At 40.5% G+C, this 538,981-nt stretch overlaps 4 protein-coding genes, 1 long non-coding RNA gene, 1 other non-coding gene and 2 pseudogenes across 15 annotated transcripts; 2 read left to right on the forward strand and 6 right to left on the reverse strand.

Annotated features, from left to right (window-relative positions):
- Positions 1 to 71,982: 71,982 nt before the first annotated feature.
- PHEX (phosphate regulating endopeptidase X-linked) lies at positions 71,983 to 331,897 on the reverse strand. 5 transcript variants are annotated; one of them, XM_081793111.1, is made up of 25 exons: positions 321,650 to 331,897; positions 319,664 to 319,833; positions 306,084 to 313,553; positions 303,378 to 305,203; positions 298,618 to 298,686; positions 290,257 to 290,418; positions 262,427 to 262,513; positions 261,144 to 261,370; positions 252,986 to 253,054; positions 250,280 to 250,396; positions 246,945 to 247,028; positions 245,591 to 245,736; positions 238,658 to 238,751; positions 235,854 to 235,982; positions 189,893 to 189,994; positions 141,551 to 141,628; positions 133,031 to 133,134; positions 124,136 to 124,194; positions 99,258 to 99,312; positions 93,634 to 93,701; positions 89,978 to 90,108; positions 84,211 to 84,276; positions 83,105 to 83,209; positions 77,862 to 77,938; positions 71,983 to 75,312 (listed from the first exon to the last, which is right to left on the reverse strand). In XM_081793111.1, exons 4-25 carry the CDS (start codon positions 303,493 to 303,495, stop codon positions 75,210 to 75,212), a joined length of 2,250 nt encoding a protein of 749 aa, XP_081649237.1. In that variant the 5' UTR covers positions 303,496 to 305,203; positions 306,084 to 313,553; positions 319,664 to 319,833; positions 321,650 to 331,897; the 3' UTR covers positions 71,983 to 75,209. The 5 variants fall into 5 exon arrangements, with proteins under 5 accessions (XP_081649237.1, XP_081649236.1, XP_081649235.1 ...); XM_081793110.1 differs by having other exon boundaries at positions 303,378 to 303,613; positions 304,929 to 305,203; positions 319,664 to 331,897; XM_081793109.1 differs by having other exon boundaries at positions 319,664 to 331,897.
- Positions 297,372 to 300,770, forward strand: LOC145714061 (uncharacterized). The gene is made up of 3 exons (XR_014136781.1): positions 297,372 to 298,475; positions 298,575 to 298,741; positions 300,629 to 300,770. It is a non-coding gene; the product is annotated as an uncharacterized LOC145714061 (long non-coding RNA).
- Positions 331,898 to 332,014: 117 nt separating the features above from the next.
- On the reverse strand, positions 332,015 to 385,706 carry SMS (spermine synthase). Its single transcript, XM_081793121.1, has 11 exons — positions 385,310 to 385,706; positions 361,777 to 361,897; positions 357,953 to 358,043; positions 357,341 to 357,405; positions 351,476 to 351,651; positions 350,540 to 350,694; positions 349,462 to 349,551; positions 340,745 to 340,859; positions 339,430 to 339,509; positions 334,209 to 334,324; positions 332,015 to 332,540 (listed from the first exon to the last, which is right to left on the reverse strand). Exons 1-11 carry the CDS (start codon positions 385,689 to 385,691, stop codon positions 332,501 to 332,503), a joined length of 1,431 nt encoding a protein of 476 aa, XP_081649247.1. The 5' UTR covers positions 385,692 to 385,706; the 3' UTR covers positions 332,015 to 332,500.
- Positions 341,132 to 341,217, forward strand: LOC145714725 (U6 spliceosomal RNA; annotated as a pseudogene).
- Positions 385,707 to 386,019: 313 nt separating the features above from the next.
- On the reverse strand, positions 386,020 to 487,078 carry MBTPS2 (membrane bound transcription factor peptidase, site 2). 6 transcript variants are annotated; one of them, XM_081793116.1, is made up of 21 exons: positions 486,859 to 487,078; positions 483,385 to 483,533; positions 480,608 to 480,854; positions 473,463 to 473,566; positions 471,673 to 471,800; positions 463,296 to 463,414; positions 462,210 to 462,390; positions 453,243 to 453,337; positions 452,684 to 452,879; positions 450,186 to 450,261; positions 448,677 to 448,895; positions 432,074 to 432,223; positions 427,701 to 427,923; positions 419,981 to 420,215; positions 413,894 to 413,969; positions 408,085 to 408,211; positions 393,998 to 396,025; positions 388,514 to 388,615; positions 387,855 to 388,372; positions 386,607 to 387,492; positions 386,020 to 386,291 (listed from the first exon to the last, which is right to left on the reverse strand). In XM_081793116.1, the coding sequence occupies exons 1-12, from the start codon at positions 486,931 to 486,933 to the stop codon at positions 432,187 to 432,189; spliced, it is 1,626 nt and encodes a 541-aa protein (XP_081649242.1). In that variant the 5' UTR covers positions 486,934 to 487,078; the 3' UTR covers positions 386,020 to 386,291; positions 386,607 to 387,492; positions 387,855 to 388,372; positions 388,514 to 388,615; positions 393,998 to 396,025; positions 408,085 to 408,211; positions 413,894 to 413,969; positions 419,981 to 420,215; positions 427,701 to 427,923; positions 432,074 to 432,186. The 6 variants fall into 6 exon arrangements, with proteins under 6 accessions (XP_081649242.1, XP_081649244.1, XP_081649240.1 ...); XM_081793118.1 differs by adding an exon at positions 433,512 to 433,759 and having other exon boundaries at positions 386,607 to 388,372; positions 448,299 to 448,895; XM_081793114.1 differs by having other exon boundaries at positions 386,607 to 388,372.
- LOC145714729 (U6 spliceosomal RNA) lies at positions 425,463 to 425,570 on the reverse strand. Its single transcript, XR_014136946.1, has one exon. It is a non-coding gene; the product is annotated as a U6 spliceosomal RNA (small nuclear RNA).
- On the reverse strand, positions 466,553 to 471,779 carry YY2 (YY2 transcription factor). The gene is made up of 2 exons (XM_081793120.1): positions 471,673 to 471,779; positions 466,553 to 469,355 (listed from the first exon to the last, which is right to left on the reverse strand). The coding sequence occupies exon 2, from the start codon at positions 469,292 to 469,294 to the stop codon at positions 468,158 to 468,160; it is 1,137 nt and encodes a 378-aa protein (XP_081649246.1). The 5' UTR covers positions 469,295 to 469,355; positions 471,673 to 471,779; the 3' UTR covers positions 466,553 to 468,157.
- Positions 487,079 to 501,304: 14,226 nt separating the features above from the next.
- On the reverse strand, positions 501,305 to 502,770 carry LOC145714224 (keratin, type II cytoskeletal 8 pseudogene; annotated as a pseudogene).
- Positions 502,771 to 538,981: the final 36,211 nt, after the last annotated feature.

Consider the following 538,981-nt stretch of genomic DNA (forward strand, 5'->3'; position numbering starts at 1 on the left):
TTTCTAGGTTGTTGGTAGAGTGGAGAGAACGTATTATGCACAAGGAAAGGGGAATAAGTGAAGGAACAAATTGCTCAAGTAGTTGAGAGGGGATGTAGGTGCACAAGGGGAAGAGGCTGACCCTAGAGAGGCGTGGGAACAGACTCTCAGTGGTGACAGGAAGGACAGAAACTGTGAGGTCACAGGTGCCCACAAACACGTTGGCCGAGTTAGTGGTGGTAGGATGAGGCAGTCTGTTTCTGGAGACTTCTATTTTCTCAATGAATTAAGAAACAAGGTCACTAAGAAGCACATTTGAGAGGGAGCAGTACTGCAGTTTCTGAGGACAGAGGAGTAGATCTGAGGGAGTTGTCTCAAAGACTGGGAGAGCAACGTGACCAGGGAAATACCACAGGGTGGAGTGAGGTGAGAACTACAGTCATCAATCTGAAGTGAGGCGGGTAGCAAGGCTGTGTGTTTTTCCCGAGGGACGTTCAGCACTTCAGAGGTAAAATGGGCAGAGATCTGAGTTTGCCCTGGGTCAGGAGGATCAAGTAACTTAGAAGACGGAGGTCTGAGTAGATCTTGGATGTCAAAGTTGCAGGAGAGTAATCACCACGGTAGTTGTGGAGGGGGGGGAGGGGGGTGGGAGAGAGCTGCAGGCTAAAATCCTCATCACAGGAGGAAAGGTGACTGGGAGGTCAGCAGGTGCAACAAAAGATCAGCAGTGGAATCAAAGGCCAGTAAGATGGTGGCAGGTGCTCCAAAGGGGCTTTAGTTTTGGAGGTGGGGGAGGAGTAAGAAAGCCACAATCCCAGCAGACCCAGAAATAGGATGGGTGAGGGAGGGGAGCTGCAGGCAAAGAAGTCTGATCAGTGGTTCTCAACTGGGGCCATTTGCTCCACACCCCGACCCCTGATGGATATTGAGCCAAGTCTGGAGACATTTTTGGTTGTCACAACCAGGGGCAGGGGGAGTGCTAATGGCTTCTAGTGAGAGGTCAGAGCTCCTAAAGATCCCACAGGGCACAGGACAGCCCCATGACAAAGAATGTTCTGACCCAAAGTGTCAATAGTGCGGAGGCTGTGACACTGAGTTAGATCAAGAAAGTAAAGGGAAGGGGGTTCTGCAGCAGGCAAAGTGGAAAGGCTTGAGGAGTGAAGCAGCCTTGGGAACTTAGGTGGAAGTAGGAGATAAACAAAGACTTAAGGAGAAAAGGGCTGGGTAGTCAGAGGGACCAGGAAAGACTGGCTACTCAGTGGTGACTGGGGGGTGTCCAGAATCATGGGTTTGGTTCCAAGGAGGAGAAAGAAAAGCCGTTCTATGTACATCCTTCTTTGGAAAGTTGTGGATGGAGGTGAGAAGGGCAGGCCGGAGGCGGAGGGAGCGGGTCCTGGTGTACTGGCCAAGGGCTTCTCTTCTGTCCTGCTGGCAGTCCCCTGGCAACCCAGGAACAGGTGCTCTTAACAGGAGCTTAACCTAAATTTCAAATCTAATCCATGAAAGGAAGACAGAGATTTATTGTACAGTATCAAGATAGATGTCTATAAATGGGCAAAAACTCAGTCATAAAATCCTGTATTAAAATGTCACATTTTGAAAATGATGGCAACTGAATATGTGTGGTGTGATGAAAAAATTTGTAAAGTGTTACTGTGCCAGATGAATGTCCTTAAATGTGTCATTTACATTTTGACAGTTTCAAATGCTCCCTTTTTATTCCCTCCTTTGTGCTAGGACACTGCAAATTCAGGGGAACTTGTGGCTCTTGATGTTGAAAGACAGCCCTTTCTATTTCCATGGCGTCACCAAGTTGAAGAACAAGCGACAGATTTCCTAGAATGTTTTTTTTCCCAAAACGGATGAATGATTTCACGGAGATTTTTTTTTTAATAAAAATAATGTTAATGAAAAACCACTCTGTGCCAAGAATTGTGACCCAAAGGAATACATTACAGCATTGCCAACTATTTCATTACAGTCCATGTTTAATTCTCTTGAGACAAATCAAAAGGCCCAACAGTTTAAGATGATTATTCCAATTCAGTTGTAATGTTTTAAACTTCACAAGGATTTTACAACTTGCCCATGAAGGCCATTTCGCATTTTAAGATGCACCACTTCGAATTAAAAATCCATCCATAATTTAAACCATTGGAAAGGATTTCAATATCAGGTAGTCGAGAGTCAAAACACCGTTGACAGCCCTAGATTATTTTATCTCCAGTACCAACGTATTAAATCACACATCGTAAATCCAGATTGCCCAGAGATATCTTCATGATGAGCAAATGACCAAATGGTATTACTATAGCTGTCTGCCTGTCTGAAAACTGCATCCTGGTGATTTTTAAGCAGTCCTCTCAGCTTCCTTCTGTCCCACCTTGTCAGCACCTAGTTAGCCTTGGTCTCAAGGGGAACTGAGTTGTACCATGTGGATAGATCCACACAAATTCAGCAATACTACTGGGAAAACATCCTACCACTGATAATGAATGGAAGGGAGACAGTTGAAATCTCACTTTAAAATATCATTTAAGTGTCAATAAGGGGTTTGGCTCTGTGTGAATGACAGTGGGTCTGTAAAAAACTGTTTCTGAATAAGTCTATTATGGAGGTTGTTCATAAATTCTGGTGTAAGGTAACCTCTTGCTAGGACTGCCCCCCAAAACAGTATCGGCTGTAAGTGAAGTTGTATCCAATGCCACTGTTTCCACCCATTACGTAAACCCAGATGGAAAGAGATGGAGGTAGGCGAGTTAAAAGGAATAAAGCCATTTATTCCTTTAGAGAGGGAAAAAGGAAAGGGTGTGGGAGGGAATGAGAAAATCACTCTCTCCATCTACCACACCTCACTTAAGATTTGTTTCCTTTCCATTCTATTTTTCTACCCTGTGCAAACAGAAACAAGAAGGACTGAAGGGGCAGGGGGGTGGCAGGGAGAGGGAGACAGAGGGGAGGGGGAAGCAGAGAGAGAGGGAGGTGCAGGAGAAAGGAAGGGATCCAGAGAGGAGATGCTGTGTCATTCTCTCCCCTCCCACCCCCGCAGGGTTCTTTCCCTAGCAGCCTATGAAGACTGAGGCTGAGAGAGAGAGAGAGAGAGAGAGAGAGAGAGAAGCATCCTGTTGTGAATGAAGAAGCTAAGAGGACTTTAAATCAAAGCAAAGTCACAGAGCAGTAAAGGCAGGAGGAGCTCGGTGAGTTCAGCACCACAGTAAGCAGATAAGAAAAAGGAGCCAAAGGTTTCCCTTTCTAACCATACTGAAGTTAAGGGAGAGGAAGAAAGAGCATTATCTTAGTTATCACGTGGTGAACAAAGGAAGCATTTTAACTTTGGCTGGCTAACTTCACAAGCTGAAATCAAACAGTTTTTTAAATGTTGTACCTTTTAAAATAGAGGTTTAATAAAGAGATGTGCATTTCATAATTATAGTGTAGAAAATGCGGTTATTCGTTTGCGGGGGGCGGGGTGCAGGTTTAGCCATAAATTACTATCTGAGCTTCAGGAAAACTGTTGTCCCAGCCACGTGGAAACTTGAAGGAGGCATTGACACTCACTTGGCACTCAAATGTAAATATTCGTTGAAAGGATCAATAAGTGAATTACTAAAAGGTAAAGTGAGTCATATTAAAAAGCTTAAGAGTTCATTTGGACAAAAATCCATTCAAATAAGGCAGCATCTAACCTAGCAGAGAGAAAGGAGCTCTGAGGAGCTGTATAAAAGAAAAGGCCTTTATAGGCAGAAGGGAGCCAAAAGAAGGAAATTATACTAGGTAAAAAACCAGGCTGATTTTTGCAAAGTCACTTTCCTTTAGGGGATGGCAGGACACTATCAGGCAGATTACCTAACTAGTGCTGACCAGGCGACTTCTGATTCACTGGTTTGAGATTCCATTTCTGGGAAAGATGAAATTGTAATTAAGTTAAAATCTCAGTCAGATGATGTAGTGCTTAGCATAAGCAACTCCATTTTGGGCCTGCTGTCTTGTTTTCAACAAAATGAATGGATGCGTGCAGAAATGAATGAACGAATATGAGCAAGCTAGTCACAGAATCCCTAAATTCTCAGGGAAAGTGCATTAAGACTGAGAAAGCAAACTGGTGAAGAGAAAACAAAAGTTAAAAACTAACAGAAAATGCCTCCTCCTGTGGTCAAGAGCATCACTCAGCTTTTAATGACAGAGTATGTGCATATTTTTATTGAACTAAACACAGGCAGTTGACAGCTGAATTCGCCATGTTTTCCTCTCACCACTTTGTTTCCTCAGAAATCTGCTAAGCAAGAATTAAATGCCCAAATGTATGCAGTGTGGAATTTCCGATGTTAAACGACAATGAACAACCTCTGTGGCACAGTATGATAGACATTTCCTCCCAGGAAAGCTTTCCAGGAGGTAAAACTTGCATCCCATTTGGGGTGCTTAAGATGGAGTGATTTGCCCTCCATTAAACATGCTTTGCAGTTAATCCTCTCAAAAGTGTGTTCGTAAGCCAACCGAAGAGCTCTGTGCGTTAAGAGATTTGGTCAATGGCTGTGCTTTAATGACCATTAGATCACCAGGCAGCACAGTTCTTTTACCTGCAGTTTCCCACCAACCCCCACCTGAAAGGCCCTGCTTTCATTACGTAGGCACTGGAAGATGGGCTGGGGAGTCAAGCCAAGAGGAGAGAGAGTGAATCAGAAGTACATCAGAGTCTTAAAAATTGGCAAGCCCACTTTCTAAGTAGAAACGTCCCTCAGCAGAGGCCATCTGTCTCATATTCCATGTTGAGACTTTTACCTCTTCTTTTAAGTGACAAAATATGGCACAGCAGGAACTTGCTACCCAAAGGACATGTCTCCAAGAGTAAGTTAATGGCTCTATCTAAAAAGCACTGAAAGTATTGGCTATGACTCTGGGGAGCAAGCAGGCTTGGCCTTACCATACTCTTCCAGCCTGACCTAGCACTGCCCTCACCACATGGACGCCCCCCCCCCCACTCTGCTATAAAATATTCAGGCTCATCTTGGTCTCCTCTGACATCATTTTGTATGTTTTTTTAGTTTTGGTCAACAAGTCAAAGATCTTGAGTCAAGTGGCTTCTGGATTTGAACCCAACCCTCTCACTTTCTGGCAATGTAATCTTGGAAGAAATAACTTGAGCCTCTCTATGGCTCAGTTTCTTCATCTGCAAAATGGGATAAGACTAGTACCTCTTTCATGGGGTTGTTGTGAGACATGGGATAATGCATGTAAAATGTTTAGCAGAGAGGAGGACACTCACTGGGTGTTCACCATTACTAACAGCAGCTATCTATTATTATAATTATAGCTGTTGTATGGGGTTGTCAAACCTTAGACATAGTGGAGGTTATAAGAGCATTAAAAATAATGACTTCCCATTAAAATCCACTGTTATTATGGTTTGCTTTGGTTTTTAGCACTCATCCTCCAGGTCCCACCACTATAAATTGTTACTGAATTGATCTGGGTGGGACCTGGGAATTAGGATGCTTTTTAAGGGGCGCCTGGATGGCTCAGTCAGTTAAGTGTCTGACTCTTGATTTCAGCTCAGATCATGATCTCACAGTTCATGAGCTCGAGCCCTGCATTGGGCTCTGCACTGGAAGTATAGAGCATGCTTGGGATACTCTCTCTCCTCTCTCTCTGCCCCTTCCCCACTTTCATGTGCACACACTCTCTCTCCCTCCCCCTCAAAATAAGTAAACTTTAAAAAAAGGATGCTTTTTAAGCTTTCCCAGTGATCCCAATGTGTAGCCAGAGTTTAAAATGGCTGATGTACCACAATCCCCCTCTTGACTGAGGTTTGAAAAACTCAACTGACCTCCTCAAGGTCACATGGCTACTTGGTATTGTCAAAGAGAAAACAGAGCTGGACAGTAATTAAAGGAGTAAAAACAGATTTTTATTCAGGACTACTGCTGTAGGCGAAAGAGACTTCAGTAGAGAGCCAGGCTCAGCTCTGAATACAGCATGGGTCAGTGGAAATTTATAGTCAGGGAGCAGGGTGGGAGTTACTGGAGACAAAATTACTTAGAGGAAACATCAGAGGTAAGGAGGGGTTGGGCTCAACCGACCTAACAGGATTCTGTGAAGACAGGCCAGGGTGATCAGGCATCGCCTGGGGGATAGTGGGGGATGACAAACCTGATGAGATATCAAGGGGGATCAGATTATGGAAGATGGGGCACTCTTGCTAAACTGACTTAGCAGGGCTTTTGCTAATAGTGGATTTTACAAGGAAGTGCCCAGATGGGCCCAGGAGAAGATTTAGGAGCCTGCCTAAAGTTCGGCCAAGCAAAAAAATCTTTGTCAGCATGTCTAAGCCTCAACCCCAATATCGGTATTCCTGCCCCTTGTTAATAACCCTTTAAGTGTTTCCTCAGTAAAGTTCTACCTGACAAGACTTTACTTATCTTCTAAAGTGTGTATTTTTCACATACAAGGAGGCTTTACAAGAGAAGACAAATGCCCAGTCCTTCGTTGGTAGGTAGCCCCTAAGGGGAAGCACAGTCCTTGGTCTAGAGAATCTAAGAGTTCAGGGATCTAGAACCCAAAGAGAATTTTGGGGCTCTGGCCAGTGAAGCACAGGTGCTTTGGCTGTTTCCACCAAAGGCATGTGTGACCAGGGACAGTCCTGCTGTGGGCTTCCCTACCTGTTGGTCACCACACAGAGTTAGGGAACGGACAGGAAACAGCCTGTTTGATAGGCCGTGGCTATGCCTAGTCCTCTTTCTCTTCATTATGGATTACGGAGGTCTATGTAAGAAATCTACAACTTGAAAGAGTAGGAATTCAGTTACACAGCAGCCTCACCCCAGCGCAGGCCCAATCTGGCCTCCAGGTCCTGACTGTGCTGCCCTACTCTCCACAATGGTCTCTCTTCTCTTCCTTTCTCTCTCTGCAAAGTTCTACCCATTAACTGAGGTCTGCCTTTGTCGGAACTAGCTCCACCTTCAAACATCTCTCTTCACACAGAGTTGATATCACACAGTCAGTATTGAATCTGATGTAGAAACTCAATTATGAGCTCCTAAGGCCAAGGAATTGCAGGAGCATTGTTCTGTATCTAATACGACACTAGAATATAGCTGAGCATATATCAGATTCTTGACAAACAACTCTGGTTTGGTTTATTTGAGGCCTATTACTTCTTAAATGGGTGGTCATGGGTAGGACAGTGAAGGAAAAAATATGGATAAGCTAGGGCTAAAAAACTGAATAAGCAGATAAACATAAGAATATCCTGAGGAAGAACTAACATAACAAGGAGGAAGCAAACATGTAAAGATTCAAAACTTCTACTCCAGAGAGTGAAAGTGGGCCTCCTAGAGACAAGCATGGAATGGAAGATGACTCCTTAAAAGCCTTGTTCTCAATTCCACAGAAAATTTACAAGGAGACTAGAAAAAATGCTTTCTTTTCTTTTAAATCTGGAGGGAAAGTTTGTGCACCTTCCATAATAGTCTCGATTATTGTTCAGCTCCTGCCCTCTTTCTCCTGCCTATTCTTTCTGCTCCTGCCCTCACTGTGGTACAAGCAAGGCCTTAAATGTGCCTGTGTAATTAGACTTGGCTCTCTCCTCCAAAATTTATTCATGAGAAAACCACGGTAGGCAGCGTTCCTTCAGTCTGGGGATCCATAAAATGATACACTGAGCATACCTGAACCGAGCCTAAAACTTGGAGCCAAGTCCAGCCAACCTGCAGGTTGAGGAACAGCCACACAGCCTGAACCACTTAAACCAAAATCAACTTACATATAGACCTGTGAAGAGGAGAGTACATACTTGTTATAAGCCACTGAGTTTGGGGGATGTTTGTTATGCAGCATTACTGTGGCAGCAGCTGGTTAATACAGCTTGCCAGTCTGAAGGGAAACATTAGGTTGAATGTATTGAAAAGTAATAACCGGGATAAATTCATTATCTGAGTCTCACACACCTGGTTTTATAGCTTGTATGACTCATGGCCCTCTAAGTTTGATCCAGCTAGAAACAAAAGGACTATGAGAGAGAAAATATTCCCCTGCTCACACAAGCATCTTCTGTAATAGTGGCTCCAGAAATTCCACATAAAAGGACTTTTGCAGACAGAGATGTAATAAGCTGGAGAGGGTGGGAGCAGATGCAGAGTGCTTAAATCTCTATTTGCATAACACTTAATTGAGAAATGTCAACTGCCCTCCAAGTCAAAGATGGGAAGCGGCCATGGACTATTAGGAGGGAGATCTGAGAAAGTCCTTATGCTATCTTTTGGTTTCATGTTTTTCCCTCCATATAAACCCATGGAGGGAGGGAAGGTAAGCATTCAGAGGTTTGAACAAGACTCGTCTGATCCTAGAACAAGGTATTAAACAAACAATATTCTATTTTGGGGTTTGAAAAAAGCTGAGGGTGCCTGAGTGGCTCAGTCGATTAAGTGTCCGACTTCAGCTCAGGCCATAATCTCACAGTTCATGAGTTTGAGCCCTGCATCAAGCTCTGTGCTGACAGCTCAGAGCCTTCTTGGGATTCTTTCTCTCTCTGTCTCGCTCTGCCTCTTCTCTACATACACTCTCAATCTCTCAAAATAAATAAGTAAACTTTAAAAAAAAGAAAAGAAAAAAGCTGAAATTCATAGGGACAGCAAGAGGGAAAGACAAAGAGAAGGTAAAGATAAAAAGTTCAAGAATTCAGGACCTTAACATCTCTGCTCAATAATATGCCACGGTCTCTTTCAATACACACACATAAACACACACATACACACACACATACATATGTATTTTTTCAAAAATACACTCATGTGACTGAACATTTGTATATGTACATATATTTACGTATATGTTAATGTATTTGCATATATGTATAGAGTGAAAACTCTCCTTTCCCACTGTCTCACCTAAGTCTAGTTCCCTACCCCTCTAAAACCCCCAAGTAATTACTTTTGTTAATTTCTCAAATGTATTTCTGGAATTTCTTTAGGCAAAGAGAAATACAACATTATAATTTTCACATTTTTAACACAAAAGAAAGCATACTATACCAACTGCTCTATACTTTTTTTTTTTTTAACTTTTTAATATATCCTGGAGACCTTTCCATTTCGGGATACAGAGAATTTCCTCACTCATTCTTTTCTTTTATAGCCACATAATATTCTATGCCTTGATTGTTACTGTTATAAGTTCTAATAAGACTGTGCTATTGCTTGAATGATTTCAAGTTTTATGTTTCTTACAGATAAATGGTTTATCACTACATTTATTATAAATGGGATAATAATTATTCACACTGAAAATGTGGTAATTGCAGGATGAGTTTTACAGTGTCTGAAAACAATCTCTGAGATGTCGGGAAAGTTAATAAAAAGTTTTTAAAGAATCTCCAAGATTTCTTGGCAGAAAATAGGAATTTGGAGTAAGAAACTTCTCTGGAAGAACCATCATTACAGAACAGAAAAGTGGACCCATGTTAACGAAATACTGACAAGTTGAACAGAAAAGTGGACCCATGTTAACGAAATACTGACAAGTTGAACAGAAAAGTGGACCCATGTTAACGAAATACTGACAAGTTGAGAGCCAAGAGATCTTGTCCTTAGGTGTTCATGTTTTAAATCTTCACCTGGGGGCAAACTAAACTTTGCAAAATAAAGTCCTGCCTTTTGTTTTCTATTAGAATTCTGGGAATTGAACTACTGTTTCCACTTGTCTTTGGGGGCCATGTTTTCTCTTGTTTCTATTCTCTCCCAGGGCACCATATGGGTTTCAATTTAATAGCTGTTCAAACTTTCACTGTTATAAAATAAAATTCTTTGCTTTATAAATACCTGGAGTTTTAAAAATCTTGGGGCGCCTGGGTGGCTCAGTCGGTTAAGTGTCCAACTTCAGCTCAGGTCAAGATATCACGGTTCATGGGTTCAACCCCACATCGGGCTCTGTGCAGCCTGGAGCCTGCTTCAGATTCTATGTCTCCCTTTCTCTCTGTCCCTTCCATGCTTGCACTGTCTCTCTCTCTCTCTCAATCTCTCTCTCCCTCTCTCTCAATCTCTCTCAAAAAAAAAAACCATTAAAAAATTTAAAAAATCTTCTATAGGGGCACTTGGGTGGCTCAGTCGGTTGAGAATCTGACTTTGGCTCAGGTTACCATCTCACGATTCGTGAGTTTGAGCCCCACATCTGGCTCACTGCTGTCAGTGCAGAGCCTGCTTCAGATCCTCTGTCCCCCTCTCTCTGGCCCTCCCCAACTTGCAGTCTTGCAAAAAATAAAAATAAAAACTTATATAAAGGTCTTCTTCCTTTTGCTGACTAAATCCTAAGCTTAATTTGGTCCTAAATAAATTATATCCATCATGATAGGTGTTTTAGTTATCAACTGCTGCATAACAAACTTCCCCAAAACGTAGTGGCTCAATACAAAACTTTTATTTTCCTCATGACTTTTTAGGAATTCAGTAAAGGCTTGGAAGGGCAGTTCATCTCTGATCCACATGATATCTATAAGAGAAGAGGGCTGGAGGCTCCCTTCCAAGACCTCTTTAGTCACATGTCTGGAGGTTCATGGTATCTGTCTGTCCGTCTCTCTCTTTTCACATATATTCCCCCAAGGCTTCCCATGTGGCCTGTGCCTCTCACAGCATGGCAGTCTAGGGGTTGACCAGACTTATTTGGCAGCTCAAGGCTCTAAGGATGTTACAAGGGACAGGATGTGGAACTTGCCAGTCTCATCTACCCTAAGCCCAGAAACTACCACAGAATCATTTCCATGGTACCCTTTTGGTCAAATCAGTCACAGAGTATGTCTATATTCAAGGAGAGGGGACATAGAGCTCACCTCTTGACAGAAAAAACATCAAATAATTTGTAAACATATTTAACCTGTCATAGTTGGGTTAACTATAGCATTCCATTTCCTAAAAATTTGTCACCTTTTAAAGTTTCACTCAGGAATCAAAAATCTTCCAAATACTGTATGATCTCATTTATCTATGGAATCTAAAAATTTCCAGGTCACAGAAGCAGAGATCGGAATGGCACTTGCCAGGGGCTCAGGGATAGGGGAAACAGGGAGATGTTGCTTAAAGGCTACACACTTCTTGTTATTAGATAAGTAAGGTCTGGAGATGTAATGTACAGCATCGTGGCTATAATTAACAATATTGTATTGGATACTTGAAATTTGCCAAGAAAGTAGATCTTAAGTGTTCTCACCACACACACACACACACACACACACACACACACACACACAGTAACTATATGAGGTGATGGATGTGTTAATTAGCTCAATTGTGGTAATTATTTCACAATGTACAGGTATATCAAGTTAGCACACTGTACACCTTAATTATATGCAATTGTCAACTATAAAAAGAGAATATATTACAAATTAATTTTTTTTTAATTTTTAAAGGAAATTAATTCTTCATCACACTCCTTTGAATTGGGAGATAATTTTGTTAATTTGTATCTCTATACACTAAAAAAAGGCACAAACCAGCATAGTCTTGCAAAGGATGAAGCAGATCTGCCCCTGTCACATGGCAATGTCCTCCCCTTGGGCGTCTCAAAATAAAATCCTCATATAACATTCCAACAGCTCAGACAGGGGAAAAATTATAACCATTTGGAATATGAAGCAGTATGACATGTGAACTCATCTTAAGAAGTTATGAAACCCAAATGGTAGTTGTCTAGTTCTACTTCTACTGGGATAGTATGACAGTGTGCTTAGAAACACGGGTTCCGGAGGTGGACCACCTGAGTATGAGTCCAAGCTCTGTCATTTTCTTCATGTGTGACTTTAGGAAGGCTAGAAAGCTTCTCCATGCCCAATGTCCTATCTATAAATGTGTGTGTGTGCATATATATATGAAATAGGGATATGATGGGAATTTAAACAGAAAGATAGTGCGTGTAAAAAACTTAGCGTGTGGCATATTTTAAGGGTTTCATTTAGTTGAAGCTAAGGTCAGGAAAAAGGGAAACCACAAGTCCCCTATCCTCCCCTTATCCCATAGAGAGACAGGCTGAGACTTGGATGTTCTGCTGGTCATGTAGCATAGGTTTGCGTCCCCCTCAAGCAATCTTCTCAACTGGGGATGAATTGCCCCTCAGGGTCATTTAGCAGAGTCTGGAGACAGTTTCGACTGTTAACACTGTCAGGGTACATTTAGTGGGTAGACACCAGAGATGCTGCCAAACATCCCACAATGGACAGGTCATCCCCCAACAAGAAAACATACTTGGGTCCATAATGTCATTAGTGCTGAGGTTGAGAAACCCTGTGTCAGAGGGACTCTCCCAGTATGGTCATCACTCTACAAGTAGGTTCAGAATTTCAACAGATCTGCTCTGCTACCCTTGCATTCTGCAGCAGGATGGGCTTTGCTTTGGGGGATAATATCAGAAGGTGACAAAATGCCCAAGATAAGGCTCTCATGCAATGGCTTGCATATGGCTGGTTTATTTTGGAATGTGGCCCCTAGGAACAGAAACAGGGGCACAGGGAAGAGTGGAATGGGAAGGATGGAAAGCCAATCTAAGGGCACATTATTAAGCTGTCACCACTGTGAACAGCTGGAGCTTCAATGTTTCTGGAGATCGCCTGGGGAGCCATGTAGAATGCATTTCAGAACTGTCTGCCCTAGGGACGAATATCTATCTATTGACTGCCATTCCCTAGCGGTCAAGGATTTCTTATGGGGGTTAACTTCTTTCAGGTTTGTACAGACCCTCAGAACACAGAGGCTGCAGGGAAGCCTGGGGTCAGCTCGTTAGTGTAATTAAGGTGTTATCAGGCTCCCTCTGCATATAGCTGGTTGCCACCAGAGGATATATATGGGCCAAGAGGATATGAGGCTGGGCACAAGATATGTCCGCTACACTCAGTTTAGTGATTTATTTTGCTGTCAGGGGCGGGCGGGGGGGGGGGGGGACATCTGTTAAACCCTCCCTACTGCCCACCCTTCAGCTTTACAGGAACAAACAATCAAGCCTCTGGCTATTTTTCTAGACAAGGGTGAGGTGCTAGCCTGGAGGGAGCCTGATTTCCTTTTCCAGTAATGTTCCATTTCTATCTATACTGATTTTTTTTCCCAAACTGCTCCTAGGGGGTATGCTTAGAATGACCCAGCTGCCCAGAGAGCATCCTGGGGGAAGGCCTTTCTCTCCATCCTCTGTCCTCAAGGGGAAGGGCTTTCAGACTCTTGAGGGAAGAAGGTGGGCTGCTTCGGCCCCCTGATATCATCCTTTGACACCCAGGATTCTGCTCTCACAGTGGATCTACCACTCTAGGATTTCCAAATGACCAGCTGCTCCCAGCCCTAGTGATCTTGAGATGAACAATAAAGCCACTGGACCATTGGCCATTCCTAGGCTGAGTGACCTGGGCTGCCTTCTCAAGGGCTGTGGTGACTCAGGATCACCATGGTCATCCAGCAGCCTTCCGTCGTCCCAAACGACTCTGTTCCCCAGCCCTCTAGATACCTTGTCTGTACCCCCAGGGGGATACCCTCTACTTCCAGAATGGCCCACTGAATCCCTTCCTCCTGGACACCAGAAATTCTTCACCTGACGTTCCAGGGGGGTCTATTTGTGGTTATTGCCTCTGGTGTTAAAAGACTCAGAACAGAGGCACCTGGGTGGCTCAGTTGGCGAGGCACCCAGAGCAAGGGCATGGGTTTGCATTCCAGGAAAAAGACTCTGGCCCTTTCACACTCAATCTTAGGGCAAATATAAGGGAAAGTGGCCATGTCAGAAAAGCCACAAGCACACTCCTTGGCACCGAGCTGTCTAGATTTGGATCTCAGCTGTTTGCAGAAGTTGCCTAGAAACACCAACCGGCAGGAATCTAGAGGCCCTACAGGCCTATAGTCCGGGGAGCGCGGACTATAGAAGCCACAGCCACTTTTGTCCAGATATGAGAGCTACTAGTTCCACAGACAGCTAAGTCTGGGAGCAGCCACTGTCTCTGGAAGGAATGAGGCAGACTGGGCTGAATCAAAAATTACATTTAAAGAGCGCCTGGGTGACTCGGTCCGTTGAGTGTCCTACTTCAGTTCAGATCATGATCTCGCAGTTCGTGGGTTCAAGCCCCGCGTCGGGCTCTGTGCTGACAGCTTAGAGCCTAGAACCTGCTTCGGATTCTGTGTCTCCCTCTATCTTTGCCCCTCCTCTGCTCGCGCTCTGTCTCTATCTCTCAAAAATAAATACTTTTTAAAAAATTTTTAACAAAAAATTTAATAATGTCCCATTCTGTCAGCAATCTGTCTCTCTCCCCCCCATTTCTGAAAAATGTAGTGGCTGATTTCATATATTATATGGCTTGTTTCCATATTTATGCAAATCATATAACTAAGAAACAGATAAGTTGGCTTTTTATTTGGTTGCCACTTAGTTACCTTCATTATTTAGGGACTGTTAAAGCCCATTTGCTTATTAATACATGAGACAACATGATCAGATCTATCTTTTAGAAAATAATTTTATGAGCGAGGACCAAGAAAGGATTAGCAAGTAAATGTTAGGTGCCCAGATACTGCCACTGGGAGAAAGAAGAGCCCCAGCCCAGCCAGGTCACTGACCATGCCACCGAGAGCAAGCCAGCTGGGTCATTGTTGTACAATCCAGCTGCTTGCATCCCAGAACCTGTGCAAAATACAAATGCCTTAGCAATGTCCCTGTGAACTATCTCAGCTAGCAGTTCTAACTGTATTGCTAGCAATGCCCTCACATGCATGTGCACCATTAGTTTCTTCTCCTTACAACATTTTCCTTGCTCTGCATATATACACCAACTAGAAACGTCAGCTAAGCTGATTACACAAAGTCACACAAAGGAATGTGACTCTAAGTAGACAGATTGCCCAAGCAACTAGCCATGTGACCATCCAATCCCTTGAAAAATAACAAAAATCCAAAATAAATAGATTCACCATCGCTGCACTAAAATTCCAAAGCAGTAGATGTACTTGATTGCTAAAATATGACCTAGGAGAGTCGGAAGGGGCTAATGTGGACTTTTAATATCAGGCTGGGAAACAGTGGAGTTATAGTGACAAGGAAAACATTGCCTCTGTCCAGATTGTCTCTCTAGCTACTACTGTGTCCATTAATTTTCTGCCCAGATGACAGCATGCCCCCTAATGTTGCCTTGCCACTTTCATTCTTCCCTATCAGCTGCAGCAATCTCCACCCAAAAGAAAGTAAAAATGAGTGTGTGGTAAGGAAAACACAAACAAAGCTTCATCGGTCCAGACACGTGCCATCATCAGCTCTGACAGCAGCCTTAGCAAAGGAGCAGTGACTGTTTTCCTTCAGTTCTTTAAAAAAGAGAGAGAAAAAGAAAGATAAAATTAGAATGCATATTGGGGAAATTTCCTCAAATAAAGGAGGTAGTAAAAAAATATGGCCCCTGTGTTTGAACACAATTGATTTCCAGTGTGCTCATAACACAGACAAAATAAACAGGAGGAAGTGCAAGCAAACAAAACCGCAAATGTCATTTGGTCCTGAGGGGTGCAGCACCCGAACAGCACAGGGAGAGAACCAGTAATCGCATTCTCCTCAGCCTGTGGTTAACAAATCAGACAGCAGCACAGGCTCTCTAGGTAGAGCGGCGGTCTAAAAATAACCACCTCGCCTCCTTATGTAACCCGGAGGCAATCTCGTTCAGTTCCTAAATTTAGAGCCCTCGGCAAAGGCCAGTCTGATGGGGAGGTGGCTGGTGGTGCCAGTTAGCAGAATGACTCATAGAGCTCAGCTAATAACAATTACATTTATCTCTCTCTGGAATAATATAGGAAGGGATACAGGTACGGGAAGCATGTTTAAGAGCCGCAAATAAGATAAATAAGCTCTGTTACTGCAATCAGGGAGGGAGAGGATGACTCAAATTACCTTGTAATAGAAACAAAAATCATATTATGTTTATCTGGTAGTCTTAGGAGGAGGATTTCCGAGAGCATCCACTTGAAGCCAGGGCTTGCAGACTGTTTACATGTGGGGGTCAGCAACCAGGTGTGTGGTGACAATTTCTCAAGCAAAAACAAGATTTATTGACTTTGAAGTTTTCCATTAAATAGACACATGCTCTCCTTCTCTGACCTTCTTCATTGTTCATCTCCTTTTATCAGTTCTAACAGCGAGTTTACAAAGAGAACTACACATGTGCGCACGCACGCACACACACACACACACACACACACACACATTACAAAAGCATTTCTCCCTCTTAATATACTAGGATGGTTAAGTAGTAAAATCAGCTTTCTCATCTCTCATCACAAATTATTATCTTCTCTGGTAAACCTTCCATTTATCTGCATGCACACCACCAGAAAATTCTAATGGCCAGAACTATCTTGCAGTGATGTTCCACAATAATAAAAGCTCACAAGGGTAGCTGGAGTGTTAGAATAGTCTGAAGTATCTTTTGAATTATGATAGACATTTTTTTCTGGTTCGAAGGAAATATACTAAGATTCTTTGAGACGTGTTTATCTGTAGATGAATGACAGGAATTTTCCATGGGCTTCAGGGACTCAAAATCTGGGTTTGAGTCCAGGCCCGCGGGCTATTCACTTTGGGAGAATTCATTTAAACTTTTCCAAGCCTCAAAAATCCTCACCTGTAAAATGGGGCTAATAATAATATCTTAGTAAAGTGCTGTAAGCACCAAATGCTCTCCATAAAATTATTCAGGTTTGATTCTTACGCTCTAAGGCTAGGTAGGAATATAAAATTTATCAGCATAACACTTTCAATAACTGTTCTAGAGAAATAAAATGTATTGTACTTAAGTTATGCATTTTAACAGTAACAAAATTGGAAACATATCCACAATGGAAAAAAAAACAGTTATCAGATTCATAACTTACAATTTTATGTACACATCCATTCCCAAAGCTAATTATTTATTCAAATATGTGCATCTTCCCTAAGTACAGTCTGTAGGGAAATGAGATGCTGGAAAAGAAGGCAACATGATAGTTACAGCTAACACTTAGACTGTCCTTACATTACACCAAACGCTTGTTCTGTACTGTTCGAAGTACTTTTAAGTATCAACCCATTTAATCCTCCTAACAACTCTCTGAGTGGGCACTATGATTGTCTCCGTTTACAGAGCAGGAAACTGAGGCACCAAGAGGTTAACAAAGCACTTTTTCAAGGTATCTCCCCATCAGAGCAGCAGCTGAGGGACTCAAACTCAGAGGGTGCCCCCCTCAAGTCTGGGAGTTAACCACTACACCGCACTTCCTGGACCCAGAATCTTCTTCTCCCTACAGTGAGGATGCAGCTTGCTGACCCTGAGTTTGATTCGGGATCTAGCCTTCCAGGTGCTTGTGAGAACTTCCTTTTAATGGTATACTTGCACTGCCTGTGGAAGTTCTTCTGGAAGGCTCGCATTAGCCAATTATGCAACACATGGCCACAGCACAAAATGAAGCTCTCCTAGGCCAGCAAGACCAAGCCTTGTCTGAGAATCAAAACTATCTAAAGATGCTCTGCTGCGTTCCCTGTGGCTGCTCTCCTTTCTGCACCTGCAGCCCGCTGCTTCCTGGGAGGTTTCCCGTCCTTGACTACACAAGTCAGGGATTCACCGTGTGGGGTGTGGATTCGCAGTGTGGTGAGTGGAGGCCTTCCAACCATTCCAGAGCTGATGAGCTCATTGCAGCAAAGTTGGCCTGCATTCTGCAAGAGTGTTTCTGCCTCCATGACATCTAAAATTCACCAGGAAGTGACAGTGTGATGACAGTGCTAAAAACACAAGATAACAAAACCAATCTGGGGACCCAGTTCTCATCCCTGTCACTAACTAGAGGCTGGAATTCGATTCAATCATTTAATCTCAGAGTTCCTGTGTCACTGTCCGTAAACCATGCTCACTGGGGAAGATGAACTCTGAAGCCTTTTATGTAAAATTCCATCAATCTAAAGATAGATTTGACTTAAAGCAACATAAGAGTAGAAATATACACATAAGAAAAATTATCCATAGATGATTGTAATGGAGTTTCTGGTTGAGTCTGAGGGGCCCGTTCACCTCTAGGACCACAGCCTCTTGGAGTTTCTTGCCCAAGAGAAACCTCAAAAAAAGGCTTGGACCCTGCAGATGAATAGGACCCTCAAACCTAAGCAGAAAGTCCATTACGATCATTTCGTACTTTCAGGTGGGTCCACCAAGTCAACAAAGAACATCAGCAAAGTGTTAGCTGGCCCCAGAATACAGTACTCTGTCAACTACCCCCTCTAAAGTTCTAGTCAGAGCCACAGAAGCCACCCATTGAGTGAGCCAGACATGGAGACTTTGGAGAGCGGTAACACTTGAGAGACAAATGCAATGGAGACGTAACTTCAGAAGCACCAAAGACATTGCTCTGGTCCCTAAATTCACAAGAAATAATTTATGAGGGAAGTACAAACACACACACACACACACACACACACACACACACACACCACAGAATATAGTCTCAATTCTCTTGTCTGTAATTACCTAACTAGCTAATTCAATCACACAGAAAATAGGAAATTACAAGGCGAAAAAAACCTCTGCGCAACTGAAATAGATGGTGCCACGTTCACGTGCAAAGCTCATATACTTGACTCATAGAGAAAAGCCTCAGCTCCTCACTCAGATTTATGTGTGCTAACTTTACATGCTGTTCCGACAAAGTTACTTGATTGCCATATTTAAAAAAAAAAGAAGAATTGCTGTAAGTTTGAAGAGGAGATTAGTAAAAACAAACACACTGACTAGGGTAATAGACAGGGAGGGTAAAGACACAGCAACTTAAAAAGGGAAACCCAAGTAGTATTCAGTAATGGCAGCCCATTTAAAGTAATCAAACCCCCTTGATTGCATCAGCAGGGCCTCAAGACTCAGCACAACTGTTGCTACTCATGATGATCCTAAATCATCCAAAACATTTAGGACATGTTCAGAATTTTCAAGTGAAGGAATCAGAAAAGACAGAAATACATTATTACACATCTTTATCAAACAATTAAATGTTGACATACATATAAATTTCTTTAACTGGACCATATTATTTCCTTATAATGTCAGTGTATTTATTGGTGATTATTTTTTTTTTAATTTGAGTGAGAGAGAGAGAGTGGGGGAGAGGGGCAGACAGGAAAGAGAGAGAATCCCAAGCAGGCTGCATACTCAACCTGGAGCCCGATGTGGGGTGCAATCCCATGACCCTGCGATCATGACCTCAGCTGAAGTCAAGAGTTGGATGCTTAACTGACTGAGCCACTCAGGACCCCTACTGGTGATTATCTTGAACAATCTTTGCAATACACCACACTAAGAACTCGAAGCAATGGCATGTGCGTGAAGACAGTTGGAGAAAACACAGAAATAGTGTTTAGGATTTGCCCTCCAGGTGAGGTTAAAGGAAAGGCTGAATGTGATGAAGAATATCACAGATGATGAGACAGGAGAGGGAAGAGCATCTACAATAGGAGACAAATTAGCACATTAGATACAAACACCCTGAAGTAATGATAACATTATCCAAGCTCCAAAATCCTTTTTTAAAAAATGTTTATTTTTTAGAGAGAGAGCACACGTGAGAGGGAGAGCGGCAGAAAGAGAGGAAGAGAGAGAGTCCCAAGCAGGTTCCACACTGTCAGCTCAAACTCCTAATAAAAATCCTTATCATATGGGAAAAGATGCTATCTCTGAAATTTAAACCCCTGGACCTGTTTGCTTATGGAGTTTTGAGACTGAAGCACTTATACCTAGGTTTTAAAGCGATGTTCAAAGTCTCTGGAAGACAACAATCTTCCAGTTCCATGTGATTTCAGTGTGAAAAAATCCCACGTGGGGGGCTTGCTGCTGTACCAGCACCTTTAAAGGTATGTGAGCAAATGGAACAGTTCGAAGAGTTTTGGGGTGTAGAACTTGGCTGAATGAATCTTTTTACTTTACATTTCAAGCTGGATGTGAAGCACTAAGCAATATGGTGCTTGTTTTGTGCCACCAGGGCCAGGAAGCTCAACAAATCCTAATATATATACACATTTAGCTGAGTCCACAGTATAAATGCTCTTTATTTCCTCCTAGAGGCGCAGGATATTGATTTGACTGTTATCCCTGGGCAGAGAGACAGAATTAAGATTTCATCTATTTTTCTTTGTACAGAAATCCTTTCCATCCAATGGTGCATGGAGGAATGACCTATACAAACAGGAACTGGTATGTTTATCTTTCTTTCTCAGCTATTTGTATTTTCCCATGTATGTGTGTGTATATACCACAGCTTCCCCCATGACTACACTGAACTGAGAGAAGTGGGAATAAGGTGATGGCAAATCCCCTTACAGAAATCCCTACTGTCAAACAGCATCTCTTACTGAGTCATTTACTCCTCTAACTGCCTGGAAAATGGCCTCTTCCAGTGAACTAAACGGCATCTCAAGTTGCTTGAGAAATCTAATGCACCTCCTTCTACCAGGCTATCTGTTCTATTTTCATATGTAGCATTAGTCCTATTATCCTTAATTCCACACCCACACAGGCTGTTACCAAGGCAACAACATCCTCAGATCACAGACTGGTCAAGCCAAAGATTCCATCCATCTTTGTGAATCAAATGGGTGGCTAATCTGATCAAATATACCAAAATTAACTTCCAAGCAGTTACAAAAGGAAATTCATAGAAATGGCTAGAATCTCAGAGGTCAAAAGGAAGGTTGATGTGTATAGGGAGGTGTTAGGCAATTGTCAAGGCATAAGGAGAAGGTTTCCACAGAACAGCTTAATCTCCCCAATTATAGTAACAACTGAGAAGATACCAGAGCTTTGGGGGATTATTTTTCTGCTCCTTAGAGGAAAATGTATGATATTGTATCAGTTCAGGATCTCCCAGAAGCAGACCCTGAGTCAAAGATTTGGGTTCAAGTCTTTTACTTGGGAGGGGATCCTAAGCGGGCAGAAAAGGGAAAAAAGGCAACAATGCATTAATGATCTGGTTATTGCTGTAGGAAGTTGGGGCTGTCAAAGAACAAAAAAAAATTCACCCAAGTAAATATGAAGATCTAATTGACTTTACTAAGGGATTCATGAATCGGGAGGCATCCCATCTAGCAAGGAGAGAGATGATCTGAGGAGTGGTGCAAACTGGGAGGTTTTTCTAAGCAGGAGGATGGGACAAGGAAGTAATTAGCAAAAAGAAAAGAAAGGATTGTTTCAGGCCAGGCCATCTTCATTTTGTGGGGAAGGGAACCAGCAGGGTTTTTACAGAGCAGAAGACCTCACTGATCAGGAAATTTTAGGTTGATTGTGAAAAAGTCACATTCCTGGGAGAGGTGGAAACTAATTACACCTTGGTTTGCTACTGTGGGAGTAAATGACTCCATTTTGGGCTTGCTGTTTCTTTTTGTACAGGACACAGTCCCATTGGAGACCCTCTAGAAAGAGTCTGGAACACAACAACACAACTCAGAATTGCCTGACAGCAAGGAAGATGAGATATTTATCCACCTGCCCGCCAGGCCTTCTTGCTTCAAGTTGCTTCCATTCACAAACTCAGTCATTTTGCTAACTTCTCTGTGCTTCATTTTCCTCCTATGTAAAATGTGGATAATACGGACACCTACCCTGGGATTGCTGTAGGAGTTCAATGAGATGATCTTTATAATATGGGTATATAATGCCTACTACACCCTAAGCGCTCACTGAATGGGAGCTTGCAGGGAGAGGGAGGCTGGAGTGGGTTTGTAGACTGAGGGTATGGAAGCAGTGGAAAGTGAGATATTTAATGATAAAGTTGGGAAACAACATCCTAGAGACAGAGAAAGAGAATGGAATTGGGAATTCTGTTGGAAATTCTGATAATGATTTATACTGTTGTATTATAATTAGTTGTTTACATGTCTAGGTTACCCATTAGACCAAGTCCTCCATGAACCCATACTTGTTGAGCTCAACCTATGTGTCAGGCCTTGCTATAGGCACTAAAGTAGTGAATTAAACAAAGTGCTGCCCTCATAGGGCTTATAATAGGGTGGGGGGACATGGGCATAAAGATGTAAACAAATATATAAAAGGAAAGTACTCATGAAAGCAGAAAAAAAGAAAATGAGGATGACGTGGAAACAAAGGCAAAAGAAAAACTTAAATTTCCTTACAACTTCCAGCCCACTGACAGGCAGAGTGACCTTCCTCTAGAAACTCAACTGCCTTGATGTTGTTGATACTTTGCTAAGGGCACAAGGCAATCCCAGCTTAACATTATCCCAACGTCCAGGATCCTGTAAGTCTACTTTAACATATAAAAATTCCTTTGGAAACTTCTTTTATCTCCACCCCCCAAGATACAGGTTGATAATCATCCTCCAAGCATATGGCCCCCTGATATTCATCTGAAGGGTCTCATGACTGAGTTTTTACTGAACAGTGATAAGTGACCTTTTCCTAACAGCAGCTAGCCCCTCAAAGTTCTAGAAACCTTGTTTCCAAAATACCTTAGAGATTTACACTCTCCTTAATCCCCTCCCGACCTGAAGGTATATAATCAGTCACTCCTCACAACTCCAGTGCAGCTCGTTTTGCCCACAGGTCCTATCCCCATGCTTTAATAAAACCTTCTTTTTGCATCAAGGATGTCTCAAGCGTTCTTGGCTGTCATCTTCGAACCCCAACACTCCAAACCACATCAAAGACACCAGGGTGGAGGGTAAGGATGATCAGTGAAAGCTTTGATGACAAATTGACATTTGAGTGATGTAGGCAGGCAAGGTCTAAGGACCGGGAGAGGGGGTATCACAGGAGTAGGTAAGAGCATCCTTGGCTTCACGCAGAATGGAAATTAAACATGAGCCAACAGGAAGTGAAAGCAGAATTGACTGAAGATATAGAGAGAGATACAGACAGAGCATCTGAGAGACTCAAAAAAAGAAAGAGCATGAGTCTCATTTTCACCTGGGGCCAGGGGTTTTTATTGGTGATTGTGGTCTGGTATAGTGCCCTCCTAGGCATCCAGGAACTGGTCAGAACAAGTACAGGGTCCAAGTGTCCTCCCTAAGTCACTCATCCCGATGTTAGACTGATGTGGCTGCAACATCTGTCACCCCATTGATTGCCAGGGTTGATTCGGTTGATCTGGCTGGTTAGGCGGGTGTCCCCTTCCTCCTTCACCACTCCATGTGTGTCCCTCCCAAAGCTGCATGCTCGGTCAAAGAGGATGACCTTCCCAGATAGAGGAAGACCATTCTTTGGTCAAGGGTATACAAGTACCTGTGTTCCCATGCTAGAACCTCCAAACAAACTCTCAAGGTCCATAAGTCACTCATTCCCTGAAGTCAGGGGTCTTGGCATCAAGATGTTTGGAGCCCGTGGTCTTGGAGACCTCTAGTCACTCCTTAGATGTTACCTATTGTGCTGGAAGTCTCCAAAGATATCATTATCATTTTGTCCCTTACAAGGAGGACATATGTTGTTTGCATTACAAGGCATGTGTAGAGTGGGGTGGGGGTGCAGGTCCTAGTAAGAATAGAAGCCAGGAAAGGAGCAAAAGAAAGAAAAAGGCTGTTTTCTTTCATGGGGTCCCTTCAGTTTCCCTGTCTCCTGAGCAGAGCCCTAATCAAAGTGGAGGAAGGGGTCATGTGGGTATCCTGAAAGGAACATTCCAGGCAGATGGGATAGCAAAAATAAAAGCCTCAAGGCAGTGGAGCATTGCTGAAGGGTATGAGGAAGATTGTGGCAGCCAGTGGGGTGGCCACTGGGCTGGAGTGGAGAAAGCAAGGCGGGAGTTGTCTGAGCTTATAAGGTCAAAGATGTAGCAGGTGCATGAGGTCAGGTAAGGTAGAGGGTCTCAAACTCTAATGTACAACATAATCACATGGGATGCTTTGGAAAATTCCAAATTCCAGGCCATCAGCATAAACAAGTGTAATCAGAACTAGGGGTGGGACCCAGGCATCAAATCCCCAGGAGATGGGTGTGTAGCAAAATAGAAAAACCACTGCTCTAGGTCTTTAAAGGCAGTTTTAAGAATTCTGGCTTTTACTCTGAGAAGGGAAGCTGTTGAGGGTTTTCAGCAGAGAAGGAACATGATTTGCAAATTTTAAAAGGCTCACCTTGGCTCATGCATGTAGAACAGACTAGAACAGAGATAGGAGTGACAAAGCTAAATGAGTTAGGAGACAAAACACTATCGTATTGACTTTCTGCATCCCCAGTGCCTAGGACAACTGTAGACATAAAATTAATATACCAAAGACATTTCCTCTACCTGAAACCTATTTCTCTAGATACGTGCATGCTTTATCACATAGTTCCTTCATAGAGCTGCCAAATAAAATTCAAAATGTCTGGTTAAATTTTAATTGTGGATAAATAATGAATAATTTGCAGTTATCGTGAGACACACTTATACTAAAAAAAATCAGTTGCTTATCAGATATTCAAATTTAACTAGACACCCTATATTTTTATTTGCTAAATCTGGCAGCCCTACCTTTAGGACTTACTCACTGGAGGCTTTCCCTGACTTGCAAACATAAAAATGAAGCACTCTCCCTCCAGGATTCTCTAGATCTTTTGCCCGACTTTATTTATTTTCAAGCTCTGATAACTATCTGCCATCATACACATTGATTTCTTTCTCACTTGTCTCGGCCACTAGACTGTGAGCTACAAGAGAGCAGGAATTCTGTTATCTCCACCGTGGTATCCACAGAACCTGGAACAGTGTCTGGCATATACTAGATACTCAACAGATGTTCACGGAAGGAAAGAGAAAGGTTGGGAGAAAGGAAGAGAAGGAGCAAGCATGGGAGGGAGGGGGAAATGAATACATGTGGGAGAAAGGAAGAAAAGAGCGGGTGATACTATGGATAAGTTTTCTGGAGGAGAAAAGGGACTTTAAAAAGCTCAATTCTGGATTTTTTTTCTCCCTCAGGGCACAGAAGTTGAGGATATCTGCTAAAAGTAGGGAAGGCAGAGCTGAGCAGAAAATTCAATAAGAGAAACAAATGTTTGGAAAGTCACAGTGAGGAATCACATCAATAAGAGAAAGGATAAGAACCATAGGATCACTTCAATAGAAGAAGAAAAAGCATTTGACAAAGTACAACTTCCATTTGTGGTAAAAAAAAAAAAAAAAAAAAAAAAAAAACAAAACAAAAAAAAAAAAACCCTCAACAAAGGGAGTTTAGAGGGAACATACCTTAACATAAATAAAGGCCATATATGAAAAACCCACAACTAACATCATCCTCAATGAGGAAAAACTGACAGCCTTTCCTCTAAGGTCAGGAAGAAGACAAGGATGTCCACTCACCATTCTTATTCGACATGGTACTGGAAGTCCTAGCCACAGCAATCAGACAACAAAAAGAAATAAAAGGCAACCAAATAAGTAAGGAAGAAGCAAAATCTCCCTATTTGCAGATGACATGATACTCTACTTAGAAAACATGAAAAATTCCACCAAAAAACTGCTAAAACCACAGAACCTGGGTGACTCAGTTGGTTAAGGATCCCACTCTTGGTTTCAGCTCAGGTCATGATCTCACGGTTCATGAGACCAAGCCCGGCATGGGGCTCTGTGCTGACACCTGTGAGCCTGCTTGGAATTCTCTCTCTCCTTCTCGCTCTCTTCCCCTCCCCCACTCACTAACATGCTCTCTCTCAAAATAAATAAATAAACGTAAAAAAACTGCTATAACTGATGAAAAAATTCAGCAAGGTCGCAGGCTACAAAATCAATGTATAGAAATCTGTTGCATTTCTACACACTAATAATGAAGTAGCAGAAAGAGAAATTAAGAAAACAATCCCATTTGCAATTGCACCAAAAATAATTGGATACTTGGAATAAACTTAACCGAAGAGGTGAGAGACCTGTAGTCTAAAAACTATAAAACACTTGGCACAAGAACAGACACTCAGATCAATGGAACAGAGTAAAGAACCCAGAAATGGACCCACCAAGGTATGGCCAACTAATCTTTGACAAAGCAGGAAAGAATATCCAATGGAATAAAGACAGTCTCTTCAGCAAGTGGTGCTGGGAACATGGGACAGCAACATGCAGAAGAATGAATCTGGACCACTTTCTTACACCACACACAAAAATAAACTCGAAATGGATGAAAGACCTCAATGTACGGCAGGAAGCCATCAAAATCCCCGAGGAGAAAGCAGGCAAAAACCTCTTTGATCTTGCCCGCAGCAACTTCTTAATCAACACGTCTCTGGAGGCAAGGGAAACGAAAGCAAAAATGAACTACTGGGACCTCATCAAAATAAAAAGCTTCTGCACAGCGAAGGAAACCATCAGCAAAATTAAAAGGCAACTGACAGAATGGGAGAAGATATTTGCAAATGACATATCAGATAAAGGGTTAGTATCCAAAATCTACAAAGAACTTCTCAAACTCAACACCCAAAAAACAAATAATCCAGTGAAGAAAAGGGCAAAAGACATGAATAGACACTTCTCCAAGGAAGACGTCCAGATGGCCAACCGACACATGAAAAAATGCTCAACATCACTCATCATCAGGGAAATACAAATCAAAACCACCTCCCACGTGTCAGAATGGCTAACATGAACAACAGATGTTGTTCAGGCAACAACAGATGTTGGCGAGGATGCGGAGAAAGAGGATCTCTGTTGCACTGTTGGTGGCAATGCAAGCTGGTGCAGCCACCCTGGAAAACAGTATGGAGGTTCCTCAAAAAACTAAAAATAGAACTACCCTATGACCCAGCAATTGCACTACTAGGCATTTATCCACGGGATACAGGTGTGCTGTTTCCAAGGGACACATGCACCCCCATGTTTACAGCAGCACTATCCACAATAGCCAAAGTATGGAAAGAGCCCAGATGTCTATCGATGGATGAATGGATAAAGAAGATGTGGTATATATATATATATATATATACAATGGAGTATTACTCGGCAATCAAAAAGAATGAAATCTTGCCATTTGCGACTATGTGGATGGAACTGGAGGGTATTATGGTAAGTGAAATTAGTCAGAGGAAGACAAAAATCATATGATTTCACTCATATGAGGACTTTAAGAGACAAAACAGATGAACCTAAGGGAAGGGAAACAAAAATAATATAAAAACAGTGAGGGGGACAAAACAGAAGAGACTCATAAACATGGAGAACAAACTGAGGATTACTGGAGGGGTTGTGGGAGGGGGAATGGATAAATGGTAAGGGGCATTAAGGAATCTACTCCTGAAATCATTGTTGCACTATATGCTAACTAATTTGGATGTCAATTTTTAAAAAATTCAAAATAAAATTTAAAAAAATTGAAGAAACTGGAAAAAATATTATTTCTTTTTTAATAAACTAAGAAGACAAAAAATAAAAAAATAAAAATAAATAAAAACTATAAAACACTGATGAAAGAAATTGAAGGTGACAGAAATAAATGGAAAGACATTTCATGCTTGTGGATTGGAAGAACAAATATTGTTAACATGTCTATACTACCCAAAGCAATCTACATATTTAATGCAATCCCTACAAAAATATCACCAGCATTTTTCACAGAGCTAGAACAAGCAATCCTAAAATTGGTATGGAACCACAAAAGACCCCAAATAAGCAAAGCAATCTTGCAAAATAAAAAGCAAAGCTGGAAGCATCACCATTCCAGACTTCAAGCTATATTACAAAGCTGGAGTAACCAAAACAGTATGGTAGTGGCACAAAAACAGACACATAGATCAATGGAACTGAATAGAACACCCAGAAATAAATCCACAATTATAGGGTCAGTTAATCTTTGACAAATCAGGAAAGAATACCCAATGGAAAAAGGACAGTGTCTTCAACTAATGGTGTTGGGAAACTGGACAGCAACATGCAAAATAATGAACCTGGGCCACTTTCTTACAACATACACAAAAATAAACTCAAAATGGATGAAAGACCTAAATGTGTGATTTGAAACCATAAAATCCTTGAGGAGAACATAGGCAGTAACCTCTTTGACATCAGGCATACCAAGTTCTTTCTAGATATGTCTCCAGAGGCAAGGGAAACAAAAGCAAAAATAAACTATTTGGACTACATCAAGATCAAAAGCTGCACAGCGAAGGAAACAATACAAAACTAAAAGGCAACCTACAGAATAGGATATTTGCAAATGACATATCAGATAAAGGCTTAGTATCCAAAATATATAAAGAACTTATACAACTCAACACCCAAAAAACAATAATCTAGTGAAAAAATGAGCAAAAGACATGAACAGACATTTCACCAAAGACATACAAATGGCCAACAGACACATGAAAAGATGTTCAACATCACTTACCATCAGGGAAATGCAAATCAAAAGAATGAGACATCACCTCACACCTGTCAGAATGGCTAAAATCAACAACACAAGCAACAACAGTTGTTGTGAGGATGTGTAGAAAAATGAACCCTCCCACACTGTTGGTGGGAATGCAAACTGGCGCAGCCACTGTGGAAAATAGTATGGAGGTTCCTCAAAAAAGTTAAAAATAGAACTATCTTATGACCTAGCAATTACACTACTGGGTATTTACCCAAAGAATACAAGAACACTATTTCAAATGTATATATTCACCCCAATGTTTACAACTGTGTTATTTACAGAAGCCAAAATATGAGGGCAGCCCAAATATCGATTGATAGTTGAATGGATAAAGAAGATGTGGTATACATATACAATGGAATATTATTCAGCCATTAAAAAAGAACTAAATCTTGCCATTTGTAACAACACAGGTGGAGCTACAGAGTATAATGGTAAGTAAAATAAGTCAGTCTGAGAAAGACAAAATGCCATATGATGTCACTCACATATGGAATTTAAGAAACAAAACAGATGAGCAAAGGGGGAAAAAGAGAGAGACAAATCAAGAAACAGACTCTACTAACTCTCAAGAACAAACCGATGGTTACAAGAGGGGAAGTGGGGGTATGGATGGATGAAATAGGTGATGGGGATTCAGGAGTGTATTTCTCATGATGAGCACCGGGTAATATATGGAAGTGATAAGTCACTAAATTGTACACCTGAAACTAATATAACACTATATGTTAACTAACTGGAATTTAAATAAAAACTTTAGGGGCACCTGGGTGGCTCAGTTGCTTGGGCGTCTGACTTTGGCTCAGGTCATGATCTCATGGTTCATGAGTTTGGGCCCGGCATTGGGCTCTGTGGTGACAGCTCAGAGCTTGGAGCCTGCTTCAGATTCTGTGTCTCCTTCTCTCACTGTGCCTCCCCCTCCCATTCTTTCGCTTTCTCTCTTTCTCTAATAAAATAAAATAAACATTAAAAAATTTTTTAAATAAAAACTTTTAAAAAAGTTACAGCGGTGAAATGAGGAAGTGCGTACACAGCAGAAAACGTACAGAATTTATTCGAGTTAGGAGGCCCTACCAGTGGTTGACAAGCATAATTTGTAATGAGGCTCATCTAGGTAGGTTTGCAATTCTCTCCAATGGGGCTCAGAGGCTTGGGATAAGGATAAAAACTCCATAAAGCAGTTTGGGCAAAGGGCTGAGCTTTGAGACAGCCGAACGATTTAAGAATCCAGAAAATTCATTCATGACATAAAATAACCTAAGATTCAGGCCAGGTTAGGAAATGAGATAGAGGATCTTGGGGGAACTTACTAGACTTATACCTGAGGAAGGGACTGAAAACACAACCTTGGTGCAGGGATGTGTAAAGTTAGGATATTGGAGTCAGAAAGAGTTTGAGAGTGTAAATCACTGAAAGAGATAAAGTGGTACCAAAAAGATTACTTGTCCAGTAGCCTCTGAGGCTGGACTATTGGAGTTTGAATCCCAACCATGCCACTTATTAACTGTGTAATTTTGAACAAGTTATTTAATATGTCTGTGCCTCAGTTCTGTCATCTATAAAATGGGGCTGATAGTCATACTTACCTCATAAATTATGTCATGGTAATTGAATTAATACATATAAAGTACTTAGAATAGTCCATAGTAGGTAGTTAGGTAGTGTTAGCTATGATAACTATGGGTGTGGGTTTTTACCATTTTAACAGAGATGAAAGTGATTGTAAGACAGGAGGTCCACAGTGAGACGAATAGATCAGATGTGCCAAATCAGTTTCATCTTCAAAAAACTGCAAAAATAACCCCAAGAAAAAACTAAAGGAAAGAAAAAGTAGAAATAAAACACATATGGACAACAACTTTCAAAACATCATAAGTGAACTGATCAATTCAAGACTTAGTTCTTTGAATAAGAAGTATTGGTGAAGATGTGGAGAAGAGAGAATCCTTGTGCACTGTTGGTGGGGATGTAAACCGGTGCGAACACTGTGGAAAACACTGGGGAGGTTCCTCAAAAAATTAAAAATAGAACTAACATATGATCCAGCAATATCACTTTTGGGGTATATGTATGAAGGAAATGAAATGAGCATTTCACAGAATCTGTATCCCAAGTTCATTGCAGCATTATTCACAATAGCCAAGACATGGAAACAACCTAAGCATCCACTTATAGATGAACAGATTTAAAAATGATACACACACACACACACACACACACACACACACACAGAGAGAGAGAGAGAGAGAGAGAGAGAGAGAGAGAGAGAAATCCAAAGAAGGAAATGTGTCTTTTGTGACAACGGGAATAAACCTTGAGGGCACTATGCTAAGTGAACTAAGTCAGACGAAGACAAAGACTACACGATTTCACTTACAGAGTCTAAAAAAGCTGAATTCATAGAAATAGAGAGTAGACTTATGGTTGCCAGGAGGTCGTGGAGGAATGGGGAGATATTGGACAAAGGGTACAAATCCAGTTACAAGATGAATAGGTTCTGGGGATCAGATGTACAGCAAGCTGATTATCATTAACAATACTGTCTTATACACATGAAAGCTACTGAGAGTAGATCTTAAATGTTCCCACCAAAAAAGCCCACAAAAGAGGTAATTTTGTGAGGTGATGGATGTTTTAACTAACCTTATTGTGGCAAACATTTCACAATGTATGTGTATATCAAATCATGCTGTACACCCTAAACTTACACAGTGTTATATGTCAACAATATCTCAAGAATGGAAAAAAGATTTGGTTCTTGGGAAAATAAGCATATCTATTTTTTAAAAGTAAAAGAAAATTAAAAGTAATGCAGGGCATAAAGACCAAGATATTCATATTTTAATCATTACAAACACAGATAAGCCATTAAGAGCTGGGATTTTACCTTTTTCTTCTTTGTATCTGTTGTGTATTACACTAGTGTTTCATCAAACATTTGTTGGATAAATGAGTAAATGAATGAGTAAATGGAAGGGATGTTTACATTCTTTAACCTTGCTTTTTTAGAAATTTGAATGGTCTTTCAGGTACAACAGAACAATTGACAGCAGATCAAATTTTTGTCAAGAAACACTAGAAAAAACAACTTTTTTCACAAGAAGAAGAAATGAGAGCAAAGAGAGAGAAAGAGATCAGAGGGAAAGAAGAAGGAAGGAGAGAAAGTGTGTTTGGAAGCATCAGAGAGCTGCTAAAGCAAACAAAAGCTAAGGGGGGGGATTTATCCAAAGTACACAAAAATGCTGATTCGAAGGGGCACACGTACCCCAATATCTATAACAGTGCTATCAACAACAGCCAAGTTATCGAAAAAGCCCTAATGTCCATCAACTGACGAATGGATAAGGAAGATGTGGTATATATATACAATAGAATATTACTCGGCGATGAAAAAGAATGAAATATTGCCATATGCAACAATGTGGATGGAACTAGAGGGTATTGTACAAAGGTAAATAAGTCAGTCAGAGAAGGATATATATCATATGATCTCACTCATAGGTGGAATTTAAGAAACAAAACAGATAAACATAGGGGAAGGGAAGGAAAAATAAGAAAAACAGAGAGGGAGGCAAACCGTAAGAGACTCTTAAATACAGAGAACAAACTGAGGATTGATGGGAGATGGGTTAAATGGGTGATGGGCATTAAGGAGGGCACTTTTCGGGATGAGCACTCTTATATATGTAAGAGAATCACTGGATTCTACTTCTGAAGCCAAGGCTACATTGTACGTTAACTAACTTGAGAATAATAAATAAAATAAATATTTAAAAAGTTGGGGGAGAAGTGGCAGAGAAGTGAGCTGGTATTCTGCACATGCTTTTTCCTGAGGGCACCAAGTGATTCTAGCCATGAAGCAATAGGCTGAGAATATAGGCTTTTCCCAGAGAGATGATGCTACTAAGAGGCAGGGAAACAATCAGAGCTTTGATGGCCTAGGATTCCAGTGAAAGGAAGGAGCAGAGATCTGAGTCTTGGCACTGGACCAGTTTTCCCCTCAAAACATTTGCTGAATTCTGAAGCTGCACAAGACAGGAGGCAGGAGGCTAAGCAGAAGGCCTCTAAAGAGCAGACAGTTGTACTTAGCAGTTTTTCCAAGCTGAGGAGACGGGGAGCTTGGGCTCAAGCTCAGTAGAGGAGCCTCCCAGAATCCCTTAGGCTCTCACTTGGAACCTTTCGAGGGCAATACCCCAGCAGCATGAAGCAAATAATTGGTAGACAGACACTTGGGAAAATTCAACTGAACCTTGAATCTGTTTCCCTGATTAAACTGAGGAAACAGCTCCCTCCATCCTTCTAGAAGAGGAGAATATGAAACCTCTCTCAAGAAAAATGGCATCATCCAGCCCCTCTAAAACTGTTTATATATGATGTCTGATATTTAATCAAATAACTACCAGAAGCAAAGATGCCCAAAACCAAGAACAAAACGGATATTATTCATAGACCCCCCCAGATGATCCAGATTTTAGAAGTATCCAGAATTTTAAAATGCCTAAGATTAATATCTTCAATAAAAAAGAGCAGAAAATAGAGAATAAATGAAAAGATGGGAAATATCATCAGAGAAATAGTATCTGTAAAAAAGGATCAAATAGAATTCTAGAACTGAAAAATACAACATTTGAAATTAAGAACTAAACAGTTATGTTTAGCAAGAGGTAAGACATAATAAAAAATATGATTCCTAAATCAAAAGACAAGTCAATAAAAAATATATATACAGACCGAATCACAGAGAGAAGAATGGGGGAAAAGTAAAATATCTAAAACACAGTTGCAGAGAAAAGGAAAGGTACAATGTGGCAGAAATGATATGTGGAAAGATAGCAGTGTGAAGATTTTCTCAGGAGATGAAAAGCACCAACCCATAAATTCAAGAACTTAGTATACTCCAGGCAAGATGAACGCAAAGAAAACTAAAGCTAGGCATCGAATAGTAAAACTTGTAAACATCAAAAATAAAGAGAGAACTTTAAAAGCAGCCGTAAAAAGATACATGAAGGAAAAAGTAAAACAATAAGATCTAAGGTTGGCTTCTCTAGAGAAGTGCTAGAACCCAGAAGGCAATGGAAATGACAACTTGAAACTGGTGAAAGCAAATAACTGCCAACCTTGAATTCTATATGCGGTAAAATACTCCTCAAAAATGTTAAATGAAATAAACACGCCTTCCGGCAAAAATGGAGAGAGTTCATCACCAGCAGTCCTGTAATACAAGAAAAACTAAAAACGGTTTTTCAGGAAGGAAGAAAATAATCTCAGAGGGAAACAGGGAAATACAGGAAGGAATGAGGAACAAAAAAAAGGTAAATATAAAGTAAATCTAAATGAGTGCTGGATATATAAAATATTTTTTCAAAAATATCTTGTGTTTAAAATCTACATATAATTAAATTGCAGGACAACATCACAAAGGCAGAAAGGGAAGAAATAAAGTTCAACTCTACTAAGATCTAGCATTGTGAGGGAAGTAAGAAAGTAAAAGCTTATATTAAAATAATAAATTAAGGAAGCATGCTATAGTCTCTAGGGTAACCATTAAACGAATAGTAAAAAGATATGCAACTAACAAGTTAACCGAAGGGGGACACTGACTAAAAATAAAATACTCATTATCCAAAGAAAGGTAAGAAAGGAGAGAAAAAGGAACACAAAACAGGTCAATTAGAAAACACATAGTAATATGGAAGAATATAGACTCAAATATATCAGTAATTACATTAAATGTGATTTGTCTTAGTGGATTAAAAAATCAAATCCCAAGTATATAATGCCTATAAGAGAAACATCTTGAAGGTAAAAATATAAAAATGTTGAAATAAAATTATGTGAAAAAGAGAATATTGGGATGGGTGGGAGACTCAGTCATTTAAGCATCTGACTCTTGATCTTGGCTCAGGTCATGATCTCACAGTTTGTGAATTCGAGCCCCGAGTTGGACTCTGCGCTGACACCGTGGAGCCTGCTTGGGATTCTCTCTCTCTCTTTCTCTCTCTCTCTCTCTCTCTCTCTCTCTCTCTCTCTCTCTCTCTCTCTCTCCTCTGTCTCTCTTTCTCAAAATAAATAAACTACAAAAAAGATAATATCATGCAAACAGTAACCAAGAGAAAGTCCGTATGACTATGCTAATATCAGAGAAAGTCCTATAGAGAACAAACTGATGGCTACCAGAGGGGAGGTTGGTGAGGGGATGAAAAAGGTGTTGGGGGTCGAGAGTACACTCATCATGATGAACACTGAGCAATGCACAGAAGTGTTGAGCCACTATATTGTACACCTGAAACTAATATAACAGTGTATGTTAATTATACTGGAATTAAACTTTTAAATAAATTATAACCTAAAAACAAAAGAAACAAAAAGTCAATTTTAAGGCAAAAAATAACATTTGAGATTAAGAAAGATATTTTGTAACAATAAAGTGGTCAGTATACCAAGAAGATATTACAAGTGAATAACTATAAATTTAAAAAAATTTTTCTAATGTTTATTTATTTTTGAGAGGGGGGTGGGGCAGAAAGACAGGGAGACACAGAATCTGAAACAGGCTCCAGGCTCCGAGCTGTCAGCACAGAGCCCAACGCGGGGTTCGAACTCACAGACCATGAGATCATGACCTGAGCTGAAGTCGGACGCTTAACTGACTGAACCACCCAGGTGCCCCAAGTCAACAGCTATAAAAACCCAATAAAACAGCTTCAAAATGTGTAAAGTAAAGGGGTGCCTGGGTGGCTCAGTCGGTTAAGTGTCTGACTTCGGCTCAGGTCATGATCTCACAGTTTGGATTCTGTGTCTCCTTCACTCTCTGCCCCTCCCCTGCTCACACTCTGTCTCACTCTGTCTCTCAAAAATAAATAAATATAATTTAAAAATTTTTTAAACAAAATGTGGAAAGTAAGAACTGACCGAACAAAAGTAGATAGATTCATAGTCACATTAAGAGGTTTAAATTTAATCAGCCATTTACGTAGTATAAAAATTAGACTTTCAAAAGTAGTATTTTACTTTATTTTTCATGTATTTTATTTTTTAATGTTTATTTCTGAGAGAGAGAGTGTGTGTGTGTCCAAGTTGGGGAGGGGCAGAGAAAGCAGGGGACAGAGGCTCCGAAGCAGGCTCTGTGCTGACAGAGCCCCATGTGGAGCTCAAACTCATGAAACGTGAGATATGACTTGAGCCAAAGTTGGACACTTAACTGACTGAGCCACTCCGGCACCCCAGTAATATTGTACTTTAAAGCATTTTCCCAATCTATTCTTTTTCTTTTACTCCACTTATGTACCACTCATACTCTGTCCTTTTTAATAGTTGTATGTCAAATGCTACAATTTTAACCTGACAAATTAAATAATATAAATATATTTAAGTGTCAGGGTAAACACAGAAAAAAAATGATGCAATCAAATCAAATGGTAAAGTGGGATAAGAAAGAAGGGTAGTAATTTTATCATTTCTCAAAATAAAAGACCAGTACTTACTAAAAAAAAAAAAAAAATAGAGAAAGCATTATATGGAGTTATAATTATAAGGCCCATCACCATATCAAATATATGAATACTTTTAATTATCAGATTAGACTCACAAAAAAAAAAACAAGAAACAAGACTAGCCAAACAAAAATGGGCATTTTTAAGATATAAAACCAAGCAACGATAATAAACAAACAAACAAAAGACGAGTGGACTTCTGCTTCTGCTAATGACAGATTAGGTAACTGTGATGTACTTACTCTCCCACTAAGAACCACTAGAAAAGCATGACAAAACATATATTTTTTCATGTGCCTGAAGGCCTCACAATTTTAACAGAATAGAGAAGTATGACCTGGACGAGATCCAGGGGAGAATGGATACCCTGAGATACGAATCCTCTCTTTAGAGTCTCTACTCCTCAAAGTATTGCATAGTCCTGGAACGGACAGCTGAAAGGCTGAGAGATAATTCAGTCAACATGGTGGAGCTAAAGGAACAGACACTGGGGTCTGGGAGCCACCAAGAAAGCCAGGGGCGGGGAATTCTGGTCAACCTTCCTCACTTTGGATCCGCTCTCCAAAGATCTGCACCCTGAAATTACCATGAACTCAAAGTACACAGGTGAACCCATGAGCTGCAGGCCATCTGCTAATCCTCCCAGACCCTGAAATTGGACAGAGGTGATCAAGAATGCTAGTGCCTCTGGGCATCCGGCAGAAGCAAATGGGAATCCTCTCTGGAAGAAAAGAGCATCATCTGGGGCCGCAAATTATTTCTACGAACAATTTTTCAAATATAATGTCCAACGTGCAAACAAAAGCAGACAGGCTGGAGACATGACGAGCTGAATTAAGACCAGCAGGGGAAAAAAAAAAAAGGAAATAGAACAACAAGGGAGGATACTGGAGTTACCAGACAAATGCTTTAAAATAAATGTGCTCACCGAATTCAAAGAGGTAAAAAGCAATTTTGAGAATTGCAGCAGGGAAATGGAAACTATACAAAACAATCAAAGTCCTTCTAGCACCAAAAATCTACATGTCAAGTGAAAATCTTAAAATCTACAACACAAGTGGATACTTTTTGTCCACTTGTACTTACTCTCCCACTAAGAACCACTAGAAAAGCATGACAAAACATATATTTTGTATATGTAGCATTAGCATGTGAAATTATAGATTCATTTATTTAACAGACATATACCGAGCTAGTTTTCTGTATAAGCCATGATTAGATACTGAGAGAGATAGGCAGATAAAGCACTGATACTCTGCTATCAAGGACTTTATAGCTGATGGCCATATTTACCTCACATATGATTCCTAAGAAAAAAAAAAAAAAAAAGCACTGATTGGTGATGCCCTGAGGTTCTCTCTAGGTTGTTTTTTAAAGGCGAAGGAAAAGGAATATGTTTTGATGTTCAAATGGCCCAATCCTAAATCTGTTCTGTAGGGAAGCTGCTAAAGAAGAATAGATAGGAAGCCATCATTACTGTGTGATGTGTACAACGGTTGGTCACCTGAATCTAAAACGTCGAGAGAGGAGCCACAGTCATTCACACCCTGGAGCACAATGGCTCCAGTCTATGTATTACTATCACAGACAACTCCAGGTCAGCACCATTCTTCAGCTCACATAAGAAGCACAAGAAACTTGGTCCCATCTATATTTGAAACTGTATTGATTTGGGGGCTGTTGAAAGCAATATATTTCTTTTCAATTTCTTTAAAACAGAAATCTGCCGGGGCCTCCTGGAGAAAATAACCTATTCTCATTGCTGAGAGGACGCTTGAATTAAAGCATAACTTACTTAACTTCCATGATAAATATCTCTCATAGCAACTATGGCCTTGAAAAGTTTCCATTTGGAGCCTAGGAGGGAACAAAGTTATTTCTTAGAAGCGTGAACTCCTCTGAGGCAGATTCGTGAAGAAAGGGGATGAAAGCTGGTCTGTTAAAAGAAAACATACTCTATGAATCCCCTTTATTAAAGGACTGTAGGAATGTGGAATATCAATGTCCTCTTATTTCCCTCTCCCAATCTATGTTCTTATATAGCAAGTGGTCCAAGGGCATGACTCAGGTAACCTTGCCCAGGTGGTCAGGCAGGTGTTTTGTGTGTGATTAGAGATGCGTCATACTTCCGGAGTGAACCCATAACCACAGCTCCAAAATTCGGTAATTATACTCATCTGGGTGATCACTGTTCTAATAACACATGCAAAGTTAGGCCAAAAAGTTATCCAAGATGAGGACAAAACAAGGTATTCTCCTAAAATAAAGGACATATGAGGCAAAGAATTTGGGGCTCTGTGCCTAGACTGGGCCATGTGATTTTCTCTCAACTTCTCTTCCTTTAGTTAAAGAGTCACAGTTCTTGCTATCTCCAACTCAATTAAACTGAAGGAGATCTTGTTCTGGCCAACTTCAGTGGCTAAGGATGCTGTTTGCCAGCTCTTCACATTTTCATGTAAGGTGGTGGTGACTAGAAATGTTAGGTGGCTCATACCTAGTACACACTGTCCTCCTTAACTATATCTCAGGGGAGCCTTCAATTCAGGATTTATAAAGATTCAAAAAATTAAGTATTGAAGGGTGCCTGGGTGGCTCAATTGGTTAAGCGTCTGACTCTTGATTTTGGCTCAGGTCATGATCTCAGTTTGTGGGATCAAGCCCCATGTTGGGGTCTGAGGATACCCTGCTTGGGATTCTCTCTCTCTTTCTCTCTCTCTCTCCCTCTCTCTCTCTCTCTCTGTCTCTCCCTCTCCCTATTTGCCACTCCTGCTCTCTCTCTCTCCCTCTCCCTCTCTGCTACTCCTCCCGCTCACACACACTCTCTCTCTCCCAAAATAAATAAACTTAAAAAAATTAAGTACTGAATTCATAGTAAAGGATAAACTCAGCTTGATTAATAGTTAACTTAATCATATTCTAAAAACAAAGCAACTATAGATAGAGGGCATGCATAGTCACAGAAAGGTTCAAAACAATTCTAACTACCAATCCTTTCTCACTAGGAAGTGCATAAAAGTGCTGATTAAGGATAATTAACCATAGCAAGCCTTTTCCAGTTGCAGTTCATTTTCTCTCTTATGTTACTGGTACATTGTCCACAAATACATTCCCGTACTGCCCAGCGCTGGTCCAAACTGGTCCATGTTGGACTGGGCCTGCCCTTATATCAGAGGTGATTCATACTGCATTCAAAAAGTATTCTCAGTTTCCAAATGGTAGCTTATCAAAGTTCAATATTTTAAATTCACAGCCTTCATCAAATGCATTTCTTCTGCTCCATTTCCATCATTATTTTCTAGTGCACAGATCTGTACGAATGACAGACATGAAGGTTATAACTATCCTGCAGTATAAATGGGTTCTATAATACCTTCTGCCAAATATCCACAAGGTAAAAGCCTCCTACAATGTGTCTGCTGGAGTTCCAAACACCTTTCCATCTTCAGGCAGGAAATGAAAACATTATCATTTAAAGGTTGCCTGCAAGAGTTTCCCCATTACTCAGAACACTCTTCTTTTTAAAATTTCTTTAATGTTTATTTATTTTTAAGAGAGAGAGGGAACATGAGCAGGGGAGGGGCAGAGAGAGAGGGAGACACAGAATCCAAAGCAGGATCCAGGCTCTGAGCTGTCAGCACAGAGGCTAACGCAGGGCTCTAACCCAAGAACTGCAAGATCATGACCCGAGCTGAAGTTGGATGCTTAACCGACTGACACCTAGGTGCCCCCCCTTTTTTTTAAGTTGATTTATTTATGTTGAGAGAGAGAGGGAGAGAGAGAGAGAGAATGAGAACAAGTGGGGGGGCAGAGGAAGAGGGAGAGAGAGAATCACAAGCCGGCTCTGCACTGTCGCACTGTCAGCGGAAAGCCTGATGTGGGGCTTGAGCGCATGAACTGTGAGATCATGAACTGAGCCGAAATCAAGAGTCTGACGCTTAACCGACTGAGCCACCCAGGCAGCCCCAGAACACTCTTATCTGTAATGTTGTTCTTTGTTTCCCCCTCTCAGATAGCTCCTTGGAGGAAGCAGCTAAAGTTAAGGGCTGTTAAGATATAGGTGTTTAAAAGTTTTGTGTCTCCTACACTTCTTTATTTAAGTAACTGAAGAGGTGAACACTTCTCTTTGGAAACTGGGGACCCAAGTTTCCCATATGGATGAGACTCTGGAAGCCAGGGTTGGGCGCAAAAGTAAGATAGGGATCACTTTCAACTGGGAAGCATGGAACTGGAACTGACAACATATTCATGGGTGAGATGGATCGGAGAACACACAGACAATTCAAGAGAGCCACTGGACCCATGCCAGACAGAGAAGGGAAAACTAACCCAGTGACAAGGCAGCCACTGACCACAATGCTTCAGATGTTTGGTTCAGAAGACAGATAAGACACGGACGTGGACAATAACCTGGGTCTCTTGAACACAAGGAACTCTTTTAAAAACACTTCTGGTCTTTGCTGTCGATGAAAAGGGATACCAAGAATAAAAAATTTGGTAAGTTTGATGTAAAACCAGGCTCTTGAGAAAAATTTTAAAAAGCATTCACCTACTCCTTCTCCAAAGATATATTATTTAATAACACATTACTTCTTTTTTAAATATTTAAAGCATATTTGTTCTGGTTTAATATACAGGCATACTTATTTTTATAGATCTCATGGTCTCTAGTTGCCACCTGGGACATTTTTTTGGGTAACTTTGAGTGAAGCTCAGATTTTACATTCACAACTATAAATCCTTGGGGTGGAGGTCCTTCTTTTCAATAAAATTTTCTAAATCAACACAAAAGTTTCAAACCATTTTCTTCACAAGAATTTACAATGTGAAAAGGGAATCCTAGATCTATTCAAAGAGCCCACCCATTAAGGTAAAAGGCAATATCAATTTTATTTATGTCCCTCAAAGTCAAAAATAAATGTCATGGTAAATAGAATAATGCCTCTACACCCAAAAGGACACAGGTCCTTAAATGGAAAACAGGGAGGCAGAAGATCAGGACCAGAAAGATGGCATCGTGAGAAAGATTCAGCCAGCCATTGCTATCTTTGAAGATGGATGAAGAGATCACAAGTTGAGGAATGCAAGAAGCTTCTAGAATCTAGAAACAGTGAGGGAATGGATTCTCCCTTACAACTTCCAGAAGGAACTCAGACCTGCCAACACTGATTTTAGCCAAGTGAGACCCACTTCAGACTTGTGACCTCCAAAGCTGTAAGATAATACATTTTCTTGTTTTAAGCCACTAAATCTGTTAATTCCTTACAGCAGCAAGTTAATACAAGTGTTGAAATGCTTTGGGGCATTTATGACTTCCTCGCTTCTACCAGCCTCTAAAAAAAAGTGGGCATGGAGGACAGTATTTGTGCAATATTCGTGCCTCGTCTTCCAAATAATTCTCATGTTTCTTAGCATGCCAATATGGCTGACCAATCTTCCCCTATCATAAAATATTAAATGATTGCCCCCAACACAATTACTGCATTCCACCTCCAGAGTTCTTGATTGGTGGTGGGGTCAGGGGGAGGCCTAAGAATGCATTTCTAACAAACTCCCAGGTGAAACTGATCCTGCTGGTTAAGGGAACACACTCTGAGAGCCACTAGTCTAGTGGAATAGAAAGGCATGTAAACAAACAATTAAAATATAGTGTGATAACTGGTATGATGTAAACATACAAATGGTACAGTGATCACAGTGCAGAGGCATCAAAATTATGCATTTGGTTGCAGCAAGTTTTGGAAAGAAGTGCTGTTTCTACTGACACTTGAAAAATGTACTAAAAACAAAAGAAAGAGAGAAATGGGAAAAAAACACAAGGAAAGGAATATCTGGCGGAGGAAAACCTGTATGAAAAGAGACACAAAGAAGGAAACAGCTATTTTTTTTAGGAGGACACTGAAAATATATGACTAAAGAAAAGGATGATCATGGGCAAGTGGTGGGAAACGAGGCCAGAGAGGGAGAGGGAGAGACAGGCCTGGTATAGGGGCCTTTCTGTGGTCAGCAAAGGAATCTGGCGTTATCCCAAATGCTAGAGCTGTGCGTCAATGTCTGTAAACAGACTCACACATTACAGGGCTTACTTGGCAGCCTTGGTGGAGGAGTGAGGCTGGTGTTGAGAGCAGAAGCCAGGGAAGAGTTAAGGGGTCTCTCCCAGCAGTCCCCAGGGAAGCAGTGAATGCCTGCACTGCGGTGAGGGTGGAGCCTACAGAGCCTGGTTACCAATTAAATATGGGCAGTGAGGGATGAGTGTGCAGGACTAAAGAATGACCACCAGGGTTCTGGCTGGTGCATCAGGCTGCTACATGACGTTGGCTCTTGGTTTCCCCAAGGGAGGAAACGCTAGGGGAGCAATCCACCAGCTGCGAGGTGATGATGGAGTGATGCATTCACGGGGGTTGAGGGGCCTGGATTGGAGCCAAGGGCAGCGGGCCACATGATGATTGTGTACAACTATGAACTGCTAGTACACCAAAAGCACAAAATGAAATTTAACGTTCAAACCAAATAAAAATGTTTACCTATAGACTTTTAAAAATAACAAATGTGGTTTTATTGTCACCAGATACTTTTCATAGAACAGTGTGCCATCTCCTACTCCCTGGCTTAATGTGTGGCCAGCCCCTTTCAGAGTCAATGACACCAACAAAGAAGACAGAAGATAGGAAAGGATGTACTAGTGATTCATTTGTGATAAAATACACTGAATGGTAGGTGCTGTTTCTCAGAGCACTTGTTTTGGAGGCCACTACTTGGCTCTAATCCCCTGTAAATACACACAGGCTGTGGATATGTTCTATCTTTGCCCTAAAGAAGCAACCAGGTATACTGATTGGAATGAAACATAGGCAAAGTGTGGGGTAAATTAATGTTTTCAATTTTAAGTGACCATATAGATATTGCATTAAGAACCTAAATAATTTATGTATATTGAGCCCTAAACAAAACACAGCAAATGCTCTTCTATGTTCAAAGACAAACCATGCAGTTTTAAAGATAAGAATTAAAAGTTGGATGGCTCTGTCGGTTAACCGTCTGACTCTTGATTTTGGCTCAGGTCATGATCTCACGGTCCCTGCTTGGGATTCGTTCTCTCCCTCTCCCTCTGCACTGCCCCCACTCACACTCTTTCTCTCTCTCTCTCAAAAAAAAAAAAAAAAAAAAAAGGTTAAATAATTATTAATAAAAGGCAAAGATTGTAGGAAAGATCCATACTGGAAAGTTGGAAACTTTTTTACCAAGTGTCATGTATACATATAGAAATACATACAAAAAAATCACCTATAGAATTACAGATTATTTTAATTTTATTTACCTTTTCCTAATATTGCATAGTTAATAATAAGCATGTTTTGCTTTTATAAACTAAAACACAACAATTATTTTAAAGCTATTTTCCCTAATAAAAGATAAAAGTATTGTGAATTGTATTTTTAAGTATATTCTAAACTGAAAACCTAAGATTATGCAGTATCTGTCCCTAAAACAGATGTTTGCCCAACTGCTCCTCGCTGTTAAAATGCAGCCAAGTGGTATCCAAAGTGATGCCACTCTTAGTGACAGACATCTGGGCTTACACAGAGCTGAGGGGCTAATAGCTTACTCAGATGTAATTGAAATATTAACAGAAAGAGGTGGGAAGGCTGGAACTAAACAGAGAAAAGAAAGTTTGGAGACATCAGCTTAGAAATCTATTTCAGATTATTGAGAACCATGAAAAGATGAGATTAAAAGGAAGGTTGTCCTCCAAGGTAGCCATGCTAACTTGAGCCTCCTTAGATGCAAAGATAAAGAATATGTACCATACTGGCCATAGCTCAATATTCTCCTGAATGTGGATCTGTCAATCATAAAGCATAGATACAAATCTTTAAGGTAAGAATAGGCTTCCATAGACAGCTTGGCTATTGCACAAATGGTTCCCAGAAACTTAGGAGATCCCAAGATACCGATTCAGAAGAGAAAATCTGGAACGAGGGTTTATGCTGATAAGCTTAAGACTTTACATATAGTCGTAAGTAATTTGATCACCAAGACTCTAGGAAACACCAGGCCTATATGTAATGTCTGCTTAAGCTAAATCCTCCACAGTTTGTTCAAGGTTATTGTGTAGTTTATTGAAGGTTAATCATTTGTATAACTTGGATATTAATGAGAAAACTGAAAAATGAATATGTGAAGGGGACAAAACCTGAAGAAAATATTTAGTGTATTAAACCATTCCAAAGATGAACGCTTTCCACGTCCTAACATCAAGTATTTGTAATTCATGTTTTAAAAATACCTTACATTAGGGGCAGCTGGGTGCTCAGTTGGTTAAGTGACCCACTTTGGCTCAGGTCATGATCTCATGGTTCATGAGTTTGAGCTCCGGATCAGGCTCTGTGCTGACAGTGCAGAGCCTGCTTGGAATTTCTTTCTCTCTTTCTCTCTCTCTCTCTCTCTCTCTCTCTCTCATTCTCTCCCACCCCCCACCTCATGCTTGTGCTCTCTCTCTCTCTCTCTCTCAAAATAAATAAACTTAAATTTTTTTAATTAAAAAAATAAATATAAAGACTTTACATTAGAGCAGATTTTAATTGTAAAACTGAAAAGTGTGTAATTAATTATCTGATGAAAGAGGGAAAGTGAGGGCAAAAATGACTCATATCAGTTAGCTATTGCTGTGTAACACACCATCCCAAAACTCAGTGACTTAAAACACTAAGCATTTCTATTATTGCTCATAAAACTACAGGTAGTCTGGGTGGTTCTTCTGGTCTCAGATGAGCTCCTGCATAGGTGTGCAGTCCGGTGTGAGCTGGGTTGGTAGCTCTGCTAATTTTGGTTGGGCACTCACATGTTTTGAGTTTGGCTGACTTTAGGCTTGTCTAAGACGGCTTTGAATGAGAAAAAAATGAGCTCTCCTCAATGTGTTCTCTCACCTACCACCAAGGTAGGCCAGATTTGTTCTAATGGTGGCAGGGCTCTGAGAGACAGTAGAAGGACACAAGGCCACCAGACTCAGAACTGGAACACTGACACTTCCACAACATTCTTTTGGCCAAAGCAAATCACGAGACTAGCCCGTGTTCAAGGGGGTGAGAAAATAGACTCTACTTCTTCGTAAGGGGAATGGTGAAGGCACACTGAAGGGGTGTAGATTTAGGAAGGAGTGAAGAATTGAAGCCAATGTGGCCATCAGTCTATCACATGCATAGACCAAATAGAATGTCCAAATCAACTATTAAGGGAAAAGTTAAACCACAGTGAGTGATGGCCAATGAAGCAAGCAGTCAAAAGAGCTCTGTACCCCCACTTTGTACCAAGCAAATATGAATTTTATCTGTATCACGTTTTCACCTAGGTCTGATCTTGAAAGATGCTTAAAACATAACTGAGTTTTCCATATTGGAAATGAAATATATCTATTGACTATTTTGTCAAAGAAAAAGGGTATTATTTTATTTAGCATCATGTTGTTGGAACTGTAATGAGGTGTGCCAAATTCTGACACCTTGCAGAATGATTTCAGATAATAAAACTGTGCCAAGAAAATTCCAATGCCTGATACATTTTTTTTCTGAATTATCCATTTAATCACCTACTTCTTCCCCTTCCTTAGTTTTCGTACACCCAATCTAAGCAGATTGCATTTCCCATGTGGGGTTCCTGAGACACGTGAAAATCAAGAATAATTGGATCCAGAGTAATAATAAAGAGTATTTTCAACCAACACTATGTCATGGGCACTAATTGACCAGAACATAGCCCAGCACTGGATTTTGCTATGCTGTGAGTCCAACCACCACCTCCACACTTAGAAGAAGGGATGAAAGATGCCTCCGCCTTCTTCTCCCAAGAGAGGGGCACTTTGATGAGACCAATGAAAGGGCTAAATATGTGTTCTTGGAGCATTAGCGACACTCTGGACTGCTGTCTGAGAAATCTAAGTTGAAGTAGACAAGCTAATTTCTCTGACAACTGAGTAAGAGGGAGCTGGCAACTCTGGGAATGGCGGACACAGCCAGAGTTTACTGGGGAAAAGCGAGTATGTTTCTTGTGGGCCAGATAGTGCCACTCACTAAAGGCAGCCACTATGGAGGTGATCTTGGGCCCTGGTACCAGAGAGCCACCTGGAGGGATAAACACAGCTGAAAGCTGTAGGTATTGCCAGATTCTCAGAGGCCAAAGAAGAAATAAAGAACTAACTAGAAGAGAGATAGATACATTCATCTTCCTCAAGGGAACTACCAGGAGAGGTCTGGAGCAATGGAAGCAATTCAACCACAAAATCAACCACAAAAATGCCCAGAAAAGGCAGAATCAATTCTTAAAACCTGTGGTCAGGCCCAGAAAACACTAACTCAGTTTCCTATAGTATCAGTCAAGTAAGACCTTTCCTAGTCTCTTGCCTATCCTCCTCTGATCCCTTGCACTTGAACTCTGGAGGGCAAAGATGTCCACTTAAGGAAGCAGAGGAGAAAAAATTTTAAAAAAGACAAATGTGGGCAAGACAGGAAGTTGACCACAACGTTCTCCCCTAACTGCTAGTTTTCCACCAGCCTCAGCTGGAAAAGTGGAAAAGGCCTCATCCTTAAATCAATTCCAAAGTTTGACCATCACATTTGACTGGACATTTTTATTACTAATCTGAAGGCTTTCTATCATCTAAGAGTGTAGATATAGTCTGAGATGGCCCCATCTTTCACTGGAGGCAGAATAGAATATAATTTTAAAAAAAAGAAGAAACAGCAGGAAACAAAAATTGTTCTATAACTACTTATCAATCTTCATCCGTCTTTGATGGATGAGTACAAAGACCCCACTCTCTTAGAAATGACATTCTCATGGAACAAACAAATAAGAAAGCAATTAGTTATATAACAACAAGTAGTTCTAATGCCTGGAAGAATAAAGTAGCATTAGGAGATACAGAGGGATGGTGGGAAGTGGTGCTGTTTTGCACAAAGTAGCAAGGAAGGCATGTGAACCGACCTGAAGTGACTGAATTTATTAGGCAGCTGCTCTCAAGTCACCTTGAACAGTTACTAAACCCATCCACCCTGCGAACCTACTGAATCAGAATCTTGTGGGAATAAGGCAAAGGCCGCTATTTTCAGCTGACTCTCCAAGAGGCTCTCTCATGCTGTCAGCATCAGGAATCACCACCCTATATTACACAGTGGCTATTTTATGAGCACCCACAAAAGAACTTTTGCTCAGCATCAGATTTATGTTCTCTGTGAAACGTGCATGTTTTTATCCTGGTTCTTTGCTTTAACCACATTTCATCCATTGTTAATGACGTGCAGGATTTTCTGGTTCCAATATTTTTGGTTCCAAATTTAACTTGGGCTTAATTTTACTATGTATTCTACCTTCATTTTCTCTTTCCCTGATTTTTTAGATACTCAATTTTTCAGTATTTATGCATCCATTTTGTTCTTTTTAAGAATTAAATTGCTACCTAAGCAGTTTTCAGATTAATGTAATGCACTATACGAACACTTCATTCAAACTTATGTCCATTATAGCTTCAAAGCCTTCTCTAACATAAGGCAGAATTCACATTATTGTTTTCCTTTAAGGAAAGAAACATTGGGGTACCTGGCTGGCCCAGTCAGTGGAGCATGTGACTCTTGATCTCAGGGTCATGAGTTCAAGCCTCACGTTGGGCATACAGCCTACTTAAAAAAAAAAAAAATTGGGGGGTGGGGGATGTGCACCTGGGTATCTCAGTCAGTTGTGCGTCTGACTCTTGATTTTAGTTCAGGTGATGATCTCACAGTTCGTGAGTTCAAGCCCCACATCAGGCTCTGCACTGACAGCACAGAGCCTGCTTAGGATTCTCTTGCTCTCTTGCTCTCTGCCCCTCCTCTGCTTGTGTGCTCACTCACACTCTCTCTTTCTCTCAAAATAAATGAACAAACTTGAAAAAAATTATGAAAATATTATTTAAATTTGAAAATTAACAAATTAAAAAGAAACACTAACAATAATTTTCTTATCCTTCTACCCACCACAGACATTCTAAAAATAACTGGATGAGTTCACACCTAATGCCATTTAAAAATTGTGTCTGCTCTAACACATTCATCTGATCTATTCTGCTGCATAACATGTATTTCCTAAACCTAACTGAAAATAGATCATTTTTTAAAAGTCAACCTCTTCTAGGATGTGAAATTTTATCATGATACTGATGTTTCATCCAATACATCACCTAAGTGGTTTCATATCACATTCAACCCTAGTGAATTATGATAGAAGCGGGAAAGCTCTTCACTGGTAGTTAAGAAGGATTTAAGCAAATTTGGCTATTTTCTGATTACAAGAAACAAAGAATGGGATTGTATCTGAACAGTACCGTTTTGACAGGTCTGGAACTCAGGCAAAAAAGGGAAGCACGTTTTTAGCGGTCTAAGCACCTACAATAATATGATAGAAGCATTTACCACCACCATTTCACACTATTGCACTCTGTGCTTCTAATAACAAGGCTTTCTCACTAGAAATATTGCATTAACACTGGACTCTCAAATTGCTAGGTGTGAAACATCACTGTAGAAAAAAGTCTATTAGTTATTTTAGGCTAGTCAAGGTTAAAATGGCCATTTATATGATTTCTTACTTGGGCTCTAAGCTCAGATATGTGTTTGCATCTGATCAGCCAAAATAAGAATTTGCTTTGCCTATATCCAACGGAACAAAATGATAAATTAGCAATCAGTTTATCCTTTGCCAAAAAGAAATATGTTCTAAACCTATATACTATAAACTATCTAATAAATTATATCCACATACTGCACATTTCATGTTTATATTCTATACCACTTAAGGGAGGAAAACCCACAAATGTTTATTAAAATGATATATAATAATATCTTAAAAATGTCAATGCATACATATGAATTCTGTATGAAGGGTAAGTGTTTACCTTGGTAGGAACTTAACACGTCCCTGTGATGCAAAAAAAATGACTTGAAAGTGAAATTCATGCAATTTAGTTATGACTTTTTTCCAGTACAAAGTCAGCTGGCAGTCTTCCCTGTTTATTTCACGCTATAATGTTCCAAAGTTTAGAATCCTTTACCAAGAAAAGAAATAGGAAAGAATTAATGGGGGTTTTTAAGCTCAAGTTAAAAGAAAACACTTATTCCATAATAAAGCAAATATGAGTTTGTGACTCTAAGAACACCTACCAATACATTATTCAAATTCCTCCATGGCTCTTAAATTGTCAAAACCCAATAAACAAACAAACAAACAAAAAAACATACGAAAAGGCCCAAACTCTACCATGAAATAGAGAATTATAATAAAATCTATTCATTCCTAAATATTTAGTTAAGAGTGGCACACACTTCACCTAAATAACACCATTTAAATAGTGCTATAAGGGTGCCTGGATGGCTCAGTCGGTTAAGTATCTGATTCTTGATTTTCGCTCAGGTCATGATCTCACGGTTTGTGAGTTTGAGCCCCATGTTGGGCTCTGCACTGATAGCGGAGAGCCTGCTTGGGATAGTCTGTCTCCCCCTCTCTCTCTGTCCTTCCCTGGCACTCTCTCTTTCTCAAAATAAATAAATAAACATTTTCTTAAAATAGCAAAATAAAGAGTGCTATAATATAATGTTACTTAAGAGTAATAAGTGTGATGCATCGCGTGATTCCGACCATTCTGAGAAAAAGTATTAACAAGTAACAGCATCCCCACCAGCTTGGAGCCTACAGAGTCAATTACTTTGGCCATATCTTTCCAAATGATTTAGTAATGCCTTTTAACATTGCAAACATAAATCTATCATAGTACTGCAATTCCAATGTATTTTGGTGCTTCTGGGGCTGCCTATAAATGAAAAGGCATCCATGTGAAATGCCTTATATTATACCCCAAAATTTCAGTGCCTAAAATGTGAAATAATTCTCTACCATTTAGCAGTCTGTCTTATATATATTCTAAGATTTGTACTTATAGGGATTTTACTGCTCTTTGGGAAATTAGTGGTAAAACATGGTTTTAAAAAAAAACAGTATGCAACTGTGCTTAAATTCACATAACTATAGCATTTTATTTTTTTTTCAACGTTTTTTATTTATTTTTGGGACAGAGAGAGACAGAGCATGAACGGGGGAGGGGCAGAGAGAGAGGGAGACACAGAATCGGAAACAGGCTCCAGGCTCCGAGCCATCAGCCCAGAGCCTGACGCGGGGCTCGAACTCACGGATCGCGAGATCGTGACCTGGCTGAAGTCGGACGCTTAACCGACTGCGCCACCCAGGCGCCCCTAGCATTTTAAAAACTGTATTGAAATTCGATCCTTTTACACAGGTTAACAAAATATATCACAAAAAAAATCTAAACAAAAACAGTACTTTTGGAAGGAGAACAATGCAAATTTATTTCAGGAACTCTTGTTACAAAAGATCACCTCTGGGTCGATTTATAACACTAAGGGAATAAAGTTGTTAAAATACAGCTATGCTCAACTGAGTCATTTATCCATACCACAACATAGGACTTGAAATAAATCCTAAAGTCAAGGTTTAAAACCATTTTTTAGAGACAAGATCCTAGGTGTCTTGTTTTGGTTTGTTTTTTAGTGAGCTCTATGCCCAGTGTGGGGCTTGAATTTAGGACCCCAAGATCAAGAGTCACACGCTCTACCCACTGAGCCAGCTAGGTGCCCCCTAACTGTTTAAGAGGTAATTTTTCCTTCCCAAAACAAAGTTTGATTTTAAGGTTAACTGTAAGGGTTGTTTTTTTTTTTTTTTTCCATCACATCTTGCGTTGAAAATACTATTATCATTGTTAATGTGATCTATGTCTTTTTGTCTGATCTGAATTATGTGATCCAGGAAATGGGGTTAGGGAAGGTGGACCTTGCATGGGTGAAGGAGGTAAAAATCCCTATGATGTAGCCCATACACCAGGATTTGTCCCATCTGGTTGTGTAAATGGAGGGCTCAGAGTGTCTTGTTCTTCAGTGAACTGGGGTAAAGAGTTAGGATTATTATGGTTAAAAGGGAATTCAGTTACAGGTGGGCCACTGTTTCAGAAAGAGGAGATCCTGGAAGAGGAGAATTCATGTAAGGTAGGACCTGAGCAACAATATATCCAGGGGAAGAAGTTAACAGTGATAGATCAGAAGTCATGAGTGGGGGTGGCATTTGACTACAAACCAAGTGAGGAGTACCGGAATCCTGGACAGAATAGGACACTGGCTGGCATAGTGCTGGGGATGGGGGTGGGGTGGTCTGCTCTGGAGGCGTCATCTGATAAGGGTGCCATTCCACTGGTTGACTTTGATATTCAGGATGATGATAAGTAGGTGCTGAGGCTCAGTGATGGTTCTTTAGCACAAGAATTTAAGCCATCCTGAATAGGGACAATTATTAAATTGCTGTGTTCTCTTATTCAAATACTAACTTTAAAAAAATGCTTATTTAGAGAGAGAGACAGAGAGAGTGAATGAGCATAGAGGAAAGACAGAGAAAAAGGGAGAGAGAATCCCAAGCAGGCTCTGTGCTATGAGTACAGAGCCCGATGTGGGGCTTGAATTCACGAGCCAGTGAGATCATGATCTGAGCCAAAGTCAGATGCTTAACCGACTGAGCCACCCAGGCGCCCCAGAAATACTAACAGTTTCTTGGTGGACTGAAGGAAGTAGAGGTGGATACAACTCTGTGGAAGGAGCACGAAGATTGTCCTGTGGCTGATAATCGTGCTTGTGGGGCCCAAGCTGCACAGGAGGTGGTGACATCATGGTGTGCTGTTATGATGGAATATGGCTGTATGGTCCTTGTCTGGCAGCATCTCATAGATTTCAGTGGTTGGTGAAACAATACAACAATGAACTTTTTCAAGTGGAGCTAAGCTTTTTTCTTTCTTTCTTTCTTTTTTTAGCTTTCTTACGGTGGTGGTTGATATGAGTTTGTAAGTCTTTTCAGACAAATACGTTTTCTGCCATTCTTGGCCAGTGCTACACATGAAGAAAGAACCTCGTATATGGTCCCCAACGAACAGCACAGGAATACTACAGCCTGGATGCATCTTATCTTCATTTTTCATATAAATTAGCTGTTATAGCAAAAAGCATATTTACGTGGAATCATTCACCTATAGATTTTAATAGGCAAATCACATTTGTTATCGAAATGAACTGATGAATCCTCCTTTTCACCTATGATGTTCATCTTAGAGTCCTGCCAAAGGCATTTGGGAATTTTTTTCTTGACTCCTAACAGCTGCCCTCCTTTACAGTCATAGCATCCTTGTTATATTCAAATTCTTCACCAACAGGCAGCCCATTCTTAGTCCTTGGAATTTGAGACACAAATTTGGCTTTGCTCACGTGCTCAGAAATGAGCTTTAAAGGAATTTGTCTGTGAACATCAAGGCCACCTGCTGATCCAGAACTCTCAATGCCTGGTAACCCATTATCAGTGTCAGCAGACTCCATGTTCAGCTCAAATTGTACCTGGAAGTGGAAGTCAAGAGCCCAGGAGGTGGAAGTGAGATTACATCCCTCCTCCATACCACTCAGCTTCAACCTCCAGGGTCTTCCTTCTTCTCTCCCCTGCCCTATCTCACCACTCGGGTGAAGGATTCAGGCATAGTTTGGACAGGGGCAGAAAGAGCTTTAGTTGAGTTGTTGAAGTTGCTAAGCCTATTCTTCAGGAGCCACAAGAGAAAGTGGCCTTTAACTATGGGAAAAGACATATGGGAATGGGGAGGGGGGCACAGTAGTAACCCAAAGAATACGCTTCCAGTAGATCCCATAGACTGTTGCCATCTGGACTGCCTTATTTATTTTTATCCTAATGCATTTCTGTAAACTGCCTTAAATCCCTTGATGGTGTCTATGTGTGTGTATATACATATATACATGCACACTTTTAATATTTTGTCAAGACACAATGAATTTAAAATCATTTTTGTCTGCAGGAAGGGAGCACTGTATTTATCTTATCAAGGAGGCGTTGTGTAGAAATAGTCAACATGGTCATTTCACAGGGCTAGACATTTCCCGTTCTTGCCTAAAAAATGATTATGTGTGGGGTGGCTGGGTGGCTCAGTAGATTAAGCATCCAACTTTCGGCTCAGGTTGTGATCTCAAGGTTCGTGAGTTCGAGCCCCTCATGGAGCTCTGCACTGAGAGCATGGAGCCTGCTTGGGATCCTATCTCTCTCCCTCTCCCTGCCTCTCCCCTGCTCACTCTCTCTCTCTCTCTCTCTCGAAATAAATAAATAAAAAACTTCGTAAAGATGATTGTGAGTATGTAGGCCAGATTTCCACAGGTCTCACCTTCCTGTAGGTATAATCTGGATGACAAAATGAATAACAAACCATTTACTTGGCTCCACCTCTACCCATAAATGTGGCTCCTCTACAGCTCAGGGAGCCTCTCCCAAATGTGCAAACATTCAGACTTTTGGCTTTGCCAGCTATCAAGTCTCCCCCCAAAAAACACCAAAAACAAACAACCCAATAGTGATCAAAGTTTTTTTAGACTTACTGCAGTATTGGAGAACACTACCTTAACAGAGTCTAAATAGTGTCTCCAAAGGAGGATAGCAGGGTGTGATATTAGGGACTGGGCTGGGTAATTACAAGATGAACTGGGCAGATTTTATAATATGACAGCAATAGATTGGTAAGCACAGGGAGATGTGAACATTGAAGCAACTACTTATAAGAACTATGTTATTCTTGTTGAGTAAACAATTTTAGTTGGCTCATAGTTTTAACTTCCAGGAGAAAGTATCTCCTGGAACAAATAGTTAAATTAGCTTATTCTCAGAATTGTTTAACATAGGAACAGAAAACTAGCCCCAGTCCCATCATTGTTTAACATAGGGACAGGTTTTTACACTGGTTTCAGTACTCAGCCACCATTTTGCTTTTCTCTGGCTCTGGCTTGTTGATTCTTGGCTACACCAATGGTGAAAACATAGCAATGCCCAGATAGCCACCAAAGAAACCAGTGCCCGCCAATGCCTAAAGTCACTGCTTCCCTGGCAAAGAAACAATACTCACTGAATGTGCTGCTAAGTCCAAGAAGATAAATGGACTTCCTTGCCCTCTTTTCTTTCGCTCTATTACGTGGGCTACAAAGCACTTCAGACCTACTCTCCCTGAAGTTTTAAAGAGATTATTCAGAAACCATCATTTTTACTTGGTCTTAATTACTGCCCCACCCCCACCCCCGGGCAAGGACTCAGGCTGTAAAAGCAAGCTCATGGTAGCTGGTTTAAATTGGAATATACGGTGCCACTTGCTCCTCACACTTTCCCCTAAATCTTGAACTTTTTCAGTGTTCCAGCAATGATATCCTCTCTTAGGATTCATTCACTCCCAGGAGGCAATGTCATCCTTCATGCCAATAACTTCCTTATGGGCCTACCTCATGGAATCTCCAAACACATCTAACTTGCCTAAACACGAAGATGAATGCATGTTTTTCTCCCAAACCAGGCCTGCTGTTACCTGTTGATTTAAATTTTAGATAATTTGAGGGGTGCCTGGGTGGTTCAGTTAGTTAAGTGTCCTACTCTTAATTTTAGCTCAGGTTATGATCTCACAGTTTGTGGGTTCCAGCCCCATGTTGGGCTCTATACTGACAGCATGGAGCCTGCTTGGGATTCTCTCTCTCTTTCTGCCCCTCTCCTGCTCATGCTCTCTCTCTCTCAAAAAAAATAAACTTGTAAAAAATGTAAAAAAAATTTTTTAGATAATTTGAAATTTTTTGGTTTAAAAAGATGTATTTTTTAATAAGTCGAAGTATGGATGTTCTGCCCCTATTATAAACAGTGAACCAGAATTCTGAGCAAAAACTAAAACTTACAGCATTAAGACATATGCACATACACGTTCCTGTTTTATATGTATAATTACTTGCTTACCAGCTCTTTATGAGGATTCAGGTTTTTTTTTAATTTTTTAGTGATGTGCACATAATTCAAATATCGTGGCTAGAAAAAGAAAAAATTCTGTCAAACATAAATTCCATAACTTATTTTCTCTTCTTTCTTGGAACCAATGTTTCTCTGTCTAAACGGAGACATTTCTCATATGACAGAATTTTGTCCTCACACACAACCCTGAATGAAAAAAAAAAGCCAGCCCTCTTTCCTACTTGGCTAAATTTGCTTTTGTTGTTCATTGGGTCGACCTCAAATTATTTTAGAAATAAATTCTAACTTCAGGGATGTCTGGATGGCTAAGTCTGTTAAGCATCCAACTTTGGCTGAGGTCATGATCTTGCGGTTCCTAGGTTTGAGCCCCGCATTGGGCTCTGTGCTGACAGCTGACAGCCTGGAACCTCCTTCTGATTCTCCCTCTCTCTCTGTCCGCCCTTTGCTTGCACTCTCTCTCCCTCCCTCTCTCTCTCAAAATAAATAAGTAAATAAATAAATGTTAAAAAAAAAAAAAAAAAGGAAGAAACTCTAAGTTCAGCCCTTGAGTCATGAAAGCATGCTTTACCAGAGACAGGCTATGTTAACTTCTAGTCTAGACACTCCACACCCAGAGCTGTTCTGGTTTGGCACTTCCAACAGCTCTGCTTTGAGTGTTTGCTTGTTTACAGCCAAGAAACCTGACCCGAAAGGCCTTAATAAGTATTATTTGGTGAAACTGTTGATAAGATAAAGGGTATTGAGCTTCAACTTATGCCCATCAGATTTAAGAAGCTATCTTGCTGCACTTGAAAAGGTGCCTTTACAAACTGATCCTTATTTAGTGCCTTTAAACAAAAAGTTAAATGGGCTTTCACTCAGCAGCCTCCTTTAGGGCATAGAGACTCTGTCTTCAATCTCTTAAAAGTTGCTAGACTCACATTCGATTGGCAAAAGAGAAATTCAGTGTCTGTGAGCCTATAATGGTGATTGGATATAAAAAGGTTTGGGGTTTGGAGATTTAAAAGAAATTGGACCTTTTAAAATTGTCTTGATTCATGGAGGCCTCTTAGAATTCGGCTGCCTCAAAAGAAATCTAAATGAGGTTGACAATGAAGAATTATGGACTGTGCAATGAAAGAGTATCAATGCACACAATTAATGCTAGGAAACAGGTTGAGACATCTCTGTGTAAGCCACATGCCATCTGGCCCAAAAGCCGTCATTCTACCAGAGTGACACCAAAGGTCGACAGGAGCAGGAGCCGTATGTCCCACTGCCAGGCTCCTGGATTTTATTTTCGTTTAAGGGAATCTGATCTGTCATTCCTGTGGCTCCTGTGGGCTTTAAATTCACATAATCAACATATCACTGCCAGAGACTTAGTAACAGCTGAGGCAGTTTAAAGGTGAGTGGAGAATAATCATGCTCCCAAGCCAGATGCCTTCAGTTCTGCAAAGAAATAAAAAGTCCATCTCAGGTTCCAAAAAGGCAAATTGCCCTATGTGCAAAAGACCTCAGCTCCCTCCCAAATGTGCTAGTAGCTATCTTTCACATGCTGGAGGGGAGAGAGGGGGCTGGCCCTCTGCAAAAGTTTAGAGCAGTGGTTCTCAAAATGTGGTCCACAGACCTCTAGGGAGGTCCAGGGTCCTTCATGAGGGGCCATGAGGTCAAAACTATTTCCATAATACTAAGATGTTATTTGCCTTTTTTACCATTTGACATTGGCGATGACGATGCAAAAAGCAATGGTGGATAAAATTGCGGGCATCTTAGCATGAAGCAAGGCAATGCCACCAAACTGTACTAGTAATCACTGTAGTTTTTACTGTCACTCGGTAAAAAAGGAAAGGCCAGTTTCACTTGAGCGTCCTTGATTAAGTTCTAGAAATTATTAATTTTATTAAATCTCAATTCTTGAGTATGTCTTTTTCATATTTTGTGCAACAAAATGGAAAGCACACATGATGCACTTCTGTGTGCGTAAGTATAATGGCGCCCCAAGGAAACGTATTCAGGCCATCATATGAGTTAGAAGGTGAAATACCTGGGGTTTTTGTGGAACACTGTTTTCACCTGAAAGAACAATTGGCAAACTACGGCTATTCCAACTTGGGTATTTGGCAGATATTCTCTCAAAAATGAACAAAGTTAGCCTATAACTTCAAGAAAAACAACTGATCATTTGTTGCCAATTATAAAATTCAATCTTTTGCAAATTTTTTAATGTTTATTTTTGAGAGAGAGAGAGAGAGAGCAAGCCAGAGTGGGGGAGAGGCAGAGAGAGAGGAAGATAAAGAATCCAAAGCAGGCTCCAGACTCTGTGCTGTCAGCATACAGCCTGACACGGGGCTCGAACTCACAGACTGCAAGATCATGACCTGAGCAGAAGTCAGACGCTCAACCGACTGAGCCACCCGGGTGCCCCAAAATTCAACTGTTCAAATGAAAACTAGAATTTTTAAAATCCTTTAACTGCCATCATGATCCTGACAGCTTCCCAGCACTAAAGACTTACCTGATGAGATCAGTGGTGATTAATACTGAACTTAATTTTTTGAAGTTGTATAGTGAAATGTGTCAAAATTTGAAGCTCTGCATAACTCAGTGAACCAATATTTTCCAAATGACCAATGGCTGATGTTCCAAAATCATGCCTGATTAAAAGACACATTTAAAAATCAAAACAGTAGCAGATTTCAATGTAATATAGTATGAAAATGCATTGATATATTTCAGATGCCTTATTGCAACTAACCCTTAAGAAATTAACACTTGTTCTGGAGTTTCATTTTAATTTCAAAGAATAATATCCACAATTACCTGAAAGGCTATTCTAATGTTCCTCCCCTCTCCAACACTGTATCTGTATAAGCTTGGATTTTCTTCCTGTATTTCACCAAACCAAATATCACAAAAGATTGAATGCAGAAGGAGGTATGAAAATCCAGCTGTCCATTAAAGAGATTTGCAAAAATTTAAAACAATGCCACTCTCGTTAACGTTTTTTCTTTGGAAAAATATATTTTTCATAAAAATGTGCTATTTATGTTTATGTGTAATGGTTTATTATTTTAAAATGAAATCATAAATGAGTATTTTAAAGTTTCTCCATAGATACAAAAGCTGTTTATGGTCCTCAGTAATACTGAAGAGAATCCTAAGAGTAAAACATTTGAGAACTGCTCTCGGCGATCTGTCATGCCTTCTCACCCACCCTTTCTGAGACATGGCCTTCCCTCCCCACATTCACTGCTCTAACTTCTGTCCCATCTGAACCAAACTGCACGAAGGCCCCCAGAATGTCTCCATCTTCAAAATTAGCTTATAGAAACATGGGAAAAGTAAAGAAACATAGAGATCACTTACATGCCAAGCACGCTATCATGCACCTAATATATGGCATGTACTTAACCCTCACAACAGCCCTAACAGATGACAGTAATAATGATATGTCTCAATAACGGGGCAGCAGGACACAGGGGGAGCCACCATTATTTCAAGGGTCAGCAAAATCACAAGCTCACTAAGAATGATCTGTAGACCAAGTACACAAAAATACCATCTTACAAATACCACGCTATCAACTTTCAAATACATGTAGGCATTGCATACTTTAATGAAACTTCATTGTAAAGCATTCTCAAACTCATAAAAGCTTCTGGGCGTTAAGGTGTTTTTTGTGTGTGTGTTTTTTTTTTAATTTCAATCAGTGAATCATGACACACATGCAGGAGATAAAAATTGTTGAAAATGAACAGGAAAACAAAGAGGTCCTCATCTTTGAAAAATATTGACAATAACCTCACTGGAGCTTTGTAATCACACTGAATGTGCAGCAAATTCAGTACCTTCAGGACAATGCTGAACTAGTTAGAGCAGTGTCCTTATCACTAAAGGCCTACTTTTTGCCATCAAAATATTTAAAACTCTAGACAAGGAATGTAATACACAGATAGTAAAGCCAACACCCCAGTACAGTATAGCACAGCATTGGATGAGGGGGGGTAAATAACAAAAATTCGACCAAATAAATTTTAAAAATCTAAATGGCTTTACCAATTGATAAATGAATCTGGCAGCATCCCATCTAGCAAGCAGGGGGAGCTCCAAAGGGCTAGAGAAAAGGAAAGGTTTTTAAAGGTAGAGAGGGAGTGGGGGAAAAAATTATTAGCAAAGCATCCATGGTTTTAGGCAAGTCTCCCTCAAGGGGAAATGAAGGGGTGTCTGTCAGTAAAGTTCCTAGTGCTGACCAGGAAATTCCCATGCTGACTGGTTAAAGGTTACATTCCTGGGGAGTTCAATCTACAGTTAGGTTAGGTATTAAGGCTGGCTTTACGGCCATGGGGCCTTAACTTAAGTAATGCCATGCGGGGCCTCTGGTTTTCTTTTTCACTAGAGTAATGGGCAAAAAAAAAAAAAAAAAAAATTCTAGCCAAGAGGATCTTGGATGGACTAAGACTGGACCTGCATCTTTAAAGATAGAATTTAAATGGGCTGAGAGGAATGTAACTGGCCTTCCAAGTCAAGGGAACAGAATGGACAAAGACAGATGTGGAGAGTCCATGTGTTCAAGGGCAAGATGCTCAACTCAATAGAGAACTCATATAAGGAAGCAGTGGGAAAGGTGGTTTGGGCAAACTGGGAGAGGAACCAGAGAGTCTTATTAGGAAGCAAGTTACAGTTCAGGACAGAGATTGTTCAAGTCAGAGTGGGGAAACAGAAGGCAAAAAGAATGAGCACGAGGGAGACACTGAAAGGCCACAGTTTGGGGACTAATTTAATGAGAGCAGGCAATGGAGAGAAGGGAGAGAAAGGACTTGAAATTTCAAGTCCGAAGACTACCACATGGTCCAATTAGGGAGGAAACATTTAGCCAGAAGCACATATGCTTACTCAACATCCTTCTACGTTTGGTCCTGGTCCACCAAGGGGTCTGAGGCCTACTTTTAGTGACATGGAAGTATTCTGTCTTAGTCTGAAAAGGTAATGAGAATAGTATCCTGAACTCACTACTGATCAATTCATCAGCTATTTGGGAGATGCCTGCTCATCCCCAGGCCACGACAGTAAGAGGAATTGATTTTAAAGGCTGTAGCTGCACACTCATTACCCAGGCCCACGTCCAGGCTTGCTGCTGCCTTCACTAAGCAATTCTGCTGGATTCTCCCTCGACTTCTGGACCATCAAGACCCTTGGACTTGGCTTTTTTTTTTTTTTTTTTTTTTTGAGGATGATACCTGAGATTGGGGGCCTTGGTTTTTGTACTGACATCTTGGCTTTCTGGCCAATGACTCAATTGTACTTGGCTTTACTCCACAGCTATGCATAAGGGGCAGCTGCCTCAACTGCCTCTGCTGCTTTTCCAGACCCTGCCGAACCTTACATTTCCCCCATCGATTGAAGAGCAGGATCGGCTGGGGTTTTCACACAGCAATAGGTCCAGTTCTGAAAAGTGTCTGGCAAGAGTTAAAAGGAAGAGGATCATAGAAATGACAAGGAGAATGACAAGGAACAAGCCCAGGATGAACCTTTTCAGTCTGGAGAAGGGGAAGGAAGGTGGCATGATGAAGAGATAATCGCCTTCAGGTACAGAAAGGGCTCTGCTGGAGAGAGGAAGCCTGGCTGTCCTCCCATCTGGCCAAGGACAGACCAAGGTCTTAGTTACAGCATGAGGGATTTACAGAAGGTAAAAGAATTTCTCAGACAAATGCGGAAATGGGTTTCAGAGGGGTTTTGTGTAATCGCCTTCGTAGGAGATGGCTAAGAACAACAGCATAGCTCCTCTGGCAGCTGGAAGGTAGACAAGCAGAAGGTGAACTTGGGCCTTTTCTTGTTGTCCCTTTCATAACCCGCTCCCCTTCTTTTACTGTCAGAATAGAAATTTCCACACTCCATTCAGGGCCCCATGGAAAAGCTCTGAAACTTTCTCAAGAGCAAAGGCTCTTGGCCAATTCCTGATGTTTTTAGAATAAAATCAGCTAGTAAAGCTGTCGCCCCAGTGGTCACCAGAGCACCACAGTGGTGCTAATTCCAAGAGCGATAGAGGCAATTTCTGACTAAACGATATCCTAGGCACAGTAAAAATTGTTTCTTTAACTGAAGGACTGCATGGCTGGGTTTTAATTAGAATGGATTAATACAGTGTTCCCATGTATAAAAACCAAAATTGAAAGGAGGGAAGTGCAATGAGGTAATTAAAGTAAGGAAAATAGCATCCAGATCCTACCCCACCCAAACATCACCATTAAAAAGAGAGGTAAAATTAAATTCAGATTTATGTTACTCTTTCTATACCTAGATAATCTCTGCATCTAAAATCTCAAGGGTATCACCTACTTGTATAAGTTGTTAGTGTGTGTGTATATGTGCGTATGTATGTGTATTTATATATGTGTGTATATTTATTCATACCTTTTTTGCTCCTAATCATACTAACACATGCATGGATTGTTTTTACAATAGTACATGACAGTGTACGTAGATACCCCAAGTTTTCTATTTCCAGAACAGCATTATCAGAGGGCTTCTCAGGAAAATTACCTTTTCCCCCCTGAAGTGACTCATTTGGCCAAACCAAGAAGTTTGCACGCTAGTGCAGATGACTTCCAGGATCCTCCGCTGAAAACACACAAAATGTGTCTCTGAGAGTTCATTCCAAGAAGCAATGGGAAGTAGTTGATAAGCTTTCTCTTATTTATCACAGCAGTGTCCTCTGACTTATGAAACTGTAGAGAGGGATTAAGGGGGAAAAGAAAGACAGGAAGAAGGCTAAATGTGTTTCACAATTTATCAAATTAAAGTTTCTACCATATTTTTTTACTAAAAAAATAAAGCGCCATGGCCACATGTAGATTCCAAACCCATCTATTACCAAATCCAGTCAGAAGAATTCTGTCTCCTCAATAGCTCTCGTACCTGCCCCCACCTCTCCATCCCGTGCCACCAGTGTGTCCTATCCCCTATGGGTTACTACAGTGGTCTCTTAACTGGTGCCCCAGGTTTCAGTCCTCTCCCTCTCCAAGTGTTCTCCACACCATCACCAGCTTACTCTTCATTAAACAGAAATTCGGGGTGCCTGGGTGGTTCAGTCGGTTGAGCATCCGACTTCAGTCAGGTCATGATCTCACAGTTCGTGAGTTTGAGCCCCGCGTCGGGCTCTGTGAAGACAGCCCGGAGCCTGGAGCCTGCTTCGGATCCTGTGTCTCCCTCTCTCTCTCTCTCTCTGCCCCTCCCCAGCTTGCACTCTGTCTCTCCCTCTCTCAAGGATAAATAAACATTAAAAAAATTTTTTTAAAACAAAAACAAAACAGAAATCCAACTGTGTCACTGGTCTGATTTAAATTGTTAAGTGGCTTTGAAATGCCTATCAGATCAAGTCCCAACTCAGCAGCATAACCCTCCAAGGCCCTTCTCGATTTGGCCTCTGCCAAGCTATTTTGTTTATCACTAACCCTTCCTTGGCCACTCTTCAAGCTCCAGCTCTAGCAAGCCATTTCCAACCCCTCCCAATGGGTTCTATTCTTCCGCACATCTTCATGCTTTCCAGCAGCCTGGCCTTTCTGACTGGAACTCTCTGTTCTTTGCTTGCTATCTCCAATGGATGCTACAAAAAAATCAAGTACAGTTTTATCTCTTGCAAGAAGGATTCCCAGAAAGACCCCATACTTGGTCTAGTGGCTTACCTGTGTTCCTATAGCAAATGCACAGTTACCCAAGAATAACAACAAAGCAAGAGCTCAAAAACCGGGCAAAGATTTTTGAAGGAGTTTGATATTTTTATCCTCAAAAAACATAAAAGTAGTTACCGTGGGGAAAAACTCAGAACTTGTGTGGACTTTCCTGTATTTTATTTATGTTTTTAAATTTTATAGTGAAATATTTACATATAAAAGTACACAAATCATTAACACAGATAGCATCCAGATAAAGAAACCTAATATTACCAGTACCTCAAAAGCCTCCCTTCTGGGAACTTCTAGTCACCAACCCTCAAAGGGCAACCATTCCCTTGACTTCTAATAGCACAGACTAGTTTTACATACTTCTATGTTTCATATAAATGGAATCATGAAGTTAGCTTTCTTTTGTGTTTGGCTTCTTTTGTTCAATATTATGTTTCTGATAAATACTTGATAAATACTTGTTGTTTGTTCATTCTTGTTATTGGACACTAATATTTTTTTAACAGTTGAAAAATAACTTTATGTTCAAAAGAAAGTCAGTGTTTTGTCCATATTATCAATTTAGACTAATGGGTCATTTCAGTATTTTTTTTTTAACTTTTTTATTTTTTAAAATTTACATCCAAATTAGTATATAGTGAAACAATGATATCAGTAGATTCCTTAATGCCCCTTACCCATTTAGCCCATCCCCCTTCCCACAACCCCTCCAGCAACCCTCAGTTTGTTCTTCATATTTATGAGTCTCTTTTGTTTTGTCCCCCTCGATGTTTTTATTTTTGTTTCCCTTCCCTTATGTTCATCTGTTTTGTCTCTTAAAGTCCTCATATGAGTGAAGTCATATGATTTTTGTCTTTCTCTCACTAATTTCACTTAGCATAAGACCCTCCAGTTCCATCCATGTAGTTGCAAATGGCAAGATTTCATTCTTTTTGATTGCCGAGTAACACTCCACTGTGTGTGTGTGTGTGTGTGTGTGTGTGTGTGTGTGTGTGTGTGTCACATCTTCTTTATCCTTTCATCCATCGATGGACATTTGGGCTCTTTCCATACTTTGGCTATTGTTGATAATGCTGCTATAAACATGGGGGTGCATGGTTAGTAGACACTAATATTCGATTATTTACTTGCTATACTGTTGATGGGCATCTGGATAGCTTCCAGTTTGGGATTATTACAAATACTTCTATGAACATTCTTCTACATGCCTTTTAGTGAACATATGTGTGCATTTCTATTGCATATACATTAGGTTGAGCAGTATGAAATTGCCAATATTTGACCATTTTCCACCTACTAAGATGGCAACTTAATACGTAGAGGTGGAGTGGCTGAGTCACAGGATATATGTCTATTTAGCTTTAGAAGATATTGCCTAATAGTTTCCCAAAGTGGCCATGTCAATTTATAATCACGCCAGCAGTATATGAGAGTTCTGCCTGTCTAAATCCTTGTTATTTTAGCCATCCTACAGAGAGGACCATGTAAATGAATCACAATGTGGTTTTAATTTGCATTTCCTTAATGACTAGTGAAGTTAAGCACCTTTTCATATATCTGTTAGCAATTTGGATATCCTCCTTCATGAACAAGTTCACATCATCCACACAATTTCCTATTGAGTTGTCTGCCTTACTCATTTCTTATTATTATTTTGATTTCACAGCTGAGGGCATTATAATTATTTCACTGCTTAGCTCTATAAATAGTTTTATCCCATCCTGTTCCCAAAGAACTCTGCATTCACCTCTATTCTATGATATACTACACTGTTGAAATTGTTATTTACCTATCTACTTTTCCTTGTGAATTAAGTAATTTTTTAAATTGTTAAATAATTGGGAGCTAAAACTCTTATTCATCATTTTATTCCCAGCTCTAGAATAGTATCTAGCAATTGGTTCAATAAATATTTATTCAGTTAACTAATATGCATTTAACATTGTATTCTTCCTAAATTTGTGTTAACTTTTTTTATATTCCTTTGTATAAAGTTCATCCCAGCAAGGCAAACTGTATGAGGTAGAATATTCTGCCTGTCTCCACTACTACTTAAATAAACAACTACAAATAATAAGCAATAAAAACCTCATATAATTGAAAAGAAAAAAATCAAGATCTTAATAGCTTAATGGGCAAAGGGTATTGGGTAATTGACATGTGGGTAATTTACATCAAGGGAAGTAAAAACCAAGAAGCTAATTAGTAAAATTAACCATTCACACTTTTATAAATTTGATAGATGTAAAATATTAGTATAGTTGAAATTAATAATACCTAGAGCTGATCACATTTTACTAAATGGGGCACCTTCTTATATTATTCTTCTTTATGCTTGATAATAATTATAGTTGTTGGCTTACCCATCTACCTCCTCCAATATACCAGAATTTTCTTATGGGCAGGACCCATTTCTGATCCAGTTCTGTTGTAAAATGGTGTATGTACCTTCATACACACAACCTTGTTAGCAAGCAATTTGATCAAGCAAATTCACTCTTAAGTATTAATTCTAAGGAAAAATCAAGAGGAAAGAAAAAAACTACACTTTATCCCTATATTATTTACAATAGTTAAAAATGAAATCAATAATACATTTCTAACAATAAAGAAATGACTGAATAAAATATGCCACAGGAACTCTAAATATTATGCTGCCATTAAAATGGAAGATTATAAAGCACCATGGATGTATGCCAATACTATTCAATGAAAAATCACGCATAATCATTATGCTCTGACTAGAATTATACCATATAATTATGCATGGATCCAGGGAGCAACATGGAAAAAGACCCATGAAAAGAAATCATTGGAAATTTTAAGGTACCAAAATTATGAAGGAGGTTTTTTTTTTGCTTAAATTTTGTTATTAATGGTGTGGTCACTGCTTCCCCGGCAACTCTCCTGGACATGGCCGCCACACTGCCTCCCGGATGACTGTAACAGCCTCCTAACGGTCTTCCTGCTTCTTCCCTTGTTCATGGACAGTCCATTCTCAACGCAGCCAGAAGCACCCTGGAAGTTACGAGTCAGGTCTTGTCACTTTTCTGCTTAAAAGCCTCCATTGGGGGCGCCTGGGTGGCGCAGTCGGTTAAGCGTCCGACTTCAGCCAGGTCACGATCTCGCGGTCCGTGAGTTCGAGCCCCGCGTCAGGCTCCGGGCTGATGGCTCGGAGCCTGGAGCCTGTTTCCGATTCTGTGTCTCCCTCTCTCTCTGCCCCTCCCCCGTTCATGCTCTGTCTCTCTCTGTCCCCAAAAAATAAATAAAAAAAAAAAACGTTGAAAAAAAAAAAAAAAAAAAAAGCCTCCATTGGCTTCCCATCTTGCACAGAGTGAAAACAAGACTTCCTACAATGGCCCACATGATCATCACCAATCTGAACGCCAGTTTTTATTCTGGCGTCATCCTGTTCTACACTTTTCCTCTCCTCCCTCTGCTCCAGCCACACTAAACCTCTTTCTTCTTCCTCAACATCTAAGGGACGTTCCTGCCTGCATAGCGGTAAGTTTTATTTTATGCAGAAGCTAATCCTACTTTCTCATATTTATTTTAATAAAATAAGCAACATGAACATTGAGTATTTTCTATTTCTCCTAAAAACATATAACTTAGTCTCCAGAGAATTCATTTGAGACGAAAGGAATGTATCTCTATCCACCTTCCGAAGTTGCCTAGGAATGTGTCTAGGAGAAAGCTAGAGTGCGCTTGTCACAAATGCTCCAGAGAAAATTTTTACTTGTCAATAAGAGCAAGAAAGAAAGAAAAGAAAAGGAGGGGGCAGGGGTGGAGAGGGGGAGGGGGGAAAAGGAAGGGAAGGAAACTGGCAAGTACAGTTAGATCCAGGGTGGTGTAAGCTCGGTGAGGTGATGGAAGGTAAGGTGAGGGGACCTAATTGTGGTAAGGTCACATGAAAGACATTTCAGGCAAAGCAGTAAAGGCCCTGAAACTGAGAAGGTAGGAGAAAGCTTAGAAAAGTTGAGAAATGGAAAGAAGACCAGTGTAACTAGGGATAAAGCAACAGAGACAATGGAGAAATGGAGAGCTAAGTCATGCAGGGCCTTTAGGTCAGCACGAGTTGTTTGCATTCTATTGTAAATGCTATGCAGAGATCAATGAAGGGTTTTAAAACATAGGAATGACAATGCTGTTATGATAGTATTGTTTGTGAAGTTTGTGGTTAATGTCACCAAAGCCCTGAATTAATCACAATGCAATATGACAGCAAGGACTGTGCCTCACGTGTGGTTGGTAATACTCAAATGATAGTCAGTTTGTCTTTCTTATTCTACAGCAAATATTATTTTGTATGTACCACCAATGCACCTGGGTGACAGAGCACCTTCATTATAGCTAGTACTTGTAGAGTAGTTTTAATATGCTCAATGCTTTAAAGTGATTTTGATTGAATGCTTACAATAAAAGCGAGGCACTCAGCTTTCGGTTCCTAAAGAAACATTTATGCTTAACAAGGCTCTTGATTGATTTCTTCCCAACAAGCTATGTGCATTAACTCCAACTGGTCTGCACTGAGCCTGTATGTGTGTGCAAATGAGAGTTGAAATGTGAATCTCCAGGGACTGAGCTTGGCCCTCACTGATAAGTAAAAATTTCCTGTGGAGCATTTGTGACAATGTACTAGATGTACTCCTAGACGTACTCCTAGGCAACTTTGGAAGGTGGACAGAGATACATTCCTTTCGTCTCAAATGAATTCTCCATAGACTAAGTCATACGTCTTTAGGAGAAATGGAAAATATCCAATGTTCATGATGCTTGTTTTATTAAAATAACTATGAGAAAATAGGATTGGCTTCCACATAAAACCTCCCAATATTTAGCAGTTCAAAGGAAGCTTTAGACTCTTTAGTTATCAATATTGCTGGGTAAAGGCAATAATTCAGCATAGAACTCCATATATAGCAACATTTCTTCCAAAATAAATTTTTGTTGTATTTTCCTATTAGAAAACAAAATATAGACTTCCAGTCACTCGGGTATCGATCTACCCTTCCTCTGACAAAAAGGACACTAAAAATATAAAAAAGGTATAAGCCCACATGGGCAAAAAAAAAATAGACCCTCTACTAAAAGCAACCTAAGGAAGCCTATTGAATACCACAGGCCTCAAGCCTTGGAAACTCCAAATAACAGCAAATGTCAGTATCCATGATAGTGTTAAAAACAGGGTGAAAGTCTGTAGCTGAAGTCACACGCCCTCAACTACCCACAGGCAGGGTCACAAAGGTTTTGTTCTCTGGAAATAGCGACCAGTGGACATTCTGGTTTTGGAAGACTGAACAGACAGGGCCCAGGCAGTCACAGGACTGAACACAGGTAAATTTAGGGGAAGTCTACTAACTGAAATGAGGGGATATCTCAGCCCAGAAATCCAGGGCTTCAGGTCATCAAAGCTAGATGTCTGCCTAAGGGAGTACTTGGGGATAAAATTGGATTCAAATCTGGCCTTGCTGCTTGCTAGCTGAATACAATCATGGCTAAGTCATTAACTTCTCAGTTCCCTTACCTATAAAATGGGGATAGTAGGTATTGGAATGATTGCAATGATTAGTAAATAAAAATAAATAGGGGTGTCTGCGTGGCTCAGTCGGTTAAGTGTCCGACTCTTGGTTTCAGCTCAGGGCACAATCTCACAGTTTGTGGGTTTGAGCCCCACATGGGGCTCCATACTGACAGCTCGGAGCCTGCTTGGGATTCTTTCTCTCTCCCTCTCTTTTTGTCCCTCCCCCACTTGCCCTCGGTCTCTCTCAAAATAAGCAAAAAAAAAAATTTTTAAGACAATAAAGATAAATAAAGCATTTAGTGCATGCCTGGCACATGGTACATGCTCAGTGAATGGCAGCTAGCATTATCAGTGAAGAGCAGATTGTAGAGAGCTTTCTGGAGGACTCCAGATGGAACTACCATCAAGTACAAATACCCGTAAAGTGACTCCTTCCTTCATGTTATTTTCTAACAGATGACTCTGGAACATAATCTGCATTCTTCAGTATGTCACAAGTCAAAATCATGTTTGTGAACACTGTTCCATATGCCCCGGACAGCATCAGAGAATGCGCCTGGAAGTCAGACAAAATTGACTGCATTCCTGGCTCCTCTAATTGCTAATGTGGTCTTGATGACTAATGCAAGTATTCCTCACCTGTGAAGTAGAAACAGTAACAAGTCTTCACAAGAGGGTCGTGAGGATTGGCTGTGATGCACCTCAGACTCTACCAGAGTGCCTGGGAGAGGGTGAGTCTCAAGAAATAGAAGCCATTTTCATCACAATCGTTATGAGGCCAAAAAAAAAAAAATCACTTATAAATGTCAGTTGAAAATCTGGTCAATTTTAGGGGCACCTGGGTGGCTCAGTCGGTTAAGCATCCAACTTCAGCTCAGGTCATGATCTCACGGTTCATGGGTTCGAGCCCCACATCAGGCTCCATGCTGACAGCTCGGAGCCTGGAACCTGTTTCGAATTCTGTGTCTCCCTCTCTCTCTGCCCCTCCACCACTCACATTCTGTCTGTAAAAAATAAACAAACATTTTAAAAATCTGGTCAATTGTAAAATAAATTTGCTCTGGGCTTATTTTTCATTCATCAATGTCAAAGGGGTGGGAGGGCTGTGTGACAATAACCAAGCTACTGATACCACTGACTTCTAAGTCAATTTGGAAATTGACAGCATATGCCTAAATGGTAAACTATACGTGTGTTCTTGCATAGTACATCTGCAGACATTTCAGCCCAACTGCCAGCATAAATGATACTTAATATTTTAGGTAGCTTTTATATTGGGGATTTAAACTTAATCGTTTAGTTCTTCTTCCTCCATAAAATGGAGTCTCAAGTCAGAATTAATTCACACAGTACTTCTATGGCTTGTACCTGGACGCTCATCTTTGTTTCTTAGACTCTGAGCATCAATTTATCTTTCAAGTGGAGAAAACAAAAACAAGAATATGATGAGTAATTTCTTATCTCATAATGGAGAAGTTAAAAACAACTTTCATATCAATTCTCTAAAAATACTAAAAGATATAGCACAATATTTCATAGGATATTTTATTTACTGTCTCAATGAGATATATTTTAAAAGGTTAGAACATATTGTATATGTACGGCATAACCACAGAATCTTATATTCAGTTATCTGCCTAATTGAGGCAATTAACAAAACAAAATACACATTCAAATGAAACATGCATCTAAACCATTTAGAAATCATTAAAATTATAGATCAGGTTCTCTTTCACTGATCACAAATTATGGTAATGCTTTTGTGGTACTCATTTCTGAGCTCACTTTGGTGTGTTTATTAAAGCCCAGTATTGTCAGATCACAGGGAGTACCTCCTTTTCATTTGGCTATCTCCAATTCTAAAGGGGATTAAATTATCCAATTAAGCTGTTAATTAAAAGGACTCCTACAGAATAAACTGCAGGCTACCAATGGCATTTTAAAATTGTCATTGTGTTTGCTCCAAAGCACTTTCCCCAAATTCAGAAGACCTCAAAGTTACTGTCCCATATTTCACTTTAGAGGATGTGGCTGGGATTGACAGCTGATAGCCAAACCCACTTCCTCTCCTTTCTGGACGCGCAGCTAGACTATATGTCCCAGACTCCCCTGCAGTTAGGTTTGCCACATGACTGAGCTCTAGCCAATGGAATATGAGCAGAAGTGACACAGATAATTTCTGAACCAGACCAAACCTTCCAGTCAATATCTCCCATGGCCTCTTCTCCTCCACCAGCTTCTTGTAAGATCAACATGCATTCAATCATGGTGAAAATGGCTGAATCGCAACATGGAAGGAACCCAGGTCCCTAAATCACCAACTGGAAGAGAGAGGCTCAATGACCATCAACACCTATTCTGTATGAAACGAAAACAGGAAATCAACTTAAATTGGCTTAAGTTATTAAGATAATCTGTTTCAACAGCAAGTGTGATCTTAATTAGAAAAAGAACTGGGGGCACCTGGGTGGCTCAATCGGTTGAGGGTCCGACTTCGGCTCAGGTCATGATCTCGCAGTTCGTGGGTTTGAGCCCCGCATCAGGCTCTGTGCTGACTGCTTGCTCAGAGCCTGGAGCCTGCTTCAGATTCTGTGTCTCCTTCTCTCTCTGCCCCTCCCCCGCTCACGCTTTGTCTCACTCTGTTTCTCAAAAATAAATAAATGTAAAAAAAAAATTTTTTTTTTAAGAAAAAGAACTGAACTTGAGGGACACGCAAATAACTTAAACCTAATTGGTAACATTTGCCTCCTTCAAGTTTTGATCAGGTCCACTTATATATCTAACGAATGAATCACACTCAATACTTGTTAAGGATCTTATAAAATCTATCATACAGACCATAGCACAAAAAATTCTAGACTCTTTGCCTCCATTCCCCTAAAGCCTCTCCTTCCTGTCCATGCTCCAGAGATAACTCATAAACTGTCACTTCTATGCATCTTTCCTTCCGCCACTACCCTATACACAAGAATTCTTATTTGGAGGGTCAGCTCAGAAACTAGTGTAAACTCTCTAAGAGGGGCACTAACAGGCCATGCTCAGCCACTTATTACCCACCAGCTCTGTATCCTGTCTGCTCTCTCCTGTACATAGTCCCTATGGCACACCTGCTACAAACCAGTACTTTTCTTAGAACCTATCAGTGCCAGAAAGATGATTAAAATTATCAACAGGGGGCTCTATTTGCACTGCCAACATAACCTCAAATATGTGCCGATAGAGAAGTTAGTCTGAATTCTATGATATGCCTCTGGATTTGTCTGGACTCAGGCAAAGCAGACAGGCTTGCATTGTCCAAAGGTCGCCAGGGGCTATAAAATCCCAGGCATTGCCAGTTCTCTGGCGTGCACGGGGCGAAGAGGATCCAGTAGCATGAGGGTAGTTATCGTGGAGAGCTACAGCCACTTAGAAAAAAAAGCAGACTGAAGGTGACGTTAGGGTGCCCAGGAAAAGGGAGCTGCTGGGATTTGGGCAGAGAGAGCACTGACAGCATCCACCAGAGGAGAGTTGAGCAATTCCTTCTCTGTGCACCAAACCAGAACCTAATGTCCTTGAATATCACCACACTTGTCACAAAGCAGGGTGATTCTAACAGTGTACACACCTGTCTCCCATGTAAGACCAGACTGTTCAGCGAGGCCAGGGACAGCATATCATCTGCCTAAATACAGCTAGTTGTGTGATTTAAACAAAACCAGTGTTCACTTATGGTTTGCTGAGTGACAGGTGATAGCACATACAGACTCTGGTCTGATGGCAACTGTAATGTGCATCATCACTTTAGTAAGATCAGTCCTATCATGGTTGATCGTTCCCTCAGAAGCCTCTCCTTTCCTCAATGGAAATATTATTGCATAAGCAATAAACCACATCTGCTGGCTTATATTCGAAAAGAAAATACAACGACCACCTCGTAAATCTCTCAGTGTCTACAAAGTTACTTGCATTCAAATCCCACTTTCCTAGACCAAGAAACGTAGTCTACTAGAGCACTTTGCATACTTTTGGGGCAAATAGTATTGCCTAAAACACAACTGAGTATGTTAACAGATACAATAGATTATAAGTTTTTTTAAAAAAAATAGAGGAAACAGAAAATCTTCAACTTTTTATTGTCCTTAAAATGATCGTTCACATTGTTTTACAAGTCAGAGAAGAAAATACAATGATCATTTAGATATAAAATGCATAATCCAAGAATACCTTCCTTCAAACCAGCGGGGGCACTGCCACGGGTGAGGAAAATGTTGCTGATGAAACAATCATGTATTCTTCATTAGCTTAATATGCAATTGAAACATTATGTTAGAAATATCAAGGAAGAAGCCCCATCAAATGCTAAGTGACTGCACAAATACTGAGAGAATAAATGTATTTAGAAATGAGGTCATCTAAGGGATGAAGGTTAATGCAGAGGTCAGCTGCCCAAAGAACAAAGACTCTGCCTTTCCTGATCCTGGGATACTTGACAAGCAATTTCAAACCTCTCTCCACTTCTCTGGCACGAGCATAACCTGTGCAGCAAGCCGGCATTCCTTGTTGCTTCTTAGCGATGCTCCAGGGCTAAATAAAATAAAATTTATGTGCTATGCTTTCAGCTCCATTGAGGAAAGGCACTGAATAAACTTCAGGATAATTTACGAATCCGAGCTTGCATTAGTCATGTCCAAGTCTGTCTCATAAAAGGAAAAAATGGAAATAGGAGGCCAATGCTGTATGGTTGGTGAAAAGCTCAACAAACTTTAGGCAATGGTGATAAGCTCAAATAATACCACTTTATTTACACAAAATCCTCGACTAATCTGGGAGAATTTCCCAAAACTCCTTCCAGCACGCAGACAATAGTTCACTGGTAGAACATCTGGTATATGAATCAGGAAAGTCTGTTATGGCAGTCCTAGTATGTGATCCAATATCTAATTTCTTTTTAATTTACCATAATTATTTTTGTAAAACTTGATGGCTCGACTCCAATGGATATGCTTAGCAAGGATTGCCCAAATCCTGTCTTCTCTTCCTAATCACATTCTGAGGCCAACTTCTCCCTACTTTTATTTTTTTTACCTTTCTTTCCAGGTGGGTTTTCCCTTCTTCCCTCTAGGACTTAATCAGTGTCTGCTTCCTTTAGCAACCTGTATTGAAGAGAAGTAACAAGAGTATAATCGAAAATTTAAACTTGAGCATGTATGTGGAAATCCAATCCTACCAGAAAACTGTTGTAGCTTGTAGCGATGACTTGGTACTCCTGCTTTGGGTTTATCTTGTTTTAATAATGGCCCTCGTATCTACAACTTTCAGTATAACTGAGTTACAGCGCATAAAGTTAATCAGGACAAAGTAGCCACATCATTTAGAAACTATAGGGCCCAAACTGATCACTAACTAGTCTTCCTCAACTGACAACTGACTGCATGATTCCCACTTCCAAAGTCATAATTCTAGTCACTTTCTCTGACCTGCAGGAATGTGTTTATTGGGAGTTTAAAAAGAGAAATCTAGAAGGAAAATGCTATTCATACCAGCATAACAAACCTCGGTGGCTTCTAAATGTCCAAGGAGAGGGATAAAACAAGGAGTATCTTGTATGTCTAAAGCAAATCAGAATGGCTCCTCCAGAGAAAACGCCTGTACACTTCCAGCACCCCTAACCTAACAGCACTTGTTTTTAAAAATAAGTCACATTAAGGTCACATTAAGCCTTGGTTAAGAGGAGGAAAAGGTAGCTGCCCTTCCAAAGTTTATTCATTTAGAGAGGAGCAAATCAAGGGGAATATCACTGTCCTCTGACTAACAACACAGGTAATTGTTTTCCTCATGGTGGTGCCCCTGCATTTTTGTCCCTTTGGAAGTTCCCATGTTTACAAAAGGACATGGCACACACATACATTTAAAAAAAAAAGAAGAAGAAGAAGGAAAACAAATCACAGGGATGCAAAATGGTCTCCTACGGTTAGTCTGAGTTTGTCATTTTGCTTCTGAGATTTTTCCTATTGGCCTACTTAACGCCAAACCACATACACAATGAATAATGTAAAGGGAGGATGGCTATTTTAAGAAACTGGAAATGCCAGGTAACCACTGTAAGGCCATTAAGATTTTCCCCTACACACGCTAATAAGACATGGAGGGGTTCACCGGAAAGGATAAAGTTCTGAGGCTCAAAAACCCAGCACTGCTCTTTCTTACAGACTCTTTAGAAGACTTGAACAGAAAAAATTATCTTCCTTTGGACATGTGAGGAATTTTTAAATCAATCAATAGAGTTTAAAATGTCTCCAATCAAGAAATTTTTCAAAACGCTTTTTTCAAAGAGAGGTCATGTTAACTGAGCCAAAAGAGAAGTGGTATCTGGTCGCCTAAAGGGGGAATGGAAGCCATACATTCTTACTGGAGAATTAGAAAATCATTTTCTCAGTGCCTGCTCATTTCAGAAACAGAAGAATGCACATATATGAGGGTAACAAGATAAACAGGAATTGGACTGAAGAAGTGCCCAGCACACAGACATAATCACTGAGGTTTGGGCAGAATAGATCCAATTTTGGAGATTTCATCTCCTAGTGAGTAGGAGTTTTGACTTCTTCTGGGCCTTAAAAACACATCTGTTTTTCTTTTTTCTATTTGAGAAACTGAAACCCTTTCTCAAGTAGCCTTTTGGCCAGCTCTGTTCATGCCGAGTCGAACAGGGCAATCAGCTACGTCAGACAGAAGCTGTGAGAGGCATTTGCAACCCAACAGACCTCAAAGATGAAGGCAAAAATTTCATCAAATATTGTAAAATGAAGCTCCAACATATTTCTAACCTAACTACCATAGAGTTAATAAATGCTATGAATGATAATACATAAAATCTAGTACTGCATTCTACAGAGCAGTAAGACCGACCAGGTATCCAGGAACATGTCCTCATCATGGAAGGGTACAAAATGCATAGACTGAATTTCTTTTCTGGATACATTCTACTTAGGCTCTCTGCAAACCTGTAGATTAAAATAGTGTGTACCACTTAGCTGTTTACACTAAAATGGACAAAAGCGACAATTCAGCAGATAATATTTTAACAAAAGTAGCCTAGGGATTTATTTTATTTTATTTTTTGGTTTGGTTTTCTAAAGAAACATACTTGGTTCACTTCTTCTATTCCCTTTTTTTAAGCCCTACAATTTGAATACTGTTCACATCCAAGCAGCACACAAATAATGAAGATGCATTAAAAATAGGAGTCCTCAGGGGAACAGAGGCCAAAAGCGGTGGCGATGAGCGTTCGGTGTGGCCCCTCCTGGTGCTACACGGCTCCCAGGATGGCCTACACCAGCGGCCTGGCTACCAGAGTCGGCAGGAGTCCACGCCTCTGTTCATCGTGGAATTGGATGGACAGTTAAAGGCTTTCTGGAACTCTTCAAAGTTGCTAATTGCACCATTGACCCTGGAAAAGATATGTCACACAGTCCGTGTTATTCACTTCTTCCATATCAGTAGGTTCTGGGTACAACTGCAGCAGCCATACTGCTCTCAGGGATGTTGCATTCATCTCAGCTGTTTATGGGAGAGACAAATGAAGCCCCAAATGGAGAAGTAAAATTCCAAAGAAATTAACAGAGCTGAGGCTAGAACCAGCACCTCCTGAATGCCAGGCACATGCTCTTACGAATCTTCCCAATACCCTCAAATTTCTATAAACTGTAGGGTTTGCAATTCCTATAAATTGTATATACATACAACTGTATAGCCCTATAAATTTATAGACTCCTAGAAATTTAAGGATGTACCAGAAATACTTAGCTTTTCTATTTTTTCCCACTTTTTATGGAAGGTATAACTGATACAAAGTAAAATGTAAAGCTTATCAATTTTGTTCACGTATATATACCCATGTTACTACCACCCAGAGTATTTCCAGCACCTAGAAGGCTCCACTGTGTGCCCTACAAGTAGAACCTCCAAGGAAAACTACTAGTCTGACCTCTGTCACCACAGATTCGTTTTGCTTGTTTTTGAACTTCATATGAATGGAATCACACAATATGCACTCTTTTGTTCCTGACTTCTTTCACTCAATATTATGTCTGCAAGATTCATCCATGTTCTTACTATCTATAAACTATCTTTAAAGACTTCATTCAATCTACAAAAATGCTTTCCTTAATTCCTATTATGTTTGAAGGTTCATATTTACCTAGAATCTGGTCGAGGTAACAAACTAATGAACGGTGTCTAACTGTTAGTGATGAGTAATGTCTTACTGAAGTTAGTTCCAAAATCTGGTGTTCTTGCAAGTTCTCTGACTGCAGTAAAGACTGTGGATTCCTACTCAGCACTTTCATTTTAACTGCCTTACGGCAGAGGTATTTCCATCGTGTGATTTCTGCTGTACTCAAAATCTATAGTTACCTCAGACATCACTAACAAGCCAGCAAAAACTGCCCCCTCATCTATTTCTTACTCAACTGCATGTTCAAAGGGTTGACTAGAGACTCAGCTTTCTCAGTTATTAACTATTTCTTCCCTAATGACTTTGTTACCTATGGGCATTTGAATGAATATATTGGCCTGTATCCAAACTTCTTGTTTTAGCTGGGATGTATGGGTAGGAATGCATATTTCATAGTGTGATTCACCCTGGGCAAATGTTAAAAAGAGAATTTAGCTGATAATTAGTAAGTATACTCTGCAAATTATCAGCTAAAATCCAACGTTACCAGCAACTAGTTACTAAAAGGAAATTAGTTTCTACAATCTTATCTGTTAAGTAATTAATCTACTGTGTGGCTTCCTTTGTACCATTCGCCAGTGGGAGAATATTTTAGTCCATTAGAGAGTGTCAGCATTTTTGACAGTTTAGCCCAGTGGGGGAGAATTTCTAATACAGTGTTTAGATTTTTATGCTACTGGGTAATTTATAGTCAATTCCTGAAACATTTCTAAAGCAAACTTTTAGGAATAAGATTTTCAAATACAGGAGAAATTTTAGGCAATTTTCCTGCACTGTGCTGATGGAGTCACTTAAACATCAAGCAAAGATATCCAGATATATAACATGTTCTAGGCAAAGACTCAATAAAAATTATTATGGTTTCTTGGATTTCCCATTATAATTCTCTGACCCCAACTACAGAAAAGCTCCCTCAAACTGTGCAAGAAACTTAGCACAGGGTAAGTATACTAACTTTAATTTTATTTTTTCTTATTATTTTTTGTACATTCTGACAAATAAGATTGTAATTCATAATCCTCTTCCCTTCACGTGAAGTAATTGTTTTCAAAAAATGATTCAAACTAAAAGCCAAAATGTAGAGCTTTGACTTTAGATATGAATTCTAATAGCTAAATATCACCATACATCCTCTTTTGTGTTCAGAGCTATTCAGAAAGTGGGCATTCATTCATGTCTGCCGGTTGACTGCATGAAAGAACAAGAGGCATTAAATAGGATATCCTAGGACACAAAATAAACCAGAGCTCTACGTGTTTTAAGTCACATAAACTCTCATCCTTGCCTAAGGAGAAAGACATTTTCTGGCCCAGACAAAAAAAAGTAGGGGGCTGGATAAGTCAAATATTCCAGTTTACTGAGCACCCATGGTGCTTTTGGCACCCGTGGATTGGTACCTTTCAAAACCTGGAAGGTAACAAATGGGAATTAATACTAAAGCTATGAATTGGATTCTAAATTATCTTTGGAGTCTTGTACTATCTCACAGATCTCGATACAGCACTAGACTAGAGGTATGAGTAAATGCCTACTACAGAAATTTTTTTTGAAAGTATTCTGACTAAACTAGCTTCCTATTAATGAAAGAAAAGATGCTCAGTTCTGTTTGGCCAGATATTCCTGTCTGCAAAATGGAGATATCGCTGTTCACAATAAGGGCTTTTGTTCAGATCTCCTATGTGGTACGGCACTGGGATGGCTGAGTTGGGGAGGAGGTGGGAGACACACAGTTAAAAATTAGGACCATCGATTTGCCCATTTACCTAAACTGAGGGGGACTGTGAGCACCAATTTGGACTTGTTCTCGGGCAGCTTCTGGTCTGTAGGAATTGCACCTCACCTAAAAGAGAAGAGAATCCCAGTAATTATGTTTCCATTCCGATTACACATTGCCTACCACCTTAACTGCTCCAAACTATACTGAAGAGTAATTTTAGACTCAGTGGATGACAAACAGTTTTAGGAGATCAGATAAAACCTTCATCAGGAGTAACATCCATTATTCTAATCCCCAGAGTAGAAGGTTTGATTGTTGCGCATAACTCCACAACTTGAGTAAACTAGGAGGGTTTCTAGACAAATCTCTTTACTGTTTATTTATCTTTTTTTTTTTTGAGAGAGAGAGAGAGAGAGAGAGAGAGAGAGAGAGAGAGAGCGCACAAGCAGGAGTGGGACAGAGAGAGGGGGGACAGAGGATCCGAAGCGGGCTCCATGCTGATAGCAGCGTGCCCGATGGGGGCTCGAACTCACAAACTGCGAGATCATGACCTGAGCCGAAATCAAGAGTCAGACACTCAACCAACTGAGCCACTCAGGCGCCCCTCTAGACAAATTTCTTAAATCAAGAGAATAGTGTATAAGCCTAGAAATCAACCAATGTATTAACTCAAATAATATAATGCTTGGAATAGCCCTTATCAAATTCCACCATACTCATTCAAACAGGAAAAAAAAAATCAATCAATCATCCCTTATTGAGTATGGTCATGAGAAGTTAGTATTTTGCACCCTAAGTGCGTTGCTTGCCTTACCCCTAGTCAGGGCCTCAGATAGGAGGAGATTTCTCCATGAACTTTGAAGTTAGGCAAAGCTAATGTGACTTGCTCTGACCAACCACATGCAAGCAGAGGTGACAGATGTCACATCCTTGTAGAAGCTTTAAAAACCCAGCGCAAGTTTTTAAGAGTCTTAAGAATAATTTAAGATGCTTCATTAAGATCCAGTGGACATTTCCTCATCTCTATTTCCTCCTCCGATGCTGAACATGTGAGCGTGTGTTGAGATAAAGATTCTAAAACCCTGGTCCTTGAGTAATTACTAGGAGCAGAGTCCCACTTTGAACCCCCACTTTCACGTGGGACGTGGAGCAGGAACACAAAAGAAAGTGTCTTTGTACTGTTTGTTCCTGCACCATAACCTACTTAATCCTGACTTGAAGTTTGTCTGGAAACATGATATAGTCTTGAAGTATGAAAAGAACTAGGAGACATGAAATGATGCGGGGAATTCTAAGTGTGGGAGAAAATGGAAGCAAAGACATATTTGAGAGAAAAGAAAAAGCGAGACATTGAACAGGGATAATGTGTGGTGGATAACGGGCAGCAGTGGGAGGCCAGCAGGGAGAGAGGATGGTGCCGGATTTCTGAAGTCTTGAGCAACAGGCCAAGGGTTTAAACTGTATTTAAACACTGTTTGTGAGCAGGAAAATGACAAAATCATATCTGTAAAAGAATTATCTGGTAGGGGTGCATAGCAGGAGGAGGAAATTAGAGACTAGTTCCAAGAGTATTTATGGGCCTCAGGAAGGTTCCCAATGAGCGGCCACTAAGTAAGTAGAAACAGGAATGAAGAAAAGTAGAAAGATAAGGAGAATGTCTAAGAAAAGAATTAACAGGTCACAGAAAGTACAAGGATACAGGAAGCAGGAAAGGTGATATGATGCTATTGCTTTTGATGAAGATAAACCATCTGAACATGACTGTGAAGATGCTTTTGTAATGTGATTCCTTAATTTCCTCAGAAGTTAGTTGAGATGAAGTTGTTTCTGGCATTCTCTATTACCTCATTTTTTCTTGTTCTGTTTCTTTTTATATTCTTACATTATTATGCAGCATTGTTATAGTATTGTCTTTGCTTCATAAATCATTTAAGAGGCTTCTGAAAACACATTACGGTTGTTACTGTTTTCCAAGTATCTTCTCAGGAGGGAAAATAACTTTACTCCCTATAAGCAGACTTATTCCAATGTGCAAAGGCTGAAAATCTCCTCCTTCTGTCAGTAGGAATACCTCCAAGATAGTAACATAAAGTAGCTTTCCATTTTTCCCTAAATCTCTTTAGTTTAAAATAAATCAGATATGCTTTGGAATTTTATTTGAAGACATTTCAAAATTATGAAGATAATATTGCTACCAGTTGGTTTACCTTACATCCAAAAAGATATTGTGGACTAGGATGTAACTAAGATGGACTTTAAGTAAGTAAGAACCAATGGACACTATACTGTGTCCTCGAGATCAAAGGTCAGCAAACTTTTTTCTGTAAAAGGGCAGACATTAAATGGTTTAGGCCTTGCAGACCATAAGGTCTCTGCTTCAACTACTCAGTTCGGCCACAGTAGCATAAAACCAGCCACCCACAACACATAAAGGAAAGAGCATGGCTCTTTTCTAATAAAACAGTTTTTATAAAAATGGACAGCAGGCCATAATTGGCCCATGGGTCGAAGTTTGCCAACCCCTGCTCTAGAAATTTCTAACTACACTGTGTATGCTTATTTGAGATATCTGACCCAGCACTGACCCCAAAGAAGTCTCTAATGGAACTGCTACTTAGTCTTACCTTTTATAAACAATTCATCTAAAAATGTCAAGCATCTTCAACATACCCAGCATCTTTGTTGGGTGCTATGGAGATACATAAGAAATATAAGGATCCAGGGGTCCCTGGGTGACTCAGTCGCTTAAGTGTCTGACTTTAGCTCAGGTCATGATCTCCAGTTCGTGGGTTCAAGCCCTGCGTCAGGCTCTGTGCTGACAGCCTGGAGCCTGCTTTGAATTCTGTGTCTCCCTCTCTGCCCCTGCCCCACTCATGCTATGTCTCTCTCTCAAAAAAAGGTTTTTTTCAAGGAAATATAAGGATCCAGAAGATTAGCTATGGATATAAAACTAAAAGTCTTCAACAGTTTGAGAACAATTAAGGACTCAACTGCATAGTAATGAAGGGAATGTAATGTAAAGGAGTTGGAGATTCAAAAAAGAGAGAGAGAGAGTACTGGAGTCCTAGGGAAGTCTGTGGAAAATTTGGAGGAGGTGGAACTCGACGTGGATCCCGAACAATAAAGATGAGACTGAATAATCTCAGGGGGAGGAGTATGAAGAGGGTCACATCATAGAAGGAAAATCATTTAATTTTTTTTTTAACGTTTATTTATTTTTCAGACAGAGAGAGACACAGCATGAACGGGGGAGGGGCAGAGAGAGAGGGAAACACAGAATCGGAAGCAGGCTCCAGGCTCTGAGCCATCAGCCCAGAGCCCGACGTGGGGCACGAACCCGCGGACCGCGAGATCGTGACCTGAGCCGAAGTCGGATGTGAGATCGTGACCTGAGCCGAAGTCGGACGCTTAACTGACTGAGCCACCCAGGCGCCCCTATAGAAGGAAAATCAAAAGCAAAGCCACACAGTCAGTAATTGGCATAACAGTGTGGGTTGGAAGTGAGGACACCTGCCTGGCTAAGGGTGAGTCTAGGAGAGTTGCAGGAACTCAGAACTGGTTGGGTACAGTTGAGTAAGACTGAACAGAACTATGAAAGCCAGCTGGACGTGTTTGGTCTTGATGTGGCAGGCACTTGGGAGCCACTGCAGTTCCTTCAGCAGGTTCGTAATGAAATCAAAGTAGTATTCCAGGGTCATGTAAGACAGACAGTGGTGGAAAGATGCCAAAGTTGGAAAAACATGCCATAACGCTGTTGGGATAATCCAGAGTCGAAGAGATCAAGGCTTACTCTACAGATGATGAGACAGGCTAATAGGGAAAAAGAGGTTCAATCTGAAGAGGAGTTAAAACGATGAAACATCCAGCTTTGGGGACCCATGTCATAAAAACGAGGATAGACAAATCAAGTAAGACCAAAGAATCTACATTTTCTAACCAGGAAGACCCAGAGACTTGGGGTGTATTGACAGCAATGGGAAAACTAAAAAGGAAAGTCATTTTAGTGACTCCAGTTTTACCGATGTCATGTCGATAAATGATTTAGTGTTGTCATGTCAGCTTTAAGAAATAAAAGATCCTGTGGGCACCTAGGTGGCTCAGTCAGTTGAGCATCTGACTTTGGCTCAGGTCATGATCTCATGGTTCGTGAATTCAAGCCCCACATCAGGTTTGTGGCTGTCACAGTGCAGAGCCCACTTTAGATCATATGCCTCCCTCTCTCTCTGCCCCTCCCCAGCTCTCTGTCTTAAAAATAAATTAGCATTGGGGCGCCTGGGTGGCTTGGTTGGTTGAGTGTCCGACTTCGGCTCAGGTCATGATCTCACAGTCCGTGAGTTCGAGCCCCGCGTCGGGCTCTGTGCTGACAGCTCAGAGCCTGGAGCCTGTTTCAGATTCTGTGTCTCCCTCTCTCTCTGCCCCTCCCCTGTTCATGCTCTGTCTCTCTCTGTCTCAAAAATAAATAAACGTTAAAAAAAATTAAAAAAAAAAAAAAAATAAATTAGCATTAAAAAAAAGAAATAAAAGATCCCAGAAAGGTGAGAATCCTTTAGCCAGAGTCAGCCAAAGAAGCTGAGAAAATCAAAAAGGAAGAAAAGCCATAGAAGGAAAATCAAAGCAGCTGTGGAATGAATCAGCTTACTGAGGAACCAATGCAAAGAATGAAGAAAAGAAGGTTGTGCTGTTAACAACTTTGGTCTAGTTTTGAGCATACAGATCTACATTGCCCACTGTGAAGCCATGCATCAGAACCTTCATCAACCCATCTCTGTCTTCTTTGAAAATGAGGCCTACACACTTGTGACATAAGCTTCTATTGTTGTTTTCAGCTCTAGCAGCCTTCACGTACTCTTCTGACTCTTGTGACCACGGGAAACACAGCCTTGAGGGTCCCCCGCAGGTTGAGAGAGGTGGGATACCGTCAGCCCATGAGGCAAAGGAACAGGAGAAACAGAGCAGAGGGCAGGGCCATGAAAGCCAATCACCAGAAAAGGTTATAGGAAGTAGTGCATACTTTAAGAAGTCAGGATATATTAAAGAAATGACAAGTGGTTACCACAGGGCTGGTAACCCAGTTGATAAACAATACCAAAATACCCTGACTCAATCAGTTGATTAATTATGTCCCCCAGAATATTAAGAAGATGAAATTTGTCCCGGAAATAAGCAGCAAGATAAAATTTCAGCTCAAATCAAAGTTATGCCATTCAACTTTCGTTCCAAACCTTTCACCATGGGAGCAAGCCAAAGTCTCACATTTCAACTCTGATGCCCCTTCCTTGGCCTACTCACATGAGCATAACTCAGGAAGAAGAGCTGGTTGTTGGTGAATGTGATGCCTGGTAGGAGAGGCTCCTCAAGTCCCTGCCTCTTGTCATTTATCCATTTCCGGTAAGCCTGGAGAGAGAAGTAGAATGGATGATCCTCTGCAATGGTGGCTCTTCTCTTGTTTCATCCAGTGCAGAGATACTCAATATATCCTCCACCATGTGCAAAATGCATCCTGTAAAGTTTTCCTTTAACAACACCAACCTCTGGAAATGCAAATCAATGTCGTATTGCTTAACAGTGAGGCAGGTTCACCGGCTAAAAGACCTGATGATACTCAACAGATACAGAGAAGCTGGGCCAAAGCATTCACACGTTAAATACCTCCTCCCCCACAAAAAGCTATTCTTTCTCTAACACAATGGCAAGGACTTTGGAAATAAATGTTGGGGTCAACATATTGGGGCCAAATTTTTATTTTTCCAAGTAAAAGGGAAAACTATCACCTGCAATCACCATCACTTTATAAAATATATTTTAATTAGAATACAGGAAGGATGTAACCTGAGAATAACAGCCTGGTCTTTACATTAAATGCATTTACCTTTATGAAAATCTTTCCACATCATCCTTAATGCTTCTTATTTAAGCAAAGACCAGTGGATGATGAAAACCTTATTATGGACTGTTACTGGCCAACTATATGAGAACCACTAGCCTCTGGCCATCATTTAGAAGCTTGGTATTTTAAGAGAAAATTGCAAGATGGGCTATAGAGACCGGGTACTCAAGGAAAACTCATATGAACATAGCCCTGAGGAGATTTCTGGAACGTGCTTTGATATTATTGTGAATGCATTTGCTGAAAATCATCCTTTAAATACATGATTCTTCACAACAAATATTATTCTTTAGGGTGACTCTATATCCCGTAAAGAAAGAAAAAAAGAAATGCAGCTCTATTCATATAATAGAGTATGACAGAGTCAATGTGGAAATATAATTCTATTTACAGAAATTACAGAAATCTAACTCCTCAAGAAAATGTCTGGAGTGTAAATTGAGGTGCACCCACATGGCGTTCCATAGTTTCATTTTAAAAATCACAGCAAATATGTTGCAGTGCATACCCTAAAAGCTTCCCGCAGACCTCCATTATCAGCAATATTTTCTCCTAGGGTCCTCTTCCCCTTCACCTAACAAAAAGAAAAAAAAAAGAGTGTTTCACAGCCAACTATCATTCAGCAGAAGGCATAAATACGATAGCAAGAAAAAGTGCCATATTTTCCAGAGAAAATTACATTCAATAAATCATAGGGTAGTCATAATATATTGTGAGATGGCAAACGAACTCCAGCAAGGTGCTCCTGAATACACTAATTTCTATTTATTATGCTACGCATTTCTTTCTCCCCCACCTCCGTATCTTACCAATTTAGCCAGCTCCAATAAAATGTTAACAATACTGAGTGACTCGGGTTTAATGGAGAAAAAGTTGAAATGTCAATACACAAATGACTTTCTCTGATTAATTCATATAATTTGAGTCTTTTCAGTGTGCTTCTGTTTCCAAAAATTTACCATCCACAAAGGAACAAAACTTCAAGACCAACCATCACCATTTTCCCTTCAGCAACTTCCATGAAAAATTAAAAGGAGGGTAGTTCTCATGGGGGACAAAAATCAAACAGAAGTAACACATTCCACAAGGTCAAGGTTTGCAATATGTATGATAAGCAGCCAAGCATGGGGAAGAAATTCCTCCAAACATTTGAAGATTGTTTCTTAAATCCCTAAATAGGCTAGGATAAAAAAAACATTCCAAACCAACACAGCCCACAAGCCAGAATCTAACCTGCCGCTCATTTTTGTACAGGCTGTGAGGTAAAACTGGATTTTACAATTCTCAGTGCATAGGGGAAAAAAAATCCAAAGAAGGGGAATATTTTGTGGCATATGAAAATTAGATGAAATTCAAATTCAGTGTCCTTCATTCAGGTTTATGGGAACACAGCCACGCCCATTTGTGTCCATAGGGTCTGGGGCACTCCCCTTGCTACAGTGGCCTAGTTAAGTAGTTGCAAAAGAGACCTATGGCCCACAAAACCTAAATCACTTACTGCCTGGCCCTCTGCAGACCAAGGTTGTCAATCCCTGCCTAAGAGGCAGAATAATGCCCCCTCTCCCCTACCAAAGACGTCTATGTCCTAATTTCCTGGAGCCTGTGAAAATGTTATCTTTTGTGGCAAAAGGAAATTGTAAAATATGATTAAGTAAAGGATCTGGAGAATTAGCCTGCATTATCCAGGTGGGTCTAATGTAACTACAAGGGTCCATATAGATAGAGGAAACGGGAGGAGTGATGCAATGTGAGATGTGACCAGCTACTGCTGGTTTAGAAGAAAGGCACCATGAGTGAAGGAATGTGGCCAGCCTCTAAAAGCAAGAAACACCAAGGAAACAGACTCTCCCCCAGAGCAGCTAGAAAGGAAAACAGCTCTGTGTCACCCTGATTTCAGCTCACTGAGACCTGAGCGGGACATCGAGGACTGCAAAACAGTGTTTGTGTTGTTTCAAGCCATTAAGTTTGTGGTGATGTGTGATAGCAGCAACAGGAAATGAATACACCCTGCTGTAAACTTGAAAGCCATGGGTCCTACCCATTCTTTACTTTCAGGCTAGCCCAAGCACCCAGGTATCAAGCAATACCAATGGATAAAAACCAATCTTCGGAGAGCATTAATTTCTGTAATCACCCAGGACTCTCCTAGCTTCAGTCCTCTAAGTTCCCACTCTGGCTTCACATATATTCTTCTTTGACAACAATCTTACAAATTAAGTGCTGTTACCACCACCCTTGTTTAACAAATAAGGAAAGAACAGAGTGTGTAGCAGATGTCTACAGATGTCGTTGTTGCAGATGTCGCTGGTGTCACACTAGATCCCCTTTTCCATCAGGACTGTACACCCATTTCTCAACTGCTACCAGCTCAGAAAGATTAAGCTTAGCTTAGGGGACTCACCACACCTGAAGATTCCTGGGAGGGGATACCCCAACTCTCAGTAACTGACTGATGAGCAGTTAGAACTGCCTAGCCCCCTAACCCCCGGCTGAACAATTCCTATGGTGTGATTCATGCTCCAGAACCTGGATCAGGCTGAGGCTAAACTCCTGAAACCAACAGGTTTTCCTTACCCTCGTACAGGTCTCTCCTGAAACTACTTCCTAAATAAATCCCTTACCTAAGAAACCCCTTCTTGGGCTTTGTTTCTGGAGAACCTAACCTAAAACAGAGTGATTAAATCAACTGCCCACATTTCACGGGGATTCAAACCCAAAAAGTCTGTGTCTAGAGTTTTTGCCTCCTAACATGCTACCTTCTCAAATCTCAACTGCTCTTGACTCCATTGCATCTGCTTATACCTACTCATGCCCATATTTAATTTCCTTCGTTGTTTCTCTAAGCTTTATCAAAATTGGAGGTTTGAGGAGTGGCCTCACCCCTCTGGCTCCTCCCCCTCACTCTAGACCACCTCCGTAGACCATATGGCCCTAGGTTGGCCTCTCACCAGCTGGGAATAGTCTGCTTCTGTGGCACTCCCCTGGAGCACTCCCCAGTTCACTGCAATGGACTCAGGCATGGAAGACCAGCATCCATAAATGGAGCCAGAAAATAAACTGTGGCCCTTTATACCCACAAAGGAAGCCGCCCCCTCTCCTCCGGGATAGAGATTGAAGCTGTTTTCTGACAGTTGAGCGGATTTTGCCAGGACAGGCATCCCCTTTCTATCGTCCTTGTGACAAAGGTACACATTTGCCAGAATTCAGTTTCAGTGTCTGACATTTTAGCCCAAAAGGATGCTGTGGAATAGTCCCCCTCCCAACACACTAGCTAGGAATAAAATGAGCTTAGAATGTGAGAAGCACAGCATGATATGGTGAAAAGAATGTGGATCTCAGACTCACTCTAATCTAGACTCTACTGTGGTTTTTCATCTCTTTGAGCCTCAGTTTTCTTATATGTAAAATAAGCTAGCAATATGTACACCTCTCAGGACCAGTATGAGGATTACATTTGTTTCGGCTGATTGAAAAGTCTACCACCATGCCTGCATATAACAATCATCACGAAATATACATTCCCTTCCTCTAAAAAAACTGTTCTTCTATTGGTTTTTGTTGTTGTTGTTGTTTTCGGTCCCACAAAATTTGGTTTTGTTTTTCTGTAGGATGGGGCACCTATGAGTATGTGACAAAGTATTAGTAATAGTAACAACAATTTACTGAGCACTTACTGCACGTCAGCCATCATGCTGGTGCTTTACATAACGGCAGCCATTTAATTCTTACAACAAATGAATGAGTTCAGGAACAGTGACCCATTTCACAGATGAAGACACTGAGAATCAGGAACATTAAGCAACTTTCCCAAGTTCAAAAAACTTGCAACTGGTTGAATCAAGATTTGAACCTCTAGCTGACTCTAGAACCCCTCCCTCCCCTACACTTTTCTTGAAGCAACATATATTCTAGATGGATTTTCACAATGTGATAACTCCTGAATTGAATACTGATAAACAGAAGCACCCATTTTACATCTTCTCATGACAGAGTTGTAGATATTAAAATACACACACATACACATACACACACATACACACACACACACAGAAATGGCTTTCCAGAACAATGATGAAAGAGCTACAGAAACTATTCAAGGATACAGCCTCTGGTTTCTCTGCCTGGATAAAGAACAGTGTTCCTTGTGCTGAATATGGTTGAAGAAGTAGAGGACCAAGTCAGTTCTGTGTGGTCTCTTGTTCCTGTTAGGTGTGGTACCCTTAACTATACGAATTAGGGGCATACAGGGTGCACATGTGTGTTTTAGAGTGAGGGCTTCCTGCAGATCCATACCCTACCAACAATTCTTCACTATTGGCTTCTTAACGGTCAAATACAATGCGAGAAATCTATTTCTTATAATTATGAAAGCAGGGGTAGAAAACGCAATAAAAAACTACAAAGAAAAATTCGTATAGGGAGCAGAAATGAAAACCTGATCAAACCAGCAAAATAAGGAAAAGGAAAAAGAATTAAAAATAATATACAGGAGATAAACTACAAAGAGAAAACTATAAAACTGTGTTTGAAAATGTAAAATAAGAACCAGACAGAAAGGCATACCATGTTCTTGAACAAGAAGACTGTATAATAAACATGTCAATTCCATACAGTAACTGTGATTTAACTTAGAATCCCAACGGGATTTTCTTTGGGGCACAGGGTAACCTGTGGGTAACATGATCTTGGACCAACTACAGAAGTATATTTGCCTGAGAATGGGCAACCACGTAAAAGAAGAACAGTGAGGGAGAGTTTATATTGACACATACCAGAACAATCCTTATAACAATGGTAATAAGGGCTTGGTAAAGAAATCAACAAATAGGCCAGCAGAGTAGAACACATAATCCAAAAATTGATGTCAATATATATAAGATTCTAAAATTTGACAAATAATCGATTCAGTGAGAAAAAAAAGTCTTTTAATCAGTGATGGTGGATCAATGGACTATCAGAAGAAAAGTAATCACTCATATTAAATTCCATAAAAAAATAAGTTTTACATGCATCAAGATTTAAATGTAAAATAACACAACAACAAAAATTTTCCCAAAAAGCTAGGAAACTATATATATGACATACAGTGGAAATACAGAAACTATTTTTTAAGAGAAATAGGTATCTTTGGCTATATAGAAATGTTTAATTTTTGTAGGTCAAAGATGCCATATATAAAATCCAATGGATGAGCAATATACTTGGGGGAAAACACTGTAATGTGGATAAAATTTTAACATCGGTAATTTTTTTAAAAGTTCTCATATATTGACAAGAAAATAACTGAATAGAGAAATGCTCTTTCGTGTATCACTGGTGAGAATATGAAATAATGTAAGTTGTTGGTGACAGTAGGAACCTATCTTATACGGACAAAAAGAACATGAACCTAACGACTGTTTATTACAGCAGCATTTACTGTTGGAAAAGAATTGGAGACAAAGCATAACCTCTCTCAACCAGAGGTTAGTTGAGTATGTCAGACACACTCACAATGTGGACTTCTGGACAGTCACTGAAAACCATGAACTAAAGGGGTGCGTGTATGCATGTCTGTCTCCACATGAGCATGGGAAACAGTGTACCAGGGTGATTAAGATGAATTACAGGTAGGCAAGCTAAGAGTGATGACAGGGAAAGGGGAAGGGGACGGACATGAAGACAAGAAAGGAGCAGAATCTGACACACACAAGCAGCATGTATAAAGTCGCATTCTTGTCTTCATGGAAATTTATGTATGTATACCTAAGAAAAAAAGAGGCATTTTAAAAGTACATTTCTTTTGTTCAAACATCTGTAATTAACATCTCTTAACCAATTCAGAGTCATTTAATTCAAATTAGTGAGATTTCAACGAATTAAACTAAAGTAGTAGTTTGGAAGGAAAATGTTTTAAATGATATGGAATATAGATTTATAAGAGTTGTACTGTTTGTGTTTGCAACAAGACTTTCTATATTTGTCTGAATCTAGGAAAACAAACGAATGTTTAGGCCTGTGATTCTCAAACTCCAGATTGAATCAGAGTCAGCAGAGGGTTTGTGAAAAGACAGCCAGCCAGACTGACTATCAGCATTCCCCTCCCTCCAGGATTCTGGGTCAATAGGTCTGTCATAAGACTCGAGAATTTGCATTTCTAACAAGTTCCAAGGAGAGGCTGAGGCTGTTGTTTTAGAAACCACACACCAAGAACCAATGGGCTAAAGGAAGCTAATGTCCAAAAGAGAAAAAATGAGATGCTCCACAAGACGCTCCTTCACCACAGTTGTACTTACATTTAAGCCAGCTCTCCGCCAATAATAGTTGCTATATTGGTTAACCATGCACTTTGTTTTTTCTTTAAACTTTTCTTCTGAGTCAGTAGACCACCAAGGATCCAGGTTTCCATTTTTATCATATTTTCTACCTAGCAGAAAGGAAAATTAAAAGATATTTGTACTACCTGTGTTCTCCTCTAGATTTTTATGGTTTCACATCTCACATTTCGGTCTTTAATCCATTCTAACGTTATTTCTGTGTATAGTGTAAGCAAGTGGTCCGGTTTCATTTTTGTTTTCCCTGCACATAGATGCCCAGATTTCCCAAAACCATTTGTTGAAGAGATTGCCTTTTTCCCCACTGGATATTCTTTCCTGCTTTGTCAAAGATTAACTGACTATATAATTGTGGGTTCATTTCTGGGGTCTCTATTGTGTTCCATTGATCTATGTGTCTATTTTTGTGCCAGTACCATACTGTTTTGATGGCTACAGCTTTGTAATATAACTTTGGAAGTCTGGAATTATGATGCTTCCCGCTTTGCTTTTCTTGTTCAAAACTGCTTTGGCTATTCAGAGTCTTTTGTGATTCCATACAAGTTTTAGGATTGTTTGTTCTAGCTCTGTGAAAAAATGCTGTTGGTATTTTCATAGGGATTACATCATTTTCCCAAAGAAGACATCCAGATGGCCAAAAGACACATGAAAAGATAACTCCACATAGTTCCACATAACTTATCATCAGTGAAATGCACACCAAAACTACAATGAGATCATCTCACACTTGTCATAATGGCTAAAATCAACAACACAGGAGACAACAGGTATTGGCAAGGATGTGGAGAAAGGGGAACCCTCTTAGACTGTTGGTGGGAATGGAAACTGGTGCAGTCACTGGAAAACAGTATGGAAGTTCCTCAAAAAGTTAAAAATAGAACTATCTTATGATTCAACAATTGCACTACTAGGTATTTACCCAAAGAATACAAAAATACTAATTCAAAGGGCCATGTGCACCCCAATGTTTACAGCAGCATTATCTACAATAGCCAAATTATGGAAACAGCCCAATTGTCCACTGATGGATGAATGGCTGAAGACAGATAGACAGACAAAGATATAGACACAATACACATACACACAGTGGAATCTTATTCAGCCATAAAAAAAAGAATGAAATCTTGCCACTTGCAATGACATGGATAGAGCTAGAGATTATAATGTTAAGTGAAATAAGTCAGTCAGAGAAAGACAAATACTTGTCTGTGGAATTTAAGAAACAAAGCAAACGATCATAAGGAAATAAAAGAGAGAGAGAAGCAAACACCAAGACGAGTCTTAAAACTACAGAGAACAAACTGATGGTTGCCAGAGGGGAGATGGGTGGGGCAGGGGTGAAATAGGTGATGGGGATTAAGAAGGGCACTTGTCTTGATGAGCACCTGGTGATGTACACCTGAAACTATACTATAATGTATGTTAACTAACTGGAATTTAAATAAAAAGAAAAAAAAGATATTTGTACTATTTATGGAAACTAATTTCTCCATTTCCCCTTTCCCTCAATTCAATAGGCCTTGAGAAAGCAGTTCCAGTAGCACGGACCACTCCTGGGAGCAGCTCCTACCTTCTCTCCAGTGTCACAGGTTAATTGTAGAAAGGGGGGAAGGAGAAAGATGAAGTTCTTTCTTTCTAAGTAAAAAGAACATTTTAAAAATAAGATTCATCAACTTATGGTATGCACATTCTGAACCAATCTTGACTTCTTTGTTTTCATCTGATGTGACCCAAACTGTTCTCTGGATTATGAAACGAAATGGCTTCATTCAGAAAGTCCATGAAGGGAGATGGAGCACCAGGACCAGTGAAATTCCAAACAGTCCATGGGAACAGTCTAATGAGTCATTCACACTGTGAGACTGTAGCCCCTGACTCAACCCTGTAGGAATGTGTTTCCTCCAAGTTGCTAGGAGCCGAGACACACATAAAACCTCTGTTATGAATCATTCCACAGCCATCAGTGTGCATGGAAGGCCCATCTGTCCTGCTTGGACAAGGAAGGTTGCTCTAAAAAGAGAACTTGGAACAAGAATGGAAATCTCCAAAACATAATGGAAAAAAGATCAGTTATACATGCTTTTTTGCCATAGGCTCACTCTTCATTTTCTCTACACCCTTCAAAAGAAGTCTGAGTGTATCTAGACTGTCTTCATACTCAAGATTACTATTGGTTTGAATTTAATTATGCAAAGAACTCTTCAGTGGGCTTACAAGAAAGTCCTAGAAGCAAAGGTGTTAATTGGAATAATCCAAGGCTCTTCAGCAGGAGTGGATGCCATTACCACCAACCCCTGGAAGGGCACGGAGTCACTGTCTTCCACACACTATCCAACCAATCATTAAACAGTTACAGGGCATGTAGTTAACTATGTGACTCTCTGTTCTAAGTACTGGTTACAGACTGAAATTGGCATCATTAGATTATGTCCTTGGAGAATGACTTCAGAAGGCCTCCAAAAGATTCACAGCGAGAACTGTACTTAAATTTCCCAGGAAGAAAGGCCCAGAACCAAGAGATCACTTCTGGGTTATGTTTCTTAGCTAAGACACTCCTCTTAGATAAACCAAACATGGAAAGACAGAAAGTGTAGCTCCGGAAATTGAGAGGAGCACAAGGTAGCTATATTTTAACAGGGAGGGGAGAGACCACGGGAACCAAAACCCTAGATGATTCAGGAAGGGTTGGTGGGAGCACAGGAAGAATTGCCCAGAAGGAGAACCAGGCCTTCCGGTCAGCATCCAGGGAAGGATGGTGGAGACACCACAGACATGGAAGAAAAAGGTCCTTTCTATAACAATGTTGCCTTGTGCCAGTCGGCTCCTTGCATCTGCCTGTCACTGTGCAGATGTGGATACGATTATCATTTGCTACTAATTCATAAATTTCAGAGTTTTCATGTGGCTTTCCAATAATGCTCAAAGGTAAAGGAGAAAGGAGTGCCAATTACAAATGATGACAACCTACAAGGGGCAATAATTTCTTTAGTTTATGCATATTCTGCTCTTGTGCTTAAATCTCATCAGGATACACAGCATATTCTATATTTTGCATTATTAGGAAAGCATAGTCTTTTTAAAAAAATCTAAAGATATGCCAGCATAGAGAAAAACACAGCTTAAGCATTGCATAATCCTTGAAATCGTATAAAGGAATCAGGCAGCCAAGCTCCGGAGTCCTAACTGGCTGAATCCTAACTTGGCAGCATGTATAATCATCTTCAGAGCAGAGCTCACACCTCCAGGGAGAGCATCTCAAGATGGTGAATAAAGAAGTGACAGAGGGGAGAGGCTATGAAGCAATTCCTTTAACTATCATGGCAGCTACAGCAATCCTGATCTAAATGCAAAGATAATTTCAGTGAAATTACAAGGTCTTTTTTTTTTCTTTTTCTTTTTTTTTTTCATGCTATTCCATCACCAATGGGAACAATTATTTATTTATGGCAAGCTATCACAGCATGGCATGGGGGGAATTTTTCAATCAGCACTCACACTGCTTTGGATAATCTTCAATCTATGGTGATGCCACTATGCAAAGATAATAGCAACAATTAACATCTGTATCATCAACATTATCATAAAAGCAGCTGCTTATACAATGAATCAGTACTTACCATTATTATCAAATCCATGTGTAAATTCATGTCCAACAATTACTCCTATAGCTCCATAACTCAGAGATCTATGGTATAAATATATAATTTGGAGAAAATTAGAAGCATGAACCTCAGAGCATAATCGTTTGATTTTTCTTAATGAAAAGCCAAGATAATCTGTTTTCTAGTAACTGCAACTTATAACCACACCCTCAAAATTGTAAAAAAAAAAAAAGAAAAAATCTTGGGGCGCCTGGGTGGCGCAGTCGGTTAAGCGTCCGACTTCAGCCAGGTCACGATCTCGCGGTCCGTGAGTTCGGGCCCCGCGTCGGGCTCTGGGCTGATGGCTCGGAGCCTGGAGCCTGATTCCGATTCTGTGTCTCCCTCTCTCTCTGCCCCTCCCCCGTTCATGCTCTGTCTCTCTCTGTCCCAAAAATAAATAAAAACCGTTGAAAAAAAAAAAAAAAGAAAAAATCTAAACATACCCTTCTCATTGAAATGGACAAAGAAAATCAATTGTAATACTGCCACAATGACCATGTATGAAATTAGGGATGCAAAAGAGATGGCTTCTAAAGTCCCTTCTAGCCCTAAGGTTTCTATGATTCTGTATCGGCTCTAGCCACTTTATATTTATAAACATCCAAAGCAGCAGCAGGGTTTGAGAAGACCCTGTCTGTAAACATACCATTTATTTTTTATCTGAGAACTGTTGAAAAATCACTATAGACTTAGAAGTTAAATTGTTTCCCAAATGCAATCATAAAAAAGGAACAGAGCAGAGATTGAAAGAGATCACTGCTTTCAAAGGTAGTCACATTCCCTTGCTTCTGTGAAAGACAAGCTTATGAGTGAATGGCAAAGATCATGAAGACTTAACCAGATTTGGAAATTGCAGAATCATAAGCCAACAGTGGTTGTTTCGTGGTGCTGTTAGGTAGCAGTAGAGAACTGAAACAATATATTAATGATATATGAAGAAATCCATAAGGAGGCCTCTGGATGTTTTTGTGTGTGTGTGTGTGCGTGTGTGTGTGTGTGCGTGTGTGTGTGTACACACACGCGCGCCCTCCCCTCCCTCCAGGATTCTGGGTCAATAGGTCTGTCATAAGACTCAAGAATTTGCATTTCTAACAAGTTCTAAGGAGAGGCTGAGGTGTGTGCGCACATGCGTGTGTGTGTGTGTGTGTGTGTGTCTGTGTGTGTCTGGGACCTCTCTCAACTCTAAGTTCCATGAAGGCCAAACCCTTACCAGTTTGATCCACTACTCAATTCTCTGTACCTAGTATACAGTAAAAAAGTAACAATCATTTAATCGGTTAATTAACTTTACCATTTCATGCAAGTGATAGGTCTGCATGTAATTTAGTTTATTTAACACGTGGATGAGGATTAAAGACAACTTAAAATCCTTGTTATGAGGATTCTTTCTGAGATTTGCAATTATGCTGGAAATATTTTGCACTTGCCTCCTGACATGCAACATCAAAGTTACCCAGCAAATGGAAAGGACCCGTAAGTGGAAAGAATGAGAATATTTGAAGCAACATGTTATTACAGGACATAATGATCCTTAACATGTTAATTGTTTGTCTCAACTATAACCAAATAAGTGCTGTAAGATTTCATTTTTCCCCTTGGTGGCAATTCTTTCCTTTGTTATTTCTTTCCTGCAAGGTAATTTGCATTTGAACAAAAATGCTTCCTACTGTTTTTACATCATTGCAAACCTTCATTAAAGAAGTTAGAGTAAAATTATGCATTTCAATCATGGAGCTATCATGGCAGTGTGGGACAAACTTGTAATTTTACATTGTGCTAGTTTATGCAGCAGTAGCTGTCACTATGCAGCCTGCGACATTTCGTTTTTTCATACCTCTCAGCCCTGACAACAGGACTCAGTCCTCTACCACCCTTGGTCAATGCTGTTGACCGGAGGAATTTCAGGGATGAACAATGGAAGCTTACAGGAACTGCTCTACAATAAATGTCCCTTAAGAAGGGCTGCTCCAAAGAGCTTCCTCTTTGCAAAGGGTAATAGAGAACTCAGAAAATGACTGAATTATTCCAAGTTCCAATACTCAGTCACATAATCATGATCCTTTGGACAGGAGACAAGAAAAGGTAATTCTCTATGACTGAGCCTTACAATGATCATATTTCATAATGCTCAGTTCACATCTTCCATTTTATCAACGGCCATAATTATCAACGGCCATATGACATAATTAGCATGTCATAAAAATAAATAAGTAAACTCGCATGCTTTTTGAAATGTGACTGGCTGGCCAGAAACAAGAAGACTGCTGCAGAGAAAACTCCAGCCTTCCAAATGTGAAATGGCAAAGATGACAATTTTTGCACCTACTCAGTTGCTCTTCTGTTCTTACTGCCCCATGGGTTTAACACATGCACTGGATTTTGCTGTCAAGAAGAGGACAGCCAGACTTCTGTCTGGAGCAACCATGATCTCATGCTGTCAACAAGGAAGGGCCACTTTGCCTGAATCAGAGGCAAGGGCCTACCTAGTCCACAGTCCCATTCCAAAAGTCACAGGACTTCTCCTTGGGCATTTCCAATAAGCAGGGGCTCATGAGGGGGACCGTTCCCTCAGGAGGTTCTAAATAACACAGCTCTCCTTAACACTGAACTGGAATCTTTCCTACAGCTGCTATCTATTGGTCTAGTAGAGTCTCTAGCTGAATACCCTCTGACCCCCTGAGTACAGCAAGTTGTCTACCACCTTCACTCTCCTTCAATAATGTAAAGACACTTACAAGGTTCCCCCTCCAGTGTCCTCAAGTTCTTTCAATTGCTTTTCTTTAGTCAGGGATTCTAGACCAGCATTTCCCAAAACATAGGGAAAGGGGGAGTTTAGGAACCGCTGGGTTAAACACATTTCAATAGGTTTCCTTCTTGCGGAACTTCTTGGAAATTTTTATGCTGCTGAGTATTGTAATTTTCCAAAACAAAAGGGAGGATGACCGACCTCTATTACTGCATTGTGGAACACACACTTTGGGATGTTGTCTTGGGCTACTGACAGTCCTGATTCATTCCTCTAAAAACACTTTAGCTTGTTGATATCCCCATAATTAGAGCCAACATTCAGGCAAGGACTAAGCTGACCAGTGTGAACACAAAGGATGCCCACTGGCTGAATCTGGAGGCTATCCATCCAAAACAGATGTATGGAAAGCCATCTCAGTGGACTGCAATTCCCATGTCTCCAGCATCTCGATCTTTCCAATGCCAAATACCCAAAAGACGCTTAATAATCACTCACGGAGCAGATATAGTAATACAGGGTGGAAGGCTTCAGTGAGGACATAGATTCTTTAGGATAAAAAATACAAATCTCTCTCCCACCCAAATACCAAATATGGCTCAGCGTAAGGTTGAGCTAACAAACACTAACATTATTTCCCAGGTTCCTATGAGTTTCACTTTTATATCAGAAAACCATGCTCACAGACCCAATAAACAAATTCACTTAATCAGTAACTTCAAAACCTAACCAGACGATTTCCAAGTCTCCAGATATCTAACAATAATAAGAGAAGTGCACTCAAATTGCTAATGATAAGCAGAATCAAAGAATTTGAGCACATTTTTAGTTTGAAGGGAATTTAGACAATATTTAGCCTAGATATTTATTTTTATAGAAATATCTGCAAATTTTTAATCTTAATAATAGGGAAAATTGATTCCAATAAAAACTATGCAGCTGAGGCCTGGGATGATATTAATGGATTTGGCTAATACAAACCAAGAATTTTCATTTATCCTAACGCAGTGCTTCCCTACAGTAGTCTTTATTGATGCCTGCTCCTGTCCCCTCACCACTCGCCAGTGTTGAGCACACAATCCAAAAGCTTCCAACTGCCAACACCTGAAACTACTTGCCTGAGGACTTTTTCTGGCTACTAGGGCCCTCTGGGCCTAGACTGGGCAATGCCAGAGAGTTATTACAGCTGGTGGCAGCCCTCAAATCAGTGAGGGAAGGGGAGTTGATAAATGCCCCAGCTCCCTTGCCCCTGCAGTGGGATTACACTGAAGCAAGTTCTACAGGTCCTTGCCAGGGCTGAGCCCCAGCTGGTCACAGTGGTAACTGGCTTTGTAACACATGTGTGGTAGGTAGAACAATGGCCCCCAAAAGAAGTCCACAGGCTAACCCCCAGAAGTCATGAATACGTTATTATGTAGCAAAGGGGAATTAAGGTTGCTAATCAGCTGAGTTAAAAATACGTAGAGTGTCCTAGATTATCTGGGAGCAGCCAGTATAATCACAAGGGTCCTTCAAAGTAGAGGAGAAGGCAGAAGAGGAGAGTCAAAAGGAGATGTGAATATGAATCAATGGTCACAGAAATGCAACTCTGCTAGTTTGGAAGACAGAAGAAAGGGCCATGAGCCAAGGAATGTGGGCTGACTCTAAAAGCTAGAAAAGGCAAGAAAAAAGATTCTTCCCTAGAGCTTCCAGAAAGGAATACAGCCCTGCCAACACCTGTTGTTTAGCCCAGTGGGACCGGGGTTGGACTTCTGACCTACAGAACTATAAGCCAGTAAGTTTGGGAAAAATATGGCAGCCACAGTAAACTCCTAACATTCATTATTGGCTTCCTTCCCACCCTGTCTCACTTCTCCACTCCTCCGCCACTGTTTCCTGGTGTCACCTCCCATAACAACTCCTTGAACTCAAATCCTTGTCACAGGATCTGCTTTTGAGGAAGCACAAATCAAAACATTGCTACCATATTTCTCTTATTTTTATATGTATGTGATCCCCTATGTTTTTAACCTACAAATAATATTTAAATTGTCATTTATCCAAACCAAGACAGAAGACACTAAGTGTCTACAATCAAGACTAAATTTTCTGTGTATTAAACCACCAGAGCAAAGAAAGGCACATAATAAAAGTGGTAATATTACCAACAATGAGTATTATCAGACTTCTCACTATATGTAAATTGTGAATTACCATCTGTTGATATTAATGACCTTCAATATCTCTAACTTCAGAGAGTATCAGTTTTTGGCCTATTGCATAACTACCAAGGTTTTATTTTTAAAGACAAATTTGATAATCTTTACTTGTTCAAAAACTTCAATATTTTCTATTGCTCATTAATGACGGCTCCTTACCTGGCACTTAGAGCTCTCCAATATAAAACATCAACCTTCTTTTGTAGATGCCCTTTCCACTATTTCCCTTTGTATACTAATTGGACCAACCGAACAAAATCTTTGCTTTCTATAGGTACTTTTCTTTTCTCACGTTATTTCTTCCATTTCTTCCATGGTTTTAGACCCATCACCATCAACTCAAATCCCAACAATCCTTTGAGGTCCACATATTTGTCCTATAAGTCAATGAATAAGTGAATAAATACACAAAGATTAAGGTCCCCTGTGTGGACTCTGCCTTTCCTGTCCAGTCACACACCCTGGTAAAAAGAATCAGGAAACAAATTTCTAAAATGAGGAAAGTACGACTGACCCACACCAGGTTTCATGCTCTCCTATTGCTGAACAACCACTGGCATTGGTTTTTGTTTTTGTGACTTTATATTCTACTCTCATTCAAAGCAGCATGTTCCTCCTTACTTGTCAATAACTGGTTTCTTCATTAATTTACCTACCGAGGATATTCCGTTCCCCAAAAAAAAGGCTTCTGCAGCTCTCCTGCTGGAAATCCTGGGAGAAAAACAGACAAAATTTTAAGAGATATAGAAATTGATTTGACGATGAGTACTTGGTTCAAGCTTCAGCCTGGAAGTCTCAAAGGCCCATCTGAAAGGTACTCCTCATGAAGCTGGGAGCACTCAAGAGATTCACTGTTTCTAAAATGATATGAATTCAACAAAGTTTGAAACAAGTGCATCACAATAGTTTCAAGGAAACCACTTTGCATGAATACGCTATTGGCATTGTCCACCCTGTCGTGAACTGGGTTCCTCCATAGCATGTGCAGGAGGCTTCTGGCAGTCCAGCAGCTTCCCCTGATATAGGAAGGGCCAGCTACATGGACACTCAACCTGTAGGCCCCATTTGCACACAGCATTCTTGAGGATTCCCAGGAGCACGGAACTCCAGTAGACCCACAATGTGGGGGGATTCCGTGAGACTCAAAGTGAGTACAAGGTAAGCATAATACATCCAGGATTGAGTAGATGGGAGCTCTGACAGCCCCAAGAGGGCTCTTTCTATTGGAACCAGGATTTGCTTTGATCACTAAAAAAAGGCAGCAGCACTCTAAGAAACATGAATGACCAGGGAACTCCATCAGATCCTTTCTTACTTTTGTTACTTCCCTGTATTAACCAATCACATACACTGAAAATGACATACAAGGAAAGGGAAAGACAGGGCGACCCATAGTGTCTTTTCCTTTTTTAGTCCTTCCTTGCTCATGAGTAAACTGAAGGTGGAGAATGTTAGGAGAATCCATGTGTATTAAGAAATGACATAAAAACAGGTGGGATCAGTTTTGTGCAGCATTTCCATTGTTATGGCAAGAACAGAATACCTATGCATGTATAAGCTACAAAATAGAAACTGCGTAATTTTAGTGATCCCACATCCAAGTTAAAAGCTCTTATATTTTCATTTAAAATGGGCATTGCACAATATAAAGGTGAATAGTAAAAATATGCTGATGACTTAAAACATTTATTTTCCTTACAACTTACAATGGCATTGAATAGCAAATAAACCAGGGCAAGTCTAGAGAAAAAGAAGCCACAGAATGCAGGATAAAGCTTCATACTTGAGCACCCTTAATGGCACTCTTTCCAGCTTTCTGAACAGGGGCCCCCATATTTTCATTTTGCAGTGGGTCGTACAAGCCACGCATCTGGCTTTGTGCCGATGAGTGTGAGAAATGCCTTGCTTTGTGATTCCAACTCTCCACTAAATTTATCACCCTGGGCTGATCCTGTGAACTGCACTTCTAAGTCGTAACTATCAGAAATGCAAAGAATAGTAACAAAAGACACACACACACACACACACACACACACACACACGGAGGAAGGGAGGGGGGGGGAGAGAGAGAGAGAGAGAGAGAGAGAGAGAGAGAGAGAGAGAGAGAGGGAGAGAGGGAGAGAGGGAGAGGGAGAGCGCTCTGCCTTCTGCAATGTCCTTGGCTGTTGCAGAGCCACTGCTTTCACCTCCCTTTGAGACCGAAAGCTCTTTTATGAGTTAAAATGTTTTCAGGGCACCTGGGTGGCTCAGCCGGTTAAGCATTTATTTGAGTCTTGATTTCTGATCAGGTCATAAGCTCATGGTTCATGGGATTGAGCCCCGTGTCAAACTCTGCGCTGACAGTACGGAGCCTGCTTGGGATTCTCTTTGTCTCTCCCTCTCTTTCTGCCCCTCTCCCACACATGCTCTCTCTCAAACAAACATTAAAAAATAAATAAATACAATGTTTTCTCTTCACTCTCTCCCTCTCAACATTCTGTCTACCTCCCCATCATGAAAGGACACTACAAAAAGTGAGGGCAAGAAAACAAGTTCTTAATTCAGAAGTGAAATGTTAACCTCATTATAATTGTTATTATAAATGTTAACTATTCTATTTTCTTAATATCAGTTTGAGATTTCAAGGTCCAAAAACCTCACTGCCAAACAGAGATGGATCCAGCTAGCAGTTCTTCCTCTTCCTGCAGCTTTCATATAAAGGAAAATGCATCTGACTTTGAAGGGGTGACATCATATTAATCTTCCTAATTTTTACATTTCCTTAAATTTCTTTTTGCATCTTTACATGAATATCCCATCCTCTTTTCTGGTGATTACTTTCAGTAAGTCATTCTGAGTTGGAGAGATATATATGCAAATATATATTACATATATATGCAAATCACAGTGTTTATTTGAAAGTCTCATCTCCCACTATAAATCATCAAAAAGCAATGATGGGGTGCCTGGGTGGCTCAGTCAGTTGAGCATCCGACTTCGCCTCAGGTCATGATCTCACAGCTCGTGAGTTCGAGCCCTGCGTCAGGCTCTGTGCTGACAGCTCAGAGCCTGGAGCCTGCTTGGATTCTGTGTCTTCCTCCCTGCCCCAGCTCCTTCTGGCCCTCCCCTGCTCACGCTTTCTCTCTCTTGCTCTTTCTCTCAAAAATAAATAAACATTCCAAAAAAATTTTTTAAAGCAATGATATCTCCTAATAGGAACAATGATCATAAACCAATGTGATCTAATTAGGAAACCATTATGACTTTCCTGCCTGGTACTGTGCCCAGCTGGAAGCATTTCTGTCCACTGCCAACCTCTTCACAGGAAGACATCTGACATGTGACACCTGCGTGTGCCTCCATTTCTGCGGCTTTTGCTGCGAGGGGCCCCAGACCAGCAGGCCACGGCCATGAAGCTCCTCTGAGCAGATGTCCGCTCGGCTTGTCGGGGCCAGGAGACCCTATGCTGACCAACAGGAGAATCTAATGCCCTCAGGGCTGCTTCACTGAAGTGAACGGATTAACAGTGGAAGCTACAGTTTTGGAGGTGTCGACTGGCTCCAGTGAAAGATCAAAGCCGCACAGAGTGGACTCGTATCTTATCTCACGAGGTGGGAGGTTGTAGTTAGCAAAGGTAAAAGTAAAAAATAATTAAACAGAAAGAAAATGTGTTTCTCTTCTCTCCCTTTTTAATAGGCTTTTGTTTTTTGTTTCTTCTGCAAATCCATTTTATTTCCTTTTTTCCCCATCTCAGCACCACTTCACTACCTGTTTTACACTTTCAAAGCTCCTTTTTTCTATCAGTATATTTACGGGAGGCACTTCTCATAATGTCCATGTGTGTGTATGTACATATACATATGCCTACACACGTATCATGTCCAGACACATTATGCATACATACAAACATATATAGATATACCTATGAGAGGAGAGAGAGAGGGAGAAGAAGGAAAAAGACGTTTAACTAGCAGATCGGCAAAAACCAAAAAGTGTGATAACAGGTAATCCTGGCCAGGGTGTGGGATGCATGTTGGTGTGAGAGCCAACTGTTGCAAGCATTTTGATGAGCAGTTTAGTCATCTCCTAAGGCTGTAAATGCCATTTTCAAAAATATGAGTGACTACATGCTGACACTGGAAAAAGTATCTAAAAGATATTATTAAGTGAAAGAAATAGTAAGTGGAAAACCAGCATTCGGTTGTGTATGTGGCCCTTCTATGTGAAAGATATACATATATTTATATATAGTTCTGCTATAACACTTACACTGAAAAGGCAAATTTGATCCAAGGTCATTGATATATTGGGACAAAACACTGGGGAGTAACTCCAATTTCACGTTTGCTTATGCGCAATTTCGTGCTCAAGAAATGCTAAGTGAAAGCAGAAAAACTCATCAAATGAACCAAACCACACAGGAATACACAAAATGCACACATCTCAACCTGGACCTGTTACCGCGGTTCACCACGTGTGTTAGAAGCCACAGCCACCCACACCTGGTGTTAAAATTTCCCTTCCAACTTCACATCACCCTCCTTCACACACTGCGAAGCCCTCCAGCACCCGCTTCCACAAGCAAACTTCAGGTCCTTTCAGGGGAAAATGCCGTATGTGCTGTAGTTTTATGTATTTGCTCAACATGTTTAAGACTGTGCTATCCTTTTTTTCTTCCAAATTTTTATTTGAATTCTAGTCTGTGCTATCATTTTTATTAGGATCCTGGCTTTTGTTTTCATGTGTCACCAATAATGTTTTATTTTTATTTTGTAATTTAATTTTTAGAGACAGAATGCGTGCGAGCGGGTGAGAGAGGAAGAGGGAGAGAGAATCTTCAGCAAACTGCATGCTCAGCGCAGAGCCCAACGTGAGGCTCGATCCCATAATCCTGGGATCATGAGCTGAGCAGAAATCCAGAGTTGGACGCTCAACTGACTGAGCCACCCAGGTGACCCACCGACAACGTTTTTGATTGTTGTGTCCCTAACCCCACTTCTCCCATAAGCCTGTGGCTTTTATTGCACAATCTTGCATAACACAGCAATGCTTAGGAACACACAGGTCACATTATAGAACTAATGTATATGTACATGTATGCATCTATGTCTATATGGACACATATACATTCCTGCCAGTTGTTCTCAAGTTTCATCATGCATCAGGATCACCTAGATAAAATAGGTGGCTTATTGAAAGAGATGGCTGGGCCCCACCCTCAGAGTTTCAGAGTTAGTAGGCCCGGAGAAGAGGCTAAGAATTTGCATCTTTACCAAGTTCTCCTGTGATGCTGAAGCTGCTGGTCTGGGAGGCACACTTTAACAACCATTGCCCAAGCACTGGCTCATGTGCACTTTGGGGTCATGGCTAAATATGTTCACTGCTGCGTTGCTGTAACTGAGAAAAGTGTGCAACAAGCTAAATGTCCAACAGGAGAAAAATGGCTTCAATATGGCATAACCATATTATGGAATGCTTTGAAGCAAATGAAAATCAAGAGGTAGGTCTTAGTATTCTAGCATGGAAAAATCTCCAAGACATGTTGTTGGAAGAAAGCAAGGCACAGATACAAATAAATAAATAAATATTATTTCAATTTTTTAAATAAGTGCCATATTAAAATGCACAGAAAAGGTCTATGAAATATGTACCAAAGTGATCATAGTGGCTGCTTCTTGACGGTAACTAGGACTTGGGGTGGTGCGTGGTTAAGGGAGTTTTGGACATGAACGTAATGTTTTAAATATTAACTAGTCAAAGGTAATCAACTCGTGTAATGAAAATTAACTTTTAGAAATAAACGTGTGCGTATTATAGAAAATTCTTCTAAAGGTTAGACAAAATCTATTTACAGTTAACTAAGCTTATGCAGTAGTAATTTGGCTCTTGCATTTGTCAACACCAGCAAATTTTATTCCTGTTTCAAGCAAAAATACAAATTGTGGTTATGTAATTCAAAAGACTAAAATTCTGACAAAACTTCGCACTCTCTTTGAAAATCAATTGATCATAAATGTAAAGGTTATTTCTGGACTCTCAGTTCTATTCCTATTTTATTCTTTTTGGGACTATTATAGATTGAATTGATTTCTTAACATCATTTCTGGCTTACTCATTGATACTGTATAGAAATATAATAGGTTTTTGTATGAAGATCTTGTATCTTACCGAATTACTGAACACATTTAATAGTCCTAATTTTTTAATGTATTCCTTTGGATTTCTATTCATAAGATCTTATCACCGGCACATAGAGATCATGTAATTCCTTTCTTGCAAGTATAGATAACTTTTATTTCATTTTCTTGCTCACTGTAGCCTTTTAAAAACAAAATTGTTCTCAAAATATAAAAAAATAAACTCTGACAAAAGAAAATATTCCTATCTATATGTTGTAATCACCTCATTATTTGCTAGAAAAAAAATTCTCTTTTTCAAATCTGTACCTAGGAAAACCACTAAATCCTGCTTTTGGTTTCTTACTTGGGTCAAACCTTTCTTTTTTGCTCGAGTGTCTCATAACTCTCACATCAGAAAATACTGACTAACCTCGAGTGCTTCTGTTTAGAACTGCACTGCCAAAGAACTCATCACTTTCAGTGGGCAATTAACCCCAGCAGGAGCAACTAATTGACCTTTAAAGTCATAAAGTTATATTTTAACTGTAGTTATAGCTTTCCAAGAAAACTTAAATGCCTCGACATGTTTGGGTTTTGATGTCCATTTTATTACTGGAAAACTGCACTAATTAGGTTCTTTAGAAGAGACAAATAAAGAGAAGAAAACAAAAGAAGCCCATTATCTTCATAGCTCAGACCCAAGAAAACAAATACATACTTAGAGATAGCAAATTCACACTGTATGAAGAGATATGAACAAAATTAATAATCTCCCTTTCTTCCCACTTCTCTCTCCCCATCCTGGAACTTTCTTTCCACTACTATCTACATAGCTTGCTTCAGATATTTACTCAAATGTCACTTTCTCATCAAGGACTTCCCTAGTGCTTTTTAAAGGAGAGAGGTGTTATCCTATCCCCTTTCTTGCTTTACCTCTCACCGTAATATCATCAGCTGTGATACTCTACATTTTACTTACTCTGCATAAATTATGGTGTTTTTCCCGAACTACAATGCACGCTCCGTAACAAAAGAGATTTTTATTTCCACTATTCTTTCACTCCAAAGCCAGAACAACACCTGCCATGTGATAAGCTCTCAGTAACTATCTGTTGAGTGAATGGAATCCACACCTTGTGGAACGTGAAGGTCTAACTGGAGTTAATTAAGCATTACCCATGATTATGAGTATATAGTGTGAGCCAAAGTCTAAAACATTACATGCTAACTATTAGTACCACCAGTGTGCTACTTCTTGAAGTTTCCATACTCAATACCAGAGCAAAGGCATGTTCCATTATTCAAGTTCTGTTTTTCATTTTCCTTCTGGATTAATGACTTTGCTGGTTCCTTCCTCTTGCATTTATGGCAGAAATAGCATAGTTGGTCAGCACTTTTTTTCCCCCAACAAACTCTCAACCAGAATGCAGATTTTAACAAGATGAAAAGCCCTGCCCAGCTCCCTGCAAGTTCCATCACCCCTGTGTACTCTTAGCCCTCCCTACTGCCAAGGAATAAAGGAAAACATTCTCCCTTTTTATGGCTGTGGCATGTGCTGAAAAGAGAAATCAGACAAAACACTGGTTTAGATCAGAGTCCTTCAGTCCTGACAATACTGAATGAATACATTCTCTTTTCCCTATATTATCTGCATGCTTTTATGTAATTGCCATGTTAAGTTCCATGTTCATAAAAGCATATGATTCAAGACAGTAACCATATAGCCAATATTTTGAAAGCATTACTTTCCAAAGTTTTCTGTTATGTGTAAGTTTGGGGGATTTTTTCTATATCAACACTTACAAATGATGATTATTTTAAGACAACTGTCATCAGACTCACATCTTTTCCCATTGTTTCCATGTTTGGTCAGATTTAACAAAATAGGAGGCCTCCAACTTTCTCTTGCCAGACTTCAAAGCTCAGATGGACTGCTTCTTCCTTTCCTCTATAGCAAACTTTTGTAAATACACTAATACAATGCAAAGCAACTCAAATTCAACTAAATTTGGGAGTTCATTCTTGAATTCAATCTCTCTTTTGACCCTTTTGAAGGATTAGCAAATTATTGGTGAATTTGTACAGCTAGGATCCCTCCAGCAGCCTCTGGGGCAGAAGTGGCACATCCAGGGCCAAATGATGAAGTTCAGTTGAGAAAAGGGTGACTCAGGGGGCTGAATCCTAAAGGAGAATCCCGTGCGCTGGAGAACATGCAGGCCAAAGTACATACTGGCCGGTTTAACTCAATCCATTTCCATACTGGCTGTTGCTGGTTTCTCCAGCGATGTACTTGGATTTTCCATTGAGTGTGTCTGTGTCCGCTTTCTTTTCACTATGCGTGTCTGTGATATTTTTGCTAAGGGGCTGGCTACATCAATACAATGTATTTTATTATTAGTTTTGTGAAATAATAGGATGTTTAGTTTTGGCACGGATTTACTGATGTATTAACATGACTTTAGTCCATGCTATGACAGTTATTTTCAAAAGTCTTAAGTGTATGCTTATATTACTGAACTAATCCTCGTATTTCCAAACTTAGTGCTGATCTATCTTAGCAACATTATACTTCTTGGTGAGATTCACTTGTAGTTACTTCTGCTCACTTGATTATTTTACTTATTCTATGCAAGAGCTCCTAGTTCTACCACTAAATGAACATATCTTATAACCCTAATTTTAGAGGTGTTAATATATTTAAATACCATCATAAAAACTACCGGGTTATGATGATGCAATTTCTATACACAGTCATGGACCACTGACATTTACTAAGCACCTACAATGTTCAAAGACACAAAAGTAAGCTTTGAACATACAAATGTCCTCAAAAAACCTACTACCTAGTGAAGGAAAAGGGATATAACCAAAAAAAATTTCTATTTTGCGACATCTAAAAAGGCGAACTGATACCAAACCAAAGCTCTTTGAAAGTGTATTTTTAAATGAAAATATGTTCTAAATAAAATAAATTCAGGAAAGATGCATAGAAGTGTTTTGGGGAGAGGGGGTAACTATACACATGTGTACATTAATGAGTAAAAGATACAGCTTGTGAAATCACTTGAGGTTTGAGGTAGGAATGGTTTAGGAGAATGGCACTCAACATTTGGTCATGGTCCAGCAGCATCAGCATCACCTGGACAGGACGCTTGTTAGAGATACAAATTATTGGGCCTGACCCCAGACCTGTCGAATCAGGAACTCTGGGAGCGGGATCCAGAGTTTTCAGCAGGTCCCCCAGGTTATTCTGGTGCATGCTGGTTGATACATACTCGTTTAGGTCAGGATAAGGATTCACATCTGCAACTGTACATGAGAATCCCTTGGAGAGCTTGTAAAAAATAGACCCTTGCCAAAGCTCCACCCCACAGCCATCAAGCCACAGTCTCGGATGGAGCCCTGCACATGAGTATGTTTTTAAAAGCACCTCAGGTAATTCTAATATACCAAGAAATTCAGAACTCTCGACTTAGGAAAAAAAGCACTGCCTGTATTTAACTTAAATGATATATATCTATAAATAAGCCCTTCTGCCTCATTCTCCTCTCTTCACTGTTTCTCAATACTGTGCATGTAACATACAACTAGATACTTTTCTCATAATTTTGCAGACTACACTTTCAAAAGTAAAACTTTACATGGCTAACAAATTACCATTGCACAAAGGACAAAAATAGTTTTAATTGCAACTGCTTTGGAAATCTGGAATGAATGCCCACTCTAAGAGGGAATGAGTGCTCTATCTATCTTATTCAGGATTAGTTCTCATAATCAGATAAGCTGGACACCATTCTCCTAGAATCTAGGGGACCATCAGTTGGGACATGGAAATTACTGCAATTACAAAGCACTTCTGGTTATATTTTGTGCTGTAAAGGGATTTCATTGTCATCACTGCTAAGATTAATAGTGGCTTTTTTTTTCAATTTGGCATCTTGCAATAGTTTGGTGAATGCCAACCTTCCCCTTTCCAGAAAGTATCAAGTGCTAACAGCTGTGACTCATGTCAAGGGATTCAGCAAGATGCCTTAGCCATCTGCTGGCTTCCTACAGGTAACCTCCCGCCACCTTATCTATCAGCCTAGAACTGACAAGCAGAAAGCTTCTAAAATCTGTCCTCCATCTTGAAATTTCCTCTTCTGGTGCTTCTATTCTTTATCTGCCATAATTACCTTTAGGCTGCAACAAAGAGAACCTCCTCTCTTTTAGCAGGGTGACCAACCATCCCTATTTGCCCAGGTCTAAGGGAGCTCCTGGCATCTGGAACTTTCAGTGATAAAATTGGGACAGTCCCAGGCAAGCAGGACAAGTTAGTCCCCCTACCTTTACCCAACCAAATTGACCTCTTTTGCATTTGCTGCATTTCTTTATAGCTTAGTAGTTCTCAAACTGCAGCATCTAGCAGACATTTGATGGTTAAAATCTTAAAATATAAATTGCTAGTCCCACAACCCAGAGTTTGATTCCACAGGTCAAAGGTGGGACCAGTTGATGCTCATATATCACAAGTGATGCTGAGGCTGATGATCCAGGGACAACACTTTTGGAACCACCGCTATAGTTCAACGGGCAGAGAAAACACAAATCTCCTCCCACTATGAAGCTCACTATCTCATATTCTACTATTATTCCAACAGGTCATTTCATACACACAATTGCTGTCCTAGGTATTCAAAACTGACACTAAAGGCAGTGATGTTTAGCCCAGGCCTGGAAATAACAGCAGGTTCTCAGAAAATACTTGTCTGGGTTCACTGATCCATATCTGGGTTTAAGATAATAGTCTTAAGAATGAAAATATGACTGGGGCACCTGGGTGGCTAAGTCAGTGAGGCATCTGACTTCAGCTCAGGTCATGATCTCACAGTTTGTGGGTTCAATCCCCACATCCGGCTCTGTGCTGACAGCTCGGGGCCTGGAGCCTGCTTCAGATTCTGTGTCTCCCTCTCTCTGACCCTCCCCTACTTGTGCGTGCTCTCTTTCTTTCTCTCTTCTCTCTCTCTCTCAAAAATAAATAAACATTAAAGAAAAGAATTAACACATGACTAACATTTTCCCTTAGGTCAATTCGACCAAAAAAAAAAAAAAAAAGTTTCTTTCATCTCCTCCAACAGCATCTTGACAATGAATAACTCAGTAAAAGAAAACCATCTCATCTACTGTTAATGGAAATATAAATTGGTACCACTTTTCTCAAGAGAAGTCAGGTAAGCTATATTTAAAAACCCTTATACTGGACATACCATTTGACTCAGTAATTCCTCCACATCTAGGAATTTACCCTAGAGAAAAAAACTCAGATTTGCACAAAAACAGAGACCCAAAACTTATCAGAGTTTTTTTTTTTAAATAGAGAAACAGCCCATGTGTCTATTAGTAGAAAATTAACTAAAGAAATCAAAGTGTTTTTATTTGGTGGAATACTATGTATGATGACTTAAAATTACAAGGAGTAAATGGGAAAAAAATCATGTTACAATGTTCAGTGAAGGAAAAGCAGTATTTGATGAGTACATATTTAGTTTCAATTTTGAAATGTGTAGATAAATGTAAGTTTGAGAGGTATTCAACAAAATCTTTAAAGGGTGAAACAAACTTTAAAACTTCTTAGCTTAAAAACATGCAAGAGAGGGCGCCTGGGTGGCTCAGTCGGTTAAGCGGCCGACTTCGGCTCAGGTCACGATCTCACGGTCCGTGAGTTCGAGCCCCGCGTCGGGCTCTGTGCTGACAGCTCAGAGCCTGGAGCCTGTTTCAGATTCTGTGTCTCCCTCTCTCTCTGCCCCTCCCCTATTCATGCTCTGTCTCTCTCTGTCTCAAAAATAAATAAATGTTAAAAAAATATAGTAAAAAAAAAAAACATGCAAGAGAGACAAGAAAGGATCAGAGAAAATCTTCAGAAACAACCGCAAAACAATAAAATGGCAATAAATACATATCTATCAATAATTACTTTGAATGTAAATGGACTACATGCTCCAATTAAAGGACATAAGGTGATGGAATGGATAAAAAAGCAAGACCCACCTATGTGATACCTACAAAACTCATTTCAGACCTAAAGACACATGTGCATTGAAAATGAAGGGATGGAAAAGCTTTAATCATGCAAATGCAAGTGAAAAGAAAGCCAGGGTAGCAATACTTATATCAGACAGAATAGAGTTTAAAACAAAGACTGTAACAAGAGACAAAAAAAAATAAAGGATACTATCTAATAATAAAGGGGACAATCCAATAAGAAGATGTGACTATTCTAAATATGCACCAAACGTAGGAGCACCCAAATACATAAAACAGTTACTAACAAACATAAAGGAACTAATCGATAATAATACAATAATAGTAGGGAACTTTAACACCCCACTTACAACAATGGACAGATCATCTAAACAGAAAATCAACAAGGAAACGATGACTTTGAATGACATGCTGCACCAGATGGAATTAACAAATATGCTCAGAACATTCCATCCTGAAACAGCAGAATGCATACTCTTTTAAAGTGCACATGGTACATTCTCCAGAAGAGATCACATATTAGCCCACAAAACCAGCCTCACCAAATTCAAGAAGAACCAAGTCATACCATGCCTCTTTTCTGATCACAAATACATGGAGTTTAAACAATATGCTACTAAACAATGAATGAGTCAACCAGGCAATCAAATAAGAAAATTTTAAAAATACATAGCAACAAATGAAAATGAAAACACAAAGGTCCAAAATCTTTGGGATGCAGCAAAAGAGGTTCTAAGAGGGAACTATGTAATAATACAGGCCGACCTCAAGAAGCAAGGAAAATCTCAAATAAATAACCTAACCTTACACCTAAAGTAACTCGAAAAACAACAAAAGACAAAACCTAAAACCAGCAGAAGGAGGGAAATAATATAGATCAGAGCAGAAATAAGTGACATAGAAACTAAAAAAAAAAAAAAAAAAAAAAAAATATAGAACAGATCAATGTAACCAGGAGCTGGTTCTTTGAAAAAAAAAAATCAATAAAACTGATAAATGTCTAGCCACACTTATCAAGAAAGAGAAAGGACTCAAATAAATAAAATCACAAATGAGAGAGGAGAGATCATAACCAATACCACAGACATACAATCATGCGAGAATATTATGAAAAACTCTATGCCAACAAATTGGACAATCTAGAAAAAATGGATAAATTCTTACAAACATATAAACTACCAAAACCAAAACAGGAAGAAATATAAAATTTGGACAGACCAATAACCAGCAAACAAATTGAATCCGTAATAATAATAATAATAATAGTCTCCCAACAAACAAAAGCCCAAAACCAGATGGCTTCACAGGTGAGTTTTACCAAACATTTAAAGAAGAATTAATACCTATTCTTCCCTAATTATTCCAGAAATTACAAGTGGAAGGAAAACTTCCAAATTCATTCTATAAGGCCAGCATTATCCTGATACCAAAACCAGCTGATGAGCCAATATCCCTAAATCAAAGACCTAAATGTGAGACCTGAAACCATAAAAATCCTAGAGAACACAGGCAGTAACCTCTTTGACACTGGCCATAGTAACTTCTTTCTAGATCAGTCTCCTGAGGGAAGGGAAACAAAAGCAAAAATAAACTATTGGGACTACATCAAAATAAAAATCTTCTGCACACAAAAGGAAACTAAAAGACAGCCTACAGAATAGGAGAAGATATGTATAAGTGACATATCTAACAAAGGGTTAATATCCAGAATATATAAAGAACTTATACAACTCAACACCCAAAAAACAAACAATCCAATTAAAAATGGGCAGAAAGAATGTATAGACACTTCTCCAAAGAAGACATACACATGGCCAACAGACACATGAAAAGATGCTCAACATCACTCTTTATCAGGGAAATGCAAATCAAAACTACAATGAGATATTATCTTACACCTGTCAGAATGATTAAAATTAAAAGCACCAGAAATAATATGTGTTAGGGAAGATGTGGAGAAAAACAAACACTATTACACTGTTGGTAGGAATGCAAACTGGTACAACCATTGCAGAAAACAGTATGGAATTTCCTCAAAAAGTTAAAAACAGAAGTACCTTACAATCCAGCAATCGCACTCCTGGGTATTTACCCAAAGAACACAAGAACACTAATTCAAAGGGATACATGCATCCTGGTGTTTATAGCAGCATTATTTATAATAGCCAAGATATGGAAGGAGCTCAAGTGTCTACTGAATGATGAAGAAGACACACACACACACACACACACACACACACAGGAATAGAATATTATTCAGCCATAAGAAGGAATAAAATCTTATCATTTGCAATGACATGGATAGAACTTGAGAGTATAATGCTTAGGGAAATAAGTCAGAGAAAGACAAATACCATATGATTTCACTCATATTTGGAATTTAAAAAAACAAACAAGCAAAGGGAAAAAATAGCAGAAGAGAGAAGCAAAGCAATAAACATACTCTGAACTATAGAGAACAAACTGATGGTTTCTGGGGGCAGGGGTCGGTGGGGAGGGTGAAACAGGTGATGGGCATTAAGGAGGGCACTTGTTATGAGCACCAGGTGATGTATGGAGGTGTCAAATCACTATACTGCAAATCTGAAAGGAATAGAACACTGTATTTTAACTGGAATTAAAATTAAAACTTTAAAAAAAGAATACTTTTTGCTGGAAAAACTTTTTTTGGCTTAGCTAAAAATTCTCTAGATTTCCTACAATAAATATTAACTACTTTCGTAATAAGGGTGAAAGATTTACTGATTATTTCAAGGGAGGACCAGTGAGATTGTGACCATGTACATAAACGAGAGAGCTTTCTCCCTGACTCCCTGTCTCCCATCACCATGGCTTTCTGCCAGCTCCCTGATGCTCACTTCGCTCTGGCTCACATCCAGGTTACTCCCAGTGAGTGTCCCACTCACACCCCACCTCTTTAATCAGACTGACTGTGATAATCGTCCCATGTTTTCTGCTACCAGCCCTGCAGTGAAGCTGCACAGCCCTGTGTCTGGAAACAGCATTTGTCCTGCCCCATGAGTATGTTTTCAGAAGCTCCCTGCAGGTGCCAAATGTATGTCCCTCCAGGCATTGATCCCCTGGGACTCACCACAGTAATGGGAAGGCCATGAGATGGCAGGGCTTCCCAGCTGAGGGCACCTCTGTCCTCCATGGCAGTGCCCAGAATGTAATTGTTAGTTGCCTCCTTGGCCTCAGAGTCTGGGTGCAGGGGGGATGGGGCAGAGACGGACTGTATTAGGAACTCCAGAGTCCTTGGCTAGAGCAGGACAAGAGCGTCTTAAAGTAATTCTAACAGGTATCCCACAACCTTGCTAAGTGCATCATCTTGCAATTTTGCAACCTATTCTAAGTTTGTTTATGACAACTTCAGCTCATTTAACAAAACTTCTTAAATCCCTTAGTCCATCTTATGAAGTAAAACCTTTTGGACAGTACATCTAAATATTCTTTTTAAGGTAGCTTATGGCATCTCTCAAGTAACACCTGTTCCACTCTACCCAAATCCAAGGATGCGTGGAGATTATGGGCACAGCCAAAGGGCCTGCAGAGAGCAGCTCTGTTCCAGCTGCCAATCATAACCTGCTGGTCCATGCTTCAGCCCCTTGGGACGTGGCATCAGCAGGATCTGGGAACCATCCGACCTTCTGACCCCCAACTCCTATGGGTACCCACATCTTGTAGTGTCTTATTCCCATACCAAATGGAAACAATCTCCCCACCACGTGAGTGAGGGTATGACATAACGATGATATATACTCTAACACATATTATGCTCTTCACCTTTTCAGAGTGCACTCACGTGTATCATTTCACGTAATTCTCACTTTCTGATGCAGTAACGAATGGCATAGGATGAAGATTAAAAACATGAAAGCAGAGAAGCTGGGTTATACTCCCAACTCTGCAACATTCTAGTTGTGTGGTCTCGGGGAATTTACTTAGCCTGTCTGACCCTCAATTTCCTCTTCTATAAAATGGACCCACAATACCAAGTGTATAGAGCTACCGTGAAGATTAGAAATATGTTCAAGTATCTGTCGCAATGCGTGGCATATTAACAGCTCTTGGTGAAGAAGGGCTGCAGAGAACAGTTATCTCCATTTTATGTGCTCCGTTTCAAGCCTCAGTGGAAAAGTTAGAAAATTGCCACCTGTATTACCACTGCACAGTTATTTGAAAGCAATCTTTCAGGATTTAAGTTATGCTCCCTACTCCCTCGGATCACTGCCACTGCCTAAATTAAGACTCCCCCCCATCCCGCTCTTGAACTGTCTGCCAAAATCCTAACTGGTCTAAGCGACCTCAGTCTTCTCCCTCTCCAAGGGATGCCTTGAGCTTTAAGACTAAGAAAGCAGAACTTAAATTTCTTGCCTCCCGAAGAGAACTGTCCTAGCTCCCTGTAGCCTGCTTGTCAATATGGCTTCCAAGGCCCTCATCTACTTGTTCCACATGCCATCTTCCATCATTCCTTCTCCTCCACACGCAGCCTGTTCCCCAGCACGTGTGCCCATCTCACCACTCTAGGGTTTTTACTTGCCAGCCTCTGCTATCTGTCACCTTTGCACCAGCAGCTTTCCTTCCTGCATGGCCCAACCTCCTTATTTGCCTAGAAAATGTCTTTTTCCTTTCGATGCTGACCCAAACATCACTGTCACCATGAAGTGCATCTCTGCTCCCCAGATTAGTTACCCTTCCTCCATGGCTCTCACGATGCATGGCAAACCTTTCTGTTGCACACTCATGATGTCATATAAATGACTGGTCACATTTCTGTCTCTCCCAACTCCTCAAAAGCAAGGATTCTTAATGGCTATGACTTATTGAATACCCACTGAAAACCAGTCTTTCATTTGCTGTATATATATTATCTCCTTTAGTCTTCATGACAACTCTATAGGAAAGTCACTACTATTACCTCTACTTTGAGATAATTAAACTGAGGCATAAAGATATTAGGTAACTTACTCAAGGTTCCAAGTTATTAGTGGCCCAGCCAGGATTCAAAATCAAAGCCCACTCTCTTCACTACTACAGTATACTATAGTATACAACCTAGCACCAAACTCAGTATCTATCAAGTTGTAACATCTCTGTTGGTTATCTCTTGCTCTGTAACAAAGTATTCCAAAACATAATGGCTCCAAACAGTAAACATTTACTATCTCACACTTTCTCTGACTCAAGAATTCAGAAACATCTTCTATGGGTGGTCTGTCTCAGGGTCTCTCACAAGGTTGCTCTCGAGATGCCAGCCTGGGCTGCTGTCATTAGAAAGCTTGGCTGGACTGAAGAATCTGCTTCCAAGATGGTGTGCTCATGTGGTACTGGTTATGGGCAGAAAGCCTCAGGTCCTTCACACGTGGACCTCTCCACCAGCTTCTTGAGTGCCCTCATGACATCCATGCTGACTTCCCCCCAGAGTGATCAATCCAAGAAAGTAAAGCAGAGGCCACAATGTCTTTTATGACCTAGCCTCAGAAGTTATACTCCATCATTTCCACAGTACCCATTAGCTACAGGGGTCAGCTTTATTCATTGTTGGAGGGGACCACACAGCGGCGTGAACATTGAGAAGTAATCAGAATCATTGGGGGATCCATAAATACTAAGTGACAAAGTGGAAAAAAGTATGAAGAATTACCATGAGTGTCAGAATCTCTTGTAGATAATGAGAAATTTGGATTAGGTAACCACTGCAGTGTCCGCCCTCTTACCTCCAAAACCATGAAAGACTATTCCCAAATTGTCCCCAAATAGAGTGTCAAATGGATTCAGGAATTTAATTTCATTAAATTCCACTAGAGGCCACAGGTGAGTGAGTATTTGCTAACGTGGCTTCTACTTTATGGTTTTAGGCAGAGTCAACAAAGTATGAGAAATTCTCTCAGTTTGAAACATCATCATTTCCTTAACAGCAAAACAAATCTATGTTTGATTTCAGGACTAATACTATAGTTTGATGACAGCCTAAGCCCAGCCTCTGGTCAAAGGCTTATCTTCTTTAGCAGAATATCTATGATTAAACTCAGGTAACCAAATCCCTTGTGTATTACAACAAAGGCAATAGTATCATTGGTTTTAGTCCTTAGTCCTTGCTTGTTTTCAAGTCAACATTTTATTTGCTTAAACTAATTCTTTAATATGATTTAAGACATATGAAGATAAAAACTAACATTGAAATGAAGCATTTTAAAGACACACATTGATACTGAGCACACAAAATTAATTTTATTCTAAAGTTCAGTTCGTGGTAGTAGAAATGGAAGCCAAATGTGACCCGTATGCCCTACCACCCTTTTGCCCCTGGTACTACCACCTGATCAGACCCAAAGCAGTTTGTAAGCTGGGTCAGAACACTCTTCAAGGCCCCTTGGAGCCCATCCGTTTACCGTGCTCCACACAAGGGGCTGGAAGACTATGGCCCATGTAAATAGTTTTACTAAAAACACAGCCATGATCATTTGTTTATGAACTGTCTGTGGCTGCAATGGCAAAGTTGAGAATGGACAACAGAGACCAGACGGCTTGCTAAGGCAAAAGTATTTGCTACTTGGCCCTTTACAGAACAACTGTACCAATCCCTGATCCACATCTCTGGAGGTTGGCCTGATGTAAGCTATTACAAGCCCAAAAAGTGGATGCATGCTATATGCTGTTATAAACAATTTTACGGGGGGGGGGGGGATAGGAGTGTTATTGTTTATGTATTATACACATATAGTAAAAGCATGAATCTTAACAGCAGGACACGATGAGACTTTATACAACCATCACCTGTGCAACCCCCTCATAAATAAAGAAAATGTGTCCTGTGCCCCCTCACAGTCAGTACCCCCAACAAAGGGAGCCATTATTTTAACTGCCATCACTTAGATTCATTCACCTAGCCCTGAACTTTCTACGACTGGAGCCATGCAGTGTTTCGCTAAGCATTAAGTCAGTGGCATGCTTACATAAGGTAGAAGGGGGTTTATTCTTCACTGTTGTATAATATTCAATTATAGGACTGTACCACAATTTATTTACCTATCTATTCAAGGACAATAGGTTCTTTCAAGGTTTTTGCTCTTATGAACATTCAATGTTCATGTGTTTTGGTGGGCATAAGGATTGACTTACTTTATGAAGAGTGGAACTTCTGGGCAATAGGAGATATCAACAAACTGCCAAACACTTTTCCAACTTGGTTGTACTTTTTTTTAATACATAAAAATACTGTCCTAATTTTTAATTCCTTGAAAGCAAAGGTCAAAAATACTCTTTCCCCCCCCCCCCACACACACACAAATTCTCACATTCTGCTGTTTACCCTGTGACTGACTAGCTAGCTATCCTAGGGATTACGGGCAAACTCCAACCTCGACAACATGCTGGCACTTTTCAAATCCATCTTGTTAAGTCCTCACCGAAGACTGTGAGACTAGGTAACCTCAACGTATGGCCTAAGGGGACAAGAGGGGTCAGGAAGGAAAAAATGTCTTGGCCAGGGTCATACAACTAAATCAGTGGCACTCAAGGTCCTTACTGTTTTCCTATAAAAAGCAGGAAGACCAGTTTTGTCGTTATCACAAAGCTAGGAAAACATAAGCGGAGGCAACAATAACCTCAGCTCCTTGTTTTCCCCTCTAACCACCTTATCAGTTCAAATATAATTAAATTCTGCCATGGCTCCTCTGTATAACTCCTCACAGAGTAGACTTAAATCATTACTGTCACACTACACTCTGTGTCCGAAGACACTGCTACCCAGCTTGACAATGGTAGAAAAATAAGAAGTACAACCACACTGCAAAATTCTAACATTGAAATATGGCCACAAACCATAAAGTTTCGGACAAAGGCATGAATTTGCAAACAAAAAGCAAAAATAATACAAACAAAAAAACCTATAGGCTTTTGTGTTGTCTACTCAAATCTCTACTGCATGCAGAACTGGACTTAAGTGGCATAAATCAGAAAACGGTAATGGGAACTGAATGAAATTCTCATAAATCACGTTACTAAGTATAGTTACATCTTAGATGTGAAACCCAATTAAACAGATGGCCACATGCTGTCAGAATCAGCCCCTAATCAATAAAGATGTTCATTTCAGAAAATCACCTCAATTTTTCACTTCTTCACTGAAGGAACAAGAAGGCAGTTGGGGGTGAGGGGAACTCCCAGGAAACCCAGTGGGGAATGTCTAAGAAGGAACTCCACCTGTCTTAATTTGTAGTCCAAAAAGTCAAAAAGAAGAGAGAAAGAGAAAAAGTCACCCAAAGGACTCCTTGTCATCTTGCCTGGTAATGTAATTTACAATGAGAGCAAGCACTAGTCATTAGGAAAATAGAAACAGCTTGAATCTCTTAATTAAAACACTGCTTCAAATTGTTTATTTCAAACCCCTGTGTTCATAAGCTTTCCAGAAACCACTGGGTTACCCTGAAAGGGATGCTTCTTCAGTAAACCTGTGATAGGATCACCTCTTCCCAGACAAGAAAAAGGCTGAGCAGGGGTGAATCCCAGAGGCAAAATATTATTAGGCACATTGAAATCCCCAAAGGAGCTGTTAAGCATTCACTGACACTGGAAAGTGAGTGTGGGAACACGGGTGAAGCATCCATCTCAATGCCACTATTGGTGAAAACTAAGTCTACCAATGCCAATAGGCGATGAAAATGAGAGTTGATGAAAACACATCTGTACTCTGTAACATGCTGTTTGGCACCCATTTGATGTTATCTGGTAAAGTTAAGTATTTGCATAACCTGTAGGCCAGTAATTCTACTCTTAGTATATACCCAAAACATCAGGGGACAAGCAGAGGAGTATACAGACTGGCAACACTGTCCATAATGACAAAAACCTGGAGTGGGAGAACACGAAGGTCTGTCAACAAAGTCTGTAGTCTAGGTAAATAATCTGACGTACAGTCATGCAATGGAATATTATACAGCAGGGAAAATGAAAAACTCACTGCCATGTGCTACAAGGATGAATCCTAAAAACGTGTTGATTTAGGGGTGCCTGGTTGGCTTAGTTGGCCAGGCGTCCAACTCTTGATTTTGGCTCAGGTCATGATCTCAGGGTTGTGAGATAGAGACCCGCATAGGCCTGCGCGTGGAGCCTGCTTGGGATCCTCTCTCTCCCTCTCCCTCTGCCCTCCCCTCCTCATGCTTGCTTGCTCTCACTCTCTCCCTAAAAGAATAAAATTTTTTAAAAAACAAAGTAGCTTTAAATTGCATGCAGTATACCATTTTTATTATGCTATAAAAATAAGCAAAAATAAGTATCAACAAATGGTTTAAAATTTATTTTGAGAAAAAGACAACGATAAGCACAAAAAGCAGAAAACTAGTTACCCCTATAGTAAGCAAGATGAATGGGATGGGGAGAAGCATGGACAGATGTAATGATATGGAGAATGTTCTAGTTCTTGGGGGGTGGTAGGTTCATAGGAATATAATGTATATGTTTTAATATGTTATGTATATTCTTTGGCATGTACCAAATATTACATAGAACACTTTCTTTTAAAATGGGTAATCTAGTCCAACTCCAGTTTCTGGATCCGGTCCAACCCCGACAGGTCAGGTTTCTACATTGGAGCCAGCCAGCCTCCCGCCAGTTTCTGGACCCCATCCGGAAGAAGAAATGCTCAAGTCAAGTCTGAAAACTCCTAACAGAAAAGCTGGGATCCAGGCTAAGTGAGGGACTCATCCACTTGCTCTAGAAACAGAGAGAATGCAGGAGCTCAAGGAGCTCGGCAGGCATTTGCTTCAGTTAATGAAAAACAAGTTAAGGAGCACTGTGACACCAGGATCCAGCGGCAAATCCACACGATCGCTTCATGGCCAAAGCTAAACACTCTGAGCGATGAAACAGAAAATGATAGCATTGGATAAGAATCCACATAATAAAATAAATATCCATGAGTTCATAAGGCTATAAAAAATATGTGATTGCACAGATAGATGCGCGTGAAAGGACGGTCCCTTCTTTACAATAGAATTCACATTAATACGAATGGAAGGAATGAAATTGAAATTGAGCAATGAGAAAACAGCACAGGGATGCTTGCTGCATACAAGTTTTACTAATGGAGGCTAAAATCAGTGAACGAACAACCGGAGAGAAACAGGATAGATAGAGTCTCAGAGATATAGTTCCCAAGATATTTGCCAACTACACCGGCAGGGAGGATAGCAACCTTACAGTGGAACAACCCAGCAGAAATCATCTTCTCCAAGTGAACAAGGGTAGCCTCACATCACCAGCAATAAGACACATAAATAGCACAAACCCGGTGATATGAGGCACCAAGGAGGATACGGCACCACTTCTGTGACATTCATGCCCCAAATGCATTCACCTAAGTCCTATCACGTGAAAAGAGTAGACAGACACAAACTGAGGGACCTTCCACAAAATGACTGACCAGTACTCTTCAAAGGTGTCAAAGTCATGAAGGACAAAGAGAGACTAAAGAACTATCAAACTCTGTAGGAGACTGAGAAGAAATAATGACTAAATGTAACATGGGATCTTGATAGGATTCTGGATCAGAAAAAGAACTTGAGTGGCCAAACTAGTGATATTTCAGTAAGGCCTTAAGTTTAGTTAACGGTGGTATAGCAATGTTAATGTTCTGGTTCTGATTGTTGCATTATAGTTATGTAAGATGGTAACGCTGAGGGAAGTTAGCTAAAGGATACATGGAAACTCTGTGTTCTGGTTTTGTAACTTTTTAGTAATTGTAAAAGTGGCTCAAAGTAAAAAGTGTGTTTTTTTAATAAAAAATGGACAATCTAAAGAATTTTCTATTGCCCAATAGGTTATTCCAACTGTTATTATAATTTACATATAATTCATATCATAAGTAGTAATCATTAATATCTCAAAAATCTTAAGTTCCCATGTAACATATGCAGCTTAATTCTCAACTTGGAGCTATATCAAAACATCAAGGTGCACATGTTAACTATATATACTTTTCGTTGATTATACCTCAATAAAGCTGGGGGACAAAGTAAGCAATGATTTCACGATAACAATGAGTATTTCTATAGTAAGGAGTGACATTCAAAGTATTCAAAATATTTAACAACTGATTTTGTTATACAAATTAGTGTAGAAATCAAATATTACCACCATCTGCTTGTTTTCCTTCTGTTCATTAAGCTCTCACACCAGTCCTTCAGAAACTGACATTCCCAAAGGTGACCACACGAGGGCGACTCTCATGAGCTGTGCCTGCCGGGAGTGGGCAGCCACAGCTCCGGAGCTGTCCTCTCTGGCTAGCGAGTCCTGCGGGTACGAGGGCGAGCAGAGAGGATCTACAGAGGGCAGGTAGGATGCCTCACTGAGAAGTTAGCACTCAAGCAAAGATTTGAAGGAAATGGGAGCATGAACCATGCAGATCACTTGGGGAATTTTCCCAGGCCAAAAGAGCCTCTGCTATAAATGCTAGGAGAGAACGGAGTCCCGCGCTCTAGGAACAGGAAGGAGGCCAGTACAGCTGGAACAGAGGGGAGATAAGGCAGCAGTAAGAGGTCTGAGGGCCATCACAACTAATTTGGCTTTTATCCTGAGTGAGATGGGAAAGCGATAAGGGGTGCTGAGCAGAGGAGGGACCTGAGATGATTGTAAAACATCTTAAAATGGCTGCAATATTCTATTTAGAAAAGGCTGAAGGGGGATAAAGACAGAAGTGGGCAGGCCAGTGAGGAAGCTACATCTCGCGGGGAGGAGGTGGGCCCGTGGCCAAGGGTGGCAAGCATTTGTAAGTTCCATCGCCCACATTCAACAAAGCACACAGAGATGCACTTAAAAGAATGAAATTAGATGTTATCACCAAGTGAGGGAGTGAAGACAAAGACCAGAGGAGGCACAGAAGGGATGAGAAACCAGCAAGGGCTAAAGCAGGAGCAGCCTCCCCTCCCCACAACAGGTCACTGCCGCCCTGCATTCAGATGTTTGTCATTCTCATGAATGTCTTCCTACTTTCACTACAAAAGGATGTACCTCTAGACAACACATAGGAATGTTTTTGCATGCTTTTCAACTTTTTTATATGGTATCACACTTGATAGTATTTCCCCAGTTGTTTTCCCCCCACAACCAATACTTGTGAACTTTATCCATGTGAATGCATGTTGCTCTAGATCACTCATTATTCACTGCTGTCTGGCATTCCTGTGTGTGAACAGGCCACATTGGGGTCATTTTCCCGCAGACGGACACGTAGGTTATTTCACTATTTCTGCTATGATAAACAACACCGGTATGAGTACTCTCACACAAGCCTCCTCCTGTGAGACTTCTCTAGGGCAGTGGTTCTCAAACTGCGTCAGAGTCACCTGGAAGCCTTAATACAACAGATTTCTGAGCCCCATGTCCAGAGTTTGTGAACAACAGGTCTAAGGTGGGGCACAAGAACTTGCTTTTCTTTTTTTTTTTATCATTTTTATTTATGCATTTATTAATTTACATGCAAGTTAGTTAGCATATAATACAACAACGATTTTAGGAGCAGATTCCAGTGACTGATCCCCTATGTATAAAACCCAGTGCTCATACCAACAAGTGTCTTCCTTAATGCCCCTTACACATTTAGTCCATCCCCCTCCCACAACCCCTCCAGCAACCCTCTGTTTGTTCTCTGTATTTAAGAGTCAAGAATTTGCATTTCTAACCAGTTGCTCCGTGATGCCATTGCTATCCGTCCCAAGATCACACTTGGAGAAACAAAGCACCGGGGCACATGCCAGGAGGGCAGTGATGGTCACAGACATGCATGGACATCTTCAACCTTTCTAGGTATTGCCAAATTGCTCTGCAAAGTGGGTGAAGCAATTTACACTTCTACCAATAATAATTATGTGTCCCTGCTGCCAACACTCGGTACTGTCAGATTTTTTATTTAATCTGACCTTTAGTCATTTTGTAAACTTATCGTGGCATTTTTACCTACACAATATGTGTAAATAAAAGCCACTTAAGACTTTACATCCTAGGGTCAATTAGAACATTTCCAAGCATTTCTATAGACAGGCCCCTCAGGTTCTATCATCTGCCCAGCTACCTGCTTGTTTTCCCCATCAATCCTAGAAATAAACAAAAATGGTGCGGACAAAGTCATTAAGAACATTATGAAAGATGACTACAGTTTTCTTTTCATGGCCAACTGCCCTGTAGTTTTATTTATTGTAGTTCTGTCTTCTTGGGGTTTTTGTTTGTTTTCGTTTCGTTTTGTTTTTACTTAATTAGGTGAAGGGAGTGAAGCAAATCGGGCATATGGATACAGAAACTTAAACTTCCTTCACCCACATACCTGATCACTTTTGGAGGGAAATAAAGAAATCACAGTCAGGGAAAAGTTCCTTCCATTTTGTACCACATTAACAAGGAGACAAGAAGCCAGTACTCACGAATCTGGTTGGTGGATGCACTGTAGAAGGCATTGACGGTCGTGGGATTCGTAAACCACCTGTAGAAAGAGAAGCAAATACCACCAAGAAATCATCATTATCCAGGCGGGAGGGCAACAAGAATGAACACAATGTGGCAAGATTTATTAGCAAATAACCAGCGAGCAATGGGGAAATAGGGCACATGGGGAAATTACCACCTCAGTTTAGGGTTATTGCTCTGTTCAATGAGCAGCCTCATCATAAACTGAACATGGTTCAGTGAGAATATATTAACATGCCTGCTTATTCACTAGTACTAACTTAACAGAAAAAGTCAGCACCAGTGCTTCTGAAATAGCTTTAATGAGAAATTCTAGAATCTAAAGGGCTCTCCCCATAGATGGAAACAGCAAGAAGCTGATGTTTGGCAGGCCTAGTTCAATAGATCCATGGGACAGCTAACTTTCTATGCTGCATCACTTCTGACCTGTCCATTCGACGTTTGGCATTGATGACAACACAGAAATCTATGTAAAGAGAGATGGATAAAGTATAACCATGCCACCCAGAGGTTCTCCCTGCTCCAGTGGACAGTTTACAGATGTAAGCATCCAAAGAGCTAATGAGTCATCCTGCCTCTTTTACTAAGTAGCGGGATTGTGTTGGAATAGTTGCCCACCTTCCTGGGGTTTGGTTTCAGCTATAAAATTAAGATACTGCATTGAGAGGCACACCTGAGTGGCTCAGTCAGTTAAGCGTCCAACTCTTGATTTCAGCTCAGGTCATGATCTCATGGCCTGTGAGTTTGAGCCCCACATCGGACTCTGCACTGACAGTGCGGAGCCTGCTTGGGAATCTTGCTCTCCCTCTCTCTCTGCCCTCTCCTGCTCTCTCTCTCGCTCTCTCTCTCAAAAAAACAAATAAACTTAAAAAAATTTTTTTTAAAGATCCTGCATTAAGCAATCAGGGGAGTACCTTCCAGCTATAAAGAGTCTACATTCCAGGGGCACCTGGGTGGCTCAGTCAGTTAAGTATCTGACTTCTGCTCGGATCATGATCTCACGGTTGGTGAGTTCAGGACCCAAGTCAGGCTCTGGGCTGACAGCTCAGAGCCTGGAACATGCTTTGGATTCTGTGTGTCTGTCTGTCTGTCTCTCTCTCAAAAATAATTTTTAAAAAAGAGTCTACATTCCACTTTAAATGCATGAACTACTTAGCTCAGGGCTTCGCAAAATTTTTTCTGTAAAGAGTCAGATGGTAGACAATTAGGCATTTTGTAGGCAAAGAGGCAAAAATCAAAGATGTTATGTAGGTACTTCTTTCGTAAGAGAAAGGGTTCCACAAAATTTTATTGATAAAGTTAAAAATAGAACAAGTGAGTACAATTTTTTGTAAGACAGCCTGTTAATGAGAAGAATGGAATTCTTTAGAGGCAAAATAACATTTTGCTTAATTGGGATTCAGAGTTAGTGCTTCATATCATTAGATCGACTACAAACATTTATCTCTAAAAATCACTCTTTGCTCATGGGCCCCACAAAAACAGGCATCAGGCAAGATTTAGCCCACAAGCTGCATCGTGCTGACCCCTGATTTAGAGGCCCGTGAGTTTCTGCCCTTTATGATAAAAACCAAGCAATCTGTCTTAAACTGAATTGCTCAAAATAAACTCATATAGATCCCTTTTCAAAACAATCATTTTACTGATTTATATCTAACAGAAGAATTATGGCAAGCTAATAATTTAAGTCAGACTAATATGAAACTGGTAGGAAATCCAAGGGTTGATTCTAGTTGATCGGCCCACACCTTCTCCCTATAAAGAAGTCCACAAATACATCATTCTATTATCATTAGAAGTAACAGTGGCTATAGGAAATTTTCACTGAGCGCTCACAATGCCCTAGGCACTTCCTATTTGTAGTCTTCCCCATAGCAACTGTAGGAATCACTAGCCTATCTCACAGATGAGGACAATGAGACTTAACAAGCATTATGTACTTGTGCAAGATCTGCTGTGACTTCAAACCGGTTCTCTTAAGTGTTACAGTATACCGGAGACATTACTGGAAATCAAGAGAGTGCCTCCTCTAGTCAAAACTGAAACATGTACTCCTTTCCATAAAATGTGTACTCTTTTCCTTCAGAGTTAGGATTAGTATTTCAATAAGCCCCAATATTTAGCAAACAAACTTACTGGCTGGTCTACCTTCTTGAGGAAACAAGTGGAGGGGAAAACACCTTTATCGTTCTAAGGTCACTACCTGAGGTAGGTGGAATTATGTCCAGGTCCTAATCCCTGGATCCTGTGAAGAGGTTACATTACATGCCAAAAAGGACACTGCAAATATAATTAAGGTTAAGGAGCTTAAAACAGGGATGGTCTCCTGGATATCCAGGTGAGGCCAATCTAATCACTAGTCCTTAAAAGTAGAGAACCTTCTGTGTCTGGAGTCCCAGAGATGTCGGGGAGGAAGTCAGATTCCAAGAGTTAAAAGGATTCCACAGGCCGTTGCTGGCTCTGAGATGTAGGGACCATGGTGCAAGGATCAGAGAGAGGCCTTTAGAAGGGAACAGTGGCTCCCAAATGACAGCCAGCAAGGAAGTAGGGATGTCAGTTCTGAAACTGGCAGGTAGTGAATCTGCCAACAACTCAATAAGCTTGGAACAAAATTCTTCCCAGAGCCTCCAGCTATGAGCCCAGCCAGCTGACAACTTGATTCCAGTCTTATGAAAGCTAGATCTCAGAAACCAGCCAAGGCATCCTGTACTTCTGACCTACAGAACTGTGAGATAATACATTTGTGTTATTTTGAGTTGCTAACGTTGGGTAGTTTGTTACAGCAGCAACAGAAAATTAACACATTACCGTACAAAGAACCCAGCATTGGTATGTCTGAAGATTGAGTCAAGTCCTAAAGGACAATGGACTGAAGCGTAATAGGTGCAAAAGATGATTTATATCCCTAGAGCTCATCCCTTCTCTCCCCTGCCTTCAGCAAAGAATGAACTTGCAAAATGTGAGGATAAGGGCCATGCAGGAAAAATGATTCTAACTGCTGATGAACAAAGGTGGACAAAACAAAGAGATCAAACAATCAGAGGGGGCCTGATAGGGCCTCTGAAGCTTCAGCAAGAGTACCTACAACCTCTTATTTCAGGCCCACGATTTCACCTTTCCTGAATTCCCAGAGCTGGTGCTGTCTGTAAAGTATTTTTGGAGCCTTGATTGTACCCAGAGCTGATATTTAGTGGCTGCACCAGTAGATCTTACCACTTGTGGGCGCTACTGCTACTTCTTATTGGTCACTGCCTATGCCAAACCAGCCATTAAATATTCTGTATATCTCCCTGATTATATCCAAGTGTATTATATATTTAGTTTTACCATTCTCTAATATAAGGCTACCTATTCTGATTTTAACATGTGTTTGCAATTTTTTTTGCACTCCTCCCATTAAGAAGTAGAGTCTACATTCCTCTCCTCTGGATTATGGGCTGGCCTTGGTGACTTGGTTTTAAAACATAAAATGCAGTGGAAATGACACCACGGGACTGCCTATGCCAGGCAATTAAGGGCAATACAACCTCCCCCTAGTGTGCACACACGGTTCCTTCCTCCTCTCTTTCTCAGGAACCTGCTCTTTGGAGCTTCTTGCTCAATCAGCATGCTATAAAGAAGCCCAGTATGCAAAGCCATAGGCAGCCAACAGCCATCATCAGCCACTAGACATGAGAGAAGACACCTCCCCCATGACTCCAGCTCCAGCCACTCTCTGACTGCAATTACATGAAAGCTCATAAACAACAAGCACTCCGCTGAGCCTAGTGGAGTGGTTTGTTAGACTGCAGGAGATAGATAACTGAAACACTGACAAGTGGTTGTCCGTAGATGAAGTTGTAACCAATGGGTTGACTTTTCTCATGAAAATGTTTTGTTTGCCCATCACAACGGTTTTTAAAAGGACTGAACTGGAACTCCTTTAAACGAGGTGTACAATGACTGGTTCTCCACGGTCCCCACCGCCCCCCATCAGTTTACACTTGTCTACATCACCATCTGTTAACTGATTGGGCCCTGAAAGCATATGTGTTAACACAACTTGTCTCCCAACAAGATGTTAAGCTCTTTATGGGCTAAGACCATTGTCCCAGTGGCATGTGCTGATCAGAAGATCATTACATCTAGTGAAATGAATTTATTGCTATATATACATCTACTTGAATAAACGAAAAGTGTCCTTCAAGTGCTTTAAATTCTTCTTACCATGACTTTAGGGTGTTCCTGCAGACTGTGTTTGGGGAAGGATTTAATGGACAAGGTGGGAAGAGGTCTCGTATAAATTTCAAAAGAAAAATACATGGGGATGAAATTATACTGGACAATGGAATACACAAAAGGAGTGTAACAGTAATAATGAAATACACTTGTTTAAAGACAAGGACATTGGCACTCTGATTTTTTGAACCATATAAAATAGATATACATCAGGCTAAAGTTTTACATTTTACCTATCAACTCTTAAAGATAGTCAAAGGAATAGGGAATGGTCAAACCATAGAATATTTATTACTTTATTTCTAATACCCTGTAGATTATATCCTTCCCATTCCATGCTATAGATAATGCTTTTACAAACAAAAATTCTGGGAAAATCATAATTTGTATAGACATTTGATCTATTTTTACCTATTTTTTGAAAAGATAGAGAAAGAAATTCCAGACATGTCTGGTCACAGCAGAGTGAGAGTGAGTTAATAGGGAAGCTGACTTAAAGCCATTTCTGTCAAAGAAAGGGGATCCTAAGGGAAAAAATTACTTTTGACTCAAGCCAAGCAGTAGAGTAAATCCTCTATTTTTAAGTGAGCTGATGAAGTGACAATTCTGAGAACCAACCCCTAAATATGTACCTTCAGGGATGACCACCCAATTAACTCCATTCTTGCTGACATTTCCCATTGCGTTAGAAACTTCTTAATGCACATTAGTTCAGCTAAAATGGATTCCATGAGAATGAAAGATAAAGGGTATTTATCTCCTATACCCACAAAGAAGCAAAATGTTATTTCAGGGCTTTGTGGAAATATAATCATGATGTGCTATTCAAAGTAAACTAGTATAGTGGAGCTACTCCAGAATCACTCCCACTAGATTAACTCATCAATTTTCAAAACTAAAAGATGTCGATTAAAGCCAGTGGGTGTCATGAAGCTAAAATTCCCTACAATGCCTGAAAAGGAGCAGCCCAAAATTTCTTCTAAAAAATAGACTATCCTATCCCTTTACCACACAAAGAGGACCTTCAATTTCTTAATGTTACTTTCCCTGAAATAGACACATAGTTTGAGGAAGCAAGAATTAGTACTATTGCATGGATTTTCATTCATGCATAACTTTTCCAGAAACATCAACCAATTTAATGTCCTTGTGAAAGAGGTATTTGTTTTTGCTGATGGAGAAGAAAACTACACAGAATCATGTGGTTTGCCTAAGCCCACAAAGTCAGCCAGCATTTTTCCAAGGCATGAATGAAATAAGAGAAATAGAAAAGACCCTTTGAATCTGACAGTCCATCAGTATTTTAGGATGATGGTAAAAAGGACACATTTAGGAGGTTTTCAATTAGCAGCACAGGCCTTGTCACAACACCCAATAGCATAATGACATTTTGAAACTGAATTAACTTGACAGTACCTCTAATATGGAGAAGCACAAACGCCAAAAATTCAAGAAAATACTGGTGACAAAAATATCTTGAATTATCCACAAACTGCAAGAAGAGTCTGAACCGATCTGAAGTAGATCTGAAAGAGCAGGATGATTCACACAGATCTGTGACTACCATACTACATGGAGATGCTCATCCGGATACTGGAAAACATTTGCTGAGGTTGTCAGATTCAAGGAGCTATCTCTAGAACCCTAAATCTAAAAATTTCGTTTTTCTTTTACATCTAAAATTTCAATTGACTGATTGAGGTTAGGAATGAAGCAGGAGAGACGGGCTAAGAGACATTGTGATGAGAGGAGAGAACCAAGGACACTGGAGCACATGGCTTGAAAGCAGTTGCCTGTCATTTCCAAAGAAGTCTGAAAACCTTCTAACCTATGTTCTTTTGACTGGAGTCAGGGATGGGTAGAGCAATGGTTCAGCTTTAGGCCTACTCCTTAAAGTGAACACTTTGAACTAACTTTGTGGGTGGATGCTGTAGGAAGGCCAGAAGGGCAGAGGGCAGAGATAGGTAGATTGGGAGCCATGGGTAAGAGGGACAGCTAGTATTCACAGCTTAAGCCAAGGGCTGGTACAGAGCCTCAAGTTTCTACAGTCTAGAAAAGAGCAGGGAGTTGAAAGGGAGAGTAACAAGAGACCCAGAGAGCATAAAAAGAGCCAGTCAAACATCCAGAGACCAGAATATCAGCCAAGGTTAAAAAGTAGGCCATAAAAAAAAAGTGGGCCATGGAAACCAGGCTTCCAGCTATGATGATATGAAATAGTCAGCAAATTCCTTCCACAAAAATCAAGTATAAAACTGGACACAATGGTCAACAAACAACCATTTTAGGGCTCTGGGAATTGATCATCAAATCCAAACAACAAACTGAAAAATGTTTAATTATGAAAAAGTGCTAGAGCTTGGAAGTAAGTAGAACAGGAGTCTGTGGCCTTCTTGCCAGGGACTGCTCCTGCCCTTCCCAGCATGGTCAGTGAGAACTCTGTTCTATCAGGACAGGTAGGGCGGCTGGCAAATCAGCAGCTTTGTTGCCACAGGGGGTGGACTCAATTGGAGGTGGAGGTGAAAACCTGCAGCTTTGTCAGCTAAAAGTGGCAAACTTGGTAGAAAACAAATGAAAGGATGCCCACAGCTCTCCCAGCCTGAAGTTACAGTTCCCATTGGGAAGACTGACAGGAGAGCCAGGAATGAATGAATGAATGAATGAATGAACGAATGAATGAATTTATTTATTTATTTATTTATTTATTTATTTATTTATTTTGAGAGAGAGAGAGAGAGAGCGAGCGAACACCTGAGGGGAGAGGGGCACAGAGAGAGGGAGAGAGAGAATCCCAAGCAGGCTCTGCACTGTCAGCACAGAGGCCGACACGGGGCTCGATCTAACAGACCATGAGATCATGACCTGAGCCAAAATCAAGAGTCAGATGCTTAACCAACTGACCCACCCAGGCAACCCCAAGCCCGAAATTTAAAAGGGAGATCTTAGAAATAAAATAGTCATAGAAGGGTGAGGTAAGGTCTCCGCACACCCCTGGCTGCCTGGGACCCTAGACACACATACAGGAAAGATTCAAGCGAGCCCAGTGGAAAGCGAACTCCAAGGCTAACTGAGAAATGTACTCCCAGCCCATACACAGATCAACTGGTAGAGGACAGAAGCTCTCCCTATTCCAGGTGTTTGAGCACAAGGTCTACCCCAATCCCTGGCAGAGCGCTAAGCTGTGCAGGCACAGGGACAACCTCTGGGAAATGAGGCTCAAAAATAAACATAAGAATTTAAAAGATGAGAAGATACCTCCATGGCTGCCTACTATATAAGGAGATAGATTCTGCAATCTAAGTCAAGGAAAGTTATCTTTTTTTAAAGCCTCAGAAAAATTAATCAGAATCCATAGTTGTTACAATGTAGTATCCAAAATGTCATTTTCAACGACAAAAAAATTATGCTATACAAAGAGACAAAAGTGTTAAGAAAAATGCAGTCAATAAAAACTGAGCAAGGCCAGATGTTGGGTTTAGCAGACTTGAAAGCAGCCATTACAAATTAGCCTACAGAATTAAATTATATTCAAAGAACTAATGGTAAATATAACAGTGACTGAACAAACAGAAAATCACAACAAACAGAAACTAAAAAACAACCAAATGGCAATTCTGAAATTGCAAAGTACAATCACCAAAATGAAAAATTTGTTACGTGAGTCAAAAGCAAATTTGAAAATGCAGAAGAAACAATCCATGAATTTGAAGACAGATCAACAGAAATTATGCAGTCTGCAGCACATGGAGAAAAACAGTGGAGAAGTGGGCACCAGCAGAACAGTATCTAAAGTACCAGCAGGCAGAACCAACAGTAATCTAAACCTTACAGGGAACACTGTGTCAAGTGTATTTCAATTAAAAAAAGTGATCTAAACTTCAAGTGAAGATTTCTTAATTGTAAGCCTCTTATTTGATAAGTGGGGATAATAAATAGTACGTACACCTCACAGAAATGACAAGAGGATAAAATTAATTCTAACATGTAAAACACTTCCTGGAACATTGTCAACATAATAATGGTTAGATGCCATCATTAGCATCATACACATGTTGCTAGGGAAGGAAATCATGGCTGGCCTTGGCCCCAAAAGTTCCTAGGGAAACTGCCTACCTATAGGGAAAGTTCCTACAGGCAGCTGGGAGGAAGGGGAATAAATTATAACTGCCATTGGAGAAAAATTATACAGCCATCAGTTCTGTGACACTTACTGCTTCAACAAAATCTTCTAGTTACTTCATAAGTATACAATTACTTCTACTTTGGAACTATAGTTTGTAAGTATTTGTTCTTTTTTAAGATCTTCAAAAGTTTCTGCCTGAGTGTGAAATTCTAGAGCAATTTGTTTTCAATATACATATATTCATAAGTACATCTAGAAATGATTCACACGTTTGTACCCTAATAAGCATTCCTGCAGTATGTTTTGATGCCATAATTAGAATTAAGAACTGATTCATATAATATCACAAATAAGATTCATCAACACCTAACACAGATTTTGCCAAACCAAGGTAACTGGACAGCCAGCTACTCTGACTAGAGGAAATTACAAAATTTGACCTAAAGGGACTTCACTTGCCACCACATATTTATCTCTTTCACCTTCTTTTATTTTTTAATTTTTTTTTACTCACTCTGTTTTTGGAACCGCTTTTCTCAGCCAGAAGAAATCAGACTGTGCTAAATACTTGCGGGTTTGCAGGACATTGCCAAAGTAGTCGGATTCTGAAAACTTGATCTGAATAAAACAAACCACAACCATCAGTGTTCAAAGTGCAGATAAAAGAGGGCTCTGCCAACGGAGAAACTGCACTCCTCACAGCACCTCCACCAGTTAGCCCAGTATCCACAAAGCCATGAAATTTCATCTCAGTGATTTTCCTTTTAAATAAAAAGCCCCAAAATCAATACGATGGTTTCTGGATCGCAGTAAAAAACAAGAGAAGCTGCAATAATTTATGATGCGTTTCACTTGCTTTATAATTGAAAAATCTACTTTAACCTTTACAGAACCTATTATCCTAGGTTTGAAATTTCTTGGCTCACCTGAGTCCTTCATCTTTTCTAAAATGGGTACGTTATTTACTTGTAACATAGGTTCTTCTAATACTATTCAGTTTAGTCAGCTAAAACTTCATTTAGCTTATAGATGATGATTTAGTCAAATGTTAAAATCCAATTTACTGTAATCAGCATTTGTTCATGAAGGAAAAAAAAAATCAAAGTGATTCAGGGACTTATTTCCCATCCTGAGCACAATGGAGCCACTAGGATAATTCCGTTATTAACAGATATTTCTCTATTACCACACAAAAAAATTCTCTGGTCACCAAAAACTAATGACATTATAGAGGCAAATCCTAGATTCAGCTTACATAGAAAAACAGGAAGCTGATGTCTCACAACAATTTGTACATTACAATTGGGAAACAGACATCAAAGATTCTTGAGTTCCTTATCTTTTTTTGGAAGGAGAATGGCAAACAATTTCAATTCTATAGCCGCTCTCTACAAAACTAGCATTACTTAACCTAAATATTATTAAATATTATCTGTATAACAGTAAACGCAATGGTTTGTAGTAATATCTAATACTTTGGTTTTAAAATGTATTACTGGGGTGGAGCACCTGGGTGGCTCAGTCCTTTGAGCATCCAACTCTTGGTTTCAGCTCAGGTCACTATCTTGTGGTTCATGAGTTCAAGCCCTGCATCGGGCTCTGTGCTGACAGTGCGAAGCTGGATTAATATTCTCTCTTTCCCCTCTCCCTGCCCCTACCCTGCTTGCTCGCTCTCTCTCTCTCTCTCTCTCTCACTCTCTCTCTAAAAATAAATAAATAAACTTTTAATTAATTAATTAAATATATTACTGGGACAAATAAGAAAAATACATGCTTGAATAAGCAAATAACCAACAGTAATCAAATTCTTATCGGCTATATTTTTTGTGTATTTAAACCATATGATTTTAAAAGCAAGAATTAAAATACAGCAAACTCAAGTATATGAAACCCACAGGCATTACATTATAAATATACACACATGTACACACAACTTGATGGTTACAGATTTGACAGTCACCTATTCGTTGGCCAATGTCTGGCTCTCTTCCCTAACATACAATAGATACTCATTATGTCTGTAGAGTATCTCTGTTAGTGATTCATCTTAACCTTTCCAGAGGTCAGGCCAAAATATAAAGGAAGGAGCAAAACAACTGAAGGCACAGGGAGAAATGCAGGAATGAAAGTATCAATTCCTGGCACCTTTGCTGTTCTACTTGACCAACCAATTATAAAGATACGACTTTAAGCTGTCCCTCCATCAAGCCTCTTAGTGAAGTGGCTGATAAACTGTGGTGCAGTCACATAATGGAAAGCAACATGGCACTTCTATTAAAAGAGTGGCATGTATGCATGAACATGAAATAATCTCAAAAGCGATGCTGAGTGAATAAGGCAAGCTGCATGTATGAGCTAATTTAAAGTTTTAAAACATGTAAACCAATACTATATGTTGCTTATGGATCCATACCTATGTAGCAAAAGCATAAAGAAATGCATGGGAATGATAAACACTGAAATCCAGATAGAGTTTATATCTAGGGAAGAGGTAGTAAGAAAAAAGGGCATCATTAGGTCAAGGTGGATTACAGAAAGAATTTCCATGGTATCTATTTTATTCATTTCAAATGTATATGTGCATTACAAAGCTAATGTAGCCATGTTTAATATTTATTAAAGCTGATGTGTTCAAAATTTGATTTTACATACTTTTCCAATGTTTGAGATGCTTTAAAATAAAATCTTATAATTGTTTGTATTTAAAAATAGAAGAAATTTATACTCAAAGTCTCAGAAGACACAGAGTAAGCTCCCTGTTTTAGGAGGAGACCTTAACTAACAATCCTAATGCATTCCCGGGTCATATAGTTAAAAGATGTGTCTGCTGTTCAACCCTTAGCCTTTTTTAGCTTTTGTTCCCAAGATAGCTCTACCAGAACTTTCAGAATGTGATTGTAACTGATGAAAAATTCAGATACATTCTTGGGTTTCTCAACACTTTCTGGGAAATTCTCTCAAAGGAATTTCGTTCAAAAATAGTAACTTTTCAGTAATATCTGTGGGATCGGTTGTTACTTTTAGAAGAGTTTGCTAATCATGATACTTTCCTGTTCCATTAAAAAAAAGCCTTAATATTCAGGTTGTTCTATAGACATTAAACAGAAAACCATCCAAAAATTTCCTTAAAAAGAAGAGTCTGAAGTCTAAAAATACTTTTAAATAAATAAGGTCCTACCACTGCCATAAAAATAATCATAGGGAACAAAACTCAGAGGCAAGTAACTACAATTTGTCCATGGCTTATGTATATTTAGAAGGACAATTTTAAAATAGTATTAATTATTAAACAGAATTTTGTGATTTCTTACCCTAGTTTAATCACTCTAGTCCATTTATTTAATGGAAAACACAGGTAACGGGACAAAATTTTACTTTTCTCTGTGACACAAGTTAAGTGTTTGGGGAGACAGAAGGGCCAGCATGTTATTCCCAAATGATGGATGGGAAAAGAGCTGAAGAGATTATGGAACTTGGCAAGGCCACATGGTTCTAATCATTAGGCTCCTACTTCAATGTTACTTTCATTGGTCTCAATAAGAATGCCGGTGATTCAACAGAAACAGTACAGGGAAGGAGGAGGGGACTGTAAGAATTAAAGGTGGGAGGAGAAGCAGTGAGTAAATACATCATGGCAGTTTACTTATCATACAGCTGTGAAAATAATGCTAGTTAAGGCTCTGGAAGACCAGGACAAGAGAATAAGTCATGGTAAAGGTCAGTATACAAAATTATTTGTAAGCATCAATTTCAGCAATACAAAACTAGAAAGAAAACACCACACTGAAACAGAATTACGCATTATTATGTGCCAGTACCAATATCATGGGTGCTTTTTCATTCCTTTTCTCTATTTCCCAAATTTTCTACCATGTGATAATACTTTGATAATTTCAAATATTTCAGGAGGCCCTTGAATGAAAGGGGAAAAAAACTATGAAACCCAGCAACCACTGGGAAATTTTCACTTGCAGAGATAGCAGCAACAACAATGAATGCACATAAACAACATAAAACCACCTATAATCTTCAAAAATAATGTTTAACCTCTGCAAGGGACACTAATTGTTTCAAAAGCCTCTTGTCCTGTTACTGGTGAAAACATAGGTCAAGCTGATAATGATTTTCAATCAATTACATCTGACTTTTCAACTGAGTGATCTTTGGGAAACTATTTGGGGCTCTCATGTCATTTCCTAGGAACAGCCATCCAGATCCGAAAATTCAGGGGAATGTGAATTTCTCTTCTTGGAAATCCTATCCTGGATGCCAAGAATCAAGTATCACAGACTTAAGGGATAAAGACATAAAGCTATTACCACACCTCAAGGGTGAGGAACATGTAGGAAGGGCAGAACAAGGAAATGTGATCAGCTTCCCTGTAGGATAAGTACATGTTGATAAGACACTACACAAGCCAATAGGATGTACAGATTCTACAACACTTAAGTTAAATCCATGTAAAGATACTCAGATATATCCAAGTATCTGTAAGAAAGGTTTTATGTTAGGCATCCATAGAATTTTCTAAAACCTTAACGAAATTCAGATTTCATACTTACATTTCCCCTTAGTTATGGCACAGTAATATGCAAGATTGCTGCATTTAGATGGCTTTGTCCATAAGTGTTATGTGTGTATACATACGTACATACATACATAGATAATGTTCAAAATGTTGAACTTACATATATGGTATACTGTGGATGATGGAGTTCCCAAAAGCAGCCACATATGGGTGACTCTCAGGATCGCCAGCTAGCACATCAGCCAGGAACCACATGGAACCAGATACCCTGTAGCCTCCACTGGGGGAAAGAGGAGGTCATGGCCTGCTCTTGACAGGGGAATACTCAAGATGGAGGCCAATGTGTGGGAGTTAAGGAAGGCTAGCTGGAAGGTTAGCAGACACCAGGCCACTGCCCTCCAGCGGCAATTCTTGGTTCTTCAGGGCCATGGTGGCCAGAGGTAACTTGGGAGAACTCAGGACAATGTTTTGTTTCTTTACCTACTGTATAGAATTATTTACACCCTGTTTTTCTGGAGCATGTCACCTAAATATCACCTCACTCTTGCATAGCAGCAGTAGCACTCTCTGTCACTGACAAACACACACACACACACACACACACACACACACACACACACACGCTCCACTGGCTAGAGAAGACCAAGACCCACCCCCAGAGAATATTGTGCGGGTTCACACATCTGGATATCTCTATATGTGTGTTTATATGTTTATGTATGTATGTGTTTATCACTCACCAGAAACACTAATCTCCTCTGAAAAAATTACCCAGATCCAATTCTCCTAAGTAAATAGAGGCCAGCTGGGACTCTGACTTTAGCCCTTACTCTAATTCTCCATTGGCTTTCACAAGAATGAGTGAAATGCCTAGTGGGGCCGACTATTTACCTACTGTATCTCAGCTTATTCTGTTCTATAATGCTGGGGCTGGGAATCTGAAAACTCTATTTCCCAGGCCCAAGTGCCAGTTGGCTTCCTGCCAATAGGAGGCACTGGGGGAAATCAGCAGGTGGCAGGAGGTGAAAAGCTGCTGTGTTTGTTCTCTTTCATTCTCTCTCCTGTTTCTTATGATGATGCTGGAAGAATCTTCAGCCCCTCTTCCTATTAATTCCCCTCACTTTGAAATGCCTAGTGTGGTTGTGGCTTTCCCGGCTAATAGGCTAATGCGCCAACCCTTCCACAACTGACGTCAACTTGCTCTTGAGTCTGTTTTCATCAAGGATCAATGAAAGAACACTTTGTGAGGCTAATTTGAAAATGGACCTACACCTACATGTTTAAGCTAACTAGTAGGTTTTCCCGCATGCTACTCGGGGTTCACACAAAGGGCATCTCCTGCTCTTCACAAAGACTAAATTACGAGTGGTGTTCAGAAATACTTTGCTGGGTAGCTCAGTTTACCTTGTCAACTCACAGAGGGAATTTTTTTTTTCCTCTAATTCTTTACATTTGCCTCTAAGTTCTTTTCCATTTGCTCTTACCTCCACATGAGCCCAACTTCAGTCTTCAACCTTTCTCCTTGACCTTCATCCGATCCATTACCTAATCTCTATGCTCTTTCCTTTTGCCTTTCTGCCTGATGAATCGTATCTTTGCTTGTGTCAAATGAAGTAAGCTGTTTTTCATTTCCAACAGCCTCTCAACACTCAGAGCTTGTATTACCAAAAATTTCTCACAGGCCCTAGAGTAGCCCTTACCTACATGTTTCCCAGACCTGAGAACACAGCCTCACTGTACGCCAGCTATTAACCTCGGTGACACTATTACTATCACATCTAGCATCCTTTACCTAGTTTCAGGTTGGGGGTTATTCATTTCTTCTATCCATTTCTGAACACAGACATATTTTTATTTCACTATCTGGATGTTTTCTCACTGCCCATTTTTTAAACTGTTAGCATCTCTTGAGTTCAACTGTGTCTACTCCGGCAATGAGTCAGACGAAAGCCGTTTCTTGACAAAAGCACTTAACATCTTGGTGTCTAATGGCTTCAGTTCAGAGCCTAGAGAAACAAGGAAACATACTGAACAGTGCATCCTGTCTGGCATCTGGATTCAGTGCAAGCACTCACTGCATTCGGTGAGTACTTACATTTTGGGCACTCACCTTAGACAACAGCAGACTGCCAACAAAAGTTGATCAACTCAATATGGACAGTGGGCCCTTGATGCTATCTTATTTGCTTAAAGCTTGAGACTGTTCCATCTGTATAGCCTTTTAAATCAATTTGAGGCACCTGGATACCACACGAGTCAATTCATAAGAATTTTCCACACCAAAATAACCTATCATAACTACATATTAAAGATGTCCTAACTAACACTTATATTGTGCTTGCTGTGTGCCAGGATAGGTTTTAAATATTCTAAATATGTTAACTTACCTGATCTTCCCAGCAGCTGTGTAAGGGAGGGATTATTACTGCCATCGCCATTTTAATATGAGGAATCTGAGGCACAGAGAGGTTATATAAGCTACCCTAGGCCACACAGCTAATAAATGGCAGACCAGGGATTTAACTCCAGGCACTTTGATTCCAGGGCCTGCGTTCCCAACCACTACACCAAAATGCCTCTCACACCGTCTCATCTACATCTTTGACTTGGAATAGTTGCCAGTCTCACTCAGGCTCTCTTCCTAAGGAGTTTTGTGCCCTGGTGATGCTCTTCTCAGCAGTGACAGTTCTCATTCTGACCCACAAAGTAATAGCTACCCCTCACAGGGAACCTACTTATGCAGCAGAACATTATGCAAGGTGCTTTTACATTTGTATACTTGGCCTTGGAATGTGAGTTCCACTTGTCTTTCCCCGCTCCCAGAGGCGGCTCCAAGGACACGGCCTTGAGATAATGATGAGGTGTTGAGAACACTTACACAGTATACATGACTGAACCTAGTTATAGCCTCTATATAAACTTTTAAGATTTGGCGAGCAGGTGCAGGGATACACTTGTCTTGCTGCCCTAGTATGTAAGCCCCTTGGCTTATTAAACTACCACCTACCAACCTGGAGCGGCCTGCCTCTTCCTTCACTCCCCACCCGCTGAGCATGGGGGCTGGTTTCAGATTACCCCCAGGAAGCTTCTGAGAAGCTTGCAAACCCACAGCCAATAACCAAAGGGAAGCTAACTGAAGCTGCACAAGATCAAACAACTAATAAGTAGAAAAGGCAGAATCACTCCAAGGCCTGTGCTCTTAACCCCTAGACAATATGACCCCCCCCCATATTCTTCCCCCTTCCCAACCAGCTCTGGGAAGGAGCGCCCATTGATTCTTCAAACCCACTACTCTTCCTCCAGTGCAGGTGCCTGACCAGGACCTTGCAGAGCTTTCTGGGCCCAGATGTCAGTCCAGGCTCGGATTCCCCGTAGAACACTGAGGAAATCACTAAAATCTTTGAGACTCTACATCCTTTTCTGCAAAATGGGGATAAACACCATCTACTTCATAGGATTACTGTGGAGCTTAAAATATAATGTACAGGAATGTGTCAGGTGGAGCAATATTTTTAATTATCATAGTAATAGTGAGACCATTCAGCATCAAAACAATGTGTAAGATGGGCTGAAGCATATGTATTTTCCTACATAGCAACTGGATCAATATGCTTTGGAAGGCCACATCTTGGAGCCCAATGGGGAAACTTTATCATTAAAGCTTTCTCTCACTTCTGAATAAGCTTATAAAAGTCTGATGTTCATCTACAAAGCTAGGACTTCTTCTAGATATGTGACTTGTCAAACTACAATTTCAGGAAAGACCTGTACCTCAGAACCTTACTTATGTAACAAACTAAAAAACTACTTCTTCAAGAAAATCTAGTAAGTGGTAAAAATAGGGGGTTTTGTGAGGAAGAAAAGTTCTTTATCAGAACTATTTATAGGAAAGGAAGTAACACTGGTTGTGATTAGAAAGCCCTGTGGTGAATATATCTACTGGAAAATACATGTCCCAAAATATCAGAAAATAAAAGAATTATTACTATTCCTCCATCAATAGCTTACTGCAAATATACAGTCCAACTCACAATAAATTGTGGAGTCATATGTATGTGCACTTAATCTGCCAAAACACTCATGAAGTTTAATGAAGTTAACTCCCAGCAGGCAGATTTATTATTAGTCATTTAATAGGAGTGAAGCACATAAAGAATGTTTAACAACAAACATCATGCATTTTACATTAGAACATGCCCACTAATTGTAAAATACTCAATTTGCTTAATTCTTTCCTTTATGATCAAATTAGACCGAATCCAGGTCCATTTGCTTTATGGTACCCACTCAGCTATGCATTCTTTCTGACACTTCCTTTAATTTGAATCTGCTCTAAATCTTGTGATACGCCTGGCATATTGAGGCTCATATCTAGCCAAGGAATGAATCAAAAGTTGGTGCTTTCTGGCACTACCCGGTTTAAGTGCTTGGACTTGGGTTAGTTGAAAGGCACAAGGCCAGTAAAACTTGCCAAAAAAACAAAAATACAGTATATTTAGCACTTACTGCTTTGAGGTCTTCATTAACATAAGTATCATTCATTATAAACTCAGGATAGCCAACTTTTGCCAAAACAGCTCTTGCCTATAAAAATGAAAGAAAAAAATGATGTCAGAGTCTCAGCACTCAAATCATTAATAATCACACAACCTAGGAATGCAACTTTCATCTGAAAACTCTCTTTACTGAGTATCTAGTACACTGTATGCAACCCACTGTGAAATACAGAAAAAAAAATCCACTTTTTTAAATTCAGTCCCTACCCTCAATACGTTAACAATACAGTGAATGTAACAAACAAATATATAGTAAGAATAAAATACAGGTTTTAAAACAAAGAAAATATTGTTATCAAAGTCCAGAGCAGAGACTAATTCCTCATGGGAAAAAGGTTTAATGTAGGTGACCAAACTGATCCTTAGAGAATGGCTGGGACTTCAAAATGCAGAAGTGAGATGAAGAACATTCCGGGAGAGCAAACAAAAGGGGCAAAGACAGGGCCCAGGAAAGAAGATCATGGCACAGAGAGGGGGGCGTAGCTTGCTGTAGCTGGACTAGAAAGCACTAGGAGGGGAGAGCAGTAACCAATGCAGGAAAACTGGTTTGGGCCAGTTCACAGGGATTCCTGAATGCCATGCGAAGAGTCTGTATTTTATTTTATAGACAGGAGAGGACAGGGGCGCCTAGGTGGCTCAGTTGGTGAGGTGTCCGACTTTGGCTCAGTTCACAATCTCATGGTTCGTGAGTTCGAGCCCTACGTCAGGGAGCCTGCTTGGGATTCTCTCTCTCCCTCTCTCTCTCTGCCCCTCCCCTGCTCACGCTCTTTCTCTCTCAAAAGTAAATAAAACATTTTTTAAAAAAGTCAATAGATAGGAGAGAACTAAATATTTTTAGCAGGAGTAAAACAAGAGGAGTCACCCTTCAGCAAGATTACCATGCAACACTGAGAATGATGCTGGCCAGAATGCCAGAAAGATTGGAGGTAGAGGGTCCAGACTAACCTAAGATGTGTCACAACCATCCCTTTGATAGACCTACTAATTACTCCCTGTGTTCTGCAGCATAAAGAGAATGAATAGAGGAAAAACCACCTTGGGCCCATACAAGGAACTTGCATATCAGGGACTGGCAAACTATGGGCCAAATCTAGTGTCCCCTCTCTTCCCCACCCCACCTCCATCTGTTTTTATAAAGTTTTATCGGAACACAACCACGCCCACTCATTTACACATAATCTGTGGCTGCTTTTGCACTATGGAGGCAGAGTTGAGTAGCTGGAACAGAAACTCTGTGGCCCACAAAACCTCAAACATTTACTATCCAGCCCTTTGTAGAAAAGGTTTGCCAACTCTTGCTCTAGAAAAACTTTACAATCCCATGTGAAAATATGTCTCTATCCTCTCTCCAGATTCTAGATTTCATAAAAACCAAAGAGTGGCTTACTCAAAGAGAAATTAGGGATTTACCCAGATCCCCCTGGGATCCTTTTTATTGCTTCTCCACACCCTCCCCAGCATCTAATGTTCTTTTTCTTTTCGTGGCCAGCACATCAGATCTTAGAAGGCCTGCCCTAGGGCTACTGGAGCCCCTGGCCTGTACTCAAACAGTTCTTTCCTGGGAGTTCATCTACCTTCAGATCCCATCCCCACCCCCCACCTACCCCAGCAGCCTTCAGCCAATGCCTGGCTGTAGCAGGAGTAGGAAAGCCCCGCTATTTTGCCTCAATTCGGGACAAACTGTGAGGTCTAATTTGCACTCCAGAGTTCCCCTGAACAATCAGGCTGTTTGAGACTTCCCCTAAAATCACACCCTTGGCTGCCTCTCACCCTTCTCTGGCTGGCTTCTCCTATTCCTTTGCTGGTTTCTCTTGGGAGCACTTGCAGAATAAATCCTAAATCACTTGCACCCAAATCCTCATCTCCAGCTTTGTCTCCAGAAGACCCAACACTAGACACCAGGCAACCCCAAACACACTGGTTTTATTTGAGCACAGCAAAACCAGTGACCTTTGCATATTGCTCTTGCTAATGAGTTTTTACCTTTAGTCCCTTTCAATTTTCCTCACCCAAGAAATACACAGAATAACATAATACATTTTCCTTATCTTCCTTAAGGTAATTCAAATATTAAATATCAGTAGAAATTTGAAACTCAAAGACTCAGAAAGGATTTTACAAGTGCCATAGGACACAGTCATAATGGATTTTGTTGTTCCAGCCTCAAATATAGCACAGATCAAATTCTGCCTTCAAAAACCTGTGAGTTACACTGAAAGCCTGATGTGATCTAGAGAACAAATAACTAGAGGTTACAACTCTCCCCCAACGCCACACAATGCCTCCTATGCCTATAAATTCCCTTGTTTCAAGACTGTTGTAGTAGTGTTTCCCTCATTGCATTTAAGTCCTCGTTGCATTTTATGAGTTCGCCACTAGTCACTTGCGTAACATAGAGCAAATAAAGAGCTCCAGATAGTTTCCCCAAAAGTGAAGAGATATTTTTTTTTTAAATATTTTTTTAACGTTTATTTATTTTTTTGAGACAGAGAGAGGCAGAGCATGAACGGGGGAGGGTCAGAGAGAGAGGGAGACACAGAATTGGAAGCAGGCTCCAGGCTCTGGGCCATCATCAGCCCAGAGCCCGACGCGGGGCTCGAACTCACAGACCGTGAGATCGTGACCTGAGCTGAAGTCGGACGCTTAACCGACTGAGCCACCCAGGTGCCCCAAGTGAAGAGATATTTAAGCTGGGTCATCCACAATCGTTTTCTGAACACTGGTCTTCCTGGAGCATGCTGATGAATTATGCATTGTTTTTCAAACCTCGCGTTCTGGGACCCCCACTGCACTACGGAGCTTCACAGAATATATTACCTTCTACACTGTACATGCAGGTCATTGAATCCTTTTTTATTATTTATTTAGCAATACCAAGACTTGAAGAGAGCCAGAAGAGAGCTACAAAGAATCTGTAATTCATCTCCCAAGGACATATAGATAGAATAAGATAATAAGACTAGTAGCAACATTGCCAACAGCTGAACAGAGTGCTCTTCTTTCCAAAATGTGCCCTTTATGTATGCCTCCATTCAAACTCCAATGGTCCCTCTGTCAGACAGTCTGTTGTCAGTTCCAAATCATCCCACCCCGCCCCATTCTACATTCTTCTCCGAGAAGCTTCAGAAGTCCATCTCCAGAAATCCCGTGGGGCATGGCTCCACGTTAGAATCTGTCAATGAGAACAACTTATAGGACATTGCAAAGGTAGAAGGAGACACTATTTATTCACTTCATTGGGAGCTATGGGCAGACACAGAGCCATCTGCGGATGGCAGAGGGAGCGCTATGCCAGCAGCTTCCAGGCAGTCTCCTGAGAAGACCCCTTCTGTGTGAGGGCAGCAGTTCACTGAGAGATTGTGGCCTTTGCTCTCCAGCCTTCCCAACAGTTGCAGAAGCCTCCAATTCCCTGTATTATACATCTTCTTCCTTGATACACTTTGAAGGGCATTCATGTTCCCGCATGAACTCTGATACACCCTTTAAGGCAAACAGTGATTACATCACCTTTTTACTTTTCATGAATGAGATAAATGAATACCAACAGCTTGATGATTTGCTCAAGGGCAAAGTATCGTGAGACAGACCTGAAATTAGTTACCCCATGGGTTGGCGACACAGACAAGAAGGAAAGGTAAGTCCCAATGCAAATACTGAGAGAACGGTGGTATAAATAGGTAACAGACTGCATATTATGTTCAACAAGGAATATTTCCTAGGCTGACTGTGACTGATCAAAAACTCCAGAGTTTTCTGTAACCACTGCATGCATTTGCATTCCTTATTCAGACAAAATTCTGGAAAGGGACTGCTGCATGTGACAACCAAATGTCCTTCCTCAATGGAGTTGGCTCAAGCCACTGCTGATCTTCACCACCTCTGTGACCTTGTGCAAAGTTCTTACTTTTCAGAAGCAAATACTTCCTGTTGTCTACTGAATATCCATTCTACTTTCCTTCTCTTAGTATCAGACTCCAATTCTGTTCAGGATGACAAAAGAACAAACAAAAAAATAGCTGTATCACCTAGCTTCCTTTGCAGCTAGAATTGGCTATGGAATGAGATTCTGGCTAATGGCCGTGTTCCACTTCCAGGAGTCCATTTTTAAAAAGGACAGATTTGGCTGGTTTGTGTTTTCTTCCTTTGGTCCAGGGTTTCTAGATCTCAGCTCTATTGACATTTTTGAGCCAGATAATTGTTGTGGAAGGTGTCCAGTAGACTGTAGGATGTTTAGCAGTGTTGTCAGCTTCTTCTATACACTAGATGCCAGTATAAACACCCAACCCCAAGTCTGGACAACCGAAATTGTCTCCGGTTATTTCCAAAAATTCCCTAGGGGAAAAACTGCCCTGAAGTGAGAACCACTGCTTTAGCTTTTCCTCTTCTTTCCTATAATGCCGATTCAATGCCAGAGGTAGAGCAGCCATCTTGTAATCACAAGGCATGAAACGTGAAGAAGATCTACATGCTAAAGATGCTGGAATGATGGGTTGATGGCATCTGGAGCCCAGCATATCAGCCCTGAACTTCCTACCTTTCTCCTCCATGACATAGGGAAAGTAAACCCCTTATTTGTTTAAGGCATGGTATGCCATGTTTTCCATTAGCTGTAGCTGAATGTAACCCTAATATGCTCTCCTTTTCCTCAGATGCAGTCTGAGAAAAATATAGGGCCTACTTCAGAGGGTTGTCTGCAAGGATTCAGAATGACACATCCTGTAAAGCACTTTTTTATGCCTTGGTCCTGAGTAGACGATGAATAAATGCTAACTGCAGGTTACACACAGAAAGTAGAAACATGACTTCTTCCAGAGATTTAGAGTAATTGTGCTTATTTAGAGGGTCCTTCAGGTAAGGCCAGACCAGATCACACTCTTAACCAAATGCCTGAACTCCCCTGAGGAAGACTGTCACTCTCTTTAATCAGAGGTCCAGTTTCAGAGGGCCATGCAAAGTGGGGAGAGAGGAAAGGCTGGTGAAGCAAGGCGGTAGTCAATGCGGAGACAGATGTGCCCGTGAGATTCTTGGAGCATGGTGGAAGATTTTCCAAGCAAAGCTAAACTCTATGCATGAGCCAGGAGAACCCAGACTATTCACACTTCCAAAAAAGTCTGGGGACTCTTTTAAGGGCCACTGTTCACACACCTTAGAAAATGGACACAAGCAACACTATGAAAGCTAATTCTAGAAAAGATCAAAGAAAAAGGTTGCCTTTCATATTTGCCATACTGGTTTCTGCTTCCCTCTCCTTTCTGTATCCTGTATCCATTCCTCCCAACATCTAGCAGGTCCTGGGGGTGTTCATACCACTTGCTCCCTGACCATACCCAAACTGGCCTCTCCTTGGCAATGCACTGGCTCCAAAGTCATCTCCCCTTCCCTCACCATCCATCAAAACTGTTATTCCCTTAAGGCAGCTAATCCATTAGCTGTCACTGAGGCCTCAAACTAATGTTTAATAAAATGTGAGTGACTAATAGCAATCTAACGTATTAACCCTGAAGAAAGATCTGTATTTAAAACAGTACTTCATTAACCAAAGGGATAAATCCAATTATAAAGGAGGCTTTTATAGCTAAGAGAACCTTCTTTCTGCTACTACTGAAATTAAGCCAATGGCCTATTCCATGTAATCACCATTGTGTTCCCCACATGCAACACAATGGCAGGCACATAACAAGTGATAGACGCACACACAATAAATGTTGATTCATATAATGAGTAATTTGGTTGATAAACCACTCTGACCAATGTCAACAACAGTATCAGAAAATATGAAAGGTTACAGTCTGCCACATGACATTTAAGGCTGCTGATATCAAGGCACATTTCCATATTAACTGATCTTACCATAGGAGGAAAAAAGTAGGGGAAAAAGAGACTTTGTCAGAACCAAGGGAACTTTCTGGAAAATGGAGCAATGTTTAAAATCCATTGGAATTGATTCCTGAGGAGAACCAAAACTGTCTTAATATAAGCTATTCCAATCAATCAACAAATAACTTATTGAGAAAGTACTCTAAGGCCAGGATTTTCCTTGGCTAAAGAAATATAAAAATATATAAATGATCCATGGTCTCACTGTATTTGTATAATGGAACTGAGGAAAAATATTCTATGACAACTTGTGATTACTGCTACTACAAAGTAACAGCACTGACTTAATTTTCTGAACCTCTCAGTTTCTCATGTGTAAAATGTGGGTAATTTTACTTCTAATACAAATACAGTGAAACAGAGAGTTGAAAAGAAGTATTTGAATAATAAAGGAGCTGGGAAAGGAAAAGTTGAATCACCTAGATCAAGGGCGAGCAAACTTTTTCTGTAAATGATCAGATAGTAAATATTCTCAGTTTTGCCAGCCATATGGTCTTTATTGCAACTACTCCACTCTGCTATTGTACCTAGGAAAGCAGCTGTAGATGACACACAGATGAACGGCTCTGTCTGTGTTCCACTAAAATTTGAATCTCATATAACTTTTATGTATCATGATATATTCTTATTTTGATTTCTTTAAACCATTTGAAAATGTTAAATCCATTCTTAACTTGTAGACCATACAGAAATAAGCAGCATGCCAAGCACGGCTCAAGAGCCGTAGTTTGCTGGGCTGACATAGACAATTCAATGAGAGTGGAATGTTCATCGAGTCGCCTCAATTGGTGGCACAGGGCCTAGTACACAGTAAGTGCTCAACAATGCCCGCCCAAGTGATTCACACTGAACAGTGCGGCGCGGGGGGGGGGGGGGTGTATGTGCATCTGCATGCATTTTTAGCTACTTTTTATTTTGTTTTGCTCTTTGCTATTACTAACATGTACATACGACAAATCTTAATTGCTTAGGAGTTTATTCCTTGCCCTAAAGTCTTAGGGCTAGAGCTCTAAAAAAATTACAATTAATCCTGTGGAGACAACAGAGAGTTCATAAAGTGAGGATTATTCCATTGAGAGAGAGAGAATAACTACCACAGATGAACTCAGAAAAACAAGGAACATCAGAAATTTAAAACACAATGTGATTTAAACATGTAAGTCACCCCTCCTTCCCAGAATTTTCCACAAGGTACACTACAACGTGACAGTGCTGGTGGGAAAAACAGAAACAAACGTAATTCTGCTTTACTTGGCTGTGACAATGAAACACTGTCTAATTTTGACACAGATGACCAAACTGATTTAAAACTGGTCAGGAGGGGTGCTTTACTCCTGAATTTTCAAAGCCACTTAGTATTAAGCTGATTGGCAGAAAGCAAGATGGAAAGCTCATTTGTTTTAATCCCCACTGACTTGGCTGTTTTGGAGAGTCAGGTAAATTCTCAAATGTCTTGCATGTATTACATCAAAGGGATCGCTTTAATCACTTAATTAAACAGCTTTGTGTTTCTGCTTCCTAGTTAAGTCTCTTAGCACATTTTTTTTCTTTTTTATAAATTTAACCAACTTAAAAAAAAAAAGGAACGTGATGATCAATTGCCCTTTTACAAACAATTTATAGCACGATTTTTTTAAGCTTGCAATGGCTTTGAAAGCTTCAGTCAGGGGGCACCTGGGTGGCTCAGTCAGCTGAGTGTCCAACATCGGCCCAGGTCATGATCTCACGGTTCGTGGTTCGAGCCCCGCGTCGGGCTCTGTGCTGACACCTTGGAGCCTGGATCCTGCTTCGGATTCTGTGTCTCCCTCTCTCTCTGCCCCTAACGCACTTGCATTCTGTCTCTGTATCTCTCAAAAATAAATAAACATTAAAAAAAAAAAAAAAAGAAAGCTTCAGTCCGGCTTAACCACACTGAGGCCTCATTCTCTCTGATGAGTTCTGTAATAACGATTAAACATCAATCAAAATTCTGAGCTTTAAGCATCCAAAAGTTCAGGAGACCGTACATGAATTACACTATCCTTCAAAACAATGGCCGTTTTCATAATACCAAACAAATGATGGACTAGTGTAGATGCCTTGGCGGAAGATATTATCCTAAACAGAGCTGACGGTATTGATGAAAATTAGCCTGGGGAACAGGCTTTAATATCCTCTGGGGCTATCTGGATCCCAAAAATAATAACAATGCATTTATCTGAAAAATCAAATTTTATCTTCTCAGTAAGAATGGCACTGATTTATTAGGAGTCTTCGAAAACTTTAATTCTGCAAATTGCTTTTGGGTGTGGTTCACAGGCTCATGCATCATGCTGGGGTGGAAGATAAGTTCAGCGCCCCCCTAAATCAGAGGGCTTTATAGGTGCAAGTCACAGTTGTGATTTTACAAGAGCTGGAAGCCAGGAAGGCTCAGATTTCGGCTCTTCCATCCTAAACCCTGCCTGAGTCATGTCCCAGTGGAGCAGACAATACCCATTTCTCGCCAAACACAGACAACATTCTAGGAAGTATTCCACATCGCAAACCAGCTCCATCCATCCCTCCTCTTGTTTTGAAAACTCCAACTCCACGTGTCTTGGAGGTGGGCAGTTTTTCCAGTCTGAAAAAGGAAAACTACACGTGCACAGGTAAGCTATAGTGTAGCCAAACTGGTGCTGAACATTCCCCGGATGTCTTTGTGATGATCCCCTCACTTGGATGCGTACTGCACCCAACAGAGTTAAAGAAAGAAACAAAAATTTGGATGTTCTTAGTAAATAAATGGAGCAGGTAACAGTGATAGAGTTAAGAACCCAAAACTATCCAAGGGTTAATCCATAAAACAACATATCCCCCTGAGGGTAGGTAGGGGCAATATTACCTTAAAAACAGAGGGAAGTCTCATACACTCCCTTTAAAACTGAACAGGAAGAGTGACAAGATCATACAATTTTTTAAAAAATCAGTGTCTTTTTATTACTTTCAATCACATATAGTCAATTGCTAACAAACTTTTTGCAAACACACAACAGCTGCTAAACCTTCTCAAATGAATATCCTAAGCTTCAATTAGCTAAACCCATTTGTCCAGACACAGCCAAGATGAGAAAAGTCCAAGAGCTGGAACAGTCCTATATTGTAGTCAGGCTTTTATATGGGCCAAAGTCACAAATATTTTTCTCTGTCACCCACACAGGGCTCCACATCAGGTCAGCAACTACAGCCCACAGGCCAAAACCAGTCCACCACCTGTTTTTGTAAATGGTTTTACAGGAATCTGCTGAAGGGGTGCACAATATGCCACCATGGCCTAAGAATTCTTTTGAACTGAAGGTATTTGAGAATCAATAGATGCAGGAAGAGGCTTTCTCTACACCCCCCTTATTTGCTTAAAAGCAGAGCCTTCCAGAAGAATTCCACTGTCATGGAAGCCTCAAGGGAGGCTTTCTATGCCAGAGGAAATGACTCCTATAACCAGAGATGAGATTGCATAAACAGACCTTACTAAAACAAACTGTACTTTCTATTAGTTTCCCCCATATATTGCTCAATCATTTCCCACCATTTACTGCCACTTGAAATCCTAACCCATTCCCATTAAGATGGTATTGAAGCCCCAAATTTTCAATGGGGTTCTCTGAGCTACACTTGCTGTGGGCTCCCACCTACTTAAGGGAATAAACTTTGTCTTTTTTCTTGCTAATCTGTCTTTGGCAGTTTAATTCGCAGGCCCCAAACACTTGACCTCAAAGGGTAGAGGAAAACTTTTTCCTCTCCAACAATAGCCAAGCTTATTTGTCTAGCGGCCTATGTCCATTCTCAAGCTCCAGCTGCTAAGCTGAGTAACCACAAAAGAGACCACAGGGCCTATAAAATATTTACTACTTGGGTCCTTGTATAAGTAGTTTGCCAACACCTCTTCACAATAAAAGCTTCCCAGATTTTTCAAAACTAATAGTAAAGATAGCAAGGGGAAGATAAGGGTCAAAGGTTAAGTTTTTGAACAGTTTCATCAAGATATAAACACGTGACTCAACATAAGGTTTCATGTTTTGTTGAGGTAAACACCTGAATTTTAAAATAGGGACAGCATAAAAATATTAACCAGAAGCAGGAATTAATACCATGGAAAAATCAATGTGCTTCTGAGGGTGGGGGGGAGAAAAACTGCATGGAAATTATTAAAAATCACTTTCAAATGTCAAAATTCAAAGGGCTTAGAAACACACAAGCAACATCCAGTCCCTAACACATAATATTTCTCAGGTAAATTTAGTCAGCTATTTAATCCTCCTTCAACTATTAAGTTACTTATTTAAATGGAAACCAAGTTGGAGATTAACTTAAAGAAACATATCCTACTCTCTCATCAACACTGCAAATGAGTGGGTCTTGTGGTCATTCTTTTTTTTTTTAATGCTTGTTTATTTTTGAGAGAGAGCATGAAGGGGGAGGTGCAGAGAGAGGCAGGGACAGAGGATATGAAGCAGGCTCTGTGCTGACAGCACAGAGCCCGATGCAGGGCTTCAATCCCCAAACTGTGAAATGATGCCCTGAGCCAAAGTCGGATGCTTAACCAACTGAGCCATCCAGGTGCCCCTGTGGTCATTCTTTCCATTAAGGTTTACCTGTGACATAAACAATTCTTTACTAGCCTAAAAAACTTTTCACCTCCCTCCCTCATAATGTGGGGGCAAAGAGCATATGAGATAACCTTGCTGAATGATTAAACGAGGCCAATGTGAATTGTCACATAGTTTTTCTACAAGAGAGGGATGCTACACAACCAACGCCCATACATACAGCTTGCAACTTTGACACCACAGCCCTCTAGTTCAGGGCTTCTCAAAGCTTTACTTTGAGACTGGCAGTGGCAGCAGCACTTGAGAGCTTGTTAAGAATGCAAAAATTCACAGACCCACCTCAGACCTACTAAGGCAGAACGTCTCAGGACTCCGCTCCAGTAACCTGCATTATAACAAACCTTACTGTGAGGCAGGGTTTCTCAACCTTGGCATTAACGACATTTGGGCCAAATGATTCTCATCTGTGGGGGTCTGTCCTGCACACTGTGGGATGTTTAGCAGCATCCCTGGTCTCAAGCTACTAGATGCCAGTAACTCTCCCCCACCCCCATGTCACAGTTGTGACCAAAACTGTCTCCAGACCTTGCCAAATGTTCCCCAGGGGTACAATGTCACTCAGCGTTAAGAAGCAGTATGGTAAGGGATTCTGCATGCTCAACTTTGGGCTAGATTGCTAGATGCTCTATGTTGTGATACTTGCCAAGGCTTCTAGACTCATTTCTGAGAAGCCTGCCATGGTGGTGTCCATCCATAAGACAAGGGTTCATCCCCCCTTCATTATTGCTTAGGCATCCCACTGGTCACCACCACTCTTATACCAACAGGAGTACTTTATGAAGAAAGCACCAGGCTCTCTTCCAACAATTTCTGACTGTTCACTGGGCATCTGCAGTTCAATCAGTGGCCAGTGCCACCTAAATCCCAGGATGACAAGGGCAAAGAATTGATCAACCATTGGAAAATACTTTACAATGACAAGTCATAATACAAATGTACCCCAAGATCTCAGAGATGTTTAGATTAAAAGTTCTAGTAACTTTTCTCTCAGTAACTTGGCAAATGTATTTTAAGTACTTTGAAGCATCTAAAAAGCCATGTTAATACAATTACAGTTCACTGAAAAATTAGCATGCAATCCAGTTTGAAAGCTAAAATCAGTCATAACAGGGTAATATTCCATTTAATTATAAAGATTAATTCAACCTTCATTCATTTGTGCATGTGTTTGGTCTTTTCATTTTTCAAGTAACACCCGAGATTCAAATACCATCTGGTAGAGCTGCCACATGAGCGTCAGTAGTATCTATTAGAGTTGCAGATTTCACTTCAAAGTACGAATGATAAAAGGACAAGGGGAAGGAAAGAAAACACAGAAGTGGAAGCAAGAGACTCAATTAAAAATGAGGTGTTCCATCGACCTGATGGGACTATAGCCCTAAGTCTCCGTTGTCCCGTGCCATGCCATCTGCACAAATGGTCCCAAACCACAAGTCTTGCTATCCCTATTTTCAACAGCCAGGCAGAGATGTAATCAGTGTTGCAAATAACAGTACCAAATCAAACTATGACATCCTCTGTGTTTTTCAAAATGTATGCTACAATTTCCTTAAAATTTGGCCAAAGTCATATGGTGATTAAGACTGACCACTTTCTTCATCATAACATCCATTCAATATTCAGCCTTTTTTGGAAAGACTAATAATCGCCAAACAAGTGTTGCATATTGGAAAACATCTTTCTAAATTTTTATTAAGCTATAACATACACAAAGTACACATACATTAAGTGTACAAATCAAAAACATTTTAAATGCACATGCAGGCCCCTTAGTAGATCCAAGACAAGATTTAAAACAATTATAAGTATCCAGAAGTCTCCTTTTGTGTCCTGCCAATCAATAATCCCTCTACACCCAAGATAACCACCATTCTCACCTCTATCTCCACAAATTAGTTTTGCTTGTGTTTTTAAATTAATTTATTTTAAGTAGGCTCCATGCCCAACGTGGGGACTGAACTCACAACCCTGAGATCAAGAATCACATCCTCTACTGACTGAGCCAGCCAGATGCCCCTGGTTTTGCCTGTTCTTAAACTTCAAAAAAAAAGTGTGTATTCTTGGTGTCTGGCTTCTTTCACTCAACAGTACATCTGTGAAATTCATCCATGTTGTCATGTTTGGCAGGAGTTGAGATACAGAGTTTAATAAATTGCATTCCTGTCCTCAAGGAGCTCACAGTTGATCATATATGGAGAACAAAATGCAAAAGGAAGGAAGGAAAGGAGGGAGAGAGGGAGAAAGAGTGGGAGGGGATAAGGGAAAGGAAAGGGAAAGGAAAGGGAAAGGGGAGAGGGAAGGGAAAACACTACAAGAATATAGAAGATGGGATGGGAACAGATGGGAAGAGAAGCACCTTGTGAAAAGGTCATCTTCAAAGAGGAGATCCCAGGAGAGGGAAGATGGAGGCGTAGGAGGACGCTGGGCTCACCGCGCATCCTGCTGGTCACTTAGATTCCACCTTCACCTGCCTAAATAACACAGAAAACCGCCAGACGATTAGCAGAACGGAGTCTCCGGAGACAAGCGCAGACGAGAGGCCCACAGAAGAGGGTAGGAAGGTCGGTGAGGCGGTGCGCGCTCCACAGACTGGCGGGAGGGAGCCGGGGCGGAGGGGCGGCCCGCCGGCCAAGCAGAGCCCCCGAGTATGGCTGGCAAAAGCGCAGGGGAGGGACGGAGTGTGTTCCCACAGCAAGGGCGACTTAGCCTCTGGGAGGTCATAAGTTAAGAGCTCTGCTCAGAAAGCGGGAAGGCTGGAGGACAAAGGGAGGGAGAGCTGCTGAGCCCCCGGACGACAGAGCTCAGCTTGGGGGGGAACAAAGGCGCTCCCCCGCCCATCCCCCAGCCAAAATCCCAAAGGGAACCAGTTCCTGCCAGGGAACTTGCTCGCTCCACGCAAACACCCAACTCTGTGCTTCTGCAGAGCCAAACCTCCGGCAGCAGATATGACTCCCTCCCGCTGCCACAGGGCCCCTCCTGAAGTGGATCACCTAAGGAAAAGCGAGCTAAGCCTGCCCCTCCTGCCCCCGTGCACCTTGCCTACCCACCCCAGCTAATACGCCAGATCCCCAGCACCACAAGCCTGGCAGTGTGCAAGTAGCCCAGACGGGCCACGCTACCCCACAGTGAATCCCGCCCCTAGGAGAGGGGAAGAGAAAGCACACACCAGTCTGACTGTGGCCCCAGCGGTGGGCTGGGGGCAGACATCAGGTCTGACTGCGGCCCTGCCCACCGACTCCAGTTATACACCACAGCACACGGGAAGTGACCTGCAGGTCCTCACCACTCCAGGGACCATCCAAAATGACTAAACAGAAGAATTCCCCTCAGAAGAATCTCCAGGAAATAAGAACAGCTAATGAACTGATCAAAAAGGATTTAAATAATATAACAGAAAGTGAATTTAGAATAATAGTCATAAAATTAATCGCTGGGCTTGAAAACAGTATACAGGACAGCAGAGAATCTCCTGCTACAGAGATCAAAGGACTAAGGAACAGTCACGAGGACCTGAAAAGCGCGTTAAACGAAATGCAAAACAAAATGGAAACGACGACGGCTCGGATTGAAGAGGCAGAGGAGAGAATAGGTGAACTAGAAGATAAAGTTATGGAAAAAGAGGAAGCTGAGAGAAAGAGAGACAAAAAAATCCAGGAGTATGAGGGGAAAATTAGAGAACTAAGTGATACACTAAAAAGAAATAACATACACATAATTGGTATCCCAGAGGAGGAAGAGGAAGAGAAAGGGAAAGGTGCTGAAGGGGTACTTGAAGAAATTATAGCTGAGAACTTCCCTGAACTGGGGAAGGAAAAAGGCATTGAAATCCAAGAGGCACAGAGAACTCCCTTCAGACGTAACTTGAATCGATCTTCTGCACGACATATCATAGTGAAACTGGCAAAATACAAGGATAAAGAGAAAATTCTGAAAGCAGCAAGGGATAAACGTGCCCTCACATATAAAGGGAGACCTATAAGACTCGTGACTGATCTCTCTTTTGAAACTTGGCAGGCCAGAAAGGCTTGGCACGATATCTTCAGTGTGCTAAACAGAAAAAATATGCAGCCGAGAATCCTTTATCCAGCAAGTCTGTCATTTAGAATAGAAGGAGAGATAAAGGTCTTCCCAAACAAACAAAAACTGAAGGAATTTGTCACCACTAAACCAGCCCTACAAGAGATCCTAAGGGGAATCCTGTGAGACAAAGTACCAGAGACATCACTACAAGCATAAAACACACAGACATCACAATGACTCTAAACCCGTATCTTTCTATAATAACACTGAATGTAAATGGATTAAATGCGCCAACCAAAAGACATAGGGTATCAGAATGGATAAAAAAACAAGACCCATCCATTTGCTGTCTACAGGAGACTCATTTTAGATCTGAGGACACCTTTAGATTGAGAGTGAGGGGATGGAGAACTATTTATCATGCTACTGGAAGCCAAAAGAAAGCTGGAGTAGCCATACTTATATCAGACAAACTAGACTTTAAATTAAAGGCTGTAACAAGAGATGAAGAAGGGCATTATATAATAATTACAGAGTCTATCCATCAGGAAGAGCTAACAATTATAAATGTCTATGCGCCGAATACCGGAGCCCCCAAATATATAAAACAATTACTCACAAACATAAGCAACCTTATTGATAAGAATGTGGTCATTGCAGGGGACTTTAACACCCCACTTACAGAAATGGATAGATCATCTAGACACATGGTCAATAAAGAAACAAGGGCCCTGAATGATACATTGGATCAGATGGACTTGACAGATATATTTAGAACTCTGCATCCCAAAGCAACAGAATATACTTTCTTCTCGAGTGCACATGGAACATTCTCCAAGATAGATCATATACTGGGTCACAAAACAGCCCTTCATAAGTTCACAAGAATTGAAATTATACCATGCATACTTTCAGACCACAATGCTATGAAGCTTGAAATCAACCATAGGAAAAAGTCTGGAAAACCTCCAAAAGCATGGAGGTTAAAGAACACCTTACTAACGAATGAGTGGGTCAACCAGGCAATTAGAGAAGAAATTAACAAATATATGGAAACAAACGAAAATGAAAATACAACAATCCAAACGCTTTGGGACACAGCGAAGGCAGTCCTGAGAGGAAAATACATTGCAATCCAGGCCTATCTCGAGAAACAAGAAAAATCCCAAATACAAAATCTAACAGCACACCTAAAGGAAATAGAAGCAGAACAGCAAAGGCAGCCTAAACCCAGCAGAAGAAGAGAAATAATAAAGATCAGAGCAGAAATAAACAATATAGAATCTAAAAAAACTGTAGAGCAGATCAACGAAACCAAGAGTTGGTTTTTTGAAAAAATAAACAAAATTGACAAACCTCTAGCCAGGCTTCTCAAAAAGAAAAGGGAGATGACCCAAATAGATAAAATCATGAATGAAAATGGGATTATTACAACCAATCCCTCAGAGATACAAACAATTATCAGGGAATACTATGAAAAATTATATGCCAACAAATTGGACAACCTGGAAGAAATGGACAAATTCCTAAACACCCACACTCTTCCAAAACTCAATCAGGAGGAAATAGAAAGCTTGAACATACCCATAACCAGCGAAGAAATTGAATCAGTTATCAAAAATCTCCCAACAAATAAGAGTCCAGGACCAGATGGCTTCCCAGGGGAGTTCTACCAGACGTTTAAAGCAGAGATAATACCTATCCTTCTCAAGCTATTCCAAGAAATAGAAAGGGAAGGAAAACTTCCAGACTCATTCTATGAAGCCAGTATTACTTTGATTCCCAAACCAGACAGAGACCCAGCAAAAAAAGAGAACTACAGGCCAATATCCCTGATGAATATGGATGCAAAAATTCTCAATAAGATACTAGCAAATCGAATTCAATGGCATATAAAAAGAATTATTCACCATGATCAAGTGGGATTCATTCCTGGGATGCAGGGCTGGTTCAACATTCGCAAATCAATCAACATGATACATCACATTAACAAAAAAAAAAGAGAAGAACCATATGATGTTGTCAATCGATGCAGAAAAGGCCTTTGACAAAATCCAGCACCCTTTCTTAATAAAAACCCTTGAGAAAGTCGGGATAGAAGGAACATACTTAAAGATCATAAAGGCCATTTATGAAAAGCCCACAGCTAACATCATCCTCAATGGGGAAAAACTGAGAGCTTTTTCCCTGAGATCAGGAACACGACAGGGATGCCCACTCTCACCGCTGTTGTTTAATATAGTGCTGGAAGTTCTAGCATCAGCAATCAGACAACAAAAGGAAATCAAAGGCATCAAAATTGGCAAAGATGAAGTCAAGCTTTCGCTTTTTGCAGATGACATGATATTATACATGGAAAATCCGATAGACTCCACCAAAAGTCTGCTAGAACTGATACATGAATTCAGCAAAGTTGCAGGATACAAAATCAATGTACAGAAATCAGTTGCATTCTTATACACTAACAATGAAGCAACAGAAAGACAAATAAAGAAACTGATCCCATTCACAATTGCACCAAGAAGCATAAAATACCTAGGAATAAATCTAACCAAAGACGTAAAAGATCTGTATGCTGAAAACTATAGAAAGCTTATGAAGGAAATTGAAGAAGATATAAAGAAATGGAAAGACATTCCCTGCTCATGGATTGGAAGAATAAATATTGTCAAAATGTCAATACTACCCAAAGCTATCTACACATTCAATGCAATCCCAATCAAAATTGCACCAGCATTCTTCTCGAAACTAGAACAAGCCATCCTAAAATTCATATGGAACCACAAAAGGCCCCGAATAGCCAAAGTAATTTTGAAGAAGAAGACCAAAGCAGGAGGCATCACAATCCCAGACTTTAGCCTCTACTACAAAGCTGTCATCATCAAGACAGCAGGGTATTGGCACAAAAACAGACACATAGACCAATGGAATAGAATAGAAACCCCAGAACTAGACCCACAAACGTATGGCCAACTCATCTTTGACAAAGCAGGAAAGAACATCCAATGGAAAAAAGACAGTCTCTTTAACAAATGGTGCTGGGAGAACTGGACAGCAACATGCAGAAAGTTGAAACTAGACCACTTTCTCACACCATTCACAAAAATAAACTCAAAATGGATAAAGGACCTGAATGTGAGACAGGAAACCATCAAAACCCTAGAGGAGAAAGCAGGAAAAGACCTCTCTGACCTCAGCCGTAGCAATCTCTTACTCGACACATCCCCAAAGGCAAGGGAATTAAAAGCAAAAGTGAATTACTGGGACCTTATGAAGATAAAAAGCTTCTGCACAGCAAAGGAAACAACCAACAAAACTAAAAGGCAACCAACGGAATGGGAAAAGATATTTGCAAATGACATATCGGACAAAGGGCTAGTATCCAAAATCTATAAAGAGCTCACCAAACTCCACACCCAAAAAACAAATAACCCAGTGAAGAAATGGGCAGACAACATGAATAGACACTTCTCTAAAGAAGACATCCGGATGGCCAACAGGCACATGAAAAGATGCTCAATGTCGCTCCTTATCAGGGAAATACAAATCAAAACCACACTCAGATATCACCTCACGCCAGTCAGAGTGGCCAAAATGAACAAATCAGGAGACTATAAATGCTGGAGAGGATGTGGAGAAACAGGAACCCTCTTGTACTGTTGGTGGGAATGCAAACTGGTGCAGCCGCTCTGGAAAGCAGTGTGGAGGTTCCTCAGAAAATTAAAAATATACCTACCCTATGACCCAGCAATAGCACTGCTAGGAATTTACCCAAGGGATACAGGAGTACTGATGCATAGGTGCACTTGTACCCCAATGTTTAGAGCAGCACTCTCAACAATAGCCAAATTATGGAAAGAGCCTAAATGTCCATCAACTGATGAATGGATAAAGAAATTGTGGTTTATATACACAATGGAATACTACGTGGCAATGAGAAAGAATGAAATATGGCCTTTTGTAGCAACGTGGATGGAACTGGAAAGTGTGATGCTAAGTGAAATAAGCCATACAGAGAAAGACAGATACCATATGGTTTCACTCTTATGTGGATCCTGAGAAACTTAACAGAAACCCATGGGGGAGAGGAAGAAAAAAAAAAAAAAAGAGGTTAGAGTGGGAGAGAACCAAAACATAAGAGACTGTTAAAAACTGAGAACAAACTGAGGGTTGATGGAGGGTGGGAGGGAGGGGAGGGTGGGTGATGGGTATTGAGGAGGGCACCTTTTGGGATGAGCACTGGGTGTTGTATGGAAACCAATTTGACAATAAATTTCATATGTTAAAAAAAAAAAAGAAAACAAAGAGGAGATCCCAGAGCCAAAATGAATTAGTAACAATAGAAATAACATTTTAAATAATAACAAACATAATGCTCTTTGTTGAATCCCAACTATGAACCGGGTACTAGGCTAAATGCTTCATTTCTTCATCAGATATAAATTTTACCTCAACAGGTAGGTACAGAGCCTTCCCATGTCACAGCTCAGGGAGCTGAGACTCAGAAAGGGTATATAACTCTCCCCATGTCCTGAAGACATTTAAGGGCCAAAAGTAGCCTCTTAGCCCAGATTCATTTAGCCTTAATCTGACTTCAAAAGCCCATATCTTCTCAACATACACCATCTTTTGAGGATGAAAAATAATATTCTATTATGTAAATATTATTCATTTTTATAAATCCAAATGAACTAAAAAATGTATAATGTACGGACCACCTCTGCACCAGTAACCGTATTCAATATGCCCAGACAAATAACTTTTTCAGCTGTAAGAACGACAAGATGCATGTAGACAGAGTTTTAAGTATACCTTTGAGAAGCTTCGGGGGCACCTGGATGGCTCAGTAGGTTAAGCACCCAACTCTTGGTTTTGGCTCAGGTCATCATCTCACAGTTCATGAGATCGAGCCCTGTGTTAGGGCCTGCGCTGACAGCATGGATCCTGCTTGGGACTGACTCTCTCTCTCTCTCTCTGTCTCTCTCTGTCTCTCTCTCCCCCTCTCTCTCAACAAGTAAATAAATAAATAAATATTAAAAGAAAAGAAGTCATTTCCATCCCTGGACACGTGAGTGGCCCAGTCAGTTAAGTGTCCAACTCTTGATTTCGGCTCAGATCATGATCTCACCATCATGAGATTGAGCAGCATCAGGCTCCATGCTGAGCATGGAGCCTGCTTGTAATTTTCTGTTCCTCCCCACCCCCGGCTTGTGTATGTGTGCACATGTACTCTCTTTCTCTCTCAAAAACTAGAATGAACGAATGAATGAATGAATGAAAAGAAAAGAAAGAGAGAGAGAGAGAGAGAGAGAGAGAGAGAGGAAGGAAGGAAGGAAGGAAGGAAGGAAGGAAGGAAGGAAGGAAGGAAGAAGGAAAGAAAGAAGGAAAGAAAGAAAGAAAGAAAGAAAAAGAAAGAAAGAAAAGGGAAGGAAGGAAGGAAGGAAGGGAGGGAGGAAGGGAGGAAGGAAGGGAGGGAGGGAGCGAAGAAAGAAAGAAAGAAAGAAAGAAAGAAAGAAAGAAAGAAAGGAGTTACCTTCCTTCCCTAAAAATCATAGCATTGAGCTTTTGGTTCTGGACACCAATGTAACTAAATTTTTACCGGCAGACCAAGAGTTTGCCAAGGGGGGAGGTCAAAACATAAAAGGAAAGGCAAGAAAGTATTTCCAGTCTAGAAATATCAGAGCATCTATTTTTCAGACCAACCAAGGTAATGAGGTAAATGAGACTCCACCAATAGAATGAAAGTTGTAGGGAGTGGGTCCCCAGGGAGAGATTATCAATCTCAAGGAGATCCACTGGCAAAAACCACCCTGAGAAAAAGAGTCTAGCATGAGCAACCCTGGCCCAAAATTTCTGGCCCTTGTCCTCCCATTTCAAAAGACAAATAATATCTCTCCCTTAAGGATTTAAGTACGGTCATAAAGACAAATGAGAACCAGTTTCAATTTTGAACCAATTAAACTTAAAGCTTTCCTAAAGCTCAACCCTAACTAGCTTTGGGGTTAGAAATACAAAAATTCACAAGCCACAGATCAGGAACGTTTGAATCCTACCCCAGAAGACCTTGAGAAGGAAGACGGGCCTTCTGAGCAAAGAGTCCTTGGTTCCAAATTTGGGTCCCCCAAAACTCACAATTTGGTCCTGCATCATCTGTTCTTGAGGATATATCATCAGCAACATGTAACTTTCTGCTGCCAGAATAGCCAGACCTATGAGGGTGACATATGTCAATGTGAACTGCTTGGGCCCAGGTCCCCTGTTGCTCTCCAGAGTACCAGTGGCCATCCCTTCAAACTAAAAGCTCCAGGGGTAAGTGGTGGAAGAAAGAAAAAGGAAATGTGACCCAAATCCACCACAGTTGCTTTGCCACCACAGTTCAGCCCTGGTTATTTATTCTAAGATGCCCATGGGTCACATTTTGGAACAAGTCTTAGCTCTGTTTTGATCTACCTCTGAAAAGGCAGTCTAGGGAAGGAAATCAGAAAGGCCACCTATACTCAAGGAAAAGCAATGAGCCACAGCCAAGGGACAATGTGCATTGCTTGTAAACAGCAGCCTAAATGTCATCATCAATTATTCATCATTCAACAAAGCAAATGAGTAATCTCTTATAAAACCACTTAATTCTTACTCAAGATTTGGCCCAACAAGAGAGAAAAGCAGCAAGGTGTTGGTCAAAAACTTGAGACTATGAAAGCTCTAATCAGGTCAGCAAGCCATGGCCTGCAGGCCAAATTCCAGCTGCTGCATGTTTTTATAAATAAAGATTTATATACACAGCCATATGCATTTGTTCACATATTGTCTGTGGCTGCATTCATGCTACAAGAGTAGACTTGACATGGCCTGCAAAGCCCAAAATATTTACTATCTGTTCTTCTACATGAAAAGTTTTCCAACTCCGACTCTATACTTTCAGTACTCAAAGTGTGGTCCATGATCCGAGCACATCAGCCTCACCTGGGAGTTTATTAGAAATGCAGAATCTCAGGCTCCACTCCAAACTTACTAAAAATCTGCATTGTAACAAGGTCCCTAGGACTGTTGTCAACATTCTAGTCTGAGCAGTACTACTCTAATAGGGCTCTGCTTCTCAAATTTGACTGCCTCATTATTATAATAGCCAAGATATGGGAACAACCTAAGTATCCAACAATGAATGAATGGATAAAGAAGTTGTGGTATGGCACAAAAACAGACACACAGACCAATGGAATAGAATAGAAACCCCAGAACTAGACCCACAAACGTATGGCCAACTCATCTTTGACAAAGCAGGAAAGAACATCCAATGGAAAAAAGACGGTCTCTTTAACAAATGGTGCTGGGAGAACTGGACAGCAACATGCAGAAGATTGAAATTAGACCACTTTCTCACACCATTCACAAAAATAAACTCAAAATGGATAAAGGATCTGAATGTGAGACAGGAAACCATCAAAACCCTAGAGGAGAAAGCAGGAAAAGACCTCTCTGACCTCAGCCGCAGCAAGTTCTTACTCGACACATCCCCAAAGGCAAGGGAATTAAAAGCAAAAGTGAACTACTGGGACCTCATGAAGATAAAAAGCTTCTGCAAAGCAAAGGAAACAACCAACAAAACTAAAAGGCAACCTTCGGAATGGGAAAAGATATTTGCAAATGACATATTGGACAAAGGGCTACTATCCAAAATCTATAAAGAGCTCACCAAACTCCACACCCAAAAAACAAATAACCCAGTGAAGAAACGGGCAGAAAACATGAATAGACACTTCTCTAAAGAAGACATCCGGATGGCCAACAGGCACATGAAAAGATGCTCAACGTCGCTCCTCATCAGGGAAATACAAATCAAAACCACACTCAGATACCACCTCACGCCGGTCAGAGTGGCTAAAATGAACAAATCAGGAGACTATAGATGCTGGAGAGGATGTGGAGAAACGGGAACCCTCTTGCACTGTTGGTGGGAATGCAAACTGGTGCAGCCGCTCTGGAAAGCAGTGTGGAGGTTCCTCAGAAAATTAAAAATATATCTACCCTATGACCCAGCAATAGCACTGCTAGGAATTTACCCAAGGGATACAGGAGTACTGATGCATAGGGGCACTTGTACCCCAATGTTTAGAGCAGTGCTTTCAACAATTGCGAAATTATGGAAAGAGCCTAAATGTCCATCAACTGATGAATAGGTAAAGAAATTGTGATTTATATACACAATGGAATACTACGTGGCAATGAGAAAGAATGAAATACGGCCCTTTGTAGCAACGTGGACGGAACTGGAGAGTGTTATGCTAAGTGAAATAAGCCATACAGAGAAAGACAGATACCATATGGTTTCACTCTTATGTGGATCCTGAGAAACTTAACAGAAACCCATGGGGGAGGGGAAGGGAAAAAAAAAGGTTAGAGTGGCAGAGAGCCAAAGCATAAGAGACTCTTAAAAACTGAGAACTGAGGGTTGATGGGGGGTGGGAGGGAGGGGAGGGTGGGTGATGGGTATTGAGGAGGGCACCTTTTGGGATGAGCACTGGGTGTTGTATGGAAACTAATTTGACAATAAATTTCATATATTGAAAAAAAATTAAAATAGGTGAAATAAATTTGACACATAGATAACAAGTATCAAAACTAATTGGTAGGTACATGTATGTTTATTATATTATTCCTTATACTTAACCATGCTTTGCCATTATCATAATAAAAAATTAAAATACTTAACAATGGGATAAAACAATAAAAAAAACTATTGAAATTTGTAAATATTTTTAAAGTAATTTTTAAAAACTTCATTTTCATGCTTCTCCAAATCCATTGCCAAACTACAAAACTGAAAGTGAGTTTGCATATAGAATTATTTTAGATGTCTTCTCTACACTTAGTAGTAATGCAATGTCACAGGGAATTTTAATACAATGTATTAAATGTTTGAATTTTAAAATTACAAAAAAAAAAAAACAAAACAAAACTTCTATTCACATTGTGGTGGGGTGCATGATGGAGTATACCCTGTCATAATAGTCTACCGTTGTCTCCCTGGAACAGGAGGCTTTGGCAAAAAAAAATAATGATGATAGAATACTTCAGAAGAGCTAAATTATACTAGATTCTACTGATTTATTTTAATGCTTGCTTTTCTTTTTTTCTAGCTAGATACATTATGTTTATAACATATTTCCAGATAATGGTTATTTTGAAAAGAAGAAAATTTAATTATATTAAATGCCTTTTTTTAAAAGTAATACTCAATGTAATGTATACAAAGTGGTTTCAGATAAAAGTTTATTTTTAAAACTGTATTAATATCTTAACACAGCACCTGCCAATAAATATTGATGTCAATAAATACTTCATGCTTAAGAAAAAAAAAAGAAGTTGTGGTATACATATATACATGGGAATATTATTCAGCCATAAAAAGGAATAAATCCTGTCATTTTCAACAGCATGGATGGACCTTGAGGGCATTATGCTAAGTGATGTTAAGTCAGACAGGGAAAGACAAGTATTGTATCATCTCACTTATATATGTGGGATTGAAAAAACTAAAACAACAACCAAAAAAAAAAAAAAACCCACCCAAACCCATAGAAAAAGAGATCAGATTTATAGTTACCAGAAACAGGGGGTGGGGGATGAGGAAGTAGAGGTACAAACTTCCAGTTAGAAGATAAATGAGTACTAGATATGTCACATAAAACATGATGACTGTAGCTAACACTATTATATGATTTACAAGAAAACTGTTAACAGAATAAATCCTAACAGCCCTCATGGCAAGCAAAAATTTGTTTCCTTTGGTTTCTTTGTTTTTACTTTTACCTATGTGAGATCATTGATGCTAACTAAACTTACTGTGGTAATCACTTCCTAGTATGTGTAAGTCAAACCATGATGCTATACACCTTCAACATATACAGTGATGTATGTTAATTATAGCTAATAAAACTGGGAAAAAAAACCTTGATGGCTGCTTGTTGCATTCACCTGGGGAGTTGCTTTCGCACTACTGATGGCCTGGGTCTGAGGCAACTCCAGGCTGGAAAGTTTGCAGGAATTTCCAACTCCTCACAAGGTCACTCCACACAGCTCTCACTGCCATTAGATTCCCAAGGGGTATGCTCAAATAAGCAAGGGATGAGGTAGAGAGAAGGAGGAGAGGAAGAGACTTTCTCCTCTTCTACCCTGTCGTATTTCCCCTTTCAAAAATACTCTCTCTGCTGCACAATTTTGAATATTTTTTAATGGAAATCAGAAATTGCTTAGAACCAATTATAGGACATCATTAGAACATGACTTATTACAGATCTATAAAAACTGCTTTGCCAAACTGGAGCTTGCATTTTCAAAAGCCCAGAAGATCTAGACAAATTTTTCTATAAACTTGTAAATTCATTTTTATAACTAAACATCACAATTAAGCAAAGGCTCTTTTCTGTGGCCCTAAAGGACGTAACTCCAGCATCATCCTCAACTCAACTCTGCTCTGGGACAGGTCCATTTGGCTCCTGAGTTTAAACCTTACAAACTCCCGGGGGGAAACTCTCATTATCCTCCTGCATGGTGACTGCCAGTGCTGGAAACACCAGAATGGACCAAAGGCAGAAGATCTGCCCCCTTTACCTTAGGTCACCAAGGACACACGATGAAGCATGGCCCTTGTCAACACTGAGTCTTTGCTTATGGAATATAGGAAGTCAGTATAGAGTGTGTCTATACTGAAAATTAACTGTATTTTCCAAGGAACTCAAATGTAAAACAGAAAAAAAAACCTGTCTATTAGAATGGGGTTGGGTTCCTTGTGATTTAGTTCAACTCTGGCCTCCAAAACCTAGTAGGAATTTCTCACAGCAGGAAGGAAGGTCTCACAGACTGAGGCAGAGTCCTCTCCCTATCACAGCTCAATAATTAGATTACTCAAATAATTATGTGAGTCAATATATATACTGGCCTTGAGCTAAGAAAAAGAAATCAGTCAGTAATAAGAAACAACCCAACCAAACAAACAGGAAAATAGCAAAAAATAATAATAATGACACTCAGTGGTCAGGGTGAAAGAGAGGCTAAAAATAGTTCAAAATTCTCTAATGTAAACAATGAAAAACTGAATACAGACAAGAGAGGCAAAAGATCCTGACTGCAGGTAGATAGTTTCCAAACATAGCTACCAACAATAGCTCTTGTCTGTGTATGCTCACACTGCTCCTCAAGCCAAGAGGTGAAGTCTTTCTCCCGCCCTTGAATAAGGACTGGGCTTGTCCCCAGCTTTGACCAAGAGAATGTTGCAGAAGAAACCTGGGACTTCTGAGCCCAGACCTTAGAAATACTGGCAAATTTGGCTTCCTCCTCTTGGAACCCTTACCCATCCTTTAAGAGTATATACCATGCCACCCTGCTGGAGAAAGAAGCCATAGGAGGAACACTGAGGTACCAGACATGAGTGAAGAAGCCACCTCAGATGTCCAGCCATGTCCAACACATGAAAGCAACTGCATGAGAGACTCCAGGTGAGGCCAGTAGAAGAGCCATCCAGCTTAGCTCCAGCCAACTCACAGAATCATGAGAAATAATCATAAGGTATCTTCCACTTTGAGCTGGGAAATTTTGGAGTGGGTGCTACAAAGCAATAGATAACCCAAACACAGAGCAATGCAGTAGGTGAGGCATTCTACCTGCAAGAAGAAAATTAACACTTGTTCTCTTCCCTCTGGCAATTGACTGATCCAGACCCCAAAAGAACAGCAAATGACTCCAAAATCCTCTGAAGAATCAGTCCTTCCATAAATTCCTTTTTCAGAAAAAAGGAATTGTTTTCATTTCAAACACCAAGAATGATGGGTATTAAGGAGGGCACTTGTGATGAACACTGGTTATTATAGGTAAGTGATGAATCCCTAAATTCTACACCTGAAACCAATTTTACCACGTATGTTAACTAACTAGAATTTAAATACAAACTTGATTGAAACTCTTTTTCCCCTTCCCTTCCCACAGGGTCTTCTGTTAAGTTTCTCAAATTCCACATACGAGTGAAAACATATGATGTCTATCTCTGACTGACTTATTTCACTTAGCATAATACCCTCCAGTTCCATCCACGTTGTTGCAAATGCCAAGATTTCATTCTTTCCCATTGCCAATTAGTATTCCATCATATATATAAACCACATCTTCTTTATTCACTTATCAGTTGATGGACATTTGGGCTCTTTCCATACTTTGGCTACTGACAGTCCTGCTGTATGGAAGTGATGCATAATGGGAAGCTACTCCCAAAACCAAGAGCACACTGTATACACTCTATGTTAGCTAACTTGACAATAAACTATATTTTTAAAAACAAATTTAAAAAATAAATTTTTGTGAAAACTGAAAAAACACAAACTTGAAAAGACAAAAATCAAAATAAAATTTATGTGGTAAAGTTGTCAGAATCCAAATACTATCCAAATACCATCCAAATACTTCGGTCATGCCATTTTTTCCTAGCACTGCTTCCCTATACTTTTCCAACCCCAAATCTTTACCTTTTTTCCCAAGTATCATTCACCTTCTTTCTCTTGGTGCTGGGTTGTTTCTCTGGCTCATAAGTGAAATTCTGTCAGAAGTGGATTTGCTGTCACACCCTCAGACTGCCTCTACCTGGCCATGCTAGGGTCTAGAAAATGACAACTCAGAACACTGGGTTAAATACAATTTCTTTCTCTTCACCCATTTTCCACTATCTGCCTGTCCAGTCCTTGGTTTATTAATGGAACTGACATTCCTGTACAACTGACTGAGGACGACCAGCAGCCAGATAAGAAGGGAGCCGCTGACAGCAGCAGACGCAACCCCAGAGATAGCAGATACACAGATGCGTCGAGGCTATTAGTTTCATCTTGGGCTGGAGAGAAGCATCACAAAATGTACACAGAGAACTTGAACATTCCTAATGAACTCGTTTTCCCATTCAGTTAAAAATCAATATATCAAAACAGATTCTTTTTCACTAAGTTGTATACCTGAAGCTAATGTAATATTGTGTGTCAAATAGACTTCAAAATAATAACGTAAAAAAAAAAGTTTTTAAAGTGATTCTTTTTATATCAAATCAAAATAAACATATATTTCTAAGTGAATTCCTAACATACTCAATTTGAATTTGGACCAAAAAATAATAAACTCAGGCATTACATTTCCCCCACTCATCCCAAGAATAAAAGTAACAAATAGTCCCCGTGGTATTTAAAATGCAGCTCTATGCTTTGGGCCTCTGGAATTTCATTTGGAGGCTATCATGGCATTTTCCCAAATGCTTTCAAAGTCCTACAACCAACCCATCCCTCAACCTAAAATAATACCCAATAAACTTAAAAACTAAACACTTTTACAGTACCATATTCAAACTATTACAGGTGGCTGACATTGTTAACATTTTTAAATACTTACTATTCCAACTTTTATCTTTTAATATAGTTCCATTGTTCCACATTGTTCAAATTAGTTCTATTCCTTGAAACTAGCATAATTTTTTTTCACATGTCATGGTCAAACACTAGTTATACACTTATTTATATCCTTGATGACCAACACTGGGACAACACTAAAAACATTTTCAAAAACCATACAGTAAGTATTACATGCACATGTCCACAGAAATGAGCTAGTGCTCCTTACAAATGAACATTTACATCCACTTCTAACTCAGATTTCTGCACACTTATTACTACAACTCTGTACTTCAAGTTGCTAAGGAGTCTCTCTTCCACCAAGACAAAAAAAACAATATATTGCTCATTGGTGGGAGAACTAATTAACGCACTAATTTATAATTGTTCAAAACAGTTTGTAATTAAGCAGAGCTCGAGCATTAAAGACGTTATCTTGTCACACCAGGAAATAAAGACACTGTTAGAAACAACAAGAGTCCATCAAAATTCCCTAAAGGAAAACAATTATTGGCCACTGGGGGACAATTTGTGCTAAAAAAAAAAAAAAAAAAAAAAAAAAAAAGGAAAAAAAGAAAGAAAAAATGATTGTAATGAATTTAAACAAATCAAGTACATAAAATTCCCTGAGCTTATGATGATACTTAAAATGCTTTGGACTTCCCTGGAAGATGGCAGAGCAGGAGGAGCCTTAACTTACCTTATCCCATTGATAGAACTAGATAACACCCACATCAGTGTAAATAACCCAGAAAATGACCCAAAGACTAGCAGAACAGACTCTTCACAGCTAAATGTAAAGAGGCCACACTGCAAGGAGAAGAAGGATGGACACTCAGTGGGGAACTAAACAGACCCACAGGACTGTCTGTGGGGGGTAGGGAGAATGCCACACAGAGAAGGCAGAGAAACATACCTTCACACCAGAAATCTCAGGTAAGGAGAACCCACACAGGGAAGATGAATCCCCAAAATATCTGGCTTTGAAAACCAGAAAGGCATAATCTTGTGAGTTCTTACAATCAGCATGGCTTACCACCCAGAACTTTATTTTTTTTTATAATTTTTTTAACGTTTATTTATTTTTGAGACACAGAGAGACAGAGCATGAATGGGGGGAGGGTCAGAGAGAGAGGGAGACACAGAATCGGAAGCAGGCTCCAGGCTCCAAGCTGTCAGTACAGAGCCCGACATGGGGCTCGAATTCGTGAACCGCGAGATCATGACCTGAGCCAAAGTCGGACACTTAACCGACTGAGCCACCCAGGCGCCCCACCACCCAGAACTTTAAAAATTAATGGGCTCAGCTCTGGGAGAGCCAGGAGGGGGAGAGGAAACTGAGCTCCCACCCTTAAAGATACAGCACAACAAACAGTCCATGGAGATACAATATAAAAGCAACAGTTTGAGGGGCGCCTAGGTGGCTCAGTCAGTTGGGGCACTAACTTCAGCTCAGGTCATGATCTCACGGTTTATGAGTTCAAGCTCCGTGTCAGCTCTGTGCTGACAGTTCAGAGCCTATAGCCTTCTTCAGATTCTGTGTCTCCCTCTCTCTCTGACTCTCTCCCACTTGTGGTCTCTCTCTCTCTCAAAAATAAACAAACATTAAAAAAAAGAAGCAACAACATAAAAACACATGAGGTATATGGGAAGGAGATTAGTTTACTAATCTCAGAGCAAATGCTAGGGATACAAGGATCATTGGAAGAATTTTCCAGGAACAAAGAAGCTGTCAAGTGCCATTTCCCTCCTTCACTCTGCAGTCTAGACACACAGTAACCTGAGGGAACCAGCAGAGTGCGAGCAAGTGCTATCTAACTTGCTAACAGTGCACCCAGCCTCCTCATTCCCCTGCAGACATGCCCCCTCCAGCCAGGTCTCAGCTACAGGTTTCCTCCCACAGCAGACCTGCTCACAAACCTTACTAACAGCATGTGTCCCATCCCCACATTCTCCTGAGGATGGACCCTATCCAATATGCCCTTAGACACAGCCCATCCAAAGAGATGTCACAAGCCTGGCACCGTGCAAACAGCTCCAACAGAGACCACTACCATTCCAAAGTGACTCCTGCCCCACAGAAAGGGGAAGATAACCACACACACCCGTCTAACTGCAGCCCCAGCAATGGGCTAGGAGCCAACATCTGGTTTGACTGCAGGCCCCTCCCACCAATGAAAGCTTCTCAGAGGACAACACAGGCAAAGTACCCTGCAATTCAGTGCTACTGCATCCTGGCAAATGCCTGGTCTGACTCAATGCAGCCCAAGGCAGGTAGAGACTGGTCCACTAACAACACAGGGACCAAACCCTGCCCACAACAGGCAAAGAAAACCATTGAAGACAATTGGACTGCAGACAAACACGGCTCAACTACAACAGTAGGGTGCATACAACACACATATGAGATACCCCAAAAAAGCCAAGCTCTGGCAAACATGGGACATTGCACTTCAGCCACCACAGGACCTCTTCTTCATAAGGCCACTACTTTCAAGAACAGGAGACATAAGTGACTTTCCTAAAACATAGAAATAGACACAGAGAGTTAGACAAAATGAGGAGACAGAGAAGTATGTCCCAAATGAAAGAACAGGACAAAATCACAGCAAGAAAGCTAAGTTAAGCAGAGAAAAATAATATACCTGGTAGAGAATTAAAGTAATGGTCATAAAGATACTGTACTTGCAAAAAGAGTGGAGAACCTCACTGAGACTCTCAACAAAGAGACAGAAAACATAAAAAGGAACAAATGAGAGATGAAGAACTCAGTAACTGAAAATAAAAATACACTAGATGGAATAAATAGTAGACTAGAGGAAGTAGAACAACATATCAGTGACCTGGAAAACAGAATAACCCAAAGCAATCAAGCTGAACAGGAGAGAGAAAAAAATAAAAAATAAATTAAAAGAGACTTAGGGAACTCACCAGTCCCATGAAATGTAACAATGTTCACATTAGTAGGGATCCCAGAAGGAGAAGAGAGAGAAAAGGGGGCAAAAAATTTATTTGAAGAAATAATAGCTGAAACCTTGCCTAATCTGGGGAAGGAAACAGATATCCAGATCCAGGAGGCACAGAGAGCCCCCAACAAAATCAACCCAAGGAGGTCCATACCAAGACACATAATTAAAAGGACAAAAAGTAGTGATAAAGAGAGAATTTTAAAAACAGCAAGAGAAAAGAAGACAGTTACATACAAGCGAAATACCATAAGGCTATCAGCAGGTCAGAAGGGAGTGGCATGATATATTCAAAGTACTGAAAGAAAAAACCTACAGTGAAGATTACTCTATCCAGCAAGACTAACATTAAAAATATAAGGAGAGATAAAAGAGTTCCCCTGATAAGCAAAAGTTAAAGGAATTAATTACCACTAAACCAGCTCTACAAGAAATGTTAAAGGGGACTCTATGAGTGGAAAGCAAAAACCTTGAGTAAGAAAAGTAGGAAGCACAAAAGCAGTAAAATTAATTATATCTATAAAATCAGTCAAAATATTCATAAAATAGAAGGATGTAAAGTATGACACCATATACCTAAAATGTGAGGGAGGAATAAAAAATGGGTTTAAATTTAAGTTATCATCAACTTAATAGAGACTACTATATGCAGAAGATGCTACATACAAACCTAATGGTAACCATATATCAAAAAACCCTAATAAGCATGCAAAAAATAAAGAGAAAGGAATGCAAGTATATCACTAAAGAAAGCCTGCAAACTGATAGAAGAGACCAAGAGAAGAAACAGAGAAGAACTACAAAAACAACCATAAAACAAGTAACAAAATGGCAATAAATACATACATATCAATAATTACTTTCAATGCAAATAGACTAAATGCGCCAATCAAAAGATACAGGGTGATGCAATGGATAAAAAAGGAAGACCCATCTATATGCTGCCTACAAGAGACTCATTTCAGACCTAAGGACACTTGCAGATTGAAAGTAAAAGGATGGAAAAACATTTATCGTGCAAATGGAAGTGAAAAGAAAGTTGGGGTAGCAATAATATCAGACACAATAGACTTTAAAATGAAGACTGTAACAAGAGACAAAAAAGGACACTATATAATCATAAAGGGAACAATGCAACAAAAAGATATAACAATTGTAAGTATGTATGCACCCAACATGAAAGAACCCAAATACATAAAACAGCTAATAACAAACATAAAGGAAGTAACTGACAGTAATACAATAATAGTAGGAAACTTCAATAGCCTACTTACACCAATGGAAAAATCATCCAAAGAGAAAATCAACAAGGAAACAGTGGCTTTGAAGGACACATTGGGCCAGATGGGTCTAAAAGATATATTCAGAACATCCCATCCCAAATCAGTAGAATACACATTCTTTCCAAGTGCACAAGGAACATTCTTCAGAATAGATCACATGTTAAGCCACAAAACAAGTCTCAACACATTAAAAAAGACTGAAGTCATGCCATGCATCTTTCTCAACCACAACACTTTGAAATTAGAAATCAATCACAAGGAAAAATCTGGAAAGAAAACTAATATATGGAGGTTAAATAACATGCTACTAAGAACATGTTACTAAAAAATTAATGAGTAAACCAAAAATCAAAGAGGAAATAAAAAAATGCATGGAGACAAATGAAAATGAAAACACAATTGTACAAAATCTTAGGAATGCAGCAAAGGCTGTTCTAAGAGGGAAGTTTATATCAACAGGCCTATCTCAAGAAACAAACAAAATCTCAAATCAACAACCTAACCTTACACCTAAAGTTAAGCTAGAAAAATGACAGACAAAATCCAAAACTAGTAGAAGGAAGAAAATAATAAAGATTAGAGCAGAAATGAATGAAATAGCAAAATAAAAGAAAGAAAGAAATGAAATAGAAACTAAAAAATAACAGATCAACAAAACCAGGAGCTGGTTCTTTGGAAAGATCAACAAAAACCTGATATACATTTAGCCAGACTCATCAAAAGATGGAGGAGGGAAAGAGAGAGACAGATGGAGACAGGGATGGAGGGGGGAGAGAGACAGAGAGAGAGAACTCAAAATTAGAAAGGAAAGAGGGGAAATAACAACCAACACCACAGAAATACAAAGGATTGTAAGAGAATATTATGAAAAATTGATGCCAATAAATTGGGCAACCTAAAAGACATGGGTAAATTCCTAGAAACCTATAACCTCCAAAACTGAATCAGGAAGAAACAAAAATTTGAACACACCAATGACCAGCAATAAAATTAAAGCAGTAAGCAAAAATCTCCCAACAAAGAAAATTCCAGCACCAGAGAGCTTCACAAGTGAATTCTACCCAACATTTAAAGAAGATTTCATACCTATTCTTCTCAAACTATTCCAAACAACAGAAGAGGAAGAAAAGCTTCCAAATTCATTCTATGAGGTCAGCATTATCCTGATACCAAAACCAGACAAAAACACTACAAAAAAAAAGAAAACTGTGTACAGGTCATTATCTCTGATGAACATAAATGCAAAAATCCTTCACAAAATATTAGCAAGCTGAACCCAACAATACATTTAAAAAAATCATTCACCAAGATCAAGTGGGATTTATTCCTGGAATGCAAGGGTAGTTCAATATTTACAAATCAATCAACATGACTTATCACATCAACCAGGGAAAGGATAAAAACCAGAGGTTCATTTCAAGAGATGCAGAAAAAGCATGTGACAAAGTACAACATTCATTCATAATTTTAAAAAACCCTCATCAAAGTAGGTTTAGAGGGGGCCACCTAGGCAGCTCAGTTGGTTAAGCGTCCAACTCTTGATTTTGGCTCAGATCATGATGTCACAGTTTGTGAGTTCAAGCCCTGGTGTCAGACTCTGTACTGACAGGGTGGAACCTGCTTGGGATTTCCTCTCTCCTTCTCTCTCTGACCCTCCCCAACTTGAGTGCATGCACGTGCTCTCTCTGTCAAAATAAATAAATAAGCATTTTCTTAAAAATGCTTATTTAGGGGCGCCTGGGTGGCGCAGTCGGTTAAGCGTCCGACTTCAGCCAGGTCACGATCTCGCAGTCCGTGAGTTCGAGCCCCGCGTCAGGCTCTGGGCTGATGGCTCGGAGCCTGGAGCCTGTTTCCGATCCTGTGTCTCCCTCTCTCTCTGCCCCTCCCCCGTTCATGCTCTGTCTCCCTCTGTCCCAAAAATAAATAAAAAACATTGAAAAAAAAAATTAAAAAAAAAAAATGCTTATTTAGAGGAAACATACCTCAACATAATAAAAGCCATATATGAAAAACCCACAGGTAGCATCATCTTCAATGGGTAAAAACTGAGGACTCTTCCCCTAAGATCAAGAACAAGGCCAGGACGTCCACTCTCACTACTTTTATTCAACATAATATTGGAACACCTAGCCACAGCAATCAGAGAAGAAAAATAAAGAAAAGGCATCCAAATTGGTAAGAAACAAGTAAAACTTTCACTATTTGCAAATGACATGAAACTATATAAAGGAACCCTAAATACTCCAACAAAAACTACTAAAACTGATAAATGAAGTCAGTAAGATCACAGGATACAAAAATCAATATACAGAAATCCATTGCATTTCTCTATACACTAATAATGAGGCAGCAGAAACAGAAATTAAGAAAACAATCCCATTTACAACTGTACCAAAAATAAACTTAACTAAGGAGGTGAAAGACTTTTTACTCTGAAAACTACAAAATACTGATGAAAGAAATTGAAGACAACACAAACAAATGGAAAGATATTCCATGTTCATGGATTGAAAGAACAAATACTGTTAAACTGTCCATACTACCTAAAGCAATCTAAAGATTTAATGCAATCCCTATAAAAATACCAACAGCATGTTTCACAAAACTAGGACAAATCATCCTAAAACTGGTAAGGAACCACAAAATACCATGAATAGCCAAAGCAATCTTGAAAAAGAAGAATAAAACTGGAGGTATCACAATCCCAGATTTCAAAATATACTACCAAGCTGTAGTAATCAAATCAGTATGGTACAGACACAGAAAGAGATACACAGATTGATGGAACAGAATAGAGAGCCCAGAAATAAACTCACATTTATATGGTCAATTAATCTCATACAAAGGAGGCAAGAATATGCAATGGAAAAAGACAGTCTCTTTAACAAATGGTGTTAGGAGATTTGCCTAGGCAGCTACATGGGGAAGAATGGGACTGGACCACTTTCTTACACCATACACAAAAATAAACTCAGAATGGATTCAGGACCTAAATGTGAGATCTGAAACCATAAAAATCCTAGAAAAGAGTACAGGCAGTAATTTCGCTGGCATCGGCCATAGCAACATTTTTCTAGCCATGTCTCCTCAGGCAAGGGAAACAAAAGTAAAAATAAACTACTAGGACCACATCAAAATAAAAAGCTTCTGCACAGTGAAATAAACAATCAACAAATCCAAAAGATAACCTACGGAATGAGAGAAGATATTTGCAAATGACATATTTGATAAAGGGTTAGTATCCAAACTGTATAAAGAACTTGTACAACTCAACACCAAAAAACAAAATAATCCAATTCAAGATTGGGCAGGGGCGCATGGGTGGCTCAGTCAGTTGAGGATCTGTCTCTTGATTTCAGCTCAGGTCATAATCTTGTGGTTCATGGGTTTAAGCCCTGCGTTGGGCTCTGTGCTAATAGCATGGAGCCTGCTTGGGATTTCTCTCTGTCCCTCTCTCTCTGCCCCTCCTACTGCTCACATTCTCTCTCTCTCTCTCTCTCTCAAAATAGATAAATATTTGTTTTAATTGGGCAGAAGACACAAACAGACATTTCTCCAAAGACATACAGATGTCCAACAGACATTTGAAAAGATGCTCAACATCACTTACCATCAGAGAAATGCAATTCAAAACTATCATGAGATATTACCTCACACCTGTCAGAATGGCTAAAATGAAGAACACAAGAAACAAGAGGTGTTGGCAAGGATGTGGAGAAAAAGGAACCCTGGTGCACTGCTGGTGGGAATGCAAAGTGGTACAGTTACTGTGGAAAACAGTATGGCGGCCCCTCAAAAACTTCAAAAGAGAATCACTATAGGTAGCATCCATTAATTCCACTACTGGGTATTTACCCAAAGAATACAAAAACATTAATTCAAAAAGATATATGCACCCCTATGTTTATTGCCTTATTATTCTCAATAGCCAAATTCTGGAAGCAGCCCGAGTATCCATCAGTAGGTGAATGGATAAAGAGGAAGACACACACACACACACACACACACACACACACACACACCCGGACTATTAGCCATAAAAAAGAATGAGATTGCAATTTACCATAAGGATGGATCTAGAGAGTATAATGCTTGTGAAATACATCAGAGAAAGACAAATACCATATGATTTGACTCATATGTGAAATTTAAGAAACAAAACAAAGAAAAAAAAGACAAACCAAAAAAAGAGACTCTTAACTATAGAGAACAGACTGGTGGTTACCAGAGGGGAGGTGGAGTGGGGATGGGTGAAATAGGTGAAGGGGATTAAGAGTTCACTTTTGGTGATGAGTACTGAGTAATGTCTAGAACTGTGGAATCACTATAATGTACACCCAAAACACTGTATGTTAACTATACTGGTATTAAGAAAAAAAACTGCTTTGGCACCTTTGGAGGTATTAAGAGGCCAACTCATGCTATAAATTAATAATGACAGGTGACAGACACTAATGCCACCTTTCAGCAGTTTATGTCAGTATAAACTATGTATCAGCATATTCAAGTTGTTTGTTGATAAGAGGAAATCTTTTTTATAGAACAATTCCAGGTAATAAATGCAGACAGAATGACAGAACTTGAAAATCACTAGTTGCAACACCCAATGAACTCATGTACCTATGCAGTATTATCAATGACCATGAAAATAATTAGGCCAGTGTTTTTCAACCCTGGCTGCACATTTACATCTCCTGAGGAACTTTAAAAAAAATGCTGATGCCCCAGGGAGTCTGGATGCCATTGGCCCAGGGTGCCACCTAAGCATCAGGATTTTCTTAAAAGCTTCCTAGGTGAGCTTAAGACACAGTGGAGAAAGAGGATCACCGCCTGAGGTGAAAGGCTGAGGGGTAAGTTAAAATGGACCCTAAGACCTCCGATCAACCTCTGCCCTGAGACGGGGGAAGTCCATCATCACAAGCCTCCTGCGAGGCCACAATAGGAAGCACACAGTATTGAGTCTTCTTGCCAGACAAAAATTGAATCTGAATCTCATCAAGCCTCTCGATTCAATTAACAGGAAATGTAAAGGACAGAAAAACACTAGTATATACCCATCCAAATCAAGATTGTTGAAAACTCTACCAGGCAAACAACACAAGTTTTTCAAGAAAAAACATTCACAGATAAAGCAGGAGTGGGAGCTCTTAAAAGTTTTGAAGGCTTAAAAGATGGACCTGTAACTGCAATATGTACACTCTGGATACTGATTTGAACCAACTGTTTAAAAAAAAGGAACAGACATGTTTTGGATAATTACAGCATAATACACACAGGCTACTAATTAATGAGGTATTGTTAGTGTTGTTGGGTATGTTCACAGTACTGTGCTTAGTTAAAAAAATACTTACCTGTTGGAGATACATAATAAAATGTCTATAGTAAAATGATGTTGGGAATTAGCTTTTGAATTCTCGAGCATAAAAACAGGTTGGGTGGAGAGTACATGACATCAGAATGGCAAACAAAGCTCACTGGTGAGGCTGGGTGAGGAGGACCTGGGGGTCTAGTAGGTACACTTTTACACATTTTAAAATTTCTGCAATAAAACATTTAAAATTTTTGAACAGAGAAGTCAATAAAGGTCCACTTTGTACCTCCACCTCCAAAGAAAATTTAATTGACATCAGCTTCTCTCTCTTTCAATTTTAGGAGACTCTAATTGCACATCGCATTATTTGGTGAGGAGGAAATAAGAGGAAACTATGCATACTTACTTAATCCTACCAAACACTCTGTGAAATGGTAGTTTACTTGTTCTCATTTCATGGGTGAAGAAAGGGAGGTCCCCAAAAAGATGTCTTTCTTGCCTATGTGTTTGGTAGAGCCATGAGCCTTATAAAGGTCTGCCCAGTAGCCACAGAAGGGAATGCCAGATGATGTTAGGTTCTGAGCTTGCAAGAATCAACCAGCCAACCACAGTTCTTCCCTTACAGTGGTCATGTCAACTCAGTCATCTAGATTTTGAGATAGAGCTTTTTAGTTATGAATAAACACTATGATGCTATTCCTGAAGTTCAGAGAAGACAGGGAAGGTATCACTATCAGAAATGCTAAAAAAAAAAGGTTATTCTGCTATTCTCTTTCCAAGACTATAAATGAGGAAATGGATTAAGAAGGATGAAAGGATACATGTTACAACATGAACCTATAAACATTTTGTTGAGTGAAACAGGCTATACATGAAAGTTCTCATATTATAGGATTCCACGTACATGAAATATGCAGAATAGGTGAATCCATACAGAGAAAGCAGACTGGTGGCTGCCTGGGGTTGGGAGAAGGCAAGAATGAGGAGTGACCACTAATGGATATGAAGTTTCCTTTTGGGGTAACGGAAATGTTTTGGACTGGACAGAGGTGATTGCTCTACCACATTGTGAAAGTACTAAAAGCCACTGAATTGTAACTTTAAAATGGTTAATTTCATGTCATATGAATCTTACCTCAATTTTAAAAAAATAAGGAAAAAAAGTATGAGAGGCTAGGGGAAGAAAGAGCTATGAAGCAGAAATGATAAAGATTTAAAAGTTGTTTGGAAGATACACTCAACAGGATTTGAGTGCTTCCAGTTGGCTGGGAGGGAAGATTATTGGGAGTCTGAACAGCTGGCTGTAGCCCATGGAATGATGTAATCTGCACTGAGGATAACATGGGACCTTAGAAAGAATGGGAGGCCAGTGAATGTTCAATATCATCAGATTTCTACTTTTTTAAAATAACAAGAGTAAATCAAGGTATATCCTAAATACAGTGTAACTGGGTTACATCAAGGCATTGCTAAATACCTCATGATCTCTGAGCAGGCAAAATGGAGAAATTGGAGGATGGCTTCATGGAGTTGTTCAAAGTAGAAAAACTGGAATAAAAATCTACTCATAAGTGAATTACTTAGCACCTAACAAAAGACCTGCCACAGAGCAGATTCTCCATAAATCTGCTTAATAGATCAATCTGGAAGGAGTCTCCAAAGGATAAGCATATAGACCAATTCCAGCTCCATTTTGTAAGCATGCTCATTAATAGCCCAGAAAACCAATCAAATAAAACAACAGATTTATCAGATTACGAATGATTTAGAGGTGGAGACAGCAGTTGAAACACTGAGTTACAGACTTGAGATTTTTAACGGTTTTTTAGAATCCCATTCTAAGGAATTAGTTCTGAATGCAGGGAAAGATTTATTTATGCACAAAATTGTTTATTATAATATCATTAACAGCACAATGCAAGTACTCCACTAGGGAGAACTGTTTAAGTAATTTCCTGTATAACCAGTGGAAAAAAATATGCAGTAATAGTGAAAATTCTCTTATAAAGACTGGATGATGGAACTAGCAACAATTTTTTTCTTTCTACTTTTATACTTTACTTTCAAGATTTTCTTCAATGAGCACAGTTTTTTGTAACAAAAATAAACATACAGAAGATCCAGAAATATATATATTTTTAAAAGCTGAGCCATGAACCAAAGGTAAATGGATTTAAATAAGAATAAACGTGCAGTTCTGGGATGAGGGGCTTAAAAAAAAAAAAAGCCAAGTTTAGGGCTGGAGCAACAGGGCTTAACAATAGTTCCTGGGGGATTAAAAAAAAAAAAAAAAAAAGACCTGGATATTAACTGACCGTAAATTCGTTATGAGCCAACAGTGATATGGCTGAGGGGAAAAGAAAGCCATAATATAAACTTTGGATTTTTTAATGTAATTTGTATGCAAAACAAATGCAGTAATAATATTCCCAATGTGCTGTGTGAGTTGGACTATATCTAGAATATTGTGTTGAGCTTTGAACTGGAGCTTTAAGAAAAGATGTTGAAACCTGGACAGCAGCCAGCAGGCTGAAGCATCACAACCACAACCCAGAGCAGTGATTCCCACACTGACTGCATCAGAATCACCTGGAGGGCTTATTAAAATGCAGATTCCTGGGTCCCCTCCCAGAGTTTCGGATTCTTGAGCTCTGGAGTAGGACTACGAATCTACATTTCTAGGTCCTTTCTAGGTGATGCCAATGCTGCTGGTCTGAGTACCACATGTGAAGACCCACCGGCATGGTGGATAAAAGCCCAGAGCAGACTGCCAAGGATGGAGGCCCAGCTCTTCTGCCTACTGGCAGTACGGCCTTGGGGGAGCCTGCACACTTCAACTTCCTCATGTGGAAAACAGAAAAATTTTACCTGCCTCGTACAGGAATTATGGCACTAGAGTAGTTAATATTTGTAAAGCATTTAGAACTTCCAGCCTGGCATATAATGTTTGTTAATTTATTAGGAACACTAAAGACATTTCATGTGAAAAAGAAACACATTAAACATCTTCAAATATTAGAAGGGCTTTTACATGGAAGACTTATTCTGCATACTTCCTGGGGACAGACATGGAGTCAAGGTTAGAAGTGACAGAGAAGGAGTGTATGGATCTCGATCAAGAAGGGCTTTTCAGCAGACACAATAGCAGTGCAGCAGAGAGCCTAGCTGGGTTCTGATACTCATGAGGGCACTCCCTTCCCTTGTGAGAAACGTGAGAAAGGATTCCTGTAAGGGGGAAAACAGCCACTTAATAAATGTTAACTAGTTCTAGTAACACAGCCTTGGTGTAAGAAATTTTCACCTATAATCACCAATCACCCAAGAACAACAGAATCACTGAGAACTTGTCAGAAATGCAAATTCCTGGGGCCCCAACTCAAAGCTTCCTACTCAGAAGCTCTGGGAGTGGGGCCTGACAATCTGTGTTTTAACAAACCCTCCAGATGATGCTGATGCACGCACCTCAAGTGCGAGAACCAATCACCTACAGCATCACCCAAAATAATGCCTCCATGAGGTTCCAGAACACCAAAACTCAATTAAGCTCACATGAATAACGTATCAGGTATATGCCTCTGATAAATATATGCATCCAACTCCTACTTACACCGAATATCTGCTTGTGTTTAAAGTATATAAACCAATGGTTACCAGAGGGGAGGTGGGGGGAGATGGGTGAAATAGGTGAAGGGGATTCAGAGTACGCTTATCATAATGAGCACTGAGCAACACACAGAATTGCTGAAACACAATACTGTACACCTGAAACTAATATAACACCGCATGTTAACTATATGGGAACTAAAATTATAAAATGTAATAAAAATAAAATAATAATAGTAGTAGTAGTAGTAATAATAATAATAATAATAATAATAATATGTATCACAAAGATAATGCTGGATTTGTTCAAAACCAGAAAATCTGAGGGGCACCTGGGTGGCTCAGTCGGTTAAGCGTCCCAACTCTTGGTTTCTGCTCAGGTCATGCTCTCACGGTTTGTGAGTTTGAGCCCCACATCTGGCTCTGTGCTGGCAACATGGAGCCTGCTTGGGATTCTCTCTCTGTCCCTCTGTCTCTCTGCCCCTCCCTCAAAAATAAATAAATAAAAACTTAAAAATTTTTAAACAAAGAAAAAGAAAACAGAAAATCTGAAACCCACAAAGAAAAGTAATATACTCCCCTATCACCCTCTCAGCAGGGGCTGTTCACTATGACTTGCCCTGTGAGGGGTGCGGTAAGGAGAAGGGCAGTGCTCTGACGTGGTGCATCAGGACACATAAGGTAGGAGAGGTACCTCAGAGACTGTGGCCTCTGTCACCGACCTTCCTAACAAAGGAAAACACAATGACCCAGATACACACAAGGAACCTCACTTCCCACTGCTCTCTCCTCACCAGCCAGTGCAGCCAAAGCCTCTCCTCTCCCACAGGACAGCAGCTTAGAAGAAACAGCTGAATGCAGGTGGAGAGACTTTCTCAGGCTCCAGGCCCCCTTCTAAGTACTTTAAGTACATGAGCATGTCATAAACAAATCTCTGAGGTTGATACTAATCTCCCCATTTTAGAGATGTAAAAACTGAGGGTCAGAGAGGGTAAGTAACTTCCAAAGGGCCATACAGCTAATAAGGGGCAGACACTGGCTGTGAGCCTAGGCAGTCTTTCTCCACAGTCTAGAGGCTTAACCTCTATACTGTACTTCCTGTTGAGGCCAGTGAGAAGAGATACAAGTATGAAAGCTACTACCTTGGCCAACATGTGCAATGTGAGACAGAGAAACATGGAGGCAGAGAGATGGAGTCAGAGAGAGCCAGCGAGCTCAAGATGGCAGTACATGTGAGCCAGGGATCTACAGGGAGTGGGGAGGGATGCTGAAATAGGTTTATATGCTGTGTGTCCCCAGGGGAGCAGTCGAGTAGAGCCAAAAACCGCACATTCTCAAGCACATGCAAACAGTCTTGAATTTGGAACAGGGAAGGTCAAGAGACAGTTTGACAAAAGCACTTCCCTATCTTCTTTTCCATGGAACAATTTAAAATGAAAATGTGAAATGAAGCAAGAGTGAAGGTACCAAGGGAAAGTGAGCTGTGTGCAGAGCTGTTGAGATCTGCAAGGAAAAGCCACCAGAGGCCTTACCCACAGGCTACAAGGACACAGGCAGAGATGAGAAGGGAGACAGAGAGAGGGCAGTGCCTGAGTAAAGGGCCCCCCACAGGGGGTTTGGGCTCTTAGAATCTTCCTCCCCTACAGGGATAGCCAGGAGCACTTTGTTTCTCCATTGCATTAACTAAAATTTCTCCCATTTGCTCAGCACCCATGTTCCTGCTATCCTCTTCCAGAAGAGTGAGAGCCCCAAGTAAAGGAAGCCTCTAATCATCTTTGAACCTGCAGCTACTACTCCAGCACATGACACATCATGGGTTCTGAAACTGTGGAATTGAATTTGCTGAAGTGCTGCTCGCATGGAAATGCAGTGAAGTGCATTCAGGAAGGACGGAAAAAGCACATACCCCAGGGGCTACGCCCTAGTTGGGGGCCCCCAAGAGCAGACCCTGAGGCAAGGAGTGGAGTACAAGCAGTTCATCTTGCAAGTGAAAGAAACATTAAACACCAGGAAGGGACCGGGGAAGTGAGCAGAGCAAGGCAGGCTGTCAGTAAAGGTTCTTGAGCCAGTTGCCCATGTGAGCAAGCCGAGCTTACCCCATTGGGGGAACTCTGGGAGCCCATGTTGAACACATACTTGAGGGAGGAGCGGGCTGCACCACATACACAGCAACTCCCATCAGTCATTGGGTGTGCTCCTTCCCCAGACCACTGGACCCTCTCTGTATGAGTGGCACGGCAGGTTCCAATAGTAAGAGAAAGTTCTTGGGGAAAGTGCAGGTGCCTGCAGCTGGAGGTCTGACAGATGTGCAATGAAATGGTAATGGCACAGCACTGGGCCTCCCACCACCACCCCAGGGCTCAGCAGGTGTGAGGTCACCCAGGAATTTGCATCTCTAATGTACCTCTCCCCTCTCTACCAGGAAGGACAAAGGTGAATCACCAAAGACAACTATCAGTCTGGAGATAACACCAGAGTAATCCAGGCAACAAACTTCACTAACTATCCTGTATTCACTAACTACCATTTGTTTCCCATATATTTACCTTCCCACAATCTGCTGCCCTTGGAAGTCTAAAACCTCTTTCCTTTTTCATTTCTCTGCAAATTTAGTGTTCTTTGTTAAAGATGCTACCTATGTAAGCCAGGGCTCTAAGCCACCTCTTTGAGTTATTCATTATTCTGAGTTTCTCTAATGTATGTATGAGATACACATGTTAATAAACTTCAGTTTGATTGTCTTTTGTTAATCTATCCTTTGTTACAGGGGGCCCAGTCAAGTAGTTAGAAGGGTAGAAGGAAAGACCATTTTTCCTCCCCAACGGAGACAAAGCCAAAGAGGTGAGATACACTTTTGTTTGGCCCTCTGTAGGAAAACTCTTCTCACTTGTTCAAAGCCTGTGCCTGGGAGTCACATGCCTGTGGCAATGGGGCCATGTAGTACACTTCCAGGAACCCTCTGCACCTACTATGGCCAAGGTTAAGGCCACTCACAGCATCCTAAGGAGACTGCCTTCCTAGGAGTTCCATCTAGGTCTTTTTCTTGATGGGTGGCCAGGCAAACACAGGTCCCAGGAGCAAAGAGCACAAACAAGTATCTCAGAAAGGATCCAGCCTTTGGATACAGAATTCAAACTAGGTGGGGACCAGCTGAAGTGAGGAAGCTGCTCCTCCTGATCTGACACAGACCTTGCTAGCAGAAGCCCTGCTCCTGCCACTAGGGCAGCCAAAGGCAGTGCTGCATCCCTTCCTGCTAGGCCTCAGAATCGCTATGTAGTGACCTTGAGATCTTCGTACTCTGTTCTGAAAAGGCAAATCTTCCAGAAGACACCCCCCAACATAATTTGTATCACCTTACTTACACTCATTCCACATCTATGATAACCGAAAAAATAACAGGCTTCCTGTCCTTTGCTGCTAGTTTACAGTTAAAGCATATGCTTGCAGGAAACAGAATCCTGAAGAAAAATTGGTGCTTATTTCATGATGTTAAATTTCCAGTTGAAACCTACATTGTCAGTTTCACAATACTAAACCACTCATGACCCCTTAAGAGATGAGAAGGGAAAGGCAGAGAGACTGAGATAACAAATTTACCTTTCACAGGGGCAGAAGCACCCTCGTTTATCTTTTACAGTGATCACCCCTAGTGAAGAACACGACAAAGTCACATCCCCACACTTCCATTTGGAAACCAGGGTCAATTCCACACAAGTCAAGGTGTTAGGCCTCAACCCACTGCAGGTATCTAGGCCCTCCCCATTCAGGAGGCCAGGTACTAGGGAATGCTTAGGTCAACACCCAATATAGGAGGTGCTCTCATTTGCTGCGGTCCAGAGCTTCATGGTGAGAGAAAGAAAAGCCTCTCCCACTTGCAAATCAGAACATTCTTCCAGCTTTCCCAATGGGTTGCCAAGTGACTCAGCATTGGCCCAGTGTGGGCACTATTATTGATGAGAAATCTTCCGCCTGGGTGATATACTGCATACAACACATGCCCAAAGAACAGTGCCAAGTCATACCAGGAAGAGCAGGCGAATTATTCACCTCCACTTTGAACGCAGGCGAATCCCGTCTTAATGCAGAGGCTATTGAATATCAGAAAGACAAAGCCCTAAAATCTTCAGAGATTTCCATCTAAGATTCAAGGAATTAGTAGGCAGAACCTCTCCTTTCTTGTTGACTATTAAAAGGCAATCAAATTGAGGACAGCAGAGGAAAAGGGCAAGGAAAAAAATAATTTTTCAAAAACAACCCCAGAGCAGAAAGCTGCATAAATGCCTTCAGCTTCCTAAAATGTTGTCTTTGTGAGTCTATGAGCTCCGCCCAGAGGTCATTTCCAGAACTGCATGTTCATTTAATTTAGCAAAAGAAAATCTGCATCTTTTGGGGTCCAGGGCCTGACATGTTTTGGAGAACTGCTGAAAATTCTTGGAAAACATTCCCTCTTTCTTGCCTTTTATTAAAGAAACATCCCTGAACTCTGAAATGACATACTCAGGGAGCCTGGTGAGATCCAGGAGGAAAATTCCCTTTGATATTTCTACCTGTCAAGGAACTAGTTGAGTTCCTGGCAGGTTGAACTCAGCTCAAAGAAAGCAGAGTGTTCAAAGAGTACTTTTAGAAGAAAAAGTGACAGCTCTCATCGAAATAAAATAGAAGACTGGAGAGCAACTCAGGGGCAAACAAGAACATGCTAATACTAGAAGAATTGAAAATAATGTGCCTTCAAGAAGGACCCATGGGCCATTTGCCTAGAAGACCCAACTATAAGGTGCCTACTGCTTTATGCAACTCAGAAGATCTCCCCCTGAGGCAACCAGTCATACTTCCTAAAGAAGTCACTGCGGTCCCCAGAACATTCCTCTGGTATCTATCCTTTCATAACACACACTCATCCCTCATAACTCCACCCTGCCCTCCATACAGGTGACCCTGGATCCATGAGAGGTCAGGCTAGGATCAAGAGTCCCCAGTGCTCTGAGTTCTCAACTGCCCAGTGCAAGACAAATTGTGTTCCAGATATCACAAGCTAGCCCAGAAAATGAAGCCTTCAAAAAACAACAATATGTTGGTGCCAAAAGTTTCATCTACCATCTGGAAAACTTCTCATCAACAGCCCTCATGCTCCTGCCTTCATCAGCTTGTGCCTTACATGACTTAAGACAGCTTTGACAGATTCTCAAAGGGAAAAAATCCAACCTACCCTTTGTCTTCTTCCAACACCTGCCACCCTCGGCCACCCAAGTTGTTTCTTCACTGTAAACACTGAACAGCCTTTTCATGTCTATTGACAAAAATATCTATGGCAATGTTTATCCATTTCAGGAGTAGTAAACCTCTAGAAAACACCCTTGCTAAATCTCTGCACATTCTCATTTCAATAAGGCTAAGCATTCCCCGAACGCTACCCTCTTTAGGTTTGTTTGTTTGTTTAATAGGCTTTATTTTTTTAGAGCAGGCTTAGGTTCACAGTAAAACTGAAAAGAGATTTCCCAAGAAACCCAACACTGACACATGCATAGCCTCTCCCATTAACAATATTCCCCCAAAAGACTGGGACTTCTGTTACAATCAATGAACCTGCACTGATACATCATTACCATCCAGAATCCATAGGCTCTGTTAGGATTCACTCCTGGTGTTGCCCTTCCTATGGGTCTGGACAAATGTATGACAACATGTATCCACCATTATAGTATCATATGGAGTAGTTTCACTGCCCTGTCTTCTCCCTCTGTTTTGTGACCAGAGGGCAAAAATATCTGTTCTCGCATGACTCAGAATGTCTCTCAGCCATGTTACCCAGGCCTGCCTAGCACTAAAAATCACCAGGGAGACTGGCTAAAATCACATATGTTCAAACTGCACCCTCAATCCACTAAATCAAACCTTGCAGGGGAGGGGCCCAGAAAGCTAGAGAGCATTTAGGCATCCCAGGGGATTACTGTCATTAGCAAAGTTTCAAAATACATCTCTAAAAAAGAAGTGCTCCTAGTTCAGAGTCTCTCAGACACAGAGAAGCATCCATTAAGAATGTATCAAGTATTCCCTACCCACCTGAGCTCCAGCTCCATCCCAACACCTAGAATTGAAGATGAGTCTGATTATTTGTTTTTTCAGCAGCATGGCTGCTAATACATCTCTCACTTATTCCTTTCTCTTGTTGCACAAGGCCCACTGAGTGTCCACTTCTATTAAACATTTTTGTATTCCGACACAATGCTCTACCAGCGGTCTGCGGTTTATAAGCATGCTATTTGGATCATCAGAGCAAAGTGATGGGTTAGGAAGTAGACCTGCTTGGTTACAGGGAAAGATTTTCCAGAGGACATTTGCACACACTGTGCACAGAGCAGAAGGACACACAGCCAGTATGGGTTTTTCTCCTTTGTGCCTTGAGGGCTCTTCTGCCAGCTGCTCCCCATGGCTCCCCATTGCTCTGCACTCTGCCACAGCCAATAATGGTTTGTGGCAAAATTCGCTAGGCAGCAGGCCATGTGGCTCTTAGAAATAACAATTAAGAGAGAAGGCAAGGCTGCATTACAAGGTGTTTGAAATGCAGTTTGAGAAAAGAAAAAGGCAGATCTTATTTTCTCTTACCCCCTAGTGATGAAATCTATGTATTCATCCCAAAACAGACACCTAACTCTGGGGTCATTCAGAGTCAAGAGCTCAGTCAATATAAAAAATCAAGTACAGAAGAGGCGCCTAGGTGGCTCAGTCAGATAAGCATCTAAGTTCAGCCCAGGTCATGATCCTGTGCTCTGAGTTCGAGCCTCCTGTCGGGTTCTATGCTGACAGCTCAGAGACTGGACCCTGCTTCGGATTCTATCTCCCTCTCTTTCTAACCTTCCCCCATTCGCACCCACTTTCTCTCTCTCTCTCAAAAATAAATGAATATTTCACTGAGGAGGGCACTTGTTGGGATAAGCATTGGGTGTTGTATGTAAGTGATGAACCATGGGAATCTACCCCAAAACCAAGAGCACATTGTATACACTGTATGTTAGCCAATTTGACAATAAATTATATTTAGAAAATAATTTAAAAAATAAAATTACAGTGTAAGCAAAAATAAAAATAAAATAATGGATAAATGAACATTAAAAAATTTTTTTAATCAAGTACACAATACAGAGCATAAAAATCCATTAAATCAAAAGTCATATTTTTTTATCAAAAGAATCCTTACCTTTTCTTTGGCTTTCCTTTTTGTCCCTGCATCCATCCACTCATTTTCTTTCTCCAGCATGTCAATAAAGGCCCAGCGAACACCCTCAATCAATTCCTCCATCTATAAGGAAATAACCAAAGAGGTCAAAACTAAGAAGTTACAAACAAGGTTTTCTTTTAATGTTTATTCATTTTTGAGAGAGAGACAGAACATGAGCAGGGGAGGGGCAGAGAGAGAGGGAGACACAGAATCCAGAGCAGGCTTCAGGCTCTGAGCTGTCAGCACACAGCCTGACATGGGACTGGAACCCTTGAACAGTGAGATCATGACCTAAGCCGAAGTTGGAGGCTTCACCAACTGAGCCACCTAGGTGCCCCCAAACAAGGTTTTCTGAGCCATGAGAAATAGTTCAGGGCCAAACATGCTGGGAAAGAGGTTCCTTTCAGCTTGACTCCAAATTCTGGCAACATTTCTTTCTCCAGGAAAATGCCTTCCCCCCCCCCAACTAGAAGATAAAGAATCATTCCTTTGCAGAGGACAATTTGATGATCCAGTTGTAAAATGATTATATGGGGAAAGGAATTCACCAAAGGTCACTAATAACTGACCTTCCTATACCTAAAATTAAGCTATCCTTATCAAGGTGGCAACTAATTTCAATAGTTAATAAGGATTTGAGAAAGACAAGCAAAGGCATGGACTGTATATTTCAGGTGGGTATTGCAGAAAAAAAGTGAGCAAACAGTTGAAAGAGATACTATAAACATGGAAATGGGAATGAAGAGCCAGCACCCCAAGGGACACTTCTCCAGTATAAATCAGACTTATGTCCGGACCCTAGTTCTTCCCAAATTTAGTGCCAGTGGTCAAACCAAATGCTTGGCTGTTCTCTATAATCCTCCTAGTCTCTTCTCTATTCCCGTGCAGCTTAGAAAAGTCTTAGGTTATTTCAAATATAAAATGGTAGGTCTAAAAGGGGCTGCTACAGAAAAGCAGTCTTCTGAAAAACCTATTCTAAAATGTTTCAACAGTGGGACCACATACCCACACTGATGGTGTGTTTGCCCTGGCTTTTCTTCCTATGTTCATGGGTCAGCAGGGAGAACTAGGAAAAGGGAAATTCTCACACTTGCCTTCAGAGGCCTGCACAGAGTGGTCTGGGGAGGCCTTGCCTGTTTATGGATACAAACCCCGCAAAATTCCATTCTCTTGCAGAGATGCTTTGATTTTCTTGATAGGATATTCAAGAAAGGATCAATACTAGGTTTGGCACCAGAATTAAAATTTTTATTTGAGATTATGGGATTGTAAATCCATTTTTAGCATTAATGTTAGAAGGAAAGTTTAGATGTTTCCTTGGTTCTATAATGAATTGTTGGCACAAAGCTCAAAATAATTTTTTTCTGTTTAATAAGTTTTCAGCTATGTTTTCAGTTCAATAACAGTTGTAGGGAACCAGAACTGTAAATCAGTAGGCTGGGTTCCATCGTATGTAAATAAGAACAAACAGCAGATGGAAGGGGGTGGGGGGGAATTTCACAGCTATTTCTTACCAACTTAGTAAAAACATTAAGGGAAATCTCAACTTGGGATTGGGGCATGACTAAAAACACAAAATAACAGGAGAGCTGAGGCCCTTTAAAATCATAAAATCAATGGTTCTCAACCTTGTCTACACACTGAGATCTCTGGGGGGAGCTTTAAACAATCCTGAGGGTGAGAAGTCAGGATGCTAATGTCACTGTTCCAGTGTGCAGCCTAGGTTGAGAGTTCCAAAAGCCCCCCAGATGATGGTAATTTACAGCCAGCATGGAGACCCACTGGTCTAGGGGAAGCCACTCATTTTATGGATAAAGAAAATAAGAGTCAAGAGAGTCCATGATCTGATCCAGCTCTTACAGCTAAGGAGGTTCAGAGCCAAGACGCAACCACAGAGCTAAATGACAGCTGTGAGCTCAGAACTTCTAGGACCAACAGAGGTGTGCCTCATAAATGAGAGGAAAATGCCAGGGAAGTAAAAGTTAACCAACAGAGAGATGCAGAAGTCACTATTTTAAACAGAAAGTCCACACAAGGAGGATGTTAAAATGACAAGGAAATCTCCAGCGACTGGATTTTTTGCCTGTGCAGTCACCAGCACCCGTAAGTCTTTATGACCCCATCACATAACAATGCACATCAACCTTCCCATCATCTTCACATAAAAGAAGAAATAATATCTTCCCAAATTAACTAAGGAGGGGGAAATCAGAGTGGGGACAAGTGGGTAAATTGAGAGACACTCAGTGACCAAATTAATGGAACCAGGTGATTAACTTTATGTGGGGAGGTGAGCAAGGGGGCAGAGTCAGATTACTTCCCAGGCTTCAGGCAAGGGCAACTAGGTGAATGTTGCTGCCATTTTATAAGTCTGGGGATGCTGGAAAAGAAAGAGGGCTGGAGACAAAAGCCACACTTCAGGAGGATAAAAGGTGCATGGGAAGTAGAGACAGCAAGTCTGAACAACTCAATCAAGGAGTTTGTCTACTATCAGGGAGCAAGAATTCCTGACCCCTTCAAGGGTCCTTCTAGCTGGACTAAGAATCAAACTGACATCAGACAGCTTAAAAGGAGAAAATCAAATTTAATAGTGTATGTACAGGGAATCCCCAAAGATGTGGAAATTCCAAAGACAGGCAAGATGAGGTACATACATGTCATCCTGAACTAAAGAGAAAGGGGGAAGGGGTCCGGGACTTCCAAGGAAAGAAATACACTTCATGGGCAATAAGAGCAGAGGTTTGATAATTAGATGTTTGCCCTACAATATACATGGGTCATTCATATAAAAATTATCTCTGCTAATAACCCTTATTCAGGGAAAGACTCCCAATTAAGATTCTTCTGTGTGGTTAAGGGAGAGACAAAAATTTCTCTGGAGCCTATAGGGTCTCAAATGCCTTCAGCTCAAAATAATTTTCATACCAAAGTAACCCACCTTGGGGCAGTCTGCCCTTGGCCTCTACACTGAGACAGACAGAAAGCAAAGATAAGGCAGAGGTGGATGTGGGGTTAAGAGAGGAGTCTGAAGGTCTGGGGCTTGGGTTGTATGCATATGTTTGTTGCTACTGCTACTGCTTCTGTTGCAGTTGCTGACCATGTGAGAGATTTAACTGTGTTTAAATGTCAATGGAAATGCAACAATAAGAACACAACCAAACTGATTTTAAAATGAGATGAAGACATTAACAGACACCTCCCTAAAGAAGATATACACATGTGACACCTGGGTGGCTCCATCGGTTGGGTGTCCAGCTCTTGATTTTGGCTCAGGTTTATGGGATCAAGCCCTGCATCAGGCTCCACCCTGACAACATGGATCCTGCTTGGGATTCTCTCTCTCCCTCTACCCTTTCCCTCATTCTCAGACTCTCTCTCTCTCCCCTCCCCTTAAAATAATTAAACATTAAAAAAGGAAGATAGGGCTCCCTGGGTGGCTCAGTCAGTTGGGCACCGGACTTCAGCTCAGGTCATGATCTCCCGGTTCATGAGTTCAAGCCCCACATCGGGCTCTGTGCTGACAGCGCAGGGCCTGGAGCCTGCTTTGGATTCTGTGTCTCCTTCTCTCTGTCCCTCCCTCAAAAATAAACATTAATGGGGTCGAAAATAGACTAGAATCACTTTCCATGGAGATAAAGGAAGTAAAAGCTACTGAGAATGAAATAAAAAATGCTATAACTGAGCTTCAATCTCAAATGTATACCAAAGCGGCAATGATGGATGAGGCAGAGCAGAGAATGAGTGCTACTGGGGACAAATTTGTGGAAAATAATGAAGCAAAAAAAAAAAAAACAAAAACAAAAAAAAACAAAAAAAAGGGAGACTAAGGCAAAAGAGCATGATTTAAGAATTAGAGAAATCAGTGCCTTATTAAAAAGGAACAACATCAGAATCATAGGGGTTCCAGAAGATGAAGAGAGAGAAAGAGGGGTAGAAGGGTTATGTGAGCAAATCATAGTGGAAAACCTTCCTAACCTGGAGAAAGACAAAGACATCAAAATCCAAGAAGCACAGAGGACTCCCATTAGATTCAACAAAAATAGACCATCAACAAGGCATATCATAGTCAAATTCACAAAATACTCAGGCAAGGAAAGAATGGTGAAAACAGCATGGGAAAAAAAAGTCCTCAACCAACAAGTAAAGACAGATCAGGTTTGCAGCAGACCTATCCACAGAAACTTGGCAAGCCAGAAAGGAGTGGCAGGATGTATTCAATGTACTGAATTGGAAAAATATGCAGCCAAGAAGTCTTTATCCAACAAGGCTGTCATTCAAAATACAAGGAGAAATTTAAAGTTTCCCAAACAAAAATTAAAGGACTTTGTGACCACTACACCAGCCCTGCAAGAAATTTCAAGGGGGACTCTCTGAGACTAGAAAGGACGAAGAAAAAAAAAAAAAAAAGACCAAAAGCAATGAAGACTAGAAAGGACATGGGAACACCACCAAAACTCCAACTCTACAAGCAACATAATGGCAATAAATTCCTATCTTTCAGTACTCACTCTAAACGTCAATGGACTAAATGCTCCAATCAAAAGACATAGGGTAACAGAAAAGATAAGAAAACAAGATCCATCTATATGCTGTTTACGAGACACCCACTTTAGACCTAAAGACACATTCAGATTGAAAGTAAAGGGATGGAGAACCATGTGCCATTCTAATGGTCAACAAAAGAAAGCCAGAGAAGCCATACTTATATCAGACAATCTAGATTTTAAAATAAAGACTGTAACAAGAGATGAAGAAGAGCATTATATCATAATTAAGGAGTCTATCCACCAAGAAGACCTAACAATTGTAAACATTTATGCTCCAAATGCACCCAAATATACAAATCAATTAATCACAAACATAAAGAAACTCATTGATAATAATGCCATAATAGGAGGGGACTTCAACACCCCACTTACAACAATGGACAGATCATCTAAACAGAGAATCAACAAGGAAACAAGGGCTTTGAATGACACAATGGACTGGATAGACTCAACAGATATATTCAGAATATTTCATCCTAAAGCAGTGGAATATACATTCTTCTCCAGTACACATGAAACATGGAACATTCTCCAGAATAGATCACATACTGGGACACAAATCAGCCCTCAACAAGTACAAAAAGACCAAGATCAGACCAAATGCTATGAAACTTAAAATCAACCACAAGAAAAAATTTGGAAAGGTAACAAATACTGGGAGACTAAAGAACATCCTAAAAACAATGAATGGGCTTACCAAGAAGTTAAAGAGGAAATTAAAAAGTACATGGAAGCCAATGGAAATGGTAACACCACAGCCCAAAACCTCTGGGACGCAGCAATGGCAGTCATAAGAGGAAAGGAAATAGCAATCCAGGCCTAAAGAAGGAAGAAAGGTCTCAGATACACAACCTAACCTTACACCTTAAAGAGCTGGAAAAAGAACAGCAACTAAAACCCAAAACCAGCTGAAGACAGGAAATAGTAAAGATTAGAGCAGAAATCAATGCTATCGAAACCAAACCAAACCAAAACAAAACAGTAGAACAAATCAATGAAACCAGAAGCTGGTTCTCTGAAAGAGTTAACAAAATTGATAAACCACTAGCCAGTTTTGTCAAAAAGAAAAAGGAAAGGACCCAAATAAATAAAATCAAGAATGAAAGAGGAGAAGGGCGCCTGGGTGGCTCAGTCGGTTGAGTGCCCGACTTCGGCTCAGGTCATGATCTCACTGTTCGTGAGTTCGAGCCCTGCATCAGGCTATGTGCTGATGCCTTGGAGCCTGGAGCCTGCTTCAGATTCTATGTCTCCCTCCCTCTCTGCCCCTCTGCCGCTCACACTCTGACTCTCTCTCTCTCTCTCTCAGAAATAAACAAACATTAAAAAAAAGTTTAAAAAAAAGAATTAAAGAGGAAAGATCACAACCAACACAGCAGAAATAAAAACAATAAGAGAATATTATGAGCAATTATATGCCAATAAAATGGGCAATCTGGAAGAAATGGACAAGTTCCTAGAAACATATACCCTGCCAAAACTGAAACAGGAAGAAATAGAAAATTTGAACAGACCCATAACCAGTATGGAAATCGAATTAGTAATCAAAAACCTGCCAAAAAACAAGAGTCCAGGACCAGATGGCTTTCCAGGGGAATTCTACCAAACATTTAAGGAAGAGTTGACACCTATTCTCTTGAAGCTGTTCCAAAAATTAGAAAAGGAAGGAAAACTTCCAAACTCTTTCTATGAAGCCAGCATTACCTTGATTCCAAATCCAGACAAAGACCCCACTAAAAAGGAAAACTATAGACCAATTATCCTGATGAACATGGATGCAAAACTCCTCAACAAGATATTTGCCAACCAGATCCACCAATACATTAAAAAAATTATTGACCATGACCAAGTGGGATTTACACCTGGGATGCAGGGCTGGTTCAATATCCACAAAACAATCAATGTGATTCATCATATCAATAAAACAAAGGACAAGAACCACATGATCCTCTCAATAGATGCAGAGAAAGCATTTGACAAAATAAAGCATCCTTTCTTGATAAAAACCCTCAAGAAAGTAGGAATAGAAGGATAATACCTCGAGATCATAAAAGCCATATATGAAAGACTCAATGCTAATACCATCTTCAAGGGGGAAAAACTAAGAGCTTTCCCCCCAATGTCAGGAACAAGACAGGTATGTCCACTCTCACCACTGTTATTCAACATAGTATTTGAAGTCTTAGCCTCAGCAATCAGACAGCAAAAAGAAATAAAAGGCATACAAATTGGCCAGGAGGAGGTCAAACTTTCACTCTTCACAGATGACATGATACTGTATATGGAAAATGCAGAAGATTCTACCAAAAAACTGCTAGAAGTGATCCATGAATTCAGCAAAGTTGCAGGATATAAAATCAATGCAGAGAAATCAGTTGCATTCCTATACACCAACAATGAAGCAACAGAGAGAAATCAAGGAATTGATTCCATTTAAAGTAGCACCAAAAATCATAAAATACCTAGGAATAAATTTAACCAAAGAGGTGAAAAATCTATACACTGAAAATTATAGAAAGCTTATGAAAGAAAATGAAGAAAACACACACTAAAAAATGGAAAAAGATTCCATGCTCCTGGATAGGAAGAACAAATATTAAAATGTCGATACTACCCAAAGCAATCTACATATTCAATGCAATCCCTATCAAAATAACACCAGCATTCTTCACAGAGCTAGAACAAACAAACCTAAAATTTGTATGGAACCAGAGAAGACCCAAATAGCCAAAGCAATCTTAAAAAGAAAACCAAAGCAGGAGGCATCACAATTCCGGACTTCAAGCTGTATTCCAAAGCTGTAATCATCAAGACAGGATGGTACTGGCACAAAAACAGACACTCAGATCAATGGAACAGAATAGAGAACCCAGAAATGGGCCCACAAACATATGGCCAACTAATCTTTGACAAAGCAGGAAAGAACATCCATTGGAATAAAGACAGTCTCTTCAACAAATGGTGCTGGGAAAACTGGACAGCTACATGCAGAAGAATAAACCTGGACCACTTTCTTACACCATACACAAAAATAAACTCAAAATGGATGAAAGACCTAAATGTAAGACAGGAAGCCATCAAAATCCTCAAGGAGACAGCATGCAAAAAACTCTGTGATCTTGGCCACAGCAACTTCTTACTCAATACACCTCCAGAGGCAAGGGAAACCAAAGCAAAAATGAACTATTGGGACCTTATAAAAATAAAAAGCTCCTGCACAGCCAAGGAAACAATCAGCAAAACTAAAAGGCTACCAACAGAATGGGAGAAGATATTTGCAAATGACATCGATAAAGGGTTAGTATCCAAAGTCTATAAAGAACTTAGTAAACACAACACCCAAAAAAACAAATAATCCAGTGAAGAAATGGGCAAAAGACATGAATAGACACTTCTCCAAAGGAGACATCCAGATGGCCAACTGACACATGAAAAAATGCTCAACATCACTCATCATCAGGGAAATACATATCAAAACCACACTGAGATACCACCTTACACCTGTCAGACAGGCTAACATGAACAACTTAGGCAACAACAGATGTTGGTGAGGATGCAGTGAAAGAGGATCTCTTTTGCATTGTTGGTGCCAATGCACACTGGTGCAGCCACTCTGGAAAACAGAGTGGAGGTTCCTCAAAAAATTAAAAATAGAACTACCCTACCACCCAGCAATTGCACTACTAAGTATTTATCCAATAGATACAGGTATACTGTTTTGAAGGGACACATGCATCCCAATGTTCATAGCAGCAGTATTAACAATAGCCAAAGTATGGAAAGAGTCCAAATGTCCACCGATGGATGAATGGATTAAGAAGACGTGGTATATGTATACAATGGAGTGTTACTCGGCAATCAAAAAAAAAAATGAAATCTTGCCACTTGCAACTACGTGGATGGAACTAGAGGGTATTATGCTAAGTGAAATTGGTCAGAGAAAGACAAATATCATAGGACTTCACTTGTACGAGGACTTTAAGATACAAAACAGATGAACATAAGAGAAGGAAAGCAAAAAATAATATAAAAACAGGGAAGGGGACAAAACATAAGAGACTTAAATTTGGAGAACAAACAGAGAGTTATGGGATGGGGGATGGGCTAAGTAGGTAAGGGGCATTATTCCTAAACACCCACACACTTCCAAAATTCAAACAGGAGGAAATAGAAAGCCTGAACAAACCCATAACCAGCGAAGAAATTGAATCAGTTATCAAAAATCTCCCAACAAATAAGAGTCCAGGACCAGATGGCTTCCCTGGGGAATTCTACCAGACATTTAAAGCAGAGATAATACCTATCCTTCTCAAGCTATTACAAAAAATAGAAAGGGAAGGAAAACTTCCAGACTCATTCTATGAAGCCAGTATTACTTTGATTCCTAAACCAGACAGAGACCCAGCAAAAAAAGAGAACTACAGGCCAATACCCCTGATGAATATGGATGCAAAAATTCTCAGTAAGATACTAGCAAATTGAATTCAATGGCATATAAAAAGAATTATTCACCATGATCAAGTGGGATTCATTCCTGGGATGCAGGGCTGGTTCAACATTCACAAATCAATGTGATACAACACATTAATAAAAGAAAAGATAAGAACCATATGATCCTGTCAATCGATGCAGAAAAGGCCTTCGACAAAATTCAGCATCCTTTCTTAATAAAAACCCTTGACAAAGTCGGGGTAGAAGGAACATACTTAAAGATCATAAAAGCCATTTATGAAAAGCCCACAGCTAACATCATCCTCAATGGGGAAAAACTGAGAGCTTTTTCCCTGAGATCAGGAACACGACAGGGATGCCCACTCTCACCGCTGTTGTTTAACATAGTGTTGGAAGTTCTAGCATCAGCAATCAGACAACAAAAGGGAATCAAAGGCATCAAAATTGGCAAAGATGAAGTCAAGCTTTCGCTTTTTGTAGATGGCATGATATTATACATGGAAAATCCGATAGACTCCACCAAAAGTCTGCTAGAACTGATACATGAATTCAGCAAAGTTGCAGGATACAAAATCAATGTACAGAAATCAGTTGCATTCTTATACACTAACAATGAAGCAACAGAAAGACAAATAAAGAAACTGATCCCATTCACAATTGCACCAAGAAGCATAAAATACCTAGGAATAAACCTAACCAAGATGTAATAGATCTGTATGCTGAAAACAATAGAAAGCTTATGAAGGAAATTGAAGAAGATATAAAGAAATGGAAAAACATTCTGTGCTCATGGGTTGGAAGAATAAATATTGCTAAAATGTCAATACTACCCAAAGCTATCTACACATTCAATGCAATCCCAATCAAAATTGCACCAGCATTCTTCTCGAAGCTAGAACAAGCAATCCTAAAATTCATATGGAACCACAAAAGGCCCCGAATAGCCAAAGTAATTTTGAAGAAGAAGACCAAAGCAGGAGGCATCACAATCCCAGACTTTAGCCTCTACTACAAAGCTGTCATCATCAAGACAGCATGGTATTGGCACAAAAACAGACACATAGACCAATGGAATAGAATAGAAACCCCAGAACTAGACCCACAAACGTATGGCCAACTCATCTTTGACAAAGCAGGAAAGAACATCCAATGGAAAAAAGACAGTCTCTTTAACAAATGGTGCTGGGAGAACTGGACAGCAACATGCAGAAGAATGAAACTAGACCACCTTCTTACACCATTCACAAAAATTAACTCAAAATGGATAAAGGACTTGAATGTGAGACAGGAAACCATCAAAACCCTAGAGGAGAAAGCAGGAAAAGACCTCTCTGACCTCAGCCGCAGTAAGTTCTTACTTGACACATCCCCAAAGGCAAGGGAATTAAAAGCAAAAATGAACTACTGGGACCTCATGAAGATAAAAAGCTTCTGCACAGCAAAGGAAACAATCAACAAAACTAAAAGGCAACCGACAGAATGGGAAAAGATATTTGCAAATGACATATCGGACAAAGGGCTACTATCCAAAATCTATAAAGAGCTCACCAAACTCCACACCCAAAAAACAAATAACCCAGTGAAGAAATGGGCAGAAAATATGAATAGACACTTCTCTAAAGAAGACATCCGGATGGCCAACAGGCACATGAAAAGATGCTCAATGTCGCTCCTCATCAGGGAAATACAAATCAAAACCACACTCAGATATCACCTCACGCCAGTCAGAGTGGCCAAAATGAACACATCAGGAGACCATAGATGCTGGAGAGGATGTGGAGAAATGGGAACCCTCTTGCACTGTTGGTGGGAATGCAAATTGGTGCAGCCACTCTGGAAAACAGTGTGGAGGTTCCTCCAAAAATTAAAAATAGACCTACCCTATGACCCAGCAGTAGCACTGCTAGGAATTGACCCAAGGGATACAGGAGTACTGATGCATAGGGGCGCTTGTACCCCAATGTTTATAGCAGCACTCTCAACAATAGCCAAATTGTGGAAAAAGCCTAAATGTCCATCAACTGATGAATGGATCAAGAAATTGTGGTTTATATACACAATGCAGTACTACGTGGCAATGAGAAAGAATGAAATATGGCCCTTTGTAGCAACGTGGACAGAACTGGAGAGTGTGATGCTAAGTGAAATAAGCTATACAGAGAAAGACAGATACCATATGGTTTCACTCTTATGTGGATCCTGAGAAACTTAACAGAAACCCATGGGGGAGGGGAAGGAAAAAAAAAGAAAAAAAAAGAGGTTAGAGTGGGAGAGAGAGCCAAAGCATAACAGACTCTTAAAAACTAAGAACAAACTTTGGGTTGATGGGAGGTGGAAGGGAGGGGAGGGTAGGTGATGGGCATTGAAGAGGGCACCTTTTGGGATGAGCACTGGGTGTTGTATGGAAACTAATTTGACAATAAATTTCATATAAAAAAAAAGAAATCTACTCCTGAAATCATTGTTGCACTATATGCTAATTAACTTGGATATAAATTAAAAAATAAATGATAAAAAATAAATAAAAAATAAAAATGACTTAAAACAAAACAAAAATTAAATAAACATTAAATTTTTTAAAAATACATAAATAAATAAGGAAGAGATATACATGACAAGCATACGAAAAGATGCTCCCTTCATATGTTCTCAGAAAAATGCAAACTGAAACAACAGTGAGATACTACTACCTACCTATTAGAAGAGCCAAAATCAACACCAACACCACTAAATGCTGGTGAGGCTGTGGAGCAACAGGAACTCTCATTCACTGGTGGTGGGAATGCAAAATGGTAGAGCCATTTTGGGAAATTCCAAAAATGGAAAACAGATTCTTACAAAACTAAACATACTCTTACCATAGGATCCACAACCATGATCTCTAGTATTTACCCAAAAGTTAGGAACTTATACCAACAAAAAAACCTGCACAAAGATGTTTATGGAAACTTTATTAACTTTATTCATAATTTCCAAATCTCAGACACAACCAAGATATGCTTCAGTTGGTAACTGGAAAAACAAACTGTGGTCCATCCAGACAATGGAATATTATTCAGCAATGAAAAGAAATGAGCTATCAAGCCATGAGAAGACATGAAAGAGCCTTAAGTACATATTACTATGTGAAGGAAGCCAATCTGAAAAGGCTACATACTGTATTGTTTACAACAAAATTACATTGTGGAAAAGGCAAAACTATGGAGACAGAAAAAAGATCAGTGGTTGCCAGGGGTGTAGGGAGAGCAATGAACAGTGAGCGTACAGAGGATTTTTAAGGCAGTGAAAACACTCTGCGTGATATTATGATGATGGATACAGGTCATTAAAGTTTTTTCAAAACCAGAGAATGGATAACACCAAGAGTGAACCCTGAGGTAAACTATGGACTTTAGGTGATATGATGTGTCAACGTAGGTTCGCTGTTGGTTTAAAAAAAAAAAAAGTACCATTCTGGGGAGGAGTGTTGATAATGGAGGAGATTCTGTGGGGGGGGGGGGGCAGGAGGGTATATGAGAAATGTCTGTATCTTCCTCTCAATTTTGCTGTAAAACAATTAAGTCTTTTTAAAAATTAAAAATATATGTACTGACAAAAAGGATCCAGTGGAGAAGAGGAGGTTGAAAATATAGGAGAGAAAAAAGACATGAATATCCCTGAGAGGGCAAAGGGGGACAGGATCCTGAGAATATATGGAAGGATTCACCTTCAACATGAGGCAGGATTGTGAAAGAAGAATAAAATGATGGACAAGAATGCAGAAGAATCTTTAAAGCAGATGATGGAAGGCTGAGAGTCTTTGTATAAAGGTGTGCCTTTTCTCCATGAAGTAAGAGCAAGATCTTCTAAAAGGGAGGTTTCTCTTAAAGAGAGAAAGAGAGAGAGAGAGAGAGAGAGAGAGAGAGAAAGAAAGAAAGAAAGAAAGAAAGAAAGAAAGAAAAAGGAAGGAAGGAAGGAAGGAAGGAAGGAAGGAAGGAAGGAAGAAAAAGAAAGAGAAAAGAAAAAATTCAATTTCTTCACACAGGGCTATTTGTATCCCAGCAGTGTGAACATGTTGGTAGGAAGAGAGGTATTTAGAGATGAGAACGAAGAAGGCAATGACAGGTTTCCTCCCAGTACCCCAGCCAACAAGTGGTGATAACAGAAAGCACCTAAAGAATCCATAAAAAGCTGAACGTGCCCAAGGAAAACACTTGGAGTAAGGAGTATGAAAACTTGTCTGCTTTCATTACAGTTTAGAATAAGTTAATCAAATAGAACAAAGAAAGTAAGTACTACCCAAGCCAGAGAGATCTTTAGCAAATCTGTATTTTGGAATTTTTACACATCAATGGTGATTCTTCAGATCATTTTGCCCCTATTCTCTTCGGGGGGCATTTTTATGATGTACCTACTATTAAAATGAAGCTAAGTGCATCCAGATCCTGCTCTCTAAGCACCTTGGTTTTGTAGGCTCCTCCCTTGCCGTCCCTAGGCATTATAATGGTTCTCAAAGTCACTTACGTTCTAAGCATTTCTCATAGATGCTTAAAGCTCTTGGTCTCAACCCTATTGACTGACATTCTAAATGGAACGCTTTTTTTTTTTTTTTTAGTTTAGTTTCCGAGAGAGACAGATCAAGGGGGGGCAGAGGGAGACGGAGAGAGAATCCCAAGAAGGCTGTGTGCTGAGAGCACAGAGCCTGATGCAGAGCTTGAACCCACGAACCATGAGATTACAGCCTGAGCGGAAACCATGAGGTAGATGCCAAACTGACTAAGCCATCCAGGTACCCTCAAAATGGAAATCTTTTAAGATGTATAGGGACAGAAGGCAGGCCGCCCCAAAATGTGCCACTTTAGCATACTGATTATTTAAAATAAAAGGTATTTAAGAGACAGCCTATGCAAGAAGGACACTCAGACCCTCCACCATCCACCTGAAAGCAAGAAAGAAATCTCCCATGTCAAAGGTACCACCCTTGTATCAGGAGGTAAGGAGACATCCTTTTACCAGAGATGGGAAATTTTGAGCCAAGAAGGCTGTATAAACAACCCTGCTTACTTTTTATTAATATACTCCCACAGCCCAAATTCTGTCTAGAACTCCTTACTAATTGAAGCTCCTAAAGTTAAGTTTTCCTTGTCCTGTCAACTCCTCACAGATTTACTGTCTCTTTGTCTAAAAAGTATAAAACTTGCCTGCTCATTTTGTTAGGTCCCAATTTCATTAGAGGGTCTTGGTGCACATGTAATAAAACTGTGCTTTGTTCTCCTATTAATCTGTCTCATGTAAATGTAATTCTTAGTCCAGCTAGAAGACCATGAAGGACAGATAAAGAACTTTTCCTTCCCATTTGAAACAAAAAGATTTCTGCCTATTTCCACAATGCAGATTGACAAACAGTTGACCCATGGCATTTCCTTCCTCTGCTTCCTTTCCTTTCCTCCCCTATCTCCTCCCCCTGCCACTTCTGTCTTTCCTAAATCCCTACCTTGATAACTCAGTCTCTCTACTGCCCTCTCACAGATGTCAAAACCCAAGCCATCACTTCCCTCTTTGCTTTCCTAGTCTTCTCTGGTGCCACCTCCCTCCATGGCCCCACTGTAGGTTCTGTTTTTTTCCTTTTTTGCAGACTTTACAGACTTATTGTGCAACATTTCCTGTGAAACAATGCGGAGCCACCCCAGCAGACTTCACGAACAAGTGAAATCTTTTATGGTGATCAATGTCAATGGTTGTCATGTCAATGCAAATAATAGAAATAATGAGCTTAGCATGTTGGAACTAAGAAATCACTGAACACTTCTGATTTTCATCTTCAGACTGTTCTACAGCATCACATAATAACATCCCCTTTACTTAAGTTCATGTTCCCTGAGACACAAAAGTCTGCTGTAATCTCAAAAAAGAGAAATAGTATTTCTTCACCAAACCTTGACCTCATGCCCCCCAGTGGCCAACATATAACATTAATAGAAGTCACTTAAGTTGGAAGTACTAAGTTGAAGTTTTCCATAGAAAATATTTTTTTAGAGACAAAAATAAAAATACAACATAGAAAAACAAACTCAAATGTTACTATGCTAAAATCTGCCACCTTCAGAATAAAGGCCCTCCAGGCTAAGCAGCATTTTCCTAAGCATCTATTTAGTTCAGATCTATGGATCCACACTGAAAATACAGTTCATTCAGCTGGTCTTTGGGCAGTTGTTAGTTCTTTTCCTCAACCAGTGTTATTTACAAGTGGTTCCCCTTTTCAGTCTTTGCACTCCAGGATTTTGCCCACAGTGTTCTTTCTGTATCAGACACTGGGGAGTTACACGTGCATATACATGCACCTGCTACCCTTCCGTGCAAGGTTTTTTTTGTTTTATTTTGTTTTGTTTTTTTAACAAGAGTTTCCTACCTGGGTAAACTTTTAAGTTGTCTCACCTACTCATCTTTGGACCTCTCCTTGCCATTTCCCCCATCACACAGACACAAGAACTTTGTTTTACATAAATGAGTCAAGACTGTTCTAGTAATGCACTTGAAGGAGCATATATGTCAATACTGCTCTGAGGAGTCAGTTCATCCCGTTGTCAGTGTAGTTTCCTTCAAAGCTGTGTCTCTAGCAATAAAGAAATCCTAGATGGCCAACTCCAATCCTACCTCGTACCCATGAATCCACAAAATTTAAACTCACACATTCACTCCCTTCTCAGAGTTCCTGTTAGGCTTATGATCACAACAATACAGGGTGTGTTATTTGCCATTTACATAGATTTGGTCTCCACAACAAAATCTGTTAAGTTTTGAAAACAGGAATTACAGTTTAGATCAAATGTGACGAAGGATATGTAAGTGTAGGGACCACTGGTAGACCTCCCCAAATGGGTCACTTTAGCATAACATTATTTTGAGTCAAAAACAATAAAAATCCAACAGATTCAGGAACAGTTCTTTACCTCCCCATCTACTGCATGCTTATACCAAGAAGACAGATATTCACAGAGACTCCTCTTTCCTAAGAAATCTGTCTGCGTAATAGGGCAACCTAAGTTTTCCAAACATCTTCTCTTACCTTCATGTTAAATAAATAGTCTCTGTCCCCTTTAGGTCCTCAGATCCCTACCCCTCTCCTTAACTCATATAAACCTCATGTTGCCTCATTGTCTTTGGAATTTCCTAGCTGTGACAATTCCCCATATGTACAAAACTAAAATTGATTTTCTCTTGTTAATCTGTCTCATGTCAAGTGGATTCTTAGTCCAGCTAGAAGCACCATGAAGGGGAAAGGAAATTCTTCCTCCCCAATGGTTTGTGTAGTCAGCAGGATACCAGCTCACTGGACACTGCTCAGCCTAAGACAATGCTGTAGTTGAGAGACCTTGGGACATCTGACAAACAGCTGGAAGAAGGTAAGATTTCTTACATGTCAGTCTCCCAGGATCTCCTTTTGTGGTGTCTTATGGAGTGAGAGTGGGGAGAGGCCTTTTTCTCTTTCTAAATTTAGACTAGCAGGAGAAAATACTTGTGGAACTAGTTTCTTGGGCTTAGCAACTCATTGGTTACATTTGGTAGAGTACTCTTTGGTTTCTGATCCATTTCCTCCCAGATACAGTCTTCGTTTTCCTTTGTGTCTTTTATGTCATTTTTCATACAAACTTTGTTGTGGGTCAATGTGCACATAAGGTAAAGGCTATTGCTAAGGAACATCTTGGAAGCCAAAGCCATAAAATTGGTGGGCACTTAAAGGCTGTGCACTTAAAAGCACAAAAAACAGGTGGAGCACTTAAAAGCTGTAAGAGCACTCATCACCACTTAAAGCCTTCTGTACTAGGGTACAGAATGGGTTCGATTGACACTAGGTCACCTGTCAACCTCAAGAAAACTTCTGGGCAACAAGGTACACTGTAAAACAACACACCTCCAGAACCCCACAGCACATCCTTCACACGTATTATTAGTGTGGCTCCAAGAGACCCAAGGCTTAGCTAAAGCTGTTAATGTGCATATAAGACAAACTCTGCTGTGGATTATGATTTTTCCTTTTGTCATATTCTGTGTCCTAAGAGCTTGGTTTTGTGACCAGTGAGAATACTCTCTTTGGTCTCCAACATTCAGAGGGTATGCTGACCAGGGTGCAGCTTGGTGGCCAAAGAGACCATAAATCTGAGTCTCTCTCTCTGTCCAGCTGTGCCAGATCTGAAGGAAGTTTGTCATGACAGGTTCTATCCCAGAGGAATCTTTGTTGTCTTAACTTTCATTGCTTATCAGTGCTGGAAAGTCCCATCCCAGTAGCACCTGCCTGGTGTCACAGATGAGTGGGTCTGTGACTGGAGACATCTCATGATTTCATGAGGACAGGAAACACTGTTTATAATACACCATCCTTATGATCTGTGCAAGGCAGGCTTTTGCTTTCTTGGACTAATTTTGGAAGTAAACTTTTGGATCATAGGGACTGCCCTCTTTGGATGCCTCTTAAGTCTTCATTAAGCCATTAGAAAGCTTATTGGTTTGAGTTGCTTTTCACAGATCTTACTCACCAATGGCCAGATGATGGATCCTTTAAATTTTTATTTTATTTTTAGAGAGAAAGAGAGAGCATGTGTACAAGCAGGGGAGAGGGGCAGAGGGAGAGAAAGAGAGAGAATCCCAAGCAGGCTCTACACTTAGCAAAGAGCCTGATGCAGGGCTCAATCCTATGACCATAAGATCATGACCTGAATTGAAATCAAGAGTCAGATGTTCAACCAAGTGAGCCACCCAGGTGCCCCTTTGGTTATATTTAATAGAAAAATATGCTTTATTGAAAGCTCTCAATTCTCTTATTAGAATAACAGCTAGCCTTAGGGACTGCCTTGACAAAATGAAAGAACAGAAATCAGGAAATTTCCACATCCCTTCATCAAGATAAAAAGCTTCATTACAGTGAGGGAAATAATCAACAAAACTAAAAGGCAGCCTATGGAATGGGAGAAGATATTTGCAAACATTATCTGATAAAGGGTTAATATCCAACATCTGCAAAGAACTTATCAAACTCAACACCCAAAAAACAAACAACCCAGTGAAGAAATGGGCAGAAGACATCAAGATGACTAACAAACATATTAAAAGATGCCCAGCATCACTCATCATCAGGGAAATGCAAATCAAAACCAGGATGAGATACCACCTTGTACCTGTCAGAAAAGCTAAAATTAACAACACAGGAAAGAACAGATGTTGGTGAGGATGCAAAGCAAGGGGAACACTTTTGCACTGTTGGTGGAAATGCGAACTGATACAGCCACTCTGGAAAACAATATGGAGGTTCCTGAAAAAGTTAAAAATACAACTACCCTATGATCCGGCAATCATACTACTAAGGTATTTACCCAAAGGATACAAAAATACTGACTCAAAGAGACACATGCACCCCGATGTTTATATCAGCACTATCAACAATAGCCAAACTATGGAGACACCCCAGAAGTCCATCGACTGATGAAGGGATAAAGATGTGGTGTACACACACACACACACACACACACACACACACACACACACTGGAGTATTACTCAGCCATCAAAAAGAATGAAATCTTGGCATTTCCAATGACATGGATGGAGCTAGAATGTATTATGCTAAGCAAAATAGGTTAGTCAGAGAAAGACAAATACTGTATGATTTCATTCATATGTGCAGTTTAAGAAACACAACATAAACATAGGGGAAGGAGGTAAAAAAGAGAGATGGAGGAAAACCATAAGAAACTCTTACCTACAGAGAACAAACTGAAGGTTGCTGGAAGGGAGGTAGGCAGGGATGGGCTAAATGGGTGATGGGTATTAAGGAGGGCAGTTGCTGTGATGAGCACTGGATGTTATATGTAAGTGATGAGTCACTAAACTCTGTTCCTAAAACCAATATTGCACTATATGCTGACTAGAATTTAAATAAAAGCTTAAAAAATTAATGGAAAAAAATAAGTAAATAAATAAAAATAAAAATCCACATCCATACTAAGTCCCCCTTTTTAAAATCTAACCTCATCTGCCTGTTGTAATTTCCCTTTTCCTGCAAGATTTATAGGGCTCTAGGTTCAAAGTATACAGATTGCTCATGTAAATGCTAAAAGCCAGGAAGAGTTGAACAAAAGCACCCGAGACTGGCAATAAGGCTTCCTTTACTCCCACCTACCAGGGCTCTGTAATCACGCTCTGCCAGCTTCAGCCATTCCTATGCAATGTCCTCTGCAGGTGTATCCTGGACCCCCCACCACTGAAGAGTTCGTGTCCCTGGATGGCAGCAGAGCTTTTAAATCATAAAGTCATTTTACCTCTACTTTCAGAAGATCCTACCAAATTTAGAGGGGAATTAGAAAGATCAAGGACTAGGGGCGCCTGGGTGGCTCAGTTGGTTAAATGTCTGACTTCAGCTCAGGTCATGACCTCACTGTTCAAGGGTTCGAGCCCTGCGTCAGACTCTGCTGACAGCTCAGAGCCTGGAGACTGCTTCAGATTATGTCTCCCTCTCTCTCTGCCCCTCCCCTGCTCATGCATGTGTTTTTTCTCTCTCTCTCTCTCTCTCAAAAATAAAAAAATATTTTTTTTAATTTTTTAAAAGAAAGATTAAGGACTATTCACAACTCCCCTTCACAGAGTAAACAGGACCAACTTTCATCCACCCCTCCTACAAATGACTTGTAAAAGGCCAATATTCATGGGCCAAGGTTGAATTGTGTACCTGGAAAAAAGGCTTTTGTTAAAATGCTTTGTAGAGACTTGACAAAGACATAAATCTTTTGATTCCCATTTTAGTTAAAAATTTCCCTGATATAAAAAAGCAAATTTAGTTTTTAAAAATGGGAAGTCCCTTGATTTTCAGACTGTGATCTAATTCTTTGAAGGATTAAAAACAACTGTGTGTCTTATGAACCTCTACAAAACCAGAAATGCAACTCTAGAAACCAGTTAAAGAAGCTCACCTGTCTTTACCACTCCCCAAACCTCACCTACTCCTCTCAAAATGTTTGTAGATATTATAAAAGATCAGGATATTGGAACAAAATTGTCCTGTACTCTTTTCTTGAAGGGCAAAAGTAGAGAGAAGTGGACAAGTGGAGAGAAAAAATTTGCATTCTTTCTTTGTCCCTTGAAATTATAAAAGTTATCATGTCTTTGAAATGTAAATGTAGCTCAGAGTTGACTGAAACCAAAGAAAAAAATAAAGAAGGGGGGATGCCTTTTTAAAATACAAACTTCTCAAAGAGTTCTTGTTCCCAGACTCTAGCACCCCTGATTACAGGCAGATATGCTCCAAATCTCCACACTGGAGAAAACTTTCTGTGTATCTTTATGATGTAAATTTTCTACCTCCATCATCTAAACATTTGTAAGAGCCATTCCCCAAAATACAAACATTAGGGAGAAGTTTTTCATTAGAAAAGAGAGAGAGAGAGAGAGAGAGAGAGAGAGAGAGAAGGAGATATTTGGAAACTGGGTCTTTAATGTCCTCTCCACAAATATCAGTAAAAACAAAAACTACAAGATTTTTGTTTTCATCTTGTCTGTTTTTGTGTGTCCATATATGTTCTAAATGTGAGATAGTATCTCTGCCTCCAGATAGTTTTGCTAAAATTAACTTGTAAAAGAGCCCTATGTAGATGGTTTGAAGGCCAGTGCTTATAAGGTTGGGCATTGGAAACTCAGCAAGATAGAAACTAAGACAAATGTTTTTTAAGTTCATTTGCTCTGGGAAAATATTTGGTATTAAAGCTAATTTAAGGTTGTTGGTTTAATTAAAATGGATATGTTTTGAGAGTTTAGAGCAGCATTAAATATAAAACTTATTCTGCCTGTGTTTAAACAAGTTCATGTTTCTCTTACAAAATTTACCAGGAAAAAAAAAAACTTAAAATAATGGTTGACTTTGGGGCACCCAGGTGGCTCAGTCGGTTAAGTGTCTGACTCTTCGTTTTAGCTCAGGTCGTGATCTCATGGTTTTATGAGTTCAAAGGAACCCCTGCATCAGGCTCCGCCCTGACAGTGGGGTGCCTGCTTGAGATTCTCTCCCTTGCTCTCCGCCCCTTCCCCACTCATGCTGCCTCTGTCTCTCTCAAAATAAATAAACTTAAAAGAAATAATGGTTCACTTTGTCTAATGCCTCATTAGAGGGTAATCTAAACATAACTGTTAAGAATAAGTAAATAATTGATGTAAATAAGACAAAATGGTTTGTAGGTAAACTTTTTAATAGCTTCCAAAAGCTACCAAAAGCTGAACTTTAAAGTTTTGGTAAGCTAAACGCTAAGTTAAATTCATTTAACATCTAGATCATTTTCAAATAAGATAAAATGATGAAACTTTAAGTACTAAATCTAGGTTTATCTACTTTTGTCTTATTATAGGGAAACTAAAGATGAATTTGGGTCTGTCAGTAAACATGTTTTGTGCTTTATTGAAAAACTGTACTACGAAGCAGCACGTTTCTAGAAATTATAAAATTCACTCATAAATTTGTCAATCTAAAGAATACTGGTATACCACACAGTTCACAATTGCTTACTAGTTTTCACTAGAAATTAATGTTTCTAAGAGTGAAGAATATTTAATAAACAGTGGCATCTGGGTGGCTCAATTGGTTAAGCATCCAACTCTTGATTTCAGCTCAGGTCATGATCTCACAGTTCATGGGTTCGAGCCCCACATTGGGGCTGTGCAGTGCAGAGCCTGCTTAGGATTTTCTCTCTTTGCCCCTCCCCCGTGTGCACTTGCTCTCTCTCTCTCTAAATAAACATTTAAAAAAAATTAAAATTTTTTTTACATTTGTTTATTTTTGAGAAACAGAGTGAGACAAAGCGTGCGTGGGGGAGGGGCAGAGAGAGGAGACACAGAATCTAAAGCAGGCTCCAGGCTCTGAGCTGTCAGCACAGAGCCTGATGCGGGGCTCAAGCCTACAAACTGTGAGATCATGACCTGAGCCGAAGTCAGACGCTCAACCGACTGAGCCACCCAGGTGCCCCTAGAAAGTTTTTTTTTTTAAAGAATTCTAATAAACATAATTATGACTACTAGAAATAATAAGGGAGACAACTCTGTATGCAAGGGAAGTAAGATGTGTGTTTTTGTTAAGAAGTAGTATAAGGAATAGAAATACTTTTTTGTTCCCGAATGCTGGGAAGATGGCGGCATAGGAGGACACTGGGCTCACCGCGCGTCCTGCTGATCACTTAGATTCCACCTACACCTGCCTAAATAACCCAGAAAACCGCCAGAGGATTAGCAGAACGGAGTCTCCGGAGCCAAGCGCAGACGAGAGGCCCACGGAAGAGGGTAGGAAGGGCGGCGAGGCCCACGGAAGAGGGTAGGAAGGGCAGCGAGGCGGTGCGCGCTCCACGGACTGGCGGGAGGGAGCCGGGGCGGAGGGGCGGCTCGCCGGCCAAGCAGAGCCCGAGTCTGGCTGGCAAAAGCGAAGGGGCCTGACAGACTGTGTTCCCACAGCAAGCGCAACTTAGTGTCTGGGAGGTCATAAGTTAACAGCTCTGCTCAGAAAGCGGGAAGGCTGGAGGACAAAGGGAGGGAGAGCTGCTGAGCCCCCGGACGGACAGACGACAGAGCTCAGCTTGGCGGGGAACAAAGGCGCTCACCAGCGCCATCTCCCTCGCCCATCCCACAGCCAAAATCCCAAAGGGAACCAGTTCCTGCCAGGGAACTTGCTCACTCCATGCAAACACCCAACTCTGTGCTTCTGCAGAGCCAACCCTCCGGCAGCGGGTCTGACTCCCTCCTGCTGCCACAGGGCCCCTCCTGAAGTGGATCACCTAAGGAGAAGCGAGCTAAGCCTGCCCCTCCTGCCCCCGTGCACCTTACCTACCCACCCCAGCTAATATGCCAGATCCCCAGCACCACAAGCCTGGCAGTGTGCAAGTAGCCCAGACGGGCCACGCCACCCCACAGTGAATCCCCCCCTAGGAGAGGGGAAGAGAAGGCACACACCAGTCTGACTGTGGCCCCAGCGGTGGGCTGGGGGCAGACATCAGGTCTGACTGCGGCCCCGCCCACCGACTCCAGTTATACACCACAGCACAGGGGAAGTGCCCTGCAGGTCCTCACCACGCCAGGGACTCTCCAAAATGACCAAACGGAAGAATTCCCCTCAGAAGAATCTCCAGGAAATAACAACAGCCAATGAACTGATCAAAAAGGATTTAAACAATATAACAGAAAGTGAATTTAGAATAATAGTCATAAAATTAATCCCTGGGCTTGAAAACAGTATAGAGGACAGCAGAGAATCTCTTGCTACAGAGAACAAGGGACTAAGGAACAGTCACGAGGAGCTGAAAAGCGCTTTAAATGAAATGCAAAACAAAATGGAAACGACGATGGCTCGGATTGAAGAGGCAGAGGAGAGAATAGGTGAACTAGAAGATAAAGTTATGGAAAAAGAGGAAGCTGAGAGAAAGAGATAAAAAAATCCAGGAGTATGAGGGGAAAATTAGAGAACTAAGTGATACACTAAAAAGAAATAATATACGCATAATTGGTATCCCAGAGGAGGAAGAGAGAGGGAAAGGTGCTGAAGGGGTACTTGAAGAAATAATAGCTGAGAACTTCCCTGAATTGGGGAAGGAAAAAGGCATTGAAATCCAAGAGGCACAGAGAACTCCCTTCAGACGTAACTTGAATCGATCTTCTGCATGACATATCATAGTGAAACTGGCAAAATACAAGGATAAAGAGAAAATTCTGAAAGCAGCAAGGGATAAACGTGCCCTCACATATAAAGGGAGACCTATAAGACTCGTGACTGATCTCTCTTTTGAAACTTGGCAGGCCAGAAAGGATTGGCACGATATCTTTAGTGTGCTAAACAGAAAAAATATGCAGCCGAGAATCCTTTATCCAGCAAGTCTGTTATTTAGAATAGAAGGAGAGATAAAGGTCTTCCCAAACAAACAAAAACTGAAGGAATTTGTCACCACTAAACCAGCCCTACAAGAGATCCTAAGGGGGATCCTGTGAGACAAAGTACCAGAGACATCACTACAAGCATAAAACACACAGACATCACAATGACTCTAAACCCGTATCTTTCTATAATAACACTGAATGTAAATGGATTAAATGCGCCAACCAAAAGACATAGGGTATCAGAATGGATAAAAAAACAAGACCCATCTATTTGCTGTCTACAGGAGACTCATTTTAGACCTGAGGACACCTTTAGATTGAGAGTGAGGGGATGGAGAACTATTTATCATGCTACTGGAAGCCAAAAGAAAGCTGGAGTAGCCACACTTATAACAGACAAACTAGACTTTAAATTAAAGGCTGTAACAAGAGATGAAGAAGGGCATTATATAATAATTACAGAGTCTATCCATCAGGAAGAGCTAACAATTATAAATGTCTATGCGCCGAATACCGGAGCCCCCAAATATATAAAACAATTACTCACAAACATAAGCAACCTTATTGATAAGAATGTGGTCATTGCAGGGGACTTTAACACCCCACTTACAGAAATGGATAGATCATCTAGACACATGGTCAATAAAGAAACAAGGGCCCTGAATGATACATTGGATCAGATGGACTTGACAGATATATTTAGAACTCTGCATCCCAAAGCAACAGAATATACTTTCTTCTCGAGTGCACATGGAACATTCTCCAAGATAGATCATATACTGGGTCACAAAACAGCCCTTCATAAGTTCACAAGAATTGAAATTATACCATGCATACTTTCAGACCACAATGCTATGAAGCTTGAAATCAACCATAGGAAAAAGTCTGGAAAACCTCCAAAAGCATGGAGGTTAAAGAACACCTTACTAACGAATGAGTGGGTCAACCAGGCAATTAGAGAAGAAATTAACAAATATATGGAAACAAACGAAAATGAAAATACAACAATCCAAACGCTTTGGGACACAGCGAAGGCAGTCCTGAGAGGAAAATACATTGCAATCCAGGCCTATCTCGAGAAACAAGAAAAATCCCAAATACAAAATCTAACAGCACACCTAAAGGAAATAGAAGCAGAACAGCAAAGGCAGCCTAAACCCAGCAGAAGAAGAGAAATAATAAAGATCAGAGCAGAAATAAACAATATAGAATCTAAAAAAACTGTAGAGCAGATCAACGAAACCAAGAGTTGGTTTTTTGAAAAAATAAACAAAATTGACAAACCTCTAGCCAGGCTTCTCAAAAAGAAAAGGGAGATGACCCAAATAGATAAAATCATGAATGAAAATGGGATTATTACAACCAATCCCTCAGAGATACAAACAATTATCAGGGAATACTATGAAAAATTATATGCCAACAAATTGGACAACCTGGAAGAAATGGACAAATTCCTAAACACCCACACTCTTCCAAAACTCAATCAGGAGGAAATAGAAAGCTTGAACAGACCCATAACCAGCGAAGAAATTGAATCAGTTATCAAAAATCTCCCAACAAATAAGAGTCCAGGACCAGATGGCTTCCCAGGGGAGTTCTACCAGACGTTTAAAGCAGAGATAATACCTATCCTTCTCAAGCTATTCCAAGAAATAGAAAGGGAAGGAAAACTTCCAGACTCATTCTATGAAGCCAGTATTACTTTGATTCCCAAACCAGACAGAGACCCAGCAAAAAAAGAGAACTACAGGCCAATATCCCTGATGAATATGGATGCAAAAATTCTCAATAAGATACTAGCAAATCGAATTCAATGGCATATAAAAAGAATTATTCACCATGATCAAGTGGGATTCATTCCTGGGATGCAGGGCTGGTTCAACATTCGCAAATCAATCAACGTGATACATCACATTAACAAAAAAAAAAGAGAAAAACCATATGATCCTGTCAATCAATGCAGAAAAGTCCTTTGACAAAATCCAGCACCCTTTCTTAATAAAAACCCTTGAGAAAGTCGGGATAGAAGGAACATACTTAAAGATCATAAAAGCCATTTATGAAAAGCCCACAGCTAACATCATCCTCAATGGGGAAAAACTGAGAGCTTTTTCCCTGAGATCAGGAACACGACAGGGATGCCCACTCTCACCGCTGTTGTTTAACATAGTGCTGGAAGTTCTAGCATCAGCAATCAGACAACAAAAGGAAATCAAAGGCATCAAAATTGGCAAAGATGAAGTCAAGCTTTCGCTTTTTGCAGATGACATGATATTATACATGGAAAATCCGATAGACTCCACCAAAAGTCTGCTAGAACTGATACATGAATTCAGCAAAGTTGCAGGATACAAAATCAATGTACAGAAATCAGTTGCATTCTTATACACTAACAATGAAGCAACAGAAAGACAAATAAAGAAACTGATCCCATTCACAATTGCACCAAGAAGCATAAAATACCTAGGAATAAATCTAACCAAAGACGTAAAAGATCTGTATGCTGAAAACTATAGAAAGCTTATGAAGGAAATTGAAGAAGATATAAAGAAATGGAAAGACATTCCCTGCTCATGGATTGGAAGAATAAATATTGTCAAAATGTCAATACTACCCAAAGCTATCTACACATTCAATGCAATCCCAATCAAAATTGCACCAGCATTCTTCTCGAAACTAGAACAAGCCATCCTAAAATTCATATGGAACCACAAAAGGCCCCGAATAGCCAAAGTAATTTTGAAGAAGAAGACCAAAGCAGGAGGCATCACAATCCCAGACTTTAGCCTCTACTACAAAGCTGTCATCATCAAGACAGCATGGTATTGGCACAAAAACAGACACATAGACCAATGGAATAGAATAGAAACCCCAGAACTAGACCCACAAACGTATGGCCAACTCATCTTTGACAAAGCAGGAAAGAACATCCAATGGAAAAAAGACAGTCTCTTTAACAAATGGTGCTGGGAAAACTGGACAGTAACATGCAGAAGGTTGAAACTAGACCACCTTCTTACACCATTCACAAAAATTAACTCAAAATGGATAAAGGACCTGAATGTGAGACAGGAAACCATCAAAACCCTAGAAGAGAAAGCAGGAAAAGACCTCTCTGACCTCAGCCGTAGCAATCTCTTACTTGACACATCCCCAAAGGCAAGGGAATTAAAAGCAAAAATGAATTACTGGGACCTTATGAAGATAAAAAGCTTCTGCACAGCAAAGGAAACAACCAACAAAACTAAAAGGCAACCGACAGAATGGGAAAAGATATTTGCAAATGACATATCAGACAAAGGGCTACTATCCAAAATCTATAAAGAGCTCACCAAACTCCACACCCGAAAAACAAATAACCCAGTGAAAAAATGGGCAGAAAACATGAATAGACACTTCTCTAAAGAAGACATCCGGAGGGCCAACAGGCACATGAAAAGATGTTCAACGTCGCTGCTTATCAGGGAAATACAAATCAAAACCACACTCAGATATCACCTCATGCCAGTCAGAGTGGCCAAAATGAACAAATCAGGAGACTATAGATGCTGGAGAGGATGTGGAGAAATGGGAACCCTCTTGCACTGTTGGTGGGAATGCAAATTGGTGCAGCCGCTCTGGAAAGCAGTGTGGAGGTTCCTCAGAAAATTAAAAATAGACCTACCCTATGACCCAGCAATAGCACTGCTAGGAATTTACCCAAGGGATACAGGAGTACTGATGCATAGGGGCACTTGTACCCCAATGTTTAGAGCAGCACTCTCAACAATAGCCAAATTATGGAAAGAGCCTAAATGTCCATCAACTGATGAATGGATAAAGAAATTGTGGTTTATATACACAATGGAATACTACGTGGCAATGAGAAAGAATGAAATCTGGCCTTTTGTAGCAATGTGGATGGAACTGGAGAGTGTGATGCTAAGTGAAATAAGCCATACAGAGAAAGACAGATACCATATGGTTTCACTCTTATGTGGATCCTGAGAAACTTAACAGAAACCCATGGGGGAGGGGAAGGGAAAAAAAAAAAAAAGAGGTTAGAGTGGGAGAGAGCCAAAGTATAGGAGACTGTTAAAAACTGAGAACAAACTGAGGGTTGATGGGGGATGGGAGGGAGGGGAGGGTGGGTGATGGGTATTGAGGAGGGCACCTTTTGGGATGAGCACTGGATGTTGTATGGAAACCAATTTGACAATAAATTTCATATATTGAAAAAAAAATTCCAAAAAATAAAAAATAAATAAATAAATAAATAAATAAATAAATAAATAAAAAAGAAATACTTTTTTGTTGAGGGAAAGAAAATAATTTTGTACTAAAGAGAGTCTAGTTACTTACAGAGGAAAAACAGGACAAAATCTGAATATATAGAAGAAAATTGTAAAAGGTTTATGGAAAAAAATATTTGTAAAGAAATTTTATGTGTGGCTAGTATTGGCTAAGATTAGTATAAATTTAAGTAAGTAAAGGGGTTTTAATATCAAAAATAAACTGGTGCAAAATTAATATTTTGTCTTCTCTTTGTTAAAAGGACAAAAATTTCTTGAGCTACTGGTCCACTCCTAAGAAGAAACTATAAACAAAACTTTTTCTTTACCTTTAAAGTTTTTTGCCTAGAGAACTAGGATTCTGTGTTTTGTCAAAATAATTACTTATGTTTATCAAGTCTTCAATTACTTCAGAAAATTGAGTCTTAATATTTAAAGAGCTAAATTTTGCTCACAACTATGTAACATTCTGCATTTGCCTTTCTAATCTTTTTATTGTCACTTTGGTTAAATGGGTAATTATATATTGTTTCATAATAATTTGTGATCCTATTTAATTAAATGTACATATATTTTAGTATCTTTGACATGCTTTCCAAAACCAAATTCTAAAATAAAGTCTTCTGGCTGCAATGTGAGGTGTTACAAAGGGCCCAGAGGACGTTTCAAAGATTTTGTGAGACATTAAACTAATTAAGCTTATTTGGTATGTTAAATTACATGGGAAGCATTGTCAAACAAGTAGTACTAAACCCTCTTAGGTTATATTTGTGTAAATATGTTATTAAAATAAGTGCTCGTGGCACCTGGGTGGCTCAGGCAATTAAGCGTCCGACTCTTCATTTCACCTCAGGTCATGATCTCACAGTTTGTGAGTTTGAGTCCCACACTGGGCTCCACGCTGACAGCATGGAGCCTGCTTCGGATCCTCTGTCTCCCCCTCTCTCCCTCTGGCCCTTCAGCACTCTCTTTCTCTCTCCCAAGATAAGGGGGAAAAAAAAACTTTTAACAAAATAAATAAATAAAATAAGTGTTCTAAAAATTTTATGAGACTCCTAGAAATCCAATGTCCTGATATGTTATTATCTTAAAGTGTTGTGTGTCACAGAAATAACCAAATTTCCCTGTCAACTGCACTGTAATGAACTTTAATCAGACCTTGTCATTTACAGTTACTGTTCTATTCTGAGGCTACTGCAAATGTGCTTCATCTTCACTGAGACTCATGAAAAGAACTCTGAGGACAAGTTTCTGATGACCTTAAGATCATAAAACTCAACTACATAAAAATTTCCAGAACTAATGGACAAACTGGATTTAAGCAGAACAGGAATTAATAACATGAGACTGAATGAACTGAAGACAACTGTAATTTTTATGACTCTCTGTTTAAAACATTGCTGACTTTTAAAATAATGCTTTACTTTTCCAGATTTAAGGAAACTTTTCTCTTAAGCTAACTGACTTACAGCAGTTTGATGAAATACACCTTAGTGAACAATTGAAACGTTTATTTTTTTTCTCCCTACCTGATCCTTCCAGATTCAGAAACTCAGTGAGTATTCCTATATTTTCATGGCAACATATTTTTTGCACAAGTTCAATAAGAATCTGTTCACCTTTTGACATGACACAATTGAAAACACTGGTTATATTACCAAGGCTTTGACTGGAACATCATATTTGAGAGAGACATGCGTAAGACTCAGATATGACCAGACAGCTTTAAGGAACTAAGGTTGACTTTGTGGAACCAGTAAAGCCCCTTGGAAATGTTAGCCTGATACCTTGCTTACTCGGTGAATAAAGAAGATAACTTTCTGGCAGGAACAAAAACCTCAAGATATGTGAGGGACCTGGAGAAGAGAATAGAATTAACTCAAATCCATCCGAACTGCAGGAGAAGTCTGATGGCAAATATTTGGCTTGGCTTCTGGCCTCAAAAGTCTGTTCAAAGTTCAATCTAGAGATTCCTTACAAAAAGTTCCAACAAAGCAGATTAAATAAAGAAAAAAGAAAAAAAGCCTTGGCCATCCCTGGTGTCTGACTAATTCCCGGGGCCGAGCAAATGGACCAGATTTCCAGAGCCATGAAGACAATAGGTAACATCCCAAAATATGGACTCATTTTCTCCTCCACCTTCATTGGCTGAGCAGCTGTCAAGAACAAAGGCTGCATCTTCTGACACCTGGCAAACAAATACAGTATTGCCTCGAGAACTGATTGCTTCTCTAAGGTGCCCACAAGTATGTTTGGGGAGAAGCTTCTAGATCAAGTCAAGGAGCAGCTGTCCTTCTATGAAACTAGGGAGACTGCACAAAACAATCCAGATGCCAGGAAGGAGGCAAAAGTTCAGGCAGAAAAAGTGCTTGCTGAGATTTCTAGGAAGCTGTACAAACAGAAGAAAAAAGGTTTGAAGAAGAAAGGAAACTGCTAGCTGCAAGCGGCCTCCTGTCTTTGGAATACAGCAGTAGACCTCCCCTGACGAGTGTGAGGAGACAAGTGAAAGGCCCAAAAGAAGGAAAAAGCAAAAGCCCCAGGAAGTTCCTCACGACAGTGGAAGGGAAAACCCATCTGTCTCTGTTTCTTTCTCTAAACCCAAGAACAAGAATTCTTTTTCCAAGGAGGAGCTGGTTAGTGGTGACTTCAAAGAGAAGGCTGGCAGTGGAAGTCTTCCAAAGAGGAAGAAACCATTCCCCACAGAGCAACCAGTTAGAGAGGTTCCTGCAGAGGCAGGAAGCAGAAGTGTCCCCAAGAAAAAGCGGAAATTTTCTTCCAAGGAGGAGCTGCCCAGCAGCGGACCCAATGAGGCTGCTGGTAGTAAGAGCAGCTGCTCCAAGAAATTCCAGAAGCTATCCCAGGAATATCAGAATGCACATTTCCATGGCGGAAACATAATCCAGGGTGACATTTCCTAACCCAACCAATCCTTTATATCCCAGTAAAACAAATTCAGAAGAAAAAAGACTAATAAAAAAATTAAAATTAAGAAGTCTTATGGTCAACTGTTATTCTTGCTATGCTTAAGTAAATGATCAGGCCAAGGTTTTTTGAAACTAAGCTTTTCACAAACAAATGAGTATTAAGTAGGCTATCTTTGGTTAAAAAATGAAGATGATTATAGACAAAATATGTTTCACTAAGACATTTGAATAAATATTAAAGTCTAATACTGTTCGTTATAAACTCAACTAGATCAAGATTCCTTCTAGTTTCCTCCAATGCCTAGCTACAACTCTCCAAATTAATGTTTTCAATTTTTCTCCAATCTTTCTGAGTTGGATTCATCTGAGAACTAAAACTACCCTTTATTCTAAAACCCTGAAAACTAAACATGAACAGCTTGATGTAAACTTCAGAGAAATCTCCAAAATAGCTTACATATAGGCTAACTTCACGCCTGTTGCTATGCGGGCCTTTCAAAAAGATCACATGAAACATTCAAACTACAAACTAGGAAAATCAGACTACCACTGCCTGTTCTCATTCTATCTAAAGATGCTTAATCTTGACATCTAGAAATCCTGAGACTCAACGTGGTTTATAATTTGACCCAATCATTAACCATGGTCTTTCTTTTGTTTCCATACAAATGTCTCTTATTTAATACCTGATTGCCTGAACCATGGGCCTAACTCTGAGAACACACCTGTGTCACCACCTCCTAAAATGAGTTTAACTTAACTGACCTACTGTCAGAACTAAGAGACTGGTGCAACACGATGGAAGAACCTACCAACTCAACTTTTAATGTGTGAAACTTAAAGGAAGTTTCAGAGGAGGAAACTGTAGGGGTCAAGGGCAGTACACTCCAAGATGGCTCACTTTGGCAGGAACATTGAGTCAAAAGCAATCAAAACCCAGCAGATTCAGGAAAAGTTCTTGATCTCCCCCTCAACTGCCTGCTTGCACCAAGAAGACAGCTATTCACAGAGAATGTATTCTTACATTCCCCTTCATGTAAGAAACGTATCCACATAATAGGGCAAGCTTTGTTTTCCAAACATCTCTCACTTTCCTGCAAATGGTCTTTCTCCCCTTTGTATCCTCAGACCCTTAACCCACTCCTGAGCTCATAAAAGCCTTATGTTGCTTGACAGTCTTGGGAATTTCATGGCTGTGTAGATTCCCCATACTTATGAAATTAAATTTGGTTTATTATTATTACTCTGTCTCATGTCAACTTGATTCCTTATTCTGGCTGAAAGGACCTTGAAGGGCAGAGGAAATTCTTGCTCCCTGACAACTGAAACGTGTTCTGCAAATTTTATATTGTTGGTTTTATGATTTCATAGCTCATGTGGTATGATCTTTTACATAGGACTTCGTATCTCCTAAAACATACAGCAGATGCTCAATAAATCCATGTTTATCTATGCTTTTCTAGCCCTCTGGTGGTGTCTAGCAAAGAAATGAAATTGAATCTGTAATGGAATCAGCTGTATTTCTTTCATATATGCTGATGAAGGACAGTTATTGTAGCAGTTATCCCAAAAACAGGCTAAAGGAAATCAAATGACTTGGTAAGTTAGCTGGATTCATTCTGAGAGGGATGATACCAATATGGTACAGGACAGATGGCTAACAGTGGTTTAAAATATATATATTGTATATCTGGTAGAAGAAAGGTAAAGAAAGGAAGAAAAAGAAAAAAATCTTCAAGGTTGATTGTGTGCATTGGCCTTAAAACAATGTAATTTTAAGAAAATCCATAAAGCACAAAGGCAAATAGGCTTTCTGCTTTAATATATTTAGAAATTTTAAGTAGTATCTTAACAAGATAGATTCAAAAGTCTCCAGTGTCCCTACTGGTACAGAGTGGGACAAGTTTCCTTAAGTTGTTATCAGTTGATGATTGACTGTGAAAAATGGAAACCGTTATCAAAAATTTATGTGGTTAACCCTGAAGAAATAGGTTGCAGTGTGAGGGAAGCTTCTAAAACTTTTCTTTCTGGTAATTGTCACTTTACTAAAAATAGACACATTATATAAATCAATGTACTAACATGTATTAATATTCATTGATTATTTATACTGTAACTGGGTATTAAAATGAGTTTGAATTGGCTCCTGATAAAAATATAATAATGGCATGAAAATAAGAAGGGACCCATACTGAGTTGAGAGAAGTGGTCAAGCCAGAAAAACTAAGGATAGTTAGAAAATGCTGAGGTTTCTGGCTGCCGAGCAAGCTAATAAAATAAATCACACCAGTTCGTTGGGATTAACAAACTTGTGTAGCTATTAAATATGTTGCCAAAAGAAAAAAAGAATATCATGTTATTTGGGCCACAGACATGCTATAAAGCATGTTGGTCGGTGGTGCAAGAGTGCAGCATGAGCTTTTATCAAAAACCTTGAGACTGGGGTGGAGGTAATAAGGAGTAAGATCTTATTTACTAGATATGAACAGTTAGTCTGTGTTCAAATTTTCTAACTTGTCTTTTCCTGTTTCCTCCTTTCCTGCTCTAAGAGGGAATGAAGCAGAGACCAGAATAATATTTAGAAGCCAATCAGTCTCATAATGGTTTAGCCTTTGGCTGTGGGTAAACTTCCCCCCCGGCAAGTAACTGCCTGGTCACCCCCAAAATTCAGCTCTGTTGGAGAGCGTAAATGTTTTTTTTCAGTGAATGAATTTTTAGCACAGGGTCTTCTCAGTCCAAAGGTCTGATCAGATCTGCCTGACAAGACTGTGGCCGAAAATGTGTGGCCAAGGCAATAGTGTCCAACGTTACCCAGGACCAACAAAACAGGTGGGCCAAATGTGTCGTGATCGTGGCAACACACTCAAAGACAGAGGCAAGAGTAGTGTCCACACTTACTTCAAAAGAATTCCCTATCAGCTATCTAAATTACTTGTTTTGCTGGATGTCATTTTGCCAAAGGTTGCTTAAAAAAGAGCTGTCAGGATAGGGGTCTGATGATGACCTTTGTTGTAACAAGATTTAGCCCACAGAGAGTTGTGAAACCTGGATCTGTTCTAGGAATTATATTTGGCTCCTTGAGTAGCTTCATGAGACTCTCCTATGAGCCAGATTTAGCATTAAATTATAGAGCAGGTTCTAGAATGTGGCCAGGTAGGTACGAGTATGAAAGGGATCTTTATCCCAACTGAAAGCTACTATAGTGGGCATGTATGCAGGACCAGGAGTAGCAATAACCCCGGGTACCTCCCTCATTCCCACTCTCTCAAAGAGAAATGAGAAAGAGGAGATTTTAGTGGAGAGCTGCCACAGTCCAGGCCAGGACTTTGATGGCATGAACTCCTTCATTAGGATTAACCTCAAGCTTGACACACGGTAACAACAGTAGCTAACATTCACTGGGCACTTGCTATGCACCAGGCATTGTGCTAAGCCTTCTATGTGGACTACCTCACTCAGTCCTCACCACAGACCTGAAGTACTATTTGTATCCCTATCTGTGATTCACTGTAATGATGGCTTTAATTCTACACCCCTTCCTCTGTCCACACCCTTTGCTGTATGACTCTGCACTTCCTCTCACTACAAGTGCAGGCCTGATGTCCCCACTCTGTCAATCCAGACCAGCCCCGTGGTGTGCTGTGGCCAACAGAATGCAGACCTGACCTCATGCCAGTTCTGAGCCTGGGCCTCAGGAGGCCTCATGTGTCTCTGCTTGCTCACTTGCACTTCTGCCACTGTTGTGAGAACACGCCCAGGCTAGCCAGCTGAAGGAAGTCCAACAGCTGGAGCAGAGCCGAACCATCTTGATCGGCTCTGCCAAAGCCAGCCTAGACCAGCCAAACCACAGACATTTGAGAAGCCCAGCCAAAGTAACCAGAGCTGCCCAGGGGACCACCAACTGACTCCAGATGTATCAGCAATAACTGCCCACTGGTGAAGGCCACTGAGGTTTTGTGATTGATCATTACACAGCATTACTATAGCAGCAGAAACTGGTGTACCATTTATAAACAGGAAGATGGAGGCACAGAGACATTAATGAACTAACTTTCCCAAATGGATAGAAGTACAGCTGGCCTATGAGATGTTAATGCCACTTTGCAGAAAATGGGCAGAAAATGTAACTTCTGTAGAAGGTCAATATTTTGTAACTTTATTAAAAGGGCTTTTAAAACTCCTATCATTTTGGGTTGCCTTAATTCAGACAGGTCTTCGGCAAAGAACCAAAGAAACTGATCTTGACGTTATAGCTGATACCGCTGACCGGACAAAAAGAGACAGGGATATGGTAGCCAGAGAGAATAGCCTTGCTTTACATGACTTGTACGGAAGGGAACTTGATCTATACAATGGCTGCCCAGTAGCAGTAACCACAAGGAAGGAAGAACCCCTCAGGATACGGGCATCACTATAATGCAGGACACTGACTTTCATGTGACTTCTGCCACCAACATTAGAGTTACATCTCATTTACTCAACCACTGAGAGAAATGGTGAGCAGGGGAATTGGAGAACATCAGTATTAATGGCAGTACATCAATTCAATTATCTTGGCTCACTAATGAGGTGAACTCCTAGTGTATGGAAGTTGCAAGTTCAAACTCCACCACGGCAATTGGACCCATGTGGGTACTTAAGTCTTTGGCGCCAGCTGCCATAGGATGGGATGGGAGGAGAAACCTGTTTGGGGGATAAGAATTACTACCGGAATTGGTCATACAGAGCAGCCCAGAAAATTGGAAGATACTGTAGGTCATCTATGGCATTATTTGGGGACATGAACGCTGTCTTTACTAGAAAGGGGAAAAAAAATAAGCTACTAGAGCACAGGAGAAATTAGTGAATTGTTTTACACAGTAAGTAAAGTCTTAATTCTTCACTTAATAAGGTCTAAATCTGAAGTATAATAAAAGATTTGTTCCTCTTTAACTAGATTAACCTTCTGCATACAGAATGTTTTAGGGTATAAGAAGAGACTAGTGACTTTAGCTTTGATTTGAGAATTGACCAAGGCTCTTTTCCTGACCAAACTTTAGACAGGTTCCTCTAAGCCCTCTTCTTGACTAGGTCTTGACCTTGGCCCCATCCTGTCCTTGCCAAGCCTGCACAGCCCAGTTTCAGCAAGAATCCTGGTCAATTTAGAGAGAATCCCCCACCCTTGATATCAGAGCCCCCTCCATTTCTGATCAAATTCCCCATCCTCTACCCTTGATATCTGATCACACTGGTCTGCCTTCAGCAAAAGTCCCCGTACTTCTGATGTTTCATCTTAGTAATTTTCCATTCACTGACTCCCTGGTTCAGTTTGTTATGTAAATACCCATGGGTCTTTGCTCTATTCAGAGTTGAACCTAATCTCTCCCACCTCTGTGATAGTTTTAGCATTTTTTACAATAATACTGAATAAAATCTTCCTTACCATTTTAACAAGTATCAGAATATTTTTTTTTCTTTAACAGTGTTCACTCTGTAACAAAAATACAGGGGTGCCTGGGTGGCTCACATCATGATTTCACAGTTCATGAGTTCAAACCCCACATCAGGCTCTCTGCTGTCATCACAGAGCCTGCTTTGGATCCTCTGTCCCCTGCTTTCTCTGCCCCTCCCTCACTTTCTCTCTCTCAAAAATAATAAACATAAAACAAAACAAAAACATATAAAATATGTGATACTAGCAAAAAAAAAAAATGCCTATTGGTAGAAGTGAGATACATGAATAAAGATAAGTAGACTTTGGGGACACAGTGTCTATAATGAATAAAATGATACGGTTTATTTTTTATTTTTTTAATATTTATTTATTTTTGAGAGAGCACAAGCAGGAGAGGAGGGACAGAGGATCCAAAGCAGGCTCTGTGCTGACAGCAGAGAGCCCGATGTGGGGCTTGAACTGATGAACTGTAAAATCATGATCTGAGCTGAAGTCAGATGCTCAACCCACTGAGTCACCCAGGTGCCCCAAAATGATATGGTTTAACACAGAAGAACAACACAGCCAAAATGTTCAAATGGGAAACCAACTTCACCGAATTTTCTAGAAAATACAGTTAAAGCTGAAATATTTTTTTTTTCATTAACACTTAATAGAAAATTGTTCTTTGATGTACATGTTCACATTTCTGTCTTGGTAACTAAAGAATTATGAACATTTTTTAAAAGCCTTTTTTGATGAGAAATCTTACAGAGCCTTGGGTCACCATTCCAGACATCAGGGATCACTCCTCAGAATGATATACATAGAAAATACTGGAGGGGCGCCTGGGTGGCTCAGTCCGTTAAATGTCCAACTTCAGCTCAGGTCATGATTTCGTGGTCCGTGAGTTCGAGCCCCATGTCGAGCTCTGTGCTGACAGGTCAGAGCCTGGACTCTGTTTCAGATTCTGTGTCTCCCTCTCTCTCTGACCCTCCCCCGTTCATGCTCTCTGTCTCAAAAATAAATTAAAAAAAAAAAACATTAAAAAAAGAAAATACTGGAAATTGAGCTCAGTGTATAGACTGGGCCAAAGATATACCTAGAAAAGTTGCTCTGAGATGAAATCTCTGATAGCATCTGAATTAGCCTGTTTCTTATTGTTTCCCTCTTCTGAAAACTGTGTGAACATAAAAACGCAATGTCAACTGGTTGGACTTAAATTAAGCTTTCACTATATTTGTCTTTAAAATATTGAAATATTGGGAGGGGCACCTGTGTGGTTCAGTTTGTTAAGTGTCCGACTTCAGCTCAGGTCATGATCTCATGGTTTGTGGGTTCAAGTCCCACATCATGCTCTGTGTTGACAGCTCAGAACCTGGAGCCTGCTTCAGATTCTGTGTTCTTTCTCTCTCTCTCCCTCTCCCCTGCTTGCTTTATATCTCTGTCTCTCAAAAATGAATAAATATAAAAAAATTTGTTTAAATTTAAAAAAATATTGAAATAATAGGAGCAAATCTATTTCAATTGTTTCCTATCTCTAAAACACTAAGAAATAAACAGGTGCCTTTTATTTTTATAAGACCTTAATATCATAATAAGTAATTTCCTGATAAGGGTGTATTAATTATTAAACAAGCCACTTAGAAGTCTCCTCATTATGACTGGTTTCCTCATTCTAGACAAGACATAAAATTGGTGCAGATTCAAGTGATTTTTCAGAGAGAAGCAGGGGAATAAAGCACTAGTTTAAAGCTACACTGTCTAGGCATGAACCCCACCTAAAACATCTGTTAGCTGTATGACACTGAGGTTAAACTCTTTGAGCCTCAGTTTCCTCATTTGGAAAATGGGGGGCAGTAATAGCGGTTATGGGACCATTATGTGGATTAAATGAGTTTATGCATTAAAAGCACTTAGAAGAGTACAAGATATCCAGTTAAACCTCAATAAAAGTTAGCTACTTTATTATTATTGCCAGTTTCTTAAAGCATAAAAACCCTTACCAGTGCAATCACAATAGGCCCATGGTGACCATTCCTTCTCTTCCTGGCTATTGTTGGAATCTATACCTACCCTCCATGGATGGGGATATCCACCTGGGGCCTTTACTGACATATTTCAGATCTGAATCATCATCAATAATAAAAAAAGGAAGGGGCACGTGGCTGGCTCAGTCAATAAAGAGTGTGACTCTTGATCTCAGGGTCATGAGTTTGAGCCCTACTTTGGGAGTAGAGATTATTTTAAAAATAATAGTAATAATAATAAAAATAATAAGGAAATGAAATGGAAAAGCAAAATATCAAGTGATACTTTAGACATACTTCACACACACACACACACAAACACACACACACACATACACACACACCCTTAATCTCCTGTCATTTATTTTTTTTAATGTTTCTATTTATTTTTGAGAGAGACAGAGAGAGAGAGAAAGAGAGCATAAGCAGGGGAGGGGCAGAGAGAGAGGTAACACACTCTATTTATAGTGACAATACATCATGGATTCTTTGAGGAGTCCCACTTCATATCCTGTGTATAACGTTCCATAAAAGCAACCTGTTAAATGTTTAGTTAACATGCAGTATTTTTAATTAAACATGGTCTTCCAAATAAGATTAAAAAAACAAGGTCGGTAATAGACAAGGTCCTGATATTTGGTTCTGCAGACTGAGGAGAGAGAATGCAAACATAAAAGGCACAAAATGATATCTCCAGGACATATTTCATTTTGCCTCCAAAGTACTGACAAAGATTTTAAATGTGGGAGATTTCACATAAGAATCTCTTTTTCTGGGCACCTGGGTGACTCAGGGGGTTAAGCATATGTCTCTTGATTTCAGCTCAGGTCATGATCTCACAGTTCATGAGATCGAGACCCTTATCAGGCTATGCACTGACAGCGCAGAGCATGCTTGGGATTCTCTCTCTGCCCCACCCCTACTCACACAATCTCTCTCTCTCTCAAAATAAAATAAACACTTAAAAGAATCCCTATCTCTGACTTCTCTCAAAAAAACAAAAACAAAGTTTAAAAAAAAAAAAAAAAGCCACACACACAAACCAGAAACCTAGCAAGGCAGACATCTTTCATGAAAATAGCCTGAGCTGAATCCTGGATAGCACATTCTTTCCTATTCACCACTACTGTGCCCCGACACCAAGGTCCAGAGGCAATTACTACTTATCATTAGACTTACCCTGGCTTTTGCTGACACCTAGCCAGCTTTACTCCTATATGTTGTTTAATGTTACTCACTGCCTATGTTTAAGCTTGGAACCCCTGGCTTTCAGCCTGACCAAGTCCTTTGCAACTTCAAGGCACTGAATGCCTTTAACTTTAGACTCCACTCCACCCAGTCTATGCGCCAGTGAGAACCAAGATTCCCAGGTGCTAACCTCAGAGCAGCATCTGGAATTTATCTCCTCCTCTAAGATCGTATACCAGGGAACCTGAAACATCCTCACCAAATAGCAGCTTGACTCCAACTCGAAACCCTGGTTCCCAAGCCATGAATCCTGGTATTGCTTGAGTCCATCCCCTCTGATATTAGAGGCCTGCATGAAACCCAGTTGGTCAGGGACCAATGACCCCGCCCTCCCAAACCTGGCTCTAAGCACACTCTCACCCAAGGACTAAGCCCCATCACATGGAACTCAAGGGATCCCTCTTTAATTCTTTAAATAGGCACTGTCCAATATGGTAACTACATGTCCAACACGGTAGCCACAAGTGGCCAATGAACACTTGAAATGTGGCTAGTCTGAAGTGAGATGTGCCGTAAGTATAAAATACACGTGAGATTTCAAACACTTTTAGGGGTGCCTGGGTGGCTCAGTCAGTTAAGCGTCTGACTGGCTCAGGTCATGATCTCACAGTTCATGAGCTCGAGCCCCGCGGTGGGCTCTGTGCTGATATCTCAGAGCCTGGAGTCTGCTTCAGATTCTGTGTCTCCCTCTCTCTGCCCCTCATCCACTCCCGCTCTGTCTCTGTCTCTCACTCAAAAATAAATAGACATTTAAAAATATATAACATTTATACTTATTACCTGTTGAAATGATAACATTGTGGATATACTTGGTTGAACAAAATATATTATTATAACTAATTCCACTTGTTTCCTTTTACTTTTTTAATGAGGCTGCTAGAAAATGTAAAATCACATATGTGGCTCATATTCAAGTTCTTTTGGCTGGTGCCACTTTAGGTAACAAAGACAACCACTGTCCAAAGAGTTCTGCAACTTCCTATTCTTACTCAACTGGCCTGTCCCACAGCTAGTCCCACATGAGTTAAGGCCCCATCCCACTCTCTGAAAGGCACGAGATTCTTCCAAATGGCCTCTTTGGGTACTTTTGCACTGAACAATTCTCCTTTTTGTACATGCTATTCTTCCCATTTCTAATTAAAATGGTGAAACTCCCATAGTTATGTGTGAGTGAATTAGTCTGAATGTGTATGTGTGTGCCTGTGTGAACACGCACACTTGCTTATGGGAAATGGAAAAGAAATAGCAACTTGGAATTGTGTGTTTTCCCCAGTGAAGAGAACCTTGGTTGGCGGTGGGGGGACGGGCTTTCTCCTCTACAAAGAAAACCTCAAAGTGTACTGCTCAGGTCATTCGGCCAATCCCACCATTAAGAGGCTATAGGAACAGATATTGAGAAGCAGCAAGTCCCTTGGAGGAACCTAGGTACCAGTTTTCAAAGGAAAACTAATCAGTTAAAGGGGGAAAAAAACAAACAAACAAACAAGAAGCCTGGAGGCCCCCACACAGGGTTTGACAAAGTCCATTTCAAACAATGTAAACAAGGAAATTTTCAATGATTTGAAAAACTGCAGCAGTTACTTGCATTAATTCAACAGGCTTAGGTAAACAAAGTACTGCAGTCTGAGTCACCAGCCGACACTGCTCACATTAATCACCAGAAACGGGAGTCTGGTGGTAACTACCTAAGAAAATAAATGATACAAAGGTCTTGCTACTCCAAGTGTGGTCCCTGGACCAGCAACATCAGCACGACTTGGGAGCTTGTTATGCAAGTTCTTAGGTCCTAACCCAGACCTAAGATCCTTGGTAAAATGCCATGAGATTTTGCATTTTTACAAGATCCTCATTTGATTGGTGTACACATTATAGTCTGACAAGTACCTGAAATGTAACCTTCTGAATGTATTCATATGCTTAGCGATCTTTTTTTGTAAATCAAACAATGGCAGCCTTCCTTCTGAGTTAGCGTCTCTGGAATTTGTCCCACTGGGGATCTTTCTGGGTTGTTTTTTTTTTTTTTTCTTTTTTTCTCCTTTGGGCTGTAGTTAATAACACAGAATGTTTTTCAAGTAAATCAGTGGTTCCAGGTGGTTCTTGGATGAGAGCCCTGTAACAACGCTATAAAAAGCCAGGTATTTCTCTTATAAGTTTCCAACTTAAGTAGTCCCTGAGGCAAATCGCTCAGCTTAAGGGAGGCAAACAATTTATGTAAAATAGATGAGTATCTGCGTTACTATCCCACCACTTCCATGTCCCGTGTATATCAAAATAAGGGGGAAAAGGGCCAAAATCCACTTTATTTTAGAATATTGCACCCTGACACATGAAAAGGGGAGTGTCATACCAAAACTGAGAAAAACAAATTAATCCACATACCTTTCATATTACTTAAAACACTTCTACTGCCAAAAAAAATACACAAAAACAAAACAACCCTTCGTTATGCCTTGTTTTTATATCCTTCCCAGAGCTTATAATGTTACCTCTGTGAATATCTGATAAATTCTCAATCCATTTACTCTAAGCAAGGAGTGAAAGAAAACACACAATGGGAATATTGAGTATTTTGAAATAAGACATTAATTCTCCAGTGGAATTATTTGCAAGGAAACTTGCAGGTTCAAATATAGTCTCAAACTTGGCAGAAAATTCCTCCAAAGTATCACAAAAACAGCCATAATCCTGGTAAATATACTTAGATTTATGGTATTCCAAGGCAAACTTCAGGAAATACATAGTTATGTATCGTACGGGCCAAGGGCAAACAGCCCGAAGATGGGCCACTTTGGCAAGATTATTTTTAGTCAAAAGCAATCAAAACCTAGCAGATTCAGAAAAGCTCTTTACCTTACCCCTCAGCTGCCCACATTTACATTGGAAAGGGGAGCCTGTACCTGGAAAACAGTAACAGAGACTCCTCAGTACCTGAGTAATCTATTCGTACAGCAGGGCCACCTTTGTTTTCCAAACATGTCCCTCTCCTGAGCTCAGGAGGTCCTAGAAGCCTCATCTTGCTGGTCTTTAAAATGTCATGTCTGTGTGGATTCTCATATAAAACTAAACGTGGATTTCTCCTGTTAATCTGTCTCATGTCAATTTGATTCTTGGTCCACCTAAAAGGACCTTGAAGGGCAGAGGAAATTCTTCCTCCCCAACCGTATCAACACATAATACCATACAGTTGGTACTATATAGCAGCACATAATACCAACCATTTGAATTGTCATGACAACCGGCTTTATGCGTTTGCCTTTAAAATCAGTGTTTGTGGACCACCTGCATCCAAGTTGCTCATGTATTCGTATCTGAATGACTACAACAGATTGTTATTAGTGAAGGAGAGCAAAATACACCACCCAAAAATACACCTCTTTGGCATACTGTTTTTTTTTTTTTTTTTTTTTTTGGTCTGATTATTTTTGAGAAGGTGCAGACACGGGAATCTCTCAAAACAGAGTCAAAGTTATTCTTTTGTGAGAGAAATTAACATTTATGAGGGAAATCTCCAATGTAAGGGCATCTTCCTCCCTGTACCAGCAAGAGGAGGATGACTCTATCTCTAGAAACTTTGATCAATGGAGAAAGCATGGACTTAAATCTGCAGAATAACCTTCTCTGTGTTTACTGTGCTTTTCCAGGTAACCTACCCAAACCAGCCTGCCCACCCCTGTCCCCACATCTTCTCATCTTTTTCCTTAGCTGGGGATGGTAATTAAAGCCATGGCTTGGGCCATTTCTAGGAGTTCCTCAGTTTTCCTGGGTCTCTTCCTTGTAATTAAGAGATATGCACATTATTAAACTTGTTTGTTTTTCTCTTGTTAATCTTTTATCACAGTGGGGTCTCAAGAATCTAGAGGGGTGGAGGGAAATTCTTTCTCCTCCCCTACACCAGTTAATTGTGCCTTGGTATTTTGCTTCATGACATTTGTAAACCATAATGCATCACAAAGAAAATGCACACACACACCCCCAAAAAAACCACCGTGGCTAAATCTAAATTTCTAGTTCAAAATATACCTTCTCCTCCAGTGCAGCTGAAACAAATGAAGAAGAACACACCGCGAAGGTGAGGATTCTTTAAATTCATAACCTCCAGCTGCATCTAGACCCTTACTGCCTCTGGGCAACCATATTTCCTCAGTTTACTCACTTTCCTGCTCCCCTGGACAACTATTTCATATCTTCTCCTCTCTCCTCCAACTATAAATCCCAACCTCTGTCCTCAAGTCAAGACTCATACCCTACTGCTTCCTTGACATCTCCAATTGGAATTCTGATAACACCTCAAGTTCAACATGGTCACAACTAACTCCCTGATCTCTCCCAAACCCAAACCTGGTTTCCCACAGCATTCTTCTTCTCGGTTAAGAGCAACTCCATGCTTCCACTGAATCAGACTCAAAGCTCTCACTCTTGGATCCCTTAATGAATCTGTCAGCAAATTATGTTGGTTCTACTTCAGAATATATTCAGAATCTAATCTCTTTCCACAACTTCCACTGCTACCACCTGGCTCAAGCTACCATCATCTCTCACCTGGTCCCTCCAATAGTCTTCTAGCTAGTCTGCTGACTTCTGTCCTTGACTCCCTAGTCTCTTCTCAACACAGAAGGAGTCAACATAAGTCAGGTTACATTAGGCCTCTGCTAAAATGCCTGCATTGGCTCTCCACTGCACTCAGGATTAAAGTCCACAGTGGTCCACAGGCCTTACAAAATGCTACCATCCTCTTTCTACTGCTCTACCTGTGGCACCTACTTCTTACCCTCACTCACTCCGCTCCAGCCCCCTGGCTCTCCCTGCTATTCCTTGAGCCTTCCAGGCACAACCCAGCCATAGGACTTTTGTTTAATTTTTTTAATGTTTATTTATTTTTGAGAGAGAGAGAGAGAGAGAGAGAGAGAGCGAGCGAGCACACAAGACAGAGAGGAAGACACAGAATCTGAAGAGTAGGCTCCAGGCTCTGAGCTATCAGCACAGAGCCCGGTGTGGGGCTTAAACCCATGAATCATGAGATCATGACCTGAGCTGAAGTTGGACTCTTAACTGACCGAGCCACCTAGGCACCTCCCAGCCATAGGAATTTTGCCTTAGCTAATCCTTCCACCTACCACACTAAAACAGATAGATACCACATCTAAGTCTCACATTCTACAAATTTTTGCCAAATGTCATCCTCACAGTGAGGCTTTTTGTGACCACCCTATTTAATCCTACAACCCCCCCCCAACACACCCTCACCGTACAGCTCTCCCAATTCCTCTCTACTCTGATTTCCTTTTTTCTTTTTTCTAGGGTTTACCCATCTTCCAACACATTTGTCTGTCCCCCCACTGATCAGACTCAATGATGTCAGGGATCTTTGATCTGTTCTCTGCTGTATCCCAAGTCCCTTAGAACAGTGTCTGGCATATAATAGGTATTCAACAAGTATCTGTTGAGTAGGTGAATGAAACTAAATCTCATGTTTTATTAGCAGAAAGATCTGGTTGGGCCATTATGCGATTACAGCAACTACAAATCACCACAGATCACAGGTACAGGAAAGCTCATTACACTCCTCATTCCTTTTTTGTATATGCTTAGGAATTTCTGAAATAAACGGATTTCTTCTTAAGTTAATGAAAAAATAGACACAGAGTGTCATCTCTGAAATAAATGTCAACGTTGTGAAGCTTCCAGAAAACAGCATAAATAGAAAAAAAACACCTGCATTTTATTTCTATTTCTAAACCATTTAATAGTTGTTAAATATACTACAAATCACTTCACCTCTGGGTCTCCAGCTTCCTCATCTCTATAACAAAGAAGCCTGATTAGGAAACCTTTACCTTTTGTAATTACACTAGTCTAGTATCTAATCATAAAATTGTCTAGGCTGTCTCTGTTCCTAAGCATTGATTTTACACATTTAACTTCCCCAAGAGAAATTCAGATTCTAGGTGACATGATTTCATGCTTGTTTTCTCACTTCTAAATTTTCTTAATTTTCACGGCTATATTCTAGGTTTGAGTTTTTAGTTAATATTGTACTGTAGGAATTCCTCTTTGAAGCCAAACTATTATTATCTTTCTAGATCCATCACTTCAAGAGCTAGAAGGCTGACACCAGCCTGCTGACCACATCCATATGAGATCTGGTGGACTGCCACTGTTTTTACCAGTTGGGGGGGGGGGGCAGCACTTACCATTTCCTTCTTATCTTCCTTGAAGTGCACATCCACAAACATTTTTCCAACAACATAAGGGAGGGCACTTTCGATAAAGTTTACACATTTGTCCCACTGAGGCAACAAAGTCGTGGTCCCCTGAATTACCTGTGGGAAATAATTGATCCAGATTGGGGTTTGCTTGGATAAAACCTTTTGCTGAACAAAATCCAACAACATGAAGAAAACAGTCTACAACACAATGCACACCCCAACCCACATACGTACGTCAGATGGTAGGGCCAATGGTGAAATGACATGAAGAAATAAATTCTGCTTGTCTCTAGTTATATTTAAAAGTGAATGAAAATATTTTGACGGAGAAAAATAATATATTTATCCCTTCCTTTCAATTTTCCCCTTAAATGAAGGATTAGGACAACGGTATAGCTTTTCTATCCAAGTGTCTAGATAGTCTTTAACACCTACTAATAACTGAAGTTCTGCTAGGAAAGGTCTAATATCAACCAGTGATCAAAGTTCCTGCCCAGTGAGGGCTTCCCCGCTCTGGGCAGTACACTTACAAGTCCATTGAGAACAGGGCCCACTGTGAACAACATAAAAGGCATATTTACATTGTGTCATAGCAAAGGACACACCCAGAACCAAGTGAAAAACAGATGTAAATGCTTTTTCCATCTGTCCCAATTAAGCCATTACAAGAAAACATTTACAAACAAATAAGGAGGTTCCAAAGCAGAACTTGGAAGGTTCAAAGGTTTACTCTTGGTGATGAAAGTAAAGAAATAAATATTGTTTAAATTGCCCTTGGAGGTTCTAAGTTCAGTGCTGGAAATGCAAACTGAAGGCAAGGGGCAAGGAGCAAGGAGGGGAGGCGCTGAGCATGGTGGAGGCGCCTCTTCTTTTTTTCTAATTTTTATTTAAATTATTTTTTAAATTTACATCCAAGTTAGTTAGCATATAGTGCAAGGAGCCTCCTAAACAGTGTTCCAGCCAGACTGCTGGTGCAGAGCAGACAGGGTTAACACTAGAATTCATCTACTCCTCCCCTGCCTTCTGGCAACACAGCTCCTCTCACAGGTAAGCAATGAATCTATTTTGAAAATCTCTAGAGAAAGAGATCCTACAACTATCTTTGGCAATTCAAGGTCATATTTAGCACTTTACACTGAAGAAACATCCCTAATCATACCTAACCTCAGATTTTCACACACTACTTCTTTTTTTTTTTTATGCTTATTTATTTTTGAGACAGAGAGAGACAGAGCATGAACGGGGGAGGGTCAGAGAGAGAGGGAGACACAGAATCTGAAACAGGCTCCAGGCTCTGAGCTGTCAGCACAGAGCCCGACACGGGGCTTGAACTCACGGACCGCGAGATCATGACCTGAGCTGAAGTCGGCCGCCTAACCGACTGAGCCACCCAGGTGCCCCCACACACTACTTCTTACACCATTCTCTCTCATTCTTTTCACAGTACAGTTCCAAAGCAGCTGGGTACTATCTTCTATGTGATCCACAGGAGTTAAACACACACACACACACACACACACACACACACACACACACACACACGTTTATATATAAATATAAAATCTACTTCTTTTGTAGCTTAACCCTTGATATGACCTCAAAATATAGTCGGTTTATGCTGTTCGGTACAAAGGTCAATAATCTAGTGACTTTGACGGCCAAAATGTATCCAAAATAATTGTGTTATTGCTTAGTAGTAATGACCCACCAAAAATTCCTGTACTCACTTCTAATAACCAAAACGTCTGTGAAATGAAATCACTGCTTATAAAATTTGTCATTCACTTCTAATCGAGAGAACAATAAATTTAAAATACTTTTTATAAGTCACAAACTAAAATGCAAAGAAAAAGACAGCCACAAAATCATTAGTCCTCTCTTAATTGGAAAATTACACAAAAGCTTCTGAAACAAAAACAAAGTAACACCCATGTAAGTAAAGAGGAAAACAAGTGAAGAGGGAAAGAAGCAAAGATCAAAGAACCAGGTCAGGAGGAGAGAGGAAAAGTGTTTCAGGCAGTTGAGCCAGGTCTCTGAGGCAATTTAGGTCTCTTTGGCCTAGCAGAATTAGGATAAAATCAAAGACTGAACGAAAGTCAAGATAAAGTTAAAGACAAAAATCTATCCCTGAAGATGAAACTTCACCATCTAATATGTTTATCATGTATATTTTGAATATTCAGAATAACGAAAATGAAAAATAGTTACAAACAGATCAACAGATCACTAAGATATATTAAAATTGTAATTAAAGTGACCCAGTTAAAAACATCGGGAAAAATGGGAATAAGTTGATAAGAGGGAGTGGAAACAATACGATGGTCTCTAAGAGACTCTTAAACACAGAGAACAAACTGAGGGTTGCTAGCAGGGTGTTGGGGGAAGGGATGGGCTAAATGGGCAATTAATGAGGGCACTTGCTGAGATGAGCACTGGGTGTTATATGTAAGTGATGATGAGTCATTAAATTCTATTCCTGAAATTACTATTACATTATATGTTAACTAACTTGGATTTAAATTAAAAAAAAAAAAAAACAGTAAGATTGTCCCAAATATTGCTGCAAATATCTTTACATGGCCTCGTCAAAGTACAGCTTGAGTGTGCTTTACAGTAAGTACATAAGGTTTAACTTAATAAAAAGAAATAAAGCAAAAAGAGAAAAAAGTAGAACTTGGGGTGCAAAACTCTCTCTGTCCCATCCCTAAAAGTGATTTTTATTGGATTAGTTAATACACGACTGTTCTGGCATGAATAAGTTATCCAATGATAATCTTCTTCAAACTTACCCGCGAGAATTCAAGCCATCTATACTGAAAGCGCCTGCTAAGGTTTGGAATTCTGGAGTAAACCATCCTCCACACCAAATAGTTGGCAATGGTCCTGTTAACAGAGAGAAATGCACATTTATTATAATTAGGCTGATATCGGATACTCTGTAGAACACCTTAGGGAAAACTGTTGGCAAAGCTCCATGGAGGGACCTCTTGCTCATACAAAACTATAGAACTTGTACTTGATAAATGACATAAGATGATACAATGTCAAAAAGCTCAATCCAAATTGGCCAGCTTTTCACCACTTAATACAGAGAGATGAAATGAAGATTTCAGCCCGAAGCCTCAGCGTGAACATTTTGCTTTCCCTCTCAGGGCACAGAATCCACTGCTGCCTAGTCCTTCAGGTCTAGAAACTGTTCATACCCTGGAATTATTAGGTGACTTGACAAAATGCAGATGAATTCTTACTTTTGGAAACAAACAGAAATACATTGGCTAAAACCACTTATCTAGACTCGCACCCTGGTTCCATACTTACATGAGCTTGAGCTTGTCACTTAACCTTGATCATTTTATCCTTTCTTGTCATACAAGGAGGATGATCCCTATCTTATAGGGTTACTGTGAGGTTAAAATAAATAACAAAACCCTGGATAAAGAGTAAATTCCATACTGTTTGTCGTCATTCTCTTCCAAACATATGAACAACTCATGTAGTGCCTGTAACAGATATTTCTAAAAATCCATTACATTTTGTTCAGTGTCTCCTTTTTCTCTAAGCAAAAGATGCCCTGACCTCAGAAGGATGTGTGATCTGAGTTAATTTCTAACTCAATAGTGATGATGAATTTTTAATGACCCATCCCCTCCTAGCTGTGCCATTACCATGGTGACTAATAACACACATTCCTGGGATGGCTCTTGGGTCACACAGCCATGTAAGACCCATGTGACACGATGATGATATCTGGCCCATTAAAAACAACCCACACTCTCATTTGCATGGCGCTCTAACCCGGTGGACGCGCATTCTCAGCAATTAAATATATTTCACCATATATACCTAGTACACAGTTATTGTAATACTATAAAAATGGTTATTTTAAGGGTGCCCGGGTGGCTCAGTCGGTTAAGTGGCTGACTTCGACTCAGGTCATGATCTCATGGCTCATGAGTTTGAGCCCCATATTGGTCTCTCTACTGTCAGCACGGAGCCCACTTCAAATCCTCTGTCCCCTTCTCTCTCTGCCCCTCCCCTGGTCACTTGCTCGCTCTCTCAAAAATAAACATTTAAAAAATAGTTTTTTTAATTTACATAGAGATATACTAATGGAATAACATATTAAGAATGTTTTTAACAAATACAGAAATAGGAGTTCCAAAAGATAAAATGAATAGATATTTTCAAAAGTCATTAATTAATCCTTCAAATGCTATTAGTTAATTCTTCAAGACACATTATCGACATAGATTAGGCTAATACAACAATAACGTGGATATAAAGCCACACTTCATATGGCTGTCTTGACTATTTCAAAACATTTTGAACAAATATATGAGCTCTCTCTCCCTCTCTCTCAAAATAAATAAATAAACATTTAAAAAAGATTCAGCTTTGTGAGAGGAACAGGGATGGAGCTGTGCCTAAAGACTAGAAGGTATAGGACTGTGAGGCAGGATTATGAACTCCGGATGGGCTAAATAATTAGGAATTGCTTGTGTATTGGAGAAAATGGTGAGCAGGGTCATCACTCGCAGAGACAGGCACAAAGTCTGGCCACAGAGAAGACAAGGCAGGCAGCACTCAGGGCCCAGTGTCTCGAGTGTCAAAGGAGGCGAGCCTGACTGACCCCAACGCCAGGTCTCCACGTTTCCCCTAGGCACAAGAGCTATGCTGGATCCGCAGGTGAAGAGTAGAAGGAGGTCTGTGGCCAGCAGATACGCTTACATGAGTTCAGAAGGTACTCCCTCGAGGGACAATGATGAGTGAGATTCAGTGGGGAGGTTGTTGAGATAGGCCTGACGGTGGTTGCTGAAGAAGCAGTGTGGTGCAAGTATGCTGGGGTTTGAGAAGCACGGGCACTGCCACTATAGGAGAGGTGTTCTTGAGCCTATCTTACATATAAAGAAACTTGAGGCCTAGAACCATTAAGTAACTCCTCATGACCACATAGTCAGTGCATCTCCAACTTGGTAGGAACACTTGAGGGGTTCAAAAAGTCCAGATAAATGCCTAGGCCACTTTAGACCAATGAAGTCAGGACCTCTGTCTAGGGTGGGATCCACCATAAATCATGTTTTTAAGTTTCCCCCAGCTGAGTCCAATGTGCAAACAAGGTGGAGAACCAGTGTAATAAGCAATGGAGGCCAGACCATATAGAGGTGTGTCTACCTCGAAAGCCTGTGTGCTTTTCCCGTGCTACACAGTGATAAATTAATGCGTCTAATTCAACAAAGATTTCCTGGCCAGTCAAAAGACCCCAGATGCTTTGCAGAAATCTGTGGGTGCGAAAAAGGAACAGCGTGTGAGGCCTTCATGGGCAAGGCATTACTAAGACGACAGTGTAACAAGACCTCCGTGAGCTGGAAGATGGAGTGCAGGGAAGCTCGCACAGCGAGACAATGGTGCTGATGAGCTGCTCCAGTGCATTATAAATATACCGACGGAGTGCTAGAAGCGCAGCTTTCCAGTGCTAATATTACCACGCCAGAAACAGATCTGACCGTAATGACTGAATCACTGCCACCTAATGCTCACATATATCAAAAAACAAAACAAAAATCAGATTCAGCAACAGTCCTTCAAAATAATACATAATATCTTTTTTTTCAAAAAGCATTTGCAGCAGCATGGTAATTTCCCCAAATGGCAATAAATAAAACAGAGGAAAGTAAAACATCTCGGGAGAGAACCCGCCATTAAGAGCGCAACATGAAATAACTTCCCAAAGCCTCTGACTGGGAATAGATTTTTGAAGAAGCTTTTGCTGTCCTTTGTCAATTAGTGACAGATTACATTTGCTTGCATTTAAGAGAGCATTAAGTGCCTTTTTTGAGCCTCATGACAATGCTAGGGGATGGTTATTATCCTCATTATCAAGCAAAGAAAACAGAGTTCAAGGGACTAGCAATTACGTGGCAAATCCAGAACTAACATTTGCTCTTCAGGTCCTCTAAGTCAAACTACCTGAGGTAAGCCAAACAGGTTCTTCTCAAAGCTTCTCAAAGCCAAAGAGACCTTCCCAAATCCTAGAGGCTGCTCAAAGGTACACTTAAGGCAGTGGTTCCAAAGTGTGCCCCCAGACCAGCAGCTACAGCATCACCTGAGAACTTGATAGAAAATCCCTAGGCCTCACTTCAGGTCTAATCAATCAGAGCTATGGGATGGGACCTAGCAGTCTATTTTAACAAGCCCTTCAGGGAGTGCTGATGCTTGTCAGGCTTGAGAACCACTGGTCTAGGAAAACTCTATCTCCTCATCTTTCTGCAAACACAGCTAAACTAGGACTTTCTAAATCCCAGATCAGTGCTTCTTAAACTTTCATGTGTACATGAATCCCCTGGGGATCTTACTAAATTGCAGGTCTGGAGTGGAGCCTGATTTCTGCATTTCTAACACTCTCAATCCAGGCCCATATTGGTCTCCATGGGTCATACTTTGAGCAACAAGGCCCTAGATCACCCTCAGCAGCGCTGAGCCCTGTAAGAGGTCCACATAACAACACATTTTCCAGGTCAGCCTCTACGACCCTATGTTCATTAAAAATCATCTCACTGTACACCGTGCTTGCTTTATATTAAACTAATACTGAAGACAGGAAAGATCACAGAGGCTTGGCAAAATCTCCAAGGGTTTGCTTTAGGCCAGCCTGCTTAAAAAACAAAACAAAACAAAACAAAGCACTGATGCAGATGATCTCTAGGAGACCAGGTCTTGCCAGGAAGACCCCGAGAAAAATCTCTATAAACCCATCTTTCCTCGGCCTCTCCCCTCCTTCCATTTTGCTCCTCAGACCAAATTAGATGGTTGATTGTCTGAGGTAGCCGCAAGTCTGGAGTCGGGGAAGATCTGATGGGAGGACAGAAGGGGAGGGACATCTGCAGCACCTCTCAACCAGTGACATACCAGTAAATGTTTCACAACTGGCTTTCCAAGAGGGGGAAAAAAAAAAAAACACTTGCTTTGTAGAATTTGCCGATTTCCATGGTGTGATTATTCCCACCAGAGTTGATTTCAAACTGTTCACATGAGATCACTCAACAGTGAGCTAGGAAGAGACGGGCATAACTTGAGGGACCTAGCACATCACAGCGTCTTCTCCCCCTTTCCACCTTGACCGCCAACTCCTTTTCACTACAGGCAGCTTCCATCTTGTGCCTCCAAATGGCCCTGCCCTGGCCACCGACTCCCTGAACTGCAAGGGCCAATGCAGCCTCTGGCACCACCTCTGGGAGATGCCATTGCTCTAGTTTTGCACCATGCACCATCATTTGCCAGGGAGCGAGTGCCACTGCCCCCACAGCCATTGGGTCAGAAGGAAAACCCTAATACCACGAGGCTGCCAGGGGGCATGCTGTAAGAGGGGAAGCAGCAGTCAAGCAATGACCAGCTGATACCAACCCAGGATGGCCTTTAACCAGGAAATGCCAGGGGAACTGTCTCCAAAACTAGCAGTGAAATGTCGGAAAAGGGTCTCTTTTCCATACAGGGACATGTATGTAAGAGACAGGACGTAGAAATGAGGGTGGCCCAGTTTAGAATCTCAGCTCTACCTCTGCATCAAGGTATGTGCTGCAGAAATCCCTTTCCCTCAGCTTCTTCATCTATAAAGTGGGAACAAGACTTGGTTTTTTTTAAGATCAAAGATAACTATTGGGGTGCCTGGGTGGCTCAGTTGGTTAAGCGTCTGACTTCGGCTAAGGACATGATCTCACGGTTTGTGGGTTCGAGCCCTACGTAGGGATTTGTGCTGACAGCTCAGATCCTGGAGCCTGCTTCGGATTCTGTGTCTCCCTCTCTCTCTGTTCCTCCCCCACTGATGCTTTCTCTCTCTTTCTCTCTCTCTCTCTCTCTCTCTCTCAAAAACAAACAAAACATTAAAAAAAAGATCAAAGGTAACTATTAATCATAATGGTGGTTAACATGAATAAGTCTTCAAAGGTAGTGACATGATGGGGAAAGATAGGGTAAAATAGCTAGAGAGGAAAAGGTTAGGACTTGAGATCTCTGAATGTAGAAAAAATATATATATTTTTAAACAGTGCTGGGAACGTCTGACCATGAGAAAAACTCCTTCAGGACTGACCATGAGAAAAGCTCCCTCAGATGTAAAGTTTTTCCTAAAATTGTAACAAACACTACCTACTCCCCCGTCATGTTTCCCACAGAAATGAACAACTCAGCACCTACAGTTATCAGGTCAACAAAGAAAAAAAGGGGGGAGGGATGGACCAAAACCCTATAAAATAAAGTCCTTTGCCCATAGTCAGGGGTCCTCACTTTCGAATGCCCCCTCTCCGGAAAAAGAGCTTTTGTGCTATTCTTACTTCTGCTATTCTGGCTTTTTAATAAACTTTTGCCTGCTGCTAATTTTATTTGGTGTCCACCTCTTCATTCTCTGAAGCAGCTAAACAGTGAACCCTGGGTACTGAGGTAAAAATCCTGCAATGGTAAGAGTCCCCCACCAACAAAACAAACCACTAACTGAAAGACTCTCCTGGGGTTCTCTTTGAAATACGGATTCTGGGGACTTGCCTCAGAACTACTGCACCAGCCCCTGTGGAGGAGGGGCCTCGGGAAAGAGGCCCAAAGAGGCACTTTTCCCAAGGGCCCAAGTGACAAGGTGATGCTGCCAGCATTGCTGGTCTAGGGAGCACACCTTGAATAGCCAGTCTCCACCCCACACAGACACTTACCTAGCTCTAGACTCAACTTTCACTTGGAAAATTTTCATAGGATCACTGCTTATCTCTAAGTGGCAGAATTTTCAGTAGATTTATTATCTCTTCTCTCCCTTTTCTGTATGCTTTCCTCAATGAACACATATTCCCTCTATCATGAGAAAATATCATCTTAAAAGGAAAAGCAGCTCTTCCAAAGTGTTGAAGTGTTCCCACAAGTAGGGATGGATGCTGAAGTTTATTTCTAGGATTTCTGCAGGCGTCTTTTCTTTTTTAACATAAGTCCCGGCAAGATAGCCTTGTCTGAGTCCAAATAAGAAAATATGATTTTTAATTATGACCTGGCAATTAGCCTAGTAAACTGCCTTTGAAAATGACTTGACCATTCTGTGCTTCATTTTCTGTAGTCAAATCTGAATGGCTTCATCAAGATGTACAATTCTCTTTCACGGGCGTTTTCAGGATTTCCTTGTTTTGTAGTGCTGAAGTAGCAAAGCAACAAATTCTAAAAAATGCCTTAAAATAAGGAAAACCGGACAGTTCCTGAAGTTGTTTCATCCGTCCAATTTTTCCACGGCTGTCAGAGTACTCTTATTCAGCACAGGGGCTTCAGTAATATTGCAACAAAGGGACTTAAAGGCTAAACAAAAACCAAAAAAAAAAAAAAAAAAAAAAAAAAGGCAGCAAAGGACAAAGAATGAACTGGAGAAAAAAAGATATTCATATAGAAAGCTCAGAAAATAATATCGTTATATAACTAGTTCCCAAAACTAGGAAACAATTTAGGTTTTCAGACAGAAAATATGGAGAAAGATGAGAAATAAGGAGCAAAAACATTGTGTATTTGCTGCTATCACAGCACGTAAATTACATCAGATGATCATTTTAGCCAATTTGTCACAAGGGGCACCACGATTTTCCCTAAGACTCTTTTGGTGTAACTTTCTTTAACAACAGTTATACCAAAGATATTCGAGGAAAGGCTTTATAATGTAAAAAGAAAAACAAAAGTCACAATAAAATGCAAAAGAAAGTTCTTACTTCTTCCGCTCAGAGCCTAATATCCTAAACAAATCCTTAAAGTACTGCGGGACACGGACAACCACGTTCTCTGAAGGGTCAATGTCTTTCAGACCCGGGTAGAGTCTAGAATCGATGACCTTCTTGATGTAGCCCAGCCAGTCAAACTGAGGAGAGAGAGAAAAACATCGACTGAGAGAGCATCTGTTGGGCAGCAACCAAGGAGAAAGGCAAATATAGTTGGCTGAACATAGTCCATCGCTTACAATGGATTTGTGACCAAAGTTAGAGATGTAACTGCTCAAATCTACAAAAGAAATGACTGGTCACTGCCACCCAGACCTACTGCCTGAATCATAGATTCCACATGTGCTCTGTACCATCTGCCCAGACAGCACACCCCCTCACATGGTGACAGGCACAGTCACTCACTCCCTGGCCCCTCCGGCACCCTCCCTCTCTCCTTAGCTCTCCCTCCTTCATTCTCTACCCCCACCTGGACTCCTTCCTCCCACTCCTTTCCCCACACACTCCATCCTTGTGCTTACCCTCACCCCTGCCCCCTGCACCCATTCACTCATGTCCACACACAGATGCCCCACATACTACTGGCCTCCCCTCTGGTGCAGCCTTTCTTACACAGGGAAAAATAGGCAGCAACAACAAGTAACATGTGTCCCGTCTTCAGAGCATCACTAACTTGGTGCTTTTAACTGGCTACCCCAAAAGTCATTTCTTGTCTTTTTCTTTTTTTCCTCCCTTTCCTGTATCCACTATTGAAATGGAAAACCAGTTAGTCACTTGTGGCCTCCCCTGTAGGCAAGGGATGGCCATGGTTCCCAATCTTACTCAAGAAATAAAGGGAAGATATGTGGGAATATCCTGGCAAAGCTTCATTTTTTTTTTTTTTCCTGCTAAAAGAGACAGACATGGCTATCCTGGCCCTTCCCCTTTCTTCCTGACTTGATGGCAGGTGTGAAACGTGGGGCTGTGGCAGTCACCTCGCAACCATGAGTCATCACACAGGAAGTCAAGAAGCCAACAGACTTAGGAGAGTGGAGTGGAAAGAACAAAACGTTGGTCTTTGACAACACTGTTAGCCAGCAAGAGCAATACCAACAGCCACCTACGTTTAGACTTTTGTCATGTAAGAAAATGGGCTTTAAGTTTTTAAGCCACTCCTGGGAAGGTTTTCTGTTTCATACAAAAGAAAGCATCCTGAGGCACAAAGGATATCCTATGTGGTGAGTGACAAATAGGATGATAACCAATAAGACTGGTAGGTTTCACAAGGCAAAAGTTTACACACACATGATGCAAAGTCGCTCGTAAAATGATCAGTTAAGATAAAATTTCCTAGATCATTTTCACCAACCTGAGGAATCATAGCACTCAGCTGGGAAATGTTCATTTTGTTATACATGGCCTCACTGGTTCGGTTTTCATGTGGAATCATTATCTGTTGGAAAGAGGCTTTGGTTATTTTTTCAAACAAACCATTTCTTGATGCATGACTACTTTCTACATGTGCCAAAACATCTGCCTAGTATCATAAAGGTTTTCAAGATTTCGGTGCAGTGCTGAACTTGGGAGACCGGGGGGGGGGGGGGGGGGGGGAGCATCACTTTAGGCAAAATTAGCATTACAATAATAGAAAGAAACTTTCCTGCCCTGTTCAGTGTGAAACACTGTCCTCACCATAAAAACAACTTCCCAAATCCTTTCCTCACCTGTAATGTGGTTGGACAAAAATCTATTACTGGCTCAGGTTTGATAGCCAAAGTGAGATTAGGCAACTAAGACACACATCCAGCTTCACCTGTGGTATCCAGATAATGATCTGAATAGCTCGTGAACCACAGACCATCCCTTCATCCCTCAGAGCCTATTTTCACAAAAGAGCACTGGACTATCAGGATACCACTGCCATCTGTGATCATTCTGTCGACAGCTCATTATCTCCCCTCCACTCTTTCCTCTGCTTTCTCTGGCCTTGAGATTCCCCTGTCACCACTGCTCCGGGAATGAGTTCAGTTACCACTCAAATACATATTTCTAAGTCTACATGTCCGGCCTTGATTCTTCACACACTTTCTACTCCCAATACTCAGGCTCTTGGCCACTGTGCCAGTACCAAATCTAAGCTTCTAGCCTCTGCTGTGATGAATCTAAGAAGAGCAGCAATGATTATCTTCCTCAAGGGCCACCTTAATCACTTCCATGGACAGGAAGTAGCTCCCCATAGCCCTAAACCACATCATGCTTTTGCCATAAGGCCCTCCACCATCTGATTCCCTTGCATTAAACTTGTCACCTCCTACCTCACATCTCATGCAGGACTCTCCTGCCCTGGCACCCCCATCCACCATCACCACTCCCATAGTTTGAACTATGATTCAAAACTTTGCCCAACATTCATTTTCTCTGTCAAACCTTCCCAATTAAACTCCACTTCACTCTAATTACAAGGGCCACTCCATCAACAAGACCTCCCTTTGTGCACACTTCTTTCTAGCTGGTACTGGTTAAATGAACACTTGCATGGCTAGATTGATACGGACTTTTTGTGCTTGGCTAGGTTGTCCTGTCTCCCCAGATTCAGAAGTTTCCCTAGTACTATGTGTCCCACTAATTTTGAATGACCTAGGTGTGTACAAGATGGGAGGTGAGAGTTACTGGCTGGCCAAAAATCCATGCACCATAGATTTTTCAAGACAAAATCACACAGGGCTGAGTGATCAACATCAGCCCCCTCTTTTCTAAATGCTTCAGTGCCCTCAGCTTCTTCCTCCTCACCCTCCACAGGAGAGACTTCATGAATCTTACAAACAGCTTCCTGGATCTGTGTGAATCGTTGCCTCAGAGAATGTCTCTCCTCCCTCTCTACTAGGGCTCACAGCCCCAGACTGAAGCCCTTTGGCCTCAGAGCTGTTTTCAGCTCTCTGCCAACTTCTTCCCCACACCCCGTGGACTTGTCACTTCATTTAGCCTCTCAACAATTCCCAGTCTTGCCTCAACCCAGCTGTTTTTAGTTCCCTTTTTGGTCCAAATCCCTGGCTCAGGGCAAGGCCTTCTCCCCCTATATCAGAGGTTCAGTCCAAATTAGAGCTCTGGGTCTCCTATTTGCCTGGGAAGGGAATCCAGATGGCCTCTAGACATGACTTAGAGGCCCAGTCTTTGACTTCACAACATCTGCAGCCGTCTTCACACACTCTTCAAAGGTAACTGCAGGAATGAACTTTTTGTTCTGCAAGTAGGAGTTTGGAGAGAGGTACCAAGTACATCACTTCAGCTGAGAGAAACGAATTCCTCCTGACCCTTATCAATTATCCCTACTCCATACCTGAACACCATACCACCACTTTGCCTAACACCAAACCAAGCAGCACTTGGACTCACATGCAACTCCATATTTTTACCAACTTCTATTATAAAAGACGATACTCCATATGCAAGATCTTCTTGATAAAAGTATCATTTTTTTGTCCACTACAAGGTATCCCCACAAGCAGATTTTACATTTGCTCCCTCTGGTCCTGAGAACACATAGGCATTTAATACTTTGCTTCTTCTACAGAAGAAGTTATATTCTTTTTTTTAATTCTTTTTTTTAACATTTATTTTTATTTTTGAGAGACAGAGAGAGATAGAGCATGAGTGGGGGAGGGTCAGAGAGAGAGGGAGACACAGAATCTGAAGCAGGCTCTAGACTCTGAGCTGTCAGCACACAGCCCGACATGGGGCTCGAACTCACGGACCGCGAGATCATGACCTGAGCCCAAGTCTGATGCCCAACAGACTGAGCCACCCCAGGTGCCCTGAAAAGAAGTTATATTCTGAACAAAGCTAACCACTGAGGATTTCTCATTGTTCTCCCTCAAGTTTGTTCCTAGGTCTCTACCCTGAACCTGAAAGAACTTAAAGTAACTTACACAGAACATAGCATTTACATGTGGCAAGAGAAGAATAAAAAACAGGATTAGGTACAAGGTAGCACCAGGACAGCAGCTAAAAAATGCTTAGCAGCATGCCCTATACACTTTCTACATCAAATTATGTATCAAATATCTAGTTTGGGTACACAGACTTCCCAAAGCCCCAATCTTAGGTCAGACCGATCCTGAGTGGGAATGATATAAAGAATAGACTAGATTTAAAAAGTCAGTTAAGTGTCCAGCTTCGGCTCAGGTCATAATCTCGTGCTTCGTGGGTTCAAGTCCTGGGTTGGGCTCTGTGCTGACAGCTCAGAGCCTGGAGCCTGCCTCGGATTCTGTGTCTTCTTCTATCTTTGCCCGTCCCCCATTCATATTCATTCATTCATTCATTCTCTCTCTCTCTCAAAAATAAATAAAAAACTTAAAAAAAATAACCTTCCCTCAAGTCAAATCCATACAGATTTATTAACTATTCTTCTATAGGAACCACACAGAATTTTTTTTAGGAAAACATAGAGGATCTCCCTGGTGCTATTCTTTGGCCACAGCTGAGCAGCATCTGGACCTTGGGCTTCAAGCAGGGAGACAGAAGGAGTGAAGAGCTCTTCTCTCTGTCATGGTTCTTCCTGTTATTTCCCAGAAGGGATGCTATTAGTTATACCTTGGACCCAAAGGACAATGCCACAGAATGCTATTTTTATATTTATTTTCACTCGTGATATACTTCTTTTAAAATAAGGGGGAAATAAGAAAGAGATTTCACATTAAGACTTACCTCGGCTATCTTAATTTCCAGTCTAAGCACTGACTTCATGTCATGCTCCGCTCGGGAGCTATTAGCTCCCAAAAGCACAGCAGTATCCACCATGAACTTGTAAAGGGCATCCCGATACTACAAGAGATAAAGAAGCAAGTGACCATGACAAGAGCCTATTCAAAAGTATGTTTCAGGGACACGGAAAGACAGAAACAGCAGGTGGAAATAAATGTTCTTCATTTTCACTCTGTACTCAAAGTATAGTACAGGCATTCGGCAATACCAACCACCCACCTACCACTTTGGGAGAAAGAAGAGTACAGCTACTTGTGTACTGTTTCCATGAGAGACAGAGATGTCCAGCCACCAAGGGTCAAGAGAACTAGTTTTCTGGCAACCAGTGATATTATGGATACATGAAACATCTCCAAATGAGCCCAGAATAGAAAGATAAAGGTCAGACTCCTCTTTCCAAGCAAGTGAGGCTTTAATAAAATAATGGGAAAGAACCGTTGCTAAAAGCAGGAGGCATGATCCATGAAGACTAGTGGAAACTGTGATTTATTCTCTTCTGGCTCAATTTACCCACCTTCACATTAAGAAATAAAAGACCTGTGATTGCAGCCCTGTCCTTTAAATTTTGTATGGATTTTACAAAGTTTTCCTCACTGCTCAGGGAACAAAGAAGAGAAGAGAGGAATGATAAAGAGAACCCCAGCAAACAGCATATACCCAGTTTCCTCCTTGTATGTTCATATACCCATTTTCAGGCTATTCACAGGTCACTGGAGAGGGACCCTACTCTGTGGGAACTGTGGAAGTTTGTTGAGGGTCATCTTTCCTTTCAGATATATTTGTGAGAACTCAAAACCCCACATAATAAATTATCTCATAGTTCTGTTATGGGACTAAGATTTCTTCCTAACAGACACTTATGACCTTGAGACCTATATAGTGCTTGCATATAGCAGGGCCTTAACAAATATTTGTTAATCAGTAAGCAAGTTTTGCAAATAGTCTTAATTAGAAACAATGTTTTGTAATTCCCAGTTCAACTTAAGAAATTATTTAGTCAATCAATACATGTATAAAACGTCTTGCTAGGCATTCGGTGCTTATGGGGGGTACAGATGAAAAATTACATAATGCATGAGTCTGGGTTCTCAATGCGTGATCCAGGAGGGAGATAAACATGTAATTATTAACTGTAACATTAGAGAGACAAAAATAAGTTCTTTAACAAAGCCGCTAAGGGTTTGCAAACTCAAGAACTGAAGAAGAATTCCAGCCTGGAAAAACCGGCACAGCACACTTGAAGGAGACAGGTTCAGGAGCAGTGAAGAGTCCTCCTGTGTGTTGAGTAAGATGCCTTTGTTGGGGGAAAAGTAAAAATATATCAGACAGCAAAAGTGCTTTGGGATCATGTCATGAAGAGACCTTGAAATCCCTCTAAGGAACTCAGAGCCTAGCGCATGAGCAGAAGCATGCTGGGAGCTGTATTTTGAGAAGGGGTCTTGTGCAGTGGTGCTAAGGAGGCAATGAAATGAATAGGAGGAGGTAACAGTTAAAAGGCTACTTATTGTAGTCAAGTTGAGAGTTAACAAGGATCTGACCTAAGGCACTAAAAATAGAAAGGAGGGACCAGAGATTAAACAGAGATTTTTAAGTGTCTGACTCTTGGTTTTGGCTCAGGTCATGATCTCACAGTTTGTGAGTTTGAGCCCCCCATCAGGCTCTGTGCTGACAGCGTGGGGCCTGCTTGGGATGCTCTCTCTCTTCCTCTCTTTCTGCCCCTTCCCCGTGAGTGCTGTCTCTCTCAAAAAACAAACAAAAACCATAACAAAACACAACAAAAAACAACCTTCTTTGATAAGTGTCCTCGCAAAGAAAGTTAGTTGCTGAAGATCTTACCTAGCTTCCTGCCCTTCATTCAGAACCTTCCGGTTACAGGATTTAGTATCAGCAAAGATGCAAGGACTTCCATTGTGAGCCAACACTTCTAAGTTCCTACATTCTTAGGCTGGCCCAGAAACCAGTGAACTCCCTAGTCAAGGGTCCCCTGGATCTGAGGGTCCTTTGGAAGTTCAACCAAGTTTCCAAAGTGAATTGAAAGTGTCAGGAATGATGCAGCGCTACTCCAATCTCCAAGAACCTACCAGGTTTCCAAGCCAACCCAAGAAATCTATCGGAACTGATCCCATCTAGTTCTCATTAACCTTACATTAACCTGTGGCACCTGTTAGGAAAACAGATTCCTGGGCCCCACTTCAAGTCTCCTAAATCAGACTCTCCTGGGCTGCAGCCCAGGAATCAACATTCAACAGGAAGTTCCCAGATGATTCTTAAGCCATACAATTTGAGAACCACTGGTTAACTATGTCAACACAGTTAACACCCCCCACCACCACCACCACCACTTTACTTCTGCAATGTAGAGTGAGCTCTCTACAGTTCTGACTGCAAGCTCATTTCTTGGTTACTTCATTCGGGTGTGCTGTATCCCCAGCTTGATCAACAGGACACTGAGCCTTGATGCCCAGACTTCCAGAAGACAGGGAATGTCATTTGTTTGCCTGAATAAAACACCTCTGTTTCCTGCACTGGGAATATGGTCATCCAATAGTCACATTGCTCATTGCCAGTAAAGAGTCAGGGATTTTACAACAATTTATGAACCCAACAACAGTCTGACAAGGTGCAGAGTTCAACATGGGTAAAACTTACAGACTTGGCTTCTGTGCTATTATCGAGGTAATCTTCCCTCACAGCTAGGGAGAGAGTTGCTTGGTCCAGCTGTTGAGACAAAAGAGAAAGCATTCTGTTTGTAATGTAAATTCTTACAAACCCTTTTAATAAGAGTATTGAGATCTGCATTCCAGTCATAGTGTGAGTCTCTGTCACCATTACACAAATAGTTGAATGCACTCAGAGCTACATGTAAACAGGTACTTCAGCAATGACAGAAATTATAAAATGTCAGAGACCTGCCCTTGCTCCATGGTTTCTAATCCTTTTGAGGTTGTATCAATACTGAATAGCATCAAGGCTTTCTGAGTTGAAATAGGTTTTAGAAATGATTTGGTTTTCCCCCTTCTTGTGGATAAACAAAAGCCAGAGAAACAAGGTGACTTTCCCAAGGTAACATAGCTGGGCAGGGCTCAGAGAAGCATCAGTGTCTCCTGTCACCAGATCTAGTACTTTTCTGGTATTTTACAAAATGCCAATCTGGAAAGGGCTGATTGACCACATTTTCTACCTCCATATCCGTGAAATACTATACTGCACTGATTTTTTTTCATGTTTATTTCAGAAAGAGAGTGCACTCAAGCCAGGGAGGGACAGAGAGAGAGGGAGAGAGAAAATCCCAATCAGGCTCCCTGCTGCCAGTACAGAGCCCAATGTGGGACTGAATCCCACCAAGAATGAGATCACAACCTGAGCCGAGATCAAGAGTTGGACGGACACGTAACTGACTGAGCCACCCAGGCGCCCAGATTTTTTTTAATGTTTGTTTTTGAGAAAGAGAGAGAGACAGAGCATGAGCGGGGGAGGGGCAGAGACAGAAAGGGAGAGAAAGAATTGGAAGCAGGCTCTAGGCTCCCGGCTGTCAGCACAGAGCCCGATGCGGGGCTCGAACTTACTAACCACAAGATCATGACCTGAGCTGAAGTCAGATGCTCAACCGACTGAGCCACCTAGGCACCCCCCAGATTTTTTTTATTTTAAAGGAATCAAATGATAATTTTGTTTTGAGATATCTTTGCAAAATTTAGAACTCTCTCTGGAAAGTTTAGGATAGATGATAAAAATACAAATAATAATCAGACAACTTTAACAACCAGAGTTATTATGGAAAAGTAGAGCATAATTTCTTGAATTAAACACCTTCAGCACTTAAAGGCAATCAAAAGGGACAGACAGCGTTTTCAAAGAATGTGCTACAACAAGTGGACATCAATTTGTAAAGCAAAAAAATGAACCTTGATCCATACCTCACATCTTAAAAACTAACTCAAAATGGATCATAGACTTAAATGTAAAACCCAAAACTATGAAACTTCTAGAAGATAACATAGGGGCAAATCTTTGTGACTTAGGGTTAAACAAAGAGTTATTAGACATGACAACTAAAATCACGATCCACAGAAGAAAAAGTAAGTTGGACTGCATCAACATTAAAAAATTTTGCTCTGTTAAAGACACCGTCAGGAGAATAAAAAGACGAGCTACAGTCAGAGACAAAATATTTGAAAATCACATATATGAAAAAGGACTTGTATATAAAGAGCCCTCAAAATGTAACAGTAAGAAAAAAAAAAAAACAATTTAAAAGCAAGCAAAAGATCTGAACAGACAATTCACCAAAGAACGTATGAAGATGGAAAGTAACTGCATGAGAAGATGCTCAACATCACTACTAATTAGGAAAATGTAAGTAATAAACAGTAAAACATCACTATACATCATTAGAACGGCAAAAACAAAAGAGCCCACAAACAACCTGCTAACGTAAAAACTGTCCAGGATGGGGGAAAACTGGATCACTCACACAATGCTGGTGGGAATGCAAAATGCAGAGCCACTTTAGAAACCAGTTCAATAGTTTCTTATAAAGTTAAGCAGACACTTATTTATGACCCTGCAACCTCACTCCTAGGTATGTTCCCAAGAGAAATAAAAACTTCTGCTCACACAAAAACCTGCATGCAACTCTGTTCATAATTGCCCCAAACTGTAAACAACCCAAATGTTCTTCAACTGGTGAATGAATAAAGGGTGATACACCAGAAAACACTACTCAGCCATACAAGGGAATGAACTACTGACACATGCAACAACACAGGCAACTTTTAATCACATTCTGAAAAAGGCAAAACTACAGGAACAGAGAAGAGGGTGTAAGGATGGGGAAAATGGTTGACTACAAATGGGCACCATGAGGTAATTTTGTTGGGGGTGACGGAACTGTTCTGTTTTCTGACCATGGTGGTGATTACATGACTATGCGTTTGCCAAAATTTATAGACATGTGCATCACAGATAGTTAATTTCACTGTATATAAATTTAAAAATAAATATTTTTTAAGTTCCAGAACCTCCTCTCAATCTATGGCTATTCTTTCTTGAGTTTTAGCAACTACCTAAAGACTGAATAAAATAGATCCCAACAGCAGATTTTCTAATTTATATAATTCACACAGAAAAAAATTAAGCCAAATTAAGAAGATAGAAAATCTAAATAACAAATCAAAAATTAGTAGCATCTGAATAAAAACTGGATCCTACAGGCACATATCATTAGTTTATATTACTGTACACTGTTTTTATCTATCGATTCTAGTTGTTCTTCATCTTTCTACAATCTCAAATATTTTCTTTTTTTAATACATAAAATCTGCAGAGGATCATAGTTTTCCATAAAAATCTCCTTCATATGCAACAAATTCTGCAAAGGCCAAGTTAAGAGTTAGTGATGTTATGAAAAATTCAAGGAAAAACATTGCTCTTGTTTCAAGGGGGAAAAAAAGAGGTTTTCATAACATCCATCTTGTCTGCATGTATTACTAAAATCCTCAAATTGCTGTGTTCAATCTTCTTGTCTAATTGGCCCCAAACAACCAAGTCATAAGCCAGACTGGCTTCATCCTACTGAAATTCCCAATCTACCACCATTTCTTCCAAAAATTAAGTGAGCCAGGATCGTGAAACACAATATTATGATTAAGATGCTTTGGCTTTCAATTAGATCTGGACAAGGTGGAGCAGTCTTTTGAGCTTCAGTCACATAGGAAAGGAAACTCAGGAAATGATATCAAGAAAGCCAAAGCTTCCCTCTGATGAAATGAAGCTAAATCTGCTTATTATAAAAGTTTAGATGATTCAATTAAAGTTACTGGACATTTTTTAAACGTTCACACTGTTACAGTTTCTAGGGAACGTTTTCAATACACCAAACAGTTTAAGGTCTGTCAACTAAATCACTTCAGAAGCATATGAACTCTTGAGGCAAAAGACTTTCTCAAGAGACCAACATCAGGACACTGTGTTATTGGAGGTTTGTTAATCCTTGCATTCACAAATGATCTGAATAGCCCAAGTAGAAAATAAAATACATGTTTAGGAAATCCGATATATTGAACTGAAAGATGAACTTTGTTTCTCCAACTGCAACAAACCTCAGTTTAGGAAAGAAAGCAGTAACACAAAAAGAAACGTCTGACAGATTATGATTTAGGAAAAAGAAAATACAAAGCAAATAGAAAAAAATTCATTTCCAGGAGGGTCTCTCCTTGTCATCCTTACAGATTTTGCTAAAAGTCAGACAAAAGCAGGCCACTGACTAATGAGGACTTTAAGTCACTGTTTCAGTAACAAATACTGAGACAACCATGGTCTTCCAAACATTCTTTCAGGAGCATATATATTCAAGTCTTTTATTGTCCTTTAAATCCTCATTCTTATTCTCTCCTTATGTAAAATAAACCCAAACACATGTAGCAAGGTATGTTTTGGAGCTTTGACTTCTGTTGTTTCCTATATTTTTGTATTTCCTTTCTCCCATTTCAGGCTGTGGTAAATCCTGTGCCATCTCGCCATGGGGGAGCTTTACAGAGGACCACTCTGGATTGGAGCACACCCAACTGTCCGTCCTTGGCATGGGGATACTTCTGCCCACTGGAAACGTGCTTTCTTTCTTCACCCAAAGATATTGCCACAGTGCTGTGCCTTCCCAAAACGAGCCCTTTTTCTTTGCCCCATGGGTTTATGGTATTAGAAAAGCTAAAAACATTGACAAATATAGTATGTGATGGTAAAAGAACTCTAAGTACATCGAGAGAGGAGACTTTGAGGTAAGAGACTTCTCCCAGAGCAGAGATCTCCTAGGCAGCCAGAGAAGTCCAAGCTGGTCATGAGCAGAGCGGGCAGTCACTGCCCCTAAAAAATTGTAGGATCGCAGAATGGGAGGCCCAGGGCTCTGGCAACACAGCAGCACACTGGAAGGGCCCATGTGGGCTGAGATAATGGGTTTCTTCTCAGAACCAGGTACCTGATGAGTGGAGGATCTCCTACTGGCCCAGGAAAAGGCTAAGAAATGGGGCAACCAGAAGGTTGGAGAAATGCCCAGACTGGTTCTGTTTCCAACTACAAGGTGGCATGGGAGCTCAGTCAGAGATGAGACCAATGGAAATTGTCTATTTCTTGCATACGTGAACTCGAGATCTGAGAGGTAGGCTGGGTACCAAAAATGAAGAGAGCCAAGTGGTTCTCCAAATGGTTCTGACCAGCTGTCTCGTCACACTTTAAGGATACCTCTTGTCATGTGCTACTGTGTGTCAGTATCCATCTTGTAAACTCTCACATAATTCACCTCATTTAAACATCACAGTGACAGTGAAAAGTACGTTCTAATTCACCTGTCAATACTCATGGGGAAAATGAGACTCAGGTGAAGCAGTGTGCACAGATATTCACTGAGTAAATCACAAAGCCAAACCATGAACTTCAATCTCTTTAACCACAAAGCCTACACTTTTTTCCACTACCCTAGTGGTTTTCAAACTATGTTCCACAAAATGTAAAAGATGCTCCAGTGGAGGGGGTGGGCAGTGCACCTGGGTGGCTCAATTGGTTAAGCATCTGACTTTGGCTCAGGTCATGATCTCAGAGTTCATGGGTTTGAGCCCTACATCGGGCTCTGCATGGACAGTGTGGAGCCTGCTTGGGATTCTCTCTCTCCCTCTCTCTCTGCCCCTCCCCTGCTTGCACTTTCTCTCTCTCTGAAAAATAAACAAACTTTAAGGGACGCCTGAGTGGCTCAGTCAGTTAAGCATCTGACTCTAGGTTTCTGCTCAGGTCATGATCTCACAGTTTCATGAGTTCGAGCCCCACACTGGGCTCTGCACTGGCAGCATGGAGGCTGCTTCGGATCCTCTCTCCCTTGCTCTCTGACCCTCCCCCACTCACACGGTCTCTGTTTCTCTCAAATAAATAAAATTTTTTTAAAAAGTGCTCCAGAGGCTCCAAATATTTAATCAAATTTTTTATAGTTTTAACTATTTCTAATAAAATCAACACTTGGAAATTCTACAACACTGGAAGCTACCGATACACTAATTTTTGTTGTCAGGTTCATTGGGTTTTAGGCAGATCTCAGAAGAGAGCTTCTTCTACCATATCTAGACACAAGCTTGAACTTCTTTTAACGGTGTTACAATTACAGAGACTGCAGCTCTATTTTGTTAATTCAAGTGTGCGACTATTCACACAAAATGGTACAAACGGGGACACAACTAAAGCCAATGAACGCTGCATTCAAATACCAAGCCATGGTCAAACACATCAGTTTGGAACAAGTTACCATCTTGGCAAAAGAGAGCAGTAGTGAAGTCCATGAGTGCCTACTCATATCTGGAGACTAGTCTATTCATTGACACTCCAGTGTTTCCAAGATCCATTTAATTGAATATTAACTATGCAAGGCAAGCTGTTAAAAATTGGTTACCATGTTCCTCTATTCTCCATGTTTCTTGTAAGCTGGTATTAAAACTAGAGGCCTGATTAGATCCAAGTTCATTTTTTTTTCTTTTCCTTTGGCAAGACATCATGGGTGATGGTGCATGCTTCCCAGTGCCCAGTATCGGAAGGCATACAAAATCTGGTTGCCCCACTTTTAGCAAGGCTACTGTTGATGTTTGGGTTCATTTGATGTCAGTGTGATCTACCATGAATTCCCCCATCAACCACTGACCTAATGGTTCTAAGCTGCTATTGATGATAGCTGCCTTGATCCTTTATTCTCATTAGAAAGGTTTTAAAACAGTAACTTTCTAATTTTATTCTTTCTCCTGCATTTTAAAGCTGTGATTCTCCTATAAACAATAATTTTCCCTCATCAACTATTAGTTTACCCTGAAATCGGTCAGATCTACAATGTTGATGAAAATTGACACATCAACCAAATGCACATGAGATTCCTATTTGGAACCTGACTCAAAGACCAACTGTTTAATTTTTTTAAAGGACATGTTTGAGACATTTCAGGAAAACTGAAAATTAACTAGTTGTTAGATGTTAATTATGGAATCATGATTACTTTGTGATAATAGTCCTTCCATTCTATAAACACTGATTTACCAGTGCAATGATATTAATTTTGGATTTGCTATAAAATGCTCCAGCCTCCCCCACAAAAGAAAAGGTTAGGATAAAACAAGAAGAGCCAAAAGCTGCCAGTTGTTGAAGCTGGGTTGATGAGTACATGGGGGTTTGTTGTACTATCCTTTTTATTTTTGTATTATTTTCCATAGTAAAATGCCTAAGGAAATAAATTCTTAGACTAGGTCCAGAAACTGGTGAAAAATGAAATGGTTACCATTTGTAATTACTTTTATGTGTGTGAGTCAAGATCTTCTATCACCCAACAGAGTGCAGAAATTTAAGTTTGAAAGTCTCCATCTAACTTCAAAATACTTACGGTATTTGAAAGGATATCATAACAGTTCTGCAATGAAGAATGACAGCCTTAAAACCTGGTTTGTTTGTTTTTTAAGCAAGGAATCTATTAGCATAACACAGGTCAACTGGACCGTTATGTAACATCGTTTTGCCTTGAGTCTTGCATATCACATCTTATCCGGACAGCATTAGCATGTGTGTCGGTGCCATGTTCCTGTTCCTTCACCCAGCACGGAAGTACAGCTGTCTCTGGAACTAAGAATTTCCTCCTGAGTAGATGGTAATTCTGCCAGTGACTAGAGATTTACTGAGACTTCCATTGTCTAAACTATAGCTGGGCAGACCACAGCGTGCTGGCCAGCCTGTCATACAACCACACCCATTCATGTATGTAGTGTCTATGGCTGCTTTCCCAGATGCAACAGCAGAACTGAGTAGGTGAGACAGAGACCATATGGCCCACAGAGCCTAAAATATTTACTATCTGGTCCTTCACAGGAAAAAAAAAATGCCAGCCCCTTGGTATAAAAAAACAAAAACAAAAACAAAACTGTAGGGCGTAGATTTTTAAAAGCTGACTTGCAACAAAAGAGGGTAATATACTCTAAAGGTTTTATACTTCTACAATTTGATCATCATTATATCACCAATATTTTCTGGTTTGACAAAGGACAGAACTGGGAGGAAAATAATCAGTGATTCAGTAAAATTTTCATTATTAGTCCAAGTAGCTGTGGAAGTAAAACATTTAACAGGATCAAAACACAAAACAATTTAAGAAATGTTATTTGAATCCTTGCCAGGCTGTTTTACTGATGAGTCTTTGTTGGTAGTTTTCAGACAGTCCCAATTTTACCAATATAATAATGCACCTCAAGGTATGTCTGCATGGCCCATTCCTTCATGGGAGAAATGCTTACTCTCCTAACAGAAAATGCAAACACTTAGAACAAGTTTTTCTTCCTTTTTAAATGAAGGAAGGGAGAATCAGGATGAACTTGACAATGAAATTTTAGATGTGCCTGCAAGAATATGTTAGGGAAAGGAGAACAAAGTCTCGTGGTATGTGTTCTCCTTTGTCAAGGGAAGGATGAGGTGAGGGGAGGAGCAGAGTTCACAAAGTCTTTGCAGCCTGCTCCCCACTGGAATTTAGGGGGCCCACACATGCTCAGAGTAGAGATTTGAGGGCCAGATCAGAGATGACTTGAAACTCATCCACAAGCTTCCTGAAAGGCAGACAAAACTGATTTGTTCCTCATTTACACTCCACAAATCTGGGATGAAGGGGAATATTATAGATCCTAATGATTAACAGAATTGTTATCTGATCATTTCAGTAAGGTGCTAGGATTCTCGTTCCCTGGAAACACACCCCAAAAGGCTAACCATGAACTGAACAAACGGGATGAACAAGTGCTCACTATACCTTCAAGATATGTTCGTTGGATGCTTTGTCATCAGGGGACACATACAGTCGGATGAACACAGAATTGCTGTACTGACCACGAAATGTTGCAAGGGTATGCAAAAGACTGAACTTTCTCTCTGACCACACTCCCTCAGGACCAATATTAGACTCGAGCACAGGCCAGCGGAAAGGTGAATGCCGCAGGATGTGGAGCAATGGTTTGGCATCTGCTCTTTCGATCGCTTCTGAAAGGGAACAGATATGAAAGAAGAGTTAGAATTGCAAACAGGCTCACCAAACTAAAAGGCAAGTGTATCTTCTCAAGAGAAAATTCCCGTAAGGTCCCAACTTAGCATTTCAGCTGTTCGAGGGAGGTGTGGTAGACTGAGCACGGCCACAGAGACAGAACTACCTCTGATTCACACTTCAGTGTCACTGCCTAAACTTGGGGTTCTTGCCAGGAGAGCAGACTAGGGAGCCTGCTGAAATTTCTGACAATAAAAGATGGGCTCACTACAGCCCAATGAGTGATATTAGGCTGAGAATATTTTGGAAAACTACGGAACCACCCTAGGTAAAGGAAACTGCTTGGTAAAACCAACTCCTCCCCAGTATGCATGAATTAATGCCTTAAGGCTCCTTTGTCATCTTTTACTGCCCTCTTCTACCTCACCAAATAATATCTCAAATCCTAAACAAGTTAACACACTTCCCACTGGCACTGGTTTCTCCCTGCAGTGGTCTTGAGAAAGCACACCAGATAAAATGACAAGTGTCACCTTAATTCCAATCAGACCCAAGATGCCAACACAGGCCTAACACACCCACCTGAGATGCCTGTTAGACTGATGGAAAAGCAGAAGGGGCCCGGCCCACCTGGGAATCTGGATTTTCTTGGGCCCCTGTAAGGTTCTATGGGATATAGCAACACTCCCAAATACTCTCTCTCCCAGGCTCCTTCTCAGACCAGACCTGGCCTCTGGATTCTTATTTCTGCACCACATACAATGGGGTCTGCCCTTCTGACCCTACCCAAGTTTCTCATGGAGTACTTGATACCTAAAGAATCCAAGCCATAGAAATAAAATTATTTTCCTATTTTCTCCATCAAGCTACCAACAGAACATTAAGGACGGGAGAGTCAAAATCCAGTCTCTGAAAATTGTTCCTTTCCTCAAACAACACTTTTAAACATTAATCGAATTCTTAGTAGTTCTCTTTTTCCTTAAATAATATCTTTAAACATTAAGAGAGTCTGTGAAGAAGAGGGTGGTAAATATTTTATTGTCTTTATTACTTACTCTCATTCATGCAAGATGAATAAAGGATTTTGGCTTTCTGTATGGCTTCGGTGTCCCGCCTTCTACTGATAGATTTCTCCAAAAGTGCTAGGAAGGTGGAGAAAGGATTCGTTAGTATCCACCCACACATGGTGCCGAGTTAGAGGTCATCTGATAACCACAGTCCCAGCCTCCAGAAAATTAAATGTAAAGGCAGACAGCCCCGTAAAAGACACATCTATAAAAGATACACAGATGGCAGAACTGAGTCCAAGTTGCTTGAGGTTCAAATAAAAAATAAAATTTAACATTCTCTTTTCCAAGGTTCTCCTAATTCACAGAATCCAAAAGTTCAATTTCTAACTGAAACTGGACCTGCTGCAGGGGTTAATGTTTTCTGCTACCTACACAAAAGGAAACAGAATTCATTTATTCAAGAACTAAAAATAACTGAATTCTGTTCCTTGTTTCTGCACCGAGTAATATTCTCAAAGGAGGCAATTTCATCAGAGTCGGGTTTCTTAAGATTTCTCCATAGCCCAGCCTCTCAGGGAGGTCACCTGGAAGAAATTTCCCATTAGAAGTTTTATTCAGTGTTGCATAAACATGCTGTGGACATGAAAGAAGTTGTTTAGACAGGAAATGGAGAGGCGAGATTGGAAAGCCTACCCAAATTGCCTGAAAACTTGTCCATTTATACATGCAAAGTCCTGGCCATTTAAATGAGGTCATGTGTATAAAATGGTTGCCAGCATAGACCTGAGCCCACCCAAAAAATGATTTGCTATTTATAAAATTAGTGATGCTTTTTTCTGAAGGTGAAAAATGACAGCTGTCACTATTAAATAGAGGAGGAAAGCCAAGACTCAAAAAAAAACTACCCTCTTCCCCAAAACACACCTTGGATGCACTTGAGAGTATTAATTTTCCTACATGAAGCCAAGACGAAGAATCCCCATGCAGCACCGTGTTACTGCCTACATCAAGCATCAAACTGCCGTTGTCAAGGCATTTGGAGTTTATTTCTGAAGCAACTTAGCTGCCTCCAAATGATGGCACAACAGATGCTCCCAAAGTACTCTGAATAGCTTCAAGACACAATGTAGAGTGCTCATCAAATTAACAAGTAATTACGTATTACCTGAAGAGGAATCTTTACTTCTAAACTAGAAGTTCTACCTTTCTGAGGGCACCTGGGTGGCTCAGTCGGTTGAGTGTCTGACTTCAGCTCAGGTTGTGATTTGATGGTTTGTAGGTTCGAGACCCACGTCGGGCTCTGTGCTCACAGCTCAGAGCCTGGAGCCTGCTTGGGATTCGGTGTCTCCCTCTCTGTCTCTCTCTCTCTCTCTCTCTCTCTCTCTGCTCCTCCCCTACATGTTCACGTGCTCTCTCTCAAAGATAAATAAACAATAAAAAAAGAAGTTCTACCTTTATGGGGGAAAAAAAGCAATCCAGAGCTCCTGTCCAGTTTTTTATGAGCACCTGTACGTCAAACAAGTCCACATTAATTACATGGATTCAAATAAAATACATTGAGTTGGATGTGGGCGTTTTCAATTATTTCAACTTGTGTCATGTTTCTTTCTTGTGTGTTATCATAGCAATAAAAGCAGGATACCTAGCCCCAAGGATAAAGAAGAGAGATTTGTTTTTTTAATAAACATAAAGCTCTAAAACCATACCCACATATCTTTCTATTCAAATCAGATCATGTGCCTTTCTATTGTATTACTTCCACAGTCATTGGACTTTTAGGGAGACACATTTGAAAGTAACTAATCCAAATTCCATTTAAGGACATGATGTTATTCCGATGCTATAAACACTCCACAGATTGCAAACAAGAATGCCCTTAGGACCAAAAACAAGCCACGGGAGCAAAAGAATTCAAAGCATTAAACATATGCCTGAGTGTGCACCCAAGGCAGTCTGTGTATCACAAGAAGGGAGAAAGAGGACATGTAACGCTAAGTAGGGCATTCCCAAAACCCTAACTAGGCACAAATATCAATAATATGTTCAGGCATATCCCAGAGATACTGTGGGTTCAGTCGCAGACTATTGCAATAAACTGAATATTGCAATAAAGCAAGTCAAATTAATTTTTTGGCTTCCCAGTGCATATAAAAGTTATGTTTATACTATACTGTAGTCTGTTAAGTGTGCAATAGCATTACGGTTTTTTTTGGAGAGAGAGAGAACGTCAGCAGGGAGAGAGGCTAGGGGAGAAAAGGGAGGGAAGACAGGGGAAGGGAGAGAGAGAATCTTAAGCAGTCTCCACAATCAGCACAGAGCCAATGTGGGGCTCAATCCCATGAGCCTGGGATCCTGACCTGAGCCAAAATCAAGAGTCAGACACTCAACCAACTGAGCCACCCAGGCACTTCAACAATAGCATCATGTCTTTAAAAAAGAATGTAATACCTTAATTAAAAATACTTGCTTGCTACAAAATGCTAACCATCATGTGAGCTTTTAACAAGTTACAATTTTTTTGTTGGTGGAGGCCCCTGCCTCCATGTTGAGGGCTGCTGACAGATCAGGGTGGTGGCTGCTGAAGGCTAGGGTGGCTGTGGTAATTTCTTAAAATAAGACAATTAAGTATGCCACCTAGATTGACACTTCCTTTCAGGAATGATTTCTCTGAGGCATATGATGCTGTTTGATGGCATTTTATCTACAGCACAACTTCTTCCAAAACTAGAGTCAATCCTCTGAAATCCTGCTGCTGCTCTATCAACTAAGTTAATGTAATATTCTAAATCCTTGGTTGTCAATTCAATGATCTTCACAGTGTCTTTGCCAGGAGTAGATTCCATCTCAAGAAACCATTTTCTCTGCTCATTCATAAGAAAGAACTCCCCATCTATTCAAGTTTGATCATGAGATGGCAGCAATTCAGTCACACCTTCAGGCTCCACTTTCTCTTCTACTTCTCTTGTGATTTCCACCACATTAGAAATTACTTCCTCCCCTGAAATCTTGAATGGTTGGAATCAGCTTCTTTTCAGACTCCTGTGAATGTTGACATTTTGACCTCTTCCCATGAATCATGAATGTTCTTAATGTCATCTAGAATGGTGAATCCTTTCCAGGAGGTTTTCTATTTACTGTTCCTAGATCCATCACAGGGATCACTTTCTACAGCGGCTATAGCCTTATGAAACTTACTTCTTAAATGATAAGACTTAAAAGTCACAATGACTCCTTGATCCATGGGCTGCAGAGTGGATGTCGTGTTATGAGACATGAAAACAACACTAATCTCACTGTATATCTCCATCAGAGTTCTTGGGTAAACAGGTATACTGTCAATGAGCAGTCATATTTTTTTCTAAGCTATAGGTCTCAACAGTGGGTTTAAAATACTCACTAAACTATGTTGTGAACAGATGTGCTGTCATCTAGGCTTTGCTGTTCTATTTAGAGAGTACAGGCAGAGTAGATTTAGCATAATCTTTAAGGGCCTTAGGATTTTCAGAACGGCAAATGAGCAATGGCTTCTACTTAGTCACCAGCTACATTAGCCCCTAAGAAGAGAGTCACAGCCTATCCTTTGAAGCTTTGAAGCCAGGTATTGACTTCTCCTCTCTAGCTATGCAAGTCCAGGATGGCATCTACTTCCAAATAAGGCTATTCCATCTACATTGAAAATGTGTTTAGTGCAGTCATCTTCATGAATTATCTTAGCTGCATCTTCTGGATAACTTAGGTATCTGGATAACGCAGCCTCACCTTGTTTTATGGAACAATGTTTTATAGGTTCTTTCCTCAAATCTCATGAACCAACCTCTGCTAGTTTCCAACTTTTCTCCAGCAGCTTCCTCGCCTCTCAGTCTTCATAGAATTGAAGGGAGTTAGGTCCTCACTCTGCATTAGGCTTTGGCTTAGGGTGTCTATATTGTGGCTGGTTTGATTTTCTATCAAACTTTCTCCATATCAGTAATAAGGCTGTTTTGCCTTCTTATCATTTGTGTGTTCACTGGAGGAACACTTATCATTTCCTTCAGGAATGTATCCTCTGCATTCACAACTTGGCTACCTGTTTGGTGCAAGAGGCCTAGCTTTCAACACACCTTCCTCACTAAGTTTAATCATTTCTAGCTTTTGATTGAAAGTGAGAGACATAGGATTCTTCCTTTCATTTGAACACTTAACAGGCCACTGTAGAGTTATTAACTGGCCTGATTTCAATATTGCTATGTCTTGGAATAAGGAGGCCTGAGGAGACGGAACAAGATGGGCGGACAGCCAATTAGTGGAGCAACCAGAACACATACAACATTTATCAATTAAGTTTGCCATCTTATATGGTTTGTGATGCCCCCAAACAATTACAATGATAACATCAAAGCTCACTGGTCACAGATCACCATAACAAATCTAAGAGTAATGAATAGGTTTGAAATATTTCAAGAATTACCAAAATGTGACGCAAAGACTCAAAGTAAGCAAATGCTGTTGGAAAAATGGCACCAAAGAGACTTGCTTGATGAAGGTTTGTGGCAACCCTGCAAGTTTTTTAAAAATGCAAGCTCTGCCCAGCCCAACAAAGGAACTGTTATAAAGTGAGGTATGCCTGTACGTGTTAAAATTCTGGTTTCTGTACCGGAATATGGCTTTTAAATACTTTTTAAGTTTATTTACTTTAAGAGTGAACAGGCATGCATGTGCATGAGGGGCAGAGAGAGAGAATCCCAAGCAGGCTCCACATTGTCCATGCAGAGCCCGATGCAGGGTTTGATCTCACAACCGTGAGATCATGACCTAAGCTGAAATCAAGAGTCGGCCACTGAATTGACTGAGCCACCCAGGCGCCCCCAGAATGTGGCTTTTAAAACAAATGTAGCTATCACAGGTTACCTGTCACACACCTTCCCTTCTCCTCTCCACCTCATGCCCAAGCAGGCAGGAGAGCAATGATATTAAGACAATAGCATGGCAATCAGTTGGCAGCATTCATTTTATGTATCTCTGTATTTGAATTAGTGGTAAGAGGAATAAAGTCTAGCCTGGAGAGTCATTAATGAGCAGAAAACAAAGGCTGCCTATCAATGGCACTTACTCAGGTTATTAAAATGTCCCTAAAGCACTGAGAAGGACTCATGGGTCACCCATACAAGGGCATTCCATCATAATCGAAGTTGTTTCTCAAATGATTTCTCAATCCTCACCCCCTTGCGTGCATCCTTAACCATGTTATGACAGAAAAGTGAAACTCCAGTTCATAAAAACCTACAGTGCAACACACCTCAGACTTTAAAGCTGGTTTCAAAGCGCTTCTGATCAAATTTGAACATAACACACATTACGTATCTTTTCTTCTCATTAATCTTAATCAAGTAAAATTGTTTTTTCAAAAAAAGACAAATAGACATGTCAAGTGGGTGGGCTTTCAAATCACACCAAAGTGGTTTCTGGTTTCAGCTTGCTGCTTCTTTCTAGCTGGAACCGGGCAAGTTATTTAATCTAAGCCTCAATTTCTTCAACTGCAAATTTGAAAGATAATAGTGCCTACCTCCCAGGAGTGTGGTGAAGATCAAACATTTTAATGCAAAGAAACTCCCAATATCAACGGGCAGACACCTACGTGATCAACCAATGGTGGCTTAAACAAGATTACAGGCCGAGTCAGCCATTTACAAAACTGTAATCAAGCTTGTTTCTTGTGCTTTTCCATAAATGTTTTTTCCTCCTCCCCTCTTAGGATAATGGTAGCCAAAGGCCACATGCTATAATGCAAGACACTGCTGCTCCATGTGCAGGACTGTTTTACAAACTGTAGCAGCCCTAGCCACCTCGCAGAGCCCCACATTCCATGCTTGCTTTGCTTCCACAGTAGAGGCAATGCTCCATGATGAGGGATATTCCACAGTCAGTGTTAACCCATAAAAATATTTTGCTCACATTCCTCTTAAACAACAAGGCATTTTTCTGATATATACATTTCTAATGAAACTATAACATACATACAAGAAAACTACATTGATCATAATTTGAAGGATTTTCACACAGTAAACACACCCTTCTAACCAATGTAACAACCAGAGCCCCAAAAGTCCCTTGGGCTCCCTTCCAGTCACTACTTCTGATCAAGACAACAAATATCCTCTTTGGGGAAGTGCTTACTCAAGTCTATGTCCCCTTTTATTGGGTAATCTATCTTTTACTGATTTGTAGAATTTCTTCATATATTCTACACCAAGTCCTTTGTTGAATATTTGTATTGAAAAATCTCCCAATTAGCTTCGTTTTTCTTTATTTTTATTTTTTATTTTAGAGAGAGAGAGAGTGCAAGTAGGGGAGAGGGGCAGAGAGAGATAGCATCACAAGCAGGCTCCACGTTCAGTGCAGACCCCGACACAGGGCTCGATCCCATGACTCTGGGATCATGACGGGAGCTGAAATCAAGAGTCGAACACTCAACCAACTAAGCCACCCAAGCGCTCCAATCAGGCTTCATTTTCTTAATGGCATCATGTAATGAAGGAAAATGCTTTCTTTTAATACAGTCCAAGTTCCCTATTTTTTCTGTGTACAGTTAGTGTATTTTGTGTCTCACTTAAGAAACCTTTGCCTGCCCCAAGATCATGACAATATTCTATGCCTTTTTAAGAATCCTTATTGTTTCATGTTTAGATCTACAGTCCACGTAGCACTGGTTTCTGCCCACGGTGTGAACAGGCATGCCTTTGTAACACAAGCCTGGCTTCACAGGGGACAACTTAAAGGGACAATTTTAATGAGGAAGCTATTTTTGGTCATAGGGCCCCAAGTATTGTCACATACGAAGTAACTTCGGTGCATAAAATTAGCATTAACGGTGGCTATTCTCCATTAAATTGAGTAGTCTCTGTGGGGCAGGGGCTGTGTCACATTCATCCTGCAGCACCCAGGACCTACTGCTTGGCATGGTTGGTGCTCAGTCCACATTTGCAAAGTTGAATTTCCAAAAAGGTTAATTAAGTCTGAGAGTTGTTCATCCAACAGAAAAGGAACTGTGAGAAGTTGGACTTTATTTATTATTGCTGGGTGTAATCAGCAATGTCCTGATTACACGAACATCTATAATCTCCTTTTCTCACATCCCAGCGTCTGTACCATACAATGCAATCCAAGATTTCATTCATCAGTTTTCATGAACACGAGTTTTTAGGGTGCCTAAGTTTCATCATACCAATGGTCTCAGCTTAATCATACATTTCCACTTCCCTGGTCTTCCATCTGAGGGAAAATACTTGGTTGGCATTCAACTTCCTTTAAGTTAACAAGTTGACACAGGACGACCAATTCTACTCATTCAACTCACCTCTCCTGCTGAGACAAGGCCTTTATTGAGGGCTCTGGAACCGGGAAAGAGAATTCTCCACAAAGGACAAGACTCCTGAAGACCTGGTAAGTCAAGAGCTCAAAACAGTCGCATGCAGCCCAGGCCAGTCATTTGAAGTTTCTTCAATATTTAGGACCTTTCACCTAGTATCATTTTCAAAAATTTCACATGCACAAAGTTTTAGGCCTATCAGCAAATACCTACCAAGAACCTCAGTGCTGAGCTGATGCCATTTGAATGAGATGGCTCAAGAGCACTGGAACTCTGTCAAAACATGCTCCTTTGTGTTCTTTCTCCCAACCCTGCAATCCGTCTATGTGTCTAGCTACTTGCTAAGAGAGCAAAGCTGTCTGCCTGATTTGCTTAAAAGCAAACAGTAACTGCATTCTCAATCTTCATGTTACATGCCATCCATGTGAATTCTCAATCTCATGATTGATTACGCCAACATTTCTCCCTTAGAAATCAGGGGGAGTATCCTCTTAATTCTAGTTAAAGAAAAAATAGGAAAAGTCAAAACTTTGAAAGGTCAAATCCACACTTAAGGAAAGGTATGCCCTTCCACACCTAGGTAACAACCAGAATGCTCTTTAGAAACGTATGTATTTTTAAACCTATCATATCATGGCCTGGTTTCCCGTTTGGTGGTACTTAAAAACCACCTTAGGATGGCCCATAGTTGAATGTCGCCTCTAATCTTACTATTTTTAGTCCTTGTTGATTTTCCAGGCTACAGACTTCAATTTGGCTTCCAGGCTCCTCAGTTTATTGACCGTACTTGAGAAATTTCATTTTTCTAACCCACACTGCATGGGCATTCAGCTCTTATGCAGGTGGACCTGGAGAGTCTAAATCGACTTGCAAAGCCCATTGTTACTCTCATTAAAAAATAAAATTCAAGTTGACGAAGTCATGGTCTGTGGATCCCATAACCCTCATGTTTGCACACGAGCAGTGCGACACTCTACCTGGCAGTTCCTCCGCCCACAGCCAGTCAAGCATGGGATTACCTGAGTCTTTCTGACACACTGAAAAGACAGTAGGAACTGATATTTCTCATTCTTCTGGGAAACTCCCATCTAAACATAGGGAGAGAAGCTGTCAGAATCCTTTTCTCCGTTCATTTTTTATGATCATCTTATAAATTATAATTGTTGATTGGTGTCAGCTTAAGAAGAAGAGGCAGGGATTACTTGAGGGGCACTAAAACCCTCTAAACTCATCCATCTAAATCAGGGCTTACCAAACAACATAAAAATACTCCCCATTTAATACAAAAGACCTCTTTGCCCATAATGAAATCAATTCAGACATTACAAAAGTATAATAGAAGGTAACTCTTTTATTATGTTCACTTGTAAGTGAATTTATGAGGAGTACACTTAGCAGGGTTGTACTTCAAGATAATTTAAAATAAATTTTAACATTACTCTTTGACAGCACAGAATTACAATGTATCTGCCAATATGATATTTTAACTCCTAAAAATAGCTTTCCTATTTAGATCATTTGTACCTTAGCAGATAATTCAATGTAAGGCCTGTGTGAATTTAAAGTCACTAAAATCCATCTTCAGTTTTTTTTCCCATAGTAAAAACCCTAATTATATATTTTGTCCTACCTATTTCTACTATCTTAACATTAGAAGGAAAAGGCCATGTATGGTTATATAACCCCTCCAGGGGTCCTTCCCGAGCAGTCCTGAGACATCCAAGGACCCAGTGGTGACAGCATTCATTTATTAAGCACCAGCTCTGTGCTAGGTGTATTGTATACAACCTCAATTAATCTCCCACCAACCCTCAAAAGCATGTATCACTGATCCCATTCTGCTTGTAACAAGACCCTAAGAACCTGTCCAAGGAAACTCAGGCAGGAAAGGTTAGAGCTTTGATCTGGGCTTAGGTCTCTAACTCCTGCTCACTCAACCATCAGGTGCCCAGTAAAACTCCACATGTTGCTTTTGCATGTGAGAACAAGGCCTCCAAGCGTGTAATCCAGAGGCAGCAATGCCCTCATAGACCTGAACAGATCTCTTGACCTTGACCGGAAGAAAGGCCTTCCCTGGTTACATGGAGACATGTTTTTGCAGTGGTGGACTGACTCTGGGCTGAGCCATCTACCCACTTTGCCCTGTGACCACATCTGTGAGCAAGGAGACGCACTCCTGAGGTACCTACCCAGGGGTGGGAGGCCTGGTGAGGTTAGGGCCGGACAAAATTAGCTGGTCCCTAAGGTGTGACTTCACATTACGCCCTAGTCTAAACCAGTAGTGTCCAAACTTGAACCTGCATCAGAATCACTGGAAGGGCTTATTAAAACACCAAGTGCTGGGTCTTCCCCCAGACTAATATAGTAGGTCTGGGGTATGGCCCAAAACTTTGCATTTCTAACAAATTTTCAGGTTATGTCCATGTTACAGGTTGAGGGAACATGCTTTAAAAAGCAATAGCGCTTACCAGACCTCCTTTACTTACCCCAACTTTACTGAGGTATAGTTGACAATTATCACCAGTCCTTCTTAATGTCTGTGATCCCAGAAAACATCACCAGCCCACAGGCCCTCCTCCTCCATTCCCCATCCCACCCAAAGTCACTGCTGATTCCCTCACTCCACAACTCCATCTTAATTAAGCGTCAACATTCTTCAAGGACAGTACTACTCTGTTTTGTTCCAGAGACACTCTCCTCGTATTGGCCCATTTAGGTCCAACTTAGTTTCTCAGTTCTGCAAAGTCCAGCTTTAAAAGTTCCTTTCTAAAAGGTGAAATGCAACAGGGGTTTGAGGTGAGGGTTGATTCACTGGTTCAAGAGAAAAAAAAAAAAAAAACTACACGATGCCAGGAAAACTTCCAAAGTGAAAAAAATACAGGACATCTATTTTTAACTCTCACTTATACCACACCCTACTGCAAAAAAGAGTGGGATAAATACCACGTCCCTTAAATCCCGAAAAATCTGAGCCCCAGACTTCACAACTCCTCCCTCATCTGTGAAAGTGGCATCAAAAACACTGTAAACATAGCTTTCAAAAGCCACTTCCCAACCAAACCCTGTCTTCACTCCCACCTTCCATGAGGAGGTAAGAGTAGCAGAGGCTCTATTCCCGGCCATTCAAACTACAGTGTGTGGTGAAGAAAAACCATCCTCCTTAGATAGCATTTCTAACAGTGAGGGATTAGGAACCAGGCTCTCTTCCCCGCTCTGTCCCAAAGAAGGGAAGCAACAACACGTTGGGCACAAGACAAAGGGGCAGAAGGGCTGGCAGGAAGACAGAAAACTTCCATGCCCACCAGCTGCTGCCGCGTGGCTTCTGCAGCAGATTCTGCCGGGGGACTGGAGGTGTTTGGCAAAGTACATTTCCAAGTTCAAAGAAACCAGGGGCTACAGAGAAGAGACAAGGACCCTTCACGCTGACCTGAGGAGAACACAGAGAAAATAATCCCCAATGATGCTTGGAGTTTTCTGTAACAAGGAAGACATCTCTACCTTCACCTGGATCCCAAGCTAGACAAGAGGACAGCAACAAGGGGCCTTCTGAACTGATCTCCATTCATCCACTCCTTCCTCCAGTATCATTCTCCACATGCAGCCAGTGTGCTCTGGCAAAACCCATCACACCCCTCAACATGACATTTACAAATGGCTCCCCGGGCCCAACGACAGAGGGGAAAATCTTTACACAGGCTAAGAGGCCCACATGCTCTGGCCCCTCCTTTCTCCAGTCCTGTCTTTTGTCCCTTTTTCCCTTCCAGCTCTGAGCTCCAATCACACTGGGCTTCTTGGGTTTCCTCAAAGGCACCAGCTGGACAAAGCCTCTGCTCATGCAGCTCTTTCCGCCTGGGTTAAAATTGGAGACATTTGAAATGTTAGACCCATAATCTGTGGGGGACAAATTATATGGCTGGATTGGTTTGGGCAAGTCACATAATTTCCCTGACCTTCGCTTCCTCGGATGTAGGGCAAAGACAGAAATAAACAATGAAGGCCAACAGCACCAAATTAGAGTGAGGAACCAAAGAGAAAACAAATGATAGGCTAACAGAATAAAATTAGTAACAAGAACAGTTTGGGCCTTGGGGAAGTGAACTTACGAATTCAGAATAGACAGCAGGTAGTAGAACTGGTTCCATTTGGAACTTCATCTAAGTGACCACCATAGGAAGCAAACTTGAGAGCATACTGGCACACATCCGTGTGGGTTTCTCTCAGAAATATCAGTGCCCACACCCATCTAAACTACTGATGAAAATCAAATCCCCTTCTAGTTTTCTAAATTAAAAGGTCCATACATGTTTTAAAAATACCTCTCACTGTATAAATATGAACACCAGTGAGCCTTTCCAAACAAACATTTCTTATTTGTGACATGCTATTCTCCAGCCAACATATAATTAATTTTCCTGTTATGGGTAGTGCCTTTTTACATGGAATGTTCCCTTGACACTTTAAAGCAAATAGTCCATCATTACTAATTCATTAAGCATTCAGAGAGATGCTATTAATCACAATGAACTAATGTGGTATTAATGGTTAGGTTATTAATCTGCAATTACATGCAGATTTCCTAATAAATTCAAGTTGCCCAAGTTTTTTGAGGAGGAAGGCAAGGGAAAACAAAATGAACATATCTTTCAGAAAACAAACTAAGGGAAAGAAATTGCTCTCCTTGAATCATAAAACAGTACATACAAACACCCTGTATGTACAACAAATCTTTGTATTTACCCAATATAATGACATTTGTACTATATAGGTTTTCATCAAAATGATAGTATGAATGGAGGAAAAACAAAACCACCCATGCACTCTGGAGATGTACTGAATTTCTTCAGTCGCGTGCTGTGTCCTTAGACACAGTAAAGCCTGGCTACTCAACACGTGGTCCCTAGACCCGCAGTGTGGCCAACACCTGAGAACTTCTCAGAAATGCAGACTCTTGGGTCCCTTCTCAGACCTACGAAATCAGAATCTTCACTTTTTAAAAAAATTCCCAGGTGATTTATGTACACATTAAAGGCTGGGAAGAATAGCGTTAAAGTCCAGCTTTGTAGCTGCACACGAGAGGGGAAGAAGGAAGTGGTGTACATGAAGACCGAGGAGTACAGACGAGGGAACAGCATGCCAATGTCACTGAGTATTGTTAATTGTTTTTAAACCTTTTTTAGTGTTTATTTTTGAGAGAGACAGAAGGAGAGAGCGAGAGACAGAGAGAGCATGAGCAGGGGAGAGGCAGAGAGCGAGGAAAATAGAATCGGAAGCAGGCTCCAGGCTCTGAGCTGTCAGCACAGAGCCCGATGCGGGGCCCCAACCCACAGATGACGAGATCATGACCTGAGCCGAAGTCAGGCACCTGACTGACTGAGCCACCCAGATGCTCCTCACTGAATATTGTTGAAAGTACATAAACAAGGTGGATGTGACAAGCAGTTGGGGAGCCTGGATTATTGGAAATATAATTTATATGCCATATTTCATCAGTTCTCAGAAGCACACTTTTTTTCACATCTTAACATGTCTGAAATGGGAATCCATCTTACAACTGTCAGCTAAGCACAGTCATGATGTAGTTGCCATCGCCCGGCCGTGTGGGAACTTGATCTCGGAGCTCTTACGGTAGGTATCTCAAATGAATTGGTTGCATGGCCGGTAAACTGCCACTTAAAAAGCCTTTAGAAAGATTTCCATATGATTCGGGCATGAAATAAAAACTGACTGCGTATCCCAATAGGCAATCTTGGAGGAAAACAGCTGAGACAATTGGGGAGCACTTTTTTCAGAAACGCTGAATCACTGCTGCTATTAATGGAAAGAAGACAATGTTTTGTGAGAAAACAAAGCACTGATGACTTGAAATCAAAAGGACTGTGAAGAAGTTTTAGCACTACTCTAACCAGTCTCTTCTGCCTGCATTTTTCTTTTTAATTAACGCAAAAGAATAATATGATAAAAATTAATGTCTAAAAGAACTCTTTCAAGCAAGTAAAAATTTCAGGTGAAAAGGAGGCATTGTGTGATGGCTTAGTCTTTGTTGGCATGAAGCAATGATGCATCTTACAATTGAAAGTATTTTTATTTACTGAAATATGATATTAATTTAGTTAAGGCTATGTAAGCCTCAGCAGTGTTTGTGTGCTGTCTTGCTAAATTTTAAGTCAAATAAATGTAAGAAAATTGCATATAACTATAGCATTACCACTACAGAATACCCAGAATTTTTCTTTTTTCTATTTAAACACTTATTTATTTTTGGGAGAGAGTGAGAAGCAGGGAGGGGCAGAAAGAGAGGGGAGACAGAGGCTCCCCTCTGTCAGCACAGAGCCTGATGTGGGGCTCGAACTCACGAACAATGAGATCATGACTTGAGCCAAAATCAGGAGCCAGATGCTTAACCGATTGAGCCACCCCGGTGCCCCAGACCCAGCATTTTTCATCATGAAAAATAATAAAGATGTCCAGAAATTTAGGATTGTGTGGATTTAAATAAAAAAGGGCAATATAAAAAATTTTTCCAAAAGACTCCAAAAGCATTTGAAGGACAAGTGAAGCCCTGAGCGAGTTGAGGCATTTTAATTCCTCAATATTGGGTGTCACACGCACATCTCGGGTTTGGCCGAGTGCGCAGGCAGACACGAGGCCTCTGGCAAGAGCAGTTCCATACACGTCCTGCCACACCGTGGGCCGTGCAGCCTTCAGACCTCAGCAGGAGCCACAATTGCCTGCTTTCCTCACCCAGCACTTCCCACAGGTTCCCCACCAGACATTTTTCATTCTGGCAATGACCTGCAGCTTCTAAACCCTAACTTCCTCTGCTCCACAGTTCAGAGGTTCCAGGCCGACACCAACATGTCTGACTTCAATTAAAATAAAGGAACTTTATGTCTTAATTTATTTGCACTGGTGTGTATCCAGACCAGTGAGTACATCAAGAGAAAAAAGAAATCCCTTTTCTTTTCTCACATTATCCTGGGACTTGGCCAAAAGGTTGGGAAATGTAAATTGAGAGAAATTAATAAATTAGGGCATTGCCTGGCATTCTTTAATGTCACCTAGCAAAGCATGCTGCCAGAGCAGTAGTTTTGAATGGGTCTCAGTTCAGAAAACTCACAGAACTTTCTCCAATGGACAGTGCCTACAGTTCTCGACTCAGTTGGTCTGGTTATCACCCTTGAGAAGGTTCTCAAACTTGGCTCCATAATAAAATCACCTGGTGGAAGGGAGTGGTTAAAAATCCAGAAGGCCAGGGGCACCTGAGTGGCTCAGCCGATTGAGCGACTGACTCTTGATTTCAGCTCAGGTCATAATCTCACAGTTCATGAGTTCAAACCCCCATGTCGGGCTCTGTGCTGACAGCAAGGAGCCTGCTGTGGAGTCTCTCTCTCCCTCTCTCTTAAAATAAACAAACAAACTTAAAAAATCCAGAAGGCCAGGCTATACCCCAGACCAATTACATCAAAACCCCTAAGGATGGGACCCAGGGATCTGTTTTTAGGCCCCCTTGTGATCTTGGTGTGCAGCAATCAGTGAGAAGCACTTCTCTAGAGCAGCACTATCCACTACAGAAGCTGGTATTAAGCACTTGAAATGTGGCTGGTCTATGTGGAGATGTGTTTCAAGTATAGGAAGCATACCGAATTCCAAAGACTTAAGAACAAAAGAATGTCACATGTCTTGTGAATAATTCTTTGGTTATGTGGGTTTAGATAGAATCATGTAATTTCACCTGTTTCCTTTTTCCTTTTTAAGGCAGCTGTTTAAAAATGTAAAATTGGGGCTGGGGGGCACCTGGGTGGTTCAGTTGGTTAAGCGTCCAACTTCGGCTCAGGTCATGATCTCACGGTTTGTGGGTTCGAACCCCGCGTCAGGCTCTGTGCTGACAGCTCAGAGTCTAAAACCTGCTTTGGATTCTGTGTCTCATTCCCTCTGCCCCTCCCCACTCTGTCTCTGTCTCTCTCTCAAAAATAAATAAACATTTTTAAAAAATGTAAATTCGGGGCACCTGGGTGGCTCAGTTGGTTAAGCGCCTCTTTATGTGGGCTCAGGTCATGATCTCATGGTTCATGAGATCAAACCCCACATCGGGCTCCGCTTTGACAGTGTGGAGCCTGCTTGGGATGCTCTCTCTCCTCTCTCTCTGCCCCTCCCCTGCTTGTTCTCTTTCAAAAATAAATAACATTTAAAAATGTAAAATTACACATGACTTGAATTTGTGAGTCACATTACATTTCTTTTGGACAGTATTGACTTTATAGGTCACCAGCTATATATATATATAACCTCTCCAAGCCTCAGCTTTCACAACTGTAAGATGGGACAATACCACCTTCTTAGTTTTCAAGCTGTTTATCAGGCACTAAGAGTCAAACCATCTGAATTCTAATCCCAGCTCCACTGCTTATCAGCTATGTGATCTCGGGCTGGTTAATGGTACTGCTCAGTGCTTTTGTTTCCTCTTTTGCAAAACGCAGGTAAATCTCTCAGCTTACAGACCTGGTGGCAGTTCAGTTTAGAGAGTTCAACTAAGGGTATTATTAAACAAAGTCATCTCTATAAAGTGCCTGGCCTACTAGGCCCTTCTCAGTGTGAGATTCCTATGAATTTTTTTTTTTTGAATGGTTAAAGGCTCACTTTATAGCCATGAGTAGAAATTGTGCCCATTAGTAGTATACTAGTAGAGAAATGGGGATTTTGCCACATCTTAAAGATGCTCAACCCATCCACACCATCAAGCTGCATTTGAAATATTCTCTGAATTGAAGGTGAGAGTACAGCTAAAGCCATCTCATCAGGGAGACTGGAAATGCGAGGCTGAAATTTTCCACTCAGTATGGCATGTATTTTTGTATGCAAGCAACTTTTTAATTTTTCTGGTGCCTAAGTTTTGCCACTGACCAATTAGGAGTCTAGTAAAGGTATGTGACCCATTTCTTTAACACATGGGTTTCAAGGCCCAGACTACCTGAGTCATCTGCTTCTGCTGTGAAATCTGGATGACCCCTGGAAGTTCCTACACAATCCCATATTCTCAGCTCCATTCCCATTCCAGCTTGTGGCAACCAACAGCAAGAACACGTGGGAACTTGGAGAAGCTTCAGGAATCATTACCACCACAGCTCACGTGGGTATACCTCGGAACTGTTACCACCAAAACAGCTAGGATTTTTCTTCCCTTTCCAAACAGTCAGCGTCTTTCAGGAAGTAGCTTTTCAAAAATATGCAACCCTTTTGAACAACTGCCAAATAAAATACACTTACACCAACCATGCAAGACAGGGCCTGGGTGTGGGCAAGCTGAGAAGTGTCACTGTAGGTGTACAGAGGCCTTTCTCAGGAGGCACATATCCTGTGTCATCAGTCAGGCCAAAGAACTTATATTTAGTCCAAAGAACCTAAATTTAGTCGACAATCTTCTCAAGTAAAATGTCTCTTTCTTCCTACAACATTCAAGCTAACTAGCAGGAAACTTCATAATGTGTAAATTCATATTTACACAACACAAATGCCCCTCATCTGCTTCCCCACTACTTTTTCCAGTTGGTATTTGCAGGCACAGCATTTCCAAGCTATAGCTCCACTTCTCATGAACCTTAGCATTTCCTGCTGCAAGTCAAAAATCTCACAAATGAATTTCAACATGTTCATCAGCCCATCTCATTCCTGTCACCTCTCCCCAAGACATGTTCGTGCCTTCCTCCCAACCAAGCCCAGTTACATGGATCCTGTCTTTTCCTAGGAACTTCATTCACAGCACCTCCCAATCTCAAGTTCCCCTCTACATCCACCTTTCCCAGTTCAACCAAGAGTAAGTGTCTTCAAGATCAGCTAACAAGCAAGCTCTTTCAAACAATACGTATTGTGTACTTGGAATGAAGATTCTACTTTGTGTATTACTGTCTTCAATCATTTGCATTGCTTGTAAGTATTTTTAACTACACCACACCAAAAGCTGTACCATCTCTAGCTGGGTGCCAACCTTTAACTCTCCGCTTTTGTAAAAGGCACGTGACAGCTCTTAATAATCTCATCTATAAAACATTTATTCCGTGGCATAGGTAACTGCATAAAGCCCAAATTGTAATCAGCTCAAGGTATGGCATAGACACAAATCTCTGGTTTCATCTAATATCCTTATAAACATATGAACTGTTGGTAATGTGCTCATTACCTGGGGATTCAAGACAGTAGACTGTTCAGAGATTTGGGTATGAATGGACCTATGGGGTTACATAATAGCCAACTCTTCTTTAAACACCTAGAATTAGGATGCATCAAAAGGCTGAAGTTCAGTGAAACTCTACTTTCTCGAGGCCTGCCCCAGCAACGTTTACCCAGACAGGGGTTCTTAATCATTTTTGTGCCATACATCTCCTGGGCAGGCTCTTAAAACCTAAAGACCATTCACAAAATAATGTTTCTGAGTGCATAAGAAACACAGGTTTCCAACAGAAACCAGTTATTCTGCAACACAGTTAACAAAACATTTGATTTACTGTTTGACATCATAATATATGTGCTACTTCATTAACTCATTTAATAGTAAGATCTAGCATTGGGTCTAAGAACCACTATGACTGTGAAGTGGTGATGTATGTAGATAATATTCCAAGATACTTGCAACATCTATATTAATACAGAAAAATAAAGATTTCCATTGGGAACAGTATCACACCCAATAACACACAGTTCATAATTAAAGAAAATGCTGAAGTTCCATTAGAGGTTAGTGAAAATAAAGCTGCATTTTTTCCCCTTCAAGTCCTTGGAAATCTTTAGACAGCCTTCTGTCATAAAGAATCCCCTAGGGAGGAGGCACCTTGGTGGCTCAGTCAGTTAAGCCTCTGACTTCCCAGCTCAGGTCACGATCTTGGAGTTTGTGGGTTTGACCACCGTGTCACGCTCTGTGCAGACAGCTCAGAGCTTGGAGTCTGCTTCAGATTCTGTGTCTCCCTCTCTCTCTCTGCCCCTCTCACACTCACACTGTCTCTTTCTCTCTCTCAAAAATAAGCATACATTAAAAAAAAAAAAAGAATCCCCTAAGGAGGGGGGGGGGGGGAGAAAAGAAAGGCAAAGTGGTGTAAATGACAAAGAGTGGCATCTGAAGAGGATCTAGAACAGCCTAACATGACACTTTTCCTCATTTTCACCCCTTTTCTCTTTCTTTTTCTGCAAGTGGGATTTACAGCTCCCATTCCCCCAATCAATCTGTTGACGAACCAAATAGATTATCGAGACCTTCCAGGTCTGAGGTCATGACCAAGATGTGGCAATAAAAGCTGGGAATACACACAAATGTCCTAACCTATTGTTTCCACCTCCAGGCTTGCTTCTTTTAAGATCAACTGTGTTATTTACGGGCATGTTGAGACTTCCAGAAAAAATTACATCACACTATTTTACTTTAATGATGCTGGTAAAGTTTTCTTATGAAATTTGTAATTTTTATTGGCTAGGAATCTAACATTTCTCAAGCACCTACTAAGTGCCAAGTGCTTTCAAAATGGTAATTTAATGCTCATGAAATTAACAACAGCAGATGTTATTTATTGAACTCTGTGTGGAAGACTGTTGATGCACCTCATTGAATTAATCCAACAGGATCACCAGATAAGAAACTAAGCCTCAGAGGAATGTGGTTTGCCAGCAGTCAGGGAGCCAGGAAGTGGCAGAATCCCAAATGCTTTCCAGAGCCCAACCGTAAATGACATCCCGGGAGTTTTCCTTTTCTTTACTGTAACTTACACACGATCACACTACCAGGGAGTCTGGGAGCCTCAGGAAGGTCTCTAGCCTGTCTCAGGGTCCATTCCTCTGTCCTACCTTCCTGAGGCCTCGAACACGAATGAAGAGCAACTGACAATTACCCTTCCCCTCCACCAGGGGCAAGTTCTGTTTGGATCTCATGCCAGATCTTGTGGAACAACATGCCGGGCCTCAGGCACAGATGGAAGAGAAGAAACAAAAGAAAGCCACCCCTCTCCACTGAGTCAGCCAGCCACTCACAGAGGGCACAGTCTTTCTCTCCACTCTTTAACAAGTATTAGTGAAGACCAACTACATGCCAGGCACTGTGCTGGGTCACAGTGAAGCCCAAAATGGCACCCTAGTTAAGAAAAACAAGCAAACAAGTACACAAACAAGGTAATTCAAATGGTTCTTAGTACCACAAAGAACACTAATAGGGTAACAGCATAGAAAGGGACTGGAGAGGAGAGAACTATTTTTAGCAAAGGTGTTCTGTGACCTTTCTCTACTGCTTAACTCTACCACTGACAGAAACTGGAATTTATTCCCAGATAGCTCACCTTTCTAATAGCCTATTCAGGGTTCTAGAACAGGACTGATAGAAATATTATCTGAGCCAGGTGCCTGACTGGCTCAGTGGGTTGAGTGTCTGACTCCTGATTTTGGCTCAGGTCATGATTCCAGGGTTGTGGGATCAATCCCTGTGTCAAGCTCTGGGCTGAGCATGGAGCCTGCTTGGGATATTCTATCTCTCTCTCTCTCTTTCCCTCTCTCTCTCTCTCTCCCTCTCTCTCCCTCTCTCTCGCTTGCACATGCTCTCTGAAATCAAAAAATAAAGAAACATTATCTGAGCCATATATATCACTGTTAATTTCCTTGTACATTTAAAAATAAGAAAAATGAAACAAGTGAGGTTATTTAACAATATGTTTTAACCAAATAGATCTTAAAATACTATCATTTCAATATGTAATTGAGGAAATAAATCATCAATTTCTTGGTGAGATATTTTACATGTTTCTTAAATGAAGTCTTTGAAATTTGGTGTGTATTTTATATTTACACCACATCTCAATTCCAGTTAGCCATACTTCAAGTATTCAAAAGCCACATGTGGCTAGTGGCTACCGTATTGAACAGTGCAGCTCTAGACTCTTGATTATAGTACCTGTTGAAATATTTTGTGATGTGTAGATTTTTAACTTCCATAAGGGTAGTCTTGGGGACCTTATTAATCTCTGCACTTCTGTATCCTCCTATGTCTAACACAATGGCTCTTGTTGGATAGGAATGAGGAAGTATAAATTCTCATTGCTACTGGCAAGGATCTTATGACCAAACAGACTTACAATCATGAGACAGGGGTGCCTAGATGGCTCAGTTGACTGAGCATTTGAGTCTTGATTTTGGCTCAGGTCATGATCCCAGGGTCATGGGATCAAGAACTGCATTGGGCTCCATGCTGAGCCTGGAGCCTACTTACGATTATCTCTTTCTCACTCTGCCCCTCTCCCCTGCTCAAACTTTCTAAAATTAAAAAAAAATTAAATTAAAAAAATAAAGAAAGAATCATGAGACAGTGAAAATAAAAGTAGAGAGAAATAAAGAAACATGACCCTTAATGTCATGGTTCAGCTGCTGGATCAACCCTTACCTGAAATCCACATTATCACCAGACATTTTGGTTACATGAACCAGAAAATTTCTCTTTTTTTAAGCCAGTTGGAGTTGGGTGTTCTACTACTTGTGACTGAAGGCAAGTGGTGCCCAAAAAAAGTAAATGCCTAAACAATAGTCTTACGTTCACAGATTCATTAATACAGTCAAAATGTTGTGCATTTCAATACATTTGAAACGAATGTATTTCCCTCAAATTAAAGAGCATAAAACTCAGGATGAATGTAAGGAACCCAACTTATTTGTAATATTAATCACTATGACAGAAGAGCTACCTGAAGGCCAAAAGGGAAAAGATGAGATCTTACAAATGAGTGCTTGGAGCAGAAAAGAGTCAAAAAGACAAGGACATGCACTGGGGGTAGAAAAGGACGCACAAGAAGAAAGCCTAAAATGCTGTCAGAACTACTGGAACACAAGCTTTTACACTTGATGGCCATTCTCATGGCCTCTGCACTTCCTTCAGCTATTTAGGAAAATATATTCTAGAGTTACATACACATTTTTCAGAGAGGCTTCAGGAAGAAATGCATTTGTATATTCAAAGTGAATGTTTACTAGCAGGAAATTGCTGAACTTTTTAAATTTGACAACTTCTTTCTCCTTCCCCACACTATACACACCCAAGTTCAAATGGTGTACTGAGATTAGGAAAAATGCTTTACTTTTCAAGTAAAGTCATTTCATTTCACATTCTGAATGTCTTCTGTACAGGCCCAAATCTTCATACACCACCCCTCTGTGTATGCAGGACTTATGATGACATAGGTATAATCTGGCAATTTGCTAATTCCTGTGTGGCTACATAAAAAAGAGCCACCATGGTCACAAAAATAGGAATCTTCTCTGAGTGGGCACCCCCCACCCTAAATCCCATCTATAGAGCAGGTTCACTGAGATTTACTGGGGCTGAGTTTCACTGGGAATAAGCAGCCCAGCAAAAGGGCTGGTTGCTTCCTAGCACTTCCCCACCGTATCCCCATGTTTTTTTTCTAGTCTGACATCATGTGTTTCAAAGAACTTAATGTCAAAGCTCAGTTTGATACATCATATTATGTTCATGGTGGGAGGAAAATGGCAAAATTCATTGTCTTCAATCGTCTGAACTTCTTAACTATCAAATGACTTTACAGGTGCTCAAGTTTTCAGCTTTCTATTATCTTTAGAAGATGATTTGGCTAGGATCATTACAGCAAAAACATGATTCGGGGGGTATTTAATTATGAGAACCACTTGAATCTCAGGCAGCAGATATTTACAAATAAATAACCCATCTATGAATCACAATCATCTTTCTCTGCTCATTAATGCATAGACCCTACTTCATCTTATAGTTCTGCTGATGCTGTCTTGCTCGAACATAATAATATACTGCATTTCTTTACAAAATAGTGGCAAAGATTGCTATTCCATAATAGAGATGAGCTGGCTCTACCTTGAGTCATCTGTCTTCTGTTTGACACAAGTGTTCTATCTCACTTATTGCCTCATGTTTCATAAGCGCTCATTTGCAAAATTTTCATCTGCTCGTTCATAAGCAACACATTGCTGTGTCATCTTCATGGTCACATGAAGACAAATTTGGGAAGTTTTGTAGGAAGGAAATTTTGAGACATCCAAACACATGACTATATTCAGCCTTTAAAAAAAAAAAAAAAAAAACAACCCTGCTTCTTGGAGAGAATACGAAATAATTTTATCTTCCAAGTAGAAATCTGAGTCTTATATGCCATTTAAAGAAAAAATTCACGGAGCCAGGTTGGTGACTTCAATAGAGGGCAATTTTTCATCAGCCAGGTCTGTCAAATCCATTTTATTTCACAAATTGGACAGCCGTATCTGTGTGTTCTCTATCAGCCATAAGAAAATGGTATTCTTTTGATTGGTGGTATTGGGTTTTATTTTTGGATGTTCTCTCTTTTTATCAAGGGTGAGGAAAATATCTAGACAGTATTCAATATTTTTGAAAGCACATGATATTTACAAATGATAAGACCAGAATAAAGCGTAAAGCATTTGGAAGACATTACTTCATGAGCCTTAGAACTAGCTGTGAGACAAAAATGGAAGCAGAGAGTACAAACATTTACTGAGGACCTGCTATATGCCAGGAACTTGACTGGGATGAAGTGTAATTTATACGGGTCACCTCCTCTAGTCCTCACAAACCCTATGAAAAAGATTCTCTCATCTCCATTTGAAAGGTAAGAAAACTGAGCTAGGAGAATTAAGTAATCGGCCACAGGTGACACGGAGGAGAAATGAAAAGTAACTAAGATTCAAATCCAGCCCTGCAGCTTCAATGCTCATGCTGAGGGGCTTACAGTGAGGACAAAAATCTGGAAATAATCCAAACGGAAACACAGGAATTGACTGAATCAATTACAGTATATCCATATAAAGCAGTCATGGCAAAGGATAGTAAAGATCTCTTTTTATGGACATGAAAAGATGTTAACATGTCCAATAAAAGGAAATTATAAAAACAGAATCTACGATCTCTTTTCACATATACATATAACTTTGTATGTATATTTGCATTTAAAAAGTTATCGGTGGTGGGATTTTACATAGGTTCTTCTTTTCGACTAATTTTTATTTTGTTGTTTTTATTATTCAAATATAATTGGTATACAATGTTACCTTAGTTTCAGGTGTATGACAGTGATTCAACAATTCTGTACATTATTGGGTGCTCACCATGATAAGTGTAGTCACCATACAACGTTATTACAATATTATTGACTGTATTCCCTATGTTGTGTTTTTCAATTCTGCAACTTATTTTACAACTGGAAGTTTGTACCTTTCATCTATTCTGCCTTTCCCCTCATGCCCCTCCCCTCTGGCAACCACCCATTTATTCTCAGTATATAGGAATCTGTTTGGGGGATTTATTCACTTGGTCTTCAGACTCCACATGTAAGTGAAATCCTATGTTATTTGTTTCTTGTTATTCACTTATAGTTGGTATACGATGAGCTTGTATTACCTGGACAGTTGGATGGATGGGTAGAAAGACTGTGAGATACATAGATACATACAGTATACAAAGGGACACGGATAGAATTTAAAGATCAGAGGTTTAAAAAAGCAAGACTTGTCAGCACATCTGACATTTGAAAAGTTCCATTTAAACACTTTAATAATATGTAATCATCTGAACATACTTGCAAAATCACAAAAATATCTATAAATCTGTTTCTACTTTTATAGGTATATAGTCTCACTATTATGTATAGGTGTACAGTTAGAGACAAAGAGATAATATACATATTGACAGAATGAAAGAATAATAATAATGCAAATGTAGCAAAATGGTAACTACCAAGGAATCTGCATAAAGGGTATATGGAAGTTCTTATGCCATGCTTTCAACTTTTATCTTAGTTTGAATTAATTCAAAATTAAAAAGTGTAAAGAAGACGTATTTTATATATCAAACACATACATCTGGTACAAGATGATACTAATTTTTAAAGAGACCCTAATTGACTATTTGCACTCCTTCTTGGCACTTAAAGCAAGAGCCCCAATGATCAATTTTTGAGTTCATCCTTTACCGTGCTTGTCACAGAATAAGTTGGGATTTATCTGGTTGGGTCTTTAACAGAGCAGAGAAATATATGGGAAGCCTCCCATGTCGTTTCAAAAGGCCAGCACGATTTTGATAAGAGAATGTGACAAACCTAGCACACAAAAGTCGCAGACCAATCTGCATCATAAATATAGACACGAGTGTATGAAACGAAATAGCAGCCTATTCAACTTCAGCAATGTCTTAAAAGAAAAATAATAAACCATTCATAGGTAATGTTTATTTCAAGATTCTAAGGTTAATTCAGTGTAAGAAAATCTAGAGAGGTTAAAGACATACTCCATCTGATTCTCTCCATAAATAGTGAAGACACCTTTTTCTTGAACAATGCCTTCTTGCAAACTAAGAGTAACAGAACACGATAAAGAATACCTATTCAAAACAAAGAAAAATATAATTAGGGGTTGAAGGGGGGAATATTGAGGGCATTACCCACCAAACGAGGAATAAGGAAACTATACCCATTATCACTGCTATTATTCAACTCTGTTCTGGAGGCTCTAGCCAATACAGTAAAAGGAATGGGAGAGACAGAAAGTATAATTATTTCTTAAGTTTATGATTACCTACCTAAAAAATTCCAAAGAAGCCACCAAAAAGCTATTAATTAATAAGCCCATTCTAATGAGGTCCCATATGGATATATCAAAGCTTTACAACAGGCATCAGGAGTTGGCAAACTTTTTCCATAAGGGTCAGAGAGTAAATATTTTAGGGCTGCAGGTCACATGGTCATACGGTCTCTGTAGCAACTATTCAATTCTGCCACTGTAGTGCAAAAACAGCCTTTGACAACACATAAGTGAATGGAGGTACTGTCTCCCAGTGAAATTTTATTTATAAAAATAGGCAGTGGACTGGATTTGGCCCACAGGCCATAGTTTGCTGACCTCTACTTCATACCTCAAAAAACAAACATAAAACAGTTGATGGAAAGGAGTTACCATCTAAAGCAGGAAGAAAATATATAAAGACCTAGAAATAACTTTCTAAGGACAACTTGGCTGTATGCAAAAATTAAATTGTGAATACTCTTTCAACACAAATATCCATGTGTATTCGAAATGGAATTGTTACTATAGTGTTATGTATGTTTACTATAGTGTTAAAGCACGTGACACAGTAGTATTCATAATATTAGCTAAGTTTTTATTTAATTTTTTAATTTTTTTTAAATATAACTTATTGTCAACTTGGCTAACATATAGTGTATACAACGTGCTCTTGGTTTCAGGGGTAGATTCCCGAGATTCATCACTTACATACAATACCCAGTGCTCATGCAATAAGTGCCTCCTCAATGCCCAAAACCCATTTTCCCCTCTTCCCCGCCACCACCCCCCCTCCCATCAACCCTCAGTTTGTTCTCCATATGTAAGAGTCTCTTACAGTTTACCTCCCTCCCTCTCTGTTTGAAACCATTCTTCCCCTTTCCCTGATGGTCTTTTGTTAAGTTTCTCAAGTTCCATATATGAGTGAAAACATATGACATCTGTCTTTCTCTGACTTATTTCTTTTATTAGCTAGGTTTTTTTTTAAATATGAAATTTATTGTCAAATTGGTTTCCATACAACACCCAGTGCTCCTCCCAACAGGTGCCCTCCTCAATACCCATCACCCACCCTCCCCTCCCTCCTACCCCCCATCAACCCTCAGTTTGTTCTCAGTTTTTAAGAGTCTCTTATGTTTTGGCTTCCTTCCTCTCTAACCTTTTTTTTTTTTTCCTTCCCCTCCCCCATGGTCTTCTGTTAAGTTTCTCAGGATCCATTAGCTAAGTGTTTAAATAGATGGGTGTGTACATGAGGTTTTGCATATATACCCACAAGTGGAAAAGAAAAAATCTGGAAAGATGTATACCCAATTACTTCATTAGTCATCATTTCTAGGGGTGGATTTATGAGCAACTTTCTTACTTTTTGCTTTTAATTTTTGTTCCTTTTTCTTTTCCCAGAAGAGCTTAGAAGTCAAATTCTTCATTTTTAAAAGAAGCAAGCAAACAAAAAACCCTTGTGCCACTCTCAACAATTTAGTCTTATTTCTATGAATGCTCAAGGATCTCATATACAGTATCCTCCTAAAAAAGCATATCAGTACTGAATTTGATTTTTACATTAAGACATCCCCAGGAAGTGCTTTAAATTATTGTAACTGCTTCATGCCCTGAAGATAGAAATCTTCTGGCTCTAATTAACATATAAGGATCATCTACGGCAAATCTTATCTTTTTCTTATCTTTCACTGTCATTTCTGCGTGCATGATTGTATGTGTGTCTATGCACACACCTGTGCACACATCTGTCTAGGAGGAAAAGCCAAAGAAAGGAAACAGGAAATAGGCAAGAATGGTAGGTGAAGGACCAACGTAAGTTAATATTATATAGGAAAGTAAGTAAATTCATTTCTCAAGGTGTTATTTATCATTCTATACTACAGGAACCTCACCTGTTGGGTTAGGGGATAAGTGACATTCCTGAAAATTCTCTTTTATTCTAGCTTATGAAAAGATAAAGCCCGCCTAAAAAATTTAAGTGTATATGATTTATACTTAGTTGTGAAACTTAAGCACATTTTTCCTTACTACTGACAACAGGTATCTAATTATTGTACCAATAGTGACGTGTTAAAATGTATATATAAATTGATAGATTTCATTTTCATGTACTTAAAATATTGGGGAAATGGAGATCAAGTAGAAAGAAAAATGATGATTCTTATAACGTCTCAGAAATTCTAGGTCTTACATGGCATAACTCACAGTTATCAAGAAGAGGAAAAAAACATACCTATCTTTGTCTTCTCAAAACAATTACCTTATCTAGCCTTGAAATCTCCCTATTTCCATCCCAAAGTGCCTTTCTCCAATAGCTCAGAATAAAAAAATAGATCTAATATGAAGAGAAGTACCTCTAGTAAAAGACTTTTCCAATCTTTGAAGTGTGTGTATGCATGCACACATAGCTATGTGTATGCACACATATGTGAGTATGTGTGTGCGAACCTGTTGTTGCTACAGAGGCCATGGGAGAAAATAAAGTCCCCCCAGAGCCAACTCAGAAGTTAATAGGAAAAATATGGCCAACACAAGGTCATCCAGAGTTCTCAAAAGACGATGAGGTGTTAAGTACATCTTGTAGCCATGAAAATCCAGGACGCAAATGAGCAAGTGATGAAGTTTGCTCTGAACACAAGAGACAAATAAGTATATTGATATAAAATAACTTTCATTAACCATTCCTTTGCTCCCAGTCTCCATGAAATGCTATTTACCCTTCAGCAGAACTTACTATTACCAAATGCAAACGTAATGAAACCTGTGCGAAGGCTTGTGTATGAGGTGTGGGAGAATGAAATCCTACTATTTTCCTTTCAATATTTTGTTTTTAAAAGCCTTGGAAATGAATTTAGTTAAAAAGTAAGCAGGCATGCTTCAAATCCAAAACTGTGTTTTTCTTGTCAAGTACTGCTCTCTAAAAAGAAATCACCAAACCCCAGTAGAAACTTACCCTTCAACTTGAGGTCAACGTTATGTCTCAGCCAAGGGTAAACCCCATAGCTTGGCATATCTTCAGGAATTGGATTATTCTGTATCCAGCCATCACAAGCGAACCGGAAGAAATTATCACAAGGGTCCACAGAGAGATTTACCTTACTCAAGATAGCAGCAGCTATTTAAAAAGAAAATCATAGGATTAATGACAAGCACTGAACACTATGTACTATTCTCTTCCAAATTAAACAACAATTTCACATGAACCAGTTTCCAAGCCTTGGCTTTTACTTTTCCTCTCAAATGACTCCCCAAATCAACTTCACGATATGAAATTACCATAATCAGATTGAGTAGGCAAAAGCTTGGTGGTATTTATGGTTTTTGCAGCACTGCCCCTAACATCTGTGGGCCATGGGACACGAATACAAACGCAGCCTTTGGTATACTGTCTGCAAAGATGTGTGCAACATTTCCTTCCATCCCTCTCCTCTTTTTGTGACTCATTCCATCAAGTGATAGGATCTACTTCTCCTGTCAGAAATCTAGGTTGGCCTTGTGACTTACTGTGACCACCAGAATATAGCAGAGTGACTGTTTTTGAGTTTCAAAGCTAGGCCTTAAAAGGGCCTTGTACCTTCCATGTTAATTCCCTTTGAATGGAGCCCTATGACAAAGCCTCGTAAAGGAGGTGAGGCCACACAGAAACTAACCAAATCAGCAGACTGAAGCCATCAGGAACCTTCCAGGCCAGATGACCCTCCAGCTGAATACAGCTGTATGAATGAGCGTAGGCAACAGCAACAGAGAAACTCCCAATGAACCCACGGAAGCATAAGAAATAGTAAATCACTCATGTTTCAGGACGCTAAGGTTTGGGGGTAGTTTGTTCCACAGTGAAGGCTAAGTGAAACAGAGGCCCACAGGTCATATCTAAATCTCTAAAAGATATATTTACAATATACCTTCATAAAGACTTGGAAAGCCAAGTATGCATTCTTGAGCCCCTGGATATACAATGTAGCTCTCAGAGGAATGAATTCCTGGAAGAGATCCCCATGGGCCCTGCAGGGAGGCTCAGGGCCATTTAGCAGGGAATTCTGGGTTATAAAAGGATATGACTGCTGACTTGGCCCTGGATTCAGGGAGAGGCACGGCCAGAGGAAGGCAAAGTGGGGCAGTGTAAATGAGGGCAGGGCCCTTCTTGCCCAGCAAACAGGACAGAACTGAGTACTTGTGTTAACAGAAAGACACAATAGACTGATTTACCATTTCTTCCTCTTTCATAAGCCCACACACAATTACACGTGAAACATAGTCAATAGATAGGAAGTATGTGCATACTTAAATATGTATCCATGAGCTTTAAAAAAATGAGCTTTAAAAAAATCTTTCGTTAAAATATGAGAAGGTTCCAAAACTCCTAATACAGAACTCCAACTCTCTTCTGTCACACAGCTGCTGGCTACCACTCTAACACAAAGATATGCACTGATTTAAAACAAAAAAGTGGCCAATATTTCAACGACATTGGAAAGATGACATTCTGGGTAATTTTCATACTTTAATTAATGGCAGAATATATTTATATGAACTAATAAAACCCAATGAGTTTTCAGCTAAATAAGAAGGAATTGCCCAAATATCTGCATAAATTTATATGTGCCAATTATCAGTTTGCTACATGTGTCCTCCAGGTTTAAACCTAAGGCTAGAGCAGCAATTTCTCAACACATATCCAGAGGTAAGAGAAACAAAAACAAAAATGAACTACTGGGACCTCATCAAGATAAAAAGCTTCTGCACAGCCAAGGAAACAATCAGCGAAACTAAAAGGCCACCGACAGAATGGGAGAAGATATTTGCAAATGGCATATCAGATAAAGGGTTAGTATCCAAAATCTATAAAGAACTTAGCAAACTCCACACCCAAAAAACAAAAACTCCAGTGAAGAAATGGGCAAAAGACATGAATAGACACTTCTCCAAAGAAGACATCCAGATGACTAACAGACACATGAAAAAAGCTCAACATCACTCATCAGCAGGGAAATACAAACCAAAACCACAATGAGAATACCACCTCCCACCTGTCAGACTGGCTAACATGAACAACTCAGGCAACAACAGATGGTGGCGAGGATGCGGAGAAAGAGGATCTCTTTTGCATTGTTGGTGGGAATGCAAACTGGTGCAGCCACTCTGGAAAACAGTGTGGAGGTTCCTCAAAAAATTAAAAATGGAACTACCCTACCACCCAGCAATACCACTGCTAGGAATTTACCCAAGGGATACAGGAGTACTGATACATAGGGGCACTTGTACCCCAGTGTTTATAGCAGCACTATCAACAATAGCCAAAGTATGGAAAGAGCCCAAATGTCCATCAATAGATGAATGGATAAAGAAGATGTGGTATATATATACTATGGAGTGTTACTTGGAAATCAAAAAGAATGAAATCTTGCCATTTGCAACTACGTGGATGGAACTAAAGGGTATTATGCTAAGCGAAATTAGTCACAGAAAGACAAATATCATGACTTCACTCATGAGGGCTTAAAGATACAAAACAGATGAACATAAGGGAAGGGAAGGAAAACTAATATAAAAACAGGGAGGGGGACAAAACATAAGAGACTCTTAAACATGGAGAACAAACAGAGGGTTACTGGAGGGGTATGGCAGGGGGGATGGGCTAAATGGGTAAAGGGCATTAAGGAATCTACTCCTGAAATCATCACTTCCCTATATGCTAACTTGGATGTCAATTTAAAAATAATTTAAAAAATTAATCAAAAAAAACCCTAAGGCTAGATATTTCTCTGGCCTAGACTTGCCATGAAAATTTTCAACAGCTTTTTGTCCTCGATAAAGTGAATGATGTACTAATATCCTAGTTTCTGTAGGACTTCAAAATCCCCAGCACTTCACCCCTTCCCCCCCAAAAAAGACAAAGAAAAAAAATGGTTTAGAAGTTTGATAAATTTAAAACTGGTTTAATATTTTCATCTTCCAGAATTAATTCAGTGGTCTCCAATTACATTTTTACTTACTGCTACTACTTTATCATTAATAAATATGCAAATAAGCTAGAACATACAAGATCTTTATTTCAGTTTGTATTCATGATGATTCTGGCTGTATAGCCACAGAATAAATCTGCTACATGACACCCCAGTGACATCAATTATACAAGTTTCAGTGCCACACAATATTTACAATCACACACAAGAACCTTCACAAACATTTTTATTCACATAAGCACACTGCTTTCTGGCCACCTTCCCAAACCTCCCTCTGCCCCCAGCCTCAAATGTATTCTCTCCCATCTTCTCAGTATTCGTGCAGGTACCTACCAAAACTGCAGGATCCACTCTGACCTCAGCCCTGACGTAAGGTGGGGGAATACATCACTCACACAGAATTTGGAAGTCAGCCCACTGAGTAGGAAAACTCTAGTTTCAACCTCCTAATCCATCATTCAGAATTCACAGCTGGGCACAGGGCTGTGCTTTCTGCAGGACAACTGAGACTTCAGGGGGACCACAGTTGTCAAGACACCACAACTCCTTTTCCCCTGCTCAGTTCCATGGAGAAAACCCAAGTAGTCTTGTTTTTTGTTTTAATTTTTTTTTAATGTTTATTTATTTTTGAGACAGAGACAGAGTATGAATGGGGGAGGGGCAGATAGAGAGGGAGACACAGAATCGGAAGCAGGTTCCAGGCTCTGAGCCATCAGCCCAGAGCCTGACGCAGGGCTCGAACTCACGGACCGCGAGATCATGACCTGAGCTGAAGTCGGATGCTTAACCGACTGAGCCACCCAGGCGCCCCATGTCTTGTTTTAATAAAAGAAACATGATGATCAAAGAAAGCTGTGAAAGGCCAGGCTATGTGTTCTCTTTAGTTATTGCATATAAGGCAAATGACTATGTGGTCTCTTACTAGTGTTTATGTAGAGGTGGAAGCATCACACCCCACATACCAGCCTGAGTTTTCAAGTTTAATCAAGGCTTAAGAGAGAAGGTGGTGGCGGTAATAATGAAATCCTTAATAATGAGCATTTCCTCTGTGCCAGGAACAGACCTTTTCAGTACAGCATCATCTGGAGCCAGACTACCTGGGTTTAAACGCCAGCAACATCAGGGGCACCTGGGTGGCTCAGTCAGTTGAGCGACCGACTTTGGTTCAGGTCATGATCTCACGGTCCGTGAGTTTGAGCACCGAATAGGGCTCTGTGCTGATAGCTCAGAGCCTGGAGCCTGCTTATGATTCTGTGTCTCCCTCTCTCTCTCTGCCCCTCCCCCACTCATGCTCTCTGTCTCGGAACTAAACATTAAAAAAAATTTTTTTAATAAATAAATAAATGCCAGCAACATCATGCACAAGCTATGTAACATGGGGTGCCTGGGTGGCTCAGTTGGTTAAGCATCTGACTCTTCATTTCCACTCAGGTTGTAATCTCACAGTTTATGGGATCAAGACCCACATTGTGCTCTGTGATCAGTGTGGAGACTGCTTGGGATTCTTTCTCCCTCTCTATCCACCCCTCATCCACATGTGCTCCCTGCCTCCTTCTGAAAAAATAAATAAACGTTAAAAAAAAAAAAAAAAAAAAAAAGACTATGTAACCTTGGGCAGGTTACTTAACCTCTCAGTTTCCTCATCTGTAAAAAGGGATGACTGCCACAGGATCTTCATCAGAATTAAATGAGTAAATACACATTAAGTGTTTAGAGCAGTGTCAGGCATACTGCCAAATAAATACAGTTGCCAAATAAAATACAAAATGCCTAGTGATATTTGAATTTCAGATCAATGACCGCATTTATACTTTAGGTACGTACCAAGTATTTCAGGGGGCATGTACCAAAAAAAATAGCAGTTGTTGTCTACCTGCAATGCAAATTTAACTGAGCATCCTGAATGTACATATGTAGCTAAAGCTGGCAACCATACATATAATTTTTTGCTATTACCATTCCCTATTTATCTGCAACTGTTGAGGTAAGATAGGTTTCAGAGATCATAGATTTTCAGATTTTCCAAAACTAATACAGTGCATATAACCACAGATAATTTACTACCCCCAGCAATGTCTGGAGTGGCACTCCTGAATCAAGCACATTAATAATTCCACAAGAAATACATGCATATTTTCCAAAATGGGATAAAGAACACCCACAACAGCCTGACATGAATTAAGATCTACTTTTGCCATCCTAAGAACTGAGATCAGGTCTAGTCTTGCAAACTGACAGTTAAAATGCTCTCTGGGTCTGGGGTTAAGAATTACGCATTGTGGACCCGGATTACTTCTACAACTGCCGCCATTGTTTTTCTTCTATTCTCACAACTAGTACTCTAAGTAAAAACCAGTATTCCCATTTCACAGAGGGTGAACAAGAGGTTTAGGATGTTTATGTAATTAGCCCAAGATCATGTGGTTTTCAAGTGGCCACATCATGCTTCAAACTCAGGTCAGCCTGTCTGCCCTTACCCATGATTAATATGCCCTTTCCTTGACATCTTTCTCCACCTCTTAATTTGAAAGCGGGACTAGGAGAAGAGGATATGGAGAAGAGGAGGAAAAGAGAACTAAAGACAGCAGATATCTCAGAAGGGGGTGGCACCTGTTCAGAAAAGGTCCAGAAGGTGATCAGTCACTTTTGTCTTCCATCATGCAGAGCTCACACACGCGGCACCACCCCCCACCCCCCCCACACACACCCACGCAGGCCCCCTCACTTGCCCTCGTTCGCAGGCAGCCCCTCCTCCATCGCCCACACACGTGCAAGCACGCACCCACGCGGGCCCGCTCCCTCACCCACGCACGCGCCCCCACGCAGGTCCCGCCCACGCACGCACTCACTAGGGTACCCCCGCTCCCTTGCCCATGCACTTGGGCCCCAAACCTTCCCACCTTTTCTCATTTGAGAACTTCCTTGGGCCACATTTATTCAGTGTATACTTAACAGCTGTTTTGCAGGCCCCTAAGCACAGTGAAGCTCATGTTACACTGAAAAGGATGTATCCTTGGTGAGGCTTTCCTCACAGAAACAGAAAAATCAGTAATTTTTTCAATATTAGAAAGCCATTCGCCAACGTGAAAATTAAAAACAGAACAGCCAGGCAAAACACACTAGCTGGCAGGAGGCGACATTATCAAATGTCATTCTGTAAGTTTTCCTCTTGCATTATTACGATGTGTAAATAGAGATAAAACACATGCAGTAAGTGGCTGTCCATACAAAAAGTTGCCTAAACTCAAAATGAAAAGTTTTTAGTTCAAAAATTTCATTCTCACACATCTGCAAGGACTGTACCACAGCAAAAGCACAAGGTGACATGAAGACTAAAATCTGATTTCTGACAGCCCCACCTGGTGCCCCACTCTACTCTAGGCCATCTTCTCTCCACTGGGAAACTCTAGGTCAGCTGCTCAAGGTGGAAACAGGAAAGGGCGTGGGAATTCCCAAAGCGTTCTTGCCATTCCTGGGATGAGATCAGGAAGCTGAAACGATTGTCTAGTCACCTCACACTAGTAGGTCTATAGTATCGTGAAAAAAGAGCAAGACAGGACCAAGGCCAAAGAGTTTCGTGGCACGGCCTTAGGGCACCAAAGCAATGATGGAGAGCAAACAGACATGAAGCCAGCCTGCTAATTCAGGAGGTGACCCTGGGCAAGTTATTTAGCTTCTGGAAGCCTCCATATCCTCATCTCTAGTTGGGCCTGGTGATAGCACTGACATCACCAGGTTCTAATGAAGATTTTATGACATGGCACCTGTAGGTCTCTTAACACAATGCCTGGTTAAAAGATATATATCGATCGATCAAGAATAGGACAAAAAAATAACATAATTGTCTAATCCATTACCTTTGTATAAGGCCGCTGATTCTAAAAGCTTTTTCACCTGAGTCTTCTCCATCTCAATCACTGCCACCTCTAAAAATTTAAGCATTACCTTGATTCTCTGCCTTTTCTCACAACGCACATCAAATCCTTTCACAGCCCTCTGGCGCCTAAACCCTGTACACTGTGCCCTTCCATCTCAGAATTCAAGACAGCATCACCTCTCATCTGGCTTACTGAAATAAGCTCCTGCCTGATGACCTTCTTCCATCTTGCTCCCTATGCTCTCTTCACCACCCAGAGAGACTCCGCTGAGATCTTTTTAAATGCTAATAAGATCATGTCTCTTTCTCAAAACCTTCCGGAGGCTTTTGAGTACATTTAGGACAACCCCACAATCACTGGCACCTGGGTTCCCCACTGACCCTCATCACCTGCCCTCTGCCCCTTCACCCAGTAAGCTCTTCCGCTCCAGGACCTTTGCCCCAGCTGTTCCCCATACCTGGAAAGCCCTTTCCTCCATCTTCCCACAGCAAGTCCCTTCTCATTCAGGGTCACTTCAGCATTACTTTCTCAGCCTTTTCAGTCTAGCCATCCGGTCACTTGCTATCACAGTGTCCTACTTTAATATTTTGATTTTCTGCATAACATTACCACCAGTCGGTATTTTTCTTGCACAGTGATCACCTCATGTGTATTGATGGTCTTTCTTCCCCTACCTGATCATTCACCTTCACTGCTACGTCAGGGCCTGACTTGCAGCAAATATTTGGCAAATTAATTCATTAATCCCTTAAGACCAAGAGGAAGTGGAAGGGCCATGTGCTTAATTCCTCCTTATGACTTTCCCCTTGGAAAATAAGTTAGTGTTCCTGCCACTTAAAGAACGGGGTGGGGGGTGGTGGGAGGCTGGACTCTGGGCCCTGCAAATCTAGACCCTAACCCTCTTCCCTACAGACGGAATATAATAGCTGTGGCAAAACTGAGGCAACTTGAAACCCTCATATTCACTGTGGAGCACCCACTGATACATGGCCCAGTCACCTCAAGAAAAGCTTGACTCGCCAGGCCCTGAAGTGATTCCACGTGACTGCGGAAGCACAGATTTACAGAGGGTTCCTGCTCGGAGGCTGACAGGTCAGACCCACTGACCAAATGATTCAGAGAGACTGCTTATGGTAAATACGGACATACATCGAGCTGAGGCCCAAAGAATGCCGATGGTCTCTCTGCTCCGGTCTTAAGAAAGGCCATCGGGCCTTCTAAAGCCCTTCCCGATTTCCATACAATGACTTGGAACACCGCACAGCTGTTTTTCCGCCAAGAAAACGAAAACAGGAAACCTGCACTCCACAACTTCACACAGAGACTCGAAAGTAAACTTTCAATTTCATCAAACTTGCATTTCGTACATGGTAAACCTCAAGCAAACAGAATACTAAAAATACCACCTGTTTTCTCTTCCTCTCCCCAAGGTACCATAATTATATCTTGACACAGGAGGGAGAACTGACTTACCAGCTTCGATGCATTCCGGCTTCAGGCAGTACTCCTGTTTAGCTTGGAGACTTAAGAAACCTTGACTCACTGAAAAAACAGACCAAAATAAAGAAATGACTGGCTGGTAGCAGACCACCATCAGGTAACCCACAGTCAGGCACATATGCTAGACACGTGATGTCAGTTCATCCTTCTCAGCATTGACACAGAATTGAAAAATCCACTTGGCTCGTTATCTCAGGGCCAGACTCTGGTCACAAGCTAAGTAACCTTGGTGAGCCTCTTGGCTGCTCTGAAATTCGGTTCTCTGGAATATAAGATGAGGGGGTACAATTAGACCAGTGCTTCTCAGAGTGGGTGTCCAGGCATCCACTGCCCCCGCCCCGGCAGCTCTTTAGAAAGGCAAATTACTGAGCCCCACCTCTGACCTGAATCAGAAACTGTGGGGGTGGGGCCCAGCCATTTGCATTTTTGCAAGCCCCCCAGGTGATTGTGATGCAGGCTCAGGTGTGAGGGCCTCTGGGCTAGCTGATCTCTAAAGTCTCCTGCATCTCCAATTATCCGTGACTTAAGTCTCAGAATTTCACTCTTTTTGTTTACAACTACATTCTCATTTTAGAGATGGGAAAAAAAGTGAAACTTACCAACCATACCATTGGGAGCAAATCCAGAGTGCAAGGAGAAAATAAGCATTTCAAGTTCTGAATCTTTTGTAAACTATCCGTAGATCTGTGAAGGGGTTGGGGGAGTACACTGGATATTATTCAGCCATCTAGCTCAGCATAGCTATTGGACAGAGGCAGCATGTGGGCCAAGCTTCCAACTACTTCCACCAGAACAAAACAAAACCAAAACCCTGTGAGATGGAATTAGCTTTTCACCAATAGCTTAATTTCACCCATCTGGCTGGCAATATTATCTAAATGGATGTCTGCAGAAAGACAGAAGGGTGCCCTGTTGTCAACTCCAGGCAGCACCTGGGCATTAGCAGATGTGGGTTTAGATTTCGAAAATGTTCTTGGTAGCCAAGGAAGTTAAGGGGGGTTCATTACTGCTGTACTCTGTGAGCAGAAATAAGGAATCATTTGGAGATGTGACCGTGGGGAGATGGATGGTGGAGGGTGAAGGGTAGCCAAGGCTTTCTGTGGCATTGTCCACTGAGAAGCAGGATCAGAAAGCATAGCGGTACCGATATTTCTGCTAGAAATGGAAGACCTGTACATCTGTTGTCAGTGTGACGATTTGTATTCTTTATTAACCCACACTGTAAGAGGAGCCTGCTTTGTCTTTGTTCTTTGCTGCCATCCTCCAAACAGCCTTTTTACTGGTGATACAATACAGATACAAGAAAACTGCCTATGGAACATCTCGGGCCTATCTTTAAGAAGTATCTTAGCATAATGGTGTGTTTTGATTTCTTTAAAGAGCAAAGAAAAGTTAGATAAAAATATAAATGTGCAGCATAAACATTAGTATGGAATATTTTCTTAGGACTGGGTGAGGGAACCATGGGGGACGTTTTCCCTTCAGTCTACTTCTATATGTTTACCAAATGTTCTTTGATGAGCCTGTGTTATTTTTTACAATGAGAAAATAAGCCTTATTATAAGCAACATTGTTATGATTACGAACAGTACCACCTTGATACTAGCCTTATCTTATTTGTTTAAAAAAAGCTAATGAAATGCTGTACTTAAAGAGTTACCACTTTCATGGAAAAGAATTCTTGACCCAAACCCTCTAAGGAAGCAGAACTAGGTATCTTTATCTGAATATGAGTAAAAGGGAGGTTTAAATTAAATTAATTGAGATGCAGACAGACCTCACCCCTCGAGGAAGAGCATTATATCCATGCAGGGTTGAGATCCCACAAATAAATAAGGATCAACAAACCCAGATAATGTGAGGGTGCAGGTGAGAGACATCAGGACAACAAGGAAAACATTTTTAATATAAAACATGATAGTATTACTTTTTACTGGTTAGGTGCTTTAAAAAAACTTAACAACAGTTTGGTTTCTCATTTTAGATTTTTCTGCAACCAGTGGAAATGACCTCAGAATGCAATGGAGTCATCCACATATCGGCAGCATGAGAAGAACCATAAAGCAGGGGCTCAGCATACTATGGCCCATGGGGCCAAGTCCAGTCTCCTGCCAGTTTCTGTACAGCCTGTGAGCTAAAAATGATTTTTATGTGTTTTAATGGTTGGAAAAAACCACAAGAAGAATATTTCATAAAATGATCTGAAATTCAAATTTCAATGTTCAGAAATCAAATTATATCAGAACACAGTCATGCGCATTTGTGTACACATTTGTCCGCGGTCGCTTTCTTGCCACGACAGGGTCAAGTAGCAGCAACAGAGACTGTATGGCCCAGAAAGCTGAAAACATTTATTATCTGACCCTTTCCAGAAAAAGTTTGCCCACCATTGCATTTGAGAAAGAGACTGTGGGGATGAAGAGGTGAGGGAGGAGGAAAAGAAAGGACACTTTAAAATAAACTGATTATTGGCATATGGTTATACCTGTCGTTTTAAATTCTATTACTGTAGCTTCTCTGAGACCACCCCAAGGCCAGTGGCAGTCGCTCTTACTGTGGAAGGACTAAGATTTAGGAAAGAGATTAGCCCAGAACCTAAAATACAAAGAGGGATGCTAGAAATTGCAGACCTGTGCCTAAAATTGAACAGACAGAAAAAATATCAACCAGCAAGCACCTTGAGGAGAAGAGGACTTAACCAGAATATTGTCACACAGAGCATTGCCTTTCAGGTCCCTAGAGATTTTCAGACGAGGACTTCACTAGGTGCAGGGTGGAGGTGGCTGGCAGAGCCTGGGGGACTAGGCAGTAAAGAAGGGTCTGGCTGAAGGAAGGCTGAAACAGTGCAGAGATGTTTGACAAAAGCTACTAAAGAATGTGCATTTATCTTAAAGCAAATATCCCCAAATGTATACATCCAAATGGACGTGGTCAGCTAAAGCAATGCTTCTCAAACTTTAATTTGCAAATGAATCGCCTGGAGGTCTTATGAAAACACAGATTCTGAATTAGTGGGTCTTGGGCTGAAGCGCAGGCTCCCAAGTGGTGCTGATGCTGCTGGTCCATGGACCGCACTGAGTAGTGAGGGTGTCGGGAGGCCACACCTTTATTCTCTAACATCATTCAGGCTGCTCTTAGAAATCTGCAGTAAGAGCCAGGTTACTGGGCACACTGCAAAGTTATTTTTTTCTGCTTTATGCAGGCCTCCTTACCCATAATAGCATTGCCTGGCTTCATGAACTTTACTATGCTCTAAAACCTTTAGAGCTGTTTCCAAAGAATCATCTCCTCTTAAAGAACAAAGATTTGCTGCCATTGAGAATATTCCAACTAATATGGAACGGCCTCAGAATGTAATCATAATGGTGGAATTTCAAAATGCTCAAGCAATAGTAACATCGTTAAAAAGAGCACATATTTTTCAATAAGCAATCATCATTGGGATTTCTGAGTGTAGGAGTGTTCGCAAAACACAAATAGTCTAACTTTGCACTCACTTCCCACATCCTATGTAGTCCCTCGGCATGCCTGTATCACTTTTCCTCCTGTTTGTACTTCAGGGTAGGACACGTCTAAATCCCAAGTGCTGAGAAATCTCAGAAAAGTGTTTGAGAGCCACAAATTCAGTTGCAGGAGTAGGAGGTTAGCTGTATATTGAAAGCAATAAACCTATCTAATTTCCTAAATCTTCAGCCACAGAAAACATGGAAAGATGGTTGGCTGCTTTTAGCAGAGTTTTCAACCACACAACCCTAACTCTTGTAAAGTTTAATCACTGATTTCCCTTGCCAAAACAAACATGGCCTCCTGAAACCTGTACACACCCAAAGAATGTTTCCAGGCTTGCTGTATTTCAGACTGCACCTAAACTCTCCTAAATATAGGGCTTGTTCCTATATACCTTTCAAGCTAGTGAAATAGTATGAGCTGTATGAAAAAAACACAAAGGGTAATAATCAAGGGCTCAAAATGCCTACAATTTTAGAACACCTGTGTCCCCTTTCCAAGACATTTCATCCTTATTCATAGGAATGTGCTTTTCATCACATATGCTCTCTGGGTACATCATTCTTACCAAGAGTCATTACAATAATTGAATCCCAGTACCTTTCAAATGCTGGAAGGAAAACCTCTGTTTTCCTTCATATTAATTTTTAAATCTACTAGAAAGGCAGAGTTAACATTTCATCCCACCAGAGTCACTGGATTAGAAAGGCACTGAAGAATATCATCAAGGTGCATATTTAAAGACTGCTTTGTATTTTTTTTTTTTTAGTTAAATTTCATGATTCGTTCAGGCAAACATTAACAAAAATCAAAGGGGCAAAAAATTCCAGCGTGGTTTTGATCACAATGTAAAAGTCTTTCCTCACAAAATAAATGAAAGTATCTGACTATGAAATCACAAACATTCATTCTGCTAAATGTAATGTAACGCGTAAAGGAAATGTTTGCCCAGTATGACCAAATCCTCCAGCCACCGGAATCCACTTTATACCCACTTCACATTATGGACTATATGCCTCGTGCTTGGGCGTATTTATTCATTCCGCGTCCTAAAGAAAAGGCCCCTTTCGCACTTACATATTTAATAGAAGCTAAGGCCACGCCACCTACTAACACGTGCAAGCGGCCCCCCACCCCCGCCTGCATCCTGACAAGGTTTGCCAGGATAAAGCACAAGGACACTTAACTGCACTCGCCCTGTTCCCTGGCCTCACCGCCCCACTTACCTAGAAAGAGGATCGTGCCCAGCACCAGAGTGCCACCAATGAACACAACCAGGGCGATTCGAGTACCTCTGTTGGCTGTTTTTCCAGGCTCCGTGCTGCTCCCCATTTCTGCTTCCATCAGGAGGGACGTAGAGGCCACGCGAAGAGAAAGTCACTTTTTGTGGTTTGGTGGCTGGTCTCAAGAACCTGTGAGGCGTTGACATCCAAGGTTCTCTTGCTCTTCTACTAAAAGACAGCTTTAAAAAATCCCGTCAGAAAATCTTCCCTCGCCACCCTTTCTCAAATATTTCTTCACAAATGAAATAAAAGAAACCCAAAATATTGGTTGCCTTGGCTTTCCCCCTGACCAGACAAAACAAACAGTGGTTGCTTTATCTTGGGGCTCTCCCCCCAGCAAAGTCCCTCTCAACCGATTGTTTGGCAGGCTCTTCTCTCAGGCGTTCTGAGTGTACATGTTTTACTATGCTGCTGAACAGATGTTTTAGCTATTTAAATGTATAGTCACTTGGGGAGGAAAAAACAATTGTCTTTATCAAAACTGGATTCTCATCAAACTCTTCCAAACCATGATAAGTTAGGTGGCAAGGATTCTCCGGACCCACTTTAAGGTCTCAATGAATCACGTAATTCTTTTGCAATAATCATTCTGCTCGCCTGAATTGTCTCCATCAAAGATATTGTTTCTGTGTGCAAGTCCCTTTTTAAAGCCCTCTAAGAGTTCCTGGGATATCCTGGAGCATTTTATTTTAGGAACTTTGTGTATGACGGCATGTGCCAAAAATCAGAGTCACAGTCCAGTGCAGTGCAAAGTAGCAATTAAGACAACCTACGGAGGCTGATGGTTTTGACTGGAATTTTTTTTAAGGAAAAGGAAAAAGCATTTCCTCTCTGTGGTGCTAGGAATTGTACAGAACGCGGGTAAGTGATCGAATTCAGCTTATTAGCAACCACAGAAGAGATGGTAAAAGATTTTTGCTTCCCTGCATGTTTTGATGGAAAGTGCCCCCAGGTATTTTGTCCTCCAGTCCCATGGAGGGAGCCATTGGTTCATAGTTTTGTGTTTACATAAAATGCCCATTTCAGCAGATTCTGCAGGATAAAATCAAAGGCAATTTGTTTCTCTGGAAAGACTCAGTTAATGACTGGGTCTTTGATTTCTTTAATTATGCTAACAATTTAAATTATGACAATCTGCTTTCTTCATGGGGAAGGGCAACTGAGATCCCAATGCTATTGAAATGCTACCGATTTTATTATCCAGTGATACAAATATCATTAATTCTCAACACAATTACTACTTATCTGCTTTTGTTTCACTATAGGTCATAGGACAGTGGGGGTGGGGATGGAGGCTCAGTCTGAAAACCAGTAGAGCACAGTTGTCATGCAAAACTTGTGCCCATGGCCTTGTGTGTCACACCAGAGCTAGCAGACGCTGTTGAGCCCAGTATAACATGGCCACGTGTTCATGGTCCTATCCGGCTGGTCTTGGTCAGGTCTTAGATCCTTAGCATGGGATTCTTCTGAGGTTTATTCCAAAGCACATCCTACCTTACTTTCTGCTCATTTCATGTTGCTCCAAAGCCAGAAAAGCATAAGCGTTTGTCCAAATTATGACATCACAGTATATTGTAGATATTATGTGCTCATTAGCTGTTGATGTTATTTTGTTGCTGTTACACCATACACATCTTAGCAGGCCTTTGGCTCCTAGGATGGGATTCTCAGAAGAGTTTTTGGACTTGACTCCATAGTACTTCTTAAGACTGTGAGCTCCATGAAGTCAGGAATCATGTCCATCAAGTTCAATGCTACAGCCCCAGCACCTACAGCCCATGGCCCATAGCAGTGAAGGGAGAAATAAGAACAAGGAAAATCAGGCAAGTTAGCTCCAGGCATTCACTCTTAAAAAGCAGCTTGAGGAAACTCAGATGTTAGTGTCTGGGGGTCTCTCAGGCTCCCAATTCCTTCTTTTTTTTTTTTTTTTTCCCAATTCCTTCTAAATGCTCAAATGATAACGATACATCACCTAGGTGTAGCACTTTCATATCCCATTTTAACTTCATGGTAAACTTACGTGCTTGATGGCAAAAGTATTTTTTTTTTTATCTCTGGTTTGCAAATGACAACACTGAGACCCAAGGATCAGCCTCAAGCAGCATAGCAAACTCAGGAAAGGGGAAGGTGGGGAGAGAGGATCACTGCCATACACTGTTTGCCTGCTTGAGAGAGGTCCCTGTGCACGTGGGAGAGGCCATACACACAAACATGACACCAGGACCCACCTCCTCCAGCTTTCCTTTCTTCTCTAAGTCTCCTCACACCTTCTGGGTCCAGACTAGCATGCAGTGGTGGCTGCTGGTTGCCGGCTGGGGTAGCCTTCACCCACCTTGGAATGGTGATTTCCCCAGAGGTGAGGGCAATGGGGACTTACCCTGATCTACACCTATCCATCACTTAACCACATGAAATCATTCCTGAACTCTCAATTGCAAAGTGAAAAGCCATTAAACCAAAAAATACTTCCGTTAATTGTAATAGGAAAACTACGATGCAGTCCATCCCAAACTAAGATGTGCAAATGCAGAAAGAAAATGTATTAACTCAACAATGAAAACAAGCCTATAAAAGTAATAACTTGTGCGGTGTTGAAAATAAATACAGTTTGTTCATGTAATGCAAGAAATGAAGTTTTATTTTACTCACCAAAGGAATAAGGAAGACTTGAGAGTGGGTGAGGATTGGTAGGAGAAATGGTGCCAGTGAATCACCCATTAGAAGGTGCAGTCTTCATTCTGTGCCATTTTCTGCATTAATTTTTCTACCTTTTGGGAGATGTCAATTATCTTTCACTCAAACTACATTGAAAAACACATTTGTAGCACAGACGGGGTGCCTGGCTGGCTCAGTCAGTGGAGCTTGCTACTCATGATCTCAGGGTTGTGGGTTCAAGCCCCGCATTGGGTATAGAAATTACTTTTTAAAAAATCTTAAAGAGAAAAGAAAAAAGTTGTAGCTCAGAAAAAAAATTATAGCAAAATAAAGAAGTTCAAAGTACAGAGAAATATAATGAGTGCTTACAAAAGACAAAAGCAAGGGTTTGCAAACTAGGGCACATGGGCCAAATCGGGCCCATTGCCTATTTTTGTAAATAAAGTTTTATGAAATAAAGTCACCCCCATTCAGTTACATACTGTCTACGATGGCTTTCATGCTACAAGGTCAGAGTTGAGTCGCCTGCAACACAGATATGACCCATGAAGCTTATTTACTCTCTGGCCCTTTACGGAAACCATGGACTAAAGAGCAATAGAAGATACTACCTATGTGGCACACATACAGAAAGCAGAATGTTCACTCGCACTCGGCCGGCTTCTCAAAACTGTTCCATTTGATGTTCTCTGAATACAAGCTGTCGTGTTAGGGAAATTGGTCAATGTGTCTTTGTCTAAAACTGTATTAAAACTATGGCATATTACTTAGTGTGTTTTGGGGTAGAGTGTCATTCTGGGATAAAAAAGGAGGATGTCAAAAAATTTTATAATTTCTCAAGAGCTGTGAAAATTAGTTAACTGAAAAGTCACTCTGCAGGGAAGTCCGCTTTATAATCTGGTATGCACCCACTCAATTGTTTCAATTAAGAACCTTCAGGATCGGGGCACCTGGGTGGCTCAGTCATTTGAGCGTCTGACCCCTGATTTCAGCTCAGGTCATGATCCCAGGGTCATGGGTTCCAGCCCTGTGTTGAGTATACAGCCTGCTTAAGATTCTCTCTCTCTCCCTCTGCCCCTCTCCTCCGCTCACACAAGTTGTCTCTCTAAAACAAATAAATAAATACATACATACATAAATACATAAATCTAAAAAAATATTTTAAAAGAACATCCAGGACTATCTGGAGCTTTAACTAGAATCGGTCAATGGAATCAGCAGAAATTTCTTGAGCATTTCTCGGGTGCCTGGCCCCGTACAAGGCCCTGTGAGGGAAGACAAAGAAGCCATGCCAGAGATTCCAGACTGGCAAACTGGGCTCAGTCACAAAAATATGCAAAACCCTTGGCAACTTAGTCACAGAACACTAAAGGCCAACAAGTGTCCAGGAAAGTAGAAATCCCTGAGGGCCAGATTTGTTGGGGAGACTTCCAGGGGGACCCGCAAGAACAGACAGCTTGAGGGAAAAGAAAGGCTTCCAGACAGGCCAAAGCCCGCCCCAACATGGGACTTGCCTGGGCATTTACATCTCTCCCCGCCGGACTCACAGGTAAGATCATTCATCCAGAAGTAAGTGAATCCTGCAACCTGTGCCCTGCCTCAGTGGCGGGAAGACAACTGAAGCTGAGTCTTTATGCTAGACGAGCGCATCTGCTCGTTACTTGGCTGTACAGGGTCTTCTGTTTCAGGCAGTAAAATCCCATGTGAGCTGCAATTTCAGTGAGGAAGAAGGAAATGATTCAAAACCTGAAAAATGTATTCATCCATCCCCTGGAAGGAGGAGGGAGAGAGGGAGGGAACAAAGAGAAAGAAGAGCTAAATGCCGAAAACTCGAGAGCTGAGGGCTGTGGCAGAGCTCTGTTACTTGTTGGCAGGTCCTTCAGACTAGGGAGGGTTCCAGTCCCAGGCCTTCCACCAATGAGACTCATTACTTACATTATCTCTGATCTTTTTCAACATCTTTCTTAGCTAGGTGTTCTGTCTCCTTTTACAGATGAGGAAACTGAAGTTTGGAGCTATTAAGTGATTTGCCCAAGGTCACACAGCAGGTATTTGTCTCAAGGCCTGAGAGGTTTCAAATTCCAACCTCTTTTCTCTCTGCCCTGTTACTTGATAAATTTGCTTATCTACCTCAAGTAATTAGTGAAGGTAGGTGTAGCATGTCAAAATGACTCTTGAGACCTAGGAAAAGCGATAAACTATGCCTCCTGTAATTCTCTTGTTGAAAAGACTAATTATCAGCTCTTATTTCCTTAACAGGAACAGCAGTCATCATTAAATATGAGGAAAACCTTTGTTCAGTTGGGCAACAAGAATAGCAATGCACAAAATATCTCCTGATTTGCTGATGCTCATAAGTGAACACTAGGACAGGTATATAAATATGAAAGGCTTTCTATCCGTGTATTGTACTGTTCACTTCTGAGCCTAAAGGGGGATTTCATTTCTTTTTCTCTTTTGATTTTATAACATTTTTTTTAACGTTTATTCATTTTTGAGAGAGCATAAGTGGGGGAGAGGCAGAGAGAGGGGAAGACACAGAATCACAAGCAGGCTCCAGGCTCTGAGCGGTCAGCACAGAGCCTGACGCGGGTCTGAAACTTGAACCGTGAGATCATGACCTGAGCCGAACTCAGATGCTTAACAAACCGAGTCACCCAGGCGCCCCTGGGGGGATTTTTATTTCTTGATCTTCTCACACCCTTGGCCATACAGCTTCTTCAGTGCACATTCACGTCATGTGTATTATCCCCAGTCCTTACAGCAGTCTTATGGTATAGGAATCTTCTCTGTTTTACACTCAAAGACAGGGAAACTGTCAGAGGATAGGTAATATTCCCAAGGTCACATGGTGGGCAAATTGTCAGTGCCCAGTGGGAACTCAAATCTGTCGAACTCTTGTTTGGAAATGTACCCAGGATTTGGTTTTAACAGGTATAGTAAGATGACAGACACAGAGAAAGACTTTGAAAGAAGAGTTTATTACTTGCAGTTTTCGAGAGGAAGGGGCATGCCATGTCACACAGGGCCACATGGGGAAGCACTGGGGTTGGTCAGGTGGCAGAAGGAGCAAGGGGAAAATATGCACAAAAGCCTTTTATTGTGGTTTTCAAAAAAAGAAATGGGCAGGCAGGTTAAGCAGCTGAGGCAGGCTTAGGAAGGTAGAATTTGAATAATGAATAATGTCAGCAGGTGGTGGTCTATAGGAGGGGTCTCTAGTTGTCAAGCACCTGGCCTTGGTGTGATTTAGGTTCTGGATGGATGATGTCCTGGACTGCAGGAGCCTGAGAAAAGGAGGCAGGTGAGGGGATGGATGCAGAATTGGTTGGTTTGCATTTCTTTTTTTTTTTCTTCCTCTCTCTCTCTCTTTTTCTTAAATGGGGGGGGGGGGGCAGAGAGAGGAGAGAGAGAGAGAATCCCAAGCATGCTCCTCACTGCCAGGGTGGAGCCCGATGAGGGACTCAAAACCATGAACCGCAAGATCACGACCTCAGCCAAAACCGAGTCTGCTGCTCACCCGCTCACCTAAACCACCCAGGTGCCCCGGGTTGGTTTGCATTTCAAAGGCACGCTACAAGGCAAGTCATTTACTATCTCTAGGAATTAGCTAATCTGGGAGGCCCTCCCTGCGGGTCCACAAGGCCCAAAGATGTCAAAGACTCACAAAGTATAGAAAATTAAAGACTTGAGTAACACAGCTCCAAAACCCTTCAGACCTTTCCCAAAACATTCTACTGCATAGCAATCTACTGAAATGTAATAACTGTTCATCCAAGTAGTGTTTCCATGCTACATCCTCAAAGTGATCAGATCCACCCTGACCCCTTGGTTAGACTACTAGGATACAGAAGTTTGTATGCCTTTGATTAATTATAGCCAACGGTTCAAGGATGGCTTACTCGGATGTTTAATGACAGCAAGAATCTCCTGGAAGCCTGGTTTAAACACAGATGAGTGAGGGGCGCCTGGGTGGCTCAGTCGGTTGCGCTTCTGACTTCGGCCCAGGTCACGATCTCACTGTGAGTTTGAGCCCCGCGTCGGGCTCTGTGCTGACAGCTCAGAGCCTGGAGCCTGCTTCGGATTCTGTGTCTCCCTCTCTCTCTAACCCTCCCCCACTCATGCTCTGTCTCTCTCTGTCTCAAAAATAAAATAAAACATAAAAAAAAAATTGTTTAAACACAGATGAGTGGGCTCTATCCCTTGAGTGTGTTTCAGTAGCTCTTGGATGGTCTGAAATGTGTATTTCTTTTTTTTTTTTTTAAGTTTATTTATTTTGAGAGGAGGGGAAGGGCAGAGAGAAAGAGGGAGAGAGAGAATCCCAAGCAGACTCCACACTGTCAGCGCAGAGCCCAATGTGGGGCTTGAACTCACAGACCATGAGATCATGACCTGAGCTGAAATCGAGAGTCAGACACGTAACCAACTGAGCCATCCAGGTGGCCCTGAAATATGTAGTTCCAACAAGCTTCCAGGTGATGCTAATGCCGTCGGACTTAGGACCACATTTTGAGGACCGCCGGCTTAGAAACACCATTGAATCTTTCAGTAAGGCAAACTGAAGAACTAACAAAACTAAACATTAAACTTTTGTAGCGAATCCAGGGATGACATTCAAAATATTTAACAAGATTTAAATAATCAAAGAGCCAGCCTGTTATGACTTGGTTAAAATAACATTTGTTAAGTAGAACACAGGGTGGTAGATTGTGAGCCATGGTTCAACAAATGACTGCAGGAGAAATTGAAATGGAGAAGTTTCTTACTTGCCCAGCATGGAGGTCGTGGAGGACGTGCTCGGCAATGCCTCAGAGCAGGACATGGGGAGGTCAAGGCAGAGCACACAGAGAAAGAGTCAGGACCTGGGCACATGCCTTCATTAGTCCCTGTGGGTGGAGCGCTTTGGGGTTCCCAGGCTAAGGCCAAATTGGTCACTTCAAACTAAAAAGGGCAGAGTTGCGATAAGCCTCGAGGAGGTTTATCTAAGGGGCACCCTGAGGGGCGAGGGCAACCGTTCCTCGATAAGGGCTGCTGGGGAAATCCGATCAGGAACTTACATGTGTCTGTGATCCTGTGGGCTGTTATCCAGGGCACGTGCTTGCGTGAGGGGTGAGGGTCAACTGAAGGTCCCCACGGGCTGCTTGGCCAAACAAAATGGATGTCGAGGCAACAGCACCATGGGGTAGCTTAGCTAAACGTTCCAACAGGCACTACTTCTTAGCTGCTGGATCTGCAGGGGCCCAGGGGAGGGGCTGGGGTGGATGAGGCTGCCAGGAGGGCCTGGAGCCATTGCCAAGTAAGGACGCATTTCAATAGTTAACAGCTACAGCCGCACCAGCGGGAGCCAACTGAATTGCGATCCTGAGTCAAATTTCAAATGAACTTATGATGGTGCTTTAAGGCCCTTCGGCAGCGGCTGTCAGCCTGTGGGAAAATGTCCAAGTGCGTCACATGGAGCTCCTGCGTGACTGAACCCTCACAATCCTCCAGTCATTCTAAACCCCTTCAAGTTCCCAGACACACCCAACTTCATCCAGCCTTTGTGCTCTCAGAAAAAAGATTTTTGCCTGGAAAACCATTTCCTGAGAAACTCAGATTCGTCTTTTAAGACTTAGTTCAGACTCCTTTGGAAAACGTCCTAAACCACTGTTCTTATCCAGGTCATGGAGTGACCTGTCACGTCACTTGGATTGTATGATGATGAGATCTCTATAGGGATCCACCCCATTAGACTACAGGCAAGCGTGGGGCAGGCATTTACCATAAGGCATCAGTTTTAAGAGGGACTTTTTTTCAAGCTTTAACATCTCTAGAAGTAGAGTGTACCTCATATTTACACAGCATTTTTCTCTCTTAATGGTATATAGTATGGTAGTACATCTTACAATCAATTGTATCTTAGATTCAACGAAATAAGCTTTTTTTTCCTTCCCTGTACCCACATCTCTTTGGGCAATACTGAGTATGTAGGATACGCTTTGGCTCTCAGCTTCATTCTGACCTTCTAGCATGTTCAATGTCAAGGCCACAGACAACATCTTCCGGGCTCCCTTGCCATCTGAGTTCTGGATTCTGTCAGTGGAAGGCATTCTTGGGCAGGAGGCAGGTAAAAGTCTGCTCCAGATTTTGCCAGCTGTTCCTGCTCCTAACGGTGGCTCCAGCAGTCAACAGTGGGCTCCTGCAACAGCGGGGGCAGAGGCGACAGCAGCAGAGGCATAGGGCCACCGGTGCCCACAGACTCCAGAAGCATCAGCAGGACTGTGGCTCCTGGAGTCCCAGTCAGGCAGCAGCCGCAGGGGCAAGTGTTTCTGCGGACTCCGGGTCCACACATTTCCTCCTTTGCTAGCAATAGCAGCTTTCTGAAGTTACAGAACTCTGAGTGCCATCGTCCCCTCTTTGCTCCTTCTGCCAATTGGTTCCGATACCTTTAGAACCAATTCTCTGCATTAAACACACCCTCTTTATGGGGCACCTGGGTGGCCCAATCAGTTGAGCATCTGACTTCGGCTCAGGTCATGATCTCGCAGTTCGTGAGTTCGAGCCCCACATTGGGCTCTGTGCGGACAGCTCGGAGCCTGGAGCCTACTTCAGATTCTGTGTCTCCCTCTCTCTGCCCCTCCCCTGCTCACACTCTGTCTCTGTCTCTGTCTCTGTCTCTCTTTTTCTCTAAAATAAATAAACATTAAAAAATGCAAATACACCCTCTTTAAGATAGGCAGAGTGGTTTCTGCTTTCCTGACTGAACACTGACAGCCATGGTTCCCTTCCCTGTCCTTCTGTAACTGCCAGCAGTGCCATTCAGGTTGATGCCGATCTCCATGCTCCCGGGCAGCACAGCACAGCGGTGACAGTGGTTAAGTGCATGGCATCCATGAGTGAACTTCCTGGGCTAGATTCCTAGCATTCGCTGCTACCTACTTCTATGTGACCTTGAGAAAATTGCCTAATCTCTCAGGTTCTCAGTTTTGTCATCGGACAAAAGGGGATAACAACAATCTTCGTCTTCTAGCGTTATCATAAGATGAGGTTCTTAAAAAGGTGCCTGAAGAAATATACCTGTGGATGCTTCCTGGTGTTTGTTTTTAACTCTTATTCAGGGCTATCTATGCCAATGGGAAGTATTCAGTGCAGATCGACTGGAGGAGGGAAGGAGGAAGGGAGGGGGGAAGGGAAACAGAGGGGAGGACAGGAGAGAGGAAGAGAAGAAGGGAAAGGCCCTGAGGGCTCAGGGCAGCAGCTCCTTTCCAAGAGGCATAGAATTATTTCAGTATTTTAAGAAGCAGCAGAGCCATCCAGTTGCTTACCAGCAGAACACCAGGCTGGCTCCCTTCCTCATCCATGATCTTAAAGTCACACCACCTCCTACTCTTCCCCAACACAAGATGCACAGATTAATTCTGCCAAAGGCATTGCGATGGTTTTCTCTTTCCTTGGAAGGTATGTCAAAGTGGTGCCTGTCCTTCATATCTGGAATACATACAGAATGTGTACAAAGCGGTAAGAAAAGACAGATCACCCAATAGAAAAAGTGAACCAAAGATTTTGAAGAGACACTTCAAAAAGAGGTTCTCCAAGTGACCAATAAACATTAGAAAAGCAGCTCAACTTCATTAGTCCTTAAGGAAATGCAAATTAGAACCACAACAGTGTCCCCTCTTCTCTGGTTCTTTCTCTTGCTCTTCACCACAGACCCTGGTCATCCTCCAATTCTAGTTGGTTGTGTTCCTATTGGCTGTAAAAATAGCCAAGTGTGAACACACACCTGTCTGTTTTCTCCTGTCTTTGAGCCACTTGAGGGCTTCCTCATGGTCCGGACATCTTTACACCCCTGGGACTTTCCAGAGAAGGCACTTAACATTGCAGGATGAATGCAACTGGAATCTCAGAGATGACTGAAAAGCTAGCCTGAACAGGCTGGGTTCAGAATGTGACTTTGCAGCTGGGATGAAAAGAAAGGAATAGAGAGTAGCGATAATGAACCTTTTCTCTGAAGTTACTAGACATCATCAAGGACAAGAGGGAAATTATTTCTTGTTCATGTCTCATCTGCCATAATAACTCACCATTGTATTCCTTAATGTCAAGTGTTCTCTGAGTGCACTGAACCTGGTTTTTATCAAATGAAGACCTATTCCTTTTCTCTAGAACTTTCTGCCAATCGAATACTCAGTGGGGGAAAAAAAGGATGCATGCCCATTACATAGGGCATCTTCTACAAATGGAGGAAGGGAACTAAGATAAGATTTTCAAATTTCAACTGATTATTTTCAGTTTCTTATTTGTTTGTTTCTTTTAGAGAGATAGCCTGTATGCATGAGAGCAAGGGAGGAGGCAGGGAGAGAGAGAGAGAGAGAGAGAGAGAGAGAGAGAGAGAGAGAGAGAGAGAGAATCTTAAGCAGTCTCCATGCTCAGTGCGGAGACCCATGCAGGGCTCAATCCCACCACCCTGGGATCATGACCTGAGCCAAAATCAAGTCAGATGCTCCCCCAAAAGAGCCATCCAGGCACTCCTATTTTCAGTTTCATAAAGCATGTGAAAATTTTTGACTCTACAAAGAGCTTGTTTGACACAATATAATATTTGCCATTATTCTTCCAAACATAGCTTTTATGAGTACTCACTGTCCATATTTTTAAACATTTTTTATGCAGTTCCTCAGGCTCATTCCTACACTGTGGGATCTGAGATCAGGGCGCAAATGCATCCATACACCATTTAAAGCTGTAAATGAGTCTACAAACCATTAAATACATCCTCTCCTAACGTGTAAGTATCTCACTTCTACACCTGGAAGGCCAGGTCCCAATTCAGAATTCTCAAACTCTGTGCAGTTCAATGCAAAAACATGTTGGCAGGCCAGGGCCCTCAGCCCACCACCTTTTCTCTGCTCATACCCCCAGCAGCAGCAGCACCTCGCCCACCTGCCAGAGCCCAGGAGGAGTCTTCCATCAGAAAGATGGGATGAAAACTGAGAAAGAGACCCCCATGGGCCCTGGAAGTGTGCTCTGAGTGGTTTGGGCAGGAAATTTCAAGTCTCGGGGATACAAACTGTGTTCTGGAAGGGGACACAGGCACACCCCTTGGCACGGCAGACAGCTCACCCAGTGGTGAGGGGCACAGCTATTAGGACAGCCTCAGTGAAAGGCCTCTTGAAACCAGGACCCAGGGCAGGGGTCCTCTTGCCCAGTTCTCAGGGCAAAACTGTAGCCCTTATCACACAGCTTACACTTTACGTCATTTCACATCCAACCTACTCAAATAGATTTAACCTACAATATTTTTTTTATGTTTTATTTTTTATTTAAGTTTACTTACTTATTTTGAGAGAGAGGGAGAGAGTGAACAGGGGAGGGGCAGAGAGAGGGAGAGAGAATCCCAAGCAGGCTCTGCACTATTGTAACAGAGCCAGATGTGGGGCTTAATCCCACGAACCGTGAGATCGTGACCTGAGCTGAAATCAAGACTCGGATGCTCAACCTCCCCAGGCACCCCTGCAAGAGTTTGTTTGTTTGTTTGTTTGTTTGTTTGTTTGTTTTAAGAGAAATCTAGATGTCAGGTGTTGGGAATGAGCTACCCACTGCACCCAAGGGACTGCACAGCTGAAACAAAAAGGAAAAGATCTATGAGGCATTCTTAAATAAAGTAATTTATGCAAGTTCATTTGTTGAAGGAGCAATGTTGTTCAACATGTCCAATTCCAGGAATGTTTTATTGTGTTGGTATTATATAAAATTTATCAGGTGATATATGAATTTCAAAAAAACCTAATACATTATCCAAACAGGAAAGATCATTTGTCTTCCCTGGGAGGTGATAAATACTGTATTAAGCAACAGACAGCCTCACTGATATTCTTAGCCATGAATTCCATTTGGAGTTTACTGCTCATCTTAAAGGCTTAGCATTATTTAACTGTAATAACCCCCAATCATAACCACTCAGACAATCGATCCCATTTAATCACTGAGGTTTCTGTAATGTGGAAAAGGCCGGATTATTTTTGTTTGAAGTGAGCATAGCAAGTCTCACAGTATGGTATAATTAAGAACTGTTTACTTTTTCTTAAATTCAGCACCCTCACCCCCACCTCAAAAGCTAGACATTAAAGTACTAAATATAATGATCTTGGAAAACCAAATTGCTATGTTCCTGGCAGTCCTTCCCTGGTTTCCCTTAAACATTTCTATCTGAAATGAGGATGAATAAAAAAAGAAAAAAAAAAAGAAACCTGGAAAATATACAGCTATCCCTTCACTGTATCTTCCACCTAACCATCAGAGTTTCCGTTCAAGGACTGAAAAACAGTCCCTCCCTCCTTCCTCTGTCCCTTTTTCGCTATTTTAGATTGTTACCCTCATTGTTTCAAATGTCCATGGGGCACACCATGCAGGATCAGGAGACCCCAGCCCGCTATTTTATGTCTGTGAGTTAGTCTCCCCAGGTAGACTGGAGGATGTCTCTGAGGGCCTTAGTCACCTTGATATGTTCAGTATCCCCACCAGGGCCTGACACATGTTAGTACCCTTAGTGTTATTGAACAAACAAATGATTATCTTTTTGCCCTCACAAACTTTATAGTGTTGAGTTATTTGGGCATAAAGAATGTCAGAATCAGTTCCCTGTGTAAGCAAATTAAATCAGTGTGCTACCACTACAAGGTTTAGAATCTAAGAGTGAGAAATTGTAGCTATAACATCCTGGATGATTCCATTCAAATCCCACTGGCTAGCGTATGACAGAGAACTCCCAGAACAATGACAAGACTGACAAGGCATGCCCTTGTGAAATCTTTTCTAAGATACACTTCATTTTAATTACATTTTATAATCACCAGGAGACTAGGTTTGGCTAGGCTTTGAGTAATTATACAACATTGCACTTAATACAAGGTTGTTTTTTAGAGGTGAAATTAAAGACATCAGATCCTGGAAATACTTAGAAGGGAATCGTTCTGCATGGGGTTGGAATAGGGGAGCAATACAATATGGCAGCTGATGTTGTTCTTCTTTTAAATGTGTTTTTAACACTGTGAGCTGCCTCTTATCACTTTGGGGAATAGATGAGTTACAGAGTATGAAGAAAGACAGATAACCACATGGATTTCACTGCTTAGCTAAGCACAATTTTGTGGTCTTCAAAAAACTGAGTAATGTTTCTTTTTTAAGGTGGTACGTGGGCCCCGGCTTAACACATTTACTAGCACTTGAATTGTTCCCCAGATAGAGCTCTTTTTTTTTGGTCGATTTCACATGCTGAACTGCTTTGTCCACAAACTTAATAAACTTAGATATAACTACCACATTTGATAAAGTATTTTATGCACAGCATCTTCAGTAATTTGTTATAATGCAGTTGTATAGCCTATGATAACTGACCCCACACAACTTAGCTGTTAATTTAAATGTTTACATTTAATGTGTTTTTCAAAAGTTTATTTATTGTGAGAGAGAGCACGGGAGAGGGGACAAGAGAGAGGGAAAAAGAATCACAATCAGGCTTTGTGCTGACAGAACAGCTCAGGCTCAGGCTCATTAAATTTAGCCACCCTAAATTTAATGTTTAAAAATAAATTGGGGCACCTGGGTGGCTCAGTCAAAGTTAAGCGTCCGACTCTTAATTTCAGCTCAGGTCATGATCTCATGGTTGTGGGATCAAGCCCCATGTCCGGTTCTGCGCTAAATGTGGAGCCTGTGTAAGATTCTCTCCCTCTCTCTCCCTCTATCCCTCTCCCCAGCTTGCACTTGCTCTCTCAAAAAATAAAAATAAATTTTAAAAAATTTAAAATAAAGTATATAGTCGGCCATCAGAAAAAAATAATTTCATCTAGCCTGGGATCAGCATCTTTTCCTTTTTGTAATATTCTAGAATAAAATACAATCCATTGGCATTGTGGCCATCTGTATATCTTTTTTTAAGTACATTTTTGGCACAGCCCCGTCAAATATCACTTTCTCAAAGTCCAAAAAAGCTGCTGAGCTCAGAAACAGGCCCATGAATAAATGAATAACTTAATGTAGGACAACAAAGGCATTTCAAATCATTGGTGAATGAATGGACAATTTAATCAAGGGTATCGGGACAAGTGGTGATCACAGTGGAACAAAATACCCTCACACCTCACAGCATACCAAAAACAAAATTAAAAAAACCCATAAAGACCTTTCCTTGCTCCTACAAAAAAAAAAAAAAAAGTTGCCAGGTAAGTGAAAGAATTAATTATAAAAAGCAAAAGTTCAAAACATGGCAGATTTTGTGTCTGTGTGTGTGTGTGGGGGTGTGTGTGTGTGTGTGTGTGTGTGTGTATGACGAGGCTAGGGAAACGTTTTTAAAACAAGACCAATAAACACAAGCCATAAGGGAAATAGACTGACAAATAGATCTTAATCTCACGGTTTGTGAGTTCGAGTGGGTTCTGCAATGACAGTGTACAGCCTGCTTGGGATTCTCTCTTTCTCCCTCTCTCTGTCCCTCTCCTCTCTCTAACTAACTAAATAAACAAACAAACTTAAAAAATCATTTAAAAAATAAAAAACTCATGTGCATCAAAAAATACCATGAATAAGTGAAAAGATAAAGCATGGCCAACGCTAGTCTTCTGATGATTACAAAATGTAATTTTAAAAAAAGGTGCAACTTAGAAAGATTTCTCAAGGGTAGACTGGGAATAGATACTCCTAACAATATAAGCAACACAGGATTAGGGCACCTGGGTGGCTCAGTCAGTTAAGCATCTGACTTCGGGTCATGATCTCATGGCTCATGAGTTCGAGCGCTGTTTCAGGCTCTGTGCTGACAGCTCAGAGCCTGGAGCCTGCTTCGGATTCTGTGTCTCCCTCTCTCTCTGCCCCTCCCCCACTCATGCTCTGTCTGTCTGTCTCTCTCTCTCTTTCTCAAAAATAAATAAACATAAGCAACACAGGATTAATATCCTCAACATGTAAACACAATAGATCAACAAGAAAATAAAAGCCCAAAGGACAGAAGATAGGCATTTTTCCAAAGAGGAACACTGGCTAGCCAATTAAGTTATAAAAATGTGCTCAACCTCATTAGTCATCAGGTAAATGAAAATTTAAACCATTACCATTTCACACTTCTAGACCAGCAAAAATTTTTAAATCTAACAATACTAGATGTTGAAAATGGAGCAACTTCAATTCTGATGTCCTGTCATAAATGTGTAAATTGGTACTTGATCTAAATTTCCACTTTGGAAAGCAATTTGGCAACATCTAATAAAGTCGAAGCCTGAAGAAGCAACCATATGAGAAGGTACTGGATAAAGTCGAAGCCTGAAGAAGCAACCATATGAGAAGGTACTGGAAGAGATGTTTGTTTTTAAATGAGTCTACCATGAGGTGCCATTTCTAAAAGAATTGTAAATTTAAAGGCCAGAAACCAAGGGGGGGGGGGGTGTAGCAGATAGTTAAAGGAGACTTGTAGGTCTCCTCTGATAAATGTGACCAAGTACCTTTCTAACTTCTGATGATTTTGTCTATTAGCCCCTCACATGAAGCATTGTTTTAAAGGAGTTCTTTGGCACATAACAGAAACCCACAATAATGTATTTTCCAACCTCTCCATTGCTTTCTTCCTAGTAACATTATTGTAGCATTCTGATTCTTCCATGAGGATGTTGACATTAGTCCTCCAAATTTTGATGGCCTGTGGATTTCAGCCGGGTTAAATGCATTTGTTCCATGAAAGAGAAAGCTGGTCATCTCATTTTGAGTTGTTCATTTCTTCCTATGTCAGTGTCAAAATGAAACATAAATTAGTCACTACTCTTACTGTTAAGCTGAATCGCTTGCTAAGTCTTTTGTACATTACTGGGTGTTTCATACCCAAGCTACCAGATATGGTATCTCTTTGATGATTTACATTCCACAGACTCTTAGATCACTTATATTTTCATTCTTTTTACCAGGTACTGTGTCCTGCTAAACTGTGGGGATGTGAAGCTCTTTAGGGAATGGTCCCTACTCTCCAAAAGTTTATATAATAACACAAATATCAAATCTTAACCAATTTGAACACACAAATAGAACATCACCCAAACCTGCCTTACAGAGGTCCTTCCAGGACATATCAAAAATGCTTAACCTCTTTACTGCCCCATTTAATTATCAGTTAATATAGCCAGTTACCCTGAAGATGTCTGGAGAAATTAGAGAGAAAAAAAAAAACGAGCATTTGGGAGAATTATAGTGGGTTTTAAAGATTAAGTAAAACCAAAGCTGAATAACTGTTCTTGGCAAATACAAAGACTGGCAAGGGCATGGCACTTAATATTCCTTAAGATTCCACCACGTGGTTTCTTTTAAAGGCAGCAGTGGCCCAAAATATTTGACAGTTTGGCTGCAGTGCTATACATTCTGATTTTGCATAACTCATTTTTGAAACTTGATTCTTGCTGGTAAATAATAAAAGCTAACATTTGAGCCCTTACTCTGTGCCAGGCACCAGTCCAAGCCTCACAATTATCCAGAGGGAAGTTGCTATGGATTGAATGCTTATGTCCCTTCAAGTTCATATACCGAAATCCTAACCCCCACGGTGCCTGGGTGGCTCAGTCAGTTAAGCATCCAACTTCGGCTGAGGTCATGATCTTGCGGTTTGTGACTTCCAGCCCTCTCCGTGTCAGGCTGTCTGCTATCAGCACAGAGCCTACTTTGGATCCTCTGTCGTCCTCTCTCTCTGTACCTCCCCCTCTTTCTCTCTTTCAAATTAAAAAAAAATAGATATAGATATAGATATATATGTACGTATTTATAAGAAATCCTATGCCCCAATGTGACAGTATTAGGAGAGGGGGCACGTGGGAGGTGACTAGGTCATAGAGGGCAGCCCTCATGAACAGGATTAGTACTCTTACAAAAGGGACCACAGAGAGCTCCTTGACACTCCCACTATATGGACACAGAGAGAAGAGGGCCATCTATGAACCAGGAAGCTGGCTATCACCAGACACTGAATCCGCCAAGCACCTTGATTGTGGACCTCCCCACCTTCGGTACTGTGAGAAATAAACTTCTGTTTATAAGCCACCCAGTCTATGGTATTCTGTTCTAGAAACTGGAATGGGCTAAGACAGAGTTGCCATTATTGTTCCTATTTTACAGATGCCCAAAAGAGGGCCATCATCCCAGAGGCAGGATTTGAAGCCAGCAGTCTGGGCCCAGAGCCTATGCTCTGCACCTTCCCATTCTGCATCCCACAAGTAAACGGCATTTGCAGGAGTCAGCATTCCTTGTCCTGAATGTAATATCACTACTATGTGTTAGCACGATTGACTTTTACGTCTGGAAATTCATAATGGTTTCTCAAACCAGTCTTGATGCTATTACTAAAAGCAAGGAGTGGAGTGAAGGAACAATGCTGCCTTGATTTCCATGTGCAAGAAACAATACAGTCTGGTGTTTCAGGCTCCCTAATTACCAAGAATATGTTTGCCAAACGGCACCTTTCCTAAGTTTTCTGAATGATGTCCCATCCGGGAAGTGACAGACTGTGGCATCTCATACCAAAGTAGTAGATCTTTAAATTCACAGTACTGTGTTACCTTGTGAGGCACATGTTCGTGTTTTGCTTTATTTCCTTAAAGATTTTACCAGCTGTTCGCTAACAAGAGGTCATCTGTTGACTGCTTCATTCAAAGTGCAATACAGGCTTTTAAGATTCAGTCTTCACACATGTCAGTCAAGATGGACAGTCTGTGCTGCTCCCTCTGAAAAACACATTTTCCTATTTCCTTAAACACCATGAGTTCTGACCAGGGACATCAAGCACCCCTTGGATTTCACATTCAATTCTGAAGTCAAATGTGGTCTGTTGAATTACAGTTCTCACTTCCTCACTCCCCAGTCATCCACATCATGGCTATGGCTTCATGCTGCTGGACTGCACTTCCTTACCTCTCAGACTTGGGCTTGGCTACACACTGTGCTTTGACCAACCGGACAGCGACAGACATGAAATAGAGGCTAGACAGGTACCCACATCATCATGCTTACCCTCCCGTCTTTCACCATAAGAACATGTCTCAGGTAACTAGTGGTCCGAGGAGGGTGAGAGCCATGTGGAGCCGACCCTGATGGAACACACACCTTTGAGCAAAGCCCAGCAGAGCCCTGTCTGGATCAGCTGAACCCCAGCCAACCCACAGGTGGGCGAGAGAGAAACCAACGCTCGTTGTTGCTCTAAGCTATTGAAATTTGAAGTTTGCTCGCAGGCAGTCTTACTGCAGTAACAGCTAATACATAAGAAGCCCTCCTCTTTTGCCATCTCATTATTTTGAAGAGCACCTGGGATCAATGTAATGGAGTACCACAGGCTGGCTGGCTTAAACAAGAGAAATGTATTGTCTCACAGTTCTGGAGACTGTAACTCTGAGATCAAGGCGTCGGCAGGGTTGGCTCCTTCTGAGGGCTGTGAGGGAGAATCTGTTCCAGGCCTTTCTCCTTAGGCATTCCTTGGCTTGTAGAATAATATTCTCCTGCCTCCACAATGTACATGTTTCTGGGTCCAAATGTGCCCTTTTGTAAGGACACCAGTCATATCAGATGAGGGCCCACCCTAATGACCTCCTCTTAACTTCGTCATCTGCAAGGACCCTATTTACAAACAAGATCACATTCACAAATACTGGAGGTTGGGACTTGAACATCTTTTACAGGGGACACAATTACACAATTCAACCACAACACCATCCCAGATGCCTTTCTGGTGGGGGAGAATAAGACTGCAAGGGCCTGATGGGCTTTGGTTAAGGAAAATCTAAGAGTTAATCTTTTTGCATAGCTGTAGTTGGGATAAATAGGTTTTGCTGTCTTCTAAACATTTGGTGTTTTGTAATCTATTTGCATAAATCACCTCCATCCTACCCATCCCTTAACTAAAACCTGTGTGTTCTGTTTATAGCCTTCACCTTACTAAGCCTTACCCTCACTCCAGTGGGCTTTAACCTCCTGCAGTTCTCACAGTGCGCCCTATTGCTCTGCGCTGGTGTTTTGTGCTTATTTTTCTTTGCTGCTTAAGAGGCTGCCCACAAGTTTTCTTCCTCTGCACAATACCCTGAACAGATCCCAAACATGGTCTTCTATGGCCTCCTACACAGCAGCCGCTGTGGCCAAAGGGGCTAATAAGTGCTACTGAAAGCTGTTAGTACATCAGAACTGAATCATGTAACCTCTAATCCTCCCCCTGATCATTCTTTGCATCTTGAATAAACCTGCAAAAGACCCAGTGTCAAAATGAAATGTGTTCTGGTTGTACTCTCCACAGAAATAAACAAACTCAACCTAAACCCATCAAATCAAAGCACAATCCAGGCTTCGGTAAGTTGCAGGTTTGGCTGAATAAGAAGTATAATCCTTTATCCTTGTGTTTAGAACCTTCTAGCTGTCAGGGCGATGTCTGCACACTGAACAGGGCCTCCATATCCTTTCAGAATCATGAAGAGGACTTGAAAACGGACACTATTCATTGCTTCAAAGTCTCCACTAAATGGCCTCCATCCATTGCTGACTTTTCACATGCTGGGGGTATAAATGCCTTTCCATTTGGGGAGTACTGGGAGCTTAAAACTGAACCCCAAATAATGGTTTATCTAATGGTCTTTTTAACAAAATCCATGAGAACATTTCTAACCCTTGGAAATCAGATGAAACTCACTTTAACAATTACTATGGCAACGTCTATTGCTTTTGGGGCTGCCTGTAACAATAAGTTGATATTCAAAACATTTTGATTCAGCAGTGGGCCATGCCAACAGCTTTCTGCATTTTTCCTATAATGTCACCCATCTGATTTTCCACTCACCAGCACTCTAGCTCAGTACTACTTAGAACACGGTCCACACACCGGTAGCACGGACTTCAGCGGGTTGGACTGTGAGAACTGCAGAGTCCTGGGCCCTGCCCCAGACCTAGGGAATCAGACTGTCTTTGAAGGAAATAAAATCAGGTAATCCTCATGCACACTCAAGTTGGGAAGCACCACCCTCATTTTTCTCTTCCTACTTCTAAATAGCAAGACAGCCACTGTTCCAGCTGAACCTTTTAAAGTCCTCAGCCAGTTTTCCTGTAAAACTAATTAAATAGCTTTTTAATGTTATCCTATTTTCAAATCTAAAATATTACAATATAGGGCTCTTTGCCTTCAGTCAAGAAGAGGCTTCAGGCCAGTTTCACTCTCCATTCCTCCCTCCTGCCACATACACAGGGAAAGAAAAAAAAAAAAAAAAACTCTTCACACCCTGCAGCCTCTTAACAGAAACTCAGAAACAAACATCTCACAGCAAAGAAACAGTGGGGTCTTCAAAGGAAGATCTTCTTTGTCCGAGGCCTTTTGCCTCTAAGCCAGCAGGACCCCCAAGAACCTGAGTGTGGATGGACACCGAACTGCCACGACATCCTCTTCCTCCTCCTGGCATCTCTATTTACTTCCACCGCAGCCTTCACGGTCTCCTGTGGGGCCCCCGGCAGGTGCCGTGTAGTGACAGGCAGAAAGCCTCAAAAACAATTTCGCCATTAGAATGTCTGCCTCACGAACACTGCATTTTATTGTCTCCTGTACTAGATCGTAAAAGCAGCAGATGCTTCTATGGATCCTTTGACCATCATTCCTCTTAGGTTTTTCATTCTTTGTCCAAAAATCTTGCTGTCATGTCCATCAGGCAGACAGGAGACCAATTGTGCCAGGAGCACCACTTGCTTGTTTTTTTTTTAAGATTTTATTTTATTTTACTTGAAGTAATCTCTACACCAAAATTGGGACTTACACCCAAACCCTGAGATCAAGAGCTGCACGCTCCACCGACTGAGCCAGCCAGGTGCCCTATTGTTTTTTCTTAATGTTAAATATTTTACTTGGAAGGAATCTCAAACTTAGAGAAAAGTTGCAATAAGAACTTGAGTAAATTTAATACCAATACTTGTATCGAAACTACCGTTCATATTCCAGTTTGTCAACTGAAGCAATATGGGATGCACTGTAGCGCCAGGCATCACATTTCATTGCCACATTTCTTTAGCCTCCTTCAATTTGGAAACCTCTTCACAGCCTTGTGCGTCTTTTGACATTAATGCTTTTAAAGAACTAGGGTGTTTTTAAAACAATGTTCTCCCTTTGGGTCTAATGCTTCCCTGTGATTAGATTCAGATATGCACTTAGCCAGACACAGGACTGCACAGGCGGAGAGGGGCCCTTCTCAGAGTACTGGAGGCATGTGTATCCACCTGCTCCTTATTGGGGATTTTGATCACCTCGGCAAGGTGCCGTTCAGCTTTTCCACTATAAAGTTGTTTTCTCTAGCAATGCGTGGGAGGCTGAAGAATGCCCACCTATGGATGTCCACACCCTAATCCCAAGAACTTTGTTACCTTGTAACGCCTTTGCAGCTGTGGTAGAGATCTTGAATGGAGGAGGTGGTGGATTATTGGGTAGTATTATGTAATCCCAAAGGGGCCTTACCACAGGAACGCAGGAAGAGAAAGACAATGTGAAAACAGCAGCGGAGAGACTTGAAGAGGTTAATGCACTGCTGGCTTTGAGACTGGAGGAAAGGAACAGACACTAAAGCCATCTGCAGATGGCCTCTACAAGCTAGAAAAAGCAGAAAATGGATTCTCCCCCTAAAGTTTCCAGAAGCAACCCACCCTGCCCACAAGGTGATTTGATTTGAGCCCTAGTTTCAGGGGCACCTGGGTGGTTAAGCATCGGACTCTTGATTTTGGCTCAGGCCATGATTTCATGGCTTGTGAGATCAAGCCCCGTGTCGGGCTATGCAGCATGGAGCCTGCTTGGGATGCTCTCTCCCTCTCTCTGCCCATCCCCAACTTGCACACATGCTCTTGCACACATTAAAAAGAAAAAGACCGCAGGGGGCGCCTGGGTGGCTGAGTCAGCTAAGCCTCTGACTTCAGCTCAGGTCATGATCTCATGGTCTGTTGAGTTTGAACCCCGCATCAGGCTCTGTGCTGACAGCTCAGAGCCTGGAGTTTGCTTCAGATTCTGTGTCTCCCTCTCTCTCTGCCCTTCCCCCACTTGCACACTGTCTCTCTCTCTCTCTCAAAAATAAATAAATGTTTAAAAAATTCAAAACAAAAAAAAAAGACTAGTTTCAGACTTTTGATCTCCAGAACTGTAAGATGATAAATGTGTCACCTTAAAAGGAACTTAGTTTGTTGTAATCTGTTGGAGCTACAATAGGAAACTTATACACAGCTCATAAGCAATCTCTGGGAGACTTTATAGCCATGTAAACAGGCTTCTTGTCAAATTTTCCCCAAGATTTTACATCAGAGGGTGATGCTTGCCTGATTCCGTCTTCCATGTGAGGATTACAAAATGCTAATTTTTCAACTCCAGCACTCACAACACTTAGTTGGCACTCAGGATTCTAAGCACCTTATCTGTTTGTAATATGCGTTCCCACTTATTCATGCGTTTGTTTTCCATATACCCCCATGACTTCCAATGTTTTCCACTGGTTTATAATTCATCACCATACTTAACTACTTTAGTGCACAAACCCTTCCAGATTTATCCACTGGAAGCCAAGGGCCTGGCTCAAGTCTTGTGGCCTTGCTGCCTGGTCTCCACAGACCGGCACTGGAACCCAAGCCATGGGCCCAAAGTGGAGGCCTGGTGCAAGAATTCCACCCAGTAGGTGAGGAGTCACCAAGGATGGAGTCATTGAAGAGTGATGAAATTGACAGTGGACTGCAAACAGGAAAAAAAAAAAAAAGGCGGGGGGGGGGGTGGGAAACTCACAGAAACGGCTAACACCAAAATGGCCACAGATTCTCAGTTCATTCCAGTTTTACGGTCTGAATGCTGTACACCTTCCTGAGTTTCTGCTCTTCTTCAGCCCTTCAGGGCACCTAGAAGGAACCCAGAAGACACAAGCCCTAGAGAACTACCCCTTTCACCAACACAGCACTTTCACCCATATTGGGACTGTACTCTTGCTCCTTCGATGCGCAAAGATGCAAGGACTTCTCCCTTTATCTCTGCTTTTCTTCTTGAACATACCCAACTCTGTATAATTTCTTTACACTAGCCTATTTCCTCCATGCCCCACATGGAAAATGGAATTCTAAGCATTCCCTTTTATGGTGCACTTTAACCTCTTAATACCTACTACATGTGCAAAGCATTCAATATGACCAATGGGCACCAGGTTGTGGTGGCTGGAGCTTACGTTCTAGCCATCTGTCAACCACACTTGAGCCTCAGATCTTGCTTCTCTGCCCACATACTTCAGTTAAAGACCTCCAGCTCTTACGTGGCAGTCAAAAACCATCCTGCAGTGTATTCCTTCTCACCAGGACACACTCTGTCTTCAGACACTAAACAGTAAACGTATGTGGACAATACATAATGAAGAATATTTAATATGATGAGAAAAAAAGAGAAACACGGAGTGTGAAGGGCCCATGCAATGAGTGCACAGGCTATGTTGACAGAAGCTCCCCCTTAGCACCGGAAGGACAGGAAGTTTCAGGTTATCAAATTTAACTCCCACAACTGAAAACAGGCAAAGGCAGAGTTATCTAGAAAGTAGAGGACGCGGAACATAGCCCAAGGAGCATTTCTGTCGCTCTGCAATGAACTCAGAGCTGTCAGAATCACTTAGTGAGAACCTAAATACCAACATAATCATCAACCTATCAGGAACAATACTAAGTTAACACCAGAGGCAAAGCCCTCATCTGTAAGAGACCAGCCCCTTTCCTGTCTTTACACTCCTGGGTTTTCATCTCTGGGCAATGGGGGGAGACAGCCCTCCAGGCTTCCCTCTTTGGTATCAGAGGGCATCTGTTAAAACAGACCTCTCTTGATTAGTCTGATTTCCCAGGCAGAGCCCCTGATTTATTCTGCTATACTCCTGAGCAAAGTGGCACAGACAGGGCCTGCTCCCTAATACTATATCATAAAGAAACTGCTCACTGAAAATGACCACACGTCATTGGCTGCTGCCTGGTGGCTGGCGTCTGTATTAGTGAGCCGGCCAGGATGTCTCCAAGACCCCCAGATACCGGAGATAAGCATACCTGTTCAGTCACATTTATCATCTGATTTCCCAGGGAAATCCCATCCAAGGATATTCAAATCGCTTTCCAAAAACACTGGGCTATTTCTTGCCCATGTTCTATTTCTTATTTTTGAAATAACGAGTAAAGCACAAATCAGTGGAATAAGTGCACTAGGTAATTGAGATTTTAAACAGTTCTGGCTGAGAAGAACTGATCTGCCAGCATTGATTTGAGGTTCTGACAGCAGGATGAAGGGACCCAGCTACCCTTCCCCACCACCTAAATACAATCAAACAATGGAAGGAAAAACTGTAGGCCAGAGAGGTTCGTAAACTGGGGCCTATGGACAGAACTATGTGTCCCTAAACTTGAACGGGAAAACATTTCTATCTTTATTTTCACTAACCTCTAACTGAAATTTAGCACTTCCTTTAAGTACCAGTGTAGGTGACAAGCCATATTAGTACTGGCAGTACCTAGGACTTTGTCAACCAGAGAAATCAGATGCATTCTTAACCACATTTCAGTTGCTGCAGATAATTATATTCATTACTACTCCAAAATCATGGTATCTGATCCACCACTACACTCACCTATGTAACAAGTTATTAAAGCACAAATGTTAAGTCATAAATTTTTAAAAGACAGTATCACTTGTTTCCTTATAATCGTATCTACTTTACATATTAAAAACCAAGTTTCTGAGGAAGGGTTCACAGGTTTAATCAAGCTACCAAATGAATCCAAGGTACAAAAAAAGGGTTAAGAACCACTGTCGCAGGCTCAGAACGCTAGAACCTAGATTCAAATTGTGACTAGCTATGGGACCTCTGGGACACACTGAAAATTATGATTGCTGCCTACTCAGTGATACTGACACTGAATTCACAAAATTATTTTAAAACTGAGCAAGACAGGGGCGCCTGGGTGGCTGAGTTGGTTAAGCGTCTGACTCTTAGTTTCGGCTCAGGTCATGATCTCGCGGTTCATGGGTCAAGCCCTGCTAGCAGGGCAGAGCCTGCTTGGGACCCTTTCTCCTTCTCTGCCCCTCCCCCACCCGCTCTGGCACTCTCAAAAATAAAACCTAAAAAAAAAAAAGTGGGCAAGATAATGTAAATAAAAGTGGTGTATTAGCCCAAAGCATAGCAATACAAAAGATTATTTAGCACAGACACCTAGCAACAGGAAACAGAAAGAGGTTAAGTGTCTCTTCACGACCACACATAGCAGCTCCTATCAAATAATGCTGTCCAACTAGCCTCTAGAACAGTGCCACTCAAAGTGCTATTCCAAACTAGGGAAGAAGCACAGCTACAGTGTAAATCAGCATACAGCTTCCTTCACTGAGGTCTTGCTTGGAACAAGACGTTCAGCTGAATTAAACAAAATACTCAAAAAACAAAGAACTGGTTGAAGGACCACGCTGTGAGTAGCACTGCTCTCAAGTCCCCAACACAGGCCAATGATGTGGAACATCACACACACCCTTCACCCTAACCCAGGAACCATGGGAACAGAACAAAATCCATCAATCTGAGACCACTGGAGCTTACCATAGTTAATGCAAGCAAGGAGGTGACAATTCAACTGGAAGGCACGTTTTTATTTTGACATCAGTACTGCTCGCACCCAGGAAAAACACTGTTAACCCAGCCTTCCTTCAGCCATTAATCAAGTGTTTTAAATTCTCAATCACATTTTTAGGAGAAAGCACCATTTTTTATTTTTTTTTAAATTTTTTTAACGTTTATTTATTTTTGAGACCGAGAGAGACAGAGCATGAACAGGGGAGGAGCAGAGAGAGAGGGAGACACAGAATCTGAAACAGGCTCCAGGCTCTGAGCTGTCAGCACAGAGCCCGACGCGGGGCTCGAACTCACGGACCGTGAGATCATGACCTGAGCCGAAGTCGGACGCTTAACCAACCAAGCCACCCAGGCGCCCCGAGCACCATTTTTTAAAATAAACCAGGGGCACCTGGGTGGCTCAGTCGGTTAAGCCTCTGACTCTTGGTTTCACCATAGTCAGAATCTCACCGTTTGTGGGATCAAACCCGCGTCAGGCTCTACACAGACAGCATGGAGCCTGCTTGGGATTGTCTCTCCCCCTCTCCTTGCCCCTCTCCCCGCTCACTCTCTTTCTCTCTCTCAAAATAAACAGTAAAAATAAAATAAACCAATTCTTGATATCTGCTAATGTGTTGAATGGAATTTAGATTACACAGCCAATATTTGTCTTTAATTGAAAAGTGGCTGTATGATACAACAGTATTCTTTTAGATTACCTATAGATTATATAAAACACAACAGCCATTAACATAAAATAACTTAATATTGTATAGTATTTCCTTAAAATGCAGCTAAAGTACAGGTTGTTTTTGGCTATCAGAGATCAGTTTGCATGCTTCATTTTAAACAATTACAAAGATGTTCAAAAACAGTCAGGCATCATCCTTTCTCCAATACAAAGAAACAAGCAGGGTCAGAATCTACCATTATCACCCCAAGTAAAAATCTCCTTTCCTTCCTCCTCCCACCCCACACCCTTTACTCTCTCGCGAATGTATCTCTGACGTCTGCCACAGCCTGGTCCGGGTCAGTTCTAACTCTCAGCTCTTGGCGGTACATGTGTGTCATCAGACTCATCACAGGGTTTAGCCTCTGCACGAAGCTAGCCTTCAAGTATAAAATTATGCTGACTTATTAGTAACACTATAACCAGATAGCAGACAGACTTGGTTTCTTTCCTATAATGGAAAAAAATCCAATCTGTTAAGCCAAAATGGTGTTCTAACAGTAATAATACCACCATTTTTAATCTCACACGGTATACAAGTACAAAGCCTTTGCAAAACATTACAGAAGAATTTGAGGGAGTAGGTAGGACTGTCTACCAATGCTTTTTATAAAAGCTCAATGCACAAGAAAAATATTTGCTGAAAGCCAGTCTAGTTCCAACATGACAAACTCTCCCTTTATTCCATTATTGTTTCTCTCCGTGCCAATCCAATCAAAAAGAAAAGCAGGCATGCACTCATTTTTTAAAGAATATCTGTTAGAGGGGTGCCTGGCAGCAACTCTTGATCTCGGGATTGTGAGTTCAAGTCCCACGTTGGGCGTAGAGATTACTTAAAAATAAAATCCTAAAAAAATAAAATCAAAACAACAAAACTATTAAAAAAAAAAAAAGAGTATCTGTCAGAGAAACCTATCTTGGGAGGAAGAATGTTCTGGGTTGACACTAATTCTCTCAAAACACACACTGAATATTTCAATTTTTAATGCTTTCCTCACTGCAAATTCACCATAAATGAACACAATGCCTTGATAAAACATAAAGCTGTTATAAAAAGAACAGAATAACCATTGATGTCTAATAATCCAAGTCAGTGTACCTTCACCTTTGATGTGGATTCTTATCCACAAATACACTTTACAAGCTGTTAGCTGCCTGCACTTCCTGAGTTTATGCCACTCTCATTGCAGGCCTCTACAAACTCTCATCTATCTGTGCATCTAAAATCCTTCTTAAAAAGTTTTACAGCAGCAATCCAAAATGCTCTGTGTTTCCACATCTAATACACCAATATGGGAACAGAAATAAGCTTCTGACTTTCAACTTTCCAGTAAGACCAAATCTTTTCCTATCCTCAGGTCAATTTTATAATGAAGAACTGGTGAATGTAATAGGTTGTATATCATTTACCATGGGGGTAAATGAAGTCATTACTACTGTTCAAACAAAGGCCCTAAGGCCATCCTGTTATAGAGATAAATGGCACTGAGTGATAGAAAAGAACTAAAAAAGATCAGGAGACACCTTTGTTCTGTGAGATCAGCAGTGAGAAAGTGGGGACCTGGCTGAAATAAAACAACAAACACATGAAATTTCTCATTTATAATTTTAATTGAAGCATTGCTATTCATTTTTTCTTAACTCTTTCTTATAAGCACCAAATTTTAATAACTAAGTCAATTTTCTGGGAAAAAAACACCATCAAGAACTTCCCTCCAGAACAAAAACAATGATGTTCATTCCTCCAAACAACCAAATTTGAAGTCTACCAAAACAAAAATAAAAAGCCCACACACACAAAAGAAAGTAACAAAAATCACATTCTAGGGGTTCAGTGCATTTAGCAGCCTTCGCTGTGCTGTCTAATCATCCTTCAGCTGACTTTCAAAAAAAATAACACCCTAGCTCATCAAAATATACATTTTCCATTTGCTTTTTTTAAATTAAGAATAATAATTAAAAAGAAAAGAAAACTTGAAGGAATTCACAATCAATTGCCTGACTCCTTTCGATGTCATGTACAGCATATGAAGGTCAGGAAGACTATTTGCAGCACACACGATTGGGGACAATGGTCTTCAAGGGTTAGCTTTCTTCCAAACAGTGTAAAATACCCACCTGGACAGGGAGTCAAGGAATAAGTGCAGATAATTCAAGGAAGAACAGACAGCATTTAAAATTTGTTTGCTGGCCTACAAACTGGAAGGTGGATGCAAGTTTCAAGGCTTAAAGCATTGCAGTGATGAGCATTAGGTCCTCTTAACAAGGCCACTTTAACAGCCTGCATACCTACCACCTGTGACTGGGTCGCCGGTGGGGAGGAGCGGGGAGCAAATGGAGACAAGGCTAAAGGCAAACAAATACTTCCTCAGGTATGCTACTGCTTTCAGACTTCTTAGGGAATTAACATGACAAGGAAGGGTGGGAAGGTGAGAGACTGGGGGGTGGAGGAGGAAGAGAGGGGTGGGAAAAAGAGAGGGAGGGAAAAAGAGAGGGAGGGAGAAAGAGAAGGAAAAACAGGTAGAAGGATGGAGTGGAGCCAGAGGGCAGAAGCCTTTTCTCCAAATGTTATCAACTAGATTTCTACCGAAAAAATGCTCCAGAAGGAAAGCCTGATGAAGGTGGACAGTTGGTTAGGGGAGAGTTACCAGAGATCTCCACAGAAAGAAAGTGGCTGCCCAGCATACACAGAGAGCTTCTTCCAGGGGGATCTAGGGGTTTTCTAAGGCCCATGTCTGTCAGAGGCTGCCAGGGTTTGCGGACAAGGACCTCACTGCAGGCCAGCGGCAGTCACAGAATCTCTCTAGACAGCAATGAAGACAGCTGTTACAGAAAACTAGACTTGGCCACCTCAGATAAGGAAGCTTTTATCTGGAGACTAGAAGTCTGCCTTTTAGGAGGAAACGTATTTTAAATTTCCAGTGACAATGCTCCCATTCTGCCTTTTCTCTGGGTACTTTTATTTCTCTGGACTAACTTTACTAAGTGGAACTAATGAAGAACACCAACACTGGTTTCTACTGCAAATCAGAATCGAGTGAAGTGTAGAAACTAATATCAAAGTAGGATGATTTTAATATAAAAAATAGAATGAGAGGCGACTGGGTAGCTTAGCTGGTTAAGCATCCGACTCTTCATTTCTTCATTTCGGTGCAGATCATGATCTCATGGTTCGTGGGCTCCCTGCTGACAAGCGTGGAGCCTGCTTGGGATTCTCTTTCCCCTCTCTGCCCCTCCCCACCCTGTGCATGCGCTCTCGCTCTCAAAATAAATAAACTTAAAAAAAAAAAAAATAGAATTAGCATGTTTAGTCTTTTTGCCCGCTACAGCTCAGGTGGTATTTTAGACTAGGGCTTCTGAAGCTTTATGTGCACAGCAATCTCCTGGTAGACCGGTCCAGGCAGGTAACCAGGCCTCAAGCCAGCCTCTGCCAGCCTCTGCTGGAGCAGGAAGCCAGGGTGGGGCTTGAGGATCTTCATGCTAACCGGTTCCCAGGGGATGCTGCAGTTCTGGGGACAGCCTTTGAGAACCAGTGCTGCTTAATCAGTAGAACCACCTGGGGAGTTGTGGGAGGCCACACCCCAGAATCTGAGAGTGATCCAGGAATCAGTAGTTATTTTAAAGCTTCAGGGAATTCCAATGTGCAGCCACATCTGAAGACCATGGCCTTAGATAGTATAGAGCTAATTCCATTTATTATTGGGATTTAAAATGTTGAACTGGCATGGGATTTACTTGGGTATTCTGATCTAACAACATGTCATGTTATGTTATGTCGAAGGATACAATTCCAAGTATGAAGGAACACAGACGATCTCCTTTGAGAATTCCACAGGACAATACAGGCGCCCAAGCTGTTCTTCATAGAGCGACAAGGCTTCTGTCAAATTGACACAGTTACCCTAAATCAAAGACAGGAAAGCAAACAATGGGATTCTTGAGTCTTACTGAAGGCCCCCCCCCCCACTCATTTGAAGGTCTCTAATAAATGAAAACAATTTTAGCTTTAGATGAAAGTTCCTCTTCGAAAATGAGAGAAGGCTTCTGTGCTATGACAAACTGCATTCAATTCTACTTATAGATCCATTAATTAGCTCATTATCCTTCTACCTCATTTACCAAGCCATTTCACATTCAGAGAATGAAGCTACAGAAAGCAGTGAGACCAATTTCTCATTAGTAACACAGTCACTGTATCAACACCATGCAATTAGCAAAGATTCATACACATGAGCCATTCAAAATGTTTTCCCACTGGTCACCACTATGTTGAGAATGAAACACCAGAAAGATAATGCTCTTCATTTCCAGAATGGCTTAAAACTATGACCTTCATAAGAATCTAAGACGTTGCCAAAGAACTATGTTCATACCTCTATGCTTTCCCCCAAATATGTGATTTTCAGGCCTAAGAAAACAAAAGTTTACTCACAATATGTATACTAAGTAAGGATATCCCACAGTTCCACTCCTTATCAAGCATCCTCCCTTGACTTCATTGTTCTAATTTTTCTCCCTTTCTTGCCACCACCTTTTCAGTCTCCCCAGCAGTTAGGAGTGGTCAGTGAGATGTAGTTAACTCTGCCGGGGGCTACCAGGAAAGTTTACGCTTCTGGACAATCAATCAAGGATAAACAGAGTGACCCGCCTCTTCAACTTACTTCCAGCCTATGACCTAGATGTGACATTTGAAGCTGCAGCAACCACTCTGTGACCATGAAGAAAAAAAGGATGAATCAGATGCTGGCCAAGAACAGAGCAGAGCTACTGAAAGGATACAGTATCTGCCTAGTTCTATAGCAGTGCCTTTTTTTTGTTTTTAAGTAATCTCCACACCCAATATGGGGCTTGAAGTCACTCACAACTCAAGAGTTACATGCTCCCCCCCCCCCCACTTACTCAGCCAGGCACCCCTAGAGCAGTGCTTCTTAATCTTTAATGTGCATATGAATCACACGTGATTTTCATTCATTAGGTCAGGGTTAGGTTTTATCATTTTAGCTCAAGTTTCCTAATTGTAGCTTTTCATAATGGGTACTTAATACCACCTATTTCCTTTTAACCTCTAAAATTCTTTACAAACTAAAGACTACTGAATGCATGTGGTGATTCCATTTCTTAAGAACTTCACTATCAATTTGCCTTAGAATAGCCAAGTACAATGTAAAATGAAAATTATTCACAAATGAAAATTATTTGTGAGCGACACTCAACAAATGAAGGCATTCAGTGATGTAAGCATCACAAATGAAAGGCATTTTGAAACCAACCAACTAGCCACAGGCAAGTGGGCAAAAGAACTATTCTGAGAGCCGGCCTTGGCGGTTTTCACTTAGCACGTTTGTTTAGCATGACGTCGTCCTTCAGTGCCAGCCTGTTTAGTAACCCATCATCTAGGGTCCTGCAGTGGGATTTGGCCAAAGTGCCCTTCACCAGCATATAATTTGGTTTCAACATTAAGTTCACCATGAGAGTATATAAACACCACACATGTAATTTAAGATTCACAAATAGAAAACAATGCTGGATGTTTTTAGAACATATCACTACTGGGGAAGCTATAGAATGGAAATGCCACCTAGGTGCACAGTTCAATGGTTTTTCTTGCCATCTTAAAATTGACACCAGACTCTCTTTACTGAAGGCATATGGGAGGATCTCCTTACTGAGAATGTGGTAAGGAGATAGGAAAGTTTCAATTTGTTCTTCCCCAACATTGTCAAAAAGCAGTTAAAAAAAGGAAAAAAAACCTCACCACAAATGGAGACCTACCCCAAAAAAGTAATGTGATACATTTTACTTTCCTGTGTATTTAAATGGAAATACATTTTTTTCTTGTCTTAAGAAAGACATATCGGTTTTTTCAGTGCCACCATAACAGTGCGCATGAACATCCAAGCGGTTGCTCTCAAGAGCAGCAACAATGCCGAAGAGAGAGGCAGACAGACACCAGGTACTTATTAGGCCATGCTCCAAAGTCATCGTTGGGTTTCTAACTGGAAGATGAAGCATGGTTACATTGGCAAATCTGAAACCATTAATGTCACAGAGCTGGGAAAATTGTTGTGACCTCACGGGCAGGTTAAACAAGTATAGAATGACCAGCCCCAGATCTGGTGTACAACGAAAAGATCTAGAAAAATGCTAGAATAATCTGCTCCCGTCCTACCAGTTCGGTTTCATCGTACTGACAACCTCAGTTGGCATCGTGGAGCAGGAGGAAACAAGATGAAAATCCACAAAAGGGAAAATCCTGGGATTCTTTTTCTAGCCATGTAATGCATACGTGCAAATCCAATGCCTCGATGAAAAAAGAAAAAAAGGAAGGCTGGATGGACAAAGGACAGACATTGGAGATGCAGAACAAAAACCCAATAGCAGAGAATTAAATACCTATTAAGGATGAGAAAGGAACTGGGGCACCTGGGTGGAACAGTTGGTTGAGCCTCTGACTTTGGCCCAGGTCATGATCCCACGCTTTGTGGGTGTGAGCCTGCATCGGGCTCTGTGCTGACAGCTCAGAGCCTGGAGCCTGCTTCGGATTCTTTGTCTCCCTCTCTCTTTCTGCCCCTCCCCCACTCTGTCTCCCCAAAATAAACAAACATTAAAAAAAACTTTTTTTTAAGTTTGACAAGGGAATAATCGGGGGGAGGGGGGCATCCTAAGAGGTAAATCCCTATTCAGTAGTTTGGTTCTAGGAAGTTTTCCTTGGCCCATGTTAGGTGTGAGTAGGTGACACTGCTTTTTTACTCTAGATTTCTATATTGTTTTTATCTTTTAAATTTAACAGTATGTATGATTTTTGTAACATTAAAAAAAAAAAAAAATTGCAAGTCCGGAAGAATACATCCTTAATAACATCATTCTTAGCAAGTTCAAAAACAAGCTGAACAATATAATGACAGGAAATTACACATATGTGAAACATCTATAAAGAAAAGTACAGGGGGGGCACCTGGCTGGCTCAGTCAGTAAAGCATGTGACTCTTGCTCTCGGGGTTGTGAGTTCAAACCCCACTTGGGCACTGAGTTTACTTAAGAAAAAAAAGTACAAGAATGAAAAAGAGTAACACTAAAGATGGGTTACCTTCTAAAAGGGGGACAGGCGTTTAGGGAGTATTGTAGATGTGTCGAGGGTACCACTTATGTCCACTTCTCAAGGAGGGGGTAGTATTTTGCATAATAACTTACATGAATGCCACATACATTCATGTAAGTTTGTATGTATCAAAGAACCTCTAGAGTTTTTTTGTTACTTTTTTTTTTTTTTTAAAGGGGAGTGGGGAAGAGAAGGGAAGGAGGTCGAGTCCCTGGTCTTGAAAGCAAATATTCCCTGGATTGAAATTCCCCTGGCCCACCAGAGCCAGCTCAGTTCCCACCCACTCCATTTCCACAGCTTTCCCCAGCTCTGTGGCACTAACTAGGCTGCCTTCATGCAGCCACGGTGATTACTAATGACATCATGAATTTGCTACTGTGACGCAATTTCAGGCAGGACATTTAGTCTGCCTGAGGTCGGCTAAGAGGTCAAACATTTTCATTCCATCTTTACATTTCAGTTCTAAGCTACATGCTGAGGTAAAGGGGGTAGACGTGAATCAAGAGTATCTCCTGAGCATTATCACATGGCAGTTTCAAAAAAGGTACTACAGGGACGTCTGGGAGGCTCAGTCAGTTAAGCGTCCAACTCTTGATTTTGGCTCAGGTTATGATCTCCCGGTTCATGAATTCAAACCCTGTGTCTGGCTCTGCACTGACAGGTCAGAGCCTATAGCCTGCTTCGGATTCTGTGTCTCCCTCTCTCTCTCTGCCCCTCCCCATTCATGCTCTGTTTCTCTCTCTCAAAAGTAAAATTAACATTAAAAAAAATTAGAGACTCAAGTCTAGAATGTGTTAAAAAAAATCATTTCTAAACATCAGGCAAAAAAATTCCATTCATATACAGTTGTCTGTTTCTTTCCCTCGAAGCTTCTCAATACTTTCACCAAGTTCAAGGTTTCTAAGATTAATCACCATGGAGGAGAGTGGGGTCTTACATGCAAGGGAAAGAAAAGGAAAACAGGATGGGCTAAAGACTAATTCAAGGTGTCCCTTAGAGTTTCCAAGTTGTATTCACCATTATTAATCTCAGATCCCAACAACTGCCCGGAGCCTGCATTAAAATGCCTCTTTGGGAGAATAAAATTAAGTCTTCTCTACTAGTTTTTGACATTTAAATATGCTATTGCTTTTTAAAGGGGTGGGGGAGGGCTCCTGAAAACACTTAAGAATTACAGGGACCAGAGTGCAATACTGCCTAGGTAAGTGCTTATTTTCTGCTTATGAATTAAGGGACTGGTGTACCAAGTAAAGAGACTCGATCAGCATTTAGCACCTTTTGTGGTCATTTTCAGAATTTTCTTCAGGACTTTAGCAGGGTGTGTATACACACACACACACACACACACACACACACACACACATGCATAACAAGATATATGTATATGTATATATATATTATATATATATATATATATATTACATAACAAGAGATACAAATTTTAAACTTTCTTTTAAATTTAAGAATCCCCTAGAGAATGGGAAAAAAACAATTTGCTTCCATCTGGTGGCAGGAACTCATACTACAGTCAAAGCAGTTTATTAAGCTTTATGTTGATAAATTGGCTTTCCAATGAAGAATCTCCTAGAGGATAAGGGGAGAGAAATTAAAAAACAAACAAACAAAAAACAAATAAAATCACAATCTGTATCTCCATCTGGTGGCAGGAGTTCATACTACAGCCATAGCCCAAGGCTGATAAATTAGGACAGTGGGCAATAAAAGGACCTAAGAGAACTCATTAATTCTGGAGAGGACAGGTCAGCTATTTATAAACTTGTTTGAAAGAACATAATACAGTTATGATGTACTATCCTTAACAAATATAAATTTCAGTAATATGCATGCAAATTTCAAAATATAAAAATTCTTATCGAGCGTTCTGGGGTAAAAGAGTTAAGTGTATACCTGTGTAAAATACTTCCCATCCGGTTTCAGTACTTTCATCGAGAGGTCAAGAATCAGTCTGAGAAACTCCCATGTAGAATCTGAATAAAAAAATTTAATTATATAAATATGGGTTTACATGCATCAGAAACATCTAATGTCAAATATTCGCATTAATATTCAAAAATACCAACAAAAGAAAGTAGCCAAGAGCTTGAGACTCCATATTCAAAAGCTTATTTGTAAAAATGCACTGTCTTTTTGGGGTGTCTTGCACACACGTGCATATACTCAACGTCAAAAGCAAACGTCCTTGGGGCGCCTGGGTGGCTCAGTCGGTTGGGCCGCCGACTTCTGCTCAGGTCTTGATCTCGCGGTCCGTGAGTTCGAGCCCCGCGTCGGGCTCTGTGCTGACAGCTCAGAGCCTGGAGCCTGTTTCAGATTCTGTGTCTCCCTCTCTCTGACCCTCCCCCGTTCATGCTCTGTCTCTCTCTGCCTCAAAAATAAATAAACATTAAAAAAAAAAAAAATTAAAAAAAAAAAAGCAAACGTCCTTGTGCTTAGCACTGCTCTCACAATACCAATAAAGATTAGACAGAAAGGCAGTGGATGAAATCTAAAAGACAACAGGTTTAAGAGGGAAGTTGCAACATCCCAAGAGAGAAACAGCAAGGGTCATCAGGTGGGGACCCAGTCTGCAAACTCAGCAGGAAGACAAGGTTATAGAAAAACAGTAACACTGACATGCCAAACCAGCAGTGATTTGCAGCGTGTGGTTTGAGAAGGGGAATAGTCACTGGTGTTGCTTAGAAAGGTCACCAGTTTGTCCTAGTACAGGTTAAAAATCATATAATGTAGGGGAGCCGGGGTGGCTCAGTTGGTTAAGCACCGACTTTTGATTTCAGCTTAGTTTATGATCTCAGTTTTGTGAGTAAGAGCCATGCGTCTGGCTCTGCGCTGACAGTTCAGAGCCTACTTGGGATTCTCTCTCTCTGCCCTTCTGCTCACACTGTTTCTTTCTCAAATAATTTTTTTTTTAAATCACATAATTTAAGTAAATTACCAAACAAGCTAATTTCTCAATAATGTGATGGAGTCATTTTATTTAATGTTTCTCTCAAATGACTGAGTAAATGTGCTTATTTAGTGACAGAACAGGATTTGACCAAAGCCAAATCCAGCCATCTTTCCACCGTGCGCTGCAGTTTAACTACCTTGAAAAAATGAAGGAACTTACTATGTAGACAATCTCTAAGAGCCTTTCATTCTCACAAAGTGCCAAGAAAAACATTTTCATGAACATTGTCTTGGTTAGAAAACAAATAACAGAATCTACCTTCTTCTGGAGATGTGGAGATTGGAACAGCTGTCAAATCATTAATCACATAATCAAACTCTCTCCCTTCTTTGGCGTACCTCTTCAGTACTGGAATACAGTCTTCTATTAGAACCTTCCAAAGAGAAAAGGAATAGATGTATGTGAGCCAACTCATGTGGAAGCAGTTAAGCCCTTGTAGAGGAGGGAGGAAAATGCAAGCCGTTGCTGAGATCCACAACACCTCCATGAACAAGGAATGACCTCCATCCATGCCTATAAGAGCTACAATTCAGTGCCTACTATATGCTTTAGTATGCCTTCTCATTTAATCTAAGCAACAATCTACAGGTACTATTAATGACCCCTAGTTTATAAGTGGAAAACAAAGTTAACAGAGGTTACACAGTGCTTGCTTTGCTAGCACACATACTAAAATTGGAACGATACAGAGAAGATTAGCATGGCCCCTGTGCAAGGATGACACACAAATACTTCCGGAAGAGAGAGAGAGAAAGAAAGAAGAGATGGGTACCATATCTTGCCCAAAGGTACCCAAAATAAGAAACGGAGCCAGGGCACCTGGGTGGCTCAGTCGATTAAGCATCGGATTCGATTTTGGCTCAGGTCATGATCTCATGGTTCTTGAGATTGAGTCCCAAGTCGGGCTCTGTGCTAACAGTGTGGGCCCTGCTTGGGATTCTCTTTCTCCCACCTCTCTCTGCCCCTACCTTACTCATGTGTGCTCTCTCAAAATAAATAAACTTAAAAAAAATACAGTATATAATACATATAACATACAAAATGTGTTAACCTACTATTTATGTTTTTTTAATGCATGCCAATGTATTTGCTATGAATAACACATTTTTTAAAAGTTTTTATTTATTTATTTTTGAGAGGGAGAGGGAGAGGGAGAGGGAGAGGGGGAGGGAGGGGGAGGGAGGGGGAGGGAGGGGGAGAGAGGGGGAGAGAGGGGGAGGGAGGGGGAGGGGGAGGGGGAGGGGGAGGGGGAGAGAGAGAGAGAGAGAGAGAGAGCGAGCGAGCGCAAGTGCGGGAGGGGCAGAGACAGGGGGGACAGAGGATCTGAAGCGGCCTCTGTGTGCACATCAGAGAGCCCAATGTGGGGCTAGAATTCCTGAACCGTGAGCCAAAGGCAGACGCTTAACCGACTGAGCCACCCAGGCACCCCCCTACTATTTACGTTCTTGATAAGGTCTCTGGTCAACGGCATGTTATGAGTAGTTAAGTTTTGGGGGAGTCTAAAGTTATAGGCAGATTTTTGACTATAGGGGAGGGTTGGGGGGGGTCAGCACCCCTAACCCCCATGTTCCTCATGTTGTTCAAGGGTCAACTGTACAGGAAGTTTGGGGTTTGCCTTCTCTTTGAAGTACTGCAGGTACATGCTGGGGATGCGTCGGCTGCGGGCAACATCTTGAACTAGCAGGAGTTACTCTCCTTGTCTTTTATTTTTCTAGTTACAAAATACACACTCATGTGAAACAAATTCATGTAAATCAGAAGTCAAGTTTGCCACAATTCCCTAAACAACCTATTCCAGAATTTTTCCTATGAATGTTCTTATACAAATCCTCAGTCACAATTTTATAGTCCTGTTGTTTTGTAACTTGCTTCACTTAATACACCATCTAAGTGCAACCATATAAAGACAGAGAAAACACTAATCAATCCTATTTGATATGCTGTTTTTTCCTATGCTCATATACACTTTTACCAACACAAAAACACAAATGCTTGTCCTATTTTGTAAAACTAGGATCAGAAAGAATGCAAGCAAGCAAGCTAGGATCACACACATGCTGAACTTGAAAATTTTCATCTAACACCATTCCAGGTAATGGTATTTTTAAAAATTGTATCATTCCACTAAAAATGTGCTACTCGACCTCCATGTATAGATGCCTGTCTGTAGGCTAGACACTCAAACATTGGGTTGCTGAGACAAAAGGCATGTACATTTTAGTTTTTAGTTTTGATGGCCATTCACACTCCAACTAGCAATGATTGCGAGCATCTGTTTCCCTGGCATCCTCCCCAGCACTGTATATTGTCCCTCTTCTATTACGTCAGGTCCCTTCCCTTGCTCATGCTTCCACATATACTCGCAGAGTCACTAACAGGGGTGAATATTTTGTTATAAGTTTACAGGATAGGGGCGCCTGGGTGGCTCAGTCAATTAAGCATCCGACTTCAGCTCAGGTCATAATCTCACGGTTTGTGGGTTCAGGCCCAAGCAGGGCTCCGTGCTCCTAGCTTGGAGCCTGGAGCCTGCTTCTGATTCTGTGTCTCCCTCTCTCTGCCCCTCCCCTACTTGTGTGTTCACGCTCTCGCTCTCTCTCAAAAATAAACATAAAAAAAATGTATAGGATATTTGATTTTCATTTCCTGAGATGGACCAGTTCATATCCTTTACATTTTTCTATTTAGTCATCCTAGTAGGTTTTAAGTTGTAGGGAGGGGCTCTCTGTATTATTAAAGGGATTAAATCCCTGTCACTTTTGTTACTAGTTTTTTGGCTTTATGGTATTATGTTGTTACAGTTTCTGGGTTTCTTGTCTTTCTTTAAAAGGTTTCCCAACTTCAAGATTAAATATGCTAAATTTCCCTAAATGTATTAAGTTTATGTATCTAGACCTTAAGCCATCTGAGATTAATTTTTCTATGGCTTCTGAGGTTATGTTAACTTTGTTCTCATGTAAATGAGAACAGCCCATTGTGCTGGCACCACTTATGAAATCAACTAAATCTCCTTTTCCCAAGCAAACTTGAAATATACCTTAGGTCATGTATTAGCTGTGTGTGTACAAATACACACTCAGACATGTTCAAAGTCTCTGTGCCATTCCTCTTATCTGTCGATTCCTGTGTCAACATCATACTTCCTATTTGATTATGCTTTAACAAACAACAGCACAAATCTCCCTTCGCTATGATTATTTAAAATTGTTTTTCTTGGCTATTCTTAGGGTATGTATTGTTACAAATGAACTTGAAACCATTTGGTCTAATTCTAAAAACCTCCTTGGGATTCTGATTGGTATTAGTTGTAATAGGAAGTTACAGACACTGTTCCAGTATTCTCATTCTAGAAATATAACATGTCTCTCCATATGTTCCAACTTCAGTTAGTCTTTCAATAAGATCTTGACCTAATTCTTATCAGTCCCACAATACCATTCTTATTTAAATATACTCCTAGGTATTTAACGATGGGTCATTATTCCTAAATGTGAAACCTGAAACCATAAAAAATCCTAGAAGAGAACACACGCAGTAACATCTCTAACACTGGCCATAGCAACATTTTTCTAAATACGTCTCCGGAAGCAACAGAAACAAAAGCAAAAATAAACTATTGGGACTACGTCAAAATAAAAAGCTTCTGCACAACTATCAACAAAACTAAAAGACAAACTATGGAATGGGAGAAGATATTTGCAAATGACATATCTGATAAAGGGTCAGGATGAAATAAAGAACTTACACAACTCAACATCCAAAATATAAATAATCCAATTTACAAATGAGCAGAATACATGAACAGACATTCTTCCAAAGACAGCCAGATGGCCAACAGACACATGAAAAGATGCACATTATCAGGCAAATGCAAATCAAAGCCACAATGAGGTATCACCTCACACCTGTCAGAATGGCTAAAATCAAAAACACAGGAAACAACAGGTGTTGGTGAGGATGCGGAGAAAAAGGAACACTCATGCGCTGTTGATGGGAATGCAAACTGGTGCAGTCACTATGGAAAACAGCATGGAGGTTCCCCAAAAAGTTAAAAATGGAACTACCTTATGATCCAGCAATTGCACTACCAGGTATTTACCCAAAGAATACAAGAACATTAATTCAAAGGGATACATGCACACCAATGTTTATGGCAACATTATTCACAGTAACTGAGATACAGAAGCAGCCCAAGTGTCAATCGATTAAAGAAGAGGTGGCCTGTGCACACGCACAATGGAATATTACTCAGCCACAAAAAAAGAATAAATCCTTGCAATTTGTAATGACATGGACAGAGCTCGAGTATAATGCTAAGCGAAATAACTCAGTATAAGATAGACAAACACCCTATGATTTCACTCATAAGTGGAATTTAAGAAACAAAACAAATGAACAATTAAAAAGAGAGAAACCAAAAAACAGACTCTTAACTATGGAGAACAAACCAATGGTTACCAGAGGGGAGGTGGATGAACTAGGTGAAGGGGATTAAGAGCACATATATCATGCTGAGCACTGAGAAGTATATAGAATTGTTGAATCACTATATTGTACACCTGAAACTAATATAACAATCTGTAAACTACACTGGTACTAAAATTAAAAGCTTAGGGGCGCCTGGGTGGCTTAGTCAGTTAAGCAGCTGACTTCAGCTCAGGTCATGATCTCATGGTTCGTGGGTTCAAGCCCCACGTCGGGCTCTGTGCTGGCAGCTCGGAGCCTGGATCCAGCTTCTGATTCTGTGTCTCCCTCCCTCTCTGCACCCCCCCCACCCCACACACACTCTGTCTCTGTCTCTCAAAAATAAATAAAAATGTAAAAAAAAACAGTTAAAAGCTTAAAAAAAACCTCAATTGGCCATTATTTTGAATAGGCTCTCCAACCCATTCTCCACCTCTAATTTCTATTCAAACTGTTTTGCATTTAACAAGGCTAAAAAAAATTTTTTAGACTGTCTCTGTCCAATCACTGCACCAAATTCTCATGAACTCAACTAGTTTTCTAGGTGAGTTTCCTAGATTCTCTAAGCATTCGTATCATCTGCAAATGATTCTATATTTTGACTGTTTTCATTTTTCTATCTTACTACATTAGCTAATGCCTCAAAAGTGAATAAAGGTAATAATAGCATTTTCACCTTATTTCTAATTTTAATGGAAATGCCTTATGTATTTTGATATTTTATAGAACATTATATTTAAGTTTCTCTTTTTCAAATTTTTTTATTATTTACTCATTATTCGTGGGCGGGGGGAGAGAACATGCAAGCAAGGGAGAGGGCTAGAGGAAGAGAGAGAGAGAGAAAGAAAGAGAATAGCTCAAGCAGGCTCTGTGCTCAGTTCAGGTCATGATCTCATGGCTCGTGAGTTCAAGCGGCTTGAGTTCAAGCCTGGCTTGTGAGTTCAAGCCTGGTGTCAGGTTCTGTGCTGACAGCTCAGAGCTCGGAGGCTGCTTCGGATTCTGTGTCTCCTCCCTCTCTCTCTCTGCCCCTCCCCTGCTAGTGCTCTGTGTCTCTCTCTCTTTCAAAACTAAATAAACATTAATAAAAAAATTAAAAGTCAGATGCTTTACTGAACCACCCAGACACCCCAAGCAAATACATTTTATTTGAACAGAATCTTGAATGTGTATCTCCAGATTTATAAACAATTTAGATGAGTGCTTTAATTTGTTGATATGTAAATTACTTACCCCTCCCTACCCCATCTTCCCTAATGTGTTTGCATCCAATTTTGATTTCATGGTACATGTGTGTTAATTTTTTAAGCCGAGGCAAGAATTCTATCTATATTAAAATGTAGTTGTGATTGTTTTGTGGGCAAAGGGAGAAAAAGATACATACATATTTCACATCTACTATTTTGAGAGTTTAAAAAGGGAGAGGGGATTAGGTTCTTCAGAGCATGACAGATTTGTTTCACACAAAGCTAAAAGTTACCATTGTTGGCAAATAATGTTTGCATTGTTAGCCAGACTCTGGCTAAGGTGTTTTAACTTGTAATCCTCACACCTGTGCCAAGTGGGTATTATTTCAATTTTATGGGTGGAGATTAAATTTAGAGAGTTCAAAGGACATTTATACAAGGTTATAGGGTAACTTTAGAAGGGTGATTCAGATTCCTGTCTCCCTGGCTCTTTTTTCTAACTTCCTTATATGGATTCAGAAAAACAATTTAAGCATAAACAGAACCACAAACGCAAACCTGCAGTAATGTTGAGTTGTAGATTGTTGTAATTAGAGGCTGGATATACGTGGGACAGTTTACTAATGTCCTTGGAAAACAACTCTTGACTTGCAAGTCTGTCTGAAAATAGAGCACCAAAGGCAGGTAGTGACATTGACATTTAGACATTCTAGGGAATGGTAAAAGTAGTATTTTATTTTGAAATGGTTTGGCTTTTGAGGAAGGTGGGTGTCTGAATGCATTCCCTGCCCCCCCCCAACTTTGCTGGATTAGAACAACCATTAAGGGGAGCCTGGAAAATTCTGAGGTTGAGAGTTTTCTGGGTGTGTTCAAGGGGTTGAGGGTTCCTGGTCTGGGGGGTAGCAACAGGCAAGCCCCTTAGCCATTAAAATATTACCATTAAAAAACACCAGGTCTTTGCAAATGTTTATCATTTGAAAAACGGATACTCTGTTGACCATTTTTAGAAATTAGAAAATGTTCCAAAGCGCTCCCCATTCCTTTTATAATTATAGAGTAACTTTAATACTAAAATCCTTAAAAGTAGTACAAAAAAAATAAAGATTGATTTTGATGAGTGTACAAGATTTTCAAGTAAAAGAGTAATTAAATCTAGCAGTTTATTTAAAGAACTGTATTAGGCCCAAGAAAGATGTAGTTGAGAAACAAAGATGGGAATCTTGAGAAATCTGTCAACATGATTCATTATATGAATTATTTAAAAAGAAACAATAATGTATTAACAGACAAAACATTTAGGGATATTCAGCAGTCATTCTTATTTCTTTTTTTATATTTTTCATTTTTTTTAATGTTTATTTTTGAGAGAGAGAGAGAGAGAGAGAGAGAGAGAGCGCGCGCGAATGGGAGAGGTGCAGAGAGAGAGGGAACACAGAAACAGAAGCAGGCTCCAGGCTCTGAGCTGTCAGCACAGAGCCCAATGGCAGGGCTCGAACCCACGAACCGTGAGATCGTGATCTGAGCTGAAGTTGGACACTTAACCAACTGAGCCACCCGGGCACCCCTCAGCAGTCATTCTTAATAAAAAGTCTTTTAGGGGCGTCTGGGTGGCTGTCGGTTAAGCGTCCGGTTAAGTGTCCAACTTCAGCTCAGGTCATGATCTCACGGTTTATGAGTGTGGAGCCCCGTGTCAGGCTCTGTGCTAAGAGCTCAGAGCCTGGAGCTTGCTTCCGATTCTGTCTCCCCCTCTCTCTGCCCCTCCCATGCTCATGCTCTGTCTCTGTCTCTCAATAATAAATAAACGTTAAAAAAAAAATTTTTTTTTTTAAAGTCTTTTAGGTAAGATAAAATTGGAATGGAAGGGAAACTACCCAAGCTGCTTAACCGACTGAGCCACTCAGGAGCCCCTTGTCTGACTCTTTATCTCAGCTCAGGTCTTGTCTCAGGGTCATGAGTTCAAGCCCCATGTTGGGCTCCACACTGGGCGTGAAGCCTACTTTTAAAAAGATGTATTTGCTTGGTTATCTTGCTCTAACAAGTACTGTAGATATGGGCACTAAACACATGCATGCTCAAAATACAATTCAAAATGTACCCTATAAACTGTAACGACTGGTTAACTTGCAAGCACAATACAATTTAGAACAGAAACTAATTTACTTAGCAAGAAGCAAATGTTTAAATACACATATAAATCACACAAAGAGGTCTGAAGAGTAGCAGAACACGTCACCTCAAAATATGCCACTTTCATATATTGATTATTTTGAGTGGTAGGCACTTGAAAAACCGCAAATGCAGAGAAGCTTTCTCTAAACTCTGCCTTCATCTGCCTAAAAGATGGAGCCTCTGAAAGAAACTCAATTGTCAGAGATCCCCTCTCTGGGGGATTCAACCAGAGAAGGTTGACCCTTATCACGGAACACCAAAGTTGTCACAAACATCAAACCTGTCCCATCTGTTCTTCCAAGGGCCCTTTATCTTTACTAACAGTCACTCTAAGACACCTATGACCCCCTTCCCTATTCAGATGATATTTAAGTCTAAATCCTAAAGCTACCTCTGAATTACTCAGTTATCCCTAGGTCTCTCCCAAGTATACACGAACTATATATGTTAATGAACTTGTCCTTCTCTTGTTAAGCTGTCTTTCATTACAGGAATCTCAGCCAAGAACCAGAAGGGCAGGGGGTAAGAGCGCTGACAATACAGAGTCTGTCCACCTCTGGCCCTCCACCTTGTTCATGCTTGCTCAGTGACCTCTCACGGAGCTATGTGTTCCAGCACCTCGGAGATTAATATACATACCTTCGAAATGCCTATCAAGGCCAGGATAGGTTTGGCTTCCCATGAATCTGTTAGAGATAACATAGTCTTTCCCCCTTCCTGATGCACAGGTAGTGCCATAAAATATAATTAAAGGTTAGTTGTCAAGTAGGTGCACCCAAACCCTCTGATCTCACTACAATGCCCTTCCTGCATATCCTCTCACTCTATAAATCTGTGGATTACAGTCTGGACTTTGCAGAGAATAACTATACAGCTGCCACGGGTCATCCTCTGCCAACCTGTCAGCAAGTGTCTCTGAATAAAACTCTGTGTAACCTGTATGGAGTGTCCTACTTTGTTTTCTGGTCACAAAGTGCCTTCTCAGTTTGGGGGGATATTTTACTCTCCTTCCTTCATGTTCTAGAGAGAAAATTTTTCCTTCCCTACAAGGTGATCTATTTATTTCTTAACCAATGATACTTAAAGCTGCTTTAGGAAGGCACAATTCAAGTCAATAATGTATCAGTTGACTTAAAAATGTTATCCGGAAAATATAATTACCTGATAGCAGTCTCCTTTAAGATTGTCTAAGACGTCGCCACATGTTTTTCGCATGTATTTCTTACATCCATCAATCACCATTTGGTCAATGTTCAAACAGGTCAAGGAGAAATTCATCCTGAATTTAGATCAAAGAATTCTGAAACAGTAACACTATTGTTTTGAGAGCGAGAGGGTGCCAGTGAGCAAGGGACAGAGAAAGAATCCCACAAGAGGCGGGTGAGGGTAGAGGGGGGAGAAGCAGGGTTCACTGGATGTGGGCCTCAAACTCATGAACCATGAGATCATGACCTGAGCCAAAGGCAGATGCTTAACGACTGAGCCACCCAGGTGCCCTGAAACAGTAACACCTTAAAGAAAAGGTACGGGGCAGCTGGCTGGCTCAACCAATGGAACAAGTGACTCTTGATCACAGGGTTATAAGTTCAAACCGCAAGCTGGATGGAGATTACTTAAAAATAAAATCTTTAGGGGCACCTGGGTAGCTCAGTAGGTTGAGCGTCGGACTTAGGCTCAGGTCATGAACTTGCCATTCGTGAGTTTGAGCCCTGCGTTGGGTTCTGTGCTGACAGCTCAGAGCCTGGAGCCTGCTTTGGATTCTGTGTCTCCCTCTCTCTCTGTTACTCCCCCACTCACACTCTTTCTCAAAAATAAAGATTTTTTTTAAATTAAAAAAATAGAATCTTTAAAAAAATAAAGAAAAGGTAAGACAATTATTTTATAACACTAATGGGTTCCATATTTACCCCCAAAAACCCATGAATGAGATAATGATTTCATTTTTGTACCAAGGTCATTCAAAAGGGACTGAATTTTCTTTTCTCCTCATGAAGCCCTTCCAGGAAGTGCTAAGCAGTAGATGCTGGACCAAGATTGTTTTCTCTTTATTTCGCAACTAGAGCATCTCTGCTGCTTTGTTCGTAACCACATGAAAAGGCTACTAGGACTAAATTGAAATGTTCGTTCAAGACAGTATTTATAACACATTTGCCTCATAACATTAACTGGAGCCTTAAGACAAAAAAGGAAGAAGAAAGCAAAAGAAGCCAACTGAACTTGATCTCTAAGTAAAGGATATCTCTACCATAGTGACCATCTTTGGTTTCAGTTTGACTATTTCACATAATATGCCCCCATCTCCGCCCCCTAGAATGAGCACGTCTTTGCCACTGTAGTCTTCTTTTCCACTGCCCATGATGGCCTGGGTATACGCCAAATCACTCTCCGCCAGATCTAGGGAGGAAAAACACAGGTCCAAAATGGTGACTCTACCCAAGGCCATACCATGACCTGACTCACCATACTAGAAAGTGCTGGAATCTAGCCTAAAATACAAATTTAAAAAATTTTTGATCTTTAAAAACTGTCAACAATGTGCAGAGATACTTTTATTTTTTCTGGACTGTGGATTTTTCATCAACCCTACCCATCTGACACCTAATACAATATATTACATACAGATTACACACACATATACCTTGAAGAAAACTCAGTCTTACAAATGTTCTGATATGCCAATTAAAAGCAATTACATCTTTCATTACATGAAGTATAGCATCTAAGAGTTGTTCCAAATATGAGAGGGAGAAAGCAAACCAGGGTTTAGAGGAAACAAGATTGACCAGGAGTTGCTAATTACTGTCACTCAATGGTGAACATACATGGGTTCATCATACTATTTTGTACACTTAGGTTTGAAATTTTCCATAACAAAAAGATTTCCTAAAAACTAAGCAATCATATTTTCTTTACAGAAGTATTATCCGAAAACTCAACACTAAGAAAACTAAGAAAAAGGAACATCAAGACCAAGTTTTCATGGCTCTGCCATAAAACAAGAAAACCCAGATAATTCACAGGTTAATGTGACATAAACATTCCTATCAAAAAAAAAAACAAAACAAAAAAACAGCACTGCCAAGGACAAAGTAGGACAAATCCACAATGGTGTATTTGTGAGGAAAACATTGTCACTTTGCTATGCAACTGGGGTAGGGATGGAATGAATACTTACTAACATCCCCACTAAGGATGAGAATGTTTCCAAATTGCTTTGAGTGTAGAATTTTAATGTTCTGATAAGGTGAATCTTCATCATACACCACTTCATCTATGTCATACTCAACCAGGCGACCATCAGCAGTGGGCCAGTATCTGTCGATGGCCCCTCCTCGAACTATGGGTGGTAATCTGGAAAAAAGGAAAAAGGAATGAGCCTTACATGAACTGCTTACAGGCTGCTTATGGTGACACTGCCTTAAAAGCGAATCTTTTGGGGCGCCTGGGTGGCTCAGTTGGTTAAAGGTCTGACTTCAGCTCAGGTCATGATCTCGCGGTGAGTGCAAGCCCCTGCTTCACATTCTTTGTCTCCCCCTCTCTGCCCCTCCCATGAGCATGCTTTGTCTTTGTCTCTCAATAATAAACAAATGTTAAAAAAAATTATTATTTTTTTTTTTTTAAAGTGAATCTGGAGGAGCAACTGGCTGGCTCAGTGGACCATGCAACTCTGATCTCAGGGGTGATCCACAAGAGTATAAGCCTCACATTGTGGGTAGAGAGTACCTTAAAAATAAAAGTGGGGGCACCTGGGTAGCTCAGTCAGTTGAGCATCCAACTTCAGCTCAGGTCATGATCTCATGGTTCATGAGTTTGAGCCCCACATCAGGCTCTGTGCTGACAGTGCAGAGCCTGCCTAGGATTTTCTTTCTCCTTCTCTCTCTCTCTACCACTCCCCCACTCACTCTCTCTCTCTCTCTCTCTCACACAAAATAAATTAAAAAAAAATTTTTTTTAATTTTTTTTAACGTTTTTATTTATTTTTGAGACAGGGAGAGACAGAGCATGAACAGGGGAGGGTCAGAGAGAGGGAGACACAGAATCTGAAACAGGCTCCGGGCTCTGAGCCGTCCGCACAGAGCCCGACGCGGGGCTCGAACTCACAGACCGCGAGATCATGACCTGAGCCGAAGTCGGCCGCTTAACCAACTGAGCCACCCAGGCGACCCAAAAAAAAAAAATTTTTTTTCTTAAGTGAACCTGGAAGCATGAGTGTACAAAAAGCAAGGCATAATGACCTCATGGCCAATTCCTGAGTAGTATATAAATCTAAAGCTTGGACTTTCAGCTATATACAAACATGGCCCCTACCAAATCTAAACAACTGTGGTACATTAAGAGTTTACTTTTTAAATAAACCTTTCTGGCATAATTTAATTTTCCCTTAAAAAAAGTTGGGAGAAAATGGCAACCTCAGACATCATACTTCGTACCTCAAATACTTCAGCAAAAATCAAAACTGCCTACACAACCACCCTGCCATTACCAAATTCATACACGCGCACATGGAAGCAATACTATCACCTAGTACACAATCCATATTTAAATATCCCCACAATCGTCTCAATCATGTCATTGATAGCTATTCTACTTTTGAATGAAGATCATACACTATATGTTGTTTTCCTTTTTTGACCCTCATTTCATCTAGTATAGCTTTTCCTCTCATGTGTTTCACAACCCTGACCTCTCAGTCCAAACCAGGTGTTCTGCAGAAAATCCCTGATGAGGGTTTGCCTGAAGATCTCTTCATCAAAGTCAGGTTGGCATGTATTTACACAGGCCTCACATCAGGGGCAGAAGATGTGTGCTTCCTATCATTAGAGATGTAAGTGTGACCACTTGGTTCAGGTAGATGGCACCAGATCTCTTCATTTGCAACAGTACCTTTTTGCCCTTTGAAATTACTAAGCAAGCTATGGGGTAGTCCTCTGAAATTGGGTGAAGGTCCTGATCTCCCAATAAACCTCCAGTAGTGGCTTTGGCATCTAGAAAATTCTTGGCCAAACCAGTTATTATCACTACAAGGACTGCAAACTGATGATTTTCCCATTCCATTCCATTTTGTAAAAGTTCAGTATTGTAGACAAGGTGAATGTACTAGAAACTACCAGCAGAGGACACTAAATGACAATGAAAACAAGACCCAGAAAAGGAGCTTGGCAAATCTAACAGGAACACAAAATGAAAACTGACTACACATATAACACAACTATGTGCAAGTCATATGTTCTCAGATACAGTGGTTTCAACCATAAAACAGATTAGCAATAAAACAGCTGTATACTGGCATCTGCTACCTCTGACTTGCTCTGATGACTCTCTGTTCCCCTCACTCACCTGTTTCCAGGAATACAATCTGAACCTGTCTTAATGAAGCTTCCTCTGAGCAAACACTAACAACTATAAAACACATAGAGATTTACAAAGCAAATTTCCATAAACTCTCATTTAATCCTAACAACTCCGGATTTAACCACTTGATCTTTTAAGTGAACAAATGCAGCTGTTGTAATTACTAGCAGACAAGAGGTCTGTCTTGTAAAATGTGGTGCCCCAAACAGGGTAATATCTCCCACTCCCTCTCTCCAGAACAGGCAAACAGGACTTGGAGGTAGCCTCTTCCACCCTGGCTGAAGGTTGGTGGGTGGAAGGAGGTGGGGAGGTAAACCACCTGTGACATTAGATGACGGTGACAAATATCAAGTCATGGGTTTTCAAGGGAGGAAATCCACCCCTGGTTGACCACCAGCCAGCTATCGACAATTACTGAACTATGCACAAACCTGCTGAAAATACATGTCCGTTCTCAACTGTGTCACTAGTGCCTTGGCTAAAGAGCTCTTCCCTTGACTGCAACACAATGGTTCTGTTTTTCTTTTTTTTTACGATTTTATTTCTGGGGCACCTGGGTGGCTCAGTCAGTTAAGTGTCCGACTCTTGATCTCAGGTCAGTCATGATCTCGCGGTTCTTGAATCTGAGCCCCACATCAGGCTCTGCGTTGATGGCACGGAGCCTGCTTGGGATTCTCTAATTGTCTCTGTCCCTCCTTCATTTGTGCTCTCTCTCTCAAAATACATACACTTTTTAAAAAACCTTATTTTTAAGTAATCTCTACACCCAATGTGGGGCTTGAACTCACAACCCCGGGATCAGAAGCTGCAATGCTCCACTGACTCAGGTTATGATCTCACAATTCAGGAGATTGAGCTCCACATTGGGCTCTGTACTGACAACATGGAGCCTGCTTGGGATTCTCTCTCTCTCTGCCTCTGCCTCCCTCTCTCAAAATAAATAAATATTTTTTAAAAAGAATCCATAAAGTTTATTTATTTTGAGAGAGAAAGAGAGCGTGAGCACAAGTGGGGAAGGGACAGAGAGAAAGAATCCCAAACAGGCTCTGAACCATCAACGCAGAGCCCGATTCAGGCTCGAACTCATGAACCGTGAGATCATAACCTGAGCCGAAATCAAGGGTCAGATGCTTAACCAACTGAGCTACCCGTGCACCCCAACACATTGGTTTTTAAAGCCTGGCAAAGAAACAAAAAGGATCTCTAACAGGATGGGGAAGCCATCTATCTTGATGAAGCACTCATCCCAGCATGAAGTACATCTATCTCTTTGGAACGGGCTACAGGAGATATTCCGGAGCCCCACACAACTCTGGTTTCAACTGTCACTGCTGAACATTGAAAATGGATCCTAGAGAAAAAGTCAGGTAAAGTATGTCCTGGGCCTCAGGTACACTGGGTAAACCACAATATGTCCCTCTATTCCTCAACAAAACTTAAATGATGTGAGTTTGTTTTCCTGTTCCTTTTCTTTTGAAAAACAATATGAGGGGCGCCTGGGTGGCTCAGTCGGTTAAGCGTCCAACTTCAGCTCAGGTCATGATCTCGCGGTCCATGAGTTCGAGCCCCGCGTCGGGCTCTGTGCTGACAGCTCAGAGCCTGGAGCCTGTTTCGGATTCTGTGTCTCCCTCTCTCTCTGCCCCTCCCTCGTTCATGCTCTGTCTCTCTCTGTCTCAAAAATAAATAAAACGTTAAAAAAAAAAGAAAAACAATATGAAAATAAATTCTCTAATACATCCCATGGCTTCTTAGTTGAAAATTCAGATTTAAGTCATCAGCCACAGGGGAACAATAATTTCAGATGTTACTGAGTTACCTGTTAATGACTGATTTTTTTTTTTAACGTTTATTGATTTTTTTGAGACAGAGAGACAGCATGAACAGGAAAGGGTCAGAGAGAGAGGGAGACACAGAATCCGAAACAGGCTCCAGGCTCTGAGCTGTCAGCACAGAGCCCGACGTGGGGCTCGAACTCACGGACCGCGAGATCATGACCTGAGCTGAAGTCGGACGCTTAACCGACTGAGCCACCCAGGCGCCCCAATGACTGAATTTCTAACCATGTCATTCCCCAAAGAGAAAAGTGGCACCATCCTTGTTCTTTTGAGGCCAATAACAAAAAGCCTACCACCAAATATTCCCAATAACTTCTTGACCCCCCCACCCCGGTTTTATGAAAAGATTTAAGAGCAGCAACAAGCAAAAGCAAAGTCTGTATTTTGAATTGAAAATATGAAGCTTAACTCCACTCTCAAAACTCCTCTACCAAAAAGAATCAGACTTGTCATGAATGCCGAAAACCACAAACGCATTCCATCTATTTACTCACTCCTAAAAACAACCCCAATAAAAGACCAATAAAAATCAGAGGCATTTTGATGTTGGCAAATTCATTATCATGGAGTTAACACATTTTATAACACAGTGGGAACCTGCTGAAAGCAAGCTGGTGCAGATATGAAAATGGTGTAAGCAGGGAAAGATGGAAAATCCACAAGCGTGTGTGTGTGAACATATTTTTAAGGATAGGAAAGAGGGAAATATAGCTGCAGATGCATACACTGAACTTAGGCGGGATACACAAATCTAGGTACTCTGGCAGATTTCAACAAAGTGGGCAACTTGTGGACTGTTACACTCGGTTTACTGGCAGTTCCCTGCTTTCTACCTTACCAGAGATCAAACAACTTTCTGGTTAAGCTTACATCAGCCCTGGAGCTTTCCTATGGGCTGAGGAACTCAGCATGCTGAGCAATTCAGTCCTTACACATCCTAGGTCTTGCCAAAATGAATTCCCTCTTCTAGAAAGTGCTGTCAACTAGGGAAATCTGTATTCTGGTCGCTTCCATCAGTGATGGTGCAACCCTGGTACAGTGTGTTTGCTGTTGTGAGTAATGGGCCAGCCTCCTACTCCTGGGGCCTGATAAGGAGCCACCCAGACAGGGAAGAGCAAACTGCTGAGAATTACCTGCTGGGCATCCATGATTCACTTCTATTCTTAATTCCCAGGACCCACCCGAGACTCTGTCCATTCCAACAAATGTCAAAACTGTTATTTCTATCAAAGCTCTTTTAACAATTGACATCACGGACAAATACCTCTACACTGTTCAAGAGAACTTTCGGTAGGGACAGAAATGTTCCTTATCTGTGCTGTGCACTATGATAGTCACTAGCCATTAGCTACTAACAGGAGACTAGTGAGAGGAGAGGAATGGAACTATTTTTATTAACTTAAGTTTAAACAGCCAAAAACTGTCTTCATTACCATTTCAAAAGAACCGACCTGTGGCTGCTCAAAGTGGGTGGCCTCTGAATTCTTCCTATCTTGCAGTTACCTTACTTGAAAGCTGTGAGGCAAATTTTCTGTCACCTCATCTTGTCCTGAATCTTAGAACTGAATTCCACTTGAGAGCGCAGAGTTCTGAGCAGAGAGAGCGCGTTTTCACTTTACTGGACCAGGTTGGGAAGTTTTCTAACTCCCCTGTGACTGAGATGGAAGCCCCATCAGCTCTCTGCTTTATACAGTTCCAGCTCCTGAGACTCACTCCCTATCTCCTTTCTACCTTGTCTTGTTTGGGTGTGAGGCACCCGCTAGCTCAGGCTATCATGTTGCCAAAAGCAGCCCGTACTCGGGGACAACACAACCATTCCGATGATCTTACCCGACATTCAGGAGTGAACTTACCGCTTCACCCGTCCAGTACTGTCCCGACTCAATTCTTTCATTCTTTCTTCTACTTTGTTCAGAAGCTACAATTAAAAGAAAAGAAGTCAATGGGCTTACAGAACAGGCTAAGAGGTACACCGAAGTTACAGACCAGGAGGCTGAGGCCGTGGTGACAGACCTGTGCTTTTACTCCTGTCCTCCCCCATCCCTTCAGCAGCCTCCAGACCTGGCCCAGTTCCACACACCACACCAACCAGGCCTCAAGGTGCTGACCCAACCTCAGTCTAAGTCACAGGGACTCAGTGAAATAACAGGGAAGGGGAGAGCAGAAGGATAAGGCACATAGAACATCCTGCTTAAAGGTGTACGTTCCATCCAGTGGCAACAAGTAAAATTACTCAGTATTCAAGCAGTCAAGGGAATGATGACAAGCCAGGTTCCTAACAATAACTGAGGAACAACTATTTTTCTTCTAAAATCATTGATCTGGAGGGAGGAAAGTTTAAAGTCAACTGGGATGTCAGCAATTAAGTAAAATAACTTTACCATTAAAATAGACATTTAATGATCCTCTAATACTTATTAATTACATCGAAGTAAATAAAAAGTCAATAAAAGTGAAAAACCAACACTGTCAACTTCTTGGCCTTGTGAATCACCATCATAACTCTGAAGGTCCAATAACACCAGTCCATGTGGGTAAATTCTCAAATTGGCAAAACTACAAAGGAAAGTATAATTTTAAGGTTAGGAATTGTATCATGGCATTCCCAAGAAAAAGACACCAACCCACCCAATTAAAAGGAAAGACCATTGCTTTTTTCCCCTAAATTACATAGTTAACCCTTTTGGTTTCTTAGGAGAGCCTCTTCTTGGGGGTGAGGGAGCCATCTATCAGGGAAAATTTAGATGGAATCACCACATGCTAACGTTTGCACATTAACAGGTTCTTGGGCCCAGAAAGTGATTCAGTAGCAAGTTCTGTGAACCTGATTTTTTTTTTCCCCAAAGTAAATTGTACCCCCAAAGTGGGACTCAAACACACGATCCTGAAATCAAGAGTCGCATGCTCTACCATCTGTGCCAGCCAGAAGCCCCTGTGAACCTGCTTTTTAAGAAGGTTCCCTGGCACATGATTGGGCCAGGTTTAGTAACGATGGCCTTAAGATGAAGGGAGGGTAGGAAAGGGCAAGTGGGTCCTCCCAATTAACCTTCAGAGAGTTCAAACCAGAGCCGTGTTTTTCTGACTGTAAGCAGGTGGTGGTTAAACTGACTTAGTTGTGGATTGGCACACCCCAGCCCTATACTGCAAACCAGATCCAGCCTGCAAGCTGTTTTGCAAAGCCTGCAGTCTAAGAATGGTTTTTACATTTTTTAAAGAGTTGTTTAAAAAAGAGAGAGAGAATGTGACAGACACTTATGTGGCTTCTTACAAAAAAGCTTTCTGACCCCTAATTTGGTGAATCTGCACATTTCTCTTAAAATGTCAGAGTGTATCACATCTAATAGAAGTTAATTATTTGGAAAAACTTCAAAAAACGTGTTTCAATCATACACGTATATCTGTACTGCATAGACACAGAGGAATATGTACAGGGTTATGACATAAAATTACTTCCTAGCATAAGTTGTGGTTAAAGAAACATTTGAAACACACTAAATTAGAAGAATTCTGTTCAGAGAATACCGGCAGTGTGCTTAGATTAAAAAAATAAATACTACTAGTTAATTTTACCTTCAGCCCCAAAATCAAGTTCAGGCCCAGGAAAGCACAAATCAATTACATCTGAATGTAGCTAATCATCTTTCCTTGCCACTCCACCACCAGCAGCACAAAGGACAGGGGCTGGGGATGGGGGAAGGGTAGAAAAGCATCACTTTTAACTACCTGATTGATTCTAGCTGAGTCCTCTGCCAGAGAACTGCAGAAACACAGGAACACAGACAATGCGGGAAGTTAAGGTCTAGTAACAAACTCAACCATTAAAAACAGAAAGAAATAGAGAGGAAAATTTGTGGGGCGGGGGCCCCGCGGGGTGGAAAACATGTAAAAAGGTGGTTGAGGATCAGGACGTCAGCATCACAATGTGGCCATTAGCCAGAAGTCAAGCCAGAAGCGGGTGCTGTCCCCCCTGAGCCTGGTGGCCTGCCAACCCCCCCCCCCCCCCCCACCAATCCATGCCTGGGTGGGAGAAGTGAGGTTTCAGGACAGGAACCACAGGGATGAGTCCCAGTTGACCAAGAAAAAGAAGAGGAAGACCAATGTGGAAAATAAGTTTTTAAACAAAGCAAGTTGGGGAGCCTTGCTGGCTCAGATGGTTAGGCATCTGACCAGCTCAGGTCATGATCTCAAGGTTTGAGTTCAAGCCCCACACGGGGCTTTCTGCTATCAGCACAGCCTGCTTCAGACCCTGTCTCCCTCTCTCTATGCCCCTCCCCTGCTTGCGGGCTCTCTAAGTAAAAACATTTAAAATAACCATGTTAATTCTCATTTTTTCTGCTTTCAGAAGCAAACAGCTCTTGTCACTCAAAATTCCCTTCCAGGAAGAATTCTAGACTCCCTAGACAACTGGAATTGGTGTATATGGTACAAGATTCAAGAAATGAGGTACAAAAGTAGGCAGGGCCTGGCTGCAAAGGCAGTTAGGAGACTGTTATGAGATTCAAGGCTTCACCTAGAGTGGAGAAGTAGCCTCCGGGGGTGGCAGGGTGACATGGCTCAATTTGTTGTGGTTCCCAAAGGATGGCCCATACCCAGGACAGCAAGAGACCATGGCAGGAAGGTGGAGAAAAGAGGCCAGGACAGAGAGGGACTGAATGCAAACCTGCAGGAGCTGGAAGGATCAAGGACAGCTGCAAACCTCTACTTCCAGGGAACGTGCTGTTAACTGGGTCAGAGCATGGACCAGGGGAGGCAGGAGAGTTTGGTGGTGATGTTGATTTGGGGTCAAATCAACATCTTCCTTGAGGAAAAAATTATTTTAGATACATTTGAGGTATCTGCTAAACACATACATGGAGATTTGCTACATAGTTAGAAATACATATCTGGGCTTGGGGAGAGAGGAGCTGGGAAGTCTTTGAGAGGCATCAAGAGAGGGAAGTCCATTACCCCCATGGGGTGGACCATGTTGACTTATACAGAGAATAATGAAAGGGCGGGGCGGGGGGGCATGCTAAGAAGTTTCCCTCATCTTCCAGCATTGCCTTCTGGACCTCTGTAAGAGCATGGGGGTGGTTATTTTTTCTTTTAATAGAAAAACAAGTGAGAGAATATGGGACATTAATGAAACCATGTGGAATTCTAGTACTTTGTACCTTGGGGGAATGGAATTAAAGTCACTGAAAATACCCAGGAGTTCACATTTTAAAATTAACAGGGCAGGGGCACCTGGGTGGCTCAGTTGGTTAAGCGTCCGACTTTGGCTCAGGTCATGATCTCACAGTTCATAGGTTCGAGCCCCGCATCAGACTCTGTGCTGACAGCTCGGAGCCTGGAGCCTACTTCAGATTCTGTGTCTCCCTCTCTCTCTGACCCTGCCCCGCTTGCGCTCTGTCTCTCTCTCTCTCTCTCAAAAATAAATAATAAACATTAAAAAAAATTTAATGTTTTAAATTAATAGTGCAAATCACTAAGAATCTTACTAGTTTCCACGCTAAACCAGACTAGATAGAATACAAACCTAGACTTAGGAGAGCACAAAGAGCTCAACGCACTGGCAGCTTCTTATCGGTCAGTTCTTAATTTAGGTTTCCTTTCCAACTCCCAGAACATACTGGCTTTCATCTACATACTGATTATGTAAAGTCTAGATAGTCTATAAAGTCTTAAGAAAAAAAAAAAACTTGAAATCTTGGATCTCCTCATCTTCCTGTCAACCTTCTTGCAGACATTCTCATCCTGCATTTGACCATGGTCTGCATTAATTGATAATAACTTATAACCGTGCTAATCGCAGTGGGATTCACAGTGGGGTCTGCCGACCAGCACCACCAGCACGCCCTGGGAGCTTGCTGGAAATGCTATTTAGGGTGCTGCCCCAGAGCAGTATACTGCATCAGAAATTCTTGGAGTGGGGCCCAGGAATCTTTTAACCAAGTCTGAATCATGGCCTGCCAGTTCACAGTGCTTATGCTGCCCAGGGGGGTTCTGGGTCCTGGCCACACAGCAGAATCATCTAGGCAGGGGAGTTTGGAAAAATACTGATGCCCAGTGGCCTCAATCTCTGGGAGAACAACTGGGGTAATGGCATCTTGTGAAAGCGCTCCCAGGCGAGTCTACTGTGCAGTTAGGGCTGCGAAGCACTGAATTCTAGCTCCCTCCTACAAGGTGTCACAGGAGGAAATAAAAATACCTGGACACCACCCCACCACTGCCCTTTGCCCCCACCCTCCACCCCCCACCCCCAACTGAAGTACTCAGATCTGAAGAGCAGCACTCAAGGACACCTCACCTGCCGTTTTTGTTTATGTAGGTCGCTAAATAACCATGGTCTTGCCAGGTGTGCACCGACTCCGTCATCCCTTGCTCCTGGAAAATGGACTGGAGGCCTTTTAGAATGGTCTCACCATCAGCTAGAGAACAAGGGAGAGAAGGCAAGGTGGTCAGGATGAAGTACATTCCAGAGGAAAGCCAATGAGGCAGTTTGACGACCGAACTTTCTGAGAAAACCTGAACAAAGAGTTGCCAGTCTCACCTATCCCTTTTGTCATGAGCTGTGTCAACTCCATGAGGAGACACTACACAGATTACCAGGTAACACAATAAAGACACCATAAAAACCCACAAAATAATTGTGCTGAGGATGCAGACATGTATTCAGCCAACTAGAGATGGCACAACAAAGTATTTAGCCTAAACCAGAAATCAAAGATATGCAAATAAAGGAGCTTCTACTTTAGGGTAAATTAATGAGAATATACAGTGCTAGAAAGGGGATTCCATCCTCTGTTGATGGGTATTGTAAATGACTTCTAAACTTTTGGTTCTATGTTCCAGATGTCTCACAGTAAGGATGGGTTGCTATTATAATTTGAAAAACATAAATCAAACAGGGCCACTCAGTAACATATTTCTATATGGTAGAAACTGAACAACTCCATATGGGACAACCTGCTATGCAGTGTGAACCCCTCCTTGGCCAGAAGCCACTCTTCCCCCTCCCACCCACCCACCTCCAAAATGGAGCTCAATCAAGGTTACAGAAATTGCATTAATCTCTGAAGACTCACTTGAAGCCAGAATCTTCAAGAATATCCAACATTATGAGACTGAGAGGAAAGGCAAAATGCCGTTTTTTCTCTTCTAGTTCTACATGCTAAGCAGTCATTTTCTGAGAAGGGTAAGATAAAAAACCGAGATGAGACTAAAGGAATTACTCTGTACTGGCCCATGAGCCCTGCACAGGCTGGTGCTTTTTCCACATAAAATAGCGGAGGCGGCAAAGCGTCAAAATGAAAAGTGGGTCTGTGACCTGAACCAAGGCAAAAGAAAAAACAGAAAGATTCACAGCTGACCACAGTGTGGTTTCACAAGAAAATTACACTAGAATTCCTTCCATAAACTAGTGCCAAAACCTAGACTAGAAGTTAGTATTTTTTTCACTCTACATAGAATCTATCTCCAGTGATGTCTGGAACTATGTTCTGAAGACCTTCCAGAGCATAGTAAATGAAGACCACAAATGGGGTCAGAGGCCAAATTGGACAGCAGACATGTCTTATTCTGGCCGGCACAGACTTTTTTAAAAAATGTAAGTCAGTTGCCCCTTAAAAACCTGATTTCACCTGCCCCCCCCCCAACCTGTAGTGGGTGGAATGGTGCCCCCCCCCCCAAAGGATATGTCCACATACTAACCTCCAGACCCTGGAAATGTGACCTGATTTGGAAAAAGGGTTTTGCAGATGTAATTATGGATCTAGAAAGGAGATCATCTTGGATTATCCAGGTGGGCCCTAAATCCAATGACAAGTGCCCTTATGACAGAAAAGGAGACACAGGAGTAGGTGACAGAAAGACAAAGTAGAGACTGAATAGCTAACAGCCACAGGCTGAGAACATGGAAGAGCCATGAGAAGCTGGAAGAGGTAAGCAAGAACTCTCCCCTAGAACCTTTAGAAGGGACCACAGCCCTGCCAACAATTGTTTTGGATTTCTGGCCTCCAAAACTGGGAGAGAATAGGTTTCCGTTGTTTTAAGCCATCCAATTTGTAGCACTTTGTTACGGCAGCTCCGGAGGACTAATACACCCACCAAAATTCATATTTTTAACATCACTTAACAAACAATAGTGGGGCGCCTGGGTGGCTCTGTCAGTTAAGCCTCTGACTTCCACTCAGATCATGATCTTGCGGTTGAGGAGTTTGACTCCCGTGTCAGGCTCTCTGCTGTCAGCACAGAGACCACTTCGGATCCTCTGTCCACCCCTCTCTGCCCCTCTTCTGCTCATCCTCTCTCTCTCTCTCAAAAGAAATAAACTTTAAAAAACAGCAAATAGCATAGCAAAAATGGCAGTGAAGGCATCATTTTTTAATCTTACAAATCCCCAGAGACAGAGATATTAGGATAGCACAACTAAAACTCACAGTCAACATTTAAAATAAAACTATATAAGTGTGCACCCCCAAGCGCCCAAACAGGAGTAGGTAGAGACAAGCAGGTCACAACCTAGAGGCCTGTGTGGTACCAGCAATGGTGAGAGGAAGTGAGAAAGCAAAGGGACTTCAAATTGCTCATAAAAACCAGTTGGGGTTCATGCACAAGGAAGGGCTCTCCTCCTTTGAGAAGGCAGCACCCAGAAGGGACACAGTGAGAGAGAGCAGGGTACACAGTGAGAGAGAGCAGGGTACACAGTGAGAGAGAGCAGGATAGTTTATGGAGCCAGATAATGTCAGGGTGGCCAACCCCTATGACGGGCAAATGAAGGGAGGCTGCTTCTAGGGAAAAGCCCCCCATCAGGGAAAGACTACTGGAGCAAAATGCACACCACATCCACAGCATAAGCATCAACCAACACGAGTGGTGACCTCATGTCTCATTAGTCTAGCTCATTCCCACAGAACTATGCCTTTGGGAAACTCATTTGGCAGAAAATAGCTGGCTTCGCTATTCTGAAATTGGTTTCAGGAAATTAAAAGGGGGAAGCCTGAATTTTATCTGCTGAATTATATTCGGTTTTAAGACAGGAATCCACCCCCTAAAAAAATTCTGATTTCAAACTTCATAAAAAAGAACTGACCTTGTTCAGTGTGTTTGTCACTGAAGCCTGGTGGGGTCAAGCCACCATGGAAGTGACTGAGCTGCAGGGCGGTAAAGACAAGTATGCCCAGCGTGCCCGAGTCCCACATACCCCAAGCAGTACTTGCCCTGAATAGGAAAACCACTATGTCATTATTCAATCCCTCCTCGGCTAGAACAGATGTTTTCCGTTTCGAAAGTGTATAAAACAAATCATCACTCCTGGTAAATGGCCTCAAGACTGGGTCCTGCTGGCACATTAGAAAACAGAACACAAATCCCTCATGCCAGTGAAGGGGACAATCTAGACAGGGCCACCCTATCACTGGCCAGGCTGTACAGTGAATGAAGACCTCAGCTCCAAGGCTGAGCCAGGGCAAAATCTATCCCTTGGGCCAAGGAAAGGGGGATCTTTGATACACCTAAAACCCTTGTCTGCTGGCCAAACCCAGCATGGTAACCATCCCCCTTTTCCAACTGGCACTGGCAGAAAGGCACTGAGGGGGCTAATGGAGGCCCCCCATCCAGCCAGGTTTCAAACAGAAGAAAAACACATTATGAAAGAAACCCAATTGAGAGTGTTACTTATTTCTGTACTGTGGGCTTGCCCCTCAATTCAACACAAATACGCCAGGTCTGAATGTTCTTCCTGGCTGTCACCACCGCCTGGTCCCTTGTGGGCAAAGAACGTGCCAGCCCTGCCAAGGATACAGGGACTGTGCTTTTCTGCACTATCCTCCTGCCCTCTCCTCTCTTGTCATCCACATCACTCACAGTCCTTGGAGAAGACTGAGAAAGGGGAGCCAGAGCTGAAGCAACTGCCCAGCAACTCTTTCCCAGAACCAAGGTTTTCAAATGAAAACAAAGCCATGAGGTGCCAGGGTGGCTCAGTCAGTTGGGTGTCCAACTCTTGATTTCGGCTCAGGTCATGATCCCTGGGTCATGGGATCGAGCGCCAAGGTGGGCTCCACACTAAGCAGGGAGCCTGCTTAAGATTCTCTCTCCTTCCCTTTCCCCTGTCCCCTGCTTGCTCTCTCTCCCTCGCACTCTAATTTTTTTTTTTAATTACAAAATAAATGAATAAAATAAAATGAAGCCAAAGACCTGAGCTCTGCTAGGTTTAATGATATGGCTAGCTTGGTCATCTTAACCTCAGGTGTTCAATAAATGTCTTGCGGGGAAATGAATTTATTTCAGTTAGCTAAATTAATCATCCATATTGCTATATCCTTGCAGAGTTTCTATAACTTCTAAATCAGTGATTTTCAATCCTAGCAGTGCATTATCATCACCTGGAGAGTTTTAAAAACCGGTATGTCACATCCTAGACCAATCAAATAAAAGTCTGGGGGTGGCACTCAGGCATCAGCATTTTTCAAAGCTCCCTGGGAAATTCCAATGCACAGCCATGGTTGAGAACCACTGATCTAAACCACTAGATAACAAGAATGAACAAGAAATCCCCACTATTTCCAAACTAATTACACTCGAGTCACAAAAAGGTTATAGAAAATGTTGAACGAAGTCTGACAAAAACCCAAACTCCTTACTAACTATAGCCACAGGTAGCCTAGGACATGCCCCAGAAAATGCTCTGCAGTTATTATCCAATTTCAACCTTTCATACCCATCTAGTAAGAAACATGTAACACGACCGAACAAAATATATTTGGCTATATCAGGGCTCCTCAATTGGTGATGACAACATATGGTGTGAAGGACTGTCTTGTGCCTCACAGGACCTTGGCAATCCCAGTCATACACACTACATGTGGGTAGTACCCCCCTTTGTTAAAAAAAAAAAAAAATTTTAAGGGGGCGCCTGGGTGGCTCAGTCAGTTGAGTGACCAACTCTTGATTTTGGCTCAGGGAGGGCACTCTCTGTGTGATTGAGCCCCGCATCAGGCTCTGTGCTGACAGTGTGGTGCCTGCTTGGGATTCTGTCTCCCTCTCTTTCTGCCCCTCCTGTGTGCATGCATGCTCTCTCTCCCTCTGTCAAAAATAAACAAATAAATAAACTTTAAAAAGTAAAAAAACAGGGACGCCTAGACGGCTCAGTTGGTTAAGCAACCGACTCTTGATTTTGGCTCAGGTCATAATCTGACGGTTTGTGTGATAGAGCCCCACATAGGGGTCTGTGCTGACAGCAGAGCCTGCTTGGGATTCTCTCTCCCTCTCTCTCTGCCTCTCCCCTGCTTACGTGCTCACTCGTGTGCTCGCTCTCTCTCTCAAAATAAATACTTTAAAAAATAAATAAAAATAAATAAAATTTTTTTAAAAGACTCCACACCATCATTGCCCAGGGGCAGAAGTGGAGTGGGCAATACAATCCCTTGAGAACTACTAGTAAAACTGAGCCTGGGGTCAGAGCATATCCAAATTTGGGAACACAAAGACTGCAATGTCATAAATGCCTACAAACCAGAGAATTTGAAAGTAGATTCAAATGCTAAGAGATATAATCACACAGCTTTCAGGTAGGCATGGTAATCCAAACTAGGCTAATAAAATGTCGTTTGGCAGAAGTTCTTAAAAAAACTCTGGCCAGGCAAGAATGATGTGCAACTAGTATACCACTCAGCCTTCCAAACTGCTCAGCAACACAAAGACCTGTCCCAGGGCAAAATATGTCATTTGTCAACTAGACAACTCAATGCCCCCGTTTCCAGACCACTGCCCACTTTAAGTTTATTCAACCATAACTTTAAAAGAAATCAACTTAGAGGTCTGATCCAAATTACATACACCACTATCAAAAGAAAGGAAGGGAAGAGAGAAAGGAAGGGAAGAGGGGGGTGAGGGGAGAAGAGCAGGGAATGAAGGCCCACATTTCATCTTCCTGCCTCATTTTCTCCCAGAGATTCACTCCTGGAGAGCTCTGACTGTGACTATCAGCTCCAGATGGCTGAATCCCAAATGCATATATCCAGCTGGAAGGTACCTCCTGCCTAAATGCTCGCCACACTGTCCCAGTCAAGTCTGAAAATGGGCTTGGACTTCTCTACTCCACCCCCACTAGATGTTAATACCCTTGCCACTTAAAATCCCCCAGGAAGCTCCCCTTGAAACTTTTCCCACAAATCCCCCACCACAACCTCTCTGCCCATCCAAGCTCACTGGCCAGGCACCCCTCACATACCTCACTTCCTCAACCATAAGATGCGGACACCACTTTGCAGGTTTCCTGCAGGGAACCTGACACCAGTGTTCATTCCCTCCATCCCTCCTGGTCTAGTACTGCCATTTAATCATTGCTCCACTAGGTGGGCAGCCCCAGTCACAGAAGTTCAGTAGATCAGCTGCACCCACCCAGCTTACAAGCCCAAAACATTGAGTAAGGGATTCGTGCTGAGTAAAAACCTAAGATACCCAGCACCCTGGCATCAAGAGGGGAAAACATGCTTCAGTCATACATATTCTCACTTCTTTCTTCCATTTTAAGTAATGGTCAAGATACTGTAACCTCCTTAACAAGATGAATTCCAGCAGAGGATGCCCTGAGGGAAGAAGCAATTGTCATACACCCAGAAAAAAAACTCTGCAGGTTCTCTCTGCACCTGCAGACCCAACTTTGCATCTTTAAGTCCTTTTCAACTTCAGAAACTTAAGTAAAGAAAACTCAGGACATAGGGTGTGTGTCAGTCACCTCTTGTGCAGGGCCATCAGCCTGCCCGGCCATGGGCCAGAGCCCCAGGGGCCACCTCTGCAAAGTCAGGGGTTTGGAATGAGTGAATTCGCTCACATTCAAGCAGCATCTGGCTAGTGAAATTAGGAGACAAATTTCTATTCTTGCCAAACATATCTTTAATTATGAGGGCTGGAAATTCCACACGTCCCCATCAAGCCTCTGTCCCCCATTTCTTTGCTTCCTAGCTCTCCCTCACAATGGTTCAAGCTACTTCATAGCCAAGGGGTGGATTACTCCCATCATCGCACCATACCCAAGTGGTGGAGCCCAACGTCCGGCCTCCTTCCAGTTTGCCCCTACTGCACAGACCCTGGTACCTCCAGAGCCCCGTGCCTTATTTCACTTGACTCTCTGATCCCACTGGGTCTGTCTCCCCATCCCACTTCCCCTTTATGCTCAGGTCAGGGGCCACCCTGACCCCCCTCCTCCTTTCTGAGAGCCGTACTCCACTAGTGGGCAGTGGCAACAGAGAAGTCAGCAGCTCACAGCAAGGAGAAGCATCAACGCAGGCATCCTTTACCCAAAACCTGAGAATCTGATGTCAGAGAAGCTAAGAGCCAGTTTTGCGTTGTGCAGTTTTCCTTCACACAAAACCAGCTTTCAGGTCACCTTGATAGGCTCCTAAACCTAAAGTGGAAGAAAAGGCAAACTGCATTCCAACACACTTTGAAGTCATTCAGGTATCTGCTTTAAAAATCCACTCAGGGGTGCCTGGATGGCTCAATCGTATAAGCGTCTCTTGGTTTCAGCTCAGGTCATGATCTCACGGTTTCTGAGTTCAAGCCCCACGTCAGACCGGACAGCACTGAGCTGGCTTGGGATTCTCTCTCTCCCTCTCTCTCTGCCCCTCCCCAGCTCCTGCTCTATCAAAATAAATAAATAAACAAATTTTGAAAAAAATAAAAGTCATTTATTAAATAAAATAAAAATCCACTCAGAGGTCCTAATCTCAACAATGGTGGTGGTTACGTGACTGTATGCATTGGTCAAAACTCAGAACTATACACAAAATTTACTCAACATGAATTATATCAAGTTTAAAAAAATCATGGGGCACCTGGGTGGCTCAGGCGGTTAAACATCCGACTTCAGCTCAGGTCATGATCTTGCGGTTTGTGAGTTCAAGCCCCGCGTCAGTCTCTGTGCTGACAAGCTCAGTGGAGCCTGGAGCCAGCTTGGGATTCTGTGTGGCTTGGGATTCTGTGTGTCTCCCTCTCTCTCTGCCCCTCCCCTGCTCATGCTCTGTCTCTCCCCCTTTCAAAAATAAATAAACATTAAAAAAAACTCCATTCCAGGGGCATCTGGGGTGGCTCAGTTATGCATCTGGACTCTTGCTGATCTCAGCTCAGGTCTTGATCTCAGGGTTGGGAGTTCAAGCCCTGAGTTGGGCCCCAAGCTGAGCGTGAACCTACTTTATAAAAAAAAAAAAATCTATTCCAGAGTTACCACCACCATTGGCATAACCACTCTGAGAATAACAAAATAGCACAGCATTCCTCATGGGCTCCCTCTCACCCAAGTGCGTGCTCACAAGTATTTAAGGGTGTGAGAATATCTTTGAACTCACTTGGGATATGCTACATGTAATCACAAAATCAGTGTTGACAGGCAGCAAGCCCAGATTACTGAAATCAAGTGATATAGAGAGAAAACCTTCACATTTCACAAGCAAAGAGCTCAACACTTAATCCAAAGCAGGTTCCAGGCTCTGAGCTGTCAGTACAGAGACCGACACAGGGCTCAAACCCATGAACTACAAGGTCATGACCTGAGCTCAAGTCGGTCGCTTAACCAACTGAGTCATCCAGGCACCCCCATTTTTTTTTTTATTTTCAAATTTTAACAAAGGGTCTTGTGCATCAGGAGACTTCTCAGACATTCAGAAGCCTAATAAATTTCCAAGGATTAAAGTGAAGGTCAAGCATGTGGTTCCTTGGGCTATCTTACGGCTTGGTCTTCTAGTCCCACATCCAGTTCTTTTTACAACAGCTGCAAGATGATTAATCTCACACAAAACCCAAGACGACAGCAATGTTCAGAGCAGCATGTTTCATAATAATGAAAAAGTGGAAACACCCCAATTGTCCATCAAGCTATAAATGGATAAACAAAACGTGGTATATCCATACCATGAACTATTATTCAGCCATAAAAGGAATGCAATATTGATATACGCTACAACATGGATGACATGATGCTAAGTGAAAGAAATCAGTCACAAAGGACCACATATTGAAGGAGACCATTTATATGACATAGCCAGAAAAGGTATATCCCTACACATTAAAAGCAAATGAGCGCATGCCAGAGGCTGGGAGGAACAAGAGGCTAGGAGGAATAGGGATGATGGCTAAGGGCTACACATTTCTTTCTGGGGTGATGAAAATGTTCTAAAATGTGGTGATGGTCACACAAATCAATGTGCTGAAAACTACTGAAGTGAATATTTTAAATGGGGGAACAGTATGGCAAGAGAGTCATCTCAATAAACCTGTCCCAAAAAATACAAACACACAAGCTGCACTTTCAGATTCTCAGGTACTGTGAAGTAGTCAAGGCAACAGAAAGTTCCAGAAGTCGACTGTTCCCCTTCAACCAACCATAAATAAGCCAGGCCTTAGGCACAGGTTAAAGGGGCTCCAAGGGGCAGTCTCCTCTACCCATCCACCCGACCCATTAACGAATAACAAGTATCTGAGCAGCTGGTGTGTGCAGGCACTGTCCCAGCAGCAGACATGGCTTTCATGCCACGAACACACACCTGCGGCCAGTCTCAGTGCCTCAGTTCAATCACTCAGTGCCTCAGTTCCATGCTATGTGTGGCATGGCCACTATAGCTAATAACAGTGCATCATGTATTTGAAAGTGGCTGGGAAGAGAGGATCTTAAAAGTTCTCATCACGAGGGAAAAACCGGTAATTATATATGGTGACGGATCTTAACTAGACTTCCTGTGGTGATCTTCACAAGATAATACAAATATCAAATCATTATGTTGTACACCTAAATCTAATACTTAACATCAATTACACATCAATTAAAAAAATGCTTAGGGCACCTGGGTGGCTCAGGAGGTTGAGCATAGGACTTAGGCTCGGGTCACGACCTCACGCGAGGTCGAGCCCCACATCAGCCTGTCAGCGCAGATCCTGTCTCCCTCTCTCTGCCCCTCTCCTGCTTGCGCTCTCCCAAAAATAAATTAATATTTTAAAAATTCTTTTAAATTTAAAAATCATAGCAGTGATGTAGGGCCACAAAACACAGAAAGGGACAAATGACAATTTGGGGGGTTATTTTCCGAGCAGTTTCTGACGTTCACAGAGAACAACCAAACCAAGGAAAAGTTAGCTACAGAAAGAAAGAAAAAAAAGTACGGACATTAGACTGACAACCATACGACACAACACAGAAATGACACCCAAGCTCTTTTCACACAAATGTGCATTAAGAAACCCACATGAGGCTGTTTACAGTACCGGCCACAACTACTATTTCTTAAAACTCACATTACAGTACACTAGGCATACTGTAAATATGTTGCTAATTATTTCATTGCCCTGCCTTCCCTTCCCGGCTGCAAGAGAGCAAGAAAGCAAGAGAGCAGTTCAAGAGGCATTTCCCGTCACCCCCAACACCTACTGGAAAGAGGCAAGAGCCTCATTCTACGTCTCTCCATGAGCCTTATGAACTAATCTCCTTATGAAATTAAAGAATGGTTCATAAAAATATAATTTATGAGACACAATCCTAACCCCTCTTTATTCTGGAACCCAATACTGTACCCTCTTCTTCCTGGTACACCCGTTTCCCCCACAAAGAGTCTTCAAATCAGCCACAACCCACAAGCCTCAGTGAGCACAGAGAGGGAAGCACCCCCAGAGAGTGCCCACATTCTGACCTAGCTCACATGGGAGGCTAACCAAGAGTTATCAAGTAAGGCACAGAAAGGGGAGATTATGCAAAAGCCTGGCTTTCACATGGGGAGAATGGAACGATTTGTGGTCATGAGATGCTGGACATCTGGCCACCTGACCTCTCCCAGAAGGCATCATTTGAGCAACACAAGGCATGCCTCAGACTGCACAGGTCCAAGGTCCATGTTTTCAGAGAAGAGGAAGTAGTAAACTCAGGGTAGAGCTGTGGAAGAGAGAAGACCACCAAGGCAGAGGACACAAAGAGGCCAGGACCACAAAAAGCCCTCTCTGGGGGCCGCACTCAACCCAACGGTTAGAAGCCCCCAAAATGAGATGAAACCAGACCCAGCTGCAGCATAAAACAGATGAGCAAGGTGGCAAGAGGGGACTTGTAGAGTCTGACGTTAGAGGACAGGAGAAGATTTAATCTAAGGCGCCTGGACCAAGAAAAATAACCAGCCCTCACCTTCAGTTCACAACTGCCATCCACAGTCCACTGTGAGGAGTGGAAAGGTCCCAGGAGCCACCTGCCACCATCCCTTCATCTCACAAAGCAGAGATGAAAACGGGTTACAAGCTGGCCCAAGGTCAGACAGCAATGCTTTCCTTCAGCTCCACCCAGAAGGAAAACCAGATTTCTTCCCCAAAGTACTAACTGTGGGATTGCCAGTTCTACTATCCAGGAACACTTACCCAGTACCAGGAATATCCAGCTCTCTTCCCACTAACTTTAGGTGGGCAGAGTGTCTTATCAACCATTTATGTTTCCTTTTAATTTTTTTAATGTTTATGTATATTTGAGACAGAGAGAGAGAGCACTAGGAGGGGAAGGGGCAGAGAGAGAGGGAGACACAGAACGCGAAGCAGGCTCCAGGCTCTGAGCTGTCAGCACAGAGGCTAACGCGGGGCTCAAACCCACGGACCCTCAGATCATGACCTGAGCCGAAGTCAGCCACTTAACTGACTGAGCCACCCAGGCTCCCCTGAATCTTAATTTTTAATAGGGGAGTAGATTCCATTATATTTATCATGATCATTAACACTTTTATTATAAATGTCATATTTTTATGCTATTTTTAATGTTGCCTTATATTTTTAATTTGTTTTATGAATTTTAAATTTGTTTTTCCCTTTTGAGTGTTTGCTTTTATCTTATTCATTTTGGAAGCCATATATACTCCTTTTGATACTGGTAAGTGTGACTTTTCAGTTTGAGATCATGACCTGAGGCAAAGTCAGACACTCATCCGACTGAGCCACCTAGGCGCCCCCCAGTTATATTTCTACAAACAATTCTAGGGCTTATGCCCAAGCTTCCATGCCAGACTGCAAATCAACAATGAACAGTATTTCTAGAGATAAAGCAGTTTGGAGTTCATGTTATCAAAAGAATTACACTTATATCAAAGCTGCTCCTGAGGCAACCCCAGGACCGTCTCTTCCTCTGGCACCTTCTCTTCCTCCCGGCTTTGGCCAGGGCACACTCAGCAAAGTCAACATTCAGGATGGCACCCTCCAGAATGAACCTCCAAGATTACTCAGCACCCAGGAGGTGCTGGAACCATAAATGCCACAGAGATAAAGACAAAGGACACAAGTCAAAAACTCCCTGGACAATGAGAGGGGTGTGTACTATGATGGATTCCAGATGAGAGAAAGGCCACGGGGGGGGGGGGGGGTTGTTGCTGGGAATCAGTGCTTGAATATTTTTCCAGATGGCTCTAAAGCAAGCCACTGGACCTAGATGGTCTAAAGACATGGGCGGGCAAACTTGTTCCATAAAGGGCCACACAGTAAAGATTTCAGGCTTTGCAGGCCAAATCAGGGCTGTGTCAGTCACCAGGAAGCCAAACAAAGGATGCCAGAAGAGCAAGATGTGGCCCAAGGGCCGAACTTTGTTGACCCCTAGTCTAAGGTCTTTTCCAGCTCTAAATTCCTAACCAACAGGCATAGGGACACTCAGCTGTAATTCTACAACCTGAATTTCCAGAAGTGACGTTCTTAGAATTTGAGACTAGAATAATATGAATACTTCCTCCATTCAAGTTGGCAACTTATTAAATGGGGGGGGGGGGGGGGAATAATGGGGGGGGGAATAACAGCTAATAACCTATATAACTAGGACCCTGCTTTTTAAGGAATACATAGAAGTAACATTAGCAGCTAACAGATAAGCTGCACTGGAGAATGACAATATTTAAGAGTACTCGTCAAAAGGGCACCTGGGTGGCTCAGTCGGTTAAGTGACTGACTTCGGCTCAGGTCATGATCTCACAGTTCCTGAGTTCGTGCCCTGAGACAGCTCAGAGCCTGGAGCCTGCTTGGGATTCTGTGACTCCCTCTCTCTCTGCCCCTCCCTCCCTCTCTCTCTCTCTCAAAAATAAGTATTAAAAAATACTTTTTTAAAAAAGAGTACTAGTCAGCATTTTAAAGTCACAAATTGCTAATCTATGCTCCCACTTCAAGAACATAGAAAAAGAGAAAAATAAACCCTAAGTAAACAGAAGGAGATAAAGATAACAGCAGAAATCAATGAAATTAAAGACAGAAAAACTACAGAGGAAAAAAAAAAAATCAATGAAGTGAAAAGCCATTTCTTTATCAAGATCACTAAAAATGACAAACTCTAGGCAAGATTGACAAGAGAAAAAAAGGAGCAAAGGTAACAGATTGCCAATATTAGGAATAGAACGACAGATATCAATACAGACCCGCAGACACCAAAAGAATAAAGGAATCCCACAAACTCTACATACATAAATTTAGCAACTTAAAAGGAAATGGGCCAATTCCTAAAAAAAACAAACTACCATAACTCACCAATATGAAATAATCTGAATAGCTCTATAACTATCAAAGAAATTGAATCTGTAATTTGAAAACTCCAAAACAGAAATCTTGAGAGCCAGATGATCTCACTGGAGAGTTCCAAACATTTAAAGAGTAACACCAATTCTATACAAAATCTCTTACAGAATACGGATAAGGAATGCTTAACTCATCTTATGAAACTATCATCCTAATACCAAACCACACAAAGACAATCCACAGAGAGAAACCTACAGACCAGACAAATATCCCTCATGAATATATAAACACAAAAATCCTTCGCAAATCATTAACAAATAAGAATTCAGCAATAAATAAAAATAATTATGTACCATGAACAAGTGGGATTTATTCCAGGTTTGCAAGGCTGGTTCAATATTAAAACAAAACAAAAATCAATGTGATCCACTATATATAATAAGACGCTAAAGAAAAATCACATTATTAATTGATGCAAAGTATCTGACAAAATCCAACATCCATTCAAAATAAAAAGACACACAAAAAAAAGCAGTAACAGAGGGGAACTTCCACAACTTGGCAAAGAGCGTAAAAAACCTAAAGCTAACATTGTACTTAATGGCAAGACTGAATGCTATTAATGCCAGCTTAGTAAGGCACAGAGAGGTCAAGAACTTGCCTGAGGTCACACAGCTAGTAAGTTATAGATCCAGGATTCAAATTCAGTGAGTTTTGAGTCTAAAATCCAGTGCTTTTAATCACAACATCGTGTTGTCTTTGCTCAATTATAGTTGTGACAAGAATAAGTAATTTGTTCCATATAGCAAATCATCAACAGTGGTTATTTACTTCTAATAGTATTATAGATCTGGGTTCCCCTCTTTATATTTCCCTACATATCTTGCACATAGGCTAAAATGAGCAAATAATTTTCAAAACAAAAAAATTATGTAAAAAGACAAACACATAAACCATTACGTGAACAGCTCCTGCAGTTTCTTCAAGTAAAGCCAGATCCTTTATCAAAGAGAAAAACACAAGAGCTCTATTAACAATTTAATATTCACAAAATGCTTAAAAAGTTATGGAGATGTAATGCACACCATGGTAACTCTAGTTAACACTGCCTTATATAGTTGAAAGTTGCTGAGGGCAGATCTTGAAAGTTCTCATCACAAAAAAAATTTGTTAACTATGTATGGTAATGGATGTTACCTAGACCTATGGTCTTGATCATTTCACAATGCATAAATATAAAATCAAAACATTGTACATATGAAACTAATATCATACTATTATACTTCAATAATTAAAAAAAGCATTCCACCCTGTACCAAGTTTAAGATACTTATTTATTCACCTCTAGAAATTAAGAATGTCCATTAGCATATCAGTCGTGCAGTTTCCCTTTTTTTTTTTTTTGAGAGAAAGAGAGCAGAAGGGGCAGAGAGACGGAAACGAGTGAGAATCCCAGAAAGTAAGAATCCCAAGCAGACTCCATGCTGTCAGCACAGAGCCCAATGCACGGCTGGATCCCAAGAACCGTGAGATCATGCCCTGAGCAGAAGCGTGAGCTGGTGAGCTGACATGGTCTTAAACATAACAATGTCTTTGGCGCCTGGGTGGCTCAGTCGGTTAAGCAACAGACTTCGGCTCAGGTCATGATCTCTCAGTTTGTGGGTTCCAGCTCTGCACTGGGCTCTGTGCTGACAGCTCAGAGCCTGGAGCATGTTTCGGATTCTGTGTCTCCCTCTCTCTCTGCCCCTCCCCTACCCACACTCTGTCTGTCTGTCTCTCTCTCTCTCTCAAAAATAAATAAATATTAGATACAACAAGGTCCTAGAAATTTTTCAGGATTCTCACTGGAGAAATGTCCGTTCTAAGGAAATGGGAGTCATGCAACACAAACACATGTCATACCTTAAAACTCAGAGTGTTCCTTAAAAATTCTGCTTTAACTTAAAAAGCTCCTTTAAATAAAGACCAACCTTCAAATCACATGCCAATGCTTTACTTCCTGCCTCTTCTTTTGCCAGCAGAACTTGCCTTCTCTTTCAGTAAGTTAAATTCACAGGTCTTTATAACTGAACATCTTTATCCACTGGCACAATTTCAAAGTACTCAGTATTGCAATTAGTGTTAGGTGTTTTATGTATCATTTGACACTCTTCCAAACATTTTATTGGACATCCCACCCAACAACACAGTGTGTGGGATTTTGGTATCATTAGCGCCTTCAGGCAGAGGGAGAAATTAAGGTGCATGTGAAACTAACCCAGAGGGTCTTCTGGAACATGGTACCAGTTCTTCCCAGCTCCTTTTGGGTATACTGCTTGGCATATAAATGCAAGTGATCGCAAGCATGGCCACTAGTTCAGTGGCTCCTTCCAGAGCTCAGATGACAGTATCAGTTTAATGAAATCCAGGCCCACCACAATTTAGGGCCCCCGAGTTGTTTTTCCCGGGGTCTGGAGAAGTGCCTAGTTGTAAGGGTTTCAAAGAGCATTTGTGCAATGGTTTACATACTTGGTTTAAAGATTCGATTGAGGAGGTTTCCCGACTCTTCAAAAGAACTGAGCCTGTAAGTAAACTACCATGAAATGGTGGTTGGAGTGGCAGCACACACCAGCAGGCTTGGGTTACAAGTGCAGTGAGATGGCGGATTAAAAGGCTTGGAATGTGTGGGACTCCAGATACTAAACTCAGGAACAGCTTCACTGAGCACGTTTTTAAACAGATGCCCAGCCACAATCCAGGAACTTTCTAACCAATCCTTACCTGCCAAGGATTAGTATGACCGCGGTGGTCTCAATTCTAACGACAAAGCCCATAATTCCAAATCCTACCCAGGTACCGAGCCTGACATCAAAAGCTCTAACTTTTCAAAGCTATGAGACCACAGCACTTTGTTCCGTCCATCTCCCAACAAAGTACCAAAGTCCTGCGTGACCATTCAAATACAGCCCATTTCGTTATATTTAAATGCAAAGATTTCCAAGCTGCTAACTCATGCACTGCAAAACCTTCCATTATATTTAGACGAATTTCTTATGCTCATTTAATATATTTTAGAGAAAGTGAGAAGCGGGAACAGGGAAGAGCAGGGGAGAGGGGTAAAGGAAGAGAGAGATCTCAAGCAGGCTCCACACTCAGCACGGGGCCCAACACAGGGCTCAATCCCACAACCCTGTGACCATGACCTGAGCTGAATCCAGAGTCAGACATTCAACCAACTGAGCTACCCAGGTGCCCCTAAATATCAATTAACGTAAATATTAATATCTTAAGTTTTTTTCAGTTTCCAATCTGGGAAGTTAAAAAGAACATTCTATTTTTATTTGCTTCTCTCCTTGTTGGGTTGAACACCATCATGTATACTTCTATGCCACTTGTATGTTTTTTCTATATTACCCAAATATGATTTTATTTAACGGTATACTAGTGTCTAGTTATAAGACCTTTGGTTTGTTGTTTGTTAAAAATATTAAGTTTTTGCCATACATGATGCATACATTTTCTATCTTAATTTTAGCCAACTTAAAATCAGCTTTCCCCCTTCAAAAAAACACAAAGTGTCCACTGTTGGTTACTAAGTTGGAAAATGCTATCCTTAACAAATGTCACACGCAGGACTTCAGACTACTTGAAAATGCACCTCTCATTAGGTGGAGTGGAGACTGTTCCTAATGCCCAGATTATGGAGTCAATTTCTTAAACAGCTGTTATCCCTTCCACAGCACTTAAAATTATGATAGAGAACCACCAAATAACTAGATGAGGCTTCTTGAGATAAAGCACAAAGTAATTTTACCATACACTACCTCTACAGGTTTAAAAAAATGGGTGTAACTTTGGAACTACACTCTAAAAAGATTCATTATGGTTTATACAATTTTTTAATGGCAAGCTCACAAAACTAATTCCCAGCAATGTGCAATTACTCAGCCTGGAGTCAAATACAGCTTCATTAGTGCAATTAAGAATCTTTGCAGAGTTGGGGTAAAAAGAGTTTTAAAAAAACAAAAAACAAAGAGTGTGCCAAAGGAAGAGAGATTCCAGAGACCTCCCCCAAACAGTCCATAAAACATTTGCAAACAACATTCAAGTTGAAAGAATACCTAAAGGACAAAAAATACCTCACCCAGAGCTGTTCAATTCCTAGTGTGGGTGCCTCCCAGCTACTTGGAAGCACAGGGAGCATGAGACTCAAATGTGTGTTGGGGGAGGGAGAACTGAGTAGAAATGGAGAACTGAGTAGAAAAGGGATGATATGGAGTTCCGCCTTTAGCCACAAGGAGATGAGGACACACTGGAGGCTTTTTAAATGAGAAAAGGGACAGGAATCTGTTGAGTTTCTGGCGATCAAGCCCTTCCCCAAAATGGAGACAAACTGGGAGAATGTGGCCAAGAAGTGTAGCTGGGAAAATGGCTGAGCAAGGAATTGGGTGTAGCAGGTAGAATGCACAGGATTTAACTGGCTGATTGGTGCCTGAGATTGGGGGATGCCCCAGGTTCCTGATACAAGAGTTTTTTGTTTTAATGAGGATCCTATTATAGTGGTTCTGGTACGTAATTAGCATCAGAATTAGTGGAAGGAAGCTGGCTAAAAATGCAAATTCCAGAAACTCCCCCCCAGCCCAGACCATGATTTGGCCAATCTAGAAAAGGACCCCAAGCAGGCACTCCCCTCTTCACAGTCATCAGCCCCCTCAAGGCTTCATTGTTAAAGCTGGTGTTGAGGGGGCGGGGGTGTTGTTATCACAATGGTAGATAAAGTGTGATAGGATAAGAGGAATGATAATGCTGAGACAAAGGGGAAAGTTTTCTCCTCTTGAACAATAAATAGTAGCAATCAAAACTGGATTTTTTGGGGTTTCAACCACACAAAGACGATATGCTTCTACCTGAAAGCAACTTAACAAATACAAGGAAAGAGTGGGAGCTCCAAGAATGGATGGAAGGTTCAGGAAATCAAGGAGCGAAGATCACCAGAAGCCATGGGCTCAGCTGCATAGGAAATGCTGGCCAAGCCCTCTGCTCCGAACCAACCCCAGGGCAAACCTTGGAGGAAGGTAACACCCTCCCTCCCTCTAGGACTACTCATGTGTGTATAATGGAGACTTCCAAAAAGAACCAGATCAGTCACCTGGATTACAGCAATGACCTAGCTAAAAATTTACTTCGGGGATTCTCTACCCCAGCACCATTGATGTCTTGGGGTGTCAATGTTGGGGGCAGGAGGGATGCTGTCCTGTGCATCGTAGGGTGTTGAGCATGCGTCCCTGGCCTCCCCACTCATGATAACCAAATATGACCCCAGATACTGCCAAATGCCCCCAGGAAAGCACGGGGGTGGGGGGAGACAGGGTTGGGAATCACAGCCTCAAACTAAGAGGCTTCGCAGTTGTGGAATTAACAAAGGCCTTGGAATCAAATAGACAAAGCTTTCAATCCCAGCTACCACATTTATAAGGTGAAAAGCTTCAATGGGCCTATTTATTCATCTTTAAAATGGGGATAACAGGACCTACCACAGGGTTGTAGTGAGGATTACGTAAAATAAGGTGTAATGCGCTTAGGGCAATGCCTAGCCCAGGAGGCAACTAATAAATACTGGCTTTTATGTTTTCAAAGGGTGTCTGTCTTGAAGAGGAACCAGGGATATCTGCTTACAGCTCTGGCCTTGAGTGGAAACCTACTCTGCCTAAAAGAAACTACACAGAAAAGACAGTCTCCTTTCTCTCCAGCTTGTAGGGGCTCTGAACCACGGAGCTTTTGGACTCCCCAGGGGCCAGTAGACAAAATTCAGGGGGTCTGTTAACTTAGATGAGAAAAAATATGCATCCTCATTTACACTAGTTGAAATTTAGCATTTTCTTCAATTATGCTTGTAAAACCACCTATCAACTATACTGGGCTATTGTCACCAATAAAATCATTACAGCTTTTTCTTACATCACAGTTGAAATACTGACTTTCTCAGCTCTACCTCGAAATTATGGAAGTTATTAGGCCTGATGCCAGATACTGTGTTATTTAGTATGCTACTGAAGAAGCATATATTACTATGCTACATATGTAGGATTTTTTTTTTATTTTGAAAATTGTATTTTAAAGTAATTAGGTTACTTTATGCATTTAAAATTCTTACTGAGGGGGCGCCTGGCTGGCTCAGAAAGGCATGAGACTCTTCATCTCAGCGTCATGAGTTCGAGCCCCACGATGGGTGTAGAGGGGGCTTAAATAAATAAACCTTAAAAAAATATATAGCAAATTCTTACTCTGAGAAGAGCTCCAGTCTTCCCTGATGAGGGTCAAAGGCACAAAAGAAGAACTCCTACCCTAAACCTTTTTGGCCAAGCCTATAATCCCCAAGCGGCCTTCTGTTCTTAATTTACTAAACAACATCTTTGTTATAAAACTAATTTCTGAAGTGGATTAACACAAGTCACTTTTGCTCCCTACATAGAGACCAGCGGTCCAAACATGAACATAACAGCATGAGACAGGTTTCCTTACTCAGGACCCATAATGTGTGCCTTGTTTTCCCCTAGGGTACTTGAACTAGCTTTCAATCTTTACTGTAACGTCAATCGGGTCCATTTAACACTTACTAAACATCTAGGATGTACCAGAATTGTGTCCAGGATACAGACATTGGGGTCTGCCTTCAAAGATACTCCCAGCTCAGGGGAAGAAATTAGGCATGGAAAGAACTGCTAGACCTGAGGGCTGACCAGCCAGCTAGAAGACTGTTGGCTCTAACGGGGCAGGCAGAGGCCATGTGTACCACACTCACCTCTGTGTACCAAGGTAGGGGTTCTTATTTTGTGCCTTTGACCCTCATCAGGGAAGACGGTGGAGCTCTTCTCAGACGCTGCCTAGCGTCTATGACTAGGAACAAAAACCATGTGTCCTCCGCCAGCCCAGAGATGCTTAAACCATACAAACATGGGACATGTTGGTTCTTGTTAGCCTCAGCTGAGAAATCATAAAATGTTTTCTGGGTTCAAGAGTCCAATACTTTACTGACAAGATGACCAAAGATGAAGTTTTGTTTTTAGCAAAAATTAAAATTTCCTGAGTTATGTCATCAGCCACACCACTAAAGAGGCACCACCAGGCCCAACCTATAATTGCCCTTAGTGGCCCAGTGGCTGCTGGGTACCAGCTGGCTTGCACTCTTAAGTTATATGGAATCGCAATATAATAACTAAGTGGTTCAAGTTTAATTCCATTAAAATCACATCATGGAACTCGAGCATTAGGAAGGATTACTGACAAATGGGAAAAAGAACATGAATCCAGGCTCCACAGGCATTTGACTCACCCCTGAGTCACATCCACTACTCACCATGCCAAGACTAATGCCTTTTGACTCATTATCAATTAAAATAAATGTTTTTGGAGACGTCACACACAGGTGGTAGATTTCTCACCTAGTGCCCCTAAATGAAAAGTAGAACGGGGGTGCCTGGGTGCCTCAGTTGGTTAAGTGGCCAACTCTTGATTTCAGCTCAGGTCATGATCTCACCATTTGTGAGTTCGAGCCTGGCATCAGGCTCTGCACTGACAGGGTGGAACATGCTTGGGATTTTCTCTGTCTCCTTCTCTCTCTTCCCCTCCCCAGTTTGCGCTCTATCTCTCTCTTTCTAAAAAATAAATAAACATAAATTATGAAAATAAGAACTTGTAAGATCCTACTCTAGCCAAATCCCCTTATTTTCCAAGTGTATACACCTACAGGCAGCAAGGGTGACAGGTCTCCCCCCAAATCAAGTGATGGGGGAATACAATAAGAATCAGAGTTTTCTTACTCCCAGAACACTTTTGTAGGGACTCAAGAACTAACAAAGATGCATACATACACACCTCCCTCTTTAGTAGTTATTTCTTCCTAGAATTTTCTTCAGCTTGCCATCAAAACTTTTTCATCTTTGGGGTGCCTAGGTGGCTCAGTCATTTTTAGTGTCTGACTCTTGATTTCGGCTCAGATCATGATCTCAAGAACCATGAGTTTGAGTCCTGCATCGGGCCCCGAGGCTGACAGCCAGAGCCTGCTTGAGGTTCTCTCTCCCTCTCTCTGTCCCTACCCAATTCGCAAGCGCACACATGAGCTCTCTCTCAAAATAAACAAATAAACTTAAAAAAAACACACACACACAAAACTTTCTCATCTTTAAGACCAACAGATTGAGAATTAAGGATAATTGGCTAGGATTTTTTTTTTCTTTAATTAGATGCCACTTACACACCTTGCCAGCTCAGAACCTTCCAGTTTCTCCAGCTCCCTTCTAAACTGTGATATGTGCCTATGTTCTAGGTCTATGGTTCTCTCCCTCTCTAGCCAGTATCAACCCCAAGTGTTAAAGTTCTCTTGCTTGGGGCGCCTGGCTGGCTCAGTCAGTAGAACACGTGACTCTTAATCTCAGGGTCATGAGTTCAAACCCCATGTTGGGCGTGGAGCCTACATAAAAAAATAATAATAATAAATTTCTCTTTCATTTTCTTCATAGGGTGAAGGTTTCCCCCCACTTTCACAACGGAACACAGATGCCCACTGTAAGCCATCATTTCAACATAGAACACTTGAATGAAGCTGAAAGCTGTTTAAGGCTTCAGGCAAGGACACAGATGGAGAGAATGCCATAATCTTCCAGCCTCCTCCTGAGATTACCGTTCTTAAAGCCTAGAAAAACCATGCTCAGTAAGTACAGGTGAGTGTTCACAAATGCTTACTACCAAGGACACTTCCTAGACTCACCTCTTAGCAACTGGATGACCCTGAACCACTATTTCTTCCTCAGGCCTCAAGCTCATACATCACCTCTAAACTGAGTATGCAACAACCTTCAGTAACCACTAATCCCTAAAATTGGCAGGTCAATCACTCAACAAAACCTTAGCTATCTCATACCCCACACTAGCTGCAGGCCCCAATCACCATTTTATCTCCTGATTCTCTCATTTGTATGCCTTCTCGATACCCTCAACTAAGAAATGTGGGAACTAAAAAATGCTTTGTTTTCTCCAAGTCACTTCCCAACCACCCGAATACACTGACATTACTTAACAACCTTGTATGTTTTACAGCAACTCCCTTAACATTAAGCTCTATAAAGTGTGCACCGTCCTCTCCCACTTTTTTTTTCTTAACCACCGGGAAGGGAATACTCGGAAAGGCTGAGACCTAAGGCCAAATTCACATGCAGAGTCAATCAAGAAAGATGCAAACCTAGGTCTTGCTTCAAACCCTGAAAGGTTTTTTTTGTTTTTTGTTTTTTAATTAAATCTTTGCCTTTAGAAAGCCTTTAAACTTGGGGGAGAGAAATGCAAAGTGAGTATTCAAAATTTCAAGGAAAGAGAAAGTGAGAAAGTCAAGGTTTTAAGTGGGAACCGAAAAGGTTGCTCCATCCAATTTGAGGAAAACGGTGAAAAGGCGAGATATGGATGAGACGCTACAAATGGAATGTACGGGAAGCGCTGATTCAAGTCTGCAGCGCCTAAAGGTTTAAAAGCCACCAGAAAAAAGGCTGGCAGTCCTACCCCTTCCCCCCCCCCCCACACACGAGAAGCACCTAGAGAAACCATGCAAAATACCCTTCCCCTTCCTAATTCCTACACACAGCTCCAACTTTCCAGCTCTCTGTTGTGGCCGGCTCTGTGTTCCGAGCCTCCTCGATTGGGGGAGTTATAATTCCCGCGCCCAGATCTCGCCGCCCGCCCCCCCCCCCAGCAAGAATCATCGTTTCCTCTCCCGTCCCCCCCCCCCCCCGCCGTCTCTTTCCGCGGGACCCGTCTCCTACGCAGTCTGCTAAAGAATTCTGCAAGCGCCGCGCGGCTCCCACGAGGGGACCCCGCGCCCCGGGGTGCAGGGAATTTACCCGCCTCCGAGAACAGGAAAAGGTCACGCGGGCGGCCCCGCGCGGCGCACGCCCCCCGCCCCTGCACCGCCACCCCAACGGGGGCCCGCGGACGTGGGGGGTGTTCCTCCCGAGCCACGCGGCGCAAAGGGGACCCTCGCAGCGGCGACCACGCCCGCGTGGGGCGCGGGTGGGCGACCCGGGCCTCGAAGGGCGGCGGCGCCGCCGGCGGAGGGGTGCGGGGAAGGGGCCCCTCCGGGCCCCACGCTGCAGCGGGGACCGAGCGCGGGTGCGACCAGGAGCGCGGCCTCCGCCGGGTCGCCGGTCCACGCGGCCCCTCAGCGCGCTCGGCGCGGCAGCGGGAGAGACGCCGGGGCCGCGCGGGCCATCCGCATTGTTCGGCCCGCGGCGCGCGCCCCGCCTGGTCCCCGCTGGCCCCGGCCCGGCGGGGGCGGCCACGCCGGGGCCGGGCAGGTGGCGGCCGCGCGCCCTCACCTTTGGCGCCGAGCATGAAGTCGAGCGTGCTGTGCCGTGCTGCTGCCATAGTGAGGCGAGGCCCTGTGCCATGCCTGGGGGAGGCGGCCACGGGAGACTGGGGGGCCGTGCGGCGTGTCAGGCTGCGGCCGGCGGGGAGTGCGCCGCGCCCGGGAGGCCGAGGGTAGGAGGTGGGAGGGACCGCCGGGAGCGATCCGGGGCGCGGGGGCGGGGTCGGGCCCGCCTCCGGGAGGGAGGAAGCGAGGACGCCCGCAGCCCCGAACTTAGAGCGCAGGGTGTGGGGCCTCGCTAATGTAATGGTGGAAACGTGGGCGCCGTGCTCCCCGGCGTGCGTCACCAATGGCCGCTCCCGCGCCGAAGATCGGGCGGGCGCTCCCGCCATCCGTTAGGTCACCTTAGGTTTGAACAGCGCAGCACGACTTCCGGGGGGCCCACCCCCTACACTTCCCCCAGACCATCCCCCAAGCCAGGGCCCCTCTTATTTCCTGGCCAAGTCCAGAAAATCAAGCGCTAGTATCCACCCTGTAGTCTAAAAGTACTGCCGCTTTTTCCTTAACTCTTCGAATATTACAGTTAAACCCATTAGAATTATTGCCATTATTATTAGCAAGGGTCGGTTTGCATTTCAGAACCAAAGAGAAATCTCTTGGGTATTTAAGTTACCTGCGTTTGCATGAAAAATGGGAATGGTGGAGAAGCAAGTCGGAGGATAAGGCTGTTAATGTTGATTTAATTACAGATTTCAGAGTTGCTCCACCATTACGGATGCCTCTGTTCGAGGCAGTGAACCTTTCCGTTGTGGGCTTGTCTTTGAGTTGGGGCTTATGGCTGGTATTCAACACGATGTGGCAAAGGAGAGAACATCAATTTCTGCGCACTGAAGGCCTCCTTTATTCCACTGACAGTATTACTAGGCAAATGACTCCATCATCCCATCAGTCTTCTGTGAGTCTCTGGGCGTCCGGAAGCTCCACAGGAATTGCTGTAAAAGCAGGACAAAGTTTAAATCAGTGAACTCATGTACCCCCGTAAAAGCAGGAAGAACCTAGGTATTAAACTCCCCTCTCCTGCAAGCAGTCCCTAGTGGCTATTTTCCTGAGTCCTTCACCCTTCTACAAGGAACTGGGCAGTGTCTTCATAAGTGATCTTTACAAACTATACCATTAAGAACTAGATTTCCTTTTTACCATTTGCATTTACCTTTTCCCACCCACAGCCACCTGTTTGCTGCTCTGCGTGTTTTCCTTTCTTCTGGGATCCCAGGTTCTCAATTTCACGAGCTATTCTGTTGTCTCACCCTTCAGTCTCTACAGCATAGTCTGCAGCTCCTGCTGTCATCCTGGGATATTCTCCAGTTCTTGCCACTCCTCTGGAGTCAGGTCAGGGGGATACAGTTGTCCCTTGTCACACTGCAGGAACAGTAGGACTCCAAAGGTCTCAAGTGGGCTGCTTGCCAGTCAGTGGCAGGGTGGGCCTCTAGGGCATGTAACCTATGCGTTGGCACAGGGCCTCACGCTCAGAAGGGCCCTGCACTTGGTTTCTCTGCTCTCACTTTCTTGAAATTCTTAGTAATTTTGAACGAGGGGCCCCGTGTTTTTCTTTTGCACTGAGCCTGCAAATTATGTAGCCAGTCCTGCTCAGCAGCTTGTGTCCTGTGGTGCAGGCAGCAGTGGCCAGTGTAAGTGCCTCACCTTGCTTGTGCAAGGTGCGAAATAGAAATGAAATTCCTTGAGTTGCTTTGCCATTAGCTCATCGGATAGCTGTAACAAACGTGTAGTTTAACAACAATGCTTCGCAACATTAGCACAACATCAGAGATAAATGGGCCTTGAAATGGAGCCGACTTGTTGAGGTAATTTTAGGAGTTATTGTAAAGATGCTCACAATGTAGTGTATTACCTACCAATGACAGAATCCTGGCAAGATTATTAAAGGTAGGTCATGGACAGGAACCAAGGTCTTGAGGCCTCTTTAAGCGTCTCCAACTGGGCTGTGAGTACCTATTTAGATTCTGGAATGTGTTCTCATTGTCTGGGTTTTATAAGCTAGGCCCCTGGCTTGGAGGCCAGGATAAATCCTGTTACAGGATGAATAATCATTTTGTTTGTGGGAATTGTTTGTGTTACAATTGACCAGTGTATCCTGTGCAGCTTTTGTCACACCAGATAATTCAGCAACATATCCTGCAACAGAAAAGCAGGAGAAATTTACCAAACTACTGTCTGCACCCTTTTTTTTATGTTTATTTATTCATTTTTGAGGGAGAGACAGACTTCACACATACACGAGTGGGGGAGGGGCAGAGAGATAGGGTAAGAGAGAATCCCAAGCAGGCTCCAAGCCACCAGCGCAGAGCCCCACGAATTCACAGAGCTCCAACTCGCCAACCGCGAGACCATGACCTGAGCTGAAATCAAGAGTCAGACGCTTAACCGACTAAGCCACCCAAGCCCCCCACTGCCTGCACTCTTGAAACAACCTCCTAATCAAAATCTTGGTGATGGTGAAAATGTGGATATCAGGGATTCATATCCTCTGGCCTGACCTTGTCTGCTCTTGGCTGAAAGTGAAGTCTGACACAGAAAAGCAGCCCCTGCCATATGGGAACTGGCCCGGGCCATCTTCCAATGAACATAAATAATTCCCCAGAACACCAACATCAGACAAGGCCACTCTGTGACCAGGATGGGACAAGACAAAAACAAGACCACTCCGTAATCCTGTCCGAACACGGAGAACAAGTGAACCTTGTCCAAACCACAACAGTCTCCACACATCCCCTAATCCTGGCCAATAGGAGTGACTGCTGCTCCTTTACCAATCACAGCCTTTCTCTGGTCTTCCCTGCTTCTCGGGAAGATGTATGAAGACCCCCTACCGTGGAAATCCCTCACTTCCAGCCAGCATCCAATCCAGAGATCACCTGGCTTACTTAAACACTCCCCTAAAGCCCCTCCCACAGGCCCAGTCCTACGGGGGTCCTGTCCGACTCGGCTCCCCGTGATGCACGTTGTCCGTCGCTGCCAGGAGAGCAGAACCGCTTGTTCCTCTCCAGGTGTGTTCCTGTGGGCGAGAGATGGCTGGAGGGTAGTAACAATAGTGACAATAACATGAATGAAGTCTGTACTTAGAGTGAAAAATGCGTAGGTGATCCTCTTAACAAAACGCTACTTGTGTTAGATATTACTCTTACCCAAAACTCACCTTCACATGAGTCCACCTGCTTCTTCGTAGTCAGGCCAACTTGGACGTCTGCAGCAGAGCTTTTATAAACTCGGAGTCACATTGCTCAGCAACAGTAACTACCTAGAGGGAAAAAAGAAGTCAAAAATAGAAAAAGACTTCGGGTGCCTGGGTGGCTCAGTCGGTTGAGTGTCCAACTGTTGATTTCGGCTCAGGTCATGATCCCAGGGTCATGGGATCAAGCCCTCTGTCAGGCTCCATGCAGAGCATGCTGAGCATGGGGTGGAGCCTGCCTGGTCCCTCCTCTCTCCCTTTGCCCCCTCCCCTACTCTTGCACACACATTCTCTCCCTCTCTCTCTCTCTTTCTCTGTGGAAAAAAAAAATTAAAAAAGAAAATGGAAAAAGGCTCTCCAGTGAAGAGGGGAAGGTGGTGACCGTGGCAGGGAAACAGAGTGCTAACTGGAAACCTCCCAGGCTGTAAGAACCCAGAGGCCACCAAGCCTTCCTTGTGAAGGGAGGTGGGGGGCGGGGTGGGGTGGGGACCAGCAGCCCTTAGCAGCTGCACCTGCCATCAAAGCCACTAGCCTTTTGTTTAACTGTTTTATTTTTTCTGTTTTCAGCAGTTCACTTGAGACCCATGGAGACACTCTGCCTCCCTGCCCCCTGTGTGCAGCTGTGGTGAAATCACTTCCTCTCTTAAAAAAACAAAACAAAACTCTGGCCTTAGCTCTTAGGGTTGAAATGGCTGTCAGAAAGCCGTATCACTCCCCCACTATTTTTCAGATAAATGTGGGCCTGGCCCAGTAAGTTAAACGTAATGTGAATTTCTGATTAAAAAGTATGTAACTTAGACTGGTTTGGAATCTTTGACACAGCGATTCTCAACTTTGCCTGCATACTGGCATCACCTCAGGATGAGGTTAAAACCGGCTGCTGCCCGGAACCTGACAGAGGTGCCACCCAAACATGGGGATTGCTAAAGAAAAACCCAGCAGATTCCAACACAAAACTGAGTGTGCCACTGCAAAACCAAAAAGCAGTGTGAACCACAATATATACAGCTACACACCCACAAGGATAGTTCTGATATAAGTAAATACATTATGAAAGCCAGAAAGTAACAGGCGTCAGCAAGGCCATGAAGAAATTGCAGGTGGAAATGTGAAATGGTGTGGCCACTCTGTAAAACAGTTTGGCGAGTCCTTAAAAACTAAAACGTACAGTTACCATACGATCCAGCAATTCCACTCTTGGGTATGTACCCAAACAAATAAAAAACAAGTGTTCAAACAAAAACTTGTACACAATTGTATTTACAGTTGCCAAAAGGTAGAAACAACCAAATTCCCAGTGATAAATGAGCAGAGATAAACAAAATATCATTCAGTCATAGAAAGGAATGAAGGACTGACATAAGCTACAACATAGATGAACTTCAAAAACATCATGCTAAGTGCAAGATGCCAGACAAAAGGACAAATAGTGTATGATACCACTTGAAATGTCCAGGACAAGCAACTCCATAGAGATAGAAATGAGGTTAATGGTTGTGGGGGGAGGGGACAATGGGTATGGGGTTTCTTTGGGGGTGATGACAATGTCTTGTGTCTTGGAATTAGATACAGCTGGTTGTCGCCCAACATTGTACCTGCACTAAGGGCCAGTGAGTTTTTCACTGTAAAATAGCTAATTCTGTTATATAAATTTTATCTCAATTGAAAAATAGAAAAAAAGACTTGTAGCTAAACCAAGTTTGTAAAGTAAAGCTATATGGAAATTTTTTTAAGTTTTTTTTTTTTAATGTTTACTTATTTTTGAGAGGGAGAAAGAGCCTGCGAGTAGGGAAGGGGCAGAGAGAGAGGGGGACAGAGGATCCCAAGCAGGCTGTGTGTTGAGAGCAGACAGCCCAATGCGGGGCTTGAACTCAGGAACCATGAGATCATGACCGGAACCAAAGTCAGAAGTTTAACCGACTGAACCACCCAGGTGCCCCTAAGTTGTTGTTTTTTTTTTTTTTTTAAGTAGGTTTCATGCCCAACATGGGGCTTGAATTCATGATCCTGAGATCGTCACTAACTCTTCTGACTGAGCCAGCCAGGCAGCCCTGCTATATAGAAATTTTTAAGTGAACTTCATTACCTCAAGCAAATTTCAAGCAAATGGCAGATGGGATGGAGTTCAAGTGAGATATTCACAAAAATGAGCAAAATTGAAGGCTGCTGGGAAACTAGCCTCATGGTTGTGGTTTTCCCAGAGAAGAGCATTCTTTAGTCTCAAATGCTTTCTTAATCCTTACAACAGCCCTAAGGAGCAGGTGTAATTATCCCTATTCTACAAACAGGTTAACCGAGGTACAAGGAAGTTCGATGGCTAGAAAATGGTGAAGCCAAGACTAGAAGCCAGACAGGTGGCTCTCTAGTCCGGCTGTTCACCCCTTCATGGTACCACCTCTGATAACCCTGCCTGTGTCTCAACATGTCTGCACTTTCTTACAGCTCCGGAAAGCCAAGATGTATGAGTCCACCTGCCTCCCACCAGCAGGTGCCCCTCCCCATCGGGGTGTGTATGAAATTGGAGAGGGTGTCCTGCCTCCCTCCTCTCTGGAGCTACTGCCTATCTCCAGCAAACAATTCCTGGGGTGAATTCCTAACCCACCTCTTACTAGCTATGTGACAGTGAACAGGTTCACCAAGTTCTCTGGGCCTGCTTCCCCACCTCTGTAAAATGTAAAATGGAGTTAATAATAGTACCCACCTCATAGAGCTGTTGTGAAAATTAACTGAGTAAATACATGACAAGCACAGAGGGTAACATCTGACATGTGACAAGCATTCAGTAAATGGTAGGTAGAGACGGTGATGAAGATGTTGATATCATTATTAAGGCACACCTTACTCTCAGCACCATGCTCCTTCAGGTCACCTCTTTTCACCAGTGCTTGGCATGTTGCCTGGCACACAGTAGGCCTTCAATATCTGTGTCTTTGAAATAAACTGAGGACTAGAACATTATGCTTGACACCCCAAAGGACCCCAAGCAAAGAGCAGGTTCTCTGGGTTCAGAGGTTGGGGAGGGAGATGAGGATGACAGGCAGCCCGTGCGATTTCCCAACTCTGTTCCTCATCGTTTGACCCAAAGTCCCACCCCCCAGAGTGCCAGGCAGTCCACAGCCTATTCAGAAGCCCTGAGAAGTTTGTTGATAGAACTCTGGATAATTATTTAAGACAAGTAAATAACAAAACAGGTTTTCCTCAAGACAGTCATAATCCTCATTTTTGTCCCTGCTGACCCTTTTAGACCTAGCAGGCAGGACACAAAGACATGGAGAGTCAGTTCCTGCTATTACCCTGCAGCCGCTGTGTTTACCCCTGCAGACTCACAGTGCCCTGAGATGTATCTGAACACCCCCAGAGTATTCCCCCAGCTTGACAAAGTCTGACTTAGAAGGAAAACTGACAACCTGAGTCTCTGTCACACAACCCGAGAAGATACACCAGGCCAGCCTTTTTCAAAAATGTTTACTTATTTAATTTGAGCGAGAGTGCGCATGAGCGAGGGAGGGACAGAGAGAGGAAGAGAGAGAATCCCAAGCTGGCTCCATGCTCAGCATGGAGCCCGACGTGAGGATCCCACAACCACAAGATCACAACCTGAGCAGATATCAAGAGGCAGAAGCTTAACACACTGGCTCCCCGGGCCTTTTAAGAGAACTTCCACTTGACACAAAGCCCCTACATGAAATGCTGTCCAACCCACTCCATTTCCTCCTCTCCTCTCATTTCCAGCAAAGAATGACACATTAGGGGGAGGGAAGACTTACTTATTGCAATGCATTACCTAAGCGCCTATGCCCAAATAATGACATAATTAAAAGTGTTACCAAAGAAAATAATGGAGTGTAGTTGGGTCCAAAAGTAACGCCTGGCTTTTTGTCTGAATGCAGCATTTAAGTACAGCTGTACTTGAAGATGCGGCTAAATTCTCAACTCTCAGTGCTAGTTAAATGTGTATTTTTCTGCAAGAATGATTCCTTCCTCAGTCTCTAGAGACAGTTCATAGAATGATTAGAATCAGGGGTTTTGTCAGCCAGCCTGGATCCTAATCTTGATTCTTCCATTTGCTGGCCGGTGACCTTTGGCAAATGATCTCATCTCTCCGCGTCTGTTTCTTCATCTGTGAAGGGAGTATCCCTCTTTCACACAATTGTCCTGAGGATTAAGTGAATTAATGGAGATACAGCACTTAGATCAGTGCCTAATGTGTAAAAAGCCCCATAGAAGGATTAATTACAAATTACTAATGAGTTAAGACTAATGTCTAACTGGTAGTTTCCTTTGCCCCAGTCCACATGGTGAGTACATGGGCGCTTACAGAGCAACTCCCATTTCAGTTGCCATTTTTTTACGGCAGAGCTAAAAGATTTCCAAAGCCCGCAAAGGGTCCATTTATCTTAAAATGTATTTGATACAGCTCAACACTCACAGGTAGTCCCCGAAGCTGATTGCACTGGGATTGGAGTGGAGCTGCCATTTTGCCGCATGGCAACGCTTTGCCCTTTTACCTACCGGTCCCCTGGGTCTTTGTCCTTACCTGAAACACCTCCTGTGACCAGTGGAAAGGCCCACACGTGATCATTCAAGGCTCAGATCAATGTCAGCCACAGCCCACTCACTTGCTCAGCCGTGTTCCCACAGCGTGGCAGTCAGCTCTTGTACTTGACCTCTGTTTCTCTCCAACCAACACTCCTTCCTTATTTGGACTACAATCCAGTAAATTTGAATGACCAGCCATGGTCAGGTGCTTGTTAGTGAACCAGGGACCAGGGACCTGGATCCTGGTACCCCAGTTTCCAGTTCAGGGCTCTTTTCTTTAAACTATATTGCTCTTATGTCCAACTTCCAGTATTGAATACTGTCCACTATGGGCCACAGTATTTGTAAAGTATGTCATTTCTAATCCTTCCAATCCAGCAAAATTTATTCCCCGTTTAAAGACATAGACACTGGGGCCATGTGACCTGCTCAAGGCCACATGCCAGTCTGTGGCAGAGTGAGGTTTGGAACGTGGGTCAGTCTGACTATAAAATAAAGAGAATTTCTTTTTCTTTTCTTTTTTTTTTTTTTGAGTTTATTTATTTAGTTTGACAGAGAGGCAGGGAAGGGCAGAGAGAGAGGGAGAGAGAAGGAATCCCAAGCAGCCTCTGTACTGTCAGCACAGAGCCTGATGTGGGGCTTGAACTCCTGAACTGTGAGATCATGACCTGAGCCAAAACCGAGAGTCGGACCCTTAACCAACTGAGCCACCCAGGTGCCGAAAAGTCAGGAGAATTTCTAGTCTATCATGTTGCTGCTCAGTACTGGAAATGAGAGCAGATAAAAATCACTGAGTGGTTCATTTAAAATATACTCATTCTACATGCAGACAATTGTTGTTTTAAGGAAAGGGTAGAAGAAAAAGAGATCACATTTTGTCATGCAAAGACAAAACAATAAATATTCTTTTACCGGTTCCTGAATCCCATTGCAGCTTCTTCAAAGCAAGTGAATTTATGCATGTTGGCACAGCTCTGATTTTAAAATCTTCTTTGGCTCCATTTTCAGCTTCTTCCCCTTGGCACAACCAGTCCCATGACCCCCCTCTGTCAGGCTCTGAGAATCTGCCTAAAATTGTTATATAGCAGTTACTCTTAAGATGCGCATTGTAGATGATAATTCACTCCTCCCCACTAAGTCATACGTTTCTTCTGGTTTTATATGTATTGCCTGGCATATCACCATGTTAATCATAAAAGTCTTAACACTCTAAGGATATATTGATGTTACTATTTTCCAAATATGTTCATTGTGTCAGGAAGTTTTTTTTTAGTCTTAACTTGCATATTCTCAAAATTATTTACAAATATATAGTTTTCTCGTTTTTGTCTGAAATAGATTTGGTTTCAATCTAAGTATACCAGTTGACATTAAAACCCCACAAGTGAACATTAACACATTTTTAAAAAAAAATTTTAACATTTATTCACTCTTGAGAGACAGAGACAGACCATGAGCGGGGGAGGGGCAGAGAGAGAGGGAGACATAGAATCTGAAGCAGGCTCCAGGCTCTGAGCTGTCAGCACAGAGCCCAACGCAGGGCTCGAACTCATAGACCGTGAGAGCATGACCTGAGCCGAAGTCAGACGCTTAACCGACTGAGTCACCCAGGAGCTCCTAACACATATTATTTTAAATATGCTTCCTTAAAAAAAAGAAAAAAAAAACACCAGTTTATTGCATTTTGGTTATTTGCAATTAATCAAAAATATAAACTTCACATTATTATGCCTGTGCAAAACAGAAAATCATACTGCAATGCAAGATACCTGCCAAATGAGAAGAATAAAGCTAAAAGAACGTTCTGCTGTTGTTACAAAGTAAAGGTAAGATTGTTGACTGGGCCAACCTGACCTCACGTGCCTCCTGCTGCGGTATACGGAGAAGGACCCAACATCCTTTCTGAGGTCTTCTTGCCAAAAATGCACAACCTTCCTCTAATCATGATGAAACATCAGACCAACTCAAACTAAGGGACCTTCCACAAAATGAATTGCCCATGTTCTACAAAAAATGTCAAGGTCAAGAAATACAAAGAAAAGCTGAGGAACTGAACTGTTCCAGATGAAAAGAAACTAAGAATATATAACAACTAAATTGCAATGTGTGATTCTGGATTGGATCCTGGAGCAGGAAAGAAAAATAGCCATAGGAGACATTATTGGAACAATTGACAAAAGTGGAACAAGGACTGTGGAAATAACTTTGTAGCAATGTTCAATTTCCCGACTTTGATCAGTGCACTGCGGTTGCGTAACAGAACGTCCTTGTTCTTAGGAATTACACCCTGAAGCCTTTTGGGTAAAGGGGCATCATGTCTCTGACTAACTCTTGGTTTGGAAAAAAAATTACATATGCATGTATAGATACGTGTACGCATATATATATGCAGAGAAAGAGAGAGACGATAAAGCAAATGGGATAAAGTGTCCATGATGGTTGAAACTGGGTAAAGATAAACAAGAGCTCCTTGTACTCTGCAACTTTTCTGTTAAAATTATTATCAAAATAAGGTTATCAAATGGTGACTGCACAGAAAACAGAATGTTAAAAAGAAGGACAAAAACCCCATGCTCCTGAGGCATATATGACACAGCAGTGTCTAAGACATGCTTGAATCTCTTGGTAACAGGCAGGCTTGACTTAAGGGAAACAGTCTGCCTTTTCAAGTGCAGGGGTGAGGAAAACAGGAAGGTCTCCTTTTTGATACTTTCAGCCCATTGCTCACAGATTTCATCAAAATCCCCAATAGGTCCATGCCCTATCCAGCCACTCTACCAGGCCTCCAGGTCCTAGCTCACCTTCACTGCCAACTTTGACACCTGTATGACCTCAGCTCAAAGCCTGCCTCATCCTGGGAGGAGTTGGGCTTCTGGGTGGAAGATTTCGGCCAATGCCCTGTGTCAGTTCCTTGATCTCAGCTTCAGTAATTGTGGATACCTGGAGCAGGGCAGGAGAGGAGGCAGCGTCACATACAGGTCATGGGCCACTCAGAATATGTGTGCTGTGCCCATTCTTTGATCACATCAGGACCTTGGATGTGAGTCCCTGGACCACCCTATCTCCTCCTCACTCTCTCACTCACCTCCTTTCCATTCTCTGTGGTTGGTCCTCTCACCGTCAAGTCCTCAAGTCCTAGTCCTCTGTCCCTGCACACTCGAAACCCTGGATCAATCCTGGATCAATCAACCTTTCCTCTGCCTGTCCTTCCCACCTGTTGCTCAGGATGAGGAGAGCCTCACATTGGTGATGAATGGTATACAAACACACACGTATGTATAAGCATGTACATGCGTATGTGTGTGTATTCTTTTTCCCCCAACATGCCTGGGATTTCACTACATTCGGCAATCTTTGTTCACTTTTTCTGGTTCTTTTACTACTTCATCTTTCTTTGTTATTTTACATCTTTCAAAACTTTTTCCTGTGTCTGCCACGACCTCACTGTCTTTGGGTTTCTGCTACTTCTTTGACTTCAAAACTACATCTTTCCAAGCTAAGTAAATTCATTAATTTGTGTCAACTCAGTATTAGTTTCAAAGGGGTATTGTGCTATTTGAAAACCAATGCTGAATTTATCAATATAAATGAGCATTCTTCAAAATTTTTCTTAGTTTTTATAGCCAATTTACATAACCCTATTATAATTAAAATCTGCATACTGATTCATGTTAGAATAATGTAGGAAATTATTATTATTGGCTTGAATCATGAAAAGTGTCAATTTTAACAAAAATTCTTATTTCTGTCTAGTTAAATCCCAAATAAGCTTTTCCTTTCCTTGGAGCTTCAAATTTATCTTGTTCATATGCAGTGTAATATCTATGGGAAAACATGTAAATCATATCGCCATTTTTTATTAATGAATATTTAGCAAGCATTCCTTTTGTTTCAAGAAAATCTAGACTTGCAGTCAACAGCACAGTAAAAGTTTTAAAACTCTCTGTGGCTCAACCAACGAGCACTGGCAACAAACACAAGATCATTAAAATCATTGTCTACTTCTTTCAACAGTTCCAAAACCACTGGTGATGAGTCAAAGCATTTACACATATATGTTGAACAGTTTTAACAACTGCATCCATGATGCTTTTCATACAGTCTGTTTCAGAGAACTGAGCAATTTAAAACTGGTTTTCTTTTATGCACAAAAATCCAAACCATTGTCAAGCTGACCAAAGTTACAAGTTCAGAACTTGTTATCATTGTTAAAACAATTTTCACTGAATGTTCAATTTTGAATGCAGGCAACTAATCTTATTGATTCTTTCTTGACTATTCTCATCAAATTTGCCCTGTATTTGCCAAAAATGTCCCGTATTATTGTCCATTTTATTATCTTTATTCAGTCTCTACACAACAAAACAACAAACAGCTTTTCTGTTTTGTTCTCCTGCAGCAAATTACATGACACTTAAAACATACTGTCTTCTAATTTCTTTGTGCTTTTTAAAATTTATTTATTCTGAGAGAGAGAAAGAGAGACAGAGAACACAAGTGGGGGAAGAGCAGAGAGAGTGGGAGAGAGAGGATCGCAAGCAGGCTCCATGCCATCAGCGCAAAGCCTGACTCAGGGCTTGATCCCATGAACCGTGAGATGGTGGCCTGAGCCAAAATCAAGAATTGGATGCTTTACTGACTGAGCCACCCAGGTGCCCCTAATCTCTTTCTTTTTTCCTTCTTCTAGCACATTACTAGTATCTACATCTCCACTCAATTCTCCCTCAGTGATATGCCTTCATTTTAAACTTAAAAATTAGTCCATACTTCTTATTTTAAAAATAGTTTAATTCCATCATAGTTTAAAGCATAAATATTTCAGTGTAGTTACCAATTATGATTCACGAATGCATCCGTGTAAGTGGTACATTCTGTATAAAAAGTTCAAGTAAACACCTTTCCATGTTAAATTAGTACATAGGAAGTTACTGAATTATTGAATTTACTCAATCTTCTGATCCTAACTAGAGTGATAATGTGTTTATGTGTAATACTGGAGATGACTCACCTACTAAAGCCAGGAAGTACAGTGCAGCGATATCTATGAGTTGCAACAGTTTAAGGGAAATGTCGTCCTACCAAAAGAATAGAATTGAATGGGCTTTTGGCGACTGTGAGGTTCGCAAGATTCCTGCTGAGCGGAGAACGTAGATCACCTTCTACTCCACTTTGACTTTTCCCCGAAGCCTTTGAATAAAATGGTTTGATCTCCCCCCAAAAAGAATAGAATGGAACGGAATGGAAAAATAGTTTACACTATTTCAATTTTAAAATAAAATTTAGGGGCACCTGGGTGGCTCAGTTCGTTAAGTGTCCAACTCTTGATTTCCACTCAGGTCATGATCTCTTGGATTGTGAGATCAAGCCCCGCATGGGGATCTACGTTGACAGGGCAGAGCCTGCTTGGGATTCTGTGCCTCTCTTTCTGTCTCAAAGTAAATAAATAATTTCCAAATTTAATTAATTTAAAATTAATTAATTGAAAATTAAAATTAAGCTAAAATTAATAAATTTAATTTCTAAAAAATTAAAAATAAAAAAATAAAATAAAATTTAAAACATTTCCTGAACACATGATAAGAAAAGCTGAAAAGCAGCCTAGTTATTCTGGAGAAGACCCCAAACATTTAAGAATGGGTAATATTTCTGAAAACCCCAAAACCTTCCTTGTCTCAGTTTGATAGAAGGCTTCCATGTCTATTCTCACTCCAGCAGAGGTTTGGGGTTTATTCTCTAGAGAGGTCCCTGAACTATAGGATGCCAGGCATACACCCTAACCCTAGCCCTAACCCTAGCCCTAACCCCTAACCCCTAATCCCTACCCTAATCCTAACCCTCTGGAGAGGTCTCTGTACTACAGGATACCAGGCACAGACCCACACCCTGGCACATACCCTAACCCTAACCCTAGATCTGAGGGGGCCAAAAAAAGAGAGAGAGAGAGAAGATGTGGTATATATATTCAATGGAATATTACTCAGCCATAAAAAAGAGTGAAGGGGCACCTGGATGGCTCAGTCGGTTTAGCGTGGAACTCTTGATTGTGGCTCAGGTCATGATCTTACGGTTGTGGTGGGATCGGGCTCCGTGTCATGCTCTGTGCTCTGTGTGGAGTCTGCTTGGTCTCTCTCTGCCCCTTCCCCTCTCCCTCCCTCTCTCTCTCAATAAATAAACACTTAAAAAATATCTGTAAAAAAAAAAGAATGAAATCTTGCCATTTGCAACACCATGGATAGAGCTAGAGAGAGAATATAATTCTAAGTGAAATATGTCAGTCAGAGAAAGACAAATACCATATGATTTCACTCATATATGGAATTTAAGAAACAAACAAGGAAAGGGGAAAAAAAAGAGAGGCAAACCAAGAAACCGACTCTTAACTATAGAGAACAAACTGATGGTTACCAGAGGGGAAGTGGTGGGGGATGGGCGAAATAAGTGGTGAGGACTAAGGAGTGGCCTTGTCATCATGAGCACCAAGTGTTGTGTGGAAATGTTGAATCACTATATTATACACCTAAAACTAATATTACACTGTATGTTATCTAACCAGAATTTAAATAAAAACTTAAAAATTTAATTTAATTTAATTTAAAAAATTAAAACAGTATGGAGGTTCTTCAAAAAATTAAAAATAGAGGGGCACCTGGGTGGCTCAGTTCGTTAAACATCCGACTTCGGCTCAGGTCATGATGGCATGGTCCATGGGATTGAGCCCCATGTCAGGCTCTGTGCTGACAGCTTGGAGCTTTGAGCCTGCTTCAGATTCTGTGTCTCCCTCTCTCTCTGACCCTTCCCCACTCATGCTCTCTGTCTCAAAAATTAAAAAAAATAAAATTAAAAATTAAAAACAATTAAAGATAGAGTTACTACATGATCCAGTAATTCCATTACTGAATATTTATCCAAAGAAAATGAAAAAACTAATTTGAAAAGATATATGCACTCTTATTTATTACAGAATTATTTACGATAGCCAAGATAGGGAAGCAACCCAAGCATCTATCAATTGATGAACGGATAAAGATGTGGCATATATACAATGAAATAGTACTCAGTCATAAAAAAGAATGATATCTTGCCATATGTAACACCATGGATTTATCTAGAGGGTATAATTCTAAGTGAAAAAAGTCAATCAGAAAAAAGCATATAATTTCACTCATATGTGAAATTTAAGAAACAAAACAAATGAACAAAGAGAAAAAGGGACTAACCAAAACCAAAACCAACAAACAAAAAAAACCCCAGAGTGTTAACTCTAGAGAAGAAATTGATGGTACCAGAGGGGAGGTGAGTGGAGGGATGAATGACATAAAGGGGACTAAGATGGGACACCTGGGTGGCTCAGTCAGGTAAGTGTCCAACTTTGGCTCAGGTCATGATCTCACGGTTGTGATACAAGCCCTGCATCAGGCTGTATGCTGACAGCTCAGAACCTGGAGCCTGCTTCAGATTCTGTGTCTCCCTCATTCTCTTTCCTCCTCTCACACTCTGTCTCACTCTCTCTCTCAAAAATAAATAAACATTAAAAAAATTAAAAACCAAAGGGGACTAAGAGTACACTTATGATGAGCACTGAGAATGTATAGAACTGTTGAATCATATTGTACACCTATAACTAATATAACACTGTATGTTAATTATACTTGAACAAAAATCAATCAATTATTTATGGTGAGAGGCACATGCACGATATAAAAAAAAACAACAACTCAGGTTGTCAGTTGCACAGCAGCCACATACGGCTAGTGGCTACCATGTTGAATAGTGTAGATCTAGAGAAATGGAGCTTTAACTTACTAATTACTATTGATAGGGCCCAGATTCCATGAAATTACACATATACATGTTAACTTGTAGAAAAGATGGATTAGACTGTGTGTGATTTTTTCTGTCTAGCAGAACTGTAAATGATTTCCCCTGGTAAAAATGACAATACTAATAGTTGCATTTGTATCTAACTTTGTAGCTTAGTCGGCAATTTTATTCCAACATTCACTCTTTCCATATATGCTTCCCTTAACTTTGAAATCATAGAATATTTGTTGATGCAGAAACATATTCACAGAGTATTGTTAAGTGAGAACAAGCAGGTCACAAAAGAGAATATACAGACTGGTTCTATTTTTGTGTATTTTAAAATGTATATGTTCTAGAAAAATAAGCATATAAACAAAGATGTTTACCATTATGTATGGGTGGACCTATGCATGATTTGTAAATACTTTTCTTTTTTGACTTTCATTTTTAACTTTTTTGGGGGGCGGTTATTTTATTTTATTATTTTATTTTATTTTATTTTATTTTATTTTATTTTATTTTATTTTTTTGGATCTCTACACTCATCATGGGTCATGAATTTATAACCCTGAGATCAAGAGTTGTATGCTCCACTGATCAAGCCAGCCAGGCACCCGGTCTTAATTTTTTTTTCTGTCTTCATTTTTAAATTTTATTCTTTTTCTTTTTTATTTTGAGAGAGAGAGAGAGAGCGTGTGTGGGGGAGAGGGGCAGAGAGAGAGAGAGAATCTTAAGCACACTCCACCTCAATGTGGAGCCCGATGCAAGGCTCGATCCCATGACCCTGGGATTATGACCTGAGCAGAAAACAAGAGTTGGATGTTCAACCGACTGAGCCACCCCGGTGCCCTCCAACTGTGTTTATTTTTATTTTATTTATTTATTTTTTAAATGTTTATTTGTTTGAGAGACAAAGAGAGAGAGAGAGACAGAGCACGAGCAGGGGAGGGATAGAGAGAGGAGGAGACACAGAATCCGAAGCGGCCTCCAGGCTCTGAGCTATCAACACAGACCCCAACACGGGACTCGGACCCACGAACCGTGAGATCATGACCTGAGCCGAAGTCCGTCACTTAACCAACTGAGCCATCCAGGTGCTTCTCCAACTGTCTTCATTTTTAAAACTACAATTTACACTAAGAAAAATCTCATAAAAGCATTTTACAATTTTAACTCAGGTTAACTGCAGGAGGCCTTTTCTCACCCCTCTCTTCCCTGTTCCTATAAAAGTGCATTACTCTGAAACAGTTTAGCAACACTGGTTACCCCAGGTACTCGTCAGCTAATTCAAGTAATCCTTTTAAAAGATGATGATGGGGGCACCTGGGTGGCTCAGTTGGTGGGGCGTCCGACTTCGGCTCAGGTCATGGTCTCGAGGTCCGTGAGTTCGAGACCCACATTGGGCTCTGGGCTGACAGCTCAGAGCCTGGAGCCTGATTCAGATTCTGTGTCTCCCTCTCTCTCTGACCCTCCCCCATTCATGCTCTGTCTCTCTCTGTCTCAAAAATAAATAAAACGTTAAAAAAAATAAAAAAATAAAAAATGATGATGATGGTGATGACGTTGATAAATATGTATACAAGACTGTGGTGTCTTCCACCTGTCTTTTCTAGAATTGTGATATGTTCTTTGTGCTGCTTGCTGAGATGCTGTGGTTTTTCTTTTTTTGCACTTCCCCATGAATAATACTTCGATGAGTCTAAACTGTGAATACATGGACAGTGTATTATAATAAATACATTATAAATACAACAACAAACCCAGTGCATATTTCTATCAGTGTCTGCCCCCTCCCAAGTTTTATAATTCACTGTTTAGGTTTCTTTCTGTCTAGCCTGTGAGCCCTTGAAGCAGGGGCTGTATTTTATTAACCTTTGTGATTCAATGCCTGCAGTAATTCCTGGCATCTAACAGGACAGTGGGCAGGCTATAAATCTATAAGGTATGAATAAAAGAATGAGAATCCCCATGTATTCACTTATGCGTGTATGCACACACTCAACCCCTACTAAGTGCCATCCTAGGCACCAGAGATATAGCCATAAACATTTGTGTTTTTTAAATTTTTAAAAGTGTATTTATTTTGAAAGAAAGAGAAACAGTGCATACACAAGCAGGGGAGGGGCAGAGAAAGAGAGAGAGAGAGAGAGAGAGAGAGAGAGAGAATCCCAAACAGGCTCCATGCCATCAGTGCAGAGCCCAATGTAGGGCTCATAAACTGTGAGATCATGACCTGAGCCGAAATCAAGAGTCAGATGCTTAACTGACTGAGCCACCCAGGTGTCCCTAGCCATGAATGTTTGTAAGTTTGGAATATAAAAGGACTGTGATTTAATTGCTTGTATATGATCAGACGATATATTTAAAAGCAGAAATCAAAAGACTTAACCAAGAAAGCAACATGAACAGACTAATTTTACATGGTGGGACCTTTGTCCTAACTAGGAAACAACTGTGTTACTCTGAAAGTGATAAGCAGTGTCCTTAATAGACTTCTTTCTCAGTGGGCTTCCAATCCGAGCTCCTTATGAAAAGCCTAAAATAAAAAGACTGCTTTTTGCTTCTTTTCTTTCTCCAAATCTCATGATTTGGGATCAGAATCACAAGTTGGAAAACCTACAGTTTGTAGCATTCTGTTTCAAGCACAGACTCTGTTGAACTACAAATAGAATTAAGTGTTTTCATCACAGCTGGGTTTCCACCTTCTCTGCAAGCTGTGGAGTCCACCTGCTGGGTAATCAGTCAATAGGTGCTAGCTTTCTCTCTGTATTCCTATGGTATTAAGGAAGGCATTTCCAAAGAGAAAAATGTAACTCTGAAGTAGGGTCCCTCGATTGTAGTTATGGCGGTCTTAAGTTCATGTATCAAGACTTACTAAAGAAAAAAGATAAGACACCCCACAGATTACTGAATAATTATAATGGAGTGATTTGGTACATGAGACCTTAACCAAATGATTCAACTTTTCGTTAATGATAATGGGGCAAACTGACATCAAGTGTCTCATGATATGGTGCCATGGTTGCTGGTTATCCATTGCTGAATTTAGTGGCTTAAAATAACAATTTAGGGGATCTTAAAATTGAATACAACAAATAAACAGAAGCACTTTTCAAATGCATAACATAGTCACATCGGGGAAGGAGGTATTAATCAAAGTAATTTTGATACCCAGAATTTGGACCACAAGCTCTCAAGGCTAAAGGGAAAATGAACTCTTAACAAATACTGCACTCTAGTAAGAAAGCTTTTTTAGCATAGGCATGAGATCACAATTCTGAAACTACTGTCTATGCATTCTAGGATTAACTGAATAAGTCAATATATTGTGAATGATGAGATCCAGATTTTCATTGTTGGAGAAGGTAGTTACAATTATGGAACTGCTGTGTTGGATTGGAACCAGAAGTATCAGTTTTAATACGTAGAGACAGCTAGAAATAGAAATGATATAGATATGTATGAATGTTATGTATGTATTCAATACACATGTGTTATATATGCATACGTATGTATATGTACATACATGTATCTATTTCCCAGCTCTGTCTGCTGAGAGGGTCTAGAAGTAATCAAATCCCAACAAAATTAAACATACCCAGAACCCAGATCTTGGTTTCTAAATAACATTCTCCACTAAAAAGAACTAGGGATCCTTGGAGAAATGGCTGATTTTAGGACTGGAGCAAGGAAAATACAGGATAAGCCTGGATCATCTTGTGCCAAAAAGTAAGGAAGTGCTCAAGACATGGTGGGGACATGTTAAAAGGTCACAGAAGCCATTTTGAAAAACTCTGGAAAAATTTGAGCATAAATGTAAATAACACTAAGGGTTATAATTTATTTTTTAGTGTTTTTTAAAGTTTTATTTTTTAGAGAGAGAAAGATCTCTTGCGCGAGTGGGGGAGGGGCAGAGACAGAGAATCCCAGGCAGGCTCTGCACTGTCAGTACAGAGTCTGATGCGGGGCTCAAACCCATGAACCGAGCCGTGAGACCACGAACTGAACCATAGTTGGATGCTTAACCGACTGAGGCACCCAGGTGCCCCAAGGGTTATAATTTATTGAATAAAGTAAGAATCTATGACTACACATTTAAATGAATGAACAACAACAAACCCAAGCAAATAAATAAGAGGAGAAAATCTTCCCTACTATAGCAAGGCAGATAATAAATGTAAAGGAATGATGGAAATATAAAAATCACCATTTGGCCATTTGGCCATTGTCATAATAATAACTGATGTAGGCAATGAGTCCTGGGGTGCCTGGCTGGTTCAGTGGGTAGAGCACATGACTGTTGATCTTGAGGTTGTGAGTGTGAGCCCCAGGTTGGGTGTAGAGATTACTTAAAGGTAAAATCTTAAAAAAAAAAAAAATCCTCAGTGAGTCCTAAAACCAGCAGGAGAAAGTTTGGATAGTAACAGGATATTTACTGAGTATCAAGGTATCTCTTTAAACAAAATTTATTAATTAGAAAGGTGAAAGCAGTAACTTTACTCACTGGCAGATACCAGCCTGAACCAACCTCACGGGCCTCACGGTCATGCCAGCCCGAAATGCATGCTCTGAATCTAACCATGAGGAACACGAGACAAACTGCAAGTGAAGGCCATCTGCAAAATAACTGTCTTGAGTTTTTCGAAAAATGTCAGGGTCATGAAATACAAAGACTCAGAAAGTGTTCCAGATTTAAAAAGTCTAAAGAGGCAAGATAACTGAAGGCAACTGCATATCTTGGAATTTTAGAGGCTTTGTTTTCTGCTATAAAAGACATTATTAGGACAGTTGATGAAATCTTAATCTAGTATAGAGATTAGGCTATAGCATTGTATAAATGTTAATTGTTTTTTAAACTGTATATGGTTACATAAGAGAATTTCTTATTTTTATGAAATACAGACTGAAATATTTAAGGATAAAGGAGCATCATACTACTGCTAACTCTTAGTTCAGAAACAACTATGGGAATGCAGACTGGTGCAGCCACTCTGGAAAAGAGTATGGAGGTTCCTCAAAAAATTAAAAATAGAATGACCCTACGACCCAGCAATTGCACTACTAGGCATACTCCAAGGGATACAGGTGTGCTGTTTCGAAGGGGCACATGCACCCCCATGTTTATAGCAACACTATTAACAATAGCCAAAGTATGGAAAGAGCCCAAATGTCCATCAATAGATGAATGGATAAAAAAGATGTGGTATAGGGGCGCCTGGGTGACTCAGTCGGTTGAGCTTCTGACTTTGGCTCTGGTCATGATCTCAAGGTCTGTGATTTCGAGCCCCGCATTGGGTTCTATGCTGACAGCTCAGAGCCTGGAGCCTGCTTCACATTCTGTGTCTCCCTCTCTCTCTGACCCTCCCCCCGTTCATGCTCTGTCTCTCTCTGTCTCAAAAATAAATAAACACTAAAAAAAAATAAAAATAAAAATAAAAAAAGAAGATGTGGTATATACACATAATGGAGTGTTACTCAGCAATCAAAAAGAATGAAATCTTGCCATTTGCAACTATGTGGATGGAACTAGAAGGTATTAAACTAAGCAAAATTAGTCAGAGAAAGACAAATATCATATGACTTCACTCATATGAGGACTTGAAGAGACAAAACAGATGAACATAAGGGAAGGGAAGCAAAAATAATATAAAAACAGGGAGGGGGACAAAACAGAAGAGACTCTTAAATATGGAGAACAAACTGAGGGTTATTGGAGGGGTTGTGGGAGGGGAGATGGGCTCAATGAGTAAGGGGCATTAAGGAATCTACTCCTGAAATCGTTGTTGCACTATATATGCTAACTAACTTGGATGTAAATTTAAAAAATAAATAAAAATTAAAAAAAAAATGAAACAACTAGGGGAAAAAAAAAGAACAAGGGAGGGAGAGAGATAACGATAGAGTAGATCAATGATAGAGACTAAAAGAGGAATAAAGCAGATATAGCAAAGTATTAACATTTGGTGACTCTAGACTTTTTGGAATTCATTGTACTATTCCTGCAACTTTTCTGTAAGCTTAAAATCATGTCAATAAATTATATATATATATGTGTGTGTGTGTGTGTGTGTGTGTATATTATTTCTTGATTACGTATAGAGAAAGAGATCTAAAACTACCTCTTGTTGTGTGAATTGACTGGGCTCAGTTCAGGAATTCTTGTTTAGGGTCTCATATGGAAGAGTCACTACATGATCTTTGATTGTATACTGAGTTGGGAGAAAAATAGCTATAAAGGACATTTGAAGGACAACTGGGGAAATGTGAATGTGATCTATATACTAGATAATATTGCTGCATTGTTAAGTTTCTTGTATATGATAATAATATTGTGACTTTGGAGCAAAATATCCCTACTCTCAAGAGATACAGGCTAAAATGTTATATTCCAGGGGTGGCTGGCTGGCTCAGTTGGTGGAGCATGCAACTCTTGATCTTGGAGTTGTGAGTTCGAGCCCCATGTTGGATGTTAGAGATTACTTAAAAATTAAAAAATCTTAAAAAAATATAAATGAAATAAAATATTATATTTCAGGATAAAATATAATGTTTGCCTGTGCTCCTGGTTGGCTCAGTCAGTTAAGCACCTGACTCTTGATTTGGGCTCAGGTCATGATCTCACAGTTCATGGGTTCGAACCCTGCATCGGGTTCTGAGCTGACAGTGTGGAGTCTGCTTGGAATTTTCTCTCTCCCTTTCTCTCTGCCCCTCTCCTGCTTGCTTTCTCTCAATCTCAAAATAAATAAATAAACTTAAAAAAAATTAAAAAATAACATCTACAAATTATTTTCAAGTAATTTAGCAAAAATAATATGAATAAACTTAAATACACACATGTGGGGGTATTGGGAAAGAGAGAATGTGGTAAAATAATTGTCAATCTTGGTGAGTGGTATAGGGCATTTATTTTACTATTTCAAATTTTTCTGTAGATAAAAAACTTCTCAAAATAAAGAGTTAGAGATACAAATAAAACAAAAGCATATCTTGAAAACATTTGCCCCCTCTATTACTGTACTTATTTATGTGATCCATACATATCTCATAGAATGTCAGAATTCATCCAGTCCAATGTTTATCAAGCTATGAGCTGCAATTTAATCTTTGGTCATAAATAGCAGGTCACTGGCCAGGATTTCTTTGAATGGAATAGAATGTCATAGAAAAAAAAGTTATCAGTGGGCCTCATCACTTACTAAGAGAAGTCAGTTTAGGGGCACCTGGGTGATTCCACTGGTTAAGAGTCCAAATCTTGATTTCAACTCATGTCTTGATCTTGGGGTCAAGAGCTCAAGCCCCACATTGGGCTCCGTGTGGAGCATACTTAAAAAAAAGAGGAAGAAGAAGAAGAAGGAGAAGGAGAAGGAGAAGGAGAAGGAGAAGGAGAAGAAGAGGAAGAAAAATTTAAAAAAGAGAGAAGTCGGTTTGGGGAAACTTTTCTTTGAATCACATATATGCGTATGCATGCATGTGTGTGCTAAGTTCCAATGAAAAAATGTATTTCTTACTGTTGGTGGTACTCAAAAATGATTCGAAAAACACAGCTGCTCAGGATCTTGGGATAATGACAGTTCACTTCAAGGCTAGGTATTTTGTTCTTTATCAGGGCATTTAAAAATATTATTTTAAATATTATTTTAAATATTTAATATTTTAAATATTATCTTTTTAAATATTATTATTATTATTTTATTGTTATTATTATTGTTGTTCAAATGTCCAAAATTTCAGAGATACAATTAAATGAGCCTATGTGTAGCACATGAGTAGAGTAGCACAAGAATTAAAGAATTACATATTACATACTCAAGAAGCAGATACTAGTACATTTAATAATCTAATACATGATAAAGGAGGCATTATAAATCAATGGTAGAGACATGAATCCAATAAGTTGTTTGGGCACATTTAGTCAATTCTTTGGTTTAAAAAATATTTTACAGCTTTACTCCACACCCTACAAAATGTATTTTTTAAAAATAACCAGAATACAGTTCAGGTGAATTTGCATCCCAAACCTATAGTCACATTATTCCTTTTTCTATATTGAGATATAATTGACATATGACAGTATATTAGTTTCAGGCCTACAACATAATGATTTGATATTTGTATATATCATTTATCTACTCATTGGCATTTATTCAAAAATTAATTGTGTCATATTTCTTGTTCTTAGTATGGTGGCACCATAATTCATTGAGATACTAAGTTGAAAATCGTTCTTATAACCCCCCTTCCCCAAGGGCCTTTGCACCAAGCAGGCATTAGGGACCAGGAACCCTGAGCAGAAAGCAGAAATGGTCTTTGTGGCAACATGGATGGACCTAGAGGGTATTATGTTAAGTGAAGTAAGTCAGACAGACAAAGACAAATACCATATGATTTAGCTTATTTGTGGAATATAAGGAACAAAATAAATGAACAAAGAAAACAAACAAACAAACCCCATAATACTCTTAAATACAGAGAACAAACTAGTGGTTGCCAGAGGGGAGGTGGGTGGAGGGAGATGGCAAAATAGATGAAGAGGATTAAGAGATACAAATTTGCAGTTATAAAACAAGTCACAAAGGTGAAAAGTATAGCATAGGGAATATAGTTAATAATATTGTAATAACACTGTTTGGTGATAGATGGTGACCATACTTATTATGGCAAGCACTGAATAACGTATAAAAGTGTTGAATCAGTGGCGCTTGGGTGGCTCAGTTAAGTGTCCAACTCTTGATTTTAGCTCAGGTCATGATCCCAGGGTCATGGGATCGAGCCCTCTGTCTGGCTCCACACTGAGTGTGGAACCTGCTCAAGATTCTCTCTCTTCCCCTCTGCCTCTCTCCCCTGCTCCCTCCCCTGCTCTCTCTCTCTCTCTCATACATACATATATATATACATACACGTACATATGTATGTATATATACAGAATTGTTGAATCAATATGCTGTATGCATGAGACTAATGTAACATTATATGTTAATTATACTTCAATTATACTTCAAAAAAGCTGAAATGGTTTAAGGGCAACTTTTCCAAGTATTTTTTTTTTTTAACTCCAAGTTCCTTAAGGGAAGTATGCTGATTTGAGAGAGGCCAACTGCATAGACTCCATCAACGGTTTTCTTTGAATTAATTTTATTTGAACTCATTTTACATATTGCAGATAAAAGATTCTTTACCTTTAAAGTGAAGAGATTGGACTAACCCAGGGGTTCTCAACCTGGGGTTTAGCAGATCAGTGAATCTGAGAGAAAAACATTTCCTCTTCATTTTCAGTGATTTCTAACAAAAGTGTCTCCTTCAACTACAAATGTTAAGTATCAAACCACAGTCCTGTTAGCAGGTCCTGTGACTTGTCACCAATAGAAATCACAAATACATTTATATCACATGACTGCTGCAGATATCAAAATATTGTTTATGCTCATTGCTACTTCAAAATCATGGTAGTTATCGGACTGCTGTTAGATCTTGTATTCAGTAGATTAAATGAAGAAGTACATATAGCAATATTCCTATGTCTGATGTTTTATGCATTCAAAAACATTATTATGGGGTTCCTGGCTGGCTTGGTCGGTGGAGCATGTGACTCTTGATCTCGGGTTATAAGTTCGAGTCCCACAATGGGTGTAGAGATTACTTAGAAATAAAATCTTTTTTTATTTTTTTAAAAAAGCATTATTCTAGAAGCCAGATCGAAAGGGCCCCTGGGTCAAAAAAGTAGTTAGAGCCTCTGAACTGGATACTCTGGTTTTCAATGTTCACATTGGTATGTACACATGATCTCTATCTGTCCCTCTGGGAAAATGGCCCATAACTTAGATAAATATCTCTGTGACAAGGTTACACTGACATTTTCATCATTCCATATCTCATACCAAATGCAACCTAGTCCACAAGACAAAATGCCCAAGACTTTAAACTCAACCTTCCACGCAAACCTTTCTATTCAATTATTCTCTAACAATTTCACAGCAAAGTGTAGGAAAACAGCATCAGAAATGGAACCAGAAACCTATGTCTTCTAGTTCTGCTGCCTGATCCTGGGAAAGTCATGTAACTTCTCTAAACTTCGTCTATAAACACATTAAGATAATCTGCATCCCTGCCTCCTACTCTGCTCTGGTAGCTGCTGTCGGGGCTCTGTGGACTGCCCTTGGCTTTCATTAAAGGTATTTATATTTGTAAAATAAATAAATAAAGAGGGCACCTGGGTAGCTCAGTCAGTTGAGTGTTCAACTCTTGATTTTGGCTCATGTGTTGATCCTGGGGTCCTGGGATTGAGCTTCACATCAGGTTCTGAACTGAGCATGGAGCCTGCTTGAGATTGTCTCTCTCTCTCTCTCTCTCTCTCTCTCTCTCTCTCTCTCTCTTTTTCAACCTCTGCCCCTCTCCCCTGTGCTTCTCTTAAATAAATAAATAAATAAATAAATAAATGCTAAACACATCAAAATAATCTGTAAAATCTATAAGTTCCTTTTCCTGTTGTAAAATTCTATACTTCTGAAATTGTGTATTTTTTTGCTAGGTGTGTTCTTTGGGATTCAGTTCTTAGTATTCTAAAGTCTACTTGTTTGTTTGTTTATTTATTTATTTAGAGAGAGACAGAGAGTGAGCATATGGTGGGGGGGTTGCAGAGACAGAAAGAGAGAAAGAGAATTGCAAGCAGGCTTTGCACTGTCAGTGAGGAGCCCAATGTGGGGCTCAAACTCATGAAGTGTGAGATCATGATCTGAGCCCAAATCAAGAGTCAGACACTTAACTGACTGAGCCACCCAGGTGCCCCCCAATTTTTTTTACAGTTTATTTACTTATTTTGAGAGAGTTCTTAGTATTCTATCTTTAATTAATTCATTAACTTCAGTTATTGAGATGGGAATAACTAAGTAACTAAGCCAGAGGATCCTGGAAAAATTTTCCAATGAGTCATACTTAAGCTAGGTTTTGAAGGCTGAGTATGAGTCCATTAAGTAAGGACAGGACAAGAACACTCCAGGTAGAGAGGACACTGACAAGGCCCAGTGTGCTCAGACCCAGCATATTAAGGGGCTTGATAGGAGTTTGAAAGGGGACCAGATCTGTACTGAGTCTGGGCTCCTTGGCTTATAAGAAAAGGGAGAAAGTGTACAAACAGGTTGAAGTGACATGGTCAAGCTTGTTTTGGATAAATAGGCCTAAGAGCAATGTGAAACATGAGAAAGACCAGTTAGAGGGGCACCTGTGTGGCTCAGTCGGTTAAGCATCCGATTCTTGATTTCGGCTTAGGTCATGATCCTGGGGTCACGAGATGGAGCCCTGCATTGGGCTCCAGCTGAGCCTGGAGCCTGTTTAAGACTCTCTCTCTCTCTCTCTCTCTCTCTCTCTCTCTCTCTCTCTCTCTCTCTCTCTCTCCCCCTCTGCCCCTCTCCCCTGCTTATGCTCTCACTCTCTCTCTCTCAAATTAAAAAACAAACAAAAACACACACACACACACACACAAAACTGAATTAAAGATCAGTTAGGAAGGAGGATACTGCAACATTTGAAGTGAGAGATAATGGAGACCCAAATCAAAACATCTCATGCAATGAGAATAGCAAAATGAATAAAAAGAATGGAAGTAGATTATCTCTATAAGAAACTCTGTGTGATGATGAAGGAGGAATCAAGGGTGACCCTAGTTTCTAGTGAGGACAACTGAGTGCAGAGTGGTATTGAAGGGAGCAATTATTAACCAGAATAGGGAACACAAAGAAGAAGAAAAGGCTCTCTGGGGAGGAAAGCTAAGATTTGTGATGTTGAATTTGAGGAGCCTATTTGACCTCCAGAGAGAAAGTCTGGCCAGCCCTTGGAAATAAGGGCATGGAATTCTGGAGAAAGATATCTCTGGAGATACAGAATTATAAAAATCACAAGAGGTGGCTGAAGCCATTTAATCAGCTTCCCCACCACCACCAATAGTACCACCACCTGGTGGTCCCTCTGCAGTGCTGCACCTCACCAATCCCCTTGAAGCCTGACTCCTAAGCTTGCTATTAAGGCTCACAACAACAGCTTCCTCCTCACCCTCACCTCTCCCACTAACCTTTGTTACTCCATAACACATCTCTGTGTTAGGACACAGGCAAGATTGCTGTAGCAAAGGAACTCCAAAGTACAATAGCTATAGATTACAGGAGTTTCTTTCTTTCTTATATAACAGTTCAGGGCCTGTAGGGCAGCTCTGTTCCATAAAGATATATAGGAACATAGACTGATAGTGAGGTCTGACATTCTTGGCATGCCTCTTAGGACCCAAGGGATTGTTCCAATCATTGCCATTTCCCAATTGGTGTGGGAAAAATCAGGGCAAGAAGCGTCATCTTTTTTGTTTATTTATTTTTTAAGTAATCTCTACCCCTAACATGGGGCTCGAACTCACAACCCTGAGAGTCGCATGCTCTAATGGCTGAACCAGCCAGGCACCCCAAGAAAACTTCATCTTTTAAAAAAAATGTTGATTTATTTATTTATTTTGAGAGAGTTAGAGAGTGCACGCATTCTGGGAAGGGCAGAAGAGACACAGAATCCCAAGCAAGCTCGGCGCTTAGCTCAGAGCCCGACTGGGGGCTGAATCTAATGACCGCAGATTTTGACCACAAGGTCATGACCTGAGCTGGTATCAAGAGTTGGAAGCTTAACCGACTGAGTCACCCAGGCACCCCAAAGCTTCATCTTTAATAAAGATAAATACACATTGGGGTTCCTGGGTGGCTCAGGTGGTTAAGCGCTCGACTTCGGCTCAGGTCATGATCTCACAGTTCGTGGGTTTGAGCCCCACGTCAGGATCTGTGCTGACAGCTCAGAGCCTGGAGCCTGCTTGGGATTCTGTGTCTCCCTCTCTCTATGGCACTCCACCACTCACGCTCTGTTTCCCTTTCTCTCAAAAATAAATAAACATTAAAAAATTAAAAAAAAAGATAAATACACATTACTTGAGCTCAATCACATCCCATTCATCTAAACTCAGTCACACGACCACACACCTACCTTCAAGGGAGACTGAGAAATGTAGTATCTTGGTGGGCAGCCATGTGATGAGCTCACGCTCACAGGGGCTCTGTAACTAAAATGTAGAAAGGGATAATGGACACAGGGAACAATTAGCAAACTTTGACATTTCTAAAGCCCTGGCCATCTAAATAAATACCCATGCATACCTTTATTTACACACATAGAATACATTAATCTCTCCCCTCAGGAGACAACCCAAAGTGCAATCCAGGGGCACCTAGACACTTTTCCTGTCTTGTGTTCCATTTTCTTTTCTTCCTTGACTTTTTTTGGACTGATAATTTTATTCTTAATTTTTTTTAATGTTTATTTATTTTTGAGAGAGAGAGAGAGCATGAACAGGGGAGGAGCAAAGAGAAAGGGAGACACAGAATCCAAAGCGGGCTCCAGGCTCTGAGTTGTCAGCACAGACCCTGACGGGGGGCTCGAACTCACAGGTCATGAGATCATGACCTAAGCCAAAGTCAGACGCTTAACTGACTGAGCCACCCAGGTGCCCATGGATTGGTAATTTTCATCATTCAATTTTAAAGTCTCTTTTAGTTTAGATATCCTCGACTTTTCTTCTATTCTTTTGGTGGTTATCCTAGTTATAGCATGTACCCTTCACTTATAAATATCTAATGCTAAGTGATATCTTTCCTCCCCTCTAAATGTGAGAAATTTAGAATATTTAACCCCCTCCTAAACTTTTATGCTATTATTGTCATGCATTTTAAATATCTATTTCCACAGGACATCATAATAACAGTTTCATAGTCAATGTTCATTTAAACTTACCCATGTTTTGCTGTTAATTTTTTCTAGTGGTTCTTGCTCATGGTTTTTTATCTCTTATTAAGACTTAGTTATCTTTGACTATGTGCTAGAAAAATTATTTGTAGAAAAAACTGATGCCCAGTTTGATGTTTCTTCTAGAGAGAATGGCCATTTGCTTTTTCCAGGATCACTTTAGTTCAAGTTCAAGATTTGAGATTTTCTTAGCAAGCCACTTCCAGTTCACCCTTACTCGTAGGGGACTGTGTGCATGTGGAACAGGGTGTGGTTTATCAGGTGTCCACGTTTGTCAGGTCCTGATCTGACTTTTGTCTCCCTAATCCCATAAGTTTGCCTAACAGACAGCTCACCCTCTCAAATGTCTCTTCAGGATCAGCTAATGACCCTAAGGTAAACATGTTTGAAAATGGCCAGGCTCACCCTTCTGCATTTCCATTTTCTTCCAGATCTGATCCTAGTAATTTGTGAATGTTTTGTTAGCTTTTTTATTTTATTTTTTATTTTTAAAAGTTTACATCCAAATTAGTTAGCATATAGTGCAACAATGATTTCAGGAGTAGATTCCTTAGTGCCCCTTACCCATTTAGCCCATCCCCCCCTCCCACAACCCCTCCAGTAACCCTGTTTGTTCTCCATATTTAAGAGTCTCTTATGTTTTTGTCCCCCTCCCTGTTTTTATATTATTTTTGCTTCCCTTCCCTTGTGTTCATCTGTCTCTTAAATTCCTCATATGGGTAAAGTCATATGATATTTGTCTTTCTCTGACTAATTTCACTTAGCATAATATCCTCCAGTTCCATCCACGTAGTTGCAAATGGCAAGACTTCATTATTTTTGATTGCTGAGTAATACTCCATTATATATATATACCACATCTTCTTTATCCATTCATCCATCGATGGACATTTGGGCTCTTTCCATACTTTGGCTATTGTGGATAGTGCTGCTCTAAACATGGGGGTGCATGTGTCCCTTCGAAACAGCACACCTGTATCCCTTGGATAAATACCTAGTAGTGCCATTGCTGGGTCGTAGGGTAGTTCTATTTTTAGTTTTTTGAGGAACCTCCATACTGTTTTCCAGAGTGGCTGCACCAGCTTGCATTCCCATTTTGTTAGCTTTTTGATGCTTCTAAGAAGATTTTTAGTAAATTATGTTCAGCAGGAAGGGTGATCAGAATTAGCTAGTGTGCCACTACTGAAATTGGAAGTATTACTTCTTCAGAGTTCCTAGAACATTTCTCAAGATGGGGGTCCATGGACCAGGTGCATCAAAATCACATTATGCTTCTTAAAAATTGGGATTACAGGGCTGCCATCTCAACTTCATTCAGAACCTATGGCACCAAAACCCAGAAGTCTGCCCTTTTGGAAAGTTCTCAGGCTCTATTTATTAAGACTTAAGTTTGAGAAATCTTGCCCCAAAGCTCAGCACAACACTCTTAATAATAGGCATTCAAGGAATTTGACTTGATTTTTGTTTTAAGGTCATGTAGATCAGAAGAAAGCCAAATACATGACTCAGTCAGAATTTGGTTAATGCTTACATCTCCCATCTCCTCACCATTTGAAAAAATCCTCAAGACAGGATGATCCTAAGGAGGAATTCTCAAGAACCAAGACCCTATCTAGAGTCAAAGTCTAATCCTGTCACATTCACTTGTCTCAGGAGTAGCATTCATTTTGATCAGTCATGGATGGCAGGTACTTGAATGCGCTTGTTAGTCACTAAGGCAAGGTTTGGGAAAGAAATTAAGGTTACCTTAAAGATATCTTGACCCCCAAATCTACTGGTGAATCCATTTATGAACTAGCCTCAAAAAAGAAACCCAAAAAACCCAACCTGTTTTTTTAAGGCTATTTTATAATTGGATATCAATTATAAATATTAAGATATCTCCCCCAATATTATTTGGCTAAATAAGAAGTTAACACCATGTTGGTCTTCAACATTATTTTGAAATTTTACTGGTCCAAAAAATCTGTAGATCTTGAAATCACTGACTTACAGCTCCTCAAGCCACTCCAGTTTCCAGTAATCAAGAAAGCCCTTGGCCTGCTTGTTAATGTTTCTGCAAATAGCAGGCAAATCTGCATTCCACACTGTCAGGAACATGATTAATTATCTATTTGGATTAGCCAACAAAATCCATGTTCCTGTGTTTGTGACACGCTTACTTAAATTTCTTAGCTTTGGTCATTCTTTTAAGTTACAATGCTTTTTGAAATGTTTGTCTTTGCTTTCCTGCAGGACAAAAAGGAAAAAAAAAAGAAAAAAAAAAAACCAAACCAACCAAACAAAACCCAATGCCGACCAGTTGCTGACAGACATTTAAAGATTTCTCATTGCTGCACCAACATGTGGTCTTAGGTTTCTTCAACCTTTAAAGGAAAAGCTTTGAATGAGTTCTTGTGTTTTCCACAGCTGAATAACCTTAATATGGAAACGTGCTCATGTTACACACCATAGACATCAATAGAAAGTTTCAGAAAATTTGAGCTTTTTAATCAGATGATCTAGTGCTCTACTCAGAAAATAAAATTCCATGGGGAAACTGCTAGTCAAGATAGACTTTGTTCTTTTATAATCTTCATTTTCTTTCATTGGTCTGTAATCAAGAGGATACTTCAATAATCATCTGAATGGCGAGGATGAGATTAAAAATGAGCGGTTATGAACTTTTTAAAAACCAGATCTGTTTTGGAAACTACTTTCAGTTGGAGAGTGGTTTATATGTGAACTGTGCTAAAATCCTTAAAGGTAAGCCAACTCTGAATATGCATTACTGATGAAATCATGTTTGTCACTGTGGTAAACTAATAGGATAGCATATGTTAAGTGGGCTGTGGTAACTTATGTAACCTATCGTTTAAAAATCATCACATGCCCTTATGGTTTCATTTAACCTGATTAATCTGCTTTGGTAATGGAATCATTTATACCCAGTTAGATATATCTAGATTATGATGCTAAGGAAAGGGTAATTTGTGAGTAATAAGATATCTCTAAAATCTGTAGGTTGGGGGCAACATCACCATTTTAGGTTTTTAAAGATACCTATTCATTTGTGTCTCTAAGGCCAAAAACTGGCCTTGCTTTAAGCCACATGTTTTATTTCTGTAGACTCTTTATAAATCCATTCGTGGCTCTTTATTTCATCAGCTTCCACCATACTGAGTTTGTATCTGTTAAGGTGGGTGGAGTGTATGCAACACTTGATAATGTGAAGAAAAATTACCCAACACTTGGAACAAAAGCAAAAGGATGACTGCTTGTCCTTTGAATGTTGGACTAAAGCTTTATTTCAAGGTCTTTATCTAATAGGCCCACCCAAGGATTATTTAGTTCTTCAGAGGAATGCACTGTTGCTTGATTAAAGCTCAGACATGTTAACTTGTAGATTTTTGTCCAGGAGAGATGCAAAAGATTTCTGTGCAGAATTTCTGGTTTTATGGTCCTATTTTGCTTCTAATTTAGCAAACTTATTTTAGCATGCTTTCCCTTTTTGAACATATAAATCTCTGTCTTTCAAATTCTCCTTTGTCCCAGATTTATCATCCTCCTTCCTTCTTCATTAATGCATAAAACCTGTGACACGTAATCATCCTATATTTTCATTACGGTCATGTTTTTCAAAGTTAAACTTTGTCTCTATGAAGAAAAGGAGATGAATCTCACCAGCCTTTCAAGAAAATGAATCTCCTTTCTTTAGTTCATGCAATTTCACCTCTCTGGGGAACATATTTTATAGGAATTATGTCAATGCATTTTGATTCCCCCCTTTAAATCCTATTTCTTGTTAGCCTTCTGATAGAGTCATCAAGCTTACTGTCCCAAGAAAGAAAGGACAGACAGGTGCTGCTCATAACAGAGAGGCCATTCATCCGCTTTGAATTTCAAAGCTGATTTTCTTCACTTTTTTTTAGTAAGACAATGTACATAAAACCCAAGCTTTTTGGAGAAAGGGATTTCCAAATGACAAAGCTTCCTTTTTAATACATAGGGCCTGAGTGTAGAATGGAAGGGAGACACTCCAGGCTGTAAAGAATGAAGGGAAAAGCAATTCTGGGTCAGTTATAGGGGAAAAGGGGAGTAGAGTCTGGGAGGGAAGTCACAAGACACAACTGTCCCGATCTCCTCCCAGGTTAAAGTACTAGGGCAGAAAGTAGGTTAGCTAGGTTGCTGGGAAAGCAGAAGACAGAAGGGGTGAGGTCTGGATTGTGCTTTTCTTTGGGAGGATTAACATCTGCCCTTTGCCATTTTGAGGTCATGAAAGCCACACTCCCTCTCACACCTGGATGTCTTCTTGGAGAGGTGCTTAGGGAGGGGTAGAAATCTTAGAGGTTGAGTTCTTAACAGAGTTATCCAAGTAGAGACTGTTCACCTACAAAAACATTTTAAATTATAGGATTGAATTGAGGTTAATAAATTGGACTTGGGGGGTGCCTGGGTGGCTCAGTCAGTTAAGCATCTGACTTTGGCTCAGGTCATGAGCCATTTGTGTGAGTTCGAGCCCCGCGTTGGGCTCTGTGCTGACAGCTTAGAGCCTGGAGCCTGCTTCAGATTCTGTGCCTCCTCTCTACCCCTCCTATGCTCATGCTCCCTCTCTCTCTCAAAAATAAAAAAAAAAACATTAAAAAATAATAAAAAATAAATTGAACTTGATCTTGTCCCTCCTCCCAGCTTCCACCTAGAATATGGAAGCTTGTTAAGTTAGATCAGAGCAGACTTACATAAGAAAGCTACATTTTTAGCCAAGCTAAGGATATTATGAGTAAATTTGAAAGGTTGTGTCAGGGAGGAAAAATTTCTTCTGCCCTTCAAGATCCTTCTAGCTGGACTAAGAATCAAATTGACACGAGACAGATTGAATTTTTTTTTTTTTTTACATAAGGTCCACACCCAGTGTCGGGCTTGAACTCATGACCCCAAGATCAAGAGTCACATGCTACACTGACTGAGCCAGCCAGGTGCCCTGACATGAGACAGATTAACAGGAATAAATCAAATTTAACTCCATAGGTATGGGGGAATCCACAGACATGGAAATTCCAAAGATAGTCAAGCAACATGAGGCTATATGAGCTCAGGAGCAGGGTAGGGGTCTGAGGATACAAAGGGGGAGAAAAACTTATTAACAGAAAGGTGAGAGGAGTTTTGTTTTGCAAAAAAAACAAAGTTGTCTTATTATGTGGATAAGTTTCTTAGGTAGAGAGGAATCTCTGTAAATAGCTGTCTTTCTGGTACCAGCAGGCAGTTGAGGGGGGATAAAGAGTTTTTCCTTACCCTGCTGGGTTTTGATTGCTTTTGACTCGAAATAATGTTCATGCCAGAGTGGGCCATCTTGGAGCGTACTGCCCTTGGCCCCTGTAGTTCCCTCCTCTGACACTTCCCTTAAGCTTCACGTATAAAAGTTGAGCAGGTAGATCATTCTGTCTTGGTGGACCAGTCCTTGCAATAAGTCAGTTCAGTTAGACCCATTTCAGGAGACAGTGATGCAGCTGTGTTCTCAAAGTTGGGCCTATGGTTTAAGCAATCAGGTTTTAAATAAGAGGCATTTCTATGGAAACAAAAGAAAAAAAATGGTTAATGATTGGATCAAATTATAAACCAGTTTGTGAGTTCTGAGGGTATCCAGTTGAGATTTCTAGATGTCAAGCCTGAATCATCTGTGGATAGAGTGACAGCAGGTGGTGGCAGTCTGATAGATTTTCTCGGTTTATAGTTCAAGTGTTTGTAGTGATCTTTTTTCATTTTTCTTTTTTTTTTAAAGAGAAGTTTATTTGACATTCTTTCTGTTAGAATTACATACTTATGGAAACCTAATTTCTTTCTTTCTTTCTTTCTTCCTTACTTTCTTTTTTTTTTTTTTTAGGTAAGCTCTATACTGAATGTGGGACTTGAACTCACCACCCTGACATCAAAACTCCTTTGTTTCACTGACTGAGCCAGCCAGGTGGCCTGTGGTGATCTTTGTGAAAGGCCCACAGAGCAACAGGCATAAAGGTTGTCTGTATGGGAGCTACTGTGGAGATTTCTCTGAAGTTTACATTAAGTCATTCCTATTTAGTTCGCAGGGCTTCAGGAGAAAGGATAGTCTTAGTTCTCAAATGTATCCAACTCAGAAAGATGGGAAAAGACTCAGAAATGTTACTTTGGAGGACGGTAGCCAGGCATTGGAAAAAACTAGAAGAAATCAGGATCTGGTCTAGTTTATAAGAAACAGTATTAGAATCTAATATTTACTTGGTGTGTTATTGAAACATATTTTCTCTCTATAATCACCCTCATTCTACCAAAGATAGCCTAATTAATACTAATCTATTTGCTAAATAAGTCTAGTTTCAAAACACCTTGGCCTGATCATTTATATAAGTGCAGTGAGAATATCAGTTGAAGGGCACCTTGGTGGCTCAGTCCATTAAGCCTTTGACTCTTGATTTCGGCTCAGGTCATGATCTCATGGTTCATGGGATTGAGACCCATGTCAGGCTCTGTGCTGACTGTGTGGGGCCTGCTTGGGATTCTCTCTGCCTCTCTCTCTGCCCTTCCTCTGCACACAAGCTTACTCTCTCAAAATAAATAAATAACTTGTAAAAAAGTAAAATATAAGAACATTCGGGGCGACTGGCTGGCTCAGTCAGTGGAGCATGAGACTCTTGATCTCAGGGTTGTGAATTTGAGCCCTATGTTGGGTATAGAGATCACTTAAAAATAAAATCTTTAAATTTTTTTTTTTTAATCTTAAAAAAAATATATAAGAACATTCATCTGACAGTTTCTGAATTCTGGAGACATTAGGTAGGAACAAAAGATAAATGTTTCAATTTGTTCACAAAGGTATATTTTATCAAATTGCTGTAAATCAGTAAGCTTAAGAGAAAAAATATTTTTAAGTTTATTAATTTTGAGAGAGAGTGTTCACAAAAATGGGGGAGGGGCAGAGAGAGAGGGAGAGAGACAATCCCAAGCAGGCTCTGTGCTGTGAGTGCAGAACCAGAACCATGTGAGATCATGACCTGAGGTGAGATCAAGAGCCAACCAGTGAGTTTCTCACCCTATGAGAAAAAAAAATTTTTTTTTAATTGGAAAAACAAAGCATTTTTTTAAAGAGTCAGCAACATTTTAAACAGAAGTCATGGGGCCCCTGCGTGCCTCAGTTGGTTAAGCATCGACTTTGGCTCAGGTCATGGTCTCACAGTTCATGAGTTCCAGGCTCACAATGAACTCTCTGCTGTCAGTGTGGAGCCTGCTTTGGAAACTCTGTCTCCCTCTCTCTGCTCCTTCTCCGGGTGTGTGTGCACGTTGGCGTGCTCTCTCTCTCTCTGTCTCAGAAATAAAACATTTCTTAAAAATTTAAAAAATAAACAGAAAGTCATAAAAATTACAATTACTTCCTCACTTCATTGAGTCTCATGTTCTTAATTTTCATTCTGCTTAAATCCAGTTTTCCCTCTAGTTTTAGAAATTCTTAGTTCAGTTTAGGATCAGTTTAGGATCGTAAGATTATCAGAAACCTATACTTTGAGGTTTTCTATGAATAACTTTGAATATGAAACACATTTGCAACATCATCAGAGTAAAACAGTAACTGTAAATGACCAGACTTAAAAGTGGCCATGGTCAGAGATGTAATTACAGTTCATTACAACGTAATTGACAAGAAAATTTGGTTATGGGGTCACCTGGGTGGCTCAGTTGGTTAAACATCTGACTCTTTTTTTTTTTTTTTTTTTTTTTTTAAATTTTTTTTTTCAACGTTTTTTATTTATTTTTGGGACAGAGAGAGACAGAGCATGAACGGGGGAGGGGCAGAGAGAGAGGGAGACACAGAATGAGAAACAGGCTCCAGGCTCCGAGCCATCAGCCCAGAGCCCGACGCGGGGCTCGAACTCACAGACCGCGAGATCGTGACCTGGCTGAAGTCGGACGCTTAACCGACTGCGCCACCCAGGCGCCCCTAAACATCTGACTCTTGATCTCGGTGCAGGTCATAATCTCATGGATTGTGAGAATGAGCCCTGAGTCAGGCTTTGTGCCGACAGCGCAGAGCCTGCTTGGGATTCTCTCCCTCCCTCTCTCTCTCTGCCCCTGCCCTGCTTGCTCTCTCTCACTCTCTCAAAAATAAATAAACATTAAAAAAAAAAAAAGGAAGAAAATTTGGTTATGTCTGTGATACACAACATTTCAAGTTTGATAACATACCAGGACTTCAGATTTCTAGGAGTTTCATACAGTTTTTAGAATTATCCTAATAACATTTATACACAATAACATCTACACAAATATAATCTTAAGAGGGTTTAGTATCACTTATTTGACAAGGCTTCTGATGTAATTTAACATACTAAATAAGCCTAATTTGTTTAATGTCTCATACAATCTTTGAAATGTTCCAGGAACTCTCTGGAACATCTTGGTGAGATTGGGGTCAAAAGACTTAATTTTAGACTGTGATTTTGGGAAGTATGTCAAAAAACTATTAAAAGGTTTGAAAATGTGATTAAATAAAATCATAAAATATTATGAAACAATATTTATCCATTTAACCAAAGTGACAATAAAAGGTATTAAAGGCAAATACGGAAGGTTACATAGTAGTGAGCAAAATTTAGCTTTTTTAATATTAAGACTCAGTTTTTTTTAAGTAATCACAGACCTGATAAAAATAGGAAATTATTTTGACAAAACACAGAATCCTTGGGTTTTTTAGGCAGATACCTTTAACGATAAAGAAAAACTTTTGTTTATAATTTCTTATTAAGAGCAGATGAATAGGGATGCCTGGGTGGCTCATTCGCTTGGGTGTCCGACTTCGGCTGGGGTCATGATTTCACGGTTTGTGAGTTCAAGCCCCAAGTCAGACTCCATGCTGACAGTTTCAGGGCCTGGAGCCTGCTTCTGATTCTGTGTCTCCCTCTCTCTCTGCCCCTCCCCTGCTTGCACTCTCTCTCTCAAAAATAAACATTAAAAAAAAAAACAGATGAATAATAGTTCAAGAAAACTTTGTCCTTTTAACAAAGAGAAAACACAATTTTAATATTTGATATTAAAATTCATTTACTAACTTAAATTTATGTTAATCTTAGCCAGTACTGACCGCACATAAAATTCCTTTCAAAAGATTCTTTTTCAGTAAATCTTTTACAACTGTTTTTACATTCACATTTTGTCCTCAGTTTAAACAGCTGGCCCCATTTTAGGACGAAATTATTTTCTTTCCCTCAACAAAAGTGTATTTCTATTTCTTATGCTACTTCTTACCAAAAACACACATCTTATTTCCCTGCAAACAGAGTTGTTTCCCTGATTATTTCCAGTAGTCTTATTTACATTTATTAGAATTCAGAACTTTTAGAAACCTTAGTTTCTAGTGAAAACAAAGTAGTAACTGTGAACCATCAGTTATACGATTATTCTTTGTATTAGCAAACTTATGAATACATTTCCTAATTTTTATACATGTGCTTTATTCATAGTACCGTATTTAAATAAAGCACAAACCAAGTTTACTAACAGACCCATATTTATCTTTAGTTTCTCTGCGATAAGACAAAAACAGATAAACTTATGTTTCATACTTGATGTTTATTATTTTATCTTACTTCGAAGTGATTTAGGTAATCAATAAATTTAACCTAACTCATTATTTAACAGCAAAATTTTAAAGTTTCATGTTATCAAAGATTTTGAAGCTACTTAAAAGTTTACTTACCTTTTTACTTTATTTACATCTATTTAATTTACTCGTTTCTAACAATTATGTTTAGATTAGTCACAAAACTTTATGAGGCATTAGACAAAGTCAACCATGATTGTGGGTGTTTTTTTGGACAAATTTTGCAATAGAAATAATGAATTTATTTGACTTTCAGTGAACATAGGCAGACTAAAAGTTCTATATTTAATGCTAGTAACTCTAAAAACGTGTATTTTAATTTAACCAACAATCTTAAATTAGCTTTAATATTGAATATTTCCCCAGATCATGTGAACCTGAAAAACATTTGGGTTAGTTTCTGTCTTTCTGAGTTTTAAATGTCCAATCTTATAAGTGCTTACCTTCAAACCAACCACATAGAGCTTTTTTACAAGTTAATTTTGGCAAGACTATCGAGAGGTAGCAAAACTATTACACATTTACAACATATATGGACACACATACACAGACAAGATGCAATAAAAAATCTTATAGCTTGTTTTTACTAATCTTTGTGGAGAAAACATTAGGAGCTCAATTTCCAAATGCCACCATTTTTTTTTCTATTGAAAAATTTCTCCCCAGAAGTTGCATTTCAAAAAATGACTTACATCCTAGAAAGGATGAGAATTGAACATTTACATCACAAAGGCACAGAGTATACAAGTTTTCTCCAAGGTTGAGATTTGGAACATATCTGCCTGTTATCAGAGCCACTAGAGTCTGGGCTTAAGAGCTCTATCAGCAGTTTGCCTTTTAAAAAGGCCTCTCCCTCCCCGATCCCACACTGACACATAGCCCTTTTTTTCCCCATTCTTGAGTAGGCACTGTTTACATTTTATTTTATTTTATTTTATTTATAATTCTTTAAAAATGTTTATTTTGGGGGGGAGGGGCCAAGAGGGGGGGGTGGCAGAGAGTCCGAAGCAGGCTCTGTGCTGACAGCAGAGAGCCTGATGTGGGGCTCGAACTCAAGAACTGTGAAATTATGACCTGAACTGAAGTCAGAAGCTTAACGGACTGAGCCATCCAGGTGCCCCTATTATTTTTTTATTTTTTAATTAAAAAAAAAATCTGAAATGCTTCATCAATTTGTGTGTCATCTTTGCTCAAAGGCCATACTAATTCTTCTCTGTATCATTACAATTTTAGTACGTGTGCTGCCAAAGTGAGCACTCTGTTTACATTTCAAAGACATAAGATTTATTTTGATTTCAAGGGACAGAGAATCTAAAAAAAATTTTTTTTCTCTTAGAATTTCAGGATAACTGTGATTTACAAATTTTCCTTTTTTCTCTTCAGTACAGGACAATTTTGTTCCAATATCCAGACCTTTTATAATATCTACAAACATTTTGAGAGGAATAGGTGAGGTTCAGGGAGTGGTAAAGATAGGTGTGCTTTGACTTGTTTCTAGAGTTGCATTTCTGGTTTTGTAGAGATTTGTAAGACAGTTATTTTTAATTGTCTAAAGAACTAGATTATATCCTGAATATCAAGGGACTGGCCTATCTTTTTAACTAAATTTCCTTCTTTATATCAGGGAGATTTAAAAAGAAGTTTTTTTAAGTTTATTTTGAGAGCCAGAGACAGTGCAAGTGGGGGAGGGGCAGAGAGAGAGGGAGAGAATTCCAAGCAGGCTCCTTGTGAGATCATGACCTGAGCCGAAATCAAGAGTCAGATGCTTAACCGACTGAGTTACCAGGTGCCCCTATTTTTAAGTCTGATTTCTGTTATGTCATCTTATCAAGGGAGTCCTTAAGGCTTGCCACTATACTAATAAGACAGTTGAGAGCTCTCTATAAAGACTTTTTTTTAACATAGCCAATTTAAAGTATCCATCCTCCAGCCATTGATGAGCAGGATCTATTAACAGCGACTCAAACCAATAAGCCTTAATGGTTTAACCAGTGATGCAAGGCATCCAAAGAGGATATAGATTACACGGCCCCCATGATTCAAAAGTTTACTCCCAAAATTAGCCTAACAAAGCAAAGGCCTTCATTGCACAAGCGGTGAGGATGGTGTAGGGAAAATGGTGTCTCTAGTCCTCACAAAATGGTGAGATGCCTTTAGTCAAAGACTCCCTCATTTATGACACAGGGCAGGTGCTACTGGAATGGAACTTTCCAACACTGACAAGCAACTAAGGTTGATATAACAAAGGTTCCTCTGGGCTGGAACCTCTTATGACAAACTTCCCACAGTCGGTGAGGCGGAGGAGAGATATTTGGATCCCCAGTCTATTTGACTGATCCCCTGCAGAACTCTGGAAAGTGCACCCTCTGAATGGTGGAGACCAAAGAGAATATTCTCACTGGTCACAAAGTCAAGCTCTTGAAAGAGGACTTCGACTACTTCTATTTTGACCTCAAATTTTCTAATTGATTAAGTTCTTCTTTCTAGCTTATCTCTTAACTCAGACAGAAGATCCTGTGGGCAAAGCATCCCCTGATGGGAACCAAAACTAGCCCCTCTAGCAATAAGGACTGCCCCCGCACCAGCAAGACCCCACCATGACTGACTCCAAGACAGTGATAGACTTGACCTTCACTGCCCACCTACAGGTACCCACCCACCTTTGCCCCACATTTTCCTTATATAAACCTGGAAGCGTTTGTAGCACTTTGCAGACAGTCTGAGATGCTAGTCTGTTGTCTTCTGGGTGGTGGCCTCACTGAAGTACATTCCTTTCTTGTTCCACCAGCACTCATCTCTCTGCCTCTGGATCTTGTTTGGGACCCCTGAAGCCAGGTGCTCTTGCACCCCTTCACACCGGCTACATTCTTAGAACATAGAACAAGATGAAAGGACAAATCTCTTATGTGCACATTAACAGCCTTGGCTAGGCCTTGGGTCTCTAGGAGGCACAGCCACCCTAATACCTAGGAGGGATGTGTGGGGATTTTGTATTGTTTTACAGTATATCTCATTGCATGGAAGTTTTCTTGAAATTTAGGGGTGACCTAGTGTCAATCTAACCCATTCTGTGACCAACTTTTCCTAACATGGGAGTCTTCTTGAGGCGGCAAGCACTCTAACACCTTTTAAGTGCTCGACCGGTGCCCACCAATTTTGCAGCTTTGGCTTCCAACATGTCCGTGAGCAACAGCCTTTACTTCATGTGCGCATTAAAGACACCAAAGACACAGAGGAAAACAAAGACCATCTCTGGGAGGAAATGGATCAGGAACCAAAGAGTACTCTACTAAATTTAACCAAAGAGTAACCTAGTCCAAGAAACTAGTTCCACAAGGATTTTCTCCTGCTAATCTAAATTAAGAAAGAGATAAAAAGACCTCTTACCACTCTGGCTCCATTTACCTCCACACACAGACATTCCAGGAGGCTGGAATTTCACCTGGTAAGAAATTTCACCTGCTGCCAGCTGAATGTAATTGTCCCAAGGATCTCTCAACTGCAGCAATGTCAGGTCAAGAGGTGTCCAGCGAGTAGAAAGTATACTGTGAAATGTGCCAACCGTTGGGGAGAAAGAATTTCCTCTGCCCTTCAAGACCCTCTAGCTGTACTAAGAATCAAATTGACATGAGACAGATTAATAGGAGAAAATCAAATTTAATAGTGAACGTATGGGGTATCCACATAGACATGACATTTGAGTTGTTTCCACTTTTTTACTAAAAAAATGTTAAGGTTGTTTATACTTTCTTGCTTAGTGATTAATTTCTTTATACCAATCATTCCCCTAGGATAATCTCTTAGAAGTGGAATTTCTGGGTAAATAGCTTTGATTACATGAGTTTACAGGATTTTGCTTGATTTCTTTCTTTCTTTCTTTCTTTCTTTCTTTCTTTCTTTTTTTCTTTCTTTCTTTCCCTGTGTGGGCTCAAATGATTTTTTTCTTATGCTATTATAATCATGCAGCAAACAATGTTTCATATCCTATTTTATTTTTTACTGAAAAAATATTGCCCCATGTTATCACATGTGTTCTGTAAAACAATTTTTAAGTTTATTTTTTTAGTAATTTCTACACCCAACATGGGGCTCAAACCCATGACTGGAGATTGAGTCACATGCTCTTCTGAGCCAGCAGAGCACCCCAATTTTTAATATCTTTACGTGGATATAAAGCTGACATAAAGTTAGTCAATTTAATCTACCCATTCTACTATTCTGGTTGTGGTACAGTTAGGAGTTTCTAGTTTTTCACTGGGGTAAAACACACTTTTAGGAACATCTCATGTAGAAAGCCTAGTGTACATTTAGGATAATTACTTCAGGATAAATTCTCAGAAAAGGAATTACTGCCTCAAAGGCCATGGACATTTATGAGGTTAGTTGATAAATATTGCTAAATTGCCTTCCAAACTAGTTATATCAGTCTACATTATAATATGTGATATCTCATACAGGTTAGATATTAGAACAACCTGATGGATTATGGAACAACTTTCCTTAGAGATCTTTAAAAAGAAAACAAATTTCCTTCTCTGTGTTCCAGATTAAATTTTCAAAGGCATACAAAATGTATGCCAACTCTCGATTAAAAAGAAAAGACGTTTAAATTATGAATACCAAGAATGTTAACATGAACTAGGTGTTCTTGACATTCTCTATCATATCAGATCTTAGATTTGAATGGTCACTTTCTTTCCAAGTAAAATGTTTTCACATTGTCTGTACAAGAAAGGTAGGTTTCTAGTCTATGGACAGGGAAATACAGAGGCACAAAGAAAGCTTTCTAATTCATTTTCCTGTTGCTATATAATTTACACTAAACTCACGTCTATAGATTCATGCCTTAGGAAGAACACTTTGCAATGTTAGTAAAGTTCAGGTTCACCTCCAGACAGATGAGATAAACAATTTTTTTTTTTTTTTTTTTTTTAGAGAAAGAATCTTAAGCAGGCTCCATGCCCAGTGCAGAGCCTGACGCTCAGGGCTTGATCTCATGTCCCGGAGATCATGACCTGAGCCTTAATCAAGAGTTGGATGCTTAACTGCCTGAGCCACCCAGGCGCCCCAACAACAATTTTTATTTATTTATTTTATTTTATTATTAAAACAATTTTTTTAATGTTTATTTTTGAGAGAGCAAGAGGCAGAGTGCAAGTGGGGGAGGGGCAAAGAGAGAGGGAGACTCGGAATTCGAAGCAGGCTCCAGGCTCTGAGGTGTCAGCACAGAGCCCTATGTGGGGCTCGAATTCCCCAAGCTCAAGATCATGACCTGAGAGGAAGTTGGATGCTTAACCAACTGAGCCACCCAGGTGCCCCCACAATTATTTTTTAAAGATGGAGTTCCAGGAAGGAAGGCTCTATCTAAGTTCTATCTACTTGAAAGAAGATATTACAACATAAAAAGAAGGAATTTCTCATATAAAACAAATGATACAGGAGAGCCTGGCTGGCTCAGTCAGTGGAGCATCTGGGTCTTGATCTTAGGGTTGTGAGTTTGAGCCCCATGTTGGGTGTAGAGATTACTTTAAAAAAAACCCCAGGGGCACCTGGGTAGCTCAGTTGGTTAAGCATCTGACTTCAGCTCAGGTAATGATATCACGGTTCATGAGTTTGAGTCCCACATTGGGCTCTGTGCTGACAGCTCAGAGCCTGGAGCCCGCTTTGGATTCTGTGTCTCCCTCTCTTTCTGCCCCCACCCTGCTTGCTCCCTGTCTCCGTTTTTCTCTCAAAAATTAAATAAACATTAAAAAACTTAAAAACACACAAAGAAACAAAAAATGCATACAAGCTTCAACCTATATTTTACAGTTTCTAAGAATCAAGGCTTCCCCTGAGAATCTCTTGAGATGACTTTAAAACAATAATAACCTATTCTTTCCTCTGCAGGGATTATGAAGAATGAGTTTGTGTTACATTTTATTTAATATTTTGATTTTTACTTTTATTTATTTATTTTTAAAGTAAACTCTACCCCCAATGTGCGGCTTGAATTCAGGACCCCAAGATCAAGAGTCACATGGTCTACTGACTAAGCCAGCCAGGCACCCCTGTATTATATTTTAAACATCAAAGTGTTTGTTGTAGACCAGAGTTTTCCAACCCTATTGACATTTTGGGTCAGGATCATTCTTCCTTTTGGGGAGCTGTCCTGTTCATTGTGGGATGTTTAGCAGCATCCTTGGCCTCTACCCACCAGATGCCAGTGGCACCCTGCTCCCTCCCCAGTTGTGACAATCAAAAGTGTCTCCAGACTTTGTGAAATGTTCCCTAGGGGATACAATCTTCCTGATTGAGAACCACTGGTGTGGTACATAGGGTATATTTAATTCTATTTAACAAACTCTTCTATGTCCAGATGGATGACAGACAGAAAAGATGGACAGCTTGGACACTAACATCCTTTAATAGATATTTTCATATTAATTTCATTTGTTCAACTTGATCTAATACATTTTGGGAAAACTGTATGTCTTATCACAACAAATAAATGGAGAAGTAAAATGGACAATTGCTAAGTATAAAGTTTTCCAAATCTATAAATAGAATGTGTGGGTTCCACATAAATTACATAAATCTAAAGTTTCCATAATGTAATTATCTGTGAATGACAATATTTTATCAGCAAATGGCCTTTTCTGTTTTACTAAGTGTAATATAAGGTCAGATATCTGAGTTTTCTATGGCATTACAGAAACAATTTCAAAGCTGCTTTGTTTATGAATTCTATTTTCAATCTTGAAAATTTAAATGGCATTTCAAATAGGACAATTTAAAATTCTCATTACAGGTCTCCTGGGTGGCTCAGTCGGTTAAGAGTCCGACTTTGGCTCACGTCGTGAGTTCGAGCTCTGCATCGGGCTCTGTGTTGACAACTCAGAGCCTAGAGCATGCTTCAAATTCTGTGTGTCCCTCTCTCGCTGCACCTCCCCCATTCATGCTCTATCTCTCTCTCAAAATAAACATTAAAAATTTTTTAATAAAATTCTCATTACAATCAGAATAAATGACACATTTGAATTAAATCCTTAAGAAAAATCTTGAATAATTAAGATTGGCAGTCATCTTTGCTCTAAAAACCTAAACCAATTATTTTTGAATGGTTTTCCAATAATTGTGTCAATAAATTTGGCTAAACCAAAAAATTTTCCTAACATACATTTTCACTGTTATAGTATGTCTTTTCTCAGACATTCTGAACAACAAAACCTGAGACATCACCAGATCAACCCTCAGGGTTCTATGCTGGGAGCCTCCCTTTATATTTATTTATTTATTTATTTACTTATTTATTTTTTAATTTTTTTTAATGTTTATTTATTTTTGAGAGAGAGAGAGAGAGAGAGAGAGAGAGAGAGAGACAGAGCAGAAGCGGGGGAGGAGCAGAGAGAGAGGGAGACACAGAATCTGAAATAGGCTCCAGGCTCTGAGCTGTCAGCACAGAGCCCGACACGGGGCTCGAACTCACAAACCGCGAGATCATGACCTGACCCGAAGCCGGACGCTCAACCTACTGAGCCACCCAGGTGCCCCTGGGAGCCTCCCTTTAACCCAATGTTATAAGGACTTTCTCATATGCTTATGTTCACTAACATGCCTTCTCAATATGTGAGGGAGAATTAGTAAATATTTGGTGTAAAATAGTTTCCTCTGAACTGTATTTAAAATCTTCCTGAATCAGTTAAGATGCTTTCTTTCATCTGTGAATAACAATACCCAACTAAGAGTGGCAGATATAACAGGAAGTTTTATTGTCTTACCTAACAAGTTTAGAGGTAGATGGTCATCCTGAGCTAAACAGTGCTGTCACTGACCCAGGCTCTTTCCATTCCCATATGTTGCCGTTCTCAGCATGTTTGCTTTTCTCTACTGCTTAATGGCTGCAATATGGTCTCCACAGCTCCAATAGCCTATGAAATGACAGAAAGGAAGAGGTGTGAAAGAAAGCTCTATTTTAATATCTTGCTTTCATCAGGATGGAAAATCTTTCTAGAAGCATCTAGAGAGAGTGCTGCTGAAAGGCTGGCTGCAATATGGTGTTCACTGCTCCAATAGCCTATGAAATGACAGGAAGGAAGAGGTGTGAAAGAAAGCTCTACTTGAATATCTTGTTTTCATCAGGATGGAAAATCTTTCCAGAAGCATCTAGAGAGAGTGCTGCTGAAAGGCTCACTGACCAAACCTCGGCCACATGGCCAGCATTACCTGCAAAGAGGGTGGGAGAGGGAGTATCTGGCATTTTTAGCCTCTATTATAGAAGACAGACCTTGCCGGCAGGTAAAAGAGAGGAATGGCTTTTTAGTAGGCCACCAAAAGTGTGTGCCAATTGATATTTTGGGAGAATGTTCCTCAGTCTCAAAACCTGTGATGTCTCATATGTGGATCCTGAGAAACTTAACAGAAGACCAGGGGGGAGGGGAAGGGGGAAAAAGAGTTACAGAGAGGGAAGGAGGCAAACCATAAGAGACTCTTAAATACTAAGAACAAACTGAGGGTGGATGAGGGGTGGGGGAGAGGGGAAAGTGGGTGATGGGCATTGAGGATGGCACCTGTTGGGATGAGCACTGGGTGTTGTATGAAAACCAATTTGACAATAAATTATATATAAAAAAATAAAAAAATAAAAACCTGTGATGTTATCAAAGTTCTACGAGCATTCTAGCTTTATTTTTTTTTAAGTTTTATTTTTGAGAGAGAGCAAGCAAGTGTGCATGTGCGTGAGGGGCAGAGAGAGAAAGAGGGAGACGGAGAATCCCAAGCAGGCTCCATGCTGTCAGCGCAGAACCCGTTGCCAGGCTTGAACTCACGAACTGTGAGATCATGACCTGAGCCGAAATCAAGTGCTGGAGGCTGAACCAACTGAGCCACCCAGGAGCCCCTTTGAGCATTCTAAATAGCTCCCTCTTCTCTACATTTCCCATTTTGATTTGAGAATGAAAAATGAAAAAAAAAATGAGATTTAATAAACCCAATCCAGTATGACAAATATTTTATACTACATAAAACAACCACAAGTAGATTAAGGTTATAAGTAGGTTGCTAAAATAAAAGCCTGCTTGATTTCCCTTTAGTAAGGGAGGTCCTTTAAAATTCTGTATGTTGCCTATTCTCCTCAGAGCTTGCGTATTTGAAAAATGTGCTACTGGGGCTTTTGTAGACACACAGAGGGAAGTCATTTAGTATATTCAACAACTTTACTTTTCAGGTTGCCTCCAATTATTTTATGCCACCACTGTCCAAAGTGTGCTAGAGGTCCTGGCTCAGAAACACTTGGGTGAATCCTTCAGGTTGCCTCTCTTCTGGGAGAGCCCTTTCTTCAAGTAGAGCGAGGCTGGTTGAAGCACAGCCTTTCTTCCTTGGAGCAGCCAGCCTCTGCTTTTCGGACACACTCCTTGAACATTCTGCTTCAGGAGTGGGACTGGTGGCATGTGGTCCAGCAGCATCTCCTGTCAGATAAGATGAAGGTCTTTGAGTTTCTTGGGGCTTCTCCTGACCACATTACATTCTCTCTTGGGCTCTGAAGCCATGTTTGCCCTTGAAGTTCTGCCGCTCCACAGAGGTGGAAGCACGGGTGTGCTAGTGAGAAGGGATTGCAAAGTCTTCCCCTTCTGAAAGTCACTAGTAGGTGGCAGAGCTAAAACCTGGACTCAAAATATTTCTTATTCCATTTCTCCTTGTTTTGTCCTTTAATGTTTATAGGAACTATGTAATAATTAGCATGACAAGTTAAATGCGACTTCACCCTCGGATAACATCAAGAATGGATGATCAATCATCCAAAGAGTTCATTCTTACCATAATGCGATGAGTCACTTTTATTTTTCTCAGGGGAGGAAAAAAACATTACGAAACTCTCACTTACCTCATAATACTAAAAGATTTCTTTCTTTTTTACTTTTATTTTTTAAATATTTTTTTTAAACATTTTTATTTGTTTTTGAGAGATAGAAAGAGGCAGAGCACGAGTGGAGGAGGGGCAGAGAGAGAGGGAGACACAGAATCTGAAGCAGGCTCCAGGCTCTGAGCTGGCAGCACAGAGCCTGATGCAGGGCTCAAACTCACGAACCATGAGATCATGACTTGAGCCGAAGTTGGATGCTTAACGGACTGAGCCACCCAGGCACCCCACCCCCTTCCTCTTTGAAAGAATATTGCATATGTGATTTTTACAGTGAGCAGGGAGCTAACTGTACATGACAAAAACTCATGTTTCTGCCATCCTTCCAACCTAGGGAAACTTCTGGTGTTATATCTGCCCTTCCACTGCAATAATAGAACAATTATGCTCATCCATTTCCTTGTCTCCAGCAGTTGAGAGGAGGCATGAAATTGGAATGGACAATATAAGAGGAGGATCACTTTCTACTTTAGAGTGGCCGGTAGCCGTCCAGTCAAGAGAGCTCAGTGACTACTGTTATGAACTAGGCACTATGAGGGTGGCCATGCCAAGAGTAAGCAGAGTTACAGTCCTCAAGGAGTTTATAAACTGGGAAATGAAATAGGGCACATTAAGTCACAGGTGAATGCCAGGAGCACAGAGTTTTATAAAACTTGGGAAGAACATAGGCTACAATATAGATAAACCTTGAGGACATTAGCCTAAGTTAAATAAGACAGTCACAAAAGGACAAATATGATTCCACTTATATGAGGTACCTAGAATAGTCAAACTCCTAGAGACACAAAGTAAAATGATGGTTTGCAGGGGCTGGGGCACAGGGGGGAATGGGCATTACTGCTTAATGGGGATGGAGCTTCAGTTCTGCAAGATGAAGAGTTCTGTAGATGAACAGTACTGATAATGTGCATGACAATATGAATGTACTTAATGCTGTACAATTAAAATGGTTAAAATGGCAAATTTTATGTCATGTAAATTATGGTATATTTTACTATAATTAAAAAAAAAACACTTGAAGAAAAATGTCAAATTACGGTAAAACAAAGAACGCAAGAGTTAGGACGAAAAGAACCTGGTTCTCATCCTTGCATTTTTACTGACTGACTGTTTGACCCTAGCCAAGTCATTTAAGGCCATTAAATGTCTTAATCTATAAGGCAAAGAAAATGATTGTAAGGTTATTGGGAGAACTGAAAGATGTAATGTATGAAAAAGCCACTTAGTTAAATGTATGGTGCAATACAAAGTAAGTTTTGTCATGGAGGTGATGAGGGAAGGTTTCATAAGGGCAATGTGATTTGAATTGGTCCTGGAAAGGGAAGGAACAACATTTACTGTGTGATTGCTGTGTGATTATTTCAGTTAACATAGCATAGTTTTGAAGGTATTATTCTCAAAAAGAAATTGAGACATAGAGATATAATTTGCCTGAACCCAAAAAGCAGCTCTCTCTCTCAAGTTCCTTATTCCCATTCATAGTTATGTTGGAAAATAAAAAGTGTTGAAATTGGAAATAGAATAAAATAGAAAATGAAAAAGTAGAGATGATAATAAATGCAGAAGCTGCTTCTTTTTTAAAATAATTTTTTTTTATTTTGAAACAATTTCAAGCAAGTTTCAGGAAGAGTACAAAGGAAAAAAAAAAGAGTACAAATTACTCCCTCATGCCCTTTATCCAGATTCAACAATTTCTAATATTTTGCCATACTGGCTTTGCTATCTCTCTCTGTGAACCATCTGAGAGGAAGTTTAAAACATCATGCCACTTTAATCTATCAGAGAGAAAAAAAACTTTTCCTTCTACCCCCTTTTAAAAAATGTTTGTGTATCTATTTTGAAAGAGAGAATGTGCAAGGGGGAGAGAAAGGGAATCCCAAGCTGGCTTCGCACTGTCAGCACAGAGCCCAGGGCGGGGCTCAAACTCAAGAACCGTGATTGTGACCTGAGCAGAAACCAAGAGATTGATGCTGAACCTCAAGAGGTTGATGCTTAACTGACTGAGCCACCCAGGCACCCCTCCTCCTACCCTCTAAGGTTAATGATTTGATGCCTGCAAATGAAACTGACAAAAGACAGATGAGCAAGAGAAAAAAGAGATTTATTTACACATGTGCACAGGAGTTCACAAAGAATTGCGATTCAAGGTAGTTAGAATGTGGGGCTTATCTGCCATCAAATAGGGGATGAGTATGGACAGAGGGTCACTTCTGGCAGAATAAATGACTTCTTAGAAGGACAAGGAAGGGCACTTATGAAAAAACAAATGACTTTTTGGAGAGATGAATAGGCCCTCAGAAAAACTGGTGGAAGATGTGATAGTTTTGTGTCAATGTCTGCTTGAGAAGATGAGGGGTACTTCTGAGGAGGAGGCTGATGACAATTGAATTCCTTTGGGAAGCTTTGCTTTTAGGCAGGTAAGGCATTTTAGGAACTCAAATGCCTTCAGCTCAAAATCATTTTTTAGCCCCAGTGCCTTATTCTGGACCCTTTAAAATTCTATACTTCAGCCCTGTGTTTCCTGAGAACTTAGGTAAACACACAACATTCTCAAATCAGGAAATTCAATGCTATTATCCCAGAGCTGAGCACTCTGTACCTACCTGTTCAAGTGCCTCTGCCAGTATGTCTTACCTAGAAGTGAGGTTGGCTCCATTGTTCCTTGCAGCTATGTGAGGACTCCACCTTACTCCACAAAGATTTCTGGAGTGTCTACTCTCTTCCAAGCACTGTTCTAGACACTTAGGATTCAAGATAACTGTATCTGCATCTGTGTTTCCTCTTCCCCCCTCTTAGAAAGGGCATCCCTCTTGCTGAAGACTACTTACTACTCTACTTGTGCTCTAGATGCCATCTCCTGATGGGTTCTTCCCATCAGCACCAAAAACATACCAATGATTTTCCCACTGCTAAAACAATGACAACAACGATGCTTTCCTCTACATCCTTCACCGAGTCCCATGAGCTTTCTTCCCACGCCTTCCAAATGAAACTTCTTGACTGCATTTTCTGCATTTGCAGTCTCTCCCTGCAGCCACTTCCCCCAACCCCCACCCCCAACCCCACCATTCCTCCACCCACTGCAACCTGGCTCAGCTTTCCCTGATGCACTGGGGCTGCTCTCTCAAGATTGCCTATAAACTCCTGCTAAAGCCCAAGGACATTTGGCAGCCTCTCTCAGTAACATCTCATATTATTGACATGTTCTTGATATATTCTCTTCCCTTTTGTTTCTCTAATACCAAACTCTCATTTGTGGTTTTCTTCCTAATTTTCTAAAGTTCATTGTTTCCTCTTCCTTGTACCTTTTTAAACCTAAATGCCGGTGTTCCTGAGAGCTCTATTCCAGCATACCTCCTTTTTCCTTTTCATTCTTCTATCTTCTCCCCAGACTATCCATTCCCATAGGTTGGATTACATATATGGAGTGCATCAGCTCATACATGATGTCTCCAACTAATTTCTACTGAGTTCTTGACAGTATCCAAGAATCCACTTGAAGTTCTCCCAGGCAGTCAAACTCAAAAGTTCCAAAGTGAACTGCTCCTTTTCTGCTGTTCCCTGGCTGTTAATGGCACTGCCATCATTTAATTGTCCAAGCCAGAAACTGGAAGTCTTCTTGACTCCTTCCTGAACCTAAACTACATGAAACCATCAAATACAGTGGATCCTATTTTTGAGTTTGTCCTCTTCTCTTTTTCAAACCTCTACTGCCAAGATCATCAGCACTTGCCTAAATGACTAAAATAGTCTCTTAACCAATTTCATTGCCACCAGACTTGCCTCCCACCAATCTATGCTTTATCCTCAGTCAAGGTGATCCACTGAAATGCAAATCTGATTATGGCCCTCTCTTACTTGAAACTTTCAATGACTCCCCATTTGCAATTAGGCTAAAGTCCATAACATATTTCTAAGACTTGGCTTCTGATAACTTTCTTAGCTTAATCTCTTGCTACCCCATGCCTGAAACACTTAGTAGTGATTAGCATATATTTTATATTTATTGTTTTATTTTAATGTTAGTTTATTTTTGAAAGAGAGAGACAGGGACAGAGTGTGAGAGGGGGAGGAGCAGGGAGAGAGGGAGACACAGAATCTGAAGCAGGCTCCAAGCTGTGAGCTGTCAGCACAGAGCATGATGCGGGGCTCGAACTCACAAACTGTGAGATCATGACCTGAGCCGAAGTCGGACGCTTAACCGACTGAGCCACCAAGGCGTCCCTATATTTATTTATTTATTTTTAAACAAATGGTATTTTTCCTTACAAAATACAAAAAAGAAAAATTGTCTTGTTTATTGCTGTATCCCCAGAGCCCAGAATAGTGCCAAGAACACAGTAAGTGAGCAATAAATATTTCTTAAATGAATGAAAGAATATATGTATCAGTTCTAGTGACTATAGAATGGGGATAAGCAAGAAAAATGGAAACTTTCTAATTCAATAAGCATCTCTTAGAGTAGCATATTTATAAGAGTCATATTCTAAGATCTAGCAAATTTAAAAACCAACTACAGTGATCTCAGAAGAAAAACATTTTAAATGTGGAAAAAAGCACACTTGTTTAAATTTTACAAGAAACAAAATACAAATTCAGAGTATCCTCATTACCTCTTATCTTCATGATTTTAAATTATGATTAATGCAGTGTTCCAAACTTAATCATTATATAATTAAAACAGATGAAGATAAGATACTTACTTTAAAATCAGGATGTCTATTCCAAAGGTAGTTTTTTTAGCCTTTAAAGACTAATATTAAATAACCTACAGAGAGAAAATTTTAAATTTGAACATCCAAGAAGCAAAGAAGTATTTTCATTAAGAAGTTGATGAAAACAGTATCTTTAAATAATGATATATATTAAGGATAATCTCCAGATGCTAATCTATACTGCTTAGGAATGAGAAACACAATTTCAATAAAAATAAAAACACCTTAGGGGAAAAAATGTTTTAAGGACTCTTTTCAACTAAAGTATGAGATATATTCTCAATTCCCTGTATTACTAAATTGAAAAAGTAAATAATAGTTGCATCCTATACAAATAAGAATGATTTATCAAGTGAGAGATAATTTCACTTATTGTATCTTTTCTCTCCAAAGGATATAAATTTATGTCTCTTCCTCTTGGCATGAAATATCTCTTAAGATTGCCTGGGGCACCTGGGTGGCTCAGTCGGTAAAGCATCTGACTTCAGCTCAGGCCATGATCTCATGGCTCTTGAGTTTGAGCACCACATCGGGCTCTGCATTGAGCTTGGAGCCTACTTTGGATTCTCTCTCTCTCTCTCTCTCTCTCTCTCTCTCTCTCTCTCTCTCCCCCCCCCCCCCCCCGCCTCTCTCCTGCTCGTTCTAGCTCTCTAAAAAAAAAAAAATCTCCTAAGACTAACCATCTCCTTTGAGGGGCACCTGGGTGGCTCAGTGGGTTGAGCCTCCGATTTCGGCTCAGGTCATGATCTCATGGTTTGGTTCATGGGTTCAAGCCCCACATTGGGCTTGCTGCTGTCAGCATGGAGCCCGCTTCAGATTCTCTGTCCCTCTCTGTCTCTGCCTCCTCCCGACTCATGCTCTCTCAAAAATAAACAAAACATTAAAAAGAAAAAAATCTCCTTTGAGATGGATGACTGGCTAAACATTTGGGGATAACAAAACACAAGGTTCTATCCCTATTCGGCACCAACATCAAGACAGAGTGCATGTAAATTAAAGATGACAATGTTTGAAAAACCAAAATCATAAAACTATCATAAAATATTTGTGAATATTTATAAAATCTTTAGAAGCATTTGAAAACATTTCACCAAAGGTGGAAAACATAAGGCAAAGCTTGAGAGATCATGATATATAAAAACATAAAAATAAACATTAGCATTAGACTTAAATGAGGTTTTTTTCTTTTTTTTTTTAATTTTTTAATGTTTATTTATTTTTGAGAGATAGAGACAGAGCATGAGCAGGGAAGGGGCAGAGAGAGAGGCAGACAGAGTTGGAAGCAGGCTCCAGGCTCCGAGCTGTCAGCACAGAGCCCGATGTGAGGCTCGAACTCATGAACCATGAGATCATGACCTGAGCCATAGTCAGATGCTCGACTGACTAAGCTACCCAGGCACCCCTTAAGTGAGGTTTTTAATCAATTAATTAATTAATTTTGAGAAAGAGAGAGCGAGCATGCAAGTAGTGGAGGAGCAGAGAGAGAGGGAGAGAGAGCACTCCAAGCAGGCTCCACACTGTCAGCGTGGAGCCTGATGCGGGGCTCAAACTCACAAACTGCGAGATCACGACCTGAGCCAAAGTCAGAAGCTTAAATGACTGAGCCACCCAGGCGCCCCATTAAATGAGGTTTTAATTTATTCACATGTAAGAAATCAAACAATAGAATGGAGCTTATGATGAAAAGCAGTAAGACAATAATCACTTCCATGAAAAATGGGCAAAAGATGGGGATAAACAAAAACAATACAATGACCAATAAATACATTTTAAAATGTTTAACCTTTTTTCTAATCAAAGAAATGCAAATTAAAATGAGATGCCATTTTCACATATCCAATTAAGAGGAAAAAATGTAAATGCAACAAGGCAGTATGTATATATAAAATGTTCACATTTGAAAGATAGTAATTTTTCCTTTAAGATTTTCTTAAGAGTTTCTAGAATTACCCAAAAAATCTTGGATATGCCAAAAGATTTAGTTATAAGGATATTCCTCACAGCTTTGTTTATAACATTGCAACATTGGAAATAATAGGGGTCGGTTAATTATGGCACATTCAGGGGTTCCTGGCTGGCTCAGTTGGTATAGCATGACTCTTTATCTCAGGGTTGTGAGTTCAAGCTCCAGGTTGGGTGTAGACCTTACTTTAAAAAAAAAAAAAAAAGAAAAGAGAAAATTACGGCATAGTCAATGCTGCAATATTATATATCCATTTCAATGACACTAGAATATTAATAACATTGAAAAATGCTTACATCAAGTTTAAAAAGCAGTTTACCAGTTAATGTATAATATAATCCTATTTTTTTCAATTACAAATTACTTTCATTTAACATGTTTTATATAATAAATGTGTATCTTTTTTTTTAATCTTAGAGAATGCAAGCTGGGGAGGGGCAGAGAGAGGGAGGGAGACAGAGACTCTGAAGCAGGCTCTGCACTGTCAGCATCAAGTCCAACATGGGGCTCAAACCCATGAACCGTGAAATCACGACCTAAGCCATAGTCAGATGCTCAAACGACTGAGCCACCCAGGTGCCCCTTTCTTTATTATTTTATTTTTTTAATTTTTATTAAAAAAATTTTTTTTAATGTTTTTATTTATTTTTGAGACAGAGAGAGACAGAGCATGAGCAGGGGAGGGGCAGAGAGACGGGGAGACACAGAATCTGAAGCAGGCTCCAGGCTCTGAGCTGTCAGTACAGAGCCCAACGCGGGGCTTGAACTCACAGAGCATGAGATTATGACCTGAGCTGAAGTCGGATGCTTAACCGACTGAGCCACCCAGGCGCACCCCCCCTTTCTTTTTTTAGTAAGAAAATTATTTTTCTATAAAGGCCAAGGAAATCACATTAGCTCTCTCCTGCTCCAATTCTATACTCTCCAAGCAAACTCCCGATTACCAACTTGTTTCCCCTAGGTATTTCCATAACAGAAAAGGGGGTGCCCTGGAGTAGAGACATGGACAATCTGTAAATTGCAAAGTGCTACCTCCCGTTGTAGATTTCTGGTGATACATACAGCCTAGGATAAAAGTTAGACGCCATTAAAGGATGGAAACAAATTGAAAGGGAAGAAAACAATAAATAGGAATAAAGTATTAAAGTCAGGAACCTGGAAAAGAAGCTGAGGTATGGTCAGATATGTTTGCAAAGCCTCAGAACAAATATGAGTCTGTAGTAATGAGAAGTGATAAGAAGGTGATGATCACTGCAGGAAAATACGGACAAAGGATGTGGATAAGAAAAATCTACAAAACAACACACATTAAAAAAGAAAGTTTAGCCTCTTTTCTAACTAATGCAAAACAAAATGAACATTAAAAAAACAGCTTATTCTGAAATGCAATATCCCAAACTATGCAGGGGATAGTTTTCTATTGTCTGATGTAGTCCTCAAAGTCCATTCTACCTCAAATTCTCTCATAATGGCTTGTCACAGTGCCTCCTTCTCAGTTAAGATATTGTTTGGGTAAGATCAGATTTAAATGCCTAAGTTACTATCAATGAACATACCCACAAACGCAGGTTATTTTGAATAGTTTCAGTGAGCAAAATCTTTAGCCAACATCTTAAATATGATGAGTTTTGGTTTATTTTGATTGGAGGAAGAAATACTAAAAAGGGTCAAGTCTTGGAAGACACTCTGGACAACCAGAGCTAGTCTGAAGGCAGTGGAAGCCAAGAAGGCATACCAGAAGGAGGCAGGATCTAACACCAGTATGGATGGGGATATGAGGGCAAATTTATGTCATAATTCTGCATTCTGAAAATAAGTAATGTAAGTACATAATATCTTGAGCATGCCAGGTACCATATTAAGAACTTCATGTACACTTCTTTAACAATCTTATAGAAAATACTGTTACAGCTATTTTATAAAATAGTTCATGCTATATAGGAAAGTAAACCTGGATTTCCTACCTCACACCATATATTCTAAAATTTTTTTTTAACATTTATTTATTATTGAGAGACAGAGAGACACAGAGCATGAGCAGGGGAGGGATAGAGAGAGGTAGAATCTGAAGCAGGCTCCAGGCTCTGAGCAATCAGCACAGAGCCTGACGCGGGGCTCGAACTCACAAACTGCGAGATCATGGTCTGAGCAGAAGTCAGTCACCCAACCAACTGAGCCACCCAGGTGCCCTACACTATATATTCTAGAAATCAAAGATCTCATTGTGAAAGTATAACTCTAAAGCAAATAGAAGAAATTGTATAGAATATTACTGTGACTTTGGGAAGGACAGCAGTTTTTCAGTAATACCCACAAAACACAGATAATGAATCAAAAAATTAATGTATTTGACTACATCAAACTAAAGATACTTGTTCGACAACAAAACCTTATAAATAAAATTTATAGGTGGCTGACAGACTGGGAAAAATTATTTGCAACATCTAAAATGGCCAAGAGATGATATTTAGAACATGGGTTGTTCTGTAAACAGTTAGACAGTAAATATTTTAGGATTTCTGGGTGATATGGTCTTTGTTGCAACTGCTAAACTCTGCTGTTGTAGCATGAAAGCAGCCATATACAATATAAACATGAACGAATGTGGTTGTGTTCTAAGAAAACTTTATAACATAGGTGGTAAGCAGGATTTGGCTCGCAGGCTGCAGTTTGTTGACCCCCTAATCTAGAATATACAAAAAATTCTTATGGATCAGCAAGAAAAATTTAGTAAACTCAATGGAAAACTAGGCAAAAGATATCAATAAGCAATTGGCAAAATGAAAAATCTAAATGGCTAAACAAGTATATGGATGTGCAACTTTATTAATCTGAGAAATGCAAATTAAAAGGAAATGCCATTTTGCACCCAACACATTTGTGAGAACATGAAAGTCAGACAATTCAGGTGGAGGAAAGGGCATGGGGAAACATGGAATCCTCATGCCCTGCTGATGAATGTCAGTTCTAGAGAGACATTCTGCAGAGCAATCTAGAAGTGCTAAGTGAACTTAAGTATGTGTTTCCATAATCTGAATAAAGGAAAGCTCTTTGATAAAGGGCAGCAGGCACTTTCTAACAACACAAGAACATTTTCCTTATTTTGTGATTAGATACAACATAATTTTTCTCCTTTCACTACAAACAGATAAAAACACCATCATAGACTGTCACTAGTCTACAGACCAGCTATTATAAACTACTTTCTACCAATGTGTTTTAGACATGAAAAAAATCTTAATATTCTTAGCATTCTAATTATTTTGCAGTTTAGAGCTTCATGTCTTTAAGACAACTGGCTTTATGATACTGATGAATGGAGTGTAAAATTTACATAAATGTAAGATAAAGCAAGACTTCAATTTTGTAGGATAGACAGACAGTTACAGGGTTCTGCTCTTAGACCTTTCTGCGTTCTCCCTCCTCTCAGGTGTCAGGAGCATGTCAGTAGAAAACTGTGAGAAACAGTCAGTTAATAAGAAGGGACAACTATTGAATATCCATCAATCTTTAGCTAAATAAAACTATGATATAAGGATGTTTTTCTCTCTTTTCAATGGAAAACTAAATTAGACAATATAACCTGCTTGGTAATTAGAATTGCAACTTCCTTTAGCCATTTTTTTCCTACCTCCACCCTGAGTAAAATCTATTGTGGCATTAGGTTTTGAAATAGAGGCTTTCCTTTCATTGAATTCATTTGCCATAGTCTGATAAAATATACAATGGATTATTCAAATTATTATGGCCTAAACAGCAAAAGTAGCTTGCAAAAACACTGATTAAAATGGCTTATTGTCTCAAAGAAAATATATCCACATGCTTTACCTTTTTAACTTTTTTAAAGATTTTATTTTTAAGTAATCTCTGCACCCAACGTGGGGCTTGACCTCATGACCCACAACCCGAGATCAAGAGTTACATCCTCCACCGACTAAGCCAGCCAGGTACCCCTCTACATGTTTTACCTTAAAAATAATTTGTGACTCAACTCTACTTCCAGTACTGAAAACCACTTCAGAGTTCAAAAAGCTGTGAAATAAATGAAACATTTTCTTTCTTCTCAGTCTTGTATCACATGTTCATTTGCTTAAAATGTTAGATTGCACTAAAGCATATGTATACTATTGTTTGAGTAGTCATTAAAAGAAAAATAGTTTACAGTGAATTGTACACATTAAACAGGTGAATTTTATGGTATTTAATTGTATCTCAAGCTGCTAAAAAAAAGTGGTTTAGATAATCAGTCATCTAGTCTTGTGGCTCTTAATTATAATAGAATGAAATCAGTGGCAAAAAGGAGTGGAATGAGGCTAGCCAATCAAGAGTTGGGCTAAATTTCCATCCTATTGTATTTGGCCTTTAAGTAATCTCGAAAGAGAACATGTGCATGTGTGTGGGGGGGCAGTTAGAGAGAGAGAGAGAGAGAGAGAGAGAGAGGAGGGAAAGAGGGAAAGGGGAGACAGAGGGAAAGAGAGAGAGAAAGGGGGTGGGAGAGCCTGGCTCTGTGGACAAGGGAGGAAGTACTAGAGCAAAAGGTCAAGATCAATCAAATGTCAGAGTTGAAATACTTTTCCACGAATTCCTAAGAAACATACACTAACTTAGAGAAGACTTCTGTCAGACACTATTGAAAGGAAACATGATAGTCCTCTTTCTTCACCCATAAACAGGCCATTTCCAAAACAATAGAGAGAGCACAGGAATCTTATTTAAAAAAGCCTTCTTGGGGTGCCTGAGTGGCTCAGTTGGTTGAGCGTCCAACTCCGGCTCAGGTCAAGATCTCACGGTTTGTGAGTTCAAGCCCCGTGTCGGGCTCTGTGCTGACAGCTCGGAGCCTGGAGCCTGCTTCAGATTCTGTCTCCTTTTCTCTCTGCCCTTCCCCATTTGTGCTCTGTCTCTCAAAAATAAATAAATGTAAAAAAAAAAAAAAGCCTTCTTTCTGTGGCCTGCAACAACTTTCATATACAGGTTGGTTGAGTGAAAACTGAAGGCTGCTTTTAGAATCAAGAATTTAAGAACAACAAAGATCATACTGTAATGTAAAGGGAACAATTTTGACAGAAAAGAATAGAAGTTTTTGAAAAAAGACAACACATAGATGATGGTAAAACATACAATGCTGGTACACATTTATTCTTTTATTGCTAAACATCAAATGCCAGGAACCATGGTATCTTCAAGTTAAATACTAAGAATGAATTACAGCACAGTCGAAAGATCTGTAGGAAAAAATACCTGTGCACCATTAATTAGTATGTGGATGTTCAATAAATACCATAGGACAGACTGATGACTGAGAGCCATGTATCCATGAAGCGCTTGTTTGAAATTTGCTGTTAGAATAGATGACCATGACCTATAAGGGCGATTATCAAAATGTCAAGTTTAACTGCATGTCTTTTCAAACTGAGATGAAAAAATATATACCTTCTATACAGATTATAGGGGATTAAAAAAAAAAACCTCTTGAAAATGTAAACAATGTAGAGTAGGAACACTGAAAATAAAGTTTTACTGTTGAACAACGTGACAACACAGAAAGAACATTTTCTTCAAATCCTTAAAATAATTCATTTTTCTAATCACTCTACAGAAATCAAAATGGATTGTTTTCATAAAGATGATAATATCTTTATGGGACACAAAGACCTTCCAAGTTATTTTTTATGTTAACATATATATACAGTATTCAATAATACTATTTGTAGCTTAAATAGAAACATGCTTTTCTAATCCAGAAGTAACACTATTCATCATCCATTCAACCACATTTATTAAGTATTTATGATGTCTCATGCACTGTCCCAGGGATGCAAAGATGATTATGACATGGTCCTTACTCCAGAAGTGCCCACAGTCAAGCTGGACACAGATAACGTTTCCTTTCTTGCATGATAAGGTCATTTCTATACAAATGCGATGGATCTGCTCAATATCCTAATAAGGGTGGTTCCCAAATCCTGACCCTAGAGAGCAACAGACCACAATGTTCAAATTCTACAAGAAAATTAGTATTTTTTTCCCCAGAAAAAGAAGTTAAGGGGTAGGATTTCCTCTATTAAGATTTTTTTCTCAGTTTCAAAAAACTGAGCTGCACATATACATGTTGATTAGTAAATTGCTTAGTTTATGTAATCAAATTAATTATACAAGTATTTCATGGCATTTCCCAGGCTCTACTACCTAAACAGGTCTGAGCTCACTCTGCTAACAGTCTTTGATCCCAAATGACTATCTACCGAAGAACACAACAAAAGCTTTTTTTTTCTGGGATAAACGAATAATGTGTACGGTTTTAATAGCGGTAATAACTGATGACCTCAAGTCATTAATAACATCTTAACATACTCCATATATAATTTCTATTTAAGAAGGCAGGCAAACTTGTAATACAGTCTAAAGAGTTTCTTAAAAATGATTAAAAAGTTTTAGTGCCTGAAGAGCAACTCAATGATGGGAAAAAGGTGAACACCATGGAATATCTCACTTAGTGAAGAAGTTGGGTACATGGGTGTTAATGTTCTTGAGTGCACGAGAGAAGCACTTATTTTTCATCAAAGAATTGCATGCTCATACACTTAGAAGACCAATAGCTTCACAGTGGCCTGTTGACTTTCTGGATCTTCCAGGGCTGCATCTCCAGTGCAAAAGACCTTGAACTACTCAGGGCACTTTTGGGCTCAAGAGTCAGTTCCCAGCCTCTGGCAAGTCCACATCTGTACTCCCGTGTAGCCATTCTCACTGTACTACCAAGTCTTCCGTGGACCCATAGAGGTAGCTTAGAGGAAAGATGGAAAGCAAGGCCTGGGCATTTAATTACTTAATATAGAGAAACATGGAAGCTGCTGGTGAGGACAAACTATGGTTGAGAGCTTAAGGTAGGTGCTTCTTGAAGACAGGAACCCGGGACCTAGGCCCCAGATAACCCCAGCAGCACAAGAGAAAATGTCTACCCTGGAAGGGTTTCGAGCTTCAAAGCTTTGTAGAGAATGGTAACCAGGACTGTAGCAGATCTGTCTTGTGATCTGTTAGAAGACCAGGCTCAGTTCTGAGGTTCAACTTTAACTTCCTCAGCTCACAGGCTGCAAGTGAAAGACACTTCTTGCAGCTCACTCTAAATGTTAAGGCTAGTGCTGCTTTATGAGGGCATGGGGACACATCAAAGAGACAATTCCTGTGGGGCAAAACATGCATCATGGTATTGTAGGCCCTACTTCCTACTTTTTTCACTTATTTGGCATCATTTGACAAAAATTTCTCCTTTCATGTCAGCAGATACTTTTATAGAATTTTATTAACTGCAATCAGACCTCAGTTGTCAGAGTACAAAATAATACACCATTAAATCTTAAAATTCTTTTCAAACAAGACAAAGGACAAGAGATACAGGCCAAGAAAATGCTCACCCTTCCACTTGGCCAGATTCTGGTCTTCTTCAAATCTGGATTCATGATGTTTTTTCAAAAAGTTTGCCCCAATTAATTCCACCTAATTCTGTTCTCCTTTACACTACTGCAACATGATCCGGAGTTGCACAAAATGGTTTAACATGAATTTTCACTTGTTTAGCAATTGTTCCACAAGCATCTGAAATTTGTTAAGTTCAATCTTTAGAATCAGAATGTAGTCAGAGACTATGCCTTTCATTTCTTCTGTTTATCCTCCATCCCAGAGTTTGGATATTCTGATACACGAGCTTAAAGTTGTTAGTTAAAATGTAATTTTAAGGAAACTCTTTATATTTCATACCAAGGATCATTCTGCCAGATGAATGCAAATATTACCGTGCTGTAACCATCCAGAGTCCCAGGGTCACGTTGGCAGCCAAAAGTATACTGCCACCAAGCAAGATGAAAAATCCTATCAGATCTTTGACATCATTGTCTCCAATCACTGAGGTAAGGGTGGCATCTAGGAAAGAGTTTAAAATCCACTGACCATCCAAAGCAAAGCAGGGCACTGCATTAACAATAGCCAGAGCTCCTGAGAGGGAAATCAGGTACCTGGGTAAAATCAGTTAAGGATCTGACTGTGAGGTCTGAGAAGAAACCACATTTCTGGTAGTCAGAAGAGAATGTTTTACTAGGGCTGGATTTGAGATTATAGCTGCTTTCTTTAAATCTCTGCCCACAAGTATAGGACATTCCTTCTTAGATCTCTACCATTTAAAATACATTATTCATATTATTTCAAAGCTCAAAAATCTTGGCTAGAAAAATAAAGGCCAACCATTTGTAAACTAAGACAATCTATAACAAACTCCAAGGAAGATTGAGTCTTTGTAATACTTTAATGACACAACAAGAGAAAGGAGTGTGGAAGCAATTAGCAATAAGGGAAAAATTACTTTTTGATCCCTACAAAGTATTACCTTATCTTAGGGAACATAAGGATTTTGGCCCCTTCAACTCTATTTTACTATTATCTATAACTAGTGTACACTATAAGTAGTAGAAATATTAACTGTAACACAAATATAACTGTATTTTACTGCCATCTAAAAGCTTATATATGTCATAAATCTCTGAGACAAAGCTGCAATCTACAAGGTACTATCTTAATTGTACATATTTTTTACTAACTGTTCATTTGTTTTCCCTTTCATGTTTTCACAAATTATTGAGGAAGGAAATGAAAATGATTTAAAAGTGACAAAAATATGTATTGTGCACCTGAAACTGATATAATATCATACGTTTACTATACTGGAATTTAAAAAAATCCATTTTTAGTAATAAAATCTAGAGGGTAAAAAAGAAAAAACAATGACAAAAATAAAGAACCCTTCCAAAGTGTGCAAATTCTTCATAATAACAAATTTAAAAAAATGTCAAGTTTTATATTCCAACATAATATGCTAAAGAACACGTGAGATTTTATCCTCTGAATTGCTATTTTAGTAGTGGAAACCAGTTTGATCTCCCTTATGCATTCTTCCACTTAGTCCAAGGTAACAGGTTCACAAGGGGCAGAGTATATCACCTCACTGGCATTTTGAGCTTTCATTCTTTATAAACTTACTAAAAGGTCTTAGATCTGTAAATTCTACTCTCAAATTACATTCTGGGTTCCCTCCCTTCCATATCTTAACTTTTCTCCTTCCCTGAGCAATCTCTTTCCTCTGACTTCTTCCTTCCTATATACAATCTGATCTTTTTCAACGTTAAAGTCTCTTTTTCAGTTGTTAGCAATCAATGGACACTTGTAAGGTCTATGCATGCTCTATTCAAGGTAAGCCTAATCACATTCCAAGGAACACCTTTTAAAAACATTCTTTACACCAGAAAGGATACTTGACAAATGTCTCCACAACCACAGGCAGATCTATGCTTAGAAAGTTGAAGCGTGGGATAAAACTGGTGATGCTCACTGAAAAAGAAAAACAAGGAATAATGAATATTGTTCATATAGAGAAGCAACAGCATTATAAATGTTTCCATGTGGTCAACAATTGGGCTAGTCATTAAACTGGTTGAGAAAGCTCTTCCCAAACATAAGCAGGCAGCCTATATGCCCCACATATAAAAACAATTATTCTAGAACATCTAATAAATATAGTGGAATACAGAAATTCATGTCTCAGTATGTACTTATATTTGGAGGTAAGAATAATATAAAACTGACTATATACCAAGCATGACTACCAAATAAAGAGACTGACTTAAAAACTATGGCAGAATTTATGAAGAGTCCTTATCCTTCAAAGAGGCATAACCTGAAAATCACATTTACTCTATTATGCCACTTAACTTCTTTCTGGTCTTGGTTTTCTCTTACTAAATCATTACTAAAACAAGGATTATGACTAGGGGAAATTTTTGGTCTCTTCCACTCTGTGCATTCCGTAATCCTGTTTTTGCTCAAAACATTTACAAACTTCTCTGTAATTAGGTAGAACATATAGTACATATTTCTGAATTACATGGTACATAGTTCTGAATTATTCTAAAAGGGAACTTCCTTTCCATTTGTTGAGGATATATTTAATATTTGCATTCTAGGGATGCCTGGGTGGCTCAGTCGGTTGAGCGTCTGACTTCGGCTCAGGTCATGATCTCACAGCACATGGGTCTGAGCCCCAAGTCGGGCTCTGTGCTGACAGCTCAGAGCCTGGAACCTGCTTCCGATTCTATGTCCCCTCTCTAACTGCCCCTACCCTGCTCCTACTCTGTCTCTCTCTCTCAAAAAGAAATAAAACATTAAAAAAATTAATATTTGCATTCTAGAGTCACTTAGTGACTTGCATTCTAAAGTCTTATTTATCATAAATAAGAAGAATGATAAATAAGAAGAATGACCCAGGTTACAGGCTATGACTATGAAACAATGAGACAGCCTTTTAAAGAGTAATATAAAACCCCCATGTCCATCAACTGATGAATGAATAAAGAGAATGTGATATGTCCATTAAACAGAATATTATTTTGCCATAAAAAGGAATGACCTACTGAGACATGCTACGACATGGATGAACCTTGGAGACATTACGCTAAGTGAAAGAAGTCAGTCACAAAATATCCTACTTATATGAAATGTGCAGACTAGGCAAACTTATAGAAACAGAAAGTAGATTAGTCGTTGCCAAGGACTGGGGGTGGGGAGAAATGAGAAGTGACTGATAGTGAATACACGGTTTCTTTTTGGGGTGATGAAGATATTCTAGAATTAGATTGTGGTAATGGTTGCACAACTCTGAACATATTAAAAAACCTTCAATTGTATGCTTTAAAAGGCTCAAATACATGGCATGTGAATTATATTTCCACAAAACCATTATAAAAAAAGGAACTTAAAAAAAATCTTGTACAACAAAATTAGACTATATGATCTTCAGCAATATGAAGAAGCTATCTATTTAGTCCCAATAATGTAGCCACTGTTAAAACAATTATGCCAGCCCAGTTCTGAAAATTATATTCAAGGGCACCTGGGTACCTCAGTCAGTTAAGCATATGACTTTGGCTCAGGACATGATCTCATGGTTCATGAGTTTGAGCCCCACATTGGGATCTGCACTGACAGCACGGAGCCTGCTTTGGATCCTCTGTCTCCTTCTCTCTCTGCCCCTCTCCAGCTTGCATGTGTACTTTCTCTCTCTTTCTCTCTCTCTCTCTCTCTCCCTCTCTGTCTCTCACTCTCTCTCAAAAATAAATAAACATTAGGGCACCTGGGAGGCTCAGGTGGTTGGGCATCCTACTCTTTATCATGGCTACAGTCATGATCTCATGGTTTGTGAGTTTGGGCCCCATGTGGGGCTCTATGCTGACAATGGGAAGCCTGCTTGGGATTCTCTGTCTCCCTCTCTCTCTGCCTCCACCCCCCCCAACTCGCTCTCTCTCAAAAATAAAAAATAAACATAAAAAAACATGAAAATTATATTAACATAAAATTCATGTGTTATACATAAATGATAGTCTTACCACTATAACTCCTGGCATTCTCTGGGGTATGTTGCTCTTGCCACTGTTTTGGGAACTTGGGTAGGTTTAATAAACTCTCAGAGAACATCTGAGAGATCATCTATGTGACTTGGACATAAATGGTAGTGAAGAAAATATGTCACTCTCCATAGGCAGACATGGGATTCAGTTACATCTTGTTTCATAAAATTCAGATTATTTTCCTAATGCCTAAATTTCATACAATACTGAAGAACAAGTTAAGAAGACTTTAAAAAGTAGTCAAATTTATAATAAATAAAATTAATGCAAGGATTTGTACTGAGTTTCTACCATGAAGAATATATGACATCTTAATGATTTTCTGAGGATCTTCCATAATAAGTACCCACCTGTGTAATGAAGATGCAGTGGATGGCCTACATACAACATATCAATTTGAGGAGGATGTTTCACTTTTATTAAGCGAGTATGAGTTTCCAAAGAAGGTATTATACAGAAACTGGAACTTGAACTTTTTTTACAGTCTTTATTGGTTCTACAAACTTGTGTGGCTTCAACTGCTTTCCGGGCGGGTAGGCATGTATGCTATGAGTAAAATATTAATTAGTCAATACCCAAAATAATTTACTAACAAGAAAAACAGCAAGTTCCAGTGCTCAGTATCTTTCATGTTACAGAGCATATTAGGAACAAAGTTCATTTAAAAGAAATGCCATTTATGTGCACCTACTATAAATTAGATTCAAGTATTCTACTTCGGCCAAATAAGATATTATACCTATAAATTTTTAAAGATTCTCAGATGAAATGTGGCAAGTGAAATATAGAAATTTTAATAAAACGATATGAAACAAAAGGGAAAAGTGTTCATAGATTACATTTTAGTTCTATATGCTTATTTTATAAAAATTATATCAGACAAGCAAGATTGCTTCAGGGACAACTCACCAAACGCTTATTAAAGTTATTTCTGTAGGAAAAGCACACATCTGTGAGGCTGTGATTGTTACAACATTCAGTCGAACCATCTAGCCGTTTGTATGCTAAAGAGAAATAGTGAATTAGAATCTGTTATATAGAAATACATTTGTAATGAAAATTTTGCTTTCAACACAAAAAGAGTAAGTAAAATGCATGTGAACTTGGAAACAATTGTATGATTCCTAGTTCAGTCTGACAGGCTACTCACTGCAGTGATTTTATGTTACAAAAAGAGACACGATATTACAAAAAGACTTGTCCAGTTTGAAATCAAGAAGCAGCACTTACCATAGATTTATGTCTTCCTATAAACTTACCTATTAATAAAGCTAGAGTTCCAGGGTCTCAGTAGGTTTTGCAGTAACTCCAGCTAGTCAAGCACAAATATTTAATGAGCCACTATTAGCTGTCCTAATGCTACTGATCCAGTATTACTAAAGTTCCTGCAATGCGGTGTTAGCAGAGTGGGCAAGAGGATGCCTTAAAGACTCTCATCCCTAAAGACATCCCCATTAGATCAAATATCTATCCTGCCTCCTTGCTTACCTTACGGCTTTCCTCATAAAATCAGGGCAGCCCAATCTGACCCCAGAGATGTGCACATATTTGCCTGCATACCAATAATCCAGTTACCACTTTTGGAAGACAATGCAAACAGGGTAACTGTTTATTCTCATTATTCATTTATTTTTCAAAGGTTTTTGGTGTACTCCCTCACTTGTATCTGGGGCAGAATAAGAAAACTAAATCACTTATACAGGTGGAATAAAAATGATTCCATGTGTTTATTTTGGAAGGTTTCCTGCACTCAGCATATCAAACTTGTAAAGCATAAACTGATGTGTAGCAGGGACCAATTAAACTTAGAATCTTATATGTATGCTACCATAGATGTGCTAAGGAAGACAGATTGAAGAGCAAAGTTACCAGAGAACTACCAAAAAAAGTATGTTTTCTAGTACCACAAAAAGCTTTTCTATTACAATTGTGTCTTCAAGAGCACTGGCAGGAAAATGTTAGTTGATATGCAATATGATTGTACAAGGATTTTGTATTTTAGTCATCGGTCGTTGTTTGGTTTTCAAACAGTTTTTTTTTTTAAACTAGGTTATTTGAGGGAGACATCTTGTATTGGTTAGAGTGGATCCCCCCCAGCCACTGTGGCTCTCTCTCCTTGGTCTACATAAAATGAAGAACAAAACAGGTGAAACAAACTAACTGATAAATCAGTTTCTCTTCTGCATTGCTTGGCTGTGTGGGCAGTTTTGTTTTCTTTTTTCTTTCTCTGTTGTTTTCTTATAATTGAATAGGTATTTAAATTTTAAATGAGGATTTGTATTTGAAATATGAAGGCAAACTGTGAGTAGCAAATGGTACAGATAAACCTGTGCCTGTAATCAATAATCCGTCACCCTTAAGAGTAAAGTATAAAGTACAAAGTTGTTTAGGATTTTTTTTTTTTTTTTTTTTTTTTTTTTTTACCAATCCAGGCTACAGTTTCAGGGTTGTCTCTGATCAGTTGCCAAGTCCTACCAATTTTTACCTCCTCATTATTTTTCTCCTATATATTTGCATTTGAGTGCAGGCTCTAACTTCTCACCTGACCCATTTGAAGAATCCTAAGAAGTCTTGTTTGCTTACCACCTATTAGCATACGCAAGCCTTTCCTACATACCGAATACTTCAGATTCATCTTCCTGAGTAAAACTATGAGAATGTAACTCCTCTGATCAAAACTTTCCAAGGACTGCACTACTCCCAAATAACGTCTAAATTCCATAGCCTAAAACTGAAAGATTGCTGCTTTTTTTCTCATCTTATCTCATACTATCATCTTGGTGAACCAAATTACTAGCAGTTCCCTAACTGCTTTCTAGGTTCTGGTGCCAAGGTTTATTTCCATTTTGGCCTCCTGAAATTAGACTCACTGTTGAGGCCCAACTCAAGGGGTGATGCTCTCATCTTCTCAGTGAAGACTGACCACCACCAACTCCCACAATTCCCACCGATTCCTGTCATTACCTACAATTAACCTTGTACTGCAATTAACCTTGTACTGTAATAATGTGGGCATGGTCTGCTTTTTTTTTTAATTTAAATGCCAGTTAGTTAACATATAGTATAATATTAGTTTTAGGTATACAATATCATGATTCAACACTTCTATGCATCACCTGGTGCTCATCACAGGTACACTCCTTAATCCCTATCAAATGCTCTGTTTCTTTGACTGGACTGTGAGCTCCTTGAGAAAAAAGTTTCTCAATCTTACATAAGGTATATAACTCAGTATACATTGAATACATATATGATATTCTGTGCCACTTTCCTTTGTATTAGAAATCTAGAAAATTTACATCTGATACTTGATCACTAACTTTTCTTGGAGGAATATATACAATACAGAATTTAAAGTCAAGAATTTGATATCACTATTGATGCAGCATGTACGGAAACACAAATGCCGAAACAGGCCAAGCAGGTTTCAAATAAATGAAGTAGATAGTGTGTGGGGAAAAAAATAGGGAGTAGAGGGACTGCGATGAATTAGAAAATGTATACCCTGCTTTATGGGATTAGCAGCCAGGCACTCAACTTGGGGGCCTGATTCCACGGACTGTTGATTTTATTACAAGAGAAATCTGAAATCTGGACTTTCATGTGAAACCTCTTCAATTTTAAATATTGGCATCTAATTAATATAAAAAAATACCACATAAGCCAGACCAAATACATTTGCCAAGGCTGGATTTGGTCTCTGGGCTACCACCAATTTGCAACCTTTATGTTATGGCTTCTTCCTATGATGATTACTCTAACTAAAACATAAATCTATGGCTGTGGCCATCCTCACAAGTGTAAATATCTCCTGACAAACAGAATTTTCCAATAAAGAGTTACATATTTTGTGGCTATTTGAGAGGTAAATTTGATATTTCTCTGTTTATCAATTAAAAAAAAAGTTCTACGTTTAAAAAAACTTTATTTTAGAATATTTTCTACTGGGTCACATTAAAGGACAAGTTGCTAAGCCAATTTCTGTAACTCGATTCTTAACCTATAAATGGGGATGCCACAAACAATTCTCATATTAGTGTATGTACTTTTTTACTAAGCATGACAGGCCAATCCAATTCTACTTTCGAAGAAGCACTCAAGATTGCATTGAAAGGTCCCAGAGGCATTTGTAGGTTGAATTTAACTCTGAAAGATTAGACTTCTCCCTTAAATCTTAGTCTGGGAGACAATTAGGTAATTCAAGAACAGATCAGTTTCATTCTACCATAGGGAGAACCTACATATTCTGAATGAACCCTAAGATGGGTCCTAAGATAGTTGTAGAAATAGTTTAGCCTCCAAAGCATAGTCTAGAACAGAGGTTAATTTTTTAAAAGTAATCTCTGCACCCAATGTGGGGTTTGAACTTACAACCCTGAGATCAAGAGTCACATGCTCCAGTTGAGCCAGCCAGGCGCCCACCAGAGGTTAATTTCATTTTTTTATTTACTTAAAAAATGTTTATTTATTTTGAGAGAGCGAGAGAGGGAGAGAGTGCGCATGTGCACATGAGCAGGGGAGGGGCAGAGAGAGAGAGAAAGAGAGAGAATCCCAAGCAGGCACTGTGCTGTCAGTGCAGAGCCTGACATGGGCCTCAATCTAAGGAATCACAAGATCATGACCTGAGCTAAAATCAAGAGTCAGACGTCTAATGAGCCGCTGAGGTGCCCTGAGGTTAGTTTTAGAAAAAGACTGGAACCTTTTTCAATGTATAGTTCACAGTCCCCACTACCTTCTCTATTACTAAAATGAGCTGAATAATTTTCTTATCCTAGCTTATTAAATATATAAATGTAGTTAGAGCTCCAACACAGGGAGGCAAGCCTATTTATTTATTCTTTAAAAAAAATTTTTTTTAATATTTTTAAGAGACAGAGAGAGACAGAACACAAGTTGGGGAGGGGCAGATAGAGAGGGACACAGAATCAGAAGCAGGCTCCAGGCTCCAAGCTGCCAGCACAGAGCCCGACGCAGGGCTTGAACTCACTAACCACGAGATCATGACCTGAGCCAAAGTCTGATGCTAAACCAACTGAGCCACCCAGGCACCCCTCCTCTTTATTTGTTCTTAGTTCTATAGAATTTATACCAGCATCACCTAATAAGTAGTTAAAAAAAATTATAAACACACACACATATACACACACTCTCTCTTCAATTTAGGATAGCAAAAAACCTCTGGATCATAACTTGATGTTCACAATGAAAAAACAAGATACTTTTCCCCAAACAGTAGAAAAGATTAGGCATAAAAACAATCTGAGTACTCAAAATACATGGAAAGGATTCCTGGAAGTTTTCTTTTATTATCTTAAACTAGGTGGGAAAGGGTCTCTTCTCACTTCAGTTATAGATACATATGTATAGATACATAAGACAGGAATACAATATTCCTGTTGCCAGGCAGTTACAGGGATATACCCACGCCTCCTCTGAATAGGAATATAGGCTGTTCAATGGGGATGGCTGAGTCTGAGCTCAAAGCTTCTTTTTAGGGAGCAGTTGCTTTTAGTTTTCAATCTCATGCTCCTGGAAACCTAGTTCAAATGCTGGACTTGTTGAGTACAATCTTTCTTATTTGAGATAATGCTTTCAGGAAAGAAAAAAGGAATTTAGCTTTATGTGTATATGAAATGAAGGATTCCTCTCATACTAAAGAAAGAGGATGCAAGCTACTTGTTAGGAAAATAGTCCCAAATAAAGAGCCAGACTAGTTCTTTTCTGTAACTTTCAATTCCACTCAAATCACAAAGTGGCATATGGACACCCAGCAATTGTAAAAGTAGAGGCTTGACTATGAATGGGGGTAAAGTTTTGTTTTCTGTTCTGACCCAGAATGAGATCAGAGATCTATTTCAGGTGCAATGGGCTCCAATTCCTGACCCAGTGTCCTTTTTTGGGGCTTCCTGGAAAGGCCATTCAATCTCCAAGGAGTGTATGGGACAAGCTCCTTAGGCTGGCCCCATGTACTAGGGGAAGAGGTGGAATTTAATCAGCCTTACCTCTGTCAGTGACATTTGTAGTTTAGTGAGTTAATGTTTAAAAATCAAAAAGGAAAGGATTAACAGAAGAAAAGCAGGTCTAAACAATTTCATATCATAGATTAACGACATTTTTTTCTAATTTGACAGAAATTGCTCAGAGCCTGAAGCCTGCTTCGGATTCTGTGTCTCCCCCCTCTCTGTCCCCCCCAACTCACACTCTGTATCTCTCAAAAAATAAAATAAAACGTTAAAAAATCTAATTTGACAAAAATCTACTTGTTAATATTTTAAGGAGAACATCCAGTCTGCTTAATTATATCTTAAACAACTTAATAATACACCTATGAGAGGTAAGTGGCCAGAAACAATTGGTTGGGACAGCTTACATGCACTTCCAGGGTCAGATCTTTTTTCCAAGGTGGCTTTATTGTTTTTGCAGTGGTGTAAATTTCTAGAATTTTAATTATGTATACTAAAGTCCACTCCAAAATGAACATGAATCACTTTTGGATTATTGCCCACTTTGTATTACCATATTTAATTGTATCTTTTCCCTCTCTTTATAACTAAGGATAAAAAAATGTACCTAGATACATATAAAATACTATTAATCCATAGCTTTCTATTCTTAAAAAAATTTATTTATTGATTTGGAGAGAGAGAGAAGAGAGAGAGAGAGAGAGGGAGGGAGGGCAGAGAGAGAGGGAGAATCTCAAATAGGCTCCATGCTTTCAGTGCAGAGCCTGATGTGGGGCTTGATCCCACAAACAGTGAGATCATGACATGAGCCGAAATGAAGAGTCAGACGCTTAACCGACTGAGCCATCCAGGCACCATAATCCATAGTTTTCTTTAAAATATCTACAGCCTCAGTGGTCAAGCCTGCCATTAAAATTAATTTAGTATATATTTTAATTTAATTTAAATTTACAGTCATTAAGATTCCTATAAACTGGCTAAATGTATTCACTCCATCTAAAAACGGTTAAATAGAGGTACAGGTTTATCAGACATAGTCAACAGTCATCATGTAAAATCAACATGTATCCTAATACAGTCACTCCTAAGGAGATGAAATAGATATTGAAGAATTACTCTGGGATTGATTTTTTTTATTAAGTAGAAAGAGTAATATCTGCTTTATGTTTTAACACAAATACCTCCCAAATACATAACAGTGAAATACTCAAAAAGTTGACAACGAAAGAGTTTCAGAAGGGCACCGGGGTGGCTCAGTTGGTTAAAGATCTGACTTCGGCTCAGGTCATGATCTCGTGCTTTGTGGGTTTGAGCCTTGTGTTGGGCTCTTTGCTGACAGCTTGGAGCCTAGAGCCTGGTTTGGATTCTGTGTCTCCCTCTCTCTCCGCCCCTCCCCTTATTTGCACTCTGTCTCGCTCTCTCAAAAATAATAAATGTTAAAAAAAAAAAAAGGAAAGAAAAGAGTTTCAGAGTATTTCCAGGAAAATTTTCATTTTCATTTTGTATGCCAGGAAAGGGGCAAAACCTTAAACATTTGAAATGCAGATGTCCTAAATAAAACAATAAAACAATTCTACTAGAGAGAACTTTGATTACTGAGTCAGTTTGGCTTTTGTAATTCAATACATATTACACCAAATTTAGAGAAATTGGAGGAAAATGATAAAGGACCTAAGAAGTGTGAAATAATGGATCATTTCTCTCAGAGAAGAACACATTACAGGTCATATACCAACCTTCCATCATCTGAAATGTTTGGGAAGATGCTAAGTGGCTCTTGAGAATAGTAAAAATGTATAAATATTTCAACCTTAAAGAATCAGGTTAGCCCACTGAACAATGTTAACATTACCACAAGGGAGAAGACTAGACATTGGGTGCCTCTTGACATGATGCAATAGGAAGTAGTGAGCGCCACGTATGAAGTATTTTCACCCCCTCAAAAAGTGGATCCTGAATTTAATCAAGTGTCTACACCTAATGACCATCTATAGAAAATCTGGAGGCTATCTGAACATGTTAATGACATGATAAGCATAATACAGAGCCAGACAAATCCAGAATATGGGCAGTTCAACAAAACAAGTGACAGTTTCTTAAATGAGATCTCAAAAAAAAAAAAACCTAAAAAAGAAAAAAACACCAGGGGGAATTGTTCCAAGCTCAAAGACACTTAAAAGACATACCATCCAACTTAAATCAACTATTAAAAAAAACAGGTAAGGGGGCGCTTCAGTGGCTCAGTCAGTTAAGGATCCAACTCTTGATTTCAGCTCAGGTCATGGTCTCATGGTTTGCGAATTCGAGCCCCACGTTGGGCTCTGTGCTGATAGAGCAGAGCCTGCTTGGGATTCTTCTCTCCTCACTCTCTGCCTCTCCCCTGTCTCTCAAAATAAATAAATAAATAAATAAATAAATAAATAAATAAATAAATATTTTTTTAAAAATTAAAAAAAAAATAGAGAAAAGTGAATACTGACTAGATATTAGGAATTAGTGCTAATTTTGTTAGGTGTGAATAACAGTACTGTGGTCATGTTTAAAAAGTCATCATGTACTAAAGACATGCTAAAGTTCATGGATGAAATGATATGATGCCTGAGATGTGCTTAAAAATACTCCCCTCAAACGTGGGATAATTAGATTAAAAAGTTGGAAAAATGTTGATAATTACGGAAGCTGGGAGAATGATGTATAAGGTTCCATTTATACTACTTTTCTTTTCTTTCCTAAGTTTTACTTAAGTAATCTCTACATCCAGCGTGGGCTCGAACTCACAACCCCGAGATCAAGAGTAGCATGCTCCTCCGACCGAGTCAGCCAGGCACCCCTCTACTATTTTCTTGACTTTTATGTATGTTTGAGAAGTTTTTACAGTAATAAAAGTTCTTAAAAATGGGTAATATATGAAAGATTATATTTGAAAAAAATTTTAAATCAATTCTTATTACTCTGCCACTGTTGTACATAGTACTTCAGTGAAGTTATTCCTGATTATTTATCATATTTCCTAACCCCAGTAGATGTGGACAAGCATTCCAGGGCATTTCTTGACCTAAAGATATAATCTGTGAATATAATTTGTGTTTTTAAACACTCCAAATAATCTGGGCCCCATGATTTTATATAAAGAGTTGGGAGGCTGATTTTTCAGAGCTGAAAGAACTCTAAATTTGGGAGCATCTGAGAATAAACTTGCTTCACCTTGTCGCTTGCTACACAGAACAACAGATCTGACTTCAGAGGATATTTTCAGATACCAACATGAATTCCTCTGGATGCCTGCCACATAAAATAACTCTACCCCAAATAGCTTTGGATATGACACCATCCATATAGCATGGGAGCATTTAATTACTGGAATTTAGTTAATTGGTTACGGTTGAGCTTGAATGCTGACTTAACACAAGTTCTTCTAAATGTGGAAAGAATTAGATACTAGAGTCTTGAAAGTCAACTATGATATTATGAAATTAGTTAGACATTGAACAATATATAAATATTAGTATCCAACTTACCAAGATACTAGTTTGTGCCTATTATTACTTTACTGATTTATTTAAAAAAATTAGAACAAAATAAATCTATAGACATGGGCTAAGAATTGGTGAATGGCCAAGTACTGCTGCCTGAAGCATATTATTATTAATGTTATTATTATTTAAAAATATTATTAAAATATTATTATTTATTTTGGGAGAGAGAGTGAGTAAGCGAGAGAGAGCGAGAGTGGGGCAGAGAGAGAGGGAGAGAGAGGATCCCAAGAGGGCTCTGTGCTGACAGCCCGATGAGGAGCTTGAACTCATAAACTGTGAGACCATAACCTGAAGTGAAATCAAGAGTTGGACACTTAACCGACTGAGCCACCCAGGCGCCCCTGAAACATGATATTATACTGAAGAAATATACACACCTCTAACTGGGAAGCTTAACTGCTGTAAAGTTGATGCACTAATACAGTAACCAATTTGGGGCTCATAGGCGATGGTATCTAGACATTCATTCCAATCTTGTACATTAGTAACAGGACAATCCTGTAGATGGGTGACAAGGTCTCCCACAAAAAGGCCTCTGGGTCCAATGGCAGGTGAGTCCTTGGGAAGAGGGTACAACCAAATCAGATAATAGATGAAGACAAGCTATGATTTATCTGACCAAACAATTAAAGACTCTGATTTAATTAAATAGAATATTTTGGCTAATGCAGAAAATAATCCATCTTTGAATCCAAGATGTACAGTCCTAGAACATTAACAAAATCAACCTAACAATTATAGTTACTTTTCCTACTTCTCTAATTGAATTTTTCACAACTGAAGAAACCCCACCTGCCAACTATGAAGATTAAAATGATAAAGTTTTTCCCAAACTGCTAATTAAAATTTTTTGTGAAAGTAGTCACCAGAATGCCTTCATTATCTTATATATCCTTGGTGGATAAAATTGTAAGACAAGTCCTTATCTAAACACAGTCCCAAATATACAGACAATACCACAGCACAATGAATATGTGAGTCAGTTGTTCACAAAGGTAATTTTCCTTTTCTGAAAGCCTGAACAGAAGACTTGATGCCACTGCAGTAATTATTGTTTAAGGGAGTGAAATACAGAGTTGAAGACAGTTACTTAACTCCCATGAAATGTTCCAGCTGGCTAGCCTAGGTTTCAATCTTCTTACTTAGGAGTAAGGACATTTGTCTCAAAAGCACAGTTATAAAAATAAACAGTAAAGGTAAATGATGCATTTTATCAACAAAGTACAGGTAGAAAACCTTGATACTATCTTTGTAACTCAGAACAGAAACAAATTTAAGTATTTTTAAAAAGCCAATGTCTTCCACAAAACTTTCTGTTCAATTTAAAAGGATGACAGCAATTTCTTCAGGAAAAACTGAGCATTCTGTATATGAGAACTTGAATAAAAGTTCCTTACATCATAAAATGCTGTGTTACATCACAATCTGGTAAAAGGATGCCCCAAATAATCCTCATTATTTACCTCAGCAACTTCAGTGATGAGCACCCCAACTCCAGTGTAGTAAAATGGCAAGAGAATTACAGGGAGAAGCACGAGAGCTAAAATACCTAGGAGTGCAAGGACGAAATTATGCCAGATACCTGAAAAGAGAAAAAAAAAAAAAAAAAGGAGTCAGCTCAACCAAGGGCAGGAATGATCTAGGTATCTGGACTTCATAACACCTGGGGATTCTGATAAGTTACTGAAGTAACCAGAAGAAGCCGCGAAGCAGACAGATCTACTTACTAGTACAGCAGACAGATGTTCAGTTAGAGGCCCCTTCCATTTCAGATAGTGAAATGTAAAATGAGCATGTTTATACCACATTAAGAAGACGACATACTAATATGACTTAACACTAAGAGAATCTATATTCTAATATACATATAAAACATAAATTGAATTTCTACTCACTTTATCCTCTTTTCAGAAAACATATACATTATTAATCAAAACATACTTGTGATCTTTGAAAAAAATTTCAGAGCTATTCAAATAAAAGTTAAGACTAAATAAAAGACATTCTTGCTGAGCTGGGTTATGGACGAATGGGTAAAGAAGATGTGGTTTATATATACAATGGAATACTACTTGGCAATGAGAAAGAATGAAATCTGGCCATTTGCAGCAACGTGGATGGAACTGGAGGGTATTATAGTAAGTGAAATACGCCAGGCAGAGAAAGACAGATACCATATGTTTTCACTCATATGTGGGTCTTGAAAAACTTAACAAAAGTCCATGGGGGAGGGGAAGTGGAAAAAGAAAGTTACAGAGAGGGAGGGAGGCAAACCATAAGAGACTCTTAAGGACTGAGAACAAACTAAGGGTAGATGGGGGGTAGGGGAGAGGGGAAAGTGGGTGATGGGAATAGAGGAGGGCACCTGTTGGGATGAGCACTGGGTGTTGTATGGAAACCAATTTGACAATAAATTATATTAATAAAATAAAATAAAATGGAAAAAAATAAATTTCAACACACACACACACATTATATGTTTATATATATAAAGGAAATCCAAATGGTACTCAGAAAAAGAGATTGTTTCAAGAATTAAACTATTAAGGAGAGTATTATTATTTTTTTTTTTTAATTTTTTTTTTTCAACGTTTTTTATTTATTTTTGGGACAGAGAGAGACAGAGCATGAACGGGGGAGGGGCAGAGAGAGAGAGGGAGACACAGAATCGGAAACAGGCTCCAGGCTCCGAGCCATCAGCCCAGAGCCTGACGCGGGGCTCGAACTCACGGACCGCGAGATCGTGACCTGGCTGAAGTCGGACGCTTAACCGACTGCGCCACCCAGGCGCCCCAAGGAGAGTATTATTGACGAACTAAATAGAGTATGTATCTTACACCATGTCACAGACTATAACCATCTCTATCATATATGCAGAAATGGTTAAGGTGAACCCAGTGGTGTGCTGGAGGCTGGTCCTGCCAGCTTGCCACAGCAGACTGTGTACATCTCTTCCTAATTCCTCCTTCAGGGACTTTGGGTTGGTACCTTAAAATTGGCCATGGCAGGAGTAATTATACCACAGAAACCAGCAAATGCTACATATCAGAGCTCCTCACTCTCCCTTCCAGAGCCAGGGGTTAAACAATCACTAGCATAGCACTAGATATCCTCCTCCCCCATACCGATCCTTTCCTTCTTCTACCAGTTTTTCTCATGGGGCAGAGTGGGGGCTCTACTAACACTCTGAACCTTGCAATTCTTATTTGTGCAAGTCTGTCCCTCGCACTCCAGGATATTTAGCCTTTCTGGCTCCCACCCACTGAATGCCACTCTCCCTTCACTGAGACAACCAAGGAATGCTCCCTGCCCCCACACATTCCAAACATCTACAGGAGGGTGACAGCACCAGTGGTTGAGAGCCAATGTTTTATAGTGATAGAAATGTAACCTAAAGACATTTCCCAGACTTGCAGGAATCTGAGTTCGGCCATATGACTGCTTTGGCTAACAGGATATGAGTGGAGGTGATGGGGATATCATTGTCCTTATGGCTGGAATGTAGCTAAGATAGAGACAAGCCTGAGTCTATGACACAAAAGCTGCATGTTGGGAATAGTGAGCTAACAAGACAGAAAGAGCCTGAGTCCTCCAAATAACACAATTAACATTTCAGTGCTGAACTACTTACATTTGGAATGTTGTATGAGAGTTTAAGCCATTGTTATTTTTAATTACAGCAGATACCCAAGACAAGTTTCATGTACCTTATTCATACTGTTAAGATGTTCTTTTCTTTTTTTTTTTTTTTTTTTGAGTGTTGTAAGTTGTTTTAATTCCAGAAATATCCAGGGCAACTCTAGTCCAGGACATTATGGGTAAACAATCTTTTCGGTTCTATACAGAGAGAGATCTTTTAAATACACCAATTGTATCAAAGCATCTACTGGAAACTGCATTTTGATTTTACATTTTTGAACTTTGGACTTTTTCCTTATTTGCATATTCTATTTATCCCATTTCTTACATCTAGTACTTTACTAATTTTCTTACATCCATTATTTTACTAGTTTATCAGAATGCCCAGTTCTTATAACCATTACAGAGTAATTCATTTTTTTAAAACATATTGACTTATTTATAAGGTTCCCTACTAATGATAACATAGGCTGCTTTAACTTTTTCATACAATGCTACAATAAACAGCTTTGTTCATATTGTTATATATCTAATTATGCATCTGTGAGGGTATGGAAAATTCCATAGAAATGGAATTGCTGGGTCAAAAACAATGTGTATTAAAATTGACCTCCAATGAGTCTGCATTAATTGATATTCTCATAACTGGCATGTTTCCCTACCCTGTAAATAACCCTAGATGCTAGGAAAATGTTAGACTTTGTCATCCGCTAGGTGAAAAGTAAAATCTGTTGTGATTTGAGTAAGCTTGTACATCTTTCATGTTTATTAAAAGGCTATTTGTATTTCTGTTGTCTGAGAACTATTTCTATCTATTGCATTTATCTTTTTTTACTAATTTGTATGTATCATTATTGAATGTATTGAATGTATATATTGAAAAATTTAGTCCTTTGTAAGAGTATTACAATTTTTTCTCCAGTTTGTATTTTGGCTTGGTTTATAGTTCTGCCTATGCAGACATTTTACATTTTGGTATGGTCAAATTGCTCCTTTGCATTAAGCCTTTCCCAGTTCAAAATTATAGAAGATACTCACCTAGGGTTTTCTTGTATTGCTTTCATAGCTTCATTTGAAAAAAAACAAAATTAAAAACTTGTTTTTGCCTAGTGGAATTTACTCTCTAGTGAAACTAACTTAGGGATACAGCTATAACCGCCCTCCTCCCCACTGCCCCACCAAGTAGCTGGTCCCAACACAATTTCACAAAATTATCCATTTTCCACCCCTCCCCCCACAACCCTAGCCTATTACATTTGCCACTGTTATGTTTATGTTAAATTCAGCTTTCTCCCAGCTCTACCAGAACTGCCTAGATGCTTGCACTCTCACCATCACTCCCTTATCAGGATAGTCCCACCACACAGTCATAGCACAGACCATGCTGTTTTCCCACCCAAACAACAGTCAGAGTGCTTTCTTGACTTTCTGAGCAGCCTCTTATCTCTGGTCAGGGACTTGTCAGGGACGCAGCTGGTATGAGATCACCCCTCTGGATTCCAGATTTGCCCATGATGGCTAAGTGGCAAGCAGGGTGGTACAACACATTTCCTTTATTTAAACAACGTGTTGTCCATTAATGATTTGTTTATAAGTATACCAAAGGAATATTTGTTCTTTTACTTTTTCTAGAACAGGAGTTTTTAACAGCACTATTGGCATTTTGAGCCAAATAATTCTATGTTGTGGGGAACATGTTGTTGTGCATTGTAGGATGTTTAGCAGCATCCCTAGCCTCTATCCACCTGATGCCACTAACAACCTGCCCATTTTCTCTATTTTCTAGCTATGGTATTTACTCAGACAAGTTTTTTTTTCCATCTTTAGGTTATTTTATTTCTGCTTCTTCTGTTACACAAGATGTTAAAAAGTGTTATCAAGTGTTAAAAGTCAATACATACAAAATACATTCTACAACTAAGTACCACTCTCTTAACTGAACATGCAAAGAAGTTATACTAAACACCACCTGGCAGTATTTTGGGGAAATAAAATGACTAAAATAGATTGAATTTGACTATTAAGTCACATCTAATATTCAATACTACATAAATCAATGCAGCTAAAAGATAGTTATGAAAAATGTTTTAACATCAAAGAATACAACCAAAATTAAGAGCACACAAAGCCTACATAACTTTTTTTTAAACAGGAAAATACTTCATGTAAGTTACTGTTCATTGTTTTAAAGAAAATCTATTCCAAGCAAAGTTATCAACCTTCAGAAAAACCATACAAAGAATTACTAAACATATTTCTAAAACTATAAATATGAACATTTGGAAAATACACAACTTTAAAAATTTGTGAGCAATAGGTGAACTTTGTATTTTAAAAAACGTGAAAAGAAGTCCCATTTTTAGAAGAGTTGTATAAAGAACCATCTTTTGATGTGAGGTTCATAAATTATCCTTGTTGGGACCAAACTTTACAAAACACTATGTTTTTCAAATAGTATTACAGAACAAGATATAGCACCCTAACAACGTTATATAAAGGTATATATATTAAATATATATATTTTACTTTTTACTTTTATTTTTACTACTCCATCAAAACATGACCCTTATATATACAGGAATCAATAAGAATATTATTTCCTACAAACAATACACAAAAGTGGCATATTCATTTTCAATCATGCTCCTGGAAGACACTTCCCAACTTTGAGAAGGGTCTTCCCTTCTTACTGGCTGTTTTTGTTTTTAGCATGTGTTAAGATATGAGATTTCAGGTTAGTTGACTGAGCAAACTTCTTATTACAACCATCAAAGGGGCACACGTAGGGCCTGTCTCCGGTATGGATTCGCACATGTGTACGCAAATTGAAATCCAGGGAAAAGCGTTTTCCGCAGCCTTCAAATGTGCACTGAAAGGGCTTCTCTCCAGTGTGCACCAGCTGATGCCGTTTTAGTTTGGAGCTCTCGACAAAAGCTTTGCCACATTCTGCACATACGTGGACTCTAGGACCGTGGGTGTGCAGATGTTTTCGCAAAGCAGAGTTATCCTTGAACATCTTCTCGCAACCTTTATGAGGACAAGCTACTGTTCTTAGAGCATCTTTGGTTTTTTTTGGCTTCATTTTAGTAAATTCTGCTAGTTGTTTAGGATCTGAGAGATCAATACCAGGTAGTCCTTCAGGAGGAAGCTTCTTCCCCGTCAGGTACTCTGAATAATCAGGAGCTGATGTCTCAATCTTCCCTGTCTCCTGGTCTCTTTGGTCATCTGGGGGCCACAGGGTGACGGAGAACTCATCCTCCAGGGTTTTGATCTGCACCTGCTTCTGCTCCCACTTCCTGCTGCCAATCTCAGAGCTGCTACTTCCCCCGTGGGCCTCACTATTAGTGTAATTCTTCTTACCGCTTGACTTCTTGCTTTGGCTGCCGCGCTTCCTGCTGTGGCTGACCGCTGACGACGACGCTGAAGCTGCCAAGGAAGCCAGGGTCTGCTGGAAATCGTCGTCTTCACCGAGCGGGATGACCATCTGGTCGTCGAAATTGTTGCTGGCCTGCAGGTCGTCTGACTCGTAGTAGCCCACCACTTCCTCCTGCGTCTGTACCATGATTATGTCCTGGTCGTGGTCTCCTTGGCTCGAGTTGCTGGTAAACAGCGGCTGCAGCGCGATCAGAGGTGGTTGGTGGTGGCCTCCGTGGACCCAACTGCCGTTGATAATCTCGTACTCTGTGATGGTTTCCATCGACATAGTCTCCACAGGCACGGTCTCCACAGGCACGGCTTCCACGTGGATCTGGCGCAGCTCCGTAATATCTTTAAGTAACTCTGAATTTTCTGGGGCGATGTTGAGAGAGTCCTCTGAGGCCATGGCTCGGCAGCGGTTTTGGCTCCTGGAAGAGCAGGTGGCGACTGGAAGGCTGCGGATAAGGCTGAGAAAGAAAAATGCGAGCCCCACCGAGCGTCGGTTGAGGCGAAAGCCGCAGAAGACGCGAAAGCGGTTGAGGACGCGAGGACGCGAGGACGCCGAGAACGCGGAAGACGCGGGGGCTTCTGGGTGCCACTGGCGCATGCGCTTCCCAGCGCCTCAGCAAGTGCGTGCTCACGTGCACACCCACGCACTCGTGGACGCTCCAGCCCTCACGCACACGTTCCCCCCACCCCCGCCACCACGCTGTTGTTTGAATATTAATTCGGTAACCAGCTTCTTCCCTGAAGTTTTCTACATTTCCGTTGATTTTCATGTTTTCTTCCCCCCTCCACCCACTGCAAGGCATACAACAATATCTAAAAAAAAAAAAAGGCTTACTCCTTTATAATATTTTTGTCTTTTTCTCTTATTGTACTGACCCACATTTAGAGACCATTTAACAGTACCAGTGTTAATTGATAATGGGATTGCTTGCCTTATCCTTTAATAGGAATACTTTCAAGTGTTAACCATTAAGAAGTATCCAGCTATTTTTAACCTTTACTACGGATTTTTGCTTTTTAGCCATTAATGGATGATGAATTTTGTTACTCAGTCCGATACCTGCTGAGATGAGGATTTCTTTTTCCCCCAATGGTAAATAATGTTTACCACCTTAAAATAGATTTCCTAATGTTGAACCATCCTTGTATTGTTTAGATACACCATAGGCAGAGTTTCTGGTACTTTCCAAGATGTTGTATCAGTGCTCTATTAGCTTAAAAATTTTTTTTTAAGTTTCCTTCTCCATGTGATCTGAAAAGTTTATACTAAATTGGAATTAAAAAAAAAAAAACCCTTTTCCTTTAAGATTGGAAAGAATTACCCCTATGAAACTTTTGGGGGCATTCTTCATCAACTTTCTTATTTTCTCCCATTGTAATTAGGCTATTGAGATTTTTTTCTTTGTTCCCTGGAGTCTACGCCATTTATATTTAATAATCACCCAAGGTTTTGAAAGTTTTTTGCAGAGATGAATAAAGAACACTTTTTAAAATAGCTGTTTTAATTTTCTCTGTATCAGTTGTCATTCCCCAATCTGACTATAAATTCTATTGATGCTTTCTCCCAGTATAATCTTTTTTTCTTCAAAAAACCTCTTATATTTTTATTTTTTAATTTTCTTAATGTTTATTCATTTTTGAGAGGCAGAGAGAGAGAGAGCGTGAGCAGGGGAGGGACAGAGAGAGGGGGAGACACAGAATCCAAAGCAGGCTCCAGGCTCCGAGCTGTCAGCACAGAGTCAGCCCGACACGGGGCTCGAACCCACGAACCGTGAGATCATGACCGGAGCCGAAGTCAGACGCTTAACCATCCAGGCGCCCCAAACCTCTTATATTTAAAATTTTTTTTATTATTATTTATTATTTTCTACCTACATCTTTATTAATGACATCATCTCTTAACTATTTTATAGTTCTTTTCTCACTTCTTCAGTTGAATGTTTAACATTTATTTTCATTTATTTCATAGTAACTACATAAGGGAGTGACTTTTCCTTTTAGCAAAACTTTATACATTATTTCATTATCACTTTTAAATATACTACAATTATGTAGTATAAATGTATGTATGTATGTAGTATAATTGTATAAAACAATTATGTTTTGAATTAAATTGGTCAATTTTTACGTTTCATGGTCACTTGAAAAGAAACTGTCATGGTATAGGGTTTGACATATCTATTGATTTTTACTTTACTAATTAGTTTTGATGATCTGACTTCTCATCTTACTGCCATGTGTTGAGAGATGAGATTAACTTCCTTTATTAAATTTGTTGTTTTTTTTCTTGCACTTTTCCATTTTCGTTTTGATAGTTTGTTACTTGATGCAGTAAGATTCACAATGATTACATTTTCACTGTGGATTACACTCCTTATGATTATTAAGTGACCCCCTATGTCTAACTAACTTAATGTAGTCATATTTTCTGTTCACATTTGCATGGTATATTGTTAATTTTACTTTCAACCTTTTTAAAATAATTTGTTGTTTTTACTGAAGAAACTGGAGTGTATAAATAATTTTGCTTTATTTTTTTCTTTTAATATTTACTTAAGTAATCTCTACATGCAATGTGGGGCTTGAATGCATGACCCTGAGCTCAAGAGTCACATGCTCCTTAGACTGAGCCAGCCAGGTGCCCCTTGCTTTATTACTTTTGACTAAGAATCTTATAAGCTGAATTTATCAACCAAAAAGTGAGATGTTTTCATTTGTGATGTGAATACTTTCCATAACAACACACAGATGAATAAAGAAATTTAAGTCTGTTACCTGCACAGAATATCCTTAGCTGCTGGACCGGTGATATAAGTTGCAAATGAGTGGTGAACAGATCAACAAATGCTCCAGGATAAATAATGAAGAGAAAAATTCCAAAGCCATTAAATCGAACTTGTTCCCTAAGAAATCAAATAAAAAAAAGGAATTTACTACTAGTATTGCATTTTTCCAATTAATAATGTATTTAATCTTAAAACTTCCCACTATAAATTCTTGGTTAAAAAACAAGTCTCTCTAGACAGTCAAGAAAAATATTTCCAAATATATGATATATATTTATCTCACAATTTCACAACAGCATACCAGTTTGGTTATCTGCGAAATTGCATTTTGTAAAATAAGGGTATTCTGAAATAGACTTAAAACTTCAAAACTTTTAGAAACCAGTATGCTGAACAAATAACTTGAAATTAGTCACATATATAAAGAAATGGTTAATATTTCCATGAGGAACTAAATGAAAAACACTTCAACTGTTTACTCTGAATTATTTTCAGAGAAGAACACAACAGAAAATATAATTCAAGTAAAGTATCTAAATATATTTATCTTGGCTAATATAAACAAAAGTGGAGGTTTATATAAGTGTATTCCTATTTATGTTAAAATAAGTATACCTAAATATCCATAATGTTCACATTGTCCTTAAGAGAACCATTTATTATCAATTCAGTCTCTAAAAATGGAATTATACTTAACAGCCTCATAAGACCAAACAGCTACTCTAAAAAAACCATCCCCTAAATATACTGTGCTGTCATTTAGTACTATATATTTAAGATGACTGTAAAATTTGCTTTTACTTGACAGTTGGTTTTTATAAAAGATTACCCATACTATTTCACAAACATACTGTGAAGTATTAAACCGTTAATAACAATGATTTTATATGTAAAACTCTAAAAGCTACAATGCTAAAAGTATGGAAGCAAAGATGAGAGATTAAAAAAGAAAAAGTAGCTGCCCACTTAAACCACTACATGTAGCAGTATATGCTTTGTCGAGATGAGAGTTTATTAGCAGTCAACAGAGTTCTGTTCATAAGCAACAGGAAAGTAGTAAGAAGTGATTACATCTTCTCCTATAAAATCTTTTATCTGGTCCACATACCCAGAGGATAAAACACATTCCCATCAGTATGTGTGTTCATCATGGCAGTAATTACCAGTAGGAGAGAAGGGGGAATTGTGCTCCCCTATCACAAATTTATAAGTTTAGGAGCCTTTAAAATGCTCAGGCATAATTACAATATACATTTGAGTAGTCAAGACAAGAACAGGGCGTGATACTTGAAGAAAGTATCTCATCCTCTCTTGTCTTCTTTTACTTAGGTTTCTAGATAGGCTATGATTATTTGTTAACAAATTCAGAGCTTTCATTGTTCCTGCTCTAGCCAGCAGAGGCTATTAGTGGAAGCAGGCTTATTTTGGCCAATAAGTCAAACAAAGTAATAAGAAGGCAGGTCGGTGGGCTCCAAGTGCAGTGGTTATCATTCTGACCTAATGATGAATAGAAAGATTAGGTTTCAGGGTTCAATTAAAATCTTGAAACACCATGAAGATATAACCATGCTGTCAAATGATTACAGTGTGTACATGGTTAATTGACTATATTCATCAATATATTAATCTTTATAAAAGAGTATTTACCTCAAAATAATGTGGATTTGCATTAGGCAATATCCACAGAAAGAAAAAGTATCAAATGAAGCAGATTTTAGTAATAAACCCTACTAAGTAAAAAGCTTTTTTTTGCATTAGTAGAAAGAAAAATATCATTACCTAATAGCTGCTATCCCATGTCCAATTTCATGTACAACACCACTAATGAGAACTGCAGCGAAGAAATAGGTCAGTTGGTTGACAGGTAAATTGATACCAGGAACCTGTTCATAGACACAATGATAAATACACAGTTGGGGACCAAGAAACCATGATGTTCATTCTGTATTAAAGCTTAAACTTCCAGGCTGAAGGTTCTGTAAACTAAAAGTGATATGAATATCAATAGTTCACTTCTCTACTTCTTTCACAATAGAAGCAAGAAATCAGCTTTTTGAACTAGGCAGTTTTTGAACTAAGCACAGCACTAATATAAAGAGAACAGGAAACACAAGGTTAAAAACGTTGAAACTTTGGCTTCCTGGAGTCTTCACCATGGGAAAGAATTAGGGAGCCTGGCAAAGTGCCAGGGAATGCGGAGTGACAGTGACAAGGAGTCAGCAACTGTTCTACCCTCAAAGGCTAGAAGCCTGATTTGGAAATTTTTGTTACAATCTTAATCCTGCCTCTGAATTGTTATTGCAAGGTTCCAGATACTTAAGTGAGTAATATAGGATATTCCTACCCCTCATCAATGAGTTTTCATTTTAGTATTCTCAAGTAACATGAGTGCTGGTAATTAAGGGTACTGTAATAAAGTGCCTTATTGGTGTGGGAGCACTGTGCTGTCCATTTCTTGGATTCCAACAATTTGTGTAGTAGAGTGGTCAGAAAAAGAGTATCAAAATGATATGTATTATATTAAAATTGAAATTTAATGCAGAAAGTAAGTTGTCTGGAATAGACAGACATATTAAGGACCTATGAAGAAGTCGTCTTGCAATCACATGCTCCTAAGATGATGCATTTGTATGTATCACTGCATACACAAGGGAAGTTTGCTATTGTAAGAGCTGCATGGTAAAGTCTTGTAGATACCCAAGAATCTTCTCATACGATAAATAATCACTCTTGAGTTATGTCATCTGTTAAGGAGTCTATAAATTAGGTCAAGTAGGGGCACACCAGACATCATTTATATTATTCACATACTGAGCATCTATTTCTCACAGTCCAGGAGTTGGGACCCTAAAAGTATCCTTCTAGAGGAAATTCTTCCTCTTATTACTTTTTTTTTTTTTTTTTTTTCAACGTTTTTTATTTATTTTTGGGACAGAGAGAGACAGAGCTTGAACGGGGGAGGGGCAGAGAGAGAGGGAGACACAGAATCGGAAACAGGCTCCAGGCTCCGAGCCATCAGCCCGGAGCCTGACGCGGGGCTCGAACTCACGGACCGCGAGATCGTGACCTGGCTGAAGTCGGACGCTTAACCGACTGCGCCACCCAGGCGCCCCCTCTTATTACTTTAATTACAAAATGTGTTTAAAGCAGGAAAACTGGAAAACTCAAAAGAAAAACAGAAGACTATACTCCTGCTCCCCAAACACAAAACCAAAAACCATTCTCAATGTTTTAATGTATGTTCTTCTAGTCTTTTCACATACATATATTTTTAAGAATTATATTTTTATTATAAACATGGTTTTGACACCTGCCCCTCTCACTTAATAGTATCACAAACATTTTTTCCATGAGTGTTTTCTGGTTCAACATTTTTTTATTTGTATTAAAAAAATTTTTTTTTAATGTTTATTCTTGAGGGAGAGACAGAGTGAGTGGGGGAGGGGCAGAGAGGGAGGGAGACACAGAATCTGAAGCAGGCTCCAGGCTCTGAGCTGTCAGCACAGAACCCGATGCAACTCACGAGCCGTGAGATCATGACCTGAGCTGAAGTTGGACGCTTAACTGAGCCACTCAGGTGCCCCTATTTTTATTTTTTTTAAATTTAAATCCAAGTTGGTTATCATATAGTGTAATAATGATTTCAGGAATAGAATTTAGTGATTCATCACTTACATGTAACACTCAGTGCTCATCCCAACAAGTGTCCTCCTTAATGCCCCTTGCCCATTTCACCTATCCCCCCAGCCAACACTCCTCCAGCAACCCTCAGTTTGTTCTCCGTACTTAAGAGTCTCTTATGGTTTGTCTCCCTCTGTTTTTATATTATTTTTGCTTCCCTTCTCTGTGTTCATCTGTTTTGTACATTAAATTCCACACAAGTGAAATCATATATTTGTCTTTCTCTGACTTAATTTCGCTTAGCATAACACACTCTAGTTCCACCCATGTTGTTGCAAATGGAAAGATTTCATTCCTTCTGATTGCCAAGTAGTATTCCATTGTGTATATATATCACATCTTTTTTATCCAGTCATCAGTCGATGGACATTTGGGCTCTTTCCATACTTTGGCTATTGTTGATAGTGCTGCTATAAACATTGGGGTGTATGTGCCCCTTCGAATCAGCACTCCTGTGTCCTCTGGATAAATATCTAGTAGTGCCAAGTGCTGGGCCATAGGTAGTTCTGTTTTTAATTTTTTGAAGAACCTCCGTACTGTTTTCCACAGTGGCTGCACCAGTTTGCATTCCCACCAGCAGTGCAAAAGGGTTCAACATGATTTTTAAGAACTGTACTGTATTCTATAAAATAGACTGTTGGGCATTTAATTGTTTTAAAGTTTAAAGTTTCTGCTCTTATACTGTGATAAACATATTTGGACACATATATCCAAATATTTTGGGGGTAAAAATTCTTAAGCATGGTTGGTTCAGGCTCAGGAGACAGGTCACTTCAGTTTGACATTTTGGATCCATCATTAACTAGCTAAGTGACCTCAAGGAAATTTGGATTATTCCTCCCAACAGTGCAATTTCCTCATTAAAATGGAAATAACCACATTTACATTTACATAAAAAGGTAATTTTGAGGATTAAATGAAATAATCCTTGTCCCATATTTAACATTATGCTTCAGGGCTCCTGGGTGGCTCAGGTGGTTGAGCATCTGACTCTTGATTTCAGCTCAGGTCATAGTCCCAGGGTTGTGGGATTGAGCCCTGTGTTGGGCTCAGTGCTGAGTGTGGAGCCTGCTTGAGATTCTCTAATTCTCTCTCTCTCTTCCTCTGCCCCTCTCCCCCCACTTGCACTCTATCTCTCTAAAAAAAAGAGAGTAACATATGCTTTCATTACACAAAATTTAAAGGACTTCGATACATATCAAACTGTTCTCCAAAAGTAGACCCTTTGTAGCCTTGAGCAAGCTTATTTATTCAAATCTGAAATTTTAGGAAAATAAAAAGTATTTCATTGTTTGATTTATATTTCTTTATTATTAAAGCTCAACGTTTCCCCTACTTCTGACCATTGATAGGTCTTTTGTGAGTAGCCTACTCATGACTTGTCTATTTTTTTCTCCTACAGTGTTTTATTTTTTTCCTATTGCTCTGTAGGATCACTTCAAATATCAATTATCAGTCCTCTGTAATACATATCATAGATGTATTCCCAAGTTCTTTTGCCTTTTAATTTTTTTTTAGTTTTTTGATATATAAAAATTTTATGTAGTAAAATCTATCAATATTCATGGTTTCTGCCATTAGTTTTATGCTTATGTCTTCCTCATTCTGTGTTCATATAAGCAGAAACTTATTTTTTGTCTTTCAAGGTCTTTTATGACTTTGTTTCAATCTTAATTCAACTGGAATTTATTTTTGTGCATAGAGGAATTTTACTTTTAAGACTCCTTTAGTACCTGAAGAGAAGATTCAAACTATGTTGCTTGGATTGCTGTTTAAATTCATGAATTCCAAGCGTCCTTTCCCTAGTTATGAAACTAGTTTTCATAACCTTCACCTTTAATGTATACATAGCATTTCACTGAATGACAATCCCACAACTTAAGCAGCATTCCTCAATTATACACTGTGGTTATTTCCAATTCTTCATAATAAACAATGTTAGGATAAGAATTTGATGAATACTATTTTTTCCACATTTGGAAGTGTTTACTTAAAGCTAGAGTCCTAGATGGTGGTATACAAGCAAATGGTCAAAAGATATGGACATTTTTATGATGCTCATTATCTGAAGTTCTCTTTACTCAGACCCTACTAAGAGATTCTTTTTAAGAATATCAGGGTACCTTCTTCTACATATCTGCTCTATTTCCATGTTGTCAGGTGTCTGCCTGTTCAGATAAGTAGCTTCCCTTTCTCTGACCCCTCTCTAAATTTATGTACTTAAGATTTTTTAAGATTAAAAATTTTTTAATGCTTATTTTTGAGAGAGAGAGAGCGAGCGAGCATGTGCAAGCAAGGGAGGGGCAGAGGGAGAGGGAGACACAGAATCTGAAGCGGGCTCTAGACTCTGAGCTGTCAGCACAGAGCCTGATGCAGGGCTCGAACTCAGGGACTTCGAGATCATGATCTGAGCCATGCTTAACCAACTGAGCCACCCAGGAACCCCAAGGTTAATTCTTACAGATTTTTTCAATATCACAATATATCCTGGTTATCTTAACTTTATTTCAAATAAATCAGTAGGCTTGATTCCATAGGACATTGGTTCCTTTGCTTTATTATCTTATGGATGTAATAATGAGATAAGGTAAGGATTTGAGTGAGTGATTATACTAACAGATGGTAGGTCTTATTTTCTGGCAACAGTATGTGACTGCCCATCTGTCCTGGCCATGATCACACAGGGTATTAGATGTACCAGAATTCTGATCTCTCAGTGACAGAGTGCCAGGTTTTTGGGAATTAATACTGAATAAGGCTGTAGGTAATTACAATGTAAATAGAAAATATATTCTCTGAGCTACAAGAACTCATATCAAAGCTAGGAAATAGAACATTGGTTTTTTTTTCTTTTTTTAACATTTATTATTTATTTTTGAGAGAGAAAGAACACAAGTGGGATGGGACAGAGAGAGAGGGAGACATAGAATCTGAAGCAGGCTCCAGGTTCTGAGCTGTCAGTGCAGAGCCTGACACAGGGCTCGAACCCACGAACTGTGAAATCATGCCCTGAGCCGAAGTCAGACACTTAACCAACTGAGCCACCCAGGCGCCCCAGGAGATAGAACATTCTTAGATATATACATAAACATGCACAGTGTACTACAGCGGGCAACTGACTTCTTCATGATTCCAAAGCAGGACTCCTAACAGAGTCAACATTTTTGTGAGCTCTATGAATGAACTGAGATGCAGAAAGAAGAAATAATTTCTTCTCTGAGCTACACTTTATCATTCTAATCCTAGGCAGACAGGTGAATGATCACATTTCTTCCCAACCTGCTTCTTTCTCTACTATCCTCTTCTTTGGCAAACAATAACCAATCATGTAGCCTGAGAGTCGTCCTTAACTCTTCCCTCTTGTTCCAGCCTCACATTCACTTAAACACCAAGGCCTGAGAACTCCACTCTAAAAGACCCTTTGAACCTGCCTCCTTCATTCTTCTTACCACCAATTTAGTTTAGATCTGTGTCACTTCTACAGTGAATTATTCCAAAGTGCCCTCTAATATGCTCTTCCCATCTTCAGTGTAACCCTCCTTTGGTCCATTTTATACAGACCTGTTATCTACAAGTAAAAATCAAAACTACTTAGTAATCTCCACACCCAACACTGGGGTTGAACTCAAAACCCAAGATCAAGAGTCGCATCTCTACCAACTGAGCTAGCTAGACACCGCCCAAAATCAAAACTCCTTAGGATGATCTTTCATAACCCAGGCCTTATCGGTATTTCCTATTTTATCTCCTGCATCATATACCTTCCACCATATACCTCCTAGACACAGGTCAAAGTTATAGTTCCTTGAAGAATTAGTGGTCTTTCTTAAGGGAATAGAGCATGATGGCTCTGAGGTCAGTGGTGGGTGAGTGATGGACCCACTATTTATGAGCTGTGACCACAGGCAAGTGACTTAACATCTCTCTGCCTTGCTTTTCTTATCTGTGATGAGATACTTACCCATAGATTGTTAAAGAATAAAATAAAATGGGCACAAAAACCTCACATAGAAAGCATGTATATTACCTAGGTTTTATTATTATTCTATTATTCTCCCCTAATCCCCCACCTTTCCATATTATAAGGTTCCCTCTGTTATTGGGATGCTCAACTGCCATCTTTTCTTAGAGGCTTTGAGGACTCTCCTCACCCTTCCCTTGAAGCTCTCCTCTCCTCTCTTCCCAGTGCCAGGCACATCTCAGCATGCCTTTTCTCTGTTCTCACAGCACCTTGTACTCTGTCTAACTATAGCACAATCACAGCAGCTCTCCCTCTAGACTAAAACTTCATGAGTGCTAGGATTGGATTTTGTTCCCCATATAAGCAGGACTCAGCATATGGCTGGTAGGCAGAATATACTTAGTAATTGTTGAGGAAATTAATCATCTCTTCTAAGGCCATACCTGGCAAATCCTTTCAACCCCTAAAAAAGAGCTATTACCATAAGAGAGATTCATTATCATTCTCTACTAATGACTTCTAAATATCCCCATAGTGACCCAGCCTACTAGAAATCACAAAAAATGAGTTAAAAAATGTATTATTAGCTCTTAGTCTATTCCATTAATAAGAGCATGATTAAGAACATAACATCCACGACTCATGAAAATAAAAACTACACATGTGAAAAATTTGAAATAAAAGTCAATGGTAAAGCACCCTTCTAAACCCTGGAGACATGGATCAATACGGTATAGGTTTGTTTATACATGTGCTTTGAAATGAGAATTATTATAAATGGCTTACAGTCTAAGGAGTAAAACTCAGCACATTATTCTTCACATCAGGAGATCACAGTGACCATTCAAGGTCTTATATCTTTAATTAAAAGGATATTATTGGTTAGAGTCTGAAAGACATGAAGAGGAAAGGCAACACTTTGCATAGGGTTAAAATGCAATTTATTTCTACATTATAGAGATCTTAAATCAGCATGCTTATTCCTTGATAGAAACAATCATTTAACACCTCAAGAAGATACTGAGTTAATTCAAATATCTGTGTAATTGTAGACAGTTTTGATGGTCCATTTGTTCTATTACTACTACTACCACCCCTACTACATATTCCAACAAATCTTTGCTACATTCCTATTAATATTTTTGTTTAAGCAGGTAATTTGAGAAATCGTGAGACTTTTCATCTGTTTCCATATTTATAACATGGATAGGAGTTATGCTAGCCAGAAGAAATATCTTATATTCATGTTGCAATAAACTTAAAGCAAAAAGAAGGTACTTACCACAACTTGTAGCACTTGTTCATTGTGAAGTGAGGAGGAGGAGGAAGAAGAGGAGGAAGAGGAAGAAGAGGAAGAGGAGGAAGAGGAAGAAGAGGAAGAGGAAGAAGAGGAAGAGGAAGAAGAGGAAGAAGAATAAGAAGAGGGTGAGTCAGCCATCATTTGTGCCAAAGTCTGCATCAGCGTTTTCCCCAGGAGAAAAAAAGAGCTGAACATAGCAATTACGCCAAACACCATTCCAAAATTGAACCTGTCGGGAGGAAGCAAAATTGCATAAACATACACTTCCTCAAAATTCACGGGTTAGCAAACTTATCGACCAGCCACATTTCATAGCTTCAAAATAATGGCTAAAAATTTCAATAACTCTGCTTCATTTTCCTACCTGAACTTGAGATACATGACTGAAACACAGGCACTGGTCTCTTTTAAGCAGTTGTATTAATTTACAACTCTCGCATAACTGAAGAGGCTGAATATTGTTCCCAATAAAGTTTCTTTCCTCTCTTTTGTCCATTTACATAGAATTGTTTTGATCTTGTTCTCACATAATTATGAAAGCTCTTTTGACATTACAGACATCCATTTCTTTTTTATCTCCAATTCTTTTGTTTGCATTTTATTTTAGCTATTATTTTGTGATGAGCTTAAATATTAACATGGTAAAATTTAACAACAGTTTCCTTCTTCTACTGTTTTAATAATTACAATAATTACAAATTACCCTTCTATAGTTGGGAATAATCTATTACATTTCCTCGCTTTTTGGTAAGTTGGGTTTTTCAACAAACTTGTCCATTTTGTCTACATTGTCAAATTTATAGGCATGGAGTTGTTCACAATCGTTTCATTTTGAAAAAATGTACATGGAATCTGCAGTCGTGTTCCCTTTTCTCAATTCTGATTTTTTAAAAATTGAAGTGCAATTAACATACACTGTTGCATTACTTTCAAGTGTACAACATATGGATTCTATACATTATTCAAGATTCCTCACGTACAGTGTAGTCGACATACAATATTGTTACAGTATTATTGACTATATTCCCTGTGCTGTACTTTTTCATCTCTGTGACTTATTTTGTAACTGGAAGTTTGTATGTCTTAAACCCCTTTATTTATTTCACCCATACCCCTACCTACCTCCCCTCTGGTAACTACCAATTTGTTGTCTGTATTTAAGGCTCTGCATATTTTGTTTGGCTCTTCATTGGTTTTGTTTTTTATATTCCGTATATAAATGGAATCATATGGTATTTTTCTTTCTCTTAGTTCACTTAGAATAATACCTTCTAGTTCCATCCTTGTTGTTGCAAATGGCCAGATCTTTTTTATGGCTGAGTAATATTCCACTATGTATATATACCACATCCTCTTTATCTATTCATCTATTGACGGACACTTGGGTTGCTTCTGTATCACAGCTATTGTAAATAATGCTGCAATAAGCATAGTGGTGCATATATCTTTTTGAATTAGGGTTTTTCTTTGGGTAAATTTTCTTTGGGTAAATATCCATTAGTGGAATTACTAGATCATATGGTATTTCTTTTTTTTTTAATTGAAGTATAGTTTACACACTATGTTTCAGTGTACAACATAGTGATTCAACAAGTTTATACATTATGCTATGCTCACCACAAGTGTAGCTACCATCTGGTGGTATTTCAGTTGTTAATATTTTTGAGGAACCTCCATATTGTTTTCCACAGTGGTTTCACCAATTTATATTACCATCAATAGTGCACGAGGGTTCCCTTTTCTCAGCATCCTCAATAACGCTTGTTACTTATCTTTTTGATACTACCCATTCAATTCTGATTTTTGTTACTTGTGTTTTCCTCTTCAGAATTATGGAAGGGGTTTATCAGTTTTATTAATCTTTTCAAAGAACCAACATTTGGCTTTGCTGATTTTCTTTACTGTATAGTTTTTATTTCTCTGATTTCTGCTCTTTATTATTTCCTTCTATTTTGCTTGCTTTGATTTGCTATTGCATTTTCTGCTTTTTAATGATCTGTTTACATTTAGCTCTGTAACATGTGGCGCTAAAATTTTAGCAAAAAGGAATTTAGACAAAGGCCCTTTATACCCATACTAGAAATTCTGTCAATGACAAAATGTGTTGGTCCTTAGGGTGGCCCAGAGATCATTATAAACCTCCTAACAATAAACTATATGCTCCTTGATTAAAAAAAAAATAAGAACTTAAAAGGGGTAGACCTGGCATGGCCAGGGGACTCCAGAACCCTGCTGCTACAATCTGGCTGATCATTTTGCCTAGTGGTTTGTGCATATGCTTTACTGGCTGTGAAATATTTTAAATACCATTACCCTGGAGGGCTATCAGAAAAGAAGTATAGGGGAATTCCTGCAGACTTTTGGGTATCCTATGACTCCCAGGACCCTTGTTTCTATGTGTTATGATAGGGGACAGAATTCTACAGAATTAATTTCATGATGGAAAATGTTCCAATTTTTTGGCATTTCTATTAGTGAATAACTTACACAGTAAAGTGCACAAGTGTCAAATGTACTGCTCACTGAATTTTTACATGTGCACCCATGTACTACTATCCAGATAAGGTATAGAACCTTGATTTTTGATGTATGCAAAAGCACAATGATGTAATCCCATTTAAGTTTATAGAGAACCAGACGTTTTATACTGTCAATATTTTAAAACTCAGTAGATTGAAAATGATGGAAATAGTTCATTTAACAAGCATTTCTCATGATCACAATGATTACTTTAAACCAAAAAGAAAAATGAAGAATACCACTGGTAAAGCATCCTCGCTTTCCGCCGTCCCCAACTGTAAAAGGCACGATTGAAAACAGCAGTTTGCCACCTTATGTGAAATGGGGAGATGCTCAATCCATTGTTTTCCAACCAGTCTTCATAAGAATGCTTAAAATACACAGATGACTAGGAGAGAAAAAGTTCCACATCACTCAGTTTTGAAGAACATGTATGATGTTTAAGAAAATCAAAAAGAAGTCTTTTCTACAGGAAAGGAAGATACTGACTGCCCAAATACTTATAATTTTAAAGCTTTATGTTTCTTTTTCAGGATATTAAAGATCTCAGACTAGCTGGTCTGTTGAGGTTAGAGTCTGGCAAACTATGGCCTATAGGCCAAATGTGGTCTACAGCCTGTTTTTTTTTTTTTGTTTTGTTTTGTTTTTTGTTTTTTTAGTTAATTTCTACGCCCAATGTGGGGCTCAAACTCACAGCCCCTGAAATCAAGAGTTGCATGTTCTATCAACTGAGCCAGCCAAGTGCCCCATACAGCCTGTTTCTTTGTATAGCCTATGCGCTAAGGATAGTTTTTATACTTTTAAGGGGTTATAAAAAAAGACAACAAAAAAACAAGAATACGTATCAGAGAGCCTATGTGGCTCACAAAGGCTAAAATACTTATCATCTGGCCCTTTACAGAAAAAGTTTGTCAAAGTTAGAACAGCGCTGTCCAATAGACATATGTGAGCCACAAATGCAAGCCACATATGTAATTTTAAATTTTCTAGTAGCTGATTTAAAAAAGTAAACAGAAACAGATTAATTTAAACATACTTTTTAACTAAAAATATCCAAGATATTATCATTTCAGTATGTAATCTATATAAAAAACCTATTTAAATACTTTACATTTCATTTACTTATTTGTACATAAGTCTTTGAATCCAGTGTGTTACAGCACATTTCAAATTTGGACCAGCCCCATTTCAAATGCTCCATGACCACATGTAGTTAGTGGCTCCCACACTGGACAGCAGAGGTCTAGAAGCCTTGTTATCACAGAAAGAGGTCTTGTGTTATAATCTAAAAAGACCTCCAACCAATCCAACTCAGAGGACAAGTTAGCTGCAATCAGTGCTTTCTATCCTCTTAGCAACCACCCTGAGACCTTAAGCTGCCTTTGATCATGTGGAAGTACAAAACTTGTGTAAAACCAAATTGGTCTTAATAACTTACATTTTCCAGGGTTGATGGGATAGCTGCTTATACACACCCAAACAAGTTTTATCTTTAGGGAAGTTTGAAGTCCTTGAGTAATGTAGGATTTTGGATGATATAAGGTTGTTTTATATATCCTGACAATGACCCCTTTTACCCCTTAGTTACAGTAAATACAGTTAAGTATTTTATCATATTGATGCCCATCCATTTGAGGAATTTGTCTGTAGGATATTTCAGTCCTATCACAATCATAAAAAATGACCTGACTGATATAGGTATCCGTTTGTCTTTGGATCTATAATGTCCTCTGTTCTCAGTCTTCAGGTGAAGTTTTTCAACCTGCTTGTTTTCTGAGGCTTAGAAAAGTAGAGTGACACACCCCTTCAGTAGATGTCTACTGAGGAAATCCTAGAAGAACCAAACGTGGAACAGCAGATCAAGTTAGTAGCAGAGACGCTGAAGGTACAGACTCCTAAAGCCTGAGGTCTCTCCATTGCCCAGACAGTGACTCTGAGTGAGAGTGAGGTCTTTTGCTCAAGGAATAGTACTCTGTTGGGGATCTAGGGGTTGTTACTGAAATTAAAGTAACCTCATCACCTCACACACTTGACCAGAGACTGGAGAGGTTTGAAAAGTTCTTATTTTGGATTAAAAAAATTTTTTTTCAAGTTTATTTATTTTGAAAGAGAGAGAGAGAGAGAGAGAGCAAGCACAAAGGAGGGGCAGAGAGAAAGGGGGAGAGAGAATCCCAAGCAGGCTCCACACCGTCAGCACAGAGTCTGATGCAGGGCTTGAACTCATGAACTGTGAGATTATGACTTGAGCTGAAACCAAGAGTCTGATGCTTAACTGACTGAGCCACCCAGATGCCCTTTATTTTGGATTTTTGTCACATATGCAACATGAGGAAATGATGTGGCTTTGTTTTTTCTAGACAATAAAATCACTGTTCAAGGAAGCAGTGGCCTGTACTGCTTATGATAGGCTAAACACTATGCCAAGTACCTGCAGAGGAAGCACCAAAGGATCTGGTAAAGATTCAGATTTTGATTCTGTAGGTCAGAGAGAGGGCTGAGATTGTACATTTCTGAAGAGCTCCCTGATGACGCAAGAGCTGCTGGTTCTTGAATTTCAGGTGAAGTAGCAAACCTTTACGTGTGTGAGCTAATGTAATCCTTTCTACTATCTCAGAAGATCCTTACTTTTTGAAAATGAAGAAACCCAGGCACAGAGAGTAATTTGGCCAAGGCACAAAGGCTGGGAAGTGGCTGAACTCAGCCATTGTTCTAAAGACTCTATAATCTCCTCACTTTGCAAGTTTAAATGTAACAAAAAAGCACAAGTATCATTTCATTTTACTGTTACACGTAAAGCACACAATACTAAATTATAATATTCTATTTAAAACGGTATTCATAACATGAAGGTTTTATTAAACGTTTGAGAACGGTATTGTGGAATAAACTCTGTATAATGACTTTACCTCCCCGCCCCACCTCCCCCATTCAATTCCAAAGGTTGCTAGAAGCATGTGGTCAGACAATTGTGCAGAATTTTTGCTACCCTTCCCAAATAACTCGAGTGGACCGTACACCCAGGGCGTATGTGTGGGGTGGGTACAGGGTGCAGATTAGAAGTGGAGTAGTCAGAAACTAGCTATCTAAATCCTGTTACCTGATGATGCTACTTTGAAGTAGGGTCCATAGACTAACAGCATTGGTAGCACATGGGAACTGGTTACAAACGCGGAATCACAGGCCCCGCCCCAAGCCTGATTAATCAGAATTCGAATTTAAACAGGAACCCTAGATGATTGTATGCACTTTAAAGTTTGAGACTACAGGTTTAAATTACAACTTGATTTAGATTCATTCCAGTACGAGAGTCTTTGGAGGGTCGTGGCCTTAAAGACAATGAGGGAAAACAATGCCTTTCCTAAGCGACTTTTTATTTTCCTCCCAGGTGCACTGCCGCGGGGTGTGGTATCGGCCCGCCCCCCCCCCCAAACCCACTACTGGCGCCTCCCGGGCAGGAGGCCCCGAAAGCAGCGGGGCCTGCACTGCCCCGCAATGCGACTGCGGTAGCTGTGCAGACCGCCACACCCCTGCCTGGGCCCCGTGGTGTTTTATTTACTCCACGAGGCCGGGGCGCCACGCGGAAAGGCGCACGTGGGTATCGGCCGCGCGGCTTCCAGCCCGGGAGGCGCGAGGCAGGGGAAGAGAAAAGGCCTCGGGCCTTGCGCCTCAGCCCTGGACACCGCGGGCTTCGGCTTTAGGCCCGAGGCCCTCACCTTCAGCACCAAGTCGGTCAGGTAGACGGCAGTCCAGCCGCCCACCACCACTACCACCAGCGACACCGGAATCATGGCGGTGGCGGAGGCAGCGTAGGGAAGGCGAGCCCCGGCGTCTTCCTCCCTGGGAGCTGCAACCAGCTGAAAGCTCGGCGCCTACAGCCCCTGCATCCGCGCAGGAACCAAGCTGCCACCGGTTCCTTTCTCGCGGTGGCGCCGTTTCCCTCCGGACGCTTTCGAATAGCACACACAGACGGACTTGTACGCACCGGAAAAGGGCGCGGGGGCTTATTTTCATGGGACACTGGGGCGCTGAGGTCTGGGTGTTTGCTGGGCTCCTGCTGCCAGCCGTCTAGCGATTTCTTAGGCTTTGGCCCTCCCTGCTGTTGGCTCTCTATACTCTCTGGTTCTGGCCTTGGGTTTGCCATTCCTTTTTTTTTTTTTTTTTTTTCCAAATGGAATAGGATTTCTGACAAAATTATTAATAGATACAAAGGACATTTTATGATGATAAAAAGTCAATCATTCAAGAATATCTAAGAATTATAAATGTATATTTACTTAACAAGCATGTGAGGCAGAAATCAACAGAACTGAAGAACAGACAATTCAAAAATAATATTTTGATACATCAATACTTCATTTTTAATAATACAGCAATAATTAAAACCATAATTAGAAGATTAGGGAAATAGAAAACTTGAACAACACTGTAAACCAACTATATCTAATAGACATATTTAGATCACTATGTTCAACAACAGAATACACATTCTTCTTAAGTGCACATGAAACATTCTCTAAGACAACATGTTGAGCCATAAAATAATTCTCAATTATTTAAAGAGACTGAAGGAGTACAAAGTATATTATCTGACCACAATCTAAATTTAGAAATCAATAATAGAAGAAAACTTGGTAAATCCACAAATATGTGGAAATTAAACAATACATTTTTAAATAACGGACTAAGAAAAATAATAACAAGGGAAAGTGGAAAATTTCTTGGGATAAAGGAAACAAATGCCATTCCTTTTAAGCTAGTGAGAGGTTGGGGTCATCTGAAGTAATAATCATCTTTGCCTCTTAAACCCTGTCCTAGGTATCCAGATTTAAGTTAATTGTGTTTCTTCTATTTTTTAAAATTGAAGTGTAATTTACATATAGCTAAACCATAATGCAGGTCTCAACTGTCCATTTCTATTAGTTTTGATAACTATTTATCTGTCTATCCTAATCAACACAGAGAACATTTTCATCTCAGAAATTTCCTTCGTGTCCCTTCCGAGTCAGTACTTGCCCCCTTACCCCCGTTCTAATTTATTTAAACTTTATGTAACTAGAGGCATACAATCAGTATACAATTTGGTGTTTGGCTTATTTAGCTCAACGTAGTATTTTTGAGATTCATCCATGTTGATTAGATTAGGTTCATTTAGCAACCCCTTCCATAATATAATTTGAGATTGGTGCTATGTTTTAAAAATTGGAGCTCTGAATATTTGCACAGATTTTTATGCCTATCTATATATGATTATATATTGACCTAGAGTAGTGGTGCTGAGCCTTTGACTGTATAAAAGGATCATCGCAGGGCTTTTAAAATTTCAGATGCCTTTTTGCAGCCTAGACTAATTGAATCAATCTCAGAGTGGGACCCAAGGGTCAGTATTTTTTTAAGCTCCTTAGGTCATTCCACTGTGCAGGCAAGATTGAGAATCACTGAACTGGATGACTTCTAATGGGAAGGAAAACTCATAGAGTGTTTTTCTGCATTCTCTCTTAATGTTCATGTCTTTGTAAGTTAACTTTTCTGGAAAAGCATCATTAGCAATAATAATACCAGTACTAGTATCGAGAACATAATAGTATTTAATAACAAGTATCCCAAATAAAAATGGACCCTCAACAGCCCCCAAAGAAAAAAAAATGGTAGTATAATACTAGAAAGCTGTATTACAGATATTGCTACTAATTTGTCTTATTTTTCTATCCTTTTCCTAAAGTTTTAATGATTTAACACCATGTCCTAGCTTCAAGAGATCTTATGACTCAGTTTTACATTTCTTTGCATATATGTATGGATATGTGTTGTTACAAAATATTTCAACTTATTTTGGACATAACTGGGTGTAAATTATGAAAGTTTATATTCAAGCACTCTGTGACCACACAGTTTTCCATGTACAGGTGCCCTGACAGTCTTAGTGCAGTTTTAGGTTTTGATAATTTCAGAAGTATAATTGCTGTAAACTTGTAAAAACCATCACTTGAAAGTTTATTTAAATTTCTTTTACATTTATTTCATTTTGTGAATTTTGAATAACTTTAAATTTCAAGTTCTTTAGTCTATCAACTGAAGATAACAAACATTGAAACAAAAAATTGAAATACATTTATTCTTCAAAAATTCCCAAGACTAAAGCATGAAAGAAATTTAGGTATTTTTACTTTCAAATGATGTTTTAAGTTTGTAGAATTAGTAATTCTGAAGTTATTAATGCTTAAAACTACACAAAGACTGTAGGTAGGCTGTTGTGTTTGAGCTGACCTTTGTTCATTCTTACATAATGACTGTAGTTTTTAACACTGTTCTTCCCTTGGAAAAGAATATTAATTTAAGATCTTTTTGTGAGGCTGAAGCCTTGTCTAGGCTCCTTGCTGGGACAAGTACGGGCTACTGTGTGGCCATCTGATTACCCAAAATATGTTGGAAATGAGTTGATTGTGTTTTTCTGTTCCCACCCTAAAAATTTACTTATTCAGCTGACTTGGTGTTCTCAACAGGGATCCAGCAGTCAAAACAAAACATTGAATTGACTCCTGCTGGTTTCTGGAACTTATCAGTAGTGGAAGCCAGCTGGTGGCAGCTGAAGAGACCAGCTAGAGGATGCAAGATGGAGGCTAAAAACTGCCTGAATTCCATAAGATCAAGGTATTTTTTTCCTTCAAATAAATTTGTGACATAATTTACAGATCATTTCGGGTTTCTTTCAGTTATGTATGTATGTATGTATGTATGTGTGTATATATTTAAGGAAGCTCTACAGCTAATGTGGTGTTTGGGCTCACAACTCCAATATCGAGTCACATGCTCTACTAACTGAGCCAGCCAGAGGCCCCTGTCAGGTAACAATTTTAAATAAAGGACACAGAGCCAAACTTTTATTCATACAATTTTAATTTATTATATTATTTTTAGAGGGGGCACTAGATTTTTATTTTGGCTGAATGCAAAATAGCCTCAAATTAAAAATCAATATTTGGCTGAAGCAAAATATATAATCATATAATGAACTTCTCAGATACCAGAATCATCATGAAATATAGCATTAGATATTAATTTACAAATATTATTATAAATTTATTTTAAAAACATTAGTATTCAGATTTTTAAATAAAGTTTGACGTTTTATGCTGGAATTAAAAAAATTTTTTTAATGCCTATTTATTTTTGAGAGAGAGAGAGAGAGAGAGAGAGAGCATGAGAAGGGAGGGGCAGGGAAAGGGAGACACAGAATCCGATGCAGCTCCAAGCTCTGAGCTGCCAGCACAGAGCCTGATGCGGGACTGGAACCCATGGACCGTGAGATCATGACCTGAGCCGAAGTCGGACTCTTAACCGACTGAGCCAGCCAGGCACCCTGGAATATTTATTTATTTATTAAAAAAATTTTTTTAATGTTTATTTATTTTTGAGACAGAGAGAGACAGAGCATGAGCGGAGCAGGGGTAGAAAGAGAGGGAGACACAGAATCTAAAGCAGACTCCAGGCTCTGAGCTGTCAGCACAGAGCCCGATGTGGGGCTCGAACTCAGGAGCTGTGAGATCATGACCTGAGCCACCCAGGCGCCCCAATGGAATATTTATTTCTTATCAGTGTGAGCTGATAGTTTGCTTCTCAGGTCATTACACTGTGCATTTATGACACTAAATTATACTAGTCAGAATGAGCTAGGTTATCATGCTTGGGTAACAAATTCCAAAATCCCAGGGGCTAAAAACAACAAAGAACTATTTTTTGTTTGTGCTATGTATCCATCATGGGCTGGCGCGCTGATGGATACTCCATCATTTTATCATGCTCACATCTCACAATGAGCTTCAGAGTTCACTACAACAGAGAAAGAGAAGACTAGAGTAGCTACCCCTGGCAGTGAAGTGCTACAGCCCAGAGGTGCACACATTACTTCCACTCATGTTTCATTAGCCAAAAGTAGTCAAATAGTTGTGCTTAATGTAAAGGGTAGAGGGAGTGTAATCACCTGGAAGGAGAGAAGGATACCTGGAAATAAACAGTAGCATTATCTACCACGGAAGTAGATATTCACTTTCACCTATGGAGGGTATAATCGCACATAATGTTTGCCTAGTGCTGCCATTATGGGGTACTGCTAGTATTGATGCGGCCACACAATTTATTAAGCCTTCCCTTTCTCTTTAATAGGAACCAACTAAGGCAAAGACTTCTTCATTTTAAATCTTAGTCCTGGTATGGTTCCTGAAGGTGGTGCAGTTTGGTTGAAGCAGTCCCACAAATGGAAGTTTCTAGTACCAGTTGAAGAAAATATTTTATGAATCTATTCTGAAAGTGCTGCCTTCACTTATGTTTTATTCCTAATATATGTAGATTTTTTGCCAGCAATTGCTGCTTTACAGTCATGTAAATAATGTTTGTCCTTATAAACCTTGGCTCTAAAAATGTGCAAATAGAGCAATATAATTGGCTTTCAAGAAACCAGTCATCTAGGTTTTTCCATCTGCATTTCATTTTCATTTCATGTACATGAGTGTCTGCATCTTTCTGGAGTGAGAAGAGAATCTTTTCAGCAGCTATCATGTAAGAAGTACTTGTACTCTGAAAGCATCAGTTTGGTTACTTCTTCCTCAGGTTCCAGCAAGCAAAGTACTTTCTCGGCAAGCAGTTTTAATAAGATATATTGTTTCCATCTAAAAAGCATATTAGTTTGGTTTTGTTCAGGATGGCTTTTAAACATGTAGTGGCTGCTATTCCATGTTGTTTCAACATCTTGTCAAATGTATGACAAGGCAATTCCAAAGTCTTTGGACATCGTGTACTTTTGTCTTTGACTGAAGTATGAGGAAGTGGCTCACTATCCTTCTGCTTATAGACAGTGATAACTGCTTTCTGATTATAGCACTAAAGTGTGATTGAACAAAACATTGTATACTTCTGATTCCTAAATCACTCTCAGCCTTTAGCATGTCTGTTCTATTATTAATAATAGTTGGCACATTGTAAAACTGATTTTCCATCCTATAAGTAGCTCTTCAGTCAGAATGTATTGTGTTGATAGCTGCGTGAGGCCTCAGCAGTCTCTGAACGACTGAACAGCAGCAGAGTTTAATTCATTATTAAACTATCATTTCATCAGACTTAAATATGACCTGTAGTTGTTTCTGCATATCCAAACGTCTCATGTCCTAGATAAAGTAGCACATTTAACAGTATCATGGCCTTTCCATCTACAGCAGAATACTACTCGAGGACTTTTTTGAGAACACATTTTTTAGAAGGAACTTAAAAAACTAGCATTTATAGATTCAGCAAATACAAAAAAATCCTTCATCTTCAACTACTGAAAATAGTTTATAGTATCTGGTAGGAGATGTCAAATTATGGCCTAAGGCTCAAATCTAGCCCACTGCCAGTTTTGTAAATAAAGTTTTATTGGAACACAGCCATCCTCCTCTGTTTGTGTATTATCCCTGGTAGTTTTGCACCACAACAGAGTTGAATAGTTGTGACAGACACCTAATGGCCTGCAAAGCCTAAAATGTTACCTGGTCCTTAAAAGAAAAAGCATGCTGACCTATGGTCTATAGTAATATTGTCAATAAGATTTTTCTTTTACTATTAGCTTCCCTAAGCATAGAACTATAAGGAATTCTCTTCCTAAAGCTTTCTCAAGAAGCCCATTATTTTGAAATTTAATAAGTGGCAATAAAATGTGGTTTTGAGATCTCATTTTGCTTTAATACTTTCTTTATTCTTCATATACTTTATATTATTTTTATATATAAATTGAAGATGATTTATCAAGGATGCTGTTGAACATGACTTTGGAATTTTTCCTACTTGTGAAATTTTGAAGTGGCAAACTGATTTCCTGTAAGATGTGAAGAATTGCTTAGTGACGCTTTTTTCTTGTAAGGCTTGTAACCTAAGTGGACGTGAAGAACAAAAAATTAAATACAGTTAGAGTTTTAGAGTTTGTTGCCACTGCATAACCTAGCAAAAGCCAAGCAATGTAGATTCTTAACTGGTTTTCTACATAAGCTTAATAGTTTTAAAAATTATAATTATCACAGCATTTTACTCTTCAGTAATGGGTATTCATTTGTTAATCAAGTGATGGATTTAACCTTAGAAAATACATAAAAAATCTTTTCACCTCAAGTTATTTTAGAATCTGTGTATGTTTGAAAGTGAATATTGGGGTGCCTGGGTGGCTAAGTTGGTTAAGCGTCCGGCTTTGGTTCAGGTCATGATCTCATAGTTCGTGGGTTCAAGCCCCACATCAGGCTCTGTGCTGAGAGCTCAGAGCCTGGAGCCTACTTTGGATTCTGTGTCTCCCTCTCTCTCTGCCCCTGCCCCATTCACGCTTTGTCTCTCAAAAATAAACGTTAAAAATTTTTGTTTAAATAAAAAAGAAAGTGAATATTTTCAATACATTCAAGTGACACACCTTATTCATATTATTGACATTGTTTCACAAATTATATATGATGATATCTACTCCATCATATGATCACTGGTTGTGCAAATTTTTAGAGGTTCCAGAAATGATGTTGAAGTAGGCATTTGGCCATATAGGAGAGGAAAAATAATTTTCCCTACCCTTCTAGGTGCTTGGCTAAGAGCCCCGCCCCCCCCCCCCCCCCAATAAAAGATTAACAGGACAAAAGCAAACAGAAGTTTAATAATGTGTATACCTCCTATATACATGGGAAAGATCCAGGAAAACTGAGTAACTCCTTGAAATGGCCCAGGCTATCACTTTATTTATTTTTATTTTTTGCTATTTTTGTTATTTATTTATGACAAACATCTCACACCCACGATCCTCTCCAGTCAGAAGTTGTTTGAAATGATGCTGGTGGCCTTGGCTAGTCTGCAGCTGAACCAGGCTACCATTTTAAATATCATCTTCAGCTAAAGATAAAAGATGTTGGTGGGGGGAGCCAGTTATGGGAGGTTACCAGGAAAAGCACAATAAACAAGGGTAAGGCTGTTAAGCAGATTTAAGTTGTTGCCTTCTGCACTGATAAGAGTTTCTAAAGATTGAGAATCATCCTCCTCTTCCTGGTACAGAGAGGGAGACAACCCTACAAATGGAGATTTGCCTTGTAACTGTTTCTTTCAAAGGGTAACTTCTGTTCAGTTTCAGAGCTTCTCCTGTATCTGCTGCTTCTTAAAAAATAGTTTAAAATAATCAATATGCTGAAGAAGTATATTCTGGAGTGTTATCTTTTGCTGCACTTCAGCCTTTTGGACTTCTAAAGGCAAGTCCCAGGGGGAAACAACATCCCAAACCCCAAGTTTCAAAGTTTAAACAAACTTCAGTGCATCCCTGTTATTTAACGCAGCAGGCTGTAAGAGTAATCTTTTACTGCTTGTCTGAAAATATCTTGATTTCCCTCTTAGTTTAGATTATAGTTTCATAGGGCATATAATTCTAGTTTCAAACTTGTTTTCATTCAGCATTTTGAGAATGTTACTTATTTTCTGGTTTCCATTGTTGCTGTTGAGAAGTCTGGCATCACTTTGTCTCTTGTTTTAGGTAGTCTGTCTTCCTTCTAGTGTTCCACTTTGGCGTGTCTAGATGCGCATTTCTTTTTATTTAACTTGCTTGCCATTTGTTAGCATATCGGTCAGAGTCCAGGCAGGAAAACAGAAACCATCCTAGGTACTTCAAAAGAGAGAGGATTTTATAAGGGAATTGGCTACATATATAGTGGAAGGTTGAAAGCGGAACAAAGGTGAAGTAGCTGGGAGATTAGAAAGCATAAAGTAGCTAGCCTATCCCTAGGGTTCAAGGCACCAAAGGGAGGAGGTTATGCTACCAGAACCTTGGGGGGTGGGGGAGGGATCCACCATCCCATGAATGGTTGGGCTGGATGGTTGGAGGAAATATCGCTAAGCGCTTGTGGCCAGAAGGAGAAAAAGGAAGAGAGCAAGTATGAGAAAAACTTCTGCTATTACCCTCTTCCTACTTATGATTAGGTACCAGTGCCTCTTATTGGTAGAATCCAGGAGGAAGCCACCTGCTAAAGGAGCCTGGAAAAGCATTTTACAAACACCCAATCCCAGTGCTACTTTGCCAGGGATAGAAGGATGAATGTGGAGCTGAAGGCTAGGTAGGTACCCAGCACTATTCAGCTTGTTGAATTTTAGGATTTGTCATCTTTATCAAACATGGCAAATTCTTAGCCATTCTTACTTTGAATGTTCTTTTTACCTTGCTTTCCCCCCCATGTTGAAAGTCCCATTAGATGTAATTGCTTTTTATCCTCCATGTCTTTTCCCCTCTCTTTAATATTTCCCATGTCTTTATCTTCCTGCATTCTGAGTAGTTTCTTGAAATCCATCTTGCAGTTCATTTTTTAAAAAAGTTTATTTATTTATTTTGAGAGAGAGAAAATGCACTCCAACAGGGGAGGGGCAGAGAGAGAGAGGGAGAGATTGAGAATCCCAAGCAAGCTCCATGCTGTCAGCCCAGAGCCTGACGTGGCACTAGAACCCATGAACCGTGAGATCATGACCTGAGCTGAAGTCAAGAGTCGGACGCTCAACTGACTGAGCCACCCAGATGCCCCTGAGTTCATTATTTCTTACTTCAGTTGTGTTTAATCTGTTGTTCTGACCAGTCTATTGATTTTACAATTTTAATTATTTTATTTTTAATTTCTAGAAATTATATTTGTTTTTGTTTCAAATCTGGTTTGCTTTTTTAACTTTCTCTTCCTTAGCTATATTTTCAATTCTACATATTAAACATGTTTATTATATATTGTGTATCTGATGATTCCAGTAGCTATAACATTGGCAGTTCTGATCCTCTGTGTCTGCTAATTATTGCTTATGGTAGTGTGTTTTTTTTCTCCTTTTTTATTGCAAACTCCTATTTGTTGTAATTCTATCTGGTGGAAGTAATTAATGCCTCAGCTTAACGTAAGTTCCTCCAGAGGGGATTGACATTTACTTTTGCCAAGTACCTAAGAGCCCCACTAACCTGATGGTTTACTTAAATCCAAATCATTAATGTACAGCTTTTTAAGGTCCCAGTTAGGTGGATTAGAAGTGTGATGTCCAGTTGTGGTAGGCTGCTTCTGAAATGGCTCCCAGTGATCATTGTCTCTTGGTAATCATGCCTTGTGTAATCCTCCCTTTGTGTGTGGGCTAGGACTAGTGATATGCTTCTGATAAATAGAAGACTGCAAAAATGAGGGGTCATAAAAGACCATGACTTCCATCTTCCTTATTCTCTCTCTCTCTCTCTCTCTCTCTCAGGCTCTTCTCACCTGCTTATTCTAATGAGGCAAGCTATTGTGTTACAGGCTATCCTGTTGAGAGGCAAGGAACTGGGGGCAGCTTCTGGTCAACGGCTAGTGAGGAACTGAGGCCTTTAGACCAACAGCCTGAAGAAACTGAATATTATCCACAAGTGCATGAGTGAGTTTGGAAGCAGATTCTTCCCCTGCTGAGCCTTGAGATGACTGCCATTCACCTAATGACTTGACTGCCTTCTTGTGAGAGACCCTGAGCAAGAGGACCCAGCTAAGTTGCACCCAGATTCCTGACCCACAGAAACTGTGAGATCATAAATGTTGTTTCAGGCCACTAAATTTTAGAGTTATTTGTTACCCAGTAGTAGATAAGTATTACACCAATCACAAGCAGTAATAGTCCTACTCTACTCTGTACAGGTTGAGCCAAATCTGTGTAACTATTTCCCATCATGGCCATGATTCCTTAAGAGGATACTGGAACACACCAGAAAGTACCCAAAGGAAGACTGTTGGAAAATGTGTCTGGAAAATATGTTATATGAACAACAGGTGAATGAATTAGGGAAGTTGTACCTAAAAAATTTATCTATTATGATTTTTCACATTTTAAAAAAAGATGGTGGGAAAGAAGTCTAATCTAGGAGCAATAGGAATTATCAAGACTTATAGGCTCCAAAGCTTGGAGGCCAGTTTGTAATCAGAAAATTCCATGAGAGAGGTGCCTGGGTGGTTCAGTTGGTTAACCATCCGACTTTGGATCAGGTCATGATCTCATCATTCAAGGGTTTGAGTCCCCCATCAGGCTCTGTGCTGACAGCTTAGAGCCTGGAGCCTGCTTTGGATTCTGTGTCTCCCTCTCTCTCTGCTCCTCCCCCATTCATGCTCTGTCTCTCTCTCTCTCAAGAATAAACATTAAAAAAATTTAAGAAAAAAAATTTCACGAGAGATTTTTTTTCTCCTCCATCTATAGCGAAGGCCGAAGTTTCTTCTTCAAGGTAACACTCTGGGGATGATTGGTCATGTCTAGTTCACTCACTGAGGCCCAGTTTCCACATCTCTGGGCATTATCTTCTGTCTCTAATGAAGGTCCATTAAAATAGCTAAGGTCAGCAGATGACATCAGGGCAGCTGCCAGTTTTAGAGCTTAGCCCCCTCACTGAATTTACCTTTTATCATCCTGAATTTTTTTTTAAAGATTTTATTTTGAAGTAATCTCTATGTCCAACGTGGGGCTTGAACTCAAGACCCCTAGATCAAGAGTTGCATGCTCTTCTGACTGAGCCAGCCAGGTGCCCCTCATCTTGAATTTTTTTTAAACCTCTGAGGATTTCACTTACTTTCCACTACCTCAACCATGCATTTATTAAATATTTAAAAGACTTTTCTAACCTTTCATGTATTTTTGTCCTAGGAACATTTTTAGGATAGCTAATATGCCATATTACTGGAATTGGAAGTCCCTACAGACCTTTTTAAAAACTGTGGCAAAATATACATAACATAAAAATTACAGTGTCAACCATTTTAAATTCTTTTTTAAAAATTTTACTTATTTTGAGAGAGAGAGCATCCAAGCAGGTGCCACAATGTCAACACAGAGCCTGATGTGGGGCTCGAACTAATGAACTGTGAGACCATGACCTGAACTGAAAACAAGAGTCGGCCACTTAACCGACTGAGTCACCCAGGCATCCCTGTTTCAAGCACTTTAAAGTGTACAATTCAGTGGCATTAACTGTAGTCACAATGGTATATAACCATCATCACTATTTCTAGAACTTTTTCATCATCGCAAATAGAAACTCTGAAACCATTAAATAATAGCTTCTTATTCTCCACTCCTCTCAGCCCCTGGTAGCCTCCTATGGGCCTTTTCTAAAGGGATAAGTTACTGCAGATCTTTAAGAATATATCTGCTGAACCTCAGGTATTCTCAGATCCTAGGGTGAGAAAAAAAATGGTCAGAGACTATAAATTTAACATTGGCGAGTTACACCAGGGAAGTGCTATTGATTATTTCTGTCCTCTGTGCCCATGACCAGTTCCTTTTAAAGTTGACATGTGCTGCCAATATTCATATTTTAGGAATTTGCAATTTAGCTTTTCTGCCATTCTCCAGAAGCCCTGCTGTTTCCCAATTTAAGCTTTATAATCTTCAGCAAAAAACATGCTGCATGGAATTCCTCGTATAGGCTAGTAGATACTGCTAAGAACAAGGTCAAAGCTTACTGCATTTTAAGTGAAGAGTCTGTTATTTGTATGGGTATACACTCTCATTAAAGAGTAATAATTACTCAGTGGTACCATTTCCCTAGGAAAGTTTAATTAACTTCATAACTAAGAGTGTGTGAGAAGATGAGATACATGACTGGCTGAGCATTCTCTACTTCTCTCTCCATAGCTATCTAGCAAAGAGAATTTTATCTTTGCTCTCCTGTTTGAGATCTTTCAGGATGCAGAATTGGGAGAGCAAGATAGACTTAGAAAGAGATGGACCTGAGAGGTGGTGCTGAGCAAGAAGAAAAGATTTAGTGAAAAGCCAAGTTAAACCTGGGATTAAGGTTGAAAGAAGGGAGACAGAAAGGAAAAACTGTGTGCTGGATGTCAGAGAGAGTTTGGGAGTCTGGTTAGTGAACTGGAGAGCAGAGGAAAGCTGACTCTTAGCGCTATTTCTATAGTTATGATTCAGATCCCCTTTAATATTCTTCTTTAATTTCATGTTTTTCCTTTATTTTGAGATGTTACTCATGTATAGTCAAGTGCACAAATCTTAAGAATCGAGCTTGATGACTTTTTACATATGTCTACTATCATGAAGCTCAAGATAAAGAACATCCCACATGTCTTCCTCATCCCCTTCTCAGTCCACTCCCTAAGAAGTTATCACTCTTCTAAGTTTCTTCTATCACCACACATTAGTTTTTGTGTGTTTTCTTAACTTCATAAAAATGGAATCATATATACTCTTTCTTGTATACTTTATTTCACTCAACATTACATCTTTAAGACACCAATATTGTTGCAAGTGACAAAAGCAGGTTATTTTTTAATTTTTATTATTTTTTAAATTTTTTAAATCTTTATTTATTTTTGAGAGAGAGAGACAGAGTGCGAGTGGGGGAGGAACAGAGAGAGATGGAGGCACAGAATCCAAAGCAGGCTCCAGGCTCTGAGATGTCAGCCCAGAGCCTGATGCTGGGCTCTAACTCACAAACCATGAGAACATGACCTCAACTGAAGTTGGCCGCTTAACCAACTGAGCCACCCAGGCACCCCTCATTTTTTTTTATTAAAATCAGTTTATTTGCAGTATTCCACAAATTATTTATCTGTTGTATACTTGACAGACATTTGAGTGTTTCCAGTGTTTGTCTATTATAAATGCTATGACAATTCTTGTATATATGTATGTGCTGGTAGATATAATCACTCACTTATGTTGGGTGTATGTCCATGTATGGAATTACTGGGTCATAGAATGGACATACCTGTGTCTTTAGTCTTTGTTGTTAAATATTTTTCCAAGGTGGATGTACCAATGTACATTCCTACCAGCAATGTGAGAGAGTTCTAGTTGCTCCATATCCTTGCCAGACTTGATATTTAAAACATTTCTTCAAGCTGTGTTGAGATATTATTGACATACAAGGAGTTGAAAGTTTTGGTCCTTTAATTGTAGTCACCTTTAATGTTCATTGAGGGGCACAAGCAGAGAATAGAAGTCCTTTTTAACTATTTTCATTGTTAAACTCTGCTTCAGTATAAAGAATTCTGTGCAGGGGCACTTGGGTGGCTCAGTCAGTTAAGCATCTCACTCTTGATTTTGGCCCAAGTCATGATCTCACAGTTTGTAAGATCGAGCCCCATGTTGGGCTCTGTGCTGACAGCATGGAGCCTGATTCAGATTTTCTCTCTCCCTTTCTCTCTGCCCCTCCCCAACTTGTGCGCATGTGCATGCGCTCTCTCTGTTTCTGTCTCTTTCTCTCTCAAAGTAAGTAAATAAACTTAAGAAAAAAAGAATTCTGTGCATAGACTGGTACACAAAGCCTCGGAAATTCTCAGGGTCACAGGAGGTCTGAGGTTTTGGATTTGTGCAGATTTAGTTCAGCTGTTGAAGTAAGCACATACTTGAGAAGAACTGAAGAAGATCACTGTGGTCTTGAAGGTAAATTTTTATTCAGTAAAGACAGAAGAGTAGCTCTTAAAAGACGGATGGTTCAGTAAAGACTGGCTAAAGTTGGCAGAACTGTCAGAAGAACAGACTACTGCATCTTTCTGTTAGGCCAGTCGTTAAACTTGACTATGTACTAGAGGCCTCTGGAGAACTTGTTAAAACACAGCTCACCACTCCCATCCCCCAGAGTTTCTGAATAATCAGGTCTCGGGTGGCAGAGGGGGTAGAGAATCTGCATTTCTAACCAGTTCCCAGGTGATGCTCATGCTGCTGATCCCAAGACCACACTGTGCTCTGTGAACCACTGAGGTCCCTGATTGCAGTGTCCCAGTGAGAGGCAGTGGGGGTGAGAGGTTGTTGGATTTAGCATATATTTGCAAGGGTCAAGCCAATGAAACTTGATGTTAAACATTGTGATCCTAGGTTGTTCTTTAAGTTTGTTTCCCATTTGTGTGTTTTTGCTTTTTAGGTTTTTATTTTATGTATTCATTTATTTAAAAAAATTTAGGGGGGTTGGAAGAGCCATCTGAGGCTTTATTTGGGATTGGATTTTAGCTGGGGGCATGGGCAAGAGGGAGTACCCAGGGCAGCAGACTACCCCAAGGGTAGGCTGAGGCCCAGGGTGAGCCTTAGTGGGTCTCCTATTCCTGATGCTCCCCATGCACAGCTTCTTACCCCAAAGGCTCTATGGCAGCCTCAGGAGTGGGGTGGGTGGGTGGGAGGGACTACAGTGACTGTTCATTTGGACAGGACATCAGATGATTTGTACATCAGCTTCCTATCATGGGTCTTGATCTTCACAACCACGGCCTTGGAGGAGCTGACTTGGATGAGGAAACTGGAGCCCTTCCACATCTGAAGCTGGACTGGAAAGAGCCCAGGCTGTAGTTGAGGCCAGGGCTTCTAAGGCCCCCATAGGCTGAGCTCAGCCCACCTGAGTAGTTATGTTCTGCATCCCACACTCCAGCTGGCTCTCCTTGCCCTCCAGCAGCTTGCAGTATAGGTGGCGATCCCGATCTCCAGGTCCCGCTTAACATTCATGGGCTTGTGGTACTCCCACAGCTGCCACACCATATCCTGCTTGCCTTGCTGCAGGGGAGCCTCCAGCTTGGCCAGCTTGGCATTAGTGTCCTTAATCACCAGCTCCCCATGCTGCTCTGCATCAGCAATGGAGGCCTCCAGGGAAGCCCTCTGGCCTTTGAGGCCCCCAATCTCAGCCTGGAGTTGACTGATATTCTGGCTCATCTTGGAAATCTCCGTCTTTGTATGATGGCAGTCATCCCTGTGCTTCTCAGCCAATATCTGCAGCTCCTCATACTTGATCTGATATGTGGTCTAGGCCTCAGCTGGTCTGTGGTTGGCGATGTCCTCATATTGAACCTTGACCGTGGCGATAATGCTTTCCAGTTTCAGGGAACAGCTATTGTCTGTGGACAGGACCATGGACTTGTCTGAGATCTGAAACTGTAGCTCATGAATCTCCTCTTCATACAGCTGCCTTAAGAAAGTAATCTTGTTGGTGAGCCCTTCCAGGTGAGACTCCAGGTCTACCTTGTTCGTGTAAGCTTTGTCTGCATCCTTCTTGATTAGGACAAATTCATTCTCCATGTCTGCACACTCTTTGATCTCCTTGTACTTATTCTTGAAGTCCTCCACCAGTCCCTGCATGTTGCCAAGCTTTACCTCTGGCTTCAGCTTCTCCGGGCCCAATGTGTCCAGTTGCCGCCCAGGGTTGTTGATGTCGCTCTTGAACATGTTGTCCGTGTTGCTCCGAGCTGTTTTCTGCTGCTGCAGGAGGCTCCACTTGGTCTCCGGAATTTTGCTCTGCTCCAAGTGCCTCACCTTGCCGATGAAGGAGGCAAACTTGTTGTTGAGGGTCTTGTTCTGCTCCTTCTCCTGGGTGCTCACAGCCTGGATGTCAGGGTCTACCTCCAGCTTAAGGAGGCTCAGTAGGCTCTGGTTCACGGAGACAGGCATGATGTGCCCCATAACCCTGGCCCTGCTGTACCCCCGACCATACACATGCTGGCGCCCAGGCCACCCCAGAAGCTGCTATTGCTGCTCATACAGGAGAAGGCTGAAGAGTTGATGCAGGCGCCAGGTGCACTCATGTGTATGAGTGGCTGCTGACGGCCCCGGGGGCTGGAGGTGGACACCTTGTCAGAGGTCTGGGTCATTCTGATGGACATGGTGGAGGCTGGACTGGAGGCAATTAGGCTGTACGTGACAGAGGTTCGAGAAGGACACAAGATGCTGCTTCTATGTGGATGCTTTTTAGTTTTTTTACTTTGAGAGACAGTGCAGTTTTCTTAAACATACAAGCTCTAGGTTCAAATCAATACTCTACCACCTATCAATTGTGCAATCTTACACATTACTTCATTTCTCATTTATAAAATGTGGATAGTATGAGCAGGGGTTTTTTGCAAGAAATAAATGAGATACCTCATATAAAACTTATCAGGAGGTACCTGCCTGGCTCAGTCAGTAGAGTGCGTGACTCTTGATTTTGGTGGTGTGAGTTTGAGCCCCACGTTGGGTATAGAGATTACTTAAAAATAAAATCTTTAAAAAAAAACTATCATGGTATACAGAATATGGACTTTTGATTGCTTCAAGTTGGGCAAGGAGACACTTAGATATTATAATGAGGGTTGTCAAAATAACTGAGAAGAAAATTCTTTTTTTCGTTTTCAAAAAAGATTTTATGGGAATGTAAGCTGGTGCAGCCACTCTGGAAAACAGTATGGAGGTTCCTCAAAAAACTAAAAATAGAACTACCCTATGACACAGCAATTGCACTACTAGGCATTTATCCATGGGATACAGGTGTGCTGTTTCGAAGGGACACATGCACCCCCATGTTTAGAGCAGCACTATCCACAATAGCCAAAGTATGGAAAAAGCCCAAATGTCCATCGATGGATGAATGGATAAAGAACATGTGATACACACACACACACACACACACACACACTGGAGTATTACACAGCAATCAAAAAGAATGAAATCTTGTCATTTGCAACTACGTGGATGGAACTGGAGGGTATTATGCTAAGTGAAATTAGTCAGTTAGAGGAAGACAAAAATCATATGACTTCACTCATATGAGGACTTTAAGAGACAAAACAGATGAACATAAGGGAAGGGAAACAAAAATAATATAAAAACATGGAGGGGGACAAAACAGAAGAGACTCATAAATATGGAGAACAAACTGAGGGTTACTGGAGGGGTTGTGGGAGGGGGGATGGGATAAATGGGTAAGGGGCATTAAGGGATCTACTCCTGAAATCATTGTTTCACTATATGATAACTAATTTGGATATAAATTAAAAAAAATAAAAAATAAAATTAAAAAAAGATTTTATTAATTTATTGATTTTTTAATGTTTATTTTTGAGAGAGGGAGAGAGGGAGGGAGGAAGGGCAGGAGGGACACAGAGCATGAGTGGGGCAGGGGCAGAGAGAGAGGGAGACACAGAATCTGAAGCAGGCTCCAGGCTCTGAGCTGTCAGCACAGAGCTGATGTGGGGCTCAAACCCACGAACTTTGAGATCATAACCTGATCCAAAGTTGGACGCTTAACCAACTAAGCCACCCAGGCAGCCCAAGATTTTATTTTTTTTAAAGTAATCTCTACACCTAAGGTGGAGCTCAAACTCACAACCCTAAGATCAAGAGCCATATGCTCTACCAACTGAGCCAACCAGGTGCCCCTCCATTTATTTTCTAATATTTTTTTGATAACTGAGAAATTTGCAGAAAGCTAATTTTAAAACTTTCTATTTTTATCGCCTTTACACAAAGCAAATGTTGTGTCAATAGTAATTATAATTCTGATAGGTGACTTTAAAAATTTAGCTTGTACGTTCTGGACAAATCTTGTATAATATGTACAGTATTCACAATGGAAATTTTATCCATTTGGATTTAATGGGTTTTGGTGAGAACTGCAAACTAGACAGTTGTACTTGGCACTGAAAATTTTTCATTATTCAGTTATCTTATCAGTGACACAATTAAAAATTGCTGAATTATTATCTATTCAACTACAAAACTGCCAAAGGTCAAAATCTCTGATACTGGTTTTTAGCATATGGACAGGCCAAAGCAAATGATGCAAAAATTTTTAAATGTTTTCAGAACTCAGCAAAATTTTGGCCAAGCAAAGTTTTCATGCAGGAAACATTATGCAAGCATCTATTTTTTATTATCCCTTCGGAAAATGGAATTGTCCACTATAATAATACATAATTCCAGCAAACTCTTCTGCATCCCATTAGTTATAAAATGAACTAACCATCAAAAGGCAGTCATCTGTAGCAAAAGCATTTTATCTTTGTAGATGCAATAAAGGTTTCATTTCCTTTGAAAAATAGGCAGAGATTATTTTCCAGCAAAATGTTAACAGTCTCCTTACATGCTATAATGATACAGGCTTATTATTTTCTGTTCCAGTGGTTTTTAAGGGGAGACACCTATCAGAATCACTTGGAGGATGGTGCATCTTCAAAATACCCCTGGTCCTGGGCTGCCTGGGTGGCTCAGTCAGTTAGTGTACGACTTCGGCCCAGGTCATGATCTCACCATTCCCGAGTTTGAGCCCTGCATTGGGCTCTGTGCTGACAGCTCAGAGCCTGGAGCCTGTTTCAGATTCAGTCTCTGTTTCTGCCCCTCCCCCACTCATGCTCTGTCTCTGTCTCTCTCTCTTTCAAAAATAAATAAACATTAAAAAAAATTTAAGACTAAACAAAAAACAGAATACTCCTGGTCCTGGGCCCTGGCTGGATGCAAGGCTGGGACTCTCTGAGGCTGAAGCATGGACATGTTTGTGTTTATATGTTTTTTAGCCTCCCACAGGACCTCCCTTTTGTGTCATGTGGCAGTTTGGATAATCTGAAAGCCCTTCTTCTATAGAACACCTAGAAGTGCTGGATAAAATAAGGCAAGTATCTTTTTTTAAAAGTTTATTTATTTTTGGGGGGCACCTGGGTGGCTCAGTCGGTTAAGTGTCCAACTCTTGATTTCTGCTCAGGTCATGATCTCACAATTCATGAGATTGAGCCCTGCATCAGGCTCTGCACTGACAGCGCAGAACCTGCTTGGGATTCTCTTTCTCCCTCTCTTTCTCTCTCTCTCAAAATAAATAAATAAACATTTTTAAAAAGTTTATTTTTTCAGTAATCTCTACTACACCCAACGTGGGGCTCAAACTCATAACTCTGAGATCAAGAATCACATGCTCTTCTGACTAAGCCAGCCAGCCCCTCCCCTTTATTTTTATTTTATTTTATTTTATTTTATTTTATTTTATTTTAATTTTATTTTATTTTTTAAAGTTTATTTACTTTGAGAGAGAGAGAGAGAGAGAGAGAGTGAGAGAGCAAATGGGGAAAGAGCAGAGAGAGTGGGAGAGAGAATCCCAAGCAGGCTTTGCACTGTCAGCACAGAGCCTGACGTGGGGCTTGAACTCATGAACCGTGAGATCATGACCTTAGCCAAAGCTGGATGCTTAACTGACTGAATCACCCAGGTGCCCCGTGCCTCCCCTTCTTAAAGTCTATTATTTTTTAGAAGGCAAGTATCATTTTTTAACCATTTTTATTTTTTAATGTTTATTTATTTATTTTGAGAGAGAGAGCAAAAGCAGGGGAGGGGCAGATAGGGGGAGAGAGAATACTAAGTGCAATGTGGAGCCTGACATGGGGGGTCGATCTCATGAACTGTGAGATCATGACCTGAGCCAAAACCAAGAGTCAGACACTTAACCAACTGAGCCACCCAAGCACCTGTAGAAGGCAAGTATCATTTTAAATGCATAGTAAGGAAAATACTTCAAGGCCAAAATCAGAGCTAGACCTATAGTTTCATATGGTAAGCAGCTGCTGACACTGTTTCCCCCAGAAGAGGAAGACAGAACTCCTACCTTTGCAACCAAGTTGGTTTTAACAACTTTTCAGGTCCAGAGAAAAGGGTCTGGGACCAGACAAAATGGGGAACTAGAACTAAGAACCTTGTATAAACTTGGGACTCTTGAGAGGGCCACAGTGGAGTAGAAAGCAAAGCCATCCGTCAGCTGAGGTAGAAAACAAAGAAGCTTGTCTACCCTTGTCTGAGCTTTGAGTGGGGGTGGGGGTGGAGAATACACATACCCCACCCCCCACGCACACACATATGTACTTACAAATATATCCATGGGAATAAATAATCATCGACTTTCCTCAGGGTAGTTTTCAGTCTGAATTTATATTCTATGGTCTGACAGCCCCAAACTAGGAAATTAGTTTAAGAAATAGTTGCAGACTGGAACATTTTCAGGGCTCTTGGAAATAGCAAATGCAGGACTTCTCATGAGGGGCACAATCAAGTGAGACAAAACCATGATTGTAGGGGACTGTGGAAGTAAGTTAAGCAGAGACCAGGTGTTCCTGGGGTGCTGAATGGCTGAGACAAGATGGACTGTCTAACCTTAGGCAATCACCCTGCTCCCTGCATAGTGACTGCCTTCTCCAAGTGCCACTACTCTAAGGGTTCAAAGGTGTACCCCTAGTCTGAGAATTTGCTCAATAGGGTGAGAGTGAACAGGTGACTCTTTTGCCACCCTATCCCTAGCATATAATATAGTTAGAACCTTGTGTAAGAACTTGCATATAGGGAGTACTCCCTCTTGCTGCTTCCCTTGCACTCTGGAGTTGACCCAGATTAGGGGCTGGCCTTCAGCCATTACCTGTAGATATGAGGTCAAGCAGCCAGTACCTCCATGGGAATATCAGTTCATAGGCCAAAATAACCAGACATCTAAGGAGTACAGATACCTCAAAAGAGAAGCAACAATTTATGCTGGAAATCATGTACCAATTGTAGCAGAAATACTAATAAGCCAATCAAGGGTTTTTAGTAAATATGAAAGGACTTCCCGTTCCAGTTAGAATGTAGAAAGTTGCAAGATATTGCCATTCCCGCCCTATCAGGTGATTCTAAAGCAACTGCCTATTGAAAGCTGCTAGTCTGTTCCAGTAAACTGTAGAGCAGTAAATGCATGGGTAAATGTAGACAGGCTAAGTTTGACAAGAATGGTGATCTATGGTGATATTATTTACATGCTTATGCTTACATTTTATTCAGTACCATGCAATTTTATCTTGCAACTGCTTAGTCAATTAGGGGTAAGTTGGAGGAGATGTAAGGGTGAATACATCACTAACAGAATTATTTATTAATTTGTGGTTCATTTGGAAGACTAAAGATTGTTCAAACAGACAGCTGTGACATTTTCCCTAATGCTTTGTCATGGAGGTAAAACCCCAAATGAAAATCAGTGTGTCAGCACTGTAGTACTACAATTGGCTTTATAAGAAGAGCCATCCAAATTTTAATTTATTTAGCATTAATACTTCACTTGCAGATTGTTTTTAAAAACTGCATTGGCCTATTTAACCTTTTTGGATTTAAACATTCCACGTGGGAGAGCTACATGGCTTTCAGGTAGGGAATTGTCTTGAAAAGCTTTTTGGAAACCCAAGTGTCAATCAAAAACAAGAACTGGTCAGTAATGGAGCCATAGAAAAAAGCAGGGTGCGCTAGGTAAACATGGGTAGTGCCTTTCTGTGCACTGTCCTAGGGAGAGAAGTGTCAACAAATATCCAAAATGCCTGATACCTCAAATGCTGAAATTATGTCAGGCTAATAAAACCTGATTTCATTGTGGGGAAAAGATAGTCTCTTCACTAAAGGGTGCTGGGAAAACTGGGTGGCTACATGTAAAAGAATGAAACTAGACCACTTATTAAAACCACACACAAAAATAAGCTCAAAATTAAGACCTAAATGTGAGACCTGAAACCATATAAATCCTAGAAGAAAACACAGGAAGGGGACACCTGTCTGGCTAAGTTAGTAAAGCATATGACTCTTGATCTTGGGGTCGTGAGTTTGAGCCCCATGGTGAGTGCAGAGATTACTTACATTTTTTAAATCTTTAAATATTTAAAAATATGTTTTATTTATTTTGAGAGAGAGTGCGTGCATGTGAGCAGAGGGAGGGGCAGAGAGAGAGGGAGAGAGAGAATTCCAAGCAGGCTCCACACTGTCAGCACAGAGCCTAACACAGGGCTCAAACCCACGAACTGTGAGATCAGGACCTGAGCTGAAATCAAGAGCAGGACACCCAACTGACCAAGCCATTGAGGTGACCCTTTTTAAAATCTTTAAAAAAAAAAAAAAAAAAAGAAAAGAAAACACAGGTAGTAATTTCTTTGACATCGGCCATAGCAACATTTTTCTAGATATGTCTCCTAAGGTAAGAGAAATAAAAGCAAAAATAAATTACTGGGACTACATCAAAATAAAAAGCATTAAAAAGCTTTTGCACAGTAAAGGAAACCATCAACAAAACAAAAAAGCAACGTACTGAATGGGAGGAGATATTTCCAAATGATATATCTGATAAGGGTTTAATATCCAAAATATATAAAGAATTTATATAACTCAAACCAGAAACAAACAAACAAACAAACCAAAACCACACAACCAAACAATGTGATTAAAAATGGAGGACCTGAACAGACATTTTTCCAAAGATGACATCCAGATGGCCAATAGACACTTGAAAAGATACTCAACATCACTCATCATCAGGGAAATACAAGTCAAAACCATGATGAGATACCACCTCACACCTGTCAGAATGGCTAAAATTAACAACATAAGAAACAACAGGTGTTGGTGAGGATGCGGAGAAATTGGAACCCTCTTGTACTGTTGGTGGGAATGCAAACTGGTGCAACCACTGTAGAAAACAGTATGGAGATTCCTCAAAAAGTTAAAAATGGAACTATCCTATGATCCAGCAATTGCACTAGGAGGTATTTACCCAAAGGATACAAAAATACAGATTTAAAGGGGTACATGCACCTCAGTGTTCATAGCAGCATTGTCAACAATAGCCAACCTATGGAAAGAGCCCAAATGTCCATCAACTAATGAAAGGATAAAGAGTGATTGTTTCCAGTGATGTGTCTAGTAAGAAGTTGCTGCCTACGTTCCTTCTTCTCTAGGATTTTGATGGTTTCCTGTCTCACATGTAGGTATTTCATCCATTTTGAATTTATTTTTGTGTATGGTGTAAGAAAGTGATCCAGTTTCATTCTTCTGCATGTTGCCATCCAGTTTTCCCAACACCATTTGTTGAAGTGACTTTTTTTTTTCCATTGGATATTCTTTTCTGCTTTGTCAAAGATGAGTTGGCCATATAGTTGTGGGTCATTTCTGGGTTTTCTGTTCTGTTCCATTGATCTATGTGTCTGTTTTTGTGCCAGGACCATACTGTCTTGATGACTATAGCTTTATAATATAGCTTGAAGTCTGGAATTGTGATGCCTCCAGCTTTGCTTTTCTTTTTCAGGATTTCTTTGGCTATTTGGGGTCTTTTGTGGTTCCATACCAACTTTAGGATTGTTTGTTCTAGCTCTGTGAAAAATGCTGGTGGTATTTTGATAGGGATTGCATTGTACGTGTAGATTGCTTTGGCTAGTATAGACATTTTAACAATGTTTGTTCTTCCAATCCATGAGAATGGAATGTATTTCCATTTCTTTGTGCCCTCCTTAATTTCTTTCTTACGTGTTCTAGAGTTTTCAGAGCACAGATCTTCTGCCTCTTTGGTTAGGTTTATTCCTAGGGATCCTATGTTTTTTGGTGCAATTGTAAATGGGATCAATTCCTTGATTTCTCTTTCTGCTGCTTCATTATTGGTGTATAGAAATGCAAGAGATTTCTGTACATTGATTTTGTATCCTGTGACTTTGTTGAATTTGTGTATCCAGTTCTAGCATTTTTTTTGGTGAGTCTTTTGGGTTTTCTATATAGACTATCATGTCATCTTTGAATACTGAAAGTTTTATTTCTTCCTTGCTGGTTTGAATGCCTTTTATTTCTTTTTGTCGTCTGATTGCTGAAGCTAAGACTTCCAGTTCTATATTAAATAACAACACTGAGAGTGGTCATCCCTGTCTTCTTCCTGACTGTAGAGGAAAAGCTCTCAGTTTTTCCCCATTGAGGATGATGCTAGCTGTGGGTCTTTTGTATATGGCCTTTATCCCTACTTTGTTGACGGTTTTTATCAAGAATGGATGCTGTACTTTTTCAAATGCTTCTTCTGCATCTATTGAAAGGATCATATGGTTCTTATCCTTTCTTTTTTTCATGTGGTGTATCACGTTGATTGATTTGTAAATACTGAACCACTCTTGCAGCCCAGGAATAAGTCCCACTTGATCATGGTAAATGATTCTTTTAATGTATTGTTGGGTTGGATTTGCTAGTCTCTTGTTGAGAATTTCTGCCTCCCATGTTCACCAGGGAGATTGGCCTGTAATTCTCCTTTTTTTAGTGAGGTCTTTGTCTGGTTTTGGAGTCATAGTAATGCTGGCCTCGTAGAAAGGGTTTGGAAGTTTTCCTTCCATTTCTATTTTTTTTGGTACAGTTGGAGAAGAACAGATATTAACTCTTCTTTTTTTTAAAAAAAGTTTATGTATTTTGAGAGAGAGATAGCCTGCGTGCGTGTGTGTGCATGCATGTGCCTGAGTGGGGGAGGAGCAGAGAGAGAGAGGGAGAGAGAGAGAATCCTAAGCAGCCTCTGCCCTGTCAGTGTACAGTCCAATGCGGCTCAATATCACTAACAGTGAGGTCATTACCTGAACCAAAATCAAGTGTTGGTTGCTAGGGGTGCCAGAGTGGCTCAGGCAGTTGAGCATCCAACACTTGATTTTGGCTTAGGTCATGATCTCACAGTTTGGTTTGTGGGTTCAAACCTCACATTGGGCTCCATACTGACCGTGTGGAGTCTGTTTGGAATTCTCTCTCTTTCCTTTTCTCTCTGTTCCTTCCTCGTTTGCACTCCCTTTCAATCAATCAATCAGTCAATCGATCTTAAAAAAAAAAAAAAAAAAGACGCTTAACTGACCGAGGCACCCAGGTGTCCTGGTTATCAGTTCTTATTTTTTTAAAAATGTTTATTTTTGAGAAAGAGACAGAGTGTGAGCAGGGGAGGGGCAGAGAGAGGGAGACATGGAGTCAGAAGCAGGCTCCAGGCTCTGAGCTGTCAGCATAAAGCCTGATGAAGGGCTTGAACCCACAAACCAAGAGATCATGACCTGAGCCAAAGTCGGAGGCTTAACCTCCTGAGCCACCCAGGTGCCCCTCAATTCTTCTTTAAATGTTAGTAGAATTCCCTTGGGAAGCCATCTGGTCCTGGACTTTTGTTTGTTGGGAGATTTTTGATTACTGATTCAACTTCTTTGCTGATTATGGTTCTGTTAAAATTTTCTATTCCTGTTTCAATGTGGGTAGTTTATATGTTTCTAGGAATTTGTCCATTTCTTCCAGATTGCCCAGTTTATTGGCAAATAACTTTTCATAAAATTCTCTTATAATTGTTTGTAATTTCGTGCTGTTGGTTGTGATCTTTCCTCTCTCATTTGTGATTTTTTTTTTTTTGAGTCCTTTCTCTATAACATGAAGGAAGTGAAGAACTGGGAGCAACAATCCAATCAACCTCACTTTCCTTTGACTTTTGGGTCCAGTTGTAAATGCTTCACAATCTGTTTTCTTACTTTTCCATCTTCTTCTCTTGCAGCTTCTCCACTTCTCTCACTGCATTCTCCTCAGTCTTTTGATGATCAGGGGATGATCAGGTGCAATAATAGGGCATGATGTATCTCACTTGCAAGGCTTCATCCATGCTACTGCCTTCTCCTGATGGCACTCTTCTGTCTCTCTTTCTCACCCCTACCTCCCTGCTCCCACTCACCACAGGGGATTCACCTCTCCTGGCTGCCAGTGTAAATGGTACCTCCTGTAGGATGAACTAGTTACTCCTTGCCTGCATTGCCAAAGCTCCAGCACTTGATTTTATCAGAACCTTTACCACAAGACATTGCTTTTTCTTATGTAATTGACTGTGTCCCATGATTGACTAGGACCTTCACGAGGTTGGAAACTGTAACTATATCATGAACCTGTCCCCAGCAACTAATACACTTAGCGCCTTGCATATAGTAAGTAGTCATTTTGTTTTTAGTCAACGAATGTATACCTAAGTGAGAACAAACAACTGAGAATACAATTTGGCTTGAGGGTCTGCTCAAAGTAATTTATTCTGAAAAGTCTAAGGTATACGTATTGTCCAAAAGACTCAAGGTAATGAAATGTGTATATGGCATTTTCATTTTTTCAAATTCGTCTCTGGTCTCTGCTGCTTATTTTCATTACACAAATCTCCCCTTTGTTAGACTTTTGCCATCTACATACTATATTGCAAGGCAGCCTATAGGTGACTCTACTAGTTTGAAGAAAGACTTTGTCCTGTGGCTGTAATAAAAAGATAGAACTGGGCTGATAATGTTTGCAACAGTTCAAAGGATGCAGCCAGAATATTGATCAGCTCTTGTGGCCGACTGTATGCCAAGGGACAAAGCATCTTCCCTAGGAGGGAATGGTGGGATCTGCCTTTTTAAGATACACTGCTCTAAGTTATTTGTTTAGAGCCAGAAGACTAATTCTTTTTTTTTTTTTTTTTTTTTAAATTTTTTTTTCAACATTTTTTATTTATTTTTGGGACAGAGAGAGACAGAGCATGAACGGGGGAGGGGCAGAGAGAGAGGGAGACACAGAATCGGAAACAGGCTCCAGGCTCCGAGCCATCGGCCCAGAGCCTGACGCGGGGCTCGAACTCACGGACCGCGAGATCGTGACCTGGCTGAAGTCGGAGGCTTAACCGACTGCGCCACCCAGGCGCCCCCAGAAGACTAATTCTTAATTGATGCATTTCTGAGTGAAGAGACCCAGATGTTACATGCTAATTTTCTCTTTTAGAGTGTGTCAATTTATGCAATTCTGGCTTGAGGGCTGGGAGAGTAGATCAGTCACACCTGACTACCTGCTCTACATGAAAATATGTGCACTAATGCTTTGTCTCTGGAATTGGAGGAAGAAAATTTCATTAAGGACAGGAGCTATTCCTAGTCCCCAATGAAGGGCAAAGAGGCCAATTAAGGATCTGAAAGTGATTGGCTGGTGGGTGTTGGGTGTACATAGGGAGGATGGTGGAAGTCATGGAAGACCCAAATCTTCCAGGTCCCAGCATATGGGTTTGTTTACTTCGAGAGGTGATTGCCAGCTGAGGTCTGTGTTCTTGCAGCTCATTTCAAATTCTGATGATAGAGAAATTATTCCTTTTTCTGATGATGAGAAATCTGATCCAAGTCGCATAGGCTTAGAAATGTCTATGTTAGTAATTTGCTAAATTTAAGGATATAGGATTTCACAATTAGATTCTCATTTAAGAAAAACCGTCTTGCTTATTTAGAGAATTAGTATTTTATTAGTCAAAATGGATTTGCTTCTGAGGTTTAAACTACTTGGATTCATTTCAGGCAAATGTTTTCTAAGGGCTGAGTTCTTAAATTGAAAGAGATACATAAGCCAACATAATAACATATTTAATGAGCTGCATGAATGCCTTGAAAAATCCCATCCTGGCCAAACAGTAGAACAGAAATCATAACCAAAGCTGCCAAATAGTTTCCCCCAAAGGGCCCAAATCATCCTAGGTTACAGTACAGACCCATGCATTTATTTATTTTTTCTATTTTCTGAATTTCTTCTTATATAAAGCTTGGTCCTTTATAAATGTAGCATGATTTTTTTTCTTAGCTAATTTAAGGGTATGACTGGCAACACTGAATTGTTTCCCAGATGAGATCAGTAATCTCTTTGGAAGAGTGGGTTCGTGTGTGTTTGGGAGCAGTAGGAGGTGGTTATAAAGAGACTGTGGAAACACTTCACATGTCCAAGCAGAGATGTGGAGAACTCTAGATTGTATGATTAATCTTTTCCAAAACATCTCCCATCCTTTGTCTTGTGACACTTTATCTCCCAATTATTTCAAAAGTTGTCATGAAATTCTCAGGGCAGCTGCTTGAACTTCACAGTGGCCTTGGAGACTTCCCCTCTTCCCAGTTCATTATTCACAGGACAGTGAACCTCTCAAAGTGCAGGTGGGAATTGTTTTAGTGGCCAGAGAGAGGAGCCCAGCAGGATAGGGCCTGGGTGAGGAGTGGAAGTGAGGGAGAAATGGCTGAGGCTAGAGGGAGGGGCTGTTCCTGGATCTGGAGGACTGGAAGATTGTGGATTACAAGGTGAAGAAATGGCTTCTCAATGTACACATTGCCAGGGTTCCAGGAAGAGGCCCCGGGAGAACTTTCACAGATGGATGATCTGCTGACCATGGTTCTCTGACTCACCTAAATCTGACCTCCTTGGGGTTCTCTCATGGGTATTGCTGCTACCACCACCAAGAACTGTTAGAGTTCTTGTAAAGGAACCTGAACCAGTGTGACTGTTCAGTCATCATCAGGGCTTTTGGTTACTATAAGGAAATACTTAGTGATCAGAGACAGATGAGAGTTATAGATCTCCTCCCCCACAACCAGGTGAATATCACTGTAAAAGCAAACCTAATTTTGCTAAACATACAAGTACTTAGAGTGAACAGTCACCAAACAGACAAATTGTTACTGTGAGTTCAGTGACCTCACTCTCGGTTCCTTAGGCATTCTGACAAGCACCTGGTGCCAAATGTTTAACCCAAGGCAGACCCAGCACTGTTCTGAAGACAGATGACCAGGCCTTTTAATGAGATCAGGCCCCACTGTCCTTTTTGAAAGAAGCGGACACCAGATCAAATAGAATGGTGTATGTACACGTTAGGCAGCTCGGTTTAGTAGATTCTTATTTTCTTATTTATGTAAGAGTCATGAGGCTCATATAGTCTTTCTGACCCCTCATATACCTCCAACACCACTCATTTCAGCAATGAGCAATTATTTCTAACATCTGTTGAGTTAATATAAAAGCCCTAGGGAATATTCAGATGCACATAGCTACCCTGGAATGTGGTTCACTGATGAGAGCCCTTCAGGGTTCACTAACTGCCCCTGGGGTGTAGATTAAAGTACATTTTCATTCCTGTAGCAATTCCTGTACTCCACCCCCCCCCCCCCCCGCCACTAATCTCCATAAATGATATTATAAACATCATTCATGGAAATAAAATAACTCAATAAAACCCCTGCCACTCACAGTAAAGCAGAGTGCAGGTTATTAAGCCATTGTTCCTCAATTCCATGCTTTTTGTGATGCTGGGGTGGGGGACTCTGCAAACATTTGTTTTGCCAGCTGTCCCTGCTAGGCTCTGCTGTAGGGGCGCTGGAGAGAGACTGCTCCTTCCTGTGGCCAGCATGAGCGAGCAACTACACTCCACACTTTGTCAACAGTGGCATCTTCCCATGCTTCTGAGGAACCAGCCATCCCAGCACCCTCCACCCCTCCAGTCTGAGTCCCAGCTCCATGGGACCTCTCCTCTGGGCCTGTAGACTCTGGGAACTGACTTCTTCCCTTTGTTTCTTCAGCCGGCTATTTCTTGCAGTTAATTGTGTTTGTGTTACCTCATTGTTCCCATTTTATGTTTCCAGGTCTCCAGTAACCTGCTTTACTAAATCCCTGTATTAAATTACTCTATAAAATAACTAGTTTGGGCTCTGCTTTCCAGATTGGATCCTAAATGATATAGTCAAGGGTCTAAATATAAGAGCAGGAGTAGCAAAAAAATTCTAGGAGCTTTGCAAAGAAAATTTCAAACCAAAAGGTTTACAAGGAAAGGACTAATAGAATATGACTATCTTTGGATAGCCCAAGATTTGAAATGTCAGTATGGTAGGGCTATATCAGATAAGTAGAAGATTTTACAAAATCTAGTTATCACAGTGATCTGACAGCATGTATTGGGGAAGTGGGCACTGAGTGCCTGGGAGTAGTAGACAGTGTGCTAGCTAGTCTCCAAAGATGGCCCCGATAATATCTTCCCCCCTGCCTTTACACACATGCCACTCTCTACATCAGGGTAGAGCTTCTTTTCCCTCCCTGTGAATTTGGGCTTGCCTTGAGACGGGCTTCATGCTGACATTCTGGGAATTCTGAGTCCAGTCATTCATAGAACTACCAGCTTATGCTTCTTCCTCTTGCATTGTGCATTCCTGACACAGTTCCTCCCATAACCCGGTCACCATGGTATGAGAAGCTTGAGCCACATGGCAAGGCCACATAAAGGAGAACTGAGGTACAGTGGTCAATAGCCCCAGTTGACATCCCTGCAAACAACCAGAATTTGCTGCCAGCCATGTGAGTATGCCATCCTGAATGTTCCAGTTCAGCTAGGCCCCAGATGACTACAATCCTAGCTGATGTCATGTGGAGTAGGAGAATCACCCAGCTGAGCTCAGTCAATCAAGGGACTGGTGAAAAAGAAGTAAATGGTTGTTTAAGCCCCTAGGTTTATGGAGTATGTTGTATGCAACAAGAGAGAACCAAAATAGACAGGAAGCCCAGTTCCCAGATACTGGGAGGCTAAGATCACTGATAGGAAACCTGGAGACATGGTTACTAAGGTTGATCAAACCCAACCTGCAGTATTAAGGCAGCACAGAAGGGTGAACATTTGATTATATCAGCTGCTACCAGAATTTAGGGAAGGGCCTCAAATCCTTTGAGAGGCTGCTTGGGGGATGGAAGATGAAGCACATGGACAGAGCAAAAGGAGACAACACAGGTACTGGCAAAATTGCCTACAGAAGGATGGATGAGAATTCCTGGAGTGAGTGAAGACAGGAGAAAGGAGAAGAAGAAATACAGAGTGAGTGAGGAAGCAAGGCCCAGGGTGGACATGAAGCTGAGAGCAAGAGTGGGCAAGGCATTGGGCATTGGGCCATAGGCTGAGTTCATGAGAAATTCCTGGCAGTGAGCAGGTGGATAACTTTGAGAACAAGGTCATCCAGTAGTCAGTATTTACTATAAACTTAGGCCTTTTTGGAATGTTTTCTGTTGAAACTGATGTGGAAATGAGACCACAGTCTCAAAAGTTTTTGAAATAGCAACACCTGACATTTACTAAAAATACTCATGTAAGGAGAAAGGAGGAGAGCACCTACAAGCCAGAGTCACGTGTCACTTTGCCTCGGTTCTCAATACATCAGCTCTACCACTTCCCTTATTTATGTGTGTGTCCAAGACAATGCCCCTACCCTTCCAGCAACTGTGTTGGGATCCACAGGGAATGGAGACTCTTGTATTCATAAAAAAATTTATGCAATTTTGAAAAGCAATTCAAGTACACATTTTGAAAAGGGAGTCAAAGTAAACAGAATGAGCGTTCACTGGGGAAAAGATTCAGGTGACTACTTAAAAAAGAAAGAGAATTGCAGCGATGTCTTTTTGGCTCTGTTGATAGAGCATGTGACTCTTGATCTGGGGTTATTAGTTCGAGCCCCACATTGGGGCATAGAGATTGCTTAAAATGTAAAATCTTAAAAAAAAGAGAACTGCAGTATTCACTAAGAACCAAGAGATTTAACGTTGAGGGAATGAAGCATTAAGGATCTATTTTGTTTGTTGGGTTTTTAACTGTTGGGACATGTAACATAGAGTTCTTTTGCTTTGGGGGTAGCTAATTTCCCTCAACTAGATGAAGGAAAAGGCCTTTCTCACCTGGACAGAGATGAGATGACAGAATAGGGAGAAATGTATGAGTGAGACTCCGCAAGACCTAGACTTTCTACTAAGAAGAAGTCAGGAAGTCATGAGCTCCTAGCTATTTGCAGACATTTGGGGACAGCATTGAATTTTGCACAAGATTTGGGGAAGCTTGAGCTGAGCTCCTTCAAATCCAAAGAACAGACCCAGGTGATAATCAGAAGAGAGTTCCAAGAGGGAACTAGACCCTGGTACATTTGCATCCATTGTATGTAATGAATTAACTTCTTTCGTGTACATCTAGAATGGTACTTGTTCTTAGTTCTCCTTGGGAGAATTGAGAACAGATCACATGAATCATTTTCTGTGTTCTGGGGTTCAGAAATGGACTCCCAGTTGGGACATCAGGCTTTTTATAGCCCAAATAAGGTACCTTCTGATAGAGTCAGAAAAGTTTAGAGTTTTTAGAGAAAAACTCTGGCAGAGTACTGAAGGCTCTGGCTGGTAAAAGGATCCCTATTTTAGCAATCAGGAACCTCAAGTCTCCAAGCTGGAAGCTACCTTGAGCCTTGAGAGTTATGGAATTCAGTCTCCTTATTTTCCTAATTGTAAAATGAAGCTCAGAGGGGTGAAGTGAGTTGTCCAAGGTCAAGAGTTTGTTAGGCAGCAGAGCTGGAAGGGGAACCCCATTTTTTGACTCTAAGCTTAGGGGTCTTCTGAGATATTTCATGTACTTGTGGCAGATTGTATTACTGTTCCCCCAAATAGTCCCTTTTTTTCTTTCTCTTCAGTACCCCTTCCCTGTGGCTCATGATTTCTCTTTTCCTTCTGCCTCAACAGTCTGCGTGAATATGGCAAGGAGCAGAGCTGTGCTAGACATCTGGTGTGAGTGAGCAATATTTTTTGCTGGTTGTAAGCCACTGAGTTTTGGAGCTGTTTGTTACCACAGGCTAACTTAGCTATTCTGACTATTGCAGTTTTCTTCTGCCTTGTAAGCAGGCTGTCTTGCAAGTGAGGGAATGTATTATCCACTGGTCAGCCTGAAAACTGCCCTTCTCCTGAAAGCTATTAATTTAGAATGCTGCTACAAATTCGTTTCCTCTGAGTCTGGGTTGCCTGAGCAACATGGATAACTGGAACATAGATCTAATCAACCTGGATAACTGGAACATAAGAGCCAAGAGTTTAGTCAAGACAGTGATGTTGAGGCCTTCCCTGATTATCCCTTCCTCCACTAGAGAGAAAGCAAGAGAGAGATGTGGGAGAGTGAGGGGAAGGGGGCCAAGCCAAGAAAAGGGGCTGCAGACAGGCAAAATTTCCTGACCTTCATACATTTGCTTAGGGCCAATCCTAAGAGTTAGCTCTGTAACTGACCCTTAGAAGGTTCTTACTTGGTACCATTCCATGTGGCCGACCCTCTCACAAGAAGATCCCTAATCAGAGGCAGAAGGAACTTTTAAGATGGTGGCTTTTGGACTGTATCCTAAATATTAAATTTCAGTTTCCACTTTAGCAGTGCAAAACAAAGTCCTCATTCTATATAGCTTATTTTTTCATAACCAATGTTTAAATGAAGAGGCTGAATTAGGGTATTCATTGGTGATTATTTCTCACATTATGTCATTAATGTCACCCATCGTGTAATTAAAGTGAATCAGCTTAAGGTGAGGTAATGGTGGCTCCAGAAGTAGATGATGTCATTAGGGAGTCACACTTTGGTTGAAAATATTATATACTTGCCCTATAATTAACACATTATCTAGAAGCAAATCCCAAACACCCGATTTAGGTGAAATATTATTTTTGAGCATTTAGAATTTTGGTATTCCCTTCAACAGAGGCCGAGTTACCTAAAGGTTCTGCCAAAGTCAGAGGGTGATTGACTTTCATCATTGCAACCCCCAAACCCAAGGTCATGAAACAGTCTGCATATTTTAACTCAAATTTTATATATTTTATAAAGTTGTGAGTGCCCTTTAAAAAGGAGCCCTGGAGGAAATCTGTATATATAAACAAACCTTTTTAAAATGAATTTTACATTTGGTACTTCATGGATAAAAAAAGTCACAAAGCAATTAAAACAGGAGCAAGCTTTGTGTTTCAAATATTGTTACCTCATGACTCTGGCAGTTAAGACAAAAGCAATTTCATGTCAGCATTAGGCAGGCAGCCATAAAATCTCTTTGAAGTAACTGCATGAGAAACAAGATGTTTTGTTTATGTATCATAAAAAGTTCACAAAGACTCTATTATGTGGGAATGTTAAGTATAACCCAAGTGACAACTACATTCTAACAGAGGCTGTGTCTGATCTTGCCTGGCCCAGAGTAGCCTAGCTACAGAGACTGCTCTTTACACAAATATTTGGATTAGATACTCTCCATTTAGGTTTCTTGTTTTCTTTTTTAAGTTTATTTATTTATTTATTTATTTATTTGTTTGTTTGTTTGTTTATTTATTTATTTATTTTGAGAGACAGTGCACGAGCAGGAGAGGGACAGAGAGAGGGAGAGAGGGAGAATCCCAAGCAGGCTCCATGCTGTCAGCACAGAGCTCGACACAGGGCTCGAATTCACAAACTGTGAGATCATGACCTGAGCCAAAATCAAGAGCTGGACGCTTAAACTGAGCCACCCAGGCACCCCCACTTAGGTTTCTCACTAACACAGTGTGCCACTGTTGAGATGGAGTGGCCCTCACTGCCCAGTGGGTGCCACCACAACCTACCACAATAGTACTGGGTAAAGTCACCAGACCCTGGGGGAAAATGAATGAATGAATGACAGTGCCCAGCATTCTTTCTTCATCCATATGCTTCCTACTGTCTCTGTGAGCTGCGTTTTTGCAATGTTTGGTTCAAAGCACTGCAAAGTTTACTTGGATAAGAGGCAGTGTAGTGGTTAAGAGCATGGATTCTGGGGCTAGGCTGTGCTACTGCAAATCCTGGCTCTGCCATTTATTAACTGTGTGACCTTGAGTGAGTTCCTTAACCTCTCTGTGCCTCAGTTTCCTCATGTATAAAATGGGTATGATGATAACTACCTACTCACAGGGTTGTTATGAGGGTTAAATGAGTTTGGGCATATAAAGGGGATAGAACATACTGTTCCTGGCTCATAGTAAATGCTACATAAGTGTTAGCTGTCACTAATTAGCCATCATTGCCTCTGGTTACAGTTGCTGTGATTTGGAATTACATCTGCCAGGAGAGGGTCCATCTGGTTTATCAGAACACTCAGTTGCCGAGGGTTGATGGGGGGTGGGAGGGAGGGGAGGGTGGGTGATGGGTATTGAAGAGGGCATCTTTTGGGATGAGCACTGGGTGTTGTATGGAAACCAATTTGACATAAATTTCATATATTAAAAATAAATAAATAAATAAAATAAAAGAACACTCAGTTGCCAAGACATCTAGAAAGCCTATTATAGGCACTAATTTGAGGTCCTGGCTTCCCAAAGGCCACCCAAGGAGGCCAGAGTCTTAGGGGGCAGTTTCACTACACTTTGTCACCGGGTGGGGGCAGGGCAGGCTTGGCAGTTCCTGACATGGGTGTAAAGATGGACAGAGAATTGGTGGCAGCAGCCAGGCTCCTGGAAGGGCATAAATGATGGACTTTGCCATTATATCTTATATGAAGAGGGTATTTTACACACACAGTTTTAGGTTAAGGGGATTGTTCCAAAACATATGTCTGTGCTAAAGACCTTGAACCAAAGATTTAGTCTCATACAGGCCCTGTGCCATCTGAACAAGAGTATTAGTAGCCCCATCCTTACTAGGAAATCGGGGTCTGGTGTCTGGGATGCTTGGTGGGGAGACCCTGAGCCCCAGCATATCCCATCAACCTGAAGCCTCTCTGCCACACTGTGGCAGGTACTGTTGGCTGGTTATCCTATAACTGTTCCTCTTTTTCCTTTTCCTACCTCACACTGTAGAAGTGCATACTCAAATACTACATGGTTTTGTAGGTAGTCATGTGATACAGCTCTGGCCAATGAGACATAAGGAGAACTCTTCTGAGAAATATATTCCCCTACTTTCTGCCTCTGGGGACAGTTATTTGAGGACATAATGCTTATAGCTGTGGCAACCATTTTGTGACCATTGGGTAGCAAGGCCAAGGGCAGAAAGGCCAATCTGCTGAGGAATGGTAGAAGGGAAGGATGGAAAAAACCTGAAATCTCTATGTCCTTGTTGAGCTCCTGAACGAATTTTGGGACTGCTCAAACAATAAATGCTCTTAAGGTTTAAGCCACTGTTAGCTGTTTTTCTGTTACTTATAGCTAGAAGTATTTCCAAATTATGCTTTAACTCTCACCCTGTGTGTCTAGTTTGTGTACCTGAACTGCTGTCTTTTCTCCTGATTTGTGTACCCTTTGGCCAGGAGGCAGGCCCTTGTTTGACCAGGCTTTGATAGCTTTACCAGCTTTTACATTTATCTCTCTCTCCAAGGTGCTGGAGTTGACTATCTTCAGCCACTGGCTGAGACCCAAGGATGCCCTGCTTACCTGTTCTCACATGCAGAATCTACTCAGATATTCCTGCCATGGTGTCCCATTCACTGTGTTGATGCCCTTCTAGACCTAAGGCTTCCCTATTATTTAGAACATTTTTATTTAAACTACAGGCCACCCAAGGCAAGGTCAGATCCCTTAGTCCCAGTCCTGCCCAGTTCTGCCTTACTCATGCTTCCCTGATAGGCCTTTGGCTGAGGCAATATCCCATCATGTCTTGTAGCTAGGCCCACACTGGCTGGGACCCACACAGCTTGGAAAGTTAAGGTCTAGAAACTGCTCCTCTCCATCCTGAAGATTTTGAGTTCAGGGTGCTTTATCCCTCACTCCTCAGAATTTTTCATGCTGCTGACTTGTCATTTTGACCTTAGCCAAGAAACCTGATCTTAATCCCTGCATTATATCTGTTCAGAACAGTATTTCTGAAAAGAGGCCTGGATTTTAAGAATTAGGAGGTTTTGGCTCTAGTCCCGCCTCTCCCACAAACAAATCAAAGCAGGCTGCTACTGTTCATTCCTAGGTTTCTGTTTTCTGTATACAAAATGGAGTGTCCATCCTTTGCCTGATACTGTCATTCACATATTTTAGGAAGTGAATTTTAAACTCAGGGACACAATAAAAATTACAGAGTACACCTTAAAGAAATTATTTAGAGCACTGAGGGACATTTCTATAAGTACTCATGGTGCTTTTTAATTTTGAGGTTTGGGGAGTATAATGAAAATTTCACTGGAGCCAGTCTTAATTTTGAACAAATCACATTAATTTTCCCCTAGGGCTTTCTAACACGCCAGAAATAAATTACAGAAAGGAGAGGAAAAAAGCACTACATAGTAATTCTTCCCAGCTGTAAACCTTGCTTTTTATGTGAATTAAGTCTTTGATCCCTAAAAATCCATTTTGCTCTTGGACAAATTCCAGAGACACTGCCCTCTTGGGGAAGCAATGGTGCCAGGAACAGAATGGCTGTTCAGGGACAAGGTTTCTCCTATGATTGTGCTGATACAGAAGGAAGCTTGAAGAATGAGAGTGGGGCTGTGAACTCTGTGTTCCTGCTTTCTGGGATATGCAAGGTACCTCCTCTCCTTTTAAATTTACTCTGCCGCTCTTCTCTGCTCTCTTAAGAGATGTAGGCCTTGACTCTTTCCCTTATGAGTACATTTGTCTTTGTAACTCTGAAAGGCTGTGGCAGTCCTGCTGAATAAACTCTGCTGGAAATGGCGAGGCCTTTAGTATATGGTCAATTCTATCCTTAGTTAAGCTCATCTGTTTTTCATATCTGTGCACTTCTATGTGCCAACTACTCTCCACAAATGTACTGAGAGGCAAAGTGGGTGCAGGGCACCAAAAGAAGAAAGCCCTTTTGGGGTAACTCATACTGGGCTGCTAATAGAGACTTTTTTAAAAATAGTTTTTAAAGTTGTGGTAAAATGTGCATAGTATTTGTCATGTTAATCATTTTAAGTGTACATTTCATTGGCATTAATAACATTCACAATCCTGTGTACCCATCACCAAAACTTTTCATCATCCCCAGTATAAACTATACCCATTAAACAACAGCTCCTCATTCCCTCTTCCCCCAACCCTGGTAACCTCTATTATGCTTCCTATTTCTTTTTCTTTTATTTTTAACGTTTATTTATTTATTTATTTTTGAGAGACAGAGAGAAAGAGAGAGAGAGATGGACAGAGAGAGAGAGGGGGATGGAGGATCCAATGTAGGCTCTGTGCTAACAGCATGGAGCCTGATGTGGGGCTTTAAGTCATGAACCATGAGATCATGACCCGAGCCGAAGTCAGGTGCTTAACCCAACACCTGGGTGCCCCGCTCTTTCTTTCTTTTTTTTTTTTTTTTAAGTTTATTTATTTGAGAGAGAGAGAGAAAGAGAGACAGAGAAAAAAAACATGTGTGTGTGTGAGTTAGCAGAGGAGGGGTAGAGAGAGGGAGAGATAGAATACCAAGCAGGTTCCACACTATTAGTGCAGAGGGTGACATAGGGCTTGAACTCACAAACCATGAGATCATGACCTGAGCCGAGATCAAGAGTTGGATGTTTCAACGTTTTTTTTTTTTTTTTTTTTTTTTTTTTTTTTTAATTTATTTTTGGGACAGAGAGAGACAGAGCATGAACGGGGGAGGGGCAGAGAGAGAAGGAGACACAGAATCGGAAAGAGGCTCCAGGCTCCGAGCTGTCAGCCCAGAGCCTGACGCGGGGCTCGAACTCACGGACCGCGAGATCGTGACCTGGCTGAAGTCGGACGCTTAACCGACTGCGCCACCCAGGCGCCCCAAGAGTTGGATGTTTAACTGACTGAACTACACCCAGGCACCCCTCTACTTCCTATATCTATGAATATGCCTATTCTAGATATTTCATATAGGTGCGATCATACAATATATTTTTCCTTTGTGTCTGGCTTCTTTCACTCACCATAGTGTTTTCAAAGTTCATCCATGTTATAACACGTCAGAACTTCTTTCTTTTTTATGGGTGAATAATATTACATTGTATGTATAGACTACATTTTGTTTATTCATTCATCTGTCCATGGACACTTGAGTTGTTCCTACTTTTTGGTTGTTGTGAATAGTGCTGCTATGATCATTCACGTATAGAAATCTGTTGAAGTCCCTACTTTCAGTTCTTCTATTTTTTGATTTTTTAATGTTTATTTATTTTGAGAGAGAGAGTATGTGTACATGCATACATGCATGTGCACAAGTGGGGGAGGTGCAAAGAGAGAGGGAGGCAGGGAATCCCAAGTAGGCTCCGTGCTGTCAGAGCACAGCCCAATGCAGGGCTGGAACACACGAACTGCATGCAAGATCATGACCTGAGCTGAAATCAAGACTTGGATGCTTAACTGAGTGAGTCACCAGGCGCTCCATCAGTTATTTATTTATTTATTTATTTATTTATTTATTTATTTATTATTTTTATAAAATGTTTTTATTTATTTTTGAGAGACAGAGAGAGACAGAGAGAGAGAGAGAGAGAGAGAGAGAGAGAGAGAGAGAGAGGAGGGGCAGAGAGAGAAAGGGAGACAGAGAATCCCAAGCAAGTTCTACGCTGTTAGTGCAGAGCCCAATGTAGGGCTTGAACTCATGATCCATGAGATCATGACCCAAGCTGAAATCAAGAGTTGGACACTTAACTGACTGAGCCACCCAGGTGCCACCCCCCCTTCAGTTCTTTTAGATAGATACCTAGGAGTGGGGATGCTGAGTCATAAAGATTTTACATGTAGACATGGTGTCATTTACCAACACAGGCAGTGGAGGTTTGCAAAGATAAGACATGTAGCCATGTCTACAGGGCTGAGGCAAGGATCAGAACCATATGAAGGAGAAAAAAAGGTTGGGAAGAAATGGGCCATGTGGTTCTCCTATAAGATGCTGAGATTTAGTTAGGTCCATGGTGAAGACAGAACCAGGGGTCAGGAGCTGGGTAAATGGTCCCTTTGTGGAAAGACTGTAGGAGCTCCAGGGAAGGTATAACAGAGCTGACAACCAGAGAGACTGACTAGCCAGGAAGGCAAGAGACAGAGTGTCAAATAGTGACTTTGTAGTAAAGAACCAAAGAATCCACAGGAGCCAAGTAGCTGGGCAGAGTAGGGGTCGGGGGCCAAACTAGTCATCCTGAAGGCAATATAGGACCTGGAAATTAACAAGTCTTGATCCTGTGGACACTCCCCCTAAGCTAGAAGACCTCTTGTATCCCTCTTGCTGATATAGGATAAAACCCTGTTGGATCTTGGTTTGTGAGGGAGGGCATCTAGATAAGGGCCCATCCTGACCCAAGCACACCTGTGGGAAAAGATCTTTGAATCAATTTCCTTTTGAGACCAAAGTGAGCATCTAAAGCTCAAGATGATCCATCATCCTGGACTATAATATGAGTAACTATTACAAAACAGCACTATTTTATTATATGTTGCATCCAAGGGTAAATATATTACATATGTACTGAGCACAGTGTTCTGTTAGGAAGCCAAGAAACACATACTAAATTCTAGGTGATGACTAATTTTCAACTACTTGGCTTAAAAATAACTGCAGAGGTCATTCCAGGCCACTGAGGTCAGTAATTCTGTGAGGGCATAGACCAGGTGGCATCCTAATCCCCCGGTCCTACAGCCTGCTGGGAAGGGAGTTTACACCTCATTTCCAGGTTTATCCTTCGAGTAGAAGCAACAATAGAAAAGGTCATCTAGCAAAGACAGCCAGGAGAACAGCTGCCTGGGACAAATCCAGAGTAGGTGAGCTGTCAGCCCAGAACTGTACAGCTATCCACATTCAGGCTCACCAAACAAGGCAACACACATCTTGGAGGGTACAAAACCTGCTTGGCTGGAAACCCCAGGTGGTTTTCAAAGCAGCCTTCTAGACCAAATAATTTCTAGAGTCAGAAGGTGCAAAGTCCAATCAGGCCCTATTTGTGAGCTTCACTGGGACTAATTTATACTAAAACTAGCATCCATATATGATTAGGAGAGTTTCCTCTGCCACATCCCTGCTGCAGAGAATTGCACCAGTGCTTTCAGAAAGCACACAAACGCTGCTCTGAATTTGCACAACGCATAAACCAAGTGGGCAGAACCCACATTATGAGAGAAGTTACTTCATGTTCCTTCTCTGAAGCATTCTAAAATACGCCTCACTAGTAACAGGCCCAGCTGTAGTCATTCTGACACTTGGAGAAAGGCCTGTGCTTTCCGGCTTCTGATGCGTTCATTTATGGCAGCTCCTTTCTCTGGTGGGGTTTCATACCCTCTTCATGCATGCAATTCTGAACTCCTCACAGCCTTTCATAAAGGCTCACACTGCCTTTTATGAAAAGCTCCCCAGGACTGCTTGCTACTTTCATAGGCCTCTCCCTCCTCTGAAAACCTAAAGTCACTTGCCATACTCGGTTTTATTTATGTACCTTAAAATCTCCTCTACTGTGTATGATAATCTTCTTGAGGTCACATGGTTTTCTTCATTTGTCCATTTCTCCAGTGTGTCTTATACTGAAGAGGCATGCAGTAGGTATTTATAGAGATAATTAATGAATAAACTCACAGATATAGGAAATTATATTTAGTACAATTTTTTGGAATCCCTATTCTATAAAGTTGTGCCAGTGCATTTTGGGAAAAGTGTTTTTAAGTATCTGACATTCCTAGTGTTCAATATATCTATTTTTCTTAGTAGAAAAAGCACCATCTGCTATACAGTATGACTATGTAATAAATGATCAATTAGGTCCTAAATGTCTCCATGGCTCCTCCTTCTTCAGGGTGGCTATCTCTCATTCTTTCTGTCCTCCATTTTCTACTGCCTGTGCCTTACTTTCCTTGGCAGTGGAACAGGTCAGTATGTGACCTCACTGGGTTTTTGTCGTGAGGACAAAATAATATGGTGATGCAGAAGTGTTTAGGAAAGTGATCAGTGCCAGGCAAGTGATACTGGACTAGGAACTTTTCAACTCCGCATGTAGAATGACACACTTGACTGAATGGGAGAAGAGAGCACCATAGAACAAGTTATTTGTCATAGCGAGCTCTGGGGAGATGGGATACATAAGAGTCAAGCAAGGAACAGGCAGAGAACAGGACTAAGGACATTTCCTCCATTAATCATGGGACCGAGAACAGAGGTCTCCTGTGTACCCACTTAATCAAAACAGCATACCTTCCCTCCAAAGCAAGCAATACCTAAACCACACAAGTGCATTATTTCAAAGTCACAGGAGTTGCCTTCCAGAACAAGACAGCCTATTAAAAAATGACTAATGTGCATTTCTTCCTGGAAAGAACAAATCAATACCCCTCAGTGGGCCCAGTGCCACACACTAGCCTCCAGTAGTTTGCCTGTATCCACAAGGAGGGGATGGAAAGGACAGCTCTTTGTCCCCCTCCTTCTGGCCCACCCATCTTGCTCCAGTGGAAGGGACACTTTACATCTCCTCTCCCCACAGAGGCCGAGTCTGAAGTAAAAGAAGTTTCTCTCCCCTTAATAATACATTATCCATTTCAGCTATGATGGATACTCTGCGGGCAAATATTTTCTTCTAAACCCACACAGACTTTAGGTTCAGATTACTCAGAGAAGTATAGTTGTTCATACTGTAGATTCAACTACAATCTCGTGATGGTTCAATTCAGTTAAATATTTATTTTAAGGTTAATATTTTTGAGCTTCTACTATGCACTAGATACTGTGCTGAGCATTTTCTATGAATTGTCATTTTGTTCTCTTATTTTATAATCAATGAGAAGGAGATTGATATCAGAGAGGTTTATGGGCACCTGGGTGTCTTAGTTAAGCATCCAACTCTTGGTTTCAGCTCAGTTCATGATCTCACAGTTTGTGGGTTCGAGCCCCACATGGGGCTCTCTGCTCACAGCGTGAGGCCTGCTTCAGATCCTCTGTCTCCCTCTTTCTGCCCCTCCCCGACTTGTGTTAGCTCTCTCTCTCTATCTCAAAAATACATAAACATTAAAAAAAGCTTTAAAAAAGGACAGGTTTAGTTATATGCCCAAAGCCACACAGCTGGTAAGTGGTAGAGCTGGCTTTTTTTTCTTTTCGAATTTTTATTTAAATTCTAGTTAGTTAACATATGGTGCAATGTTGGTTTCAGGAGTAGAATTCAGCAGTGATTCATCACTTACCTACAGCACCCAGTGCTCATCACAAGTGCCCTCCTTAATATCCATCACCTATCCAGCCTATCCCCCTCCTCCCACATCCCTCCATCAACCCTCAGTTTGTTCTCTATCATTAAGACTCTCTTATGGTTTGTTTTCCTCTCTCTTTTTTTTCCCTTCCCATATGTTCGTCTGTTTTGTTTCTTAAATTCCACATATGAGTGAAATCATGTGGTATGTATCTTATTTTGCTTAGCATAATACACTCTAGCTCTATCCACGTCGTTGAAAGTGGCAAGATTTCATTTTTTTGATAGCTAAGTAATATGCCATTGTGTGTGTGTATATTATACACACATATATATTATACACACACACACACACACACACACACACCCCACATATTCTTTATCCATTCATCAATCGATGGAAATATGGGCTCTTTCCATAGGTTGTCTATTGTTGATAATGCTGCTGTAAACATCGAGGTGCATGTGTCCCTTCAAATCTGTATTTTTGTTTCCTTTGGGTAAATACCTAGTAGTACAGTTTCTGGATTGTAGGGTAGTTTTATTTTTAGCTTTTCGAGGAACCTCCAAACTGTTCTACAGATTGGCTGCACCACTTTGCATTCCCACCAACAGATGCTTTCTCCGCATCCTCACCAACACCTGTTGTTTCTTGTGTTAATTTTAGTCATTCTGACAGGTGTGAGGTGGTATCTCACTGTGGTTTTGATTTGTATTTCCCTGATGATGAGTGATGTTGAGCACCTTTAATGTGTCCATTAGCTATGTGAATGTCTTCTTTGTAAAAATGTCTATTCATGTTTTCTGCCCCTCTCTACTGGATTATTTGTTATTTGGGTGTTGAGTTTGATCAGTTCTTTATAGATTTTGGATACTAGCTCTTTATCAGATATATCATTTGTAGGTGTCTTCTCTCATTCTGTAGGCTACCTTTTAGTTTTGTTGATTGTTTCTTTCACTGTGCAGAAGCTTTTTATCTTCATGAAGTCCCAACAGTTCATATTTGCTTTTGTTTCTCTTGCCTTTGGCAATGTGTCTAGTAAGAAGTTGCTATGGCCGAGGTCAAAGAGGTTGCTGCCTGTGTTCTCCTCTAGGATTTGATGGCTTCCTGTCTCACATCTAGGTATTTCATCCATTTTGAATTTATTTTTGTGTATGGTGTAAGAAAGTGGTCCAGTTTCATTCTACTGCATTTTGCCATCCAGTTTTTCCAACAACATTTAAAAAAAATTTTTATGTTTATTTTATTTTTGAGATAGAGACAAAGCATGAACAGGGAGAGGGGCAGGGAAAGAGGGAGACACAGGATCCAAAGTACGCTCCAGGCTCTGAGCTGTCAGCACAGAGCTTGACGCAGGGCTCAAACTCACCAATTGTGTGATTATGACCTGAGCCAAAATCAGTGCTCAACTAACTGAGCCACCCAGGAGCCCCCACTCCCATCACCATTTGTTGAAGAGACTATCTTTTTTCCATTGGATATTCTTTCCTGCTTTGTCAAAGATGAGTTGGTCATACAGTTATGGGTCCATTTCTGTGTTTTCTATTCTGTTCCATTGATCTGTGTGTCTGTTTTTGTGCCAGGACCATACTCTCTTGTTGACTTTGTAATATAGCTTGAAGTCTGGAATCATGATGCTTCTTGATTTTCTTTCTTTTTTTTTTTAGGATTACTTTGGATATTTGGGGTCTTTTGTGGTTCCATACCACTTTTAGGATTATTTGTTTGAGGTCTGTGAAAAATGCTGGTGGTATTTTGATAGGGATTGCATTATATGTGTAGATTGCTTTGGGTAGTATAGACATTTTAACATTGTTTGTTCTTCCAATCTGTGAGCATGGAATGTCTTTCCATTTCTTTGTGTCCTCTTCAATTTCTTTCCTACGTGTTCTAGAGTTTTCAAAGTACAGATCTTCTGCCTCTTTGGTTAGGTTTATTCCTAGGGATCCTGTGGTTTTGGTCTAATTGTGAATGGGATCAATTCCTTGATTTCTCTTTCTGCTGCTTCATTATTGGTGTATACAAATGCAACAGATTTCTGTACATTGATTTTGTATCCTGCGACTTTGCAGAATTTGTGTATCAGTTCTAGCAATTTTTTGGTGGAGTCTTTGGGTTTTCTATATAGACTATCATGTCATCTTTTAATACGGAAAGCTTTATTTCTTCCTTGCTGATTTGGATGCCTTTTATTTCTCTTTGTTGTCTAATTGCTGAGGCTAAGACTTCTAGTACTATGTTAGCCCAAGTCTCTGTGGCTCCAGGTCTTTTCTTTTAACCATTAGGCTATCCTGGTCATTTGCTGTGTGGCAGGCATTGGATTGTTAGGGACAAAGGAATGAATCAGATTTGCTTCTTGTCCCTAAGAGTGAGAGACTGGCATATTACACCTATTTCACCTATCTTTAATTTGGAGTTTACTGGATATCATACCCACTGTAAGGTGGAAAGTGAAAAGCTACAGAATTTAAGTCTTGCCCACAGTAAGGTTAGTAGGTGACAGAATAAGAATTCAAACCCAGGCAATATAATCTGATTCCACAGCCCACATGGCTAAGCACTGTGCCACATATCTCTCTGCAAATATTTGCAGATTTTTACTCAAGGTATGATAACTTCTTTAGTAAAGGTAAGTAAATTGGGGCACCTGGGTGGCTCAGTTGGTCAAGTGTCTGACTTGGTTTTGGCTCAGATCATGATCTCATGGTTCATGAGGCTGAGCCCTGTGTCAGGCTCTGTGCTGACAGTGTGGAGCCTGCCTGGGATTCTCTCTCTCCCTCTCTCTCTGCCTCTCCCCACCACACAATGCTCTATCTCTCAGAATAAATAAACATTTTTAAAAAGGTACGTAAATGTACTAAAACATAACCACTGCTTGGGTTGAAGAGTCAGAGACACCAGATTTGGGGCTTATGTGATTCCACTAGGGGAGGTGGCAGAGGTGGGAAGGGCATTCCATGCTACAGGCCCCAAAGCACAGGAAGGTGTGTCTGTGTCCATCACACACAGCTCCTCGCTTTAGGCCCCATTCACAGTGACTCAATAGCCTGGACACTGCAGAACAGTCTCCTAATACTAGTGATTTGGTTTGTCATTTCTTGTTTGTTTGCTACTTTTTATTGAGGTTTTCCTTGCATAAACTAAAGTGCTACGATCTTAAGTGTACAGCTTGATGAATTTCTACAAAGGTATACACCCATGTAGACCCCACCCAGAATAAGATATAGATCATTTCCATAGCCTGAGAAGGTTCCTTCATGCCCTCTGTAAGTCAATAACCATACCCATCTCCTGAGATAATCAATGTTCTGACCTCTACCATCTGTATCAGTTGCGTTCTGTTAGTTCTTGAATTTCAGCTGAATAGAATCATACAATGTGTGTTCTTTTGTGTCTGGCTTCTTTTCATAGCAAAATGTCTCTAACATTCCTCTATGTGGTTGTGTGTAACAGTAGTCTGTTCTTTTTATGACTGTCTCATTTCCATTGTATGAATATAATTCAGTTTGCTCATCCATTTTAATGTTCATGGATATTTGAATTATTTCTAATTTGGGGATATTATGAATAAAAGTACCATGAGCATTCTTTTACACATCTTTTGGTGGACATATGATCTCATTTCACTTGAATATATATTGAGGGGTGGAGTTGTCAAACTAAAAGGTATCTGTGTGTGTGTGTGTGTGTGTGTGTGTGTGTGTTTATCTCAAGCCAAAAGGTTTACTCTGAGAGTAAACACACACACACACACACACACACACACACACACACACACTTAGCTTTAGTAGGAATGGCCAAACTGTTTACCAAAGTGATTATATCAATTTATACTCCTCTACAAGGCACATGAAAGTTACAGTTACTCCACATTCTTTCCACCATTTGATAATGGTTCAGTCTGACTTCTGTTTTTTTTCTACTTTTTATTTTGAAATAATGATCAACTGGAAGAACCACAATCAAGATACAGAACTGTTCCATCACCTCAAAGATTTCCCCCATACTATCCCTATATGGTTCTACTCACCACGCTCCCCACCCCATCCTAACCCTTGGCAATCACTAAGCTGTTTCCCATCTCTATCCTTTTGTCATCTTGAGAATGTTACATAAATGGAATCATACAGACTGTGACCTTTTGAGATCGCCTTTTTCACTCAGCATAGTGCCCTTGAGATCCATCCAAATTGGTGTGTGTGTGTGTGTGTGTGTGTGTGTGTGTGTGTATTAACATTTATTTATTTTTGAAAGACAGAGCATGAGCAGGGGAGGGGAAGAGAGAGAGAGGGAGACACAGAATCTGAAGCAGGTTCCAAGGTCTGAGCTGTCAGCACAGAGCCCAATACGGGGCTCAAACTCATAAACCGTGAGATCATAACCTGAGCCAAAGTCGGATGCTTAACCAACTGAGCCACCCAGGCGCCCCAAATTGTTGTGTATATTGAGAGTTTGTTTCTTTTTATTGCTAAGTAGTATTCCATGGTATGGAGGTACCACAGTTTAACCAGTCACCTATTTAGAACATTTTAATTGTTTCTGGGTTTTGGTTATTACAAATAAAGCTGCTATGAAAAATCATACACAGGTTTTTGTGTAGTTTTAAGTCTCCATTTCTCTATGATAAATGCCCAGGAGTGAGATTGCTGGGTCATAAGGTAAATATATGTTTAGTTTTTTAGGAAACTGTGGAAGTATTTTCTAGCAGGGCTGTACAGTTTTTCATTCGTACCAGCAGTGTAAGAGAGATCCACTTACTCTACACCCTTGAAAGAAGTTGGTATTGTCACTATTTTTTGTTCTGTTTACTCTGTTTTGTTTTTTCCTGTTTTCCTGTGGGTTACTTGAATATTCTTTAGAATTCCATTTTGAGTTATTTATGTTTTTGTGATTTATTTGTGTTTGATGTATTGTGTTTCATAGTATATCTCTCTGAATAACTTTTTAAATGGTTGCTTTAATATGTACATTACATATACATAACTTATTATAGTCTGCTAGTATCAACATTTCACCAGTCTGTGTGAAGTATAGAAATCTTACTTCTCTTTAACTCCCTTTACCCTCTTCCATTTATAATATAATTGTCTTAAATATTTCTTCTACACACATTGAGAATTGCACCAGACAGCATTATAATTTTTGGTTCAACTGTCACACAAAGCTTGGAAAACTCAAGAGAAGAAGAAAGGTCTATTTTATTTACCCATATTTTTATCCTTTCAATTATTCTTACTTCCTCCCTGATGTTCCAAGATTCATTTTATCATTTCCTTTCTGTTTAGAGAATTTCCTTTCATCGTTATTTTAGCATGGGTCTGCTAGTGACACATTCTCTTTTGTTTTCCTTGATCTGAGAATATCTTTATTTCTTCCTTTATTCTTGAAGTTTATTTTCATTGGATGTAGAATTCTGGATTGGCAGTTCATTTTTTTCTCCAGCACTTGAGAAATCTTTTGACCTGCCCAGTTTTTTATGAGAAATTTTCTGTCATTTGAATTGTTTTACCCCTGTAGGTAATGTGTCATTTCTTTCTTGGCTATTTTCATGATTTTTCCATTGTCTTTTATTTTCAGAAGTTTGACTATGATGTGTCTTTGTGTGAAATTCCCATTTGGGGTTTGCTCAGCTTCTTGAATCTGCTTGTGTCTTGCTAAATTTGGAAAAGTTTTAGCCATTATTTCTTCAAATATTTCTTAAGCCTGACTTTTCTCCTCCCTTTTTAGACTCTGATTATATGAATATTAGATTATTTGTTATAGTCCCACAGGTTCCTCGGGTTCTATCATTAATTTTTTTTAGTAGACTTTCTCTCTGCTGTTCAGATTGAGTAATTTTTTTACCATTCTGTCTTCCAGTTCACCAGTTCTCTTGTACATCTTTTACATTCTGCTGTTGAGCTCATCCAGTGAATTTTTAATATTGGTTAGTGTATTTTCACTTCTAAAATTTCCATTTGTTTCTTCTTTATGTCTTCTCTTACTTTGCTGACACTTTCTAATTTTTCATTCATTTAAAGCATGTTCATAATTGTTCATTGAATGATTTTTATTATGGCTGGCTTAAAATCCTTGTCAGGGGTGTCTGGGTGGCTCAGTTGGTGAAGCGTTCGACTCTTGGTTTAGGCTCAGGTCATGATCTCATGGCTTTGTGGGTTTGAGCCCCGTATCAGACTCTGTGCTGTCAGTGCGGAGCCTGCTTGAGATTCTCTCTCTTGCCCTCTCTCTTTGCCCCTACTCCACTATCAAAATAAATAAATAAACTTAAAAAAAAAATCCTTGTCAGATAATCCTAACATCTGTGTCATTTCAGTGATGGTGTCTGTTGACTGTCTTTTTCAAGTTGAGATTTTCTGGTTCTTGGTGTGACAGGTGATTCTCTGTTGAAACTTGGATATGTTTGGTATTATGTAATGAAATGGTGGATCTTATTTGAAGTTTCTGTTTTAGCTGACCTCTTCTGATATCACTCTGGCAGGGAGAAGAGAGGTGTGCTGCCTTGTTACTGCTAGGTGGGGGTAGAGATCCAGTTTCTCCTTTGGCTTCCATTCACACCTGGGTGGAGAGGCCTCCTCATTACTGCTAGGTTGAGGTGGGAGTTATGTTCCTTTCCCACCGGGCCTCTGCCAATACCACCCTGGCTGGGAGGAACAAGAATGCCTCTTTACTGCTCCCCACATACATTCCACTGACATCATGGGTGGGAGGCCTCATTACCACTGGGTGGTGGTAAAAGCCTTAACTCTTTGCTAGGCCCGCTTTGACACAACTCCAATGGGGAAGGGGTGGTGCCTCATTACTGACAGGTAGAAGTGGAAGTCCAGGTTCCCCACATGGTCTCCACTGACACCAGAAGGTTGGTGAGCCTTTTTACTGCCCAGCAGAGATGAAAGTCCTGGCTCCTCATTTGGCCTTCTCTGATAACAGCCTGTTGGGGGACTTGTGGTCCTTGTTTACAGCCTGGCGAGTGTAGAAGTATGGATTTCCCACTTGGCCTTTGCTGATGAAGATGGGCATGGAGGCTGCAGTGTTTTCTCTGGTGTTTATCTGGGGTAGAGTGGTTATTGTCTAAAAGTTTTCTGTCCTTCTTGGTTGTCCATTTTGGGATCCTTTCTTTGGTTAGAGAAGGTAGGCTTTCCTTGGGGGCTTCTTTTGGTTCATGCCCATTGGAGTTCCAGTTTGCCAGATTCCCCAGTACCTAAACTGATATAGTTGAAGCAAAAACCAAAAGCAAAAAACCAGGAACTCACCACCATGTTGTTTTTCAGGCCTCAAGATCACTAGCTTGTCTACCTTCTTCTCTACTTTTCTGAGTCTCCTTATATTTGTTTTATATATAATGTCCAACAGTTTTAAGCTTTACTTAGTGGGTGAAATAGGGCAAAGTACACCCACTCTATCTTTCTGAAAGCAGAATTCCTTTCTGAAAGTTGTTTATAAATGCCATTTCATGGGGTCCTAAGGTTCTGGGGTGTTGCCTCAGGGGCTGCTATGGTAAGGGGAGGGAGTGACAGGGGGCATGTGGAGTGGCTGTTGATCCTCTGGGGGCCCTTACCTATGATTTCATAGGGCAGCTTCACATTTGTTGATTTTATATATTGGGGTTCTATCTAAGATCTCAGGGACAAAAGGGTTCTTCTGCTTAAAAGAAGTTGGAAACAACTGCCACAAACTATTGAAATGTCATCAAATTCCAATATTTTCATTTCCAAACTATGTCTCTCTCACTGTCTTCATACCTGAAAGAGGTGCAAAAATCTTTTGTCAGAACCATGTGTCTCTGTTTTTAATTTGGGTAACATGGTAGCCATAACCATATGCCATGAAAGCAAAGTGTCTTGGAAAGTCCTAGATATTTGCACACCTAACACAGATGTTCCATTTTGCTATTTTTCCAGCTGGTGGGATGGGGGAAAGGATTCAGCCTCTGGGGTCTGCATGCCTAGATTTGAATCTTAACGAATTCCTAGCTGTGTGATCTTACACAAAAGATAACTTCTCAGAGCCTCCATGTCCTTATCTGAAAACAGGGATAATAAGATCTAATTTATATGATAACTTGTTAAATGCTAATAGGCCATACTCATTTAAAGGGCTGGCCTCTGCAATGCTGTCCGGTATAGCAGCCAGTAGCCATGTTTGGCTACTGAGCATTTGAAAAATGACTACTGAGGAACTGATTTTTGTTTTATTTAAATTAAAATAAAAAAACTGATACTTGATTTAGTTTTTGGAAAACTTTGTAGTATATTTGGAACAACTTGAGTTGCGAGTATTTGGAACACTTTGGGTATGGAACAACTGTAAATGTTATGAAATCTAAACATGGGTCAAGTATTTATGATGAAAATTTAGTGTCTGAGTTGTGGTGTGCTATAAGTATAAAACGCTAGATTTTGAAGACTTAGTATGAAGAAGAGAATGTAAAATTTTAACATTTTCTATATTTATTTACTACATGTTGAAGTGATAATATTTTAGACATACTGGATCAAATAAAATATATTATTAAAATTAATTCCAATCAGCTCTTTTTATTTGTTTTTAATGTGGCTACTAAAAATTTTAAAATTATATAAGTGGCTTACATCATATTTCTGTTGGTCAGTGCTGTTCTAGAATGAAACATAGAGTATATAAATTAACATCACATGCTTTTTAACTTTGGTGAGACTGAGTGATTCCTTTAGATAGCTTTATTGCTTAATTAAAATATATTTTCTTAAACAATTGAGCATACATGGAATACATAGAATTTTTGCCCAAAAGTTGGCTGACTGAAGTTATAAGGTGTAAGTTCCTCTCATTGGTGGGGATGCAAATTGATGTAATCCTTACCAGATAACCATTCCTTCATTCATTTATTCAAGAAGAAGTTTTTGAGCTTCGACTCTGTGTTAGATGTGCAAATATATGGGACTTTACTGAACATTTTACTTTCATGGCATGTGGTTATGGCCACCATGTTTCCCAAACTAAAAACATAGACACATGTTCTTGACAAAAGATTTTTACATTTCCTTCAGACATGAAAGACAGTGAGAGAGGTAGAGACTGGAAGCTAAAATGTTAGAACTTACTGACTACTTGGCAAATCAGTCATTTGAAAAATAATTACCAGAATCGTCATTTTGTTGTAGTTGTGATGGTTCTACAAAGTAAAAAAAAAATTACCTTTTAAAATAAACATGCCATTTGTACAGAAACTTTCCTCCTAGGAATTTATCCTTGAGAAATAATCATGGTTGTGCCCAAATGTGTGTACAGGAATGTTCCCTGAAGTGTTAAAATAGTGAAAATACCTCAAAACAACCCAAATGGTCAACAATTAGAGATTGGTTATCTAAATTAACCACTTGGAAAAAACTATACAGTCATTAAAAATCATATGGAGAAAGAAATTGAATGACTTTACAGTGTGATCATAAAAGCAATATGTATATTATCGTCCTGATTGGATAAAACATACAAATGCATATGAAAGTGTAGGAGTAGTCTTCACCAACATATTAATACTGTTTATTTCTCTGGTGGGGCAGTGAGAGACTTTTCTTTCTTCTTTGGCCTTTGTGGAGTTTCTACATTTCCTTCACAATGAATATATTTTAGTTTACTATCCAGAAAAAAAGATATATATATATATAT

The sequence above is a fragment of the Panthera onca genome, chromosome X (assembly GCF_046562875.1).
Source record: "Panthera onca isolate mPanOnc1 chromosome X, mPanOnc1 haplotype 2, whole genome shotgun sequence".
NCBI classification, from domain to species: Eukaryota; Metazoa; Chordata; class Mammalia; order Carnivora; family Felidae; genus Panthera; species Panthera onca.

What these genes read in the sequence shown, in the direction of transcription:
- SMS (XM_081793121.1), bottom strand. Translation starts at nt 385,691, where the DNA reads ATGGCGGGAGCGCCCGCCCGATCTTCGGCGCGGGAGCGGCCATTGGTG. An exon ending in TTAAAGGAGACTGCTATCAG is followed by an intron (nt 340,860 to 349,461) that starts GTAATTATATTT and finishes TCTCTTTGGAAG; the next exon opens with GTTCTAATAGAAGACTGTAT. An exon ending in CTCCACATCTCCAGAAGAAG is followed by an intron (nt 339,510 to 340,744) that starts GTAGATTCTGTT and finishes TTTTTTATTCAG; the next exon opens with ATTCTACATGGGAGTTTCTC.
- PHEX (XM_081793111.1), bottom strand. Translation starts at nt 303,495, where the DNA reads ATGGAAGCAGAAATGGGGAGCAGCACGGAGCCTGGAAAAACAGCCAAC. An exon ending in GGGCACGATCCTCTTTCTAG is followed by an intron (nt 298,687 to 303,377) that starts GTAAGTGGGGCG and finishes CTGTTTTTTCAG; the next exon opens with TGAGTCAAGGTTTCTTAAGT. An exon ending in GCCGGAATGCATCGAAGCTG is followed by an intron (nt 290,419 to 298,617) that starts GTAAGTCAGTTC and finishes CTTTTTAAATAG; the next exon opens with CTGCTGCTATCTTGAGTAAG.
- YY2 (XM_081793120.1), bottom strand. Translation starts at nt 469,294, where the DNA reads ATGGCCTCAGAGGACTCTCTCAACATCGCCCCAGAAAATTCAGAGTTA.
- MBTPS2 (XM_081793115.1), bottom strand. Translation starts at nt 486,933, where the DNA reads ATGATTCCGGTGTCGCTGGTGGTAGTGGTGGTGGGCGGCTGGACTGCC. An exon ending in TCATCACTGAAGTTGCTGAG is followed by an intron (nt 462,391 to 463,295) that starts GTAAATAATGAG and finishes CCTCTTCCCAAG; the next exon opens with GACTCACCTGCCATTGGACC. An exon ending in GTTGTGGAGACATTTGTCAA is followed by an intron (nt 448,896 to 450,185) that starts GTATCCTTTCTG and finishes GATTTTACCCAG; the next exon opens with GTACCTGATTTCCCTCTCAG.